This window comes from Dasypus novemcinctus, chromosome 19 (assembly GCF_030445035.2).
Source record: "Dasypus novemcinctus isolate mDasNov1 chromosome 19, mDasNov1.1.hap2, whole genome shotgun sequence".
In the NCBI taxonomy this organism is placed as follows: Eukaryota; Metazoa; Chordata; class Mammalia; order Cingulata; family Dasypodidae; genus Dasypus; species Dasypus novemcinctus.
Genome location: NC_080691.1, coordinates 21,824,665 through 22,401,380, shown reverse-complemented (window position 1 = coordinate 22,401,380; position 576,716 = coordinate 21,824,665). Strand labels below are relative to the sequence as shown.

General features: G+C 42.0%; 4 protein-coding genes, 2 non-coding genes and 1 pseudogene across 14 annotated transcripts; 3 read left to right on the top strand and 4 right to left on the bottom strand.

Annotated features, from left to right (window-relative positions):
- The first annotated feature begins 50,326 nt into the window (after positions 1-50,326).
- On the top strand, positions 50,327-50,433 carry LOC111766003 (U6 spliceosomal RNA). The gene has a single exon (XR_002798177.1). It is a non-coding gene; the product is annotated as a U6 spliceosomal RNA (small nuclear RNA).
- An 81,549-nt stretch (positions 50,434-131,982) lies between these two features.
- PTPN11 (protein tyrosine phosphatase non-receptor type 11) lies at positions 131,983-255,452 on the bottom strand. Of its 2 annotated transcripts, none has more exons than XM_004448177.4 (16): positions 255,085-255,452; positions 216,908-217,030; positions 207,865-208,059; positions 205,563-205,755; positions 202,816-202,932; positions 202,075-202,188; positions 170,071-170,167; positions 166,983-167,062; positions 166,711-166,869; positions 159,763-159,894; positions 155,504-155,658; positions 154,141-154,208; positions 153,481-153,632; positions 139,620-139,732; positions 137,298-137,399; positions 131,983-135,940 (listed from the first exon to the last, which is right to left on the bottom strand). In XM_004448177.4, exons 1-15 carry the CDS (start codon positions 255,096-255,098, stop codon positions 137,330-137,332), a joined length of 1,782 nt encoding a protein of 593 aa, XP_004448234.1. In that variant the 5' UTR covers positions 255,099-255,452; the 3' UTR covers positions 131,983-135,940; positions 137,298-137,329. The 2 variants fall into 2 exon arrangements, with proteins under 2 accessions (XP_004448234.1, XP_012383555.1); XM_012528101.4 differs by having other exon boundaries at positions 155,504-155,670; positions 255,085-255,330.
- A 5,210-nt stretch (positions 255,453-260,662) lies between these two features.
- On the top strand, positions 260,663-264,964 carry RPL6 (ribosomal protein L6). Its single transcript, XM_023591042.3, has 5 exons — positions 260,663-261,034; positions 262,088-262,231; positions 262,927-262,975; positions 263,539-263,723; positions 264,769-264,964. The coding sequence occupies exons 1-5, from the start codon at positions 260,696-260,698 to the stop codon at positions 264,919-264,921; spliced, it is 870 nt and encodes a 289-aa protein (XP_023446810.1). The 5' UTR covers positions 260,663-260,695; the 3' UTR covers positions 264,922-264,964.
- A 21,699-nt stretch (positions 264,965-286,663) lies between these two features.
- HECTD4 (HECT domain E3 ubiquitin protein ligase 4) lies at positions 286,664-527,774 on the top strand. Of its 6 annotated transcripts, none has more exons than XM_058280989.2 (76): positions 286,664-287,134; positions 382,283-382,800; positions 386,305-386,394; positions 391,689-391,819; positions 395,438-395,546; positions 396,251-396,389; positions 399,394-399,564; positions 415,489-415,681; positions 418,217-418,375; positions 422,462-422,575; positions 423,308-423,448; positions 432,299-432,531; positions 432,898-433,043; positions 434,946-435,016; positions 436,190-436,295; positions 436,894-437,014; positions 437,684-437,812; positions 439,725-439,849; positions 441,458-441,611; positions 442,111-442,211; positions 443,961-444,159; positions 446,334-446,453; positions 447,440-447,544; positions 448,449-448,612; positions 449,341-449,574; positions 450,582-450,774; positions 450,968-451,072; positions 451,591-451,679; positions 452,299-452,474; positions 454,140-454,275; positions 454,393-454,534; positions 454,638-454,804; positions 455,886-456,032; positions 456,283-456,467; positions 457,697-457,850; positions 459,645-459,925; positions 460,161-460,350; positions 461,602-461,683; positions 462,634-462,836; positions 463,683-463,818; positions 464,640-464,822; positions 465,301-465,465; positions 465,863-466,032; positions 466,985-467,100; positions 475,480-475,583; positions 478,356-478,517; positions 478,637-478,785; positions 479,115-479,194; positions 483,342-483,505; positions 485,220-485,457; positions 486,647-486,783; positions 487,504-487,630; positions 488,836-488,973; positions 490,678-490,814; positions 493,839-493,999; positions 497,929-498,110; positions 499,279-499,484; positions 500,196-500,326; positions 500,642-500,847; positions 501,887-502,066; positions 504,821-506,130; positions 507,127-507,334; positions 509,821-510,044; positions 510,142-510,293; positions 512,382-512,488; positions 513,261-513,384; positions 515,367-515,557; positions 516,719-516,865; positions 517,800-517,919; positions 518,660-518,815; positions 520,609-520,712; positions 520,966-521,187; positions 523,190-523,356; positions 523,686-523,881; positions 524,496-524,718; positions 525,348-527,774. In XM_058280989.2, exons 1-76 carry the CDS (start codon positions 286,958-286,960, stop codon positions 525,482-525,484), a joined length of 13,260 nt encoding a protein of 4,419 aa, XP_058136972.1. In that variant the 5' UTR covers positions 286,664-286,957; the 3' UTR covers positions 525,485-527,774. The 6 variants fall into 6 exon arrangements, with proteins under 6 accessions (XP_058136972.1, XP_058136973.1, XP_058136971.1 ...); XM_058280990.2 differs by having other exon boundaries at positions 286,673-287,134; positions 437,684-437,806; XM_058280988.2 differs by having other exon boundaries at positions 286,673-287,134; positions 437,684-437,806; positions 446,307-446,453.
- On the bottom strand, positions 329,307-329,409 carry LOC111766008 (U6 spliceosomal RNA). Its single transcript, XR_002798179.1, has one exon. It is a non-coding gene; the product is annotated as a U6 spliceosomal RNA (small nuclear RNA).
- Positions 482,131-482,758, bottom strand: LOC139437013 (lipoyl synthase, mitochondrial pseudogene; annotated as a pseudogene).
- A 9,686-nt stretch (positions 527,775-537,460) lies between the features above and the next one.
- TRAFD1 (TRAF-type zinc finger domain containing 1) lies at positions 537,461-571,482 on the bottom strand. Of its 3 annotated transcripts, none has more exons than XM_071209796.1 (13): positions 571,364-571,440; positions 568,884-568,949; positions 567,813-567,885; positions 563,918-564,053; positions 563,661-563,714; positions 558,693-559,098; positions 557,763-557,969; positions 542,503-542,579; positions 541,010-541,240; positions 539,879-539,999; positions 538,837-539,188; positions 538,610-538,682; positions 537,461-538,356 (listed from the first exon to the last, which is right to left on the bottom strand). In XM_071209796.1, exons 4-13 carry the CDS (start codon positions 563,987-563,989, stop codon positions 538,297-538,299), a joined length of 1,653 nt encoding a protein of 550 aa, XP_071065897.1. In that variant the 5' UTR covers positions 563,990-564,053; positions 567,813-567,885; positions 568,884-568,949; positions 571,364-571,440; the 3' UTR covers positions 537,461-538,296. The 3 variants fall into 3 exon arrangements, with proteins under 3 accessions (XP_071065897.1, XP_058136968.1, XP_058136967.1); XM_058280985.2 differs by having other exon boundaries at positions 563,992-564,053; positions 571,364-571,379; XM_058280984.2 differs by lacking the exon at positions 567,813-567,885 and having other exon boundaries at positions 571,364-571,482.
- Positions 571,483-576,716: the final 5,234 nt, after the last annotated feature.

Genomic DNA, 576,716 nt, shown 5'->3' with positions numbered 1-576,716 from the left:
TACTAAATGCATAGGGTTTTCAGATGAAATACAGGACACCCAAGTAAATTCGAATTTCAGACAAAACTTTTTTAGTAAAAGAATACCCCCAAAATATTTCATGGGACATACTTAAACTTTCAAAAAAAAGTATTTGTTTTTCGAATTTCAAGTTTAACTCGGTGTCCCTTATTTTTACATATTAAAGCTGGCCACCCTAGATATGACTCTGGACAATTTCATTTAACCTCTCTAAGCTGCAGGTTTCCTCATCTGTCAGAAACAGATGGAATTTCCTACCTCAGCCGGTTGCTGTGAGCATTAGAATAAAAACATGCGAAGCAGTGCCTGGCCTTGAGTAGGCATGAAATGAATGGTAGCTGTGGAATCCTAGCTGCAGGAATTTCAACACATCGTTTGCTCTTTACAAAGAAGGTGAGACCCTTGAGGGCAGGCACCGTCCGCCCTAAGCCCTAAACGCAGCGCCAGCACTTAGCAGGCAGCCGGGGGCCCGCGCTCGAGCCCGCTGTCCCGCTGTCCCGGGTGAGCCGCAGACTTCGCCGCTCACTGGCTCTGAGAGCTCAGGCGCACCCCTACCCCTTCTGTGCCTTCACAGCCTCCCCTGGAAAATGGGAATAATAACACGACCCTCCTCCTAGGGAGGAAGGACTGATTACCAGTGGCTGCAGGGCCCGGAGAGCAGGGCCTGTGTCCTGCTGCTCCCCAAGCCCTGGCTGAGTGAGCCAGGAGAGGAGTCAGCACACCTCTCTGATCCGGGTTGCTGGGAGTGTCGTGTTCCAAGCGCTCGCTGGAATCGCGAGTTGTGTTCACAAGCGCAAAGCAGCCAAAGCCCGAGCTTTCACCGCTGAGCTTGAAATATACGAGAGCCAAGAGGCAGGCTGGCTGCAGGAGGCAGACGGTTGCTTTCTCCAATGCAAACGCTGGCCGACGATGGCCACAACTGGACATCTGTCTCGTCGGATGAGTAGATTTATAGGTCAGACAATCCCGAAAGCACAGAAAATGGAGAAGCTCCCTCATTTGACGGCACCCAGCCCTCTTTTCTTCACCACGCTTCCTAGTTTTGACTGTTCCACGTCCCGGTCAGAATGGCACCATTCACAATGCAGGTATTTTTTCCACCATCTATGCTATGGGGTGGGGAGGGCTGAGAAGGAAAGGAGATAAAACACAGCAAAGAAGAGCAGAGGGAAAAGCTGGCACATTGGAGAGGAGAGAACACAGACAAGGATTCCCACCTGCCATGTCCTCCACTCCCACCTTAGAGAATTTCAGAAAGTTACCAAGACTGGTGAAGGCTATTAAATTCCACAGCCATGATCCCCTGCCACTACACAACTTCCACATGCTCGGATTTCTCTGACAATTGATTCAATCAAAATTTAGTGAACTAAGCATCTATTGCTCCAAAATAAGATTCAAAAACAGTCCCAGGGTAACTGTTCTCTTCTGCCTCTGAAAATAAGGAAGGAAAGAAAGAAGGGAAGGAGAGAGATGATAAGGGGAAAGGAAAAGAGGGAGGGAGAAAGAGGGGAGGGAAAGGAAGGAGAGGGAAAATTAATGCGCGCCTACACACAGGAAGCTGTCAGTGCAGTGGTTAAGGTCTCGTCACTGGACGCTGTGCAGTGGTTAAAGTCTCGTCATTGGAGGCTATGCAGTGCAGTGGTTAAAGTCTCGTCACTGGAGGCTGTGCAGTGCAATGCTTAAGGTCTTATCACTGAGCATTGTACATTGTAGTGGTTCAGGTCTAGTCACTGGAGGCTGTGCTGTGCAGTGGTTAGAGTCTCAACACAGAAGGCTGTGCAGTACAGTGGTCAAGGTCTCGTCACTGGAGGCCGTGCAGTGCGGTGACCAAGGTCACGGCCTCCAAAGTCAGCCAGAGTCCCACTTTGAACTCTGGCTCCCCTATTCCCCAGTTGTGTGACCAGACAGTTATCTAACATCTCTGAACTTCCATTTCCTCCTTCACACAATAGAGATAGTTTCCCAGACCGCCTGGGTTGTGGTGAGGATGCAGTCGTGTGCCCGGCACATCGGTCAGCGCCCCACAGCTGGGAGATGCTATCACCCTGGTCAGGTGCCACGCTGAGCGCCCTCAGGGCTCGTCCTCGCCTGACCTGGCGATTCAGGCTTCGGTCCACTATGTACAGATCAGGACATGGGGCCGGAGCAGAAGCTCGGGCCTTCACCCTCTGGGGACCTCCGGCCATTGCCAGCTGCCCACACCTGCATCTCCGTGGGCTCTTTGCAGAACCACAGAGGCCTCTCTCTGGCACTGCAAGCAGAAGCTGAGGGTGCCAGGACATTAGCCCCCTCCCTCCACCACCAGGAAGGAGGCCTCAACCAGCCACACCTTGGCCACGCCGGAGACGGTAAACGGAGCGTCTCTATTAGCCAACTCCCCTCCCCTCCCCGCTTCCCTGTATCAGTCCTGCACTTTCCTGCCAGTCCCTGTACCTCCAAAATAAATCACTTGCCCATGAACCCTTGTCACTGGGCCTGTTCCTCAGAGAACCCAAATGAAGACAGAGGCTCAGAGAGGTTGAGGCAATTGTCCAAGGTCACGCAGCTATTAGATAAAGGAGGCAGAGGGCTTGAAGAAGGCCTGCCTCACTCCCCTGAAGGCTGTGATCACTTTCTACGTGGTCTCCCTAGAGCTGATGATGTGGAAGCACCTTAGGGAGGGAGAGTGGTGTGGTGCCCATCAGGGCTCTTCCTGGGTACCCACCTTACCTGGAGGAAGCTGGGAACCTCAGCCCTAGCCTCCTGCTTGTTCCACCAAGGATGGGCTACACTCTCTCTAACAGCTCGGGTCTCCTCATCTCAGCATAGGGTGACATGGTAATATTCTGCATTCTCTACCTCAGGATACTTAAGTGATTAAGGGACCATTTCCAGGGGCCTGTTCCCCAAAAACAGTTGTCCCATGATACATAGCATAAAAAAGGAGAGTTCTGGGGGTGAAATAAAGTGGGGCAACTGTGGATTTGTTCCCCTCTCTTGGAGCCTCACAATACCATGACCTGTTTTCAAGGTTCTGAAAAGTCCCTGACTCATAGGAGAAGTGATATATGAGCTACTCCTGGGTCTCTTTTTTCCAGAGGAAAAGGGTATGCCTCCTTTCAGTCTTCCCCTTTGTAGCAGTTTGATATGGTTATGAATTCCAAAACTAGATAGTGGATTATGTTTGTAATCTGATCTATACCTGGGTATGACTGAGTTATGATTAGGGTGTTGAGTCCCCATCCCTTTAGAGGTGGGGACTCACAGATAAAAGGCATAGGAAAGAACAGATTTGAGGGTTTTTGATGTTGGAGTTTGATGCTGAAGCCTTAAGCTGGAGCCCTGGAAAGTAAGTTCACAGAGGAAAGAGAAGCCAGCCCCAGGAAGAGAGGAACTCTGTGCCCAGGAAGAAGTAAGCCCTGGGAAGAAAGGAACATTGAACCCAGAGAAAAGCAAGACCCTGGAAGAGAGGAACCCAGGAAGCCTGAACCCTCGCAGACGTTGGCAGCCATCTTGTTCCAACACATGGGAATAGACTTTGGTGAGGGAAGTAGCTTATGCTTTATGGCCTGGCATCTGTAAGTTACTACCCCAAATAAATACCCTTTTTAAAAACCAACCAATTTCTGGTATTTTGCCTCAGAACCCCTTTGGCTGACTAATACACCCTTCCTGCTAGGTGGAATGCAAATGTGACAGCAAGAGCTAGAGCACCCATCTTGGACCATGAGATGAAAACCAAATGTTGAAGGTCACATGACCATGCCCTAGAACATGATGTATGAACAGAAAGGATCAGGGAGCCCCTATACTTTGGCCTGGAGCTATTCTCTAAACTCACTGTATGGATAAGCTCTGAAGGAGAGCACTTTCACAGGTTAATGTGTAAAAACTAGGAAAGGTGTTTTCTTTCCTTTTTTGTTGTTATTGTTAGTTCTTGGCATTCAAAGAAAGCTCTGTCATAACAGTGGCTGGATACAAGCTTAAGGAATAGACACCTCGGGGTCTTAATTTCAGTGATGACACATTAAAATACCAAAATGTTCATGTTTTATCAAAAGATTACAAAATATTCAAATAAACAGGAAGTGATGTACCAGGCAAGGGAGAAGATTAAAGTCTTATAAACATGGAGGACCAGGCCTGGGACATTCCAAACAAAGACTTTTTTAAATGGTCCTAAACATACTCAAAGAGCTAAATGAAAGCATGGACAAAGAAGTAAACAGAGGAACACCAAAGGGAAAAAAATCAATAGAGAGACGGAAATTCTGAAAAGGAACAAGCAGACCTGAAGACTACCATTAACAGAAATTAAAAATTCCCTAAAGAGGTTCAACAGCAGATTGGAGTTGACTGAAGAAATAATCAGTGAGCATTAAGATAAGACAACTGAAACCATCCCATCTAAGGAGTAGAAGGAAGAAAGAATTAAGAAAAATGAACAAAGCTTAAGGAACATGTGGGACACCAATGTACAAATATATACATTGTGGGAGTCCCAGAAGTAGAAGAAAGAAAGGGACAGAAAGAATATTCAAAGAAATATTTGAAAACTTCCTAAATTTAATGAAAAACATGAATATACACACCTAAGATGCTCAATGAACTTCAATAGGATATACCCAAATAGACCCACACTGTGCCATATTATAATCAAACTGTTGAATGCCAAAGATAGAGAATTCTGAAAGCTGTAAGAGAGAAGCAACATGTCACATCCAAGGGAGCCATGATAAGATTTAGTGCTGATTCTCAATGGAAACGATTGAGAAAAAAACACAGTGAGGTAACGTAACTAAAAATTGCAAACCAAAAATTCTATATCCAGCAAAACTATCTTTTAAAAATGAAGGCTGGAGAAGCTAGAATACAAAGTGTTATTTAAGGCTTTATTACTGCCAAGGACAAAATCTATTTGGTGGGAGGAAGAAAGGCATATATAATAGGTAAAAAGTAGTAAAAATTGTCACTAAACCTACAAAGAAATAAGATTTTTCTTAGAAAAAAAATTAGATGCACTTAGTGAATTACCTTCCCCTTCTTTAGAATATGTCCCATAATCATATACTTATTTTGACCTTTGTCTCCCCACACAGAATCACATGGTTTTGATGAATGACAAAAAGTTGCATTCAAGTCAAAGTAGTGTTATTTCATCATTTAAATTTTTATTGAGTTCAGTTTTAATTAGAGTTCTTGAAAATGATTGTAGAACATATCAAATACAGTCCCTGGGAAAGTTTCCAAAATAATACCAAAGAAATCATTCCTAGGATTGGGATATTTTATCCTAGGATTAAGACTCACCTTTACTAGCACTGCCCTGCCTATATTAAGCAGATATCTTGAATTCACCATTAAAGAAGGACTCTTATCAGTAGGATACATCTTTCAGGCTATTTTTCAACAGTAATGATAAAAGTTCATCAATTGGTCCATCTGCACATCTCTTTTGCCCATAGAATAACAAACTCCTTAGCCTGGCATTTAAATTCCTCCATAATCATAATAAAGGCTCCTACCACCTCCTATATTCAGAAAAACATTTAACTCTCCTACATGGAATACATTTCATTGAACATATATAGAAATCAGATTCATAGAAAGTGCTTTGTATGAATTATTTGTAATTCATACATACAAATGTATGTATTATTTGTAATTATTAGCAGTCTAGCAGCCTTGAAAAATTATGCTTATCCTTAAAGAGTAATGTACTCTTGGGAGCTTTCAGCCCAATAGCCACATAGCATTGCAGTAGAATAACTAGATCTTGCACTTAAAATGGCCCTATACAGAGAGTGAAAAAAATACAAGTAAATATTTATGTACAAAACAAAATGCCATTTTTAAATGAAACTCTTTCTTTTTACCTCTTAAAACATGATGACAATCTGTCTTGTCTGTGTTCACTGGTAGGATTATAATAATAATAACAATGACAAGCCCCCCCAAAATGAAGGAGGGTTTAAGACATTCCCAGAGAAACAAAAGCTGAGGCAGTTTGTCACCACAACACCAGGACTACAGAAGACGCTAAAGGGAGTTCTGCATATTGAAAGGAAAGGACATTAGGCAATTGACAGTAGCCACATGAAGAAGTAAAGATCTTTGATAATCCATGAGTAAATATGAATACCAGTACTCTTGTATTTTTATTTGTTATCCCACTTTCTACTTCCTTAATAAAATATAATGAAAAATCAATGTTTTGGGCTTATAATGTATAAATATGTAGTTTGTGACAAGAACTACATAAAGGTGGGGGTACAGCAGGGTAAAGGAACATAGTTTAATGTATGCTCTTGAAGTTAAATTGGTTTCAAAACAAATGGGATTGTTCTAGATTTAGGTTGTTAAATTTAAATCCCATGGTAGTCTCAAGAAAAGTACCAGAGAATATGCAAATCCATAGGGACAGAAAATAGAGTATAGGTTACCAGGGGTAGAGGCAATAGGGAGTTAATACAAAATGAGTAGAGGGCTTCTGTTTGGGGTAAAGGGAAAGTTCTAGTAATGGATGGTGGTGAGAGTACTGCAACATAGTGGATGTGATTAATTTCACTGAATGGTATGCTTGGGAGGGATAGGAAGATTTCTGTTGTATAAATATTTCTACAAGGAAGGGAAAGGAAAGGAAGGGAAAGAAGGGGGGGAGGGGAGAGGAAAGGAAGGGAAGGGAAAAAGTAGATTAAAGATATAATGACAATTAAATGCAATATATGATATTGTATGAGATCTAAGAATGGAAGAGAAAGGGCTCAAAAGAACCCTATTGGGATGTAAGGAAAAAAAGGAATATAGCATATAAACTTTATGTCAATGTTAAATTTCTTGAACTTGATAACTATCCTAAAGTGATTATTAATGAATATCCGTGTTCGTAAGAAAGTACATGGAAATATTATGTGTTCAAGGAGTAGGATATGTGTAACCTACTCTCAAATTTTCAGAAGACAGTGTTTTCGTTTGCTAAGGTCTTCAAAGTAGATACCACGAAGTGCTTTGGCTTTAACAATGAGAATTATTAGCTTACAAGCTTACAATTTTTAGGCTGAGAGAAATGTCCAAATCAAGGCATAATCAGATGATGCTTTCTTCCCTAAGACCAGCTGCCAGTGATCCTGGCCTCCTCTATCAGATGGCAAGATGCATAGCAGCATCTCCTGGTCTCTCCCTTCTCTTCCAGGTTTCCTTGCCTTCAGCTTCTTCTTTCATCAGCTTTCTCTCATTTATAAAGGACTCCAGTTAAGAGGATTAAGACCTATCCTGGGTCATGCTTTCACTGACGTAACCTCATGAAAACTTACTTAAAATAGGCTTATACCCACAGGAATGGATTAACTTTAAGAACATGATTTTCTGGGATGCATGCAGTTCCAAACCATGACAGACAGATGGATAGACAGACAGACAGATAAAATGATACAGCAAAAGTGGCAAAATGTTAAAATTGGTGGATCTGAATATCTGGAGGTGTGGGGACATGTTGGAGTTCTCTATATGGGTTTGTATTATTTTTGCAGCTGTCCTGTAAGATTGAAATTATTTCAAAGAAAACATTTTTTTTAAAAAGAAAGGAATCATCTTGTGTGCTATCAAAGGAACATGTGCATTTGTGGAGATACTGAATCAATTCATGATGTGAATCACAAGGAAAACGATGACTGACATTCATGTCATCCCCCCAAATCAGTGAACTGTGTAACACTTTTAATTGGCATTAAACATGAACATCACTGTCACCCCTGAGTATCATGCTCTTTGGGAAGAATAGTGCTTATTTCCATATTGAACTGGAACTTGAATGTCACCTCACAGGAAATTAGGAAGTAGAGAAGCTCAGGCAACGCGAGTCTAGAAGGAGAGGATAACAGAGACTTTAAATAATTTGCTCAAGGTCAACTGGCTGAACCAAAATTTGGACCTGAGTCCCCACTCCAGATCTTGAGATTTTCATACACTATGATCTTCAAGAAACATGTTGTCTCCAAGCTCAAAGTCATAAGTATGGATTTGTTGTCTTTTAACTAAAGCATGACTCTTCATGAACACAAAGTTAAATATGACTAACAATCACTATTTTGAAGGCTGGTTCATATGGATCAAATTTTAAAATATAAGCTCCTCTTTCTGCCCTGAGGCTCCACTTGATTCTGGCCCTGCTCAGTCCTCACAACAACTCACCGAAGACATGAGTATAAAGAGCGGGGAAGGGGAGACTGTGGAAGAAGTTGAGCCTGGAAAGCAGGGGTCATACTATATAATTGCTCACGGAAGAATTTGGTCCAACAAAATGATGCATAAACCAAAAGAGAGGAAGACATGGGGACCCAGGAAGCAGATTCCTAGGAAAACAGGAAAGAGAAGGTCAGAAAGCAACCAGTCCTCTGGAGAGTTACAGGGGAGTCTCCAGGGAAGAAAAAACATAGCCTCATATATATTTGAATATTTGCAAAATAATATCAGAAAGTATTTGATAAACCTGGTAGTGCATTAGATAAAACTTTAGGATAGGTATAGGGAAAACTAAGCAAAAAAAAAAAAGAAGTAATTACTAATTCGAGGCGGAGAAAAAGTCATTTGAGGATATGTAATCACAGTACACAACTTGGCTAGACAATATTTCCAGTTATAATTTATCGCTACAATCGCTGATCCTTGATTTCACCAAAAATTACGCTACATCTATTTAGTAAAGGAAAAGTGTTGAGGAGGTAAGAAATGAAAATTCTATCTATTATAAGAGGATGTCAGCAAATACCTTAAATTAAGAAATCAAGAAATGCCACGTATGCTTAATATTTAGAAACATGGAGATAAATACCAGAAGAGCTAACAGAACTGAATTTTGTAGTTTCTGGGGAGTGGGCTGGACGGAATCTTGGGAGAAAAGTGGGTCAAGGGATGCTTGATTATAAATACAATTCAATTTTAATTGCATTTAGTATTTATCTGTTTATTTTAACCATGCACATGTAGACTTTAATAAAAATACAAATTAAATTTTAAAGAAAATAATTAACCTTTAATCTACAGAATCGATGGAGCACGTCATCCCTCAGAAGTTCACCGGGAGGGCATATTTCCCTAGCTGTGACGTTTTATTTCTGCCTATAGTAAATTAAGGGAGGGAGGTCCCAAGACTTGGAGTTCCCTGCCTGGTTCTAGAAAAGCTCACATCTTCTAGTGAGCACTTCTATTTTTGGAGCAGAAGGAAGAGTTGGGAGGAAATCATAATAAAAAAGAAGGAAACAGGGTCTTTTCATTCCATTAATCAATAAATAAGTCAATCAAATATTCACAGAACCCGGCGGGCGCTGTCGTATCTAGAGGAATATGAGCCAGGGTTCGAGGAATAATAAGTGCCAACTCGGTGCCAGGGACATGTCCTAGGACGTGGTAAAGGCTTCCTCTAGGGCAGGGTTTCTCAACCCGGCTCTGCTGACATCCTGGACCAGGGTGTTTCTGGTTGGGGCGGGAGTGGGAGCTGCCTGTGCATCGAGGGTTTAGCAGCTTCCCTGGCCTCGACCCATGAGATGCAGGAGCACCCCCACTGCTGGTCATAACATTCAAAAACGTCTCCAGGCATTGCCAAACGTCCCCTGGGGCAGGCGGCAAAATTACCCCCGTTGTAGCTTTTCTTTTAAGGAAGGACATACGGCCGCTCTGTAAGAGGTATTCTCAGCGGCGACCTCAACACCCCAGGGCGGTTCCTCCGCTTCCCACCAAGGGGGTGGGCTCTGTCCCCTGGAGAGGGAGAGCCTGTGGGTTCATTCTCTCTAGTGGCTCAGGATGTGCCCGCTTGAGCCGGGCTGGGGCAGAACGGAACTGCCCCGTCTAAGAAAGGGTGAGGAACTGGATCTGCGGTTCTCAGAAGAAACTGGGGGAGTGGTAAAAGCAGGACAACTCATCCCACTGAAAAAAGAGGAGCTCGACAACGGCAGCCAGGTCTAAGGGAATTCCCTGTTCTCCGGGGAGGAGAGCAGAAATGTCCAAGGAGGACTGGTGGGTTTTTGTTGCGTTTGTTTTTGAGTTGTCCATCCTGGTTGGTGTGATGCAAGCCCTGCCTCCATCTCACTATGAAATCCTCAGCCACATGCGTATTACTCAATAACGTTTCTGTACAAGTGGATTCTTTCGGGGACACTAGAGAGGTGTGGAATTCTGTGTCCAGGTGGCACAAGGTTAAAACTGAAACAAGAGCAGAGGCAGAAGCCAGAGGACAGGGGGACAGCTGTCATCTGAGTGACCCACCAAACAACTGCAAAAACTACAGGTAGATGCAGGTGGTGGTAGGGGGAGGGTGACACGGCAGAGCTGGCCTTGAAACGTCCTGTTTCCTCTACCTGGAATATTCTCTGCCCACCCACCCACCTCCCACCTGCCCACCCTGCCCCTGCATCAGGCTCGCAGGTGTCACCTTAGCCATGGCCTCCCTCCTAGGAGCGTTCTGAATTCCTCCTCTGTCCTCTACAGCCCCCTCGTGGGCCTTTACCCCCCATCCCCTGTGAAATGTCTGTCTCCACTTCCCTCACTCCGAGAGGTAAGATGGCAGGGTCTGTATGGTCTTGCTCACCACTGTGTCCCAGAGACCAAGAGCAGTGCCCAGCCCGGAGGGGGCCCTGAGCCATGATTTGTTGACTGCCAGACCAACCTGAACCAGGAGCGATGGAGAAGTGTAGCGGAGCAATGCCCAGTCCCCGTTATCTGCTGTGAACCTTGGCTGCTGGAAGCCACCTCTCCCAGAGGCTACCGCACACCCACAGGCTACGCCCTCCCCACCCCCAGGCAGGTAGAACAATGCATGGAGCATGAACCACTCTGGTCACAAATAAAATATGGTAAAAAAAATAAAACAACCACAGGAATGAGTCCTGTCTGTAACAAGATGGAGAATATTTAACTCCCCAGAATTCCTCCTGAGAAGAGCAATGCTTTTGCAAGGAAGAAGCATTGTGACAAGACACTTGTCAAAGAAAAAAATTGCACCAGACAGTGTTAAACAGGCAAGGATGACTTTATTCAAAGCTATGTGCAATATGGAGAGGGAGAGACCCGGGGCTGTTGAGGTAGAGAGAGACCAGGAGCTGTTGAGGTAGAGGGAGACCAGGGGCTGCTGAGGTAGAGAGAGAGCAGGGGCTGCTGAGGTAGAGAGAGAGCAGGGGCTGTTGAGGTAGAGAGAGAGCAGGGGCTGTTGAGGTAGAGAGAGACCCGGGGCTGTTGAGGTAGAGAGAGAGCAGGGGCTGTTGAGGTAGAGAGAGAGCAGGGGCTGTTGAGGTAGAGAGAGAGCAGGGGCTGTTGAGGTAGAGAGAGAGCAGGGGCTGTTGAGGTAGAGAGAGAGCAGGGGCTGTTGAGGTAGAGAGAGACCCGGGGCTGTTGAGGTAGAGAGAGAGCAGGGGCTGTTGAGGTAGAGGGAGACCAGGGGCTGTTGAGGTAGAGAGAGAACAGGGGCTGTTGAGGTAGAGGGAGACCAGGGGCTGCTGAGGTAGAGAGAGAACAGGGGCTGCTGAGGTAGAGAGAGAGCAGGGGCTGTTGAGGTAGAGAGAGAGCAGGGGCTGTTGAGGTAGAGAGAGAGCAGGGGCTGTTGAGGTAGAGGGAGACCAGGGGCTGTTGAGGTAGAGAGAGAACAGGGGCTGTTGAGGTAGAGGGAGACCAGGGGCTGTTGAGGTAGAGAGAGAACAGGGGCTGTTGAGGTAGAGGGAGACTAGGGGCTGCTGAGGTAGAGAGAGAGCAGGGGCTGTTGAGGTAGAGAGAGAGCAGGGGCTGCTGAGGTAGAGAGAGAGCAGGGGCTGTTGAGGTAGAGAGAGAGCAGGGGCTGTTGAGGTAGAGAGAGAGCAGGGGCTGTTGAGGTAGAGGGAGACCAGGGGCTGTTGAGGTAGAGAGAGAACAGGGGCTGTTGAGGTAGAGGGAGACCAGGGGCTGCTGAGGTAGAGAGAGAACAGGGGCTGCTGAGGTAGAGAGAGAGCAGGGGCTGTTGAGGTAGAGAGAGAGCAGGGGCTGTTGAGGTAGAGAGAGAGCAGGGGCTGTTGAGGTAGAGGGAGACCAGGGGCTGTTGAGGTAGAGAGAGAACAGGGGCTGTTGAGGTAGAGGGAGACCAGGGGCTGTTGAGGTAGAGAGAGAACAGGGGCTGTTGAGGTAGAGGGAGACCAGGGGCTGCTGAGGTAGAGAGAGAACAGGGGCTGCTGAGGTAGAGAGAGAGCAGGGGCTGTTGAGGTAGAGAGAGAGCAGGGGCTGCTGAGGTAGAGAGAGACCAGGGGCTGCTGAGGTAGAGAGAGAACAGGGGCTGTTGAGGTAGAGAGAGAACAGGGGCTGTTGTGCTATCTGGATTCCATAAAGGCCAAGAAGAAGGAAGTTGGGGCCCTAGAGTCAGGAGAAGCCCATCCAACGTTGAGTCACGTAAAGCTGGCTAGTAAGATAAGAAACCAGTAGATGGGTCTGAAACCTGGCAAGCAGCCCACGTGGACGTCAATAACCCCAAGATGGCTGCTGGAGGACCCCCACCCCCAAGATTCTGCCATTCAGAACAAAGACTTCTGGAAGGCAGGAGAAGCCCCTGACATTCCCCAAGGACCTTATCATTGGGCCCTCAGGGGAGATTGATGGGTGGGGTAACCAATCAAAACAGCAAACAGCTGGGACCCCTCCCCTGCTGTTAGCAAAGGGGTGGAATAATTAACAGTGTAAAAACCAGACAGGGGCTTGAACCCGCGCTCGCGCTCCACTCTCTTGTCCCTGGACTCGTTCCTGCCTCTGCGCACCGCTACCGCTCTCAACATTTTTCCTCTGCCACGTAGCAAGTAAACCTAGGGATTTATAACCTATAATGGGGAATTGTAACTTGTAAATCAGCCCGCTTCATCACTTTCCCCCCCTTATTTTCTGCCATTTCTCTTCCCTCCCTACCTGAATAAATTACTGGCCTAACTCACCCGGCGTGCTCTTGACATTCATTTCTGCCTCATAGCCAAAATCCTAAATAAAATCCAATAACACAAGCTCAGGGGACATGAGGGCCAACTGGTCAGCAAGTCGGGGATTTCTTAACCTACACTGGTTTTTCCAAGATCACGGGGTTCAGGTAAAATTCAACAGTGTCAGACTCGGGGAGGGGGCAGGACCCCAAGGGCACACCCAAAAGCCAAGGCGTGGTCCTGAACTGCCTTCAAAGGGGAGGGGCTGCCCCCTGGAGGACGCTTCGCCCCGTGCAGCCCGTGCTGACCAGGGCATTGCACCCTGGGGACGATCGGGGCTCTGTGGATTTGTTCTGGATTGAAGAGGGAAGGGGACGTGAAAACTGACCGGGGAAACCTGGCGGAGGGTGAGGGGAAGGGCAGGTAAAGTGGGCACAGCAGGAGGGGAGAGCCTGAGAGGGAGAAGGCCCCGCAGTGGTGGCCGAGGGCAGGCAAGGAGCTGCCTGGGGTGTGCAGCTTCCCCTGAGAAGGCTGCCATAAACCACAGTGCTCCGCAGGGCTTTGCGCAAATGGAAGGATATTTGTGAGAACTCAAAGTCACTCTAGCGTCTGGGCAGGCCAGGGGAAAACCACAACGTCAAGCCAAGACTGGGAAGATACACCCACGTGCAAATACAGAAAATACTCGAAAGGCTAAAGGCCACACGGTTAGCAGTGGTTGCCTCTGGAGGTGGAACGGAGAGTGAGGAGACCTTCATTTGTTTATTTTACATTCTTCCTCATTGTTTTAAAATATCACAATGAGCATGAGGGAATTTGACATTTTTTAAAAGTGAAAAAGAAAAAAAAAAGACCAAGTGCTGCCTCCGGCCAGGAAGCCACCAAGGCTCAGATAAGGGCTCCTTCTCAGCATTCCAAGGAAACCTCAGCCATTCTGCCATTCCAGCACGCCCCACCACTCCAGCGCACCCCACCATTCCAGCATGCCCTCCATTCCAGCGCACCCCACCATTCCAGCATGCCCTCCATTCCAGCGCACCCCACAATTCCAGCGCATTCCACCATTCCAGCATACCCCACCATTCCATCATGTGCCACCACCCCACCATTCCACCACCCCACCATTCCAGCACGTCCCACCATTCCAGAACGCCCCACCATTCCATCACACCCCATCATTCCAGTGCACCCCACCATTCCAGTATGCCCCACCATTCCAGCATGCCCTACCATTCCAGCGCACCCCACAATTCCAGCGCATTCCACCATTCCAGCGCATTCCACCATTCCAGCGCACCCCACAATCCCAGCGCATTCCACCATTCCAGCATACCCCACCATTCCTGCGTGCCCCAAAATTCCAGCACACCCCACCATTCCAGCACGCCCCACCATTCCAGCACGCCCCACCATTCCAGCACGCCCCACCATTCCAGCGTGCCCCAAACCAGAATGAACTATCTAGGTGCCCTGGAGGGCAGAAGCTTTCATCGTGTCTCTGAGCCCGAGCCTAGAAAAGGAACGGAGGAAGTTTCTGAGGAATGAGTGGATGTGTGAATGCAAGTGGATGAGTTCAGCTATGCCCATAAGCAGTAAAGAATCCCACCAGCCTTTAGCCTCGAGCTCATCCTACTGAGCCTGGCTCAGTGACAAGAGTGGCCATTTGGGGTTGCTGGGCCACCCCAAGTTGCCTAGATCAACTACCCTGACTCCAAGCCCCCGCAGCGTGGACTGGCAAGCCCTAATTACCTGCAGGGGATCAGCAGGACGGCTCCACCGCTGCCTGACCCCAGCATCGCCAGCCTTCTTCTCTGCCCCTGTTCTCTTCTCTTCTGACACCACCAGCTCCCTAGGGCTAGGGAGGGAGAGAGGGCTCAGGCTGGGGGGGCACTGGGCATCAACCTCAGACCATAGGGCTCCTAAGGGGGAAAAGATGTCTCTGTGTTTTTAGGACCCGGCTCAGCCAGAGGCAATGGTGGGGAGATGGGTCCTTGCGCAGAGTGGAGATCTGCATGACAATCACCTCTCAAACCTACCCAGGTCGGGTGGGATATTTGTGATCAGGGGACCCAAGCCATGTCTGTTTCCTGATAGGAAGCCTCAGCCTCCAGAATGTCAGCTATTGGATCAGCATTTGGGGTGGGGGTGTGTGTGCTGATAATGTGTGTATATATATACACATGTATACATATATATTTATAGAAGTTGTGGGCTTACAAAACAATCACGTACAATGTGCAGAATTCCCATACATCAGCCCTCCACCAGCACCTTACACTGTCGTGGAACAGTTCTCACAGATTATGAAAGAATGCCATCAGACTATTATCACTAGCTATGGTCCATAGCGTACCCTTGGTAGATTTTCCCCATACACCCCTATAATTAACACCATGTATTAGTGTTGTACATATGTTACAGTTCATGAGAGAACACGCGTATCTGTGCTGTTAACCACAGTCCATCTTCCACCACATGGCTCACTGTGTTAGACAGTCCCATGCCTTGAACGTTCTCTCCAAAGTGCACACTCAGTGGCTCCCACTTTCATCACCGAGTTGTGCAGTCATCGCCCCAGTAAACTTTGAACATTTTCTTTAGTCCAAAAGAAAAATCCCATATCCCCGCATTATTGACCCTTAGCGTTGATATAGCACCTTCTTTGACATTGATCCAATAATATTACAATATTGCTGTTAACTAGAGTCCACAAATTACATTAGTTGTATTTTTTCCATGCATCTCCATATTCTTACTACCTTGGAAAAATGACATACATTTGTCCTAGTTCACAGAAGAACATCCTGTATTTGTTCTATTAACCACAATCCTCATCCACCTCCAGGCTCACTGTGTTGTTCAGTCCTTAGATTATTCTCTAGCTTTCTTTCAATTGACTTTTCTTTAGGTATTTGAGGCTAGGGATTGAACCCGGGACCTTGTATGTGGGAAGTCGGCGCTCAACCACTGAGCCACAACAGCTTCCCTGAGTTGGTTTTTTCATTTGTCTTGCTTATTGTTTATTTTTCTGTTTGTTCAGGAGACATCAGGAACTGAATCCGGGAACTTTTCCCATGTGGCAGGCAGGTGTTCGACCACTTGAGCCACATCCACTCCCATCAACTGACATTTACAGCCCTAAACTACCTCTTTCAGCCACAATCTCATTTATAAACCAGCATTTGACTACTGGTGTTGGAGCATCACACAGAGATGAGCTCTGCCCTAGGAATCACTCAGAGTAAATAATTAATAGGCCAAGTGAGAAAGGAAAGGAGAATGTTACCTGAGATCAGTTGGGGTTTAAATCCCAGTTTTGCCAACTGCTTAAATTCTCTTGAGCTTCAATGATAATATCTATTTTTTTAAAAAAAAAAAAAAGGCCAAACAAACAAACAAAAAACACAGACCTTAGACCAGGCCTGGTTCCTGGAAAACTTATCCCCTCCCAAGATTTTTCTCTCAGAATTAAAGCATTATCATCTCTGAGATCTCTTCTAAAATGCAAACAAAAATCCTTGCAAGGTCTCCAACAAGATATTCAAGATCCATATACCAGAGATTAAACAAACCAGTTGTTTAGCAGGACCCTGAGGCTAGGAGACAACGGCAGGTACATTTTACCTGGGGGAAGGAAGAGGAGGAAAGCCAGGTGAAGGGAGAACAGGGCTGACATCACCGAGGGGCGGAGGAACAAGACAAAGTCCAGAAAACCTCACGGAGCACTGCAAGCCGCCAGCTTCATGCTGAAGGCTTTACAGTGTCTCCCTTTGTGTTAACCAAAGCCCCACTTTACAGATGACAAAACTGAGGCCCAGAGAAGCTAAGTAACTTACTGGAGTTCCCACCACCGGTTTGGGGGGAGCCAGATCTAAGTTCCAGAGCCTTTCGTTGACAGCAACGAATGTCTTATGGTTCTTTGAGGGCCCTGGGATCCTTGGACAGAGGTTAGAGAGGGGAGGGCATGGCAAAAGGAGGGAGCAAGGTACAAAAAGAAGTCACCAAAAGACAAGGCCCAGCCACATCCCCGTGTCTCTTGGACCTGCCAGGCTCGCAAGTCCACATCTATTGGACATGTGTGGGAATCAGCATCCTGGTCTGAGTGGGTCTCTGACAAAGGCCAGCTGGCTTGCACACATTTGGCTCCCTTTGGCTCCCACTGGCCCAATGCCCCTAAAAATGTTACCATGGAGACCACGTCTCTGAATGGCCAGAGCCAGAGAGCCGGGGCTGAGTGGCAGGAGATGAGGGCGCGGCAGGCTCCCAGCCTGGGGAGTGAGTGCAGCAGGCCCCTGGTTTACCAGATGGCCAGGGGCGAAGGCCAGTCCATCTCCACAGGGCAGGGCTTTGGTTGTGCCCAACTCCATGAGACTCTCCTCACACCTGCTGGGCCCCTACCAGGAAAAATGCACAGAAACACAAAACTTCTCTGCCTTTAGTCTTTCATTAGATAGTTGTGCAGCACCGACCTACCAAGTATGCCAGATCCCACGCCAGGTGATGAGATATAACCACAGGGGATGCACAGACCCTCTGAATTTCATCCACAAATCCTCTATTGGGGGTACTTGGACCCAGTGTAAGAATGTGAATATGGACCAGTTCAACAAGAAGTTGCTTCAAGGGAAGCAGATTTGGCTCAACGGATAGAGTGTCCGCCTACCACATGGAAGGTCCAGGGTTCAAACCCAGGGCCTCCTGGCTCGTGTGATGAGCTGGCCCATGTGTAGTGCTGATGTGCGCCAGGAGTGCTGTGGCACGCAGGGGTGTCCCCCGAGTAGGGGAGCCCCACGTGCAAGGAGCGCACCCCGAAAGGAGAGCTGCCCAGCATAAAAAAGCACAGCCTGCCCAGGAGTGGCACTGCACACACGGAGAGCTGACGCAGCAAGATGACACAACAAAAAGAGGCACAGATACCGGGTGCCGCTGACAACAATATAAGCGGACACAGAAGAACACACAGCAAATGGATACAGAGAGCAGACAACTGGGTGGGGGGGGGGGGGGTGAAGAAGGGGAGAGAAATAAATAAAAAATCTTAAGGAAAAAAAAAAGAAATTGCTCCTGGATTGGTTTTTCTTTTCTGGTTCTTTAACCATCATGCTTATTTTCATAATAGCATTAATAATAACAGTGGCAACTAAAGTTGAATCAGCACATACCATGTGCCGAGTACAAAGATGCTCAGATGCCTCAAGTTCTTCCATCCTATATCAGGTTATGATGTGGGCATTGGGTTTTGGATTTTGTTTGTTTTTTGGCTTTGTTTATATTTTGAGGTACCAGGCAGGGACTGAACCTGGCACCTTATATGTGGGAAGCCAGCATTCAACCACTGAGCCAGATCAGCTCCCCTGAGCTGGTTTTTCTGTTTCTTTGCTTGTCATTCATTTTTGTTTTTAGGAGGCACCCAGGACCTCCCACGGGGGAAGCAGGCACTTAACCACTTGAGCCACATCCTCTCCCTGGGCATTGTTTTTATTTCACAGATGAGGAGATTGAGGTTCAGAGAGATACACTCACAATCCTAAAGACAAGCACCTGGGGTATCAGTTTCCTGTTGCTATTAGAGCAAATAAGCACAAGCTTCAAGTCTTAAAACAACACAAATTTATTCTCGTACCATTCTGGGAATCAGAATCCAAAGTCAGTCTCACCGGGCTCAAGTCAAGGTGTCAAACATTGTGAATGTAATTGACATTCTGAACTGTATACTTGAAAGTGGTTAAAGGGGGGGATTTTATGTTGCCCATATGTTACCACAATAAAAAAATTTCTTTAAATAAAATAAAGTCGAGGTTTCAGCAAGGCTAATTCCTTCTGGAAGCTCTGAGGAGAGACTCTGTTTCCTGTCTTTTCCAGCTTCCTTGATTTGCAGCCCCATCCATCACCTTCAAAGTACAATCACGCAATCTCTGCTTCCATCCTCCCACCTCCTCCTCCTCTCACCTCTCTGAAGGACCCTGTGATGACTTTGGGCCCACCCCCATCTCAGGATCCTTAACTTAATCACACCTGCAAAGTTGCTTCTGCCAGGTTCAGGGATGAGAACGTGGAAATATTTGGGAGCCACTTTTCAGCCAGGATTCGAGCCCCCAGGCCGGGCTGACGACAAAGTCTGTTCTCTGGACCACCAGATCAGAGAGCCTCCCCAACGCCTCAGGCCCAGGGCAGGGAAAGCCTGGACTTTCCAACTGGGACGCTGGAGGGAGGCTCATACACCTGGGCCAGAAGTCGGTGTGGCGGCCGACTCCACGGGTCACCTCGAGAGTCCACTTAGCGTTACAGGAAAGCCCAAGGGCTTTGGGGTCAGACAGTCCTGGGCATCCATCTCCACAACGGCCCCTACGGCCCTGTGACCTTGGGCAAGCGCTTTGCCCTCTCTGAGCCTCAGTGTCCTCATCTGTGAAGTGGGCATACTTAGAACTACCTCACAGGACCGCTCATGCAGGTCAAACATGTATAGGAAGGGTGGAACAGTACCCTGCACAGAGGAGCAATTCCACAGACTGCTTTTGCTATTGTTATTGAACAGGTAGAGCCCAGTCAGCAGGTGGCCTCCCCTCAATAACCTTGTTTACACCCACTGATGCTCTCCCTGGCCCTCACCCCAAAGACCTCAGGGTTTCAAAAGTAAAACCCTCTCCTGGGGCAGGCAGACACTCCTCCTGTGACCCCCTAAGCCACACACCCCAGGGGAAGCCCAGGGGCAGAAGAGAGAAGCCCAATCACAGATGAAAAGTTTAACAGTACACATGCAAGTGCTAGAAACTTCCTGGGGCAGGGGGGGAATCACAAGATGTCTACCCTGATTCCCAGACCTATTAAATGGGTGTGCATTCTCCAAGTACAGGAACTGTACCTTTACGTGCAATTACACAGACGGAGCCCTTCAAAAGCCAGATATGTGGCGTGGAAAATAAAATCACAAGCTCGAGGACTCGTTCCAGCACTGAAAACACACTAAAGGCTGTAATTAAAAGCCCCCTGGAGTATTTCCAAATGAATAGCCCACCTCCCAAAAAAAATATTTTGTCAGGCTGCACTGAATTATTCAATAGACATTGCTCCTTATTTAAAGCAGAGCAGGGGTTGCTAAGAGGTTGTTTTGTTTCCACTTTACTTCTTCACTGAAGTCTTTATAGTCCTGATTTCATTACAGTGCCAAGAATTCCACACTGCAGAGCAAGGGGAAAATGTGGAAGTGAACAGCTAAGATTCTGGCAGATGCACCTATATTTGACGAGTGCTTCAGCCATTAGTTGTACACAAATCCCTTAAATTAAGAAGTAGGAGGGGGGAAGCGGATGTGGTTGAGGCGATTGGGCTCCACCTTCCACACGGGAGGCCCCTGGTTCAGTTCTTGGTGCCTCCTAGAGAAGACAGTGAGCTGGCGCGACGGGCAGGCACAGCAAGCTGACACAAGATGATGCAACAAGATGCACAAGAAGAAAAACATATGAGAGACACACCAAAGCAGGGAGCAGAGGTTCCCAGTGCCTCCTAGAGAGGATGAACAGGACGGCAAACTGGCACGACAGGCTGGTGTGGTTAAGTTGATGTGACAAGACGATGCAACAAGAGACATAAGAGCAAAAACATGACCAGAGACAAGGCAAGGTAGGGAATGGAGGTGGCTTAAGTGACTAATCAGCTCCCTCCCACATCAGAGGTCCTGGGTTCAGTTCCCGGTGCCTCTTAAAGAAACAAAAGAAGACAAACAGACACAGCAAGTACAAACAAGCAGGGCTTGGGGAGAGAGAAATAAATAAAATAAATCTTAAAAAAAGAAGGGACATTTACCCTACTGCAGCCTGTTCATTTCATCAAGGGGACTCAAATTAATTTTTTCCTTTTGCCCATTCCGGGCCATAACAATGCCAGTTACCTAGAAGTGTTCCTTTTTTTTTTTTTAAGATTTATTTTATTCATTATTCCACACACACACACACACACACACACACACACACACACACACCCCTGTTGTTTGCAGTCGCTGCCTGGGACCTCCCCTATGCAAGAGAGGTGCTCAATCACCTGAGCCACGTCAGCTCTCTGGTTCGTTGTTCTCTCATTGCCTTTCCTCTTTGTGTCTCTTTTGTTGCGTCACCTCGTTACGTCAGCTCACCGCGCCTGCTCCCCACACCAGCTCGCCTTCTCCAGGAGGCATGGGGAACAGAACCTGGGACCTCCCATGTGGTAGGCAGAAGCCCAATCCCCTGAGCCACATCTGCTTCCCCAGAGTTTTTCTATTTGTTAGAACTAATTATTACCATAAGAAATAATAATAAGGAGCCGAGATGCTTTGGCTAGGCCCTGTATGGATCTGGGTAAGACAAAAACATTCCTAGAAGAGTGGCAAGTGTTGAACTCTTACATCTTTCCTGGGGCAGGAAAAAGAATGCTCAGCTGCACTGTAACCCAATTGTGGGGTGCTTACACAATCACGGCCATTTGTCTAAACTACAGAACTGTGGGACCAGGACCCAGTTATCCCGTGAAAATGAAAAGCATGATTGCAATTAATTGATAAAATTGAGTAACAACCTAAAAAGTAAGAAAGAAAAAATATTCAGGGTCTGTCTAAGACTGGTCCTGGGAAGCATTATACTTATTAAAAAGCTTAATCCTTTTTTTCCTCTCCTCTCTCCCCTCCCACCCCCATTGTCTGCTCTCTGTGTCCATTCACTGTGTGTTCTTCTGTGTCCACCTGCATTCTTGTCAGCAGCACTGGGAACCTGTGTCTCTTTTTGTTGCATCATCTTGCTGTGTCACCTCTCCGTGTATGTGATGCCACTCCTGGGCGTGCAGCAATTTTTTCACATGGGGCAGCTCTCCTTGTGGGGTGCACCCCTTGTGTGTGGGGCTCCCCTACATGCGGGACACCCCTGTGCATGGCACTCCTTGCGCACATCAGCTCTACACATGGGTCATCTTACCACACGGGTCAGGAGGCCCTGGGTTTGAACCCTGGACCTCCCATGTGATAGGTGGACACTCTATCAGTTGAGGCAAATCTGCTTCCCAAAAGCTTAATCCTTGATCATTCATATATTGATCAAGTGTTTACTGAATTCCTGCAATGTTTGAGACATTGTTCTAGGCACGGGGGAAACAGCAAGCAGTAAGGGAGTGGCAAAATCCCTAATCTCAAGGAATTTACATTCAAGTAAGAAGAGACAAACTGTAAACCAGAAAATAAATATATCAAATAATTCCAGGCAAGTCCAAGTGCTGGGAAGGAAATAAAATAGGAGAATGGAATACAGAGGTATTCATTGAGGAGCTACTTTGGCTGTATCAGGAGGGCTTCTTGGAGGAAGAGCCATTTAAGCTGAACCCAGGAGGAGGAAAGGGCCAGCCAAAAAGAAGAGCAAATGCACAGGTCCCAAGGTAGGAACAGATTGAAAAGGATGGTGGCTAAAGCCAAGCAGAGGTGGCGAAGGAGAATATGAGAGATGAGGCAGGAGCGGAAGTTAGGGCCAGACTGTGCAAGAGTTTGAAGGCTGTAGGGAGAGCCTGAGTTTTATTCTAAAAGTAAGTCGGAAGCGCTTGGCAGATTTCAAGCAAGGAAGCAAGAGTGGAACAATTACTCTAGTGCATCAAGGGATACTTTGAGAAATGAATTAGCCATTCTGTTACCATGGACACCAGAACCATGGGTCTAATATGTGTCAGGCTGCATCTGAGGTTGATTTTCCAGAAAGTAGGGCTGGTTTTGCATCCCATCACTGGGGCCCTTCTGAACCGTAGGATGCAAGATGGCAGGCTTGTTTTGGGGGCATGGTCTGTAATTCATTCAACGTGTGTTACTCAGCACCTACCTCTAGGTACTGCTCTAGGTCCTGGGAATACAGCACCAAAGAAGAGTCGGTCCATTCTCACACAGAGCTGCCCTCAGTGCTGGAAGGGGCCACAGGAGGGGCCATATGAGGACAGGAGAGAACTGATGAGAGGGGGCACCTGTGCACACTTGGGGTGACCTGGGGAGGCCTCTCAGAGGAAGTAAACTGACACCCGAAAGATAAATAGGAGGTGGAGTGGGAGGAGGGATGAGATTTTAGATAGACTATCATGTGCAAAGGAAACTCAAGGAACAGCAGTACCAGTCAACTGGAAAAGAAAGTGTGAGGGTAGAACCTTCACAATAAAATTTAACGTGAAAGTCAGCAGGAACTTTTACATTAAGGAGCTTGGAATTTTTGTCCCAAGGGTCATCGGGAGGCAATGAAAAGGTTCAAGCCACAGGAGAACGAGTGAACAAAAAAATGTGCATGCTAAAAAGATCAACCCGTCGGCAGTTGAGGAAGAGACGAGGGCGAGGGGTGGGAAAGGGAGATATGGAATAGGGACTCCAATAAGGAGGACACTCAGGCGACAGTCAGTGGAAGCCCCACCTAGAGGCGAGGCCACGCAGATGGAGAGAGGAGGGTGGGTCGGTGAGCCACGGGGGAGGTGGCCGCAACAGGACTCACGGCAGATGGGATGTTGGGGTTGAGGAGAAGGAGGGGTCTAACTTACAGACCTACTGTTCAGTGGTGCCAGGGGAGAAGGAGCCATCTGTTGGAGGCTGGCAAGAGGGTGTAAAGACGGCACTCATGAAACTTCCAGAGCTACACAGTCCAATACAGGTGCTGCTAGCCACACGTAACTATTAAGTACTTGAAATGTGACTGAAAAAGCATATTTATTTTACTTAATTTTAAATAATTTAAAATTTAATTTTGAAACCGAGACTCAGTTCAGTTATTGGAAAACTTTTCCGTGTACTTAGACTTGGTTGTATGAAACTATGTTTTGAATTGTAAGTTTTTTGAAATCTAAATACAGATCAAATATTTTCAACGAAAATTCGGCATCTGAATTGAGATGTGCTGTAAATGTAAACTGCACACCAGATTTCAAAGGCTTAGTATTTTTCAGAAAAGGACCGTGTTTCTTCTTCACCTCTCATTTCAAAGCTTACGGTATATTTAACATAGAAAGTTCGAGCCCTTGGGATTGTCAGCTACTCGTTCTTCACCAGAAGATTTGCATCCTTCACATCTTGAGTCCTAGCTTTAGAAGGCAGTTTCCCCAAATATCCTAATGAGTTAACATCCCAAATGAAAACAGAATTCTCAATTAATGAAGCAAATAATTAACCTTGAGAACAAAAGTGTTCCCCAAAGCACAATACATGGATTTTCTAATTTAATGCAATAAATATTTACTAAGAACCTACCATGGGCAAGATACTACTTAGTGTGTATTTGTTAGCTATTGCTATGTAACAAACCATCCCAAATCACAGTAGTTTCAGTCAACACACACTCATTTCTCAAGCATATGCAGGTAAGACCGTCAAGGTTAGGAGCAGCTGGGGTGACTCTGCTCCGCATCAATTGAGATGATTGTGTGTTAATGGATGCAGTAAAGGCATTTGGCAACTACGAGCATCCTTTCTTGATAAAAGTACTTAGAAAAATAGGAATAGAAGGAAACTTCCTCAATATGTTAAAGGACATATATTTAAAAACCCACTGCTAACATCATTTCCACTGGTGAAAGACTGAAAGCTTTCCCTCTAAAATCTAGAACAAGACAAGGATGCTCACTGTCACCACCGTTATTCAACATTGTATTGGAAGTTCTAGCTAGAGCAATTAGGAAAGAAAAAGAAATAAAAGGAATTCAAATTGGAAAGGAAGAAATAAAATTTTCACTACTTGCAAATGACATGATCTTATATATAGAAAATCCTGAAAATCTACTATAAAGCTGCTAGACCTAATACAAATTCAGCAAAGTGGCAGGGTACAAGATCAGCACACAAAAACCAGTAGTGTTTCTATGCATAAGTAATGAGCAATCTAAGGAGGAACTCAAGGAAAATATTCCATTTACAATAGCAACTAAAAGAATCAAATACCAAAAAAATTAAAAATTAAAAAATTAAAAACTAAAGAAAGAATCAAATACCTAGGAATAAATTTAACTAAGGATATAAAGGACATATATTAATACATGGGAACTATACAAATTTGCTATGAGAAATCAAAGATATAAATAAATAGAAAGATATTCTATGCTCATGGATTGAAAACTAAATATTGTTAAGATGTCAATTCTACCCAAAAAGATCTACAGATTCAAAGCAATCCCAATCAAAATTGCAACAATCCACTTTGAAAAAATGGAAAAGCCAATCATCAAATTTATTTGGAAGGATGAGAGGCCTCAAATAGTCAAAATCACCCCAAAAAGATATAACAGTCAGAAGACTTGCACTTGCTGACTTTTAAGCTTATTACAAAACTGTAGTGGTCAAAACAGCATGGTAGGGAAGCGGACTTGGCCCAGTGGTTAGGGCGTCCGTCTACCACATGGGAGGTCCGCGGTTCAAACCCCAGGCCTCCATGACCCGTGTGGAACTGGCCCACGGGCAGTGCTGATGCGCGCAAGGAGTGCCGTGCCACGCAGGGGTGTCCCCTGCATAGAGGAGCCCCACGCGCAAGGAGTGTGCCCCGTAAGGAGAGCCGCCCAGCGCCAAAGAAAGTGCAGCCTGCCTAAGAATGGCGCCACCCACACAGAGAGCTGACACGACAAGATGACGCAACAAAAAGAAACAAAGATTCCTGTGCCGCTGACAACAGAAGCGGACGAAAAGACGCAGCAAAGAGACACAGAGAACAGACAACCGGGGCGGGGGTGGGGGAGGGAGAGAAATAAATAAATAAATCTTAAAAACAAAAAAAACAGCATGGTACTGGCATAAGGATAGATATATAGACCAATGGAATCAAATTGAGAATTCGGTAACAGACCCTCACATCTATGGCCAATTGATTTTCAATTTAATGGTCCGCTCAATTGGGAAAGAATAGTGTCTTCAGCAAATAGTTCTGGATATCCATAAGGAAAAGAATGAAGAGGGACCCCTATCTCATTCAGTCAACATATACAACCATATACAAAACATATACAACCATATACAAAAATTAACTGAAAATCATCAAAGACCTAAATATAAGAAGCAAGAGTATAAAACTCCTTGAAAAAAACACAGGGAAGCATCTTCAGAATCTTGTGGCAGGCAATGGTTTCATAGACTTTACAACCAAAGCACAAGCAACAGAAGAAAAAGTAAAAATGGGACCTCATCAAAATTTAAAACTTTCATGCATCAAAGAACTTTATCATGAAAATAAAAAGACAACCTACTCGATGAGAGAAAATATTTGGAAGCCACATATCTGATAAGGGTTTAATTTCCAGAATATATAAAGAAATCATACAACTCAGCAATAAAAAGACAAATAACTCAATTTAAAAATGGGCAAAAGACTTAAATAGGTATTTCTCCAAAGAAGATACAAATGGCTAAAAAGCACATGAAAAGTTGTTCAATATCATTAGCTATTAGGGAAATGCAGATCAATACCACAATGAGATACCACTTCATACTCATTAGAACGGCTACATTTAAAAAAAAAAAAACCAGAAAATTACAACTGTTGGAGAGGATGTAGAGAGATAGGAACATTCATTCATTGCTGATGCAAATATAAAATGGTATACCTGCTACAGAAGACAGTTTGGCAGTTCCTCAGAAAGCTAAGTATAGAATTACAATATGACCAGGCAATCAATCCCACTTCTAGGTATATGCCCAGAAGAACCGAAAGCAGATACTTGCACACCAACGTTCATAGCGACATTGTTCACAATTGCCAAAAGTTGAAACAACCCAAGTGTCCATCAACCGATGAAGAGATAAAATGTGGTATGTACATACAATGGAACATTATTCAGCATTAAAAAGGACTGAAGTTCTGATCCTTTCTACAACATGGATGAACCTGGAAGACACCAAGTTGAGTGAAATAAGCCAGACACAAACAGACGAATATTGTGTGATCTCCCTGGTCTGAAGCAATTAGAATAAGCAAACTCTTAGACTTAGAATCTAGACTATAGGTTACCAAGGGCTGGGTTGAGGGTAGGAAAAAGGGAGTTAAGGCTTAGATTGTACAGAATTTCTATTTGGGTTTATGGTAAAGTTTTGGTAATGGATGGTGGTAAGAGTAGCACAACATTGTGAATATAATTAATAGCACTGAATTATAAATGTGGATGTGGTTGAAAGTGGGAATTTTAGGTCATATATATGTTACTAGAATAAAAATTAAAAGAAAAAGCATAGTTCTGTACAACACAGTGAATTCTTTTGTATGGGCTGTACCCAATAGTACAATTATAAAGATGATCTTTCATGAATTAACCATACTAATGCCAGCCGTCGCTAATAGAGTAGCATATGGGAACTCTTTATTGTATATATTTTAGGCACAATATTTCTGTAAACCTTCAACCTCTCTAACAAAAAAATGAAGCTTTGGGGGGCGGGGAGGGATGCGGCTCTGCCAAGAGGACACAGCAAGACAGGGAGCCCAGATTCAGTCCCAGGACCGTGCGAAGACAAATTCTGGGCTCTTGACCTCTTAACCAGACCCTGAGTTCCTGAAATCAGTGTAATCGTGACTCAGAGGAGGGGGCGTGGTTGGAAGTTTTCATGAAAGAGAAACCCTTTCTGTATGGGTCCTGGAAGTTCGGATTTGACTCTGATAGGTAGAAAAAGAGGAGGGGAGAGGAAACGCCTTAGCAGACAGGGAACAGAATAAATGAACAGATAGAGGCAAAGTTTGAAAGCTCAGGGTATGTGTGGGAAACAGCGAGTCACACGCTGGGCCAAGGAGTTCATGTTCAATTCCACAGGCAAAGGGGAGCCTCTGAAGGTTTTAGAGCAGGCCTCAAAGCAACTGTCTTCCTGGTTAGCCATAAAACGAGCTATGTGCTAAGCAAAGATCAGTGCATTTAACAGACAAGAGGACAGAGTAAAATGACAGCTAGGCTTCTGTGGGGAGGAGAAATTGGAAAAAGAAGCCAAGAAAGTGCTGGTTTTCTGATGTTTGGAAATTTCACCAAGAGCCACATGCAAAGAATACTTTATTTATCGACTCTACAGTGAGAACAGGGAAAACATTCCCGAAGGGGGCTAAGCAACTTGCTGCAAATGCTTCAGACACTCAAATTCAGGTAGGTGATTAAAAAGCACTTTTTACAATTGAGTGCTTCTCTTTCTTTTAGCTATACTATTTATTATGTCTTCAACTTAACAAAAAACTGCATTAGCCAGTTCCTTGAGCCAACGGGAGAGGAAAGAAATAACTGCTCGTTTAAAAAAATACACGGCCTCTTAGATTGCAAAAATGAGAGAGAGATAATTATTACATAAGTATATTGTGCAATCTCCACATTTAAAAAAACATTCTAAACAATTCCTCTGGCTTCTATTAATTCTGTGCAACTATTATCTAAAATTATTACAGCTAGTAGAGGCAAATGGGATATAATGAATAGATCTAAAAAAAAATAATACATGCATGCTGTATAGACAAGCTGAGAGTGGTGAATTGGTGAAGCTGGAAGGAATCCTCAGAAATTATGCAGGCGAACCCACTCATTTTACAGACCAAAGTCGCCTGGAGAGACAGAGCAACTTGTCCAAGTCTCACAGGCTCAGGGATGCCGGGATACACAGAAGCATACTCCATCAGGGCAGATTTGTTTAGAAATGTAAGGTAGCTGTGAGCGTGGTCTGTGTGCCACCCACTGAGCTAAGCATTTTTTCAAATTATCTTATTTAACCCACATAAAAGCTCTATAAACTAGGTTCTTTTTTTAGCCCCCTTTTACAAGTAAGGCAAATGAGGTTCAAAGAAGTGAAGTCCCTTGCCCAAGAACCCACAGCTAGTAAATGGTAAAGTCAGAATTTGAACAGAAGTCTAACACAAATCTATGCTCTTTTCACTAGTATGTGCAAATTAGAATATAACCCCCAAACCACAAGCTCCCGGGGAGCCCAGCAGGAAGGCAGAGGCACAGCCTGGAGGGGAGAAAGAGCCAGGGCCAAGCAGGGGCTAAGAGAAGAAGATACAAAATAAGGGTTTCTCAACATCTCACTTATCCAGAAGATTATAGGATCACTTGCGCCACCATATCCACAGGGTTTTTGTGAGAGTTGAGTGATACGATGCATATGAATGACCTTTGAAAATCGTGAAGAGTTATACAAAGGGTATATTAATATTTCACACAAAAGAATTACCCAACAACCTCAATGTTCTGGGAAGTCATGAAGACACACGAAGAGAGGTAGAAAGCTCTCGGAACACTCCAAAATGTTGTTTTGTAATCCACCTGCTCATATATTCACTCAGAGCCTACTGACTCTTGGTTTACACACAACTCACACTAAGGGGTCCAGGTTTCCCAATTCCACAGGAGATCCAAATTTCCAGTGTAGATGGGAAAGGATGCTGACAGGAAGTGGTAAACATTAGCCAGGTAGAGATAGAAAGAATAAAAAAAAGTCTCTAAATGCAAGCGAAAAGGCTCGCCGTCTAGGGCCATTAAGTTTAAGGGCAAATAGCTCTTCGTTCCTCAGTCAGGAAGAAACCACAGCTCAGTGAAAAGAGCAGAGTGTGGAGCCAGCTAGAACTATGGTTGAATCCAACCTCTGCCTCTTATAAGCTGTATGACCTTGCCAGGTGTCTGCACCTTTCTGAGTGTGGGTGTTTTAAAATATGTTTACAGATTCTTAAATAATCCTCCCTTTACAAGGTGGAGGCTAATTTCCCTCCCTTAAGTGTGGACTGGACTTAGTGACTGATTTCTAAAAGCAAGAATAAAGCAGAAGTGCTAGTGTGCAACTTCAGAGACCAAGTCATAAAAGACCTGCGGCTTCCGTGCTGGTCTCGGTCTTGAATTTCCTGGGAGAAGCCAGTGGCCATATCATAAGGTCACTCAAGCAGCTCTGTGAGGCAAGGAACTGCAGCCTCCGGTCAACAGCCATGTGGGTGCGCCATCTTGGAAGTGGATTTGCCAGGCCCAGTCAAGCCTTCAGATGATGGCAACATCCTGGCTGCAATCTCATGAGAAACCATGAGCAGTTCCACCCAGCTAAGCCGCTCCTGAAATACTGATGCTCAGAAACTGTGAAATATTGAATATTGGTTTTTTCCTAATTATGTGCCACTGACTTTTTAAAAATTTATTGAAGTATATCACTCATACATAAACAATAAGTGTAATAGTTGTGAACTTAGGGAACAAACATATATAACATCATACAGGACTCTCATAACTAACCCTACCACCAATACCTTGCATTGTTGTTAAACATTTTTAACTAATGATTAAAGAGCACTGTCAAAATATTACTACTAACCAAAGTATTTTCCCCCAACCCACCCTATTTTTTTTATATCGTTTATTGCTTTAAGCTACACTGCTTTAGAGATTATTTGTTACACAGCAATAGGTAACTGATACACTGAGCCAGAGTTTCTCCATCTGTAAAATGGAAATAACTGAGAATAAAGAACACAAACAGGAATATGTAAGATGTCTAACAGACTATTCACTTGGTAGTTGATAAAAATGGACTCATTTTCTTTCCCACCTATCCCTCAAGCACACCTGAAAGCACAAGTCCAGATAGGAGATTAACTGATTTTCATAAGGGTGATCCTTGATTCCTTGAGAAAAGTTAGATTGTTTCTATGTTCTCTTTTAGAAAGCAAAACAATTTTTAAAAGGTGGTGATTCTTGTAATGACTGCCATCAAAATCGACCTCAGTAAAACAGAAAGGGCTTTTCAACAAACTAACCCAGTAGTTAAGAACACAACCCTGGGAATCAGATATGGCTCAAGCAGTTGGGTGCCTGCCTCCCACACGGGAGGTCCTGGGTTCATTTCTCAGTGCCTCCTAAAGAAGATAAGACAGTAAGCTGACATGGCAAGCTGGCATGGTGAACTGATGCAACAAGATGATGCCACAAGATGACACCTCAATGAGGGTCACACCAGCAGGGAGCGGAGGTCGCTCAAGCAGTTAGGGCCTCCCTCCCACAAGGGAAGTCCTGAGTTCAGTTCCTGGTGCCTTCTTTTAAAATAAGAAGCTGAACAGACACAGAGGGCACACAACGAGCAAACAATGAGCACAAACAACAAGGAGGAGTGGAGAGAAATAAGTAAAAAAAACAAACATTAAAAAAAAATTTTACCACAATCCTTGATTTCGGGCAAACCTCAGTACCAGATATCAGATCAGCCACTTTACCAGCTGTGTGCCCTTGGGATAATCACTTAACCTCTCTGAACCTCACTTTCTACATAAAGATGACCTCAAAGATGTGTGTTTCCTGTCACTTGGGAAATTTACTAATTTAGAGCTCCTCCTACCTTAGGGTTCCAGATAAAAGGGTCAGCTGCTGAGCGAAGGAGATGAAGAGCAGGTATGAAGCCAGCTAGTAAGACAGGAAATCAGTAGATGGATCTGGAACCTGGCAAGAAGTCCACGTGGACGTCAGTAACCCCAAGATGGCTGCTGGAAGACCCTCGCCAAGATTCTGCCATTCAGGACAAGACTTCCTCCAGAAGCCAGAGAAGCCCCGGACATTGCCCAAGGGCTTTATCATTGGGCCCTCAGGGGGATTGATGCGGCACCGTCATCAAGCAAAACAGCAAACTGCTGCAACGCCTCGCTGCCCTTAGCACAGGGACGGATCATTAATGGTTCAAAAAGCAGGCGCCAGTCGCACCTTCTCGCCTTCGGACCCTGTGCCTGCCCTCTGCGCCCTGCTCGCGCCGTTTCTCCTTTGCCGTGACGGCCACGCAAGTAAAACCTGGGCATTTATCACCTACAATTTGGAACTGCGGTCTGAAAATCAGCCCGCTTTCTCACTTTTCAGCCCCTTCCTCTTCACCTGGGACCCAGGGTCTGTTACTTTCTCCCATTTCTTGTCCCTCCCTGCCCGAATAAATTACTGGCCTAACTCACCCCACGTGCTCTTGAAATTCATCTCTGCAGCCGAGTCAAGAACTCGACAAAATGCAGTAACAGGTTGCCCGTCAATGGGACCCCTCCCTTCTTCCACAACTCACACACACACACATACACACACACACACACAACTAGAAGTTACGCTGCCAGGGACCAGAGGCCGGGAGTGGCCTATCACATCCTCTTTTCCCTTCAAGAGTACCTCTGCTACTCATCTTAGTAAAGCTCCACTTTTATGAATACGTTGGGCTTGGGGTCGGGGAGTCCCAACACACGGAATGCCTGTCTCCAGCCTGGGCGCCCTAGGGGTGCCCATCCCCCACGTCCCTGGTGACGAGGACACCCCTCTACTCCTCCCCGCACCCTACCCCCGCCGCCGAAAATAAAGCTCACCGGGAGTCTGCGAGTTTTCAGACGTGGACGGTGGGTTAAACCGGAAGGTGAACTATCATTAAAACGCAGGTGCCTGGAGCAAGCGCTCCTTTAACACGCAAACGTGAACCTGGCAGCCAGGAAGCGCCACCCACCTGGAGGCAGGTGGGCCAGGGTCCGGTTAGTGGGACCTCTGAAGGAAGGAGGGGGTGGTGAGAAAGTGGGGCTGGGAGGGCGGGGCGGGGACCTAGGGACCCTGAGAGGCCCACAGCCCCCACCCATGGCCGGGGGCGCTCTATTCATCACCATTCCCTACCTGACGCACATTTTAAGGTGCTGCCCCCAGCAGCAGATGAAGAAATAAACAGCCCCGAAACACTGCAGGCTCGTGTGTCCCCCCTCCATCTCACCTCCCTCTGCCTCCAGAGAGGGAGTCTCCAGCCGGCATTTTTCCAGCCTCTGCGTGTCTACACTTGTGCTCGTTATTTGTGGAATGTGTATCCCTAACTCATAAAACTGCTCTGCATGGTTTTTTAAAGTTTATATAAAGAATATTCTGTATGTATCTTTGTGCAACTTACATTTATTTATCTTGACATTATGTTTTTGGGGGGATTTACCGATGTTGATTCACCGAGCCCTAGCTCCATGTTTACTGACAGAATAAATAAAATGTATGTAATCACGTCCATTGATAGGGGCAAATTTACACACCCATTCCCAAACACACTGTGAAAAAGATGAAAGGGAAACAGAGTTAAAATATTGAAGGCACCTGGGTTTTTTGTTTTTGTTTGGTTGGTTGGTTGGGTGTTTTTTTTTTTCGGGCTTTTCCATTTGAAATGGGCCAAGCAGTACCACGTACCTCGAAGGGCCGCAGTAAGCACTAAGGAACCTGAGGAGGACACGGGTTAGCATTTAGCAGGTGCTTACCACCTGCCCACCTTCCTTCAGTCTCGGCGCTTGGCATTAATCATGCCATTTAATCCTCGGCACGGCCCTGTTGAGGGAGCAGCTAATATTGCCCCCATTTTACAGATGAGGAAACTGAGGCTCAGCCAGAGGGGAAGTGACTTGCCTGAGGACACATGTCAGGCAGGAGGTGAGAGTGCAGGACAGGTGTGGGCCAAAGCGCCACAACCCCTAGGAAAGTGCGGGAAACACTACCTTAAAATTAATAATTAAAAAATTAGGGTGAGAAAGGAAAGCTGTTGGGACACCACTAACGTTGTGCTTTCTCTTTCACTGAATTCATTATGCTATTCCAACAAGCACAGATTCACTTTTGCCATTAAAACTTCTAGGTTCTAAAGAACATCCGCAAAAAACAGGCTGACGCCTGGAAAGGGGCCGTGAGATTCTGAACGGCAATGAGCCCATTGGTTCCGACTCTTCTTACAGTTCACATTCCAAGCACCTGCTCTGCCCAGGCCAGGACCCTCTTCCCCGCTGTCAGCCTCGCCTCAACCATCAAAACATCGCAACGTCCCCTCGTGAAACAGAACGTGTATGCAACCTGAGTTGAGCTGCCATTACCTAGTTGATAGGATATTACATTCTACAGGTGTGAAATGAAATATGTATTCACTTCAGTTTCATGGTTTCTTTTCCTATTTCCGAGGCTGTAGCTTCTTTTGAAGGTGCACACGGACCCCTAGGACCTCATAAAGCTCAGAAGCACCCAGCACGGCCCTCCTGGCCCAACGGGTGAACGGGCGCGCCCTGCTCGGCCACGTGACCTGGAGCCAACTTTGTCTTGAAACACGAACACGATGCCCGGCTGTTGTGTTCCTCCCGTGGGTCCTGCTGATGCGGCAGCACCGAGTGGGCAGATGAGCAATGGTGCACCCGCAGCACAGAGGTTCATTCCTGGCACTAAGTACCTGAGGGGAAGATGGTACACACCCGTATGACCAATTAACCTCACGTCCGAAAAATCAGAATCGCTGCGATTCCCAGAAGTAACCGTCCTTCTCGTTACAAGGTCTGTGCAAGAGGCCAGTGGTAGGCAAGGAGACTGGGCAAGGAGACCTCCTGGTTAAATGACTTTTCTCATTTCTTCGGCATCCTTGCAATAAGTTGTACTCAGATTCCACTTCCTCCTTAATGCTATTTCCTGAAAGTCATAGTTGTTGTTGCCATAGAACACTTCGACTGAGCACTCAGCTATGTGCCAGCACTGTGCTAAGGCTTTGGTGTATACCCCTCCTGCCCACTTCACTTACTCATGGTCCCTGCCTGGTACAATTGGGGGCTTTTCAGTTTCCAAACTTGGGCTTGGGTTTTACAGTCTAAGGAATTTACTTTTGTCAAGTACTCCCCAGAAAGGTGGTCTCTCTAGACTCACACCAGCCCAATTCACAAGAGAGCAATGTATAAATCAGAATGCCAACGGATTCATCTCCGAGAACCAGAGATAAAGCAGAAGCTCTCAGGGGACACAAGCTCATTTTCTCCACTCAGGACATTTTTCTCCTGTTACAAATCTACACAGGCAGCCAGAGCACACATTCTTGGAGCCCTTCTCACCCTTCTTGGGCACCCAGTTGACAGCTCCTGTAAATACCTGTGACGCTTTGCCAGGGCTTTCTTTGCCAGGGTGCGGGGCAGGTCAGAGGTGTCCCCAAGGGAGCACTCCTAGGGGCAGCCCTCAGCCGATGACGGGAGGGGTTGAAGGATGAGCACACCCTCGCCCCCTGGGCATGCCACCCGCAGCAAACCCGGTTGCCCTCGGCGACACCTACTCATTCCTGCCCCCTGCACCGGCGTACCCCCTTCCCTGGCTCACTTCTCCACTGCCATACCAGTGCGTCTTGGAATCACCTCCCACACAAACTCCTTGCACGCAGAGTCCTTGGGTTCTGCTTCCGGAAGAACCAGCCTAAGGCTGAAGCTACTCGGGGAGCCAAAATGATAGAGTCACCTGAGCGGTTGGAATGTGGGCCCCGCCACTCAGACTTGCCAGGTTAGGACAGGGAACCCTCTTTTCTAGACAGTTCTGGGCACACACCTGGGCCACTCTGACCTCCCTTCTTTCAGTCCAGTAGATCAAGGTTTCGTGCTTTTACTTTCAACCCTGTTCCAGGCACCGAGGGGGGTCTCTGGGTGACTCATTCACAGCCAGGCCCCTGGGGTGGCTTCTCCATTTTGTCTTTTTTTAAGAACGGATTTTTAATTACACAAGTAATACATTGAAACATTCGCCTTTTTATAAGCATAAAACACGACACGAGGCCTAAGGTGTCTCTTGAGCACCGCCTCTGCCCTAGAATCCCACGCCCCGCGCCCCCGCCTCAAGTCCAGCGCGCTGTGCGCCATTCCAGGCTTTTCTCTGTGAGTTTACGCAGGCTTAAGTCATGGGAGAAGCCTGGAGGGAGGCTAACGTTAGGGGCGTCACCCTGTCTGTCTGCCACACCAGCAACACGCAACAGGAAAAAAGGAACTTTAAAACGCAACCGTTTACCCTAGAATCTAAAACTTTTTAAACCTGGGACTAAATCTAACAAAAGATGAGCAAGACTTTGACAATGGAAACTACGAAATATTGCAAGCAGAGGTTAAGGAAGATTTAAAGAGGTGGAAGGATATCCCAGGTCTGTGTATTGGAGGATTCACTATTATTAAGATTTTCATTTCCCCCACAACAATCTGTGGGTTCACTGGAATCACAATTAAAATCTAGTAGTACTTTTATTGAAATTTACTATCTGATCCTAAAATGTATATGGAAATACAAAGAACCTAAAAAAAAAACAACAAGCAATACTGCAGAAGATAGAGATTCGATAGATAGACATCGAGTGATACCGCAAATGTGGCAAATGTTAAAATTGGTAGATCTGTGTGTCTGGGGGGCAGGGGTATGTTGGAGTTCTCTTATGGGTTTTATAGTATTAATATTTTTTGCAAGTCTCCTGTAACTTTGAAATTTTTCAAAATAAAAAGTTTAAAGAAAAAAATCATGGGCTTTTAAGGTTACCTGGGTTTAAATCCCAACCTCCAATTATTCCAGGAATACATATGGAGTTAAGAAGACTAGAAAGGGACCCAAAAGGAGACCCTGAGAAGGAACAAGAGGATCAGAAAATTTGGGTAATTTGAAATAACTCTGGAATACCAGAGCCAAAAGGAACTAATTTAATTAAATACACTTCTTGGACAAATGGGGATATTAGGATCCAGAGGGGTAAAATTACTTATACGAGGTCACACAGTTGATTAATGATGATACTGGGACAATAATACAGGTATTTTGACTCCCTTTCATTCATTCAACAGATATATATATTGAGCACCTACTGTATGCTGGGCACTAACTAGGTGCTAAAGATAGAGCATTGGTCAGACAGACACAGGGCCTACTCTCAGATCTCTTAAAGTCTAATGGTCTACACATGCCTCTTCTGTCACTTTTGCTGAACCTGTGGTTGGTGTTAGGGATGGTATATGCTCAGGGGATTTGAATGTCTGGACTGGCCCTGTGCCAGGTGGGCCCTGAGCCTCAGCAGAGTTGCAACGCCTACTCTCCGGTTCGTTGGACTTACCCAGGTCAGCTAACAGAGTGGTGAAGAAGGTCAACCACCACACCAGGGAGTCAAGAGTGCCTACAACTGCAAGCAGGAGAATTGCATCCACCATCCATGTGCAATCTAAGCCCCCTCTCAATATAGAGGTGGAGTGGACATCACCATCCCAGGGTCCACAGGATGGAGGAATAAAATATGGATTAGAGTGGATTTACTGGTATTCTACTATAAAACTATTGTGACTAGTAATAGAAGAAATTGTATTATTGACATGGAGAAAGAGCCATAGTAGTTGCTGAGGACAGGTAGAGGGAAGAAGAGATGTGAGGAGGGGGCCTTTTCGGGGCTTGGATTTTTCCTAAATGATATTGCAGGGACAGATGCTGGACATTATATATCCTGCCATAACCCACTGAAAGTACTGGGGGAGAGTGTGAACCACAGGGTAAACTATTATCCATGTGGTGCAGCAGTGACCCAAAATGTGTTTACCGAGCACAATGAGTGTGCCACAGTGATGGGGGAGGTTGTTGGTGTGGGAGGAGTCGGGGGGGGGGGGGTATACGGGAACCTCTTATGTTTTTTAATGTAACATTTTTTGAGATGTTCGTATCTTCGAAAAAATACAATTTACAAAATTGATGGGGGTGGGGGGATGGGGAGTGGGTTATATGGGAACATCTTATGTTTTTTAATGTAACGTTCTTTGTGATCTATTAACTTTCATTTTTTTAAAAAAGTCTAATGAGGGGAGCAGGTTTAGCTCAGTGGTTGAGCACCTGCTTCCCACGTACAAGGTCCTGGGTTCAATCTCCCATACCTCCTAAAAAAAAAAGTCTAATGGGAAACAACAAGTGTTACATGGGGTAGTTCCAGAAGTTAAGGGGAGCATATAACAATAAGAACTAACCCAACCTGGTGATAAGGGAAGGCTTCCCTGAAGTTAAGTCCAAAGATAAGCAAAAGAGGAATAGAAGGCATTCTGGCAGAACCATGCATTAAAGAGCTCTATGACCATAAGCAATTTTCCTAATCTCCCTGGACCTCACTTTCCTCATCTTTAAATTTGGATGTTAATTGACACAATAGATGGCATTCATAACTCCAGGGAGGAGTCCTTCCAATCTACCCTGCTATTTCATGAGGAAAAAGGATTTGGGTATATGTATAGTCTAAAAACACAAACCATATTATTCATTGATCTGTTCTATAAATATTTATCAGGCATGGAATATCAGTCAAAAGCTATTTTAGACATGGAGGTATAGTCATAATCATCAATTAATATAGTGTATTAGTCAGGTTAGGGTAGGCTGTGCTGTGGTAACAAACACACCAAAATCTCTGTGACTTAGCCCAACAAAAGTTAACTGCCCCCTCATGGGGAAGCAGATGTGACTCAAGTTATAAGGCATCTACCTATCATATGGGAGGTCCCAGGTTTGATCCCTGGGGCCTCCTGGTGTAAAAGAAGAGGATGTGTGCCTGCATGGCGAGCCAGTGCCCACGTGGCAAGCTGAGTGCCCACGCAGTGAGCCAAGTGCCTGCACGGTGAGCCAAGTGCCCACGTGGTAAGCCAAATGCCCACGTGAGTGCCCATGTGGTAAGCCAGTGCCCACACAGAGAGCCAAGTGCGCGCATGGTGAGCCAGTGCCCGCGCAAGTGAGTCATGCAGCAAGATGATGACACAACAAAAGAGAGACGAAGGGAAGAGTCAAGGTGAAGCGCAACAGAAACCAGGGACTGAGGTAGCCCAACTGACAGGGAGCCTCTCTCCACATCAGAGGTCCCCAGGATCGAATCCTGGTGAATCCCAGAGGAGAAAGATGAAAAGAGAAGACAAAAAGAGAAACAGATACAGAAGATCACACAGCGAAGGGACACAGGGTGGGGGAGGGGGAAAGTTTACTGCCCCCTCACGCAGAGTTGGCACAACTCAGAAATTGCGCCTAAAATGCTGCTCTGATCCCACATTGTCCACTTGAGGCATTCACATTCCCACAGCAGCTAAAAGCGCACAGAGAACTCATACCGCTTTCCTGCGCACGGGCCTGGAAGTGACACACGCCTCTTTTTCTCACAGCCCTTTGGCCGGACCGGGTTGCGTGGCCCATTTGACTGCAAGGCTGCCGGAAGGTAAAGGAGCATGTGAGCTCTTTGATAAAGCAGGGCTGGCTCTGCTGCAGGGGACACACAGGCAAGCAGACACACAGCTGAGGGTATACTTACGGCAGCCATATGTGCCAGGAGGCATCTAACCATAGACAACCTGGCTGAGACTCCTGGATTAAGATTTCAGGACGCAGCAGACGCACACACATAGCCGCACACAAAAAAGAAATAAATGACAGTCTACTCAGAGACTTGAGTTCTCCAAACCAGGTTAGGAGCTTTGCCGAGTCATATGTCCCTGCAGCCTGGCAGTATCCAAGCAATGATTTCATTTCTAGGTACAAATCACTCTCGACGATGCAGAGCACAGACTTCCAGCTACGCAATTCTCACAACGCTTGTAAAAACAGACTGATGTGGCACGATGCCCAGAGCTCATTTAGTGGGTCCTTGTCTGAAAGCAAAAAGTTCAGCACATCATATCCCATTCCTCAGTGGGATCAAGGTTCACTTCAGATAAAATGAAACTCAACAGGGGTTTCAAATTCTAATGCATCTAGGGGCCACCAAATGAGTGGAGTGGACCAGTGTGCCTGGGCAAACAAGGGGGCACATGCCCATTTTTTAAATTACAGCAGTTGTAGGTATAACAATAAATCATGTAGAATGTACAGAGTTCCTATGCGTGCCCCCCTCACACGTAGAGTTTTCCTTATTATTAACATTTTTCACTAGCATGGACCAATTTATTATAATTATATTATTAAGTGTAGTCCGCAGTTTACATTAAGTTCATACTTTGCCAGTTGTATAGTCTGTTTTTTAAACTTTTATTCTGGTGACATATATCACAACCTAAAATTTCCCAGTTTAGCCATTTTGAAATATACAATTCAGTGGTATTATTAACATTAACATCACTACCATCCATTACCACAAGTTTTCCATCAACCCAAACAGAAATTGTACCAATTCAGCATTAACTCCCCATTCCCCAGAATCACCCCTGCCCTGGTGACCTGTAATCTAATTTCTGACTCTGAATTTGCATATTCTAATTATTTCATATAAGTGCAATCATACACAATGTGTCTTTTTACGTCTGGCATATTCCACTCAACATGATGCCTTCAACGTTCTTCCATGCATCAGAACTTCATTCCTTTTTAAGGCTGAGTAATATTCCCTTGTATGCACATGCCATGTTTTATTTACCCATTCATCCTTTGGTGAACACTTGAGTTGTTCCTACATTTTGGCAATTGTAAATACTATTGCTATGAACATCAGTGTGCAAATATCTGTTTGAGTTCCTGCTTTCAATTCTTTTGGGTATATACCTAGAAGTGGAATTGCCAGTCATATGGTAGTTCTATATTAAATTTTCTGAGAAACTGCCACAATTTTATATAGTGGCTGTGCCATTTCATGGTTCTACTAACAATGTACAAGGTTCCTATTTCTCCAATCCTTACCAAAACTTGTTATTTTCCTTTTTTAAAAAATAATAGTCATTCTAGTGAGTGTGTGTGCTATTTCATTGTGGTTTTGATTTGCATTTCCCTAGTGGCTAATGATGTTGAGCATCTTTTTATGTGCTTATTGTCCATTTGTATGTCTTCTTTGAAGAAAAGTCTATTCAAGTTCTTTGCCCATTTTAAAATTGGGTTGTTTGTCTTTGTTTTGGGATTGTAGAATTACTTTTTTTTTTTTTAGATTTATTTTATTTATTTCTCCCACTCCCTTATTGTGTGTACTCACTGTCTGTTGTGTGCTTGTCTTCCTTTAGGAGGCACTGGGAACTGAACCCACTTGAACCACCTCCACTCCCTGCTTTGTTGTGTCTCTATTATGTTTTTCCTCCTTGTGTCTCTTGTTATGTCATCTTGTTGCATCAGCTTGCTGCACCAGTCCATTGCATCAGCTCACTGTCTTGTTCATCTTCTCTAGAAGGCACCAGGAACTGAACCCAGGACCTCCCATGTGGTAGGCAGGAGCTCAATCACTTGCACCACATCTGCTTCCCAGGAATTCTTTATATTGTCTGGATATTAAATCCTTATTGGAGGAGGCGGACTTGGCCCAGTGGTTAGGGTGTCCGTCTACCACATGGGAGGTCCACGGTTCAAACCCTGGGCCTCCTTGACCCGTGTGCAGCTGGCCCATGCACAGCACTGATGCACGCAAGGAGAGCCCTGCCACGCAGGGGTGTCCCCTGCATAGGGGAGCCCCACGTGCAAGGAGTGCGCACCGTAAGGAGAGCCACCCAGCATGAAAGAAAGTGCAGCCTGCCCAGGAATGGCACCACACACACAGAGAACTGATGCAGCAAGATGACACAACTTAAAGAGACACAGATTCCTGTGCTGCTGACAACAACAGAAGCGGACAAAAAAGAGCACACAGCAAATGGACACAGAGAACAGACAACTGAGGGCGGGGAAAAGGGAGAGAAAGAAATAAAAATAAATCTTTAAAAAAAAAATTTTTTTTTAAAGCCTTATTGGATACATGGTTTCCAGATATTTTCTTCCACCTTGTAGGTTGTCTTTGCACTTTCTTCATCCTGTACTTTTATGCAATCAAGTTTTTAATTTTGAAGAACTCAAATTTATCTATTTGTTTCTTTTGTTGTCTGTTCTTTTGGTTTAAGAATACACTGCCTAATGCAACATCTAGAAGATGCTCCCCTATGTTTTCTTCCAGGAGTTTCCTAGTTTTAATTCTTATATTTCATTCTTTGACACATTTTTAGTTAATTTTTGTATCTTTTGTGAGGTTGGATTCACCTTCATTTGTGTATGTGGATATCCAGTCTTCCCAGTACCATTTGTTGAAGAGATTATCTTTCCCCATTGGGTGGACTTGGCACCTTTGTCAAAGATCAATTGGCGGGAAGTGGACTTGGCCCAGTGGTTGGGACGTCTGTCTACCACATGGGAGGTCCGCGGTTCAAACCCCAGGCCTCCTTGACCCATGTGGAGCTGGCCCATACGCAGTGCTGATGCACGCAAGGAGTGCCGTGCCATGCAGGGGTGTCTCCACGTAGAGAAGCCCCATGCACAAGGAGTGCGCCCCGTGAGGAGAGCTGCCCAGCACGAAAGAAAGTGCAGCCTGCCCAGGAATGTCGCTGCACACACAGAGAGCTGACACAACAAGATGACGCAACAAAAAGAAAACACAGATTCCCGTGCCGCTGACAACAGAAGCTGACAAAGAAGACGCAGCAAACAGACACAGAGAACAGACAACTGGGGCAGGGGGTGGGAAAGGGAGAGAAATAAATAAAAATAAATAAATCTTAAAAAAAAAAAAGATCAATTGGCCGTAGAGGTGAGGGCTTATTTCTGAACTCTCAATTATATCTCTGTATGTCTATTCTTGTACCAAACTATTTTGATTCCTGTGGCTTTGTAATAAATTTTGAAATCAGGAAGTGTAGTCCTCCAACTTTGTTCTCCTTTTATAAGATGGTTTTGTTATTTGGGGTGCCTTTCCCTTCCATTGCTGCAAAGAAGGCTCTGAGAATTTTTATTGGAATTACATTGACTATCACTTTCCAGAGAATCAACATTTCAAGCATATTTAGTTTTTCAGTCCATCAGTTCAAAATGTTATTTCATTTATTTAGGTCTTTTTAAATTTATTTCAGTAATGTTTTATATTTTTCTGTGAACAATTCCATCTTTGGTTAAATTTATTCTTAGATATTTTATTCTCTTAGTTGTTATTGTAAATGGAATATTTTTCTTGATTTCTTTTTCAGATTGTACATTACCAGTATATGGAAACATCGCTGATGTTTGTGTGCTGACCTTTTAGCCCATCAACTTTGCTGAATTCATTTATTAGTCATAGTAGCTTTGTTGTAGATTTTTCAGGATTTTCTATATATAGGATCATTTCACCTGTAAATAAAGAGAGTTTTGCTTCTTCCTTTCAAATTTAGATGAAAGAAATTTTATTTCTTTTTCTTGCCTAATTACTCTGGCCAGCCTTGTTCCTAATCATAGAGAGAAAGCTTTCAATCTTTCACCACTGAGTATGAAATTAGCTATAGGTTTTTCATAAATGCCCCATATCGTGTTGAGGAAGTTTCCTTTTATTCCTAGTTTTCTGAATTTTTATTAAGAAGGGATGCTGGATTTTGTCTAATACCTTTTCTACATCAATGAGATGATCATGCAATAATTTTTCCTTTGTTGTATTAATGTAGTGTATTACATTACTTGGTTTTCTTATGTTGAAACAAACTTTCATTCCTGGAATAAATCCCACTTAAATGAAATGTATAATCCTTTTAATGTGCTGTTATATTTAGTTTTCTAGTATTTTGTGGAAGGTTTTTGCTTCTGTATTCAAATGGGATATTGGACAGTAATTTTCTTTCTTGTGATATCTTTATATAGCATTGGTATTGAGGTGATTTTGGCCTCTTAGAATGAGCTGGGGAGTGCTCCCTCTCTTCAAATTTTTGGAAGAGTTTGAGCAAGATTGTAACTCTTCTTGAAATGTTTGGTAGAATTCACCAGAGAAGCCATCTATCCTGCAATTTTCTTGGTTAGGAGGTTTTGGATTATTGATTCATGCTCTTTACTTGTTATTGGTCTTCCATTTATTCTAGACTCAGTTTAAGTACGCTGTGTATTCTAGGAATTTGTCTATTTCACCTATGTTATATAATTTGCTGTCATACAATTGTTCATAGTATCCTTTAATAATCCTTTTGGTCTCTGGGGATTCAGTAGTAATTTCCCCCTTTTGTGATTTCAGTTATTTGTGTCTTCTCTTTTCTTTTTACAGTATAGCTAAAGATTTTTAAATTTTATTGAACTTTTCAAAGAACCAACTTTTGGTCTCATTGATTCTCTTTATTGTTTTGCCTTCTTCTCTATTTCATTTATCTCCACTATAATTTTTGTTATTTCCTTTCATCCGCTTACTTTGGGTTTAGTTTGCTCTTCTTTTTCTAGTTCTTCCACGTCTAAGGTTAGGTCACTAATTTGAGAACCTCCTTCTTTTTTAATGTAAGCATTTAAAGCTATAAATTTCCCTCTCAGCACTACCTTTGCTACATCCAGTAAGGTTTAGTATATTGTGCTTTCCTTTTCAATTGCCTCAAGTCCCTTGTGATTTCTTCTTCGACCCATGGTTGTTTGAGAGTGTGTGGTTTAATTCCCACATGTTTGTAATGTTCTATTTCTCCCTGTTACTGATTTATAGCTTCATTCCATTGTGGTTGGAGAAGATACATTGTATGTTTCAATATTTTAAAATTAATTGAGACTTATTTTTTCACCTAACATATAGTATATCCTAGAAAATTATCCGTGTACATCAAAAAAGAATGTATATCCTTTTGTTATTGGGTGAACTGTTCTATATGTGTCTGTTAGGTCTAGTTGGTTTACAGTATCATTCAAGTCTTGTATTTCCTTATTGATTTTCTGTCAAGGTGTTCTATCCATTATTGAAAGTGGTATATTGGAGACTCCTACTCTCAATATAGAACCATCAATTTCTTTCTTCACATCAGTCAATATTTGCTTCCTATATTTGTGACTCCATTGTCAGATGTACATATATTTAAAATTGTTTCATCTTCATGTTGAATTGACCCTTTTATCAATATATAGTGTCTTTCTTTGTCCCTTGAAGCAGTTTTTTACTTAAAGTCTATTTTATCCAATATTAGTATAGTCAACCCAGCTCTCTTTTGGTTACTATTTGCATGGGCTATTTTTTATATCCTTTCACTTTAAACCTACTTGCATCTTTGAATTTAAAGTGAGTCTCTTGTAAATAGTATAGAGTAGGATCATGCTTTTTTATCCATTCTGCCAGTCTCTGCCTTTTTACTAAAAAATTTAAACCATTACTCATTTCTTCCATTACTACTTATTTTTTTATTTATTTGATCTTTTTAAGTGAACCATTTTGAGTTCCTTCTTATTTATTTCTGTGTATATTTTTCAGATATTTTCATTGCAATTACCATGGTACTTAGATTTGCCATTCTAAATCTATAATAATCTTGTTTGATTTGATCCCAACTTAACACAATAGCATACACAAACTATGTTCCTATATCTCTCAATCCCCCCACTTTTATGTTATTATTGGTGCATACTATATCTTTATCCATTGTGTGTCCAAACTCATAGATTTATCCTTACTCTTTATGCTTTTGCATTTTAAATCTTGTAAGAAATAAAAAGTGGAGTTACATACCAAAATACAATAGTACTGGCATTTATAATTGCCTTTGTTGAAGATATTTATTTCTTTTTTTTAAGATTTATTTTTTAAATTTATTTCTCTCCCCATCCCCTCCCCCCCATTGTCTGTTCTCTGTGTCCATTCACTGTGTGTTCCTCTGTGTCCACTTGTATTCTTGTCAGTGGCACTGGGAATCTGTGTCTCTTTTTGTTGCATCATCTTGCTGCATCAGCTCTCCATGTGTGCAGCCCCACACCTGGCAGGCTCTCCTTGCAGGGCACATTCCTTACATGTGAGGCTCCTCTATGCAAGGGACACCCCTGTGTGGCACGGCACTCCTTGTGCACATTAGCACTGCGTGTGGGCCAGCTCACCACATGGGCCAGGAGGCCCTGGGTTTGAACACTGGACCTCCCATATGGTTGGCAGATGCTCTATCAGTCGAGCCAAATCTGCTTCCCAAGATCTTTATTTCTTTATGCTGCTCTGATCTACTGTCTAGTCTCCTTTTCTTTCAATCTGAAGAGCTCTCATTAGCATTGCTTGTTGGGCAGGTCTAGTGGTGATGATTCCTTCATCTTTTGTTTATCTAGGAATGTTTAATCACTCCCTGGTTTTCGTTTTTGTTTTTAAAGATTTTTATATATTTATTTCTCTCCCCTCCCTCCATTGTCTGCTCTCTGTGTCCATTCCCTGTGTGTTCTTCTGTGTCTGCTTGGATTCTCATTAGGTGGCTCCAGGAACTGATCCTGGGACCTTCCAGAGTGGGAGAGAGGCAATCATTCTCTTGCACCACCTCAGCTCCCTGGTCTGCTGCATCTCTTACTGTTTCTCCTCTGTGTCTGTTTTTGTTGAGTCATCTTGCTGCACCAGCTCTCCATGTGGGCCAGCACTCCTGCATGGGGCAGCACTCTGCATGGGCCAGCACTCAGGGTGGGCCTGCTCACCACCCAGGCCAGCTTGCCTTCACCAAGAGGCCCTGGGTATTGAACCCTGGACCTCCTATATGGCACACAGGAGCCCAATTGCTTGAGCCACATCCACTTCCCTCTCCTTGGTTTTTGAAAGACATTTTCTCCAGGTATAAAATCTTGGTTGGTACCAAATTATTTCAGCACCTTAAATATATCATCCCACTGTCTTCTTGCCTCCACAGTTTCTGATGAGAAATCAGCCTTTAATCCTACTAGCCTTGTACATGACATGCTGCTTCTCTTTTGCAGTTTTTGGGATTCTCTCTTTGACTTTGGCATTCCACAGTTTGATTATAATGTGTCTAGCTGTGGATCTCTCCAAGTTTGTCCTGTTTGGGGTCCACCTGGACTTTTTGGATGTCTTTCATTAAACTTGGGAAATTCTCTGCCACTGTTTCTTTGGATTTTCCTTCTGCCCCTTTTCTCTTTCTTCTCCTTCTGGGACTCCCATAATGCATATATTTATATATGTGATAGTGTCTCACAGGTTTCATAGGCTCTTCATTCTTTTTTTTCTTTCTTTCCTCTGCCTGAATAATTTCAGTTGTCTTATGGTTGTGTTCCTTGATTTTTCTGTCATCTCCAATCTGCTGTTGAAACCCTCTAGGGAATTTTTTATTTCACTTATTGTGAACTTCAACTCCAGGATTTCTTTTTGGTCTTTTAAAAATGTCTATCTCTTTATTAAAATTCTCATTTTGTGCATATATTATTTTCCTGAAAACCCTTAGTTCTTTTCCATCTTTTCCCTTAGCTCTTTGAGCATATTGATCATTTTTTTAGTAAAGGTCTTTGTCTGGTATATCCAAAGGCTGGTATTCTTCATTGATGATTACAACTGTTTTATCTTGTTCCCTTGAATAGACCTCATATCCTATTTCTTTGTTCATCTTGTAATCTTATATTGCACACTGTATATTTAATATTTTAATGTGTTAACACTTGAACTTAGTCCTTGAGCTCTCTATTCCTTAAGTTTGTATCCAGCTAGTGGTATGTCAGAGAGCTCCTTGAATGCCAAGAGCTAAAAAAAAAACACACAAAAAGTGCCTTTCATAGTCTTTGCAAATCTGTTCTGTGTTAGCTGATGCTCTCCTTCAAAGTAAAGTGTCCTCTCTAGTCTTTTCTGAGCAGGATCTTGTCTGGGTCTCAGGAAACACCCCCCACACATGTATATAGATTAAAATGCCCCCTCTCCACCCTATGAAATAGCATCCTTCTCCACCATCTTCCATTCCCCCATCTCAGATGTTCTTTTATATGTCTTAAAGCTAGTAATCCTTTGCCCCAGGTTACTGCAATCTGATTGTTTCTTACACTAATTTAGTTATCCACTAATTGCTTCTGTGTGACGGGCAAGTTCAAGGAAAGTGAGCCTGATATGAGAGTTCAGTCCTTCAGGCTCCCACCAGATAGACTGGCAATGATACACGTTACCTAAGAATGAGCATAGGGAGTACTCTGCTCCCTCTGGAACTAGAACCAGGGACCCATATTGAGAGGATAGGCCAGCTCTGTGCCAAGCCAGGGAAGGGGTGAGGGAGGGACCAGCAAGGCACCATGATCTTTCCCCACCATTTTAAAGTTGACTTTTCTTGAATCGACACTCGCCTAGTTACTGCAACTTTTTGTTTTCCAGAGCTCTGAAGAAGATGACTGTCCATTTTTCCTAGTTGTTCAAAGATTCTGTGGGGGAATCTGAAGCATCTCACACCACCATTTTGTTCAACTAGAAGTCCTAGAAATCTTCCATGTGCCCATTTAGAGGAGCAGTTACTCCTCAGCACCACCTAGTCATGGCTACTTGGGATTATTTTTAATATTTCTCAGAGAAGTTGGAAATCTGGGGGTGGGGGGTTGTTTGTTTTTGTGTTTTTTGGTATGAAATCTCTTGATTTTTAAGCATAGGAATTAAATAAAATTATTTAAACATTCTTCAGGTTGAACAAAAGATATCTGCTGTCCACAATCATCCATCAGACCTGCCAATTTTAGTCACCATTTGTAGCAGTTTGATATTATTGATGAATTCCAAAAAGAAATATGGGATTATGTTTGTGAACTGATCTTTTCCTCTGGGCATATTAGATTATATTGGATTCATATAATCCAGTAGGGCATTGAGTCCTCCCCTTTTGGTGGGTGGGGACTCACAGATAAAAGTCATGTCAAAGGACAGAGTTAAGGGTTCTTAATGTTGGAGTTTTGATGTGGGGGGTTGATGCTGAAGCCTTAAGCTGGAGCCCTGGGAAGTATGCTCACAGAGGAAACAGAAGCCAGCCCCAGGAAGAGAGGAACCCAGGAAGCCTGAACCCTGGCAGACATCAGCAGCCATCTTGCTCCAACACATGAAATAGACTTTGGTGAGGGAAGTATCTTATGCTTATGGCCTGGAATCTGTAAGCTCCTCCCCCAAATAAATACCCTTTAGAAAAAACAACCAATTTCTGGTATTTTGCATCAGCACCCCTTTGGCTAACTAATACACCACTCTAATCTAAAACCAATGTTTTATCACTGGGGAAACAGGCCCAGAAGTTTAAGAAATGAGAGATGACAACTTTCCTTCTCATCAGCTGGACAGGGCAATCAATGTTCACAGTGGCGATAACAGAAATCCCAGGGGTTGAAGCAGTTGTAGCAGCTTCCCAATACAGGACCTCCTCATAGGGGATACTAAAAGTAGGGACAAAGCTGTTCACTGCAGCAATAGATAGAACCAGAAGGCCCTCAATGCACAACAACTGGGGTGTGATTAAATAAATCAGGGAGGCATCACAGTCATTGAAAGATCAGCCTCTAGACTCTAGAGTGAGGCTGGGTTTGAATCCCAGTTTCACCACTTCCAAGTTGTGTGCTCTTGAGCAAATTACTTAACCTCTCTGAACCTTAATTTTCCCATTTGTAAAAATGGGCTAAGAAGATCTACCTTGCAGCATTGTAAGAATTATCTGAAGTGATAGATACAAGGCTTGACTGCAAAATAAACCTTTTTCTAAGGTGTAAGCTCTGTGAGAACCGAGACAATATCAGTCTGGCTCACCACCGAAACTTCAGCTCGTGTCACTGTGCTCAGAAATATCTGAGGTCGCAGTGATTTCCCTATGCATGACTCTTCTGTCATCCTACTTGAACCTATAATCAGTACTAGTGTTGGTAGGTGTACATCCAAGAGTCTTAAATCTTTGGGCTTTCCATGTGCCAGCTGAGCCCTGAAGCTCAACGGAGTTGCAACACCTACTCTCCAGATCAGTGGACTCACCCAAGACAACTAAAGGGGAGGAGATGATGGACAAACAACACACAAAGGAACCGAGAGTGCCTGCAACTGCGAGCGAGAGGGTCCCATCCATCGGACGTATGGGATCAAAGCCCCCTCAGTTAATGGTGGAGTGGGCATCACCACCCCAGAGTGCTCAGGATTGGGAAATGAACTATGGACTAAAATGAACTTACTAGTATTCTGCTATAGGCTTATTGTGAATCTAGCACTGGATGAAATACCACTGTTGTGGAGGCAGTGACCCATGGATGTTCTGGGGTTAGTGAGAGGTAAACACAGGTGTAATAGGGGAGCATTTTCAGGACTTGGGAATCATCCTGAATGACATTACAATGACAGATACAGGCCATTATATATCCGGCCATAACCTACAGAGTCAAATGGGAGAGAGTGTAAACTACAATATAAACTATAATCCATGCTTCGTGGCAATGCTCCAAAATGTGTTTATCAGTTGCAATGAATGTACCACACTGATGAATGTGGGAAAATGTGGGAGGTGTATGGAGCGGGGCATATGGGAATCCCCTATATATTCTCTGTAACATTTATGTAATCAAAGTATTTCTTTTTTTTATTTTATTTTTTATTTTTTTTAAAGATTTATTTTTATTTATTTAATTTCCCTCCCCTCCCCCGGTTGTCTGTTTTCTGTGTCTCTTTGCTGCGTCTTGTTTCTCTGTCCGCTTCTGTTGTCATCAGCGGCACTGGAAGTGTGGGCGGCGCCATTCCTGGGCAGGCTGCACTTTCTTGCGCGCTGGGCGGCTCTCCTTATGGGTGCACTCCTTGCGCGTGGGGCTCCCCTACGCGGGGGACACCCCTGCGTGGCAGGGCACTCCTTGCGTGCATCAGCACTGCGCATGGGCCAGCTCCACACCGGTCAAGGAGGCCCCGGGCTTGAACCGCGGACCTCCCATGTGGTAGACGGACGCCCTAACCACTGGGCCAAAGTCCGTTTCCTATTTTATTTTTTAATTATCTTTTTTTAAGTGAATAGATCATATAAAACATTACATTAAAAAACACAAGAGTGCTCGCTTCGGCAACACATATACTAAAATTGGAACGATACAGAGAAGATTAGCATGGCCCCTGCGCAAGGATGACACGCAAATTCGTGAAGCGTTCCATATTTTTCAATGTCTGGTGGTTGCCCCTGGGGCACCATCCAGGGCAACTCTAGGTCCCGGGGGCGCCTCCACCTCTCGTCTCTTCCTGCCATTCCCCGTGCCCATCGGCCACCATGTCCACTTTTCCCACAAAGCTGATGCTTTTAAACTACACAAGAACTTGCTGAAGAACTCAATGTCAACCATTCTACAGTTGTTTGGCATTTGAAGCAAATTGAAAAGGTGAAAAAGTTTAATAAGTGGGTGCCTCATGAGCTGACTGAAAATTTAAAAAATCATCATTTCAAAGTACTTCTCTTATTCTATGCAACAATAATGAAACATTTCTCCATTGGATTGTGACATGTGATGAAAAGTGGATTTTATACAACAACCAGCAATGACCAGCTCAGTGGCTGGACCAAGAAGAGCTCCAAAGCACTTCCCAAAGCCAAACTTGCACCAAAAAAAAGGCCATGGTCACTGTTGTGGTTTGTTGCCACTACAACTTTCTGAATTCCAGCAAAACCATTACATCTGAGAAGTATGCTCAGCAAATCAATGAGATGCACCAAAAACTGCAACACCTGCAGCCAGCATTGGTCAATAGAGAGGGCCCAATTCTTCTCCATGACAACACCCAATGGCATGTCACACAACCAACACTTCAAAAGTTAAGTGAATTGGGATACAAAGTTTTGCCTCATCTGCCATATTCACCTGACCTCTCGCCAACTAACTACCACTTCTTCAAGCGTCTTGGCAACTTTTTGCACGGGAAACACTTCCACAACTAGCAGGTAGCAGAAAATGCTTTCCAAAAGTTCGTTGCATCCTGAAGCATGGATTTTTATGCTACAGGAATAAGCAAACTTATTTTTCATTGGCAAAAATGTGTTGATTGTAATGGTTCCTATTTTGATTAATAAAGATGTGTTTGAGCCTAAAAAAAAAAAAAAAAAACACACAAGAGGTTCCTACATACCCTACTCCTCACCCCTCACCCCCATCATTTTTTACTGTATTTTTTGAAGATACATAGTTCACCAAAAAAGTTACATTAAAAAATATAAGAGGTTCCCATACACCCCACACACATACCCCCCACTCCTCCCACACCAACAACCTCTTTCATCATCGTGGCACTTTCATTGCATTTGGTGAACACATTTTGGAGCACTCTTGCTCCACATGGATAATAGTTTGCCTTGTAGTTTACACTCTCCCCCAGTTCATTCAGTGGGTTATGGCAGGATATATAATGTCCAGCATCTGTCCCTGCAATATGATTTAAGACAACTCCAAGCCCTGAAAATGCCCCCTCATCACATCTCTTCTTCCCTCTCCCTGCCCTCAGTAACTACCGTGGCCACTTTCTCCACATCAATGATATAATTTCTTCCATTACTAGTCACAGTTGTTCTATAGTAGAATACCAGTAAGTCCACTCTAATCCATATTTTATTCCTCCATCCTGTGGACCCTGGGATGGTGATGTCCACTCCACCTCTATATTGAGAGGGGGGGCTTAGATCCCACATGAATGATGGATGCAATTCTCCTGCTTGCAGTTGTAGGCACTCTTGGTTTCCTGGTGTGGTGGTTGACCATCTTCACCTCCCTGTTAGCTGACCTGGGTAAGTCCAATGAACCAGAGAGTAGGAGCTGCAACTCTCCTGAGGCTCAGGGCCCACCCAGCTGGCACATGGACAGTCCAGAGATTCAAGTCTCCTGAGTATACACCAACCCTAGCACCAACCACAGATTCAGTAAAAGTGACAGAAGAGGCATGTGTAGAAAGGTCACATCTGAGTCCAACTCTATCACACTCAGGAACACAAATTCCAAAGTAGGGCCCACTGACATGGCATTGAACTCCAGAGCCATCTGCTATGACCATAGAACCTGTGGGTCTCCATAGCCCTCAGGAAAACCAGTACCTGGGATTGTATCTACTTTGGCTGTCTCTGGGATCCTGCTGAGGCATGCATAAGGGCGACCCCTCTGATGACCTCCCAACTCTTTTTGGAAGATTCTTAGCCATATAAATTCATTTGTCTTTGCCATTTCCCCTTTTTGCTCAAGGTCAAAAAGCGGTTTTTAATACATGATCCTACATGTAGGCCGAGATATTCTGCTGGTCTGAGTTGACCCTTTTATTCAAGGTCTCTTTCTAGTTGCATCACCACTCAGTGAGCTGATGCCTACAGGGGTGAAATCTATGATAAGCTGGAGTAATTACAGTTAAAATTGACAACTGAGAGAGTGCTGAGTTCCTGCCTAGGGGAGTTCTGTCACATTCCCCAATGGAACAGCAACAATCCCCCAAGTGCAAGGGCAAAGACCAACGAAGAATGACGGTCCAATGATGAGCCCTTGATAATGATGACTATTCTTAGGAGCCTGTGTGCCTGAAATAAGAACAAGGCCTAAAGCTGCAGGGTGCCTAAGAGTTACCTCCTGAGAGCCGCCATGTTGCTCAAATGTGGCCACTCTCTAAGCCAAACTCAGCATGTAAATGTACTACCTTCCCCCCAGCATGGGGCATGACTCCCTGGTGCAGAGGGATTACTACCAATCACTAACTGGTGATACAACTAGACTAAGTCTCTTTAAGAAAAAAAAAAGTGGGGGAAAAAAAGACATATCTGAGGTCCTACTCTATACATGGCACTGCCCTAAGTGCTTCACAAGAATTTTTTTCACTTAATTCTCACAGCAACATTAGGAGAGCAAGCACTATGAACATCCCCGTTTTACAGGTGATGCTCCTGAGGCTTCAGCAGGCTAAGGGGTCCGTTCTGAAGTCATGTAGTTGGAAGGTGGTGTCATTGAATTTAATTCAAGACCACTCTGCTAAAATGTCTCCATAATAAGGAGCTTGAGCTTGATAAATGTTCGGTAAATTGATGAATGAAAAGAAAAAAAGGAGAGAAGTTTGGTTTAGTCCAATAAGGACTCATTAAATTGTAGCTATCGTTGTTAAAATTCATTCTTTCATGCAACAAGTATTTATTTACCAAATAAATACCAGTGCTAAGGACTATCCTAGGTGCTGAAGACACAGTAGGAAATATAACATACCCAAGCCCTTGGTGAAATGGTTGATTCCAGGCTGAGAAAAGAAACATTCAAGATGAGCCTGCAACATTTTGTGCTGCCAGAAAGCAAAGAGGTGCTCAAAAAAGACAAAGTATATCAAAAGGGCGCAGGAGCCAACATGAAGAAACTCTCAATGTCCAAAACTAGAACAATTTGGACAATAAAATAAATTACCCAAAGAATAAAATAGGTATCCATGGGCTCATACTGGTAATAATAAAGAATTGCATAAATAAATTAGTAAGCAGGGGAGAAGGAACCGTTCTCTATAGTAGAACTCCAATTAATAAATGTAGAAGGAAAGAGGAAATTTTTTTTAAAATGCCATTAGGCAAACAATAATAATTGTTGCAGGCAAAATCCACCAATGGATGCTAAAATTAGTGAGCAAAGTATGATGAGGAAAAAGGATATTTGCATAGACTTAAAGTATGTCTTTACAAGATACTTGTTCATTACAATGGGGGAAATGGCAACCTTACCTAGGAAAAACCTGGTGGACACCACTTAACCAAGGGGTCAAGGTCAACATCGCCTGTAGCGAGGCATAGCAACATCACACGCCCCTGACGTGATGCACTGAGAAGCGCTCGGCATCCCTTCTGGGCTGTCCTTGCCCCACCATGGATAAACCCCATCTAATCGTGAGTCAGTAGCAGGACATTCTACAAAATAACTCGCCAGTCCTCTTCAAAAGTGCCAAGCAAAAGACAAAGGACGGAGAGACTGTCACAGACGGAGGAGACGAAGGGGACATGATGACTAACTGCCACGTGGTGGGGGGCGGCTGGAATTCAAGTCCAGGCAAGGAAAAGCACACTAGTGGGAAAACTGGCAGATTCCAGGGAGTTCTGTAAATCAGTCGATCGTTCTGTATCAGTGTCGATTTTCTGGTTTTGACAACTGTACTTTCATTGTGTAAGACATTAAATTAGGGGGAGCAGGGGAAGGATAGAGGGTAACCTCAGTAGTATGTTCGCAACTTTTCCGTAGGTCTAAAATTATTTCAAAATAAAAAGTGTTTAGAAACCGTCTGCTCTGTTGGAGCTGGCATTTAGTGGAGGGAGACAGAAAATAGACAAAATAAATGCAACATCGAATACATTCGATGGTAAGAAGTACAATGGAGAAAAATAAAGGAGGGGAGGAGAATCGAGAGTGCAAGGTTGTGAAGGGCTAGAATTTTTAACTGGGTGTAAAAGAAGGCAGAGCATTTGAATAAGGATCTGACGTGGGTGAGGGAGTGAGGCCTGCAGATCTCTCAGGCAGAGGGACCAGCAGGTGCAAAGGTCCTGAGGCAGGGGTAGGCTCGGTATGCTAGAGAAACAGCAGAGAGCCCATCGGGGCTGCAGCACTGTGAGTGAGGGGGAGATGGCTGGGAGACGAGGACAGAGAGAGGATGGGGCAGGGGAAGGGAGGGCGGGGGCCACCGGGTCTCCCAGACCAGGGGGAGGATTTTGAGTGAGTTGGGAGCCCTGGGAGGGTTCTAAGCACACCCTTCCCAGGGAAGCCAGGAGCCGCCACTGACCCTGGGAGTCAGCACCCAGCCACCTCCTGCCCGAGCCCAGCTCCAGGGTGTCTATTTGGCTGGGAAGCAGGCTCAGTCCTCCATTCAAGCTCTCAGACAATGTGGCCATGCGCCTCAGCCAAATCTGCATCTTGCCCACATGCCACCTCCACGACTCTGAGCCCCCGTGTCCACCCCGCTGGGAGGCGACACAGAGGAGAGGCTGTCCCTGCGCTTGCAGGTTATCAGGACTAGACTGGGATTAACAGTGTTCCACAGCTTTATGGCTTCGTGGGATTCTCACGCCAGTGGGAAGGGACTTGCCCGAGGTCCCTGAGTGAAATGGACCCTTGCCCAGCAGGGTGATTGCTCCGGGGGCGGCACAGAACGCGGGCTGGTAGCTGAGAGGACTCAGCAGGATTGGGCACTGGAGTTCGAGGCCAGCTGGGCTACCCCTGGGCAACTCTGTTTCCTCATCAGTAAAATGGGTGATGACAGAACCTAGGGGATGCAGACATCCCACAAATTTTTATCAAGCAGCTTCTCTTTTTTTTCATTTTTTATTATCTTTTTTTAAGATACATAGATCATATAAAATACTACATTTAAAAATATAAGAGGTTCCCATATACTCCACTCCCCACACCCCCCACTCCTCCCACATCGACAACTTCTTTCATTAGTGTGGTCCATTCATTGCATTTGATGTGTACAATTTGGAGCATTGCTACACAGCATGGATTATAGTTTATGTTGTAGTTCACACTCTCTCCCAGTCCATTCAGTGGATTATGGCAGGATATATAATGTCCTGCATCTGTCCCTGCAATACTACTGAGGACAACTCCAAGTCCCAAAAATGTCCCCATATCACACCCATTTTTCCCTCTCCCTTCCTTCAGCAACCCCTGTGGCCACTGTCTCCATATCAATGATATAATTTCTTCCATTGCCAGAGTTACAATAATTCTATAGTCAGATACCAGTAAGTCCACTTTAGTTCATGTTGTATTCCTCCATCCTGCGGACCCTGGGATGGTGATGTCCACTCCACCTCTAAATCGAGAGGGGGCTTAGATCCCACATCGCTGATGAATGAGATTCTCAGGCTTGCAGCTATGGACTCTCTCGGTTCCCTGGTGTGGTGGTTGACCATCCTCACCTCCCTGTTAGCCGACCTGGGTAAGTCCAACGAGCCGGAGAGTAGGAGCTGCAACTCTGCTGAGGCTCAGAGCCCAGCTGGCACATGGGCAGTCCAGAGATTCAAGTCCCCTGAGTATACACAAACCCCAGCGCCAACCACAGGTTCAGTAAAGGTGGCAGAAGAGGCATGTGTGGAAAGGTCACATCTGCGTTCAAGCACCTTCTACGTGCCAATTCCTAGGGATACAGAAGTGAACCAAATGGACGAGGTCTCTGCCCTCATGGGGAGACAGACAAGAAGAGATGACAAATGGATTTCTAAAGTAGTAACTGCTGCGATGAACTAGAAAGCAGGAGAAGGATGGAGAGTAAAGGGTGTCATTTCCAGCAGAACGGTCAGGGTGGACTCTGAGGGGGGGACATGTGTGCTGGGACCTGCAGGAAGGGAGCCAGTCTCTGCAGGAAGAGCGTTCCAGGCTGAGGGACCCGCACGTGCAAACGCCCTGAGGTGGGAATGTTCTTGGTTTCAGCTTAAACAACAGGAATTTATGGGCTCACAGTTTTGAGGCTGGAGGAATTCCAAAATGGAGGTGGCAGCAAGGCAATGCTTTCTCCTCAAGCCCTGTAACCTCCAGGGGCTGGCTGGCCGGCAGTCCTTGAGTCCCTTGGCTCTCCCATCATCCTGCAACGTCCTCTCCTTTCCCTTCCGGCTTCCGGAGCCTTCGGCTTCTGGCTCCTCCCTGCGGCCTTCTCTCTCTCTCTCTCTCTCTCTGAATTTCTCCCACTTATGAAGACTCCAGTAACCTGGATTAAGGCGCACCCTCACACAGTAGGGCCACAGTTTGAACATAAATAATAGCACTGAATTCTGTATTTGAATGTGGTTAAACGGGGAAATACATATTACTGGAATGAAAACCATAGGCTGCACAAAACAAACTCCAATATAAACCACAGACTATACTTAATAGCACAATTATAAAAACAGTCTTTCATTCATTGTAACAAACGAACTACACTGAAGCAAGTTATTAATAGAAGGAAGGGTATATCAGAACTCTATTTTCTGCATGATTTTTCAGCAAACCTACAACTTCTCTAATAAAAAAATATATATATATATATTTTTTAAATAATAACAACACCTCCAAGAGCTCCTCCTTGCCGCGGCCCCACCCTCCGGAAGCACACCAACATGAAGCACACGTGTTTTGGGAGGTGCATGATTCAACGGACCAACAAGAAATCCACGGATTTTTTTTTTCCTTTTTAAGCTTGAAAAGCAGTCATATGGATCATCTTCAGGAGCATCGAACTTATCTTGAAGCACTTGCTAAAAATGCTCAAGTTTCTACCTCAGAACAATCGAATCTTCAGTGAGACTGAGGAACCTGCATCTCCGCAAATGCCCTGGGTGTCCCCTAAGCACCTGGCGTCTGAGCTCCACTCCTCGAGAGGACTCTTGGGGCCCTAAGGGGTCCTGAAACCCGGATTCAGCGAGTGTGGATGCCGCACGGCATCGCCCGTCCACTTTCCCACCCAACCCCACCCTGTGAGCTGGTGGGCTCTTAAAAGAAAGCAGGTGCAGCCCGGGCCGACGAATCTATGCAGCCTTTCAGCTGGGAACTACTCCCACCCCGAAGCCCTGAGCGGGAACCGGCCCACTGGGCGTCCTCGGTTCTGTCTCTTCCCTCCTGGGAGAGCTAATACCGCACAGAACATGGAAGGAGGGAATTTTTTATTCTCATTTTTTTAATCTTTTTTTTTAAATGATACATAGATCACACAAAATGGCCCATTAAAAAATAAACGAAGGAAGGAATTTAAAGTTCCAGCGTTAATAGCAGCACCCCAGTCTTGCCGCCGTGCGGGGACCAAGGGTGTCCCACGGTGGGAGGGAACTGGGCCCAGGGCTGCGGCCTCCTGCGGGGTAAGCTCACCTGCGCGGGTCCCGGACCAGCCGCCGCCGGGCGCTCCCGCTCAGCAGGACGTGCCGCCCTGGCTGGACCAAGCAGCTTCTCTCCGCTGCGATGGAGGCTGACCCTGGGAAGCAGAGGTGGTAGGTCTAAGAACCAGGAGACGGGTGCCCCGGAGCCTCAACCAGACAGGAGCAAGAGGCAGCATCTGGCTCCTTTGCTTCCTGCCCTCAGTTTCCCTGTGGCTCCCAGGATCCTTTTTTTTTTTTTTTTAACTTTTTTTCTCTATTTTTTTAAAATGTTACATTAAAAAAATATAAGGTCCCCATATACCCCCCTCCCCCCTCCCCCCACTCCTCCCACATCAACACCCTCTTTCATCATCACGGGTCCTTCATTGCATTTGGTGGATACATTTTGGAGCACTGCTGCACCCCATGGATAGTGGTTTACATTGTAGTTTACACTCTCCCCCAGTCCACCCAGTGGGCCATGGCAGGACATACAATGTCCAGCATCTGTCCCTACAGTACCACCCAGGGCAGTAGCTGCTGAGGGCAGGGAGAGGGAAGAAGAGGTGGTACTGCAGGACCAGTATTTTTATACTCAGTTCTCCTTCTGTGTTTAAGCCTTGATGAATCCATTCCCCCAAAATGCCCCCAAGTACAAAGTGTCAGGCATTTATATCTGAAATAATCCCGGAGGTGCCTGCTGGACTGTTCGGATACAGGCGACTCTTCCTGATTTCCATCATCGTGCGCCCCCCTGAGGTCCTCCTGCATCCGGGGTTGTTAGGAGAATTTTAAGAGTCTCAGAGCCCTTGAAAATTCTGTGCTTTAGTCTTTTGATTTTGTCGGTGATATGCTGAGGCACAGAGATTGGACTTGACTTGCTCAAGGTCACACAGAGGTTGAAGAGCAAGGCTAGAATGTGAACCCAGGTCACCTGGCTCTGAATAGACGTTAAAGAGCTGCAGAGCATGAGTCCTTCTTCCTTCTTTCACCTTTTCCATCTCCTTCCTTCTTTTTTTTTTTTTTTTTAATTACAGAGATGTTGCTGGGAGAGCCACTGCAGGGGTAGGGGGAAGGAGCAGATACAGTGGGTAAGAAGTCAAATGCTGGAATCAGGGGACACTGGGTCAAAACCTATCTCCCTTCTCCTAAGAAAGGAACATTGCTCTATGCCTCAGTTTCCTTACCTGCAAAATGTTGAAAAAAATAGCACTGATCTCAGGGTTGGTGTGAGGATGAAACAAGATAGTACACAGTACCCGGCAGATGTAAGAGTTCATTAAACAGTAGCTTCTCTGATTATTGTCGATGAAGCCATTGTTATTAGCGGAGCCGAAAAAACTGAATGAGAATTAGGACACACCTAAAAGAAGTCAGGCTGCAGGCAAGGAGGGCTCTCAGGAAAAAGACTGAAATTCCAAGTCACCTCCCAGCTACCCACCACCCTCTGGCACCTGTCGCCTCAACTGTGCTGGGGAATTCCAGGCAGAATTCACGAAGCCACCCAGCACCTCTCTGGACCATTTTTTCATGTTTGTCTGGAGAATGCAAATAGATTGCCATTGGAGGAATCGTAAACTCAAAGAAAATAAAAATATGGAGAGGGAAGCGGATTTGGCTCAACGGGTAGGGCATCCGCCTACCACATGGGAGGTCCAAGGTTCAAACCCCGGGCCTCCTGACCCAAGTGGAGCTGGCCCATGCGCAGTGCTGATGTGCGCAAGGAGTGCCCTGCCACGCAGGGGTGTCCCCCGCGTAGGGGAGCCCCACGCGCAAGGAGTGCGCCCCGTAAGGAGAGCTGCCCCACACGGAAAAAGGGCAGCCTGCCCAGGAGTGGCGCCGCACACATGGAGAGCTGATGCAGCAAGATGACGCAACAAAAAGAAACACAGATTCCAGGTGCCACTGACAAGAATACAAGCGGACACAGAAGAACACCCAGTGAATGGACACAGAGAACAGACAACTGCGGAGAGGGGTGGGAAGGAGAGAGAAATAAATTTTAAAATCTTAGAAATATATATGGAGAAAGATTCAGGAACAAAGATATGTATCACAGCTAGGCATAAAAAAGAAAAGTTAGCATCAACCAAAAATGGCCACCCACAAGGGAGTGGTATATAGATGAGGAGGGCTGCTCAATGAAATTTTACCTACCCATTAAAAATGTTCACGAAGCCAGGCAGCACAGAGAGAAACACTCAGGAGGAAATGCTAAATGATGAAGAGAGGATATGAAACTGTTATGCACAATATAAACAGCCATGGTTTTAATATATATATATATATCAAAAAAAAAAAAAAGAAAAAGTGCACGAAAATGTTCCCAGTGGCTGTTTGGGTGGTAGGATTATAGATCATTTTCATTGTTCTTTTTTTTAAAATTAATTATTTAATGAGTTTGTCCTCTTCATAACAGGAAAAAATATATATGTTTAAAAATTAAACATTTGTTGATGTGTGTGTGCCAAAGAATTTTAGACCTGGAAAATCTTATAGGTCATGTAGTCCAATCCTCTCACCCAACAGGTGAGGAAACTGAGGTTCAGATAGTTGAACAATCTGCCCACAGTCACACAGCTGATGAGCAGGAGAGCTGGGATTCAGACTCAGGAGTTTGGAATGTCCATTCAGGTTTGGTTTTTTAAACCCAGCAGGTATACTAGAGATGACAGGGGTTCTTAACCTTTTTTGTTCCAGGACCCCTTTGCCATTCAGGTGAAATGAGTACTACTGTAATGCATTGCATACATTCATAAGTGAAGGAAATGCGAGATTTCCATTAGAGGCCAGAGAAAATAAAGATACTAAGTTGATTTTCTTCAATTCAAGCTCTGAAATCTTTCCGTAGATCCCTTGGGGGGCCTATGGTCCCCTGCTAGAGAAGGGAGGAAAACTTAAAAAAAGAAAAAAGAAGGAAGGAAGGGGAAGGAAGTGTGGGGGGGTAGAGGCGGGGATGGGGGGTGAAGAAGAGAGGATCTTAAACGCTTCCCAAGCTACCTATGATTTTTTTCCCCAAACATTTTGAGGTTTATGTAGCCCTGCTCATTTTCATAAAGGCTGATCATCTTAATTTTGCCAAGCCTCTGCAAAACATTTCCTCTCACTAATATTCCCCAAGGTGAGAAAAATCGCAGGAAATAACCAAAGAAAAATTTTTCACCTTCTTATTTAATTACCACTGTTCTTATCTATTAGGGTGCTCACCAAGATCTGGAATTTAAATGTTTCCCCCTGAAAGCTGGTGTGCATGCAAGGCGGTGATGCTGCGGGCATAGTATCAAGAAAAGTTCATTTAGAACATTTAATTCCACTGGGAAAATGGGCTTCTATAATTTACTGTCCTCGGCCATTAGTGCTTTGACAGCGCAGAAATTTAAAATTTTAGTCACATCTCACATCTTGTAAACCAACTGCACAAATTTGTTAATAAAAATTCTACCTTGACTAAACTACATCCAAGCACAAACCAGCTAACAAGCCCCGCTGGCCCCCATACGCAAAATACAGAAAGGATATTAGCCAAGTCCCTCATCTGGAGGGGTTTATTTCACAGTCATAAAAGTTGAAAAGGGCCTGGTTGATGGGAAAGATGGGAGGGTAGGGAAGAGAGAGACTGAGAGAGAAAGGGAAAGAGGGAATTTAATGTTAGTCCAGAGAGAAATGGAGAGAGAACCAGAGGAGCAGAGATTAAAAAACAAAAACAAAAACCGAGATACAGCCAGCCAAAGGAAGAAATAGAGAGGCAAAGAAACATCAGCACAGAGGTTGAGAGGCTGCAGACAGAGGAACAGAATGAGCGACAAGGCTTTCTGGCAACAGGTCAGAACCCCAGGATTCTGTATCTGGGACATGGAGCAAAGCTTCTGGTGTGTTCTTAGCAGGCTAGCCCTGAAAGCATGCATTTTCTGCCGAAGCATGTCAGAGTATAAGGGCTGACGGCTGCAGCCCGGGAAATGCCAAGTTCAGGGTGACTTTTAAAACCCACGTTTTCTCTCTCCACGGTGGTCTGAAGTCACCGGAAGTGGTCATTAGGGCACACCGAGGCTTTGTTTGCCCCCAGCCTCTGCTGACGTTTGTAACCTCAGGATTTGGCTCGGATGTGCTCTCTGGGCTGATATTTAACGAGTGCTATAAATAATGATAGTGAGGCAAAGAGAAATCATGTCTTATCCAAGCGCGTGACTCAGGGAGGCGAGATCTGCACCCACAGCTCAGCTGTTAACCACCAAGCCTCCTTTCCAAGTCCCTGCTGGGAAGGTCCACTTAGGCAGCCACTGGAGTCCCAGCTGGCCGGGGAAATCCATCCCTCCCCATCCGCTTCCATCCGAAACCCATCCCTCCCCAGCGCTTTGTCTAGAAAGTTCTTCCCTTCCTCCCGCCACCGTCCTCCCCCAACCCCCCGAGGTTTAAAATCCTGCACCTTCTTTTAGATCTCAGTTCTACCATCATTTCCCCGGGAAAGACTTCCCCGGTTTTCTTGACCAGGAACCCGCCCGCCTTAACTATACTCTTTTCTGGCATCACATACCCTTCTTAGGACTCACCACAGTTGCAGTTTACATTTTCTTGTGTGGTTCTTTAACATCCGGCCCCTACTGCAGGAATGCCACCATGGGGAACTGCACCCGTTTTGGGCCCATGCCTGAACCCACAGTGGCCCCCACGGAGCCCCTGGCCCATAGTGGGTGCTTTTCGTATCTGCCTTGAATTAATCCATTAATGGATAGCCAAGAGGGTGAATGAAATAACTAGACATAAATGCCAAGGCCAAGATTAGAAAGATGGAGATGGGTAAATGCCATCAGAAACACGCAAGGGGGATGAAAGCAATACTAGGAGAGGAGCAGGAAACCACTGTTTTGTTATGAATGTGTTATCCTTTGACCTTTAAGCTTTGCACTTGTATTACTTTGATCCAGTAAAATGATTTTTAAATGATTTCATGAAAATTAAAAGTAACTATTCTACCAGAATTTTTATTTCTTTTAATTCAAGAAGAAAGATTAAAGGGAAAGGAGGGCGAGGAGTTTCCCAAAAGGAAGATCCGGGGAAAACGTCAGGGAGGAGAGTTATCTGGGAGGGCAATCCCCGAAGCTGGATCTGGGGTGCCCACGGTTGACTTCTGAGAAAGTCACCCCTAGGAAAGGAGCTTGGTTCTGAAAGTTCCAGGGGCTTGAGCCTGCACGTTGGTTGAAGCCAGCCTTGCTGTCTGTGACCTAACTGGGCCCAGACTCAGTCCCCAAACCAAAGGCAACCCAACATGACCTGAGGGACACCAGCAATGAAACTCTGCCCAATAGGAGGGCAGCACATTTCAAACCCAGCCAATCAGATTCTCTCTTCGGAAGTGGACCGACCAGAGCAGGAGTCAGTTCTAAATTGAGACATACAATTGAATTGAGGGAGAGCCTCAATGAAATTGTGTGCAAAATAAAATATATGTGAGGGAAGCGGATGTGGCTCAAGCAGTTGGGCACCCACCTACCGCATGGAAGGTCCCGGGTTTGGTTCCCAGTGCCTCCTAAAGAAGACGAGCAAGACAGCCAGCTGACGCAATTGGTTGGCGTGGCAAGCTGACGCAAGAAGATGATGCAATGAGATGACACAACAAGGAGATACAATGAGAGAACAACAAGCAGGGAGTGGAGGTGGCTCAAGTGATTAGGCATCTCCCTCCCACATGAGAGGTCCTGGGTTCGGTTCCTGGTGCCTCCTAAAAAAAGAAAGATGAGTAGACAGCGAGTACAAACAAGGGGAAAGGGAAATAAATAAAATGAATCTTGAAAAAATAAAATGTGTGATTTTCCCAGGCTTTCTAGCTTTCATCAAATTCACAAAAGACTCTGCGATGAAAGAAGGCTGAGAATTAGGAAATGATGAAGGTGAAATTTTTTATAAGTTTTTTCAATTTGGAAGATTTCATGTAAAAATCTAGACATCCAACTTCTTTCCCAAAAGCTATATGGAGTGGTGAGCATGTAATTTCATGTAAATAGAGCAATTCACCATATCCCTACCTCTCCTGTATTTTTCTTACCCAGTCTGCTTCACTTTTTACATTTTATGCCTGAACCCTGTAAGCATTTGAGTTGGCAACTCCTAGTTGTCAAAAAGTTGCTAATTCAGGGAAACGGACTTTGGCCCAGTGGTTAGGGCGTCCGTCTACCATATGGGAGGTCCGCGGTTCAAACCCCGGGCCTCCTTGACCCATGTGGAGCTGGCCATGCGCAGCGCTGATGCGCGCAAGGAGTGCCGTGCCACGCAAGGGTGTCCCACCACGCAAGGGTGTCCTCCGCGTGGGGGAGCCCCACGCGCAAGGAGTGCGCCAGTGAGGAAAGCCGCCCAGCGTGAAAAGAAAGTGCAGCCTGCCCAGGAATGGCGCCGCCCACACTTCCCGTGCCGCTGACGACAACAGAAGCGGACAAAGAAACAAGACGCAGCAAATGGACACCAAGAACAGACAACCAGGGGAGGGGGGGAAAATAAATAAATAAATAAATCTTTAAAAAAAAGTTGCTAATTCAAACTAAAATGTGAGTGGCTGATATGTTTGCATTTTTATTTATTTTAACAAAGTATTACATATATTTTTTAAGATTTAGTTTTTAAATTTATTTCTCCCTACCCCCTCATTGTTTCGCACTTGCTGTTTCTTTTCATCTCCATGTTTCTTTGGGAGGCACTGAGAACCAAAACCTGGGACCTCCTATATTGGAGGGAGGCACCTAATTGCTTGAGCCATTTCCATTCCCTGCTTTGTTGTGTCTCTCCTTGTGTTTTTCTTCTTGTGTCTCTTGTTGAGTCATCTTGTTGTGTCAGCCTTTCATGCCTGACCATTGCACCAGCTTGCTGTCTTGCTTGTCCTCTTTTAGAAGGCATCGGGGATCTCTGCTCCCTGCTTTGTTGTGTCTCTCATCATGTTTTTCTTCTTGTGCTTCTTGTTGCATCAGCTTGCTGTGCCAGCCAGTCACACCAGCTCGCTGTCTTCTTTAGAAGGCACTGGAAACCAAACCAGGGACCTCCCCTGTGGTAGGCCGGAGCTCAATCACCTGAACTACATCTGCGTCCCATGTTTGCATTTTTAAATTCACTTGAGCCACATCTGCTTCCCATTTTTGCATTTTTAAATAAGAACTGTTGAACCCATCAGCCTCTAATAATGGAAGTTATAAGAGAAATATTTTTGAGGCCCCCTCAGCCCATGCTTACACTCCCCACTCTCAACCCCATTCAGTTTGGACCCAAAAAACAGAAATCCAGCTCTAGGCATTCTACCTCCAAAGGCTTTCTAACACTTTATAGACCTTCCCAGATTTCTCTGCATTCTATTTTCAGTTTTATTTCATTTACTGGGGTTTTTTGTTTTGTTTTTGCTTTTGTTTTTTATATTGTGCGTGTGCATGTGTGAGCTTTGGCTTTTATAATTTTATAATTTGGCCATTATAATTTTGCCTCTAAAAAGCATCTTGGCACCTAACAAAATGCGCAATCAGCAGCTCCCTGTGACTGACTCACTCATACTTTCGAAAGCGCCTGTTTTCCTCGCTGGTTCTGAGGCACAATCACAGACAGCCACCACTGCTGGGGCCACGCTGAGAAACACCCTGGGACCTTGGCGTAATAAAATGCTGCACCGTTTGAACCTGCCTCATGCTGGGCCCATTTTCCTAGCTGCTTGGCACCTGCAAAGGGACAAAATGGCTTTGAATGGAGGGGTGGCGGAGAGGAAAGCACAGGCGCCCCAGTCTGTGGTGTCCTTTGCACTACCAGCCTGGGACGGGGGCTTTCGCGGTCACGCCGAGGGGGAGTGGTTTTTGCCTGCGGCTTAGTGTCTGAGAGGCGGAATCTGTACTCTGCTCGAGTCAGTCACGTTTGATTCAGGCTTCCTGAGCATCGCGACGTGCCGAGCAGGAGGTCTTACATTTGGGGATGCAAAGATGAGGAAGGCAGTGCCTCAGCTCTGTGCCTTGAAGCCGCTTAGGGGCGATCAGACAAAAACGCAAAGAAATAACAAATAGAGTCATCCAGCTCCCGTAAGAGAAATCCGACCTTTCCTCCAAGCACTTAGGGGCACATTGCTGTGACCACCACCAGGCACCATCCTCGGTCGACCAGGTCCCCGTGGCCCCTCCTGCCTCCCAAGAGAGACCAAGTGCCACCAACACTGAGCTCCTGGCTCCACCCATTCCTGGTTTCCTCGTCCTCGGTCTTTCCTGAGCCTTGAGACTGTGGCGTGTCTATTTTTTGTTTACGCTGGTTTTCACTTCTCTCTTTTAATTGAAAGGGCCCTGCCTAATGAAAATATATACAAAATGCTTACTTAGGTTTTGTCACTTCACCCTCAAAACGATCCTGGTAAGATTTCCTCGTGGGAGCAGCTCAGGGCTTTGAAGAGGGTTCACTGGGCAGCAAGCATTCCTGAAGAAAATCCTTCCCTCCATCAAAGCATCTGAGTATCAAGACACGGACGGGGGGCGACAGCAGCGAGAGGTGATAGCCAGGAAGGCGGGCCAGGAGGGAGGTGGATGACGCTCATCCAGACCAAGAGGCCTGGAGCAGCTACGGATCCCCCTAAAATGCAGACCCGGATTCAGTAGGTCTGGGGCGGGTCCTGGAACTCAGCACCCCCCCCCCTGTGATGTGACGCCAGGGCCCTGGGACCACCTTTTTAAATTTATTTTTTAGGATTTATTTTATTTATGCCCCCTCCCCCATTGTCTGCTCTCTATGTCCCTTTGCTGTGTGTTCTTTTGTGTCCGCTTGTATTCTCGGTGGCACCAGCAATCTGTGTCTCTTTTTGGTTGCATCATCTTGCTGCATCAGCTCTCTGTGTGAGCTGTGCCACTCCTGGGCGGGCTGTGCTTTTCTCCTGCGGGGCGGCTCAATGCAGGGCGCACTGCTTGCGCGTGGGGTTCCCCTACACGGGGACATCCCCGCGTGGCACGGCACTCCTTGCGCGCATCAGCACTGCGCATGGGCCAGCTCACCACACCAGTCAGGAGGCCTGGGGTTTGAACCCTGGACCTCCCATGTGGTAGGCAGACGTTCTATCCATTGAGCCACGTCCACTACCTTTCGAGCAGCCAGGACTTAGACCAGCCAGGGGGGCTAGCACAGCGCTGGCTGCCGAACAGGTTTTAACCTGGCTCATATGGAGTTTTGAAAAATTAAAACCTGTTATTATATTAGTTTCTCTACTTTTGTGTATGTTTAACTTTTGTTTTTAAAAGGCTTTTTTAAAAGGTTAATTGCCAAAACCTGAAGGTGACTTCACTTAAAAGTCACAATTTCTGGCCTCTCAAGAAATCGGGTAATCTGGCCACAGTGGATGGCCAATCCTGCCCGGCAGCGAAGGCTGGAGCTGAGTAGGGGCGGTTCCTGCCGCTTCCCTGCTGCGCCCTGCTGCACCCCTGCTGCACCCCTGCTGCACCCCCGCGGAGGTGAAGAGCCTACACTCGGCAGCCACCCTGCCTGGGTTCCCATCCTGGCTCGATGCCTCCCATTTTACATTGGGCAAATGGCTTTAACCATGCTCTGCCTCAGTTTCCCTATCTGTAGAATGGGAGTAACAGCAAGCAGCAAGCTCAGGGGGTGTGATGAGGATTAAATAAACAACTGCGTGGGAAGTCCTTTAGACAGACCGCGGTGGCAGTGTGCACGTCAGCTGGCAGCCCCAGGCTTAGGGAGTGACATGGCAAGGCCCTTGCCAGTGGGCGAAGCCAGAGGAGACCTTAATCCTGGGAAAAGCAAATGCCCTGAAGTGGAGGTGAGGGTCCAAGTCGGCCAGAGGCGCACTCTCAAGTGGCCAAATTTCAAGAGCTTCTGGGTCTCCCCCTCTCCCCCTAGAAAAGACACTGACCCTTAACAAGACCTTCAGGGCCCCTGGGTTGCAGGGAGAAGGCGCACAGCCAGCACCCTGTGGCTACCCTCTGCCAAGCCCGGGAAGAGGGACACCCCTGGGGGCGCTCGCCGCGGGGCTCCCACCACCACCTGTTCTCTGCGACTGGCACACCCGTGCAGGGACCCGCCCCCAAATCTAGTGGGATGCCTGGGGTCCCGCGCCTCTCCCCGCCGCCCCACCCCCAGTTCCAGCGCAGCCCCCATTCCAGCAGTCCCATTCCTGAGGGCCGCGTCCTGCGGCCCCCTCGCCGCCCCAGACAGCCCCCCACGGCCTTCCCCCCAGGGCAGGCTGCAGCCCCCGGGGGCGCGTGGCGGCCCGCCCCCTTCCCCGCAGCCCCCACGGGCCTCCCTTCCCTACCAGCAGGCTCGAGGCGCCCCTCCCTCTCCGCCTCCAGCCGTATCCCCTCTGCTGCCGCCGCAGGCCACCCGTGGGACCCTCGATCACCAAGACCACCCCCCCACGCACACGCGCGCACACAAGCCCTGCCCTTGACGTGGGAGCAGCGAGCGATCCTCATCCCCCTTGAAAGAGCCAAGGGCAGGGTTCGAAAGGCCACGCCCACCCCCTTCCCTCTCCCACCGCCACCCCCTAAAAGAAAAGGGCCTCTCCGAGGTAGGTTTCCAGGTAGGTTTCCGGGCTGCAGGAACTCGTGCCTCCGCTCCTTCCTCCCGCCTTCAGCCATTCATTCCTTTGGCTGTTTTTCAGCTGCACGTAGTCTTGGCCGCCTCCGGGCCTTTGCACCTGCTTCCGCTCTCGCCAGGGGCCTCACAGGAACGTCAAGGGCTCAGGGGTGGCCTGGGCAGCGAGGCGACCTCCTAGAGGGCCTCCAGCTCTAGCGAGCGACTCGGCAGGGGCCTGCAGGGCACTGTCAGCCAGTTTGCCGAACCTCTTGGAGATTCCAATGAAAGGGAGCCGTGGGAAGTATTAAATGAATGCCTGTCTCTTAGCAGGCGTCCAGGACTCTCGGCTATCACCGTCTGCTTGCCTTCAGCATGCCACCCAGCCCCAAGGCCGAAGTGGAGCAGAACATCTTTCTAGTGTCAAAATCATCTCCTCCTCTTCCTCTTCAAAGCAAGTGATGTAAACCAATGGGTTGTGGCCAGATGCGACCTGCCCGGTACCTTGTCTTTGGTTTAACTGATGTTTCAGAAAAATGTGAATTAATTGCCAACAGTTGAAAACAGGGAAATCATATAAATTTGGGGACTTCCAGCTACTCTTTGATAAATAGGAAGTTTGGGCCACGCTGAACCCACTTCCCTGGGCTCTGGCGCTCCCAGGGCAGGCCCTTTACCTCTGCTTGCCCGTTTCCCCTTAGCCCACTTGCTCTTCTGCAGAGTCTTCTGGCCCCAGAGGTCTTTTGAGTTGAGACTAATGATACCGAGTTAACTCCAGTTACTCCCAAGAAGTAGCTATCGTCATCCCATTTTACAGGTAAGGAAACTGAGGCACAGAGCTGCCTGGTACCTTGCCCAAGATCACACAGTTAATAAACAGCAGAACTGGGACTTGAACCCAGTCTTTATTACCAAAAAACAAGTGCCTGAGCATGCTAACGGGGGCGAAATCATTCAAACCAAACCATTTTTATTAATAGCACACTTTGAACGCCAATTTTCTGGGGTTGTTTAACAAGAACTTCAATTTTTAGCATCATCTAAATTGGTAGTGCCCTCTCCCACACTCACCCCACCTCCTCATTTTTCTCGTTTAAGCACTTTTGAAAAATTCTAAAGGTTTGACTAAAACTGAAAATGTTTCTTATTTCATCCATTCTAGTTACCGGCAACTGTAGGTGTTTTTTCCTTTCCATTTCTTTTTTTCTTTTTTTAGCTTCTTTATTTATATTTTACTCTTTGTAGTTGGTAAACTCCCTCTTACCAGCTGCTTGCAAAATTAAAATGCCTTTACCCTTAAGTTTCCAATTTGGGTCATGCACTCTTTCGGCTTAATAACCACACATATGAGAAGATACAGGTGCACATACACACCTACACACACACTCTTCCTCTCCTAACAGCTCGGTGTCTCTCCAGGTCTCCATGTCCCAAAATATATTTAGAGATCTTAAATGTGAGCACCAAAGCCACTCGGTTTTTAAATGAGCATTATCTGATGAACATTATTGTACCTTGTACATAAAGGTTTCAGAAAATTTTGTTGCACTCATTAGCCATAAAAGTGATCCTATATTATTGTCCTTAAAGAAAAGTTAATGTTATTTAGGTTATGGTTTTAAAAGATTCTTTGTATAGTGAGTATCAGCTGGTTCATAAATGGGATTGTGGCTGGAAAGGGTTGTCTAGGGATGTAAGTGTCATTTGAAAGAAAGCTAGAGAATAATCTAGGGATTGAATAGCACAGTGAACCCAGAAGTGGGTGAAAATTGTGGTTGATGGTACAGATGCCAGAGTGTCCTTCTGTGGTGAGAATGCGGAGAAGCGTGGGAAAAATACAATTAATGTAACCTATTGTCTATAGTTAACAGCAATACTGGAATATTCTTGCATCAATGCCAAAGATGTACTGTGTTACTAATAGGGGGGTATGGAAAAAATATGCCAAATGTACACTATGGACCATACTTAGTGGTAATAGTCTGATGATACTATCTCACAATCCGTAGCAAATATTCCGCAGTGGTGGAGGGAATTCTACACGTGTACATGACTGTTTCGTAAGTGTGCAACTTCTGTAATAAAAATAAGTATAACAATAAAAAGGGGAGCAGATGTGGCCCAAGCAGTTGAGCACCTGCCTCCTACATGGGAGGTCCTGGGTTCAGTTCCCAGTGCCTCCTAGCGAAGACAAACAAACAATGAGCAAGACAACAAGCAAACACAAATGAGCAGGGAGCAGATGTGGCTCAAGCAGTTGGGCACCCGCCTCCCATGTGGGAGGTACAGGGTTCCATTCCCAGTGCCTCCTAGAGAAAAAACTAAAAACAGACAGTGAGGGGGGCAGGGGGAGGAAAAAAGAAATGAAACCCTTAAAAAATATAACTAGAGCAAAGAAAGCCAGACACAAAAGAATAAATACTGATTGATTTCCTTCAGAGGAAGTCCAAGAACAGGCAAAATTAGTCAGTGGTGATGGAAATAAAAACAGTACTTAACCTTGGTGCAGGGACCAGGACATGTACTGGAAAGGGTCACAACAAAAATTTCTGGAGGGAGGCTTTGCCATCACTACCACTGAAAGTGTATATAATATGTTCTCATCAAAATCCTACCCAGGGGGAGGTGGGCAGTCGGGTATATGGGAACCTCTTATATTTTTTAATGTAATATTTTGTGTGATCTATGTATCTTTTTTTAAAAAGACAATAAAAAATATTTTTAAAAAAAGCTTGAGCAGAAACTGCCAAATTAAAAAAAAAAAAAATCCTATCCACTATCTTTAAATGGGAGAGGCAATAAAGATCAGGCAATAACAATAAATAAAGAAAAGTATGATACAAAAGAATACCAATTAGCAGTAGACACTAATAAAAGTCAGAATTGAGGACTAATGGCTACCATTAATGATGCCATTGTTTGAGGGTGAAAAACTGTTTTCTTCCTAAAGACCTACTATGTTTTATATTTTCACCTTGTACATATTGTTCTCCTTGGCTGGACTCTTATACTGAACTAACAAACTCTTAATAATCTTGTTTGGAGAAGAGATTCACTAAGTAAGAAATGGTCTGAAATATTATTAAAGCAAAAAAAAATCTTGGTCTTTTAAAGATATGAAATATTTACAGATGAAATGGTGTGATATCTGGGATTTAACAATTTGGCCAGACTCATATAATGAGGATCAATGACAAATGTTTTACCTAAGAAGGTTTTGAGCTGCTCTATCAGTTAGGATTCTTTAAAATGAACATGAACAAAGCACAACTTAAAACTGGGAAAAAGAAGAAAAATTACTGGACCCCTAACTGAGCAGTCCAGGAAGTGATAGAACTTTCAGGCACAGCATGGCTGGGGCGACCAGCTTTCTTTCAATATCTCCTCAGCTCTGCTGTCTGCCGTGCTGTTACCTCATGGGGACAAAATGGTTGCCAGCAGCCCCAGGCCCACAGCCCCTCAGGTTCAAGCCCAGCAGATAAGAACAGGCCTCTTTTGTGGAAGCAAAGTTCCGAGCCTCACCGTGATTGCCCAGTCTTTATCTAACGCCCATTTCTGAACCAGCCATTGTGGCTAGTGGAATGGGAAGCACTGATTCACACAGGCTTGGGACACCTGAAAAAGAAGAGGGAATTGAATCCATAGAGAATGACAACAAATGTCCCTGACATGTGTCTATTTCTCTGCTGACAACACATGGGTTGGTTGCAAGAGAAAACTAATACAGCCTGTGTCCAACTTCAGGTGACTGCAGAAAGAAATTCAGTAGTGGTCCATCCTGTCCAGGGAAAGCCAACTAAGGGGGAAATTAGTTTAAAAACAAACAAGCCATGCCTCTTCTGTCACCTTTACTGGACCTGTGGTTGGCGGTAGGGATGGTCCATACTCAGGGGACTTGAATCTCCGGACTGCCCATGAGCCAGCTGGGCCCTGAGCCTCAGCAGAGTGACAACTGCTACTCTCTGGTTCGTTGGTGTTACCCAGGCCAGCTAACAGGGAGGGGAAGATGGTCAACCACCACACCAGGGAATCAAGAGTGCCTACAACTGTAAGCAGAGGAATTGTATCCATCACCCATGTGGAATCTAAGCCCCCTCTTGATCTAGAGGTGGAGAGGACATCACCATCCCAGGGTCCACAGAATGGAGGAATAAAATATGGACTAGAGCGGACTTACTGATATTCTACTAGAAAACTATTGTGACAAGTAATAGAAGAAATTTTAGCATCGAGGTGAAGAAAGTGGCCACAGTAGTTGCTGAGGGCAGGGGGAGGGTAGAAAAGATGTGATGTGGGGGCATTTTTGGGATTTTGAGTTGTCCTAAATGATATTGCAGGGCCAGATGCTGGATCTTATATATCCTGCCATAACCCACTGAATGTACTGGGGGAGAGTGAAAACTACAGGGTAAACTATTATCTGTGTAGTGTAGCAGTGCCCCAAAATGTGTTCACGGAGTGCGATGAGTGTGCCACAATGATGGGGGAGGTTGTTGGTGTGGGAGGAGTGGGGTGGGGGGCTGGGGGTATACAGGAACCGCTTATATTTTTTAGTGTAACATTTTTTTTGTGATGTATATATCTTCAAAAAAATACAATTTACAAAAATGATGTGGTGGCGGGTGGGGAGTGGGTTATATGTGAACCTCTTATGTTTTTTGTTTTTTTATGTTTTTTAGTGCAACATTCCTTGTGATCTATTAACTTTAATTAAAAACAAAAACCCTCAAGTGGCCATTATTGGGACATATGAAAAAATTGGAACATAGACTATAAACTTTATCTCAATGTTAAATTTCTTAAGCTTGAAAACTGCACCTAAGGTGGTAACATAAATGAATATAGTTGTTCTTAGATGGAACTATTAAGTATTAAGGAGCATAATGTAGACAACCTACTGTCAAACGTTTAGAAAATAGAGATTAGGTGATAGATATAGATAGGAAAAATGATAGAATGATAAACAGCAAATGTGACAATATGTTAAAAGTTGGTGGATATAGGTATATTAGGGAGGAAGTTGGAATTCTCTGTGTTTTGTATTATTTTTGCAACTGCCTCAGAAGTCTGAAATTATTTCAAAACAAGATTTTAAAAATTAAAAACTCCCGTGGCATCATTGTTTGAACGTAGGAGTTCTACAGAAAGCTCCACTACAATTATGGGTGCGGAAATACTGCAGGATAAATATGATATATAGTTGGTACTTCATTAGGCAGCTGTAGCATACAGGGTCTGCGGGAAGTGGACTTGGCCCAGTAGCTAGGGCATCCACCTACCACATGGGAGGTCCCGGGTTCAAACCCCGGGCCTCCTTGACCCGCGTGGAGCTGGCCCATGCGCAGTGCTGATGCGCACAAGGAGTGCCCTGCCACGCAGGGGTGTCCCCCGCGTAGGGGTGTCCCCCGCGTAGGGGTGTCCCCGCGTAGGGGGAGCCCCACACGCAAAGGGTGCGCCTGGTGGGGAGAGCTGCCCAGTGCAAAGGAGAGTTCCACCTGCCCAGGAGTGGCGCTGCCCACGTGGAGAGCTGGCGCAACGAGGTGACGCAGCAGAGGGAAACACAGATTCCCGCGCGGCTGACAACAACAGAGGTGGACAGGGAAGAGCGCGCAGCAAATGGACACAGGGAACAGATGACTGAGGGCGGGGAGGGAGGAGAGAGAGAGAGAGAGAGAGAGAGAGAGAGAGAGATGATAAAAAAAGATCAAGGTCTGGAGTCAAACAAACCTAGGTCAGATCCAGGCCCTGGGCGAGTGGCCTCCTCTCTTGGAGACTCAGTTTCCCCATCTGTGAATGAAATGGGCTTAATAATAACACCCACCTCCTAGTTCTTGTGCGGTTTCAGTAAGACACTATATGAGAAGTACCTGGTGCCCAGCAAGCCCTCAAGAAATGGCAGGACCTGCTATTGTTATTATTACCACCAGAAACAAGCCACCTTCTTAAGAACGTTGAAACTTAGGACACTGGTGACCATAAACCATGAAGAACTTAAAATGATGTGGTTTTGAATGGAAAAAAAAAAGATCTAGGCCCAACCTTTCGACATTTCCGGTGAGCTCTTTTCATCGACCAAAATTTGATGATGGGAAAGAAACTCAGCTCCGTTTGCTTCTGGCTCCAAGGGAGGTGCTTTCGTCTTTCATCCTCCTTGCGAGCAGCAGATCCTTTCCGCTTCACGTTGATAGACGGAGGTGAAAGGGGAGCTTCCTTTCTTTCCTTTCTCACTCTGGTGGGAGTTGAGGTGGTGACGGGGGCTCCTGGCATTATCTTTGCGACAAAAGCGCTAATATAATCCGGTGTCACGCCCTTAACGCTTGAAGATGTCGAGTTGATCAGCCAGGGCCCTGGAAGGAAGCAGATGCACACCCCGAGCGTAAAGGGAAAGCGCCACCCAGGCGTGCGTTCACCGAGGGAGGGCAGCAGGAGGGAAGCCCCAGCGTGGCGGGCCCCCAGGGAGAGCCGCTGGAGGGGGCAGCCCAGGAGGCGCGAGCAGGCCCCAGAGAGCACCTCGCCGGGAAAGGGGCCGGTGGGACCACTGGGACCAAATCTGATTTTTTCAAGCGAAGCTGCAACTCCAGATTTTTATGTGAAATCTCCCAATTTATAAATGCTGGCAACTAATTCAAAAGACTTTTAAACACAGGGGAGAATCCCCACCCCCTAAAAAAAAAAGAACCCACGTCCGCGCGCGACGCAGCCGGTTTTTGAATCCGTTCTAGACTTTCAGGTACCCCAGGCGTCCACCCCGGGGGGGTCAGTAGGGACGTCCCTCCCCCTTGCTTGTTTCTTCCGAGGTCCCGAGGTCCCTTGACCCTGTCCGGGTAGACGACAGGCGCCTGTCCGGTGGCTCTGCAGGGCGGAAGGGTGGATGGCCAGAGGAAGAGGGAGGGGACTTGAGTGACCGCAAAATGGAAGAGAAGTGGGGAGCGAGAGGCCCTCGCTGTGGTCTGACCTCGGGCTCCAGACTCTGTAAGATGCTCCTCAAAAGCGTGGTCCAGCAGCCTCGGCTTCATCTGGGAGCTGGTTAGAAATGCAGATTCCCAGGCCCCACCCTAGACCCACCCGTCCTGAAGCTCTGGGGGTGGGGCCTCGGAAATTTGCGCTTGAACAAGTCCTCGAGGTGATTCTGTTGAGTGCCAGGCTTAGGGCTAACCTCCTTTCCAGTTATTTCTGCTAAAATAATCACTGCTTCTTGCCCCACCTTAAGTGACCCCACTGAAGGCCCCTTCTGCTCTCCTGGCGAGACCCCCACCCAGAAAGGGAGGCTAGGAATCCCTCCCCCCGCACAGAGAACCCTGAAGAGCTCCACCCCTGTCTTTGGAAACCAAATTTGGAGTTCACTTCTCTAGATTTCATTCTAACTGTATCCAGGACATATAAATAACTCCTACAATTCAAAAATGAGCAAATAGCGATTTGAAGATGGGCAAAATACTCGAATGGTGTACAAAAGAAAATATAGAAATGGCCACTGAGCACAGAAAAAGTGCTCAACATCATTAATCATTAAGGAAATGCAAGTTACAACCACAATGAGATATCTTTATATTCCTAACAGAACAGCTAAAATGAGCAAACTGTCAATATTAAGTGTTTACAGGGCTAGGGGGCAATTAGAATTTTCATATGTTGCTAGTAGGAGAGTAAAATGGTGCGATAACTTTGGAAAGCACTTTGGCAGTGTATAAAGATGCACTTATGATATGACCCAACATCATATCCCAGCTAAGCACTTATCCAAGAGAAATGAGAAGATATGACCACACAAAGACTTGCACACAGCAGCTTTATTTGTAATAGTCCCAAGCTGGAAATCACCCAGATGGCCATCAATATGTGCATAGATCAATAAGTTTGGTATATCCATTCAAAGGAGTAATATTCAGCAATGAAAAGGAATGAATTACTGATAGATGCAACAACATGGATGAATCTCAAAGGCAGCTAGACACAAAAGGGTACATATTGTATGACTCTATATGAAATTCTAGGGTCTATAGAAATAGAAAGCAGGCCAAATGTCTAGGGCTAAGGGGTGATGATGAATTGCAAAGCAGCACCAGGAAACTTTCTGGGAGGGTAGAAATGTTCTGTCTCATTCTCGGGGTGGTAGTTACACAAGTGTATGCATCTGTCCAAACTTATCAAACCGCCCATGTAAAATGGGTGCATTATTGCACATAAATTACACCTCCTTAAAGTTGGTTGTTTTTAAATGCTCACCCTGGCCCAGCTGTAACCAAGAGGAAATTACTAATCCCAAAAGGGACAGAGGCCTCTGGGCATTCGGTCTGTCTTGCCCACGCTGAGTCTGTGTTCTGCGGCTGTTCTCCCTGCAGTTTGGGGGAGGTTTGGCTATGCAGAAGTTGCTCCCCCATCAAAAGGCTTCAAAAGCCCCGGAATTGGGAAGCAAGTGCCTCCCGTACAATGCAATCACCAAGCACGCCTTGCTCTGCCCCTCCACCCAGCCCTCGTTCAGCCCCAAGGGAATTCTCACCAGCCCAGGGCAGGCCCCCACGCTCCAGCCTCTGCCACTGCTTCCCTAATTGGAGTCAGAATCCTCAGGGCCATGTTCTGAGGTTCCTGTGCCCGTTTGAGAGGGAAGGAAACCCAAGAATGGAGAAGGCACTGGCATTGCAGCAAGTCAGATCGATGTTTGACTGCAGGAGCAGAGCTGCCACATGGGACGTTTGTTGCCCCAGAATCAGGCAACACAGGAGCCCTGCACGAGGCGTGGAAGGATGCACCAGCTGCAAAAATCTAGAATAATCCCATTAGGGAATCATCTCTCTGCTCAGAGGCACTTTTTTTTTTTTTAATTGAGGTAAAATCCACAAAGCATAAAATTAGCCATGTTGACGTGTACAATAGAGTGTCATTTAGTACATTCGCATGTTGGGCATCCATACCTCCATGGATTGCCAAAATACTTTCAGCACCCTAGAAGAAAACCCTTTACCCACTGAGCAGTCCCTCCCCATTCCCCGCTCCTCCCCAGCCCCTGGCAACCACCCATCTGCTGTCTCTATGGATTATACATTTTATATCAATGGAATCATAGAACACGTGATCCTTTCTGTCTGGCTCCCTTCACTTAGCATCACGGTTTCAAGGTTCGCCCACAGTGTCTCATGGATCAGAACTTCTTCCCTTTTTATGCCAAAGAATATTCCGTTGCATGGATATACCACGTTTTGCTTCTCCGTGCACCTGTGGATGGGCACCTGAGCGTGTGCAGTCACTTGGACAGCCCTCGTCTCAGTCGTAGGAGGTGAGCAGGACGGCGAGATTTTTGGCAGTCAAGTCCATGCCTTTTGACTTCTTCACAACTCCCCGTCCCTGACCCAACTCTGCCACCCGCCCCCCGCACCTCCACCCCCCACCTCCAGTCTGTTCCCTGGGGTACGGGCTATACTCTTTAATATCGAAGAAAGAAGGGTGGAGGGATGGAAGGGAGAGCAGGCTTTGGACAAATAGTAAAAGTATCATAAAGCTGATTAGTATTATTCAACAAAGCTTTAGTGGGTACCTGCTATGTGGCAGGCAGGTTCAATGCTGCGGATGAAGAAGTTGCCAAATATTCCTGTAATAGTCCTTACTTTTTACCTCCTTCAATTTTCAATTTTTGGTTTTGAAACTCCCTCCCCCCACCCACCAAACTGTCCAGGTTTCTTCTATATTCATTTCCTACTTTGCTCCCATCCTGTTCCACAACTGAGCCATTTGTCTTCCCAGCAAATAATGTGTATTTGAAAAGACATTTCACAAAAGAAGACCTGTAAATGGCAATAAGCACTTGAAAAAGTGCTCAACATCATTGATCAACAGGGAAATGGAAATTAAACCCACAGTGAGATAGCATGACATTCCCACAAAAATGATTAAAATTAATAAGGCAAGGATATGAAGCAACTGGAACTCTCCTACATTGCTGGTGGGAAGAAAAAGGAGATGACAACTTTGGGGGAAAGTTCAGTAGGTTCTTGTAAAGGAAAAGACACACTGCCAGGGTCCAGTGAGAAATAAAGAATTTTAAACCTTTACTCTCTGGGAAATAACACACGATACAAGTCAACATCACAGCCCACCTTGACAGGTTACTGTCAACTCCATGTGGCATTCCAATCTGATTCTGGAATCAAATTCCAGAAATTACGTTTGGCCTTTCACTAGGGGCACATCTTTTTCCTGGCTTGCCAGGGGGGTTGTAACAGCATTAGAGCAATATGGTCATTTTCAGTTAGTAGTGAGCTTTTAAGTCACTATTTTTAAACTGTTCATATTTTTCTTCATTAAGCATGTTCCTAAAATAAATGCAAATGTTTGGGATTCGTTCCAGAAGAATGGAATCAGTCACTCATGTATTTAACATTCAACAAACATCAGCATCCAATGTGTTCAAGGCAATTGGTGGGAAAAGAGGAGATTTCTCAAGGAGCTAAATCACATGGGAAGAAATGAATTCGTTCACAAACAAGGAAAAAAACAGAGGGATCAGACAAGGGGTATTATGCCCACAAGTGGCTTTGCGGGGAATTCTGGGTCTTGGAATGACATGACAGACTGAGAGATGGAGAAAAAGACACTTAAAATGACCTCAACACAGAGTGCAAATTGGTACAACTACTTTGGAAAACCGTTTGGCAGTGTCCACGAGAACTATACATACTTACACACCCCAATCCAGCAATCCTATTCCTAGCTATTTTCCAAAGAGAAATATATCCAATTGTTCACTAAACGACAGATGCTAGAATGTTCAAGGGGGAAAGTCCACAAAACCGGAAACAACCTAATGCCAATCAACAGCAGAATGGCTGAATAAAGTGTGGCATATTTACAGCTATGTGAATAAACGGTTTACGACTACATATGGCAACATGGATGAATCCCACAAGTATAATACAATGTTGAACAAAGGAAGTCATACACAAAAGAGTACATGCTACATGATTCCATTTATATAAAGTACAAAACAGGCAAAACGAATAGATGCTGTTTTAAGTCAGGATAGTGGTTATGGTTGTTGAAAATACAAGGGGACCCCTGGGGGCTGGTTACAGGGTATATGGGTGGGTTCAGCGTGTGACAATTTAGCAAGCTGTACACTTGAGATCTCTGCATTTCTCTATGTGAATGTTTTACTTCAACAAAGAGTTAAAATTGGGGGCAGGGTGGGGGTTGAGGAAAGGGGATTACCTGAGCACCACCTGTGTGCAAATCCCTCTCTCTTCTTTGTTTCACCTCTATACTCCACCTCTATACTCCCTCTGCCCCCAAGAAATGATCATCCGTATCTGTGCCTCCTAAGAGACTTTGTGGAGGGAGGAACTGCTCCAAAGTAGAAGCAGACATAAGTAAGTTCTTAAACTTTCTTTCTCCTCCCTTCCTGGTATCTGATGAAGATGTTAAATTGCAAGTAAAAAAATCACTTTAAGGAACATCCTTAACCTCTTATATTTTTAAATGTGACATTTTTAATTTAATTTAAAAAAGCAATAGTCCATTGATTATACACTTAGGAGAGATTGTATGGTGTGTGAGTATACCTCAATAAAACTATTTTAAAATAACCAAATAAATATGCAAGAATAGCCAGAAATAGCAGCTGTGGACAGCAGGGGAAGAACAGAGAGATTGAAGGTGAAGAATTTTTTGTTTGTCTGTGTTTTGTTTATTATTATTATTGAAATAATGGAAGTGCTCTAATAATGATTGAAGTGATGAATGCACAACTATGTGATTATGCCAAATACCATTGATTGTACAATTTGCATGGATTATATGCTGTACCAATATGTATCAATAAAATTGATTTTTTTTTAAAAAAGCATTATTCAATTGCAAAAATAATGGCCAAACACCTGAGATTCCTCGTCCCTTGACTTTAGGTTCCCCTGTGTGACATGTTTGGACCAATGGTACATGGGCAGAAGTGACCAAGAGCCAGTTCCAAGCCTAGACCTTAAGAGGCTGCACACATATCTGATTATCTCTTGGATTTCTGGCACTACCACAAGAAGAACATGCTCCAGTTAACCTGCTGGTTTGAGAAGAAGGATGGGAGCAGATGGAGCAGAAGCTACCACTGAGTCCACCCTAGATCAGCTGACCTCTAGTCAATACCCAAACATATGAGCAAGCCCAGTCAAGATCAGCAGATATGCTCAGCCAAGACCAATCTATGTCATCCAACCCCACCCCCCAGCCAGTCCGCCATCTTGTGAGCAAACTGAGCCATGATCAACAGAGATGCCCAGCCAGGGCAAATATAAATTGTAAGCTAAATAAATTTTTATCCTTGTATGCTGCTGAAATTTTATTATTGCATGTTATGCAGCATCAGCTGACTGATACAGATAGTGAGGGACTTTTAAACAAACATCACCTCTAAGAAGTAAAAGTAAACAGTCAGGGCACATCACTTAGTACTGATAATTTTGGTATATTAAAGGACCCCTAATGGAAATAACTATTTTGGTTATATCATTTTTAAAATATGAGAACAGAATGTCAGGAAAAAAATCAAGATTTTCATTTACTATGGGTTAGGGATCAAGGCATTAACTCTAGAGTCAAGAATCTGTGACCCAGATGCTTGACCTTCAGCAAATTATATCACTTTCTAAGCCTGTGTTCTCCATTGGATAATGGAAATAATATCTCCCCTGATCTCAAAAAGTTATTGGAAAGATTGAATGAGATAATGCATGAGGTATTCTTTTTTTTTTTTTTAAGACTTATTTATTTATTCCCCACCCCCACCCCCATTGTTTTACGCTTGCTGTCTGCTTTCTGTGTCCATTCGCTGTATGGTCTTCTGTGTCTGCTTGTCCTCTCTTTGGGTGGCACAAGGAACCGATCCTGGTACCTTCCAGAATGGGAAAGAAGTGTTCAGTCTCTTGTGCCACCTCAGCTCCCTGGTCTGCTGCGTCTCTCCTTTTTTTTTTAAGATTTATTTATTTGTTTGTTTATTTCTCTCCCCTTCCCCTCCCCCCCTCCCCCCAGTTGTCTGCTCTCTGTCCATTCGCTGTATGTTCTTCTGTGACCGCTTCTATCCTTATCGGCAGCACAGGGAATCTGTGTTTCTTTTTGTTGCGTCATCTTCCTGTGTCAGCTCTCTGTGCGTGCAGTGCCATTCTTGGGCAGGCTGCACTTTCTTTTGCTCTGGGCGGCTCTCCTTACAGGGTGCACTCCTTGCGCGTGGCACTCCCCTATGTGGGGACAACCCTGTGTAGCAAGGCACTCCTTGCGTGCATCAGCACTGCACGTGGGCCAGCTCCACATGGGTCAAGGAGGCCTGGGGTTTGAACTGCGGACCTCCCATGTGATAGGCGGCTGCCGTATCCATTGGGCCAAGTCTGCTTCCCTGCTGCGTCTCTTATAGTCTCTCCTCTGTGTCTCTTTGTAGCGTCATCTTGCTGTGCTAGCTCTCTGCGCAGGCCAGCTTGCCTTCACCAGGAGGCTCCAGGAATTGAACCCTAGACCTCCTATATGGTAGAAGGAAGCCCAATCGCTTGAGCCACATCCACTTCCCATGATATTCTTAATATAATGATCTGAACCATAGTAAGGGCTCAAGAAATGTTAGCTATTATTATTGTTGCTGCTATTATTATTATTCTAAATAGTAGCAAAAATCAATCAGTTATAGACAAGGCCAAAACAAAGATCAGCGGCTCTTCATGTTCAAAGTCATAATTCTAATGATAGCATTTTGTATTTGGGCATGCCATTATAGTTTCTTCATTCAGGAAATGTTTCTTGAGCCGCTGCTATGTGCCAGGCACAGTTCTAGGCCCAGGAGATGGAGACAGTATATAAAGCTGATAAAAACTCCTGAATGGGGGAAAAAGTTTTTTTTAAAGGTTTTTTTATGGAATAAAATAATTTAATGACTAAAATTGAACTAAATGAACACTACGCTCTAAACCTGGAGTTGGTTGTCCCTTTTGGAGGAAGGGGTGGCCCTTGAATGGGCATCAGAGGGGATACAAATATCCTAGAATGACACGCAAAATGTTGTATGTTGGGGAGGGGGGGCTCTGGGAGGGTCCAGAGCATTTTCAGATTCTGACCTATAAAGTGTCCAGAGCCTCCAGATTCTCTCCATCTTGCTTAAGGTGCATGCAAACCCCTTCAGGGCGCCTGCCTGTAACCCTTGGAGTAACTCTACTTTGTCACTAACCATTGCTTCTCTGATCCAACCAGCGTCCAGCCATGTCCTGCTTGTCATTGTACATGCTACAAAAGACCACACTGTGCCCCGCTCTGCCCACGTGGCGTGACCGCTCCGCCGACATGGCCGAATGGGGGTTGCTCATTTCTTAGCATTCCATACAGGGCTGCTAGGAAGACCTGTGTGCAGATGGTTTTTCCGCCTAAAGAATATTTTCTTGGAATGTGTTCTGAGAAGTGCAAGCAGTGGGTTGAGTGGTACCAATGGTTTAATACCCCCGGATTGCTACTGACCACATTCTCAATGCAGCAAGAGCAGCTTTCAGAAGTCACCTACGGGGATGTGACAAAAAGGATCGTCTAGCTTTAATTCATCGTTGATCTTCCTCCTTCTCCCTGTGATAATAGTCATCTAGCCCTGATAACAAGAGACCAAAACATACTTATTACAATAATGGAAAAATATCTATTTTCTGGCAAGATATTTCATGCTTCTGTGCCCTTGAAAGTTCCTCTCAAAATGTTTCCTATCATTCACCATCACCAGTGTGTCGGCTTCAGGGTAAACAGGCAAGTTGGGGGTGGGACCTGGAGGGGTGTGTGTTAGGGTGAAGGTTGCCATGGTAACAAAGGATTTCAGTGATGGGTATCCATGGTGATTGTTGCTAAATTCTGAGAGGCTTTAAATGCTTTGTTTAAAATACATAACAACTGTGCAGCTGCCAAGGATGTTACGAGGGGAAAAGAAGAATGTTTGTTCTGTTATGGACACATACTTGACATGGTTCAGGAGGAAGGAGCTACAGACAGACATGCTCCCTGGGTGCTGCTGTTTAGCAGTTATCAGAGTCTGCTCTTCCTCTAACACCGAATGCTCTCATTGCTCTGGGTCCCATCCTACCATCATCACCACTGGACAGCGTGACACCAGAGCTAAACTCCGGCAGAAGCCCATCCCCAACCTGCCCCTTCCCTCGGCAACCTGTCCCCACCACTGCCTTGGTTGGAAACACACTGGGGCTCTGGGCAGAACTGAGAGTTCCCAAGGGGCAAGCCGCCTTGGCAGCTTAAAATAGGTGCCAGGTATTGCAAAGCAGGACTGTTATTACTTTCCATCCCCAAATTTGCATGGAATATGAGTTGGAGAAGTTGTACTAGATCTCAGGTCTTCTGATTCCTAATCTAGAGTTCACTTATCCTCCTTTTGTATTAGAATGAAGTTTGGCTGTGAACTTACTTTATCAAGAGACTTTATCAAGATGGAAGTTTATTTCCCGTTTACAAAAAAAGAAAAAAAATCCAGTCTCCTTCTGTCTTGTTGCTCTATTTTATGTAGACTCCATTCTCATGGTCACCTCATTGTCAAGATGGCTGCCTGATTCCAGCCATCATATCCAAATGCCAAGCAACAGAGAAGGGGATGCAATACAGAAATCGAAGCAAAGGGTCCAAACAACTGTCTTTTACCGAAAGTTCCTGGAAACTGCTACCTGACACTTCCCCTGACCTATCAGTGTTACAGGGCCTGACCTGCAAAGGAGGCTGGCAAATATATTTTCTTTTTGTTGGCTAATTGCCAGCTTAAAAACTGGGGTGTCTAGCCTGTGGAATAAGGGGATAACGAATACTGTGAGACAACCAGCAGTCTCAGTCACTCCCTCTAAAGTGAGGACTAGAACCAAGCTTGCCACCCTCCCTTCTCAGAACCAAGGCAGCCTACCCTCCTTTCTCCCTCCATCCCATCCTTTTCTGCTTACCCCTTCCACACACCCAGCCCCTGGGACACCGAACAAACTTTCACTCAGAAGAAAGCCTGTTTTGTCCTCAGGCTTTGAGCGAGACAATGATTCAACCATTGCATGCCCTCGAGTTGCCCTCTTGGGTAAGTCTACAGTGTCGTTGGCCCTCGGAATGCCAAGTGTTGTCCAGAGACAGGGCTCAAGTGCTCGGCCATCCTCACTGGGCTGGGAGCTCTGGGATGGTGGGGCCAGTGTCCCGCTGAGGTCTTGTCATCTGTGCCTTACATTGGCAAAGGGAGGTAGGGAAAGAAGGAAGGAAAAAAAGAAGACTTCCACTGTCCGGTGTTTCCAGGAAGGGCCTGCAGTGGTTCTCAAGAGGATTTCAGATGGGACACAATCACCTTGGGAGAAATTCATCTCCTTTCCATGACTGGGAGGAGAAATCTCAGGTTGGTGCTATAGAATCTTGACCATCGCACATTTGCTTTTTGGGGGTTTTTTTTTGTTTTGTTTTTTGTTTTGGTGGACTTGTCTTTTTTTTTTTTGTAAGAAGTTTTAGATTACGTAAGTGTTATATAAAATATATAAGGGATTCCCATATGCCCCACCCCCTACCCCTCCCACACTTTCCCACACCAGCAATCACTGTTGTCTCCTTTTAATAAAGAGCGCACGCCTCGGCCCAGAGCCCTATCCCTAGTGCCCCTAGATATTATAAACTTGGCGTGCAGAGCAGATGCTAACTGTTGATTTATTGAGTTGCTAACTTATCAAGTACAATTGTCGTCTAGAGCTTAGTAACATTGTTTTTCTTGAATTGCATTAATTTCCATTTATTTTCCATTTGGGGGAAAAGAAAGGATTTCTCCATTTATATTAAATAAATGTCTTTATGTTTTAAAAAGTGAATTGATTAAAAAAAAAAAACTGAATAAAGACCAATACATGTGGTACATGGATATAGTAAGAGAGCGACTGAGTATGAGACACACTGGTGTGGTGGAAAATGCAAGCTATGGCTGGAAGAGGCTGGCGCTCCCGGCCCCGCTCCACCTCTGACTTGCGGTGTGGCCTTAGACCAGTCGGTTTCTTTACCTGTAAAGGGAAGAAAACTGGACTCAGTGACTGCTACGATGCCAGTATCTCTGCATAACGGGTGTTCTGAAAGTCTACAGAGGATCCCAGAAACAACTCCTGAAGACCCAGACTGTCACTTCTCTAGTGACACCTGTTTGGCCTTGGTGAGCATTTGAGAGTACAGAAAGCAGGACGCTTGGCTTAGCCATGGAGATTAATCTGTATTCAGCATTATAAAGAAAGAAAGATTTTGAAGCCACTGGAGAGCCAGCTCCCAAACATGCAAAATTAGACTTAATTATTTTTTAAACAATACATCTCTTAATTTGCAAATGAGCGGAACAGAATGCTAAGTAGGATCTTATTTTGGATGCTAACTACAGTAGCTTTTTCAATTGAAGATTTTCATCCTCTCTGTTCACACTTCCCCGCCCCCTACTGTTTATTAATAACTCTGCCTTTTCCTTGGTTTTAAATTATCTCTAAATATTAAACCTGGTGTGCAGAGCAGATGCTAACTCTTGTTTTACATGATTTGCTGTCTTATCACAACCCCAAAAAAGACCCATTTCCCATTTTCTTAAGGAATGCTGGGAGATAGTCCACTTTGGAGCTCAGATATATCAACTCCTGCATGTCTAGGCACATCAAGAAATGCGTATTAGGGGAAGCAGATGTGGCTCAAGCAGTTGGGCTCCTGTCTATCCATGGGAGGTCCAGGGTTCAATGCCCAGGGCCTCCTGGTGAAGGCGAGCTGGCCCATGCGGAGTGCTGCCCCAGGCAGGAGTGCTGGCCCACGCGGAAAGCTGGTGCAGCAAGATGATGCGACAAAAAGAGACATAGAGGAGAGAGAATAAGAGACGTGGCAGATCAGGGAGCTGAGATGGCATAAGAGAATGGTTGCCTCTCTCCCACTCCGGAAGGTCCCAGGATTGGTTCCCAGAGCTGCCTGCTGAGAATACAAGCAGACACAGAAGAATACACAGCAAATGGACAAAGAGAGCAGACAACGGAGGTAGGGTAGAGAAATAAACAAATAAATCTAAAAAAAAAAAAAAAGAAATGCACTTTAAAGGAAACCACGATGAGATACTATTTTACACCCATCGTACTGGAGAAAATTGAAATGTCTGACTCTAGCAAGTGTTGGCAAGGATGTGCAATTTTTACAGATGAGAAGCCAGGAAGACAGTGTAGTAGGGGGGCATTCATTTAGTCATTCAACAAATATTTACTGGGCACTTACTATGTGTCAGGCACTATTTCTGATACTAGGGATATAGCAGAGAGCAAGACAGACAAAAAGCCCCACCTATGTAGCGCTAACAATCTAGTGGGGAAGGTGAACAACAAACAAAATAAGTACATGGTGGAGTAGGTTTGATCATGATAAGTGCTGGAGAGAAAACATAAAGAAAAGGGGAGGAATCTGGGATGGTAGGAACTACAATTTTTTTAAAAAGTGGTCAGGGGAAGGTCAGTGAGGTGACTTCTGAGCAAAAACTTGAAATAAGCGATGTGGATATCTGGGGAAGAGTGTTCCAGCAGAGGGAATGGCCAGTGCAAAGGTCCTGAGGTAGGAATGTGCCTGGGGTGATTAAGGAAGAGCAAGGAGGTCCAAGCAACTGTGAGCCAGAGGATGGATGAATGGCAGATGAGGATAGAGAGGGAAGATATTAGGGCTTGTAAGCCAGGGGAAAGATTTTGGCATTTGCTATGGATAAAATGGTGCCATAGAAGAGTTTTGAGCAGAGGAGGGACTAAGCATTCCAGGGGCTGCAGGGGTGAGAACAGACTGTAGGGATGATGGGTGGCAAGGACAGAAGCAGGGAAACCAAGGAGGAGGCTTCTGCAGTAGTCCAGGTGAAAGTGATGGTGCTGGGGAAACACGGGCAGGTTCAGGATATATTTTGAAAGTAGACCCAACAGAATATACTGACTCCAGACAGAGCTGGGTTCAAATCCCAGCTCAACCACTTCCTTTCCTTCAGAAATCTCCTCACCTGGAAAATGGGGGTAACGACTCCCAGTGCAGCTGTGGAAAGGATCCGGGGAGCCGGAGCACAGTAAACCACAGCTATTGTGATGATCATCTGCTCGATTCCACGTCCACCTCCGCGTGGTTCTGCGGACTCACCCCCCGCCCCCCTCTGGTGGTTATGGAGTGGGAAATGGGTCCACTCGCAAATGGACCCTAAGGTGCTGATGTCGCCAGCAACCCAAAAACATGGCTGAGCACAGAAAAACAGGCGTGGGGCAGAGGAGGGGGAGACGAAGAGTGCCGGTGAGGCTGACCCCCATTGCCAGAGGCCAGGAGACCTCGCCCCCTCCCCCCATCTTCCTTCCCTCCCTCCAGGCTCTGCCTCACCCTGCCCATCTCCTCCCTCTCTTCTTGCTGGACAGCTTCCAGCTGCTCTGACCGCCTTTCTGCACGCTGAAGATGGGGGGAAACAAAACAATTACGCCCTTACCTGTCCTGGCCTCTTTGGGCTGGGGACCCAGGGTGTTTTCCAACACGAATGAGGCCACTGAGGCTCCCAGCAGCTGAGCACTGGGGGGCAGCCACAGGCAGAGCCGGGGTGGGGGCTGTCAGGGTCCCCTCTTTCCGCTGCCTCGAAAGCCCCCCCGCTGGGGGAATGTAAACTCTTTCGGAGGAATGCCCAGTCCGTTCTCAGAGGACAGATGAATCGGCCCTTTGGGTCACTTCTTTAAAAGATGGTAAAATTCGACACAGAGAAAGGAAGCCAGGGAAGCTTAGAAAGTTTTTAGAAGGAATTGTATGTAATTCTCACTGATTACCAACAATCAGCTTGTCCATTTCTGCCATAATCAGGCTGGAATTCAGCATATCATCATTCAGTCAATCAACAAACATTCTCTGTCATTTCACATGTCACTCAAACATCCTTTCTCTGACTTCTGTGTTTTAAAACAGCATCCCATTTCCCCATCACCACCACCACCACCACCTCCAGCATTCTTTGTTCCCTTACCTTACTTTGTCTTCTTGTACCTATTACTATGTGGAATTATAATGATATATCTATTTTCTTATTTACTATTTACTCCGTCATAAATAATGAACCTCACATCCGCCTTATTTGTTGCTCTGCTCCAGCATCTAGTGCACTGTCTGGTACCTAATGAGTCCCCAATAAATAACTATTGAATGAGTGAGTGAGTGAATGAATGAATGAATGAATGAATGAAAGAATGAGGGACAAGCCTGCAAGGTAGATGGGGCAGGTACATCGCGACCATTTAAAAGCTGCGGTTTGGGAAGCAGCTGTGGCTCAATCAATTAGGCTCTCGTCTACCTTATGGGAGGCCCTGGGATCGCGTCGCAGGGCCTCCTTGTGAAGGCAAGCTGGCCCATGCCCATGGAGAGCTGGTGTAGCAAGACGACACAACAAAGGGAGACAAACAGACACAGAGGAATGCACAGCGAATGGACACAGAGAGCAGACAGCAAGCAAGCCGCAAGGGGGTGGGGGGGATAAATAAATAATAAACCTTTAAAAAAGAAAAAGCTGAGGTTCACCCAGATTGAAATGAATGACACATCAAGGAGGGGAAAGGAAAGAGAAGAGCTGGGGTGCTTATGATGTGTGCAGAACTAGGTTCAGTGTAGCCCACAGGGTCTCACCTAAACCTCTTAACAACCCAGGAAGAAGGTTTCATTAACCCCATTTTACAGATGACCAGTAAAGTTCACAAACTGCCTGGGGGCAGACAGAATCACAGCCCCCAAAACTGCCTGCACCCCATCCCTGGGACCTGTTAGTATGTTAGATTACACACAAGGGGGGATTCAGGTTGTGAATGCTAATCCACTGGCCTTAAAATAACTGGATTATCCAGGTGGGCCCCAAATAATCACAAGGTCCTTTAACCAAACGTGTAACAGGAGGCAGAAGAGCCAGGTCAGAACATGCCGTGGTTGCCTTAGAAGACGAGGAAGGGGCCACAAGCCAAGTGGTGCAGGCAGCCTCTAAAAGCAGGAAAAGGCAAGGAAAGGAGATTCCGCAGAGCATCCAGACAGAATGCACCTGTGCCCACTCCTTGATTGCAGTCCAGTGAGACCATTTCGGACTTCTGACCTCCAGAACTGTAGGTGAGCACATTTGTGCTGTTCCCCGTCACTGGGGGATTTGTTTCAGCAGCCACAGGAAACTAATACATGCCTCAAGATCATCCAGAGAGCCAGTGACTGTGCTCAAGCCACAGTTTATTTACCACCCTCTTGGAGAAGCAGCCCAGCTCTCAGGTCACTCCTGGCCCAAGCTGACCCTTCCCAGCCATGGCTGATTGCATCAGGGATGGATGACCCACCCAAAATATGTCAATTAGATTCTCTTCCTCCTGGGAATTTGCTATTGAGACAAAAGACTCAAATTAGCTTCTGTCTAGAGCAGCCTCAGGCCAAATCTGGTTTGTCAATGAGACTTATTGGGCCTTCACAGCGCTTTAAAGTCATTTTTTAATTAGTTGCCACTGTGTTAAAGCCTGGAAATTTCTTATTTTAAAAATCTGGGGAAGCAGATATGGCTCAAGTAAGTGAGCTCCCACCTACCACTTGGGAGGTCCTGGGTTCAATTCCCATGCCTCCTGGAGAAGATGAGCAAGACAGTAACCTGGCACAATGGGTAGGCATGGTGAGGTGATGAAACAAGATGATACAACAAGGAGATACAAAGAGGAACGACAATGAGAGATACAACAAAGCAGGGAACTGAGATGTCTCAAGGGATTGAGCACCTCTTTCCCACATGGGTGGTTCCAGGATCGGTTCCTGGTGCCTCCTAAAGAGAAGCTGAGCAGATACAGACAGCACATAGCGAATAGACACAGAGAGCAGACAGTGAGTGCAAATGAGGTGGGGGGGAGTAAATAAATAAAATAAATCTTAAAAAAAAAACCTGGATCACCTACTTCTCTTCAAAACTCAGAGCATCTAGCAGCACTGACCCAGCCTCCTGCATAGCAAAAATGGTCTAGAGCCGAGTCACAGCTGCTGTCTTTAAAAAGGGTTTGTCATCCCCAAATTGTTTATCTGAATGTGGTTTAAAAGGGAAATTTGAGGTGGTATTTAGGTTGCTGGAATAAGAATAGAAAAAAGCAATAACTATAGGACCATATAACACAAACGGGGAACCCTAACGTAAGCCAGGGGCTATAGTTAGTAGTCCAATTTTAATCCTATCCTCTCCTCGGTCGTCACAAAGGTGCCACACTAATGCAAAATAAGAAACAGTGGTGAGTCCACGGGAGCTATGTGTTTTCTGTACGATCTTTCTGTAAACCAAGAACTTCTCTAATAAAAAATAAACAGGGGGGCCCCACCCCCCGATGTCCCATTTGTGTCCCACCGTTGACCTGGCGCTGCGGCCGGCTGAGGCACCGCGGGCCACCCCCGTGTGCGGGGCCCCCACGGACGGCGGTTAGTGCGCGCGGCCCGGAACCCTCAGGCGGAGCGGGCAGCCCCTCCTCAGACGCCCGCCTGCGCCGGCTCAGAGCCCGTTTTGGCGGCCGTGAACTTGCTGTGGGAATCATGGCACAGCAAGTTGTCTTGGACAGATATCGCGGAGTGGAACTAGCAAGAATGATGATATGGAAACAGAATGACTCTCCAGACAAAGCCAGGAAGAATGCTCTGACTTTCTTATGCAGATATTTCCTCAAGAGTCGCTGCTGCTGCCCAGCATACCAGCTCGCTGTCTTCCTTAGGATGCACCGGGAATCAAAGCACAGACCTCCCATGAGAAATTAGCTTCGGGAACAACCGTGTTCTGCAAAGGCTTAAACGTTCCTCCACGATGAAAGGAGATCAGGAGAAGCTGTGTCTGCCCCACCACGTCCTCGAGGAGGAAGGCCTGGTCACAGCGGGCGTCGCCGTGCGGGCGCTGCTGGACGTGGCCGTCAGGAAGGCCCTGTCACAGGAGGCCACGCGCCCCGGGCCCAGCCTCTTCCCTGGGCGGGCGCCAGCTCTGCCCTCAGGACCTGTGCCCCGTGTCACCCCCGAGGCCGCTCCGGCTCCAGCGCGTGGCAGGGGCTTCAGGGCAGGGGGCCCGGGGAAGCACTCGCCCCTGTCAGAACCGGCCTGTGTGGGCTCATGCCTGGAGCCCAGCACGCAGCTGGCCCACAACTTCCATCTGCGACATCACTGCCTTCCTCCACGCCCTGCCTCCCTTCCGGCTCGCCAAAGCACCAAGCACAACTGTTCTGCTGCGCGACGCACTCGTTTTATTAAAACCAAACACAAAAAAAAACAAAAAAAAAACAAAAAAAAACAAAAAATAAAATAAAATAAAATAAAACCAAACACACGCTCTACTTGGGGAGGGGGTGCGGGGGGACACAATCGGGTTTTTCACCACCAAATTTTAAAAATAATCTATTTTCAACATACAAAATATTTAGATAAATATTGTGAGTTATTCATCCTTTGGAGGCAAATTGTAAATTAAGAAACTATTACTACTTTTTTGTGGTTGAATACTTTATTTTAATATTATAAATACTGAGTTATTTTTTACCCTCTTCGGTATGCAGTAGCTCTAGGTCTCATTAATCATGTTTTCTGGTGGATATGACTCTGAGGGGAAAAAAAAGTAAGCAAAAAACAGGTACTTCTGTGACAAGAACTGTTTTCTGGGGAGGCATTATTTCCCCTTTGGTTTGGGGAACATTGGTCTTATTTATATTTCTGCATTCCATCCAGTTTCCTACATTCCAGCAGCCCTGTTGTCCCCCGATAGAATCACCTGACTGAAATCAAGAGAGCACCCCAAAGTTATCTGTAAATAGCTGTGATTTAAATTTAAAAAAAAAGACATTAAACTTGAAATTAATTTTTGGATTCATACTTACTTTGCTATGCACAAAACATTCATGTTTTTAACACAAAGGAGTGATGGAAAGCAAGTGTCTTGAGGCATAATTTCGCACTGTGACTTGGGTCATTAAAGAGTGTGGCACCAAAGGCAGTAGAGGAAGCCAGAGAGGAAAGGAGAGATGCTCAAGAGTTTGTTGTTTAACCAAAAAGGTTTTCTGAGGGAAGCTTTGACTGCTGAGCCATCAAAAATTACTTAAGGCACAGAGGACCTGGAGCAGGAAGCCAGCTCTTGCTACAACGTCCAGTTTTAAAAAGAGAAAGCCTTCTGAGAGGTAGAAGCGCGGATTTCGTTGTCAGGGAGCGGGTGGTTTTCAGAGTCGCTGGTAAATACGTGGTGGCCTTGGGCGGGCCCCCTGGGGACCCAGGCGGCAGCCACGGGCGGCGAGAAGGTCAATTAAGAGAGACCCAGGGCCAGGCGGGGCGTGGGGAGACGGAACAGAGAGAAGCCGAGGAGGCAGGCAGCTGCGGGTCCCAAGAGTGCCCCAGGGTTCCTTGGGGGGTCTTTCCCTCCCTGCAGAGCCGCTGGGAGGCTTTCAGGAGCAGCAGCCCCGCAGTTTGGAAGCCAAGCGAGGGGCAGTACGCAGGGACCACGCCAACGCCAGGCCCCACACCGCGCCCTGGAGGGTGGAGGGCGGCTCACGGCCGACGTTTGGGCTGGCAGCTGGCAGTCGTTTCCTGTCACATGTACTGTGCACTTTAACCTACCATAAAATGTATTTTAATATTTTCCTGTACTGCACAAATACCGGTCTTGTCAAACAGTATAATGATGTAAAGATGAAAGAGATTTGGACAAAGTGCGTATACAGTTTAAGCATCATTCGAAGGGTGATTTTATTAATAGGAATTTAGACTGTTGCACCTGCCCAGCATTCAGAGGGCAGGGTCCTGAAATTTTTTTTTTACCTGTATATACAACAACATGAAGCTCTGTAATCATTGTTTTCAGAGGTTTTGTGTTTTTTTTCAAAGTTAAAATGTCTTTTTTGATGTTAATTTTCAGTATTTCCTTGAAGTTGGCTGTATAATACAAATGGCTTCCGAGTTTTGTAAAATAATAAAAATAATAATAATAATAAACAGGGGAGTGGATGTAGCTCGAGTGGTTGAGCACCTGCTTCCCATGTACAAGGTCCCGGGTTCGATCCCTGATACATCATGAAACCCAAACAAACAAAAGAAAAAACCAACTCAGGGGAGCCAGTGTAGCTCGGTGACTGAGCGCCGGCTCACTATATATGAGGCCTAGGTTCAATCCCCCACCCCAGCACCTCAAAGTAAACAAACAAAGGAGAAGGAATAAAAGGGGGTGTCACACGCTCTTTGCCCCACATCTCACCATTCTCCATTTGCTCCCCAACACTAAGACAGGGCACCATTGGCTTCTACCACCTGTGCCCAGGTGCCAGCTCCCTGCCATCTGCCTCTCTCCCCATGTCGGGGGTTGAACGGTGTCCCCTCCACCACCAAAAAACACATGATCAAGTCCTAACCCCAGATGCCTGTGAATGTGCTGTAGGGTCTTTGGAAAGAGGGTCTTCGTAGATGTACGTAGTTCAGTAGAGATGGGGTCACACCGGTCAGGGTGGGCCCTTAATCCAATGACTGGTGACCTTATAAAAAGAGAAAACGGAGACACAGAAGGAGACCCAGAGGGGGACAAGGACCATGGGAAGAGGGGGCAGAGGTGGGCGCCGAGGGCACTGGAGCCAGCAGAAGCCGGAAGAGGCCAGCAGGGGTTAACACCTGAGGCCTTGGCGGGAGCGCGGCCCAGCGCGGCCCGGCCACACTTCATTTTGTCCCTCAGGCCTCCAGAACTGTGAGAGGAGAAGCCCTGTGGTCTCAAGGCCCCGAGGGGTCCTCTCTTCCAGCCGCCCCTCTGCCCGCCCCGCCCGACTCCCCGCGGGCTGAGCTGTGCCCTCCCCAGGGGCTCCTGTGCCCTCCCCAGGGGGCCCCTGTGCCCTCCTCAGGGGGCTCCCGTGCCCTCCTCAGGGGCTCCTGTGCCCTCCCCAGGGGGCCCCTGTGCCCTCCTCAGGGGGCCCCTGTGCCCTCCTCAGGGGGCTCCCGTGCTCTCCTCAGGGGCTCCCGTGCCCTCCTCAGGGGCTCCTGTGCCCTCCCCAGGGGCTCCTGTGCCCTCCTCAGGGGCCCCTGTGCCCTCCTCAGGGGCTCCCGTGCTCTCCTCAGGGGCTCCTGTGCCCTCCCCAGGGGCTCCTGTGCTCTCCTCAGGGGCTCCCGTGCCCTCCCAGGGGCTCCTGTGCTCTCCTCAGGGGGCCCCTGTGCCCTCCTCAGGGGGCTCCCGTGCTCTCCTCAGGGGCTCCCATGCCCTCCTCAGGGGCTCCCGTGCCCTCCCCAGGGGGCTCCCGTGCCCTCCTCAGGGGCTCCCGTGCCCTCCTCAGGGGCTCCCGTGCCCTCCCCAGGGGCTCCTGTGCCCTCCTCAGGAGGCTCCCGTGCCCTCCTCAGGGGCTCCCGTGCCCTCCTCAGGGGCTCCCATGCCCTCCTCAGGGGCTCCCGTGCCCTCCCCAGGGGCTCCTGTGCCCTCCTCAGGGGGCCCCTGTGCCCTCCTCAGGGGGCTCCCGTGCTCTCCTCAGGGGCTCCCATGCCCTCCTCAGGAGCTCCCGTGCCCTCCCCAGGGGGCCCCTGTGCTCTCCTCAGGGGCTCCTGTGCCCTCCCCAGGGGCTCCTGTGCCCTCCTCAGGGGCCCCTGTGCCCTCCTCAGGGGGCTCCCGTGCCCTCCCCAGGGGCTCCTGTGCCCTCCTCAGGGGCTCCCGTGCCCTCCTCAGGGGCTCCTGTGCCCTCCTCAGGGGGCTCCTGTGCCCTCCTCAGGGGGCTCCTGTGCTCTCCTCAGGGGCTCCTGTGCCCTCCCCAGGGGCTCCTGTGCCCTCCTCAGGGGCTCCCGTGCCCTCCCCAGGGGCTCCTGTGCCCTCCTCAGGGGCTCCCGTGCCCTCCTCAGGGGCTCCTGTGATCTCCTCAGGGGGCTCCTGTGCCCTCCCCAGGGGCTCCTGTGCCCTCCTCAGGGGCTCCCGTGCCCTCCCCAGGGGCTCCCGTGCCCTCCTCAGGGGGCTCCTGTGCCCTCCCCAGGGGGCCCCTGTGCCCTCCTCAGGGGGCCCCTGTGCCCTCCTCAGGGGGCTCCCGTGCTCTCCTCAGGGGCTCCCGTGCCCTCCTCAGGGGCTCCTGTGCCCTCCCCAGGGGCTCCTGTGCCCTCCTCAGGGGGCTCCTGTGCCCTCCCCAGGGGCTCCTGTGCCCTCCTCAGGGGGCTCCTGTGCCCTCCTCAGGGGCCCCTGTGCCCTCCTCAGGGGCTCCCGTGCTCTCCTCAGGGGCTCCCGTGCCCTCCTCAGGGGCTCCCGTGCCCTCCCCAGGGGCTCCTGTGCTCTCCTCAGGGGGCCCCTGTGCCCTCCTCAGGGGGCTCCCATGCCCTCCTCAGGGGCTCCCGTGCCCTCCCCAGGGGGCTCCCGTGCCCTCCTCAGGGGCTCCCGTGCCCTCCTCAGGGGCTCCCGTGCCCTCCCCAGGGGCTCCTGTGCCCTCCTCAGGAGGCTCCCGTGCCCTCCTCAGGGGCTCCCGTGCCCTCCTCAGGGGCTCCCATGCCCTCCTCAGGGGCTCCCGTGCCCTCCTCAGGGGCTCCTGTGCCCTCCCCAGGGGCTCCTGTGCCCTCCTCAGGGGCTCCTGTTCCCTCCTCAGGGGCTCCCGTGCCCTCCTCAGGGGCTCCTGTGCCCTCCTCAGGGGGCTCCTGTGCCCTCCCCAGGGGCTCCTGTGCCCTCCTCAGGGGCTCCTGTGCCCTCCTCAGGGGCTCCCGTGCCCTCCTCAGGGGCTCCCGTGCCCTCCCCAGGGGCTCCTGTGCCCTCCTCAGGGGCTCCTGTGCTCTCCTCAGGGGCTCCTGTGCCCTCCTCAGGGGCTCCTGTGCCCTCCTCAGGGGGCTCCCGTGCCCTCCTCAGGGGGCTCCTGTGCCCTCCTCAGGGGCTCCCGTGCCCTCCCCAGGGGCTCCTGTGCCCTCCCCAGGGGCTCCTGTGCCCTCCTCAGGGGGCTCCTGTGCTCTCCTCAGGGGGCTCCTGTGCCCTCCTCAGGGGGCTCCCGTGCCCTCCTCAGGGGCTCCTGTGCCCTCCTCAGGGGCTCCTGTGCCCTCCTCAGGGGGCTCCCGTGCCCTCCTCAGGGGCTCCTGTGCCCTCCTCAGGGGGCTCCTCAGGGGCTCCTGTGCCCTCCTCAGGGGGCTCCTGTGCCCTCCTCAGGGGGCTCCTGTGCCCTCCTCAGGGGCTCCCGTGCCCTCCTCAGGGGGCTCCTGTGCCCTCCTCAGGGGCTCCTGTGCCCTCCTCAGGGGCTCCTGTGCCCTCCTCAGGGGCTCCTGTGCTCTCCTCAGGGGGCTCCCGTGCCCTCCTCAGGGGGCTCCTGTGATCTCCTCAGGGGCTCCCGTGCCCTCCCCAGGGGCTCCTGTGCCCTCCTCAGGGGCTCCTGTGCCCTCCTCAGGGGGCTCCTGTGCCCTCCTCAGGGGGCTCCTGTGCTCTCCTCAGGGGGCTCCTGTGCCCTCCTCAGGGGGCTCCTGTGCTCTCCTCAGGGGGCTCCTGTGCCCTCCTCAGGGGGCTCCTGTGCTCTCCTCAGGGGCTCCTGTGCTCTCCCCAGGGGCTCCTGTGCCCTCCTCAGGGGCTCCTGTGCTCTCCCCAGGGGCTCCTGTGCCCTCCTCAGGGGGCTCCCGTGCCCTCCTCAGGGGCTCCTGTGCTCTCCTCAGGGGCTCCTGTGCCCTCCTCAGGGGGCTCCTGTTCCCTCCTCAGGGGCTCCTGTGCCCTCCTCAGGGGCTCCCGTGCCCTCCCCAGGGGCTCCTGTGCCCTCCTCAGGGGCTCCTGTGCTCTCCTCAGGGGCTCCTGTGCTCTCCTCAGGGGGCTCCCGTGCCCTCCTCAGGGGGCTCCTGTGATCTCCTCAGGGGCTCCCGTGCCCTCCCCAGGGGCTCCTGTGCTCTCCTCAGGGGCTCCTGTGCCCTCCTCAGGGGCTCCTGTGCTCTCCCCAGGGGCTCCTGTGCCCTCCTCAGGGGCTCCTGTGCTCTCCCCAGGGGCTCCTGTGCCCTCCCCAGGGGCTCCTGTGCCCTCCTCAGGGGGCTCCCGTGCCCTCCTCAGGGGCTCCCGTGCCCTCCTCAGGGGCTCCTGTGCCCTCCTCAGGGGCTCCCGTGCCCTCCTCAGGGGGCTCCCGTGCCCTCCTCAGGGGCTCCCGTGCCCTCCTCAGGGGGCTCCCGTGCCCTCCTCAGGGGGCTCCCGTGCCCTCCTCAGGGGCTCCCGTGCCCTCCTCAGGGGGCTCCCGTGCCCTCCTCAGGGGCTCCTGTGCCCTCCTCAGGGGGCTCCCGTGCCCTCCTCAGGGGCTCCCGTGCCCTCCTCAGGGGCTCCCGTGCCCTCCTCAGGGGGCTCCTGTGCCCTCCTCAGGGGCTCCTGTGCCCTCCTCAGGGGGCTCCTGTTCCCTCCTCAGGGGGCTCCTGTGCTCTCCTCAGGGGCTCCTGTGCCCTCCTCAGGGGCTCCTGTGCCCTCCTCAGGGGGCTCCTGTTCCCTCCTCAGGGGGCTCCTGTGCTCTCCTCAGGGGCTCCTGTGCCCTCCTCAGGGGGCTCCTGTGCCCTCCTCAGGGGGCTCCTGTGCCCTCCTCAGGGGCTCCTGTGCCCTCCTCAGGGGCTCCTGTGCTCTCCTCAGGGGCTCCTCAGGGGCTCCTGTGCCCTCCTCAGGGGCTCCTGTGCCCTCCTCAGGGGCTCCTGTGCTCTCCTCAGGGGCTCCTCAGGGGCTCCTGTGCCCTCCCCAGGGGGCTCCTGTGCCCTCCTCAGGGGGCTCCTGTGCCCTCCTCAGGGGCTCCTGTGCTCTCCTCAGGGGCTCCTCAGGGGCTCCTGTGCCCTCCTCAGGGGCTCCTGTGCCCTCCTCAGGGGCTCCTGTGCTCTCCTCAGGGGCTCCTCAGGGGCTCCTGTGCCCTCCTCAGGGGCTCCTGTGCCCTCCTCAGGGGCTCCTGTGCCCTCCTCAGGGGCTCCTGTGCTCTCCTCAGGGGCTCCTCAGGGGCTCCTGTGCCCTCCCCAGGGGGCTCCTGTGCCCTCCTCAGGGGGCTCCTGTGCCCTCCTCAGGGGGCTCCTGTTCCCTCCTCAGGGGCTCCTGTGCTCTCCTCAGGGGCTCCTGTGCCCTCCTCAGGGGGCTCCTGTGCCCTCCTCAGGGGGCTCCTGTGCTCTCCTCAGGGGCTCCTGTGCCCTCCTCAGGGGCTCCTGTGCCCTCCTCAGGGGGCTCCTGTGCCCTCCTCAGGGGGCTCCTGTGCTCTCCTCAGGGGCTCCTGTGCCCTCCTCAGGGGGCTCCCGTGCCCTCCTCAGGGGCTCCTGTGCCCTCCTCAGGGGGCTCCTGTGCCCTCCTCAGGGGCTCCTGTGCCCTCCTCAGGGGCTCCTGTGCTCTCCTCAGGGGCTCCCGTGCTCTCCTCAGGGGCTCCTCAGGGGCTCCTGTGCCCTCCTCAGGGGGCTCCTGTGCCCTCCTCAGGGGTCTCCTGTGCCCTCCTGCTTCGGGTTGGGTTTGGCCAATGGGAGGTGCCAGCAAGAGGTGGGAGGGCAGGGGGTGGTGCCCTTGGATTATTTATTTCCCTGCTCCCTCCCCATGGGGCCGCTAAGGGCTGATGTCACTCTCCCCTGAAGGCCGCGGCTTCTAGCAGCCCTCTCCACACCACCCTCTCCTTCCAGCTCAGAACGGCTCCTTCCCCTGGCCCATTTGGGCCGAGGAGCGGTAAGAGCTCGGCTTTTCCTAGCCGTGGGGCGCTACCCTGCCCCTTGTGGTTTCCTACCCCCGCCCACAGCTTGTGAGTAGCTCTTTTATAAACTCTCCCAGGGAAGCGGACTTGGCCCAGTGGTTAGGGCATCCGCCTACCACATGGGAGGTCCACGGTTCAAACCCCGGGCCTCCTTGACCCATGTGGAGCTGGCCCATGCGCAGTGCTGATGCGCGCAAGGAGTGCCCTGCCACACAGGGGTGTCCCCCATGTACGGGAGCCCCACGCGCAAGGAGTGTGCCCCATAAGGAGAGCCGCCCAGCGTGAAAGAAAGTGCAGCCTGCCCAGGAATGGTGCCGCACACACAGAGAGCTGACACAACAAGATGACACAACAGAAAGAGACACAGATTCCCACATTCTGGCCACAGAAGCGGACAAAGAACACACAGCAAAAAGACACACAGAACAGTCAACTGGGGGGGAGTGGGAAGAGAGATTTAAAAATAATAATAATAATAATAAACTCTCTTCAAATGATGCTAACGGGGGCATGCCATCTGCTTCCCAACGGGATACACAGTCCTTCGAGGAGAGGGTGTGAAAGGTGGGCCAAGAAGGCCGAGGCTCTCACTGACACTATCTGCCTGACCACAAGGGATTCTGCGTTTGAGACCCCAAATGGGCTATCCCTCTTGGACCCTTGAGCTAGGAAAAGGCATAAAGCTATTCTGTTGGTATTACAGATGCATGAAGACAGCATACATGCAGAGAGAAACAGGGAAGAGACCGTGGGGGGGGGGGAGTTCCCCTCCATCGAGACCCCATTCCAGGTACCCAGGACTCCCTCTTCCAGGGTCCACCTGGGCCTCTTCCCCAGTTGTCCTCTCACCACTGTTGGCACCTCTAGGCCTGAGGGGTGGCCAAGGGGCAGCTGTTTGGGGGTATAAAATAGAGCCCAGGCACCTGGGCAAGAGATCTTCCCATGGACCCTTGGGGCACAGGACAGAACCAAAGGTTGGGTTTTCCCAGATCCCCACACTCCAACCCATAACTTTGAGGCATCTGAGAGTCGGAGCTCAAACCAGCCTCTGACCTCCTTATTCAGGCACACACGTGCCACGATGGGAGGGTCGGTTATCCTTTACCTAACAGCTCACTAACCCGATTAATAACTTTAAATATGTAGACAAATCGTACGTGTACTCTTGACGTGGGTGCTGCAAATATTGGGGATGGGCCTGCAAGGTGCCCCCACCCACCCCAGGCTGAGGAGTGGACAAGGAACTCAGGCTGGACCAACTGGAGGCTGCCTCTCTGCAATCCATGTCCTGAGCCTTTCCACCAACGCCTTCCACTGAACAGAGCCTGAGCTGGTTTCTGTTGCTTGCAACCAAAGACCCTAACAGGTTCATAAGGTCTACCCCACCCCAAGTCCATTGTTCCTTCCAGTAGAAAAGGAGGTACATACATACCAGGTCTGCATCCAAGGAAGGTAAGGAGAGGAAGGGAGAGAAGAGTCGGAGGGATCCCCGGGCACATCTCACAAGGAGGGATCCAGAGATGGAGCTGGGTCCAGTGCGTCCTGACTTGCTTCTCCCTCACCTTAGACCTAACTCCCCACCTCCCGCCTCCCTCTCACCCTGCTACAGACCCGGGTAAATCATGCACTAAGATCCACCAAGCTGCATAAAAGGGTGTGTTCAGTTTCTGCCTCTGTCCTCAAATACCCCAAACAAAAACAATTTTAATTTTCGCTAGAAACCATCTAAGCCTCCACCCTTGATTTTCTGTCTTTTGTCAATGTTTATATCCCATCCTCTAAAAGTGATCTCACCGAATGGATGAATAATAATCTGGAGAGAGGACTGAGAAAATTTACATCCTTTAAATGAGAGCCTCTATTATGCAAAATTATTATTCAAATTATGCCAACATCATCCTCTCAGCTGGATGAACTTGTTCCAGCTGGGGACAGCCACGCTTTGTGTAACAGGAAGGAAGAAGAGAGATGATCAGGACAATAAGAAGATGGGGGAGAGGGTACCCAGGGCTGAGAATGGTCCACAGGAGGAGCAGTCCCTGTACCTTAAGTCTGTTTGTGCATCACTCTCTCACTTCAAGTAAGCAGAAATCTGAGTAATTCCCCTCGCCAATCACTTAGAAATGAACCCTTCAGATGTTGTGGCTGTAAATCAAGAACACTTGCAACGGCAGCTCCAAATATTCTAGAAGACTGGAAAGGATGGAATTTCCTCCCAGCAGGGTGTTTTGAAGAAATGAGATAACTTGGGGAAAAGTTGTTTTCAGGGTACATGGAAAAAGGACAGAATGTCTTGTACAACAAAGTCCAGTATCCATTAAAATTATTGTCGATGCTGATACCCCTCATAATAAGCTCCATTCATCTGCCAGAGGTTATTTATGTTTTATTTTGTTTTAAGGAAATTGGATCATGACCTTTTAGCAGCTTCTTGTTCCACTGGAAATACAACCAAGACTCCCATGGGAAACCTGCTGAGGTCTGTCTCCCTTTCCAGGTTATAAACTCCACCAAGGCAGGGACATTCCGATCTTGTACACGCCCGAGCCTACAGCACCTAGCACAGCTCCTGGTACATAGTAAGCAGGCAATAAATACTGTATCAACCAGTCCATTAATAATTAATTCATTAGCAGGGTGCTTTATAGTTCCCAAAGCACTTCTGCAATTTTCTTGAACATCAAAGCAAAGCTATGAGATAAGTCAGGCAGATACTAATTATTCCCATTTTGCAGACAGACACCTGAGGCCCAGATTTGCCCATGGGAATCCAGGGAGGAAGAGGGGAGAACTCGCACAATTGGGGTCCCTGAGAGGCCCACTAATTCAAGTGCCACTGAAATCTGTCATGATATCCTCTTGTAAACTTTTTCTTCATTCAGGGTTCAGATGTTCTGTAAACAAGATTGCAAATATTTTAAGGAATAAAGTGTTTTCAAAGGACCTCAACCACTTAAGAAGAATTCATTCATTCACAAGTTTTATTGATTCTCTGCTATATGCCAGGCACTGTTCCCAAGCCAAATGTGGGAACCACTGATCTAATCCCATGCCTTCATTTGAGAGATAGGCAAACTGAGACTCAAAGAGAAACAGTCACTTGCCCAAGTAGGAGAAGCCACCTCCTATGTCCCTGGGACTCCGTATATGTGATTGCCTATACTCCCCACAACCACAGTTTGAAGTAGGTGTTATTAGTCCCCATTCCAGATGAGGAATGCAGAGATTCGCCAAGGTCACACAGTTGGTTGGAGCCAGGACTTCACTCAGGATTGTCCAGCATTGAAAGGGCATTGTTTGCACTTTGCTAGCCAGGCCTCTAGTCCCAGCTCTGCTCCTGCAAGCCCAGTGATCTCAGGAAGTCATGCACCCTTTCTGAGCTCCTGGTCAGTAAAGTGTGGCTAATGCCCACCTCATGGAGTTGAAGGGAGACTTAAATGTAATGAAGGTTAAAGACAAAAAACAAAAAACAACCAGCACATTGTCTGGCACTTGAGTATTACAGTGGCTATTTAGTCTTTTTTTTTTTTTAAGATTTATTTTTTATTTACTCCTCTCCCCTCCGACCCCCCAGTTGTCTGCTATCTATGGCCATTTACTGTGTGTTCTCCTGTGTCCGCTTGTATTCTTGGTAGTGGCACAGGGAATCTGTGTCTCTTTTTGTTGTGTCATCTTGCTGCGTCAGCTCTCCGTGTGTGCGGAACCACTCCTTGGGCACGCTGCAGTTTTTTTGCACAGGGTGTCCCTCCTTATGGGGCACACTCCTTATGTGTGAGGTCCCCCTATGTGGGGGACACCCCTGCGTGTCACGGCACTCCTTGTGCACATCAGCACTGCATGCACATAGGCCAGCTCACCACACGGGTCAGGAGGCCCTGGGTTTGAACCCTGGACCTACCATGTGGTAGGCGGATGCTCTATCATTTGAACCACATACACTTCCCGGCTATTTTTTCTTAAAGCCACATTTTTATTGGCCCTTTCCTTCCCATCTTTAGTCAGGATGCTAGTTGCCCCACTGACATCCACTTTCCCCTTCTCCTATAATTGTTGTAGTGGGCACATGGCTGCCTAGCTAAAGACTACATTTCCCAGCATCCCTTGCCCCTAGATATGGCCATGTGACTGCATTCTGGCCAATGGGATGAAAAGAGGGTGTTTGCCATTCCCTTACTTGAACTTGGTGCCCCTTGCTCCTTCCCTGTGACTAGGAGAATATTGGCGACAGAGCCCCTGGGGGTTGACTGAGGCATGGGCATGGCCATTGATTTCTCCCTCTGCCCGATCCTGTCATCCCCTTGATCCTTGCACAGGTGTTGATCCCTAATTAACATCAGGTACCCCAAACTTCAGCTCAGCATCTTCTTGCAGAGAACCCAACCTGAGATGGTCTCTTTCTCCAAGCAGGTTTATTAGTAATGAGGCTAATGTGCTAACCTCTGGCTCTCTGGCTCCTCTGTCTTCTCAACTGGTTCTAAACCCAGATGTTCAAGGGTGATTAATCACCTCTCCTAAAACCCAAACAGTTACAGCTCCTTCTGTTATGTAACTTATAATGGTACATAGTGGGTAGTGATCATTTGGCAAGTTTTTTTTTTTTACTACGTGTTCACAGATTATTCGTGTAGTTTGCTTGTAACCTCCTAGAGAACAGGAAGTATGCCTAATAGTAATAATAATAATAAAGAAATGGTGGTAAAGATAACTAATATTCATTGAGCACATACTCTATGGCAGGCACTAGTCCAAGCACTTTATTGACAATGATTAACTCATCAGATCCTCACAAAAACCCTCTAAGTTGGATTCTGCTTCATCACCATTTTATATATGTGCAACCTGGAGCTCAAAGAGGATTCCTGGGGCACCAAAGACCACACAGAGAAGCAGATGTAGATTGGTGCCAGCCAGATGGGGCACCCTGTAAAGCCCAGTCTCTTTAGGAACTATATGGCGCCAGATTGAGACTCCGCTGAAACATTGAGGGGTTGTGTGAACTTGGCAAATCTCAGCTTCTTTCTATGCCTTAGTTTCCACATCTGTGAAATGGAACTGATAACACCCACTTGTACTCCATATACCTGGAACCGTGCTTTGAACTTAGAAGCTAAAGATGCTGATAACTAGCACCTCCTATGGGTGGGCACCATAGGAAGCATGGAATTGTCTTGCTGATCCTCGGGACAATGCAATGGTTTAGGTGTGATGACCACCCACTGTCCTAAGTTGGATTCCCCAGGAAGCAGACTCGAGGCAGAGTTTGAGAGTACAGGCTTTTTATCAAGGAGTGCCTTGGGATCAACCCCTGCGAAAGGGAAGGAAGGAAGCAGGAGTGGGCAGAGGGGGAGGCTGAGCTGTGATGCACACCCAACCACAACCTCCCAAGCCCATGGGGAGACCTGGTACCAATTTGGCCCTTCAGAGGTGTCCCAAGTTGGGTGCAGATGGCCAGACCTTTACACCCCGCCTTGACCAGTCTTGGGCTGTGGGCTGCCCTGGGAAGGGGAGCACCCTGGGGCGGGCGAGGGGGCTCTGCAGCTGAGGCCCTCCCTGAAGGGGCTGACAGCTGAGGGCCGTCTGCCGACAGCACCCCCAGCAGCTGGAGCAACAACTCCGCCCTTGAAGGCAGATCTGGGTGCCACAGGGAAACTGAGGCTCGACGAGGTTATGAAACTTGCCCAATGTGTCAGGGACAAAAAGTAGCAGAGCCAGGATTCAAACCCAGGCCAGTCTGAGACCTAAGTCCCTATTTTTGCTTTACCAGCACACTTCACTGCTTAGTAAAAAACAAAAATCAAAGAAGTACAGTAAGCAAAGAGGTTTCACAACTACTTGTACAGAAGGAATAAAGGAGAAAAGATACAAATACTTATTAATCTGAAGTTTGACAGCCCAGGAGCCTTAATATACGATGTCATTCTTGACAAATGAGAGATTTGGGGTCTGGAGCCAAAGCAGGGAGGGAAGACGGTGGGTTCAGATTTGACAGACGGAGGTTGCAAGAGTGAAAATTTTACTCAGAGAAAGATGATGAAACCACCATTTTTCACTCTCTCTAAGATGGCAAAGGGCCAGGAAGATAACCCAGTGTTTGTTTGGAGCACTGCATGATGGGAAGAGCCATTAACACTTGGAAAAGATGAAATGCAGCCAGGGAGATTAAAGAACAACACTACACTTTCTTCCAGGGTCTATGAGGAATCATGTTTATCCCCACAAGAGGTAGCAATTGAAGATGATTTCACAAATGATGACAAAATGGAATAAGCACACAGTGAGGAAGGAGCAGGAGTGGGTTGCAGCCCCAGCTCTGTGTTCACAAACATGCTGTGTGCCTTTGGCAAGCCTCTTCCCCTCTCTGAGTTTCGATGAAAGTGGGTCACAATCTCTGCCTTTCAGAAGCCAGACATGATGTGGAATGAAATCCAATAAGTTTGTTTCCTAATGATATCTTAGGTCGTAGTCTTTTTTCACAGACATAAATTTTCAGCACAATAAAGCTGTAGGAAAAGCACATTTCCACAAAGAAAACTGCTCACTCTTCATCTACTTCTAACACACAGTCCTCTCCATTAATCATTTATTCTTTCCAAGATTGGGTAAAAGAAATCTTTTTTTTTTTAAAGATTTATTTTTCATTTATTTCTCTCCCTTTCCCCACCCCTTCCCCCAGTTGTCTGCTCTCTGTGTCTGTTTGCTGTGTGGTCTTCTGTGTCCACTTGTATTCTTGTCAGTGGCACCCAGAATCTGTTTCTTTTTGTTGCGTCATGTTGCTGCATCAGCTCTCCATGTGTGCGGCGCCATTCCTGGGCAGGCTGCACATTTTTTGTGCTGGGCGGCTCTACTTATGTGCACTTCTTGCACATGGGGCTCCCCTATGTGGGGGACACCCCTTCTGTGCAGGGCACTCCTTGCACGCATCAGCACTGCACATGGGCCACCTCATCATACATGTCAGGAGGCCCTGGGTTTGAACCTTGGACCTCCCATGTGGTAGGCGGACGCCCTATCCATTGGGCCAAATCCACTTCCCCTGGGTAAGAAATCTTTCACTTTCCTTCTAATTCTGCAGCAGCAGCAGGAATGTATACATGGCAACTAAATGACACCCAATCCCCATGTCAGGAAGACAATAGGGAGTGGTGAGACCAATGGCAAAAGGAGAGCTTGGGCCCCATGTACGGGGGTGAGGTAGCTGTTGATTGTGCTCAGGGAAGAACGCAGGCTGGGCATTGCCAGACTTTCCGATTTTTCAAGAAAAAGCTGCAATCTGAGTTTAAATGAAAAATCCCCTGGTCCCCCTTGGTGTTAACTAATTTGCATTTTTAAATTAGTAGACTTTATTTTTTAGAGTAGTTCTAGGTTTACAGAAAAATTGAGCAGAAAGCAGAGTTTTCATACACACCCTCTTTCTCCCTGCAGTTTCCCCATTATGCACATCTTGCGTTCATGTGGTGCATTCATAACAATTGTTGAGCCCACATCGATACATTATTATTAACTAGAGTCCACCGAGCTGCACGGCTGGGTGGGTGTTGACCAGGGCATGATGTCATGCACCCACCAGTACAGTCTCACACAGAGTGTTCCACCGATTCACCCCCTCCAAAGCCCTGACGGCCAGTGATCTTTTCACTCTCTCTAGGTGTGCGTTTTCCACAGTGTTATGTAGTTGGACTCACACAGTGTATAGCCTTTTTGCATTGGCTTCTTTGACTCGGCAATAAGCATTTCAAGCTCCTCTGCGTCTTCTCCTGGCTTGACAGCTCGTTTCTTTTCTCACTGAATAGTATAGCATTGTATGGGTGCACCAGTTGGTTTATCCATTCACCTGCTAAAGCACAGCTTGATTGCTTCCAGTTTTGGCAATTATGCATAAAGTTGCTGGAAATATTCATGGGAAGGTTTTCTCTTTACATTTTTAATGGGCGGGGAGAATAGGGAGTTACTGCTTAATGGGTTTGGGATTTTCTTGGGTGGCGATGAAAATATTTAGGAACTAGATAGAAGTGGTGGTTGTATAACATGTGAAGGTACTAAATGTGATGGAACTGTATACTTAAATATCATTAATTTTTTGTTATGTGACTTTCAATTCAATCTGAAAAAAAATCTGTCTTCCTGAACAAAGGCACCTCCTTCTCTCAGGTCCAGACATTTACCCCATGGGAGACAGGGGCACAAACAGTGCCACCTGGGGTCCCCCCGGAGTTGGGAGAGGGGCCCTGTCCTATTGCCCCTAAGAGCCCTGCCAGAGACAGCCAGGGCCACCCCTCTGGGAGTCGTCCTGCCAATTCAAACCCACGCTGGTGGCCTTGGCCGTCGCTTCCCACGCCTGGCGGCCTAGCCTCCCCCCTGCACCCACTCTGCAAAGCAGGGTGAGAATGATGGTCTTTGAGCCCATGTCCTTTTCTGGAAACTGTTCTCCATATTTCCTGTCTTGAACCCACCATAAGGGCCTTTGGTCTGTCAGCTTCCCAGGCCAGGCATTTGTCTGCTTTGTTCACTGCTGAGTTCCCACAGGCCCTAGAAGAGAGCCTAACACACAGGAGGGGCTCAGGAAGTAGCTCCTGAATTAATGAGAAGGCTCAGACCCAAGTTTCTGTTCTCCCTGGCTGGCTCCTGGCCTCGTTCAGGTCTCAGGTTCCTGACACCTCCTTGGAGGGACTTCCCTGACCACACTGTTTAGCCACTGTCTCCCCTTAGTCATCCTCCAGCCTAGCAGTTAGCCGATGACTGAAATCCAGGGCTCTGCTTTTGTAAATATGGAACACAGCCGCACCCATTTGGTTCACAAAAATGAAAATATTTGCTATTCTAGAAAAAGTGTGCCAGCCTCGGTTCTGGCCCGTTATTCTGCCCTCTTTTCCTCGTCCTTGGGGTTTCTCACTATCTGACATGGTCTCACTTGCTAACGTGCTAATTTCGCCACCCGCTCCCTCTAGAAGGCCAGCTTCAGGAGGGCAGGAGGGCAGAGGGTCTGGGGCACTTGCTGTGTGCCCGGGGCCTAGAACCGTGTCGGGCACGTCGGAGGAGCGCGGGGTCCCCCAGTCCCGCCCAAGCCCCCCAGATCCAGGCGCCTTTGTGCCTGGGTCGGGGGCTGACCCTGCAGTATCTCGGTGCCCTGACTGCAGGCCAGTCCAGCCAGCGCTGGCGGTCCTCGGAGGAGAGGGCAGGGCGGGAGGAGGAAGCGGTGGGCGTGCCCTCCCCGCCCCTTCTCTGCTCAGACCCTGTTTTGTGGCCGTGGTCCCCATGGCGCGCCTCTCATCGGCCTCCCTCCTTTCGTCCCAGAGGTGGTAACAGCCGCCCACCGCGCTAGGTCCTCGGTGCCTCGATGTACCTTGCCGTTCCCTCGACCCCACCCTCATCATTATAAATAGTCTTCTTATTAAACTCTGCCTTCTCTTTCCTTCTTAACAAATAAGTATGAAAAAAATAAAGTGGAGAAATAGAGGATCAGCGTAAGGATTAGGACACAGGCTGGATTAGGGTAAGAGTGGGGCTGAGCATTGGGTTAGAGTAAGGCTATGGGTTAGAGTTAAGGTAAAGGATTGGGGTAAGGGTTAAGGTCACTGCAGAGCTTAGGGCGGGGAGAAAGGGAAGAGTTAGGGTTAGGATGAGGAGATGGTTAGGGTAAGGAGAAGTGTTGGGATAGGGTTGGGGCAGGGTAGGAGTTAAGGATCAGCCTTGGGGTTAGGGTTTGTGTGCAAAGCAGGACTTGGCAGGACCGAGGAGGTGCCCGCCACAGGCTGTCTGCGCTGCAGAGGCAGCTTTCAACCTAGTCCATCCGGGTCTCGCTGCTGCCCAAGGGAACATGAGATGACTGTGCTGTGCAAAAAGCCCATTAACTACTTTGGCCGAAGGTCAGCCCCACTTCCCACCTTCCATTCCACAGGTCCATCTGTACCACTTGCGAACCACTGGCCCTTCCCCAGGCAGCCCGCCTTGCCAGGAAAGGACAGCAGACCCCAGCCTCGAGCAACGTCAGATGGAAGGTGTCCTTAAAGGAAGGTGTCAGACCCTGTGGCTATGAGAGGAGACTTTCCTCTCTTTAGACAAGCAATTTGTGAGGTTACTCGGTGCCTTTGCTTAGAATATGCTAAGGAGCCGCAGCTCGCCTCTTCCTGCCTCCAGCAGGCATTTTAGCAATTTACATAATTCTAGATTTTTAGAGTGTTTCTCAAATTTCACTTATGTAAAACCATGGTCACTCTTTTGCCATATTCCTGTTACGCATGCTTTATTATTTTTATTTTTGGATTGTACAAAGCATGGGACTTTATAGCAAAATGAATCCTGTACTGGAAAATGACTATGATTAACAGAACAATAAAAGAACATTCTCTCATGAACTATAACAAGTATATACTAATACAGGGTGTCATTTACCAGGTGGGTTGCGGGTAAAATACACCAAATATAAGATATTGGCTACAGTAAGTAGTAATGTTTTAACAATGTTCTTTCACAGGTTCTAACAGTTGTTTGACAAGAATGCAAGGTGGGAAGCGGATCTGGTCCAATGGATAGGGCATCCACCTACCACATGGGAGGTCCAAGGTTCAAATCCAGGGCCTCCTGACCCATGTGATGAGCTGGCCCACATGCAGTGCACATGCAGTGCTGATGCGCGCAAGGAGTGCCATATCACGCAGGGGTGTCCCCCGTGTAGGGGAGCCCCATGCGTAAGGAGTGCACCCCATAAGAAGAGCTGCCTTAGCGTGGAAAAAAGTGCAGCCTGCCCAGGAATGGCGCCGCACACACAGAGAGCTGACGCAGCAAGATGATGCAACAAAATGAGACACAGATTCCAGGTGCCGCTGCCAAGAATCCAAGCAGACACAGAAGAACACACAGTGAATGGACACAGAGAGCAGACAACTGGGGGGGGGGGGGCAGGGAAGGGGAGAGAAATAAATAAAATCTAAAAAAAAGGAAGGTGTTGGTGGTGCGTTAACGTATGGGAGCCCTGTGTGACGATACGCATATTTGTTTTGTAAGTTCACAACTTATACTGATGTAGGCTGTGGGTGGGGGGGCTGTTCATCTTTTTGTAGATAACCTGAGCTGTATATGCCCTGAGCTGTGCGTGTGGGACAGTGAGAACTACAGCCCTGCCCTTGGTAATCATGACAACTCCAGTCCCGGAAAAACAATGCAAACTATAAACTTTAAATATTCAGGGAAAATGTAAACCAAAGGTGCTAAAACCTTACCTAGAATGTATAAAGTCCATGCTAAAAGCTTACCTAGGATGTGGAAGATACATGTTAATTCAAGCTTATTGAGCACTGAAACAAAAAACCATTTGGCCCTTCCTCTGTATAAAAAGAACGGAAAAATCTTGTTTGGAGCTCGGATTTTGAATGCGACACTCAGAGTCCGGCCAGTGGTAAATAAATCTTTTTTTCCTTCCCAAAATTATTCCTGGCCTTTCTAAACACAAATAATCGAACCTCTCTCAACTTCTACAACAATACTATACAGTTATTGTTTATGGATACAATAGGATGGCTATTAAAGAAGAAATTGAAAATATTGAGTTTTGGTCAGGATTTTTTCTTTTGCTTTATTATTTATTCAGTATTTTTCTTTAACTCGATTCTCACCCAGCAACCCCCCCAAACTTTTTCCCTTAAATACATTTTTTAAGGAACTGTTTTATCACTCAGCGTAGTAGCCTGGTTGAGAGGGCGGGCTCTGGAACCAGACCTCCTGGATTCAAATCCTGGCTCTGCCAAATGCTACCTGTGTGATCTTAAGACAAGTGCTATAACCTCTCTTTGATTTGGTTTTCTCTTTATAAGATGGGAATAATAGTATCTTACCTCTTAAGGTTTCAAGAGGATTAAATGACATAGTAAGAGCTATATAAATGGTGGTGGTTGAGACTGCTATAAATGTAAAACCAGTTATCACTGGTAAGGGGAAAAATAAATACCAAATAAAAAACAATGATATTAAATTTTTTTGTTGTTAGGGGAGATTAGAAGATGCCAGGGTTCGAAGCCATATTAGTACAAAACTGACTTTTTCTTGAGAAAGTAATAAGAAAGACTGTAAGAGAACTGAAGAAGGAAGAACTTCGTGATAGGTGATTCAATGGTGAAGTTCTGTTCTTAGATGATCTAAAAGCGTCCTTTGCAAGACAGCCTACTTTCCACTCTGGTTTCCTCCTCCAGTTAGAGGTGGGGCTGGGGGGAGGGAGATGAGGGTCCAGAAGTCCCGAGAGGCTTGCCCAGGGGCCCAAAACAAATGAATACAGACTCCCTTCTCAGCCCAGCTGGGGGTTCTTTTGCTATCAGGACTCCTGGCATCAAACCTGCAAATGAATGACTGAGAGCCTCGTCCTGCTCTCCATTAAATGGGTTCATATCTTTAGGCATCCAACATAAAAGGCCCCAAAATGCAAAGGAAGAGTTTTTTAAAAAACTCTTAAAAACTGGAGGAGAGGTTGGTGGCCATTAAACAAGATGATTTGCAGTTGCCTCAAACGTTTTCATCTTCTCCAGACTTCCTTGAGGAAAATGAGCCGTCAGCTGAAGGCTTCAGCAGCCCTCCCAGGGCCTGTAAACACCAGGGTATTGCAACCAGCCAGCCTCAGGAAGCTTTTTTCTTTCCTTGTCACTGAAAACCCAGTATTCTCCTTCAGGGCTCAAAATTAATTCAAATGTACGTTCCTGGAGATGAAGGAAAAGTAAAAAAATAAATTTAAAAATTAAAACAGCAGCCTGGGGGGCGTGAGATCAGGACACACAGGCTTGCTTTTGCCACCGTGGGAGGATGGGTCAATTAGTCTCCCCACAGGGTCTGCGTTCCTCACTTGAAAAAATAGGGAATTGAAACTGTTGTAGACGTGGAGAGAGGTTCAGTTATTTGTGTATGGAAAGGCCAGGACTCAGTAATAATTTTGGGAAGGAAAAGAGAATTTATTTACAACCAGCCAGGCTTGGGACCTTTCCGTTCAAAACCCGAGCTCCGAATAAGATTTTCGAGTTCTCTTTATACAGAGGAAGAGTTAAATGGTCCTTTGTTTCAGTGCCCAATAAGTTTGAATTAACACATATCCCCTACATTCTAGGTAAGCTTTTAGCATGAACTTCATACATTCCATGTAAGCTCTTGATACGTTTGGTTTGCATTTTCCCTGAATATTTAAAATTTAGAGTTTACATTGTTCAATTGTTCTTCTGGAATTGGAGTTGTTGCCATGGTTGCCAAGGGCGGAGCTGCAGCTCTCACACAGCTCAGGTTATCTACGAAGAGATGAATAGCCCCACCCATAGCCTATATCATTCCCCCTTTAGGCTAGCTTAACTTGCTAACCTTTGGCATAATTATCGTTGAAGATATGAGGTGGGTGGCTGTTTGTTGTTCACTGATTGATTATCCCACTGATTAATTTTCCAGTGAGGGCCTAAAGACAAAGTTCCTGGGTAACATCTCTGGTTTACCCTGTTTCCAGAAGTTTTCATCCTGGACAGCAGAATCCTGGGGGTGGCCCGCCCCCTACCCCTTGCAGCCATCCTGGGGGTTCCTGGTGCTTACGTGGATTTCTTGCCAGGCTCCAGATCCATCTATTAATTTTATTTTACCCTTAGCGAGTTTACACTTTTAATCTTAAAGGGGTGCTGAAAGGAAATTATCTTTTTTCTGTAACGACTTCCTGCTGGCCATGGGTTGTAGTCCTTACCTAACAAGGTGTAAAAACTTTGTTATTTATTTTGACTGGAGGAAGATGGATCTGGCATTCTGTATGAAGTTGAAGTTTTCATATGGCTAATAAGATGTCCATTCTGAAAGAAACAAATTTAATTAGAATTTTGGAATACCTGTTTGTTAAAAGAGGACCCTGGATTACAGAGATAGGTGCCTGCAAAGACGACACTTTTTAAAAGCGTATATATATACTGTTCCCCACCAACTTAAAAAAATATATATATATATATTTTTTATATTTTTTAAGTTATTTTATGTTCAGAGAGATATTGCAATAGATAACAGTATTAGGTACTTAGCTTTGTTTCGAAGACACATATCAGGCTCTTTAATGATTGGCACTCATGTACTTCGTGAGATGTTCCTGGTGAACTGGCACCTTTTGGGGCAGTTGGTTTTATTCAGGATCAGTGCACCAAGATGGAAATCCTTTTAGCTGTGGGAGTGATCAGAACTATAGAATAAAGTTTTTTACATTTTGGTTTTAATTGAATAATTTCTGGTAATTTTGACTGTTTAATAGGTGACCCACTTCTAGTAAGCAAGCCTCATTTTGCTGCACAGTGGAGTACAGTAGAGTAGTATGGTGACTGAGCCTGGTATTAATTAACTGGTTACCAAGCCACTGGTGGCCCCATTGTTTCTAGCTACGATGGCTATTTTATTTTATAGACATGTTCATTAACTCTTCAGAAAATGAAGTTTACCAGGAATTTAACATGTCTAATGTACCTTTATACATGATTTAGAATAGAAAAGATAACATTATAATTATCAGGCATATATTTAGAACAGGATAAAGGTACAGGACTTAATATTAATTAATATATTACTTAATGCATAAGGATTCTGAGTTCCAATTAATAGTTTTAAGTTTCAGGTTAGTAATACTTTACACGTTATCTCTCCATTGGAGCAGGCCCTAATGTCAACTGTGTTTAAGTTCTGCTTACAGTATTCTGGCATTTATTGCTCCACTTCGTATGTTCTTCATAGAAGCTGCAGTACCGTTGATCCTAGAGAGAAACTAGGGAGTAGATTTTACCCGTCTGGTGCATAGCGCTCTCTGGCACTATGAAACAGTGCCAGTTTGAAGACGATATTTATTATACATTTGACTGTCCTTAGCCACTACTGGCCGCTGCAGAAGCGCAAAACTGCAAAGTAGTTTCCACCCACTTCAGGAGCAAGACCAAAGAATTAGTAGATCCTTATTGTTTTTTAAAGGTCAGTGACCAAACTAGCCAATAACTCATATGGAGAGGCAACCTGCAATGTATTCAAGGCCTGGTCTGAATGCACAAGAGAGTTCAACAATGTTGAAGTTGATTTTTTTATTTTTATATATACCCTTCAAACATTTTTAATACAAAGTGTTACATATTAAATAAACTTAACCTTTTAGTACTTTGCTTACCTTCACAATTTTATTGTGAAGACATTAGCAGGTATTTTATTTTAGTAAAGGAGGAAAAATTATTTTTTCCATTTTTAAAATGAAAACTGTAGATTCCCAGTGGAATCTAGATAACTTTTTATTACCATTACTTAAATATGCACCTTGCAGTGACTTTTAGACAGGTTTCATTACTATGAAGTTATTTCTTGTTATTAATATTAATCCAGGTTTTTAGTTAATGATGGCTTTTTAGAATTAGAACCATTTAAATGCTTCAGTTTGGAAGATGCTTTTACAAACTTTTACAATTGACCACAATTATAGACTGGCAAATTTATTTTAGATTACAATAAGTTACTAATGGAATTTACTTTATGCATTTAAGAGAGAGCAGTTTTATATTTAATTAAACACATGCTTACAGTTTTTATTATTGTAAGGATTTAATACATATAATGTTAACTTATTAACCTGGTAGTCTATAAATTTAAGCAATAACACTTAAGCTAAACAAGTTGAAATTGTTATTGATTAAACAAAGAATGTTGTTTTCCTTTTTTACAGGGGCTTAAAACTTCTGCTTTTGATCATTTTAAAGCTGAATAATTTAAAAGCATACTAACTTTTAGGTTCTGGAATATAAAGCAATTATTTAACCTGTTTGAATTATAATTTAATAAGGATTTCAGAGCTTTTTACCAGTTCTGTATTTAGATTTTTTACATGACCTTTTATACTGTTTAGTTTAATTTGAGTTTTAGGAATATATATTACTTATATAACTGCATATTTGACTTTAATAATTTGAGCAAATAGGCAGACACGAATAGCTTGATACAGAAACACTATTTAGTTATTTAAAACCTTTTTCTTTGCTGGTTAATTTAAAATACAGTTCCTTTACTGGCTCTCCTGGTTATATTGCTGTTTGGAGGGAACCTGGCAAGCATTTGGGCTTCTGTTTAGACTAGAAAGAAATCGGGTGGTTTTCACTCATTTTTTTTCTGAGACAGCCTGAACAATGGGGGTTGCTTAGTAAGGCCTGGCACATTGGGAAGAATACTGCTTATTTTTGGAAAACCTGACAACAGTTATTTCTGATTCCTGGTGGAAATGGCCAATCAGAACTAATTTATATTATTTTAAAGGTTAAGGAAAAAGACAGCTTTTCCTTTAAAAGGGTAAAGAGGAAATAAGAAGACCAAAAATATTTAGAATGGCACAAAAGTGATACGCATAACTTTTTTTAAAATTTATAAGTTTTTAAAGTTTAATTATCAAGTTGAATTTTAAGGGGAGGGCCAGACCTGCAGGAACTGTAAGTAAAGGCAAATGCAAATGCAGTTTATAATTACTATCGTAATAGTTGAAGACCAGGGGTGAAATTAGTTATAAAATAACTATAGGATAAGTTTAAGTAATAACTACCATCATCACAGTAATTACTAGATAAACCCAAAGTAGCCATAAATAGAGGAAAATTAATTCAATATCACCATTACAATAGCCGAAATCCAGGCCACATTTACTCCATTGTAATAGCTTTAGTTATGAATTTATATATATATATATATATATATATATATATATATATATATATATAAAGGTACTTATACAATGATTTTAATTCTTAGTTACAGCTTTTAGTATGTTTTTACTTTAAGATGAATTGGATACCCTTATTAATTAAGTTACAAGAACCTTATTAGTAACAATTTGTGAAGCTTCCCTGTATTTCTAGTAACTGAACAGATTTATCTGCAAGTTATGCATTCAATTCACCAGCAAGACAGCACTGGCATTTAAAGATTCATTTTTAAGTTACCTTTTACCGCAGTTTCTTAGACGCAAGCAAACTGACAAAAGCCAAACACAGATTTTAAAGTTGAACACAAAGTTAAGCACAGAGCAAAACAGAAGAATTTTATATCTTTAGTATCTCCGGGGCATTGGGAGATAGGTTGATTAAATTTAGCATGATGTTGTCAAGTCAAATTGGGTTTTTTTTTCTTCTTTTCAGTTTTTATGATCCTTACTGCTGACAGTTTTGTTTTTGTTTTAGTTAAACCATAAAAAGGGCTATCAAGTGATTAGAGGTTTACTGTTTCAAGCAATAGCCTTCTTTCTTTAGATAAAAGTACTTTACCAGTTTTATAGCTTTAAAACATTTCAGAGCATTTTACATATATTTACAAAGAGAGAGTTTCAGAAAAGCAGAACCTGCACAGAAGTTAATTATGCATATTTATTTATTTATTGCCCTTATGCCTTAGGGAGAGAATTTTTATTGCATTTAACCTGATCCTGCTCAGCTCCCTTTCACTTCCCCTCTTCCAGGCAGTCAGGTGTGATTAGATAGGAATGTGGCTTATGAATAGAAGGCATGGACTCACTGGAAAGGCGCAAGCTGCTCCCCCTTTCCTGGCTCTCTGCTTTTGCTATGCGTTCTCCTAAAGGGAGGAGGGGGGGAGGTAATGGTGGTGAGTTTCAGGCTGCTAAAATGGCTTGAAAAGAACCTTTTAGGCTCAGTGCATTTCCGGGGGACCCCCCCGCCGGCAGGGCTATGATTTAAGTTACTGGTTTTATCAGCTACCCTGACTGAGGCCAGTTTTAATAAACTTGGGTGCACAGTGCAGACATGGACAATCCCCAAGCCCTGGCAAATGGGACGGACCCAGAGATGAGACAGTAGAGCATGTGCAGACACTCAGACTCTGTGGTTTTGCCTTATAAACTACAATTATTTCATTCCTTTGCTAATGGCAAGGGAGGATTCCAGCTTAACCAAGTTCACCACTTCACATAATTACACAATTTAACACCAGCACTGGACAGACACAGACAGAAACACTATTAATCTAACTTACAATTTCTATTTTCTGGACATGGCTGCCCCTGCAATCATTATAAACCTTAGAAAGAGAGAACCTTCAATACTAAAATTTAACAGGATTTCCTGCTTATGCTCGCTGTCTATAAAGTGAATTCATCTGCAATTCAGCACCAAAACAAAAGACTCTGACTAAACCCTTTCACTGTTTAACTTTACATCCAGACCAAGTTTCACTAGAAAGCCGATTCATTTTCCTGTAACTAAGATTTTCTAAATCTAGACCAATTTTCAGGATGTTAGGACTCGAACATCCTTTCCCATTATAATCAAGCCTTCACTACCTCAGTGGAGACGAGACGAGACAAGACCAGAACAAAATGCTAAACCCAGGCTTTTCTCCCTTTCTTTTTTCCCTTTCAGACCTTGAGAGAACAGCTTGCCCCCGAATTTCTGGAGGTACTGGGGCTCTCCTGGAAGTTGATCAGATTTTCTTTCCTAACAATTAAAGCAAGGGTTTTCCTGACACTATGTTCCCCTGGGGGAATCTTGCCTTTTTCCGTGTTTGGAGTCTTTTTTTCATTCCCAGAATTTTTCTCCAGACCTTCTGTTGCCCCCGATTTTCATCAGGAGGATTCCAGCAAAGCCCACACCTTTTCTGGACTAAACGTAGTCCAGGGGCACCCAGATTTGGGGTTCACCTGAGTCCTCCCAGCTTCCTCAGGGATCCAGAAGGGGTAAAGAAATGCTACCTTCTCTGGCCTTCATTTGCAAATCCCGGACAAGCCTCCAAATGTTGTAGACATCGAGAGAGGTTCAGTTATTTGCGTATGGAAAAGCCAGGACTCAGTAATAATTTTGGGAAGGAAAAGAGAATTTATTTATGACTGGCCAGACTCGGGATCTTTTTGTTCAAAATCCGAGCTCCGAATAAGATTTTCGAGTTCTTTTTATACAGAGGAAGAGTTAAATGGTCCTTTGTTTCAGTGCTCAATAAGTTTGAATTAACACATATCCCCTACATTCTAGGTAAGCTTTTAGCATGAACTTCAAACATTCCATGTAAGCTCTTGATACATTTGGTTTGCATTTTCCCTGAATATTTAAAGTTTATAGAGTTCACATTGTTCAGTTGTTCTTCGGGGAGTGGAGTTATTGCCATGGTTACCAAGGGTGGGGCTGCAGCTCTCACACAGCTCAGGTTATCTACAAAGATATGAACAGCCCCCACCCATAGCCTATATCAAAACCAGTGGTCTCTAAGCACATGCCACCAGCTACTCTCGCACACACACAAACACAACCCACCTCTGCTCAAATGGGCCGAGCTCCCCCCACATCCTGCTCTTCCCCACATAATCCCTAGCTGAATACCGTCCATCCTCCCAGTTACCCAGACCTGAGCCCCCAGAGCTCCAGCTCACCTTCATCCTTCATCACGCACATTCAAGTCATCACACCAAATCTTGCTGACTCTGCCTTTATTATTTCTTTCTGCTTTTGTTTATACAAGGCTTATTATCTTCCAAAAAAAAGCAGGGGGGGGGGGGAGGCTAAGGGCATTTCAAGCATTATTTCCTTAAAAGATGCCAGTAATGGGCATCTTTTATTTGTTGCACAGCAACCCCTCCCCCTTCTTCTAACCACAGTACTTCTATTTCTTCTCTGAGGAACCACCCTTTCCCCACTCTCAGGCCATGTGGCTTGGGTAAGGCCAATTCACACTCCCTTACACATGACCCACGCTTGACCAGTGAGTGTAGTCCATCTCCCTGGCCATAAGGATTGGCTTGAGAATGGGCATGTGAGCCCTGGTGAGCCGATTAAAGTCAACCCTGTAATTTTTATAAGAAATATTAGGAAGGAGGTGGGATGGAAGCTTGGAGATACTGGCAGCCATCTTGACACCATGAGGAGGGAGATGGTCTAAATGAAGGCAACACTAAGCCAAGAGATAAATTCCTACTAACATTCCTGGAGTCCCTGGATCCAGCCATACAGAAATTGGACCAAACTCTAATGAGCATAGACAAACCAGGGAGACAATAAAAAGAATATTCCCGGCAAAAGAATGATGACGCTATGCAAAAGCCCTGAGGCAGAAGCATTTGGAAAAAACAGAAGAAAGCCATTGTGACTAGGGTTCAGAGAACAGTGATCAGCAAGAACAGAAGAAAATGAAGACTGAGAGAAAGACAAGGGCCAGACTGGCCTGCCAGGCCACAATAAAGACTTAGCTCTTTATTCTAAGGGCAACAGGAAAGGTTTCAGGAAGGGGAGGGTGAATAATCTGATTTAATTTTGAAAAGCTCATCAGGATCATCTGCAGGAGAATGGCCTGTGGATGCCGGGACACCACTGGGGGCTACTGAAAGCATCAGGTGGGAGGAGAGGTGGCCTGGAACAGAGGGGCAGGTGTGCAAAGTGCTGCCCTTGGAAAGACCGAATCAGCAAGGGGAGGCTGGCCGCAACTTATACCTCTGTAGCTACACAGTGCGAAAACTAATGCAAGCACCGAGGCAAGATTCGCCACACCCAAGCAGCCCACGGAATCATGGGCAGTTATCACAATCAATAAATCCACAGCCGCTGAGCATGGGTGCTGCTTTGCATACATAGAGGCGCCAGCAAGGAGCCCTGAGCTATCTCACTGGTTGAATTTGGGTCCCCCTTAACTGATGAGAGGCCCGAGCAAACTGTATCTGCCAAACCAGGCTCCCTGTATCTCTTTGTTTCTTTCTGTCTACACTCTTCAATAATTTCTTCTCCCGAATGCTATTTTCCTTGAGCTAAAAAATGGCAAGACGCTCATTACAAAGAGAAAAGCTTCCTTTACAGCAGAGACATCAGAAAACCTCACCATAACAAAGGATCGGGGTTAACGTCCTCAGTGGGTCGAGTGACAGCGTGTGTCCCCTGATGGGACACACCAAGAAGGACACATCACTCGTGGCACTTTTGCCAAAAAACTTTTAACCCAAATCTGATCACAAGGAAGCAAGTAAACAAATCCCAATTAAGGGACATTGTGCAAAACAAGTGACCCGTGTTCTTCAAACATCAGTGCCATGAAAGATGGCCTCACAAACACCAGACGTGGCTAAACAACAGCACCGCAGGGGCTCCAGTAGCAGAGGCTGGAAGGCTTGCTTCCTCCCCATTGGCCAGCAAGCCTGGGCTTGCCTCTCCTTTCGCCTCCAAGTTCCAACTTCTTCTGAACTCATAAAGCCTCCAGTGATAGGATTAAGGCTCAGCCTCATTCCGTGGGGCCTCACCTTAACTGGAAACATCTCCAGTAGGTCCTGTTTACAGTGGGCTCACACCACTGGATTAAGGTTCCGAACATGTTTGTTTTTTTTTTTCTGGGGTGCATAATTCAACCTACCACAAACTGTAAAAGACCTCATTGGGGGAACTGGGGGGATTTAAGCATTGACTGTATGCTAGATAACATAACTGTGTCAATGCTCACTTTCCTGAGTGTGCACATCGTATTGTGGTTACGGAGAAGGACGTGCACGTTCTGAAGATGCCCACTGCAATGCCGAAGGGGTGAAGGGCCATGCTCTCTGCCCCCGGTACTCAGGGAAAAAAGAATAATTTTGACGGGGCGAGCACAAACGTGGCACCAATGAAGCCAGGGCTGCATCTGGGTGCCGGCTATCTCAGTGCCATTGTATTAGTCTGCCATTCTTGCAGCTCTTCTACAGCCTTGAACTTTTCCAATTAAAAACATGAGGAAAAACTCAGTAACTCTGTTCAGCGCGCACAACACACGCACACTCCCACGCACGCAGAGGCAGTTGTCCTGCGGTCGCTATGGTGAAGAATCATCTCCCTGGTGGAGAAGATGGTTTGCCTGAGACAGCCCCAATCTACATCTGCAATCTCAACATCATTACTAAATTAAGTGCCTCCTGAAAACATGCTCCCCCAAGTTATGTGCTGAGTCACCTTCATCTGACTTCTAAGATATCAGTTCATTCATTCAACAAACATGTTCTGAGCCCCTCATGGCCCTTTACAGAAAAAGTCTACTGACCCCTGGTCTTAAAGTTGTGCTTCTCAGTGTAAGTTCCCCAGGCCACTGAAGGTGAAATAAGATAATGAATGTACAGCAGGATGGTGCTTGGCTCTGAGTGAGTGCTCAACCAAAGAGTACTGACGGACGGCCTCAGTTTACTCATCTGTAAGACGAAGATAACAACGGCACCTGCCCGATGACGTGGTGGTGTGGATTTAACAAGAGAAGCATGTCAAGCACTTACCTGAGTGCCTGCTTACATTAATCACTCAATAAACAGTAACTAATGGCTGTGTCATGAGCTGACTTCAGCGGTGTGCTTGATATTTACAAGGCAATTGTCACGTTAGACGACAAGTCTAGATGAGGATTTCCAATACTAATTGACTGAAATATTTCAAATGTTCAAAATATATGTAACCTATAATAAAGTATAAAAATGAATAGTCTGCCACAGTTCCGCTAAAATAACATTCCTGAAGCTACAGGGACCCCTGTGCCCCTCTGATCTCATCTACTGCTGCCCCCTTCCCCATGCCAAAGCAACAAGTATCATGGAATTGGGCTTCAAATGATCTCATTCTGCTCATCTTCCTCTATGATCTCCTCATCCCTTTCAACTCTTTGCACCACTACTGACAACAGCCATGCTGAGGAGTGTAGCAGTCAGCCAAAGGGGTGCTGATGCGAAGTGCCAGAAGCCGCTTTCATCAAGGGTATTTATTTATTAAAGCTTGCAGTTACAAGGCCCTAAAGAGGCCAACTCAAGGTACCGTAAGAGGTACTTTTTCACCAGAAGCTGTTGCCACGTGTTGAAGCAAGATGGCAGACGGGTCTGTGAGGGCTCAGCCTTCCTCTTCCCTCCTAAGGCTGCACCAGCTCAGCCTCTTCCCACCTCAGCTGTAGCTGGAGGGCTCGTTTCTTTCCAGGCTCAGTTGCTCTGGTCTCTTCACAAAGTCAGCTATAAACTATCAGGCGAATGGTTCATCTCTCTTTCCAGGGCCACAGGATCAAAGCTGACAAGTCCTCTCCTCCTCTGTGTCTGTGGAGCGCTCTCTGTTCCTCTGCGTCTCTTCTGTGTGAGAGTCTATTTACACAGCCCACCAAGGGAGGAAGGACTCAGCGTTGCATGCCCTAATGACACCATCGATTCAAAGCCCTCATCTTGATTTAATCAAGTAAACATAAAGCCTTTGAGTTTAAATCAAAGGGTATCATGCCCATAGGAACAGAACAGTTTACAAACATCATCTGTATCTCTTTTTGGAATTCATCAATAATATCAAACTGCCACATGGAGGGTGGCTGAGATTCACGTCAGCAAATGTGGCAAGAGTGACAATCGACACCATCCATTTTTCTGTGGAGGGAGATTTGAAGGGTCTCGAGGTGTTTGCTCCTACAAACAGACGACGGTTCCTGTCTGTGTCTATTTGCTCATTTCATATTCTCAGTTGCATAAACAATATATTAGGATTGGCATCCTGTTGTTGTTTTTTTAAGATTTTTTATTTATTTCTCTTCCCTTCCCCCACCCGTTGTCTGCTCTCTGTGTCCATTTGCTGTGTGTTCTTCTGCGTCTGCTTGCATTATCTGGCAGCACCGGGAAACTGCAGCTCTTTTTTGTTGCGTCATCTTGCTGTGTCAGCTCTGCGTGTGTGCAGTGCCACTCCTGGGCAGGCTGCACTTTTTTTGCGCAGGGCGGCTCTCCTTGCAGGGTGCAGTGGGGCTCCGCTACACGGGAGTGCCCCTGCACGGCATGGCACTCCTTGCGCTCATCAGCACTGTGCATGGGCCAGCTCATCACACAGGTCAGGAGGCCCTGGGTTTGAACCCTGGACCTCCTATGTGGTAGGCAGATGCTCTATGAGTTGAACCACATCCGCTTCCCGGCATCCTGTTCTTAGTGAAGAAACTGAGGCACCAAAAGCTTAAGTTTCTCACCAAAGTCACATGAGCAAATTCATAACCAGGTCTTTACCTCACTCAGCCTTCCCCCACTCTCAGCTCTTTGACATTACCCCAAATGGAAGCATTTCCCACATTACCCAAGGCAGAGTCACTGGTCACCTCATCTCTGTTCCCAAGATTAAAAGCCATTAGCAAATAAGAGCATTTGCGCTTTGTAAGTGTGCAAATTCAGTTTTGCAGTCCATGTCAGGGAGGAAGGCTGGATGAGGACTTCCGATACTAATTGACTGTAATAAAAGTAAAGGTTTTGCTCAACAATTAGCTCTGGGAAGGACTGTAGGTAAACTCTACAATCTATGCCTTTGGTTCACAGATCCTTCCTGCTCTGTGCTATGTGCTGGCTGTCAAGGGCTAAGGCATCCCTGAGCCCTACAGGAAGGGCACAGATGTTTGCTGAGCACCTACTATGTGCCAGGCCACCGACTGACACTAAACTCTCATGACTCTTCAGGACAGGGAGGTACGATTACCTGCATTTTCTAAACGAGATGAAAAATGCTGACTGACTTGTCCAAGGCCACACAACTAGTATGTGGCAAAACTAGACCCAAACCCAAGCCTACAGGGCTCTAATACCCTGATTTTCCTACCAACGATACCACAAAATTGACATGCCTACAACGGAACACTCCATCTCAACCTGTAGCCTAAAATTCAAACAGATTTATTATTTTAAACCCAAAAGCATATTTTAACTTAGCCTAAGCAGAAACGATGATTTATCCTTAAATCTAAAGATAGGAATCGCATGGTCCCCAACAAGGATTTTAGTCCATTTTCAAATGTGGAAAAGGTATGGAACACAATAAATCCATTCACAGTAAGGCGCTGCTAGAAGATAATTTGTATGGCTGAAGCTCAGGGCTTTTTTCTATCCATAACTCAGGCCTTTGTTGGACATTTTCCAAAGCCTTCATACAAAATAACACTTGGTAGAATCAACCTTTAGAAGGATGGAAATTGATTTTAATGTGAGAAAAAAAATTATAATGGTAATATGGAAAGCCACAATCAAACATCTATGAATGAAGATGGAAAAAAAAAACCCTCCTTTTTTCAAGGCTGGAAATCTGTCAAGACCCAGACATCTGTCACCTCCTGAACAGACTTTAATTTTAGAGTTTGCTTCCTTTAAGTCTTTTTCCTTCCCTTCCCGTGGCTAGATGGATTTAACATATGCTGGGGATTTCACAAACTCCTTTTTGGTAGGTGTGATGCCTAAGAATATCTGAACTGTTTTCAAGACGTCTTATGATGATGCTTGTCTCCGTCTTTGAGATTCAGTCTTTGGATCTTTCCTTACTCTATAATCTAGATGTTGGGGCTACTCTGGTGATGACAAATGATTCCCAAATCTGTTTCCAGACGTGGACTGACTCAAGCACGGACATAATTTCCAATAGCCTTTATCTCCATATGGAAATCCTCCAACACAGCACATCTCAAGCTACAAATGTGCCTACGAATTCCCTGCTGTTCTTATAAAATGACAGATTCTGATTTGGGATGGTTGGGGGCGGGGGGCAGGCAGGACTCTGCATTTGTAACAAGTCCTAGAGGCAGCTGATGGTGCTGGCCTGTCGACCACACCGGGTGGGACGAGGCACCAGTGGGCTTGTGGCTCTCCATTTGCCCGTCCAGGTCCATTCTCTGTGCTGCTTTGGCCGGGGGAGGGCTGAGCCTTGGCACTGCAGATGAGCTAGGCCATTTGGGGGCAGCGGTGGGAGATTGGAGGGGGGAAGGAGAAAGTGACTGGGCAAAAGGAACTCTGCCTTGAGACGAGGAGATGATCCTAGCTTATCGGGGTGGGCCCAGAGTACTCCCAAGTGTGCTCGTAAGTAGAAGAGGTGGGAGAGCATCGGAGCGAGACTTGAGCCATCACTGCTGGCTCTGAAGACGGAGGAAGAGGCCACAGGCCAAGGAATGCGGGCAGTCGCCAGAAGCTGGAAGAGGCTCCCCTGGGGCCTCCGACAGGAGCCGGCCCTGCCAGCACCGGATGTTAGCCCAGCGAGAGCCCCTTTGGGCTGCTGGCCTCCAGGATCAAGTTTGTGGTCATTGGCTACAGCAGGTCATTCTGCTCCGGGAAACTCACACAGGTGCTGATGGGCCTCCCGCCACCACGGGTCCCTGGGGCTTTGCCGTCCCATGTCGCCTCCCTTGAACCTGCTTCCACTTCTGCTCATGGTCCCTTCTTTAAATTCCCTTCAGTTCAACCTTTGTGAGTGGGCTTCTTTTCCATCCTTGGATGCCAAAGTATACACACAGGCACCTCAGGTGCCTCTTAAAAATGCTCACAACTGAAGCCATTATCTTCCCCCGAATCTACTTGCTCTTGCCTGTCCTCTCCTACAGTGGCATCACTCACTCATCCATCGGTCCACACACCTTCCCTGTACACCTTCGATGCCACCCCGTGCCAGGCATGGCAGACGCAGCAGGGACCAAGACAGCGACCCCGCCCTCGCGGAGCTGACACGCTAGTGGAGAAGACAAGACCCCTGGCCAACGAAGAAAAGGAGCAGGATGACTTCAGAGAACACTACGTGTGAAGCAACGCTGTGATGAAAGCAAGACAAGGGGACATCATAGAAAGTGACCCAGCAGGTGTCCACTTCGCTCAGGGCAGGCCAGGAGGGTATCTCTGGGAAGGTGACGTTTGAGCTGAAACACAAGCAATAAGAAGCCAGCCACGTGAGGGTCTGGAGGGAGAGTGTTCCGGGAGAGAACCAGCACGTGCAAATGTCCCCCTGCAGGCATCAGCTTGGCACCTTCATGGACTACCAAGGGGCCGGTACAGACGAGGGGCGGTGAGGGCAGAAGAGGTGGTGCCACTTGCGTGAACATACGTGCTTGCCATCCGTTGTTGGATGGCTGGCGAGGCAGGGGCAGAGCCTCACGCGGTGCTCCTCAACCAGGGCAGAGACTAACCCCGCCAGGGGAATGAGGTACCATGGGGCGTGATCATGGTTGTCATAGTGACTGCGACACTATTGGCTGGGTCGGGGCCAGGGACGCAGACTATCCTAAAATGTGCAGGAGAATCCTAACCACTCCAAAAACCTCGGTAAGGAGGTGGGGCTTATTCCGGGTGTGATGGGAAGCCACTGGAGAACATGGAAGTGGCGTGACCTGATGCATGCATTGAACAGATCCCTCGGTCAGAATGGGAAGGGGAGGCTGCTGAAGAGCGTACCACATTCCAGAACACTGTTCCTCTACCTCCTTGACCTTCAGAAATAACTGGCTAGATGAGGGTGGAGCTGGTGGAGATGGGGAGAAGTGACAGACTTGGGATACAGACAGGCTGGAGAGAGGACAGAACTGGCTGGTGGGCTGGACAAGCAGGGGGCGAAGGTGCTAGAAGCGGAGGAGTCAAGGACGGACCCTATGCCTCCCCCCTAGACCACTGGGTGGTGACAACGTCATTCCTGGGGTGGGGTGCTGAGGGTGGCCACGCAGGTGGCCTGTAAAGAGTTGGTGTCCCCTTCCCTCAGCACTGGGAGTGCAGACTGCTCACAGCTGGTGGCTGCCCCTTCTCCAGGTGAGACACCTTCTTCAAAGAACTGTCCTTGGCCTCAGGAGCTGCCTCGCCTGGGAGGCGCCACACACACCCTGCCCTGCCCCCAGGGCCAGTCCACAGCCATGGAGCAACACCAGGTCCAAGGTGCAGTTTTGAGTCCCCATCGGATCAGAATGAAACTGTCTCCAGCTGAGGCCATGTCCACGCTTAGCTTTTCCATCTCCCTCTCCTACTTCCCTCACTCCCCTTCTCCTGAGAGACAATCCCCTCATAAATCTAAGACAGGCAAAATCACCCTATAATTTTTTTAACAAAATTTTTTAATTTAAAAAAACCTGATATATGGACTTAATAAAAATTTAAAAATTTTGTGCAATAAGGACATTATCAAGAAGGTGAGGGGGGAAGCGAATTTGGCTCAACTGATAGTGTCTGCCTACCACAGGGGAGGTCCATGGTTCAAACCCAGGGTCTCCTGACCTGTGTGGAGCTGGCCCATGTGCAGTGCTGCCGCACAAGGGGTGCCATGCCACGCAGGGGTGTCCCCCACGTAGGGGAGCCCCATGCACAAGGAGTGCGCCCCTCAAAGAGAGCCGCCCTTCACGAAAAAAGCACAGCCTGCCCAGGAGTGGTGCTGCCCACACAGAGAGCTGGCACAACAAGATGACACAACAAAAAAGAGAAACAATTTCCCAGTGCAGCTAACAAGAATACAAGTGGACACAGAAGAGCACACAGTGAACGGACACAGAGCAGACAACTGGTGTGGGTAGAGAGAAGGGGAGAGAAATAAATAAATCTTAAAAAAAAAAAAAGGTGAGGGAAGCATAAGTGGCTCAAGCATTTGGGCACCTGCTTGCTACATGGGAGGCCCTGGGTTTGGTTCTCCATACCTCCTAAAAAAGACAAGCAAGACAGCCAGCTGATGCAACAAGGAGACACAAAGAGGAAACACAATGAGAAACACAACAAAGCAGGGAGCAGAGGTGCCTCAAGCAATTGAGCGCCTCTCTCCCACATGGGAGGTCCCAGGTTTGGTTCCCAGTGCCTCCTAAAGGGAAGACGAGCAGACACAGAGAGCACACAATGAATGGACACAGAGAGCAGACAGTGAGTGCAAACAACAAGGGGGGGAGGTAGAACAAATGAAAAATAAGTGAATCTTTTTTAAAAAAAGAACCTATAGAATGGAAGAAAATAGTTTCAAGTCATATATCCAAAATATGTAAAAAAGACTCATAACTCAACAAAAAGACAAACAGTTCAATTTTTAAAAATAGACAAAGGATTTGAATGGACATTATTTCTAGGAAAATATACAAATAGCTAATAAACACGAAAAGATGTTTCATGTCATTAATCACTAGGAAAATGCAAACCAAAACCACAAGGGGCTACCACTTAACCTCTACGAAGGCTGTCATTAAAAGAAGAGAAAGAAGTGTTGGTGAAATGGAAGAGGAGTTAATGCTAATGAATCCAGGGTTTCTATTTACGGTGGTGAAACATTTTTGATAATGGATGGTAACACAATACTGTAAATGTAATTAATGCCACATCTAAAAATGATCAAAATGGCAAACTTTAGATTATATATACGCAACCACAACAATTTTTTAAAATTCTGATTAAGAAAAAAGTTGTCCATCTTCTATCCAAAACACACCGTCTATTCCCCTTGGTTCCTGGTCTCCATTTGCCTTTCCCGCCTGATCTGCCATTCCCGCCCCTTGTACAGCTCTGCTCTAGCCAGGCTGGACTCTTTCCCCTACAAATCATGGGCTTTTCTGCCCTGTGGCTTTGCCCACCTCGCCCACATCTCTGGAAATACTCCCCTAGGTCCCCTGCCTATTCCAGCCCTAGTCAAGTGTGAAGTCCTCACTCAGGTTCTCTCTCTCCCACAGGGATTCCTTGGGATTCCTTAGGCGTCCTCGGTGCGGCAAAAAGGAAAGGGTGTGGACTTTGAAGTCAGACAGACCCGGCTGGAGTCAATTCCTAGCTCCCTCACTTACTAGGCGAGGGGGACCTTAGCTAAGTCAGTGAATACCCCCAAACCTCAGTTTACTCATCTATGAAATGGAGCTCAGCCTCCATCCCCCAACAACTGAGTATGCGCCGTACCAGGTACCGTGCCAGCCAGTGGGTTTACGGGGATGAGCCAAACAGGCAGTGGAAGGCGCCCACCTCGCGGGTTTGGAATAATCTGTATAAAGCCTCTGGTAGTGTTCGGCATATACCTGTCATTTAGTATATGAGAGCTATCATCGTCGGTTCCTTCTAGTCCATTTGTCTTGATACAAGTCTCATCTGCAGTAGTTATTTTCCACTTTGGATTCAGCCTGTGTGGGTCTTCTTTCCCTAAATGGGCCATAAAGTCCTTTATGCAGGGATTAAGACAGATTTGTCTTTTGTATTCCCCACAGCACTCAGCCCAATACCCGGCTCACTGTGCTCAGTAAAAAGTGACTGAAGGAGCGCTTGCAAGCATTGTTTGGCACTTCTGAACACGAAAGAAAATACGAAATGATTCTCAACTCGCTGGCCAGGTTAAGTAAGACAGGTCTAACGTGTGCCTGGTACAGGCTGCAGCATCCTAGGAGGGCTGACCACGCATTTCTCAGGTGTTCTCATCCCTACAGAGAATCATAATCACAGCAAGGCCTGACAGCCACTTCCTTTGGAAGCTGATTTTGAGAACGTGATCCAGAGAATAAAACTCGCCTTGACTGAATCCATAAAATAACAGGACAGTTACTCCAGCCTAGAAGCTCACACACACAGTTTCCACAATGATCAAGAATAAGCTCAAGCAACGCCTCCGCTGAATTCTAACTCTCCCAGTAAGAAACCATCTCTTGATGTTGATAGCCTAATACTGCCTATCCCAATTGTTAAGTATCTGTACATCCGTCTCCTGGACAACCCTGAGCTCCTGCAAAGCAGGAACTGTTTTATTCATCCAGTCCCCAGGGCCTGGCCCTTAAGTGGTGATTTAGTAAGTCCTACCTATTGGAAAAGAATTTGAACCCAAAACAAGTTCTTTCCAGTTCAGTTTAACTATGGTCTTACCAAGTAGAAATGACTTCAAATCTGAGCATCACTTGCAATTCCTTTGTCCATAAACTGTCACAAGTTTTGCAGCTAGTATTGCTACCTTATAAACCTGATTTTGGTGGCTATATTTTATACCCTGGTATTTATGGAATTTAAAATGTCTGACCTCAAATGACATAACTATCAACTCCTTATTAATTGTTGCCCCATTGACAAAATAGCAAATCTTTCTAGCTCACTTTCATCTTGCAAATTCAGTGTTTTGGAAACTTAGCTAGTTCCTAGGGTGGATAAAACCACTTCTGCAATAAAACCATTCACTCAAGGTCAAAGTCCTCTTTTTACTACACCTCATAAAATTAAAGAGAATGGGTAGATGTAAAATGTAGTGTAATGGGATCTAATAATAATTGGTGTTTTCTGTAAAAGCTTTTTCATTTACAAGATGACCACACTGAATCAACCCTTAGCTCTCTGCCCACAATTGATTTGTTATGGGATTTCCTGCTTTGCCTTTAACTGACACATTTTCTTGGGGATGTTTCTTATGAATAGGCACTACAGAACTAGAAGGACCTTTTGATGCAGGTCAAAGGACAAGGTATTGCCATTGCCCTCTAATGTGCAGCCCAGTATCTCAGAAAGGATTGTGGGGAACAAGGCATCTCCAGGCCAACAATATATTTGGCACTTCTTCTGAAATCCAAGAGTGGGTAAACACACACACAAAACAGTACCACAGTATGAAAACTCAATAGAGATCCTCCATGTGTGGAAAGGTACCTTGCCCTGTGATATACATACTAGCCCCAATTCATTATATTTGTCACATTTGAAATTAGTTGTCTAACTTCTGTCTTCCCTGCTTTGTCTTAGCATCCTGCACCTTCAGTACTGCTTATCACAAGTACCATTAACTATCTTTTTATTGTATTAGGCCCAAGGTCATTGTACTGGTTTGAATCTTTGTGGACCCCAGAAAATCATGTTCTTAAGTTAACCCATTCCTGTAAACACATTGTATATGAGAGCTTTTGATTAGATTCAGTTCAAGGACCCTTTTGATTAGATCACTTCAGTTAAGAGCCTTTGATTAGATTGCGAGACCCAGGGTGGGTCTTAATCCTTTATTGGAGTCCTATGTAAACTGAGGAGAAAAGAAAGGAAAAGGGCCATTTTATCCTGCCATGTAAGAGAGGACTCCACTATCAACTACTGCCACACAGAGAGAAACCACAGACAGAGCAGCCCAAAGCAGAAGTAACCATGGACCAGAGAATTGAGAGACAAATTATCTGCCATTATGCCCTGCCATATACCTGATCACCCACAGCTGAACTCCAAGAGAAAGCACCTTGAGATGACACTGCTATGTGCCTTATTGCCCGCAGCTGCAACTGGAGAGAAAGCATCTCTTGATGATGCCTTGGACATTTGCACAGCCGTTGAACTATAAGCTTCTACCCTAATAAATCCCTATTGTAAAAGCCAATCCATTTCTGGTATTTTGCACTGACAGCCTTTAGCAAACAAAAACCATCATCGTGTCTTTTATTCACTCCTTATAACCCAGTGCCTAGGAGAGGTAGTGTCTGCAATTTCAAAGGTATTCTGTATTTTTTGAAAGGACAGATGACTGTGCTAACCAATTAAATCAGTTGAACCTAATTATATGCATTAGGCAAATAAGAATACACTGAGATTGTGTGTGTGTGTGTATGGGGGGGGCAATAGTACTTTACAGTGTAAAATAACCCAAATCACTCTTACTTTTTTCAAAAGGATTTCCTATCTTGCCACCAATGTTAATACACACTTGCCAGAAACAAGTGGCCTTGTTTGTATATTGCCTAAACCATCTCTAAAGGAAAGAGCTGGGAGTCCTATAGCGCATAATTTATTCCTCCTACAAGCCTCCCTTGTCATACTTTTACTTCATATCCCTAATACCATTTCCATTGAATTCTGTTCCTGCCTATTTTACACAGATAGATATTTTTATTTTCTACTTCCTCATAAGTTCTTCCTGACAGAACACCTTCTCTGTCTCCCAAAGTTGCTTAAAAGTAGGCACTCAATAAATGCTGGAGGAACTAATTCATTTATTCCCCATTCCAATTCACCTTCCAGATAAGAGCTGTTAAATTTCAACATTTTGTGAGTGTAAGAGGTTGAGTGAACTATAATCCCATTCTTCTTGAACACTTCTGATGAAGTAAATGACAAATACCATAATATAAGAAAATGGTTTTTATTCCTAATTTTTAGTTCCCGGACAGTTTACAAATACACTTTTATTCTAATACAGCTTTGCAACTAGCAAAGCAGTTGAACTAACACCCATAAATACAGGTGGGGAGACAACATCCACTAATGTTTCTCTACATAAACTATTCTTTCACTGTCATTTTGTTTAAACAACTGTAAATAGACTACATAATATAGGTGGGCAAAAAGGCAATTAAGTGAATCTCTTGAAACACTAAATGTATAATAAACAGTGCATATTATCAACATTTACATGATTCACATCAAAATGATGACATCCTAAAATGTATTCCTTTTAAAGGATAGATATATCAATAAAATATTACATATCTTTTAATACTCTGGTACAATACTTCTTCATATACTGCAGGAAAAGGAAAGGTAGGTCTAGTCATCAGCTTGATAAAGGATCCTTTTTCATTAGCTTTTATTAATAAAAGAATCACAATTAGGTCATAAATAAACAGGCAAATTATTAATTACATGTTTTGAGGTTTAAAATGAAAACTTGTAAGAATTAGTTTTGATATAAAGCAAAGTTACACAACATATTAAAACCAATTTTTTTATATTTTTGCCTTATGTGAACTGCCCAAGGTGAAAAAGGAACAAACTTTTTAGTGATGGAAGATACAATAAACTATATTTGGGGACTTATTTTTCAGGAGGAAGAGGGAAAAATATTTCCAAAAAAAAAATAACAAAGGAATTACACATCCTAATAAAAGGTATCTTGAAATCAAGGAAGCCATGTGCTTGCTATATAAAACTTTATTCTCCTGACGACATACAGAAAGCAAAAACCGCAACCGGTTTGTACTAATTCTACTGTTTTCCCTTATGATTAATAATCTACAAGAAAACACTTCACAACTGCATCCCTTTCCCCTTCCCCTGAACTAGAAATAACCCAGGATGTTAAACTAGTTCTTAAAATTCCCCGTAAAATAACCCCTAAGAATAATCTTAACAGTTTTCTTGGCTGTACAAAGGCAAGTGGACTCTGTATGAATGCAGAGGCACCAAGATACTCACACATTTATTTTCTCATTCCCATTAGCCATATTTGAAGTCACTGATTTCAGTGGGAGAGATGACCATAATTTTCAAGAGGGCCACAAACTGGATATGAGGTGTCTTTTTATTCTCTTTTAAAAACAAATAAGATACTGAAGTTTGTCTCTCTTTTTTTTAATCCCAATACCACATGCCAGATTGTTTCTTCACCAAATACTCAGCCAGCTGTGGGACATTGTGCAAATGTAGTATACCAACAACCCAGAAGTACTCCCTGGCTGCACACTGCATTTCTGTATCTATGACACCTATTTTCCTGGTAACCTGATGGACTTATCACTGACTTCTCTGGCTCTGGGCCCCTTTACTGCCTCATAAACCACCTCCTTGGAACTTTCATTTCCATGATTTTTCAGAATCCTCTCCTGGAGCCACCCCTCTCTCATCTTCACAGCCCCTCTGCCTAATCCCATCCCCTGAAAAATCACCTCATCTGACTTGCAATGACCTTTTACCAAACATACCTGACAAACCTTCGCAAACTGGGGATTATAACAAATCCTGTCTGGACAAAAGTTTACATAACAACATGATAGTTTACTTAATTAGTGGAGGGAAATCTAAATTAAATCAATGTCCTGTAACAAACAAAGCTAGTGAAGATCAGGCATTTGATTTCCAAGTGTAGAAACAACTGATCTTGAGCTACAGGCAGAGACATTAATATAGCAGATATATTTGTACAATCAAACCCTTCTATGCTGGTGAAAGACTTTGCCCCCAAAGTCTAGAGTCCAAACTTTACCATAAAAATCAAGGCAAATGGAGAACTCCTCGATGTGAACATGTAATAAAAAGAACAGGATTTCATAAGATCCTTGTTGCAAACACTGAACTGGAATCTCAATGACAGCAGTCATTTACATTCTCCTAAGCAGGTAACTACTTTCAGGCCACACCTGTGTTCCAAAGCAATTCTAAGTTCAATGGATATTGGTGGGGTGGGGGTGGAAAGGAAAGAAGAGATCAATGCACATTTTGTCCATGAAAACGGTGGCCGTGGCTCTGCCCAAACTCCCTCAGGGGCTGGACCTAGTCCCTCCTTTGAGGAGTCAAAGCAAGAAGAATCTGAGTAAGTAGACATGAATTAAGGGCAAAGTTGCCATAGCATTTTATTATCTTTACAAAGACAACCGATAATACTTTAATTGAAATACACTCACTGAATGATGATTCAACACACAGGGCAAAGAGAGATGTCTTGGGGAAAGGCACTTAAGGTAGAACGTTAGCAGATATTACTGCTTGGTTAAAATAAAAATGAGCTACTGCTAGTTGAAAGTTAGCAGCCTTGTAAGGACTGCTCCTTTTCACTCCAGCCGACTGCAAATCAGTGGCATCAAGAAGCCATCACATTCACTCTCTCTACAGATGCACGGCAATGGGGCAGTTCTACTGTCAAATACTCTGTCTCCTAACACATTCATCCTTATGAGACCAGTTTTCCCAAGTGAAGGTGCAGAAAATACGGTCAGAGCTGGCAGAACTGGTTCAGGAAGCTTCTTAAAAGCCCTCTATTTCTCAGACTGACTTGCGGCTTACACCAGCTTAAGCAACTTGAGCTTCCCAAACCCAAAGGAGCAGCTTCTATTCCTGCTACCCACAGTTGTTTTCCCACGGCACTGGTGGTGGCCACCTGGTCCACTGGTGGCCCCTAGTGAACCATGCCTCTCAATACTCATGCCCTTGTGGTGCGGAGTGCCCTCTGGTACCTGAGCGGGGCCTGCGACTCGCGTTCATCAGTAGAATGCAGTAAAAGTGATGTTGTGCCAGTTCTGGGCCTAAGTCCTAAGAGGGCCTGGCCACTTCTGCTTTTGTGCTCTGGGGTGCTCTGAGCTGCCACGTAAGAGGCCCAGCCACCTTGCCGGATAGGCCACATGGAGAAGGAGAGACCCTAAGGACCACATGCAGAGAGGGACAAACCTCGCCATCCCAGTGCCACAGTCAACCTGCCCATTCCATGAGTGACCAAAAGCAAGACTAGCAGAGGAACAAAGAGCTCAGCTGAGCCCAGCCCAGCCTGAAGAACAGTGAGCAAGATAAGAGATGTTGTTTGAAGCCACTGCGTTTTGGGGTGGTTTGCCAGCAACAACTGATAACCAAAGTACTAGTCATCCATAGATGCCTTTTTTCTAAATATAAGACAATTACTCCACTGCAAAGAAAATGTGACAAACGTTTTCCCACCACAACCTTTTCAGTCAAAAGGCTAAGTGGTAATTGGTCATCTGCTAAGAAGAAAAAACACCTCTTATCCTAACTCATCAGTTTCCATGATTTTTTACAATGCTTCTGATGGTCTTGGGGCACTAGCTTAATTACCATTTAGCTAAAAAAAACAGGCTATCAAAATGAATTATCCACTGCTGGATAAGTGATGGTAAATGAAATTGTTCCCACTTCTACAGATGTTGTTACTTAATTTTCCAAAATCATTTCTTTTCTTGCAAGTGCCCTATCATCCCCTACAAAGAGAAAAAAACTTTAATTTATTTAAGTTATAAAAAGAAAAACAAAACAAAACAAAACAAATGCTGATAATTAGAATTTGAGTTACCATCATCTGCAAAATATAGAGGACAATTTAACTGCTCCCTCAATTTAAAACAAAGTTCTATAAAATACAGCGTTGTCTACATTGTAGAGATGATTTCTTCTTATCTGAGAAAATGAGTAACTAGAAATCAGGTATTGTTGAGTTAGTATACAGTGGTCTTTAAAGGGTTTCAAATTTCACTTATCAGAAGGTAGTCAATCACAACTCAAACCTTCTAAATTCAAATTCATTCTTCACATAAACTTTCTTGCATCTTTTCTTGATCTTTTTAGGGGCAGGGTGAAAGTCCAAATCTGGGGAAGAAATAAGTTAGAATTTTTAAAGAACATGATCTAAAAGCTTGGCAAAGCATTAAACTATTTTGCATATTTTTGGTCATAACCTACAAAATTGTGCAGGACAGAGTGTAAACTATAGTCTGTGGTTAGAAATGCTTCAATATGTGCTCATTAATTGTAACAAACGTATCACACTAATGAAGGATGTTGTTAATGTGGGAAGGTGCGGGAGGAGGAGGGGATGGGGCATATGGGAATCCCCTAAATTTTTTATGTCACATTTAATGTAATCTAAAGCTTCTTTAAAAATAAAAATAAAAATAAAAAAACTATTTTACAATAGATTTAAAGCTTTTAAATATACTATCTATTAAAATAGGAATATACTAAAACTATGAATTTCTAAGTCATTAAAACATCTGCCATGTATATGGGTCACTGTCTAATAAAGGGGACTGACAGGGAGAAACTGTATAGGGAGATCCATTCCCAGAAGAATCTGGAAGAGCAATGGGCTTGATCCGCAGGAGGCCCAGGGAGCCCAGCACCCGTGCCACGCAGCCCGTCAGAGGTCAGTGGGGATGAGAACTCGGGTCTCCTGCCTCCCAACCATCCAGATCATCCCCCAGCACAGCCTGGGTTAACGAACTCTAATAAAAATGGCAGGGACGGTGGTATCTGCTTTTATTTTTAAAAATTATTCTTCTCTATTTTTTATTTTCACAAGCATTCCCCCATTCCTCCTCCCCCAGTAACCTCTAACCTGCTTTCTACATCTGTGACTTTGCTATCTTAGATCTCTTATGATATCTTAGAAGTGACGCCATACAATATTTTGTCCTTATGTGCCTTGCTTAGTGCACTGAGCATAATGTTTTCAAGGTTCTTCCATGTTGTAGCAGGTCTCAGAACCTTTTTCTTTTTTATGGCAAAACCGTAACACATTCTGTTCATCCATTCATCTGCTATGGGACACTTGGGTTGTTTCTACCTTTTGGCTATTGTGAATAAAGTCGCCCTAAACAATGGTGCATAATTATCTTCTTGTGACCCTGTGTTCACTGTCTTTGAGCAGATACCAGAAGTGGGGTTGCTAGGTCATATGGTAGACATTTGCTCTTCATCGCCAATGAACCAATTCTCTGCAATAAGCACTCATCTTGCCCCTTACAAAATTAATTCTGCATCCGATTTTAATGCTTAAGGAATCCTAAAATAAATCCAGCTTGGAAAAGGACATATAGGGAGAGGGAAAAGGAGGCTGGTGGGTAAAACTTAATTATGGTACACTTTGCTCTCTCACTCAAAAATTATCTGCCTGCTTAAAAATGATGGTATCAATTTACCAATAGAACACTTAGCATTTCAATACCTATTTCTCTGCTGAAGTTTTGGCAGGTCTTCTCATCTGAAACTTTTCTGCTGCTGCATCAGCCCCACATTTTCATAGACTCTAGCATTATCTTCTCTCATTCTGAAAAGAAAGGAAAAAAGAAGACATTTACAAAACCTGGACCATGTTGTTTAAACTTGCATGCTTATAAAGCACATACTACATTCTTTGGAGACCAGAAATGGTTCACAGTTCCTATTGTGAACTAACAGCCTAGGAAGGAAGGGCTATGGAACATAAACATATAACAATGTAATTGAAGCTAAAGGTTAAATAAGAGCCTCAAGCCACTGTGCTCTCTGGGGTTTGGAAGAAAGCGAATTGCTTTCCAGATTAACAGAGCCAGGGAGACCTATAGGATGAGCATGTGAGCTGTGCTTTGAAGGATGATGGGACATGTACAAATAGAATGAAATGGTATGAATTTCAAGTAGAGGGATCGGAACAGGCAGAAGTTTCCAGAAGGTAACTGGGAGGTGCAGTCAGTCAGGTGGTGACTACAGATCCATGAGGTGGCAACGCAGGCTACACCGAGGAGAATGGTGAACACGAAGCTCCTGGTGGTTTAGGGTCCCAGGATGGAGGCCCAATGCTCCAAGAGACTGGAGTGAGAGGAGAGCAGTCCTGGAGGATGAGGAATCCAGCAGCTGTGGGTGGGACAAGCCGAGACAAGCAGAGCCTGTCAGGAGGTGACCTGGGCCTCACCCACATGTGGGGGTGACAGGAACAGCCACAGGCATGCCACTGGTAGTAGGCATGCCACTGGAGAGGGAGTCCTCACAGCAGTATCTGCTGCACAAATATGTGGAGAAATTTTTCTAGCAAGGATTCAGAGCTCTGACATCCTGGTCGCAAGTGACAGCAGAGAACAATTCAAAATACCAACTTTCCAGTCAGACCACTGGGAAAGAACAAAGCAGATGAAGGAAGGGGAACTTTTCGAGAGAATTCTTCTGTTACATAATTTCACTTCAATGTTAAATAGAAAGCAAACGTAGGGAAGTGGACTTGGCTCAATGGATAGAGCATCCACCTACCACATGGGAGGTCCAGGGTTCAAACCCAGGGCCTCCTGACCCGTGTAGTGAGCTGGCCCATGTGCAGTGCTGATGTGCACAAGGAGTACCGTGCCACGGAGGGGTGTCCCCCGCATAGGGGACCCCCACACGCAAGGAGTGCGCCCCGTAAGGAGAGCTGCCCAGAGTGAAAAAGTGCAGCCCGCCCAGGAGTGGGGCCGCACACACAGAAAGCTGATGCAGCAAGATGATGCAACAAAAAGAGACACAGATTCCTGGTGCCGCTTACCAGACTACAAGCAGACACAGAAGAACACACAGAGAATGGACACAGAGAGCAGACAACTGGGAGGTGGGAGGAAGGAAAGAGAAATAAATAAAAAATTAATAAAATTAATAAAATCTAAAAAAGGAAAAGAAAAATAAATTTTAAAAAGAAAGCAAATGTAAAGCCTCATATATGCTCTCTGAACTGTTTATATTGTATATACAAATCCACAGGAGTTTAAAAGTCCACATCAGAAGCAAATAGAGATAAGATTCTTAGGGGAGAATAAAAAGTAAATGTTATACTAGAGTGACTTTAGAATTTAGAGAAAAATAATAACTTAAAATGCTATTCACATAATCAATTTAACAAATGTTTTCCTATCACGTTTTAAACAAGGAGTCAGCAAAGTTTTTCTGAAGAGAAATAAATATTCTGCAGAGAATAAATATTTTAGGCCCTGCAAGCCAATATATAGTCTCTGTCATGTATTTTTCTTTTTTACTACCCTTTAAAAATCATTTTTAGCTTATTGGCTATACCAAACAGGCTGTAGCCCAGATTAGGTCTATGGGTGCAAGTTTGCTTACCCCTAATTTGAAAACCCAAAGCAGTTATCTGTTGACTGGAGGAAACTAGGCAGATCGTGACTGCATTGGGAGTTAAAGGTTAATTTAGTCACTTTTATTTAGAAAAGAGTCTTAAGACAGCATAAGAAGTGTTTTCTACCTCAGCAGCAACCTCTACCCCATGAAAAGAAAAATGAGATTCTTTTTGGAGAAGTAACACTTGATATCTTTATAATCCCTTACAATCTTGGCCAGTATAGCAATCAGCCTTCCATTTTAGAAATTAAAATTCAGTTTGGATAGCTTCAATACAATCCACTGAAACTACCAATCACCAACACACTAACTGTTTGGTAACAATAATTTGAATCATGCACTGCAGACTTTTTTTTAAAAAACCTTTCCCATAGAATTAGTTCATGTAAAAAGAATTTTCCTTATTACTTACTCTGCACAGGATGGTGTTGGGGTACAAGGCGGGAGTGGACTCTGATCTCCACTTGTCTGGTCCGCTAGGGAATACTTAATATTTGTATATTCATGCCCTTTCCTCTTGCTTTTCTGAAAAATTAAAGATTGCAAATAAGGGAATGTGACTTTTTAAAATAAATAAAGAAGCAAAAAAGACATCTCTCTCTCACACACACAAAAGAGAGACAGGTTGATCCTTGAGAATATTGATATATTACCCAAATTCTGACCCTTGAGAATACTGATATGTTGCCCAAACAGTAAAGAAATGGCCCCTTTACACCACATGGGTGAAAAGTATTTTGAACCATATAATTCTAAAGCACAGAGAGTCATGCATTAACAACTTAGCTGTCTCAAACCAAATGTACCTGTTTCTGAGTTGAGAGAATTCACACTTTCTTTGTCACATTAGCATTTAATCATTTCATAGTTCATTTGCAACATATTTAATGCTCGTCAGATAAACAGTTGGGAAAGGAGTTCCAGAAATAAATTCACTCCAAGTAGAAATGGTACATGCATAGGTACACAAGATGGTGGTGCTCTTATTAGAAACAATAAAATACTCTATCATCTTTCTTTTTCCTAGAAATGCCATAGCACTTCTTAAATTTTATTTTTGGCTCTAATGATACTCTGGAAAAAACCGGCACAGAATATCAGTAGGAAAGTAATCTCAGATGCAGCATGAACTACATCTGGTAGGACTCCTAGTTAGATGATTTTCATCATTCATCTCTGCTCCTAAATTTACCTAGAAACAACCAATTCTGAAAATATAATCTATCAAATTATAATCATTATGTGATATAGCCTTCATTATAGGATGCCTCAAAAAATAGTTAAATATTAGAAAGGGTATTCATACCAAATATTGATGTATATGTGGAGAACTTTCATAAGAGAGTAAATTGGTACCATCACTCTGGTGAGCAATTAGTATCTAGTAAAAGTGAAAATGCATATATCCTACAATTTAAGAAAAATTTTATTTACTTTTCTTTTTCTTTACCCCTCCCCCTGCCACTTCCTCAGATGGTTCTCTCATCTGTCTGCTCATTGTTTGTTCGCCTTCTCCAGGAGTCACCTGGAACTGAACCTAGGATCGCCCACAAGAGAGGCAAGTACCCAATGGCCTAAGCCACATCTGCTCTCCGCAAGCTGCAGTGTCTGCTGGCTCGTGGCATCTGCTTGTTCCAGTGGGGGTGGCATCTGCTCGGCTTCTTTTAGGAGGCACTGGGACCACCCATGTGGTAGGTGGGTGCCCAACTGGTTAAGCCACATCCGCTTCCCTATATCCTACAATTTTGAACATCTAATTCCTGAGAAACTCTTGCACATAAATCTAAGGGACCTAGAAGAGTGTCCAGTGAATGGCATTCTTTTTTTTTTTTAAAGATTTATTTTTATTTATTTCTCTCCCCTTCCCCCTCCCCAGTTGTCTGTTCTCTGTGTCTATTTGCTGCATCTTCTTTGTCCGCTTCTGTTGTTGTCAGCAGCACAGGAATATGTGTTTCTTTTTGTTGCGTCATCTTGTCGCGTCAGCTCTCCGTGTGTGCAGCGCCATTCCTGGGCAGGCTGTACTTTCTTTTGCGCTGGGCAGCTCTCCTCATGGGTGCACTCCTTGCGCGTGGGGCTCCCCTACACGGGGACACCCGTGCATGGCACGGCACTCCTTGTGTGCATCGGCACTGTGCGTGGGCCAACTCCACATGGGTCAAGGAGGCCCACGGTTTGAACCGCGGGCCTCCCATGTGGTAGACGGACACCCTATCCATTGGGCCAAGTCCACTTCCCGTGAATGGCATTCTTAATGTCCACCAGCAGAAGAACAGATGAATGTGGTCCATACATATTGTGAAACAACAAGCAGCGGTGAAGGGGAACAGCAGCATCTATATCGTTATCTCAAAACAGATTTCATAAACAATACTAAATGGGAAAAAGCAAACTGCACGATGCTACCTGGGTAAACATTTTAAACACATAAAACCAGAGTAGATATATATTACTTATAGATAGCTGTATTTATATTTTAAAACATAAAAAAGAGACTGGAAGGCTAGTGATTGTCTTGGGGTGAAGGGAGTGGAGATGAGGGATGGAACTGGGGATAGTTATCAAAGATAACGTTAGCTATATCTCTTATTTATTTTATAAAAGGAAAAAGACTTGAAAGAAATGTGATGCAATAAAATGGCTGCTTATGGGTTGTATTTTAAAATTTTTAAAAATAAAGGAAGTATTAAAATGTACAAGAAATTTAAACCCATTAATGAGGTTTCTTTTTCCTCCCCTCACTCAAAGCCCCCAAAAACAAAAGCTAACACCAAGTGGACAACCTCATTATCCCTAAGTTAAGGGAACACTACAACTCCAGTCTATAAACATAAAGCATCTCTGCCATATAATACCAGCTGGACCGAAACGAAGGAAGAAGCTGAGAACTGCCATACATCCACCCAGGCCTCAAAACGGAAACAGAAACCCCTGAAAGGAGGGAGTCACAGAGGTGAGTGAAAGCCTTAAGCCTCTCACGAAAGTGATGAGACCAGGGTGTGGAGGGCCAGCAGGCTGAGGGATAATGGGGCATGCCCTGAAGAGAGCTAGTTCCACAGAGCAGAGGCCCACGGCCGCTCACGGCCACTCTTCCAGCTGAGGAGGACTGGGGGTGAGGCATGGGCAGGAGGGAGGGGAAGCAGCCTGGAGGGCCTCTGACCAAATGGGCTTTGAGGAGCCACAAGGATGCCTTGTCCACTGACATATTGATGTTTCCTACAACAAAGGTGACGGGGCACTCGAGACAACCACCCAAATGAAAGCATGGGTCTCCTCAGCTAGCCAACCTCCTCTCAGGATGGAATCATTCAATAATGGGTGGACGACCAGAAAGGGTTGGCACAGGACCCATATGAAGATACAGGGGGAGGGGGGAGGGCTACAAGGAGAACAGGAACAATAAGTAAAAGGCAGATGGAGAAAAAACACATCACAAAAGAAATTAAGCAAAGCAGTAGGAAGAGGAAAAACAAAAGAGTTCTGCATTAATCTCACAAACTTTATAGATAGGAGCTTTCTTAAAAAAGAGCTCAAATTAAGAGCTTATAAGGCAAGAGAGCAGATGAAAAGCAAGCTGGCAAAACACTAGAAAGAAATGGAAGAAGACAAGAAATTTTAGAAATTAAAATCCAATTAAAGGCAACAAGAAATAAAATAACTAAAAACACAGAAAGGGGTACTGCAGATGGACTAGAGGAAGACATACTAAAAAAAAAAAAAGACAGAACTAAAATAGGACATTTTATATACAAGTGAAATTACTGAAGAGAATAGGACTGAAATAATATTTTAAGATAGAATGCAAGAAAACATTCCAAACATTAACAAAGACCTGAATCTGCATATTAAAAGGGCACGCGTGGCCCCCTCCATCTCAGCACTCCTGGCCATGACTGTCCCTTCTCAAGAATGTCCTCTTCAGGCCCCTTCCCTTCCTAAATCCTAACTCTCTTTCAGAGACCTGGTCTAGTCTTCCTCCCCTAGGAAACCTCCCCCAATTACTCCAGTGGATAGCCTTGGGTCTCTTTCAACTTCTGTGGCACTCACAGTTGGCAAGATCCAATGAGCACATATTTGCCTTATATCAGAGTTTCAGTAATCCTTTGTTGTGGGGGCTTGTATGTCCCGTGCATTTTAGGATGTTTAGCAGCATCCCTGGCCCCTCCCCACTAGATGCCAGGAGCACCCCTCCAGTTGTGACAACCCAAAATTTCTCTAGACATTGCCAAATTAAGTTGAGAACCACCACTTTATTGTTAATTAGTTTTTAATATTTCATTTTCTTGGTGAGACTCCTTAATATGCCCTGCTGTGCCTACCACATTGTTAGACATGTCATGTGCTCCATAATTATCACTTGTACAAATCAATACATGCTCTTCAAATGTTAAAAGTACAAGGTCCAAATTATACTTTGATAGGGTGGCGATATACATATTGATTTCTAAAATGCCAGTCTACTTTCTTCCCACAATCAGATCTTGAGAGCATATAATAAGCAAGAAACTTTGCTGTACTACTTGAGAAAATTTGTTGCAATAAATGTAATCCAAAAAAAAAAGGGCACACAATACAGGAAAAACTGTATAATCTCTCAAACATCAATGATAAAGAAAGAAGGAGGGACTCCAGGCAGAAAAAGGAGGGCATATACAAAGGGAGGTAATCAAATTGACTTTAGACTTCAACGCAGCCATATAAATCTGAAAAACCATGTGGTAATGAAAGATGACCCAAGAATCTTCTACCCTGCTAAGTTATCTTTTAGATACAAAACCCATACTCAGATATTTTCAATCATGAAAAAAACTGGGATATAATACATAAATTTTAAAAAACTAGATAATGAAATAGAGCCAACAGACATAAATCAAAATCAAAAGAAAGAATTCAGAGAAAAAGAAGCCATGATAGAAGAACTAGTGAACACTTAAATATAGTACTAACTTTAAACAACTGTGGGAATGCTAAATATAAATATCATAAACCATGTTAAAAATCGGGAGGTAAAAAAATGTGCTAATTCTCTTTCAAAGATGGAATCAGGGGAGCAGGTATAGCTCCAGCTGAGTGCCTGCTTCCCATGCATGAGGTCCAAGATTCAATCCCCAGTACCACCACCCCCCAAAAAGAAGAAGAAGATGGAATTAAATAGATTTTAATTATTTTAATAACTAAAAAAACATTTAAAATTTTCTGGGAACTTACTTTGTGCCAGGCACTATTTGACTATATGATGTGAATACTCGTAACACTCTTTAGAATTAAGTTCTATTATTAACCCTACTTCAGAGATAAGGAAGTATGCTATTTCTGGGTTATGCCCTTAAATTAAAACAGGGATTGGCAAACTATTGGCCAGTAAAACAAATCTAGCCTCAGGCCTGTTTTGTACAGCCTGTGAGACAGATGAGAAAAGAAGAAATGGAGACCACAGCGTGCCTACAAAGCCTTCAATATTCATTATCTGTCCCTTACAGAAGATCTGTTGACCCTTGATGAACAAGCAGCTGCTTGCCTTCACATCCTCATGCTATCTGCAACCACGTGGAAAGGGAACATCCTGAAAGGCAGAAGCACAACCAGACAGAAGGTCCCTGGATGACCCTGTGGAGCACAGCTGCCCTCCATCCCTCTCACCCCCAAATCGCCTGCCAGCTTAGACTTACATGTAGGAGAGAAAAACTCTGTCTTGTTTAAGACACTTTTATTTAACCTGTTAAAGCAGTCAAGCCAATTTATTGACTGGCAAAGGAATACAGGGAGGTAGTTGTAAAAATGATATCCTAGGGGAAAATATTTTGTTTGGCCCACATAGTATATATTTTTTAAGATTTATTTTATTAATTTCTCCCCACTTCCTTGTTGTTTTTCACTTGCAATGTCTGTTCATCTTCCTTGTTTCTTTTAGGAGGCACTGAGCTGAACCTGGGACCTCTGATGTGGGAGGGAGGTGCCTAAAGTGCTTGAGCCGCCTCTGCTTCCTGCTTTGTTGTGTCTCTCATTCTGTTTTCCCTCCCCATGTCTCTTGTTGTGCCATCTTGTTGCATCAGCTCACCGCACCTGCCCATCACATCAGCTTGCTGTCTTCTTTTAGGAGGCACCAGGAACTTTGTTCTGTCTCTCATTATGTTTTTTCTTCTTGTGTCTCTTATTGTATCAGCTTGCCATGCCTGCCCATCGTGCCAGCTTGCCGTCTTTTTTAGGAGGCACCAACCAGTGACTTTCCATGTGGTAGGCAGGAGCCCAGTTGCCTGAGGCCCATCTGCTTCCCCAGTCTACATAGTATTTTAATTTTTTGAACAACCATTTTTAAAATTCAGGAGATTTCACATTAAAAATATTTTAAAATGAGTTAGGTTTTCTGTTTTTTATTAAGTAGGTGTCTTGCTTGTATTTCATGATTTGGATTTTAAAATAAAGTCTTTGTGAATAACCACCTCAGAATGGAGGCCATAAATTTTTAGCACTAAAATCTTGACTTCCATAAAAAACAATCTTTCAAAAGATACAATATAATTTAATATTAAACATTAAGTGGAAGAATTGGAAGAGAACATATTTATTTTAAAACTTATTCTAAAGGTTAAAATCTCAATTCATTTTTAAAATTAAAAAAACCCTGAAAAGTGAACTTGTTTTTTTTTTTGGAGGTACCAGTGATTGAACTTAGAATCTTGTACATGGGAAGCAGGCATTCAACCACTGAGCTACACCCGCTCTCCATGAATGTGCTTTTATACTCAATATTTTCTTGAAAATCAAAATATTTCCACATGAAGGGATTAAAAGTGAATTTCCTAATGAGGTATAATTAAGAGAAATGGGACCTTCAGTGAATCAAAGCAGCCCAGGGGAAAACATAAAGATACTGGAGCTTTTTACCTTATTTAGGAAAAACAAGAAATAATACTGATTCAAACATCAGACAAGCTTGTTGCTTAGCCCAGGCTATAGTACAAAGAAAGAAATCTCAGGGGACTAAGGTTGTTTGGTTTTGTATTGAGAGCGGGAGTGTGGGGAAGGGTGGTAGGCAATGTGTTGGAGACCTACGAAAAAATCTGAAATTGATCTACCCTCCACTCAAATTCAATGACAGTATGGTTACTCAGCCCTTTGCAATGTTTATAATAAATCTCACAGACTTGCCAACTAATTCACAGCCAAGGTTGAGAGGAGGAACCAGCTGTGAGGCTCTAAAATCATCTAGTATTAAATATCTTTCCATGGTAAGTAACTCTGATTACATTAAGCCTCAAATTACAAAAAGCCAAAAAGCCAGGAGCAAGAGAGAGTAAGATGAAAACCCTTGTCTAGGTTTTGGAGCTACAAGATTACTTGTCCAGTGTGCTCTGAGTTCAGATATCAGGATTACAAATACCTTGATGCCTTCCACATCTAATCACAAAACCTCACTGAGTCTACTTCTCTCCAAGCTCACTATGCCGTCCCCCTGCCCCTGCCCCGCCTCTAAGCCATCATCAGTTCTCATCTACACTGTGGCAGTGTCTCCTCACTCGTCCCCCTCTAGCTGCTCAAGCCTGGGTGCCAATCCATTCTTCACCCTCAAGCCAGGCCATCTATTTAAAATGAGAATCTTTTGATGTCATTCTCCTGCTTGCCACTCCTCAGTTACTTCCCATTCCCCTCAGGATAAAGTCTGAATTCCTTACCATGGCCTGCAAGCCCCTCCCTGCCCCAGATTGGTCTCTGTTTATTTTTCCAATCCCATGAATCACGCTTCCTAACTTCCACCATACTGGATTTTTTTCTATTTCAGAGAAATAACTGCTTGTTTATTCCCAGTGTCCAGCAAGTGCCTAGCACATATTACAACCTGCTGCTTTGATTGATGCATAAATGAATGAACAAATGAATAAATGTCATTTAATTAGACCAAGGAGAGCAAGGAAAATGAGGGAAGAAGCACAAGCCTGGGGAAACAAGGCATGATTACTCATGTGAACTCAAATTTTACATCTATCTGGTCAAGCTTAAGTCCCATGAGGCAGCAGCCATGTCTATGCTGAGTCACTTTCATAGCCTCAGCATCTAATCAGTGTCTGGAACACAGAAGGCATACAAATATTTCTTAAAGGAATCACAGCAAACAAAAAGAAAATGTTCAGGGAAACCTAAGAAGCTGGAATTAAAGGAGCACTCCTACAGGCAGATTTGGTGTGCAGGACGCAACCCCGCAGGCAGGTTCAAGTCTTGCTGGCAACAACTTAGAGCCTGAGCTCTAGCATAGCTGTCCTGGCTCAACAGTCATTACAGAATGCTCAAAGGAACTTCTGTCCTATAGTATGAGTCACTCAGAGAGAAAAATGTTCAGGTCTCTGTACACTGCAGCTTTTATTTATTTTTTTAAAAGATTTATTTATTTTTTATTTATTTCCACTCCGCCCCCCCCCCAGTTGCCTGCTCTCTGTGTCCATTTGCTGTGTGTTCTTCTGTGTCTTCTTGTGTTCTCGTCAGTGGCACCCGGGATCTGTGTCTCTTTTTTTGTTGCATCATCTTGCTGCATCAGCTCTCCGCGTGTGAGATGCTGCTCCCGGGCAGGCTGCACTTGTCTCACGCTGGGCGGCTCTCCTTACGGAGCGCACTCCTTGCGTGTGGGGCTCCCCTATGTGGGGGACATGCCTGCATGGCAGGGCACTCCTTGTGCGCATCAGCACTGTGCGTGGGCCAGCTCATCACACGGGTCAGCAGGCCCTGGGTTTTGACATCCCATGTGGTAGGTGGACACCCTATCCATTGGGCCAAATCCACTTCCCATGTACACTGCAGCTTAAAGGCATTACCAGTGGGGCACAAAAGTAGTTCTTCTAAAGAAGGGTTGCCTCCTTGGTAAATGTTTCTCATAAAAGTATAGATTAGCAATTCTGATACTACTTTACATGTATAGGAGTTTATTTACTTATGTATATGTAGATAATGAGAGCTGGGTTTTGGCCTGTCAAGAGAAAGAAGTTACAAATAAGTTAGGGGGGATGGTTAGAATGAACCACGTGGGGCTATATTAGAGTCCAAGACATCAGTATGAATTCATGGCTAGCTTACTACACACACACACACACACACACACACACACACACACACACACACAGATGGGCAGATTCAGAAACACACATATATTACAGATATATTATAGATAAGTGTGTATACATAGGTTAGTAGACACATGTATATTTCCTAGCTCCGTCCCCTGTAAGGGCCTGGAAGCAGTGACAACACAGTAGCAACAAGCACACCCAAATCTTGGTTTCTAAATACCAGTCTCCAATAAAAGGAACCAAGTTCCAAGGACAAATGGCTGATTCTAGGGCTAGGGCATGGGAAATATAAGATGAACCAGGAGCATTACTTATAGCGCTGGAAAGTAAAGACAAGCTCAAGAAAAAAAGGATAGTGGCATGTCAAAGTGACACAGGAGCCAAACTGAAAGAGCTGCCAATGCCAAAGATGGAATAATCTGAGCAACAAAATAAATAACCTGGTATTGGATTATAACCCAAAATATAAAGTAAATAAACATGAGCCCATACTGGTACAAATAAATAAGTGAATAAGTAAATAAATGGGGAGAAGCTGATGTGGTTCAAGTATCTGGGTGCCTGCACACCACATGGGAGGTCCTGGATTCAGTTCCCAGGGCCTCCTAAAGAAGATGAGCAAGACAGCGGGCGAGCTGGCGCAGCAAGCTGGAGCAACAGGATAACATAGTGACGTGCCTCACCAAAGAGACAGTGAGGAAACACAATGAGAGACACAACAAGCAGGGAGCAGAAGTGGCTCAAGTGATTGGGTGCTTCCCTCCCACATGGGAGGTCCCAGTTCGGTTCCTGGTGCCTCCTAAAAAAAAAGAAGACAGAGTGTGCAAACAACAAGGGGGTGGAGGAGGATATATAGATTAGATAGATAGATAGATAGATAGATAGATAGATAGATAGATAGACAGACAGATAGTTAAAAATTGGGAGAAGGGACAAATATTCCTTACAACAATTTATGTAGATAGTCCCCCTTCCAGGAGGGAAGCTTGATTCCCCTTTCCTTGTGTGGGGGCTGGACTTAATGACTCACTTCAAAGAACAAAGTACAGAAATGGGAGAAGACTAACTTCATAGTGGGGGAAACCTGGCAGACACCACCTAACTGAGTGATCAAGGTTAATATTGCCAGCAATAAATCATATTAATAGCATGGACCCCCCTGATATGCTGTGACGAGAAAAGCATTTCACCTCTGGGGAACTCTACCCCGAAATTCGTAACTTGGGTTGAATCATAAGAAAACATAAGACAAACTCAAAGAGCGGGACATCTGCAAAATATCTGACCAGTACTCTTCAAAACTGTCCAGGTCACGGAAAACAAGAATCACAGACCAGAGGAGACCAAGGAGACACACAACTAAAAGCAATGGGATCCTGGAACAGAAAAAAGACATTAGGGGAAAAACTGGTGAAATCTAGGAAAAATCCAGAAATTAGTTAATTGTAATGTATCTGTTAATTTTTTAGTTTGGATAGATACCATGATTATGTAAAATGCTAACATTAGGAGAAACTGGGTGAAAAGTACATGGGAACTCGCTGTATTAGCTAAAATTATTCCAAAATAAAGTTTAAAAAAAAAAAAAACTACTTGAGGGCAGAGCAAAGAAGAGTTGCAGAAGGCTTATTTAGATTTAGACTAGAGCATTAATTAATAGGCTAATAAGAAATTCAAAGAAAACTATACCAATACCAATAAACATACCCAGCATCCAGATTTTAGTTTCTAAATATCCTTTTCTAAGAAAGACAAACAGAGCTCCTTGGGAAAACGGCTGGGAAAGGACAAGATGAGGCAGGAAGATGTTGTGGTATCAAAAAGGAAGTAAGAACTCCAAAATCTTTGGAACATATTAAAATGACACAGGACCCAACTTGAAAAAGTTCCCACTGGCCAAATCTGGGACAATTTAAGCAACAAAATAAATAACAGTAACAGATTGTAACCCGGAAAACAAGAATCCATGAGCCTACTCTGATATAAATAAATGGAAGAAGAGGGACAGCTTTGATAGAAATAGAAAATCACCAGTTGACAAATATCACAGTAAAAATTTTTTCAGGCAAGAATCATTAATGATTGTCAATTAAGTGGCAAATCATATGTTGAGAAATACATTATTTACAAAGTCTCAGATATTTCCCTACAAGATAGTATTAATTAAAAAGAGAAAAATAATAACGTTAAAGTGGAGACATCTGGCAGATACCACCTTATTTAAGTGATCAAAGATAGCATCACCAGTAATGGAACAAATCAACAAAGGGGGCTTCCAGATCTGACACACTGAGGATACATCACTGCTGTGATGATGGTCTGCCCAAAAATGTATGGCCCAAATTGAATCAAGAGTAAACATCAGCCAAATCCAAACTGAGGGGCATTCTACCAAATAACCGGCCTGAACTCTTCAAAAATGCCAAGGTCGTAAAAGAAAGACAAAGAAACCACTCCAGATTCAAGGAGACTGAAGAGATACAACAACTAATGCACCATGTGATCCTGGACCACATAAAGGATATTTAGTAGGACAAACTGGTAAAATGTGAATAAGGTCTTGTAGATTAGGTAATAATATTGTATCACTGTTAATTTTCTGATTTTGATCACTGTACTGTGATTATGTAAAAGAACGTCCTTGTTTTTAGGGAATACAAACAGAAGTATTTAGAAATAAAGGGGCATCTGTTTACAACTTACAAACATTTCAAAAGAAATATAATATATAAATATATAGAGAGACTGAATGAATGATATAGTAAGTGTGGTAAAATATCAACAGTCAGGAAATCTGGGTGAAAGTTGTACAAGAATTCCATATACTGTTTTTGTTTTTGCAAAATACATACATACACATATGTATACTGTAAATGGAAGACAAAGAAATCTACCTCCACACAAACTGCCGAGTGTGAGAAGAGCCATTTATAAAAACTTGAGAATGTTCTCAATCTTGCTTCATTTGCATTTTTCCCTTGAGTCCCTCCTCCTTCTTGTGCTGTCTCTATTTCTCTACCTCCTTCTCCACTGTTCTCCACTCCTCACTGTCATTTTCTTTTCTCATTCTTTCCTCTTTAGCAAATCCTTTCACTCCCAAAAGTCCTTAAAGCTTCATCATTTTGGAAATGACTATATTTCAAAATATCAATTATTCTGAATGAGTTTCATTCTTTTCCTTAATTTAAAAATCAGGAAGGCTTAATGCTTTTGAATCTGTCATTTAAAACATTGTACCAAATGAAAGCACTTCTTACATTACCATGAACGAGGTAGCAAGTTCCTATTTTGGATCAAACAGTACAAAGTAGAAAACTATGTATTATAGGATCCCATGTTTTTAGAAGAAATAAGTCTAAGTTAGTCCAGACTTTTTTTTTTTTTTTTTTTTTGAGGTCCTGGGGCCGGGGACTGAATCTGGGACCTCTTATGTGGGAAGCCAACACTCGACCACTGAGCCCCAACAGCTCCCCAGAGTTCGTTTATTTCGTTTGTTGTTTGTTTTAGTTTTTAGGAGGCACCAGGGACTGAACCCGGGACCTCTCATGTGGGAAGCAGGCACTCAGCAACTTGAGTCACATCCACTCCCGAGCCCACACATTTTTAAAATCCGTAGGCCCATAAATCAAATAGCAGTTAACCATGCTTCAGACAGTGCTGGCACGTACTGGCACCAGAAACATACTGTCTGACTGAAGGCAAGCACTCTTGAGGATAAGATTACCAGGGACATTCCCTTTCTATACTCAGTAACTCTTAAATTATGAAGGAACATTTTGCTTCTGCAAGAAAAAAAACCGTAGGGGGTGGAGAGAGGTGGGCAGCAATAATTTTTTTTTTTTTTTAAAGTAGTTCCTAAATCTAACTTGCAATCTCAGAGTTAGGGTCAGAGAGAACATACATGGTAATGAAAAGATATGAAGTGCTACAGAAGCCGGGAGAGAAGTCCCTAAACTCTCTAAAACAATAAACACCAAAGCTTCTAACTGAAATAGATAGCTTCTCCTCCAGCTTTTCTGAGCAAGACTACATTGTGTGCCTCAAGATATTCCTGAACATTTTACAACTTGTAGTAACTGTACTGTATTCTCTTTGTATTTGTTAGGATTCCCCTTTGGACAACTTTATGCTTAGCCTATTCCTGGTCCAAATTAAGAATAGCTGGAAGATAAACATAAAATATCCTAGAGTAACCATCTAAATATCTCACAGCACTTACACAATAATAGAAATTCAGACATAAAGCACGAAGTTCAAAACCAGTAACTTGTTAATTATTTGACCTTACATTTCAATACATACACTTTTTCTGAAGATGTTCTTGCACAACGAAGCAATCTAGTAAGTATTATTGTGTGGCCTCAGAACCTATTAATTAACAAGGACCTTACTCTGGCTAACCAAGCCTTGATAATATGGCTGCTCTTTTGGCAGGCTAAAATCCTTCAGTTAGGGGGCAGGTTCCATTTGGGGAAGAGCTTACTTCCCATTTTGAGAAGCTGAGTTCTCTGGAGAGTAATAAACAGGGTACAGCAGGCAAAGGCTGCTGGCGTTTGGACACCACCCCATCCGCAGCACAGCTATGGGGCTGGGGCTTGGGTAGGGGGATAAGTAGAGCCCCCACAAACAAGCAGTTGTCCTCATTTCCCTCATCTCAGCATATCCTAACAAACTCAGGTTTGTGTCTGGTATGAAAATGTTCAAATGGAAAGGTTCCAATTCCACATCTTCATTTCGAAAGGCTTATTAAAACTGAAATTTCACTGTTTCCAACTCCACCAAATCGGAGGTTTAAACTGCCATGTGTGATTAGACTAAGGTATTCATTTTAAGAAATGGAATCACAGGATAAATATGGCCTGGATCAAAGCTGGAGCAGGCTGGAAACTTAGAGGCTTTGAGTTCTAAGCTTGCACTGTGAGCCTGACAAAACCATAATCTCTCTGCATGGCAGGTTTCCAATCTGTCAAACCCGGTTGATAGTATGGTGCCCCCTCCCTGAGCTCCTCCATACTGAAAAATCAGAATTGTGAGTAGTAAACAGTTACAGTTTCCAGAGAGGCTCTTCCCAATTGGGAACTTGTTTCCCACACCCAAATAAAGATAGTCGTCTATCAAAGCATACCCTGATAGAGCAGGACAATAAAAGGTGACCTGGGCTGAAGCTGCCCAGATAAGAAAATGAAAATTCCACCATGTCAGTCCCACTGGGCTAGGTACCTGCTCTTCTTCAATCCTGCGCTGTAGTGTTTCGATATAATGCTGGACAGCCATATAGATAAATCGGTACTGTGCTTCTGTTTGGACCATCCCTGACCTCTGAGACCGCACCATCTGAATGGTTTTGGGCACATCAATGTCACAGTCGACACCTACAAAACAAATAACATGAAGCTATCAGGAGAAACCACAGAGCTGGGATGAAGTTGTTAAATGTGCAGCTTTTAGCAGACTCAGAGATGAAATAAATTTAGTCTTTAATGTTCTGGCTGAACACATTCCAAGGGCTACAGCCCTGGACTTCTCAGCAATATCTATTATCTCAGAAGATTACATGATAAAGAGTTAGAGGGCAAGATTCCTTCACTTTCCAACTGCATCACCCATAAGCAAGGATTAGATAGCTGAGTAGAGGCCTCCACTGCATAGCCAACAAAAGGTCAAAGCTCTGAGGTCCACAGCTCCTAGGCCACATTTTATGCCAAAAGCTCAAATACCATCACTTCTGTTCTCTGCCAAACATATTGATGGTTGAAGTCTTCAGCCCAGATTTTTGTGAAAAGTTTTTAACATTCAAATTTTCTTCCCTAGGCTATTTTCATAGCTCCTTCCAGGAACTATGAGCAGGAACTGTAGCCCCTTGCCCTCCAGATGATCTACCTTTTTCTCTGATGATGTCAATAAGGATATCAATCACAATGAATGTTCCTGTTCGGCCAATTCCAGCACTGTGGGCAAAAGGATAAAAAGCAGTGAGAACAGAGCCATTTGCAGGGAGTTTATACTCAAAACTAAGCTGTTAATAACAACAGAAACAATGTCTGCTTTTAGGAGTGTTTTTAAGATCATTTTTTTATATTTGAAAATACATTAGCAAAGAGTATAGGGTTTTGGAGTCAGCCAAACCTGCAGTTGGAGTTCAGCTTCTTCAGTACAGTGTGGCTAAGGCAAGTCCCTTAACCTCTCTAACCCTCAGTTTCCTCATCTTGAAATGGGGCTAACAGTACATACCTTCCAAGGTTGTTGTGAGGATGAAAAGTGAATAATGGGAAAGTGGATTTGGCTCAATGGATAGAGCATCAGCCTACCACATGGGAGGTCCAAGGTTCAAACCCAGGGCCTCCTGACCCATGTGGTAAAGCTGGCCCACGCACAGTGCTGATACATACAAGGAGTGTCATGCCACACAGGGGTGTCCCCCGCATAGGGGAGCCCTATGCGCAAGGAGTGAGCCCTGTAAGGAGAGCTGCCCTGTGTGAAAAACGTGCAGCCTGCCCAGGAGTTTAGCCGTACACTCGGAGAGCTGGCGCTGCAAGATGATGCAACAAAAAAGGTTCCTGGTGCTGCTGACAGGAATACAAGTGGACACAGAACAACACACAGCAAATGGACACAGAGAGCAGAGAACTAAATAAAAAAATTTTTAAAGTGAATAATGTATGAAAAACACTGAGATCAGAGGGGCTGGCACAGAACAAGCGTTCAACAAATACCAGCTTTTTAAAAAATGAACAAACAATTTCACACATAACTACTTATCCAATACACGAAGGAGATTTAAGAAACCAAATTTTCCCTCACATTATTACAAAGCCCAGGCGTGGCCACCAGCAGCCACAAATCCTGGTGGGCAGGCTACAGTCTTAGCTTCCACCAAAGTCCTGGGTGGAAAGCAGGCCAAATCTATTGAAGTAAGAAAGTGCAGTGATGGGAAAAATATGTATCTTATTTATATTGTCAAAGAGAGGAGAATCACACCCAAAGGGGTGAATCCTAAGTTACTATATTAAAAAAGAAAACCAAGCAAAAATAGCTAGATTAAGGAATCTTGGAAAATAAAAACTGTGTCTCCCCACCAGGATGTGGCAGTTCTGTAGGGTCTAAGGGAAATAAATATACTTTGGGGGTCAGAATGTCCTTTAAAGCATTTATCCATGCCTTGAGTACAACTAAAGAGCTGAGGCAGTGGGTAAAAGCGAGTCCTGGGAATTGGGAGCCACGGATGACAGTAAGGGCTGGTCACCTGCAGTGAACCACCACAGGCCCAGCGTCCACGATGCTCTCCTGCTTATGGTGCACTTCCTCCAAGAAGTCCAGCACACCCCCGGGGTCGCTGGGCACTCCGTGATCCGGCCAGGTCCGAAAATGGTATTGCCAGACCGTTCTCTCCGTATTCCCCTGGAGTAAAGCCAAGAAAAACCAGAAAAGAATTAAATAAATCAAGGGGTTGAGGAATCTCTCAGTTACCATCTTTCCTAGATCCTATGTGAACCAATGGACCTAGCAGGTACAGAATCTCCTCCCACTCCATTTCAAAGCCTTCTTCATGAGTTCCCCAAATCTCTTCTCCTTTTGGGGCTGCCTGAGCTCTCCTAGAGGTATGTAAGAAGCAAGGTGCCTAATAGAGAACCTGAACCATCAGTGGTAGGTAACGGCTCCCTCCTCCTCAACCGTAAGTAGCTCAACTCAGGGAGGTGACTGAAGCCTCTGGGGACCCAGGTCTCTCCCACCAGAAAAGAAAATAGGAATTCCCTGAAGATACCTGCTCTTTTGTGTCTTTTTACACCCAAGTCCTCTCCCCACACACTTTTATTACACCATCATGATATTTTAAATTTTTTTGTTTCGTGCAAAGTAGATAAGAAGAGAGACTTTATAATGAGAGGGCGAGATTTAGGCACAAATCCCAGCATTCAGTCACTGTGGCCCTTGGGTACCTCTAAACCTCAATTTCTGCATCTGCAAAATGGGAATAATACTCTCTCACTTCACTGTTGTGAGGATCAAATGAGATGACTTAAACACACAGCCAGTGCCCAGCAAATATCAAGAAGCTCAGGACACTAGCTCCCATGAGGATGGTGATAATTCCTACAGGTCAACAATGGCACCAAGACCACAGAAGACCAGAAGCACTGTGTTTCTCGGTCCACCCAGATTACATCGGTGGAGCAGCAATGTGCAATGCCACATATTTCTACACATCTGGAGATGATACAAGCTGACGTTTTTAAAAGGCCTTAAAAAAAAAATAATAGACCAATATCTACCACCAGTGACCTCTATACAAAGTATGCAGCCAAGGAATCTGAACACAAGTAAAATCTTTTCTGAATTGCAGGCATTTAGATTTGCTGATGTCATGAAAACATTTCCTTGATGTGACCAAGTGACCTGAAAACCAGGTGTCCAAACACGTAACAGAAAAGACAGCAAGAGAATGAGAGAGACCTGCCCCAGCCTCGCTGTGTTCCACCTCTTTGAGGAATGGTCAATGAGGTCTTGGCCCTGACTCTTTCCCAGGAGGTTAGGAGGCTTAAATGAGAGCATATGACAGCACTGTGAAAAAATGTAAAAGGTTATACAAAAATGCAGAAAATACATCATCAGCAATTCCAGAGAAATGATCAGCTCACACTGTCACCTACAAACCCAAACACCAGCATTCCCCCTACCTGTTACTCCGAGACACTCATGAAAAATGAGGTAAATCTATCCAGAATCTTTGTCCAATGTCCTTAAATTTCTCTCATTTCTGCTTGACAGCTACAATTTCCCAGCTCCTCTCACCCTACAGACTGAAGCTCCACGCCCCTCCCATCATCACTACAAATGCAAGCCCCTCTGAAATCAGAAACTCAACAGTCCACTGTGGACCACAGCCACAGAGCTTCTAGATCACATCAGTCCCCCGAGCACATCACGGATCTCACCAGACCCCTGGGCCCTTCCTTCGCTTCCCACCAGCCTCCCCTGGTCCCAACCTCTCTCCTTATCAGCTCAGATTCCAAGGACTGTCATGAGAGTTCTTCCCATTCCCTACCTCCAAGTCTCTCGACCCTCTCTCCAATTCCCTGCACCCATCTGGCAAAACACCAACCCTGGGTGAATTCAACCACCCACTTCTATTTTGTACCTGAGGAGCAGAGCATCCTTGGAGAAAGGGGGGAAAACATCACAACCAGGTGGATTGCTCTCACTAAATACTCACATTCACCACCTCAAGTGGGCACCCGCTTTCCTCAAATATTCCATCTCTTATTCCCTTCAAATGTCAACTGATGACCTCACATCATACCTGAGATAAGGAACATAGAAATCCTCTTCCTGCCACCACATCAGCTCACTGATCTGGATCTGTGTCCCCTTCTCCTTCTTCCCTCCTATTACCACAGAAGTGGCCCTCCAGCTGTCAAAACTAAGCCATTCGTGATGCCCTGGCTCCCATCTCCCCTTCTTGTCCCCCCCACACCTGCCTTCCTGACATCTTCACTGTCTCAGAGGCATCTCCTGCTTTACATATCCAAAAAAGAGGTTCTTGATTCTGCCTCCCTCCCTCCTCAAATCCTCCTCAAACCCACCACTATCCACCTGGCTTCTCAGGCTGAAAACTGGCGGTCATCCTTAATCCAACACCCCGCCCCTGCAATCTCTACTCAGCAAAGAATAACCGTTTAGAGATTCAAATCCAGCTGTGGCTGCCTACTGCACTTAGGATCAAATCACCACTAACCTCTTTTTCTGATTCAGTTTCCCTCAAACACAGAAGGCATAGGGAACAAACTTAACCTTTTCCCCTGCTCTAAATTAGGTCCCCAGAGCCCTGCATTTTTCCTTTCCAGAGCCCTGCATTTTTCCTTTCCAGCCCTTATTGTGGTTTGTAATGATATATTTACATGTGAGATCACTGAGCTAATGTACTTCTTGCCAGTCAAGTGTAAGCATGAGGGCAGAGACTGCATCTGTTTTGTCCCCCGCTCTATCTCCAGCCAGAAGCATGGCGCTGGGGACCAAGAGGTCACTGAATGGCTATCTCTTAATAAAGGGAAGTCCAAATGCCACATGGACATATGTACTCAGAAGCCCGGCTCAATGTATCCAAAAGAAAGCAAACTGCCACCCAACGCACCAGCTCTTTTTCCAGCTTTCCTGACCTCTGCCACAGCACCACCATCCACTCAGACTCAAAACCATGAAGTCGTCTTTGCTTCTTCCTCCTCCAATAGCCAAACCTTATCTCCAGACCCTGAAGATGTCGCCCCAAGGTGGCTCTCACATCCATCACTTCTCTTCCAAAGTTTATGCTGGCATTTTGTATAATACTTGTTCCCAAAGGAAGGAATAAGCAGTAAAACAAAACAAGACGGAACACCAGCTGAAGTCCCTGGGGTATCTGGCAAGGAGGTGTCTACCTGGCTGGCCACTCATCTCACCCCACGCCATCCTCCCCACTCCAGGCTGTCAGTCTTTCCCAGCTCAAGACTCCACTCGTGTGCTCACTGGACATGAGAACATTCCAGGTTCCAAGCTAACTGATCAAAGTTCAAACTTAACATGATGTTTAAGACTCACGCCGGCTTGATCACAACTTCTCTCTTCCCATATTTATTCCCCCAATTCCCCACTTACCTTCATTCCCCTAAATCCCATTTTCCTACCATTCATACTTTAGCATCCTTATTCACAATGATACTACCACCTGGAAGGCCTTTTCCCACCATCTTCACCCAGCCTTAAAGGCCACATCTCCTCTGAGATGGTCTCCCTGATGCTCCAGCCAGAAGGAAGCCCTGGCCTTCGTGGTATCACAACCTTTATGTCTGTATTGTAGCCCATGACTGCTTTGTAGCATAACTATTTGTATTTATGGCTTTTCACTTATAGTAACTGCAAATTCCTTGAGGACAAAGGCTCTTTCATTCATCTTTTTGTCCCCCAAAACATCTTGAAGAACAAGCCCTTTTAAACATGAAATTAAGATGAATCCAAATCTAACCCTGTTTTGTAAAATTAGTCACTCCAGGGTCAATCTAAGAGGATCTGATGCCACAAAACTGGATCACTAAATAGGCCCCAGGGCCTTTGCATGTGCTGCTCCTTCTGCTTAGAACACTTCTCCTTCAGGTCTTGGTTCAGGTATCATCTCCTCAGAGAGGTCCTCTCTGTTTACCCACTCAAGTACCCCCATCACTCTTTAACCCACCACCCTATAGCCTTCACAGCACAAACCACAATCAGAAAGCGTATCTGGTATTTGGTTATTTACTTTTAATTCTTCTATCTCCCTAGGCTCTGTGAGGGTAAGAACTGAAACCTGTCTTGTTTACAAGGTTGCACTAGGGCCTGGAACTGTACCTGACAGAGAAAAGGCCCAATCCATGACTACGGAGTAATGAGAGAATGAGTGCATGAACACATGCAAGCACGAGTAACTACATGACCCTGGATTACCACATGCTATAAACAGTTACCAAGGTCTCTAAAATACGACAATATACTTACTTGTCCAACCTTTGAAAGTTTAAGTTCTCTTAACGTGTAGTCATGAGCGGCACTTTCTTTGACGTTCCTAACACGCATGACCCCATATTCTTTTAGAGCATATTCATCAGGCCAGTATTTGACACATTTACTCTGGAAGGGATAGAGAAAAGACAATCTCTGTGAACTCAGAAATAAAAGCCTAAACCACAAAATACTATTCAGCCATTAAAAGGAATGAAGTACTGATACATGCTGGAACATGGGTAAACCTCAAAAACATTATGCTTAGTGAAAGAAGCCAGTCACAAAAAGTCACATATTGTATGACTCCATTTATGTGAAATGGCCAGAACAGAAAAATCCATAGAGACAGAAAGTAAATTAGTGGTTACCAAGAGCTAGGAGGAGAAACTGCTAATGTTTTTTGGGAGAGAAGAAAATGTTTGGAACTTTTATTTGTGGGAGAAGGAAATGTTTTGGAACTAGATAGAAGTGGTAGTTATACAACATTTTAAATGCACTAAATATGCCATTAAAATTGTTCACTTTAAAATGGTTCATTTTATGTTATGTGAATTTTGCCTCAATAAATTAAGAAACAAACAAAAAGCCTAAACCAGCAGAAAACAAATGCTCAAGTTTTACTTAATGTCTTCAAACATGGAAAACTGTCTATCTAACATCTAACTATTGGATTTTCAAAGAACAGGAGAAAAGGGTTCAGGTAAGAAAAGCAGATGCTCAAAGAACCAGGGATGAGAGGGAAGAGAAGAGCAGCTCTTGCAGGATTGTCCAATCCAAGCCACATCTCAAAGGTGAGTTAGTACTTGCTTATCTTTAAAGAAGCACAGATGCAGAGAAAGAGGTATCCACCAGTCTGAGGGCACTGTCTAGCAATCACAGAGCTGGGAATTCCAGAGATCTACCAGTCACTCTGGAGGGAAGGCAAGCAAGAACTCTGGGGGTGGAAAGGCTGCCCACTGAGCCAGACTGTCTGGTTCATTTCCGCACCAGTGTAGGAGGACTACATGCCTTATCTAACCCAACTGTGAATAACGCTATCGCAGACAGGCAGCCTATGGGGTTTTAAACCAGCTGCTTTTTCTATATCCAGATCCATCTGATACCTACTATACACGTCACCTTCCCTTAACTGGGTGCCTGGAACTGCCAAGTCTGCAATAGCTGCTGGCTTCAAGAGTAGGCAGACTAAAAAATATGGCACCAAGAAAATCATCCTTGCTGCCAACAAGGAAGACATTTTGCTAAATGACAGATGAGTTTGTATACATTTGGCAATGTGTCCTGGGCAGAGAATGCTTTTATTGTCTTTTCTCCCTGGGAACAGTCACCCACAGCTACTTCCTTTCCACAAGCACCAAGACATAAAATATCTAAACTTACCTTGTATATTGGGAGGTCAGAGAAATTTACAGTTATAAAAACTAGAAATAAGAGAGCAGCTGCAGACATCATCAAAATTCAACGACTAATTGAAAAAAAAAGCAACAACATAGTAGGCAGAAAGTTTTGCTTGGCATGGTTTATGTGGTTCTGGATTCAACTTTCCCTACAGTACTTTATAGATCTGAACAGCTCTTTGACAGATTTGAAAAAAAAAAAAAAAATTTCCCCAAATAAACGCTTCTAATATTAATTGTATTCAATGCTGTTGCTGGCTAATCAATTCTGACATTACTCCAGAGAACTCAATAGAGAGCAAAAAATTAGATCGCAACTCTGAAAAGAACATTCTAGCTATTGTAAACATCTGCAAATTGCTGGAGCGCTCCTAGTTTTCCAAACTCTCAGGTATACCTTAGCAAACAAATTCTAAAATGTGAGGACTAGGTTCAGAAGCAAAGAGAAACCAGTCTGGTTTTCTTCTATACACTGAGGGGACAGACACCAAACACAGGTTGTCAGAAAGGCCTGTTGAGAGCATAAAAGCCCACTGTAGCATCCCCACACCCTCCTCCCCTCCCCCCAGAAGTGAAAAGGAACAATGAGAAAGTGGACATAGATGGAGAGAGGGGGCGAGACATGTGGAGAGTGGTTTGGCCTGATATCAGCTCCTCCGAAAGGGACGGATATTGATTTTTTGACCACCATGCAGTCTCCTACAAAGAATGATCAACCGGGACAGAGAGCTTCATTTTCCTTTCCATACTCACCTGCAACAGAAACTATGAAAATGTTTCAATAAGTCCATTACTTTAAGAATACCTAATGTTACTGTACACAGCTGCTAGACGAAAGCTCTGTTTCACAATGCCTAGATCTGGCCTCAAAGATATTCATAAGTGTACCAACAAGGAGAAAACCACAAACATTTTATCACAACTGATACGAAGGTTACCTCAGGAGGGCTAAAATCCAAAAACTACCCATCTGTCTAAGGTATAACATAGATACATGACTACTAGATTCCATGTAATTTTTATTTAAAACAATTAAAATATATCTAAAAAAAGAACTTTGATTAGAACACAAAACCTGTGAACTTTTCCATATTAAAAACCCACATGGATAGGCTTGCTTTGGGATAATACTCACAGAATGCTGTACTTTCAATGAGTACATTCTCATTTCAAAAGAAAGTCGGAGTGGGGTATTGGTAGATGTGGTATGTTAAAATTTTAAAAACAGAAGTATTGTGAAACGTGGGTGGAGGGGTAGTAGGGACAGGATGCACGCTGAGATAGTTACTCTGGAGGGCAGTAGGACAGAACTTAGCATACCTAAGACCTGGCAACCCTTCTTCTTAACATCTAGTCTAGAGAAATACACACCACATGCACACATAATGCAAGAACAAGACTATTTTCTGGGAGTGGGTGTGGTCCCAGATTGGGTTCCCGGTGCTTCCTGAAAAAACAAAAAACAAACAACAAGCCAAACAAATGAAAAAGCCAACTCAGGGAAGCCGATATGGCTCAGTGGTTGAGTGCTGGCTTCCCACATATGAGGTCCTGGGTTCAATCCCTGGCCACAAGTACCTCAAAAAAAAAAAAAAAAAAAGGATTTTTTTCTTTGACACTATTTATAAAAAGCAAAATCTGGGAAACCTACATGTGCACCAAGGACATAATGTTTAAATGAATTAGGGGAAGGAGACTTGGCCCAATGGACAGGGCATCAGCCTACCACATGGGAGGTCCAAGGTTCAAACCCCGGGCCTCCTTGACCCGTGTGGAGCTGGCCCATGCGCAGTGCTGATGTGCGCAAGGAGTGCCCTGCCACGCAGGGGTGTCCCCCGCGTAGGGAAGCCCCATGCACAAGGAGTGTGCCCCGTAAGGAGAGCTGCCTATTGCGAAAGAAAGTGCAGCCTGCCCAAGAATGGCACCGCACACACGGAGACCTGACACTGCAAGATGATGTAACAAAAAGAACGCAGATTTCCAGTGCCACTGATAAGGACAGAAGCGGTCACAGAAGAACACACATCAAATGTACACAGACAGCAGACAACTGGGGGGGGGGAGAGAAATAAATAACAAACAAATAAATAAATAAATTAGGGTACATCCTTACCATGGAATACTACACAGTAGCTGAAAGGACTGACATAAGCCAATACAGACTAAAATAGATTGGGGGGGTACCACAAGATACAGAATAAAATTACTATACATAAAAAGGACTTTTTCAAACAGAAAATAGTACTATATATATATATGCATATATATATATTTTTGCACTGGGTGGCTCTCCTTACGGGGCGCATTGCTTGTGTGTGGGGCTACACGGGGACACCCCTGTGTGGCAGGGCACTCCTTGCGCACATCAGCACTGCGCATGGCCCAGCTCACCACACGGGTCAAACCCTGGGCCTCCCATGTGGTAGACCGATGCTCTATCCGTTGAGCCAAAACCGCTTCCCCTATGTATTTCTATAGGTACATATATATATGTAAATGCCAAGAAAACAATGTGGAAGAATACACATCAAACTGATAACAGGGGTTTTCCCTTGGAGGAGACTAAAACAAGTGGATGGGGGGAATGGCAACAAAGGCAGTTTTCACCTTAACTATAAATATGCTTGTGAATTTACATGAATGTATTGGGATAATTCAAATTAATGTTTAAATGCTTAGTCATAAGTATAGTATATGGCCAGTGAAATCATGGATTATTAAATTGTACTCTGATCACCTGAAGGTTTTATTTTACTTATTTATTTTTTATTTTTATTATGGTACCGGGGCCAGGGAATGAGAGCCCGGGACCTCGTATGTGGGAAGGCAGTGCTCAACCACTGAGCCACAGCAGCTCGCCTGAGTTGGTTTTTCTGTTTGTTTGTCTGCTGTTTGTTTATTTGTTTCTAGGAGGCACTGGGGACCAAACCCAAGACCTCCCATGTGGAAAGGAGACACTCAACCACTTGAGCCACATCCGCTCCCCACCTGAAGGCTTCAGATAGGCCTTCTTATACTCCCTTTATTGACCTCTGTTTCCAGACACAATGGCATAACAGGGACTGGACTAATCTCCCAGTTAAAAAATTATTAACATTGGAAAAACATGAAACAATGGTTTCCAGACATCTGACAGCATGCAGCTCAGGGCAGTGATCCCTGTGAGAAGATAAACAGGCTGAGTCCCATGACTGCTCCACCTTAGGGCCTGGAGAGAGCATCCAGGCAAGAGGAAACCAAACGGAGCCCAAGGGTCTCCCCTCCCTGAGTTGAGGAGACAAAAGTACAGAATTTAGGGAGGCCAAAGTAGCTGTAATTCGCAGGGCAAAGTACGATGGAGGAGAAGACGCTGGAGATTTGCAGAAGGTGCTCTTCAGCTGAGTACTGGCCAGTGCATAAGGCTGAGGAAACTACCTGAGGTTGGGGAAAGAACCAGCAAAAGAGAGTAGGTGGAACAATTCCCAAAGCTCATACAGGGTTAAGAAGAGTTCACGTGTCCAGGAGAGTCAAGAAACCTCATAATACGTGGAGCACTGGGGTGAGTACTCAGAAGGATATCGCCTCAGCAGTGGAGCCAAATTAGCTCTAGCCCAAAGGCTACTATAGCCCCAAACAGCAAAGCTTAAAAGCAATCCTCGAGCTGCTTCTAATTAACTTAACTACACGTCAGAACAAAGCTCAAAATTAAAAGGATAAAGAAAAAAAATTTTAAATCAGGCACCCAGGAGCGGATGTGGCTCAAACAGTTAAGTGCCCGCCTCCCACATGGGAGGTCCTAAGTTTGTTTCCCAGTGCCTCCTGAAAAACAAACAAACAAAAAAAAGAGAAAAACAAGAAAACCAACTCAGGGAAGCCAATGCGGTTCAGTGGTTGAATGCCGAATGCCGGCTTCCCACATACAAGATCCCGATTCAACACCTGGCCCCCTGGTACCTAAAAAAAAAAATCCAGCACCCAACAATATAAAATTCACAATATGTGGCATCCAATTGAAAATTACAGCATGCAAAGAGGCAGGAAAATATGAAAAGAAGATAGAAAAATCACTCAAAAGAATGAGATCCAGAATGACATAGGTAACAGAATTAGCAGACAAGGACATTAGAATATTTATTATAAATATAATCCATATTCTAAAGGTAGAGGAAAGTAGGCAAATGTTAAGGAGAGACACAGAAGATATAAAAAGGATTCAAACAAAACTTGGGATGAAAATTACAATGTCAGTAGGGAAAAATATACTGGATAGGACTAACTACAGATCACACACTGCAAAAGAAGATATTAACTTACAGCAAAAAGAAATCATCCAAAATTAAACACAGAAGGGGGGAAAAAGACCAGGAAAAATAAAAATGAACAACACCTTGTGAACTGTAGAACAACTTTAAGCAGCCTAACATATTTGTATTTGGAGTCCTGGAATTGGGTAGGGGATGGGAGCATAGTTGAAGAAATAATGACTGAAAGTTTTTTGAATGTGAAGAAACCCAAAATTCACAGAATTAAGAAGCTCAACAAACCCTAAGCAAAAAAAAGGAAAACATAATCAAGTTTCTTTTACTCCTTTTTTTTCCAACGTGTTATATGGCTAACCTGACATGTAAGATACTTTTAAAAATATTTTATCAGAAAAGAAGACTAGGGAAACGGATGCGGCTCAACCAATTGGGCTCTCATCTATGATATAGGAGGTTCAGGGTTCAATGCCCAGGGCCTCCTGGTAAGGGCAAGCTGGCCCACACAGAGTGCTGGCCCACAATGGAATGCCGCCCTGCACAGGAGTGTCCCCCTGTGTGGGAATGCTGCCCAGTGCGGGAAAGCCACCCCACATAGGAGTGCCAGCTGACGCCGAGAGCTGGCGCATCCGAGTGATGCAACAAGAGACACAGAGGGGGGAAAAGAAGATGTAGGGAAGAGGACTTGGCCCAATGGATAGGGCGTCCGCCTACCACATGGGAGGTCTGTGGTTCAAACCCCGGGCCTTCTTGACCCGTGTGGAGCTGGCCCATGCGCAGTGCTGATGAGCACAAGGAGTGCCATGCCATGTAGGGGTGTCCCCCACATAGCGGAACCCCACATGCAAGGAGTGCATCCCGTAAGGAGAGCCACCCAGCGCAAAAGAAAGTGCAGCCTGCCCAAGAATGGTGCGGCACACACACAGAGCTGACGCAACAAAAAGAACAGTTTCCTGGTGCCACTGATAAGGATAGAAGCAGTCACAGAAGAACACACAGCAAATGGGCACAGAATGGCAGGCAACTGGGGGGGGAGGGGAGAGAAATAAAAAAAGAAGATATAGCAGAACAGGGAGTTGAGGTGGCGCGAAAGAGTAATTGCCTCTCTCCCACTCTGGAAGGTCCCAGAATCGGTTCCTGGAGCCACCTAATGAGAACAGAAGCAGACATAGAAGAACACACAGCAAATGGACAGAGAGAGCAGATAAAGGAGGACGGGGGTGGAGTGAGCGGGGGGGGGGGGGGGGGGAGAAACAAATAAAATAAATCTTTGAAAAAAAAAAAGAAAAGAAGACTATGTATTATACCTTTCCCCTCTCCACTTCTTTTGTCGTCATGACAATCACTCGGGAGTTTTCCTGGAATACCATCCGCCAGAAGTCATTCACTGTGTTTTGCAGACAGCCCTGTGTGGCAATGTAACTCTTTTTGGGCTTTGAATTGTTGCACTTGGTTTCAAATTCAGGCTAGAAATTTAGGAAGAAAAAGCCTTCAAACATTTCAAAGTTGCTTTCGTGACACTTGCAAGGACTTAAAATACAAAAATAGGTTACAAAAGAATGTGAAAAACAGAGTTTACCATTATAATATTTGCATTGATATAATCTGAAACAGGCTCATTGGGATCACCATCGTGAAGGACGACCCTGGTGTGATCAACTGAAAGACAGAAAGCTACAGTCACAAAAGTATTCAGGCCTTTCAGGGCAAATCACTTCAAATCAGTTCATTCCCAACCTAGTCCAAGTCCTAGTAGTAGTCGACATAAAAATTTAATCCCCACAAGATTACAACGGTAATCTGAACACAACATGATGCCCCATAATGCTTTCTTTACTAATTAAAAAAAGCACCAAATAGGTCTGTAGTTTAATTAATAATGTTGCAACAACTCAATTTCCTGGTTTTGATAATGTACTAAGGTTGTATAAGATGTTATCATTGGAGGAAGCTGGATGAAGGGTTCACAGGAACTCCCTGCAATAGTTTTGTAATTTATGACTCTAAAATATTTCTAAACAAAAATTTTGTGTTTTTTTTTGTTTGTTTTTGTTTTTTAAGGAGGTACCTGAGGATCTTGAACATGTGAGGCAGGTACTCAACCACCAGGCTACACCTGCTTCGTTAAACAAAATGTTTTTACTTAAAAAAAAAAAAGAGTGATGCACAGGTGAAATGACATGATGAATTTTGCTTCAAAATAATCTGGGGAGGGGAGCAGAGCAGATGTACAAGATCCTGGGTTCAATCCCCAGTACCTCCTAAAAACAAATAAATAAAAAATAACCTGGGGAGAGGGAAAACTGGATCAAAATACAGGTGAAACAAAACTGAGCACAAATTGATAATTTTTGAAACTGAGTGATAGGAACATGAGAGTTCTTTAAATGATTTCACTTTTGAGTATATTTGAAATTTTTCCATAATAAAAAGTTTTTAAAAATGGAAGAAGAATAAAACTCAGTATCTGTAGCGGTTTTAAAGCTATGCCTACAAATTCTTTGATGCTGCTCCACTCAAGAGATGGAGTTTAGTTTTCCTCCCAGAACAGTGCAATCAACTCATGTAGGAGTCACTTCAAAGATTAGATTATAAAAGGACTGCAGCTTCTGTCTCGGGTGTGTACACCAACTCTCTTACTTTCTCCTGGATCACTCACTCTGGGGGATGCCAGCCGCCATGGCATGAGTCAGTCCTTGTAGTGAGGAACTGAGTCCTGCCAACAGCCACCTGCATGAACTTGGAACTGGATCCCTGGCCAACACCTCGACTGCAACCTTGTGAGAGACCCTGAGTCACAACCACCCTGCTAGCCTGCTCCCAGATTCCTGACCCACAGAATTGTGAGATAATAACTGCTATTTTAAGCTGCTAAGTTTTGGGGTAACTTGATACCCAGCAATAGATAACCAATACAATATCTAATTAATAGACAAGCAACGTGGAACATATGATTCTAATAGTATCAACTAATCAAATTCTGTACAAAAGTACATGACTGGTATAAAAATTTGAGCAACATGTTTTACAATGGGAATCAGTAATATAGTTGTCTGTCTTAAGAGAATAATGTTATTTACCTCAGACTCCCTACCTTAAAAGAAATTAGATGTTTTAATGAGGAAATATTTGTGATCTTTTGGTGGGGAGGGGGCAATATCTTATTTAGATATTGGACATGTTTGTTTCCCGCATCTTTTCCTAATCCCAATATCTTACTAATGGGTACCATTAGCCCCATAAGCAGAAGTGAAAACTCAGACATGGAAAGGAAGAGGCTTCCCCAGGACCATGAGGACCAGGCTGCGGCTCAAGCTGCTTTTCCACAAATCCCTGATTGTCTTCTCAATTTGTTATAAATGTCTCTACTTTCTCCCATCTTCACCTATACAAATTACAAATATACACAGAGAAGTGATATATATATATATATATATATATGCCAAGTGTGTATATATATACACACATACATATGCAGAAAGACTATGTCACACACACACACACACGTGCACGCATATAAATGGGATGGGTTTACAATATCTGACGAAATGGCCTTGACCTGATGAGGTTTTAGAGAAATGCTTTCCAAATTTGATCATGTACCCCAACAGTGAAGTTTTTGAACACTGAAATCCATCTATACATATGTATAAATTATGCATGCACTGCCATCAATCTGTATCCCAGATTAAATTTTTTATTTTCTTTTCTTTAGATAAAGGATAATAATAAAGAGAAGTTCTAAATATTTCTTCCTTTCTCCAGTGGCTTCCCTGGCACAGGCCACTCTGGAGCCCCTGCATTTGAACACAGTAATAAGAGCAGTGACTTTGGTGCCAGTTCCCCCCTTACTAGCTCTGAGACCTTGCTAAAATGGCCTATAAAATGGGGATAGGAAGAATACATGCTGCATGTGGACATGGTGGGGATTAAACGAGATAAAGATCTAAGATTGGACCGAGAGACAGCCTGCAGGACAGATGAGCCACACTTATTGCTTAGTGCCATTTCTGGGGCCCTCATCACAGGCCTACATCCTTGCAGGACTCCTTTTCCTCATGGTTCAACTTGGGCTCTCATGAGCGGCGTCTGGGTTTTAAAGAAGGTATTGCTTTATGGATATTCACAGTGTCTGCTTCTGAGCCAAGTGCAGGTATGTACCCTCCTCTCCAGTAATTTGAGCCCAGGGCTTCAGAGAGTGGAATAGGGAGAAGAGTGCTCATGAGGTGCTTGCCTGTTTCCCAGATGAGGAAACTTGGTCCCAGAAAGGAGGGGTACCTTGCCCTAGACCCAAAGACCACCTAACGAGGAAAAGGGACACAAGCCTGGGACCTGTGACTCTCATGGCCTGACGCTAGGGAATCTTAGACTTCAAGCTTATTACTCTTAGGCAGACAGAAAATTCACTAACAGAAGGGAGCAACCATAGACAAAGCCTCCTAGGGGCAATTTTACTCAGTCATCAGTATCACAGGAACTGAGAGAATGAGGTCATTAATTCCCACCAAGCTGATTATCTTGGAAAGTGCTCATAATTAAAAGAGGCTAAGTCCTCTGAGCTGCTGAGAAGGGCACATGTCACAGAAGAAGTTTTGGTGACACTGGCAATCAAAATCTCAAAAGAGTGACTATTAACTGCTATTACTGAGCAGAATATTGATACTTACAAGGCAGGATGTTTTTATATCTATTTTTGTTTTTGTTTTCTTGCCTTTGACCCTCTTTTCGACTGTAGAGAAGTTTGCATTCCTGTTGTTGTAGTGTCTAGGGAGGAAAAAAAGTAAATATTATGCATCAAAAGCTTAAGTTTAAAAAGGCCCTGTGTCAGCATTACTACTTTAAGGAATTTATCCCAGGAAATGTGCAGCCATGTGCAAAGCAACAAGAATGTTCGTCTTACCACTGTATGAAGAGTGGCAAAAACATTTGTAACAACAAAAATACCCAACAGAAAAGAACTGCCTGAATAAAACCATCATTCATTAAGACAAATGAATACTCTGCAGGCTTTTAAAAAGATGTGCTAGAACATTTAATGTCTTGGGAGATGATCAGAACAGGTGATAAGTGAAAAAATAATCAAATTTCCAAAATAATGTACTATGTCTGATGTAAATCATGTTCGCATTCACCTATGTGTATAACACAGGGCAGAAAGATACACATGTGAAAAATTAATGCTGATTTTTTTCCCAGGGCAGTGAGAATATGAAGGACTTTTCTTTGCTCAAATTACCTAAGCATGAACAAGTTATTAAGCATGAACAACAGTAGAACACCAGAGATACAGAAAGAATGCTGACTGCTGCAAGAGAGAAACAATGTGTCACATACAAGAGAGCCTCAATAAGATTAAGTACCAATTTCTCACTGGAAACGATGGGGGCGAGAAGGCAGTGGGAAGACATATTTGAAGTGTTGAAAGCAAAAAACTGCCAGCCAGGAATTTTACATCTGGCAAAACTGTCTTTCAAAAATGAGGGAGGTATTAAGACATTCCCAGATAACAAAAGCTGAGGAACTTTATCACCACTAAACCAACCTATAAAAGATGCTAAAAAGAGTTCTTCAGGTTGAAAGAAAAGAACAGATAATAGATTAAAGATGAGTGAAGAAATAAAGATCTCAGGTAATGGTCATTACAGCAGTAAATACAAAATGCCAATACTATTCTATTTTTTATTTGTAACTCTACTTTTTACTTCTATGTAAATGCAAAAATGTAATGGGACATCAGTAGTTTTGGACTCAAAATGGGTAAACAAACAATTGTGACAAGAACTACATAAAGGCAGGGGAATGGAGGGGTATGGCAGTTTGATATTGTTTGAATTCCAAAATAGTTTGAATTCCAAAAATAGATATTAGATTATGTTTATAAACTGGTCTGCCCCTCGGCATAGTAGATTATATTGAATTCAGAGGTTTCACTTTTATTTGATTAAATAATGATTAAGGCTTTGATTGGGCCACGTCAGTAGGACTCAGAGAGAAAACCACACAGCAAGAAGAGAGTTTGAGTTTTGAGCTGGAGCCTGGGAAGTAAACACACAAGAGAAGAACCCAGAGGAATAGAGACAGCTCCATAGACACAGCAGAGGCTCCAGGAAGAGAGACGAGCCATTTGCCTGGTGAGTCACAGCTAGCCCTGTGGAACGATAGAGCAGCTGAACCCAGAGAATATCGAGCCCCAGGGAGAGAGAGAAAGCCTAGAGACCCTGATAGCCTACAGCTGACCTTGTGGAGAGAACAAAGCAGCTGAGCCTGGAGAGAAAATGAGCCCCGGGAGAGAAATGAGACTTATCCCAGCCTACTGCTGATACTGGAAGAAGCTGGAACCTTGGAGCCTTAAGAGGAAGAGGAAGGCTGAACATTGGCAGCCATCTTGCTCCAGACTTTGGTGAGGGAAGTAACTTACACTTTATGCCTGGTAACTGTGGGCTTCTACCCTAAATAAATACCCTTTATCAAAGCCAACAGATTTCTGGTACTTTGCATCAGCACCCCTTTGGCTAATACAAGGAGTATAGGAAAATTGTATATATTATTGAAGTTAACTCAGTACCAAGGTAAATGAGATTCTTACAGTCTTAGGATGTTAAATTTAAGCCCCATGTTAACTACAAAGAAAATATCAGAGAATATGTAAGCTCACAGAGACAGACATTAGAATACAGGTTACCCAGGGGACTTCCAGAAAGATGGGATCAGAGTAGGAAGGCATTACTCAACTCTTTGACAAAACAATGGAGGAGGGGCAAAAAGCTGTCCAAAGGACCTGCTTTGGGGATCTGCAGATCAGAAGAGTGCTGCGCATCCCCCAGGAAGGATAGGGACAGAGACAAAGAAGCCGAAAGGAAAACCATGAGTCAGAGCTGGGACTAGTACCTATTCCTCCACCCTCAATGCAAACAGCCTGGACAAAACCCATGGCTCACTGCAGCCAACGGAGAGCAGAACAGACATCTTCCTCCCTGGGAAGAGGGAGGATGCAGCAGAGGGTGAAGAGTGGTTTCTCTTCGGTGAATTTGGCCAGCCGTTTTGAATCTCAGCTCTGGCCAGACCAGAATCATGGGCAAATGAAGACTGAAAGAGGCAGGCATGTGATAAGATATGACAAAGAACACCACCTGCTGGCCAGGAAACTGCAAAGAGAAAAACCGCTTTTAGGTGTCTCTCATCTCAATCCTCTGGGAGGGCATTAGTGAGTCCCTGGCCCTCTTTTGATAATTTAAACTAGGCAATCTTAAAGATTTAGAATAATTTTAACAAGAGCTGTGAAATAAAAACACTAGACAAGAGAGAAAAATTGACCATCAGAGTAAATCACCAACACATTCAGATGCCTAAACATCACCTAAAAATTACAAGCTATACAAAAAAACAGGAAGAGATGGCCCAGCCAAAGGAACAAATCAAAAATCCTGATGAGACACAGGATTTAAGACAATTTAATCAATGATAATCACACCAATACCCTAAATGAATTCAAGAAATTGAAGGAAAATATAAGTAAAGCGATAAAGGATATTAGGAAGATACTGGTGAGCATAAAGAACAATTTGTCTATAAAGGAAAGTAACTTCTTTGCTAAAAGGAACTTATAGGAAATGAGATTAAAATACATTAAAGGCATACAACAGCAGATTTGAATTGATGAAAGACAGAATGAATGAAATCGAGGACAGGACATCTGAACATGAAAAGACAGAACAGACAGAGAAAAGAATGGAAAAAATGCAACATGGTTTCAGGGAATTGAGTGACAATGTGAAATGTACAAAAATATGCATTATCATTATCAGAAGGGGAAAAGAATGAAAAAGGGGCAGAAAGAATAATGGAGGAAATTATGACCAAAAAAACTTCCCAACTCTTATGAAAGACATATATATCATTATCCAAAAAGGACAACACACTCCAAACAGAATGTATCTGTATAGACACCTACTATTCAGAATGACAAATACCCGAGATAAAGAGAGAATCCTGAAAGCAGCAAGAGAAAAGCAGTGCATCACATACAAGGGAACCTCAATAAGACAAAGTGCCAATCATGGAGATGAGAAGAAAGTGGTATGATGTATTTAAAGTACTGAAAGAGAAAAGCAGCTAGCCAAAAATTCTTTATCTGGCAAAACTGTCCTTCAAAAATGTGGGTGAGTTTAAAGTCTTCACAGTACAATAAAAACTGAGAGAGTATGTTACTAAAAGACTGCATTTACAAAACATACTAAAGGGAGTACTACAGCCTAAAAGGAAAAAACCAAGAGCAAGACTCTTAGAGAAGATTACACAAATGAAGATTATTAGTAAGGGTAACTTAAAGGGTAAAAATACAGACAATAGTACGTCATGACAATGGAAAGCCAAAGGATAAAATGGACAAAGTCGGTAATGCCTTTATAGGAATAACATTGAATGTTAATAGATTGAATTCCCCAAAACAGCAGTATATACATTACACAAGACAGGTCTCAACAAATTTTAAAAGACTGAGATTATACAAAGCACATTCTCTGATTATAAAGGAATGAAGCTGGAAATCCATAATGGATGTAAAAAAGGAAAGTTCACAAATACATGGAGATTAAACAACACACTCACAAGTAATCAGTGGGTTAAGAAGAAATTGCAAGAGAAATCAGTAAATATCTCAAGTTGAATGAAAACAAGAACACAGCATATCAAAACCTATGGGATACAGCAAAGGCCAATGCTGAGAGGGAAATTTAGAGCCCTCAATACTTATGTTACAAAAAAGAAAGAGCTAATAGCAAAGACCTAACTGCACACTTGGAAGAACTTGAAAAAGAACACCAACTAACCCCAAACCAAGCTGAATGAAAGAAATAAATGAAACTGAGAACAACAACAACAAAAAAGCAATAGAGAGAATCAACAAAACCAAAAGTTAGTTCTTTGAGAAGATCAACAAAATCAACAAATCCTTAGCTAGACTGATAAAGAAAAAAAGAGAGAAGATGCAAATAAATAAAATCAGAAATGAAGGGGGGGACGACATTACAATTGACCCCGAAGGAATAAGAGATCATAGGAGAATAATATGGACAACTGTATGCCAACAAACTAGACAATGGAGACTATTGACTAATTCCTAGAAATAAATTAACTACCTATAATGACCCTAAGAGAAATAGAAGACCTCAAAAAACCAATCACAAGTAAAGAGATTGAAATAGTCATCAAAAACCTCCCAAAGAACTAGCAAGATGGAAGTGTAGTAAGGAGCTCCTAGAGTCAGCTCCTGCTACAGGGCAGTTAATAAACACCCAGAGCTATCTGGAACTAGCTGAATCACCTGCTTGGGGGCTCCAGGAGACCAGATGAGCATCCTGACACATCCTTCAAGGAACGGAAGGATGAGATGGTCCATCTGCAGAGAAGATTCATAAGTAGAGTGCTCCACACCCCAGAGACCAGTGCCCATTCTCCACTGGAGGCACAAGCCACCTCAGGAGTTGTTCCACGGCTGGACTTGAAAGCTCCATTTCCCAAGGAAGAGATGGCTGGGCACCAACTTCAGCTACTGATGAGTAAATTCAGTGGGCTGAAGTATAATCCTAAGAACAACTAAAGTTTGAGCCTGTCCAACTCAGAAAGGGACCAGTAGCCACCAGCTTAACTTCACGCCTGGCACAAGGGGAAGTAGGGTGGACTGAAAATCACAGTGCTGGTAGGGACTAGCTTCCTTCCCTCCAGATCAGATCGCAGGTCCAGCCTAAGCCCCAACCCCACATCTGGGAAGGAGGAAGCTGGGGGACCTGTGCCAGCCTCTCCAGGAAATTGCCAGCCAAGCCGCAGAGGACAATGATTGTCCTATTTTGGCAGCACAAGCCACCCCAGAAGCTATTCTGTGGATGGAATTGGAACCTCCATTCACCAAAAACAAGGGAAGAGGAGACAGCTGACCACTGATTTTGGCTACTGATTAGTAGACTCAGATGGCTAAGGTATAACCCTAGGAACAGCCAGGGTGTGAATCTGTCCAAGGTGGAAAAAGGCCAGTAGCCACCATTTTCACTCCACCCCCATCCTAAGGAGAAGTTAGGACCGAAAATCACAGTGATGGTAAGAACCAGTTTCTTTCACACAGATTGGCCTGTAGCCCTAGCCTAAGCTTCAACCCCACCTCTGGTAGGGAGGAGGCTGGCAGGCCCTGCACCAGCCTATCCAGGTAACTGCAGGTACCTTTGGCTGGCACAGACTGAATAATCAAAGTCTACTAGGGCAACTGTGATCACCTTGGACTTGCACTGCATAGACTGCTGCCCACACCTGCAGTTCAGTCTAGGTCTGCACAACTTGGATTATTACACACAGCAGAGACTCTGTCCTACCCCTGGCAAAGAAGAAAGTTGGGAGAAGCTTCATTTGACCCTGGGGCAATGAGGGCAGCTTGAGCCTCCACAGTTTACAGCACCAACTACATGCTTGGCTCCTACTGCACAACCAGCAAGGGAGAAAGGGCAGGAAGCCCTAAACTAAAGAGAAAAACTGCACCCAAAATAAGTACTCTAGTAAGCCAGATGCCAAGACACCAACAAAAAATGAAAATCCACACCAAGAAACAGGAAGTTATGGCCCAATTAAAGGAACAAGATAAGCCTCAAGATGACATAAAGGAGATGAGACAACTAATCATAGATGTTCAAACAAATCTCCTTAATAAATTCAGTGAGATGGCTAAAGAGATCAAGGATACTAAGAAGACATTGAATGAGCACAAATACGAATTTGAAAGCATACATAGAAAAATAGCAGATCTTATGGGAATGAAAGGCACAATGAATGAAATCTTAAAAACACAGGAATCAGGGAAACGGACTTGGCCCAGTGGTTAGGGCGTCCGTCTACCACATGGGAGGTCCGCAGTTCAAACCCCGGGCCTCCTTGACCCGTGTGGAGCTGGCCCATGCACAGTGCTGATGCGCGCAAGGAGTGCCCTGCCACGCAGGGGTGTCCCCTGCGTAGGGGAGCCCCACGCGCAAGGAGTGTGCCCCGTAAGGAGAGCTGCCCAGTGCGAAAGAAAGTGCAGCCTGCCCAGGAATGGCGCCGCCCACACTTCCCCTGCCGCTGACGACAACAGAAGCGGACAAAAGAAACAAGATGCAGCAAATAGACACAGAGAACAGACAACTGGGGGGGGGGGATTAAATAAATAAATAAATCTTAAAAAAAAAAAATAGGAATCATTTAACTGCAGATTTGAGGAAGCAGAAGAAAGGATTCATGAGCTTGAAGAAATGGCCTCTGAAAGTGAACAGACAAAAGAACTGATGAAGAAAAGAATGGAAAAAATTGAACAAGGTCTCAGGGAACTAAATGACAGCAGAAGGTGTGCATACATCCATGTCCTGGGTGTCCCAGAAGTGACAAGGGGCAGAAGGAATATTTGAAGAAATAATGGTAGTAAATTTCCCAACCCTACTGAAGGACATAGATATCCATGTCCAAGAAGCACAAAGTACTCCCATCTAAAAAAATCTGAATAGACTAACTCTGAGACACATACTCATCAGAATGTCAAATGCAAAGAGAGAATTCTGAGAACACAAGAGAAAGGCAGGAAAGAGGACATGGCTCAACTGATATAACGTATGCCTACCATATGGAAGGTCCAGGTTTTGATACCCAGGGCCTCCTGGCCTGTGTGGTGAGCTGGCCCATGCCCAGTGCTGCTGCATCTAAGGAGCGCTATGCCACACAAGGGTGCCCCCTGCATAGGGGAGCCCTACACACAAGAAGTACACCCCGCAAGGAGAGCCGCCCCGCGTGAAAACAGTGCAGCCTGCCCAGGAATGGCACCACACACACAGAGAGCAGATGCAGCAAGATGACACAACAAAAAGAGACGCAGATTCCCAGTGCCACCTGACAAGAATGCAAGTGGACACAGAAGAACACACAGCGAATGGACACAGGAAGACAACAGGGGAAAAGGGGAGAGAAATAAATAAAATAAAATCTTTTTAAACACACAACTAAAAAAAAAAAAAAAAAAAGGGAAAAGCAACGCATAACATATAAGGGATACCCAATAAGATTAAGTGCTAATTTCTCACCAGAAACCATGAAGGCAAGAAGACAGTGGTATGATATATTTAACATACTACAAGAGAAAAACTTTCAGCCAAGAATCTTATATCCAGCAAGATTATCTTTCAAAAATGAGGGCGAGATTAGAATATTCACAGATAAACAGAAACTGAGAGAATTTCTAACCAAGAGACCAGATTTTCAGGAAATGCTAATGGATGTGCTAGAATCTGAAAAGAAAAGCCAGGAGAGAAAGGCTTGGAAGAGAGTCTAGAAATTAAGATTATATCAATAAAAGTAGCTATAAGTGTGAAAAGAGTAGGGAAAATAAAATATGACAGATAAAACTCAAATAGGAATAAACTTAACCAATAATGTAAAGCACTTGTATTCAGAAAACTGCAACTCAGTATTAAAGAAATCAAAAAAGACCTAAATAACTGGAAGAACATTCCATGCTCATGAATTGGAAGACTAAATATCATTAAGATGTCAATTCTACTCAAATTGATATACAGATTCAAAGCAATCTCAATAAAAATTCCACCAGCATTTTTTTAAATTGAAAACACGATTATCAAAATTATTTGCAAGGGTAAGGGGTCCTGAGTAGCCAGACACATCTTAAAAAAGAAAAGTGAACTCTCATCTCCAGACTTTAAATTATATTACCTAGCTACAGTGGTGAAAACATCATGGTACTGGCATAAAGACAAAAACATAGACCAATGGAACCAAATTTATGATTCAGAAACAGACCCTCACAGGTATGGTCAAGTGATGTTTGACTAGTCCGTCAAACACACACAGCTCAGGCAGAACAGTCCATTCAACAAATAGTGCTGAAAGAAAAAAAGAGAACCTTATCTCACACCTTATCCAAAAATTAACTCAAAATGGATCAAAAACCTAAAAATAAAAGCAAGAACCAAAAGGCTTCTAGAAGAAATAGTAGGAAAATATCTTCAAGACCTGGTGGTAGGTGGCAGATTCTTAAAGGAGATAACAGGAGGACTGAGATGGACTACTGATGTTTAACATATGTAGAAGTTTTAATTAGCTTTACTGTAAAAGTGTGGAAATGTGTAGAGTGGATGGTAACACATAGTGAATAAGAGCTAGTTTGTAAATGGGGATGTGGCTGAAAATGGTAATCTAGGTATGTAAATGCCAATTGACAGAATGCTAAAGAATAATCTAGCACCTGAATAGCACAGTAAACCAAGAGGTGGATGAGAATTGTGGTTGAAGGTATAGATGCAAAAGGGTCCTTTGTGAGCTAGAGTAAATGTACATCACTAATGCAAGGTGTTGGGAATGTGGAGAAGCATGGAAAAATACAACTGCAGTGACCTATGGACTGGGATTAGTAGTAATAATATAATATGCTTGCATCTGTACCACAGATGTACTGTGTTAATAATGGGGCAGTATGGAGAATGTGTGCCAAATGTATACTAAGGACATGGTAACAATTAGATGATATTATTTTATCTGTAACAAATGTTCCACCATAGTGCAGTGTGTTAATGGATGTTGTTCGGGAATTCTGCACATGTGCATGTGCATGATTGTTTTACACATTTACAACTTCTGTCATAAAAAATATATTTAAAAAATAATAATAGGGTAGATTGGGGGGAAAAAATACACCAAATGTAAGATAAGGACTATAATCAGTAGTAAGATTTTGACAATATTCTTTCATAATCTGTAACAAATGCCTCACAACAATGTAAGGTATTCGTGGAGGGTTGATATATGGGACCCCTGTATGATGTTATGCATGTTTGCTTTGTAAGTCCACAATTTTACTATATACTTATTGTTTATCTTCATATATAAATGATACAAAGATGATAATAATAATAGGGTGGGTTGGTGGAAAATACTTTGGTTAGTAGTAATATTTTGACAATGCTCTTTAATCACTCGTTTAAAATGTTTAACAACAATGCAAGGTATTGGTGGTAGGGTGAGTTCAGAGAGTCCTGTATGATGCTATGTATGTCTGTTTTGTAAGTTCACAACTATTACTACACACTTATTGTTTATGTATGTTTATGAATGAGTGATATACTTCAATAAATTAAAAAAAAACTCCCAAAGATGAAAAGCCCAGGACCAGATGTCTTCACAGGTGATTTCTACCAATTATTCAAAGACAATCTAATATCAATCTTGCTCAAGCTCTTCCAAAAAAGTGAACAGGAATGAACACTATCAAACTCATTCTATGATGCCATCATCACCCTAAAGCAAAACCAGATAAAGATACTATGAAAAAAGAAAAATTAGAGACCAATTTCTCTAATGAATAGAGATGCAAAAATTCTTAACAAAATACATGCAAATTGAATCCAAAACCACATTAAAATAATTACATACCACAATCAAATGAGTTTTATCCCAGGTATACAAGGTGGTTCAACACAAGAAAATCAATTAGTGCCATAAATCACATTAGTAAACAAAGAAGAAAAATCACATGATCCTCTCAATTGACTCAGAAAAGGCACTTGACAAAATATAGCATCCTTTCTTGATCATAACACTTCAAAAGATAGGAATTGAAGGATGCATTCTCAATTTATATATGGATGTGTATGCATATGCATATACATATATAAAATGCCAAATGGTTACCCTGTAAAAATTTCTACAAGGCGAGACAGACTCAGTATTTCACAATATAGCAGCCCTGGTATATTTCATTTCCATTTATCTGAATTTCACAGACAGGTATAAAAGTCAGGATTTTAAATTGGTATTTGACTCTCCATTTCAAAATGCAATATTCAGACTTGACACACAGCTCATAACAAAAGTGTTTAGCTAACTGAAACCTGGAACAATAATAAAAAGCAATTTATGTATAACTAATAGTCATTCCAGTTAAAAATTGATCTCAGATTGTCATTAAAGCCACTGCCATCTTAGAGCTAGCATTTTCTTTAAACTGTGAGCTAGTGTGATGGTTAGGCTAATGTGTCAATTCGACCAGCTAATTGTGCCCAGTTGTCTGGTCAAGCAAGCACTTGGCAAATTGTAATACAAGGACATTTATGGACATTAGTCATCAGTGAGTTCATTGCATAGATGGCTGATTACATCTACGATCAACCAAGGCGAATGCCGTCAGCAATGAGTGACGTTTTTATCCAATCAGTTGAATGCCTTAAAAGGGGAAGTGATTTCAGCATTCAGAGAAAATTTCTGGCTCCACTTTGGACTGCCAGCATCTCCTGGGAACTCATCAAGGTCTTCATAGGAGCCCCTGGATTGGAACCTGCCTGTGGAATTTGGACTTATACATCCCCACAGTCATGTGAGAGAATTTTTTAAAATCTCATACTATTTACAGATATCTCCTGTTGATTATGTTTCCCTAGAGAACTCTGACTAATGCAACTAGGCTTAACAAGGAATATTGTTAAGCTAGAAAGAGTGTTCAATCCTGATTTTTTAAAAGATCACTGAGGTGAGGTTCAAAAGGTCAAACACTATGAACACAATCACTTAAAAACGAACCAAGTCAACAGAAACAACAATAATTAAAAATTCTACTTGGGGGGGTTACAAGTACGGAAATAATTAGCTTCTTGATTTAAAACAAACCCCGGCAGTAAAGCCTTCAAACTTTCATTTATGAGCCAAACTTCACATGATGCTTCACTTGTGGAGGGCACATGGCCAGAGCAATCTCTACAAGGCAAATTTGACCCAGTCCCTTTCCTGCTTATCACCCTTCAGTGGCTCTCTCAGCCTTCAAATCTGTGAGTTTTTTGGAACTCACAGCAGGCTGGCTCATCTCTGAGCTAGTCCAGGCCTGCCTCTAACCTCAGCCCCCTCGGGTTCCCTTCAGTTATGTTATAGGGTAGTTAAAAGCACAAAGCTGAAGCCAGGCAGCCCTGGGTTTGAAGCCAGCCTGCTTTTTATTAGCTATAGAGCTATAGCCAAGTTATTCACTCCGCTTGGGACTTAGTTTCTTCAAATGTAAACCGAGGATAAGCCTAATACCTACCCCACAGGGTTGCTGCAAGAATTTAAATGAGATCACAGTGTCCCAATACAACTCAGCAGGAGGTAGATCCTGGCTATTGCTAGGAAGTTACTCTATTGCTACAGTTACTATTGTGCTCTGGCTATTCAAAGTGTGGTCCTCCACCTCAACTGGGAGCTTATTAAAAATGCACTCAGGTCCTGCCCCAAATCTACTCAATCAGAATCCACATTTTAACAAGATTCCCTCCAGTGATTCAAATGCACATTAAAGTTTAAGAAATACTCTCTATACTCCAGACATACAAAAATATACATAAGGGGAAATACACGCACACACACACACACACAAAGGGTCTTGAGTTCACCAGCTTTTTCATGCCTTCATGTTCTTGTATATGCTTTTCCCACTGCTTAGAATTCCCTTTTCCTACCTTGACCACCTAGTGAATACTAAGATTTATTTATTCTTCATGACCCATGGCAAATACTCCCTTCTCTAGAAAGCTTTGGTCATCCCCCTGTGCCATGCAGTGCTCAGTCCCACTGTTTGTAACACCTCCCTTGATAAGCCCTCTTGCCACAATGAATCCCAGGTATGCCTCTACAAGTCTGTCTTCCCTGCTAGCCTCAAACAGCTCAAGAACAGGGCCACCTTGCTACACCAGCAACCAGTCCAGCAGTGAGTGCGTTCATGACTCACAAAATGCATTTGCTGAAATAACAAGGGGTGGAGGGAGGGTAGAGGGAGGGAGGAGGCAACAGACAAACCAGAGAGTATCACCAGTGATGGTCTCAGCACTACAGGTTCTGCACTCGGAATCTGATCTGACAATGTTAAACCAGATTTCAACATCAAGAAAAAACGTTTTATGTAAAACACTAGAACAGCATTTTCCAATCTTCAGTCTTTTAAAAAGCACCCTTAAGATGCTTTGCATCTCTATACGGCAGTTGGTATATCACTTTTTTCTTTAACCCACCTCCTCTTTTTCCCCTTCATAAGATGTATTTCAAAAGGAAACTTCATATTACCAGCATACAGGAAAACCAGAATCATGTGTCATATACAGGGCTCCAGAAAAAGAAATATAATAAAAACAAAATATTATCCAATTCTACCTGGATTCTGTGGCGTGCCTGAGGTTTTACAGAAAGAGGAGACTGGCAAGTGTTAAAGGTAGATGCTAAAGGCACGTTAGTGCCAGACTGACACTCCTCTAGACTTGCCAAAAACTAAGCAAGGATTAAAAGCAGAAAACCTTTCTCATCTCCTAATTCTGTGTAACTTACTGTAAGGGGGTACCACCCAAATCACCACACACTCAGGGCAGACACTTGGCCAGGGACATCCTCATCAATATCACTGACGTTTGACTGTACCATCCACTCAGGCCTGCCAGGGGCTTCCCAATCACCTCTGCCATGAGGCCAAGCCAGGCCTTAGGATCCAAAGACTTCCGCAAAGGACAGGCCCCGAGCCCCTGCATCCCCGGCACAGTCAGGTGCTAACTGCTGGCAACTGGCAGCTCTCATGGATTAACAATGACTAATGGAGCATCCCTCCCGCAGCTCCTTCCTTAGTGCCCATCTGCCCATCCTCAACTGCGCCTGGGGCACAAGTTATCTAATCACATTTCATTTCACACGAGAGGGCTTACATCTAGAGTCAGACTGGTAATAAAAAGCACCCAGCAGTTGTGACTTTACGTGCTCTGCCTGCAGAGGCTCCCCAATTGCACCCAAGACAATCAACTCCATCTCCTGAGGGGCACTTCCTACCTAGCAGAAGAGTCAGCGAGTATCCAATAAGTCCTGCCCTCAAGGAGATTACCATCCTGTCATGGCTATGGTCCACAACCTCCCTCTCAGCTGCTAATGACCCACCAAGCTGAAAGTCCTGTGTCCCCATCCACATTCTCTACCAGGCCCTGGCAGGGACACTAATAATAAGGCTTGAGAGCAAAAGGGACAATGTAAAGCTGGGCCAGAGGCTGCAAGACAACCAGTTTTCCTGAATAACACAATCTAAGGGTTTGAACTAAAACTGGAGTCCTCAAAAAGGACCAGAGACGGTTGACCAAGATGGAGGCATAAGATGCTCCAGGGTGCCATTCCCCCACAAAGCTGTGAACAACTAGCAAAAGGCCATCTTTCTCAGTACTTTGGAAAACAGTTAGTGTTGCAGTAGCTGGACGAGTGCCAAATCAAGAAAATGCACCTTTAGAAAGCTGGTAGGAGAAGGTCACCAGGCACTTGCTGCCCTCTCTCCCCACCTCCTCCCCGGTATGGATGAAGCCACAGCCTGGGCTCCCACTGTGGGTTCCCGGCCCTGCTGCAGAGGGAGTAGAGAAACCCAAAGGACGAAACTAGGACCAAAGCAAACCCAAACTATGGACGGTAGGATCAGCAATTTATTAATATTCTTCCATCAATGAGGGGGAAAAAAGTATGCTAAGTGAAAGAAATTAGATGCAAAGTACTACATATTGTTAGTGAGTCCCCACCCCCTTGGTGGGCTTATAAACAGACACTCACAAAGAAGACACACAGAAGAAGCTACTTGAGAAAAGAAAAAGAGCTCCATAGATCCCAGAGGAGAGAACTTTGTCATGACAGGGAAGAGGAGAGAACTTTGATCCTGCAGCCCCAGGGAGAGCTAAGCCATTCACCTGATAGTTGGAGCTGAGGAGAACAGAACAGTTGAGCAGCAAAGTCCAGAGAGACCAGGCAGAGACCACCCACCATATTGCTTCAACTGATTTTGGTAAGAAACCAACCTTGAGTTAGACTCTTTAGGGCCTTATAACTGTAAGCTTTTATCCCAAATAAATACCCTTTATAAAAGCACAGTCAGATTTCTGGAACTTTGCATCAGCACCCCTTTGGCTGAGTAAGAGCCTAAGAGACCTGTGGGATACCATCAGGAGTACCAAAATATGCATTATGGGAGTGCCAGAAGAGAAAGAAAAGGAGAAAGCAGTAGAAGGAATTTTGCCTCTTTCAATGATATAATGGTAGAAAATTTCTTAAATTTAATGAAAGACATAAATATGCACATTCAAGAAGCCCAAAGAACCCCGAAGAAGATAAACCCAAAAAGCACCATACCCAGACACATAGTAGTTAAACTGCCAAATGCCAAGAATAAAGAATTCTGAAAGCTCCAAGCAAATACAACATGTTACATACAAGAGAGTCCCAAAAAGAATACATGCTGATTTTTCATCAGAAACCATGGAGGCAAGAAGGCAGTGGATCAAAATAGTTTAAATGCAGAAAGAATTTTGTATCTAGCAAGACTGTCTTTCAAAAATGAGGGGAAGATTGGAGAACTCACACTTCCTGGTTTAAAACTTACTACAAATCTACAAAAATCAAAACAGCATGCTACTGGCACAAGGACAGACATATAGACCAATGGGAGAGAATTGAGAATTCAGAAGCAAATCCTCAGATCTATGGAAACTGTTTTTTCTCAAGGATGCCAAGTCCACTCAATGGGGGAAAGAATAGTCTCTTCAACAAATGATCCTGGGAAATCTAGATGTCCATATACAAAAGAATGAAGGCAGACCCCTACCTCACACCATATATAAAAATTAACTCAAAAGGGAGCAAAGACCTAAATATGAGAAAACTCCTAGGAGAAAACATAGCATCCATCTTCAGAACCTTGGGTTAGGAAATGATTTTTTAGATTTTACATCAAAGCATGAGCAACAACAACAAATATTGACTCCAACAAAATTAAAAACTTTTGGGCACCAAAGAACTTCATCTTGAAAATAAAAAGACAACCTACAGGATGGGAGAAAATATTTGGAACCACATGTCCAAAAATCGTTTAATATCCAGAATATATAAGGAAACCCTAAAACTTAACCACAAAATAACAACCCAATTAGAAAATGGGCAAAAGATTTGAATAGACATTTCTCCAAAGAAGATATACAAGCGGCCAATTAGCACATGAAAAGATGCTCAACATCATTAGCCATTAGAGAAATGCAAAGCAAAACAATGAGATAGCACTTCACAGCCAGTAGACCTGGCTACTATTTAAAAATGGAAAATAAGTGTTGGAGTGAATAGGGAGAAATAGGAACACTCAGTCATTGTTGATGGAATTTAAAATGGCGTAGCCTATGGAAAGAGTTTGGAAGTTCCTCAGAAAATTAAATATGGAATCACTATATGACCCAGCCAATCCCACTTTTAGGTTTATACCCAAAGGAATTGAAAGCTGGGACTCAACCAGATGTCTGCACACAGGGTTCACAGCAGCATTATTCACAATTGCCAGAAGATGGAAGCAACCCAAGTGTCCAGCAACAGAGGAACGGATAAACAACATGTGGTATATATACAATGGAATGTAATTCATTAATAAATTAATAAATAGGACTGAAGTTCAGATATATAAAACAACATGGATGAACCTTGTTAAGTGAAATAAACCAGACAAAAAAGGGCAAAAATTATATGATCTTATTTATAGGAAATTAAGTAGAATACACAAATTCACAGAGTGAGAAACTGGACAGGTTATCAAGAGCTAAAGTCAGGGTAGGAAATGTGGAGTTAATGTTTAATTGGTACAGAGTTTCTGAAAAAGGTTAAAAGGGAAAATTTTCAGGTTGCATATATATATTACTAGAGTTAAACACACACACACACATTGAGCCCTAATGTAAACTATGGGCTATAGTTAATAGTATAAATTTTAAAAATTGTTTCATCAATCTGTAACAATAGTACCACACTAATGCTGATGGTTATAATGGCAAAAACTATGCGTGAATGTGTGTGTGTGTACATGTGCATGGTGGGGAAGGTAAATGGGAGGAACTAAGTATTTCCTGCATGACATTCTGTAAACCTTTAACTTCTCTAGTAAAACAATTTTTTAAAATAAAAAGATCAGGGCAAATTAGTCACCTGATTGCATGAGTCAAAGGGGTTGCCTCGAATTATTAAAACTTAGAAAGCATCAAGAACAAGTTAATCCCCAATCCATGCTGTACATCTAGAAGTGACCAGGGACACTATCAACATTGTAGATGGAACAATTTATCATCCTTAGATTTGTGACCACTTAACAACCCTGCTCTGTATCCCAGCTAGCCTAATTACCAGAGTTGCACCCCTAATTCCCCAGTAAGTTCCCATAGTCCTCTGATTGAAAACCAGTGGACTTGGCTCTTACCAGAATTTCATGAATGACAGTGGAAGAACAGGATCAAGGAGAGGGGCAGGCAGCTAACAAATCAGCAAAGCCAGACATTCCCTGCCACCATGTACCATGACAACGATCCGATGACCATTTCACCTGCACTGCTTTGAGCAGCAGGGCCAAATCACTGGTGGGAGGGGCGAAGGGGGAAGGAACTGACCATTAAGGCCAGCTCACAGGATGTACATATTGGGGGGAGCAGGGGAGGACAAGGAGATGGACGAAACAAGATTAGCAAAAATGTTGTTAAGCGTTAAAGCTGGGTATTGGTAAAAATTGGGCTTGTTAAACTATGTTTGAAATTTTTAATAATAAAATTGGTTTTTTACATTAATAATAAAAAAGAATGTAAATGCTTCTACTAATCCATACCCACCCACCCAAGGCTATTGCCTCCTAGAGAAGAGAAGCGATCGAGTTTGCTGCCTGAAGTAGGAGTAATAAGTCTAGAAACCTACCCGTGTGGTAGCCATTGCTCTAAATGTGCATGACCTTCCATGTGCCTTTTTTGGACAGTAATACTGTCTAGTGGGCTGCTAGAGAGAAGCCTACTCTGCCAGTGTGATTAGTGACAGAGTCCTATTCAAAATGGTTCTTCAGAGATACAGGAGATGGCAACTAGCTGTAGAGAACTGTCTGACAGAACCATCACAGCGTCAAGCAGAGCTTCCGAAATGACTTCTGACCAGGGAAAACTTTCTCACAATCATAACCATTAAAAGGAATGGACTACTGACACGTGAAAATATGCATGAATCTCAAAAGCATTATGCAAGAATGTGAAAGAAGCCAAACACAAAATATTACATACTGTGTGGTTCCATTTATTATATATCATACTATTTTCTATAAAAGGCAAAACTCTGTGCACAGAAATCTGATCACTGGTTGTCATAGGCTGTGGTGGGGGGAGAGGGATTGATTGCAATGAGGCATGAGGAAATTTAGAGGGGTTATATTTTGATTGTAATGATGGTTACATGACTGTATACTCAAAACTCATCAAATTGTACCCTAATAAGTGTACCAATTGTGTAACACTTATAAATTGTATTACTATATCAAATATAAGCATGACTTCTATTAAAAAAAAAGAGAGAAGAGAAGCGAGCTGAGAAAGGCTGTCAGGTGGATGGTCTTTGTGGTTTTGATGGTGTAAATAAGTGTTAAGAAAATGCTAACTACCTGGTAGACCCCAAAACCAGTCTTTCTACCCAGTCTGAATGCAGTTCTGTTTTCCTCTGGCATCTGTTCTCTCTGCAGAGGAACACTGCGATTTCTTACTCCATTCTCTTTACTGCAAACCCTGCAGTGTTACCCAGTACCAGAGGCGGGTAAAAGCATACACTCCCTGCCACCACATGGCACAGACTGTCACCATTTCTCTGCAGTGGATTTTGAGCAGCTCTTACAGGAGTGAAAGGACAGCTGGACATTCTGATCCCCAGAGAAGGACCCAACTGATAAATGTGCACTTATGAAGCATCACGAGGGATTAAACCAATACAAGTTATGGTTCCTTCTAGGCGCTTGTGCTAAGCCAGCTCACATCCTTTCCTACAACAAGATGGAATATAAGTAGAAAAACAAATTAACAAGACATAGTCCCTGGAGGAGAACAGGTTCTGACACATGAAACAGCAGTAAATAGCACAAGACAAATCTATAATTAAGTGTGTAATTAATTTGTAGTGTGGAATTTAGGAAGTGAGATCCATGAAAACTAACTGAAGGAAGGTTTCTGGAAGGAGCTGAGGCCTGAAATAGGTGAAGGATGTAAATGGGTACAATAGTAAAAGGCAGGTATCCCAGCAAGTTAGGGAAGACATGCCAAGGTGGCCCATGAAAGGGTGATGGAGACTGGCTCAATGAGTCTAGAAGCTGTGTGCTAGGAAGGGGTGGAACAAAGGAGGGGACATAGGGAGAGTAAGATTCAGTGGAGGGAACTGAAAGCTGGGCAGGAGAATTTCAATATTTGAGAGAAAGGAAGCAAGGCATGATATAGCCTTGCAGTCCAAAGTCCTGGAAGTTCAAAGCTCGGTCATTTGCCAGTCACATCCCTTTGAGAAAACTTTCTCAAGTTTTCAGTTTCTTTGTTTTCAAAATGAAGATTTGAAGAGATGTCCTCTACTGCTGAAAATCTTTTGCCTGTAGTGGGAAACAGCGAGCCACTGAAGGTTTTTGACCAGAAGAGTGACACGAGAAATGCTGACAGCAGATTACTATGAAGGGTCAGTGGAGGGTCAGAGGCAGAAAGGCTGGAGTAAAATGGCAGCTCACATCTCTGAGGTGACCAATACCTGCAACCCAGTGTCAAGCTAGCCTCTTGTCTCTGCTGCTGCCCACCTAGGCGGTCCTGGGTGGGTGACTTCATCTCACAGGGCATCTGTTTCCTCTTTTCTAAAATGGGTAAATCCTCTGCCTACCTCACAAGATGAGACAACCTTATCAAAGTCCCTAACCCAAAATGCAGCATAAAACAGACAATAAATGCTGGTTTCCTTCCTTCTACAAGACCAGAGAGACATTAGGAAAGAAAAAGCAACAAAACTTGATAAATCCCAAAGTATGAGATGGAAACCAACTGGACTCAACCAACTGGACTCCCATCTACCATATAGGAGATCCAGGGTTCAATGCCCAGGGGCCTCCTGGTGAGGGCAAGCTGGCCCACATGATGAGCCAGCCCATGCTGGAATGCCACCCTGCACAGGAGTGCCCGCCTGTGTGGGAATGCCACCCAGCACAGGAAAGCATCCCCGCACAGGAGTGCCAGCTGACACTGAGAGCTGGTGCAGCAAGATGACACAACAAGAGACACAGAGGAGAGAAAAGAAGAGGTAGCAGAACAGGGAGTTGAGGTGGCACACAACAGTAATCACCCCTCTCCCACCCGGGAAGGTCCCAGGATCAGTTCCCAGGGCTGCCTAATGAGAATATAAGCAGACACAGAAGAACACGCAGTAAATGGACACAGAGAACAGACAACGGGGGGAACGGGAACGGGGGGGTTGTGTGTGTGTGTGAATAAATAACGTAAATCTTAAGGAAAAAAAAGTATGAGGAAAAGGAAGAGTTAAAGGATACTTTGAGGATCCCAGAGCAAGGAGCCAGAGAATAAAGAGTGTAACCAGCAGAGACAGGGAAGTCAAAGGGGGCATCTGATTTTAAGGAGAAAATAACAGGTCCTGCTTTGAGTGCTGGAGTTTGAAAAGACATGGTAGTCAAGAAAAAATGAAGAATGTGTAATTCAAAAGACAAAAGTAGAGTCCAAAAACAATGTAAACTTAGGAGTACTTGACAAGGATGAGAATGATATTTTCCCTGAGAAAGAGTGAATTAAAAGCAAAAGTAGGGAAGCGGACTTGGCCCAGTGGTTAGGGTGTCCGTCTGCCAACACGGGAGGTCCACGGTTCAAACCCTGGGCCTCCTTGACCCATGTGGAGCTGGCCCATGAGCAGTGCTGATGCGTGCAAGGAGTGCTGTGCCACGCAGAGGTATCCCCCGTGTAGGGGAGCCCCACGCGCAAGGAGTGCACCAGGTAAGGAGAGCCGCCCAGCGAGAAAGAAAGTGCAGCCTGCCCAGGAATGGTGCCGCCCACACGGAGAGCTGACACAACAAGATGACGCAAAAAAAAGAAACACAGATTCCCATGCCACAAACAACAACCAGAAGCAGACAAAAAAGAAGATGCAGCAAATAGACACAAAGAACAGACAACCAGGGTGGGGGGATAAATAAATAAATAAATCTTTAAAAGAAAAAAAAAAAAAAAGCAAAAGTTAACAGAGGGCCCAGGCCACATCTCAGAAAACCACCAGAGTTAGCTGGCCAGGAGAAGAAAAGGCAATGAACAGCAAGGGAGGCTTGAGAGAGAAGGTAAAAAAGAGTAGGAATAAGTCTGCTGCTGGTCAGAGAAGCCATGGAAAGGAGTTGGACAACTGTCTCAAAAGCAGCATAAGAAAGAAAAGAGGCTATAGAAAAGACTATTGTAATTACCAATTAAAAAACCACTGATGTCCTTCAAAAGTATCATTTCAGTACACTAGTAGAAGTCACTAAGATACTACAAGGTTAAAGAAGGAAGGAGGAGCAGGTGTAGCTCAATGATTGAGCACCTGCTTTGCATGTACAAGGTCCCAGATTCAATACCTGGTACTTCCTAAAAAATTTTTTTAAAAAAAGGAAGAAGCAAAGGTGAAATGGAGGTCCCAGCACAGGCTTGCTCAGTGAAGACAGAAAGACAATGGCAGATGCAGACACTAGCAAAGTCAATTAAAGGCAAAGGGAATGGGTTAAGCAGAGATGATGAAGAACATAAACACACATTCTGTTCTTAAATGATCCATAAAGATGTCAAACAGCTTCAACAAATAAAAACTACCTTAAAGAAAAAAAGCCTGTCATTGTGGGCAAGGAACAAGAGAAACACTGAAAGAGAAATATTCCAAAGGAAACAAAGAAATTTCCCCAGAATGGAATATTCCACTTACAGAATAAAACCTCTAACCGCTAAAATTCTCTGCTCACAAGAAGATAGCAGTTCTTCTACTAAGCAACTTAATATGCTTAGGCCTGGATGGAAAATCCTGGTTACAGCTCAAGTCTGTCAACCTGGGGCATTTTAAAGTTTTAGGTTGGAGCCCTGGCTGGGGGGTTGTTGCTCACTGTGGTGTAGCTTAGTCACCAGGGGAAGATTTCTACTGGGGCTCACCAACAAGAATCATTATTCCAGACACAGCTTTAGGGTGCAGTAAGTCTTGTTTCCATAAAACCTAACAATCTTGAGGTAGAATTTATAGCTCCCCTAAGGACGTTGTAATCATTTTTAAAGACATCAAAATGGACAGTGGATTTCAAGACAGGCACTAGCTTCTCTTGGAGACATTTCGATTAGCAGACCTGCTGGCGGAATCCAGGACATCTGTATAGCTGCCAGTGAGATGACCGCAATGCCCGTGCAAACTGATAGCTGACTCAGACCACTATCGACAAGAAGCTTGCATAATGAGAGGAGTCTGGGTTTAAAAGAGATATATATATATAAAATCACCATGGAAAACAAGGTTTAATGCACTGGGGGGGGCGGGGGGGGGGAAATCCTGGTTAACAAAGCTTAAAAATACAAAACAAAAACAGAAACAGAAGGTATAGATGGGAAGCGGCTGTGGCTCAATCAGTTGGGTTCCTGTCTACAATATGGGACACTGGGTTCGTGTCCCAGGGCCTCCTTGTAAAAGCAGGCTCATCTGCACACCGTGGAGAGCTGCCTGGCCAGCCAGTGCCATGAAGAGCCAACTCAGCAAGTGACACAACATAAAGGGAGACAAGGAAAAACATAGAAGAGTGCGCATCGAATGGACAGAGAGAGCAGACAACAAGCAAGCCACAAGGGGGGAATAAAAAAAAATCCAATAAAGGGTCATATGGTAAAAAGAAAAGAAAATAATACTATATCTATAAAAAAATTAAAAAAAAAAAAAACAAAAACAGAAACAGAAGTTTTAGAAACCAAAATCTGTCTAAAATTCAGCACCATGACCCTGAATTAAATGCTCTGGGACATGTGGGTACTAGGATCTCGAAGACTAAAATGTGTCTTCACCAAGTCTCAAACAGAGGCTCAATGTGAAAATAAACTGTACTATATTAAAGCGGAAAATCTCATAGCAAAGCCCAAACTTTTTAACTATCAGAAAGCTATGCACCACTGAATAGATGCAAAGGATCTGAATCCAATATAATTCACTCTCTCTATTAAAAACAGCTCAGATTCAACACTCCTACTCTGTGCCAGGCTCTCTGCTGGCTATCCGGACTACAGCAACCACAATGAATATACCTACTCTCGTGAGACCCATGGACTGATCCTGACTACTTTCTTAGCTAAAAATGCACAGAGCAGACGAAAACTTGGATCAAAATTTGACTCTTTATTTGTCCTTGAGCAAACTTTCTCTTTATGGTAAGAGACCAAACAATGTTACCTGGATTCACAGTACGGGAAACAAACATTAAACCAATAACCACACAAATTATGAATTCTGGGGTAGTTAAGTACTATACAGGAAAGGATACGCTGCTATAGGCAAACATACCAGGAAGAACCAATTCAGTCATGGGGAGATCAGGGAAGGTTTCCCTAAGAAAATGCCCCTAAGGCTGGGCTCAGAAGAGAAAGAGAAGTTAGCCAGGTAAAGAAGGGAGGAAGGAGGGACAGCAATCCCAACTGTAATGCTGCAGAATTAGGTGAGAATCAGTCATACTTTAACACAGGGGTTCTTAACCTTTTCTGTTCCACGGACCCCTTTGCCAGTCAGGCGAAAAGAATACTACTGTAACTTACTTATTGCATATATTCCGAAGTGAAGGAAATGCTAGATTTCAGTTAGAAGCCAGAGAAAATAAAGATAATAAGTTGATTTTTTTCAATTCAAGCTCACGGACCGCCTGAAATCTTTCCACAGATCTGTTGGGGGCCCATGGATCCCTGGTTAAGAACCCCTATTTTAACATGTCCAAAATGAAAGCTGATTGTCTTTCCCCAAACCTGTCCTCCAAGCCTTCCCCATCTAAGTAAATGGCAACTCCACTGTATCTGTTGCTTCAGCTAAACACTTTTATCTTATCCTTGACTCAGTTCTGTCATACCATGCAACCTGTCAATGCTACTTCCAACCACTATCAATTCTATCTTCAGAATATATCTAGAACCCAATCACCTCCACTGCCACTGCCCTGGGTCCAAGCCACCACCATTTCTCCTGCTTAAATTATTATTACAGTCTGCCTACTGGTCTCCCTGTATCTACCCTCCACTTCCAGACTGTCCTCCACACGGCAGCCAGGGTGACCATGTCACTCTTCTGTGCAATCCCCTCCACAAGCATCCCATCTTATTCCAAACAGCCAAAGGCCTTCTCCTGACCCACCAAGCCCATGGGGATCTGACCACTCCACTCCAGCTCCATGTACCTTTCCCTCCTGTCCACTCCACTTCAACAGCACCAGCCTGTGTGCTGATTGTGGAACATACTAAGTATACCCCCTGTTCACTTGCCTGGAATATTCTTCCTGAGATTAGCTGTATGGCTTGCTCCCTCGTTTCCTTTAAGTTTCTGCTCAAAGGCCACCTTGTCAGAGAAGCCTATGTCAAACAGTCATGTCCCATCAGCACTCCCTTTTCCCCTTACCATACTTTGTTTTTTTTCCAGGGTACTCAACACCAGTTCAGGCACTGGATATTTACCTGTTTCTTTGCTTACTATCTCTTCCAAATGACTATAAGCTCCATAAGGATAAGGACTTTGATCTGGTCAGGCATTCCCAGAACCCAGAACAGAACATGGCATATAGTATGTATTTAATTAATATTTGCTGAATGAAGGAATGAATCACTGCGTGATTACCTACTCATGATAGTAGATAATCATGAGTATCTACTCTCTTGGGGAAACATCTTTGGGACATCTGCTCAAGTGCCTACAATCCTCACCTCTGAGAACTATTCTTCCCTAAACAGGGTGATCCACGGCAGGCATCATTGTTCTATGTGATACTGTGCTTGGCACTGCTTTTTGAATCAGGGATGGACAGCATCTGAACCAGTGAGAATCTCTCTCTGAGACTTTGGTATAGAGACAAAAGCTGTTCATTTCAATAAGGTTTGAAAGTAAGAAGCACAGAAATCAGCCTGAAGGAAAAGAAGAATGAAGCAGATGTGTGAGAAGCAGAGCTCCTAGAGAGAGGGGAGTGTGATGGAGAAGGAGGGTAAAGGGAAAGAGTGAAGGCCAAAGGACTGTTAGCAGCAAGATCCCCACCCTCCCCTTGGGCCCTGCAGGCAGACACAGTGCCCAGGCTTGCCCATGGTGCCCCTGGCAGCTCAGGCTTAGAGGGCTCAAAGGGGGAAACAGGTACAGAGAGAGGGCAAATACACCTTTTTTGTAGCCATGTGATACGCACCCTACCATGATACGCAATGGCCAACTCAGGTTTCCGGTAATATGCACATCACAGGTACAAAATTACAAGATCATAACCTGTCTTTATTTATTCAGAGCCAGTCTCATTTGAGTAGAATTTTATTTCATCCTAACAAATCTGGAATTTATCTGCCTCTTTACATGCATGAGTAGAAATATGCAGGAGACTCTGATATATTTACACAGAGCAGAAATGGACAAATTTTAGGAAAAATTAAAGACTTGTGTCTACAACATCTCGAACATACAACATATCCTAGAATAAAAATCATTAACTTGCATTTATTTCAGGAGCAAAGGAGAAAAGAACCAAAAAGCTTCACAAGAGACTTCATATTTTAAGATGTGTCAGAAGCAAAAGTAACTTGTATTATTTTTATAGTTTATAAGCAAAACATGGCATTTTACAGAAAACCAGGAAATAGGCATAGAAACACACATACCACAGCTGTCAGAGTTAACTTATCAATGGCATTACAATTTAGAACTCTCATTCATTTTAAAGACTACCCATGTATACTGTAAAAAGGAATCGATCCCAAATATGTCACCTTCTGGAAAAAAACTAAGGTACAGTCTCTAAAATAATAAGGCCTTGCTGCTGTGGACCAAACTTCATCTTCAGAGGATTTAGAATACAATGAGTCATTGCTTTCAAGTATCTACATTTTTCTATAATGGTTTATTCTGCTCTAAGCTTTATTCCCACAGCCCCAACCTTAAAAGGCATTTTCAAAAGTTGAATGTATTTGAGAAGCAGGTACATAAGAGGTCTATAATGCAGGCCATTAGCTATTGAGATGTAGCTTCATTGTAAATTAAACATTAATGTCCTGATTTAGTGCATGACAATTTTGCCACCTCCACGGAGAACTTGTAGAGTACAAATATGATCTTGTTTTTATCCATTTCCACCTAAAGTTGGTTTTTCCCCTTCTTGGTGTTAATAATGTGTAAGAGATGACTTGAATTTGATTGTCACATAGTGAGACCATCAGGTCAACACTTAGAAGTAACCCGCTTTCTCTATGGTCAGAGAAGTTAAGCTAGAAGTTTCTTCTCAGATCTCACCTTGACATCATCCAGGGGATCATGAAAATCATCCCTACTGCTACGTGCTCTTTGGGAAAGTCTGATTCTGTTTCCAAAATTAAATATTGCCCTAATTGAACCTAGTTTTATCTGTACCAGATACCCACCTCAGTTACAGTAATTTCCAAAAAACGCATAGTTATTTAAAAAAAAATAAGTCATTTATGCAAATAATCACCTCAAAGGAAGTGTAACATTAAAATGGGGTCTGAATTACAAAATACTTCACTATTTCTTATATTTAACAGATGATAATTGATGTCCTTCAGTTTTAAGTAAAAATGGTATGTCATAAACTCTAAATATACTAACCAAAATCATGTATGATAAAAGTTAAAAATGGGGAAACGGACTTGGCCCAGTGGTTAGGGCATCCGTCTACCACATGGGAGGCCCATGGTTCAAACCCCGGGCCTCCTTGACCCGTGTGGAGCTGGCCCATGCGCAGTGCTGATGCACGCAAGGAGTGCCGTGCCACGCAGGGGTGTCCCCCCATAGGGGAGCCCCACGCACAAGGAGTGCACCCGTAAGGAGAGCCGCCCAGTGCAAAAGAAAGTGCAGCCTGCCCAGGAATGGCGCCGCCCACACTTCCCATGCCCCTGACGACAACAGAAGCGGACAAAGAAACAAGACGCAGCAAATAGACACAGAGAACAGGGCGGGGGCGGGGGGAATTAAATAAATAAATAAATCTTTTTTTTTTAAAAGTTAAAAATGAATAACCATTTTTGTAACATGACACATAAAAAAAAGTTAATAATAGCAAAAATAAGAAAAGATGCATGCACAATGCTATTCAATGATGTTGGAAATACATTTGGAAACCATCCAAATGCCCTTCACTGGATGAATAAACTATGGTGCAGCCACACAGTGGAGTTCTATGCAGTAAAAAAGGAATGAGACTATTACTGGATATTACGATGGTATGATGTCCAAGACAATGAAAAGAGCAATGGAGGGAAAAAAGTATATGAAGTACGCTACTGCTTATCTAAGAAAGAGTGGGAATATGGAAATATGTACTTACTTATTTATATGTTTTAAATATAAGATAAACCATAACTTTTAAAAACAATGGTTATAAATGTGGGGAGGAAAGGACAGGGCTAGAAGCTGGACTTCTTTGAGTATACCTTGTTTAATGGATTTGAATATGGAATAAAAATCAATATTTTATATAATTATAAACAAAATTTACTTGAAATAGATTTCTAAAGTTCAAACTAAAATGAAACAAATAACCTATCTGTATATCTAGTTACTGTATAAGCACACAGAGGAGAACTATTACAAATGACTTTAAAGCACAGTAATTTGACAACACCTCTCTAGAAGGATCTAGGCCAAGAATTAAAAAAATAAATCCTGGAAAAAATTACTAAATTATTTTCAATAATCATATCATTGGGCGTAGTATAAGTCTTGTTATTTTGAAGCTGTTATATGTGCAATTTGGGATAAAGGAATGGCTTTGAGAAGTAGGATTTAGGGCATGGGAGAAAGGAGATACGAAAGTAAGATTGGGAAAGTAAACGTGGCTCAACTGATAGAGCATCTGCCTACCATATAGGAGGTCTAGGGTTCGATACCTAGGGCCTCTTGGCCCATGTGGTGAGCTGGCCCACGTGCAGTGTGGCCGTGTGCAAGAAGTGCCATGCCACGCAGGGGTGGTCTCCCCGTCTAGAGGTGTCCCATGTGCAAGGAGTGCACCCTATGTGAAAAAAGCACAGCCCGCCCAGGAGTGGCACCGCATACACGGAGAGCTGACAGCAAGATGATGCAACAAAAAAAGAGACACAGATTCCTGGTGCTGCCTGACAGTAATGTAAGCTGATGCAGAAGAACACACAGTGAATGGACACAAAGGACAGACAAAGGGAGAGAAATAAATAAAAAATAATTTAAAAAATTAAAAAGTAAGATTGATAAGGTTAGTAAAAACCCTGAAGTCCTGATGTGAATTGGAAATATGAGTTAACTCTATGTATTTTATTTCAAGAAAAAAATATCTATATCTATCTATCTATATATATCTCTAGCTCCTGCCATGAAGAAGGCCTACAAACAATAATCAACCTAGAAGCAATGAACAACCCTGGTGCCCAGATGTAGTTTCTAAATACCACTTACCACAAAAGGGAATAAAGAGTAAGAAAGAAAGGGAGGGAAGGAGAAAATGAGAATAAGAAAAGCGAACTAACTTCTAGGACAAATGACCAATTCTAGTTCTGACACAGATAATGTATAACCCTGGAATAACTTATCACACCAGAAAGTAAGGAATCTAGCCCAGACTACTAGTGTTATATAAGAAAGATTAGAAGTCAACTTGCAGAGGCTCACACTGGCCCAATTAGGACAATCTGAGCAACAAAAATGATAATAAATGACATCAAATGTCTTAAAATCTGTGAGTTAATAATGATACAAAAAAAAAACAGACCAGAACACACACAAAAATTGAGAGTGCTATTATGTAAACTGCTTAGTAAAAAGGAAAGAATGGAACATTTACTCTTCCTTGGTGACAGGAAGCTTCTCTTTATAGAAATATTCCAGCTAATGATAAAATTAGAATATCACTATTTTACAATTCCTTATGAAGCAATGAATCTAGGTAATAATTATCAGTTACTGCTAACAAAGCAAAAAGAGAAACAACAGGATATGTGTAGAATATCCTCACATCCACACATATGCGATCTTGCTAAAAACACTGAGTCTCATAAAGTCTCTAGATTTATCAACTTACAAGAAATACAAAGTACTGAGAAACATTAATCTTTACCACAGAGATGTAGTCAACAAAATCCAGACCATAAGTAGATCTCAGGACAAAGGACCTACTTTCTTCATTAACAAAAATAAAACCAAAAAACAAGAAAGAGAGAGAGGAAGGGAATGAAAAGATTAAGAGAGACAAGATTCTCTTAAAAAGAGAGATATTTACAATACCTATTAAGAAACCACAATATGTGGAGTTTATTTGAATCATAAGTCAACAAGCAAATTTTTAAAATTTATAAGATAATTGGCAATCTGAACAATGACTGATGAATTTCTTTTATCTTTTATAAGATGTGGTAATATTAATAGTTACTTGGTTAATTTTTTAAGGATTCCTTATCTTTTAGAAATATATACTGAAATGTTTATTAATAAAATAATAGGATGCCTGGGATAACTGATAAAGTAGATAATGCCACATGAGGGGAGGGTGTCCTTTATATGAATTTATGTTTATATAAGTTTGACGTATTCCTAATTAAGATAGGGGGAGGGAAGCAGATGTGCCTCAAACAGTTGGGTGCCCACATACCACATGGGAGGTCCCGGGTTCAGGTCCCAGTGCCTCCTAAAAGAAGAAGTGCAGACACCGCCCCCATCACAACAAGCTAGATATTGCCCCACTGCAACGAGCAGATTCTACAAGCCAGCACACACCACAATCCACAGGGAGCAGATGAGGCTCAGGCTGTTGGGCACTCGCCTCTCACGTGGGAGGTCCCGGGTTTGGTTCCCGGTGCCTCCTGGAGAAGGCGAGCAAACAATGAGCAGACAAATGAGAGAACCATCTGGGGGAGAAGGGAATAAATAAAGTAAATAAATAGATCTTTAAAAAAAGAAAGATGGGAAAAAACATAGCACTTTCCCAACTCAAACAAGCTACGTGTGTGTGTGTGTGTGTGTGTGTATCAATCAGGTGAAAAGTAACTGGATATGTGTTAATATTAAAGAATTATTGTTACTATTTTTAGGTGTGATAATGGGATTGAAAAAAGAGTCCTCATCTCTTAGAGATACATAATGAAATATGTCTGAGATTTGCTTCAAGATAAACCAGGACTGGGAAAGCAAGTGGGGTGCTGTTAAAAATGATTGGCTAATGGCCCACTGGGTAGACTGTGGGAGAGTGTGGGCTATGATGTGGACCATTGACCATGAGGTGCAGCGGTGCTCAGAGATGTATTCACCAAATGCAATGAATGTCTCATGATTATGGGGGAGGTTGTTGTTATGGGGGGAGGAGTGGGGTGAGGGGGATGGGGGGTAATGGGGACCTCATATTTTTTTAAAGTAACATTAAAAAAATAAAGACAAAAAAAAAGATTGGCTAATATCTAAAAAAAAAACCCCAAAACTGCTAAATAATAAATAATTGTGCAAGAAAAGTCAGAAATAGCAGCTATGTACAGCAGGGGAAAAACAGAGAAATTGAGAGGAGAAGAATTTTCTTGTTTACTTGTCTGTTTTTGGGTTTTGTTTTGTTTATTATTATTATTGAAATAATGAAAATGCTCTAATAATTGAAGTGACGAATGTACAACTATGTGCTTATACCAAATACCATTGAATATACATTTTGGATGAATTGTATGCTTTATTAATATGTACCAATAAAACTGATGCAAAAAAAAAAAAAGTGATTGCCCAGGGGAGCAGCTGTAGCTCAGTGGTTGAGCAGCTGCTTCCTATGTATGAGGTCCTGGGTTCAATCCCCAGGGCCTCCTAAAAAACATATAAAAATTTTAAAACTTTAAAAATTAAAATGATTGGCCATACAAAACTTATTGAAGTTCGGTGAAAGGTATATTGCTGTAGTTATACTATTCTCTATGCTTTTTTTGTATATATTTGAAATTCTCCAAGTTAAAAATTGTATTCAAATCTTGATGTCAGGTTTCTATTACAGAATTTGTGTACCCACCCATCTTAGCTCATGAGGTTTTATGAAGACCAAATGAGATGAAAGTAATGAAATGAATATACTGAAGTGAATGTTATGCAATGCTGCCTTTTATTATCCAGGCAGCCAGGGCAGAATCCAGAAAGCAGTGAACTTGCTCTGACTCATGCGCACCACCATGTTTTCAGGGACGCTCATCAGCACTGTTTTCTCTCTCCTCAAATTAGAAATTCTGACCATCTTGTTCACCAAGGTATCCTCAGGGCCTAATCCGATGCCTAGTATATAGCTGGTGTTTAAAAAATAGGTTTTTGAATAAAAGAATAAACCTGAGTTCAAGTCCCTGTTCAGCAAGGTTGAGCAAGGACTGTGAATTTTCTATTTTGTACCCATTTCCAGTCTGGAATTCAGTCATTAAAAGGTATAGAGGTTGGATGATTTACTTGAAGCCTCCTGAGTCTTGGGCTCCTCATCTATAAAGTGGAAAGAATCTCTGTCTCATCAAGTTGTTCTGACATGTGGCCAAAAGGACTTCATTTGCCCACTCATTCATTCATTCTCATAAATATCTGCAAATTCTAAAGTCCTATGAAAGTATGGAATAACTATTCCCATAAGCAGGGTAGTAATAAGATGACATAGTTAGCTATTTACATTATTTACGTTACATTAGCTAACATAAATACTCATTTAACCAACATCTAAGGCGCTTATGTTGCATGTCAAGCACTGTGCTACGTACTGGGGTTAACTATGAAGGTAAATATGCCACAGTCCTTGTTTTTCAGGAACTTTTCTGTCAAATGGACAAGGAAAGAAAAAGATGGTATCAACTGGTAAGTGGTATACCAGAGTGTAACAGGAACATAGTAAATTTTTACTTATTCAGAGCAATAAAGCTATAGGTTCTTTCTAAAGGCCCCCAGTGAATGCTAAAATTCTTCTAAAAGAATTAGATCCTTTTTTCTGTTTGTTTGTTGTTGTGTTTTGGTTTCTGTTTGTTTGTTTTTGCCAGCAGTCTAAACTACAAGTGCCAAATCATCCATTTAATATTAACTGACAAGTCTCTTTTCTCAGAGCACAATGTCCTTCTATTTAAAAGAAGACCCTTTAGCAACTTGTTCCTTGTCAATCAATGACAAAACTAAAAATAGATGTCAGAGGGCTGATGTGACATAGAGGCTGAGCACTGACTTCCCACATACAAGGTCCCAGGTTCAATCCCCAGCCCTGGTACCTCAAAAACAAAGGATGCCAGATCCATCTTTCAGACCCAATTCCAAAGACAAGACCAACTTCTCTTATATTAAAAATAGGACTTAATAACTCTTTTTAAGAAAAAATTTTGAAGATTGTGGGAAGATGGCAATGGACTAAGAGGTAGAGCTGAATACTCACATAAAAACAATAAAGAAAGAGCCAAAAGCAGTCCAAGGAACCTGCTTTGGGGGTCAGCAGACCAGGACAGTGCTACACTACTCCCAGGAGGGTAAGGGACAGAGGGACAAAGAAGCCCGGAATGACAAGTGTGAGTTACCAAGCCCCCATAGCAGACAGGAAGGGATCCCCTCCCCCATCCCCAAGATATTAAAAAATTTTAATAACTTACCTCAAATTCTTCCCAAAAGCCTTGTTTGACTTTATCTGTGGTCTCAGCTAATTTGCTTAGTTCTCGAACGCGGCTTTCTATTTCAGCAGCATTGATACGAGTTGTGTTGAGGGGCTAATCGAATTCAGCAATTGGTGTGAAATAAAGAAAACATTAAAGAAAAAAGACTTCTATGTTGGTATTCATAAAGACAAGGCCAGGGGATCCATAAGACACAGTAGTTCACAATAAAGGCTTTCAAAAAGTTTCACTTTCTTTTCTGTTTTGTCAGGAAATGTATCTTTCTTCAATCTCCACATAAACTTTGCTCTGCTGATATAAATTTAGACCTATTTTCTTTATAAATATATATGACATTATTTAAAGAGATGATATCATTTGCCAGTAAGTCATAATGGCACATTTTAAACATAGCTATAATTCCAAAATGAGTGAATGTAATCACATAAAGGTAATGAAAGGTGATCTTTGGTGGAATTTGGCAAAAACTTGGTCTCAAAACTCAAAAGGGCCTTTTGGAGCTACCCATGGAGATAGTCATGGGTGAAATGATATAACATCTGTAATCTATTTCCAAATAATATAGAAGCAGCACAGAAGGTAGAAGTATAAATGAAACAGGATCTGATGAATTCACGATGATTGACCTCCATGTACCTACCACCCAGTTACTCCTGTATGTTTGGAATATTCTACATTAGGAGTTTCAACACTCAGAAAGGAGATGGAGTTTTGGCTTACCTGCTTGAGCTGTAGTACCGTGCCTAATGTTTCCACCATGGGATTCTTCTTGTAGTGCTCCACGAGATCTGTCAAAGAATCAAACCGTTCTCCTCCACCAACATCATATTTCAGTTCCTTTTAAGACCAAAAAAAAAAAAAAAGATGTTCATTGCCTTTTATGTTAAACTACTGTTTTCCCCAACTGAAGTACAGAGACAAACTTAACCCACAAATGTAAAGATCAAACAGCTGGAGACATACAGTTAAAAGTAAGTCACAGAGGGAAGCAGCTGTGGCTCAATCAGTTGGGCTCTCGTCTACCATATGGGAGGCCCTGGGTTCGTGTCCCAGGGCCTCCTTGTGAAAACAGACTCGCCCACACACTGTGGAGCCGCCTGGTCCACAGGTGCTGTGGAGAGCTGACTCAGCAAGGTGATACAACAAAAAAGGGAGACAAGCAAAAACACAGAAGTGCGCGCAGCGAATGGACACAGAGCAGACAGCAAGCAAGCTGCAAGGGGGGAGGTGAAATAAAATAAACAAACACAGAAGAACGCACAGCGAATGGACAGAGAGCAGAGAGCATGGAAAAAGCCACAAAAGGTGTGTGTGTGTGGGATATATATATATATATAAAGTAAGTCACAGAGATGACAAAAAATATAGAGACAAATCCAGTAAGAAAGAGCTCACTGCAAGGGGTAAGAAGATCTAAATAAGTATCCAATATTTACTGGTTCGCAAAAGTTTCTCCTTCCTAAATTAACTAAAGAGTTAAAGAAATAAAACAAAACAGAATTTTTTACTATATTTATTTACACCATAGGCCAAGTTACTATAAATAAAGCTACTAAATAGAAGGAAAATAATTATTTTCTTCTGACGAACACTGAACTCCAAGGCTGGTTCAAGGCATTTAAGGAAATCTCTGTCCAATCATTAACTGACCACTAAGTTACTAAGCAGACTTCAGTGGGCACAATTGACAAAGAGACTTAACAAAATTCACAGTCCAGGAAAAGTCACCAAATAAACAAACAGCAACAACAACTACAACAACAGATCCTGGGAAGAGGAGGCTTCTAATTTCTAGAGTTGCTACATTATTTAATATGTCCAGTTTCCAAAAAATTATGAGCATGCAAAGAAACAGGTATGTCCCATACACAGGAAAAAAAGCAGTCAACAGAAACTGTCCTGGAGGAAGCCAAAACACTGGACTTACTGGACAAAGATTTTAAATCAGCTAGTATAAATATATTTAAAGAACTAAAAGAAACCATGTTTTAAAAAATTAAAAGAAAATGAATATATGTCAATAAAACTGCTTAATGAGCAAATAACTATTGTGCAAGAATAGCCAGAAATAGCAGCTAAGTACAGCAGGGGAAACAGAAAGAGATTGAGAGGTAAAGAATTTTCTTGTTTGTCTCGTTTTTTTTTTTTTAATAATTATTGTTATTGAAATAATAAAAATGTTCTATTAACAATTAAGTGATTAATGCACAATGATATTATACCAAATACCATTGATTGTACACTTTGAGGATGAACTGTATGCTTTATTAATATGTATTAATAAAATTGATCTGTTTAAAAGAAATTAAAATAAAGTATGAGAATGATGTTTCACCACGCAGAGAATATCACAAAAACTTATATATGAATGGTCATAGCAGCATTGTTCATAATCACCAATAAGTAGAAACAATCAAACTGTGCATCAACTGATAAATGGATAAACAAAATGAGGTATATATCCATGTAAGGAATATTATTCAAAAATAAAAAGGAATGGAGTATTGACACATGCTACAACATGGATGAACCTTGAAAACATAAATGAAAGAAGCCAGACATAAAAGGCCATGTATCATATGTTTCCATTTATGAAATGTCCAGTATAGACAAATACACAGAGACAGAAATTAGATTAGTAGTTTCCAGGAGCTACAATGGTGGGAAAGAAGAGGGGGATAGGGAATGACTGTTAATGTGTATGGGGTTTCTCTTATTTTTTAATTTTTAATTTTTAAATTTTTATAGGGTTTCTTTTTGGGGTGATGAAAATATTAATCTTGATGGTTGCACAACTTTGTGAATATACCGAAAAACACTAAATTGAATACTTAAAAAATTTTATGGTATGTGAATTATATCTCAATAAAGCTGTTATTAAACTTTTTTATTAAAAAAACTAAAGCCTAATGATTGTACACTTTGGATGGATGCTTTATTAATTTGTATCAATAAAATTGACTCATAAAAGAAAAACAAAAAAGACAAACTAGAGCACTAAGTGGTCAGACAGTTTCTATTAGGAATCTATGTGAAAAGTTCAATTTTTTGATTGAGTCACCACATTAAAATGAAGAAATACTGAGTTCAGTTCTCCCAGCCTTAGTACAGGGTCTCTAAAATATGCAGACCAGACTGCAACAATCATAAGAAAGAGCTGAGACTCTGAGGCTTCACTCTAGAAACTAAGACTTGGAGGCAGACTCCAGGTGCAATCAAACATAAATAGACTAGGCCTGCAAGGAAGACATGGTGCAATAAGGCATGATTTAGTCTGTCAGAGATAGACTGGAAATAAATAATTTAATAGAGTTTTGAAGTGATGAAACACTTTACTAAAAGTGTAGAAACCCTTGATTAAATGAGCAAAGAAACTGACTTTGTACATAATAGTGTCCAGTTTCTCCCAGTAGAGAAATCATCCAAAGAAGATATTTTGCCAGACTCATTGTTTAACTGGGACTTACCTGACAGCGAATCATAACGTGGGTCACTTTAGACTTGCCATCATTGCTCTCTCCTTTGTCATCACCAGTGCGGACAGAGAGAACAAAATCTCCAGGGTGGCTCTGGCTCTCTCGTACAAGAAAGCTACCATGTTTTCCTTTCTCAGTTAATAATTTCTCTGCTTCTTTCCCAGAAAGGTGTCCATGAAACCACCTAAATTTTAAGAAATGAACAGTAGATCTGCCATGGGTTCCCAACATTCTTCCACAAAACAACCATACATAGTACAACTGAACACAATTTAAAAACATACATATCCCTCCAAGGGATCAATTGATTGCTAAGGAAGAATCAATTGATCCCTAACAAGATAGAATTTGCATCCCAACTGGCAGGAAAAATAACAAAGAAGTTATGATTGGCCATAAAAACTTCTTAAAATGAGCCCATGGTCATTTGGAGACATCCATCTTTCCCTTTTGCTCTTATATCTTCTATCTTTAAAAAAAAAAAAAAAGCAATTTGTCATTCTTCCATTGCCCAACCCTAAAAGGACCAACTATTCAAACACAGCCATTTAAAGGAGTTATAACAATAAGGTACAGTAGAGACAGAGAAACATTTTGAATGTCTACCCTTGCTTTGGCAAGTGAACACTAGGTAAAGGATCTTCACTATAAATTAATTCAAACATTCCAAATTATCCCACATTTCCAACCTACACTTCAACAGCCTCCAAATTAGCTACTAATGTGTTTGGACTATATACTGGGTTATCATCTCAAAGTTTTTTAATGCCCATGAGACTAGAAGTAGGGATGAGGGATTTTGTTAAAAAATGTAGATTCCTGGGTCCCACAACTGAGATACCCATATACTAAGTCTGAATAGAGCCTAACAATCTGCATTTTTGACTCACATGCCAGATCATCTTGATATAGGTTATCCATGGACTGACTCTGAGACAACACTGCTCTAAATTACTATGGAAAACGTCCTAACATAGTAAGAAAGTAAGGAACTATCATGGTAGGTAAGTCTAATGGCTTGTCATTAAAGGATATATTCTGAGTATATATCTGAACAAGTATCTGAACTGAACAAAGCACATTTTAGAAATAAACTGTACAGAGTGGGCTGGCAGACTTCTGTTTGAAGCTACAGTAGTGGCTGGAGAAGCAAATTATCAGCACATAATAGCACTGAAGATGGAAAGTAAAAACAAACAAACAAAAAAAAAAACATACCTGGAGATACAAAATATACAACCCAATTAAAAGCCCCCAAGGGACTCTGAGTAAAAGAGGAGATGGGGAATCTAGAAAAACTAATAAAATCAATACAAATAAATCAAGCCTCAGCTTTTATTGGGTAAGTTCCTAACCTGGGGGATAGATTTCTGAAACAATATAATTCTCTTTAAGCAAGGTCATTCTCATATATTTGTGTATAAAACATAAAAGAACTGATAAAAAAAACTCTGATCCTCTGAGTGCCCTGCTTTTCCAATTCTAAGCTTAAACTGACATCTGTTGGTGGTGGTGCTGAATAACTAGTTGAGATTTACCACAGAGAACTGCTGCTATTTTGGTCTCAATCATCCTTTGTTTTCCTCTAATAACTCTCAAACATTACCTATCAGCTGAAGTCCAATAAATTTTATCTTATTGTATGTATAAAGTATATATAGGAATAGAATAAGTGTAAATAACACTGATTTATGCTTTTACAAGAAAAGGACCCTCTGAGGATAATTTCATCCTATTATTCTTACTTTAGTAAAGCTTTAAAGATTGTAGCTTGAGAAAAAGATGCACCAAATCTCCAAAATGCACGTGTATAATGTATGTGACATGGGGAAAATACAGGCTGTAGACTGTCATTACTAAAATGTTGCTGGCAGCGGACTTGGCCCAGTGGTTAGGGCGTCCGCCTACCACATGGGAGGTCCGCGGTTCAAACCCAGGGCCTCCTTGACCCGTGTGGAGCTGGCCCATGTGTATTGCTGAAGCACGCAAGGAGTGCCCTGCCACGCAGGGGTGTCCCCCGCATAGGGGAGCCCCACGCGCAGGGAGTGCACCCCGTAAGGAGCTGCCCAGCACCAAAGAAAGTGCAGCCTGCCCAGGAATGGTGCCGCACACACGGAGAACTGACACAACAAAATAACACAACAAAAAGAAACACAGATTCCCGTGCTGCTCACAGCAACAGAAGCGGACAAAGAAGACACTGCAAATAGACACAGAGAACAGACAACCGGGGCAGGGATAAATAAATAAATAAATAAATCTTTTAGAAACATAAAAATAAAATGTTGCTGACCTTTCAGAGGTAGGATCTGCACAGTTTAGAGGATATTTGAGCTCAATAACATCTCCATTCTTCTCTTTTAACTGTCCGTGATGTTCCATATAATACTGGACCAACTCAGCCAAAGTGGCAAACTTCTCCCCTCCATACAAGTCATAGTAATCACCAGTGTTCTGAATCTTGATGTGTGTGACAGCTCCATTTCTTCTAAAATAGTCCATTGGAAGAGAAATATAAATAAATAGTTATACTAGGAAAAACAGATCTCATATTTCAAATTAGACTTCAACAAAATGTTGAAACAAATCCAAGAAAGAAGTTTACACCTTCCTTGTAACAATTACACTGGGATAAACTACCCCACAGTCAACCATGTCAACACAAAAGACTCCGTTTATTAGTTTCTTCCTCCCATTTTGAAAAATTGTGCCTAACTACATATTGTCATTAAATGACAATAATTTTTCCCATCATTACTTAATCAAGGACACATATAACTAAAGTTAAAAATACACCTATCTTACTGACAATGTGATAGCCAGATCCTGAGCCTCAACAGACTCCAGCACCTACAATCTGATTTATTGGACTTACCACACTCAGCTAAGATGGAGTTGAAGAAGGACAACCACCACACCATGGAGCCTAGAGTGATTACAACTGAAAATGGGAGGATTGCATCCAGCATCCAGGTGGAATCTGACCCTCCTCTTGACATAGAGGTGCAATGGACACAACCAATCCAATATCCACATAGAAGAGGTGGCATTGGATTGGGAAAAGTGGACATAATGGACAAAGGGTATGGGGAAAGGCAGGAAGAGATGAGAGGTGGAGGCGTCTTCGGGACATGGAGCTGCCCTGGATGGTGCTTCAGAGGTAATCACCGGACATTGTAAATCCTCACAGGGCCCACTTGATGGAATAGAGGAGAGTATGGGCCATGATGTGAACCAATGTATATGAGGTGCAGAGGTGCCCAAAGATGTACTTACCAAATCCAATGGATGTGTCATGATGATGGGAACGAGTGTTGTTGGGGGGGGGGAGAGGGGGGGTGGGGGGGTGGGGTTGAATGGGACCTCACATATATATTTTTAATGTAATATTATTACAAAGTCAATAAAAAATAAAAAAATTAAAAAAAAAAAAATACACCTATCTTACGATCTAATAAATCTACTCCTAAATATTTTGCCCAAAAGAAATTAAAAGTATACGGTCACCAAAAGAACTTGTCAAAGAATGTTTACTGCAGCTTTATTCATAAGAGGAAAAAACTGAAAACCCAAATGCCCATGATCAGTAAGGATAAACAGTGAGTGACATAACCCTATAATGGACTACTGCTCACCAATAAGAAAAAAAGTAAAAACCACTGATATACTTACAACATGAATGAATTTCAAAAATAATAGGTTAAGAGAAAGAAGCCAGACACAAAAGAATATATACTGAAAGACTTTATTTATATGAAATTCTAGAATAAGGAAAACTAGTCTATAGGGATAAAAATTAGAATCTAGGAAGGAGGGAAATTATTGGAAAGGAGCACAAAGGATCTTTCCAGGGTCAGGGAAATGTTCTATATTTTGATCATGGTGTTGGTTACATGAATCAACACATTGGTCAAAACTTATCTCATCCAAAACTTATCTCACTATACACATTAAGATACTGTATATAATCATATCTATAAAAACCATTTTAAAGACAAATAAATTGACAGTGTTTCCAGCATGAGACAGCTAACATGCTGTACCACTGAGCTGACAAAACACTGGCCAGAAGTTTTTAAAACTCAGTATTTTAGTTAGTCTGAGCAGTCTTACTATGATTTCCATTTAGTTCTTTGAACTACTAAAGACATCTCAAGGATATCCATTACCACCTTTGTAGACCCCAAGAAGTCTAACAATTTCCAAATGGTAACCATTGACCTATATTTATTTTTAATCTAGATTTGTAGCATTACTAATAAAGCTTCTGGAAAATATAAATGTATTTATAGCAAATAATAAAGGAAATGGGAAGTAAAGACAAAATGAAAAATCGCCCCATGATGTTACTGACAATATCTACTTCTAATTTTTGCTGACAACTTTTTCCAATGGGTAAAAAAGGCACTTTGGGTCACTCTCTCCTCCAACTACACCTGACTCTATTTTAACACCTGAGTTTTCAAGTCTTTATTTAATGACACAATACAAATATAGACTTTTCAAGTATGGAGATGAATAATATATAGCAACATGGGTGGATCTCAAAAATATGATTCTATGAAATAAGTATGATGCAGAATGATTTGCTTAGTCTGTAACATTTATGTCAATTTGAACACACACAAATAACAGTATATTAATCATGATACACATAGTTACATTAATTTTTTAATGAACTAAAGAGATATACACCAAACTCATAGTAGTTGCTTCTGAGGCAAAGGAGAGAAGAGCACTGAGATTGGTAATTAAAGGGAAATTTTGTTTTATATTTTATTTCAAAGATTAAAAAAAAAAAAAGACCAGCAATAAATACAACAGGGGTCATTGCCAAGATATTTTTGGATTTCTGTATTTTTTTCTCAAAACTTTTTTTGAAAAGAGGGTCTCTCCTAAGTGAATATATGGCAACATACTCACCAAATATTTCCATACAAGCACATAAAAACATTATATCACCTGCAGGAACCAGAAAAAAAACATATGCATGCTGTACATATGCACACACAGAAACATATGTGCGCACACACACGTTAACAGTGTCTGTAAGACAAATCACATATAAACAAATATAGAAGAAGTGAAACTTATTTTACCACACTAATTTTTTTTTAATGAAACACGGAGTTATAGTTGTTAAAAAAAGTGTGGTTTTAAGACAGATCACACAAAAATGATATACAAATGGCCTTTTAAACTTAGGAAAAGATAGTCAGCTTCAATCATAAGAGAAATGCAAATGAAAATTCACTGAGATACCACTTTTCACCCATCAGACTGATAAAACTGAAAAGCTTGATAACATGCTCAACTGGGGCATTCTTATACACTACTGGAGAAATGCAATATAGCACAACCACCATGCAGGAGAATTTGGAAAAACTATACTATATATGCATTTGCCTTTTTTTTTTTTTAATTTTTTTATTCATTTTGTAAAAATATTACATTAAAAAAATATGAGGTCCCATTCAACCCCACCACCCACACCCCACCACTCCCCCCCCAGCAACACTCTCTCCCATCATCATGACATATCCATTATATGCATTTGCTTTTTGCTTCAGTCATCCTACTTCCAGAATTTACCCTGAGGATACAGTTCCACAAATACAAAATAATACATGCTAAATGTTTTTACATTCGGCTAAGGTCTTAAATATAATCGCAAAATATTGGAAAAAACTAAATTCCCATTTGTAGGAGATTGGATAAGGAAGTTATAGAATATCCACACAATAAAGTGTTATGCAGCTAATGATTAAAAGGATGAGAAAAGTTGCAGTAAATTGATAAGGAAAGATTTCTGTAAGTGAAAAAAAGCAAACTACAAAGGAAGCTATTTAGTATTCTACTTTGGGTATGCAGAAGAAAAGACACTAAAAACTATTACTATTTTTTTTGCCAGAAAGGATAAGCCAAAAATGAATGGAAAGGGTTACCCATGGTGGGGGAGACGGGACACAACAGAGTAGAAGGGGTAGGTAGAAGAATGAGATTTTCCAGAACATATCTTTTTTTCCATAACTTTTTATATAGTTGTGACTTTTAACCTTGAAAATCTTTCACACATTCACAAAATAAAATTAAATAAGAAAAAAATAAATAAGCAACTAAATCAAAAAGGAGTTTTAAAAAACTAAATACAAACACAAACAAATGAAACTCACTATATTTTAAGTTGATAAATACACAGTAAATTAATTCACAGTACCTTTTTTTTTTAGGAGGTACTAGGGATTGAACCTGGGACCTGGTTCGTGGGAAGCAGATGCTCAAACACTGAGCTCCATCCACTTCCCTTCACAGAAACTTTTGAACAAAGTACTAACTGCACACCCTTAGTGGGATATAGTCTAAGAACAAAAATTCTCCAAAGAAATCTTGACCTTTACTTAACATATTTATTGTCAGGAATGATAGTGGAGTAAAAATTCTGAAACTATTTTTGAATTATAGGACAAAAGAAATGAGTACATATATTTATGCTGTTGGGAACCAGGTTTCACACCACAGAAAAGGGGAAATACAAATATAGAATGGGAGATGGTAAGAGGTTGGATTAAACTGGAGACCTCAGTAAGATCCCTTGATTACAAACATGTAAATGTTTATTTCCCAGTCCACTGACAGGGCATAGAAGCTATGACACCCCAATAGTATGAACACACCTACCACCTTGATCTTGGTTACTAAAAAGCATCCCAACTAAGAGAATCAAAGCTCCTTTGAGAAATTAGTGAGTCTAGGCTAGGAAGAGGAAAACTTTAAGTGTAGCCTTAAACATCTCATGGAGCGCACAGGAAAGAAAATACTTAAAGACTACTAGAAACATTTTAAAAGGATACAGAAGTCATACTGGCCAAACCTAGGGCAACCTGTACATAGAAAATACGAATGATGCCAAAGAATTAAAATACACTGGCTAAAAAGAAAGAATCCCTGAATCCATAGTGATAATCAAGAATAAAATTAGAGGGAAACGGACTTTGGCCCAGTGGTTAGGGCGTCCGTCTACCATATGGGAGGTCCGCGGTTCAAACCCCGGGCCTCCTTGACCCGTGTGGAGCTGGCCATGCGCAGTGCTGATGCGCGCAAGGAGTGCCGTGCCACGCAAGGGTGTCCCCCCCCGTGGGGGAGCCCCCACGCGCAAGGAGTGCGCCCGTGAGGAAAGCCGCCCAGCGTGAAAAAGAAAGTGCAGCCTGCCCAGGAATGGCGCCGCCCACACTTCCCGTGCCGCTGACGACAACAGAAGTGGACAAAGAAACAAAAGCAGACAAAGAAACAAGACGCAGCAAATAGACACCAAGAACAGACAACCAGGGGAGGGGGGAAATTAAATAAATAAATAAATAAATAAATAAATAAATAAATAAATAAAAAGAATAAAATTAGAAAGGGTAGGTGGAGCACTTCCATACAGAAGAGTGTCAACTAATAAATGTAGAAGAAACAACAAAATTAGAAAAGAAGCAATTTTTCCATTACCAATATAATAATTTATCCAAACAAAATTCATCAACATATATCAAAAGCATTGCATAAAAACGTGTTGGGGAACAGGATAGTCACATGTTCACAAAGTATCATTTCACCAATTAATTAGTAATTATAAAAAGGTAAAAGGTAGCTTTATAATGGAAAAATCTGGCAAACACCTTAACCAAGTAATTAAACCGAATACCACCAAAAGATGGGGCAGATACTATATGACCCTGATATGAAACAGTGGGATAGATTCAACATCATCTACGTAATGTGCTTTCCAAAAATGCTGAATCTGTATCTGAAAATGAGGAAACAATCAGAAAACCCAGATTGGGGGACAACCTATGAAATAACTGGCCTAGTTTCTTCAAAAATATCAATGCCAAAAAGCAAAAAAATTAATTTTTTTTTTTTTTAAGGCAGAGATGTAATGGAAGGGACAGAAAATGTTGTGGGGGGGATGTGCTACATTAAAGGAGACTAGAAACATTAGAAAAGAAACAATTACATACAGTGTGAGATCAGCCTGGAGGAGGGAACTACTTCAAAATTATTCTTGAGGGAAGCAGCTGTGGCTCAATCAGTTGGGCTCCTGTCTACCATATCGGAGGCCCTGGGTTTGCCTCCTAGGGCCTGCTTGTGTAGGCAGCCTTGCCCACATGCTGCAGAGAGCCAACTCAGCAAGGTAATGCAACAAAAAAGGGAGACAAGCAAAAACACAGAGGAGCACATAGCAAATGGACACAGAGAGCAGACAGCAGTCAAGCCACAAGGGTGAGGGGAAATAAAATAAATAAATAATACTTTAAAAATACAGACAGAAGATCGCACAGTGAATGGACACAGAGAGCAGAGAGCACACACACACATACACAAACACACACATAAATCATTCTTGAGATAACAAGGGAAATGTGAATATAGATTATTCAGTAATACTATTGAATCACTTAGAATTTCTTGGTATAATAATATTGTGGTTACACAGAAGAATGTCTTAGTACACAGGAGATACACAAAGTATTTAGAGGTAAAACATAACTGTCATATCTGCAACTCATTTTTAAAAGGTTCAGGAAAGAAAAGTATATATGCACATACACACAAACACACTTATGAAAAGAAAGAGCACATACATCAAAATGTTAATAGGTAAAAGAAGAAAATATGAATGTTATTCATCTTTCAACTTTTCTATAGGTCAGAAGCTTTTCAAAATAAAAAACTGGGAAAATGAAAAAAATAAAACACTGGTTCTTGAGTCCTGGCTCTGCCGCTTAATAGCTATGAGACCCTGGACTGATAACTTCTGTGCCTGAGCTTCCTCACCCATAAAATAAAGATGATAATGGTACTTACTCATAGACTGTTATGAGAATTAAATGAAAAAGTATACATAGGGTGCTTAGCACAATGGCCTGGCATATGGCAACTCCTCAGTGATACTTGCTATCATATCATCATCATCATCATCATCATCATAATTGTTATTATTATATAATCTCCATCCAAATTCTTACAGCTCAAATGTCACACAACTTTGGGCGAGAAGTCTGTGTTGAGATAAGCCCAAGAGACTTCTGAAGGCTTCCACCCACTCCTTATAGTAAAAGGGGAAGTAAAAGCCAATGCTAGGGACTCTTCAAGAAACTGGCCTAAGCCAAAAAGGCAATTCCCAAGTTTCAAAGAGATCCTAAAGAAATCCTGAAGAACATATTTTACCTACCTATTTAAAATAATAATAAAAGTTCATTAAGACAAGTAGGTAGGTAGGTAAGTAGGTAAGTAGGTAAGTAGGTAGGGGGGTTGATAGGTAGGTAGATAGATGGATAGATAGTTAAACAGACAGGTGGAAAGATAGATGTGGATACATCTATTAGAATGATGGCAGCAAATGTGGCAAAATGTTAAAATGAGCGGAACTGGGCATCTGGGGGGATGGAGGTATGTTGGAGTTCTCCATGTGGGTTTTTATTATTCTTGCAATTGTCCTGTAAGTTTAAATTATTTCAAAGTGAAAATTTCTTTTTAAAATAAGTACATTAATAAAGCAGTTCAGTTCTAACACCTAGGGAAAGGAGAATAAATATATAAGAGGACATCAATTTCTAGAGCAAATTTTACATGTGATCAGAGAGATACGTACAAGGATATTCACTGTGACACTGTTCAGAAAAATTTTACAAACTGAAAATAATATTCATCAATAGGAGAATGGATAAACTGTGGTATGTTCACACTATTGGAATACTCCATAATTGCTAAAATTAATAGTTAGAGGGAAGCGGACTTGGCCCAGTGGTTAGGGCATCCGTCTACTACATGGGAGGTCCACGGTTCAAACCCCAGGCCTCCTTGACCCATGTGCAGCTGGCCCACTCACAGTGCTGATGCGCACAAGGAGTCCCGTGCCATGCAGGGGTGCCCTCCACGTAGGGGAGCCCCACGCGCAAGGAGTGCGCCCTATAAGGAGAGTCGCCCAGCGCGAAAGAAAGTGCAGCCTGCCCAGGAATGGTGCCACACACACAGAGAGTTGACGCAACAAAAAGAAACACAGATTCCCATGCCGCTGACAACAACAGAAGCAGACAAAAAAGAACACGCAGCAAATGGACACAGAGAACAGATAACTGGGATGGGGGGAGGGGAGAGAAATAAATAAAATAAATCTTAAAAAAAAAAAAAATAGATCTACAGGTACCGAAATGGAACTTAAAAAGTTAATGTTGCAGAATGATGCACACATTATAAAACTATTTATATGAATTTTTAAAACTCACAAAATGACTTTATATTGTTGATAGATCATACAAATGTAGTACAAGCAAAAAACAAGTTCAGGAAAGATATATGCCAACCTCTTGATGGTGGTTTCCTCTGGGGAAGGAGAGAGGGGAATGGGACTAGGCAGGGGAACAAAGACCACAACTTCCTCAGCAATGTTTTATCTCTTGAAAAAGAAAACTGTTATGGAGAAAGACTTTTTCATTACAAGAGTTTTTCCATTATAAAAATAAACTTTCTGCTTAATTTGTACAGAATTTTTAATAAGGTTGATTGGAAATGTTTGGAAATGGATAGCAGTGATGGTAGCACATTATCATGAACATAATTAACAGTGCAGAATTATGTGTATGATTGTGGCTGAAAGGGGAGTTTTAGTGTGTATGTCATTAAAAGGAAAGCTAAAAAAAAAGAAAAAGACAATAAATAAATAAAAAGGAAAGCTAGAGGATGAAACACAGGACTGTATAGCACCATGAACCCTGCCATGGACAATGAATGTGGTTAAAAGTACAAATATAAGAATGTTCTTTCATGAACTAGAGCAACTGTATGTCACTATTACAAGGTATTAACAAGAGGGGGGTATATGGGAAAAAATACAACTAATGTTGTGTAACGTAAATACAGCTAATGCCAACCATAGTCAACAGTAATATTTTAATATTCTTCCATTAATTGTAACAAAGGTACCATAGCAATGCTCATAAAATAAGGGGATATAGAGTAATGGGGGGTTTTCTTCTTGGAGCAATGAAAATGTTCTGAAAGAAAAAAGAAATTAAAAATAAACAAACAGAAGGAAGAGAAACATGGGGAACCAGGCTCCAGAGAAGAAGCAGGCTCAAGCACTGGAGGGTTTAAGCACTCACATGGACTGTTCCAACTCCTCCACAGTGATCTCTCAAGAGGAGGAGAAATGTCCATTCAAGCCTCTCGGCCTCAGGAGGCCACTCCCTGACGCCCATAAGCAGGCTTGGATCCCAAGTTGTACAAGCGTGATTCTACCATTTCCTATCTGGAAAACACTCTCAGGATACCGGCGTTTTCTTCCAACTCACCTTACGGAAAGTGTGAAGTCTCCAGGGTTACTTTTACTGGGCCTTGCCAAAAAACTGCCATCAACTCCTCTTGTCAACAGTAGGTTTTCTGCCTCCACGCCAGTGATATTTGGGTGAAACCATCTTGAAAAGACAAAAAAAAAAAAAAAAGACAGATTTTGTCAGCATTACTTTCTTACAGCATCACAGCTAAATTGCCTCACATGTAGCTGTTAAAATACAAATCAAGATGCTTCCCCCTTCTCCTTGGTTGCCATCCCCTCTCTGCATTTTTCTTGCGTGGGATCCAGCCAGCACAATAGGTGGGGCTAGAGACATGGTCAGTGGGGACTGGGGTTGAGGTATTCAGCAGGTGCTGTTGGTGGGGCCAGGTCCAAAAGAACAGTCTGCGCGGTCAAGGGATTAAGCATAATGGAGTGGGATTAAACAAATAAGTAAGTAAATTAATTGATTCATTCATAAAAAAATAAATACATTGAGGATGAGAATCAGGTTTCTCACTGGTGAAGAAGGAAATACAAATATGAAAAAGGGAAAAGAATAAACCTGTGGTGTTAGAATGAAACTGGACGTATCACAGTAACTTCAGATTTTAATGTACTATGTAGATAAACTGATAAATACAGATGTGTGCATGTACATATACACACGCATATATGTATGTGTTGTATGTGTGTGTATGTATATACAAGTACACATATACATTCACATAAACACACACACATTTCCTACCTCTCTTCTGAAAGGGCCTGGAAGCAATGATACCCTAATAACCATCGGCATATCTAGCACCCTTATATTGGTGCCATTCTCCACAAAAGGAACCTGAACTCCTTGGAGAAATAGATGACTCTAGGGCTGGGGCAGTAAAAGAAATTGAGCTTGAAACGTCTTATTGTGCCTCAGTAAGAAAAACCTCCAATAATAATAAGGGCATGTCAAAAGGATATAGGAGGGAGCAGATGTAGATCAAGAGTACGAGGTCCCAGGTTCAATCTCCAGTACCTCCTATATACAAACAAAAAAACCAACTCTCACTGGGGAGTGTATGTAGCTCAGTGACTGAGCACCTGCTTTCCATGTATGATGTCCTGGGTTCAATGCCTGGTACCATCTATTAAAATAAAAGAAAAAGGGAAGCAGCGTGGCTCAACTGATAGAGCTTCCACCTACCATATTGGAGGGTCCAGGGTTCAATACCCAGGGCCTCCTGATCCGTGTGGTGAGCTGGCCCACGTGCAGTGCTGCTGCGCACAAGGAGTGTTGTGCCCCACACGCAAGTGGTGTGCCCTGCAAGGAGAGCCGCCCCATGTGAAAAAAACTGCTGCCAGCCCAGGAGTGATGCTGTACACACAGAGAGCTGACGCAGCAAGATAACGCAACAAAAAAGAGACACAGTTTCCTGGTGCTACCAAGGGTGCAAGCAGACACAGAACACACAGTGAATGGACACAGACAGCAGATAATGGGGGGGGGGGGGACGGAAGAGGAATAAATAAATAAATCTTAAAAATAAATATATATACAGGAGCCAGCTTGAAAGAAAAGCCTCCTACTGACCAAACTGAGGACAATTTGAACTTCAAAATAAACAGTGAGAGGAGCAAAGGTGGCTTAAGCCACTGGGTGCCTCCCTCTCACATGGGAGGTCCTGGGTTTGGTTCCCAGTGCTTACTAAAAAGAAGATGAGCACACAACAAACAGACACAGAGAGCAGATAGTAAGTGCAAAACAATGAGGGGGGAGAAATAAATAAAACAAATCTTAGGAAAAAAAGGGATATTAATGGTTTATAATCCATTGAATAAAATATGAAACTAAGAGCCCATACTGATACTAATATTTTTAATTTTAAACGACACAGAGAAAAAGGGAAAGTTCTCTGCAATATAAGTACAAATAATAAATGTAGGCAAAACAATGGGCTCAGAAAATTTCCACCCAGGGAAGCAGATTTGGCTCACCTGATAGAGTGTCCACCTACCACATGGGGGTTCCAAGGTTCAAACCCAGGGCCTCCTGACCCATGTGGAGCTGGCCCACACGCAGTGCTGATGCAGGTAAGGAGTGGCGTGCCACACAGGAGTGTCTACCACATAGGGGAGCCCCACGTACAAGGAGTGCGCCCCGTAAGGAGAGCGGCTCCATGTGAAAAAAGTGCAGCCCACTCAGGAGTGGCACCGCACACACAGAGAGCTGATGCAACAAAAAAGAGATGCAGTTTTCCAGTGCCACTGACAAGAATACAAGTGGACACAGAAGAACACACAGCAAAGGGACACAGACAGCAGACAATTGGTGGGGGTGAAGAGAAGGGGAGAGAAATAAATAAAATAAATCTTAAAAAAAAAAAAGAAAATTTCCATCAGGCAACCACGATAGTAATAGTTCACGCAAGAATCATCAATGGATGCTGAAACTTGTGGGTGAAAGTTAAGATGGGACAGATATTTATAACAACTCAAGGTCTCTCCCCACAAAATGCTTATTAATTACTTGTTAATAAATTTTAAAATACTTATTAATGAACTTCAGAGTGGGGAATGTGACAGACACTATCTTTACCAAGTGATAAAAGGTCATATCACCAATAGTGAGTGAAACTGACATCGAGAGCCTCCTGATATGACTGCAAGGAAAACATTCTCAGTTCCTGCCAAAAATGCATTACTTGTATCTAATTTTGAGAAATGTCAGACAAACCCAAACTGAGTGACATTTTATGTCAAAATCATATAAAAAAGGGGAAGGGAGGAGCTGAAGAACTATCCAGATTAAAGGCCAGTAACAAGACACACAAAGTAATAAAATACACAGTCCTGGATTATATCGTGGACCAGAAGGAAAGAGGAAAAAGAGAAGGTATTTTGCTATTTATTTTGCTTTTTGCTATAAAGGACAATACTGAAACAATCAATAAAATTGAAAGGGGCCTAAGGACTACAGAGCAATACAGTATTAATTTTGAATTTCCTGATTTTTATGAGTATATTGTGGTATGTGCCTTTGTTTTTAGGAAATACACATTGAAGTATTTTGGAGTAACATAACATGTCTGCAACTTACTCTCAAATGGCTCAAAAATTTATATATTTAACACAGAGAAGACAAGTGTAGCAGGTGTTAACAACTGGTAAATCTAGGAAAAAAGTAAACGGGTTCTTTGTATTATTCTTGCAAGATTCCTGTTGTTTATATTTCCTGAAATTTATTTTAAATTTTACCTGTTGCATTTTTTTTAATACTGTTACAAGGAGTGGTAAACTAGAATTCTCAAAATATACCTCATTTTATAGATTTTACTTTAGAACCAAGTAAATATATCACATAATTATAAAATTAAATTTAAATAAAAAAGCAATCCCTAAAATTTGAAAGGAATTTGAAAAATTAAGTTGGATATTTACCTCACAACAAATACAATAAACTCCAAATGGATTAAAGCCCCAAATTTGAAAAGCAAAACTATAAAGCAAATAGAAGGAAATGTAGTGGAATATTGTCAGGACTTTAGGGATGAGAAAATTTTTCTTTAGAAAGACGGCAAATGTACAAATTACAAAGGGGAAAAACCTGACTGATTTGATTATCAAAATGAAATATTTCTGTCCTATGGAGGCCATCATAAAAAGAACTAATTAATAGGTGATCTAATGGGAAAAGTATTTGTAATATTCAAGATCAACAGGGAATAAAGATCCATAATATTCAAAAAGTCCTTCAAGGGAAGCAGACATGGCTCAACTGACAGAGCATCTGCCTATCATATGGAGGGTCTAGGGTTCGATCCCCAGGGCCTCCTGACCCGTGCGGTGAGCTGGCCCACGTGCAGTGCTGCCTGAGCACAAGGAGTGCTATGACCCACAGGGGCGCCCCCGTGTAGGGGTGCCCCACGCACAAGGAGTGCACTCCCCAAGGAGAGCCACCCCACATGAAAAAAAAAAGTGCAGCCTGCCCAGGAGTGGCACTGCACACACGGAGAGCTGACGCAGCAAGATGATGCAACAAAAAAGAGACAGTTTCCCAGTTCCGCCGGATAATGCAAGCAGATGCAGAATACACAGCGAATGGACACAGAGAGCAGACAATTAGGGGAAAAGGGGAGAAATAAATAAATCTTTAAAACAAACAAAAAAAAACCACATTAAAAAAAAGGAGTCCTTCAAGACTCTAAGAAAAAGAGAAGAAACTGAGAGAGCGTGCAGTGAATGGACTCAGAAAACAGACAGCAAGCAAGCCACAAGGGGGGAGGGGAAATAAAAATAAATAATTACAGACACAGAAGAACACACAGCGAATGGATATAGAGAGCAGACAGCACATAAAAAGCCACAAGGGGGGGATAAAAAAATTAAAAAATAAATAAGGAAGCATATGTGGCTCAAGCAATTGAGCTTCCACCTACAACATGGGAAGTCCTGGGTTTGGTTCCCAGTGCCTCCTGGAGAAGGCAAGCTGGCATGGCAGTAAGCTGAGGGAACAAGATGACACAACAAAAGAGACACAAAAGAGGAAAGATAACGAGAGACACAACAAACCAGGGAGCTGAGGTGGCTCAGATGATTGAGTTCCTCTCTTCCACATGGGAGGTCCCAGGTTTGGTTCTCGGTGCCTCCTAAAGAGAAGACGAGCAGACACAGAGAGCACACAGCAAATGGACCCAGTGAGCAGACAGTGACCGCAAGCAATGGGGGAGGAGGGGGATAAATAAATTAAATAAATCCTTAAAAAAAACTAAATAGATCTTATACCTTTCAGATTGGAAAAAATTATTTTAAATTTTACCTGCTGCATCTTATTAACTTTTTTTAAAAACTAAACATCATTCTGATTATTTAAGTATCCTAGAGAAAAAGCACAAGGTTCCTATCAAAAGGATACAATAGATACAATACTAGTTTGATTTATACTACCACAGGGAAGTTTTCAGATGATCAAGATGGAATTTCCCTCAGGGAAACCTCAATCTCACCTTACTTGAAAGGTATCATTCCAATATCCAGTACTTTTATATTAGACATGGCTAAACAATCCAATTAAACAAAAAAAAACAAACAAACAAAGACAAAACATATCCATAGCTTCTTTGATCTGGGGTCCCCAGAGCTCTAGGGAATCAAAAGTGATAATAGAGGGCTTCCAACTATTTATAACTTTTCAGAAACTACAGTGGAAATCTTATATTAACCCTCAATTTGTCTACCTATATAAGCTAGTTAAATTGTCAAATTTCTTTTGCTTTTGGTTACAGAGCAATTGTGTCAGCTTGGCGTATAAGCATGATCAGCTCTGAGTGGCATATACGCCTTCAACAAAGTTGAGCAAGTTATTTAAGCTCTCTGTTAACTTATCCATAACATTGGGATAGTAAAAGTATCTCAAAGCATTGTTGAAAAGATAAAAGGAATCAATATTTATAAAGTGCCTGGGCTTCTTGACTAGCCAAGGACAACAGTGTTTGCCTATATCACATCACCCTACATATATATGCTCCGGAAACAATAAAAAATAAAAAGAACAACAACAAATAAAACCATACCCTCAATACAACTAAAGGACAGGGAATCGCCAAATCTGTGCTCATTTATTCATCTTCCAGAACACTGGAGAAAGAACTGAGTTTGTTTTTAGGATTCAATAAGATAGACATGCCTGGATAGGATTTTTTTGAAATGAAGCTTCCATAAGTTGCCGAGCTGCCTCTTGTCTGTTATTTTGTGGAAGGGAAGGAGGGAAGGAGGGCTAACTGAATCAGGAAAGAAAGTCAAAATCATCTCAGAAATTAAAGCTAAATTACAAGGTGCCCGAGGAAGAATAGGTTCAAATAGAAATAAGGAAATAAGGAAAACAACCAAAGAATGAATGAAAATACAATGAAGAATAAAAAGGGTCTGAGAAAAAGTGTTTAAAATGAGAGACAGGCAAAGAAGACAAAATATGTATAAGTGGGAAAGAAGAAAAACAGTGAAACAGAATTCATATTTAAAACTATAACTGAGAAACTTAACAGAAATAAAATAAGACGTGAATTTATATATTGAAAGGGCTCACCCGGTATGTGGGAAAATTAACCTGAAACAATCACCCTGAGACATATTCTACAGACTTCAAAGACCAAAAAAAAATCCTCATAGCCTACAGGCAAACTGATTAAATAACTTACAAAGGCAAACAAATTAGACTAGCATGAGAGCTTTCAAAGCCAATACACTAAGCAAGTTGAATTTAAAAAACAAAACTCGGTGAAAGAAAATGTGAACCAAGAATTATATATCTAGTCAGGTTATCCTTTAAATATTAAGATAATAGAAAAATAGTTTACAAACAAGAACTAAAGGAATTCTGCAGTCATCAGCACTTCCTGAGGAATTTACTAGGAGGTCCCAAATGATAATTAAGGAAATGTCCATAAAAGGACTGATGGTGAGCATTTAAAAACATATAAATGTACATATAAGACTAAAACAAAGATAGGGGTGAGAATGGAAGACTAAAATACAACTATTACATATTGTGACAAAGTAGAAATACTATAACAAAGGGAAAGGAAAATAGAAAGAAAGAAAAAACTTGTTCTATAGGCATTAGGTGGGTGGTAGAGGAAACTAAAAAAAAATCTGATAAGCCAAATAGTAAAAGATTAAATAAGAGGAGGCTAAAGACATTTAAAAAGGTATCAGTGTCATGTCAGTTGGCCCTACTTTGGAGTTTGTGTTCCTGAGTGTGATAGAGTTGGACTCAGATGTGATCTTTGTTCAGAACCCTCTCCTGTCACTTTTACCGGACCTGTGGTTGGTGCTGGGGTTTAGTGTATACTCAGGGGACCTGGATCTCTGAGCTGTCCATGTGATAGTCAGGCCCTGAGCCTCAACAGACTTGCAACCTTTACCCTCTGGTTTATTGGACACACCCAGCTAAAAGGGAGGTGAAGAAGGTCAACCACCACACCAGGGAGCCAAGAGTGCCTACAACTGCTAACAGGAGAATTGCATCCATCATCCAAGTGGAATCGAAGCACCCTCTCAATACAGAGGTGGAGTGGTCATAACCATCCCATCCACGGGATGGAGGAATAGAGTGTGGATTAGAGTGGACTTACTGATATTCTATTCTGGAACTAATGTGATGAGTAATGGAAGTAAATGTAGCATTGAGATGGAGAAAGTGGCCATGGTAGCTGCTGAGGGTAGGGAGTGGGAAGAAGAGATGTGATGTGGGGGTATGTTCAGGACTTGGAGTTGTCATGGGTGGTGCTGCAGGGACAGTTATTGGACATTGTATGTCCTCCCATGGCCCACTGGGTGGCCTGGGGGAGAGTGTAAACTATAATGTGGACCATTGACCATGTGGTGCAGCAGTGACCAGAGATGTATTCACCAAGTGCAATGAATGTCCCATGACGTTGGAGGAGGTTGTTGTTATGGGAGGAGTGGGGTGAGGGGGGTGGGGGGTATATGGGGACTTCATATTTTTTTAATGTAACATTTAAAAATAAATAAAGAAATTTTTAAAAATAAATAAATAAATAAAAAGGTATCAGAGAAGTGATTGTGACTCAACCAGTTGGGTTCCTGCCTACCACATGGAGGTCCCAGGTTCAAGTCCCAGTGCCTCCTAAAGAAGACAAGCAGACACTGCACCCACTGCAACAAGCTAGACACTGCAAGTGTCGCAATGAGCAGACACCTAAACAAGCAGATGCCACAAGCCAGCAGACACCACAGCCCATGGAGAGCAGATGTGGTTCAGGCTTGGGCACTCACCTCCCATGTGGGAGGCCCTGGGTTTGGTTCCCAGGGCATCCTGGAGAAGGCGAGCAAACAATGAGCAGACAAGATGAGAGAACCATCTTGGGGAGGGGGAGGTAAATTTTTTAAAAAGTAAATAAAGAAATCTTAAAAAAAAAAAAAAGGTATCAGTACAAAGATTTAGAACAAAATACAAATTTCCTAAATTTAACAAAAAGTAAAGAATATACATCTTGAGAAACAATACAAACAAAATACAATACACATAAATATGAAATATTATGATAGAGTTGATACCAAACCAGTCAGTCATAACAATAAATGTGAACGAGTTTGTTACCTGTTAAGAGAAACTGACAGTCCACAATGGAGATGTAACACTTATGAATACTTATAGATCAAGTAACATAGCAACTACCTTTATGAAGCAAAAACTACAGGAGATACAAGGAGACAGAGATAGAAGCAATGAGATTCCATCGCTCAGAGAAACAACTATATTATCAAAACTTAATGCAGTACTTTGCTCTTCTAGCATTTATTCGTGTTTTTCAATCTGCAAAGCTAAAACCCATCCAAGGGGAGAAATATCAGGAAAACACTTATGAAAAACATATTAAAAAACTAATTTAACAGGGAGCTAAGGTGGCACAAGAGATTGAACACCTCTCTCCCACTCCAGAAGGTCCTAAGATCAGTTCCTGGTATCGCCTAAAGAGAAGACAAGCAGACACTGAAGAATGCACAACAAATGGACACAGACAGCAGACAATGAGCCAGGGTGGGGGTTGGGGGCGGTGAAAGAAATAAATCTTAAGAAAAAAAAACAAAAACCTGATTTGGAAACTTCTGAGAAGATAGCGGAGTAAAAGACATGGGACTCTCTTCATTCCCAGAAAAAACAGCTAAATAACAGGCAGAAACAGCCCCGAAAAAAATCTTCTAAGGTTTAGGGGAAGGCTGGACACCACCCAGAGCAGAGAGGGACAAAGGAAAAGAATTGCAACGGTAAAACTGTGAGCTAAAAGCAGCAGCTGCTTCTGCTGGCAACTTTTCCCAAACTAGACACTTTTGAATTCTCCCAGGCCTCAGAGCTGGTGGCTACAAACAAAGGGGGCCCCAGCAATCTATCTCCCCAGGAAAGGGGAGAGAAGAGGACACATTCAAAGGCTGACTCAGCTTTTAACACACAAATTTGGTCTGCTGTGTCCTACTAGTCTTTCCAGGGCAGAGGGGTCTGTGCCATAGTTTTCCTTGGGAGCTGGCAAGGAACTAAAGAAATCCAACCCTCTAGCTCTCCCTCTCTACTGACCAGGACTGGTTGTTGAAGACACAGAGGGAAGTACAATTATTTCCTACCCAGGAAAAGGGAGGGAGCTGCCAGCAAAGTTTAGAGAGCTGCCTCTGAGAAATAATTTTAAATATGAGGCTCTTAGCCTCCAGGCAGGAAACTATGGCATGGATTCCAACAGTGTTGCAGCAAACACATTCCAACCTACCAGGCATCCAACTGAGAGGGCTGCCAGAAGCACCATCTGCTGGCAGAACAAGGAAGTGCAAGTGAGGAAATTAAATTCCCACAGAAGAGAAACTGAACATCTGAGTTAACCTGACCATCTTAAGCAGATGCCTAGATATCAACAAAAAATTATGAGCCATACTAAGAAAATGAAAGACATAGCCCAAGAAAAGGAATATTACAAAGCCCCAGAAGAGATGCAGGACTTGAGACAACTAATCAAGTTACACACAAATTTCTAAAATCAATGAGTTGAAAGATAATATGGCTAAAGAAATAAAGGACAGCAAGAAGACACTGAGTGAGAACAAAGTAGAATTTGAGAACATGACTAGAAAAGTAACAGAGCTCATGGGAATAAAAGACACAATAGGTTAGATCAAAAACATATTAAGGCGGCGGACTTGGCCCAGTGGTTAGGGCGTCCATTTACCACATGGAAGGTCCACGGTTCAAAGCCCGGGCCTCCTTGACCCGTGTGGAGATGGCCCATGTGCAGTGCTGATGCGCGTGCAAGGAGTGCCGTGCCACGAAGTGGTGTCCCCCGCGTAGGGGAGCCCCACGTGCAAGGAGTCCGCCTCACGCAGCACCAAAGAAAGTGCAGCCTGCCCAGGAATGGTGCTGCACACACGGAGAGCTGACACAGCAAGATGACGCAGAAGAAACACAGATTCCCGTGCCGCTAACAACAAGAGAAGCGGACAAAGAAGATGCAGCAAATAGACACAGAGAAAAGACAACCGGGGGGGGGGGGGGGGGAGGGGAGGGGAGAGAAATAAATAAATAAATCTTAAAAAAAAACATATTAAACACAGTGAATGGACACAAAGTAGACAACGGGGAGAGTGGAGAGAAATAAATAAAAATAAAATCTTAAAAAAAAAATCAGAGGGAAGCAGATGTGACTCAAGTGATAGGGCTTTCACCTACCATATGGGAGGACCCAGGTTCAATCCCTGGGGCCTCCTGGTAAAGAAGAAAAAGTGAAAACATGCAAGCCAGTACCCACGCAACAAGCGGAATGCCCGCATGGCGAGACGAGTGCCTGCGTGACGTAGCCAGTGCCCATACAAGTGAGTCATGCAGCAAGATGACGACACAACAAAAAGAGACGAAGGAGAGAGTCAAGGTGAAGTACAGCAGAAACCAGGCACTGAGGTGGCACAAGTGACAAGAAACCTCACTCCACATCAGAGGTCCCCTGGATCAATCCCAGTGAATCCTAGAGAAAAAAAAATGAGAAGACAAAAAGAAATAGATACAGAAGATCACACAGCAAATGGACACAGGCAGCAAAAACAGCAGGGTTGGGGGGAAAGGGGGAGGGGAGAGGAGGGGGGAGGGCAGAGGAAAAAATTTAAAAAAACAACAACAGGGAAATGGATGTGGTTCAACCAAATGGGCTCCCGTCTACCTTATAGGAGGTCCAAGTTTCGATGCCCAGGGCCTCCTGGTGAGGGGAAGCTGTCCCGTGAGGTAAGCTGGCCCACAAAGAGTGCCGGCCCATGCAGGAATGCTGCCCCGCGCAGGAGTGCCGCCCTGCATGGGAATGCTGCTCCGCACAGGAATGCTGGCCGACATGGAGAGCTGGCGCAGCAGGATGACACAACAAGAGACACAGAAGAGAGAAAATAAGAAGACATAGCAGAACAGAGAATTGAGGTGGCTCAAGAGAGTAATCGCCTCTCTCCCACTCCAGAAGGTCCCAGGATCAGTTCCCAGAGCCGCCTAATGAGAATACAAGCAGACACTGAATAACACACAGTGAATGGACACAGAGAGCAGACAATGGAGGGAACGGTGGGGGGGGGGGGGCAGGAGAAATAAAATAAATCTTTAAAAAAAAAAACATTAGAGGCATACAACAGCACACTCAAAATTATAGGAGAATAAGTGATACTGAAGACAGAACAGCCGAAATTGAAGTGAGAAAAGAACAGAAAAAATTGAGCAGGGGCTCAGGGAGTTGAATGACAATATGAAATACAACAACATACTTGTCATGGGATTTCCAGAAGGAGAAGAGAAGGGATAGGAGGCAGAAAGAGTACTGAGGAAATAAGAGTTGAAAATTTCCTAACTCTCATGAAAGAAATGAACTTACTTGTCCAAGAAGCACTGTGTACCCCAATCAGAATAAATATGAAGAGACCAACTCCAAGACACATAATATTCAGAATATCAAATATCAAAGATAAAGAGAAAATTCTAAGAGCAGCAAGGGAGAAGCAAACCACCACATACAAGAGATGCCCAGTTAGACTTAGTGCAGATTTCTCATGAGAAACCATGGAGACAGTGGTATGATACAATCAGGATAAGGAAAGAGAAAAATTGTCAGCCAAGATTTCTTTATCCAGCAAAATTGTCCTCTAAATACAAAAGAAAGTTTAAAATATTCACAAACAAACATAAATTAAGAGAGTTCATAAAAAAGAATCCACCTTTGCAGGAAACATTAAAGGAAGCCTTAGAGCCTGAAAGAAAAAGACAGGAGAGAAAGGTTTGGAGTAGAATATAGAAGAAAGAATAGCAGAAAGGATAACCAAAAGAGTAAAAAGACAGATGAAAATAGTATATGACATAAGAAAACTAAAGAATAAAATGGTAGAAGTAAATAATGCATGTACAGGAATATCACTGAATGTGAACAGATTAACCCCCTCAATCAAAAGATACAGTCTGACAGAATGGATTTTTAAAAAACTGAAGGGTAGAGATGCTACCTACAAAAGACTCATCTTAGACCCAAGGATACAAACTGGCTGAAAGTGACAGGTTGGAAAAAGATACTGCACACAAATAGTAACCAAGAAAAGAACACGGTAGTTATACTAATATCGGACAAAACAGACTTTAAATGCAAAAAAATTATAAGAGATACGAAGGCCATTGTATGTTAATAAAAAGGACAAACCACTAAGAAGAAATAAGTCATAAATATCTATGCACCAGGTTGCCCCAAAATACATAATGCAAACTTTGGCAAAACTGAAGAGAGAAATAGACATCTCTACAAAATTAGTTGGAGACTTCAACACACCACTCACATCTTTAGATAGAACTAGACAGAAGATCAACAGGGAAAAAGAGATCTTAAACAATATGATAAACGAGTTAGAACTAACGTACATAAACAGAGCACTGCACGCAAACTCAGGTTAAACATTCTTCTCAAGTACCCATGGATCTTTCTCCAGGAGAGACCACATGTTAGGGTCCAATGCAGCTATCAATAAATACAAAAAGACTCAAAGTATACAAAGCACCTTCTCAGATTACAATGGGATGAAACTGTAAATCAGTGATAGGAAAAAGGTAAATTTGCAAAGGCATGGAGGCTAAACAACACAGTCCTAAATAATCAGTTGGTCAGAGAAGAAATTGCAAGTGAAATCAGTAAATATATTGAGACAAATGAAAATGAGAACACAACTTAAAAAACTTATGGGATACACTAAAGGCAGTCTTGAGAGGGAAATTTATAGCCCTAAATGTCTATATTTAAAAAGAAGAGCTACACTCAAAGATTTAACTGAACAACTATAGAAACTAGAAAAAGAACAGCAAAGCAATCCCAAAACAAGCAGGAGGAAAGAAATAATAAAGATTAGGGCAGAAATAAATGAAATTGAGAACAAAAAAAAATAGAGAAAATCAACAAAACCAAAAGCTAGTTCTCTGAGAAGACCAATAGAATTGACAAAGCCCTACCTAGACTAGCAAAAAAAAAAAAAAGAGAGAGAGAGAGAAGATGCAAATAAATACAATCAGAAAAGAAAGGCGGGAAGTAATGACTGACCCTACAGAAATAAAAAGGATCATAAGAGGATATTTTGAGAAACTGTAGGCCAAAAAACTAGACAACCTAGATGAAATGGACAAATTCCTAAAAATGCACAAATAACCTGTACTGATGCAACAAGAAATACAAGAACATAAAAAACGAATTACATTTAAAGAGATTGAATCAGTCATCAAAAATCTCCCAGCAAAGAAAAATCCAGGACCAGACAGCTTCACAGGTGAACTCTACCGAGCATTTTTTTAATTAAGATTTTATGTCTGTTCTCTATGTCCATTCGCTGTGTGTTCTGTGTCCGCTTGTACTCTTGTCAGCGGCACCGGGAGTCTGTGTCTCTTTGTTGCATCATTTTGCTGCATCAGCTCTCTATGTGTGCAGCGCCACTCCTGGGCAGGCTGAACTTTCTTTTGCCCTGGGCGGCTCTCCTTACGGGGCGGACACTCCTGCCTAGCAGGGCACTCCTTGCACGCATCAGCTCTGCATGTGGGCCAGCTACACATGGGTCAAGGAGGCCCTGGGTTTGAACCGTGGATCTCCCATGTGGTAGGCGGACGCTCTATCCATTGAGCCAAGTCTGCTTTCCTCTACCTAGCATTTTGAGAAGAATTAATACCAATCCTGTTTAAACTCTTCTAAAAAATTGAAGAGGAGGGAAAATTACCCAACGTATTTTACAAAGCCAAATCACCCACCAATAAAGACACTATAAGAAAAAATACATATAGGCCAACTCTCTAATGAACATAGATGCAAAAATTCTCAACAAAATACTAGCAAATAGAATCCAAGAGCATATCAAAAGACTTATACATAATGCCCAAGTTGGATTTATTCCCGTTATGTATGGCTGGTTCAACACAAGAAAATCAACTTATATAATACACCACACTGACAGATTGAAGGGAAAAAACTACATGATCATCTCAATCTATGCAAAAAAAGCATTCGACAAAATCCAGCATCCTTTCTTAGTATTTCCTTCTAGAAATAGAAGGAAAATTCCTCAGTATGATAAAAGGTATACATGAAAAACCACAGCCAACAGTGTACGCAATAGGGAAAGGTAGAAAGCTTTCCTTCTAAGACTGGGAACAAAACAAGGATGCCCACTATGACCATTGTTATTCAACATTGTGCTAGAAGTTCTAGCTAGAGCAATTTGATAAGAATAAAAAATAACATAACATAACATAACATAAAATAAAATAAAATAAAATAAATGGCATTCAAATAGGAAAAGAGGAAGTAAAACTCTCACTACTTGTGGATGACCTGATCCTATAGTTAGAAAATTCTGAAATGAATACAGCAACGCTACTTGAGCTAACAAACAACTTTAGCAAAGTAGCAAGACACAAGATCAACATGCCAAAATCAGAAATGTTCCTGTACACTAATAGTGAACAATTTGAGGATGAAATAAATGGAAAAAATTCAATTTACAACAGCAACAAAAGACTCAAATACAGAGAAGCAGATGTGGCTCAAGTGATTGGGCTTCTGCCTACCATATGGGAGGGCCAAATCCCTGGGGCCTCATGGTAAAAAAAAAAAAAAAAAAAAGCATGCCTGTGTGGTGAGACAGTGCCCAACTGGCAAGCGGAGTGCCCACACAAGTGCCTGCCCAGCAAGCCAAGTACCCAATCAAGTGCCCACTTGGTGAGCCAGTGCCTGCATGGTGAGCCAAGTGCCTGTGCAAGTAAGTCACACAGCAAGATGACGATGCATCAAAAGAAAGATGAAAGGGAGAGTCAAGGCAAGGTGCAAGAGAAACCAGGAGGAGGGGAAGGAGAAGGAGGGGAGGGGGAAGGGAGAGGGAGGAAAGGGGGGAGGGGGAAGAAGGTGGGGGGAAGGAAAGGGTAAAAAAAAAAAAGACTCAAATACCTAGGAATCAATTTAACCAAAGAAGTACAGAATCTCTATGCAGAAAATTACAAAATAATGCTAAAATAAATTTTAAGAGACCTAAATATATGGAAAGTTATTCTGTTTTCATGGATTGGAAGACCAAATATCATGAAGATGTCAATCCTACCCAAACAGATTTATAAATTCAATGCAAAACCAATAAAAATTCCAAAAGCCTACACTACAGAAATAGAAAAGGCAATTACCAAATTCATTTGGAAGGGAAAGTGCACCCCAATAGCCAAAAGCATTCTAAAAAAGAAGAGCAACCTGGGAAAAACTATACCGTCCAAACTTGAAACATATTACAAAGCTACAGTACTCAAAACAGCATGGTATTGGCATAAAGACAGAGGCATCAATCAATTTGAAATTCAGAAATAAACCCTCACCTCTATGGCCAACTGGTTTTCGACAAACCTACTGAAGTCACGTCAACAGGACAATACAGTCTCTTCAATAAACAGTGCTGGGAGAACTGGATATCCTTAACCAAAAGAATGAAAGAGGATCCCTATCTCACTCCCTAGACAAGAATTAACTCAAAATGAATCAAAACCCTAAATATAAAAGCTAGGACCATAGAACTTCTAAAAGAAAATGTAGGGAAACATCTTCAAGACCTTGTGGTAGGAGGTGGTTTCTTGACCTTACAAAAGGTTACAAGAGCGACAAAAGAAAAATATAGATAAATGGGACCTCCTCAAAATTAAACACTTTTGCACCTCAAAGAACTTTGTCAAAAGGATGAAAAGGCAGCCAACTCAATGGGAGAAAATATCTGGAAATCACATCTCCAATAAGGGTTTAATATCCATGATATATAGGGAGATATCACAACTCAATTCAACCGACCTGATTAAAAAATAGGCAAAGGACTTGAATAGACATTTGTTCAAAGAAAAAATACAAATGGCAATAACACAAGGAAAAATGTTCAACATCACTAGTGACTGGGGAAATGCAAATCAAAACTACAATGAGATATTATTTCACAACTATTAGAATGGCCACTATTAAAAAGATAGAGAACTACAAGTGTTGGAGAGGACATGGAGAGACATGAATGCTTATTCACTGTTGGTGGGAAGGCAGAATGGTACAACCACTGTTCAGGACTGTTTGGCAGTTCCTAAGGAAGTTGAATATAAGACTTGCCATGTGACCCAGAAATATCACTACTGGGTATTTATCCAGAAGAACTGAGAGCAGTGACACAAACAGACATCTACACTCCCATGTTCATAGCAGCATTATTCATGACTGCCAAAAGGGATTTAAACTGAAAAGCTATGGTCATATATATTACTAAAAGGAAAGATAAAGAATGTAACATGGACTTCCAGGATGAGCCTCCCAGGTGCAAGGGATTACTGCCGAGCAACAGTTGGCGATGCAATTAGAAAAAGGCCTTGAAAAAAAGGGGGAAGAGACTTCAAATTAAGTCCGGAGGCCATCAGAAGGTCGTGCTTATGCACATCTCAGCAGGATCTCAGAGACAGCCAAAGTAGATACAACCCCAGGTAGTAGTACTCCTGAGGGCTACGGAGACACCCAGGTCCTACAGTCATGACAGATGGTTCTGGAGTTCAGTCCCTTGCCAGTGGGCCCTACTTTGGAATTTGTGCTCTGGAGTGTGATGGAGTTGGACTCAGATGTGACTTCTCTACACATGCCTCTTCTGTCCCTTTTACTGAACCTGTGAATGGCACGGGGGTTGGTGTATGCTCAGGAGACTTGAATGTCTGGACTGTCTATGTGCCAGCTGGGCCCTGAGCCTCAACAGAGTTGCAATACCTACTCTCTGGTTCGTTGGACTTACCAAGGTCAGCTAACAGGAAGGTGAGGATGGTCAACCATCACACCAGGGAACCAAGAGAGTCTACAGCTGCAAGCAGGAGAATCTCATCCATCAGCCATGTGGGATCCAAGCCCCCTCTCGATTTACAGGTAGAGTGGACATTGCCATCCCAGGGTCCTCAGGATGGAGGAATAAAATATGGATTAGAGTGGACTTACTGGTATTCTAATACAGAATTATTGTGACTCTAGCAATGGAAGAAATTATATCATTGATGTGGAGACAGTGGCCACAGGAGTTACTGAAGGCAGGGAGAGGGAAGGAAAAAGAGATGTGATATTGGGGCATTTTCAGGACTTGGCATTGTCCTGAATGATATTGCAGGGACAGGTACAGGACATTATATATCCTGCCATAACCCACTGAATGGACTGGGAGAGAGTGTAAACCATAATCCATGCTGTGTAGCAGTGCTCCAAAATGTACTCATCAAATGCAATGAATGTACCACACTAATGAAAGAAGTTTTTGATGTGGGAGGAGTGAGGAGTGTGGGGAGTGTGGTATATGGGAACCTCATATTTTTTATTGTAACATTTTGTGTTATTTATGATATCTTTTAAAAAATACATAATAAAATAAAAATTTTAAAAAAGAATGTAACATGGAACTGTGTAGAATAGTAAAACCACATGTGAAATATGAATATGGGTAAAGATGCATATATAACACTTTTTCTTTGAAACTGAACAAATGTATGTTAACACTAGAAGATGCTATTATCAGACAAAAAACCATTATGCTAAGTGAAAGAAACCAGACACAAAGTACTACATATTGTATGATTCCATTTATATAAAATGTAAATATAAATTTATAAACATAAAGTTAGTGGTTATGTAGGGCAGGGAAGGACTCCTAAGGGGTGTGGAGTTTTTCTTCTTTGGAGTAATGAAATTGATCTAAAATTTTTTGTGGTGATGAATGCACAACATTCTGATTACACTAAAAGCCATTGATTATACACTTTGGATAGATGATATGTTATATGAATATATCTCAGTTAAGCTGCTTAATAAATAAATAATTGTGCAATAATAGCCAGAAATAGCAGCTATGTACTGCAGGGGAAGCACAGAGAGATGAAGGGATGAAGAATTTTCTTTCTTTTTTTTTTTTTTTAAAGATTTATTTATTTATTTAATTCCCTTCCCTCCCTCGGTTGTCTGTTCTCTGTGTCTATTCGCTGCGTCTTGTTTCTTTGTCCGCTTCTGTTGTCGTCAGTGGCACAGGAAGCGTGGGCGGCGCCATTCCTGGGCAGGCTGTACTTTCTTTCGCGCTAGGCGGGTCTCCTTACAGGCGCACTCCTTGCGCGTGGGGCTCCCCTACGTGGGGGACACCCCTGCGTGGCAGGGCACTCTTTGCGCGCATCAGCACTGCGCATGGGCCAGCTCCACACGGGTCAAGGAGGCCCGGGGTTTGAACCGCGGACCTCCCAAGTGGTAGACGGACGCCCTAACCACTGGGCCAAGTCCGTTTCCCAAGAATTTTCTTATTTTCTGTTTATTAATATGATTATTGAAATAATTTTAAAACTCTAATGATGAAGTAATGCATGCACAACTATGGGATTATACATAGAAAATGCTATGATGACTGAGGTGATGAATGCATGACTATATGATTATATCAAATACCATTGATTGTACCCTTCAGATTAACATGTTTTATTAATATGTACCAATAAAATTAATTTGTTTAAAAAAAAAAATGACTTGAACCTCTTCTGTCTTTGAGGTGGTATAGCACAGTAATTAAGTGCAGACTACAGAGCCAAGTCACTATTTCAAATCCCAGCTCTGCCAAATCTCTTGGTCAAGTTATTTGATATCTTTTAGCCTCAGTTTCCTTATCTGTAAAATGTGGATATGAATAGTGCCTAGTTCATTGGATATGAGACTTAAATGAGTTTTAATAAATGTAAAAGAGCTTTAAAACTATTATAGCTTGTTGGCTTGCAACCTTATACATTAAAAGGTTCTTGACTATTATTTCTCTACTATGGATTGTACCTTTCATTGATATGAAAATACACTAGCATTAAATATTTATAATAATACATTTTATCTTGAATCCTACTTAACTATGTATTATTGCTACCATCCAAATTATTTTTGCCCATGTTTGTTTTATTTATCCTTTTTCATTCTTTCTAATTTGTCTCTTCTTAGAACACAGTTGGATTTTAAATATTCCATCTGACTCTCTGCCTTTAATTGGGGGATTTAATCCATATATTTACCAACTGTTTTTGACTGCCAATTTTTGGTTTTCTTTCAGTCTTTGGCTACTTTGTTACTTCAGTGATTTGGAAGATTACTGTCCCTAATTTTAATAATTTATTCTAATAATTAGAATAATGGTTATATGGGAATTTTCCTTTAAAAATTCTTAAATCTACAATTATTTAGTTATCAAAGTAAATGAGGGTAGCGGACTTGGCCCAATGGATAGGGCGTTCACCTACCACATGGGAGGTCCACGGTCAAGCCCTACGCCTCCTTGACCCGTGTGCAGCTGGCCCATGCACAGTGCTGATGCACACAGGGAGGGAGTGTGCCCCATAAGGAAAGCCGACCAACAAGAAAGTTCAGCCTGCCCAGGAGTGGTGCCGCACACACGGAGAGCTGACACAGCAAGATGACACAGCAAAAAGAAACACAGATTCCCAGTGCCACTGATAAGGATGGAAGCGGTCACAGAGAAGCACACAGCAAACGGACACAGAGAGCAGACAACTGGGGGGGAGGGAGGAGGGGAGAGAAATAAAGAGTAAATCTTAAAAAAAAAAAGTAAATGTAAAGGTGAGCGAATGTGGCTCAAGCAGTTGAGCGCCCACCTCCCACAGGGAAGATCCTGGGATCTGTTCTCAGTGACTCCTAAAGAAGACAAACCATGAGAAGACAACAAACAGATAACAAGCAAAAGCAAGGAGCAAAAACAAAAGAGCAGGGACAACCAGCAAGATGGAGGCAGAGTAAGGAGCTCCTAGAGTCAGCTCCTGCTACAGGGCAGTTAGTAAACACACAGAGCTCTCTGGAGCTAGCTGAAGCACCTGTTTGGGGGCTCCAGGAGACCAGATGAGCATCCTGCCACATCCCTGAAGGAATGGAAGGACGAGACGGCCCTTCTGCAGAGAAGATTTATAAGTAGAGCGCTCCACGCCCCTGAGGCCAATGCCCATCTTCCACTGGAGGCACAAGCCACCTCTCGGGAGTTATTCCGTGGCTGGAATTGAAAGCTCCACTTCCCAAAAATGGGGGAGGAAGAGATAGTTGGGCACCAACTTCAGCTACTGATGAGTAAATTCAGCAGGCTAAAGTATAATCCTGAGAACAGTTTAAGTTTGAGCCTGTCCAAGTCAGTAAAAGGCCGGAAGCCGCCATCTTAACTCTGCACCTGGGACAAGGGGAAGCGGGGCGGACTGAAGATCCCAGTGCTGGTGGGGACCGGCTTCTTTCCATCCAGATCAGACTGCAGCTCTAGCTCAAGCCCCAACCCCACCTCCAGCAGGGCGGAAGCTGGGGAGGCCTGCGCCAGCCTCTCCAGGGAAATTACCAGCCAAGCCACAGAGGCCAGTGATTATCCTACTCTGGCAGCGCAAGCCACCCCAGGAGCTATTCTGTGGCTGGAATTGGAAGCTCCATTTCCCAAAATCAGGGGAGGAGGAGATGGGTGGCCACCAGTTTCAGCTACTGATTAGTAGACTTGGCTGGCTAAGGTATAACCCTAGGAACAGCTGGGATGTGAATCTGTCCAAGTCAGAAGGAGGCTGGTGGTCGCCATTTTGACTCTGCCCCCAACCTGAGGGGAAGCCGGGCTGACCAAAAATCACTGTGATGATAGGAATCGGTTTCTTTCACCCAGATCTGCCTGAAGCCCTAGGTCAGGCTTCAGCCCCGCCTCTAGCAGGGAGGAGGCTGGCGGGTCCTGCAGAGGCTTCTCCAGGTAACTGCAGGTACATTTGGATGGCACAGACTAAATAATTAGAAGTCTACTGGGGCAACAGCAGTCATCTTGGACCTGCACTGCATAGACTGCTGGCCACACCTGCAGCTCCATCTCCGTCCCAGGCAGGGGAGAAAGGGGTGTGAAGCTTCATTAGTCCCTCTGGGCAACTATAGTCTAGGCCTGCACGACTTGGATTATTCCACACAGCTGTGATTCTGTCCCTACCCCTGGCAAAGGAGAAAGTTGGGAGAAGCTTCATCTGTCCCTGGGGCAACGAAGGCAGCTTGAGCCTCCACAGTTTATAGAACCAACTACATCCTTGGCTCCTACTGCACAACCAGCAAGGGATAAACGGTAGAAAGTCCTAAACTAAAGAGAAAAACTGCACCCAGAATAAATACTCTACTGAGCCAGATGTCAAGACACCAACAAAAAAATGACAATCCACACCAAGAAACAGGAAGCTACGCCCAGTTAGAGGAACAAGATAAGCCTTCAGATGACATAAAGGAGTTGAGACAACTAATCATAAATGTTCAAACAAATCTCTTTAACAAATTCAATGAGATGGCTAAAGAGATTAAGGATATTAAGGAGACACTAGATGAGCACAAAGAAGAATTTGAAAGCGTACTTAGAAAAATAGCAGATCTTACGGGAATGAAAGGCTCAATAAATGAAATTTTAAAAACATTGGATTTATATAATAGCAGATTTGAGGACGCAGAAGAAAGAATTGGTGAGCTTGAAGAAATGGCCTCTGAAAGTGAACATACAAAAGAACAGATGAAGAATGGAAAAAATTGAACAAGATCTCAGAGAACTAAATAACAGCAAAAGGCATGCAAACAAACATGTCATGGGTATCCCAGAAGGAGAAGAGAAGGGAAAAGGGGCAGAAGGAATATTTGAAGAAATAATGGTAGGAAATTTCCCAACCTTACTGAAGGACACAGATATCCACGTCCAAGAAGCACAACGTACTCCCATCCGAAAAAATCCCAATAGACCAATTCTGAGACTCATTCTAATCAGAATGTCAAATGCCAAAGACAAAGAGGAAATTCTAAGAACAGCAAGAGAAAAGCAATGTATAATATATAAGGGATAGCCCATAAGATTTAGTGTCGATTTCTTACCAGAGACCATGTAGGCAAGAAGACAGTGGTCTGATATGTTTAAGATACTACAAGAGAAAAACTTCCTGCCAAGAATCTTTTATCCAGCAAGACTGTCTTTCAAAAATGATGGTGAAATTAGAATATTCACAGATAAATAGAAACTGACAGAATTTCTAAGCAAGAGCCCAGATTTTCAGGAAATACTAAAGGATGTGCGTAGAGCCTAAAAACAAGACAGGAGAGAGAGGCCTGGAGAGAGTCTAAAAATGAAGATTATATCAATAAAAGTAGCTATAAGTGTCAAAAGAGTGGTAAAAATAAAATATGACAGATAAAACTCAAACAGTCAGGAATAAACTTAACCAATGATGTAAAGCACTTGTATTCAGAAAATTGCAACTCAATGTTAAAAGAAATCAAAAAAGGCCTAAATAACTGGAAGAACATTCCATGCTCATGGACTGAAAGACTAAATATCATTAAGATGTCAATTCTACTCAAATTGATATACAGATTCAATGCATTTCCAATAAAAATTCCACCAGCATTTTTTTAAATTGAAAACACGATTATCAAATTTATTTGGAAGGGTAAGGGGTCCTGAATAGCCAGAAGCATCTTAAAGATGAAAAGCAAACCTCATCTCCAGACTTTAAATCATACTATCTAGCTACAGTGGTAAAAATAGCATGGTACTGGCATAAGGACAAAAACACAGAACAATGGAACCAAACTGATGGTTCAGAAACAGACCCTCACATGTATGGTCAAGTGATTTTTTTTTTTTAAGATTTATTTTTTTATTTATTTCTCTCCCCTTCCCCCCCGCCAAGTTGTCTGCTCTCTCTGTCCATTCGCTGTGTGTTCTTCTGTGACCGCTTCTATCAGCAGCACCAGGAATCTGTGTTTCTTTTGTTGTTGTTGCGTCATCCTGTTTTGTTCAGCTCTCCGTGTGTGCGGCACCATTCTTGGGCAGGCTGCACTTTCTTTCATGCTGGGCAGCTCTCCTCGCGGGGCGTACTCCTTGTGCGTGGGTCTCACCCACGCAGAGGACATCCCTGCGTGGCACGGCACTCCTTGCACACATCAGCACTGCACATGGGCCAGCTCCACACGGGTCAAGGGAGGCCTGGGGTTTGTACTGCGGATCTCCCATGTGGTAGGCAGACACCCTATCCATTAGGCCAAGTCCACTTCCCGGGTCAAGTGATTTTTGACTAGCCTGTCAAACCCACACAACTCAGGCGTAACAGTCCATTCAACAAATGGTGCTGAAAGAAGAACAGCAGACCCTTATCTCACACCTTATCCAAAAATTAACTCAAAATGGATCAAAAACCTAAAAATAAAAGCAAGAACCAAAATAGAAGAAATAGTAGGAAAATATCTTCAAGACCTCGTGGTAGGTGGTAGATTCTTAAAGGAGATAAGAGGAGTGAGATGGGCTACTGATGTTTAATGTATGTAGAAGTTTTAATTAGCTTTACTGTAAAAGCGTGGAAACGTATAGAGTAGATGGTAACGAATAGTAACAGCTAGTTTGTAAATGGGGATGTGGCTGAAAATGGTAATCTAGGTATGTAAATGCCAACTGACAGAATGCTAGAGAATAATCTAGGAATTGAATAGCACAGTAAACCAAGAAGTAGAACTGTGGTTGATGGTACAGATGCAAGAGTGTCCTTTGTGAGCTACTGCAGGGTGGTGGGAATGTGGAGAAGCATGGGAAAAATACAACTGGAGTTACTAATAGACTGTAGTTAGCAGTAATAATATAATATTCTTGCATCTATGCCAAAGATGTACTGTGTTGATAATGGGGCAGTATGGAGAATGTGTACCAAATGTACATTATGGACATGGTAACGATCAGATGATATTATCTTATCTGTAACAAATGTTCCACCACAGTGTGGCGTGTTGATAGATGGATGTTGTTTGGGATTTCTGCACACGTGCATGATTGTTTTATACATTTACAACTTCTGTCATAAAAACATTTTTTAAAAATAATAATAGGGTGGGTTGGGGGAAAATACACCAAATATAAGATAAGAACTATAATTAGTAGTAAGATTTTGACAATATTCTTCCATAATTTGTAACAAATGTCTCATGATGATGCAAGGTGTTGGTGGAGGGTTGATGTATGAGACCCATGTATGAGGTTATGCATCTTTGCTTTGTACGTTCACAACTTTAATATATACACTTACTGTTTATGTATGTTCACATATAAATAATATGAAGATAACAATAATAGGGTGGGTTGGGGGAAAATACTTTGGGTAGTAGTAATATTTTTGACAATGCTCTTTAATCATTAGTTAAAAATGGTCCACAACAATGCAAGGTATGAGAGTCCTGTATGATGTTATATATGTTTGTTTTATAAGTCCACAACTATTACTAAACACTTATTGTTTATGTATGTTTATGTATGAGTGATATACTTCAGTAAGTTTTTTAAAAATTGAAATAAAAAAAGGAGGGAAGCGGACTTCCCCCAATGGATAGGGCGTCTTTCTACCACATGGGAGGTCCACGGTTCAAACCCGGGCCTCCTTGACCCGTGTGGAACTGGACCATGCCCAGTGCTGATGCGCACGAGGAGTGCCGTGCCACACAGGGGTGTCCCCCACGTAGGGGAGCCCCATGCGCAAGGAGTGCGCCCTGTAAGGAGAGCTACCCAGGGCAAAAGAAAGTGCAGCCTGCCCAGGAATGACATGGCACACACAGAGAGCTGACACAACAAGATGATGCAACAAAAAGAAACATAGATTCCCAGTGCCGCTGATAAGGATAGAGCGGTCACAGAAGAACACACAGTGAATGGACACAGAAAAGAGACAAATGGGGGAGGGTGAAGGGGAGAGAAATAAATAAATAAATCTTAAAAAAAAAAAACAACAACAAATGAGCAAGGAAGGGATGTGGCTCAAGCAGTTGAGTCTCCACCTCCTACATGGGAGGTCCCAGGTTCGGTTCCAGGGCCTCCTAAAGAAAAAACAAAGAGACAATGAGCAGACAACAAGCAAAACAACAACAATGACCACAAACAATGAACAAAAACAATAAGCAAACAGATGACGGAGCCATCTCAGGCTGGGAAAAAAAGAAAAAAAATGAAGGGGAAATAATTTTTGTCTCCCCTTTATGGAAGGTGAAGAATTCCCTACTGTAACTTTCTCCCAACATCCTACCCCATTATTAATTTTTACTAAATGAAAGGCTGCATGCTCAGCAGTTCCTTCATTTTAAACACCAGTCATCCAGTCAGGGCCTCTACAATCTATCTCCTAATTCATTCTCTTGCTCTCACCACTGTCCTCTTCTCATTCCTTTTTTAAAATAGTTTCTAGAAGAATTTCACAGGTCTTCAACCTCACCATTGTGATGGCAGGCTCAAGTAAACTATTTATCGCCTCAATCAAGATCGTTTCATTTGGTTGTCCTGTTTTTCACTCCCATTTAATCTTTTCTAATCTATGTCAGCTAACTCAGGCTGCTATTTTTTTAATAGAGGGTTGGATTTTGTTGAGAATACAAACATAAACTTTTTTAAAAATCTGTTTTAATTCCTTTATTATAACAGCACAGAAAGGTATGAAACTCAAAGAAAAAGTCCTTGCTTCCCTGGTCTCCCAGTTGCATTCTCAGAGGTAACTACAGTTAGCAATTTCTTAATCCTTCAGAAATGTTTGTGTGGAAATGTTTGTGTGCTTGTAGACATCTACACTACCCTCTCTGTGCCCGGGCATGCAAAACATACCCAAAATTGGATCCTCCTACATATCCTGCCCTACACTCTGATTTTTTCACTTCTTGCATCCTGAAGATCTTTCTGTATCAGGTCATTTTTTTTTTTAGATTTGACGACTGAGTTATGCTCTATTGCGCATTTCCCCCCCAAGATGGTTCTCTCATCTATTTGCTTGTTGTTTGTGCTTGTTGTCTGCTCGTTCTGTTTGTTCTTTTTTAGGAGGCACCAGGAACTGAACCTGGCACCTCCCATGTGGGAGGTGGGCACTCAACTGCTTGAGCCACATCCACTCCCTCAGTTCATTCTTTTTTTAAAAAAAGATTTTTATTTATTTATTCCTCTCCAACTTGTTTTGCGCTGGTTGTCTGTTCTCTATGTCTGTTCATTGTGTGCTGTGTCTGCTTGCCTTCTTTTCAGAAGGCACAGGAAACTGAACCCGGGACCTCCCATGTGTGAGAGAGGCCCCCAATCACTTCAGCCACATTAGCTTCCTACTTGTTGTGTCTTCTTGCTGCATCATCTCATTGCACCAGGCCATCACATCAGCTTGCAAGACATTGTGTGCTCTCTGTGTCTCTTGCCTTCTTTTCAGGAGGCACTAGAAACTGAACCTGGAATCTCCCATGTGGGAGGTGGGCATCCAACTGCTTGAGCCACATTCACTCCCCTCAGTTCATTCTTTTTAATAGTTATACAGTTTTCTAACCTATGAATATACCTTCAATAATTTAATCCTAATTTTTGGACATTTATGTTATTCCAAGATTTTTTTGCTACAAATGCAGCAGAGCAGATCCTTTATAATCACTGAACGCTTTTACAAATGTATCTGTACATTAAATTTCTAGAAATAAAATTGCTTTGCCAAGAAATACATTTTTTTATTTTGACAAATATTTCCAAATTTCACCCTCAAAAAAATTGGCAAATTTCTTCCTTCTGAAGGTACCAGTTTAGACTCCCATAAATTGTGTGAAAGCCTATGTTTTATCAAACATTTTCCTCCTTGTCTACTGACTTGTAGAAAAAGGTACTATTTTAGTTTGCCTTTTTTGGTGAGACAGAACTTTCTCATGTTGTCAGACCATTTTTTTCTTCTTTTCTGTGAGTTGTCAGTTTGTCATTGCTCATTTTCTATTGGAATTTTTTTTCCTTCTAGATTTGTAGGTGCTTTTGGTATTCATATTTATATTCATAAAACTATCCCTTGTTATATGTATGGCAAATATCTGTCTCAGCTTTTTGCCTTTTTCTGTCTTTGCGGTATTTTTTTCCTACAGAAGTTAACTGTGGCATGGTTAAATTTATCAGCTTTTTCCTTTTATCGCTGCTGGGTTTCCTGCCACGCTTAGAAAATTCAACTCATAGCACAGTTGTGAGGTGGAAATATATGAATACATGCAAAATGCTTAGCACAGAACCAGCTCTTGGTTTTATCTCTGGTCACTAGGAATTTAGTTTTTTCAGGCCAAAACAAAATATTTTATTATAATAAAGTCAAAGATTTTAAAAGGGTCCTATAAGGCCAGGCCTCTTCTTGACTCTCACACTCTGGTGCTCAGTTGACTGCAATGTGCCACATTTTCTCCAGCACACGTGGCCTTTACATGAGCTGTTTTTCCCTCTGAAGGCCCCATCCACGTGCTTCCCACTTTCTCTAAACACCGCTTGCTTCCCCATGTGATATGCAACATGATGTCTAATTACAGACTTCTACAACTGGCTGGTAAACTTGACAGCTCCATGAGAGCACAAGACAGCATCTAGTTCTTCGCCACTGTCTCCCCAAGCCCTGGCCAAGGGGCTAACACAGAACATTCTTTAATGAATGTTTATAGACAGAAGGGAAGGAATAAAGCGGTCTGGGAGTGAGCCCCCATTGGCTCCCACAGCTTTATATCTCTAACCGAGGCCCTATCAACAGGACACTGTCAAAGATCATTGCTACAGACCTGTAGGCATGCAGTTAGAAAGGGGCACAGGCAGCTAGCTGCCAATGATTCTCTTCAAATTGCCCCATCCCACAGCTGTATACACCCAATTCTTATCCCCAAATGTGGGGCTAAGGTAGCTATTTTTCCTTCTCTCTATGCTATTGTAATAAATTTAATAGTAAATTGTAAAGTGACTGTCTAGGACACCTGTGTAGAAGTAAAAATATTTGCCAGAAAGCTTCCCCATGCATTTGGAAGAACCACATGTTGACATTAGTTAATACCAGCGGGGAGAAGAAATTTTTGCTCATTTCTCAACACTGGTACTTTTACAGCACTTCACCCAGTTTTGCTCCATGCCTTTCAGTTATAAACATTCATGAATTGGTATCCACACTAACATATGTGGATGAAAAACAGCTGCTTTGGGCTTGCTAGCTGCCTAAACAGTTCTTTCTACATGTCAACAAGCTTAAGTAGAACATACTGCATAGCCTTTTAACAGACTAATTTAAAGCAATGAAACTTTATATTTACTCTGATATAACTGGAAAGTTCTATCATAAGGGATGGTAGAGGAGAGAACCAAATTCACAAACACTTCTATGAATTTGGCAACCATTCTACCAGGATTACAGTAGGCAAAATCTAAACTGTTTGGTTTTGAGCTTTAATTAATTAAATTTTTTTAAAGATTTATTTATTTATTTAATCCCCCCCCCCTTCCCCGGTTTTCTGTTCTCTGTATCTATTTGCTGCGTCTTGTTTCTTTGTCAGCTTCTGTTGTCGCTTCTGTTGTCGTCAGCGGCAGGGGAAGTGTGGGCGGCGCCATTTCTGGGCAGGCCGCACTCTCTTTCGCGCTGGGCGGCTCTCCTTACAGGGCGCACTCCTTGCACGTGGGGCTCCCCTACATGGGGGACACCCCTGTGTGGCAGGGCACTCCTTGCATGCATCAGCACTGCACATGGGCCAGCTCCACACGGGTCAAGGAGGCCCGGGGTTTCAACCGCGGACCTCCCATGTGGTAGACGGACGTCCTAACCACTGGGCCAAGTCCGTTTCCCGAGCTTTAATTTATGAGTCAGAAAAAAATGTCATTTTTTTCTTTAAGTGCATTTAACAAAAAACAAAAAAAATCATGTATATATTCTGAATTTGTTTTTCCCTTCAGTAAAACTAATAAGCGTACGTAAGTGAAAGAAATATGTGTATTTCTACCTACTAATACAAGTTGCATTTTTCTAAACATTAAAGAGCTCAGCTATCATAGCAAGAAAAAAGATAAAATACTAGCTTATCCTTCCCTTCCTAATTATTTGTATTGAAAAGAGATGAGGGGAAGCAGATTTGGTCCAACGGATAGGGTGATATAGAAGTGATCCATACTGAAGAGACCCAACAACCAAATCCAACTGGATCCTATACTGGTGAGGAGAAAATGCTATAAAGGATGTCACTGGGTCAAATGATCCAGTTGGAATATAGAAGATTTAATGAAAGTATCGTTATCAACGGTAAATTTACTTAAGAATTAAAATAAAAAATACACACTGAATTATTTAAGGAAAAGGCCCATGATATATACTATCCTCAAATGGTTCAGAAAAAAATAATTATATATGTGTATATACATGTATATGTACACATACCAGAGAGAAAGAGAATGCTAAAGTAAATTGGATAAAGTATTAACACTATGCAGGAAAACTGTATTCTACTCATATGGGTTTTCTTTGTACTATTTTTATTCTTGTAACTTTTCTCTAAGCTCAAAACTAATTCCAAATAAAAGGTAAAAACTACTTTAAAATTTGATAAATCCACATGCTTAAGTCATGAGCATGACTTAAATCATCAGCAAAAAATGTAATTCCTGCATTATTCATCCTTTGCTCTGAAGCTGGCTATAGTAGGTACTTAAAAAGGGATATCTGGGAGAGGAAAGTAAATTAAGAGATGAGAGGACAATTTACATCAAGAGAAAGTGTAGGGACAGAGAGAAGACAAATTTCTATTTTTACTAGTAATAATATTTTATATTTAAATAAAACTTCACAAATTATAAAACACAAGATGGTTTCTCTATGTTTATGTAATTGCAGGCTTCTTCAGCCATCATGATCTAGCTCTGATACCAAGAAACAAATAAGCATATTGGCTATTATATATTATGGCTGGTTAAAATTATAGACACATTTACTGAACATTACTGAAGGCTTGCCATGTGCCAGTGTGTGAAACAGACTCAAAAAAAAAAAAAAAGGTCAAGCTTTTAACACTTACATTCTGCTCTTAGGTCCTAAAAAGTTCTAAAGCAGACTCTGCACCCAGACAGTCTCCTATTGTAGCTAGGTGTTCTCACCTTTGCACATTTTATAGAAATAACACTTAAGTAGTGTATCCTGCTGAGGATGTGCAAGACACTGTAAAAGTGGATTCCACTGCCGAAGGTGAGGCTCAGGTAACACCACCTACACCCACTAGGTATATCATCAACAGGAGATAAGGCAGATGATCGTCTCTCTACCCTTTTATTAAAGAAACCATATTATTTCATTTACAACTTATAATTACACCAATCAGGTCATTAAGAGTGGACAGACGAGCATGATGTTTACAGGGGAAGCTTAGTAATGAGCATTTAGCACAGAGCCTAGGCAGAGTAGGGTTGAATAAAGATTAGTTATCACTGTTGTTGTTATTATTTGGTGGAAGTTATATAGGATACTTCTCACACATTATTCCATAGGTTATTTTAACATATATATAATTTATTTACACTGCCTTTTCAAAAGCTCAGCCTCCAACTGACAGAGCATCCACCTACCACATGGAAGGTCCAGGATTCAAACCCAGGGCTTCCTGACCCGTGTGGAGCTGGCCCATGAGCAGTGCTGATGTGCGCAAGGAGTGCCGTGCCACACAAGGGTGTCCCCTGCGTAGGGGAGCTCCACGGGCAAGGAGTGTGCCCTGCAAGGAGAGCCACCCCATGCGAAAAGAACAGCCTGCCCAGGAGTGGCACCGCACACACAAGGAGCTGACGCAGCAAGATGACACAACAAAAAAAGAGACACAGATTCCCAGTGCTGCTGACAAGAATGCAAGCAGACACAGAAGAACACACAGCGAATGGAAAGAGAACAGACAACGGGGTAAGGGTAGGGGGTAAGGGGAAAGAAATAAATATAAAAAAACAAACAAACAAAAGCTCAGCCTCATCATGGCTCAGAGGCAGTATGAACATTATTTCAAATAGCTTCTAACTAGAAATTGCAATTTCTATTCCAAAATCCACCCATTTGTTTGAATATATTTCAAATTCTCCTTCCTTAGTTAAATTTTTAAAAAGTATTGGTACCTACCAAAAAAAAAAGTTGCCCAATTATATTTTTAATACTTGTTTGAAATCACTGATTTTGTGATTTGCAGCAAGCTTACAGTTAATAAGCAGCACTGAGAATTAATTCAGCCCCTGAGCTCTTAGTGACAGATGTAAAGAACAGCGGGATTAACGGAAATCTTTATTTAGAAGGCTGGCCCCAAGGATTGTAAGCATTTATAATATTAGGTATTGGTAAAAAAAAAAACTACCACACATCCTTAATCCCCCATCTCCCACCAACTGTGAATTCAACATAGTAGGGTTTGGTCTACAAAACAAAGTAATGCTAATGCATCTATATTACAAAAAAACAAATTAGTATGATTCTATTTGAGATATGAAGGTGATCAGCTAATGGGTCCAGACAAGGTGACAAAGACGGTAAATTTCCAGTTTCCAGGTTTCATCATGTATATAGCAGGCACCTGATAAATGGCAGTTGCCTGAATGAATTTGGGGGGAGTTAGAGGAGTGAAGAAAACCAGGTAGGGTAAAAGACATTGGGTTGAGGGGAGTGTGGTAGAGAAAGAGTTAGATGGGGAGGCGGGCAGGAGAAGAATAAGAATCCTATTCTAGTTCATTCTAACACCTGCAAAACCTGCCAGCCCCTGACAATGCCCTTCTAACTGGTCATCTTCTGCCATTATCTATTATTAATTAAGGGTTCAAGTTATAATATGGCTCAGGTAGGTATCACCAACTCATAATGTGAGTGTACACAGACAGACACTTGCATACAACACAAGCACTTATGAAAAACCGCCTCAAATCAATATCTAAACAGGCTATGGTACATGACTTTTGTGCTGAATGTGCTTGAAGAAATGGAAGACATGATTCCTTCCTGCAAAAGAGTTTATATACCCAAATTATGCCAGGGAATCACATCAGAAATCTAGATCCCTCATTAGGGAACACAGATTCTGCAAAGGCTTAGCTCCCTGAAGCTAGGAAGTTATTTGCGAAGTGATTTTTTTTTTTAAATGCTGATGATCAAAAAGAATATCCTGGGGAGCAGATGTAGCTCAAGTGGTTGAGCGCCTGCTTCCCATGTACAAGGTCCTGGGTTCACTCCTCTGTATCTCCATGAAAAAAAAAAAAGATGTTGAATATTTTATCTATGTACCTCCCACTGCCAGTGATATGGGGAAATTGTCGAGTAGGCTGGTCATTTCAGTAACTTATCTCAAGGCTGCTATATATCTCTAAAAAGGACATTTAACTAGGGATCCAAAATCTCATTTTAATTTCTTGCCAGAATAAAGTGATACCGGGCATAGTTTTCTTACTTGCTTCTCCAGAAAAAAATCATTATCTTTATCCCTGGGGAGAAAGTTTACAGTTTGGCACTCTGCAGATTACAAGAACATCCTTTTTTTTCCTAATTAAATTTTAATTTTCTATAGGAAAAGTATAGGTCATGAATATAAGCAGTTAACAGAGGCACACACTCTAAGTAACAGAAAGCTAGAAAAAAGTTGTGAAAGTAGTTTTTTAATGGGAGTGGAGAATTAAGTGCTTTTAAATCACTATCTTCTCATGAAGTTTCATTGGTCAGCATCTCTGCTCTGGTGACAAGGCAACAAAAGGAAACTGCCTCCAAAAGAGACCTTCCACAAAATGCTTTCACAGTAGTTCAAGGCCTCTTTTGCAGCCTGTCTGATGTCCTACAATCCTTCCTTCACATAGCAGCCAGGGGGATACTTTTAAATAGATCAGCTCATTTCACTCCCCTGATCACATCCTTCTATGGTTTTGTACTGCTCTTAAAAATAAAATAAAAAATAAAAAAAAGTACAATCCGAACTCCTCTCCAGTCTGCATGGCACTGAAAATATTAAAAATCCCTGTGTAGTCTAGTCCCCACCTACTTCCCAGTCTCACATCTCCTCCCATGTGCTCTATTTGTTCTTCAACCACTCCAAGAACTTTCCTTCCCATTTCAGCACTTTTAAGATTGCTGAAACACCCAGTCCCTAACACAGTGCCTAACACACAGTGAACCCACAATAAAGAATTCCTGAATAATCAAAATGTTTCATTAGCATGGGCCAGTAGGATGATAAAGACTTGGATCTATAATCCATTATCAGTTTAAAACGTATATAGGTATGTATGTATATGTATGTGTGTATATGTATTTCCATACTGATAAAATTTAGTTTGCTACTGGCTTTATCAAATCCTTTTGATTGCTGGCATACAAGTCTGTCCCCCTCCCGAAATGAAAGTTCCTTGCAAATATGGATGGTGTCTTTCCTATTTCAACGTCACCAGGGACCCTAGAACCTATTTATTTGCTAAATGCATGCAATGCTCCAAATTTCATAGTAATGAACTGGGCTGTATTTTAGGGCTTTGAATCTCCTTCAGGAGCATCATACCCATGGTTGCTGTCCACAAGCCAACAGAGTCAGCCAATCATCAGTAGCAGCCATTCCTTTCCTTAAAAACCATCAGCATTAGATGGCAATTGCCGTCTGTGATTCTCAAAGAGAAAGAAAAATAGAATAAGCACAGTGCTCTCTATTGTTCTTAGCTGCCTATGAAAGTACACCAATGCCTGCTAATAACAATTACAAACATGGCCCTGCTTTTCCAGGATTTTGTGATACTCTAGAGCAATCTCCACATTGACAGTGTTCAAGAAGAGCAAGAGTTCTGTGTGATCTACGTATCTTAAAAAAAAAAAGGTAATAAAAATTTTTTTTAGATATATATAGTGGAGAGAATGGAAAAAAAAGAAAAAGAAAAGCACGCAAGCTTAGGGGCAGCCTGTACACTCCAGCAGCTCTGGCCAAAAGTCTGACCTTAAAGTGGGACATAACATTAACGAAGACATCCCGGTTTCAACTGGAAAGACACAGAACTGTTGTTTTTCAGCAAGGCAAGTTTATTTACTCCCACAGGAGATAAACAAATATGGCCCCCAGGGAAAGGCTGGAATAAACTGTACTTGACCTGTGTGATAAACCAAAAGCCTGGAGCCTGAGAACATGCTAAATTCTCTCTCTTCTCAGCTCAAGTCACCGTACATACCTTTCAGAAGATGTACCATAGGCTGAAGGAAGATTTGGAGAATAAAGTTTTGTCAACTGAAAAAAGCAGAGTGGGGCACGTAAGGGTTCTCAAAATCTAAACACAGCACTACAACTGACCACTAAATTCCCTAGGCTAAGTCATTAATTGTTCATTGCCTTATTTCCCTACTTAAAATGTTGAAAGGAATCAGTACACTGAACAGTGACATTTTAATTATGGAATACATACAAAATCTAAACTGTAAATACACTAATCAAATACATTTTCATAATTAAGCAAAACAAAATTCAGAACAACACTTGGGGTGGCAGACTTGGCCCAGTGGTTAGGGCGTCTGTCTATCACATGGGAGGTCTGCGGTTCAAACCCCGGGCCTCCTTGACCCATATGAAGCTGGCCCATGCGCAGTGCTGATGCGCACAAGGAGTGCCTTGCCATGCAGGGGTGTCCCCCACGTAGGGGAGCCCCACATGCAAGGAGTGCGCCCCGTAAGGAGAGCTGCCCAGCGCCAAAGAAAGTGCAGCCTGCCCAGGAATGGTGCCGCACACACGAAGAGCTGACAACAAGATGAAAACACAGATTCCTGTGCGCTGACAACAACAGAAGCGGACAAAGAAGATGCAGCAAATAGACACAGAGAACAGACAACTGTGGTGGGGGGGGAGGGGAGAGAAATAAATAAATAAATCTTAAAAAAAAAAAAAGAATAACACTTGGCTTTCAGGTCTCCACTCACATTATCAACATCCTCTGAGAGACCTTCCCTAAATTTCCTGTCAAAACTAACCATATTCTCCCCGGTCATTCTCACATTCCCCAGTTTTATTTTCCTCTCAGCCATAATTACTACCCAAAACTATCTTTTTGTTCAGTATATGTCTGTTTTCTTTCTCAGCCATGAGAACAATAATCTTTGCTTCCCTTACTGGTTTCGCCTGCATGATTCAATTAATTACTTGAATGAAAGAATACTGAGGTTAAAAATAATTTGAAAAAGAAGAGCAAAATTGAACATTATCTGATTTCAAAACTTATTATAGAGCTACAGTAATCAAGAACATTTGAATGAGCATAAAGATAGGCAAATAGATGAATGAAACAGAATAGAATCCAGAAATAGACCCGCACACAAATGATTTTCAATAAAGGTGCAAATCCAATGGAAACAGATAGTCTTTCCCACAAATGGTGCTGGAACAACTAGATATCCTTATGCAAAAAAGAGACCATTCATCCATATCTCACACCATATACAAAAATTAATTCAAAATGGATAACAGACTTATAACTAAAAAATTTCTAGAAGAAAAAAAGAGAAAACATTTGAGACTTTGCATTAGGAGAAGATTTCTCAGAAATACTGCCAAAAGTATGACCCATTTAAAGGGTCATCAAAATACTGGCCTTCATCAAAATTAAAAACATCTGTTTATCAAAAGACACTGTTAAAAAAATGAAAAGACAAGCCACAGACTGGAAGAAAATATTTGCAATTCTGACAAAGGACTTCTAATAAGAATTCTCAAAGGTCAATAATACAAAAACAATCAAATTAAAAAATGGGCAAAATTTTTTAACAGACACTTCATCAAGGAAGATAGATGACAAGCACATGAAAAGATGCTCAACATTTTAGTCATCAGGGAAAATACAAAGCAAAACCACAATGAGATATTGCTACATACCTATTAGAATGGCTATAATAAAAAAGACAGATAATAACAAGTATTGGTGAGATGTGGAGGAATTGAAACTCTCATACACTGCTGGTGAGAATATAAGTGGTATAACCACTTTGGAAAATACTTTGCCTTTTCAGGAAAAATAAATTATACACCTACTATATGATCAACCCATTCTACTCCAAGAAAAATGAAAGCATATGTCCACACAAACACTTGTCAACCCCAAAGTTCATCAATAAATGAATAAACAAACCGTGATATATTCATATGATGGATACTCAACAGTAAAAACAAATGAACTATTGATACACACTACAATATGTATTACTTTCAAGTAATAATGCTGAGCATAAGAAGCCAGATTGAGGAAGTACATACTGTATAATTCCATTCATTTATAAAAAATTCTAGGAAATGACAACTAAAGTATAGTGAAAGAAAGCAGAACAGTGGTTGGTGGCCTGGAAACAAGGGAAGGATTATAAAGGAGCATGAGGAAACATCACGAGGGATGACGTTCGTTATGGTGATAGTTTCACAAGTATATACATATATGAAACTTAACAAATTGTACAGTTAAATATATGCAATTACTGCATGTCAATTATCACTCAATAAAGTTGATTAAAAATAATTAAAAAGAATCTGAAAAATAATTCTCAACTTTGGGTTGTGTTCATAATCTGACCTTTTAAGTGGTTCACACTTCTTTTCAATAATAGGTGAGTGATAAGTAACAGGGCTGGAGGGAAGGAGAAATTACTTCCTTTGAAACTGTCATCTTTACCACTTGCTGGTTTGGTTATGCCCACACTTCCATGCTTCTACCCCAAAAAGCTGGACAATGCAGGGTCTATTACTATCCAGGCCCTTTCTCTACCCCCAGCCCCCAGTCTTTTTGTCTCCTAAAGAAGCAGATCCTTACTTGTCTGGAAGAGCAGACACAAGGAACAAAAGGCTCAATGACTGGCTGACAGAATAAAGAACAGACAAGTGTTTTATTTAAAAGCTCCCTAAAGAATTAGAACATTTGATGCTATACACAGTTCTGTTGAAATGCAGTTATATATTACCCAGAACCATAGGCACTTGCCAAGAGACCTGTCCAAGTCACTCACTTCTAGGAGTTTTCCATTTTCTTTTTTTACCTCTTTTCTTTCCAGATCCATAAGTAACATTCAGGTGTGTTTTAAGGAGACATTCCTATCATTTTGAAAAGTCTCAATTCAAATAAACCCAGCAGCTTGAAAGATGGACAACCAAGGAAAAGAATAGACAATGGGTCTTATGTGTGAGTTGTATATAAAGAGTGGAAATACAAAATAGCAGAAGCACTATCTAAAAACAACAGGTCACACTACTGTTTACCAACAGAATTAAGGTTTACAAATAATTAGCAATAAGTATAAAATAATAGCAGTATGCTGATTAACAGGGGATTCTGGCTTCACTACTTATTAATTGGATGACCTTAGGCAAATTGCTAACTTCTAAAACTCAATTTACTCATTGATAAAAAAGCAGGGTTGTTTTTACCTACTCCATAGTATTATTCAAAAATTAAACGCGTTTGGGTTACAGTAAAAGCTAAATAAATGTTAGCTATTAGTAGTAGTATTACTGCAAACTTTCGAAGGCTTTCATTAACTCACTAATCCTGCTTCTAATCTTAGAATGAGACAAACTTAGGTCCAAATCCTCCATTTACTAGCATGTTACTTTTGAACCACAGTTTCCACATCCATAAAACGGGGATGGTTAAAATTACCTGACTTTTAAGGTGTGGTAAAGCATTCATAACCAGACACAGCTCCCTTCCCTCCCATCTCCCAAAGCGAAGATTGTAGAGGAAGGAAATACTTCTAATAGCTGCAGCAGATACAGTCAATTTTTCCACTTCTGGCACGTAAGAGGTGGAAGGAGAGGGGGATGCAAAGGCATATAAAGGGTCAGGGGTTCTGAATGAAGCCCCCCAAAAGGGTGCTAGAGGCAGAGTGACCCAGAAAGGGTCGACAGTCAGAGAACTGGCCCCGAGCACCTCCCTCCTCCCACCTCCAGCGACCCGGGTCAAGGAGCCTCCCCAAGTGAGCGGGGTTATTTCGGAATCACCATGAGGCAATTCTCATGAGGCAATGGGTCAGGAATGCGGCGCCGAGCCGGGCCGCTGGAGTCCGCGGCTGCCCAGGCAGCCGTACCTGCCCGCGTCTACGACGGGCATCCTCCGGGCTGCGGGAGCCGGAACTCAGGGAGGCAGGAAATGAATGGGTTCCCGAGGGGTGGGGGCGCGGAGGGGACGGGCCCCGGGCCCGGGAAGGGTAAAGGGGTTGGGAGGGAGCCTGTTTCCCCCACCCAGAGCGGGAGTCGGAAGCCCGTCCGGGGCTCCCCATCCCGGGCGGGGAGGGCTGACCGAACGGGGGCCGAGCGGAGGCCTGAACCGGGTCCCCCGGGGGCGCCTCACCTTCGCGATGTCATGTTCCTCTCGCCCTCCGGCACCGGGACGGACTCGCTCCTAGCTCAGGCTCCGCTGGACCGGGTCACATCGGCCTGGCCCGAGGGAGGCCCGCTAGGGACCGGACGGGGTTAGATAGAGCCAGCCGGCCGCGCGCAGACCCCCCTCCAGGCCTGGGGATCCCTGAGACAGTACAGTCGCCCCCCCTTCAACCCGGTTTGCTCCTCCCCCACCCCCGCCCTTTACAGGCGGCGCTGCCATGACGTCACCCCCGCGCGACACCCACCACCACTTCCTGCTTCCCATCAGTCTGGGATAGAGCGCAGGTAGGCAATGGCATCTCTGTTGCTCCATGGAGCCATCGCCCCGCAATACCCAAAGAGTTCCAGAGTCCTTTAAACCTTGTCTGCGGGGAGTGAGATCGTGCTGGGTGATGTACCAAATCCCAAGTACCAACCACATCCTCTCCCACGGTGTCAGTGTCCATCCCTGCCCGTGAGATTGCCAAATTCATTTTCATCCATTTCATTATATAAACCGACGCTCCACTTCTTATCTGTGTAACTTTGGAAAAGTTACTTAATTTCTCTGTACCTCAGCTTCCTCATCTGTAAAATTAAGAGTGTAATGACATTTTCTTCTTAGGATTATTGTGAGAATTAACTATGTAAAATACTTAGAATTGAGCCCACACTAGGTAGTAAGGGCTTTTTAAGTTAGTTGTTGTTGTCATTATAATTAAACATCTGTTGAGTGTTCTCTAAATTCCAGGTACTGTTTTAAACCAAGGGGATACAACAGTGAATAAAAAAGGCAAAAATAAAAATCCATACTTTCTCGTGAGAGGAGGTACAGTAATCAAGATCTCAAGAGTGGCGAAGCTTGCTTTGGGCATTGTTGATGTAGAAAAACTCTCTCTAAAGCTACTCATATCCCTTTTCCCTTCCCCTGGGGATTTAATGGATACTTTGGGGAAGCAGGAAATAAAATCTAAATGGTTAAGAAATTAAAACACCAACAGAAAGTCTGTGTCCTACATGTGGTAGTTTGGGGTATGAAAAAAAAGTCAAATATAGAGATACAGAGATAAAGTACTATGCAGAAAAGGCAAGAAAGGAGGATGGGAGTATTAAATTTTAAGTAGGGTGGTTAGGGGAAACTTCACTCTAATATTTCAATAAAAAGCTGTCCTGGGAATAACTGAAGGAAGAGCATTCCAAGCCCAAGAAGAAAGGTGTTCAAAGGTCCTGAGCAGGACACTGCCTCTAGTATTTGAAGAACAGTAAAGAAATTTCTGTGGTTGGAGCAAAGTGAGGTTGGGGTAGAGTAGCAGAAGATCAGGTAAAAGAGAGGTAGTGTTGGCATAGGCCCTCAGGCTTCCTTAATAGCTTTGCATTTTTTTCATAACAAAATGGGGAGCCATTGAATTTTGAGCAGAGAAGGAACATAATCTATGTTTTACAAGTATTATTTTGGATACTCTGAAGAATAGGATCAAGGGGGTAAGGGTAGAAACAGAGGAAACAGTTTAGAGGCTACTCAGTGGTTGAGCACCTGCTTCCTACGAGGTCCGGGATTCAAGCCCCCTTCCTCCTTAAAAAAAAAAAAAAAGACCTAGACCCCAGCCCGGTCTGGTCCAGCCCACTTAACCACTCCCTCCTCTCCCAGCCCTGTGCTTCTTATGGTAGGCTGAATGACTTCCATTTCCCCTCAATAGGCCCTATTCTTCCCTACCTCAGGGCCTTTAACAATCCTATCCCTGTCTCTGTCCCTGGAGATTGTTCCTGCCCCACCTCCCCATATATGCATCTGATCTCAAAGAAGTCATTCCTCTATAATAGGAAGCCTTACCTGATTCTCTCTAAGACACCTAGTTTAGAACCATTATAAATCTAAGAGGCAGTAACATGGGGATTAAAATTCTTGACCTCCAAAACCCTGCCTGGCTGCCTGCCATAGACAAGTCACTTGACCCATCTGTGTCTCAGTTTCCTTGTCTGTAAAGATGGAATCAAAATGCCACCCACATCATAAAGGTTACTGTTGTGAAGTACTTAGAGCAGTGCCTGGCAAAATAAGAATTTGATAAATGCTACTTATCATTTGTCCCTTTTCTCAAGTAAACTTTAAGTTACCTGAGTACAGAAATCACGTCTCCCTCGTCTTCCCTGAATTCTGTACACTCAGCAGCTAAAGTGATCTTTCTAGAATACAAATCTAATCATGTCACTCCCCTGTTTTATGAGGGAGGTTCAGAGCCATGAGCAATAAATAAAAATCCTTCGATTAGCAGGTAAGGCCCTCTGGATATAGCCTATGCCTATCTGTTCAGCCTCATTTACCTTCACCTCCTCACATATTTTCACAGTTTCCAAAGGCCTCCTGCTGTCTGTTATATCCCTGCCTTCCAAAATTTAGTTCCTTTTGCCTGGAATACCCTTCAAATCTTTCTCCATCTGGAAAACAAATGTCATGCAAGATTTAGCTCCAACTCAAGGAGCCCCTCCAGGGAACATTCTCTGCATATACCCCTTGACCACATCCTGAGAGTGTAAGAGGCCCCCTTCTGCTCTCAGGACAGCCTGTTCATGCCTCTAATGGCACCGAATGCACTTACATGTCATTGTTGGTTGACCCTGCTCTCTTCCCCTAGATTACAAGTTCTTAACAAGAGGTCCAAGAGCTTGAATTGAAATTCAAAAAAAAACCACATTATTCTTGTGGAGACATGTTGATGCAGGCGTGATATTTATTAAATAATACACAGTATACTGTGGCTTAGTAAGAGGTCTGTGCCTTTCACTTGACTGGTAAAGGGGGTCCGTGGAGCAAAAAAAAAGGTTAAGAACCCCTGCCCTAGAGCTCCTTTTAAGACAAAGTCATCTTCTTTATCTTTATATCCTCAGCACCTAGCACAGTACCTGGCCTATAATAAGCCTAGGAAATATTCATTTAGAGTCCAGATTAGATGGCCAACTAATTTCTCAACCACAAAAGCATGCAAGTTCCTTGCAACAAGCCAAATGAAAACAGTAATTTTCCCTGCTCTTCAATATATACATCATGCCTACTCCAACCCCACCAGTGTTAATAGTTTGGTGGGTATCCTTCTACAGTTTTCTCTATGATTATACAAATACCTACACATACATATCACACTCGTTAACATACATGATATACACAGGGTTTTTTCTTATTTTATAAATTGGTTTAATTATATATACATACATACATACACACACATATCACTTGCATATAATCTTTGTGATTTATTTTTTCCACTTTATAATGGACATCTCTCTCTAGACCAGTGATGCCTGTCAAATATAAATATAATAATAGCTATATATATCACTTTAAAAATTCTAGTAGCCACATTAAAAAAATAAAAGGAAACAGGTGAAATTAATTTGAATATATTTGATTTAACCTAATGTCAAAATACTGTTCAATATGTAATCAGTATAAAAAATTCTTAAAGAGATATTTTACATTCTTTTTTTCTTACTAAGACTTTGAAATCCAGTATGTATTTTACATTTACAGCACATCTCAATATGAACTAGCATTTGGTTAGTGGCTACTGTACTGAACCTTTAACTCATTATTTTCCATAGCTGTATAATAGTCTATAGTATGGTTGTACATTATTTAGTCAACTATTTCTGTGTTGATGGACATCGAATTATTTCCAGGTGATTTATTGCCACTAAAAATAATCCTTCCATGAACTTCATTATGAGAAAATCATTGAGTAAGGGAATCACTATATTGACATTTACAGTGTATGAGGTATTATTAATATCATCAATACCATCCACATTTTATAAATAAGAAAACAGATGTTCAGAGGCTTATTATAAGGTCACATAGTAAGTAGTCTCCAGGTTAGAGGGACAGTGTCCTTTCTGCAACACAAATGCACAGTGGTTTTATATCTTTCCATGGCATTTTCTGTGGCACAAAGAGATATGATTCAATTTACCTAGAATCATGACCTTGGATAAGTGATTTATTCTAATCAAACCTAACTTCTTTAATCTGAAATTCCTAGAGTTTGTGATGACACTTAAAATGAGATTGTGTTGCAAAAGTGTTTATTTTGCAAATAATAAAGCATTGCACAAATTTCAGAGCATTTCATATATGATAAACCAGGAGCTTAATACAATAAATTTTTACATTATTATAATATTATTTGACATTTTGCCCAACTAAAGAACCGCAGGTTTTGTAATAACTCAACAAAACCCAAAAGGAGATTCACTTAAATTTTATTTCAATGGCAGTCTGTTTAACCAATATTTTGGGGCATTTACTAGGTGAAAGTCTCCCTAATTCTCAGAATTTTTGAGGAGCTTAAATAAGCAATTCAGCACTAGATTCATTTCCTGAAGCAGATTTCTAAGAACTTTGCTCAGTTTACTGCTAACATTCCCATTCTTAAAAATTGGCAATACCTAAGCCTTTCCTTGAGAATAATCACGCATCTGAGCAGTGAATAATCCTAAACTAGTACAGTTGACTAGGATTACGATTGTCCTTAATGTGTAAGAAAGGAAGACATCTTTTACAAGCTTCACTTTTCGTCAGGCACGGCAACTCTGCATTCACTGAAATCTGAATGGTTCCAGCGAAATCTCTGAGATACTTGGGAATTATTTCCTTCATCCATCTAACCATTCTTATATTGAAAACGGTGGTTGTTTTTTAATAACTTTAGGAACACTAAAAAATCTGCAATCCTATTTAGGTTACCAGAGATATTTCGAAATATTTACTAGTCTATAAAATGAAACACTTTAAGACAAAATATTCTTACCTTCCCCCACCTTGCACTTTCGATGGGGGGGGGGGGACTACATTTCCCATAATGCCCCAGGCCCGGAAGGAAGTGGGACTCGAGCCTTCCCGTGATTGCTTATAGACCGGAAGCCGGGCCCTTAGTTCTCTTTCCCATCTTGCAAGGTAAGAATGGCGGGCTTCCTTTGCAAGACTCGACTTCAGGACTCCAATCTTTCGCCATCCGAGCCAGGAGGCCATGAAGTCCATAGTTGCGGGGGTCGGACGTGCTCGGGGCCAACTAGGAGGCGTCCCAGACTCTTATTTGCTTGGGTTTGCCTGGGGTACGAAGCGGGTGAGGTGGAATACCGCGGAGGCTGCGGCAGCTCGCCACCCTCTGTGACTGGGGGTACAGAGCCCCTGTGGTGATCCGTGGCAGGCTGGTGAGTTCGGAGGTACCAGGGTGGTGACGTGTGCCCCGGTATCCCGGGTGCCTGATCCAGAAGACGCCGCTGGGATTCTTTCAGCCACGTTGGGGTTTGGGTCTGAGGCCAAATGTTACTTTCCTGTCTCTCCCCATCCGCAGCCGGAAATTGCCGCTTGGCCTTGCGCTTTCGGTCTTGCTTAAATTTGTTCTGATTGTGCGGGTATCCTCACCTCCTAAACCCAGTTTTTTGAGAGGACAATCTTAAAAGTTAAAAGCAAAGGCCAAGGAAGCAAATGCTTTCAAGTAACAGTTCTGCTGCTGATTGGAAGAAGGGTGAAACCTGTTATCCTGGGGCGTATTAAAGGGTCATTGATGACATGCCGTTTGGTTTATTTCATTTGATATTGGTAGATGGCGGGTGAAAAAGCCGAGAAGCCGGCAGGCACTAAAGAGAAGAAACCTGAAGCCAAGAAGGCTGATGCCAGTGGCAAGGTTGAGAAGGGTAGCCCCAAGACCAAAAAGCTCAAGAAAGGGAAACCTCACTGCAGCCGAAATCCAGTGCTGGTCAGAGGAATTGGCAGATATTCCCGATCTGCAATGTATTCCAGAAAGGCCATGTACAAGAGGAAGTACTCAGCAGCTAAATCCAGGATTGAAAAGAAAAAGAAGGAGAAAGTTCTTGCTACTGTCACAAAACCCGTTGGTGGTGACAAAAATGGAGGTACACGAGTGGTTAAACTTCGCAAAATGGTAAGGTTTGAAAGAGATGGTAACTTGGATGGATTTGGCTTAACCTTGAATACTCAGAAGATTTTATGTACTCAGTTTTTTTTAGAAATTTATGTCTACCAGAGCATTGAACATCAAAAAAAATAGCAGTTTCGGGTTTGCTGTGTGGCTTTAAAACTCAATTTAAAGTTGAGCGACTTACTGTGCTTTCATCACATGTAAAAAGGAAGATCGAGTCTAGAATTCTACCTGGCCTATAGAACATTTATCCATTAGAGCATTATTTCTCAGCTTCTCCCTATCACACACAAGACCCAAAGTTTTCTCAAGGTTTGCTTTCTTTAATTTCCATTATGGAAACATTTCCCAGAAGTTACTGCACAAGAAGGGAAATGGCACTCAAGACTTCCTTTATCACAGCTTTTGTGAGCTAGTTTTCCTATTAGGTGTTCATGTTTGATAAAAGGAACACCAAAATAGAGCATGGTTGGAAATAGATTATTAGGTTGTTTGTTGTCATATCCTTGTTGGTCCTTGCATGCTGTCTTATTTTCACATTTACTAGACAGTACTGCTGGTCTAAATGAGTTTCTGTAGTTGCATGTAATTTGTTTTACTTTGTGCACAAAATGGGAGTAGTACCCGTTACTGTGGGGTCAGGTCAAGTGGTGAAGCACTTTAATTGGAAGAGCTGCTCCCTCTTAATATTATGCAAAATGTGCTGTGAAGCAAAATAAATTATGGTATGCGTTAGAGGTCAGGGACCCCAGAAAAACTTGAGAATCGTAGCAAGACGGTATATTTTGCCATACAATTTCTAAGGTTTAGTGTAATCCCAAGTTTACAAAGGTATCTTGCTTGTCCCTTTCCAATTTGGCTTAAACACAGCTCCTTCATTACATGGTTCCCTGCCTATGTTGGACAGGTAGTAGATGCAGAAACATTGACTTTTTCCCTTTTCTTCTTGAGCAAAATGGAAATGCAACAGTGTAAATATTTAAATGACGGTGTGGAGCTCAACTGTACTAATACCACTTGGCTGTTGAAATTAATTGGAATCATGGATTTTTCCAGCCTAGATATTATCCTACTGAAGATGTCCCTCGAAAGCTGTTGAGCCATGGCAAAAAACCCTTCAGTCAGCACGTGCGAAAGCTGCGATCCAGCATCACTCCCGGGACTGTTCTGATCATCCTCACTGGTCGCCACAGGGGCAAGGTAAGCAAAGAAACTGCTTTTGTAGAGCTTCCTTTCAGTTGCCTGGAGTGCTTGATCTTTGTGTGTTTACACTCTGGGTATTTTCCTAATAGCAAAATCCAGTTACTTACTAGCCAAACATTCCAGTATAGAAATCATTATAGATAACTGTTCATAATTTTCTCTACGTTTTTCACCTAGTGGAAACATTCCTCTGTTACAGATAACAAGTAACATAATATACAGTCATTTATTTAGCTATTTCTTGTTGTTTTATCACTTACTACAAGTTATTCAAATGACCTTTTACCTCAAGATGTTTTAAGTTATTTAGGATAGAATTGAAAGAATGAAATTTGAGTTGAAGGGTTTTTTAAAATATTAGAAGTAATATCTGGTCCTTTTATTAAATCAAGCATACTGCTTATATTCTTGGTTCATCCCTGTGGGTACAGATTGTTTCCAGAAGAAATAGAAATTTTCTTTACCGTTTAGACACTTGTAATTTTAAAAATTAAAGTCAGTTTTTAAGGGAGCAGGTGTAAGTCAAGTGGTTGAATGCCTGCTTCCCAAGTACGAGGCCCGGGGTTTAATCCCCAGTGCCTCCTAAAAATAAATAAAGTCAATTTTCTTTTTTAAAAAATGCTAACACTGTTTTATTTAAAAGTAATAAGGCATTTCTAATGGTCAAAACATGATTTCTGTTTAACTTGCAGAGAGTGGTTTTCCTGAAGCAGCTGAGCAGTGGCTTGTTACTTGTGACTGGTAAGAAAATCCAAAGATTTTACATTCTCTGAAACTTAAATTTTTAAATGATTGCAGTGTACCTATTTGCTCTGCCTATGTGGAGGTTTTTCAGTGCTGTGAGATTCTGAGTTCCATTTCATTGCTTTGTGCACATGTGCCTTAAATGGAAGTGGGTATTTAATTTTGCATGGCAACATTTCACCAAGTAACTGTCACTTAAAATGTTTGACTCTTAGCTGTGAGAAATGCATCCCACATAAATTTGTGATGGGCCTGTTGATTGTCATCAGCGCTGTATTCTAAACAGACGGAAAATGAGTAGTTCATTTAAAATTGGGTGGGTAGTTCTCAGTTAATTGGGCACCTCTGGTGTTTGAAGTTTCTGACCAACCTAAATAAGTAGCTATGCCCTATATCAACCTGGGTGATTTAAGGGAGGAAAAGCCTTGGACAAATTTGTGAGATCTTGAATTTCACAGTAAATTACAAATTCACCAGGTTTTTCACAATCCAAGTTTAATTAATGTCTACTTAGTGCTTGTGTTTGTTTCCCCTTTGCCTTGCCAATTTTTTTTCCTTAGGACCCCTAGTCCTCAATCGAGTTCCTCTGCGTAGAACACACCAGAAATTTGTTATTGCCACCTCCACCAAAATTGACATAAATGGTGTGAAAATCCCAAAGCATCTCACTGATGCTTACTTCAAGAAGAAGAAGCTGCGTAAGCCCAGACACCAGGAAGGTGAGATCTTCGACACAGAGAAAGAGGTAAGATTCTATTTCTCTAATATACTGTGATGATATCATTGGCACCTCTGATTGGGATTGAAAATAAAGAGGATTGAAGAAAAATTAAAGTGTAAATAATGAGGAATGTTGGGGAAGTACTTAATATTGCTCCAGATTCTTCCAAATTCAGTTCTTTTTTTTTTTTTTTCTTTTAAGATTTATTTATTTAATTAATTCCCACCCCTCCCCCGGTTGTCTGTTCTCTGTTTGCTGTGTCTTGTTTCTTTGTCCGCTTCTGTTGTCGTCAGCGGCACGGGAAGTGTGGGTGGCGCCATTCCTGGGCAAGCTGCACTTTCTTTCACGCTGGGTGGCTCTCTTTACGGGGCACGCTCCTTGCGTGTGGGGCTCCCCTACGTGGGGGACACCCCTGCATGGCAGGGCACTCCTTGCGCGCATCAGCACTGCACATAGGCCAGCTCCACACGGGTCAAGGAGGCCCGGGGTTTGAACCGCGGACCTCCCATGTGGTAGACGGGCACCCTAACCACTGGGCCAAGTCTGTTTTCCCCAAATTCAGTTCTTCATGGGGGCCAGGAACTTAAATCAGTCCCCAAGTTTGGTGGAACCCTCTAGGAATAACTGCTGAAAGTAGACAAAAGGATAAGATCTGTTTTGTTTTTTAAAGAATTTTTAAATTTTTTGTTTATCCCCCCACCCCCTCCCACGGCTTCTTGCTGTCTGCTCTCTGTGTTCATTCACTGCATGTTCTTCTGTGTCTGTTTGCCTCCCTTTGTTGCGTCCTCTTGCTGCACCAGCTTGCCTTCACAAGGAGGCCCTGGGACGTGAACCCAGGGCCTCCAATATGGTAGGCAGGAGCCCAATCAATTGAGCCACAGCTGCTTCCATAAGACCTGTTTTTATTAGGTAAAATGTATTTCACAGCCATCCAAGAAAGGGTTTATCAAAATTATCTTTGTCTAAATATTTCTGGGAATGAGTACTTGTGAGATACAGGGTTCCTTAGTTAAGTAAAGAATTTGGTGCTTATACCCACTTTTTAAATGCTAATTTTTTTTTCCTTTAGAAATATGAACTTACAGAGCAGCGCAAGATTGATCAGAAAGCTGTGGACTCACAACTCATGTCAAAAATCAAAACTGTTCCTCAACTCCAAGGCTACCTGCGTTCTGTGTTCTCTCTCACAAATGGAGTTTATCCTCACAAATTGGTGTTCTAAACTTGCAAAAAAAAAACTAATTAAATAACTGGTATATTATGTATCTTTGTTATTATCAGTTATCTGGTGGAGGTTGGTTTGACACAGCCAGCTTGACGGGATTTAACTCCACAAGATTAATGTTTTTTTGAATTTCAATTCAAGCTCACAGACCAGTTGTTAAGAACCCCTGCATTAAAAGAAATGGGGTGGTGTTTTCAGCTGCATACTAAATAGCACATTGATGAGAATTAACTCACCCTTGTCGCAACCCTTTCCTTCCCTTCAATTACCTAACTCCCATTACCCACCCCCTTTCCTCATCTGCCTAGTGTCCAACACTTCAGTACCTTCCCTGTAGTGGTTGCTGATAGTTTTTCAAACATGTACGGTTGATTTTATTAGGGGGGTGGGGTTGTTTTTTTTTTTCTTTATAGTTGATTTTGCTCGCCCACAGAAAGCATTCACATTTTTCTTTACAGCTGTAGTGTTCCATTGTGTGGCTTCTTATACTTCCATCATTTGGAATTTTAACAAAATTTCACAGAGTTGCAGTGATTAATGCTGAACATGCATAATCTGTCCCTGGTTGGATAAACATCTATACAGGAAATTTTGAGGAAATATTATATGGACAACCTTTCCTTGTGATCTATTAACTTTAATTTTTAAAAAACTGAGAAACTTTAAAAAAAAAATTATATGGACAACCTGTTACATAAGGTGGTAAGCATTAGCTGAGAAAAAAAAAAGTTAGAACATGGACTGTGAGATTGGCCATAAGGAATCTTCCCATCCCTGCATATTAGGCCAGTACTCAAGATTTTTGGCCTCAGGAGCCTTTTATAGCATTTATTTTTTTTAAGGAGGTACTCGGGAGATTGAACCATACATGGGAAGATGGGAAGCAGGCATTCAACCTCTAGGCTACAGCTGTTCCCCAGTGAGAGTTGGTTTTAAGAAGTAGCAAGGACTGAACCCAGGACCTCGTACATGGGAAGCTAGGAAGAAGGTGCTCACCCATGTGAGCTACATCCACTTCTCAGCGTTAAATTATTGAAGGCCTTTCTGAAAGAGCAACTGAGAAAATACTTTAAAATCCAATTAATTAGAAATATTTTATGAGAATTCCCAAAACAAAAAAAAGCAAAGGGATTGTTTTTACATTTTTGCAATTCTCTTGACGTCTGATAATAGAAGACAACTGAGTTTTTGTATCTGCTTCTGCATTCAGTCTCTTGCAGTATCATGTACTACAGGCCCTGGAAAACTACATGATGGTAAGAAAGTGAAAAGACATTTTAGTATGCCAAATCTTCACAGATCTTCTTTTAGGTATCTTAGGGTTGTCTAAGGATCCCCAGACCATACTTTGAGAATCACTCCATGGGCCCTTTGTGATGTTCCATCAAGAACATCTGATCCCTTGTGACCACCAAGGTGGCATAAGTGCCCTTGAGGGACATTCAAACAGGCCTTGCAGCCCCCATTCTTGGCCTCTTGAGTCACTGCTGCAACCATGTGCAGAAACCCCTGCTAGCCTCCCTGAGGATGAGAAACATGGACAAGTCCTCCAAACACCAGGTAAATGAGCACAGACGTCTTAAGCCATCCTGCAGGAGTTTGGCTGCCAGCTGCCTCCAGCTACCTAATGACCCAGGCAAGAACTGCCCAGAACTGAAAGCATATAAAATGGCTCTTTTGGGAAGCGGATTTGGCCCAATGGATAGGGTGACCACCTACCACATGGGAGGTCCAAGGTTCAAATCCAGGGCCTCGTGACCCATGTGGTCAGCTGGCCCACGTGCAGTGCTGAATGCACGCAAGGAGTGCCGTGCCACGCAGGGGTGTCCCCTGCATAGGGGAGCCCCATGTGCAAGGAGTGCGCCCGTATGGAGAGCCACCCAGCGCAAAAAAATTGCAGCCTGCCCAGGAATAGTACCACACACATGTAACAAAAAGAGACACATTCCAGGTACCACTGACACAAGTGGACACAGAAGAACACACGGGGAGCGGACTTGGCCCAATGGATAGGGTGTCTGCTACCACATGGGAGGTCTGCGGTTCAAACCCTGGGCCTCACTGGCCCATGCGCAGTGCTGATGGGCGCAAGGAGTGCCGTGCCACGCAGTGGTGTCCCTCACGTAGGGGAGCCCCATGCGCAAGGAGTGCGCCCCATAAAGAGAGCCGCCCAGCACGAAAGAAAGTATAGCCTGCCCAAGAATGGCGCCGCACACACGGAGAGCTGACACAACAAGATGATGCAACAAAAAGAAACCAGATTCCTGGTGCCACTCAAGGATAGAAGTGGTCACAGAAGAACACACAGTGAATGGACACAGAGAGCAGACAACTGGGGGGCAGGGGAAGGGGAGAGAAATAAATTAAAAATAAATCTTAAAAAAAAAACAACACAGGGGAAACAGACTTGGCCCAGTGGTTAGGACGTCCGTCTACCACATGGGAGGTCCGCGGTTCAAACCCCGGGCCTCCCTGACCTGTGTGGAGCTGGCCCATGCACAGTGCTGATGCGTGCAAGGAGTGCCGCACCACGCAGGGGTGTCCCCCGCGGAGGGGAGCCCCACGCACAAGGAGTGCACCCGTAAGGAGAGCCACCCAGCGCGAAAGAAAGCGCAGCCTGCCCAGGAGTGTCACCGCCCATACTTCCCGTGCTGCTGAGGACAACAGAAGCGGACAAAGAAACAAGACGCAGCAAGTAGACACAGAGAACAGACAACCGGGGGAGGGGAGGGGAATTAATAAAATTAATCTTTTTTTAAAAAAAAAAAAACAGCGAATGGACACAGCAGACACCTGGGGGGGATAGAAATTTTAATAAAATGGCTCTTTTAAGCCACCGTTTGACTCAACTGATAACGCATATAATGTTTGCATGGCACGGCACTCCTTGCGCGTATCAGCACTGCGTGTGGGCCAGCTCACCACACAGGTCAGGAGGCCCTTGGTTTGAACCCTGGACCTCCTATATAGTAGGCGGACACTCTTATCAGTTAAGCCAAATCAGCTTCCCTCAAAATTATTTCAAAATTAAAAGTTTTTAAAGAACCTGAAGCATATCTATAAAGTCCCTTTAGCCATATAAAGTAACATTCACAGGTTCTAGGGGTTAGGACTTGGACACATTTGGGGAGCCACTATTCAGCCGACCTCACCCTCAAATTCCGGTTACCAGGATTGGCTGAGGAGTCTTGCTCCTGTCCAGGGCCTGATTTGGACCTTTTGAGACCTTAAGTGCTGAACAGATTGTGGTGCCACTTTCCCATGTGCAATTCAAATTTAAAAAGTATTAAAACAAAAAGTGGGAAGCGGATGTGGCTCAGGCAACTGGGCTCCTGCCTACCACATGGGAGGTCACTGGTTCAGATCCCAGTGCCTCCTAAAGAAGACAGTGAGCTGGCACAACAGGCAGGCATGGTGAGCTGATGCAACAACATGACACAAGAGACTTGGGGAGGAAAAACAGAATGAGAGAGACAACAAAGCAGGGAGTGGAGGTGGCTCAAGAGATTAGGCACCTCCCTCCCACATCAGATGTCCCGGGTTCAGCTTCCGGTGCCTTCTAAAGGAACAAGTAAGATGAACAGACACAGCAAGTGAAAAACAACAAGGGGGTAGGGAGAAATAAAAACAAAATGAAAAAAAAAAGAACCGTATTAAGGTACAATTATGTGTGAGGAAATGCAGCAATGTTGTGATTTTTCCCATGATACGTTGTAAAAATATATGAATTACTTCGAGAGTGGGTGTGGAATAATTCATTCAAGAAATACTCAAGTGGGAAGGAAATGAAGGCGATGATGTATATTCTGTGAATTACAAGTACTGTAGTTACAGTGTTTTGTAGGTAGAGGAGGGATGAGGAGTGAGAAGTGACACTATACTCCAACAAGAGCCTGATCTTGAGGGTTCTGTAGGATTCCATCAAGGGAGACCACTGCAGGAATTTAAAGCGAGGGAGTAACTTGGTCACATTTCCACTTTAGAAAGAGCACTCCGTGGAGATTCGTTTAGAGAAGACAGAAGCCTTAAAATATGCTAGTAGGGTGGACAGCTGCAGTAATCTCATCAACTCACTGATTTTTATTAATTAGAACCTTCCATGGGAATGTATTTTATTCATTACTTTTTTAAAAGATTTATTTATTTAGCCCCCTCCCCCGTTGTTCGTGCTCACTGTCAGCTCTCTGTGTCTGGTTGTTGCGTGCTCATTTTTTTTTTAGGAGGCATCGAGAACTAAACCCAGGACCTCCCATGTGGGAGGGCGGCACCCAATGGCTTGAGCCACCTCTGTCTCTTTGTGTTTCCTTGTTGTGTCTCTTCATTGGGTCATCTCACTGTCTTGCTCGTCTTATTTAGGAGGCACTGGGAATTGAACCCAGGACCTCCCATGTAGTAGCTGGGTGCCCAAGTGCCACATCTGCTTCCCCATTAGTTTATTCTTATTGTGGTAACACATGCACCATGAATACGCCATTTTAACCATTTTCAAGGGTACAATTCAGTGATGGTAACTGCAATGTTGTGCTACTATCACCCCTGTTACCAAAAGTTTTTCATCACCCATCCAGAAACTCTGTATCCATTAAGTGATAATTCCCAAGTTCCTGCTCCATTCTTCAATGGAAATTTTTACAAAAAATAAGCTAGCTGATATTCAAATAAATAACTTAAAATGTATTCTGGAACAATCCTAAAATTGTGAAAAACAAAAGTGTGTAGTCCTTGAGTCCTAATATTGTTTCACATTGATTTCCTTCATAACAAGGGCATCAAGGGAAACGGACTTTGGCCCAGTGGTTAGGGCGTCCGTCTACCACATGGGAGGTCCGTGGTTCAAGCCCCGGGCCTCCTTGACCCGTGTGGAGCTGGCCCATGCGCAGTGCTGATGCGCGCAAGAAGTGCCGTGCTACACAGGGTGTCCCCCGCGTAGGGGAGCCCCACGCGCAAGGAGTGCACCCCATAAGGAGAGCCGCCCAGCGCGAAGGAGGGAGCAGCCTGCCGAGGAATGGCGCCGCCCACACTTCCCGTGCCGCTGACGACAACAGAAGCGGACAAAAGAAAACAAGACGCAGCAAAAAGACACAGAAAACAGACAACCGGGGGAGGGGAGGGGAATTAAATAAATAAATCTTTAAAAAAAAAAACAAAAACAAGGGCATCAAGAAGAAAATATTGATGTCTATGCTCACCTCATGACAACTATTCAGTCCTCTGTGTTTCCTTCAAGTTATTAGATACACACATAGATGTTCCTTTCAGTATACATATACATTTCTGCATTCTGATTTTCTTTATAGAATATTATTTCATAAAATTTTTGTGTTGATGTCAGTTTTATAAATATCCTTTCAATGGCTGTGTAATATTTTAATTTTTCAAAAATTTATTTTATTTATTTATTTATGCCCCCCCCCCCGTTGTTTGCACTTGCTGTCTGCTCTCTGTGTCTGTTCATTGTGTACTCATCTTCTTTTTAGTAGGCACTGGGAACCCAACCTGGGACCTCCCATGTGGGAGGGAGGTGCCCAATTGTTTGAGTACCTCTGCTCCCCGTTTATTCTATCTCTCATTGTGTTTCTTCGTTGCATCATCTTGTTCATCAGCTCACCACATCAGTCCGTTGTGTCAACTCATTGTCTTTCTCATCTTATTTAGGAGGCACCAGGAACTGAACCCAGGACCATATGGGAGACAGGTGCACAATTGCTTGAGCCATATCTGCTTCCCCTATTTTATTTTTTTTTAATTTCCACTCTTCTTTTTTTTTTTAGGAGGTTCCAGCTATTGAACCAGGACCTAATACATGGGAAGCAGGTGTTCAAACACTTGCGCTACATCCACTCCCCTCTTTTTTTTATTTATTTGTTTGTTTATTTTTAGGTACAAGGGGCCAGGGATTGAACCTGGGATGTAGTATGTGGAAATCTGGAGGTCAACCACTGAGCCACATCAGCTACCCTGAGTTAGTTTTTTGTTTGTTTTACTTGTTGTTTGTTTTTGGGGTTTTTTTTTAGGAGGCACTGGGAACAGAACCCAGGACCTCCCATGGGGAGGTGGGTTCTCAACTGCTTGAGCCACATCTGCTTTCTCCATTTTATTTTTAAATGTGCACTGTTATAGTTTAAAAAGAGACAGATGACAGATATAAATAGAATGATATAACAAATGTAGCAAAAATATTAAAAGTTGGTAATTCTGGGCATCTGTCTAGGAGCTATATTGGAGTTCTTGTTATTTGTTTTTGTATTATTTTTGCAAAAGTCCTGTAAGTTTGAAATTATTTCAAAATAAGAAGTGTTACATCACCCTAAGAACAAAGCCAGACGAATATACTACAAGAAAAGAAAATTACAGACTAATCTCTCCAATGAACATAGATGTGAAGATTCTCAACAAAATACTTGCAAATAGAATATCAAAATAATTATATACCACAACCAAGTGGGATTTATTCCTAGTATGCAAGGGTGGTTCAACATAAAAAAATCAATAACATAATATACCACATTGACAAATTGAAGGAAAAAAAACATGATGATCCCGATTGATAAAGAAAAGGCATTTGACAAAATCCAGCATCCTTTCTTGATTAAAAAAAACACTTCAAAAGATAGAAGGGGGAAACGGACTTTGGCCCAGTGGTTAGGGCGTCCGTCTACCATATGGGAGGTCCGCGGTTCAAACCCCGGGCCTCCTTGACCCATGTGGAGCTGGCCATGCGCAGCGCTGATGCGCGCAAGGAGTGCCGTGTCACGCAAGGGTGTCCCCCGCGTGGGGGAGCCCCACGCGCAAGGAATGCGCCCGTGAGGAAAGCCGCCCAGCGTGAAAAGAAAGAGCAGCCTGCCCAGGAATGGCGCCACCCACACTTCCCGTGCCACTGATGACAACAGAAGCGGACAAAGAAACAAGACGCAGCAAATAGACACCAAGAACAGACAACCAGAGGAGGGGGGGAATTTAAATAAATAAATAAATCTTTAAAAAAAAAAAAAAGATAGAAGGAAAATTCCTCAAAATGATAAAAGGCATATATGAAAAACCCACAGCCAACATCATACTCAATGGTGAAAGGTTGAAAGCTTTCACTCTAAGATCGGGAACAAGACAAGGATGCCCTGTACAGTTATTCAAAATTGTGTTAAAAATTCTAGCTAGAGCAATTAGACAAGAAAAAAATACTAAAAGGCATCCAAATAGGAAAAGAGGAAGTAAAACTTTCACTATTTGTGGATGATATGTTCCAATATTTAGAAAACTCGGAAATGTCTACAACAAAGCTACTTGAGGTAATAAATGAGTTCAGCAAAGTAGCAGGATACAAGATCGACATGCAAAAATCGGGGGGAAATTTAGTATACAGTAGCAACAAAAAGACTCAAATACCTAGGAATCAATTTAACCAAAGAAGTACAGGACCTATATACAGAAAACTACAAAACATTGATAAAAGGAATAAAAAAAGACCTAAACAAATGGAAAGACATTCTGTGCTCATGGACTGGAAGACTGAATAATATCGTGAAGATGTCAATCCTACCCAAATTAATTTATAGATTCAAGGCAATACCAATCAAAATCCCAACAGCCTACTTCACAGAAATAGAAAGGAAATTACCAAATTCATTTGGGAGAGAAAGTACACCCAAATAGCCAAAAGCATTCTAAAAAAGAAGAGTGACCTGGGAGGAATTTCACTGCCTGACCTAGAAACAATTTACAAAGCTACAGTGGTCAAAAAAGCATGGTATTGGCATAAAGACAGACATATCGATCAGTGAAATAGAATTGAGAGTCCAGAAAGGAACCCTTAACCTCTACAGCCAACTGTTTTTGACAAACCTATCAAGTCCATGTTAACAGGACAAAACAGTCTCTTCAATAAATGGAGCTGGGAAAACTGGATATCCATAACCAAAAGAATGAAAGAGGACCCTTATCTCTCTCCCTGTACAAGAATCAACTCAAAATGAATCAAAGACCTAAATATAAAAGCCAGGACCATGGGAAGCAGATTTGGCTCAATGGATAAAGCATCCACCTACCACATGGGAGGTCCAAGGTTCACACCCAGGGCCTCCTTGACCCGTGTGGAGATGGTCCAAGCGCAGTGCTGATGTGCGCAAGGAGTGCCGTGCCATACAGGGGTGTCCCCTGTGTAGCGCAGCCCCACGCGCAAGGAGTGCACCCTGTAGGGAGGGCTGCCCTGCACGGAAAAAGTGCAGCCTGCCCAGGAGTGGCACCGCACACATGGAGAGCTGACACAACAAGATGACGCAACAAAAAGAGACACAGATTCTGGGTGCTGCTGGCAAGAATCCAGGCAGACACAGAAGAATACACAGCAAATGGGCACAGAGAGCAGACAACTGGGGGGGGGGGGGAAGGTGAGAGAAATAAATAAAAAATAAATCTTAAAAAAAAAAAAAAAAGCAGGACCATAGAACTGCTAGCAGAAAATGTAGGGAAACGTCTTCAGGACCTCGTAGTAGTTAGTTTCTTGGACATTAACACCCAAAGCATGAGCAACAAAAGAAAAAATAGATAAACGGAACCTTCTCAAAATTAAACACTTTTGCACCTCAAAGGACTTTGTCAAAAGGGTGAAAAGGCAGCTGACTTAATGGGAGAAAATATCCAATAAGGGTTTAATATCCATGATATATAGAGAGATGCTGCCACTCAACAATAAAAAGACAAATAACCCAATCAAAAAATGGCAAAAGACTTGAATAGACATTTGTCCAAAGAAGAAATACAAATGGTGAAAAAACACACGAAAAAGTGTTCATCATCACCAATGATTAGGGAAATGCAAATCAAAAGTAAAATGAGATATCGTTTCACACCTATTAGAACGGCCACTATTAAAAAGGCAGAGAACTACCAGTGTTGGAGAGGATGTGGAGCGATAGGAACATTTATTCACTGCTGGTGGGAATGTAGAATAGTACAGCCACTGTGCAGGACTATTTGGCAGTTTCTAAAGACGTTGAATATAGATTTGACACATGACCCAGCAATACCACTCCTCCGTATATACCCAGAAAAACTGAGAGCAGTGACACAAACCAGACATCTGCACAGATATTCATAGTGGCATTATTTGCGATTGCCGAAAGATGGCAACAACCCAGGTGTCCATCAACCAATGAACGGATAAACAAACTGTGGTGTGCACACATGATGAAATATTATGTGGTTAAAGAAGAAATGAAGTCGTAAAGCATATGAAAACATGGCTGACATGTGGGACATTATATTCAGTGAAACAAACCAGACACAAAACGATAAATAGAGTATGACTGCACTATTATGAACTAAATATATTGTGTGATTTCATGGAGTCAATAGCTTGAATATGGGCCACCAGAAAATAGAATAACGTTAGAGAATAGAAAGCTGAGGGTTAATTTGTGCAGGATTGGTAAAAAGGGTGTGTGTTCATCTTTAGACATGAAGAGGAAAGGTGAAATCACAATAAATGTTTGTGAACTAGCAGTGCTATTATATAGGTATACATTGTGTGAAAAGGAAAGTCTAAGGTCATGTATATTACTCAAAGGAAAGTTAAAAAATGTAACATGGGACAGTACTGCATAGTAAAACCTTATGTGAAATCTGAATATGGATAATATTGCATATATAAAATGTAAATATTAATTTTTAAAGATGAAATTAGATTAGTGATTATGTAGGGCTGGGGAAGGATAGAGGGAATGAGAGGTAAGTGCTAAAGGGCGTGGAGTGTTTCTTTTTGGAGTAATGAAATTGATCTAAAATTTTTTGTGGTGATGGATGCACAACATTGTGATTATACTAAAAGCCATTGATTATACAACTTGGATAGACTATATGGTATATGAATATATCTCAATAAAACTGCTTTAAAATAAATAAATAAATATGCAAGAATAGCCAGAGAACATGTAAGTATACTTCATCTTAATCAGATGCCTAGATATTAGAAAAAAATTATAAGCCATACTAAGAAAATAGAAGACATGGCCCAAGAAAAGGAATATATTAAAGCCCCGGAAGAGATGCAGAATTTGAGAGAATTAATCAGCGAGATGCATACAAATTTCCAAAATCAAATTAATGAGTTGAAAGACAATATGGTCAAAGAGACAAACGACATCAAGAAGACACTGAGTGAATGCAAAGAAGAATCTGAAATCCTGAACAGAAAAGTAACAGAGCTCATAGGAATAAAAGACACACTAGATGAGATCAAAAACACATTAGAGGCATGCAACAGCAGACTCAAAATGATAGAAAAAGAATAAGTGATACTGAAGACAGAACAGCAAAAACTGAAGAGAGAAAAGAATGTAAAAAACTGATCAGGGGCTCAGAGAGTTGAATGATAAGACAAAACACAACAATATACATGTCTTGGAAGTTCCAGAAGGTAAAGAGAAGCGAAAGGGGCAGAAAGAGTATTTGAGGAAATCATAGCTGAAAATTTCCCAACTCTCACAAAAGAAATGAACTTACATGTCCAAAAAGCACACTATACCCCAATCAGAATAAATCCAAATAGACTGACTCCAAGACACCTATTACTCAGAATATCAAATGTCAAAGATAAAGAGACATCCAGTAAGATTTAACACAGATTTCTCTTCAGAAACCATGGAGGCAAGAAGACAGTGGTATATGATACAATTACGATACTGAGAGGGAAAAACTACCACCTGAGAGTTCTTTATCCATCAAAACTGTCCTTCAAATATGAAGGTGAGTATAAAATGTTCACAAACAAACAGAAACTAAGAGAGTTTGCAAAAAAAGAATCCACCTTTGCAGGAAATATTAAAGGAAGCCTTATAACCCGAAAGAAAAAGACAGGAGAAACTGGCTTGGAGGAGAGTATAGAAGAAATAGCAAAAAGATAACTGTATTAGTCAGCCAAAGGGGTGCTGATATAAAGGGTATTTATTTGGAGTAGGAGCTTACAGGTCCCAGGCCATAAAGCATAAGTTACTTCCCTTACCAAAGTCCATTTCCACCTGTTGGAGCAAAATGTCTGCTAATATCTGCGAGAGTTCAGGCTTCCTGGTTCCTCTCTTCCCAGGGCTTGCTTCCTTCTGGGCTCACAGTTCCTCTCTTCGTGGGGCTTGCTTCTCTTTCCTCTTTGTGCTTACTTCCTGGGGCTCCAGTTCAAGACTCCAGCATCAATCTCCAACATCAAAACCCTCCAACTCTGTCCTCTGCCATGTCTTTTATCTCAACACTGTACTGGCCCAATCAACGCCCTAATCATAATTTAATCATGCCCAGGTACAGACCAGTTTACAAACATAATCCCGTATCTATTTTTGGAATTCATAACTATATCAAACTGCTACAATAACCAAAAGAAAAAAGACAGACAAAAATAAAATATGATGTATAAAAAGCAAAGAATAAAATGGGGGAAGTAAATAGTGCATTTACAGTAATATCATTGAAAGTGAGTGGATTAAACTCCCCAATCAAAAGAGACAGGCCGACAGAATGGATAAAAAAAAACATGAGCCATCCGTATGCTGCTTACAAGAAACTCACTTAGACCTAGGGATACAAATCAGCTGCAAGTGAAAGGTTGGAAAGATACTCCACGCAAATAGTAACCAGAAAAGAGCAGGGGTAGTTATACTAGTATCAGACAAAACAGACTTTAAATGCAAAAAAGTTATGAGATACAGAAGGCCATTATATATTAATAAAAGGGACAATCCACCAGAAAGATATAATAGTCATAAATATCTATGCACCTAACCAGGGTACCCCAAAATACATGAGAAAAACTCTGGGAAAACTGAAGGGAGAAATAGACACCTCTACAGTAATTGTTGGAGACTTCAACACCACACTCACATCATTAGATAGAACAACTAGACAAAAGATCAATAAGGAAACAGAGAACTTGAACAATATGATGAATGAGTTAAACCTAACAGACATATATAGAACACTGCATCCAAACTCAGCATGTTATACATTCTTCTCAAGTGCCCATGGATCGGACAGATCACATGTTAAGGCACAATGAAGCTCTCAATAAATATAAAAAGAATGAAAATATGTAAAGGACCTTCTCAGATCATAATGAAATGAAACTGGAAATCAAAATAGACAGTAAAAAACCAAATTCACAAATGTGTGGAGGCTGAATAACACTCCTAAATAATCAGTGGGTCAAAGAAGAACTTGCAAGTGAAATCAGTAAATTTATTGAGACAAATGAAAATGAGAACACAATGTATCAAAGCTTATGGGATACAGCAAAGGCAGTCTTGAGAGGGAAAAGTTATAGCCCTAAATGTATATATTAAAAAGAAAAGAGAACTAAACTCAAAGACTTAACTGAACAACTAGAGAAACTAGAAAAAGAACAGCAAACCAATCCCAAAGCAAACAGAAGGAAATAAATAATAAAGATTAGAGCAGAAATATATGAAATTGAGAACAGAAAAAACAATAGAGAGAATCAACAAAACCAAAAGCTGGTTATTTGAGAAGATCAATAAAATTGACAAACCCCGAGCTAGACTAACAAAGAAAAAAAGAGAGAAGATACAAATAAATACAATCAGAAATGAAAAGGGGAAGCTACACCTGACCCCACAGAAATAATAAGAATCATGAGGGTATTATGAGAAACTGTATCCCAAAATTTAGACAACTTAGAAGAAATGGACAAAGTCCTAGAAATGCACAACCAACCTACAATGACGCTCCAAGAAATAAAAAACTTAACAAACCAGTCGCCTTTATTTTATGTATTTATTTCTCCCCACCCCCTCATTGTTTTGCACTTGCTGTGTCTGTTGTCTTCCTTGTTTCTTTAGGAGGCACCGGAACTGAACCCTGGAACTCTGATGTGGGAGGGAGGCATATAATCACTTGAGCCACCTCCACTCCCCTCCAATTACCTGTAAAGAGATTGAATGCATCATCAAAAATCTCCCAGCAAAGAAAAGTCCAGGACCAGATGGCTTCACACGTGAATTCTATCAAGCATTTCGATAAGAACATCAATCCGGGTTAAACTCTTCCAAAAAACTGAAGAGGAAGGAATATTACCCAACACATTTTATGAAGCCAACATCACCCTAATATCAAAGCTAGATTAAGATACTACCAGAAAAGAAAATTACAGAGCAATCTCTCTAATGGACATAGATGCAAAAATTCTTAACAAAATACTTACAAATCTAATCCAACAGCATACCAACAGCATATCATGACCAAGTGGGGTTTATTCCTGGTATACAAAGCTGGTTCAACATAAGAAAATCAATCAATGTAATACACTACCTTAACAAATTGAAGAAAAAAACCCACGTGATCACCTCACGCAGAAAATAATTTGACAAAATCCAGCATCCTTTTTTGAAAAAAAATACTTCAAAAGATAGGAATAGAAGGAAAATTCCTCAATATGATAAAAGGCATATATGAAAAAACCTACAGCCAACATCATACTTAATGGGGAAAGGTTGAAAGCTTTCTTTCTAAGATTGGGAACAAGACAAGGATGCCCACTGTCACCATTGTTATTCAATATTGTACTAGAAGTTCTAGCTAGGGTAATTAAACAAGAAAAAATAAATAAAGGCATCCAAATAAGAAAAGAGGAAGTAAAACTCTCTCCCTTTTGCAACGACATGATGGTCCTGTACTTAGAAAATCCTGAAGTATCCATGACAAAGCTACTTGAGGTAATAAACGAGTTCAGCAAAGTGGCAGGATACAAGATCGACATGCAAAAATCAGTAATGTTTTTGTACACTAGTACTGAACAATCTGAGGAAGAAATCAGGGGAAAAAATCCATTTTTGATAGTAACAAAAATACTCAAATAACCTAGGAATTAATTTAGCCAAAGAAGTACAGGACCTATATGCAGAAAACTACAAAACAAAGCCAAAATAAATTTAAAAAGACGTAAACAAATGAAAAGGCATTCTGTGTCCATGGATTGGAAGAATAAATATCATGAAGATGTCAATCTTACCCAAACCGATTTATAGATTCAATGCAATACCAATCAAAATCCCAAGGCTTACTTAACAGAATTAGAAAATTCATTTGGAAGGGAAAGTGCACCCAAATAACCAAAAGCATTCTAAAAAATAAGAGCGACATGGGAGGAATTTCACTACCTGACCTTGAAACATATTGCAAAGTTATGGTGGTCAAAACATCATGATACTGGCATAAAGACAGACTCATCGATCAGTGGAATAGAACTGAGAACCCAGAAATAAACGCTCGCCTATATAGTCAACTTGTTTTTGACAAACCTACCAAGTTAATGTTAACAGGACAGAACAGTCTCTACAACAAACGGTGCTGGGACAACTGGATATCTATAACCAAAAAAGTGAAAGAGGACCCCTATCTTACTCCCTGTACAAGAATCAACTCAAAATGGATCAAAGACCTAAATATAAAAGCCAGGACCATAAAACTACTAGAAGAATATGTAGGGAAACATCTTCAACCTTGTAGAAGGTGGTGGTTTCTTGGACCTTAACACCCAAAGCACGTGCAACAAAAGAAAAAATAGATAAACGGGACTTTCTCAAAATTAAACACTTTTGCACCTCAAAGGACTTTGTCAAAAGGGTGAAAAGACAACCAACTGCATGGGAGAAGATATTTGATAATCACATACCCAATAAGGGTTTAATATCCAGATATATGAAGAGATGTTACAACTCAACAATAAAAAGACAAATGATCCAATTAAAAAGTGAGCAAAAGACTTGAATAGACATTTGTCCAAAGAAGAAATACAAATGGCAAAAAAACACATGAGGAAATGTCCAACATCACTAATGATTAGGGAAATGCAAATCAAAACTACTTAGAGATATCATTTCACACCTATCAGAATGGCCACTATTAAAAAGAGAACTGCAAGTGTTGGAGAGGATGTGGAGAGATAGGAACATTTAATCACTGTTGGTGAGAATGCAGAATGGTACAGCCACTGTGCAGGACTGGCAGCTCCTAAAGAAGTTGAATACAGACTTGCCACGTGACCCGCAATACCACTACTGGGTATATACCCAGAAGAACTGAGAGCAGTGACACGAACAGACACCTGCACACCGATGTTCATAGCGGCATTACTCATGATTGCCAAAAGTTGGAAACAACTCAGATGTCCATCAACAGATGAATGGATAAACAAACTGTGGTCCATTCACATGATGGAATAGTATGCAGCTGTAAGAAATGAAGTCATAAAGCATATGACAACATCGATGAACCTGGAGAACATTATGTCGAGTGAAGCAAGCCAGACACAAAAGGACAAATACCATATGATTGAATTACTGAGTCAAGTATATTGTGTAACATATTGTATGATTTTTAAAAAATGTATAGGTATCCAGTACATTTAATTGAGTAATGTATGTTTTTATTCAGCTGTGTTTTCTTTTTAGTTTTTTTTTTAATTTAGTTTCTTTCTCTTCCCTCCCCCCCCCCCAACCCCCAGGCCCGTTGTCTGCTCTCTGTGTCCAATCACTGCGTGTTCTTCTGTGTCCGCTTGCATTCTTGTCAGGTGGCACCGGGAATCTGCATCTCTTTTTTGTTGCATAATCTTGCTGCATCAGCACTCTGTGTGTGAGGCGCCAGGCCGGTTGTGTTTTTCACACAGGGCAGCTTTCCTTGCAGTGTGCACTCCTTGTGCCTGGACACCCCTATGTGGGGGACACCCCTGTGTGGGACAGCATTCCTTGTGTGCAGCAGCACTGCGCATGGGCCAGCTCACCACACAGGCCAGGAGGCCCTGGGTATCAAACACTGGACCTCCTACATGGTAGGAGGTCACTCTATCAGTTGAGCCATATCTGCTTCCCTCTTTTTAGTTTTTAATTGTTCCTATTTTCAATTTTTAAATGTACAAAATAAAGTTAAAAAAAATAGCCAGAAATAGCAGCTCAGCTCTATACACAGGGGAAGCCTAGAGAGATTGAGAGATGATGGATCTTTTGTATGTTTTGTTTGTCTGGTTTTTGTTTATTATTATTATTACTGAAATAATGAAAATGCTCTAATAATGATTGAAGTGGTGAATGCACAACTATGTGATTATACTAAATACCCATTGATTGTACACCTGGGATGAACTACATGCTTTCTTAATATGTAGCAATAAAATTGATTTGTTTAAAAATTGTTTTTAAAAGAGGGCAAGGTTACTAATGAAGAGCCTTAGGAATTGAGCTGTTTTCCTTTGAATTATCCGTTCTCTGGCCCTGCTCCCCCAAGCCTGTTCCTTCCTGAATATTTCCTTTCACAGGAAATCATAGCTCCATCCCCCAGGCAGTGCCCACCCCTGCACCTTCAGCCTCCCTGCATCCCCCACCTCTCCTCGAATATCAAGACGCTTCAGACTGTTGTCCCTCCCTAGTTGCTTTCGGACTTGCACACTTCACTCCATGTCACTAGCCACCCTGGTTCAGGCCCACCCTACTTCTCATCTGGATTCCCTGTCACCACCCTACACAGTAGCCAGGGTAATCGCTCTAAAATGCACCTCCACTCCTGTCGTAACCTGCTCAGATTTCTCCAGATTCCCCACTTGCCTCTGTGGAAAATTCCTTGAGCAAAGCTCGCAAGGCCCTTCCTGTTCAGGCCCCTGCTTTCCTCTCAGGCCTTAGTTCCCTCCCATTTTCACCTCTATGAGAAAGGGCAATTTCTGATGGTGGTTTATGGTGAAGAGCTCTAGCTACACAACTTGCTTTTCTGGGTCCAGATCCCAGCTCTGCCACTTTCAAGCTATGACACCTTCACCTTTCTGTGCCTTCATGTGCCCATGTGTAAAATGGGGGTAGCAGGCATGTGTACATGGGTTGTGGTTTTTGCAGCAGCTTGTTACACCAGCCTGTCTCATCAGCTCACTGTTTTGCTCATCTTCTTTAGGAGGCACTGGGAACCAAACCTGGGACCTCTCATGTGGTAGGTGGGGGCCCAACTACTTGAGCCACATCTGCTTCCCCATAGGTAAATTTTGAGGATTAAAATTTCAGATCAAAAAGAACATGTATAGCCAAAATGTTTTGTACATGTATAGCCAAAATGTTTCCCCCAAACGGGGCATGGGATAGCTGATGTGTTTATCCCAGAGTTTGACCATTCCTGGGTTCAAATTAAAATCTTATTTTGACTTAGTAGGTGAAAAATGGGGCTTTATTTATTAATTTATTGTTTTCGGTGCCACATTTAGAAGCAGTTAACACATATCAAGGGATTCCTACACTCCAGGGATGGTGCTAATGGTCTTGCCCATATTAATTTATTTATCCCTCACAAAATCCCTATGAAGTAGGTACCGTTTTACGATGAAAAACTGGGGCATGGATAGAATAATTTCCCCCGAAGGAAATGGGACCCAAACCTAGCAGGTTCATAGTCGAAACACGGTGTTTCAGGTCAATGCTTTTCTTCAGTTACTAGCGCTGCTGAAGTGCCTCCCGCAGTCCTCACGCGCGCACCTAACGCACACACATCAGTTTCCAGCTTTAATCACGACCTCCTCGGGGAGCCCTCCCCTCCTCTCAGGTCCCTGCATTTCTCATGCCCTTCGTTTCAAGTTGCTTGCAAGCCTCATGAGGGAGGGAACCGGTCTGTCTTCTTGAGAGTTGAACCCCCAATTCTAACACTTTGGCGCAAAGTAGGCACCCAGTGAATACTGAATGAATGAAAACATACAGTGTTTGCTTTTCCTCAACACAAACTCTATGATCATGTCCTTTGGCTACTTCTTCTTTGGGGGCGACCCATTCTTTAAGTTTTGCAGTTGGGAAGTGTTCACAAATTTGCAGTGGAGAATCAGAAAATCCGGTGCCGCAAGGCCCCCGATGCCCACAAGGTGGCGATAAAGGACCTTACATCTTTTCGAGCTCCGAGGTTCTGGAGGAGAAGCAGCATTTAATGCTGCTTTATCTTTGGGCTTTTCATCTATGGGGAGGTCGTCTCTTGGTTACAGTGATTCGGTGGAGCTCCACAGAGAATTTAGCCCTCCTCGTTTTCAAATATTCCTTCCATCTGATATGCTGTCTCTGCCGTTTCATGAACCCCCATAAGTCAAAATAATCTTTCTTGAAATTAAAAAAAAAAAAGAAGAGTGACTATCAGATCACTTGGGAAAAAAAGGTTTTGAGTGTGCGTATTTCTTCTTTGAGACAACGATGAGTGAGATGGGAATAATCAATCTCCTCCAGTTTCTATCAGGCTTGTGTGTCCATTATATGTGTCCATTTAGCAGATACGTGCGTGTTTCTCCCCTGGTGTTTGAAAGGCCTTAAAAATTAACATGGCTGCTTTGTTTAAAACTATCTTTGAGCTCTATTAAGGTTTATTAAGGACCATTTATCTTCCTACCACCCTCACATCTCTGTGGGTCCAGTTGTGATTACAGACTCATTTTAGACAGTCAGCTGGTATAGAAAAGCCAGCAGAAGAGATTGTAAAACCCAGAGGGGCCCCTGCTTGAGCCAAGGCCAGTGAATATCACGTCAGCAGCTGGGGCAGCAGGGAGATGGTCTCCATCAACAAGCTTGCTCCCTCTTGGGGAGATACCGCCCAGGGGAAAAGGGAAACTGAGGTCCAACCTATTCATAGCTATTCTTCCTGCCTTCCTCATGCTTCCTATTTGCTTCCAATTTAGGGTTGCCCAGACAACAGCTTCTCTTGCTCCATTCTCCACTTTCCCCATTCTCAAATGGAAGCGTACAAAGGGCAGTTCTAAGGAAAGAAGGAGAAGGAAGAGGAGGAGGAAGGAATCGTAAACCCTTCCTTTCTGTAAACAGATTCTTCCTGTGCATGTGTGTTTGTGTGTGTGTGTTTGAGATCTTCACTAATGATGGATTCTCTGCCTGCAGGCTTCCAGCATAAAGTTCTCCTGACCAGGGACTTTCTTTGTCTTCTCATTTTTTCTAGAAATGCCCACTAAATGGCCTCATTTCCAGAGAGGGTTCTATAAATATTAATTCATCAGCTGCCTCATCGTTCTGGTGGCAGCCATGCAGTCCTATGACTAATTAATTACTTTTGCTAAAATATTAAATAACCATTCATTATGCAGTCTAAAGACTTTAAGCCCTGGATCTGTGCTGTTTTCATTAACTGGGGTGAAAGACAATAGTTCCTGGGCATCTTTACTCCTGGTCTGGACATGTAAAGATATAAGCTCAGTACGCCGAGATACTCAAGATGTTTAGATCACACAACTTGAGCACTTAAAAATTGTGATGGTGGCATTAGGTTTGGAAGCTGCAGGCAAAGGAAATAAAGCAGTTTTCTGGAAACAGCCAAAATAAGGCAGCTGGGGTTGTAGAATCAGACAGACCTGGGTTCAGATTTGAGCTTTGGTGTTTATCAGGTGTGTGATACTGAGCAAAGTATCAAACTGAGCCTGTTTCCCTGATGAAAGTAGGGATAATAATACAACCTCTCTAAGAAGTTGTGTGGATCAAGAAATTTTTGTTGAATGAATAAAAGGACATCAATATCTCTTTGGAATATTCTCTAGGTGTGTTAGAATAGCTCTCCGGCTCTTTGAGAGCAAGGAGTCAATTTTCCATGTGTTATATAAGATCCATTCTATATTCTATCTACCTCCCTGGTTTGGAAACTACTAGGGGCTTAAAATATGCTGTGGAATGAATATCATGAAAATGAAATTAATAATAATTGCAAGGTGCACAAGATTGTTTTAACAGTGCAATGTTTAAGAATTATTTATTTATGAGGGATGCAGTGTAGGATGGAGCCAGCTATGGGGTCAAATCTCGGTTCTACCAATCCCTAGCCATGTGCAAGTCTCAATTCTTCTGATCCTCAGTTTTCAGTAAAATGGGGGCTATGAATGAACACTCTATGATATAACAATGGATAAATGAATGGGTGTGCATGGATTCCTTACATGTCCAATAAGGTTTCTTGTGTGTGATTTTAATTTTTTGTTTTTCAAAAGAATGTGCTCAAGGAAGAAAACTTGGAAAATGTCCAAAACCTCCAACCCCCAATCACTTACAAATGCACTGCTCAGATTTACCAAGCCGGAGATTGAACCGGGGACCTCATATGTAAGAAGTGTGCACTCAACCACTGAGCCTCATTGGCCTGAGTTGGCTTCTTCATCTGTTTTGGGTTTTTTAAAAATTTAATTTAATTTAATTTTATTTATTTATCCCCATCCCGCCTTGTTTGTGCTCGCTGTCCATTTGTTGTGTGCTCTGTGTTTGCTTGTCTTCTCTTCAGGAGGCACCGGGAACTGATCCTGGGACCTTCCAACATGGAAGAGAGGCACTCACATCACTTGAGCTACCGCAGCTCCCTGGTTTGTTGTGTCTCTCATTGTCTTTCCTCTGTGTCTCTTCTTTGTTGTGTCATCTTTTTGCATCAGCTCACTATGCAGGCCAGCTCTCCGTGTGGACTAGCTCACCTTCACCAGGAGACATAAGAAATCAAACCCGGGACCACCCATATGGTAGATGGGAGCCCAATTGCTTGAGCTGCTTTTCTTCTTCATCTGTTTTGCTTGCTGTTTGTTTTTGCTTTTTTCAGGAGACACCAGGAACCAAATCCGGGACCTCACATGTGAGAGGTGAGCACTCAACCACTTGAGCCACATCTGCTCCCTCCAAAATCTTGTAAGCATGGAATCTTCCTGGTCTTTTATTCTACACCAATAATCACACATGCATGCATTTTTAAAATGCGGCCTTACTGTAAACACCATTAAATGCTTAAAATTACATGTAAAATCTCCTTACTATTTTAGCCTGAAATTTTTTCCATTTAGCAATACATCATGAGCATGAACCAATATTTCCTTGTGTCAATAGTCTTCATAAACATGATTTTGAATGGTTTCAGATTATTCCATGTTATGACATTCTATATTTTAGTTAACGAATCCCATATTGTTGGGACATTTAGATTGATTACAATTTTTCCTCTTATAAACAATATCAAGTTTGACATCCCTGTCTACATGTCCTTGCGTGTGATCAGATTATTTCCTTTGGACAACTCCCTCAAAGTTAAATTGCTATCTATGTATATTTACATTTTTCCTGCTTTATTTTTTTAATCATGAAAGTAATATTCATCCCTCCCAGAACAGTTCCATTCTTCTGTGAAGCTTACATAAACAATTTGGTATATATTTTCCCACACATTTTTCTCGACAGAAATAGCATTCTTTCTTGTTTTTATAAAAATGGGATGGTGGGTGTAATTTTAAGGTGTATGTCAATCAATGTTGAATACGGCCGGACTACATGCATGGTTATAATTACCACGCATGGTGCACTGACCAAGCACTATCCACCAGTGGGTAGTGCTTATCGGGCACTAGACTTTTCAAGAAATAGAAGCCCTTGCTGGGCGGTCGGCGTAGCGCTCACAGTGCTTGAGAACCAGAGAGGCGCGCCTACGCTGCACCAGACTTTTGCACGTATTTCACTTAAACGTGAAAGCAGGGAGTGAACCTCCATGCTCTCCCAAGGGTGGGAGTTCTGGACCGAGCGAGGGGTGCATACCTGAGTAGGGAGGGGCCTCTTCTCCCTGGGGACCGCAGAGCCGGGGCGCCCCCCAGGGAGAGGGCCGGGCAGGTGGGCCCGAGGGGAAGATCGGGCGAGTTTAGGGCAACCTGCCCACCCGGGTTCCGGCATCGGCGGCGCGGGTGGGCGGGGCCTGTATTGTCCGCCCCGCGGGGCATGCCGGGAGCCCCGCCCCCAACATGGCGTCTCACTGACAGTTGGCTGCTGAGGCAGAGGCGGATCCTGCTCCTCAGGGCGGCGGCGGCGGCGCTGACGGCGGGGCCAGGGTCTCCCTGCTCCGGGTGTGGGGGGATGGCGGCTCGGGCCGTCTAGGGCGGAGCTGCACGGGCGCGGCTGCTCGCGGGGCGCTGCAGGCGGGCACGGCGGGAGCGGCCATGGACCGGTGAGCGCGCCTCGGGCCTTGCCTCCGCCCGGCCGGGCGTGTGCTTCTCACCGCCGAGCCCTCCACCGGGGCCATGGGCTCGTCGGCCGCGGCGGCTGCAGCGGCCGCGGCGGCGGCGGACTCGGCGCAGTGGCTGTCGGTGAAGGAGGAGACCATCTTCCTGCACGACGGGCTGATCCGGGTCACCGACCTGGCCGAGCTGCCGAGCGAGATCCTCGGCGCCCCGGAGGCGGCCGACACCGACCTGGAGGTGAGCGAGGCCGCCCCCCGGCCCGCCCGGCCCGCGCCCCGGGGCCGCCCCCCTCCCCCCTCCCCCCTTCCGCCCCCCCCCCCCCCCCCCCCGCCGCCCGCGTCCCCTCGAGCCCCCTCGACTGCTGCCCGGGCAGGTGTGTGGGGGCGGGGGGCGCGGGCAGGTGGGCTCTGCAGCCCGCCGCGGAGTCATCTGCGGTCTCGTTTTGAACGTCCCGACAGCCGCATTTCATTTGGCCGTCACGGCCGGGCCTCCGCGCCCCGCAGGGGCCGCCGCCGCCCGCCCGGCCCTCTCCCCCCTCCCCCCCCCCGGGGCCCCCCGGACTCATTTCCAGGGCACACCCTGGTTCTTTAGCTTTGAGGGGATTTTTATTTTAATGCTGCACAACCTCCTTTCGAGCCCCAGTTCTGTATGTGTGTGTGTGTGTGTATAATTTCCTGGAGGAGAGTAGTGGCGGCTGCCGGTCCGCGATGGGCAATCCAGCAACTCGTCTGGGCCGTGCCTGGGATTGACACGGGGCCTTTGTCAGGGAAGCGGGCGGTGTGGACCAGCGCGAGGGATGCTTTCGCGGCCCTCGGCCCGCTCTCCGCGAAGGGTCACGGGCGCTTCAGTCCGCAGGGCCCTTTCTCTTAGGCGGAGAAACCCTGCCTGAGGAGCCGCGGCAGGTGCAAAAGCAGATTTCAGCAATTGTGCTGCCGGGCTCGGGGGCAGAAGGAAACCAGATATGTTTGGTTGAAGGGAACTTTCCACCAACTTCACTCGGTTTCCTGTGAGCCTGGAGGAGGGAATCCTGGCAGTGTGGTTTCTTCGAGGCCGGCCGATGTCCACACTGCCCGCCCCTCCCAGCGTCCACTGTGTGGGATGACATTTTGATGTGTAGGTAGCACGGGGTGTCATGAAATTTCTTATTGTCGCAAGGAAGTCTCTCTGGGGTAGGACGCAGGGAGGATGGCCCGTCTTCTGGTTATAAACGGAAGGCGAGGAATCTTTTGTGTTTTGGGGCTTTGCATGCACTTTTGCCTTCAGCACAACGAACATTTATAGAAATGGATTAAAACCCACTGCTGCTGTGTTTCTGGAAACACAGCAGTGACAGGATCGCGTGAACCAGGACGTGCTTAAGATACGAATACTGTATTTTTATGTCTGGATTTGAGGTTGCCTCAGAATTCCCATTGTGAACTCTTAATTCAAATCATTTATTTTACAATCTGGCCACCAAAAAAGGGAAGATACAAGTTGGTGGGGAATTCCTAACACGGAATCATGGTTTTATTGTGTCTCATTCATTTGGGCCTAGTCTATGAAAAACAAGGTGTGTCTTAATATCCTATCTGCTTGAAAACTCTAGATATTGTGCTATGATGTTGCAATCTTTTCACTTTATTGACTTCTGTTGTGTGTAAGAGGTGGGCAGAGGATGCTCTTTGTTCTTTGGAGAGTAATCTAAGTTCACAAAACCCAAAAAAATTGTACGTGTGCATTTATTATTATATATTTATAAATATTTATAACTGGGCTTTTCTAAGATGTTTACTGTAAAAATGTATTGAGTGAAGTTGTCAGTTGTTTGGACAGAAAAATGATTGAACCTCTCTGGTCTGATTGGAAAAAAAAATTTTTTTTAATTTATGGTCTGACCTGGCAGAAACCAATATGCTCATGGGAGATAAACACTTATGACTGGCACTAGTGAAGAATGTAGTTTTTATTTCTTTCCTCATGTAATACAGGCCACATGGTATTAGGAGAAATGGGTAGCCAGGAATGTTTTTGTGACTATTAAATTTGTGTTTGTGCGGGTGTATTCAGATTTAATTACTTAGTGATAATAATTTTGATTAAATTTTTTTTATCTTAGTAAATTCTCAGAAGGGCCCTAGGAACTAAATATTGTTACCCATTGTAACAATCATAAATATTACACCCGTTGTACAGATGAGACAAGTAAAGTGCAGAGCCAGTATGTGACTTGCTCAGGCTGACAGAGAGAAGAGCCTGTACATTACCCCAGGTCTGTCTGTCTCAAATGCATCTGTTCCTCCTCATGACACTTCACTGCCTTTATGGATGCATGATATTCATATTTGTAATTATTTTTTTTAATGTTTATAACTGGGTACAGATACAGATAAAGTATTTTATCTCCAATTTCTCATAATTTTCTTTTTCATATTTGAGAAAGATTAGAAATTTATCAAAAATTTTAAAAGCTAACCTTTAACATGGTACCACCCCTATGAAGTACATTCTTTCCAGTGGATATGTGGGTAAATGATGGCTATTTTCCACAGGGTTTCATAGTTATATAGGATCCTTCAGTTAACAGTTGTGGATTATGAGGGATGAGAGTCAAACTAAGCCAACTAATTTATGACTAGCAACCTTAATGCATAAGACAGCACTAGCTGCAGTAGAATCTTGGAATTTTAGAGCTAGCCTGGACCTTAGAGATAATCATTTCTCCATTTTAGAGAGAAGTTATCTGAGACCCAAAGAAGTTATGACTTGGTTACTGTATCATAGCTTGTTAATGGCAGAGCACAAGATTAGTACCTGGCTTTCCTGCCTTTGACGTCCGGTGTTCTTTTCACTCAGTAAGTTCTGCTCATAGTTAAATGTCAATCAGGAAAAAAGGATCCTAAGAAGGAAATCAACATTTTAAATTAAACATGAGCAGAAATTAAAATTTCTTCCCAGGAAACTCTAAACTAGAGGTTTGTTTTTTAAAATAGAAAATAGTGTTTAATCAAGAAATTCAGTCAAGAATTTGTGGAATTCAGAGGTGTGCTGGGTGCTGGGGATATAGAAGCAGATGAAATATTAATAAAATCCTGTCCTCAAAAAGCTTTTATTTTAGCCTCTGAGTTTTATACTTAAAAAGGGTTAGAATGGGAAATTTTGTGTCATATGTGTGTATGTTACCATAATAAAAATTTTTTTAAAAAGAGAGCATATTGCATAATTCCTTTTATATGAAGTTCTAGAACAGACATAATTAATCTCTGCTGTCAGAATTCAGAATGAAGATTACCATGAGGGGTAGGGGTACTGACTAGGGGGAGGCTCAGAGGGGATTCTAATGTTTTCTTTCTTCATCTGGAACTTCCATTTAAGATTTGTGAACTTTACAAAAGTATATAAAGTTGAAACATTTTAAAGAATTTTAAAAATAAATTTTAGAAATTCAAAAGAAAGCTTTTATTTTAGTGGGAGGATATAGACAATAAACAAATAATCAAATATATAATATGGCATATGATATGTCAAATGATAAGTGCTATAGAGAAGAGTATAGCTGGTGAAGGAGGATGGAAAGTAATGTGGAGAGCGCTCTATTTTTACACGGGGCAGGCAGGAGAGGAAGGCCCAGTGTGGCACCTAAGCAGAGACCTGAGGAAGTGAGGGGGTGTACCATATGGCTGCTCGGGAAAGAGCATCCCAGACAGAGAGGACAGCCAAGTCCCTGAGAGGGGAGCATCCTTAGTAAATAAAGGGGGAGAGAAAAGTGATAGGAGATGGGTATGTGTGTGTGTGTGACATGCTGATTAAGTAGGGCCTTGTAGGAAAGGATTTTGTATATTACTCTGCGTGAATGAAAAATGCAGAGTAAGTCTTTTTTTTGCATTTAAAATAGCAATCTGTATTTATTTTTATTTTATGTTGTTGGCAGAAAAGGAAAACACAGGAAATTATCTTTTAAGTGTTGAAATAAATCTAAATTTAAGAGAAATTTGTGGACATTCCAAAAGCTTTCTGCCTTCTATTTCATTTTTCTTTAGAAACACCAGGCAGGGCAGAGAAGTTAATTGTCTTGCCAGAGGTCATAGATGACCAAACTACTTCTTACCCCATAGATTAATTTTTATTTCAGGCATTTTTGGGGGTGTTTCTATTTTTTCTTGTGTTTGTTTAAAAGTAAACACATACGGTAAACACATACAAAGACCGAACATGATAGTCACAGCAACTTTGTGATTGCCAAAAACTAGAAACAGTCTAAATGTTCATCAACAGGTGAAGGGATAAACGAGTTGTGGTATATCCATGCAATGGACTCCCTCTCCACAATATAAAGGAATGAAGTGTTTACTCAGCAAAGATTTGTTAGAGTAGATGAGGACAGACTAACAGGAGTACATGCTGTGTGATTCCATTTATATGAAATTCTAGAAAATGTAAGCTAATCTGTAGTGACAGAAAGCATATCAGTGGTTTTGGGTGGGGGCCAGGAAGGGATAGGAAGGAAGGATTACCAAGGAGCATGAGGAAACTTTTGGGGTTGATGAATATGTTCTCTTATTTTAATTGTGATGATGGTTTCATGGGTATATACATATATCAAAACTCATCAAATAGTACACTTTACTATGTGCAGTTATTTTATGTCAATTATACCTCAATTTTTTAAAAAATGAAAAAAGACTCAGAATGCTTTAGTGATATTTTTAAGGAAATTTTTAAAAAGGCTTAGCAGGAATTTTTTTGTTTTTAGTGATTGTTGATTTTTTGTTGTTGGTTTTTATTTTTTTTGCTATGTAAGGGAAGGAACATTTGGGTTTGGAGCCAATTAACTGAAATAGTCAGGGCTTTGAATACTTACGATATACTCAAATAAAATCTTTGAGTGATATTTAGATTTATGTTGATCAGTCTCCTAGGAGGATAACAGACTGCAGAGTCCTTTGGAAAGTGTTTGTGTACTTTTTTCTTTCTATTTTTAAAATTTCTCTCCCCTTTTCCCCCCAACCCCCCAGTTTTCTGCTTTCTGTGTCCATTCGCTGTGTATTCTGTGTTTGCTTGCATTCTTGTCAGCAGCACTGGGAATCTGTGTCATTTTTTTGTTGTGTCATCTTGCTGTGTCAGCTCTCCATGTGTGCGGCGCCACTCCTGGGCAGGCTGCACTTTTTTCGCACTGGGCAGCTCTCCCTGCGCGGGGACACCCCTGCGTGGCGCGGCACTCCTTGCGTACATCAGCACTGCGCGTGGGCCAGCTCACCACACAGGTCAGGAGGCCCTGGGTTTGAACCCTGGACCTCCCATGTTTTAGGTGGATATTCTATCCATTGAACCAAATCCACTTCCCACTTTTTTCTTTTTAAAGATTTATTTGTACTCCCCCCCCTCCATTGTTTGGGCTCACTATCTGCTCTCTTTCCATTCGTTGTGTGTTCTCTGTGTCTGCTCTTCTTCTCTTTAGGAGGCACCAGGAACCAAACCTGGGACCTCCCATGTGGAAGAGAGGTGCACAAGTACTCCAGCCACCCTGGCTCCCTGCTTTGTTGTGTCTCTCATTGCCTTTCCTCTTTGTGTCTCTTTGCTGCGTCATCTTATTGTCCGCTGCACCTGCCCATTGCGACAGCTTGGTGTCTTGCTTGTCTTCTTCAGGAGGCACCGGGTACTGAACCCCGGACCTCCCATGTGGTACACAGGAGCTCAGTCACTTGAGCCACATCTGCTTTCCTGTTTATGTATTTCTGTAGGATTCTAAATTCTAGACTTGGAGGAGTTAATGAATAACTGAATAAACACCTTGCTCACCAGCAGGATTAATTACCGTGTAGTACATAGAGCACTACTGTAAGAGTCACTGAATCTTGGTGCAGTGTTCTGTGAGCTTGGGTGAAAGGCCCTATAAGCTCTCAGGTTTGACCGTCTGCCTGTAAAATTAGATTGAAGTACATGAGGACTGAGAGAGGTATTGCCTATAGGTTGAAATAAAATTTAAGCATAGGATTATCATATGACCTGGGAATCACAATTCTAGGTATATATCCAAAAGAATTGAAAGCAGAGACTCCAACAGATATTTGTATACTTACATTCATAGCAGCATTTTTTGCAATAGCCAAAGGGTAGAAGCAAGCTAAAGTGCCCATCAATACATGAATAGATTAATAAAATGTAGTATATACATAGAATGGAATATTATTCAGCTTTAAAGAGAAACGAAGCCCGGTTATACTCTGCAACCTGGGTGAACCTTGAAAACATTAAACTCAGGGAAATAATCAGGTACAAAAGGACAAATATTGTATGATTTCACGTCCATGAACTACTTAGAATAAGTACACACTCATAGAAAGGGAAATTAGATTACAGTCTACCAGGGTTTGGGGGAATGGGGAATTAATTGCATAATGGGTACAGATTTCTTTGGGGTAATGAAAGTGTTTTGGTAATGGATGGTGGTAAAGGTAGCACAATATTGTAAAAGTAGTTAATGTCACTGAATTGTACACATGAAAGTGATTAATATGGTAAATTTTTTGTTGTATATGTGTTACCACAATAATTTTTTTTTTAAATCAGGTTTAAGGGTCAGACCGAGAATGAAATTCTAGCCCTGTTCTTGCTAGCTGTGTGACCTTAGGTGATTTCCATACCTTTCGTAAGCTCTGGTGTTTTCTTCCACTGCAGCTTCTTTGTCATCAGTCACCATCTCTACCACCACCATGACAACAGCGTCAGCATATTGAGTGTTTACAGCATGCCAGGCCCTATGCTAAGTGCTTCACACCCATTATCTCAGTTAATCCTCACACAGACCTTATGGGGTTGGTGCTATCATTATCTTTAGTTTATGAATGAGGAAAACTGAGACACAGTAGTTAAGTAATTTGACTAAGTTCATGCTGTTAGCAAAAGAGCTGAGACTGAAATTTATCTGTCTGTCTGACTCCAGTGCTGGGTGCATGCTCTTGAACCATTACCTTAAACTGCCTCATCACTGTAAGAGGGGGTAATAATAGGGTTAATGGAAGGATTAAATAAGATCCTGCATGAAAAATACTTAGTGCAATGTGTGGTACATGGTACATGTTCAACAAATGAAAACTATTATTACCATAGATTCTCAAACTTATTTTAAGGATAGATGTGATTATATTTTTATTTATTTATTTATATTTTTTGAGGTACTGGGGATTGAACCTGAGACCTTGTATGTGGTAAGCCGTTCTCAGCCACTGAGCCACTTCAGCTCCCAAGTTGGTTTTTTTGTTTTTTTTGTTTGTTGTTTGCTTTTGTTTTTTTTTAGGAGGCATTGGGGATTGAACCCGGGACCTCCCATGTGGGAAGCGAGCACTCAATGGCTTTAGCTACATCCACTCCTGATTATATTTTTAAGTATGTGGACTCTCTTCAGCTGCCCATTGTATATGAAAGCAAAATTGTCCTATCAACAGAATTTTTTTTTTCTGTAATAGTGGAGATGAGTTTTAAAAGTTTTTGGTGATCCCTCTGGAATTTTCTTCTGTCCCAATTCATTTGCATTATGGCTAGACAGATGAGATAATAGGCTGATAGTCATCATTTTAGTTTTCCTCCAAAGATGTACCTATGGTCTTACTAAATAAATCAGTTTTGATTATTATCTATCTTCTTGGCCTCCTTATTTTTTTTTTTTTATATTTATTTATTTTATTTCTCTCCCCCCCTCACCCTAGTTGTCTGTTCTCTGTGTCTATTTGCATGTGTTCTTCTTTGTCCGCTTCTGTTGTTGTCAGCAGCCCGGGAATCTGTGTTTCTTTTTGTTGCGTCATCTTGTTGTGTCAGCTCTCTGTGTGGCGCCATTCCTGGGCAGCCTGAACTTTCTTTCGTGCTGGGCAGCTCTCCTCATGGGGCACAGTCCTTGGCATGGGGCTCCCCTACGCGGGGACACCCTGCATGGCAGGGCACTCCTTGCACGCATCAGCGCTGTGTATGGCCCAGCTCCACACGGGTCACGGAGGCCCGGGGTTTGAACCGGGGACCTCCCATGTGGTAGACAGATGCCCTAACCACTGGGCCATGTCCGCTTCCCTTTGGCTTCCTTATTGACTGTCACAAAATACCCACCTTTTGGCTAGGGCTACTTGATTGATTGTCATGTACCTATTCTTACCTAGACTATAAGGTACCAATGTTGATAATTATGAAAGGAACATTAGTTCCTGAAAGTGCCCTATACTATTTTTTCCCTTCACCTCTTTCCATCTTGTTTTACAATAGTGCTTGTGGGGTGAACACAAGGAGTTTAATCTTCTTTGCAGGATTTTTAGCCATTAGTTGTAGACAAATGAAAATAACAGCAGGTGATCAGCATAGTTATTTCAAAGGCAGAGAAAACTGCAGAAATTGTATAACTGTTACTTTGATCCTACATTTTTAACATAGTTTATGTATTCATTTAAAAATGTTAAACTATGACTAATACATAAATACATTCTTTTTAAGTGCTACGTAAGACTCCAGATATACCGTAGGTTATTTAGCCATTCCCCTGTTGATCGGAATAAGACTTTCCTGTTGCTGCTGTAGCAAATTTTCACAAATATACTTGTTTACAACAACTCACTCACAGTTCTGGAAACAGAGGTACAAAATCAGCTTTCACTGGGCTAAAGTCCGGTTCCTTCTGGAGGCTCTGCTGGGAGAGCCCATTTCCTTGTCTTTTTCAGCTTCTAGTGACCACCTATGTTCCTGGGCTTGTGGCTTCTCCATCTCGCTTCAAAGCAGATACCTCCAGTCTCTGCTTCTCTCATCATGTCACCTTTTCTGCTGACTCTGATCCTTCTGCATGCCTCTTCTGGGGCATTTATGATTTTATCTGGTGCCTACGCTGGTAATCTGAGGTAGTCTCCCCTTCTAAGATCCTTAACCTATGCACATCTGCAAAATCCCTTTTTCCTTATAAAATAAGATTCACAGGTGCCAGGGATTAGGACTGGCTATCTTTAGGAGCAATTATTCAGCCTACCACAATGGGTTTTGGGTTTGGTTTGAGTTTTTCACTACTAAAAACAGGCCTTCGGTATACATCCTTGCCTGCCTCCTTGTGCACATAGAGACATATTTCTCTAGGATAGATCTTGAGAAGTAGAATTGCTGGGTCACAGGTGGCCATTTTAAATTCTGCCCTGTTACTCTCCAAAGTGACTGTATCAACGTATATACCCAGTAATTGCATGATAGATTTCTTTGCCTTACACCCTCATAGAGGCCATTTTAGAATTCATGGATTTGCTTACATTTATTATTTGCTTAAGCCAATGACTCTTGCTCTAAAAGATGAATCTAGTAGATGTAATTGGGTAGCTAGAAATGCAGGCCAAACCATGGTCATCTGAAAGAATCCAGCGTTCTCTGTTAGTGCTGTGTTGTTCTTATCCCCTCACTTCAGAGGCCCTCTCTTGTGGCTTGATCTCCTTTGACTACTGACATATACTCATTTTGTTCAGTAATCTAGTTAATACAGACCATGTCCATATATAGGCAGGAGAGAGCAGCTACTTTTTCTGAGATGCTCTGGGGAAGCTGCCAGAGGCCAGCAGAGCCAGGGGGCTGCTCACACAGGGACGAGGTGTGTTGGTTTCTGAAGTGTGTTCAGAGTGCACAGCAGTTGTTAGGCAGACTAGTTGGACTCAGATCCCCTTAAAATTTTCTTTCTTAGATGCTAATATAATGAGTAAAATTCCACCTTTTTTGGACCTGTTTGAAAAACTGTTGATATTAAATGGGTTGTATTTTTATGCTATGCAAAACTTTTTTTGATTATAAACAAGTAAAACATGGACATGGTAGAAAATATAGAAGACACCTAAAAGTACTATGTGATTGTACCATCCAGAAATAACCCTATTAGTTTTTTCGCTATTTCCTTCTTCAACTTATACTTTTATGTATGTAAAATTAGAATGATAGCCTATATGCAGTTTTTTTCATAATTGAGATTTTATTGGTTGTTTTGAAGATCAGCACAGACATTATGAACAATTTTTATACAATTCTTAGCGTGTGTACCAAAAACCTAAAAAGCCATGTAGTTGTTTTTTTAAAGTTATTCTGGTGACTTTCCAGTTTAAAATTTGGAGACAAGTTTTCCTTAAGAGAATATCAGGTACCAATATTTTCAAATGTTGATAAACTGTTAGATCTTTAAGCCCCACGAATTCACAATACCATACACACTGCAAACTCACATTTCCAATCTTTTACAGCACATAACAAAGTTATTAGAATAATTGGACGACCACGACCAAGGATGTTACAGAGTTCTGACAGGGAGAGCCAAGATCAGGGAGTGATTTTAAGAAACATGTCTACTAAAAAACATGGGAATAGGAGTACTTTAAAATGTTCAACACATATTAAATGAGTAATTTTGATTCCAAATCACCATTTAGTATGTGTTGTATTAAAGGTATAAAAACTGCCACCCCCAGTGGAATGTTAAGTTGACACCCACGACAGTCAAAGCCTCCCATAATTCAATGTCCCAGTATTTTCTGGTTGTACCAAAAAATAAACAACTGGCTAATGATTTCCCCTCTTTAAAAAAAGCATTTACATAAAAAAAAATGGGGTGAGGTGGGATTCCAATCGCCTTCTTAAAAATGTTTCTTCTAGATCTACTAAAAAACGTGCATTTACAAAATAGCTGATAAAAATATTCCTCTGGATTGTACAAGAAAAGAGAACTAGGGACCACGGATAAGACATGGTATACGGTATTAACCAGACTTGGCTTTTTTCTCTCCCGCTTCATCAGAGGCTATCTCTCCTCATTTTTAGTTTCTCCATTTTCTGCAAGTAAATCTTTAGTTTCTTGGTTAGCCACTTCAGCGTGTTTACCCCTTGCTCCCCTTTTTCCTTTTGGTTACACTTTTTTGTCTGAAGATTTATCCTTTACCTTTACCTTTTTTGGCTTCGCTTCCACTTTCACAGGAGGGGGTTTAGCGGATAGCCTCGCCGACCTCCTCTTGGGCTCCTCCTTCCCCGCAGCTTCAGCTGAGCTTACCTTCCTCTTGGGCATCTTGGCGGTGCTGCGGGACGGGGCGCACCGAGAGCCTTCTCGAAGCCCGGCTGCTGGCCGCTACCGCTCCGCGCGCCGCCCGAGCTGCTGGGACAGAGATGGGGTTGCTGGGAGATCCCATATGCAGTTTTGTATTCTTTAATCACTTATTGGGAATATTTTGTCAAATTAGATTTAAAAATATAATTTTATGACTGCATAGTAATTTACCTAAGTACTATAATTTTCTGCTATTTCTTCACATCTGCTTCAAATTTTAAAGGAAAATTCCAGCTTATAGGAAACTAAGCAATTTTTTAGTGTTTAGAGGGTTATTTGCTTGATAAAGTTTGATAAACCATAAATTTGTAGTGGTTAGTAAAATGTGTTTCTGGAACCTCTTACTATTAACAGTTATATCATTTAAAGGGTTGTTTCATAGTTCTATATAATTCCTCTCCCAATAATGATTAATATTTGTGTAGAACTTTGAATTTATAAAGTGCTATTAAGCATAGTTGTAGAATAAGTAACATTCTATGATGGGACACTTTTGGAGTAGACATATTTGAATCCTTAGTGTTTCTTCTGAAACCTGTAGTTGGCTGAATTACTGGATCATAGCACAGTTTGTAACAATGTTAGATTAACAGTAAGGAAATGTGTAATTTGCAAACCTTTTTCCGCAAATTGTAGATTTTATAGTACTAATGACTACAGATGCATCATTCAAGTAGTGGTTTTATATTGACAAAATATTGACACTCAGCTTGTATTTGTCGTGGATCTTTTCTGTGTTTACTGTATTTGCTTTGTGCTCTAGAGTTTGCAATACTGATTTCAAAAGAACAGTCTAATATAATACATGTAGCTATTTATGTGACAGCTAAACTCTGGACCTCCTATCTCTATTGATATATTTCTTTTTCATACTGTGGAAATAAAATAATGAAGAGTATTAAAGGAGAACTATGTCAACATATTTTCATCCAAACAGTGGTGTACATAATAGAAGAATTACCTTCTTTCTTTTTTGTGTGTGTGTCCATTCGCTGTGTGTTCTTCTGTGTCTGCTTGCATTACCAGGCGGCACCAGGAAACTACATCTCTTTTTTTGTTGCATCATCTTGCTGTGTCAGCTCTCTTTGTGTCAGCGTCACTCCTGGGCAGTCTGCTCTTATTTCATGCGGAGCAGCTCTTCTTGCGGGGCGCACTCCTTGAGTGTGGGGCACAGCACTCCTTGCGCACAACAGTACTGCGTGTGGGCCAGCTTACCACATGAGTCAGGGGGCCCTGGGGATCAAACCCTGGACCTTCCATATGGTAGGCAGATGCTCTATCAGTTGAGCCACATCCACTTCCCTCTTTATTTCTTGATACTGATTCCTTCCTAATCACTCATGTATGGTTTGTTTCATCTAGGAAGTTACAAAATGAGTAGAAATGTAAAAAACACATTTGGTGAACTTGGAAGAAAGTATTTTTTGGATCAACTTATAATAAAGTTTGTAAGGTGTTGGAGGGTTGATGTGTGGGAATTCTCTACATTATGCGTGATTGTTTTGTAAGTTCACAGCTTCTCTATTAAAAATACACATATATTAAAAAAATAAACAAAGTTTCCTTTCCTTCAGAGGTTCTGAACCTGGAGTCCCCATGATTACAATTTAGGGAGTTTGTGAACTTGGATGGGAAAATTTATATCTTTATTTTCACTAACCTCCAGCTGAAATTCAGCGTTTCCTTTAATTATAAGTGTAGTCAACAAACTGCAGTAGTATTGGCAGTACTTGTGATTTTGTAACCAATAGAAATCATATATATTTTTATATCATATTGCAGTTGTTGCACATATCTTGAAATATTGTTTATGCTTACCACCACTTAGAAATTATGGTAATTATTTGACCTGTAGCTTGATCTTGTTATACAGTGCATTGATAATGAAACTCTTATATTATATCATAAATTTGTTTTTTTATGCCTTTCAATATAATTGGTCTCTTATAATCCCATTTATTTTATTTTATGCATTTAAAAATTATCTGTAAAGGATCTACAGGCCTTATCAAAACTGTAAAAGGCTAGGGGCCCCTGAGATAGACTCTCTTTCTCCCAGCATCTCTCCCTTTTTAGTCAGAGTTTGCTAAAGACCAGCAGAGTTTGCATTTGCTTGAAGTAAAAGTGACCACATTTTAAAAAACTCCTTAACATTTTCTATGGTAGGAAATGTTCTCCTTTAAAATTTTTCCCTTTATCTACTGACTGAAAACTATTAGCTGTAATTGTAATGGTTTCTTGGGTGACGTGATTTTGCTCATTTGCCAAACATGGTATTTTTAACAAGGAAGCTATTTTTTTTAAATAAAAGAAGTTAAAAATGAGAAGTAATTCTTTCCAAACTGAGCAAATTTTTTTATTCACTGAATATTTTGGAGTTGTATTTCCCTCCCAGTCTGGGGAGAATGTTGGTCAGCTGAAGCTATGTGAATAAAAAGCCATTCATATATTTCATATTGGTATCTTACAATGCTAATAATGACCCATTTTCAACAGGTGGCCTCAAGCGGTAACAGTTGCTGCCCCAGGAGACACACTATTTTTAAAAATCCAGGGGGAGCAGGTGTAGCTAAGTGGTTTGAGTGCCTGCTTCCCATGTATGAGGTCCTGGGTTCAATCTCTGGTACCTGCTAAAAAGAAAAATCTGAAATACATTTTGTTTTGATCTTTGCTGTAGAGTACAATTATATTCTTGTGATTTCTTTATTGTTTAAAATGTTATTTTACATGTGTATTGTCAAGATGCTAGAATTTTACTTAAATAGTGTCCAGAATTACTCTATCCATGGTAGCCACTAGCCAAATGTGGCTATTTTTTTTTTCAAAGTTTATTTATTTATTTTATTTTCCCCCCTTCCCCTCTTCATGCCCTGCTGTTTTTGCTGTCTGTGTTGTCTTCTCTTCTCATTTTCTCTCCTCTAGGATTCACTGGTCTTTGATCCTGGAGACTCCTGATGTGGAGAGAAGTTCCCTGTCAGTTGTGCCACCTCAGTTCTTGATTTCTGCTGTGCTTCACCATGACTCTCCCCTTGTCTGTCTTTTGTTGCGTCATTATCTTGCTGCATGAGTCACTTGCGCGGGGCACTAGCTCACCACATGGGCACTCGCGCTGGCACTGGCTAACTGCATGGGCACACTTTCTCTTCTTTTTCACCAGGAGGCCCCAGGGATCAATCCAGGACCTCTCATATGGTAGGTAGAAGCTCTATCTCTTGAGCCACATCTGTTTCCCAAATGTGCTATTAAGCACTTGAAATGTCTCTAGTCAGAAATGAAATGGGCTGAAAGTGTAAAATGCACATCAGATTTTGAACGCTTTGTACAAAAAAATGTAAAATATATCAGTTATATTTTGTGTTGATTAAATGTTAAAATGATAATATCTTGAGTATAATGGGTTAAATAAAATATATTAAAATTAATTTTATCTATTTCTTTTTACTTTTTAAAAAATGTTGCTACTAGAAGATATAAAATTACGTATGTGTCTCACATTACTTTTCTTTTGGAGAGCACTGCTGTAGATGGCAGTCATCAAACTATGGCCCTTGAGGCCAGATCTTTCCAGCCTCCTGTTTTTGTTTTTGGAACACAGCCAACCCATACAGCTACCCTCATTTACACATTGGCTGTGGCTGCTTTCGTGCTACAGTGCAGAAGTGAATAGTTGCAACGGAGACCACAGGGCCCGCAAGCCTTTGAGGAACACTGTGCTGGCTGCTTTCATATATCCTAGTTTTATTTCATCCTTTCAGTGGCTCTGTAAGGCAGGTAAAGGAGATATTATTTTAGGGGGGAGAAAAAGGCTTAGAGAAGTAAAGTATTTGTTCAAGGTTATATAATTAGTGATAGGATTAGGACTCTAGTTCATTTCTTCTGAGTGATTTTCCACTGTACCTCTGCTTAAGGTAGCACTTGACCTTGATAAGGTGTAATTTCTGATAAAGTAGTTAAGTGGAAGTGCTACACAGCCCAGCCACACATTGCTGCCAGAGTAACCTTCCTCAAGCACAGTCATAACACCTCTTTGCACAGATCTACAGTGGCTTCCCACTTCCTTCAAAGTAAAATTATAATTCCTGAGCATACCGTTCAAGAGAGCTATAATTATTTGGTTCCATTCTATCTTTCCATTTTTATCTCATTACTCTGCCCCACCTCCCCTTGCAAGGGCCTTTATTATCCAAACTTACCACATTCTTACTGTACTTTTTTTTTTTTAAAGGTTCTGGGGGATTGAACCAGGGGCCTCATACATGCATAGTAGGTGCTCAGCCCCTGAACTATACACTCACTCCCCTCTACTGTTTGTAGTTTTTGAACCTTACTCTTCATCCTTCAAGATCCGTGTCAAATGCCACTCCATCATGATGTTGTCATGAAGACTGCAATTTGAAGCAGTCACCCTTTCTTCTACACTTCCATAGCACTACTTTGTATATACGAAGGTATTTATTTTGGCATGCTTGGTCTCCTTTACTATATTGTAAGCTTCTTGAGGGCAGCCACCTCATATACCAACTAATGTAGTAGGAGATCAAAAATCAGATGTTGATGGAACTGAATGTCAAAAAGGGCAGTAGGGGTCAGTGAAAGAATGTGCTTAGATAAATAATATCATAAGTTGAAGACATAAGTTAGGAAAAATTAGTTAATGGAGAATAAGAATAGTTATTTTTTTCTTTTTTTAAAATTTATTGAAGTATATCACTCATACATAAACATACATAAACAATAAATGTATAATAATAGTTGTGAACTGACAAAACAGGACTCTCATAACTCACCCTACCACCAATAACTTGCATTGTTTTTAAACCTTTTTAACTAATGATTAAAGAGCATTGCCAAAATATTACTACTAACCAAAGTATTTTCCCCCAACCAACCCTATTATTATCTTTATATCATTTATATATGAACATACATAAACAGTTAAGTGTATAGTAAAAGTTGTGAACTTACAAAGCAAACATGCAAAACATCATACAGGGATCCCATACATCAACCCTCCTCCAACACCTTGCATTGTCTTGAGATGTTTGTTACAAATTGTGAAAGAATATTGTCAAAATCTTACTACTAATCATAGTCCTTACCTTAAATTTGGTGTGTTTTTCTCCCAACCCACCCTATTATTATTTTTTAAATATATTTTTTATGACAGAAGTTGTAAACTTATAAAACAATCATGCACATGTACAGAATTCCCAAACAATACCCCTCCATCAACATACCATACTGTGGTGGAACATTGGCTATAGATAAGATAATGTCATCTGATTGTTACCATGGCCATAGTGTACATTTGGTTCACATTTTCCATACTACCTCATTATCAACACAGTACATCTTTTGCATACATGCAAGAATATTACTGCTAACCACAGACCATAGGTCACTCCAGCTGTATTTTTCCCATGCTTCTCCACATTCCCAACACCCTGCAGTAGTGTACATTTGCTCTAGCTCACTAGGGACACTGTTGCATCTGTACCATCAACCACAACTCTCATCCACCTCTTGGTTGACTGTGCTATTCAGTTCCTAGATTATGCTCTAACATTCTCTCAATTGGCATTTACATACCTTGACTACCATTTTCAATCACATCCCCATTTATAAACTAGCTGTTACTCACTATGTGTTACCATCTACTCTATACATTTTCACACTTTTACAGTAAAGCTAATTAAAACTTCTGCATTCATTAAACATCGGTAGTCCATCTCAGTCCTCCCTTATCTCCTTTAAGAATCCACCACCTACCACCAGGTCTTGAAGATATTTTCCTATAATTTCTTCTAGAACTTTTATGGTTCTTTTATTTTTAGGTTTTTGATCCATTTTGAGTTAATTTTTGGATAAGGTGTGAGATAAGGGTCCTCTTTCCTTCTTTCGGCTATGAATATCCAATTCTTTCAGCACCATTTGTTGAATGGATTATTCTGCCTGAGCTGCATGGGTTTGACAGGCTAGTCAAAAATAACTTGACCATACATGTGAGGGTCTGTTTCTGAACCATAAATTTGGTTCCATTGGTCTATGTGTCTGTCTTTATGCCAGCACCATGCTGTTTTTACCACTATAGCTAGGTAATATGATTTAAAGTCTGGACATGAGGGTTCACTTTTCCTTTTTATGATGTTTCTGGCTATTCAGGACCCCTTACCCTTCTAAATAAATTTGATGATCATGTTTTCAGTTTGTCTGTTGTTTTTTATAAAGGTTTTTTTTGTTTTGTTTTGTTTTATTATTTCTTTCCCCTTCCTTGCCCCCTCCCCCCCAGTTGTCTGCTTTCTGTGTCCATTTGCTGTGTGTTCTTCTGTGTATACTTGTATTCTTGCCAGCGGCACCCAGAATCTGTGTCTGATTTTGTTTCATCATCTTGCTGCGTCAGCTCTCTGTGTGCAGCACCATTCCTAGGCAGGCTGCACTTTTTTTATGCTGGGCGGCTCTCCTTACAGGGCACACTCCTTGCGTGTGGGGCTCCTCTACATGGGGGACACCCCTGCATGGCAGGGCACTCCTTGCATACATCAGCACTGCGCATGGGCCAGCTAATCACACGGGTCAGGAGGCCCTGGGTTTAAACCTTGAACCTCCCATGTGGTAGGCAGATGCCCTATCTGTTGAACCAAATCAGCTTCCCAGTTTGTTTGTTTTTTAATGCTGGTGGAATTTTTATCGGGATTGCATTGAATCTGTATATCAATTTGAGTAGAATTGACATCTTAATGATATTTAGTCTTTCAGTCCATGAGCATGGACTGTTCTTCCAGTTATTTAGGTCTTTTTTGATTTCTTTCAACATTGAGTTGCAGTTTTCTGAATACAAGTGCTTTACATCATTGGTTAAGTTTATTCCTATTTGAATTTTATCTGTCATATTTTATTTTCACCACTCTTTTGATACTTTTAGTTACTTTTATTGGTATAATCTTCATTTCTAGACTCTCTTCCAGGCCTACCTCTCCTGTCTTTTGTTTTCAGGCTCTAAGCACACCCTTTAGTATTTCCTGAAAATCCAGTCTTTTTATTAGAAATTCTCTCAGTTTCTGTTTACCTGTGAATATTCTAATCTGATCATTTTTGAAAGACAGTCTTGCTGGATGTAAGATTCTTGGTTGAAAGTTTTTCTCTTGTAGTATTTTAAAACATATCAGACCACTGTCGTCTTGCCTGCATGGTGTCTGGTAAGAAATCAGCACTTAATCTTATTGTCTATCCCTTATATGTTATACATTGCTTTTCTCTTGCTGTTCTTAGAATTTCCTCTCTGTCTTTGACATTTGACATTCTGATTAGTATGAGTCTCAGAGTTGGTCTATTGGGATTTTTTCGGATGGGAGTATGTTGTGCTGCTTGGACATGGATATCTATGACATATCTATGTCAGTAAGGTTGGGAAATTTCCTACCACTACTTCTTCTAATATTCCTTCTGCCCCTTTTCCCTTCTCTTCTCCTTCTGGAACACCCGTGACCTGTATTTTTGCATACCTTTTGCTGCCATTTAGTTCCTTGAGACCTTGTTCAATTTTTTCCATTCTTTTCTTCATCTGTTCTTTTGTATGTTCACTTTCAGAGGCCATTTTTTCAAGTTCACCAATTCTTTCTTCTGCCTCCTCAAATCTGCTATTATGATTCCAATATTTTTAAAATTTCATTTATTGCACCTTTCATTCCCATAAAATCTGCTATTTTTCTATGTATGCTTTCAAATTCTTCTTTGTGCTCATCCGGTGTCTCCTTAATATCCTTAATCTCTTTAGCCATTTCACTGAATTTATTAAGGAGATTTGTTTGAACATCTATGATTAGTTGTCTCAACTCCTTTATGTCATCTCGAGGCTTATCTTGTTCCTTTAACTGGGCGTAGCTACCTGTTTCTTGGTGTGGATTGTCATTTTTTGTTGGTGTCTTGGCATTTGGCTTACTAGACTCTTTATTCTGGGTCCAGTTTTTCTCTTTAGTTTAGGGCTTCCTGCCCTTTCTCCCTTGCTGGTTGTGCAGTAGGAGCCAAGCATGTAGTTGGTGCTGTAAACTGTGGAGGCTCAAGCTGCCCTCATTGTGCCAGGGACCAGTGATGCTTCTCCCAACTTTCCCCTTGCCAGGGATAGGGACAGAGTCACAGCTATGTAGAATAATCCAAGTCGTTCAGGCCTAAACTGTATTTGCCCAGAGAGACTAATGAAACTTCACATCCCTTTCTCCCCTGCCTGGGGTGGGGATGGAGCTACAGGTGTAGGCAGCAATCTTTGCAGTGCAGGTCCAAGATGAACGCAGTTGACCCTGTAGATTTCTGATTATTCAATATGTGCCAGCCAAAGGTACCTGCAGTTGGCTGGATAGGCTGGTGCAGAACTCACCAGCCTCCTCCCTGTCAGAAGTGGGGCTGAAGCTTAGGGTAGGGCTGCAGGCTGATCTGGGCAAAAGAAACTGGTTTCTATCATCGTTGTGATTTTTGGTCAGCCTGGCTTCCCCTCGGGCCGGGGGCGGAGTCAAAATGGCAGCCACTGGCCTCTTTCAGACTTGGGCTGATTCACACCCCAGCTGTTCCCAGGTTTATATCTTAGCCAACCAAGTCTACCAATCAGTAACCAAAATCGGCAGCCAACCGTCTCTTCCTCCCCTGTTTTTAGGAAGTGGAGCTTACAATTTCAGCCACAGCATAGCTCCTGGGGCAGCTCATGCTGCCAGAGTAGAGTAATCACTGGCCTCCACAACTTGGTCAATAATTTCTGGGAGAGGCTGGCACAGGTCTCTGCAGCTTCCTCCTTGCTGAAGGTAGCACTGGGGCCTAGGCTAGAGCTGCAATCTGACCTGGATGAAAAGAAGCTGGTCCCCCCAGCACTGGGATTTTCAGTCTGGCCCACTTCCCCTTGTGCCAGGCGCCGAGTTAAGATGGTGGCTCCCAGCCTCTTTCTGACTTGAACAGGTGCAAACTTTAGCTGTTCTCAGCCTGCTGAATTTACTCATCAGTAGCTGAAGTTGTTGCCCAACTGTCTCTTCCTCCCCCGTTTTTGGGAAGTGGAGCTTTCAATTCCAACTGCAGAACAGCTCCCGAGGTGGCTTGTGCCTCCAGTGTAGGATGGGCAGTGGCCTCCAGGGTGTGGAACACTCTACTTACAAATCTTCTCTGCAGATGGGCAGTCTCCTCCTTCCCTTCAAGTATGTTGCAGGATGCTCTTCTGTCCTCCTGGAGCACCCAAACAGGTGCTTCAGATAGCTCTGGGTATTTACCAACTGCCCTGTAGCAGGAGCTGACTAGGAGCTCCTTACTCCACCGCCATCTTGCTGGTTCTGATCTAGGTAGTTATTTTTGATGAACTAAAGTAGTTCAGGAAAGACTTTAGGAATGTTAATTGCAGTTATAGTTTGCATTTTAGATAAGAGAGAAAACACACCCCAACCATTGTATTAATAATAAATGTTAATGCTAGAATGTGGATACACGATATGGGATTAAGATCTTTGTTTTTTGTTTTTTTTTAAATAGAGTATAGTGAATGTTGCATAGTGAAGAATGAATTCCGGAGAGATTCTTGAAAAACTAGATTATATGGAATTAACTGAAAATATTCTATATTATCTCTAGTTCTGATTCCGAAGCTTTGATCATCATTCAAAAAATAATGAATCTGACTGAAATTTTGTTTAACTTAGCTGTTCTACAGTTAGGTAGTGAACTTCAGCACCATTCAATTTATTTTGAACTTTTCCATGTAGAGACTTTTTTTTTTAGGATTTTCAGTGAAACTATTCTGTCTACTTAATACTTTTTATTGAGTGCTTTGAAGACCACACTGTCAAAAAAGTTATATTGTAAGATTTAGCATAATCTGGTTATGGGTTAATACCATATAGGTGTTAACCAAAATTTTGCTTACTATTATTTTAATAAACGTTTAAAACTTTTTCAAATTAAAGTGTTAGAGACTTAGAAAAATTGGAAGATTGGAAAAGTATAAAGAAGAAAATAAATGTCATTCATATTGCCACCACTTAAAGATATATAGTTCATATTTTCCTGTATTTCCTTCCAGATATTTTTCAATACATGTTTATTTACACACAGACATATATTCTAAGAAACTAGGATTGTTATCTATACATGTTGTATCTTCCCTTTTTTACTTACCATTGGCATTATTTGAGGTAATTTCTCCAAAACTTTCAGTATTGTTGTGAATACATTTTTAAAAATACCTGTATAGGTATTAAAATCTGCATGCTATTTCATTATATTAACGTTCATTGATTTATTTACCCAATCCTCTATTGTTGGATATTTAGTCAATCCTGCTGAAAATTTTTAAAAATTAGGTTTTATACATTGTGAGGCTTGTTTTTAAGTATGCAACAACATATATATACACATATATATAAAACTATCCAAGTTTCTTTGCCATAAATCAGGATGAGCTGCTTCTGAACGATGATGTAGTTATAAATTGATAGGACTGATTTGCTGTTCATTTTTATATGAATAATTTACTTCATAGTTTTGGCCATTTAACTTAATGCACAAATTATATGTGTAACTTGTTGCTACATGAGTGTTTCATTTAGTTAAAATATTTAGGAAAGCAAAACATGGTTAAAAATTCCAGAGGTTCAAAAGGGAATATAGGGAGAAGTCTCCCTCTTCAACACCTCCTCCCCAGTGGCAGTCAGAGTTACCAGTTGCATATTGTCTCCAGAGATATTTAATGTGTGTACAAGCAGATGAATACCCAGATTCCTTGTTCCTTATAGGGCAGGCAGGCAGGTCAGAAAGGCTCCCTCCCTAGAGGCCATTGCTCTTCCCTGTGGGTGAAATTAGCTCTGTAAGGCAAAATCCACATAGGTGATAGGGTTGGTATTTTTGAGAATATTAAGGTATGAAATACTTAGAGACTTAACATAAACAAAAAGGAAAAAGGCAATGTTATTACAAGAGCAGTTTTAGCTGTTAGTGGATCAGTGGGAAAGCTTTGAAACAGCGGAAACAGTGTATCCTTTCAAACAGATACAGATATATATATATATAGCAGAGTTCCAGAGAGTACAGCTAGATAAAGTACCAGGGCAAAAGAGACAGAGAACTTTTAGTTAAAAGGTTCTCTGATTATCATAATTCTTACATAATTGGGGACATACACTATTAACTAGAACTAGAACAGTTCTTCCCAACTCTGATCCTGTAGATTCATCTGCTCTTTCTCTAAGTAGTTCTGTTTCATGGCACAATGTCACCCTTCTGCTTCTGGGGTTAAACAGGTACTTACATGGCATCTTGTACAGGGCTTTTTTTTTTTCTTTAGGGCTGGCTTTTAAGTGTGTATTGCTCTTTCTTTGACTGTTGCTGAAATACCTGTTAACTTTTGGGGCTATGTTATCAGAGGGACAGTATTATCATGTCCTCTGGGATTTAAAGAAGGAGGTATTTTGCATCAGTGACAGATACATAACCTGGAACTTGAGAAATCTGGTGGCCTTTAGGGAATGTCTGTAGACTTGGAGAGCAATCCTAGTGGTTAAGAGCAGTGGCTTTGGCATTGACACATTTAGCCAGCTTTTAGCCCAGTTCTGACACCTCTTAGAGTTTCTCTTTCTTGGTTATAAAATGAAGACAGTGCTTTCCTTCAAGGGTAAGGATGAAATGAGATAGAGTAAGGAATCCAAAATAGTGACTAGCATATGGTGTATATAAGAAGATTTGGGAGTGGAGGGGGAAGCTTTGATACTTCAATGCCCATAAATTCAAATATTATATCCCTCAATTTTTTGTTGGCATGTTGCATTCTAAAATCATGTATTGTTGTGGATGAATAGACATTATACCACAGGTTTTTTGTAACTGGAAAAATAAGACCCTTGCCTTTATTCATAGTGGAATAATAGGACCATGCCAGGATCTTATCTTCAGTAGGAATAATATTGTTGGTTATTTTTGCTAGTTAAATATGTGACCATGTATAATCAATTTCCTCAGACCTAATTTAAACACATTTTTTACAGAAAGGGTATACTTAATTATATGTTTTCCCATTTCTGTAGGCTTAACCTCTTTGCTTTCTTCCTTGCTCTCTTTCTCCCCCTCTCTGCCTCTTTCTTTTCTAGTTGAGGAAATAAGATCAAGGGTATTTGATCATGTTTGTAAACTGGTCTGTTCCTCTGGGCGTAATACCCTTTGAGTGTATTAGATTCAACTGAAATGTCTTAGATTAAATTATATTAACATTAGGGCTTTAGTTTAACCACATCATTAGGGCATGCAGGGTTGAATACCTATCCTCTTGGTGGGCTGATAAAACAGACTCATGTAGAGAAGAACACAGTGGAATAGAGATGGCTCCATAGACACAGCAAAGGCCCCAGGAAGAGAGATGAGCCTGATATTCTACAGCTCACCTTGTGAAACGAACAGAGCAGCTGAGCCCAGAAAGAAACGAGCCCTGGGGAGAGACAAGCCTTATGCCAGCCTACAGCCGAGATCAGAAGACACTGGGACCATGGAGCCTTAAGAAGAAGAAGAAAGCAGGCTGAACCCTCCAAAATTGCCTGCCATCTTGCATCAACACATGGCAACAAATTTTGGGTGAGAAAGTATCTCTTATGGTACCTTGGGTTGGACTCTTTAGACCTTGTGACTATAAGCTTCTACCCCAAATAAATACCATTTATAAAAGCCAACAGATTTCTGGTACTTTGCATCAGCACCCCTTTTGGCTGGCTAATACAGTAAAAGTAGTTTTTTGCTGTTTTTATGTGTTTATACCTGTGCTAGATACATCCCAGAATATAGAGGAAAAGAATCATTGCAACTTCTCATCCATGTGATTGTCATTCAAAGCTGAAGCCATCCCTGTTCATCAATCAAGAAAAAATAGTTGTTGTACCTGTGTACTCTTTATTCTCTTTGGGCCCTATAACAGCACTTACAAAATTTTAATGTGTGTGCAGTCATATAGGGATCTTGTTAAAATGCAAAATCTTACTCACAGTTCTGAGGTAGGGCTTGAGAGTGTTTCTAACCAGGCCTCAGGTAGTGCTGATGCTGCTGTCCATTGAGTAGTGGTCTTATACTGTAGAATCTGGAGCATGTGTTTAATGAGTAAACTTCTCTCTTACCTTGTGAACAGTGACAGGTATTTTTTCTTTTTAGTAAATGTAGTTTTGGATCTCTGTCTCTTTTTCAAGCTTTTCTGCCATTATTTATCAGGGAGAAACTGATACCTCCTCTATGTTTTCTTTACACCTAGAAAGAGTAAACTTGTTGAATGAATATTTTTGGTATCAATTTGAAATGTGAGTTTGAGCCTCCTTTCTCTGGTTCTGAGCTGAATCTAATTTCTTTGGCTCATCATGGCATTTGTACTACAATTATGTAAGATACCATCAGACAGTAGACAGTTCAGGGGACAAAAGATGAAGAGCTTATACATTTGTAGATGTACTGCCACAGGTAAAGACTAATATGAGGCAGAATTGTTATTTTTATAATAATAAATAAAATTTATTCTCACTCTATAAAAAATTTGAGGTAGCCAGAATGTACTTTATTAAAAGGTACAGGGAAACGGACTTTGGCCCAGTGGTTAGGGCGTCCGTCTACCACATGGGAGGTCCGCGGTTCAAGCCCGGGGCCTCCTTGACCCGTGTGGAGCTGGCCCATGCGCAGTGCTGATGCGCGCAAGGAGTGCCGTGCTACACAGGGGTGTCCCCCGTGTAGGGGAGCCCCACGCGCAAGGAGTGCACCCATAAGGAGAGCCGCCCAGCGCGAAGGAGGGAGCAGCCTGCCCAGGAATGGCGCCGCCCACACTTCCCATGCCGCTGACGACAACAGAAGCGGACAGAGAAACAAGACGCAGCAAAAAGACACAGAAAACAGACAACCGGGGGAGGAGAGGAGAATTAAATAAATAAAAAATAAATCTTAAAAAAAAAAAAAAAAAAAAAAGGTACAGACAGCAATGGGAAGTTTGGAGGTTAGAGAAATCATTTGGAAGGATGGGGGGGGACATTTTTGGTGTAGATAACATGTGAATGTTTCCTCACCTTAAAGATACAATTGCTCAGTTTTTGTCTTATCTGTAGCAGTGAATCCTAAACTTTTCCAAATACCCAGCACTTGTATATTTATAACTATACTTAAATATCTGTGTCATCTATTTATAATTGTATGGATGAGTAGTATATTTGTAGACCACATATATACATGATATGTATTTAAATAAAAGGTTCTTTGTTATACAGTCAAAACAGATTTATTTTTCATTATTTTATTAAACAAAATTATCTCTGATATAAATCTAGCCCCTTGAGAATAATGGACTTCCTTAATGCTAGGACTCTGTAAAAACCCAGAAGGACATTCAAAATTCTCAAGGAAAGATCAAAGTCTAATATATTTAAAACATAATATTTTAAAAAGGAATCTCAAATTTCTTTTTAGGAAGTACCAGGGATTGAACCCAGGACCTCATACATGAGAAGCAGGCACTCAACCACTGAGCTCCATCTCCTTCCCTCAAATTTCTTTGTGAAGAAATTGAAGTGTCTGGAAATGTTAAATGTTATAAGACCAGGATCAGAGATCACTGATATACCTCTAGCAGTGATTCTCATATTTTAGAATGCTTAGGAATCACCTGGGTTTTCATAAGATGCTGATTCCAGGCCTGACTACAGAGGCTCCTATTCAGTTTATCTGGGCATGGAGCCCAGCAGTCTGCGTGTTCAGTAAGTACCCCTTATCATTCTGATGCAGGTGGTTCTCAGACCACACTTAGAGAACCACTGGTCCTGTATGTTTCCCAGCACCAATCAGTACAATCTTTGGAGTAGGGGTTCTTAACCAGGGGATCCATTGACCCCCAAGGGGCCTGTGGAAAGTTTTCAGGGGGTCTGTGAGCTTGAACTGAAAAAAAATCAACTTAAAATCTTTATTTTCTCTGACCTCCAACAGAAATCTAGCATTTCCTTCACTAATGAATGTATATTCATTACATTACAAAGGGGTCTGTGGAACAAAAAAGTTAAGAACCCCTGCTATAGAGGCATTTTTCATTGTTAGATAAGTGGAAATAGTTTGTTTATAATAGTTTATAATAGTTTATAATTGTTTATAATAGTTTACTTAAAATGTGAAAATAATTTGCACTCATTTTTAAAAGCAGTTTTACTGAGATATATTCACATACCATACAATCCATCTAAAGTGTACAAACAGCGACTTTCAGTATAATCACAGTGTTGTGCATTCATCACCACAAAAAATTTTACATCAATTTCATTACTCCAAAAAGTAAAACTGCACAGCCCTTAGCATCATCCTCTCAATCCCTCTATCCTTTCCTAACCCTAAATAACCACTGATCTAATTTCATCTTTATAAATTGATTTATATTTACATTATATATAAATGGAATCGTATAATATGTAGTTCTTTGTTTCTGGTTTCTTTCATATAGCATAATTTTTTTGTTGTGTTGTTTTGTCTCATATTAACATCTTATAACATTAACGTACATTTGGTTGGTTTCAAAGGAAAACAGTCTTATATATGTAATGTGACCCATATTCATATTTTACATGAGGTTTCACTATGCTATACAGTCCTATGTTATATTTTTTAGCTTGCCTTCTAGTTATATACACGACCTTAGACTTTTCCTTCTGACCACTGTCATACCCATATAATAACACTGCTAGCTACAAACACTGATTTTCTTTCACCTTTTCTTTTTTTTTTTAAGATTTATTTATTTATTTCTCTCCCCCCCCCCCCCGCCGTTGTCCGTTGTCCATTGTCTGTTCTCTGGGTCTATTTGCTGCATCTTCTTTGTCCACTTCTGTTGTTGTCAGAGGCACGAGAATCTGTGTTTCTTTGGTTGCGTCATCTTGTTGTGTCAGCTCTCCTTGTGTGCAGCGCCATTCCTGGGCAGGCTGCACTTTCTTTCGCACTGGGCGGCTCTCCTTACGGGGTGCACTCCTTGCGCATGGGGCTCCTCTATGCGGGGGACACCCCTGCGTGGCAGGGCGCTCTTTGCAGGCATCAGCACTGCGCATGGGCCAGCTGCACACGGGTCAAGGAGGCCCGGGGTTTGAACCGCGGACCTCCCATGTTGTAGGCGGACGCCCTAACCACGGGGTCAAGTCTGCCGCCTTCACCTTTTCTATTCATTTCAAAATTGCTCTCATTTTAAAGGTATGTTTATTCTTTAAAAATTGAAAAATCTTAGGTGTCTTAGTTTGTCACAGGACTACTGATGCATTATACTAGAAATGAGTTTGCTTTTATAATGGGAAATTTATTTGGGTAAAAGCTTATAGTTCTGAGGCCGCAAAATATCCGAATCAAGGCAATAGCAGAGATACTTCCTTACCAAAGTCAGCTGCCACATAGTGGAACAAGATGGCCACTGATCCCTGCCTTACCCTCCAGAATCTACCATCTCCCAGAGCTCAGCCGTGGGCAGCCAGGCATAGGGCTTGTCTCTTTCTGGGCCTCCTCTGTCAGTTTCGGTTGCTCTGCTTCCCTCCCTGGTTCACCTGTGAGCTATTAGGCTTGTAGAGTCTCTCTCCCTGGGCCTCAGCTGCTGCAGCCTCTCTGGGCCTCCCTCTTTTCCTGCAGTCCTCTCTGACATATGGCAGGCTCACGATAATATGGAGGCTCCCTTTCTGCGTGGCTCCACTTTTATCAGACCAGCAAGAGGGTGGAGACTCAACCTGAGTTACGCCTTACCGACGTAGTCCAATTAAAAGGGTCTCACAAACACAGGAATGGATTAGTTCAAAGACACAATCATTCTCTTTTTGGGATTCATAAAAGAATTTCAAACTGTCACGGTAGGCTTTGGAACCAAAATCCTGGCTCTACCATGTTCTTGCTATGTGGTAGAAGTTTCTTAACTAGGGCAAGTGTCTTAACTCTGAGCCTTAATTTCCACCCTGTAAAATGGTGATAATAACAATATCTACTATAGAAGATTGTTCTGAGGATTAAAGAGATAATACATTTTATATAGTATAAAATAGTGCCAGCTGCTATTATTACTAATAAAATTAAAACCTCCAGGAATCTCATGACCCAGAGAAAATGCCCACTTCCAACATTTTGGTGAGCATCCTTTAGACATGTTTTCTTTAGTTAGAGACAAACATGCACATGTATTACCACCCCACAATAATATTCTGTCATAGGTACAGGCTATTATGTGTACCTTATACTAAACATATCATGTAAAGATATCTTTTCTTTATTTTTTTCCTTATTTTTAAAAATATTTTTATTTATTTATTTATTTATTTATTTATTTATTTATTTATTTATTTATTTCTCTCCCCTCACCCCCCCCGCCCCCCCCCCCCGCCCTGTTTTTCTGTTCTCTGTGTCTATTTGCTGTGTGTTCTTCTTTGTCTGCTTCTGTTGTTGTCAGCGGCATGGGAATCTGTGTTTCTTTTTGTTGCGACATCTTAACTGTGTCAGCTCTCTGTGTGTGCGGCACCATTCTTGGGCAGGCTGCACTTTCTTTCGCGCTGGGCGGCTCTCCTTATGGGGTGCACTCCTTGCGCATGGGGCTCCCCCACTCGGGAACACCCCTGCGTGGCATGGCACTCCTTGCACACATCAGCACTGCGTGTGGGCTAGTGCCACACGGGTCAAGGAGGCCCGGGGTTTGAACCGCGGACCTCCCATGTGGTAGACGGACGCCCTAACCACTGGGCCAAGTCCGTTTCCCTCTTATTCTTTTTAAAGATATCTTTTTATGTCAATTTTTAAAAATTTATAAACTGCTTTTTAATAGGTATATAACGTCTTTATGGATGCATCATATTTAATAAATTATATTATTTTATTGCTCTAAAAATAATATTGTGAGATAGAAACATAGGAATTATCTCAATTTTACCAATGAGAAACCAAGACTTTCACAGCTAAAGAATAATATATTTTTTAGTAGGTATTTGTTGAGTTCTTATTCCAAACCTCGAATTGTATTAATGGCATCCATGCCTTACATTAGGATTTTATAAGTAACATAAAAGTAGTAAGGAGTCTGAAATAGTAAACCAGGAGTCTTTTTGAATGCTATTTAGTGTTTTAATCTTTTTGATAGAAGTGTTTTATTTATTACCTATTTCTCTGCTTTGATAAACCATGTTCTTAAAGATATTTTAACCTTCTTTTCGTGACTTAGACTTGATTATCTGTCAGATTTTCAAAGACTAATTTCTGAGAGAGCTGCATCCCCCACACTGAATGCTATCAGATGCTGTTCTTGCAGTTGCATCGCACACTCTGCCACATTTCCCCACTGTTAATGTTTCCTTCTCAGTTTAATTTAATTCATCTCTGAGTTTATTTACCCTTCTTTTTATCTCCTTTCCTCTTTTATTTTTTAATTAGATGTTGTCGGTTTACAGAAAAATCATGCAGAAATTACAGAGTTCCTGTGTACCCTTTCTTTTTTTTAAAGATTTATCTATTTATTTATTTAATTCCTCCCTTCCCTTCCTCCCGCCTTGCTGTTTTTTTGCTGTCTGTATCCATTTGCTGTGTGATCTTCTGTATCTATTTCTCTTTTTGGTCTTCTCATTTTTTCTCCTCTAGGATTCACTGGGATTAGATCCTGGTGGAGAGAGGTTCCCTGTTAGCCATGCCACCTTGGTTCCTGGTTTCTGCTGCGCTTCATCAGGACCTTCATCTTGACCTTCAGCTCTCTTTTGTTGTGTTGGCATCTTGCTGTGTGACTCACTTGCACGGGCACTGGCTCAACATGTGGTTACTCTCACCACATGGATGCTCGGTTCGCCATGCGGGCACTGGCTTGCCACATGGACAGTGACTCACGGTGCAGGCATGCTTTTTCTTCTTTATCACTGGGAGGCCCCAGGGATCGAACCCTACCATATGGTAGGTGGAAGCCCTATCCTTTGAGCCACATCCGCTCCCCCCCCCCACGTCTTTTTTTGTTGTTGTTGTTAAAGATTATTTATTTATTTCTCTCTCCTTCTCCCTCCCCCCAAGTTGTCTGCTCTCTCTGTCCATTTGTTGTGTGTTTTTCTGTGACTGCTTCTATCCTTATCAGTGGCACCGGGAATCTGTGTTTCTTTTTGTTGCATCATCTTGTTGTGTCAGCTCTCCGTGTGTGCAGCACTATTCTTGGGCAGGCTGCACCTTCTTTCACGCTGGGCAGCTCTCCCTACGGGACGCACTCCTTGCTCATGTGGCTCCCCTATGTGGGGGACACCCCTGTGTGGCACAGCACTCCTTGTGCACATCAGAACTGCACATGGGCCATCTCCACACAGGTCAAGGAGGCCTGGGCTTTGAACCGTGGACCTCGCATGTGGTAGGCAGATGCCCTATCCATTGGACCAAGTCCGCTTCCCCGCTTCTCCATGTATGTGACAAAAATGGCTGTCAGTAGGCAATGAGGATTTTAATTGCCAATCACACCATATTTTTAGCTTTTAGGGTCATAGAAATTGTGGGACTGAAAAGGATCTTGAGGTCATTTAATCCAGGGGTTCTTAAATTTTAATCCAAACTCTTCTTTCTCAGGAGACACTGAATTCCTTTGGCCTATTGCAGACATTACTAAGCACTTAAAAGGACTTAAAACATGCTTTGGAAAATAAATATCATATAGATAGTAAAGTATATAGAGATATTCAAAAGTTTAGTCCACATACAATGAACTGTTACCTGTCAATGACAAGATAAGTACAGAGACTGAGGGTAAACATTCAGAAATTTTATAACAGTTTGCTAGAATTATTGTATGTCTGTTGAATCTAATAATAAAACTTGGGGCTTGTATTTTATTGTTTTCTTTATTTTTGTAACAATTGATTTTATTTTATCTACTTTGGAGTAGTACTTGTTTTTGTTTTTTAAGATTTATTTATTTCTCTCCCCTTCCCCCATTGTCTGTTCTTTGTGTTCATTCGCTGTGTGTTCTTCTGCATTTGCTTGCATTATCCAGCGGCACTGGGAAACTGTGTCTCTTTTTTGTTGAGTCATCTTGCTGCGTCAGCTCTCCATGTGTGCAGTGCCACTTCTGGGTGGGCTGAGCTTTTTACACGTGGGGTAGCTCTACTTAAGGGGCATACTTCTTGCACATGGGGCACCCCTACATGGGGGCGCCCCTGTGTGGCATGGCATTCCTTGCGTGCATCAGCACTGCACATGGGCCAGCTTACCACACGGGTCAGGAGGCCCTGGGGATCGAACCCTGGACCTTTCATATGGTAGATGGATGCTCTATCAGTTGAGCCACGTCTGCATCCCATAATTGGTTTTTATGTGTTTTACAAAAGTATTGTTCTACAATAGATTGGGGAAAACAAACACACAAACAACTAGTCCTTCCTTACAGGTAGTTTGAGAAGCACTGAGACAGAATGCCAAAACGGTGTTTGGTGCTGAGTAGACCCTCAAAAATGGATAGTTTCCTTGTGTCTTTAAAATTTGCATTTCTTTTGGGTAAGGATGCCAGATATACAAGTAGCAGTTAAATTGAGCACTATAGATACAAGAGATTAAAATTGGCACTTTTGGTTTTCAAATCCAAATAGCTCCATTTTTTCTTTTTTCTTTTATTTATTTATTTACTTACTTACTTATTTTTGGAGGTACTGGGACTGGAGATTGAACCCAGGACCTTGTATGTGGGAGGCCAGCGCTGTACCATTGAGCCACATTGTTTTCCTTGTTGTTTTTTTGGTCTGTTTGTTTGTTTTGTTTTTGTTTGTTTCTCTTTAGGAGGCACCAGGAAACAAACCCAGGACCTCCCATATGGGAGCTGGGTGCTCAACTGCTTGAGCCACATCCAGTTCCCATTTTTTCCTTTTTAAACTTGGCCTGTGCTTTGAAGAGAGAGAGTAGAAATGCAATACATATTAGTACTGATTCTTGGAGATGTATCATAATATTTAATGTGTTACTTTCTCCCAACTGAGCAAATTTGAAGGACAAACTTTTTTTTTTTAAGATTTATTTTTATTATTTTCCCCCCTTGTTATTTTGTGCTTGCTGTGTGCTCTCTGTGTCTGCTGATCTTCTCTTTAGGAGGCACTGGGAACTGAACCTGGGATCTCCTATGTGGGAGAGAGGTGCTCAATCACTTGAGCCACCTCAGCTCTCTGCTTAGTTCTGTCTCTCATTGTGTTTCTGATTTGGGTCTTCTTGTTGCGTTATACTGTTGCAGCAGCTCACCATGCCTGCCCATCATGCTGTATTGATCGTCTTCTCCAGGAGGCACCAGGTACCAAACCTGGGGCCTCCTGTGTGGTAGGGAGGAGCTCAATTACTTGAGCCACATTTGTTTCCCAACTTTAAACTTTTCAATAGCCATATCTATAACTTTTTGAGTATATTGTGGTGGTATTTGTATGTTATCCTCCTTAATAGAAGGAAAGGATCTGGTGAGAAATACTGGGGCTTTTGTCAGTTTTCTCATGCCATTCATTTTTTGGTAAGTATCTACTTGTAATATTGTGGGTTTTTTGTTTGTTTTTGTTTTGTTTTTCCTCACAATAACCTTGTAAGTTAAACTAGATATGATTTTTCTTTCTTTTTTTTTTTTGGCATATCTTTTCTGTTGCAGTTTAGTGCCATTTGCAGTCAGACCCCTTTTATATTTAGTAGTCCTTTGGTAGTCTTTGGAATCAGAGTAGCCTTGTCCTGATTTTTCATTTGAATCAAATTGTAATTAAGCTTATGTATGACACAATAAATACAGATTATCACAGGCTGTTAGTTTACCTTGGTATTTACAGATTTGAGGAACATATTTTTCATATTACACAGGGTCATGAAATTGCAACTCCATAGTTAAAGACAAAGAAAGGTAATGGAGCAGAGTGATTCTCCTCAAATGTTAACCCTTTAAAAATTCTATTTATAATCCAAGAATTCTTAGAAATGAGATTACTTTGACTTACTAGATTTCATTTTGGCACTTTAAAAACATTTTTCCCTCAGTGATACTATCCATCTCTATGTGATACCATCCACATAATATAATTGGATAAATCTTTATATAATGAAAGTGAATATTTTATGCTTTAAAAACCTTTAGCTGGGAAACGGACTTTGGCCCAGTGGTTAGGGTGTCCGTCTACCACATGGGAGGTCCGCGGTTCAAGCCCCGGGCCTCCTTGACCCGTGTGGCGCTGGCCCAAGCGCAGTGCTGATGCGCGCAAGGAGTGCCGTGCTACACAGGGGTGTCCCCCGCGTAGGGGAGCCCCACGCGCAAGGAGTGCACCCATAAGGAGAGCCGCCCAGCGCGAAGGAGGGAGCAGCCTGCCGAGGAATGGCGCCACTCACACTTCCCGTGCCGCTGACGACAGCAGAAGCGGACAAAGAAACAAGACGCAGCAAAAAGACACAGAAAACTGACAACCGGGGGAGGGGAGGGGAATTAAATAAATAATAAATCTTAAAAAATAAAAAAATAAAAAATAAAAACCTTTAGCCATATGCTTATTTAAATATAGAATAAATATTTGACCTCTAAGACAGCAAAGACCTCTTTGTCTTGAGCCTGGTTTTTATTATAAAAGGCTCAAACTCTTAATATTTATAATGTCTGAAATTTAATTAGGATTTGAAATAACCACATAAAACATGATTAAGAGTATAGTTCTGCAGTGATGACCCAAAATAATTTGAGATTCTTGGTGTTGCACCATGGTTTTTTGTTTTTCTGCAAACAAATCAACTTTTTAAAAATTATTTTCTTTTTTTTGTAAACATACATAGATCACACAAAATGTTACATTAAAAAATATGAGTTTCCCCTATACCCCCACTCCCTCCCACTCCTCCCACATTATCAGCCTCTTTCATAAGTGTGGCACATTCATTGCATTTGATGAGTACATTTTGGAGCACTGCTACATTGCATGGATTATAGTTTACATTGTAGTTTACACTCTCCCCCAGTCTATTCATTGGGTTATGGCAGGATATATAATGTCCTGCATCTGTGCCTGCATTGTCATTCAGGAAATGCCCCCATATATCACACCTCTTCTTCCCTCTCCCTGCCCTCAGTAACTCCCGTGGCCACTGTCTCCACATCAGTGACATTTTCTTCCATTGCTAGAGTTCATTTGGAATTTGTGCTCCTGAATGTGATGGAGTTGGTCTAAGATGTGACCTCTCTACACATGTCACTGTTACTGAACCTGTGATTGGCGCTGGGGTTGGTATATGCTCAGGAGACTTGAATCTCTGGATTGTCCATGTGCCACCTGGGCTCTGAGCCTGAGTACAGTTGAAACACCTACTCTCTGGTTTGTTGGACTTACCCACATCAGCTAACAGGGAAGTGAGGATGGTCAACCACCACACCAGAGAACTGAGAGAGTCTACAGCTGCAAACAGGAGAATCCTATCCATCAGCCATGTAGGATCTAAATCCCCTCTCAATTTAGAGTTGGATTGGACATCGCCATCCCAGGGTCCTCAGGATGGAGGAATAAAATATGGAGTAGAGTGAAATTACTGGTATTCTATTATAGAAATCAATTTTATTGATACATATCAATAAAGCATGTAATTTATCCAAAGTGTTCAATCAATGATATTTGGTACAATCACATAGTTGTGCGTTCATCACATCAATCATTATTAAAACATTTCCATTATTTCAATAATAATAATAAACAAAAACCAGACAGACAAACAAGAAAATTCCTCACCTCTCAATCTCTCTGTTTCCCCTGCTGTACATAACTGCTATTTCTGGCTATTCTTGCACAATTATTTATTTGTTTATTAAGCAGTTTTATTGAGATATTTTCACATACCATATGATCTATCCAAAGTGCATAATCAATGGCTATTTTTTAGCTTTTAAAAAGTTTTATTGTAAAATTGTAAAATAAATAGAAGAATAGATTGAAAGAAATTACAAAAATTTTAAATCAGAGTACAAGGCCAGGTTAGTTTTTTATTTTTGCTGCTTTGAGGTACTTTTAAAAAATATACTTTTTAATTTTCTAAAAAAGTTACTTAGATTACATAAATGTTACATAAAAAATATAGGGGATTCCTATATGCCCCACAACCTACCCCTCCTACGTTTCCCCACATTGACAACATCCTTTGTTAGTGTTTGTTAAAATTGATGAGCACATTTTGGAGTATTGCCACTGAGCGTGGATTATAGTTTACAATGTAGGTTTACACTCTCTCCCACACAATTTTGTAAGTTATGGCAAGATATATGATGGCCTGTATCTGTCATTGCAGTGTCATTTAGGACAATTCCCAAACCCCCCAAAAGCCCCATGTTATACCTGTTTTTCCCTCTCCCTCCCCTCAGAATCTCCAGTGGCCACTGCCTCCACATCAATGATATAATTTCTTCCATTGCTAGAATCAAAATAAGTCTATAATAAAATATCAGTAAGCTACTCTAGTCTTTTGTTCATTCCCCAATCCTGAGGATTCTGGGATGGTGATGTCCATTCCACTTCTAATTGAGAGGGAGCTTAGAGATTCCATGGGGCAGATGGATGGGACACTCTCTGTTCCTTAGGATGGTCATTGTCAATCATGATCTCCTTGTTAGATGTCCTGGGTGAGTCCAGTGAACTGGAGAGATGTTGCAGCACTGTTGTTGAGATTGAGGGCCCAGGGGGCACATGGACAGCCCAAAGATTGAAGTCTCTTGGATGTTCACCTATCAACTCTAATACTAACCATAGGTTCAAATAGAAGGGGCAGAAGAGCCATGTGTAGGGAAACTGTAACTGAGTGTAACTCTGTCACACTGGGGAGCATAAATTCCAAAGTAGGACCCACTGGCAGGGCACCAAACTCCTGAGCTATCTGCCCTGCCTATGGTGTTTAGATGTCTTTAGAGCCCTCAGGAGCTCTGCTATTTGAGGCAATATTTATTTTGGCAATCAATGAGATCCTGCTGAGACATGCATAAGTGTAACCTCTAGAATGACCTCCTGGCTCACTTTGAAGTCTCTTAGCCATATAAACTTATTTGTCTTTACTTTTTCCCCCTTTTGATCAAGGTCTTTTTCCAGTTGCACTGCTAGTTGGTGCTTGGTAGAAATCCCTTGGTGCCAGGGAGGTTCATCCCCAGGAGTTGTGTCCTATGCTGATGGGAAGGTAATGCATTTATATGCTGAGTTTGGCTTAGAGGCCACTTTTGAGCAACAAGGAGGTTCTCAGGAGGTAACACTTGGGCACCATGTCATACTAGACTAAGTTTCAATTTCAAAAATAAAAGTTCATAAGTACAGTCATCAGTATCAAGGGCCCATCAATGGACCATCCTCCTTCACTAATCACTGTCCCTGTATTTGGGGCATTCTTGCTGTTCCGTTAGGGAATGTGGCAGAGCTCCCCAGGATGGGAATTTGATATTCTTTCAGTTATTTTGTGAATCTCCACCCACTATGGCAAGGCCCCATGAACACTTGAACATATTTATAGGCCTTATAGGTATGCCCCAGGTGACCCTCTTCCCATGCATCCCCCATCACTGACACCCCACACCAGTGATCTTCTCCTCTCACAGTTGTAACCCTTCTGTGACCCAAAATTTCTTCAAAAATGAAGCAAATAAAATAACCAAATATTATTAATAAGAAAATGAAATAATAATAGTTTTAAAAGTAAGAAATAAAATCTAAAAAATTTTTTAAAATTTGGAATAACAAAAAATAATGAGAAAAATATTTTTAAAAAATTTTGGCAGGTCTTTCATCACTGTAAGACTTGTTGTCTTGTATGCGCAGTGACATTTTCTTCAGTTTATTCCCCCAGTTTCTTCATATACCCAACATCCTCCCCCTTTCCCACTTTCCCCTATTAATAACATTTTATATGTGAATGGTACATTTGTTACAATTGATGTACAAATTTTGAAACATTGCCTAGGTTAGAGTTATTATAATCAAATATAAAAAATAGCATAGCAGCAACCATTTATAAGTGTAAATCATAATTCAAATATAATAGAAATTCTAAAAGTTCTAATTTTTAAATTACAGCTCTCTAACTGTTGAACATAATCTCTGAGAATGAAATAAATAATTGGTTTAGTTGTTTAATTTCCATTTAGGCCATATTTCTTTCTAGATAATCAACTTCCTATTTGGGAATTCTTCGCTTCTTCTTGGAATGAATTACAGCAGATATCAATTTGTCAACTCATAATTTTATGAGGCAGAAAATCTCAGAATCTTGTTCAACAGTAGTGATGCTAAATCATTATTGATCCAGATAAATTATTTTAATTAAAGAGTATGAATAAGAAAGAGTTAAAACTGAAGTATCCAAAATTACCTCTTTCTCCAACCCTTCTCAATTAAAAGCAAGTGTTTATTTTGTATGAAAAAAATTACAGAATACTGATCACAGGAACAATTTTCCAGTTGCACTGAGTAATTATTGTTCATATACTATAATGTTGTTATTTAACATTTGTCTGGTCTACTCCAGCTCCTTTTTGGGTTATTATTTGCATGAAATACCTTTTTCCAACCTTTCACTTTTAACCTGGTTGTGTCCTTACGTCTGAGGTGGGTCTCTTGTAGACAACATATAGATGTCTCATATTTTTTTAATCCATTCTATCAGTCTCTGTCTTTTGATTGGGGAGTACAAGCCATTAATATTCAGTGTTACAACTGTAAAGGCATTACTTACTTCATTTACTTCATCCATTTTGACCTTTGGCTTTCTGTTGTCATATCATACTATAGTCTATGTTCTTATTCTTTACTTTACTCTTTCTAATATTCTTCATTTCTAAACTCTTCTCCAAATCTCTCACCCTTGTTTTTTCCTTTCAGACTGCAGCACCCCCTTTAGTATCTCTTGCAAATCTGGTCTTTTGATAACATATTCTATTAGTTTTTGTTTGTCTGTGAAGACTTTGAACTTACTCTCATTTGTGAAGGACAGCTTCGTCAGATAAAGAATTCTCGGCTGGCAGTTTTTCTCTTTCAGTACCTTAAATACATCATACCACTTTTCTTCTCTCCTCTAATGAGAGGTCTATGCTTAATCTTACCAAGTTTCCCTTGTATGCAATGCTTTGCTTTTCTCTTGCTGCTTTCAGAATCCTTTCTTTATCTCTGATATTTATCATTTTGAATAGTAAGTGTCTCAGGCTAGGTCTAATTGGGTTTATTCTGTTTGGGGTGCATTGTCCTTTTTGGATATTGATATTTATGTCCTTCCTAAGGGTTGGGAAGTTTTTAGTCATTATTTCCTTAAATATTCCTTCTGCCCCTCTTCCATTCTCTTCTCCTTCTGGGACACCAGTCATGCAAATGTTTGTGCATTTTGCATTGTCATTCATTTCCCTAAGACTCTTCCATTTTTTCCTTTCTCTTCTCTTTCTGTTCTCCTCTTTTCCAGTTTAGATGTACAGTCTTTGAAATCACTAATTCTGTCTTCAAGCAATTTGCATCTGTTCTTATGTGCCTCTAATGTATTTTAATCTCAATCATCATGTCTTTCATTCCCATAAGGTCTCTTACTTTTCTTTGTAGGTTTTCAAATTGTTCTTTATGCTCTCCCAGTGTCTTCTTAATATCCTTTATTTCTTTTGTCATGTTTTCTTTAAATTCTTCGAAGTGATTTAGGAGAGTTGTGATTATCATTGATTAATTGTCTTAAATTCTGTATCTCTTCAGGATGTTTGGTTTGTTCTTTTGGCTGGGCCATCACTTCCTGGTTCCTAATATGGTTTGTAATTTTTTACTGATGTCTAGGCTTCTCCATATGTTGGTGACTTACGCTGATGGCTAATTTCTCTCTCTTGCCTGTTTTTTTTTTCACAGCTCTTCTTTGATATTTGGTTCAACTTATTCTCAGTCTTTAAAATTGCCCAGCTTAAGTTTTCAAAATCAGGCCAGGGATTCACTAGATTTTCTTCTAGGGGTTGGATACAGAAAGTGAACAGGTTTTGTCCATGCAATTTCCAGATCCGTCAGCAGATGGTGCCAGTCAATGAACCTTTCAACCTTTCAGTTTTGGCTTTCCTATGTTCTTGTGTTGAATCTCCAGATTGGAGGGTCAAAGCTGACTCTGCTGGCTGAATTCACTGAAGAAAAGGACCCAACCTCCCCTCCATTTTTCCTTGAAACAGCTGACAGGGAGGAAGTTATCTGCTCCCCTCTCGGCTGCTTGAGCCAGGTGTTTTACCCCAGCTTAATATCTTGGGGGTGGGGGAGGGGAGCCCTTCTCTGCTGCCACAGGGCCTTGGTAACTCACATTTGTCCTTTCAGCTTCTTCATCTCTCCGTCCCTCATCCTCCTGGGAGTTGCGTAGCCCTCTCCTGGTCTGCTGACCCCCAAAGTAGGTTCTTCTGATGGCTTTTGGCTGTTTTGTTATTGTTTTCCTGTTGTTTGTGTGAGAGCATTCAGCTCTCCTTGTTAGTCTGTCACCATCTTCCCATAATCCCTGGTTTTGATAGAAGCATTCTGAATAACACATCCAGCTTTTCTCCTCTATCTATCTTTTTTGGGAGCTAGGCCAAACAATTTAAGACCAATGTGCAAATAAAGAACCTCTGTTGTTACTCCTGTCAAATGCATATCCCGTTTTGGAAAATGCTGACTGATGAAATTAAAATTACCCTTCACATTTTAAGTTATATTAGCATTAGCAAGCAGGTGGATCATAAGGGGACAGGAAATGAAGACTCTTTTTAGCCTAACCTTTTAAAATTAAAGTTAATTTACTTTGGGCTTTTGCTTTGATGCATGAAAGGATCTGGTTGTAGTTTCTTAAATACTTCAGTTTATCTCTGTTCAGCAGTCATTGTTGAAACCCAAAGTAGTATCACATTTTGCAGAATATTAAAGACAAAATTCTTGCATTCTTTCAGTAGTATAATACATTCTTCTATGAGAGAGCTGATAAAAAAAACAAGTAGTTTGTAGGTGGGTTAATAATTTTAGAGTCCTTTCTCATGTAGCATGTTTAGAATTTAGGGTAATAGTAAAGGTTTGCTGAAGTAGCTATTACCCTAGAAAGATACCTAGACAGAATCTCTCACCTGTTCTTTAAGCCATGCACTTGTCCTTGGAACTGCAGCACTGTCAAGAAAACATTGTTAGGTCAGGCATAGTTTTAACCTGGTAACAGTAGCTGTAATATGCTTTCCAGTCAGGTTCTCAGTTGTCCTCTAGGAAGAAGTGAAGCCAGGTCTTTACCTGTTCTCTTTGGAGCTGGACTAAGGGAAGGTCTTAGTCTCAATTATGGATGTTTGCTAACCTGAAAATTTTGGGCCACTGACTGTCTTGTAGGAATTCTGAAGTTTTCTTTGGAGACAAGGTCTCATCAAAATCTATGGAACAAATTTCTGCTCTTGAAGGTTTTTTTTTTTTTAAGATTTAGTTTATTTTTATTTATTCCCTCCTCTGCCTTGCCACCTGCACTTGTTGTCTGCTCTCTGTGTCCACCTGCTGCGCGCTCCTCTGCATCTGCCTATCTCCTTCTGTTGCGCCATCCCACTGCATCAGTCCCTGGAGGTGCACACATGGGCCGTCAGCAGTCCGTGGGCATGGGCCATTAGCTCTCCGCGGTTGCAGGCCAGCCCTCCTTTACAAGGAGGCCCTGGGATGCGAACCCAGGGCCTCCCACATGGCAAGCGGGAGCCGGACCTCCCTCCATCTCCTTTTGTTGTGTTATCTTGCTGCGCCAGCTTAGCTCTCTGCAGGATGGGCCATCAGCTCTCCACAGCGCAGGCCAGTTTGCCTTTACCATGCAAGGTAGATGGGAGCCTAATCACTTGAACCACATCCATTTCCCTGCTCTTGAGTTTTTGAGAATGAATTTGAGTTATTCTCAAACAAATTAATAGTTTTTAAAAAGTTCTCTTTTGCTCCCTATATTTTCTTTTTTTTTTTAAGGATTTATTTTTTAATTATTTCCCTCCCCCCCCCCATTTGTCTGTTCTCTGTGTCCATTCGCTGTGTGTTCTTCTGTGACCGCTTCTATCCTTATAAGCAGCTCCGGAATCTGTTTCTTTTTGTCGCATCATCTTGTTGTGTCAGCTCTCCGTGTGGGCGGCACCATTTCTGGGTAGGCTGCACCTTCTTTCGCACTGGGTGGCTCTCCTTATGGGGCACACTCCTTGCACGTGGGGCTCACCTACGTGGGGGACACCCCTGCATGGCACGGCACTCCTTGCACGAATCAGCACTGCACATGGGCCAGCTCCACACGGGTCAAGGAGGCCCAGGGTTTGAACCGCGGACCTCCCATGTGGTAGACGGATGCCCTAACCACTGGGCCAGGTCCGCTTCCCTCCCTATATTTTCAAATGGCTAAAGAGAGCAGTGGTATGTGGCTCAAGTGTTACTTTATGACCAAATCCCTGTGGGGCTTTGTGTATTTTAGTCCAGATGATCTGAACACAGTTCAGCTCTACAGTGAGTTGTTTTGCCCCCAGCTTGTTGTCCCCCTCCGTCCCTACCTTCTTTTTCTATCCCTTAGAAATGTTTTTAATAGCCACTTGGAACACTTTATGATGTTAATGTTTTAATGACTTTAAAGCCACTTTCCCAACTTGTGTTTATATCTGGGTGATTATAGTCAGTTTCTATCTGCCTAGGATTCAAAATGTTAGTAAAATAGACATAAACCTTTTCTAGAAAATCTCTAGCTTCCTATCCTGATAGGGTTGTATGGATGGTCACTTCCCTCTCATTTTCCAAATTCACCCATAATCCTAAAAAGTTATCTAAACTTATCTAAAAATAAATCTTCAAATTGAACATTAATATTAGTTACATTTTTTTAGTATATAAAAGATGTGGTCCTAGTCAGAAAGTACTTTATGTGATTTTTCTTTTTATTGTTGTTGGAATTTCTTTTCTTTCATTTTTTTATTAGAGCAATTGTGAGCTTACAGAACAATCATGCCTAATGCTCAGAATTCCCATACATCACCCCTCCACCAAAACCTTACATTATTGTGGAAAATTTGTTACAGATTATGAAAGAACATGATCAGACTATTACCATTAACTATGGTTCATAGCATACACTTGTTATATTTTTCCATACACCCCCTATTAGTCCATCCTCTACCACATGGTTCATGTGTTAGGCAGTCCCGGGCCTTGTACATTCTATCCAAAGTGTACACTCATTGGCTCTCACTTTCATCACAGAGCTCTGCAGTCATAGCCCAGCAAACCTTTTAATGTTTTCCTTAGTCCAAAAAGAAAAAAAATTCTATACTCCTCTATTATTGATAATAGATATAAAAATAGTCTTTGACATTGATTGATATAAGAACATTCTTCTTTGACATTGATGGAAGACTATCACAATAAAGCTGTTAAAAAAAATATGGAATGCTTCACGAATTTGCAGATCATCCTTGCACAGGGGCCATGCTAATCTTCTCTGTATCGTTTCAGTTTTAGTATATGTGCTGCCAAAGCAAGCATTGCTTTTTCATTTTATGGCAAAAGAGAAAGGAAGTTTTGGTCTTCTGAGAACACAAAGAAAAGCTTTATGATAAAACTGATTTGGTAGCATAAACTAGAGAAATAGAGGCCCTACTGAACTGAGTTTTCTTCCTCAAACAAACAACTCTGCTTTTGAAGAATTGAACAAAGCTTTGAGACAATAAGGAAAAGAAGAACTCTTGTATAAAGGAGCCTCAAGTTTCTTAAAGAAATAAAACATAGAAAAAGATTGCCTGAAGTAAAAAAAACCCCCAGCAGACTTGGAGTTGTCCTGGGTGGTGCCCCAGGGACAATTGCTGGATGTTGTATGTCCTCCCATGGCCCACTGGATGGAACGTGGGAAAGTGTGGGCTATGGTGTGGAACACGGGACATGGGGTGCAGCGATGCCCGGAGATGTACTCACCAGACGCAATGGATGTGACATGATGATGGGGGAGAGTGTTATTGTGGGGGGAGTGGTGGGGTGGGGGCGAATGGGGACCTCATATTTTTTTAATGTAATATCTTTTTAAAAAATGAACAAATTGAGTAGAATTTGAAAAAAAACAAAAACAAAAACCCAGCAACCCAAGCATGGGCAAAAGGGAAAGAGTGCAGCTACCTGCCTCATCTCAGCACCATTGATTATTTTCAATTCTTATTGATCATATTGTACTCTTGGAAATTATTAAGGAACAACTGGCTAATATGTTAAGTTTTTCTAGTAAAGAACTGTCAAATGATTTTTATTTCTTATTTTTATTATTTTTTTAAGTACCGGGTCAGATTGAACCCAGGCCATTGTATGTGGGAAGCCAGCAATTAACCACTGAGCTACACTGGCTCCCCTGAGTTGGTTTTTTCATTTGTTTGTTTGTTTTGTTTTGTTTTGTCTTTTGCAGGTACCAGGGATTTAACCTATGACCTTGTACATGGGAAGCAGATGCTCTACCACTTGAGCTACATCTGCTCCCCCCATCAAATGATTTTTGGTTCCTAGTATTTTATTTCAAAATGTTAAATGTTCTCAAAGTATGTGTTTTTCTCCCCCTTTCTTAGATGACATTCCATATTGTTCAAATTTCACAACACACCCCAAAGATTGTCATTTTGGGTGTTTGGTTTTTTTAAAAATTAAAGTAAATCTAAATGAATTTTGTTTTTGAGAATTTCACCACCCACCTTCAGGTAATGGGAGAGACATGGGTATTTTTGTCCTAATTTATAGTTTGGCAGCTCAGAGATTTCTGATGGTGTTTACCGTCTCCCTTCTCATCCTTTCTTCAGGCTTGCCATTATTCTTCCTTACATAATTGAAAGGATGAAAGGAAACAGTAGAAAGAAATCAAGAAGTAAAGGTTTCTAGCAGGGTCCAGCTTGAATATTGCCTTACAGTTTCTGTGCATGTAGAAACTATATCTGTATAATATCTAAAGCCAAGAATAATATCCTTTGCAACTTCACAATGTAAAATCTACTTCCTTTTCTATGTAGCCTGGTATTTATTGATAGTAATTCACTTATCTAATATAGTAAGTTTTCTCTGGCTATTTCTGTTCTAGCCATCCTGTTCTTATATTTTCCCATTCCTTAGGAAGGTGAAGGTGAATGTGTTTAAATAGTACGTTTAAACGCCTAGGTTGGCAAGGTTTATACCTAATTATCTTATTTTGGGGAATTGTTTTTTCCTATTCTACATTTTCACTTTTAAGGGACCTGTTGTACTTCATCCTAAGCACTTTTTTTTTTCAAGGAGGTACAGGTAATTGAACCGCAGACCTCATACATGGGAAGCAGGCACTCGACCACTTGAGCTACATCCACTCCCCTAATCTTTTTTTTTTTTTTAAGATTTATTTATTTATTTATTTATTTATTTATTTCTCTCCCTTCCCTCCATTATCTGCTCTCTGTGTCCATTTGCTCTGTGTTCTTCTGTGTCTGCTTGTATTCTCATTCGGCGGCTCTGGGAACTGATTCTGGGACCTTCTGGAATGGGAGAGAGGTGATCATTCTCTTGTGCCACCTCAGCTCCCTGTTCTGCTGCATCTCTCATTGTCTCTCCTCCATGTATTTTTGTTGTGTCATCTTGCTGCACCAGCTCTCTGCGTGGGCCAGCACTCCTGTACAGGGCAGCACTCCATACAGGCCAGCACTCCACACAGGCCAGAACTCCACATGGGCCAGCTCACTACATGGACCAGTTTGCCCTCAGCAGGAGGCCCTGGGTATTGAACCTTGGGCCGCCTATATGGTAGACAGGAGCCCAGCTGGTTGAGCCACATCTGCTTCCCCACTCCCCTAATCTTAAACATTTATGTTTATTGATCATTTTCCTATCTCCAAACTATATTAAAACTATAATATATACCCTGATATATTTTCAGAGCTAGGCATTCTGTACTAAAAAGCTTAATGGTGGGAAAATTTTCTGAATTTCCCATAACCGCATGTGCATTTGTGAATGATAATCGCTCCTCAGCCTTTCCACTGCTTACAGTGTGGTAGCTTTGCCAAATGTTTGTTAACTTGAACTGGAAACCAAAATATAAAAAAGAATGAGGATGCTAGGCACTGACCTTACTTATTCATGTTTCTGAGAGGTAGGTATGGGTGTTTTGTCTTTGTTTTATTTATTTGGTTTTTTGTTTATTTAAAATTTTTAGAAGGTACTGGGGAGTGAACCTAAGACCTCATATGGTGGGAGGCAAGAACTCAGCTACTGAGCTACATCAGCTCCCCACGTCTTTGTTTTATTTTATTTTATTTTTTGTTATTTTTTTTCTTTATTTTCTTTTAAATGTTACATTAAAAAAATATGAGGTCCCCATATAAGTGACTGACAAACCTTGGATTCAAAATTTTGCCTCCTCAACACATTAAACAGTATTTTATCTGTTAAGCTACAAGTTACTGTGTGGGTACATGCCCTTTCTTGGTAATGAAATCTTTCTTATGCATTTGTACAATGTAACTTTAAAAAGTAAAAAATTGTCTGTTATGATCTTCCATGATTTATCTGTAGATTAAATGGGGGTGGGATTTTTTACCCCAAAAATAAATACTTCTATTTATTAAAACATGAGATTCATATTTATCTCTTTAGTCACTGTGAATAGTTTATAGATAGTCCTAGAAATCTACAGAGTTGTTTTTGTTGTGGTAGCATGCTTAAATAGTCCTCCTTCCTGGTCTGCTCACCGGGTCTGCTGGTTGCCTGTTGCTCTGAGCTGTATTCTGAGATAGCAGAAGGAGGGACAGCTGTACCACCTTATCCATGTCCTGGCAGACACTAAACATGCCCCACCCTGGCATATGTGGTGAGAGGCGATAGTACTGGAGCACCACTTCTGCCCTGATGGTGAACCGTGTACCCCTTCATGCACTGGCAACCTGGATTCTTACAGTACGCTTGTACGGCTTTGGGAGCAAGAGATTTGAATTCTTTGAAAACACAAATCACGTGAGTCAGAAGAGGTACACAAGGGCTGACTACTTGAAACATCCACACAGAAATCTAAGTATAAGTGTATCAGGCAGGGCATAGAAAATAAACCCTTACCCAAATCCAACTGATGGCTCCCTCTGGAGGACATGAAACACGGCGGTTTATGACCAAGAGGACTGCACATTTTGAATGGAGGTGCTGATTTATGCTGCCATTCGCAGTCAGTTGAATTTCTGTCTCAGAATAGAGCTCTTTCTTGGGGAGACTAACAGGCTCTTAATGTAGACTGAGTGACAGTATGGTATTTGGTTAATAGTTTCCTGAGCTAGCCATGTTAGCCAAAATTATTGACTCGGCCTCTCACTGAAAGGCCTAATAATTACCAGGAGAACAAGGGAGGTGTGATGTGTGCCAAAAGTATTGGCATCAGAAATTGGAGCAGACTGTCTGTGGAGAGTCAAAATTTAGGGTTTCTTGCTGACAGCCTTAAGCTTTATAAAATTATATTATTTTTTTTATTATGATGAAGTCTGAATCACTTTAGGGACACTGTAAAGATATTTGATTCTTTTGAAGCCTAGAAAAATGAATTCATCCAAGAATACTAAAGAATAAAGCTTGTTAGATAAAAACATATTGAGATTGGGGAGGAGGGTCTGTTTTACTTCACTGGCTCCATGGGTACCGTTATAATATATCCTTAATATAGAAAAACAAAATAGTTTCTTTAGATTTCTAAGAAGCAAATTCTCGAGTTTGCGATAGAATAGAAATTGCTTAGAAGCTTAGGAGAACATGATGGTACTGCTCCAAAAATCAGAAAAACCAAAGTAAGAGAATAGTTACACAAAATAATATTTTTCTTAATATATGCTGTTTCTCTAGAAATGATTATAACCTTCCTCCTTTTAGCATGTTGTGAGAATGGCTTGTTTATTTTGGGTTTTGAGTTTTAAGACTATTGTTACCAAAATAAAAAGTGTTATATGCTTTTTAAAGTTTTTATTTTTATTTTTTGTTAAAGTTCTATATTCTTATCACCAATAGCCTTTCCAAAAAATGTAAAAATATTTCAGGAATATAAAATTATTCAAAGTATTCCCAACCTATTCTATTGCTTTTCTAGAATTAAGTAGGCTTCTTTAATCAAATTCATGTTTTCCTTTGTCCTTAACCCTTGCCAAAAATAAAATCCTCCTATACCTGCTCACCTATTTTCACTTTATAATTTTCTAGGCACCTTTTCCTGTTTTCAGGAAAAGGTTAAAATTAAGAATAAAGTATTTCCTGCTGACCACCATGTTTGTACTGCCACAGCAGAGTTCTGGGCCAATTTCTTTTGCCATCTGTTCTGAGCATGGTAAGTGGAGATTTCTATAAAATGACAGAGTAGAGAAACTAGATGTTTCATCTGACTTTTTTCTCCCCTCAAAGCATGGTGTATTAGTCAAGGTTTTCTAGGGAGATATATGTAAATAGTATGAGATTTTATAACATTTTCTCATGTGACCTTAGGGATGCATGAGTCCAAATTCCATAGGGCAAGCTGCAAGCCAGGAACTCTGATGAAGATCTGTGATGAGTTCTGCAGTAGACACTGGCTGTCTAAAGTAGAGAGGGGAATTCTGTCTTTGAAAGCTGAAATCACTTCTTCTTCTAAGGCCTTCAACTGATTGGATGAAACATCACTCATTGCTGAAAGCAATCTCCTCAGTTGATTTTAGGTGTAATCAGCCATAGGTGCAATCAACTTACTGATGATTAAAGTCCATGAAATGGTCTTGCATTACAATTGCTTGTAATTGTGTAATGCAAGGACAGTGCTTCCTTGACCAAACAGCAGGGCACCATTACCTGGCCAAATTGTCACACAAACCTAACCATCAGTCTATCCCTTGTCAACCTGGCGGTCATACACATCACTCTAAACCATACATAATCTCTAAATAAAAATAACAGACTTTTTTTTTTCCACTTTACAATTCTCAACTGTCCTGTGTACAGCTGGAAAACACACTAAATCCTTCCACTAAAATAGGGTGCCAGTCCTTGGGTAATATTGATTTTTTTTTTTTTAAGATTTTTTATTTATTTCTCTCCCTTCTCCCCCTCCCCCCAGTTGTCTGCTCTCTGTGTCCATTTGCTGTGTGTTCTTCTGTGACCGCTTCTTTCCTTATCAGTGGCACTGGGAATCTGTGTTTCTTTTTGTTGCATTGTCTTGTTGTGTCAGCTCTCAGTGTGTGCAGCACCATTCTTGGGCAGGCTGCACTTTCTTTCGCACTGGACAGCTCTCCTTACTGGGGGCACTCCTTGCGCGTGGGGCTCCCCTATGCAGGGGACACGCCTTTGTGTCACGGCACTTCTTGTGCATATCAGCATTGCACATGGGCCAGCTCCACACGGGCCAAGGAGGCCTGGGGTTTGAACCGTGGACCTCCCATGTGGTAGGCAGATGCCCTATCCATTGGGCCAAGTCAGCTTCCCAATATTGGCTCTTAAACTGACATCCTTAAATACTACAACATGAAACTAATACAACTTACATCATATGATAAGAGGATAAGATAGGGAAGAAAACAAAGATATTCTTTTTATGTACATATATATTCGTAACAAAACAAGGAAGAAATATTCATGACCATTACAGTCTTTGTTTCTGTAACTGGTCACATGGTCATGGTTGGTATTTATCACTACCTTCTTCCACTACCCATTCCATGTTCCCTTTACCGTAAGCAAGCACCTCAGCCGGCCATGGTACTTTGCCTGGTGGGGTGACCCAAACCTTCATGCCTGAAGATTCGGGGCCATTAATCTTTCCTAACTTGGGTTGTTGCAGTTTTCCATTGACTTTAATCCCAGGGCATAGTAATACTCAGAGACACCCTAAGGCAGGGGTTCCTAACCTTTGTTGTTCTATGGACACCTTTGCCAGTCAGGTGAAAACCACATACCCCTGACTAAGTCCACACTATATTGTATATTTTTTTAACTTTATTTTGTATGTTTAATAATTGAAAATATAAACAATTAAAAAGTAAAATGAAAACACAATTGAATAAAAACATATTTCTCAATTAAATGTACTGGAGACAAAATTTTGATTGAATCATACAATATTTACATGATGTATTTGGTTCATATAATACACTCTATACTGTGTATTATTTAATTAATATATCACACCCACGCCAACACATTCCTGTAAGAACTATGTGGTTTTTTTTCAATTTTCAATTCAAGCTCATGGGCCTCCTCGTTAAGAACTCCTGCCCTAGGTCATCTCCTGTTTTCCAGGCAAACTTTACCTTTATTGTGATTGATAGTCATGATCAGTCACCCCAGTCAGTACAGTAATTCCCTTTGCCTGTTGATTCAGAGGCATGAGGAGCCCAAAGTGGCCAGAAGGCAGTCTTAACTTCTAGTTCAATGAAATCATTGTTGTTTTCCTGGTGGCAGCACTCTTCCTTTTGGAACTAAGACCTGGAGACCAGCAGAGCTTAAGTTTGCAGGAGCAGGAAGCAAAATTTTTTTAGTAGCTCACTAGGGTAATAGTGAGTGGTGCCACTCCCATTTCCATCCCTTGATTCCTGGATCCATGAATCCTGGCTATGAGAGAAATAGCACCATAGAGTGGACGCTGATTTAGAGCATATACAGCCTCCTGGAGAACATTGCCCCAGCCCTGCAAGGTATTGACACCTAATCAACGCCAAAATTGAGTCTTCAAAAGGCCATTCCACTGTCCTATCAATACATCTGCTTCAGGATGATGGGGAACAGGGTAAGACCAGTGAATTCCATGAGCATGTGCCCATCCCTGCATATCATTTGCTGTGACATGGGTTCCTTGATCAGAAGCAATGCTGTGTGGAATACACACTTTCAGTAAGTCCATGGATGGTAGTTTTGGCAGAAACATTCCATGCAGGGAAGGCAAACCCATATCTGGAGTAAGTGTCTATTCCAGTTAGAATAAATTACCACCACTTCCATGGTAGAAGTGGTCCAATGTAATCAGCCTGCCACCAGGTAGAAGGTTCATCACCTCAGGGAATGATGCCATATCAGGGACTGAGTGTGAGTCTCTGCTGCTGGCAGATTGGGCACTCAGCAGTGGTCATAGCCAGGTTGGCCTTGTTGAGGAGAAGTCCATGTTGCTGAGCCCATGCATAACCTCCATGGCCACTTTGTTCATAAGCCCATTGGACAATGACAGGAGTGGCTGGGGAAAGAGCTGACTGCTATCCACAGAATGGATCATCTTATCAACTTGATTATTAAAATCTACCTCTGCTGAAGTCACCCTCTAGTGAGCATTCACGTGTGACACAAATATCTTCATGGTTTTTTTGCCCATTCAGAAAGCTCTATCCATATATCTCTTCCCCAGACCTCTTTGTCACGAATTTTCCAGTCATGTTCCTTCTAAGTCCCTGACCTTCCAGCCAAACCATTGGCAACAGCCTATGAATCAGTGTACAAACACACCTCCAGCCATTTCTCCTTCCAAGCAAAATGAACAGCCAGATGCATTGCTCAAAGTTTTGCCCACTGAAGGGACTTTCCCTCACCACTGTCCTTCAGGGATGTCCCAGAAAGGGGCTGCAGTGCTGCAGCTGCCCACTTTCGGGTGGTACCTGCATATCGTGCAGAACCATCTGTAAACCATGCCTGAGTGTTCTCTTCCTCAGTCAACTGAATATGAGGAACTTCCTGATTTCCTTGCAAGTCACGATTGCAAATGCAGTTATTCAGAAAGGGTTTGTGGTAAGTCTGTCTGTGTGAAGATTGAAACCCCTGTGAACTTCATGCAAAACCAACAAGCTATTTGCGAGATCTATGTAAATGAAACCACTGTCAACCTGGATTAAGAGACACAGAGAAAGGGAGCTCTGCCATTTTGACCCTGCCATGTGAGGGAGAGGACTCCAGGTTCACCTACAGCTGCAGAAAGCAGAGAAGCCCCAGGAGGCTGAAGGAGAGACCCAGGGAGAGACGCCTATTGGCCCACAGCTGAGCTCGAGGAAAATTTAGCAAGAGACTTGCAGACCCGCCATCTGGGAAAGATGCCTGATTGCCCACAGATGAGCTGGAGGAGAAAGTAGAATGAGACTGGCAGACCCTTTATCTTACCTTGCCACGTGGCAGGACTCCAGGATCTGCTCGCAACAGACCTTTGGTGAGAAAGTGTCTCTGATGATGCCTTGATTTAGACATTTTCACAGGCTAAGAACTGTAAGCTTTTACCCCCAATAAGTCCCTTTTATAAAAGTCAAGCTCTTTCTGCTATTTTTGCATTGGCAGACTTAGGCAAACTAATACACAAGGTTTATCTTTGTCAACTAGACATTTCACTGCAGAATAACTTGACATTGAAATACTGTGCAACAATTATTTTTAAATGTTGATTTTGGAGTATTTTCTTCTAGCTTTCTCTATCAATAAATTTTTAAGAAAGTAATAAGAATATTTTATTTTTGTTTTGTAGCCTGCTTTTATTCAATCTAATGTTATATTTATTTTAAGTATTTTTCCCATAATTTTCTATCCACCCCATTCAATTTAATACGTGTTTTATTATACACAAGCTGGAAAATATAGGTAACAAAAACAAGATAAAAATCAGTCATAATTCCTCCACTGTTAAAGATTTTGAGCCTCCCCTCTCTCCCTCAACCTTCTCTGTATAAATCCACAGTATATTTACACACACATTTATATATAAAAATACATGCACACTTCCTTACAAAAATAGGATTATGCTCTATATAAAGTTTTAGTAAATGTAATGTAAGTTTTAAGTTTTGGTCCATAGTTCTGTTTGTCAAAGCATTCATCATAAAATTTCTTACAAGGGCATACTAGGATCTGCTTCATAACATTTACTTCTCTCAACTGTAAAAATTGATCAGTTCCTTAACTCTTGCTTTATAGGTGGCTTACAAAAGTAGAAAGCCGCTAGGGTCACCCAAAGTATCTCATCCTCTTAATGCATCCCCCTTGCAGAACAGCTCTTGTGTTAATGTAGTTGATTTCTTAATTCAAAGTAACAATAACTTTTCTCTTTGCTGCAGTGATTTGAATAAGTGAAAAGAAAAAAAAAAGTTGTTCTACCTGCAATTAAACACTTGATTTAAAACTTTCAGTTTTCATGATCATCAGCCCCCACTATTTTATGGTAGATTTCTATTGTCTTTCTAACTAAGATGGGAACTATTTCTGCTCTAGCCCTGGGTGAGGACTTTGGCAGAGACAATGAGGTGGCAGCCTGAAAGGCTCAAACATGGAAGTCTGTGTATTTTTGTATTACATGTCATCCGTATAAACGGTATGTGTTTATAGTTAATATGGCAAGCAACTGGCATGAGAGCAAACGCAGCTTGGGCCAACATATGGTCCTTATGTTTTCAACCAGTGATTCTCAACACCTGCCACGTGGCCGCCTCTGCTACCCTGAGCTTCACTGTTTTAGTAGGCCACAGTGACTGGGGAGAATGTATTGTTTCTCTCAGTTATGTTGGAATAGAAAAAAGTTCGGAATCATAGCTCCAAGTTCTACTGGGGATCTTCCACAGCCTGGCAGAGATTGTTCCTGGTACCAATATGCATATGGATGGTTAGCTTTAGCTAACTGAAGTGCAAGTAATTTCCTCAAGTTTACATGGCTTTGTATTTCAGTCACTAGGTTTTTCCCAATCCTGGAGTTTCATTTTTCAAAGAAACTACTTTACAGATGCTAACTCATTTATCATCAGAAAATGTTTATTCAACATTTGCCCCCTTAAATATATAAATAAATATTGCATAATAAATGTCTATATCTATGGAAGAAGAAACTGAAGTATGAAGTATGGGGGCCTGCAGAGATTGCAAACTATAGTCAGCCAAATTCTATACAGATAATATTTTTTTCTTGGCATGCATATATTTTCAAAAAAATTTTAATGTGAATGCTTTTAGGAGGGTATGTATTCTCCAGTTTGTCATAGACCCCAACATTTCCTTTATATGTGTATCTGTGAAATACTAATCCAGCTAATTGGTAGCCTATTTCTACTAGAAAAGCTCTTATTTAGGAATATGAAATTCCATGTCTACTTTTCTTCTGTTTGAAAAAACAGGAGCAACCAGAGTAGAGCTGTTGCTGACCATATTCCCCTGCTCCCTTCCCCAACACTGAATTCACTATTGGGGAAAATAGGCCCCCAGGGACCCTCAGATCATTTGTGAAGGTGTGGAAAATTCAGAAACTCCAGCAGGCAGCCCCAACACAAAGACTTTTATCTTCTGCTTCAAGTTCATAAAGTGATTGTTTTTTTCTCTGGAAACCCAAGGGTAACAACTTCATCCACAAGATTGTCTTGGTACATTTATTTTGTTTTAAGATTGCAGTATCTTACGTTTAAACAGTTCATCCTAGTAATGAGAGACAATTTGTATGAAGTTACAGGCTCCACCCTAAACAGAAAATTTGTGTGAAAGGAGAGGGTAGACAGGGTTTTCCAAGTCATACTTAATATGAATTACTGGGGCACCTATTAAACATACAGATTATCAGGATTTCTTGTGGGAGGTGTAGGGAGAGTATGCTTTTCTAATTTATTAGGCAAGTTGGTGAGGTTCAAAATGTGAGCTTAGAGACTACCTTTCAATTCCAGTTCCCTAATTACTAGTGAAATGACGTTGGCCATTTGTTTAACATTCTAAGCCACCAGTTTCATCATCTGTAAAATGAGGATAGTAGTACCCCTTAACTATTAATATCTCATACTGTGGTTTTACAGATTAAGGGCTATAGTGAATACAAGGTTCATAACTCTGTTTCTGGCACATAATAAACATTCAAAAAAACGTTTATCTCCCAGGAAGTGGATCTGACTCAAGTGATTGGGCTGCCACCTACCACATAGGAGATCCTGGGTTCAGTGCGCGGTGCTTCCTGGAGAAGGCATGCTGATGCAAGAAGATGATGCAACAAAAGAGACACAAAGAAGGACAATGACAGACCCAACAAACTAGGCATCTGAGGTGGCACAGGTGATTGAGCACCTCTTGCTCACATAGGAGGTCCCAGGTTTGGTTCCCAGTGTTTCCTAAAGAGAAGATGAGCAAACACGGAGAGCACACAGCAAATGGACAGAGAGAGCAGATAGCAACCTCAAACAATGAGGGGGGAGGAATAAATAAATAAAATAAGTCTTAAAAAAAAAATTGTATCTCCCCAACTATCAGGCTTCCTGTGAGCTCTTGAGCAACTTTCTTGAGGCTTCAGAAAAGGTCAATATTTGCTTTCCATTCTTTCCAAAATAACTTCTTACAAAATACATGCTCACTGGAATACATTGAAAAAGCAAAAGGAAGAAAATACGTTGCTATCTTGTGAATTTACTTTGTCTTTGTAGACAAATGTTACAATGTAATCAATAGTTAGTGATTTTCTTTTGTAAAATACTGATTGTCCTTGAATTTGTTTACTCTATTTGTGTTTCTTACATTGTTTTTGTTTGTTTGTTTTTTGTTCTTATGAGGCGGATTTAGATTCTTGTTTAGTGTTTTCATATATTCTCATTATTTCTATTTATTTTCTTTAGTCCAAACATTTTGTATGCAATACGAAAAACTCAAGATTGTCCTAAGTCCAACTGCCACTTTGTCTCCTCTCTATTAGTACATTTGTGCTGCTGCTGTGTTGAGCTGTTTGTTTATAAGCTGTGAGTTAAGATATTAACGGCTTATTTAGCTTCTTGCAGTGTGGCTGTTTACCAGGCCATGATTTTATTCTGAATTAGTTCGGAAAACAAACCAGTTATAACACAACCACAACATAAGCCACAGCATAAACCAGTGCAAGGACAGTTTTTGGTTTACACCTTTAGTTGTTTCACTTAAATAGGACATTCTAGGATTTTTCTGTGGTGGTAGTTGATTTTTCTTCTTAAGGCTATTAAGAGTTGGGGCAGCATACTTTAGAGTAAAAAACAAAAAATCCCAAGAGTGACAGTTCTAAGTAAATGGAAATCAAAACTTTATTCCTAAAAACTAAATGATCTGCAAGCTTCCCCAAGAGGCCTCATGAAGAGATATTTCAAAGTCAGCCCTATTCCATGTCTACCCTGCCATATCTGGCCTTCTCCAGGCATCTTCATCTTTGCTCTTGGCTTGTTCAGTCACAAAACCTGAAGCAACCACCTATAGAAGATAAATAATATTGTTGCCTTTATTTTTAACATGTTTCTGCAACTTGATTTTTTTAAAATTCAATATGTTTTTTAAGACTTAGTTGTTGGAAATTCTGTTATATTTGTTTGTTTCTCTTTTTTTCTTTAAAGATTTATTTATTTATTTAATCCCCCCCCCCCCCCCCCCCCATTGTCTGTTCTCTGTGTGTATTTGCTGCGTCTTGTTTCTTTTGTCCGCTTCTGTTGTCCTCAGCAGCACGGGAAGTGTGGGCGGCGCCATTCCTGGGCAGGCTGCACTTTCTTTTCACACTGGGCGGCTCTCCTTACGGGGCGCACTCCTTGCGCGTGGGGCTCCCCTACACGGGGGACACCCCTGCGTGGCAGGGCACTCCTTGCACGCATCAGCACTGCGCATGGGCCAGCTCCACACGGGTCAAGGAGGCCCGGGGTTAGAACCGCGGACCTCCCATGTGGTAGATGGACGCCCTAACCACTGGGCCAAGTCCGTTTTCCCCTAAATTCTGTTATATTTGATACTGCACATTTCCAGTGCAATAAAAAAAGATTTGACATGTCTGTAGCTGATTTTGCCTGTAGTTTGGGAAATTTTAGTGAAGTTCTAAATTAGCACATTTTAATGATTTTGGAAAAAAAGAATGAATCTCCTCATTCATTTTGTCAGAAACTTCTGACAAAGTTATTTTGAAATAACTTTCTAAGATGTAGGATTATTTGGTTGTGGTTTATGTTTTTTTTTTATTTGGCTGTTATATTGCTTACTAGAGAAAATATTTCATTGATAAAAAATCATGGTAGAAAGAGAAATTGAACTTGAGACGTATTGTGACATTTTAGGTTATAGATAAAACTTGTATAATTTTTTATGTATGGCTTTGGCAGCAAAAAATTAATCAAATTTCACAGTAGCACCTTCTGGCTACTGAAATCCTTATGTACTAGATCTTATTTTCAGTTTCGTTCACTATTTTCTTGCATTCGCCCTGTATCATTTCTAGGCAAGGACTTTATAACTCAGCAGTGGTAGTAAAAATAGAATTAAGAGGGGAGTTTTATCTATCCCTCTTTAATAATTGATCAAAGTCTTAGAAATGTAAAATCACAAGTTCTAGTTAAAGGTCATAAGAAGTGGATAAAAATGTTTTTCTAATCCCAGGTCAGGATTAGGTCAGGATACTTAGTGAATACTAAGTATTTCAGACATTGAAAAGTGAAGCTACAGGTCATGAGCCAATTTAGGCTTTCTAATGTCCAAATGAGAATAGAAAGGCTATGCGAACTTTTGAGAATGATAGTCATATGTAATTATTTTGGGTGTGCAGTGTTTTTAAAAATTATTTATTTTAAATTGTAAAATGTGCATAACAAAAATAACTTTAACCATTTTAAGTGGACAATTCTTTGACATAAAGTACATTGACAATACTGTGTGACTTTCACCCTATTTCCAGACTATTGTCATCATCCCAGACTAAAACTTATACTCATTTAGCAATAACTCTCTCCCCTCTGGCAACCACTATTCTGTTTTCTGTCTCTATGAGCTTGCTTATTCTGAGTAATTCATATAAGATAAATGCTGTATTTGTCCTTTTGGTCTTATTTTACTCAATTTAATGTCTCCAAGGCTCATCCATGTTGTAGCATATACCAGCACTTCTTTCTGTAGCTGATCCACTGTGTAGATACATACCACATTTTGTTTATGCATTACTCTGTTGGTGGACACTTGGGCTCTTCCACCTTTTAAGTGTTGAGACTAATGCTGCGATGAACGCTGGAGTACGAATACCTGCCCAAGTCCCTGCTTTCACTTCTTTGGGGTATATTCCTATGAGTGGAATTGCCGGGTCATATAGTAATTCTGTGTTTAACTTTCTGAGGAACTGCCAAATTGTTTTCCACAGTGGCTGCATCAATTTACTTTCTCACCAACATTGTATGAAGGTTCCTATTTCTTTGCATCTTTGCCAACACTTATTTTCAGATTGAAAAAACAATAGCCATCCTAATGGGCATGAATTGATATCTCCTACTTTTAATTTACATTTCTTTAATGACTAATGGTGTAGTTTTAATGTGCTTTTCTTTGATGGCTAATTATGTTCACATATTTTCATATAAATATCGGCCATTTGAATACTTTTTCTGGAGAAATGTCAATTCAGATCCTTGGTCCATTTTTTTAAGAATTCACACACCATCTAGTCCATCCAAAGTATACAATCAGTGGCTCTCAGCATAATCACAGAGTTGTGCTTCCATCACCCCAATCAATTTTAGAACAATTTCATTGCTCTAGAAAGAAAAATCCCATACCTCTTGTTCCCCCCATTACCGCCACTTAGCATTGGTGGGATACCTTTGTTAAAATTGATGAAAGAATATTAAAATATTACTGTCAACTATTTTCCATAATTTGTATTAGGTGTAGGTTTTTCCCATGTACTACTTTATTTTATTTATTTATTTATTTATTTTTATTTCTCCCCCCACACCCAGTTGTCTGCTCTCTGTGTCCATTCGCTGTGTGTTCTTCTGTGACCGCTTCTATCCTTATCAGCGGCACCGGGAATCTGTGTTTCTTTTTATTGTGTCATCTTGTTGTGTCACCTCTTTGTGTGTGCAGTGCCATTCTTGGGCAGGCTGCACTTTCTTTCGCACTGGGCGGCTCTCCTTCCGGGGCGCACTCCTTGCAGGTGGGGCTCCCTTACGCGGGGCTGCGTGGCAGGGCACTCCTTGCGCGCATCAGCACTGTGCATGGGCCATTTCCACATGGGTCAAGGAGGCCCGGGGTTTGAACCACGGACCTCCCATGGTAGGCGGACGCCCTGTCCATTGGGCCAAGTCCGCTTCCCTACTTTATTATTAACACCATGTAATAGTGACACTTGTTTGTTCTAGTTTATGTAAAAGCATTCTTATATTTGAACTTTTAACCACATGCATTGTCCACAACCGAGTTTGCTGTGTTGTACAATCTCATGCTTCATCTTCTGGTGACATACACAACAACCCCAAACTTCCCCTTTCAACCACAATTACACACACAATTCAGTGCTAATTATTCCCGTGATAATGTGCTACCATCACTCTATCCATTTCCAAACATTTACAGTCAACTTATTAAAAATTCTGCACAACTTAAGCATCAGCTCCCTGCTCTCTACCCTCATTCTTTCTACACATAACCTGTATTCTAGATGTTAACTACATGAGTTTGCTCATTATTCTTAGTTCCTATTAGTGATAACTTACATTATTTATCTTTTGTGTCTGGCTTATTTCATTCAACAATATTGTCCTCAAGGTTTACCTATATTGTCACATGCATCAGGACTTCATTCTTCTTATAGCTGAATAATATTCCATATATGTATATACCACATTTTGTTTATTCCTTTATCTACTGATGGAATTTGGAATGTTTCTATCTTTTGGCAATTGGGAATAATGCCTCTGTGAAAATCAGTGTACAGATGTCTATTCAAGTCCCTTTCAGCTCTTCTGAGTATATTCCTAGCAGTGGGATTGCTGGATTGGATGGCAGTTCTATACTTAGCATCTTGAGGAACCGCAAACTATGGCTGAACTATTCTACATTCCCACCAGCAGTGAATGTGTTCCTATTTATCCACGTCCTCTCCAACACTTGTAATATTCTGTTTTGTTTTATTTTTTAAAATAGTGGCCATTCTAGTAGGTATGAGATGATATCTCATTGTGCTTTTAATTTGCATTTCCTTAGTAGCTAGTGATGTTGAACATCTTTTCATGTGCCTTTTAGCAATTTGTATTTCCTCTGGAAAAATGCCTACTTAAATCTTTTGTATTTTTTATTGTTAAGTTGTAGGATTTCTTTAATATGCTGGATATTGAGTCCTTATATATTAAATTACCAACATAGTTTCTTTAATATACAAATTCTCTACTCTTATATATATATCTCCTACTCTCCTCCTCTGTTACTGTCTCAGATTACATCTTTATACATTGTATGCCCTTTAGCAGAGATTTTAAATGTTATTTTATGTATTTGTCTATTAAGTCATATAGAGGGAGAAAGCAGTTAAAAAGTCAAAGTACAATAATACAAGATTTTATATTTACCTAATGTTCTTTATTTCTTTTTATGGCTTTCAGTTAGTCTAGTGGCCTTTTATTTCAACCTGAGGGACTCCTTCCAGCATTCTTGTGGGGCAGGTCTTTTGGTAATCAACTCTTTAAGCTTTTATTGATTTGTAAATATCTTAATTTCTACTTTATTTATTTTTTAACCAAATCAATTTTATTCAAACATATTTAAAAAGTATACAATCCATCCAAAGTATACAATCAGTGGTATTTGGTATAATCACACAGTTGTGCATTTAGCACGTCAATCATCATTAGGGCATTTTCATTATTCCAATAATAATAAAAATCAGATAAACAAAAAACCTCATCACCTCTCCACCTCTCTATGCTTCTGCTGCTCTACATAGCTGCTGTTCTGTTTCCATCTCTCTAGTTTATTTGTATTTATATTTTGTAAAAAGTCATATATGCAATATTACCTATATTCATATCTCACACGAGATTGCACTATGTTATACAGTCCGATGTTACTAGTAATATACGTGACCTTACACTTTCCATTTTAACCACTGTCATACCCATATAGTAGCACTGCTAGTTATAAACACTGTGATGTGCTTTCATCATTTCTATTCATTTCCAAAGATTAGCAAACAACATTTTTACCAATGCTGCACAGATTAACCCTCAGCTTTTCATTCTCTAACCTCATTCTATTTTCTGGTGTCCTGTATTCTATTTATTACCTCCATGAACTTACACAATATATAATATTTAGTTTATAATAGCACAACCATACAGTATTTGTTCTTTTGTGTCTGGCTTGTTCCACTCAACATAATGTCCTCCAAACAGTCCTCCCCCGTGACGGTACCATTTTGTATTCCCACTAACAATGAATAAGCATTTGTATCTCTGCACATCCTCTCCAACACTTGTAGTTCTCTATCTTCTTAATTTTGGCTATTTTGATAGATGTGAAATAATATCTTATTGTAGTTTTGATTTGTATTTCCCTAATCACTAGTGATGAGCATTTTCTGCATTTTTTCTTTCTTTTTTTTTTTTTTTTGCCATTCGTATTTCTTCTTTGAACAAATGTCTATTCAAGTCTTTTGCCCATTTTTTAATTGGGTTATTTGTCTTTTTATTGTTAATTGTAGCATCTCTTTATATATCATGAATATTAAACTTAGATATGTGATTTCTAAATATTTTCTTCCATCGAATCGACTACCTTTTCACCCTTTTTACAAAGTCCTTTGAGGTGTAAAAGTCTTTAATTTTGAGGAGGTCCCTTGTATTTATTTTTTCTTTTATTGCTCGTGTTTTGGGTGTTAAGATCCAAGAAACAACTAGCTACCACAACACTTGTCATTATCTGTCTTTTATACTTTAGCCTGTTTAGTTTGCCAAAGGGGTGCAGATGCAAAGTACCAGAAATCTGTTGGCTTTTATAAAGACGGTTTATTTGGGGTAAAAGCTTGCAGTTCCAAGGCCATAAAAAAGTTCGACTCAAGGCACCGTAAGAGCTGCTTTCTCACCAAATTCAATTGCCACGTATTGAAGCAAGATGGCCACCAATTTCTGGCTTGTCTCTGTCTTCCCCCTGGCTTATCCATTCCACTTGAGGTCTGTGGGCCCAGCCTCTTGAGGCTTCATGCTATAGTGCTCTTACAGTTCTCTCTCCTGCTCAAACCCTGGTCAGAGTGTGTTCCCTGCAACACCGACTACATTAGTGTGACAGGATGCTGCGTCATGGCTATTCAGAACCTGGCAGGTCAAACTTCCTTAGAGGCTTTTCTGCAACCCCTGCTGGCAGCCCCATCCCTTTTCCCAGATAGGAAATAATTCCACTCCCCTCTGCCTCCTCAACAACCAGTCCTGGTCAGTAGGGACGGTGTTTGGGAAGGTTGGATCAATTTAGTCCTGTGCCAGCCGGCTCCCAGGGCAAATAGTGGCACAGACCCACCCCTTCTGGAAGGGCTCGTGGGACACAGCAGACCAAATTTGTAGGCCAAAAGCTGAATCAGCCTCTCTCTCCTTTCCTGGGGAGGTAGATCCCTGTGGTCCTCTCTGTCCATAGTTGCCAGCCAGAGGCCAGAGAATTCAAAGCTTTCTGCTCTGAGGGTGGGGGGGGAGGGTGCTGGCAGCTGAAGTTGCAGCTATAACTCACAGTTTTGCCATTGAGATTCTTTTCCTTTGTCCCTCTCTCCTCTGATAGTGTCCAGCCTTCCCCTGTTGCTGTAAATCCTAGAACTTTTTTTTCTAGACCATTTCTGCCTGTCCTCTAGCTGTTTTTCTGGGAGAGAAGTGAGTGCTGTGTCTCTCTAATCATCCATCTTCCTGGAAGTCTATCCTTCATTTTTGAAAACTAATTTTGCCAGATATAGAATTATTGATTTGACTTTTTTTTTTCTTTAAGAATTTTAAAAATGTGATTCCGTCCCTGTCTTTTAGCCTTCATGCTTTCTGATAAGAAATCCACTGGTGATCTTATTGGGGATCCTGTGCATATGACAAGTTGCTTCTCCTTTGCTGCTTTCAAAATCCTCTGTATCTTTGAATTTTGACAATTTCATTATAATGAATTTTAGTGTAGCTCTCATAGAATCTACCTGCTTGGAGTTCGTTGAGCTTCCTGGATATATATATTCATGTCTTTCATCATATTGGGGAAGTTTTCCGTCATTACTTCTTCAAATACTTTTTCGGTTCTTTTCTGTCTCTTCTGTTCTTCTGGGATGCCAATGATTTGTTTGTTGGTATGCTTTATGGTGTCCTACAGGTCCCTTAAGGCTATGTTTGTTTTTGTTTTAGTTTTTTCTTTTTTTCTTTCTGCTCCTTACACTGGATAATTTCAATTGTCTTGTCTTCAAGTTTGCTGATCCTTTCTTCTGCCTGTTCATATCTGCTGTTGGATCCATCTAGTGAATTTTTCATTTCAATTACTGTACTTTGTGGCTCCAAAATTCTGTTGGGTTCCCTTTTACAATTTCCATTTCTTTATTTTATTCAGATAACGTTTCCTAATTTACTTTAGTTATTTGTATATGGATTCTTTAGCTCATTGAACATAATTAAGAGAGTTGATTTAAAATCTTTGACTCATAGTTCCAATGATTAATAACTTCCTTAGGTATGGTTTCTGGCAAATTCTTTTGTTTTTTTAAATTTTTTTCCCTTTGAATGGGCCATGCTTTCCTCTTTCTTTGTATGTTTTGTAATTTTTTGTTGAGAAGTAGCTATTCTGAGTATTATATTGTTAGAACTCTGGAAGTATAGTTTTCCTATCCTTCTGGGATTGTTAGGTTTGTTATTGTTGTTTTTATTATTGAGGGCTGGAGCCGACTATTTGTGATTTTTCCAAACTGTTGTGCTCCTAACTGGGGAGTGGAAAGAGAAAAGGGGAAAATGCTGCCTCTTTAAGAGTTCTCTGCCATTTTTGCCTGAGAAAGGTTGAAACAATGGCTACCTTCAGACGTGGCCCTCCAGCATTCAAAAGCAGTGATTATTGAGTGAAATAAACCAGAAACAAAAGGGCAAATATTATGTGACCTTACTGATGTGAAATAATTAGAATAAGGAACTAATGGAGTGAAAATCTAGAATATAGGTTATTAGGGGTCAGAGTAGGGATAGGGAATAGGTAGTTAAGGCTTAAAATGTACAGTTTCTATTTGCAATGATGGAAATGTTTCAATAATGGATGGTGGTGACAATAGTATAACATTGTGAACATAATTAACAGCACTGAAATCTATATCTGAAAGTGGCTAGAAGGGGAAATATTAGGTTGTATATATGGTAATAGAATAATTTTTTTAAAAGCCCATGAAACAGCACTACACAATGAACCCTACATTAAATCATGGACCATATTTAATAGTACAGTTATTAAAATATGCTTTCATCAGTTGTAACAAATGTACCACACCAATGCAAGGTATTATAATAGGGAAGTTTATGGGAGTACTGTATTTTATGCATGATTGTTCTGTAAACCCACTTCTCTAATACAACAAACAAACAAACAAAAAACAGTGATCAACGATCAGAGCACACTCCCCCAGATTTTTGAAGACTTGGTCCTTGTAGTCCACCCTGGCACCAGGAAGCTGTACCAGGAATCCAGGCTTCAATCCCCAATGCTGCCTAAGTGGAGTGTGATATTCACCCCTATGTACCACAACTTACCATCCTCTTCCTACAGTTCTTTATTGAATGCTGCTCAGTGTTCTACTAGACTGCAGAGTTCCAAGAAAGTTGATTCAGACAGTTCCTGCCAGTTCAATATCTGTTTTGGTAGAGGGATTGATTCATGGAGCTTTCTTCTTTGCCATTTTACCACAATCCTCCACCCTGAACGATGTTTAATGATGTGTTCATTTCACCAGAAAATGTTGCCTTTAAATGCAGATTCCTTTTAGTTAAGAGCTCCTGGATGATAATGTCAAGTACAGAAAGTACATGACATTTAATTCAAATAAATCCAATTTTCTCTAGAATATAAAACATACATTTTAATCTATAAATGTGTATATAAACACAAATATTTCTAAATTTTAATGAACAGTATTTTCTCACATTTCTTTTTCCTATAACATATTCAGAGGAAAATAAAATAGAAATGGCAAATTAAAAGGAAACCCTTGAATTAAAAAAATGTAAAAAGGCAGCTCCTGGATATATCCCTGCTCTATCTCAAGATTTGACTATTTAAATATCTAATATAATTAAGCTTTGTTTTATCTTTTTTTAATGGTTTTCCTCTTGCCCCCAATAATGTAACAAATCTTAGCTAGGACAGATATACTTAATTTTAGCCAGTTGCTTTCATTTCTGAACATTTGGTCTTTGCAGACTAAAGGAGACAGATGGGTTTGAATTCTAAAGTGCAGTCTTTTGACTTAGTAGAAGAAATAGCCGGTAAAGTGATAGACAAGATTTCCAGGCAGTTTTAATTAGGCACAGCTGTGAGCTGGAATTGGGAAGAAGGGGACAATTCACTGGAATAAAATAGGCACCATTTCTGTTTCTTGGAGGTCCTTGGTAGTCAGCAATTGTCATCAGTTCATTTTTAGAGTAGTAACTGGGTGCATATTCACTTTCTTGCCTAAAACAGCCAAACAGTTACAGGTCACAGATGTAGAATCTGTGTCTCTGATCTTATAATCAAAGTTCAGATAACACTGATCTCGACTTCCTTGTTCATGTCAGAAGCTGACAGCCTAACTAGAGGAAGATGAAGCAGAGGGCAGGAGTCCCAAATAGAAGGGCTGACATGAGAGTGTGTTTGGAAGTGGTACTTCACTGTTTTGATTTCTCTTTCTGTTGGGGACTTTTTTATGGGACAGCGTCTATGTGTATTATCAGCATTTTTAGTCTTTCATGTTTTCAATAAATATTTATTGTGCACCTATTATGTGTCAAAATCTATGGAGCTTGTGATATACTAGTAAACAAAATAGTCATAAGCTATACTGACAGAGTTTGAAATAAATATGAAAAAGTTGTGGGTTTTTGGGAATTGGCTGTGGCTCAATCAGTTGGGCTTCCATCTACCATATGGGAGGCCCTCGGTTCATATCCCAGGGCTCCTTGTGAAGGCAGGCTCTCCCACATGTCGCGGAGAGCCGCCTGGCCCACAAGTGCTGTGGAGAGCTGCCCAGCCCACAAGCGTGGAGAGCTGACTCAGCAAGGTGATGTAACAATAACGAAAAAAAGGGAGGCAAGTAAAAACACAGAAGAGTGTGCAGCGATTGGACACAGAGAGCAGACAGCAAGCAAGACGCAAGGGGGGAGGATAAAAAATAAAAATAAATAAATAAATAAAATGACCAGGGGTAAACTTCAAAAAAAAAAAGTTGTGAGTTTTTTTCCCCCAAATAATATTAATGTTATTGAGTGCTTTACTACAGCCAGGTCCTGTGCTCTATGCATCATTTCAGAAAAAATAATTCAAAACATTTATATTGAGATTTGCTCTGTCAGACCATATGCATAGTGCAGAAGATGGATGAATCTTAGTTCCCACACTTGAGGAGTTTACAATCTATGAGAATCCTTCTGGTACAAAGTAACTATTTGTTATGGAAATACTTTCACAAAAGAGTGAAAAGCTAAATTTCTAAAGAAGCCACAAAATGTTTATCAGCAGTGGGGATAGGGATCTTGTTCTGCTTTTCAGTACTGGATTAATAATCAATAGGAGGGAAGCGGACTTGGCCCAATGGATAGGGCGTCCGCCTACCACATGGGAGGTCCACGGTTCAAACCGTGGGCCTCCTTGACCCATGTGGAGCTGGCCCATGCGCAGTGCTGATGTGCGCAAGGAGTGCCCTGCCACGCAGGGGTGTCCCCCGCATAGGGGAGCCCCACGTGCAAGGAGTGCGCCCCGTAAGGAGAGCTGCCCAGTGCGAAAGAAAGTGCAGCCTGCCCAAGAATGGCGCCGCACACACGGAGAGGTGACGCAACAAGATGACACAACAAAAAGAAACATAGATTTCCAGTGCCGCTAAAGAGGATAGAAGCAGTCACAGAAGAACACATAGTGAATGACATAGAGAGCAGACAACGGCGGGGGAGGGGAGAGATAAATTTAAAAAATAATAATAGGAATTTTAAAAATTTTATTAAGTATGTATATATGTCTGTTTGTATGTTTGTGTATATATATGTGTGAGCACTCTGTGATCCCTTTCTACTCAGTTTAAGAAATAGATCCTTACCAGTACCTTTAAAACCCGGTCTGCTCTACCATCCAGCTCTCCCTCTCTGCCACATAGAAAACCACTCTCATGAATTTTGTGTTTTTCTTTTGCTTTACTTTAATGATTTACTTCATTTTGCACACGTTCTTAAATTTTATTGTGCCCCATGTGTATATGATTCTTCTATTTGATGGGCGTAACTACTCATTTATTTTCACTGCTGCTTCATTTTTTATTATATCACTATACCACTATGCATCCATTCTATTGGTGGATATTTGGGTTATTTCCAGCTTTTTTATATATATTATAAACAATGTTGCTTGAATATTCTTGCTTATCATCTTGTGGTCATGTGCAGTAATTTCCATCGAGGATTACCTAGGAGTGGATTACTAGACCGTAGGCTGATTAATGGACCCCAAAATGTCCCTGGAACTGTATATTTTACCTTATGAAGATAAGGGTCTTTGCAGATGTGATTAAGTTAAGTCTTTTGAAATGGGGATGTTATCCTAGATTGTCTGGGTGGGCCCTAAAGGCAGTCAATAATGTCCTTGTTAGAGAGAGGCAGAGGGAGAGTAAACAGAAGAGAAGCCAAAGGGACCCAGAGGCAGAGACTGAAGTGAGGTGGTCACAAACTAAGGAATGCTGGCAGTCCCCAGAAACTGGAAGAAGCTAGGAATGGAGGCAAGGAATACCACCTTAATTTTGGCTTAGTGATATGAATTTGGACTTCTAGCTTCCAGAGCTTCAAGAAAATAAATGTCTTGTTTTTAAGCCACTAAATTTGTTGTAATTTGTTATAACAGCCCCAGGAAACTAATGTAGTGCATTTTGATCTGAACTGGACAATACCAAATTGTTTTCTAAGGTGTTTGTACCAATTTATATTTTACCAGGAGTGTCTAAGAATTCCCATTGCTTTGCATTCTTTCAACATATGTACATTCACCTTTTACCCGTAGGAGTGTGAAGTTTGCAAAATTTAGTTCAGATTAAAAAAATTGAGTACATTAATAAGATAAAAATGATAATAGATATTAGAGGCTATAATAATGAAGTGGAGGGGTTTGGTTACTTATTAATATGTTGTTGATAATTTGTTATATCTATCATTTCTCTTGCCTTACCTTCTAACCACTAAACTTAATATTTTCTGCACACACTTTTCCTTCCCTCTAGAAAATAATCCATTGATTCTTTGTATTTGTTACATGAATTGGCATGCTCTTTTATTTCTGTTTGGCTAATTGTATTTTTCTTACTCTGTCCCATCTTAGGAAATCTTTTGGATAAACATCAATTGGTAAAAGTCTGTTTGTTTGTTTGTTTTTTAACTCATCTGAATTTATCAAGCTTAAAAGAGAATGAAGAAATTATAGTTATCAGGAATACAATAAGGATTAATATCGACAGATATTCAGAATTTATTTTTTTAAATTAATTTATTGAAGTATATTACTCATACATAAACATACATAACAAGCACATAGTAATAGTTGTGAATTGTTTGTTTTTTTGTTAATTGTGACCTGTTTACTTAATAAGATAGCAAATTTGTGCATATATATATATATATAGTTATTTCTTTTTAGGTACTGGGGCTGGGGATTAAACCTGGGGCCTCATATATGGGAAGATGACACTGAGCCACATTGGCTCCCCTGAGTTGGTTTCTTCATTTCTTTGCTTGTTTTTTTAAAGATTTATTTATTTATTTATTTCTCTCCCTCACACACACCCCCCCGCCCCGGTTGTCTGTTCTCTGTGTCTGTTTGCTGCGTGTTCTTCTTTGTCTGCTTCTCTTGTTGTCAGTGGCACGGGTATCTGTGTTTCTTTTTGTTGCGTCATCTTGTTGTGTCAGCTCTCCATGTGTGTGGCACCATTCCTGGGCAGGCTGAACTTTCTTTCGCGCTGGGTGGCTCTCCTTATGGGGCGCACTCCTTGCGCGTGGGGCTCCCCTACTCGGGGGACACCCCTGCTTGGCAGGGCACTCCTTGTGTGCATGAGCACTGCGCATGGACCAGCTGCACACAAGTCAAGGAGGCGTGGGGTTTGAACCGCGGACCTCCCATGTGTTAGACGGACGCCCTAACCACTGGGCCAAGTCCGCTTCCCTGTTTTTGTTTTTAGAAGGCACTGGGGACCAAACCCGGGACCTTCCATGTGGGAAGAAAGTATTCAACCGCTTGAGCCACGTCCACTCCCTCCATGTGTATTTTGAGGGAACAGGTGTTTAGTCATCAGGCTCAGAAAAATATTGCAACTTTATCTCATGAAGTATATTATTTGATGATAAACACATTGTTCATACTTGCAATAATTGTACCTTAGAGATGAATTGCATTTGGCACTTTAAAAAATAATTTTTAAATGCATTTTCTCATTTCATTAATTTCTCTTTCTTCTCTCATTGTTGTGTACCCAAAGGATTAGTCAGTTAGGCAAATATATTTGCCTACTAAGGAAACTGGATTAATAATAGTTGTTTGTAAACAGTTTTGAGAGTCCTAAGGAAAAGCTTCCATCCAGTAAATTTAAGTGGTGAATTGAAGTGATTTAGCAAGGCCAGGATCTCGGTTTTAAAACACTGCTCTTTTAAGAGATTCCTAGCATTAGACGAAGAAATCCTTGTGTGTTGTTTATAAAAACTGTAATAAAGTGCCATCCAATTTCTTCTTGATTATGTCTAGTGATAGGGCTCATACAATCAATCAATAAACCTTGTTTTGTTTTAAACTTTTATTTTTTATTGTGTATTTATTACAATTTATTTTTTTAGAAGGTACTGGGGATTGAATGCAAGACCTTGTAGATGGGAAGCCAGTGCTCAACCAATGAGCTATACCCACTCCCCTTAAACTTTTAATTTTGAAATAATTTCAGACTTATAGGAAAGTTGCCCTGTTTTGTTTTTGGCAACTCTTTCTTAAAAATTTAGTATAAAAAATTTTGGAAAGTTTCAAATATATAGAAAAGTTGACAGAGTTGTATAACATGTACCCATCACACACTTCAACAATTATCAGCTTACAGCCAGTCTTTATTTTTTCAAAGATTTATTTATTTATTTATTTTAAATTTATTTCTCTCTCCTTCCCCCCTGCCCAGTTGTCTGCTCTCTATGTCCATTCGCTGTATGTTCTTCTGTGACCGCTTCTATCCTTATCAGCGGCACCGGGAATCTGTGTCTCTTTTTGTTGCGTCATCTTGCTGTGTCAGCTCTCCATGGGTGCAGCGCCATTCTTGGGCATGCTGCACTTCCTTTCGCGCTGGGCAGCTCTCCTTACGGGGCGCACTCCTTGCGTGTGGGGCTCCCTCCGTGGGGGACACCCCTGTGTGGCACGGCACTCCTTGCGTGCATCAGCACTGCACATGGGCCAGCTCCACACAGGTCAAGGAGGCCTAGGGTTTGAAAGTGGACCTCCCATGTGGTAGGCGGATGCCCTATCCATTGGGTCAAGTCCTCTTCCCTACAGCCAATCTTATTTCATCTGTACCTCCACCTGTTTCCTTCTTTCCCATCTTTTTTTTCCTTTTTTGTTTTTTAATTTATTGAAGTATTTCGCTTATACATAAGCAATAAGTGTATAGTAATAGTTGTGAACTTAAAAAACAAACATACATACATCATACAGGACTCTTATACTTCAGCCTATCTCTAATACCTTGTATTGTTATGAAACATTTTTAACTAGTGATTAAAGAGCATCCTCAAAATATTAATACCAACCAAAGTGTCTTATATTTGGTGTATTTTCCCCCCAACCCAGCCTATTATTATTATTATTATTATTATTACTATATCATTTATGCATGGACATACATAAACAATTAGAGTATAGTAAAAGTTGTGAACTTACAAAGCAAACATGCATAGCATCATACAGCATCCCATACATCAATCCACCAGCAACACCTTGCATTGTTGTGAGACATTTGTTACAAATGATGATAGAATACCGTCAAAATCTTACTACTAACTATAGCCCTTATCTTATATTTGGTGTATTTTTCCCCAACCCACCCTATTATTTTTAAAATATGTTTTTATGACAGAAGTTGTAAACTTACAAAACAATCATGCACATGTACAGAATTCCCAAACAACACTCCTCTATCAACATACTACACCATGGTAGTACATTTGGCCCACTTTTTCCATACTCTCCCATTATCAACACAGTTCATCTTTGGCACAGATGCATGAATATTACATTATTACTGTTAACCACAGTCCATTTCACTCCAGTTGTATTTTTCCCATGCTTATTCACATTGCCACCACACTGCAATAATGATGAAATCTGCTCTAGCTCATAAAGGACACTCTTGCATCTATACCATCAACCACAGTTTTCATCCACCTCTTGGTTCACTGTGCTATTCAGTCCCTAGATTATTCTCTAGCTTTTTTTCAATTGGCATTTACATCCCTAGACTACCCTTTTCAGCCACATTCCCATTTATAAACCAGCTTACTCACTGTAATGTTTTACCATCAACTCTATACATTTCCACACTTTTAAAGTAAAATTAATTAAAACTTCTACATACATTAAGCATCAATAGTCCATTTCAGTCTTCCTCTTATCTCCTTTAAGAGTCCACCACCTACCACCAGGTCTTGAAGGTATTTTCCTACATTTTCTTCTAGAAGCTTTATGGTTCTTGTTTTTGATCCACTTTACATTAATTTTTGTATAAGATGTGCGATACGGGTCCTCTTTCCTTCTTTTGGCTATGGATATCCAGGGTTTGTTTCTGAACCATCAGTTTGGTTCCACTGGTCTGTCTTTATGCCAGTACCATGCTGTTTTTACTGCTGTTGCTAAGTAATATGATTTTAAGACCGGAAACGAGGTCCTCCAACCTTGCTTTTCCTTTCTAAGATGTTTCTGGCTATTCAGGACCCCTTACCCTTCCAACTAAATTTGATAATCATGTTTTCCATTTATTTTTAAAATGCTGGTGGAATTTTTATCAGGGTTGCATTGTATATTGATTTGAGTAGAATTGATATCTTAATGATATTTAGTCTTTGAATCCATGAGCATAGAATGTTCTTCCAATTATTTAGATCTTTTTAAATTTCTTTTAACGATGAGTTGTAGTTTTCTGAATACACGTGCTTTATATCATTGGTTAAGTTTATTCCAAAATATTTGGGTTTTATCTGTCATATTTTATTTTCACCATTCTTTTGATACTTTGTTACTTTTACTGATACAATCTTCATTTCTAGACTTCCTTCCAGGCCTCTCTCTCCTGTCTTTTGTTTTTAGACTGTAGCATACCCTTTAGTTTTCCTGCAAAGCTGGTTTCTTCGTTACAAACTCAGTTTCTGTTTATCTATGAATATTCTAAACTTGCCCTCATATTTGAATGACAACCTTGCCAGATACAAAATTCTTGGCTGGAAGTTATTCTCTTGCAGTATCTTAAATATATCATACCAGTGTCTTCTTGCCTCTATGGTTTCCTGAAGAGAAATCAGCACTTAGTGTTATTGGGTTCCTTTATATGCTATGCATTGCTTTTCTCTTGATGTTCTCAGAATTTGCTCTTTGTCTTTGGCATTTCATCTTCTGGTTAGTATGTGTCTTGGAGTTGGTTTATTAGGATTTATTTGGATGGAAGTATGTTGTACTTCTTGGACATTGATATCTATGTCCTCCAAAGAGGTGGGAAATTTTCTACTGTATTTCTTCAAATATTTCTTCTGCCCCCTTTCCTTTCTCTTCTCTTTCTGGGACACCAATGACACGTATGTTTGCATGTCTCTTGCTGTCCTTTAGTTCCCTGAGAAGTTGTTGAATTTTTCTCCATTCTTTTCTTCATCTGTTCTTTTTATGTTTGCTTTCAGAGGCCATTTCTTCAAGCTCACCAGTCCTTTCTTCTGCCTCCTCAATCTGCTATTATATGATTCCATTGAATTTTTAATTTCATTTATTGTACCTTTCATTCCTGTAAGATCTGCTCTTTTTCTATGTATGCTTGGCATCTGGTTTACACGATGTATTTATTCTGGGTGCAATTTATCTCTTTAATTTAGGGCTTTCTTGCTCTTTTCTCCCTTGCTGGTTATGTAGGAGGGGCCAAGGATGTAGTTGGTGCTGCAAGCTGTGGAGGCTCAAGCTGCCCTCATTGCCCCAGAGACCAATGAAACTTGTCCCAACTTTGTCCTTTGCCAGGGGGAGGGATAGAGCCACAGCCATGTGTAATAATCAAAGTCATGCAGATCTAGACTGTAGATGCCCAGAGAGACTGATGAAGCTTCATGCCCTTTTCTTACCTCTCTGGGGTAGGAATGGGGCTGCAGATATGGGCAGCAATCTGTGACGTGCAGGCCAAAATGACCACAGTTGCCCAAGTTGACTTCTGACTATTCAGTCTGTGCCAGCTGAATGTACCTGCAGTTACCCAGAGAGGCTGGTGCAGGGCTCACCACCTTCTTCCCTGCCAGAGTTGGGACTGGAGCCTAGGCTAGGACTGCAGGCTGATCTGAGTGAAAGAAGCTTTTCCCTACCATCACTGTGATTTTCAGACAGCCAGGCTTCCCCTCATGCCGGGGGTAGAGTCAAAGTGGTGGCTACTGGCCTCTTTCCTACTTGGACAGGCTCAAATCTTAGCCATTCTTAGGGTTATACTTTAGCCAGCTGAACTGACTAATCAGTAGCTGAAGTTAGTAGCCAACCATTTCTGCCTCCCCTGTTTTTGGGAAATGGAGCTTCCAATTCCAGCCACAGAATAGCTCCTGGCGCAGCTTGCGCTGCCAGAGTAGTATAATCATTGGCTGCCTTGGCATAGCCTGTATTTCCTGTAGAGGCTGGTGCAGGTCCCCACAGCTTCCTCGCTGCTAGAGGTGGGACTGGGGCCTAAGCTAGAGCAGCAATCTGACCTGGATGGAAAGAAGCTTGTCCCCACCAGCACTGGGATCTTCAGTCTGCCCTGCTTCCCCTTGTGCCAGGTGCATGCAGAGTTAAGATGGTGGCTACTGGCCTCTTTCTAACTTGGACAGGCTCAAACTTTAGCTGTTCTTAGGATTATGCTAGCCCACTGAGTTTACGCATCAGTAGCTGAAGTTGGTGCCCAACTGTCTCTTCCTCCCCCATTTTTGGGAAGTGGAGCTTACAATTCCAGCAGTGGAATAGCTCCCGAGGCTGCCAGTGGAGGATGGGCACTGCCTCTGGGTGTGGAGTGCTCTACTTACGAATCTTCTCTGCAGATGGGCAGTCTCCTCCTCCCATTCTTTCAAGGATGTTGCAGGATGCTCTCCTGGACTCCTAGATCCCTCAAACAGGTGCTTTATAGCCCTGAGTTATTACTAGCTGTCTTGTAGGAGGAGCTGACTCCAAAGCTCCATATTCTACCACCATCTTGCTGGTTGTCTCTCCCATATTATTATTATTATTATTATTATTTAAAGATTTATTTTCCATTTATTTCTCTCCTCCTCCCGCCCCAGTTGTCTGCTCTCTGTGTCCATTTGCTGTGCGTTCCTCTGTGTCCACTTGTATTCTTGTCAGTGGTACCCGGAATCTGTGTCTCTTTTTGTTGAGTCATTCTACTGTGCCAGCTCTCTGTGTGCACGGCACCATTCCTGGGGAGGCTACACTCTTTTCACGCTGGGCAGCTCTCCCTATGGGGTGCACTCCTTGCGCATGGGGCTTCTCTACGCAGGGGACACCCCTGCGTGGCAGGGCACTCCCTGCGTGCGTCAGCACTGCGCGTGGGCCAGCCCATCACATGGGCCAGGAGGCCCTGAGTTTGAACCTTGGACCTCCCATGTGGTAGGTGGATGCCCCACCTGTTGGGCCAAATCTGCTTCTCTCTCCCATATTATTTTGAAGCAAATTGTAGATATTATATTTTTTCCGCAAATATTTCAGCATGTATCTAAAAGATAAGGACTCCTTTTAAAAACATAACAACCATAGTATTATCACATATTTAAAAATTATTAATTCTTTAATATAATTTTCCAGGCAGTGTTCAGAGTTTCAATCATCTTATCATTGTGACATAATTTTTCTTTTGAATTCCCATTTATTTTTGACTCTTGGGGCAATGTCATCTTTCCAATATGAATAAAAGCATCAAGTTCAATACAAAATAGAAATTTCAAGTGTAGAATATGAAAACACTAAGGACAGTAAAAAAAGAAAAAAGTACTTATTATGTGCCAGGCACTGTTCAAGAACCACCATCCTGCAAAAGGAAAAAAAAAAAGGCAGAAAATGCAAATTCTGAGGGAGAGGACAGGGGCAGATGAGGAAGAATGCTGAGGAGACTGAGAGGCCTAAGGTGATGGGGCTCTCTGCCTTATGCCTCTTCTTTGGCCCCTTCACTGAAATCCTCCTCCTCTTCTGCGGTGGCATCCTGGTACTGCTGGTACTCGGGAACAAGGTCATTCATGTTACTCTCAGCCTCAGTGAACTCATTCTCATTGATGCCTTCACCCATGTACCAGTGGTTTGTTTTAAAAAGGTTCTTTGGATCAGGATCTAAATAAGGACCATGCATTGAGACTGGTTGATATCTTTTAAATTATGTTTCCCTTCCATCTTTTTTTTTCTTCCTTCCTTGCAATTTATTTGTTGAAGAAACTCAGTTGTGTGTTGAGTTTCCCACGGTGTGGATTTTGCTTATTGCACCCTTGTGGTAAAGTTTAACATGTTTTTCTATCCTCTATTTCTTGTAAATTTGTATTTGGATCTTGAGACCACAAAGTGATCAGATTGAGGCTTGATTTTTGGTAAGGTATGTATTTGATGGCACATTTCATCAGTAAGCACATAATGTCTGGATGTCTCTTTGAAATGTTTGCAGTTGCCAAAACTCAATTTCTACATCTATTCAATCAGTAGAGATTGCAAATTAGTTAATAGTTTATCTTTTGGGAAGTGGCTATGGCTCAAGCAATTGAGCTCCCATTTACCATATAGAGGACTGGGCTTGATCCCCAGGACCTCCTGGTAAAAGAAGAAAAAAAAAAAAGGCATCCCAGGCCTTTTCAGAGAAGTGCAGGCCCCCACATGGCGAAGTGATATACCAATGATGCAACCAGATAGGAAAAAAAATAAAGATTTATTTATTTCTCCCTCCTCCCTCCATTTTCTGCTCTCTGTGTCCATTTGTTCTCTGTTCTTCTCTGTCTGCTTGTATTCTCATTAGGTGGCTCTGGGAACTGATCCTGGGACTTTCTGGAGTGGGAAAAAGACAATCATTCTCTTGTGCCACCTCAGTTCCCTAATCTGCTGTGTCTCTTATTGTTTCTCTTCTGTGTCTCTTTTGCATCATCTTCCTGCACCAGCTCTCTACCTGGCCTGGCACTCCTGCACAGGGCAGCACTCCATGTGGGTGAGCTTGCCACACAGGTCAGCCTGCCTTCACTAGGAGGCCCTGGGCATCAAACTCTAGACTTCCTATATGGCAGGTAGGAGCCCAATTACTTGAGCACATCCACTTCCCTGTTAATGTCTTCTTAAGACGAGATACTCTGAACTGAACAGGATATTCCAGTTACACTTTGACCATTGCAGAATATAAATGAGATTATTACCTCCCTTGCCCCTACACTGGAATTCCACTAATGCATTTTAGGATTGCCTTAGCATTTTTTTTAAAGCAGCATTGTCTCAAATGCAGCTTGTGTTTAATTTAAACCTTGCACCCCTCCCCCTCCTCCCACACACATCTCCTTGGCTATTGTCAGTTCTGGTTTTCCTTCTTACAGGGTTATCAGGAAAAATTCCCTTTCTTTCGATGATCAGGCCTAAAATATGGAAAGTATCTTTATTGTCTTAGCAGTTATTTAGGGGAAGCAGATTTGGCTCAATGGATGAAGCATCCACCTACCACACAGGAGGTCTAGGGTTCAAACCCTGGGCCTCCTGACCTGTGTGGTGGGTTGGTCCACGCACAATGCTGATGTGTGCAAGGAGCGCCTTGCCACGCAGGGGTGTCCCATGCGTAGGGAAGCCCCACTTGCAAGGAGTGCGCCCCCTTAGGAGAGCCGCCCAGCGCGAAAAAAGTGCAGCCTGCCCAGGGGTGGCACCGGACACATGGAGAGCTGACACAGCAAGATGACACAACAAAAAAGAGATGCAATTTCTCAGTGCAACTGACAAGAATGCAAGCGGACACAGAAGAACACACAGCGAATGGACACAGAGAGCAGACAACTGGGGCGGGGGAGGGTGGGAAAGGGGAAAGACATAAATAAAAAATAAACCTTTAAAAAACAAAAACAAAAAAACAATTATTTAGCAGTTTCAGTTGTTTTAGAGCACTCCCTGTTACAATATCTCCTTTGATTTTAACAACTATGTAAAGTGAAGGCATAAGTAAAATACTCAAGAGGAGAGTGTTTGCAGAGGCTGGACTAGAACCTAGCTCCACTAACTCAGTGGTTCTTTATAACCTTGGCTGCAAAATGGATTCACTTGTGGAGTTGGGGGAAAAAAAGGATCATCTTTACTCCCAGGTACTCTGAATTAATTGGACTGGTATAGGGCCCTCTCAATGGTATCTTTTTTTTAAGCTCTCAAAATAATTCTACTGTTTAGCCAGGATTGAGAATAACTGTCCTAGCTATGTATATCCTTCATCTAATTAAAAGGCTATCATGTGGAAGAGGTATAAGTGTTCTCCATTGCTCCCGAAGGCAGAATTAGAATTAGTCCAAGTGGGGGAGGGTTACTGAGACCTACAATGGGAATCAGTTATAAATCCTAAGAGAATAATTCTTGGAATTTTAAAATAGCTTATCATTTATTAATTTATCAAACATGTATGTACCAGGCACTGTACAAAGCTGTGGTGATGCAGATATGAATAAGACATGAGTTGAAAGAGGTGATAGAATATAAAAATGTTATAAATTTTGGAGGAGCTGTATAATTCTCTACTTTGTTATATTTTGTATTTAAAAATTGTCAACAGTAGTTTTCTTAAAAAAATGAATTTCTGCTAATCTTTTGATGAATATGTCACACTTTGGTAGACTTTACATTAATATGTAATTCAACTAAAAGATAAAATTACTCTTTGCAGAGATACCTTTTCTTCTTTAAATACTCCTAATAATAAATTTATAATAATAGCATTCAAATGATTTGAAGATTTCATTCCTGTATCCTTCTCCAAGCATTATTCTATTGATTACTAGGCATAGGAAGATGATCTATATTGGCTGTCAGATTTTATATTGGTGCATAAATGATTTTGTAACATGGAGAAATTTTTAGATATGGATTTAATACCTTGGATCAACCCTCAAGAGCTACTCTACAGACCATTGCATTTCTTTTATGAGCATCATTTATTAAAACCTAATATGTTCCTATTGAAACAACTGAATCATTTTTCCTTTTACTTTGCAGCTGACTCTGATAGCGGGAGGTACAGGATACTGTGTAAACACAGAGAAGGTATTCTAGGAAAGAGATGAGAGAGAAAGTGAGGAAATCAGAGTTTCTCAAAGTAGGTTGTAGAGGAGCGGAGCTAAATTTTAAAGATGGGCAGGATTCAGACTGAGTGGGGTGGACATTGAGACAACAGTAGCAGTGAAATGGAAAAACAGGACTCTTGTGTTAGGGACATGACATAAGAGGAAAACTAGCAGAGACGGGGACTTGATGGGACTTGCATGCAAAAAGCAGTTGAACAGCTATTTCTTATGGCTGTGTCCTCACCATTCTAACAGTCCTGCTATTAATAACAGTTGTAGGAAAACCTGGGAAAATCACCATGTGCTGGAGAAGGTTTTACAGAGCTGAGCCAAAGTTAATATTAATAATCCAGTAAGTCAGGGTTTATTTCTGGTATGGGCATCAAGCTAGGGCTAAATCTCATAAATGAAAGTGTAGTATTTAAGGTCATGTTTAAAGACCTTCTTTTTAAATAGAAGATGTTGAAAAAGAGTTTAAATGAAGATGTATTTCCAAAATTGGTTAAGATCATGCAGGTTCAGGGTTCTAACTTAATAGGTGGGCTGCTCTTGATTTATGCTTCAGTATTAGAGATAGAATCCCATCCTTCCATTCACAATTCATTTACTTGGTTTACATGAGGACTCTCTGATCTTCTTTGATAGCTATATACAATTCAATGTGGCCATGATTGCCATTTTCATAATCTGAAAAATGATAGGAATATCTATAGAAGGATTTAAAAATCCAACACTTGAGGGTATTCTATAGTATCTTTAAAATTTCATACTGGGGAGATTTCTGGGAAGATGCATGGGATTAAGTAGGCAGGGCTCAAATCTCTCACAAAAACAATAGAGGAAGGGCAAAAAGCTGTCTGAGGGACCTGCTTTGGGGACTTGCAGACAAGGAGAGTGCTAAGTATCATCCAGGAGAGCAAGGGGCAGGCAAGGAAACCGAAATGAAAACCATGAGTTGCTAGTCCCCATGGCTGGGAATGGCACCATCCCTCACACTAAGAGGTAAAATCCGTGGCTCACTGCAGACAACTGAGAGGGGAACAGATGTCTTCCTCCCTGGGAAGAGGAAGGGTGTGGCAGAGAGTGGAGAGTAGTTTCTCTTAAGTGAGTTTGGCCAGTGTAGCCCACTTTGAATCTCAGTTCTGGCCAGAACAGAATTGCAGGCAAGTGGAGATTGAAAGTGACATGTTCTTGGTAAGAATCACCAAAGAATGTCATCTGCTGGCAGTCTGGGAAACTGCAAGGAGGAAAAATAAAACACTTCATTTTGGAAGCTCTTATCCCAGATCCTTTGGATAGGATCTGTGTCCCATTAGTGGGTCCCTAACCCTATTTTGATAACTTAAGCTGGACAATTTTAAAGACTTAAAATAAATTGAACCAAAAATCAAAGAAGAGCCATGAAACAAAACCACTAAGCAAGAGAGAATTTGACTCTGAGTAAATTTACCAGCATAATCAGATGCTTAGACATCAGCAAAAAATTATAAACCATACAAAGGAACAGGAAGATATGGTCCAGTCAAAGGAACAAACTAAAAATCCTGATGAGACACAGAATATAAGACAACTATTCTGGAAGCGCATGTGGCTCAAGAGATTAGTCCCCTACCTACCACATAGGAGGTCTATGGTTCATTCCTGGTGCCTCCTCAAGGAGACAGCAGACTGGCACAATGGGGGGGTGTAGCAAGCTGACATAACAAGATGATGTAACAAGAAACTCAAGAAGGGAAACAGACTTTGGCCCAGTGGTTAGGGCATCCGTCTACCACATGGGAGGTCCCCAGTTCAAGCCCTGGGCCTCCTTGACCCGTGTGGAGCTGGCCCATGTGCAAGTGCTGATGCGCGCAAGGAGTGCCATGCTACACAGGGGTGTCCCCCGCGTAGGGGAGCCCCACGCGCAAGGAGTGCACCCATAAGGAGAGCTGCCCAGTGCGAAGGAGGGAGCAGCCTGCCCAGGAATGGCGCCGCCCACACTTCCTGTGCCGCTGACAACAACAGAAGCGGACAGAGAAACAAGACACAGCAAAAAGACACAGAAAACAGACAACCGGGGGAGGGGAGGGGATTTAAATAAATAAAAATAAATCTTAAAAAAAAAAAAAACAACTCAAGAAGAAAAACATAATTAGAGACATAACAAAGCAGGGAGCAGAGGTTCCTGGTGCCTCCTAAAGAGGACAAGCAGGACAGCAAGCTGGCTCATAGGCAGGCGTGGTGGACTGGTACAACAAGATGATGCAGCAAGAGACACAAGAGGAAAAACATAACAAGACACACAACAAAGCAGGGAATAGAGGTGGCTTAAGTGATTAGGTGCCTACCTCCCATATCGGAGGTCCCAGGTTCGGTTCCCAGTACCTACTAAATAAACAAGATGAACAGACACAGCAAGTGCAAACAATGAGGGAGTGGGGAGAGATAAATAAATAACATAAATCTTAAAAAAAAAGATAACTACTCAATGAAAATCACACAAATCTCCTAAATCAATTCAGGAATTAGAAGAAAAATATGACAAGAGATAAAGAATATTAAGATGACACTGAGTGATCATAAAGAACAATTTGAAAGTCTGCAAAGAAAAGTAACAGCTTATGGGAATGAAAGACAATGCATGAGATTAAAAATACATTAGAAGGGAGTGGGTGTAGCTGAGTGGTTAAGTGCCTGCTTTCCATGTATGAGGTTCAATCCCTGGTACCTCCTAAAAAAATACATTAAAGGCATATAACAACATATTTGAAATTGCAGAAGAACAATTAAGTGAAATTGAGAACAGAACATCTGAACCTGAAAAGATAGGCGAACTGACAAAAAAAAAAAAAGAATAGAAAGAATTGAACAGGGTCTCAGGGAATTGAATGATGGCGTGAAACACACAAACATATGCATATTGGTGTCCCAGAAGGAGAAGAGAATGGAAAAACAGCAGAAAGAATGTTTGAGGAAACTTCCCAACCCTTATGAAATACAAAATTACCAATATCCAAAAAGGACAATGCACCCCAAATAGAATAAATCTGAATAGACTATCTCCAAGACACTATTCAGAATGACAAAGAGAGGATTCTGAAAGAAGCAAGAGAAAAACAATGCATCACATCACATACAAGGGAAACTCAATAAGACTAAGTGCTGTGATCTTATCAGAAATCATTGAGGTGAGAAAAAAGTGGTATGATGTATTTAAGGTACTGAGAGAGAAAAACTGCCAGCCAGGAATTCTTTATCTGGCAAAACTGTCCTTCAAAAATGAGGTGTATTAGTCAGGGTTCTTTAGGGAAACATTATTGGAAAAGGAGTCATTAGTACCCTTGAGTCCATTTAGAGTAGAGAGCCAATTGCAAAACTCCCAGAACCACTTCAGAAATCCTATGTTTAAGATTCTGTTCCTCAAGCCCACACTCCTGGTACCAAGCTGTATTAGTCAGAGTTCTCTAGGGAAACAGAATCAACAGGAGATATCTGTAAATAGTATGAGATTTTATAAAGTTCTCTCACGTGACTTGGGGGTACGGAAGTCCAGATTCTGCAGGCAGGCCACAAACCAGAGGCTCTGATGAAGGTCCAATGAAAGTCCTTGATGAGCCCCCAGGAGACAGTGACTGTCCAAAGATGAGCTGAGAAATTATCTCTGAATACTGAAATCACTTTGCCTTTTAAGACATTTGACTGATTGAATAAAATGTCACTCATTGCTGTCAGCAGTCTCCCTGGTTGATGGTAGATGTAATCAACCATCTTGCAATGAAAACACAGATGAGTAAAGTCCATAAATGTCTTTGTATTACAGTTAACCCAGTGCTTGCTTGACAAAACAACTGGGCTCAATTACCTGGCCTAATTCACACATTAACCTAACCATCACATGAGGGTCAGTTTAAAGTCTTCACAGACAAACAAAAACTGAGAGAGTATGTTACCAAAAGACTGGATTTACAAGAGATACTAAAGGGAGTGCTGCAACCTTAAAGGAAAATACAAGGGAGAGAAATTTGAAGAAGAATGTAGGAATGAAGACTATTAGCAAGGGTAATTTAAAGGGTAGACAGGCAATAGTAAGCTTTGACAACAAAAAGCCAAAGGATAAAATGGATGAAGTAAGTAATGCCTTTACAGTAACAACATTGAATACTAATGGATTGAACCTTCAATCAAAAGACACAGACTGACAGAATGGATGAAAAAATATGACCCATCAATATGTTGTCTACAAGAGACTTACCTCAGATGTAAAACCATCAGGTAGAAAGCGAAAGGTGGAAAAAGATATTTCATGCAAATAGTAATCAAAATGGATCTGGAGTAGTGATACTAATAGTGGATGAAATAGATTTTAAATGCAAAACCATTATAGGAGATGAAAGAGGACATTATATATTAATAAAAGGGGCAATTCATTCCAAGAATAAATAACAATAATAAATATTTATGCACCTAACCTGGGTGCCCAAAACACATGAGTTACACACTGGCAAAACTGAAGGGAGAAATAGACGTCTCTACACTTATAGTTGGAGACTTCCATACACCATTCTCAGCATTGGATAGAACATCTAGACAGAGGATAAATAAGGAAACAAAGAGCTTGAATAATATGATTAATGAACTAGACCTAATAGACATTTATAGAGTATTACACCCCAAAACAGCAGGATATACATTCTTTTCAATTACTCATGGTTCTTCTCCAGGATAGACCACTTGTTGGGTCACAGACAGGTCTCAATAAATTTTAAAAGATGGGAATTCTACAAAGCACTTTCTCTGATCACAATGGAATGAAGCTGGGAATTAATAACTGATGGAAAAAGGGAAGTTCATAAATGTATGGAGATTAAACAACACACTCTTCAGTAATCAGTGGGTCAAATAAGAAATTGCAAGAGAAATCAGTAGATATCTCGAGACAAATGAAAGTGAGATCACAGCATATCCGAACATATGGGCTACAGCAAAGGCAGTACTGAGAGGGAAATTTATAGCCCTCAATGCTTACATTAAAAAAGAAGAGCTATAATCAAAGACCTACCTGCACACCTGGAGGAACTAGAAAGAGAACAGCAAACTAATCCCAAATAAAACTGAAGGAAAGAAAAAAAGAAAGAGCAGAAATAAATGAAATTGAGAACAAGAACAACAAGAAGCAGTAGAGAGAATCAACAAAATCAAAAGTTGGTTCAAGAAGATCAACAAAATCAACAAACCCTTAGCTAGACTGACAAAGAACAAAAGAGAGAAGATGCAAATAAATAAAATCAGAAATGTGAGTGGGGACATTACTACTGACTGTGCAGAAGAAGTAAGAGAGCTCCTAAGAGGATACTATGAACAACTGTATGCCAACAAACTAGACAACACAGATGAAATGTATAAATTCCTAGAAACACAAGAACAATTTATACTGATCCTAGAAGAAATAGAAGACCTCAACAAACCAATCACGTAAAGAGATTGAAATAGTTATAAAAGATCTCCCCAAACTGTAAAGCCCAGGACCAGATGGCTTCATTCGTGAATTTTATTGATCATTCAAAGATTATCTAATACCACCAGTCTTACTCAAGCTCTTCCAAAAAATTGAATAGGAAGGAATGCTACCAAACTCATTCTATGCAGCAAACACCACCCTACCAAAGCCAGATAAAGATACTGTGAAAAATGAAAATTACAGACCAATTTCTCTTAAGAATATAGCCACAAAAATCCCCAACAAAATACTTGCAAAACAAATCCAAAAGCACATTAAAAGAATATACACCATAATAGTTTTATAGTAGAATATCAGTAAGTCCACTCTAGTCCATATTTTATTCCTCCATTCTGTGGACCCCGGGATGGTGATGTCCTCTCCACCTCTAGATCAAGAGGGGGCTTGGATTCCACATGGATGATGGATGCAATTCCTCTGCTTGCAGTTGTAGGCACTCTTGATTCCCTGGTGTGGTGGTTGACCATCTTTACCTCCCTGTTAGCTGATGTGGGTAAGACCAACAAACCAGAACAACCAAGGGAATTTTATCCCTGATATGCAAGGATGATTCAACACAAGAAAATCATTTAGTGTAAGGAACCACATTAAACTGAAGAAGAAAAATCAGATGATCCTTTCAATTGACTCATAAAAGGCATTTGACAAAATACAGCATACTTTCTTGATTAAAAAGACTCAAAAAGATAGGAATGGAAGGAAGCTTTCTCAACATGGCAAAGTGCGTATCTGCAAAAGCCACAGCTAACATTGTACTCAATGGTGAAAGACTGAAAGCAGGGGAGCGGTTGAAGCTCGGTGGTTGAACTCTTGCTTCACAAGTCCCGGGTTCAATCTTCAGTACCTCCTAAAAAAAAAGACTGAAATCTTTCCTGTTGAGACTCAGGAACAATCTCAGGATGACCACTGTCTCTACTGTTATTCAATATAAATTCTAGCTAGAGACAATTAGACAAGATAAAGAAATAAAAAGTACCCAAATAGAAAAGGAAGAGGTAAAACTAGCTATTCACTGATGATATGACCTAGAAAATCCCAAAAAATCCACAACAAAGCTACTAGAACTAATAGACAAGTTCAGCAAAGTGGCAGGATACAAAACTAATATGCAAAAACCAGTAGCATTACTATATACTGCTAATGAGCAATTTGAGGAGGAAGTCAGAGGAAAAAATTCCATTTATAATAGCAAATAAAATAATCAATTATTTAAGAGTAAACTTAACCAAGGACATGAAGGGCCTATATTCTGAAAACTACAAAACCTTGATAAAAAGAAATCAGTGAAGACCTAAATAAATAGAAGTATATTCTGTGTTCGTGGATTGGAAGATTAAATATTGTTAAGGTGTCAATTCTACCCAACTCATTTACAGATGCAATGCAATCCCAATAAAATTCCAACACCATTTTTTGCAGAAATGGAATAGCCAATTATCAAATTTGTTTGGAACAGTAAGAGACCCCAAATAGCCAAAAATATCTTTAAAATGAAGAATGAAATTGGAGAACTCTCACTTCCTAACTTTAAATCCCATTACTTAACTACAACGGTTAAAAACAGCATGGTTCTGGCATAAACATGGACAGATTTACCAGTGGAAATGAATTGAGAACTCCGAAATAGTCCCTCACATCTGTGCTTAAGTGATTTTTGACAAGGCTGTCAAGCCCACCCAGCTGGGCTAGAACAGTTTATTCAACAAATGGTGCTGGGAGAACTAGATATCCATATCTAAAAGAAAGAAAGAGGACCCCTATCTCACACCAATACAAAAACTCACTCAAAATGGATCAAAGACCTATATATAAAAGCTAGAACCTTTAAACTCCTAGAAAAAAAATGAGGGAAGCATCTTCAAGATCTTGTGGTAGGTGGTAGTTTCTTAAATCTTACACCCAAAGCACAAGCAACAAATGAAAAAAGATAAATGTGACCTCCTAAAAATTTTTGTTCTTAAAAAGACTTTGTCAAGAAAGTAAAAAAGGAGGCTACTCAAATGGGAGAAAATATTTGGCAACTATATATCGGATAAGGGTTTGGTATTCATGTTATATAAAGATATCATACAGTTCAACAATAAAATTACAAGCATTCCTATTAAAAAATGGGGAAATGACTTGAATAGACGTTTTTCCAAAGAGGAAGTACAAATGGCCAAGAAGCACATGAAAAAAAGTTCAGTATCACAAGCTATTAGGGAAATGCAAATCATAACTACAATGAGATATCATCTCACCTCATAGAATGGCCATTATTATTATTTTTTAAATCAGAAAACAGGTGCTGGAGAGGAGGTGGAGAAATAGGAACACTCCTTCACTGTTGGTGAAAATAGTAGAGTGGTTCAGTCTCTGTGGAAGACAGTTCTTCAGGAAGCTAAGTATGGAAGAGCAGTATGATCGGCAGTTCCTCTACTGGGAATATACCCCAGAAGAACTGAAAGTAGGGATGCATACAGACATTTACACACTAAAGTTCATAGTAGCATTCATAGCAGCATGTCCATGAGCCAATGAATGGATAAACAAAGTGTGGTATAAACATATGATGGAATACTATGCTGCTATAAGAATAAATGAAATCACGATGTCTATGACAACATGGATGAAACTTGAGGACATTATGCTGAGTGAAGGAAGCCAGATACAAAAGGACAAATATTGTATGGTTTCACTAATAGGAACTAAATAACTAGAATAAACACATGGAGTTAAAACCCAGAGTGTAAGTTACTAGGAGATAGGATGAGGGCCTAGAAGGTGTACTGATGCTTAATACATGTAGAATTTTTAATTAGTTTGACCGTAAAAGCATGGAAATGGATAGAGTTGATGGCAACACATTATAGTGAGTATAACACGGCTGGATTACAGATGGGATTGTGGCTTAAAGAGATAGTTAGGAATGTAATTGTCAACTTAAAGAAAGCTAGAGAGTAATCTAGGAACTTTACATAGTGAACCTGGTGGTGGATGTTGATAGTACAAATACAAGAATGTTCTTCTGTGAACTAGAAAAAATGTGTCATTATTACAAGGTAGTAAGAATATGGTGATACATGGGAAAAATACAATTAATGTAACTTATGACCATAGTTAATAACAATATTTTAGTATTCTTGCATCAATGTCAAAGAAGGTTTGCACGACTCTTCTCTCTATGTATTCTCAACCCATACCCTTATTGACCCTTAGTATTGATGTGGGTTGAGAATGGGAACTGATGCTTAATGTAAGTTGAATTTTTAATAAGGCTTTTTGTAAAGGTGTGAAAATGAATAGAGTTGATGTTTACAAATTATAGTGAGTTATAACTAACATTGTTGATTTATAAATGATATTGTGGCTGAAAGGGGGTAGTCTGTGGATGCAGGTGTCAATTGAAAGGAAACTAGAGGTTAATCTAGGGACTTTAACAGTGATTTAGGTGATGGAGGAAGATTGTGGTTAATAGTATAAATACAAGAATGTTCTTTTACAAAGTGTAAAGAATATGGAGATACACAGGAAAATTTCGAGTAATATAAGTTATGAACAGTAGTTTACAGTAATATTGTAATATTTTTATAGCAATGGCAAACAAGTCTTGCATTAATTCTAAGGGACAACAATAGGGGGATATAACAGGGGTATGGGATTTTTCCTTTTGGAGTAATGAAAATGTTCTAAAATTGACTGAGGTGATGACAGCACAATTCTGTGATGAAAATGGGAGCCACTGAGTGTGCACTTGGGTTGTACAGGCATGGGACCAAATAACACAAAGGGAATCCTGTGGTACAAGATGGACTGTGGTTAACAGAACAAATATGAGAACATTCTCTCATGAACTGTAATCAAGAGAGTTGGGGAAGAATATACCAAATATAAGATATGAGCTATAGTTAGTTGTAATATTTTGATGATGCTCTTTCATAGCTTGTAACAAATATTTCACAACATGCAAGGTGTTGATGGTGGGTGACCTGTGAGAGCCCTGACTGATGATATATGTTTGTTTTGTAACTTCCCAACTTTTACTGTACACTTACTGTTTATGTACACGCATGTATGAATGATATACCTCAATAAATATTTTTAAATGAAAAAAAAAACAGTTTTATATTGGGGTTGCAAGTCTGATGGTTGGTCTGCTTTGAAATAATCCTGAGCATAAATTTTTTTATGTTGACAGGCTTATATAATGAAATGAATCAGTTAAGTTACCATACTAAGGATATAGTAATATAATTCATCAATTTGGAGCATGAGTGATCCTGAGTTTTAAACAGCATTGCTTTTTGAAGAGCCAAAGGATTTATTGTTCATTGATAGTTCCAAATATATATGGTGGTCTTCCCCATCCAGCTACCTGCCTTCTCTCCTGTCCATGAACATTATTTGAGATAAACTGCTGCCAAAGTACAACAGATGGGACAAGGGAACTGCATTTAAGGAAAGCAGTTCTTATAATACTTGTGATTATTTTTTGTCAGATATATCCCCCAGTTTTTAAATGTATCAGTTGTGTCACCATTTGTTTGACTACCAGTTATTTAAAGGTAGTGTTTGGAAAGCGGACTTGGCCCAGTGGTTAGGGCATCCGTCTACCACATGGGAGGTCTGCGGTTCAAACCGCGGGCCTCCTTGACCCGTGTGGAGCTGGCCCATGTGCAGTGCAGATGCGCGCAAGGAGTGTCATGCCATGCAGGGGTGTCCCCGCGTAGGGGAGCCCCACGTGCAAGGAGTGCGCCCTGTAAGGAGAGCCGCCCAGTGCAAAAGAAAGTGCATCCTGCCCAGGAATGGCGCCGCACACACGGAGAGCTGACACAACAAGATGATGCAACGAAAAGAAACAAGATTCCCGTGCGGCTGACAACAACAGAAGCGGACAAGGAAGAACACGTAGCAAATAGACACAGAGAACAGACAACTGGGGTAGGGGGGAAGGGGAGAGAAACAAATAAAATAATCTTTAAAAAAAATAAATAAAGGTAGTGTTTGCTTATGAAAATGTCAGCTCTGGTTATGACTGTTTTCTCTATATATAAATTATTTATCTTGTCAGTACTCCATTTCATTCTTAGAGGGAAAAAAACATATGTTTCTGTTACCACAAATACTAATGAAATTTCAAAAAGGAACTGCTTTTCAAGCTTGTGTGGTTTTATAATTATTGTTTTTACATAGGCATAATACTGCATTAAGTGCTGTGCTATCATTTAATTAAACTTTTCCCTTTTGGACTTTGAGATTACATCCATTTTTTTCCACTCTAATAAAGAATGCTGTAATGAACATCTTTGTACATGTAGTTTCCCCTTCCTCTCTCTTTCTTTCTTTCTTTCTTTCTTTGAATAAAAACATACATTTCTCAAATGTACTGGATACATATAAAATATTTTTTGAATCATAGAATATGTTACACAATATATTTGGTTCATAGTAATGCAGTCATACAGTATTTGTCTGTGTCTGGCTTGCCTCACTCAACATAATGTTCTCCAGGTTCATCAATGTTGTCATATGCTTTATGACTTTATTTCTTCTTACAGCTGCATAATATTCCTTCGGGGAATATACCACAGTTTGTTTTTCCATTCATCTGTTGATGGATGCCTGGGTTGTTTCCAACTTTTGACAATTGTGAATAATGTCGCTATGAACATTGGTGTGCAGATATCTGTTCGTGTCACTGCTCTCAGTTCTTCCAGGTATATACCCAGTAGGGGTTTTGCAGGATCATGTGGCAAATCTATTTTAAGCTTCTTTAGGAACTGCTGAACAGTCCTCTGTAGTGACTGTACCATTCTGCATTCCCGCCAACAGTGAATGAGTGTTCCTATCTCTCCACATCTTCTCCACCACATCTTCTCCAACACTTGTAGTTCTTTGTCTTTTTAATAGTGGCCATTCTGATAGGTGTGAAATGATATCTCTAAGTAGTTTTGATTTGCATTTCCCTAATCATTAGTGATGTTGAACATTTCTTAATGCATTTTTATTTTTATTTTTTGCCATTTGTGTTTCTTCTTTGGACAAATGTCTGTTCAAGTCTTGCCCAATTTTTAATTGGGTCATTTGTCTTTTTACTGTTGAGTTGTAACATCTCTTTAAATACCCTGAATATTAAACCTTTATCTGACATGCGATTTCCAAATGTTTTCTCCCATTGAGTTGGCTGCCTTCTCACCCTTTTGATAAACTACTGGGAGGTGCAAAAGTCTTTAATTTTGAAGAGGTCCCATTTATCTCTTTTGTTGTTGTTGTTGTGTGTGCTTTGGATATAAGGTCCAAGAAGCCACCACCTACCACAAGGTCTTTAAGATGTTTTCCTCCATTTTCTTCTAGTAGTTTTATGGTCCTGGCTTTTATATTTAAGCCTTTGATCCATTTTGAGTTGATTCTTGTATAGAGGGTGAGATAGGGGTCCTCTTTCATTCTTTTGGTTATAGTTATCCTGTTCTCCCAGCACCATTTATTGAAGAGACTGTTTTGTCCTGTTAACATGGACTTGGTAGGTTTGTAAAAAACCAGTTAACCATATAGGTGAGGGTTTATTTCTGAATTCTCAATTCTTTTTTTTTTCTTTTTTTTAAAGATTTATTTATTTATTCAATTTCCCCCCCTCCCCTGGTTGTCTGTTCTTGGTGTCTATTTGCTGCATCCGCTTCTGTTGTCGTCAGCGGCACGGGAAGTGTGGGCGGTGCCAGGCTGCACTTTCTTTCACGCTGGGCGACTTTCCTCACGGGCGCACTCCTTGCGCGTGGGGCTACCCCACGCGGGGGACACCCTTGCGTGGCACGGCACTCCTTGCGCGCATCAGCACTGCTCATGGCCAGCTCCACACGGGTCAAGGAGGCCCGGGGTTTGAACCGTGGGCCTCCCATGTGGTAGACGGACGCCCTAACCACTGGGCCAAAGTCCGTTTCCCTGAATTCTCAATTCTATTCCACTGATCATTGTGTCTATTTTTATGACAGTACCATGCTGTTTTGACCACCATAGCTTTATAATATGGTTAAAGGTCAGGCAATGAAATGCCTCCCACATCATTTTTTTTTTCAAATGCTTTTGACTGTTTGGGTGCACTTTCTCTTCCAAATGAATTTGGTAATTACCTTTTCTAATTCTGTAAAGTAGCCTGTTGGAATTTTGATTGGTATTGCATTGAATCTATAAATCACTTTGGGTAAGATTGACATCTTCATGATATTTATTCTTTAAATCCATGAACATGGAATGTCTTTCAATTTTTTTAGGTCTTTTTAAAAATTTTTCTTATCACTATTTTGTAGTTTTCTGCCTACAGGTCCTGTACTTCTTTGGTTAAATTAATTCCTAGGAATTGGAGTCTTTTTGCTGCTATTGTAAATGGAGTTTTTTCCCTTATTTCCTCCTTAGATTGTTCAGTACTGATGTACAAACGCATTACTGATTTTTGTGTGTTGATCTTGTTTCCTGCCACTTTGCTGAACTCATTTATTCAAGTAGCTTTGTCATGGGTACTTCAGAATTCTCTAAACCCTTATTTCTATAATATTTCTTTAAGATACATTTTTTAGAAATAGGTTTGTTTTATACTTCTTTTAGAAGTAGGCTCTAATATAAGAAAATGTGATTTTAGCTCTTATTTGACCCCCCTAGAGAATTATATCTCTGCTACTCTGAACAGCAAAATAGATAGAAATTGATGTTTACATTTAGGGAGTTATAGTAGTTTATGCCCTAATCTTTGGAACTTGATCAAGGCTAGTTAATGTCTTTAAATGTATATATTGTAAGTTTTACCACTTCAAAAGCTTGTTATATGTTCATTCTACCATATTTACTTTAAATGCATGTTGACATTTCACATTTCATTTCATGGCTAGCAAGGGCATATTCTCCTGTATTTTCTCAGATGGAAAATGGAAATAAATTGTCTAGTATGATCTGTTCCTCTATAACTGCTCTTACGTTAAATATCAGAGTCTTGTTCAAAGCCAGATTTGGCCAGCTAAGAATATTTTGCTTGTCTTCATTAGACTTTCCAGAATGATTATTATTGTCTCAGCTTAAAAACACATATGTCAAGTTTAATTCAAATATTAGGTTAAGTCTGCAAGTTACTTTGAAAGTGTCACTCTCTTAATTGGGGCCACTTCAACATTATCACTAAAGTACAGTTAGTCAGCAATCTGATTAAGGAAGACAGGGATCTTCCATTTTTCTTCAGTAACTTTCCCCTTTTTTAAAGAGACAAATACTAATTTTCTAATGATGTTTTGGTCTTTTACCTCTCTGCTGAATAGCAGTTATTGAATACAGTTGTTTTATTTGGGGATCTGAGACAAATAATTTAATATTCACAAGTACCAGAATAGAGCCTCCATAGTTGCCATACTAAAACCAAAAGGTAAATATTTTTTATAAAGTGATTTTAAACCATGACCTTCAAACTCCAAAATTCAGAGAACAGCAGCAGAGTGGACAGTTCTTAGTTTTCATAAGGGGGCATTCAAAATGGATAATGCTGAGTTGTCTAATGGATTTCTGAAAGCATAGTGTGCTTTAGAGACTGCTAAATCAATAAACATAATAGTCACTTAAGTGTGTCTATTATATAATATTTGGTTAATAATATTATAACTCAAGTCCTTTCAGGATATTTGTCTTTCAAGTGGAATACTAAAAATATAACTAAAGTGCTTATAAAAATAGAATTATCAGAAAAATGCACGATGTATTATATAGTTTTTTCTCCAGCTCATCTTCATATTTGGAGTTGGCTGCAGATTCTGCCAAGCACATCATTTTATGAGCCATGAAATATCATATTTTAGAAGCACTTATGTTTGAGATTGATAATAAAAATAAAGAGCTGGGTTTAATGTTACTGAGATACTCCTCAATTCTTGGGTACAATAAAAGCCTATAGTAAAATTTTAGTAGTTGTTTCATATAGCTTAAGTAGGTAGATGATCAAGGTAGTATAAATAAAAATATAGATGGAGGAAATAAGTATTTTAAAAGAATTGTATTGGGTAAAAGAAATCACAGAGTCAGTATTGGAAAGCTTTTTTAAAATGCTGCAAAAAGTTATTCATCTAGATGTTCATAACTGGGAAGATGTTCAAATTTAAAACTCGGTAATTTTTAAGACATTGTGAAAAATAAATAGATAATTCTTGGTAATTGATAATAATGTGTGCAGCCTCAAAAAAAAAAGAAAGTCTAGCTTTTATGGATATGGTTACACCTTTAAGGCAGATGGTTGCCTTGAAATGTGATTATTTTGAAAGGAATGTAAGTTATTTTATCTGCTGCCATCTGAAAAATAAAAGGGAAATTCACGTTTGGGGAATCCAGACAAAAGTGTAGGGAATGACATACCATTCTGTATGACTTGATGATCAAGGACATTTAATCATTTGTTTGATCCTATTATATGAAAAACTAAGCAGAAATGTCTGTAGTTCTTATTTTAATAGTAAGATTTTCAATATAGCTTTACTCAGTGATATCTATTTGAATACAGCTGTATCCTGGTTGGAATTGTTTCTAATTATAGATTAAAATTGACCCTTTTTTGGGTGTATGGTTGTATGAATTTTAGCACATGTATAGATTCATGTAACCACTACCATACTCAAAATATAGAACCATTCCTTCACCCTCTAAAACCATTTCATGTGATCTCTGTGAAATTACTCCCTATCCCTAAATTTGGCAACCTGATCTGTTATCCATCACTGTTTTTTTTTCAGAATGTCATATACAAGTGTAGAGTGAACCTTTTGAGGTTGGCTTCTTTTACTTGACAAAATGCTATTGAGATTCACTGAAGTTGTTGTATCAATACTTCTTTTTAAATTTTATTTATTTTTAGGTACCAGGGCAGGGGATTGAACCTGGGACCTCTTCTGTGGTATGCCAGCACTCAACCACTTGACTCACATCAACTCCCAGTTAATTTCTTTTTATTGCTAAATAGTTGGTTGAAATTTTAAGGCATACGGATGTTAATTGTTTCTGATCTGATAGGCTGGCACTGAATTTTTTTTTATCCCCCCCCCCCCCCCGCTTGTTGTTTGTGCTCGCTGTCTCCTCTTTGTGTCCATTTGCTGTGTGCTCTCTGTGTCTGCTCATCTTCTCTCTTTGGGAAGCATGGGGAACTGAACCTAAGACCTCCCATATGAGAGGGAGGTGCTCAGTCGCTTGAGCCACCTCAGCTGCCTGCTTTGTTATGTATCTCATTGTCTTTCCTCTCTGTGTCTCTTGGTTGTGTCATCTTGTTGTATCAGCTCACCATGCCTGTTCATCACACTGCCTTGCTGTCTTGCTCGTTTTCTTTAGGCAGCATGGAAACCAAACCCAGTACCTTCCATGTGGCAGGCAGGAGCTCATTCACTTGAGCCACATCCACTTCCCTGCACTGAATTTTTAACTTTTTTAAAAACTATGAACATTTTTTAAGATCAATTCATTGAGATACACATGTGGTTAATTTTTTGAATTGGTATTTTGTTGTTGTTGTTGCTTTTAAACTGTGAACATTTTCTTCAATTCAGTTTTGTGACTTGCATATAGTAAGCAATATATGCAAGTCACAGTTACCGGGTTTACATTGCTTCTGGAAGTTTGTATTTATTTTATTTTGCTCTCAGAGTTTATAAAGACAGAATCTGAGATGGAAGAAAGTCCATATTTCAGGTTTGTAAGAGAAATAAAGTGAACTAGGATCTTTTTTTTAAATTTTAAGATTTATTTTTTTATTTATTTCTCCCCCCCAGTTGTTCTCTCTGTGTCCTTTTGCTGTGTGTTCGTCTGTGTCTGCTTGTATTCTTGTCAGCGGCACCCGGAATCTGTGTCTCTTTCTGTTGTGTCATCTTGCTGTGTCAGCACTCACTGCGTCATCTTGCTTTGTCAGCTCTCAGTGTGTGCGGCACCATTCCTGGGCAGGCTGCACTTTTTTCACGTGGGGCAGCTCTCCTTAGGGTCGCACTCCTTGCACGTGGGGCTCCTCTACGCAGGGGACACTCTGGGTGGCACAGCACTCCTTGCGCGCATCAACACTGCACGTGAGTGCGCTAACCACATGGGCCAGGAGGCTCTGGGTTTGAACCCTGGACCTCCCATGTGGTAGGCGGACGCTCTATCAGTTGAGGCAAATCCGCTTCTCTGATCTTTCTTAATGTCAGAACCAGTGGCTTGACAAAAATTTCTTTGCTTTTACCCCAAGCCTCTCCCTGTCATGACTTTTTGGTCTATTGACAACCTGATACCTCTAATGCCTTATGATCTGATTAATTGTGCTTGCTACCAGATTGCCCTCCCTTTGTTTGTTGGTTACCATAGTCTGTTTGTTCTACCCTAGTCAAGTTTATTAACATAAACACTCTGCATTATAAATTTAGTTTGACTCTTTATCTTGAGAGCTGGTTCCTTCTGAAGATTGAAGATGTAATAACTTTATTATCCCTAGATGCTGAAAATCTAGAGGAAGCTTCCTGATAATTATATGTTTTGACAGGAAAATAATGTTGATTCCTCTAGAAATATGAACTGGATATATCTATACCATGTCTCAAAAACAAATGATGGAGTAACTATAGTAAAAGCGAAGAGTTCTTCAGTCAAAGGACAATCAGTAATCGATTTCTGGGAAGCAGATTTGACTCACCTGATAGAGCATCCACCTACCACATGGGAGGTCCAGTTCAAACCCAGGGCCTCCTGACCCGTGTGGAGGTGGCCCACATGTGGTGCTGATGCACACAAGGAGTGCTGTACCACATAGGGGTGTCCCCGGCATAGGGGAGCCCCATGTGCAAGGAGTGTACCCCGTAAGGAGAGCTGCCCCACACACAAAAAAGTGTAGCCTACCCAGGAGTGGCACTGCACACACGGAGAGCTGATGCAGCAAGACAATGCAACAAAAAGAGACACAGATTCTCGGTGCCACTGACAAGGATACAAGTGAACACAGAAGAACACACAGCGAATGAACACAGAGAGCAGACAACTGGTGGGGGTGGGGAGAAAGGGAGAGAAACAAATAAGATGAATCTTAAAAAAAAAATAATCGATTGCTTATTAGTAGGTATATAGGTTTTGAAGAACAAAGATAATACTTCGTTCTGTTTTCACTGATAATCCATATGGTGATAGGAGTTAGACACATATTAACTCAGGAACATTTAATAAATATTCATACTTTAATTAAAAATAAATTACTTGAATTAATTTATGACTTTCACACATTGCTAGTTTCTTTTATGGTTCAGGTTATTTCAATTAGGTCTCATCCAGTTAATAGGAGCCTTAGCTGAAATGCCAGGGCAAAAAATGTCTCTGTCAGCAAATAACTGCCTTGACTTGTTTTCTTATTCAATTGCAGTTAAAATAATTTTAGTGGACTGTTTTTAAATATATTTGCTTGCAATGATGATTTTTTTTCCAAAGATGATTTTTGAATGCCAACATCTTCTCTATTGTTTCTTTCCTTAGATTTTAACATTTGAGACCAAGAACCCAACAGAATTAGCAGAACGTTTGCGCTCTGTTTGTGGGAATCAGAGCAATGCCTATGCCCGCCTGCTCGAATACCGCCTGAATGCCTTGCGAGGACTGTGGAATGCCCAGCGCCAACTGGCCTTGGAAGAACAGCATGAAAGGGAAAGTTCGGGTGATGAAGAAACTTTGGCCCTGCTCAAACGCCAGGGCTTGTTGCAGCAACCCGAGCAAGCTCCCTTCACATCGCGGATGGGGCTCTTGCTAGTCTTCCCTCTTATCCAGTCCCAGAGTAGAACAGACCCCTCTCTCTGTAACATAACTGCTGAGGTGCTATTGAACTGCCTTCGCGACTGCCAGCCTTTGAGCTTGACCAAGGAGCCTGCGGACTGTCTCAATGGAATTGAAACTTTGCTGTGCTCTTGGCTCGAGGAGACTTCTGAAACAGGCCGACACATCCCACACAAGCAAAAAGAAAATGCTGCTGCTGCACTGGTGGCTTTGGCATGTGCCAGGTAAGAAAATTAAATGTACCACCTGCTTGCCTTGAAACCACCTGGATTGGATGAGTGACTAAGGGGCAAACATAGCTGATGGAAGTATTAACATTGAGAAGTCCTTCTTTATTTTCGGTATTGAATTTCACAGTCCTTGACAGTGCATAATATGTTTGCACTAAAACATGATACCAAGAGACTGGGCTGGAATGCAGTGTCAAGTTTCCTTTTTTGCTATACCGTGATAACAGATTAAATAGCTTAAAATGGAGAATGAGTCCCTGCCATTATCTCCTCACCCTATAGATGACTAGTGTTTTAGATCAGGTAGTCTGCAGAGGATGCCATGTCTGTCTTTCTCCTGGGAGGATGCTAAAAAAAATGTGTAGAGCTTTAAATATTTTCCATTCTTTTCTATAATGAGTATGCCATCAAATTAGTGGGTTATTATGTGCCTGGGACCTGGTCCCACAGATTTGGCCACAAATTATATTTCTGCACCCTTATGCTTGTCTCCATCAAGTTAATTGAAAGATCTCTCTCTATACATCAAGATTTAATAATGTGCTATCCATGTACAAGTTGATGCTATTAATCAACAGTCAATAGGATAGAGCTGCTTTTCCAGGAAAGAAGCTATACCTTCTCCTGCCCAGTAACCTGTATGGTCACTGGCACAGATTCATGAGAAAAAAAGATTCACTATTTTTGCTTTCATCTAGGCTAGTCATACAGAAACCAATTAGGACCATTAGTGTCACTAATCTGTCCCTCTCCACTCAAAATTTTTTCTTTGGTTGGGTTTTTTTTTTTTAGCAAAGGGCATATGGGAACATTCTTCATGGAGGACTATGAAGTTCTTAGCTATAACTCTTCTCTTTATGGTTTCAAAGTTGACCTTCAAAAGGTTGAATCTCAAGTTATTTTTAAGGCAAAATGTTGCCTGTATTTATTGTCAGTTTTTTCACACTGAGCAAGCTGTCATAGCCTAATTTTAAATTCTTGGTTGATTGTGGAAATCCTGACACAAGTTTAATTCTGAAGACATTATTGGGTGGTAATGAAATAGATTTCCCTGTAAAGGCTTTATATTGAATTGAGTTATATTTTTCATATACAGAAGAAAATTTTGACCCCTAAATTGATTCACCAATGTGACAAATTGCTTTTAAATAGGACTGCCTTGAGACCAATTTAGAGTAGTAGAACTAATCATCATCTCTTTAGTTATTGAGCCTTGAATCATAAAACTCACTTTTTTATTATGGGCCCAAATTCAGTCTGTACCACAGATAGTTATTGAAATTGCTTCCTGCACTTGAGATCCACATTCCATTCAGCAGAAATGTTGAAATGAATGTTTTTATTTTCTTCTTCTTGGCTATTTTTAGATGGTTCCTACATTCTATTGTTAATATTATCATCTTGTATTGGACTTTATTCCTTCAGAAGTCACATGCTTTCCAGTGTTAAATGATCCCCTGTGAAGAGGTTATTAGGGTCATGTTATTGAACTTTTTTTTAAACTTTATTTTTAGAGAAGTATTAGATTTATATTTATAGAAAAATTATACCGAAAGTATAGGGATTTCCCATATACCCCCACCCCCATCATCTTCACACATAGTTTCTTCTATTATTGGTGCTCTCGAAAACCAAAGTTTTTCCTATAAATTATGATGTTCACTTATTCATTCACTGAAATAATATATATTGAGCATCTTTTATGTGCCAGGAACCTTGTTAGGATACAGTGACTCATGATCTCTATCCTTTATGGACCTTACAGTTGAATGGACTCAGGGTGAATCACTTCAGTTAATTATTGCTCGCTTACCATGTCTTACCATGTGCAGACACTCTTCTAGGTAGTGTGGGTACAGCAGTGAGCAAGGCAGATGGTCCCTAATATTGAAAGGTTTACATGAGCCTGAGGAAAGAAGACAACATGCAACAAATACATGTATAAGATAATTTCAGAGAGGGACAGACATTATGATGAAAACAAAACCAGGGTATTTTGATAGATATTGACTGGAGGTGGAGGGCAACATAAGCTAGAGATAATAGGGAAAGTGTTAATGAAGAGGTGCCATTTGAACTGAGGCCTGGATGATGAGGAATAGCCAACTATGCAAAATGCTAGAGATAGAGTTCTAGGCAAAGGAAGCAGCAAGTGCTAAAGCTCTAATACTCTTTCTGAGCTTGGGGTTTTTAAGCAACAGCGTACAGGGCAGGGTAGCTGGAATGTAGTGAGTTAATAGCCAGAGGAGATAGGAGATGAGATGCACAGAGCCCAGATCACAAAAGCCTTATGAGCCATGGAAGGAGTTTAAATTTTACTCTTAACATCTGATTCAGTCTGGCAAGTAAGAATACCTTATAGTTAGTTAATGGCTTTCAACTTTCCACTGTGCTTTTACCCCTTTATTTTGACCTCACTGTGCCCCAGGGAGGTATCCCAGCAGACAAATGAAGAAGCAAAATCCACAGGAATTAGGTGATAGCACTGAGATTGTGTAGCTGGTGAGTGGCCGAGCTGGGTTTCAGAGCCTGTATGTCTTGGCTCCCAACTTGTGCTCTTATACTCTGTCTCCTGCCTCCCTGCCTTATACTGTTTTATTCTCTCTTTATTATTTGAGCACTAGAGATAGCAAAAGGGGCAGTTAAGGGGAGGAGAGGACTCTAGATCTACTCTGTCCATTGTTAGGCATTCCATTTCTTTGGGGTTTTAGGCAAATGATACCCAGTGATTAAAGCTTTGGCCAAGAGAATAAGGTAGCAATTTGAAGTCAGCCCATCTGATATAGGCGATCATTTAGTTCAGGAAGTGTTCTTGTGGTGATTTATACTTGGGATCTAGCCAGGTAAGCCTTACAAAGCTTAAAAGCACCTTCTTTTTGATCCTGCAGACCATATTACAGACTTCCCAGATCCTCAAGCTTTGGGAATGAAAAGAATATAGGTGAATGGTGAACTGTGAACCCCCTGCAAATGTTACAATTATATGCTTCACAGAGAAATGCAGAAAGAACACCATTTAGCACAAAGTATTAATTATTTAAATGTCCTCCTTCCTAGTCATTTTTACAGTGATGAGTGCAATGAGATGTTCTTATGTGAAATGGATGAACTTAAAGCTACAAAAAACAAGTCTAGAAATACTGGTAGACTTTAAAAATAACCTTATCCTATGAAATCTCTGTTCTAGACTAGAGAGTATCTTGGTGATGAAAACAGTATTGAAACATAATAACTACATGTTCTTTGTACTTGGACCTTATGCTTTGAACTTTTGTATTTGGGGAAAATGGTTTACCTTTACAAGGAGAACATGTTCATAATTGGCATGGTGTCGCTCACATAGTACTTTTTGAATGAGTCAGTGGTAATGGGTAAGAATCAAGTATCTTTTATATAGCACATCTTACTGGCAGAAACAAGATAGATAAATTTTGGTTAATAAAATTAACTTTTGATTTTCAATTTTGATGATTTTCTGTTCCATCTTTTTATTTTTAGGGGATCATTGAAAACATTTGTGCATACAGTCCATCTATTACAGAAACAGACTGATCTAGGGTCTCTGCCTGTAGCTGATGTGTTGTATAGGTAAGTCACTTTGAATCCTTAACCTCCTTCTAAATCCCAAAGATTCTTTTAATAAATAGATTATTGAACTCTTACCCCTTAACAGGGCAGTCTAATGATAGAATGTCTAGTTTATGTTTTTAATAATTATATTACCGTATTTACTCTCTTAAGTCAAAATTTTATGTCTGCCTCATCATTCCTTCTTTGAAAGTGTTCCTAGAGCATGTTATTTTTCTTTTTTGTGTGTGTGTTTTTTTTTAAGATTTATTTATTTATTTCTCTCCCCTCCCCCCCCACCCACCCACCCCTGTTGTCTGTTCTCTGTGTCTATTTGCTGCGTCTTCTTTGTCCGCTTCTGTTGTTGTCAGCGGCTCGGGAATCTGTGTTTCTTTTTGTTGCATCATCTTGTTGGGTCAGCTCTCCGTGTGTGTGGCACCATTCTTGGGCAGGCTGCACTTTCTTTCGCGCTGGGTGGCTCTCCTTATGGGACACACTCCTTGCGCATGCGCGTGGGGCTCCCCGACATGGGGTGCATGACAGGGCACTCCTTGCGTGTGCGTGTGGGGCTCCCCGACATGGGGTGCGTGACAGGGCACTCCTTGTGCGCATCAGCACTGCGCATGGGCCAGCTCCACACGGGTCAAGGAGGCCCGGGATTTGAACCGCGGACCTCCCATGTGGTAGACGGACGCTCTAACCACTGGGCCAAGTCTGCCACGTTTTTTTGTGTTTTTAAAAGATGCAGTAGCTTGTATGGATCCTTATTGTAAAATTTGTGATGATACTATATTAAGGTATAAAAAAGAAATTGAAAATCATTCATGATCTCATCATCCTGAGATGACCATGCCTACTGTTTTGGTATATTTTGGTATATGTGCTTCCTAATTCATACCTCTCTCTCTCTCTCACTCATTTACGCATACAGACACACATATTTTTTCACTCAGTTATAATTTTTACAGCATTTCTATAAATGCTGTTTTTTTTATTTTTTATTTTTTTAAAGATTTACTTTATTATTTCTTTCTCTCCCCGCCCCCACCCCCCCATGATGTTTGCTCACTGTGTCCATTTGCTGGGCATTCTTTCGCGTCTACTTGCATTCTCCGCAGCCCTGGGAATCTGTGTAATCTGTTTCTCTTTTTGTTGTGACATTTTGCTACATCAGCTCTCCATGTGTGCGGTGCCACTCCTGAGTGGGCTGTGTTTTTTTCGCGTGGGGTGGCTCAGTGCAGGGTGCACTCCTTGTGTGTAGGGCTCCCCTACATGGGGGACACCCGTGTGTGATACAGCTTTCCTTGTGTGTGGCAGCACTGTATGTGGGCCAGCTCACCACATGGGTCAGGAGGCCCTGGGTTTGAACCCTGGATCTCCCATATGGTAGGTGGACGCTCCATCAGTTGAGCCACATCCGCTTCCCTATAAATTCTGTTTTGTTTTCTTCTTTTTTTAATTAAAAATATACTGTGGAATCAAGGGGAGCAGATGTGGCTCAAGCAGTTGAGCATCCTGCTTGCTACATGGGAGATCCTGGGTTTGGGTCCCAGTGCCTCCTGAAAAACAAAAACAACAAGCAAAACAAGTGAAAACAAAACAAAACAGGGGAGCTAACACAGCTCAGTGGTTGAGCACCAGCTTCTCATACATGCAGTTCCGGGTTCAATCCCTGGCCTCCAGTACCTCAAAAAAAAAAAAAGTGAGTGTGTGTATATATATGTGTGTGTGTGTGTACACACACTTTATATAGTGGGATCAAGATGGCAGGGTAAGAAGCTTCAGGGCTCCATCTCCCACAGAAGCTTTGAACACCACCAAGAACTGGCAGAAACATCTTTTTCAAAGCTCTAGAAAAATATTAAAGGATTGCAGTAAAGGTGAATGCCGAATCAAGAAAAAGGCCACAGTATTTAAAAGCAGTAATACCCTATGGTGCCCTGGCTGGTCCCTCCCCAACTCCTCATCAGCTCAGCAGGAATCTGATCCCATTCCCAGGACAGATTCCTGGTTCTGGAGGGAGCAGAGTAACCTGTCCACATAATGGGAACTTGTATGTCTGACTCAATCTATTGGTGGTCTCCTAGTCCCAGAACTATCCTTGTGTGTAGAAAGCAGCTCATGGAACTCTCTAAAGCACAGTCAAGTGGCTGCCTGGGGCAAGGGATTATTGGCTGTGGGACATACATTGCAGCCTAGACCATGCAGAAACCATTTCCTAGGGAAGAGGGGACATTTGGAACCTTATAAACAGGGGAATTCCTAGAGCCACATGCTGTTTGAGCAGCATGGACAAGCTGTATGAGGAGAAAGGATGGGGAGGCCCCTATGCTTTGCCTTGGAGCTATTCTCTAAACTCATTGTAAACATAAGCCCTGAAGGAAAGTGCTTGCCCAGGTCAATCCACAAAGACTGGGAAAGGTTTTTCTTTCTTTTATTCTCTTTCTTTTTGTTAGCTCCTAGCATTCAAGGAAAGCTCTGTCCTGATACTAGCTGGATACAAGCTTAAGCAACAGATGCCTCAAAGTCTGTATTCCAGCAATAACACATTAAAATATGAAAATGTCCACCTTTCAACAAAAGGTTGCAAAACACACAAAAGAACAGGAAGTGATGGCCCAGGCCAAAAAGAAGATTAAAACATTAGAGACCATCAATGAAGAGGATCAAACCTGGGACATTTCAGCAAAGACTTCAAAACAGTGTTCCTAAATATGTTCAAAGAACTAAAGGAAAATATGGGCAAAGAACTAAAGCAGATCAAGAAAATAATAGATGAATGCAAAAAATATCAATAGAGAGATGGAACTTATGAAGAAGAACCAAACAGAACTAAAAAACATATTAACAGAAATTAAAAATGCTCTGGAATGGTTCAACAGCAGATTGGAGCTGGTAGAAGAAACAATTAATAAACTTAAAGATGACAAATGAAATCATCCAGTCTGAGAAGCAGAAGGAAGAAAGAATGAAGAAAAGTGAAGAGATCCTGAGGAACCTATGGCACACCATCAAGTGTACCAATATATGCTTTGTGAGAGTCCCAGAAGAAGAGAGAGGGGCAGAGAGAATGTTAAAAGAAATAAGGGAGAATTAGACTTGGCTCAATGGATAGAGCATCTGCCTACCACATGGGAAGTCTGCGGTTCAAACCTAGGACCTCCTTGACCCATGTGGAGCTGGCCCACGCACAGTGCTGATGTGTGCAAGGAGTGCCATGCCACGCAGGGGTGTCCCCTGTGTGGGGAAGCCCCACGCACAAGGAGTGCGCCCCATAAGGAGAGCCGGCCAGTGCAAAAAAAAGTCCAGCCTGCCCAGGAATGGTGCCGCACACATGGAGAGCTGACGCAGCAAGATGATGCAACAAAAAGAGACACAGATTCCCGTGCCACTGACAAGAATAGAAGTGGACACAAAAGAACACACAGCGAATGGATACAGAGAGCAGACAACTGGGGGAGTGGGGAGGGAGAGAAATAAATACAAAATAAATAAATCTTTTAAAAAAAAAAGGAAGAAAGAAGGGCTGAAAACTTCCCAAATTTAATGATAGACATGAATATATATGTCCAAATTGCTCAACAAACTCCAAACTGGATAAACCCTAATAGACGCACACTGCACCATGTTATAATCAAACTGTCAAAAGCCAAAGAAAAAGAGACTTCTGATAGCCACAAGAGAGAAGCAACATGTCACATACAAGGGACCCTCGGTAAAATTAAGTGCTGATTTCTCATTGGAAACTATGGAGGTAAGAAGGCAGTGAGAGGGAAGCAGATTTGGTCCAATGGCTAGGGCATCTGCTTACCACATGGGAGGTCCAAGGTTCACACCCGGACCTCCTGACCCATTGATGAGCTGGCCCACGCATAAGGAGTGCATGCCATGCAGGGGTGTCCCCCTTGTAGGGGAGCCCCACGCACAAGGACTGCGCCCTGCAAGGAGAGCTATCCCACGCAAAAAGAGTGCAGCCTGCCCATAAGTGGCACCACACACATGGAGAGCTGATGCAGCAAGATGATGCAGCAAAAAGAGACACAGATGCCCAGTGCTGCTGACAAGAATGCAAGCAGACACAAAGCGAGTGGACACAGAGAGCAGACAATGGGGGGGGGGGACGGCATTAAAAAAAAATTCAATATATAGCACTGAGTGGTATCTAAGAATGGAGGAGAAAAGGCTCAAAGAACAGTACTGGGAAATAAGAATAAATCGAAATATAGAATGTAAGCTTTACATTTATATTTTTTATATTTTTTTAAAAGACACTTAGATTACACAAAATGTTACACACAGAAATATATAAGGGATTCCCATATGCCCCACTCTCCACACTTCCCACCTTTCCCCACATTAACGACTTCTTTCATTAGTGTGGTACATTCATTGCAATTGATGAATACATTTGGAGCATTGCCACTAAGCATGGATTATAGTTTACATTGAGGTTTAATGGTTTACATTATTTGTTTGTTTTCTGGCTTGCAAAGCCTCTTCTTTTTAATTGTGTTTTTTGGAAGATATATAGATCACAAAAAATGTTACATTAAAAAGGTTCTTATATACCCCACTCCCCACCTCCCCATTCCTCCCACATCAACAACCTCTTTCATCATTGTGGAACATTCATTGCATTTGGTGAATACATTTTGGAGCACTGCTGCACCGCATGGATAATAGTTTACATTGTAGTTTACACTCTTCCCGCAGTACATTCAGTGGGTTATGGCAGGATATATCAGATCCAGCATCTGTCCCTGCAGTATCATTTAGGACAACTTCAAGTCCCAAAAATGCCCCCACATCACATCTCATATGCTTTATATTAATGCTAAATTTCCTGAACATCGTAACTGCACTTAAGGTGATTATATAAGTAAATATCCTTGTTTGTAGGAAAGGTACATGGAAGTATTTTATGTTCAAGAATTATGATATGTGCAACTTGCTTTCAAATGTTCAGGAGAGAGAGGGAATGGAAGGAAGGGAAGGGAGGGAGGGAAGTAGGGAGGAAGGAGAGAAGAGAGCAAAGTGTCAGAATGTTAATATTGGTAAATCTGGGTATCTGGAGATGTGGGGGTATGTTGGAGTTCTGTGTATAGGGTTTGTATTATTTTTGCAGTTGTCCTGTAGGTTTGAAATTATTTCAAAATAAAAAGTTAAAAATATATATAGTGAATATCTTTTTAGATGTATAGTATTTGAGATAAAACTGTTTCAGTATTCTACTCTTTGAGGTGGTAGGGAGCCTTATTTTCTTACCAGATGGGATAATCTCAGTGTCTGTGATTTTCCTTCTTCTCCCCTTATAGGCTGTTGCTTTTGGAAGGAGGACCTGGATCCCCCTCCTGTTTGCTCGGAGGCAAACACATAGTATCTTGGGGGTATGAAGACATGTTGCCTGCTCCCGATAGCAACACTGCCTCCAGTTCTGAAAATAAAGGTAGTGTAAGGGGTTTTTATCATGTGGTTTACATTAAGATGTAAAGGAAAGGTTTTAGATCATTGTGGCAAGCTATTTAGACATAATTCTCTGTGCTCCTTTTAATTAAAGCTCAAGATTCCTATACAATATGTTCATTGTCTGCTTTATCTGTAAAAGTATACAAGCTGATACTGTGTGAGGTAAGAAAATTAATAGGTTTTACTATTGCATGGAAAAGGTCTCATCCATCCACTCCTGCTAAGGAGGCATGAATTAATTGGATTCCTGGGTATTTGAGTTTAGGCAGGGAACCTGAAGTTAAAATTTTTTGCCTGCTAATAGAGTATCAGGTCTTGTTACTTAATACTATTTCTTGATGTAATTTTTGCGTGTGTGTTAATGAATCCTTTATGAAGTTCTTAAAGCAAAGAAAGAAAAGGCTCAAGTGAAAATGAATTCTTAAGTATCTCCTTTAAACAAAGTGGGTTGGATTAAATTATTTGTATACAGTTTCACAGTATTTTATGTCAGTTTATTATTATATATACTTATCTCAGTGAACATGGCAACAGCTTTCTTAATTGCTCTCCATTTTAGTGACTTACCAGGTTAATCAGGCCTCTTCATTTCTCTCTAAAATGTTCTGTGGCACAGCACACCCATGGGGCCAGTATGCTCTTTTTGACACAGCTGTAAGCATGCTCCCACCAGGAGAGTTCACCCTTCCTGAGAGGTGGCCTTGCTCCCAAACCTGTTTGTTATTGTAATTGGTGCTTATTATTGTAATCATATCATTAAATATTACATAATTGATTAAATAAAAATGTAAAAATAAAAAACAAGGAAATTATTTCTAAACAGAAGTTGAATGTTTTAGAAAACTTTAACAAAGGTGAGTGTCTAAGAAATTGGTATTCATTAGGTATGGGATAAGAACCTCTTCTGCTCTCCCCTTCAATTCCTACCCTCAAAGTGGCACCCTTCCTGGATAAGCAGAATCTAGATTAATCTAGCTCTTCTTCACTCCCACCCCTTGCCTGACCCATACTCAATAGACCTTGAGCTTTCATCTAAAGGTTGACAAATAAGTGTATATTTATAACTTTTAAGCTAAAATAAAGTTTTTATGGTATGAAATAAATATTTAAAAATGACTGCCCACTTTACATGATTTTTTTTTGAGGAACCAATACCGATAGGTCCTAGTTGTCTCAGATTAGTAGACTGAATTTTAAAATTAACAGTATACTCTATAATAATTTGAGCAGTGTGACATTGGATTTCTTCTCTTTAACATGGCATGCTTCAGGGAAGCGGATTTGACCCAGCGGATAGGGCATCCGCCTACCACATTGGAGGTCCAAGGTTCAGGCCCACGGTCTCCTGACCCATGTGATGAGCTGGCCCACACGCAGTGCTGATGTGCACAAGTCCCCGTGTGGGGGACTCCCACATGCAAGGAGTGTGCCCCATAAGCAGAGCCACCCAGCATGAAAAAAGTGCAACCTGCCCAGGAATGGCGCTGCAAACGCGGAGCGCTGATGGAGCAAGATGATGCAACGGAAAGAGACACAGATTCTGGGTGCTGCTGACAAGAACAGAAGCGGACACAAGAGAACACACAGCGAATGGACACAGAGAGCAGACAACCTGGGGCGGGGAAGGGGAAAGAAATAAAAAATAAAATAAAAAACATGGCAGGCTTCAGATTGACAAACTCCACATAAAAATAGTGAGTGGAATAATTATGAAAATAAATACTGGGGAAACGGATGTGACTCAACCAATTAGGCTCCTGTCTACCATATAGGAGGCCCAGGGTTCGATGCCTAGGGCCTCCTGGTGAGGGTAAGCTGGCCCATGCGATGTCCTGGACCACGCTCGAATGCCATCCTGCACAGGAGTGCCCCCCTGTGTGGGAATGCTGCCCAGCGCAGGAAAGCTGCCATGCGCGGGAGTGCCAACTGACGTGGAAAGCTGGTGCAGCAAGATGATGCAACAAGAAACACAGAGGATGTAGCAGAACATGGAGTTGAGGTGGCGCAAGAGAGTAATTGCCTCTCTCCCACTCCAGACAGTCCCAGGATCGGTTCCTGGAGCCACTTAATGAGAATACAAGCAGACACAGAAGAACACACAGTGAATGGACACAGAAAGCAGACAATAGGGGGAACATGGGAGGGGAAGGAGAAATAAAAAACTTAAAAAAAAAAAAAAGAAAATAAATACTGAAAGTTTATCCATAAACTCTCTTTATTAGGAAAATTCTTTGAAGTATGATTCAGTAAGCCATTTGCTATCATATGGAGAGATATTGTTTATTTTAGCTTGGGAAAGATAGCTAAGTGGAAATATAATTGCTGTTTTCAAATAGAAGAGATATTACAATGTTGTGCTTTGTTGCTTCAGAAACTAAAATTAGGGTCTCTGAATGGAAAATCCACTGAAGTAGACTTTTGTTCAGTGTGTATCATTAGTTATCAATATAATATCCTTCTCTATTTATGGAGCAGTGACTTTCTTTATACCAGACAGTACCAGGTGTATTATGTATATTACATCATTTAACCATTATAGCAACCTCTGAGGTAAATACTGTTATCCTCGTTTTTCAGATGAAGGAACTGAAGTTCAAAGGTTACCTAATAAGTAAGTGCCCTAGGCACTTTAAAGCTCATGCCTTTCCAACTATGCAATCATGAATAAAAGTATCGTGTTCTTAGACTTAAGATTGAATCAGTACTTTTGCTTTTCAAAAAAAAGGAAGAAAAAACATTTGTCAGGATGAACCTACCATGTTCTCCTGCTTTTTATCTGAAAATATTTTGTTTTGAGATAATTTCAAACTTACAGGACAGCTGCAAACATCATGGAGAACATACAGAGAACACCATCATACCCCTCACTCTAGAAACCCAGGTCCACCAATTTTGCCACATATGCTGAATCATTCTCTCAATCCAACTATCAGTTTTCTAAACTTTTCAGAGTAAGTTGTATATATCATTTTTGTGGGACACATAATACTTCCATGTACATTTTGGTCTTTTCTCCTCCATTATTAGATCTAATCTAGGCACATGCATTGAATTTAATTGTCTCTTCAGTTGTTCTTTTTATTTTTTTTAAATAGTGGGAATATATATATAAACTATATAAATTTTCCCATCTTAACTACTTCCAAGCATAACTTTCAGTGGGATTAATCACATTCACAAAGTTTTGCTACTGTCACCAGAACTTTCCCATCACCCCAAACAGAAACCCTACACCCATTTGCATTAAATCCCCAATCCCACCCCTCTGCCCCTGGTAACCCATACTCTACCTTCTGTTTTCATGTGTTTGCATAATCTAGCTATTTCATGTAAGTGGAATCATGTAACATCTGTCCCTTTAATAACTATTTTTTACCTCTTTCCTCATCCTGGTGGCCAGTCCCACGTAAATTTTGGATGTTTGATTTGAGGGTTTATGAGCCATCTTCCCTGGTATTCACATTAAAGTACTTATTTTAGAAGTGAGAGATTATTTCTCACCCAAACTTTTAATGGTTTTCATTAGAAAAAGCATATTTATAACTGTAATTCCTTAGAAAAAACTTGTATATTACTTACCTGTGTAAAACGATTTCAGATGCTGACTTGGGACGCTGCCTCACGGCAGATGGTCTTTACCTATATACTACTAACTCAGTTGGAAGAGGAGTAAGCAAACTGGGGTCTGGATTGCATGGTACTCTCAGGTCAGTTGCATGGAGTTTACCAAATGATTTGGCTGGACCATTTTCCCCTCATATTAGTTTTTATGAAGAAGACACCTGGGGTACATACTGACTCCCCAGAAATTAGTAACTAAATAACAAGTCTGAATTAATTCAAATGATTCTTGTCCTCTTCTCTTATTGCCACATTGCCCTTGTTCTTCAATGCATTTTAGCTTTGTTTTGACTTTGACTGAATTTGATTAGCCCTAAAATAATTGTTTCTAATCAGAAATTCCTTTTATGATATGGTATGGGCTTTCTTAGCATATTGGTGGCTTCTCATTGTTGATGAGTAGAAAAATTTCTAGTTAAATCTTTTTGTACTTGGATTTGACTTTGGATTAGCAGTGATCATCATTGAGATATAAGATCTGTGAATTGCTGCCAAAAGAAACCACAGTTTGAGATCTTGGTATATATTTAGTTAAAAACTTTTTCCTTTCTTTTTTTTGGTGGCCCATACCCAACTTTTTCCTTTTCTAACTGGTAGGGCAAAATTAATATTTACCATAGTTTGTCAACCGCAAAGTTAATGTAATATAGTCACTCACTTTCAGATGTTTTGCATACTTTAGTCATTGTTAAAAATTAGGTAGAAATTGCTGTTTGTGTTTGTTTCAGCTTTTAATAGGGTTTCGGACAAAGCCTTGTAATTCCCACCTGTGCACCTTTCTTTTCTGCAGAGGTTTTGTATACTGCCGTAATGAGGAACTGGAACCAGGATGGGTTGCTTTTGGCAGCAACACTCTTCTCCACCGGCCTGTGTCTTTTGATAATAAGCCTCACTCCCTTTTCCAAGTCATTGACCAGAATACCCTTCAGGTAAACAGAAAGCTAAGGCATTGCCTTTTATACTTTGGATGCAGTCAGGGAAGTTCCAGACATCATCAGAAGTAATACAATTGATATATTTTCCTGCTTAGAGTGGCATCCTTTTGATTTTCCGAGTTTTGGTGTTCTGTTTGTTTTTTTCCTAGAGTTTTCCCACATTATCTGAGTGAATATGTTCTGTAAGAGTTACTAAGGCTAATAATAAACTTTTATTTTTTTAATTGGTATTAAAAAAACCATTTTGGAGACTCAAAGGTAGTATTAATACTAGACTTTTTTTTTTTTTAACCAACCTTTATTTTGGAAAGGCATCATTTCCCTATTCAGTTTGTTCTAAACAACCTTTCTGTGGGAAAGACAACTTTGAAATGAGTCTAGAATAAATAATGTGCTAGGGACTAAGAGCCCATCTTTAGTCTCATAGACCAGACCATGCAGACTTTGAGGCCTGGACCCTGTCTTACTCATCTTTATTTTATTTATTTATTTGTTTGTTTATTTAAATTTTTATTCTGGTGACATGTGTACAACCTAAAATTTCCTATTTTATCATCTTATACAATTCAGTGGTCAGTGGTGCTAATTACATTCATGATGTTGTGCCACCATTACTACCATATATTACCAAAACATTTCTATCACCCTAAACAGAAACTCTATACCAATTAAGCATTAGCTCCCATTCTCCACTTCCACCTGATGTCTCATTCATCTTTGTACCCCTAGAATGTAGCATAGTGCCTAGCAGAGTGGTTGTTTTTTTTTAACTTTTAAAATTTTTATTGTTTTAACATAAAATTTTTTATGACACCCCGAAATATAGTACTTTCATTGATCTAAACAGTGAAAGACGAGCACAATCAATTGGTATTCAGCCAACTTACATAGTTTAACACAAAATTTCCCATTTTTACCCCTTTCATCTCTGTAATTCTTTGATATCAATTACATTCACAATTATTTGCTATTATTACCACCAACTATTACCAAAATGTCTCCATCACCCCAAACAGAAATTCATGCCCATTAAGCAATAACGTCCCATTTCCCCCTACTGCACCCAGGTCTTGGTAACCTATAATCTCTGTGTTTATGAATTTGTTTATTCTAGATATTTCTTATAAGTGAAATCCTACAATATCTGCCTTTTGTGTCTGGCCTGTTTCACTCCACATGATATCTTCAACATTAATCCTCATCATAGCAAGTACCAGAACTACATTGCCTTTTACAGCTGAGTTATATTCCACTGTATGGCTATACCGCATTCTCCTGTTGATGGACACTTGGGTTGCTTCCAGCTTTTGGCTGTTGTGAATAATGTCATTATGAACATTGGTCTATAAAATATGTTTGATTCCTTGCTTTCAGTTCTTCTGGCTAAATACCCAGAAGTGGGGTTGCCAGGTCAAACTGTTTTCTAACAGTGAATGTACCGCTTTACTTTCCCATCAACAGTTCCTACCACCTTTCCCACCACCAGTTCCTACCAGTCTGCGTTCTTGCCAGCACTTAAAATTTTCAGTTTTGTTTTTTTTTAAATGATGGCTATCGTAGTACATGCAGAGTGGTATAGCACTGAGTATTTGATTAATAATAATAAAAATAACAGTAACAACCATTTATCAAAGTCTCTCTCTGTGCCAATCCTCTCCTAGGTAATTTACTTATACTCCTCTCCCTACAAGTGGTGTAACTATTAAAGGCTTATCTTACAGATAAGGTATCTGAGGCTAGAACATTGTAAGTGCTCAATAAGTGTTCATTGTTGAATGAATGAGTGCAGATCAGAGAGGTTGAGTAACTTGTCCAAGGCCACAAAACCAGTAATAACCAATAAGAAGCTTAACTTGGGGAGTGAATGTGGCTCAAGCAGCTGAGCACTTGCTTCCCATATGGAAGGTCCCGGGTGCCTCCTAGAAAAAATACAAACAAACAGCAAACAAAATAAATGAAAAAACCAACTCAGGGGAGCCAATATGGCTGAGTGGTTGATTGCCAGCTTCCCATATATGAAGTCCTAGGTTCAGTCCCTGGCCCCCAGTACCTCAAAAAGAAACAAAAACGGAACAAAAAAGCATAACATGAACCCATAGGTTTTCAGCACTTCTACTACTCCTGGATTAAAAAGTAAAACAAAACAAAAACCTACTCAATAGTTTCCTTGATTCTCATTTTCCCTTAATTTCAGTGCTGATCTCTGACAGTAAAAATAAGTATGTAAAAAAAAAACAGTATGTAGCCACCTGTTTAATGTGAATAGATGCAAAGCTTATTCATTTTGCTGAAACTGGAGGATATTTAGCATAGAAATACATGCATTCATGTCTAATATAGAGAACTGGTGTTTGTTTATATTCTTGATGAATTCCATTAAGCCCTCATATGCTAAGTTAGGATATTTCATGTGCCTTCATTTTTTCTTACTTCTTTCTCCTTCCCTGTTTTTATCTTTTCCGCTTTCCCTCTTGCTTTCCATCTGTCCTCCCTTTCTCTCTTCCCTCTATATTTATTAGACAGCTTTGAGTTAGGCTCTGAATTAGGTGCTAGGGATATAAAGGTGAATAAGATGTGGTTACTATCCTTTAGATATAAGTAATGGTCTTTCATTTATACTAAGGAAGTTTCAAAGAGAACTATTGCTCTAAAACTTTGTGTTTCTAAAAAATGTTAGCCCAAGCACTCATGCAAAGTAAATTCAAAGTGTTTAGTAAATTTTTTAATATTAAAATATAATTTGAAAAAATCTGAAGTCTTTTTATCTCTTGAATGACTATTCATATTTATTTTACTGTTCACTGTATGAACTTTTATATTTTTGACATGCAGTTTACATGTATCCATTTATCCTTAGAGATAAATGTGAGTTTCTCTTTTGAATAGTCAGCTTAGTGAGTTCTCACTTTGGGACTTGATAGCATTAATGATGAGCTAATAGAATTAATCAGAACTTCACAGTTTGCACTGATGAGGTTTTCTTCCATTTCCTGTCCAGGTATGTCAGGTGGTACCAATGCCAACCAATCACCTCCCTGTTGGTAGCACCATGAGCACCGTGCACCTTTCTTCAGATGGTACTTACTTCTATTGGATCTGGTCTCCTGCCAGTCTGAATGAGAAAACACCTAAGGGACATTCTGTCTTCATGGACATTTTTGAACTTGTGGTAAGTTTAGCTTTCTCATTTGATGTCTTTGCAGAAATATTTGTTTGCTTTTTTTTTGTATCTACGTACAAAGGACCTAAGAACCTCACAATATGTACTGTGTGTTCACTGTTTCCTTAAAGTTGACTTTTCTCTTGAATGTCTTTGAAGGTTTGTTTGTTTGGAGTTGTATGATGCAAATAGATCCCAGCTTTCTGAAGGCTCATTTGGCAGTAGAGGGGAGATGGGATTAGTTAATGTGTAAACAGTGGGGCATTTAAGTTGAAATGCTCAAGGGGCAGTTAGCAGTATGGGACTAAAGTGCAGCAAGGGGTCTATAGGTAGAAACTGGGAGTCTCTGAGACTCTGAGACAGTTAAAATTGGGAGAGGGCATTCATTCATAAGCTGTTAGAAGAGTGCCTACTGTATGCTGGGCAGGTGTTGGGACTACAGTGATGAATAGGGTGGACAGTTTCCTTGCTCAAATAGAGCTTAGATTCTGGCTGGTGAGTAGGTTGGAGTGGTGGTGCTGGAGAGACAAAAGTTAACCATAAATAGGTGGATAGTATAATGTTACGTAGTGAAGGTAGTAGTTGACCAAATGAAGAATTTGGGGAGGTAGGGAGGGAAGAATATTCTAGCAAGAGCAGAACACCAGTGCAGGAGGCTTTGTGGCAAGAGGGAGCATGCATGTCTTAGGAAATGAAAGAGGCTCAGAGTGCCTGGAATGCAGAGAGAGAGAAGGACAAGAGGAGATTGGGAGCTAGGCTGCACTGTCCAATGCAGCACCACCAGCCATGTGTAATTTAAATATAAATGCAAACTAATTTAGTTCAATTAAAAATCCATTACCTCACTTATCGTAGACACATTTTAATGTTCAATAACCACATGTGGCAGGTGGCTAGTGTATTGAACACTGAAGATCATGAGCATTTCAGTATTGCAGAAAGTTCTGTTGGACAGTGTTGGTCTACATGGAATTTGTAGGAACTTGTGAAAAAAAGAGAATTGCCCCAAACCAGGTCAGTGACATGGTTCATGATGACCTCCTTCAAGGAAGAAATCAACATTTCTGAGAGGGGAAAAAAAAACACGTTAGCAATTTTCTGGTAAATTTTAATAGGATTCAAACTTGTTCTAGGAAACCAGTCATCTGTCTTACCTGGAGTCTAGTAACCTATAACCATAATTTCTTTTCTTTTTTATCTAGTCTGAGTAATTCTTATAAAATGTCCCTGCCAGAGTTAATCTTTGAATTGGTCTGTTAGAAATTGTATTATTTGAACATGTGTTCATAATTAAATTGCTAGAAAAGGTTGTTTTCTGTTTGTTGTCCTCCCGCCCCATTCTCCACTGACCCCTCCCCAGGCTCTAGGCAATCAATAATCAACTTTCTGTCTCTATAGATGTGTCTATTATAGACATCTTATATGAATGGAATCATGTATTAATTAAATATGTTTCTGGCTAGGTTTCTCCCCCAATTTTAGAACATTTTCATTGCTTCAAAAAGTAGAACCTCACATCCTTTATAAGTACCCCCCATTACTGATACGCAGCTCTGGTGTGGTCCTCCTGCCACAGTTTCTAGGTCATGGAAGAGGATTCTCACATTTGTACTGTTAACCACCTTAACCAGACTTACGGGCTGTTTAAAGGATTTAGGTCTTTATTCTAAGAATAATGGGCAAATATTAAAGAATTCCCCTTTTCCCTGATATGCTTTTGTTAAATTAAAAGAAAAATATGGGAAGCAGATTTGATAAGAGCGTCTGCCTACCACATGGGAGGTCCAGGGTTCAAACCCAGGGCTTCCTGACCCGTGTGGTGAGCTGGCCCACATGCAGTGCTGATGCGCACAAAGAGTGCCGTGCCACACAGGGGTGTCCCCTATATAGGGGCACCCCACGCGCAAGGAGTGCATCCCTCAAGGAGAGCCACCCTGCGTAAAAAAAGCGCAGCCTGCCCCGGAGTGGTGCTGCACACACGAAGAGCTGACTCAGCAAGATGATGCAACAAAAAGAGACACAGATTCCTGGTGCCGCTGACAAGAATGCAAGCGGACACAGAAGAACACACAGGGAATGGACACAAAGAGCAAACAACTGGGGGGTGGGGAGGGGAGAGAAATTTAAAAAAAGAAAAGAAAAATGTATCAGTAGATATATCCACATGGTTTAAAACATCAGGGAGTGCATATAGGCTCATAATATAAAGTGAGAGTCCACCACCCCATCCCTCCCCATTCCCTGCATGCTCCTCATATACAGCCACTTTAATGGCTTCAGCCTTTGGTTTTTCTGGTGGTTATCTTCATATCTCTAAATAAAATACTTACTTTGCTGTTCTTTGATTTATGATCTCTAAATATTGTCTGCTGATTTTATTTTTTTTGGTGTGATAGATGAGGATTTGACTCAATTCCCACTCTCTCCTTTTTCTTTCCTTCTTCCTACCAATTTATCATTCCATTAATCTTTGTTCTTCTTTTGGTTATCTTTGTAACTTATAGTTAAGCTTTCATTTCTGGTTCGTTGACTCTAGGCAGTATCTCTAGTTGCCCTACTTTGTAAGATGAAGACAGTAACATCCCTTCCCATTCTTCAGAATGAAGAAAGCCAAAACTCAAAGTACAAGTTTAGAGGAATACCAAGAGAAAGAAAGATGACTTCTCCCACCCAGCCTTAGAATCTTAGGCACTAGAGACATCAGGTATGATGGAGAGCTGTTGAGAGATAAGAGTTGTAGACCGAAACTTTCCAAAGGTGTGTGTGGTCATCCCCTTCCTGGTGTACACAGCTCTTAGGATCAGAGGCTGGCTATCCAGGCAAAGACTTGATGTTTGGGGCTCATCTAAGGAAAAATCTTGCTCCCCAGAGAATCACCCACAAATGAAGTCTTCCAGTAAGCAAGCCCCAACCATGTCCACAGTGTAGTACTGAACAGTTAAAAAAAAAGAGCAGGGGAGCAGGTGTAGTTCAGTGGTTGAGTACCTGCTTCACGTATATGAGGTCCCAGGTTCTATCCCCGGTACCTCCATAAAAAACAAACAAGCAAACAAAAAGCCAAAAACTTTAGAGGGTACATGTGGGTGAGGGAGGAGAATAGCTAAAACAAGATTGGCAAAATATTGCTAAGTATTGAAGCCAGGTTATGGGTACATGAGAAGCTCATTATGCTATTCTTTCTTCTTTTGTGTACACTTAGAAATTTCCCTAATAAAAAGTCTTCAAAATGAAAAGATAGCAGACAACCAAGGATCACTAGAAAAATAAGGAAAGCCTCTATATCAAAATTAAAAAAAAGAAATAGAAATTAAAGAAACAGCTAATATGTAGAACAGAATAAAACTTTCATAAACACTAATTTGTGAGCTATGAGAAGATATATTTCATTCATAAAACAGAACAGGTGTCCTGAAAAAGAAATTACCAGAGAATGAGAACGATCTCCTGGAAATTAAAACTATGATTGTCAATTTTTTAAAAATTAATAAAAGCATTGAAAGATAAAAAGATCTCCCAGAAAGTAGGACAACTTGATTTAAAAAACAGTAAATAAGGAAGCGGATTTGGCTCAACAGATAGAGCATCCGCCTACCACATGGGAGGTCCAGGGTCAAATCCAGGGCCTCCTGACCTGTGTGTTGAGCTCACCCATGCAGAGTGCTGATGTGTGCAAGGAGTGCCATGGCACACAGGGGTGTCCCCCACATAGGGGAGCCCCAGGCACAAGGAATGCACCCCATAAGGAGAGCCGCCCAGTGCAAAAAAAGTGCAGCCTGTCCAGGAAAGGCACCACACACTTGGAGAGCTGACGCAGCAAGATGACATAACAAAAAGAGACACAGATTCACGGTGCCACTGACAAGAATATAAGTGGACACAGAAGAACACACAGCGAATGGACACAGAGAGCAGACAGCTGGCGGGGGAAGGGGGGGGAAGGGGAGAGAAATAAATAAATCTATCTTTAAAAAAATACAAAACAGTAAATATGAGAGAAAAGATAAAAAATGTAGAGGAGTAATTCATCTAAAGTCTTACTAATAGGAGTTCTAAAATGAAAACAGAGAATATAAAGAGAAGGTTATAATCCAAGAAATAATACAAGAATTTTTTTCCAACTGCCGGACATTGGTGTCTAGATTAGAAGGGTCCAGTAGGCTTCTGGCACAGTAAAGTGAAAAGGACCCACACCAGGGCATATCACCATGAAATTTCAGATTACCAGGATAAAAAGAGGATTCTAAAATTTCTAGAAAGAAAAAACAAAATCACATACAAATAATGAAGAGTTAAGAAAGCACCAGGACATTCAATATCAACACTGGATACAAAAATGTAGGGACACCTCAAAATTCTGAGGGAAATTGATTTCCAACCTAGAAGTCAGTGTTCAACCAAAGTATCAGTCAAGTGTAACAATTTAAAGATATTTTTAGACATACAGTTATACAATCAAAAGCCCCTACCTGCTCTGGAAGAAGCAGAACAACTAAAATTAACATTTTCCAGCAGCATGAAATAAAAAGTTGGGGAGGATAGAGTCTGCTCTCAATTAAAAGAACAACCTTGAGTCATTTTTGGAGTCTGATTCAAACCACCCATAAAAGAACTTTTTGAAGACAACTGGAAATGTGAATGTAAAATGAAGATTAGATAAAACCAGTGAAATCTTGTTAATTTTTTTAAAGTATCATGATGACATTGTGATTATGTAAGAAAATGTCCGTATTTTTAGAGATATTTAATGAAGTATGTAGGAGTGGAATTAAATGATGTCTGGGATATGTTTTTATATACTTGAGCAAGAAAAGAGGGGGCTAGGTGAAACAAGTGTTGAATGTGGATGATGTGATGTATATATGAAGGTTCATTATGCTATTCTCTATTTTTATATATTTTTGAGATTTTTCATTGTATTTCTAAATTATTACTGACCACTTATTTAGCAGCTTCCAAAATGCTAACTTGGGAAGCTGAACACAGATATCTGGCTATGGTACTTTCACAGAATGGAACACTGTGTAGCCATTAAAAAATATGAGGCAGATCTGCATATATTGAAGTTGATTCATTTCCAAGTTATATTTTTAAGTACAGAAAGCTAGGTTCAGAACCCAGTATTTGCTACCAGCTGTGTAATGAAAGTTGGGAATGGTGTTAAAAGTATTTTTGGGAGAGTCTTTCTATATTTACAACTCAGTGGATCATTTACAATAACATACAAATATATTATAGTTTATCCCATTGTAAAAAACAAAAGCAACACCCTTGATCCACAATGCCCCTCTGTGCAGTTTGTACTGGTGACCTCTTGAAAGTAAACCCCCTTCCCTCTTGAACCCCTCAGTCAGTTTTGTATCCTTATCATACTATAGAAACAGATCTTACCAAGATCACTGGAAACTTCCTTACTGCTAACTTGCCTGGTCAACTCATTCTTCTTATTACTTGACTGTTTAACAGTCTATGACATGATCCATCAGTTACCCATACATGAAACCCTGTTTTCTCTTGGCTTGTGGGATGTCCTCTTAGGACTTGTATTCAGTGTACCTTCCCGTCTTGTCTTCCCTACTTCTTCTGGATCATTTGCACCAGTACTTATTTCTGGGACCTTCTCTATAGGCTTTTACTCCCTAGTTGATATCATCCTGTCACCAGGATCCTGTCATCCTTGTGACTTTAAATACCTCTATATGCTGATGACTCTCAAATTTTTTTCTCCCCAGAATTACAAATACATATTGACGTGGGTGTGTGTTTGTATATGCACAGACTTTTCCAGTTGGAAGTCTGATAGTCTCTTCAAGCTAAATGTGCCCCAGCCAAACTCCTGATTTCTCCCCAGGTTTGCCCCTCCCACAGTCTTGCCCATTTCAGTTAGTGAGTATGTGTGTATGTCCAGTGTTTGCCATTGACTTGGCCACACCTTTGACTCTTCTTCCCCACCCAACCATTCCATGTCTAGTCAGCAAATGCTGTCTGCTCTGCCTTCAGTATATATCCCAGATCACTTAACTTCTATAGAAGTGCTTCTATAGAGGTGCTCCACTGTCAGCCCCCCTCCACTACATCTTTATCCTCTTCACCTCCCGCTCTCCCCCTGTTCAATCTGGTCACAGCCGGCTTCTTTGATGTTTTATGGACCACAAACCTGCTCCCACCTCTGGGCCTTTGTACTGGATCTCCTTCCTTCAGATAACCCTTAATTTTTTTCTTAGGTCTCTGCTTAAATATCACTTTATCAGACAGGCCTTTCCTGATCATTCTAGATAAAATAGTAACCCTTCTCCTGTCATTTCTTATCCCTTTTGTCTTCTTTATTTTTCTTCATAGTGCTCATCAACGCCCATTTATTTGCTTCTTTATTGACTGCCTTCCTTGCCTAAGGGTTTTGGCCTCTTATGTTGACTGCTGGGCCCCCAGAGCCTAGCACACAGTAGGTGCTCATTAAATATTTGCTGAATAAATGAATGGAATCATTATAAGGGACTGGCAGTATTGGTTGCTTTTGGAGAGGGGAACTGGTTGGGTTAAGGCTTACTTTTCATCATTCATCTTTTTATATATATTTAAAAGTTTAACTATGGGGAAGCAAATGTGGCTCAACTGATAGAGCTTCCACCTACCATATGGGAGGACCTGGGTTCATTCCTTGGGGCCTTCTAGTGGAAAAAGAAGAAGAGAAAGCATGCCCACGCGGCAAGCCAGTGCCCACGCAAGTGTCCACGTGGTGAGCCAATGCCCCGCACAAGTGACTCATGCAGCAAGATGCAACAAAAGAGAGACAAGGGGAGAGTCACGGTGAAACACAGCAGAAACCAGGAACTGAGGTGGCACTATTGACAGGGAACCTCTCTCCCTGTCACAGGTCTCAAGGATCGAATCCTGGTGAATCCTAGAAGAGAAAAATGAGAAGACAACATAGACAGCAAAAACAGCAGAGTGGGAAGAGGGGAAGGGGGGGAAATAAATAAATAAATCTTTTTTTTTTTTCAGTTTAACTTTTATGGGCTTTTAAAAAATAAATACATTTTTATAAATGGGAGATCTTGGTTAATTGTGTTGAATTCTCCTGAGAAGTCAAGATTCAGACCAAAAGAAGTTTTTTGAATGTAGAACTGTAGGGGCCATTGACAGCCTTATTAGCAAGAGCTGTTTGGAGGGTGTGGTAGGGATGGAAGCCAGATAAATTGATTGAAGAGTAAGGAGGAGAGGATAAAATGAAGATAGGTAATCCTCTCCAGAAGTTTGTCATGAAAGGAGAGAAATTAGGGGCATAGCTGGAGTGGGCCATTAAAGTCTCTTTAATTAAAACAATTTTTAATTTAAATGGCTGAGTAGATAATAAATTCATCTGCTTCAGAATTCACAAATTAAAGAGCTTAGCCACAGCCCTTTGTGAACTGCCAGGGTAAAAACAAACAAAAATATTTCTTTATATAATGAGGGCTTTAGATGAGATTATTAGTAGGGTTCTAGCCCTGAAATTCTTTATTTTGCTAATTTGTGATAAATTTTCATTTCTAAATATTATGAATATTTGCCTCATTGATGTGGCTAATGTGAAATGTGGCTAATCATTGAAAAGAATTAGATTTGCTATAATTTTTTTAAACAAGATAGTTGGAAGTACTAATGATTTTCTCTACAAACTTAGTTATAGCTATATTGATTTAATGTTTAAAAATAGATATTTAAAAATTTTATATAGATATTATACCCACATGGTACAAAATTCAATAGGTTATTCCTAATCTTTTGATAGCTGTTTTAAAAGTTTTAGCTTGTTGTTCTGATTTCACTTGATCCAAACATCTGTAGATAATTTACTCACTCAACTAAAATATTTGTTGAATTTATACTGTATTCATCCTGTGAGTTATATGTATTGTGAACTTATAGTCTCTTTGAGGGGATAAGACATCACATGTAAGAAACTAAATAACAATATTTAATTGAGTCATAAATTTCTGTACAGTTAAAAAATATTGTGAGAGGTTAGAGGAATGAAAGTAAAATTCATTCATTGTAGGAAGTTTGTTTTTGTTCTTGTTTTAAACTTTTAATTGTAGTGGCATTTATACAGCTCAAAATTCCCCATTTTAACCACTTTCAAGTGTACAATTCATTGGTATTAATTACAGTCACAATATTGTGCTACCTACCAGCATCCATTACCCCAACTTTTTCATCACTTCACACAGAAACTTTGCACCCATTCATCAGTAAGTCCCTTTCCCCCTCCTTCCCCTGTTTCGGGTAACCTGTAATCTCTGTCTCTGTGAAATTTGGTTGTTCTAGGTATTTCATATTAGCAAGATCATACAATATTTCTCTTTATTTGTCTGGCTTATTTTACTCAACATGATGCCTTCAAGTTTCATCCTTGTTGTAGCAGGTGTCAGAACTTCATTCCTTTTTACAGCTGAATAATATTATTCCACTGTGTGTATATAGCACCTTGTGTTTACCTGTTCATGTGTGCATGGACATTTAGGACATTTAGGTTGTTTCCATCATTTGGCTATTATAAATAATGTTGCTGTAACCATTGGGGTTGAGCTGAGATGGAATGAATAGGTAAGCAAAGAACATCTGCTGATGAGAAAGTCTGAACAAAATCTTAGCGGGGAGAGTTCATGTTGGGAAGTTTGGCCAGCCATTTCAGATAGTTAGGTTGAGGCCTGTGCCACTTGCTATTCATCAATTTTATTTGATTATTTGATTTTGTGAAAGATAACCTCTCTTTCACAGTGACATACTCATAGCAGCCTGATTTTCCCATCCCCTTACACCTCACCCGCTTCCTGGGACCTGGGACTATAATTCCAAAAGATGACACCAAGTGGTGTATTATGCTGTAGCTGAACTGTAACCATCTGACTTGGTTCCCCATTGGATATATGAATCTCCTCAGTAGCATCCTTTATAAAGAGATTTTTTTTTTTTCCTGGTATCTTTACCTCGAGGAGTGCCTGTGATCCCAACCCACTGTATAAACATGGAAGTTTCATACAACTTTACTTAAACAAGTCCTGGGCCCGTCATGAAGTAGCACCAAGTATAGAAGATAGCTGTGCTTGAATCTATCCCTTCATTCTTTCCTTCGTTCATCTCTTCGCCATAACTGAGGCCTTTTTGTATGCCAGCTAGCTGTGGATAGAGAGGTTAGCAACACAGACAAGATCCCTATCTTTGTGGATCTAATTTCTAGTGAGGTTAGAAGCACAGTTTCAAAAAGTGATGAGTATTATAAGAAAAGATGAAATAAGTGGTGATAAAAATGTTTTTTTGTGTATTAAAAAATAGGAGGCTTTTTAAGTATTGGGCAGGGGAACATCTCTGAGGAGGAGATATTCTAGCTGAGAAATGAATAAAATAAGGGGCCAAACCATGTAAAGATCCAGCAGAAGAGCATTGCGGACAGAGGGAACGGCATGTGAAAGACCCTGTGGTGGTAATGAGTTTTGATGTGCTGAGGAGGAATAGCAAGAGGGTCTGGGTGGCTTAAATGGAGTAATAAGAGGGTGAATGATGGGAAATAAAAGTTGGGGAGGTTGCCACGGCCAGTTTTTATAGGGCTTTGCAAGGATTTCTATTTTATTCAAACTGAAATGGGAAGCTATTGGATGGTTTTGAGCAGGAGGGTGATGTCATCTAATTTATGGCTTAAAATTTCCCTGTGGGTTCTTGGACAAAAATAGACTAAGGCCAAATTTGAACTCTTAGAATTAACTACCCAAGAAGAGACTTAAAAAAACAAAACCAAGTATATGTAACGTGTGGCTCTGGTTTGCATCCTGAATCAAACAAAACAAGTATAAAAAAACATTTTTGAGAAAATTGGGGAAACCGAAGTATGGAGTCAATAATAGATGATGCCAAAAATTATTGTTAATTTTGTTAGGTGTGTTTATATTTGTTAGGTGTGTATATATTGAAGAAATTAGCTATTTTATAATAATGTACACTGAAATATAGAATGATAAGATGTTTGGGGATAGATGAAGTAAAATGTTAAAAGCTTGATAATCGTTGAATATAGACAGTAGGTAAATGGGTATTACTTGTCCTTTTTGCATATATTTTTGTATTATGCAAATTTTCTTATGACATTTTAAAAAAGAATATCATATGGGGGAAGCAAGAATGAAATCAAGAGGGAGGCTATTGCAGCAAGACCAAGTGAAAGATACTAATGTGTTGCACAGGGGTTGAGTAGTGGTGGTAGTAGAATATACTTTTGTTGATCTCAAAGGTAATTCATGGCTTCTGAAGTTATCTATGGCTCCTTTAAATGTTAGAACTTAAAACATTAGCTAGTTATCCCAAAAAAAGATAGAATAATCATGGTTTTGTTTTCTTATAGTTTTCTTTTTCCCAGATTTCCTAGTGTAACCAGATATTAGTTTTATAATCAGAAAAAAATTAAAAATTTGGGGGAAGTGGATTTCACTCAAGTGATTGAACTCCTGCCTACCACATGGGAGGTCCCGGGTTTGGTTCCCAGTGCCTCCTGGAGAAGATGAGCAAGACAGTGAGCTGGTGTAACGGGCAGGCATGATGAGCTGATGAAACAAGATGACACAACAAGGAGACACAAAGAGGAAAGAAGATGAGGGATACAATGAAGCAGGGAACTGAGATGGCTCAAGCGATTGAGCACCTCTCTCCCACATAGGAGATCCCAGGTTCAGTTCCCAGTGCCTCCTAAAGAGAAGAGGACTAGACACAGAAGAGCACACAGCAAAACAGACACAGAGAGCAGACAGTGAGCACAAACAATGAGGTGAGGGGAAATAAATTAATTAAATAAATCCTTAAAAATAAAATTTTGGAACCTTGAACACCAGTGTTCTTCCATAGTGTCATTATTCATGGAACAGTCAGCAGAGTTTAATCTATAAAACAGGCCTCTTGGCACCTACAACTGAGGGAGAACTAAAGCATTGAGGAATGACTACAATGAGTAGGTAATCAAAGAGTAGGGTCCAGTTACCTGTGCTGTCTCTGAAAATAATTTCTTTATGAACTCATAATAGTTTTGGATAACTGATCATTATAGAAGATAGGCTATAGAAATATGGTTAGTAATATGATATAAAGAAGTAGAAAATAGAAAGTCTCTGTCTTACTAACTTAAACTATTATAATAAAAGGACATCTAACATTTGGACCACAGAATTTCTCTGACTTTTGGGCTATTTTAGTTATCTACTGCTGCTTAAAAACCACCTCAAAACTCAATGACTCAAAAACAGCAGAGTTGCAAAGAAAAAAAAAACTTAATGACTTTGGGCAGCAGATGTAGCTCAGTAGTTGAGCACCTGCCTCCCACACGGAGGCTCCCATGTTAGATCCCCAGTACCTCCTAAAACAACAACAAAAAGCACTTAATGACTTTAAGCAACAATGATTTGTTGATGGGGCTCAGCTGTGTGGTTCTGTTCTAAATGATGATGTTGGCTGGGAGCTTAGCTGAGACTGTGGAATTCAAGATGGCCTCTTTTCTTTGATAGGGTTGTTAATCAAGATTTCCTTTTTATAAAAATGTACTTAGGGAGCTGATGTGGCTCAAGCAGTTGGGCGCCTCCCTACCACATGGAATGTCCTGGGTTCTGTTCCCAGTGCCTCCTAAAGAAGGTGAGCAAAACAACAAGCTGAAATGATGGGCTGGCATACCAAGCTGAAGCAACAAGATGACACAACAAGGAGACACAACAAGGAAACACAAAGAGAGACACAACAAGCAGGGAGTGGGTATGGCTCAAGTGATTGGGCACCTCCCTCCCACATGGGAGGTCCCAGGTTTGGTTCCCAGTGCCTCCTAAAAAGAAGATGAGCAGACACAGAGAGCAGATGAGAGCGCAAACAGTGAGGGGCAGGGAGAAATAAATAATAACATCTTTTTTTAAAAAGTACATATTTTTTTAGTAAAATTTTGAAAACCCATAGTTAAACTTTATAATGTATAAAAAGATGAATGGCGAAAAGTAAGCCTTGCCTCCAACCAGTTCCCCTCCCCAAAAGCAGCCAGTGTTGGGAGCAGATGTAACTCAGTGGTTGAACACCTGCTTCCCATGTATGAGAGCCCAGGTTCAATCCACATTGCCTCCTAAAACAAATAATAATAATTTTTTTAAAAAGCAGTTAATGTTGCCAGTCCCTTCTGATGATTCCATTCATTTATTCAGCAAATATTTAGTGAGTACCTACTGTGTGCTAGGCACTGTTATAGGTCCTGTCATATAGTCTAGTCAAGGAAGGCCGTCAGTAAATAAGCAAATGGCATTGATAAGAGCTATGAAGGAAAAATAGATAAATGGGACCTCATCAAAAGTAAAAGCTTTGATGCTTCCAAGGACTTTATAATGAAAGTAAAATGACAGCCTACAAATTAGGAGAAAATATTCGGAAACCATAAATCCAATTAGAGGTTTAATATCTAGAATATAGGGAAGCAGACTTGGCCCAGTGGTTACGGTGTCCGTCTACCACATGGGAGGCCCACCTCGGGCCTCCTTAACCCGTGTGGAGCTGGCCCATGCACAGTGCTGAAGCACACAAGGAGTGCCCTGCCACGCAGGGGTGTCCCCGCGTAGGGGAGCCCCATGCACAAGGAGTGCGCCCCGTAAGGAGAGCCGCCCAGCGCAAAAGAAAGTGCAGCCTGCCCAGGAATGGCGCCACACACACAGAGAGCTGACACAAGATGACACAACAAAAAGAAACACGGATTCTTGTGCCGCTGACAACAACAGAAGTGGACAAAGAAGAGGACACAGCAAATAGACACAGAGAACAGACAACCGGGGTGGGGGGAGACGGGGAAATAAATAAATAAATAAATCTTAAAAAAAAAATCTAGAATATATAAAGAAGTCCTTCAAATTAACAACAAAAAAACCCCTCAAAAATGGGTAAATGACTTGAATAGACATCTCTCCAAAGAAGATATGCAAATGGCCAGAAAGCACATGAAAAGATGCTCAACATCTTTAGACATCAGGGGTATGCAAATCAAAACCACAGTGAGATACCATTTCATATACACTAGAATAACTACTATTTTAAAAATGGAAAATAAGTGTTGGAGGAGGATATGGAGAAATAGGAACACGTGATTCATTGTTAATGGAAGTGTAGAATGGTGCAGCTACTGTGGGAACCGTTTGGCGGTTTCTCAGCAAGGTATATATATTATCACATGATCTGGCAATCCCCCTACTACATATATTCTCAAAAGAATTGAAAACAGGGACTCGAATAGTTATTTGCACATCAATGTTCATAGTGACATTATTGACAGTTGTCAAAAGATGGAAGCAACCTTTGTATTCATCAACAAATGAATGGATAAACAAAATGTGAAATATACATACAATGGAATATTACTTAGCTGTAAAAAAGTAATGGGCCTGATACAACAGCATGGATGAAGCTTGATGACATCATGTTGAGTGAAAGAAGCCATACACAAAAGGACAAATGTATGATTTTGCTGATTTGAAATAAATAGAATAAGCAAATTCATAGAGTCAGAATCAAGAATACAGGTTACCAGGGCACAGGGTGGGGACAGAGAATGGGAATTAAGACTGAAAATGTACAAGGTTCCTATTTTGATGATAAAAATATTTTGATAATGGATGGTGGTGATGGTAGCACAATATTGTGAATGTAACTGTGGCCGTTTGAGATTATTTATGAATTCCAAAAAGAGGGATTATGTTTGTAAACTGGTTTGTTCCTCTGGGTGTGATCCCCTTTGATTGTATTAGATTCAGCTGAGATGTCTTTGATTAAATTATGTTAGGATTAGGGCTTTGATTAGACACGTCAGTAGGGTATCACTCAGGTTAAGTCCCCGCCCCCTTGATGGGCTGATATAAATGGACACTCACTCAAGAAGACACAGAAGAAGATACATTGGGAGCGCTCCATAGATGCCAGAGGAGAGAACTTTGTCTTGACATGGAAGGAGACAGAACTTTGATCCTATGGCTTCAGGAAGAGAGACAAGCCCAATGCCAGCCTATAGCTGAGAGAGAGGAAGGCTGAACCCTCACAGAGATTGGTAACCATCTTGCCTCAGCACATGGCAACTGACTTTGGTGAGAAACCAACCTTGAGTTGGACTCTTTAGGGCCTTGTAACTGTAAGTTTTTACCCCAAATAAATACCCTTTATAAAAGCCAAAATATTTCTGGTACTTTGCATCAGCACCCCTTCGGCTAACTAATACAGTAATGAACAGCACAGAAATCTGTATCTGAATGTGGTTAAAAGAGGGAAATACTAGATTGTGTATATGGTAACAGAGTAAAATTTTTTAAAAATCCATGGAATTACACAAACAGTAAACACTAAACTAAACCATGGACTATAGTTACTAGTACTATTGTGAAATTGTGCTTTCATCAGTTGTAACAAATGTTCCACACCAATGCACGGTGTTAATAATGGGGTGGTATATGAGAATCCTGTATTTTATGTATGATTATTCTGTGAACCCATAACTTCTCTAATAAAAAAATTTTTAAAGGAAGTAAGGGGTAAGGAAATTGAGCATTTTTTGGACTCTCTAAGACTCTTCCCATGTCATTTGTGAACATGTTGTAAAAGACTCTCCTCCCTCTCCACCTATGTACAACTGCCTCTGGGACTCTTTCCTGGCTGTGCTCCTGAATTTGCTTGCTTTCTCTTGCCTCTTCTCTGTTACCAACGTTTCACTTTGAACTCCTTTATTTTCTGTTTTCTTTCTTGGACCTGTATGTTGTAATCCTGTTCCCTCTTACTTCCATACCCCAGAGCTGCAGCCAGTCCTGCATACCCTACTCTTGGGACTAGTTTCTGAGACTCCATTTAGGTCCAGCCTCTGATCTAGAAGCAGGCATTTGAGTGCAGAGGCGGCATGAGATATGTTTGAGACATTTGATAGCAAATGGAAGTGGAAAAAAAGGATGCTGTTTTAAGAGGCCTAGTAAGGTTTTGTTTAAGGTCTTGGAAACCAGTAAATACTTGAAACCAAGGAGAAGGAAGTCAGCAGATAGGGAAGCACTGATGAAGAGGCAAAGGGGAGCTAATTGAGAGAGCAGTTAAGAGGGGAAGTAGGAAAGTACAGGATTAGAGGCAGAGGTAGAAGGGTTAACCTTCCATAATTCAAGGTGAAACACTTCTTCCTCTGAAATAAGAGGAAAAGAAGAACAAATGAGGCAGGATACAAAGATTTGTGAGTTAAAAGAGAGGCATGAGAGAGGCCTATGGTAAGTGGTCTTCATCTTTTTAGCAGTGAAGAAAGCCAGGCACACTGCCTAAAGTCAAACTCAAAATTGATGAAGGAATTTTGGAATCACCACTCCAGAGATTTGGTGGGGAATCATCATTGAAAGAACTGCCAAGAATCAAAAAGGACCCAGTCGAAGTTGGCATGTATTTTTTAGCAAAATCTTCCTTTCTCCAGGATTGGTCTGGCAGTACCAAGCAGCCAGTGTTAATGTTAACTACTGGTAATATAGAGGCTGGATTTTAGCCACTGATTATATTTCAAGAAGACATTATCCCCATAATTGTACTTAATAGTAAATACAGAACTGATTGATTTGTTTTCCTCTCATTTTACTTGTTCCTTTCAAAGGCTTGTAATTAGTGAGTGCTGCCTGTGGAGTTCAGTATAAGGATCTCAATCAACAACTTCTTATAGAACTTATTAAACTTGGTTCATTTTAGAATTGGAGCTATTAGAAAAAATGAAAGCATTCCAACAGCACAACCTTTCTTCTAGTCCCAATAGTTTCTATAGAGCCCTTAAGTTTTGAGATACAGAGTTTTTGAAGTGTGTTTGAGCAACCAGATCACAATAACACAGTTCTCTAAAATTTTAATTACTAAATGGAAGCATATTACCTAAGGATCTTTTTCTGTCAATATTAGATTGAAAATGGCGTATTTGTAGCCCACCCTCTTCAGGAACGCACAATTCTAATGAGGAAGGAGGGAGAGTCTGCAAAAAGCATTAATGAGATGCTTCTGAGCAGACTTTCACGGTACAGAGCTTCTCCATCTGCAACGCTGGCTGCACTTACTGGCTCCACCATCTCCAACACACTCAAAGAGGATCAAGCAGGTATGCTATACTTTGCTTACCAAATCTGTTGACCACATAAAGCTCCATTAAGCTACCATTTATTGAGCACTTCCTATGTGCCATACAAAGCTCTTTATATTGTCCATTTTTTTCCCTTAAATAATGTATGTTGTAGGCTATGGGCTTGAATTACCATGAATCTGTAATAATCAGAACAATTCTATCTTTAACTGTATATACCTCATCATTACTATTAGTATAAAATAATTGAGTTCATGTTTAGAATATACTTCAGAATGTAAAAAACCAGCCTTTAGCTTCATTTTCACTAAAAATAATCTTAACTAAATAAGAGACAAACCTCCTACAATGGATGCTTGTGCTTCTTTTTTTTACAGTTATCATTTAGTGTTTGTTATCTATACTTAAAAATAGATAACACATTGACAGAGCTTGCAAGCCAAACACTATTAAAAAGTATGTACAGATAACTCTTATTTCCCCCATCCTGGTGTTGTCTGTATTCTGCTCCCATCTTACTCCCTGTAGGTAGCTATATTTATTAGCTTTTATTTATCTTTCGGGAGTTTCTTTATGTAAATATAATTAAAGACTAAAACATGCATTTTTATTTTCCTCCTTTTCTTAATAAAAGGTAGTGTCATGTATAGACTGTCCTGTACTTTTAATTTCATAATTCTTACCTGGAAAGAGCTTTTATGGGATTCATAAGCACATTCCCCCACAGTTTTAAATAACATTTTATATGTGTCTATCATAACATTCATCACATTCTCCAAGTATCTAAGAACCAAAAAACGGGTTAAGAACCATTATTCTGGAAGAGTTTATAGATTACATAACAACCACCTGAATTCATAACATACTATAAAAGCTGCAATAAAAAATAAGGTCAGAAATAGATGCCATGTATAGAAAAATGTATCTGAATTAAAATGAATTTATCAATTTAATGCAATTTCATCCTTTAATCCTTTTATATTTTAAAATGCTAGAAAGAGAAAATGTTTGTTGCTAATTCATTAAGAGACTAACAAATCAAAAACTTATTAACCTATGTTAGAATTTTAAGGCTTCTATTGTATCTAATATTAATTGGGAATTGTTAATAGCTGTTACTACTTAGATTAGTGGATAATTTGTGTTACAGAAAATACTTTGTAGAGGACAGTCCTTTATTCACTTAAATAAACATTTTCATGACAAGCTGAGTTGACTTGATCTGGGTTTGTTCCATGGAAGAAAATTTAATTCCTATTCTGAAAAAATAGAAATACTGCAGGGATGTTTGTTGGATAAGAAAATATGAGTGATATAGAAAAGAGACAAAGAAATTATAGAATTCTGTGGAGGCTGGTATTTATATTCTAAACGTGCATCTCATTGGTACTCCTATATGTTCTCTACAAATTCATTTAGCATGATGTTGGTACATAAAAATTTACTAGTTATAGACTAAATGAACTTTCATAAATTAATTGAGCATGCAGAGGATTTAGGAATTTTTTATTCCTCAAATCTCTTACCATGTTTAAAAACATCTTGGTGAAAAATGTTATGCTTACGAAGTTGCTACTTTTCTAATCATTGCCCTTTTTGCTATTTTAATTTGGGCTTCTTAGTCACAGAAATGGATTTATGTACCTGAATCTGTTTCTCAAATGAAGAATAATATCTGTTGGGGCCTGGGAATCTTTAAAAAGGGAGGGTGGTTTAGACACATAAGCATTCTAAACAAATAGGCAGATTAGCTTTCACTTCTCTTATTTTTGTAATTTCAGGCAAAACCGTCTAAAGACTATTTTACATCTATCTAGACCATGAATAATAAGTTACCTTTCATAGTCTGACAAACTCTCAAGTGAAGCCCTCTGACTTTGTTCGCATCATCAGTCCTCACTAGATTAGAAAATCCTTAAATGCACTCCATGTTTTATATCTGTCAATAATTAAGGGAGGTTAAAGTACATTTTATGCCTTTTGGTTAGAAATGAGTTCCTTGATGATAGTTTGTCACTGGCCCTAAAATATAAATATATATATATTATTTTGTGATAGATATTGGGGAAGCTTTTTCTAACTCTTTATAGGTTGATATTTCTGGCAGATTTCATGTTTAAAGTTATTTATGATGAATGCTATATCACAGGCCTGACAAGAATTTGTTCTGTGTAAAATGCAAAGAAAAGGTCTGTATTAGAGCATCCATCCATTCCTAAGAGAACCACAAACAATCAGATTCTTTTATTTTGAGACTTAATCCTTGTGAGGATTCATTCTTTTGGAAGACATTTTAGACACATTAGGGCTTGCTGAGATTTGGAACACCTTCAAGAAATGTTTAGACCATGTAACGGGGTGCTTGGGGTAAGCCTAGGGAGCCAGAAGACCATTAATTTTTCTTTAGCTTTTTACTTTACTTGCTCTATTTTCCTAATCTGGGAAAATCCTTCTTTGAGTTTCGGAACCCTCATTACAACCTAATCTGATTTGGTAATCAGATTAATCTGTGTGTCAAATATTTCTACTCAGCATTTTCATTCCTTTCTTTAGCAAACACTAGCTGTGGGCTACCTCTAAAAATGCTACGGAAGACACCTATATATACCTGTGGCACATACTTGGTGATGCTGGTCCCACCCCCAGGCGGATCAGGCAGCTCTGCTACCCGCTCTCTTTTTGGTGGAACAAGTGGTTTATCATCTTTAAAAAGTAAGTGAATTTTACCTGTGGCATTTTTCCCTATTTGTCTCAAACTCTGAAATCTAAGGCTTTCCTATGAATTGCCTTAAACTTTGTTAAGCAGTTTTTGTGTCTTTTGTTTTGTTTTGTTTTTTTGTTAGGCCAATGAAAATAATTTATTTGGGAAATGTGGGAAAGAACAGAGTTGGCTGAGAAATGAGAGAAAGAAATAGACACCAAGATTTGGTGCGGGTTCCTATAGGTAGAGAGTGTGAGCTCTGCCTGGTGAGATTACCTTTTAAACTGTTAATTATTCTACCTCCTTCTTAGTGATAAGGGGATGGGCCCCAGCAATTATTGATTACCCCACCTATGGTGAGGGCCAATGGTGGGGCCTATTTGGGTTATCCAGGGCCAAGGGGAGGACCCAGAAAGAGAAACTGGGACCTCAAGGTTACACTCAAGGCCCTAGCAAGGTTTTGCAGACATGTTGTCTGCTGACCATGTTGTTGCTTGTCTTCTCCTCCATTACCCTGTACTAACCTACCTCAACTTCCCCTTCAGAGAGTTCACACCCTTATTCTTTAGGGGGTACTGAGGGGCAATGATTGTAACAAGCAGATTTGGCTCAACTGATAGAGCGTCTGTCTACAACATGGGAGGTCCAGGGTTCAAACCCAGGGCCTCCTGACACATGTGATGAGCTGGCCCGCATGTAGTGCTGATGCATACAAAGAGTGCCGTGCCACGCAGGGGTGACCCCCACATAGGGAGCCCCACGCACAAGGAGGGCGCCCTGTGAGGAGAGCTTGCCCCACATGAAAAAAGTGTAGCCTGCCCACGAGTGGCGTCGCACATACAGAGCTGACGCAACAAAAAGAGACACAGATTCCCAGTGCCATTGACGAGAATCCAAATGGACACAGAAGAACACACAGCGAATGGACAGAGAGAGCAGACAATGGGGAGGGGGAAATAAATAACATTTAAAAAATAATAATTATCAGTATAGTAATAGACTAGGAGGAATTCAAACTATAATTTTTTGTAGATGATATGATTTGTGGGATGAAACTATCATCCCATAAAATTACTAGAAATAATAGAGTTCATTAAAATTTTAGGAAACAAAATAATCTATTGCCACATTATTTACTGATGACACAAGAGCTCTTCCCCCTGTGATAGAATGCAAAAAGCTCTTAAAATATAGAACACTTCTACAAAATGTTAAATAAAAATGGTAGAATGCAAAATTATGTGTAAATATTCATTAGTGTTTGTAAATGTACATACATTTTTATAAAAGATTGGGATATATTATAGTAATTAAAGCAGTATGATTTTGGCTTCAGAGTGGGAAAATAGGTAAGTGGAGTAAAATATAGAATCAAAAACACATTTATTTTATTTATGAGAACAATTTTTGGGCATTCTTTTTTCTTCAGATTTGTTTAGGAATATAAAATTTTAATGTTTTAAAATAAGTTTACTTGTTTACATTTCCCAATATTTTATATTTTGTCCTCTTAAATTTATTCACAATAATTCTATTAAAGGATTTTATTTCACATAGATTTTTAAAAAGCATTTCTTACTGTAACTTAAACCTGTAGATTTGACCCCAGAAGTGTAAACAAAGTATCTTATATAAACTTAACCTTTAGGCCTTTTCAAGAAGTTCTGTGTGTTTGGAATTTAGATATTCTTAACAGCACAAAACTCATTTGCCTTTAGAACCAAATCAGTTGAACAACTTGCTCAGTAGCCTCTTCTCTCTAAATGGCGTTCTCTGCGTGTGACCAGCATGTCCCTTTTAGCCCTTAGAGTAGAGTAAATCATGTAAATTTACCTTTGGTCTTTTCTTAAAATAAGAATTTTATTAAGGTATAATTAATATACCATAAAATTCACCCTTTTAAGTTGTACAGTTAATTGGGTTTTAGTATATTCACAGAGTTGTGCAACCATCACCACTATCTGATTTTAGAACATTTTCATTCTGTACTCCCACCATAAAACTCCATACTCATTGACTATCATTCCCCATCCTTCCTCACCAGTCTATTTTCTTTCTCTATGGATTTACCTGTTTTGGACCTTTCATATAAATAGAATCATATTATATGTGGCCTTTGGTGACTAACTTCTTTCACTTAACATAATGTTTTTAAGGTTCATCCTTGTAGTATGTATCAGAACTTCATTCCTTTTTATGACCAAATCATATTCCATTGTATGGATATTCTACATCTTGTTTCTCCTTCCATCCTTTGATAGCCATTTGGATTGTTTTCATCTTTTGGCTGTTATGAATAATATTCTATGAACATGTGAATACAAGTTTTTGTGTGACATTTTTATTTTTCATGGGTATATACCTAGGAGCAAAATTGCTAGGTCAGATGATAACTCAATGTTTATCCTTTGGAGGAACTGCCAAACTATTTTCCAAAGTGCCTGCACCATTTTACATTCCCACTAGCAATGAATTTCTTCACATCATTGTCAGCACTTGTTATTATCTGACTTTTTGATTGTAGCCATCCTACTGGAAGTGAAGTAGTATCTCACTGTGGTATTGATTTGTATTTCCTGAGTGACTAATAATGTTGAGCATTTTTTCATGTGCTTTTTGGCCATTTGTATATCTTCTTTGGAGAACTGTCTGTTCACATCCTTTGCCCAGGTTTTGTTTTTTAAGAGGTACCAGGGATTGAACCTGTGACCTTGTACATGCATGGGAGGCAAGTACTCAACCACTGAGCTATACCCACGCCTTTGCCCATTTTTTAATTGGATTGTCTTTTTACCGACTATTTGTTTTATTAAACCCTAAACCATTTGTTTGTATTTTCAAATGCTGGTGGAAATTCATACTTAGTATCCTTAGCATGGGTTTTTCAGCCATCTGAGATTAGCCCCATTTGATTTAATTAGGTCTACATGGTGTCCTTCTTTCACAAAGATATAGCTTATACAGTGATCTTTTAGTCCAATAAATCAGCAAATGCTTAAATACCTTCTGTACCCTGTTCTATATTTCTCACTGTAGGGGCTACACAGTAAGTTGAAAAAATGATGTTTGTCTTCAGGAGCTCATAGTGTAGTTGGGAGAAATGCCATAGGTGTGTGAAAATGATACAGATGTTGTATTACTGCTTGCACCATGTGGAGCAGAATGTAAGTGCTGCAGAATTAAGAAGAAAGCATTTATGAGGTCTTGAGTTTCAGTCATGAAAAATGGGTATCATTTGTGTAAATGGCAAAGAAGGGAAATGCATTTTGGGAAGATCCATTTGTTGGTATGTGGGATGAAATAGTAGGTAATAGAAAAGATATAAAGAGAACAGTTTTGGTTATAACCCAAGTCAGGTGTGATGAGGACCTAGGCGGCTAGGGTGATAGTAATAAGAAAAAGAAAAAAAACCTGCAAGAATTTTATATTTGAAGCTAGGGTAAAAATAACAGTCGTAACAGCTAACATATATGTGATGGTGTAGACCCTTGACATTTTAATTCATTTAATCCTCATAGTAACTATTATATCCACTTTATAAATGAGGAAACCAAGACTTGGAGAGATTAAATAATTTGCCCAGGGCCACCCAAGGGGTAATAGAGCTGAAATTCAAGCCCAAAACCTAAAGACCATGTTCTTCATCTCTTACACTATCCTGAGTTGAGGGAAAGGGCCAGAGTGCCTCCACGTTTTAAAGGGCAGCAGAAAGCTGAGCTACCTTTGCGTGTCTATCAACCTTTATTGAGTGCTAACTGTATGTAAAGTGTTTCTGGTAAATGTTGTTACTTTGTGATGTTAAAATTGTAACCCAACTTACATTTACCCTCTTGATAACCTATATGATAAAAACCGTCATGCAAAAATTGGTAGTTTAAAAACATTTTTGAAAATATGGTTATTATTAAATTTAGAAAGCTAGTTTTGTGACAGTTGTGTGTGTGTGTGTGTGTCGCCTTATGTCTCTTCATTGTTAAAACTAATAGCATAAAAGAGTGTAATGTTTATTAAAGGCCAAAGACTAAAGTTTAAATAAACTTTAAAAAGTCTGACTGTCCTCATAAGGTTCATTAACAACTTAATGTTTGTTTCTGTAGTTCTAGCCTCTAGCTTGGTATATAATATTTCGGATGGTCAGTTCACAAGCCGGGCTGATCTCATTGATGCTGCTGGAAGCTCACTGGGACGTGGTGCTCTTGTACCAGGATTGGGTAAGAAATAAATGCACACATTTCCTTGAAAAATTCAAAGTTCTATCAGAATCTCTTGAAAAATCTTGCCAATTCCTCTTGGCATTGTAATTTCCTTGAAAGAAAGAATTTTTTAATACTACCGTTTAATTTTGAGGATCAATATAAGAAATTGCCAGGCATGAAATTCTTCTGCATTAACTGCAATTGAAAGTACTATCCATTAGTTTTTGTGATGATGCCTGTAATAAATTCTTCTCAAAGCTCATGCCATAAAGAGGATTATCCTCCTGCAAGGAATTGGTATGCTGCTTCTGATTAAACAGTGAGCTTGATGTAATGTGTTTCTCTTAGCCTTGACTGCTGGGATGCTTGTATCTAGGTTTTGGACTCAGTTACGAGAGCTTTTATTGTGGGTTAATGTTAATTGGTCCTTTTGTACCTGGGTTTTCAATGTAAGTCTCCTAAATTCTTTTTGGAAGTTGGTAAGATATAAATCAGTTAGTAGGAACTATCTAGTCCTTAAGATTTATTCCATTCTCACATTGGAGTTAAACAATATTAGAAATTGAAACCTGGCTTCTTGCTGAGTGGCAGCCTAGGGCTCTGCCATGTAAATATATGGGAGTAAGTATGTGGATTGACAGCATTAAGGAGAATCCTCACCCTTCCATTCTTTAGCAGTGCTTGTGAGAACTCTGTATACAGGCAGGAGGCGACATGGCAGTTGAATGGAGTATGCTCTTTCTGCAGGTGCCTGTTATGATACAGTGAACAACATGCTATGGACTTGCTCAAATGACTACATCGATCAGTGGTGTAATCCTGGCAATCAAGCCTTCCATTATGTCTGTCAGAGACTTGGGGTCAGCCACATCATCACTGAGCCCAAAGGTGAGGTAAACTTACAGTGTTGGAGGAAGAGACCCCTTCCCCTCCAAAATGAAGAGATATAACAGCATTTGTAACAAGTAACAGAATGTGTCAGTAGCCTTCCCTTTTTTAACTTAAAAACCTAAAATTCTTTATTATCTATAAGCCTGAAAGATAGGTTTATGCTTAAGTCAATAAGTATGTAAATAAATAGAGTTTTTGAGATAGTTCATATGCTTGTTTTAGGAAATTTGATACATCCCCTGCTGAAATTTGTCAGAACTTTGAAGCAAAAATCAAATCTTCATTTTACTTGGTGTGGGATTGTATACTATTACAATATTTTATATTGATAACTTATTTATATACAAACTAGAATTAGAAGAAATTACCAATGAGGGATGTTTATTTTTCTTAATAGGAGTATTGAGATTCTTAACAGTAAGTTAATATTAACTTAAAATCTCATAGCCTTAAAAGTCAACTGTAGTATTATGGAGAAGTAAATAGCTCAGCAAATCTTCTCCCCATAAAACAATAATAAAATGAGACAAAACCGTCAGAAACAATTATTTCCAGGGTCTGCAAATTAACGGTAGGCATACACCAAATTGAGAAGTATTTATTTATGAACAACCACTACACTTCAGGTAAAAACAGAAGTCTGTTGTGTTTTTACCTGGGCTGCTCTTATCCCCCACCTCCAGGTCGGTCAACACAGTAAGTCTGCCCTGGTGGGGCAAGTTCTGAAAAGCAGCAGTTTTGCTGCTAGCGAGGTCTGACTTGATTTGAAACACAGCATGGAAAAACTACGTGCCCAATAGCATTAGCAATCACAATAGCAGTCATGGTGCCAGGCAAACAGAGAAGACCAGTGGCTCAGCAAGCTTGAGTTTGTGGTCCTTATTAAAGCAAGCAGTGGACAAGCTGACTAACCAGAACTTTAACAGGGTGATCTGGGTAGTGAGAAAGCTAAAGGGGACCTTGATAAGTTCTCCACACATCTGCACAGAAGAGGCCTGAGAGGGCCCAAGGTGATCATACATCCCTGACTGAACATGAACCAGTATCCTCGTGCAGAGACATAAGAGGGCCCTGCAGAAAGTAAGAACTGGGGCAGAGTTTAAACCAGCCTGAACTTTGACACACTCCCCACAAAACAGGCTTGTCTCCTAATTCTGATATAATCATTGGTTGACTATCAAGGAATACAGGGTCAGGGGTGATCCATAGGAAGCCAGACTTAAAAGTAAAAACAAGAATAGTAGGAATATATAAATGAATGTAATAATAAAAATAAAAATAGAAACAAGAATGGAAAAAAAAACTGAGCAGAGACATCAGTAGACGTACACTGCAGGGAAATCTCATATGTTGGACTTAGCAAATGAAGACTTAAAAACAGCCAATATAAATATGTTCAAAGAACTGAGGGAAATCATGTTTAAAAAATTAAAGGACAGTGTGATGACTGTGACTAAACAAATAGAGAATTTCAACAGAGATACAAATTATTTTAAAGAAAGCACCAAATGGGAAATTCTGGAGCTGAAAAGTATAGTAACAGAAAAGAAAAATTGATTAGAGTGGCTCAACAGAGATTCAAGATGGTGGGGAAAATAGTCAGCCAACTTGAACATAGATCATTAGAGTTATCCTAACCGAAGAACAGAGAAAGAATGAAGCAAAATGAACAGAGCCTCAGACACCAGTGGGACAAGAAGTCTACCAAAATGCGTGTAATAAAAAGTCATCCTAGAAGGAGAGAAGAGAGAGGAAAGGACAGAAGAAAATTTTGAGGAAATAATAGCTAAAAACTTCCCCAAATTTGATGGAAATATTAATCTACAGATCCAAGAAACCCAGTAAGCTCCAAGTGGGAATAACACAGAGATTCACTCTTGAAAACATCACAGTTAAACTGTTGAAAGATGAGAGAGAGAGAGATAGAGAGGGAGGGAGGGAGGAAGGGAAGTAGAAAAGGAGGGAGGAAAGAAAAAAGGAAGGGGGAAAGGAAGGAAGGAAAGAAAGAAAGGGAGGGAAGAATGTTGAAAGTATAGACAGAAAAATAATCATGTACAAAAGCACAATTAACAGCTAACTTCTTAGTAGAAACAATGGAATACAGAAGGCAGTAGGAGGAAATGGACTTGGTCCAGTGGTTAGGGCATCCGTCTACCACATGGGAGGTCCATGGTTCAAACCCTGGGCCTCCTTGACCCGTGTGGAGCTGGCCCACGCGCAGTGCTGATGCACGCAAGGAGTGCCCTGCCACGCAGGGGTGTCCCCTGCGTAGGGGAGCCCCACGCACAAGGAGCACGCCCCGTAAGGAGAGCCGCCCAGCGCGAAAGAAAGTGCAGCCTGCCTAAGAATGGCACCACCCATATGGAGAGCTGACACAACAAGATGATGCAACAAAAAGAGGCACAGATTCCTGTGCCGCTGACAACAACAGAAGTGAACAAAGAAACAAGACTCAGCAAATAGACACAAAGAACAGACAACCGGGGTGGGGTGGGGGGAGAGAAATAAATAAATAATCTTTAAAAAAAAAAAAGGCAGTAGGATAATGTGGTATGGTTTTACACTTAAAAGAGGTATTCAGATGCTCTTGTAAATGTTCATGAAATGTCATTCCTCTATTAGTCGAACTCCTTTTAGTGAGTGTAACCAGTGGTTTTACATCTGGGCAGTGTTGACTTATTCAAAATGTTGACAGAAAAAAATGTGTCAGCCAAGAGTTATCTGTCTAGCCAAACTGTCCTTCAAAATGAAAGCAAAATAAAGACATTCCCAGGCAAAGACTGAGAGAACTTGTTTGTAGCAGATCTACCTTATGGGAGATACATAAGGAAGTCTTTCAGGTTGCAAGGAAATTACCAGATGGTTGATTACTCAAATCTACATGAGGAAATGAAGAGCACTGGAAAAGGTAACTATATAGCTAAACATAAAAGACTGTATAAATATATCTTTTTTCTTTTCTTCTCTTAGTGTCTTTAAAAGATATATGAGTATACTAAAAAGATTGCCTGAAACAATTATTAGAATGCTGTATTGATAGGTTTCTAAAATATAGATGCAATGTATGACATAAGTAATAGCTTAGACAAGGGGAAAAATGGAGCTACATTGGAGCAAAGTTTTTATATTTTTTTGGGAATTAAATTAGTATTAATCTGCAGTAGATTGTGATAAATTCAGATATATATTGTAATCCCTGGACTAAGACAATAATTCACAAAATAGAATAAAAAGGATTTAATAGGAATTAAAATTGCACAGTAAAAAAAACTAATACAAAATGAGACAGTAAAGTACAAACAAAAGAACAAAAAAGATAAGAGACATAAAGAACACATATTGCAAAATGGCATACACAAATCCAACATTAGCAGTAATTACATTAAATATGAATGGACTAAGCACTACAATCAAAAGTCAGAAATTTTCAGACTGGAAGAAAAATAACACCCACCTATACTCTATCTACATAAGGGACTCTTTAGATTGAGAGACACAAGTATTTTGCCAGTAAATGGTTGGTTAAAAGATATATCATATAACCAGTAATCATAAGATACATTTTGATTAAATAAAATTACCTTTGCATAGCAAAAAAAAAAAGATGTATTAATATCAGTCAAAATTGACTTTAAGAAAATAAATATTGCAAGAAATAAGGAAATTTCATAATGATAAAAGAGTCAATATATTGAGTAGATATGACCCTTCAAAGACAGGAAGCAGGGAGATGGATGTGGCTCAACCAGTTGGGCTCCTGTCTACCATATAGAAGGTCCAGGGTTTGATGCCCAGGGCCTCCTGGTGAGGGCAAGCTGGCCCATGCAGCAAGCTGGCCCACTTGGACTGCTGGCCCATGCGGGAATGTGGCCCCATGCAGAAGAGCTACCCTGCGTGGGAATGCCACCTCACACAGGAAAAGCCATCCTGCACAGGAGTGCCAGCAGACAGAGAGCTGGCGCAGCAAGATGATGCAACAAGAGACACAGAGGAGGAAAATAAGAAGACCTAGAACAGGGGAGCCGAGGTGACGCAAGAGAGTAACTGCCTCTCTCCCACTCCGGAAGGTCCCAGGATCAGTTCCCAGAGCTGCCTAATGAGAATACAAGCAGACACAGAGGAACACACAATGAATGGACACAGAGAGCAGACAACAGGGGAAACAGAATTAGGGGGGAGAAATAAAAATAAATCTTTTAAAAACACAAACATGAAGTACATTTTACAGAGTTGAAGAGACTGACAGTTCAACAGTAACAGTTGGAGACTTCAGTGGCCTACTCTCAGTATTTAACAGAACAACCAAACAAAAAACAGGAAGAATATAGAACATTTGAACAACACTCTCGACCAGCTTGATCTAACTGAAATTTGTAGTACACTCCACCCAACAACAGCAGAATTCACAGTCTTCAAATGCATTTGGAATATTCTTCAGGTAAGTCCTCTGGTAGGCCATAAAATGAGTTTCAATACATTTGAAAAGAATGAAGTCATATAAAATATGTCCTCTGATCACAACAGAATTAAATTAGAAATCAACTATAGAAATTTGGGAAATCATCAAATATTTAAAAATTAAATAACAAGCTTCTAAATAATCCATGGGCCAAAGAAAAAAATTTTCAGGATAAATTAGAAAATATTTTGAAGTGAATGAAAACAAAAAGGCAACATGCCAAAATTTATATGATGCTGCTAAAGAAATAATTAGAGGAAATTATAGTTTTAAGTACTTATATTAGAAAAGAGAAAGGTCTCAAATCAAGAACTTCAGCTTCTACCTAAAGAACTAGAAAAAGAGAAGCAAACCAAACCCAAAGCAAGGAGAAGAAAGAACATAGAGCAGAAAGCAATGAAAATAAAGATAAGAGAGAAAATAAAGTAAGACTAGATGGCTTTTTGAAAGATCAACAAATTTAATAATCTTTTAGCTAGACTGAAATTTATTTTAAAAAAGAAGGGAAACAGATGTGGCTCAAGCAATTGGGCTCCCATCTACCATGTAGGAGGTCCAGGGTTTGATACCCAGGGCCTCCTGGTAAAGGTAAGCAGGCCTGTGTGGCAAGCTGGCCCATGCGGAGTGCTGGCCCATGGAGAATGCTGTGCCGTACAGGAGTGCTGCCCTGTGCAGGAGTGCTGGCTCATGCAGAGAGCTGGTGCAGCAAGATGACACAACAAAAAAGAAACACAAAGGAGAGATAATAAGAGACACAGCAGACCAGGAAGCTGAGGTGGAACAAGAGATTGATCACCTCTCTCCCACTCCAGAAGGTCCCAGGACCAGTTCCTGGAGCCGCCTAATGAGAATACAAGCAGACCCAAAATACACAGCTAATGGACACAGAGAGCAGATAATGGAGGGAGGGGAAATAAATAAATAAATAAATCTTTTTTTTTTTTTTAAAAGAAGACATGAATATCAATATCAGAAATGAAAGCAAGGGATTATTATGTCTCAATAGAAATTAAAAGAATTACAAGGAAATACTATGAGCAAGTGTATGCCAACAAATAAAACTAAGATGGAATGCACAAATTCCTAGAATGACACAAATTATCCAGACTAACTCAGGAAAAACCAGAAAATCTGAATAGATATATAGCCTCAAAATTTCACGTTCAAAATATTTATTAATTATAATCAGTTCCCATTCCCTTCAATGTGGGCTTGACTAAATTACTTACTTCAAAGGAATAGAGTATGGAGAAGGAAAAATAGTAACTTTCCAGTGGAGAAAACTGGCAGACACCATTTCAACCAAGTGACCAATTTTCACATCTCTAATACTAAGTCATGGTGATATCATATATCCCCTGATATGGTATAATGAGAAGGGTGCTTCACCTCTGTGGTATTCTTCCCTAAAATCCACAGCCTCAGTTTAATCATGAGAAAACATCAGACAGACCCAAATTGGAGGACATTCTATACAATACCTGACCAAGTACTCTTCAAAAGTGTCAAGGTTATAAAAAACAAGGAAAATCTAAAACCTTTCATAGATTTCATAGATAGGCTAAGGAGATACAATGACTAGGATTGGAAAAGGAAAAAAGATAGTAGGAAAATATATTTCACAAAAAGTCCTCTGATCACAACGGAATTAAATCCAAATAAAGTTTGTAGTTTAGTTACTAATATTGTACCAATAATTTCTTAGTTTTGATAAATGTACCATAGTTATATGTAGCAATTTGATATTATTGATAAATTCCAAAAAGATATTGGATTATGTTTGTAATCTGATCTGTACCTGGTCATGATTGAGTTATGATTAGAGCAATAAAAGGCATGGCGTCGAACAGAGTCGAGGGTTTTCTGATGTGGGAGTTTTGATGTTGGAGTTTGATGCTGAGCTGAAGACTTAAGCTGGAGCCCCGGGAAGTCAGCACAGAGAGGAAAGAGAAGCCAGCCCAAAGGAAGAAAGGAAACTTGAACCCAGAGAAAAGCAAGCCTCAGGAACGTAGGAACCCAGGAAGCCTGAACCCTCGCAGACATAAGCAACCATCTTGCTCCAAATAGACTTTGGTGAGGGAAGTAACTTATGCTTTATGGCCTGGTATCTGTAAGCTCCTACCCCAAATAAATACCATTTATAAAAACCAACTAATTTCTGGTATTTTGCATCAGCACCCCTTTGACTGATTAATACATTATATAAGCTATTAACATAGGAGAAGCTGGGTGAAAGAAATCTTTTTTATCTTCTGCAACTTTTCTGTAAATCTAAAGTTATTTCAGAATAAAAAGTTTAAAAACACAACAACAAACCTTCCTACAAAGAAAGAGCCCCAGGTGACCTCATTGGTCAGTTCTTTTTTAAAGGAATAAGGCCTTGTATTAGCCGAAGGGGTGCTGATGCAAAATACCAGAAATTGGTTGGTTCTTGTTTTGTCTTTAAAGATTTAATTTTTATTTATCCCCTGCCCCACCATCGTCTGCTCTCTTGTGTCAACCTGCTGCGTGCTCTTCTGTGTCTAGCTGCATTCTTGTCAGGTGCAGGTGGCACTGGGAATCTGTGTCTCTTTTTTTGTTGCGTCATCTTGCTGAGTTGGCCCTCTGCATGTGCAGCGCCACTCCTGGGCAGGCTGTGCCTTTCGCACAAGATGGCTCCCCAGTGGGGCACACTCCTTGCACATGGGGCTCCCCTATGCAGGGGACATCCCCGCGTGGCTTGGCACTCCTTGCTTGCGGCAGGAGTGTGCATGGACCAGCTCACCACACAGGCCAGGGCAGGTGGATACTCCATCAGTTGAGCCACATACATTTCCCATGGTTGGTTTTTATAAAGGGTATTTATTTGGGGTAGGAGCTTACAGATACCAGGCCATAAAGCATCAGTTACTTCCCTCACCAAAGTCTATTTGGAGCAAGATGACTGCCAATGTCTGGGAGGGTTCAGGCTTCCTGGGTTCCTACATTCCTGGGGCTTACTTCTTTCCAGGCTTAGGGTTCCTCTCTTCCTGGGGCTCCAGCTTAAGGCGTCAGCATCAAATTCCAATATCAAAAACCCACCAAGTCTGTCCTTTGCCATGCCTTTTATCTGTGAATCTCCACCCAGCAAGGGGTGGGGACTGAATGCCCTACTGGCACAAGAATCCAATATAATTTAACATGCCCAGAGGAAAAGATCAGTTCACAAATATAATCCAATATTTCTTTTTGGAATTCATCAATAACATCAAACTGCTACAGGCCACTTGTTCACGAACTCTGAGAAAATAGAGATGGGAAACTTCCCAAATCATTCTTTGAGACCAGTATTATCCTAATAATCAAGTCAAAGACATGAGAAAAGAAAACTATAGACCAACATTCTCTATGAACATTGACACAAAATTTCTTAACCAAATATTAGCAAACTGAATCCAGCCACATATAAGAAGCATTATATGCCACAATCAAGTGAGCTTTATCCAGGAATGCAAGACTGGTCTCACATCCAAAATTCAACTAGTGTAATATACCAAATTAATAGAATAGAGGGGGGAAAAAGGACTTGATCATCTCAATTGATACAGAAAAAGCATTTGACAAAAATCTAATACCTTTTCATAATAAACATTCTCAGCATTTTAGGAATAGAAGGAAACTTCCTCACCCTCATAAAGGGCATCTATAAAAAACATACAACTAACATATCCTGTACCCCTGTGATTGGGAACAAATAAGGATGTCCATTCTCACCACTTCTATTAAAATTCACCATTGTACTGGAGGTTCTAGCCAAGGCATTTAGGTAATAAAAATAAGTAAAAGGCACGCTGGTTGTAAAGGAAGAATTAAAACTATCTTTCTTCATAGATGACATGATCCTGTATGTAGAAAAATCCTAAGAATACAGATACACAAACTGTTTGAATAAATGACTTAACAAGGGTGTAAGAGATAAGATCAATATACAAAAACCAGTTGTATTTCTATGTGCTAGCACCAGAGAATCAGAAAATGAAATTAAGAAAACAATTCTATTCACAAGAGTAGCAGAAAGAGTAAAATACTTAGGAGTAAATTTAACAAAGAAGTGTAAAACTTGTTCAATGAAATTACAAAACGTTACTGAGAGAATTATGGAAGATGTAACTATATGGGGAGATCATGTTCATAGATTGGAAGACCTATCATTGCTAAGATGCCAGTTCTCCCCAAATTGATCAATAGATTCCACATATTGCCTATGAAAATGCTAGCAGACTGTTTTGTAGAAATTGGCATGCTGATCTTAAAATTTATACTAAAATGCAAAGGACTCAAAATGTCCATCTTTTGTAAGTCAAATGTTTGTTTCTTGGGACCACCTATCGAGATATCTTTCCTCACTGGGTATCCTTTTCATCTTCTAGAAGAGACTATAACCACAAATGAGGTTATAAACCAGTTACTGCACCATGTTGGTGCGATGTGCATACACCAACTCAATCTCCTTGCTACCAACCCCAATCTTCCAATCACAAGTGTCCTCGGCAAGCAGCATCCGATTGAAGCACACCATCTTAGCAGCATTTGTGACATTATGGAGAAGGCCATGGTTAATGGAGATACCTGTATTATACGCTGCATTCTCGTTGTCTTCCAGGTAAATACACTTTTTTTGAGATAAATAATAGAGAAAAAAAACACAAACCTTGGCCTCAGCCCATTAACTTCTATCAGAAGAAAAATTTAATAACATGTCTGTTTTGCATCTGACCACTTTCTAGTCTTATAATGAGAATTATTGTCCTCATATTCATTGCACTGCAATTAATGGAGTATTATATATAGCTCATTGCAATAATATATGTAAAATGTTTACTATAATTATACTGTTCCACAATAGAAGAGATGGTGGTTAAAAACCTACCTGGGTTTATTTGTAAGAATACCTACCATGTACTTTATAAGGATAATTTTACCCCCAGCAGAATTAGCATTTTTAGCCATAACCCTTATGTTTCTGTAGGTGGTATTTAAATTTTTCTTCAGCCCACAAACTGAAAGGAATCGAGACATCGTTCGACGGTCAGGATTACTTCTTTGGCAGTTGTTGATGGCACCAAAAGATCAAATTTGCCCTGAAATTCAGAAGGAAGTTTGCCTTGCCATCAGGTAAACAGTAAATTATTTTCTTAGTGCTGTCTGCAAAATGCTTCTCCTGAGATGCATTGTAATCTTCCCTACAAGTCAATAGCATAGATATGTCTGACCCAGGTGGCAGTCAGGGTCTCATGCATGGGGAGAATTTAACTGGAGAGCAGTTTGTGGTCCCCCCACAGAGGACTCAAGCCCCTCCTGCACAGGACCCAAGCCATTTTTGTACCCACATTCCTCATCTCACCAAAAGCCTACCCTCTTTTGGATCTCTTAACATACACACACACACACACACCTCTTTAAGTGGACATTTTTTTTATTTTCAAGCAAATGTTCTTCTCACTTGGGAGAGAGTATGGCACAATGGGTAAGAGGGCAGGCTTTGGTAGCAGGCAATACTGGGTACTAGTCTTTGCTCTACTGCTTACCAGCTGTGACCTTGGCTTGAGGCTTCATCTTCCTTAGATGTAATATGGGCATAAAAATAGCATCCACTTTATAGGTTTGTAAGGTTTTAATGAGGTAAGGCCTGATAAAAAGTAAGTGCTCAAAAATGATAGCTATTAATATTTTTATTTCTCTGCTTAAAACTTTGTTAGACAAGGGGGCAGAATTTTTGAGCCATTTCCTCCTTATTTTCATTTAACCTATCAAAAAGTTGAGGGCAATGAACTTTTACCCAGGAATGTAGTATAATTTAGTGACCAAGAATGAACTGAGGGAAACGGACTTTGGCCCAGTGGTTAGGGCGTCCGTCTACCATATGGGAGGTCCGCGGTTCAAACCCTGGGCCTCCTTGACCCGTGTGGAGCTGGCCATGCGCAGTGCTGATGCGCGCAAGGAGTGCCGTGCCACGCAAGGGTGTCCCCCGCGTGGGGGAGCCCCACGCGCAAGGAGTGCGCCCGTGAGGAAAGCCGCCCAGCGTGAAAAGAAAGTGCAGCCTGCCCAGGAATGGCACCGCCCACACTTCCCGTGCCGCTGACGACAACAGAAGCGGACAAAGAAACAAGACGCAGCAAATAGACACCAAGAACAGACAACCAGGGGAGGGGGGGAATTAAATAAATAAATAAATCTTTAAAAAAAAAAAAAAAAGAATGAACTGAGTGCCTGAGCTGGAAGAACCGTATGACATGAGTGAACATAGAGGGAGGGAACTTTTTCCTTCCTTAATAGATTGTGATTTGGATCCTGGCCTGTTGAGAACATTAAGACAATATTAAAATTTGGTGCCATGAAGAAACTTCTAGAGGTGATGGATATGTTCAATGTCTTGATTGGTAATAGTTTTATGGGTGTATACATGTGTCAAAACTTATCAAATTGTATACTTTAAATATGTGGAGGTTATTGTATGTCAATTAAACCTCAAGAAGGAAAAGGAAAAATTCTGGTGCCATTGGTAATGCTGTTCTTCCTGCCCTGTTGATAATAATTTTGAAGTTTAAAATAGAACCCACTTCCTTCTCCTTGGTTTAAAAGTCCATTTGCAAAGCTATGACCTATGGCATCACCCTGCTGCCTAAAACCAATTCATGTTCTTGTCCAAAGAAATTAAAAATAGGGAATTAGAAATTTCCTTCCCACATTACTTTTTTTTTTTTTTTTGGCACAGTCTGCATTGTGCAAGCTGTCATGACCACATTGACCTTTTTATAGTTCACCAATTCTCTTTAACCAGTTCTGCATCTAACTTCAAATAGATTACCATTCTAGTAATTCTTATGTATGGGAAGGAGGAAGAGTTATCAGGGAAGTAATTGATGATATTGCAACAGTGAATTTAGGTTCATGTGCTTTTTAATGATAAAACTTACTTTTATATAATAAAAACTTCCATCTTTAGAAAAATTTAGATACATTGAGTTTGGATTTTCTAGACTTTAAAAACTTTTGACTTTTTTTTTGTCATTTCAGCTCTGGTTTAAATATCTTGTACCCAGGTGAAACTGAAATCAATAACTTACTTAAGCTTGTCTTAACAGAAGGTGAGTATTATCCTTTAATTATCCTTTAAAAACTTTCTTTTTTTGTTCCTAAGGAAATACCTGGATATTAAAATAACAGATACTTCTGCATAGCTGTTACTAGCATTATTTTTTTAATTGAAGTATATCATTCATACATGAACATGCATAAACAATAAATGTATAGTAAAGATTGTGAACCTACAAAATAAGCATACATAGCATCACACGGGTCTCATATATCATCCCTCCACCAACACTTAGCATTGTTGCGAAACATTTATCACAAACTATTCAAGAGCATTGTCAAAATATTACTACCAATTATAGTCCTCTTACATTTGGTGTATTTTTCCCCTAACCCACACTAATTTTTTAAAATATATTTTTGTTACAGATGTTGTGAACTTGCAAAACAATCATATAGATGTATAGATTTCCCATACAACACCACACCATGGTGGAACGTTTGCTACAGATTATGAGATAATATCATCAGACATTATCACCAGTCATGGTCCTTAGCATACATTTGGCACACTTTTCCCATACACCTCCATTATCAACACAGTACAACTTTGGCATTGATGCAAGAATATTATAGTATTGCTGCTAACCACAGTCTATAGGTCACACCAATTGTAGTTTTCTCATACTAGCATTGCTTTTTGAAATAGACCTGCTTGTGTCCTAGCATTTTAGCCAAACTGAAAGCAGAAACCATGTTATATATATCTTAGTCTTTATAAGCCTCTTTAGTCTCAACTGCTTTGCATAATGTGCCTGACTCTAGATGTTTATTAAATATTTAATGATTATGACTTCTTGGCAATTTCTGAGCCAATTTTTTCACATCAGAACCCAGCTGTTTAGACTCAACAACAACAAAAATGGTACTATGGTAAAAACACTCTACATTTATAACAACATTAATTTAAGGAATTAGCTATCACACTTTAGGATATATCGAGGGTAGATACACTTAAATCAAGATGTTCTGATTTTTTAAAAAGTCTGCTTAGTTGTCATGTAGCTTTTGTTGTTGTTGCTTACGGAAGTACAAATGCCTGTTACCCCTAAGGTATTGCCAAAAAGTGTCAACAGTATTTTTGTTTAAAAACTTTTTAAAAAATACAGCATTAGTATTCTAAGTGCAATTCCCAGGATAGTTTATGGAGCTTTGTTCTTTGTTAGGAGAGAGAAACAGTGGCCTTTCCCAGCTACGGGATGTGATCTTAACCAATTTAGCCGAACAGCTTCAAAACAACAGATTTGGCAGTGACGAAGATGATCATTACAGGTGATACCATTTACATTAGTCACTGCTAGCCTTCCCTGTTTGTGTTCTTTTAAGTAATTAATTTATGTTTTAGTGTTGTTGATTATTTTAGTCTTCTGTCATATCGAATAAGATAGTTAGCATGTTAAGCCAAAACCATGGATCAGTTGAAAGATAATCAATCCCACAGTTGCCCTAAGCAATAATAACAGAACATTTCAACTTTATCAGTAATATGTGTTCGGCAAGGGAGAAAGGTGCTTAGCAGAAATAATGGATAGAACTTATTTTTAAAATGTTGGAGAAGGGCTTGATCCAAACTGCTGGAATGTGAGAGTGGCTGAGTGTGTATTGGAACTGGTGAGGGGGAGGAAGGTGTTGATTTTCTATGTTATTTATAAAATACTTTGACTAGGTAGTGGGGTACCATTTTGTTTCTATGTGTTCGACTTAGATAATACACCTAGTTGTTAGCATCAATACTGAGCAAGAGGATTTGCTCGCAGAACCTGTTATATTTGAATGTTCTATTTGTCATCTCACACCAGTTGTATAAAATGTTTCCTTTTACTAATAAACCATCAATATTTTATCATTACATTTTTCCTGCATTTTAAAGACTAAATGATGAACTTTTACACTACATTCTGAAGATTGTTGTACGAGAATCCTGTATCTTAATCACCAAGTGCCAAACTGTCTCTAAGGATGACTTTCAAAAGCTCCTTTCAACAGTGCCTGTAAGTAAAAATGTATTTAATGAAAGAAAAGTAGATCATTTTCCCTCTTTTCATTTTACTGTATTGAGGTGTATGAATACACACATATGCACAGAGCCTCCAAGATAAATAGAATAATTTATGAATGTCAGTGGATAACTGTGCTCACACTAGAAATGTAGAACTAGACCAATCTACTGGCAATACTTTCTCCAAAAACTTTACTCCCCTTCTTAAATTTCTTGATGGAATAAAATGTTTGCGTTTGAGGAGTGTTTTCATTTTAATTTATTTAGTGAGGGTTCCCCCCCATTAGTGTTTAATTTAGCATTGTTTTGTAAACCATCAGTGTTTAACAGAGACTGGTAGGAACCAAAAGATTCTTTTGAGGACTTAGGTGAGTCTTCTTGAATGGAATGTATGCAAGGGGCTGGGGAGAAGCAGGAATATTAAGAGACAAAACAAGTAAGTATTCTGAGTGATTAGTGAGGATTGTGGAGCAAAAGGCAGAAAGTTATGGTAAGCATGTCAAATCGTGTGTTGAAAGTCATCTGAGGAACTAACTTGATCTGTTTTCTGCACTTTCTCTTTTTTTGCTTCCGTTGTCAAAATCTTTTAAATACATGAGGATTGCATGATCCTTCTTTCAGTAGTGTTCATATCATTTAAATGCCCTTATTTGTATTAAAGGCTGCATCGTCCTGCCTACGCTATCTGATGGCAGTTCAGAACCACCTTCTCAGTAACACTATTTTGATTAAACCTGATGAGAATGATGACAGTGACAACTCCTTGCAGGGAGAGACATTGAAGGTACAGGTAAACACCAAGCTTTATTCTGATGATGCTTCCTACCCAGTGTGTAAAGCACAGCTTAATTGGCTAAATTTCTATGTAGTATGATGTCAGATGTCGCCATGTGGCTTATATTTTTGTGAGAGGTAATATTAGGTCACTCATTTCACTGATTTTATGTTGTCGCACAGTGGTTATCATATCTGTGACACTCTCATAATGTGTCATCCCCATGTGCTCCTGTCACACTTTTCGTGCCTTTGTTTATTTTTGTCTTCTTTTAAGAACTATAAAACATGGCACTTACAAGTGATCTAATAAGCACCTGAAAGTTTTATAAAAACAAAGTAAATCTGGGAGCTTAACATTTTAAACAGTTTTGATATTCGGGATGGTCTATTCTGTTGATTCAAATAACTTTAATAAGGTGATAATTTTCTTACAATCTCTGTATTGGACAATTTAATTTCTAAACTTATGGTTCATTTCATTTTCTGTAATTATTTTTAAATTAGCTTCCGTGTAAATGCAATACTTTGTTCCCGCATAGCAATTCCTAGCAGCCCAAAGATTTTTTGGTGTCAGTGGTTGTTAGAATTATGACAGATGCTCAAGACTGTTGCTTGCATAGCTCTTCAGAATTTCACCTTTGTGGAAGAATAAGAGACATTGATAAGATCTTTATTCTTGCTTAAAATGTTGATTTAAACACACTGAAAAATTTACCAAGGAAGCCATAATTAAAGATAGAAGTCATTATGGTTTGCCCTTTTCTTACTCCTTTATGCAGAAATACTATATAAATCATACCCTGCTAATCAGTTTTTTTAAACAGGCAAAAATATGTGAATTCGTCATTTAAATTGCTGATACTATTTATTTAACTTCTCTTACCTCAGTTTCCTAATCAATAAAAAGGGACAATAACACCTACCTTGCAGGTTGCGGTGAGGATTAGAGACAAGGTATGTAAAATACCTGGCACCCTGCTGATACTTGGTATGAAGTTAGTAGATGATAGCTGATGCCACTTACAAGACTTACACCAGGCCTCAGCTGGTCTAGTAAGTGAAGAATTCATTTCCCTTAACGATGAAAATATCTTGAGAATACCAAAACGACTCTAGAGAATTCCAACAATGAAAAAAAGGTTTTTCTATTTTAAAAAGCTAAATTTAACAAATTCTTAATTAAACCATGGGAAGAAATATAAAGTAAAGGCAAAATAGGTTTGATTGTTCAGCATTTCTGGGGAAAAGAACAGCCATACTCATTTCACCAGAGGGTTACTTTGCTTGTTTTTTTTTAATAGAAGATAATTGTAAACTAAACGTTTCTATGATCTTAACTAGTGTTTCTTAACACATTATTCAGTATTTGTATACCCATGAACTCTCTAATAGTTACTTTTAATGTTTAATAGCCTATAATTGCCTTTTCACTGAATTTTTAAACTTGCCTGTTTTCAAGTGTAGTGAGTTTAATGGGTTTAAGACATTAAGTAAAAAAGTCACTTGTACTGTTTCAGAATGTTGTGTTTTTGTCTCATTTTATCCCCCGCCTATACATGCACCTTTACTGTTCTGTTTTTCTCTTTAGCTATACTCATACCACCCAAGGCACTTCCACCTGGACAGTTTCTGGGCTGGCCACCAGGAGCCCTCTTGTACTGGAGGGGATGGGAGAAATGTCTTTTCTCCCAGGGACTCAGTGTGCTCCCTGTGAAATACTGCGTATTTCTGTCACCATTCCAGACCTTAGCCTTCCAAATCAAACTGCCTCCTGTCATCCTAGCAGAATTTACTGCTTCGGCTTATTCTGGCCACCTCATTATTTAATTTGGAAATGCATCATTAAATACATCATTCCATGTTGTCATTGTAAGTGTGTATTTGCCACAAAGCTGCAAAATAATATTATGGTGTTTTCTACCTAGGAACTGAAAACCAGTATTTTGGCTCTTGCCACCCAGATTCTGACTGGATGTGATGAAGTGTTGGAAATGCTACAGCAGGTCACAACTGCCCTCATAAACAGTGACATAGCTGACCGTGACCAGAGGTGAGGAAATGGATTGTGAACCATGACCTGCTATCCTGCAGAAACAAGAGTTTGCTTATGAAAGCCAAATTTGTTAGACCATAACGTCCAATGTTCACTTAATATAGTGATTTTTGTGAGACTAGGTTGCAATGGCAAGTGATTTAGACTCAAATGCAGCAGGTGAGCTTTAATAGGGCTTTTAGGTGCAATTGGGCCGACAGCTGTCATCTAGAGCCACAGGCTTGCAGTGGAGAGTCTCTTCTCTGACATTTGGAATTTCTACTATCATCAGTCCTAGAGAGTCCTTTCCTTAAATTATCTTGCTCAACACTGTGCACATTGAAGCTTCCTCAAGATAAGTACTTTAGCAGGGAAGAAGTAACTTCAAGATATGGATAATCAGCTGCTACTAGAAAGGTGCCGCCAACATATGACACCTTGTGATTTTGCTATAATTTTACATCTCTAATACATCTCTAAATACAGGACTGACATTCAGGGAAAACGTCTTCACAGTAATAAAGCTCTGTCTTAGCCTTCCCCATTAAGCTTGCTGCTATGGTTTACTTTTAGAGGTGAGTTGCATGCTGTGCTTTTTTTATGATCTAAATGTTAGAGATACTGATCTAAAACAGTTGTACAGTGTAACTTTCACCTCAAATTCTATAATTTATACCTAGCTTTCAAAGATATTTTGAGCCCGAGTCTTTCATTTATGTGATTGTGTTTTACACAGTGAATTCATGAGACTTCTCTGAAATTTATTTAGCTCCCAATCATTGAGGACTTGTAAATTATTCCAGAGCTGTTCATTATATGGTTCTATTTTTTCAATTCCATCTCCTGTTTCTTGCCCACTCCCAGAGAGCAGGTAGTCCAGTTGGGACCATGAACAAACACAATGCAGGCAGGGTTTATTAAGACATGGAGGGGCCACTCCTGGCACATGGCGCTGGTCAGTCATGGGAAGAGGTGTAATCTAATGGGAGAGCCTGGGAGATATGAGGGCTTTTCTGAAGCCAACACCAATAACCTTATTAGTAGCCTTAGTAGGTTTATATAACCCGTATCTTTCTCTGGGAGCCTTACATACCTCAGTTCCTCTAGCAGAGGACAGAAATGGTAGGAATGTGGTTTTAAGGAGAAATTTTAAATCTTCCTGGCCCTGTACCCCACATCAACCTTAAATTTTCTGAGCATTTAGTGGATTTCACTGCTATGCACAGGTGATTCAGTGTCATAGCCATTCACTCCCTTCCTCTCAGAGTGTCAATGTAGTGCAGTGATCGGCAGCCCCAGAGCCAAGGGAAGTTTGCAGGTAGTAACCACTCAGAGAAGTTGTTTGTGTATTAGAACCTATTTATAAAGTGCCGTGAAAGTGCTATGACATGCACCACGAAAACTTTTTTGGCAAAATTAAAGATTGAAGGTGAAATTCTTTAATAGCTTTCCATTCTCCCACCATGTGTTGGTGATTGAAGGTGGGAAATTTGTGGATTGAATTGTTGTAACTCCTCAACTTGTTCAAGGTGATGCAATTTAGCAGAATTTGTCAGGTAAAAATGTTAGTTGCTACTTCACATGATTGGAAAATGTTTAGTCTGTGTTTTCTTGAACTTTTTGTAGGTTAAAAGGCTTGGAGCAAGTTACTAAGGCTACTATGCTTGGTCACCTTCTTCCAGTGTTACTGACCTCCCTGATGCATCCAAACTTACAGACTCTGACTATGGCCGATGCCCTGATGCCTCAGCTAGTGCAGCTGGTGCTCTATACCAGTCAGGTATGCTCCTTGGTATGCCAAAGTCAACTGTTTTTCAGATAACCCATTTCATGTTGCAATTGTGTGCTTTCACTGCAGACAGAATAAACCTGTCTCGTAAATAAAGGGAAATATGATGGAATGGAAAAAAGTTATAGAAATAAACTAGAATTTTAAGGGGAAATTTTTCATTTGTTTGACCAAATTACTTATTGTAAGTTTTCATTGTCGGATCTTCTAGTTGAGCTGTAGGAAGGTTGCTATACAATGTGCGACTGAAATGTTAGCATTATGTTTAGTCTCCTCAGTCCTAGTCAGTTATTGGTAACCAATAAAAATGATATCTTTGATTCATGATGGTAAGTGGTATAAATAACAAAGCATTTTTTAGTAAAGGAGGGCAGACTAGAATTATAAAAAGATGGTTTCAGTTTGGCTTAAAAATTCTAAGTTTGGCTATAGTACCATTCAGTTAAGTGACAGTAAACCCTTCAGACTTGACGATGATTTTGTGTTTCAGACGGCTTTGCTGCTTAAAACCCAGTCTCCCGTTTTTGCTGAGGTGGCCTGTTCTCCATGTGGTGCATCAGACCAGAAAGGCAGGCTGTTCCCCGATGAGAGGTGATGTATGCTACTGCTTTGCAGGAACCCCTTTCTTGTTTTCTTCTGGCCAAAGCCTGGAACTCCTTTTATGAGATTGCTTTTTAACTAGGATTATTATCTAAGGGGGAAAAAGAGACTTGTGGATCAAAATTTTACATGTGACTATAGAATTACTTTGTAGATTTTTGAAACAGGTTAGAATAAATTTCTCCATGGATCAAAAGATAAGTTCAAAATTGACCAAAAATTCTCATACACTAATGATAGGGATGTAAAATATTATTTTGTCTTTACAACTTTAGGAAACTGTCTGGCAGTATCTTTAAAAAGCTATACATATACTACCATACAACTTATCTATTCCACTTTTAGATATTTGCCCAAGCGAGAAGAAACAGAAGTTCTTACAAAAACTTGTACAAGGATGTTCCTAACAGCTTTCATTATAACAGCCCCAAACTGGAAACAACGCAAGTGTCCATCAGTTGACTGGACAAACACACTGTGATTTATCCATACAATGGAGTCCTACTCAGCAGTGACAAGCAATGTACTATTGATAGATGCAACAGTGTGAATGGATCTTTAAATACTTATGCTGAGTGAAAGAAGCCAGACCCCCAAAAAGAGTACATGATTCCATGTTTACATGAAACTCTAGAAAATGCAAACTAACCTCTGATGGCAGAAAGCAGATCAGTGGTTGCCTAGGGAGGAGGAGAAGACTTCTGGGATTAGTGGATATGTTCACTGGCTTAGTTGTAGTGGTGGTTTCATGGGTGTGTTCATAGGTCAAAACTTACCAAATTGTACACTTTAAATGTCCAATTTATTGTATGATAAATTATATCTCATTAAAGCTGTCTTGAAAAAATTGGCCATCCCCAGGTTTTGCTAGAGCAGGACTATGCAATTGAACTTTATGCAGTCATGGAAGCTTATATGTGTGCTAGTCACTATGATCAGCCATAACCACAGATTGCTACTGTTGCTACACTTGCAATATGGCTAATGTGACCAACGAATTGAATTTTTTTAATAAAGATTTATTTGGGGAAATGGACTTGGCCCAGTGGTTAGGGCGTCCGTCTACCACATGGGAGGTCTGCAGTTCAAAACCCTGGGCCTCCTTGACCCGTGTGGAGCTGGCCCATGCGCAGTGCTGATGCGCACAAGGAGTGCCCTGCCACGCAGGGGTGTCCCCCGCGTAGGGGAGCTGCACACGCAAGGAGTGCGCCCGTAAGGAGAGCCGCCCAGCGTGAAAGAAAGTGCAGCCTGCCCAGGAATGGCGCCACCCACACGGAGAGCTGACACAGCAAGCTGACACAACAAAAAGAAATACAGATTCCCATGCCGCTGACAACAGAAGTGGACAAAGAAGAACATGCAGCCAATAGACACAGAGAACAGATAACTGGGGTGGGGGGAGGGGATAGAAATAAATAAATAAATAAATCTTAAAAAAAAAAATATATATATATATATAAAAGGTTCCTTTAAATGAGAGGTGGTAGGGTCCTCTCCTAGATATCAGTTAGGCGTCCACCTTTGATAAAAGAAAAAAAAATTGCAAATATAGTGTCTATCAGCAAAAAGAAAAAATGAGTATAGGAATTCTTTTTAATGTTTCTGACTGTCACTGATAGCAGGCAATATTGTGGAAACTTTAAATATAATTTCTTAACTTTTTGTATTTTAGTATACATATATTTTGGTTTTGCTTTTCTTTCTGCTAAGCTAAATCACTATCTCTCTTTATGGTTTTAGAATGCTGGAAGAGAAAGAAGAGCCAGGCTTTCTCACTGGTTTAAAGATTCCTGCCCCATGGGCTGCAGGGAAGACTGTGGAAACAGTACACCCCGTCAGAGACAACTATAAATTTAAAGAAACAGTCCATATCCCTGGAGCTCGCTGCCTATATCTTAGATTTGATAGCAGATGCTCATCACAATATGACTATGACAAAGTAAGCAAGAATTGGCTCATTATTGTTTCCAAACTTAATAAGCTGATTTTTTATATGCTTCTTATTTTTCTTTGCTGCTGTTCACCATTCTTGACTTACGTCTATCTGCAGATATCTTAAGGAGAACTTTCCTAACATAATGCCTAAAGGATAGTGATTAAGGGAGTTAAAGCACCACTGCCTCCATGGTCTAAGAACAGTGTTTTAAATGTTGAAAGTACACTTTTGTAAGCTTTCAAAAGCAAAACTGCAAGTCAAAGGAAATTTTCCCTTTTTTTTTTCTGTTTATATCCTGCCTTCCCTCTGTGCTTGGAATTTTTATAGATGTATGATGTCCATTCATACAGAAAGGTCTTACTGCCCAATTCTTGGGGCTTCTCATGTATCTTTTGGAGAGAAGGTAGTCTTCTAGAAGTGTAGCAGGTATGCTATGATCTGGTTTATATTTATTTCAGTTCTTTGTTCTTATTTGCAATTACCTCTGGGCCCACATCAATTTTTAAGGAAGAATAGTTTCCAGTCAAGTGGCTTAACAATTAAAAATAAAAGGAAGCATTTTAGGACTTTCGGTGTTTTCTTCTGTTAATAATTTTTGGATTATAAATTATGGTGTTTGGCTTATGAGGAAAGGCTAACAAAATTGGGAAATGTGACATGTGAAAGAAAAACTGGAGGATTTGGAATAGCTTTGTATATGGGAAACTGTTTTATATAGATTGTTAGCAATGTGTTATGTCTTCCCTCTGTGAAGTATGCAAGGGCACATGGTCTTAAACCCGTCAGGGGAAGGAAAAAAAAAACCATCGGGAAATTTTTAGGTCAAAAATAAAGGACTTCTTAACTGCATATAATATGAGATAGTGAAACACATGACTGAGCAAATTATAGAATCCTCTTCCACATTATGTTTTAGGATAGTGAAAATTCCTCGAGGTCTGGAGGAGTTTAAGACTTGCCCCCAAATCTTGCCTTAGCTGGAGGCAAGAGAATATAGAAGATGGTCTTTAGTGGACCTTTCGAAAACCAGAGCTCCTGGCATCAGTCTACCCATTTCATATCTCCTGGCATTCATTACCCCATTAACTATATTCAAGTGAAGTGACTATTTAAAATAGAAATGGAAGAGGTTGCCATTTTAGCTGGTGTCATTTTGTTTCTCCTTTAAGAACAGTGATTTGCATCTTCTGATATGCGTTAACCCTACCTGCAGTAGACATTAGTGTTAATGATGAAGCACAGAAAGCCTTACTGTATGGATAAAAGTAACATTTATTTTTCCAGTGGTCCCTGGCTGGTGCCAGCAAAAGGTCCTAAAAGGGTAAGAAATCACAAGATAATGCACATCTAGGGCTAAAAATTTTCAGCATTTGGAATCGAACTTGCCTCTTACTCAGTAAGAGGAAGTCAGAGGGCACATTAGAAGACAGGATTTGGTATTTACAGAAGCCAGAGCTTTATTTTTCCCATTTGAATGCCAAATGACATGTAAATATTTCTCCTAGATATTGGGTAGTTGATTGATTGGTAATAAATGAACTGCCCTTTTTTAAGAACAATACTGATACATGAAAACTGACCCAAGAAGAAGCAGCCCCCTTTCTAGCCCAAATTTGTGTCATTTTCTTTTTATACTTTTATTAAGCAACATTCTAAGACTATATGGCTTATTTTAAATTTGTTGCATTTTTTAAAAATCCTTGTTTATTCATTTTTTTTGGTGCTTTTATTTTGTTATTAGATATAAACATCTTTCCACCTGTATTTGCTCATTTTATTAATTTGGGGGAGGACTGCAGGGAGCAAGCTGTGCCTGTTATTGATGCTCTATAGGTCATTAATTAGCATTAAAATAGCTATCTTTTTAAAGATATGTTTAATAGCTGAGTATTACTATTTAATATGAGGTCCCCAAGCCAATCCTAATAATATGAAAAGTACATCTTGTATTTTAATCATTGTTGTTACGCTATAATTGCCCTGTAAATGCCAGTGGCTAATTGCATCCAATCTGGTATCAGTTATTCCTAAAAAATAATGCAATATTAGTTATATTATAATGACACCAGTGCCTGGTTATAAATGTATTTTTAAACAAATATTTTTGCAACCTTTTTATTTGTAGGTGTTGTTTTGTTTTTCTTTTACAGTCTAACAGTCTATTTTCTGTTTTGAAGTTGGTGATATATGCGGGGCCTAACACAAACAGTAGGAAGGTTGCTGAATATGGAGGCAATACCCTGGGATATGGCAGCCGTAGTGTCTTAGGAACCGGTTGGCCGAAAGACTTGGTGAAGGTATGGTATCCAGTCACAATCATTTCCCAGAAAAGAAAAACAAACTCTTCCGTTCGTCACGGGCCTGAGTATTATCTTTCCTTTGGAGGGCATCATTCCCTTTCTCCTCCAGAATGCGTATCCATTCTACAGGTTACACCACGGAGTGAGGTTGTCACAGCATTTTCTTCCTTGTCTATTAGAAAAATTGCTATTTACTTCTTCTCCAGACTCCCTTATGATGGGTAGCCTTAGAACCACGGGGCCATTGCAGTATAAAAGTGTTGAATTAATATCTTCAAATGAATTTGGGCCTTTGGAGCAAAAATAATGATGAGATTTAAACTGCTTTGTAATTTGGGCCCTGGAGCTACCACATATCACCTAGAATATGAGTATGAACTGAAATGCCCACCAAAACCTGAACCCTTCTCCAAAATCCATCCCCTGAGCCTTTATTTCATGTGTACTATGGTATCTTTAATTCAGTTATGACAAGTTATCTCCAAATCCTGATTAGCACCACACTTTTAGTCGTTGCCTGGTTTGCTGCATTTTGACCCTTACTTCTGGTGTTGGTTAAGCATTATATAATACAGCACAGGGTGGTCCAGCTCCCTCTCCGTGTTCTTCTAGAGTTACTGGCCATTCGCCTGCCTATTGACACAAATGAGGAAATGAAGAGGAGAGAGGGAAGTCAGGAGGAATAGACATCTGAGGAGTTGCTTGGAAATTATGCTCCAGATTTGCTTAATCTTGGCTCTGGTCTTGCTGCTGGGCAGTCGTGGCCTGTTTCACAGATTCCTAGAACTAAGGGCTCTTGGTCAGGAGAGACACCCCAGAGGTTGGTGTCTAAATAAGAGGGATGGAATTTGAATCAAAGAAGCAAATGAGAAAAGGAATAAAATATTGCTTTAGTCCTTTTGAAAAGTAAATCTCTGAAATTCATTGCTCTCTTGAAAATTGTCTTGTTTTTAAAGTACATTTTCCCCCCCTTAAATTTTAAGGTGGAAGGAGATACAGTCACCTTCTCCTTTGAAATGAGAAGTGGCCGTGAACACAACACTCCCGATAAAGCTATGTGGGGCTTTGCTTGCACAGTTCGCGCTCAGGTACTTGACTCTAACCACTGCTGTGGGCATAATGTACTTTCTCCTATGTACCTCAGTTACATATCCATCATAACTGCCGTGGCATCAGAGCAAAATGTGTGCTACTGTTTCATCCATCTCTTCAGTTTGGCAGTGGTAAACCACTCTATTTCTTCTATGAAATAAATTTTAGCTGTGGCCTCAGACCAGTTCAGCAGCACAGAAATAATCCATTGGTAGGGGCTCTTTCTTCAAAACCTGGCTAGGTGACCTGACTCCAGCATCTTTGATAGGGTGAAGAAGACTGGAACACTTAATAGAAGTAAGCACTTGGATTCTAGGTTTTCTATTATCCCTTCTAGTTACCTGATTTTGAAAACTTATTTTAGACTTGGAGGTTGCTTAAGTTTAACCAAGCCAAGACTCGCAAGAGTGGAATTATCTGCTAGAATGTAAGCTCCATGAGGGCAGGGACCTTTTGTTTTGTTCTCCCATGTGTCTCAGGCACCTAGAGCAATGTCTGGTACATATTAACACTCCATAATTACTGAATGAATTCAGTGTAGTCATTTACAACATTGTAGTTTGAGCAAAGGCTGGAGAAGAAAAAATGAAATAGTGATTGGTACCTGGAAAGACATATCAGAGAGGAAGCTGGTCCAAAGAATCTGGGCTTTTTGCATGTGATTTTTGCCATTGCTAGTATGGAGTCTTTTTGGCTATTTCGTCCCAGAATTCTGTTGCGACCTCACTCTGTGGTCATTGCAGTGCCTCCGTCTAGTCATGACATTGGGGGCCTAGCAGTGATCCTTGCTGCTGCTCTCTGAAACCTTGTGGTTGGGAACATTGCGCTGTGGTGCAGCCAGGTTGAAGCGTTCTGCCAGCATGCACTGACCGGTGTGGTTTACCCCTGTCTACATTGTAGGAGTCTTCGGAGGATGTCTCAGGAGGCTTGCCCTTTCTGGTAGACCTGGCTTTAGGTCTGTCTGTGTTAGCTTGTTCCATGTTAAGAATCCTGTACAATGGACCAGAAATTACCAAAGAAGAAGAAGCCTGTCAGGAACTATTGCGGTCCAAACTTTTACAAAGGTAACAAATAGGCTCAAATTGAGCTGGTTTTCCTCACAAAGGAGAAAGAACTTCAGCTGTGCCAAATTGCTTTTAGTATACTTCCTAGCTGATTGTGCCAACTGCCTGACCCCTCTCATGGATGTCATGTCTAAGAGATAAGATGACAATTATGCCATGGTGCCTTTTGGTCCTTACTTTACTAAATTTGAAATTCTAATTTAAAACTGCATAAGCTTCACCCCAACCAAATATTTGTATAATCAGATTCTGTAAAGGGTGGGAAGGTGTGTGTGATAAAGCTAATATAGCAAAATGTTTACTGTAAACTGTGCAACTCAAACAGTTTAAGCCATGGACTATAGTTAATAGTACAGTTATGTAAATGTGCTTTAATCAGTTGTAACAAATGTACCATACCAATGCAAAGTGTTAATAATAGGGTGGTATATGAGAATCCTATTTAACAAAAAAAAGGATATGATAGAATTCAGGGAATGAGTGTGTGGGTGTTAACCATATAATTCCTTCAACTTTTCTTACGTTTAAAAGTTTTCATAATAAGATATTGACAAAGAGGCAGATTCCCAAAGACGTGCTCTCATATATTGTTCATTTTCTTTAGCTTCTGGAGAAGGTTTGAGAAATAATACTTAATACATTTGCTAACCCTGCAGATTTTAAATAGCTTTCCAGTAAGCTTGGTAGGAAGAGTAAAGACTGTGACAGCCTCTTTTCTCTTTGCTCAGGTGCCAGTGGCAGGTGGAGGCCAATGGCGTGATCTCCCCTGCCCTCACACCAAGCCCCTCTCCCCTGCCTCTGACCATAGAGGAAGACAGAGAATTCACCTACCCCTCTGACGTCCTCGTGCCTCCAGTGGGAAACTACTTTGATCTGCCCCGGATCAGGCTGCCTCCAGGAATCATGATAAAGCTCAGGGAAATTTCTGGGCGTGCTAGACCTCAGTTTAGACCAAGTATAAAGTATGTCCATGTAACATTTTATTTTTCCAAATGAAAACAAAACCCTAAAGCAATTGAAAGAAGTGTATTTCTTCATGTCGTCTAGCAAATGAACCTTTTATGTTTCCTTAATGAATGTGAGCCCACTACTCCGGAGATCCCACCGAAGGATATTCTGAGTTAGTGGTTCTCAAAGTGCCTTCCTCCACCTGGGAACTCATTAGAAATGCAAGTTCTTGGGCCCCATTTCATACCCATTCAATCAGAAACTCTCTAACAGGGCCCAGTGATCTGTATTTTACCCAGTTTTCCATGTGATTCTGATGTACACTGAAGTCCACAAGCCTAGACTTTTCTCAGGTGGTTTGACGTTTTATAGTAGTCAGCCTCAATTTTTGGTTTCCATAGAGTGGACACATTTCTTTAATTTTGATACCTAAAGAGATGGTGAGATGTCTTGAATCTAGAATGTGAATTTGCAGTAATAAATGTCTTTGTGATAGCCTTGTTTAAAGTCAAGTCTGTTTTGCAAGCCTCTGCTCTGCCTACTGAGGCAGGATTGGCCATCTGAGAGAAAAAATTAGAGAATAGATGAAATTTAAAATGAAAAGAGTACAGAAACACTCTTTTCAGTGCAACATCCATATGCAGTAAATACCACAAACCATAATAACACATGAAGTTAATTAGTATATAGATAGTGCTAAAGATTTATTTTATTTTTGCCTTGGACCTACTTTAGTGCTAATGTGACTATAGCTCAAAATGTACAAATCATAGAAAAGGAAGTCTCTTTAATTTTGATTTTCAGCTTTGTCAGCCAACTTTATCAGTTAATTTACTAAATTATTACCAACTTGATGTGAAAGCCATCATAATGTGCATGCCTCTTACTCTGTTGTAATAAAGAAGGTGCAGTGAATATTTAATATATTTAAATCAAAGCCTACTTTCTTAAACCTGTAAGATACAGCATTGTTAAGTTAAGAGCATGGCTTGCACTTGACTAGTTTCCGTTGTAATCACAGGGAAGTGATTCAGCCAGACGTGATGGAGGAAATGGTGGTATCGTGTGTTATAAAACACTTGAACTTGGTTGATGCACTGCAGTCCTTAATAAATTTCCAGTATCAAGAAGAACATGCCGAAGAATATGATTTGTTGTGTAAAATTATGGGTGAGACCTTTAAAAAACTAAATGCCATGGAGAGACAGCTGCAGGTAAATGAAAACTAAAATATTCAGGTTCCTCTTACAACTGTTGGAAATAATCTCTTTCCTGGAAATTTAAAGATGCTTAAAATGTGATCTGAGTTTTTTATTTAATTACTATTACAACTAAAATTTCCGAATTCACAAATTACACTTTTTTGGCATCTATTTATACTTTGTTTTATTTTAATGTATCTCTTAGAGTGTTGCAGAATTGGAACAGAAATGGCAAAGTGAGGTTGATGATGCCTTGCAGGGAAAACTAGAGAACAACATGCCTTTCTTTTATGATTACCATTTTAATGAGGTGAGCAAATTGTGTAATTTAGCATTGGAGTGTTGCTACTCATAGAGCAAAGGTATATACCACATGTGTAGAAATAAAATAATGTCACTTCATAAAATGTTGCATATGCAAAAACATACCCATTCTTTAAAAGAGGTTAAATGAAAATTGATTTGATCAACATGTCAATAACAAATACTCATTGTTTTATAACTGATTTATTGTTTTATAATGCATCTATTATACATCATTATTGGATTTTGCTTTCAAGCCTTTAAAAAAAGGTAGAGCTGAAAAAATAAATAAAATTTTAAAAAGGTAGGGTTATAAGCCCTCATGAAATTCCCAGGAAGTACCCAAATGACATTTTTAATCATTAAAATATCAATTAATGACTTGCAAATTGCTTCAAGTATAGAAATGTGGACCAAAAGTGTTTTTTTTTTCCTGAAATGTTCTGTTACTTTTAACATATGTACAGTCAAACTTGGTTTCTGCAGATCCTGCATACCATCTTTTCTTGATTTTCCCTTCTTTAGAACAAAATGAAAGAACTAGAACTTTTGTGTTCAATGAAGGAAGTCTCCTTTGATGGAAATGATCTTGAAAACATGGTTCTGTCACTGAGGTTAGTGATATTAACAGTTTCCTAAAGTTACTAGTACCTCAATACTCAAAATATAGTGTGCAGAACTAGTCTCTTAATAGATTTTTTTTTTTTTTTTTGAGGTACCAGGGCTGGTTATTGAACCCTGGACCTTGTATGCTAGAAGCTGGCGCTCAACAACCAAGCCAACATTGGCTCCCCCCAAGTTGGGTGGGTTTTTTTTTCATTTGTTTTGTTTGTTTTTGTTTTTTTTTAGGGGGCACTGGGGACTGAACCCAGGATTTCCCATGTGGGAAGCAGGCAATCAACCACTCAAGCCACATCTGCTCCCTCTTAATAGATTTCTAAAAATTTTGTGCACTCACAAAATATTTTAGAGTTGGAACTCATTTGGTAATTCGGAAAGTAAAGTAACCTTCAAAAGTTAGCATGTAGCCATTTGCCACTGGGAAAAAGAAAATAAAACTGCCAACACTTTATAATACTGTTTTCTTTGGGGTGGGGAGGGGGAAGGAAGAATGTTTATTAGGTTATTCTTGCTTAGTTTCCCCTCTTACCTTCTCACATCATTTGTAATTTAAAAAAAAATAATTTTGGTTAAATAGAGAACATCTGAATGCACATCAGCCTTTCTTTCTAGGGAGAAGTTCCTACAAGAAGTGAATTCTCTTATTCAGAAACCCTCACATCCACTGGCTAAAACAAAGACATTAGTGAAGAGCTTAATGAATCGAGCTGAGCTGTTGCTGCATGTCACCATTGCGGCCCAGTCTGGCCTCACGAGAAGCATCTCCGGAACGCCTGCGGAAACACCAGGTAGTGCTTAAAATAGGCCTGCAGAGGCTGTCAGACTCCAGTCTATTCAGAAGATATGCATCAGCTTTTAAAAACAAAAGCACTCTCATTTACTCCTAGAAAGGAAAAAAAAAAAAGGAAGTTTCAACGTTTTTAATTTTGCCTTTTACTCTTTTTAGTCAAGAAATACTTACTGTTAATTGAATTCATGTGGTGTTTTATGAGTCAACTAAGCATGAGCCATGAGCTTCCTTGTCTACCTTGTTAAGTTTTTCTTGGGGACGTTTAAGGAGGCCAATGACCAGGATTTTTATAATCAACTGTGCCCTTATTTTTAATTTTTAGTTTATCATTTTCATAATAATACATTTGGATAGTCAATGTTTTGACAGGTCTTTTTTTTTTTACTCTTGAAGCTGAGTTTGTGGAACCTTCTGGCATGAATTTCTGTGAATTAACTTTTTTCTGGTCAATTTCAATTGTTAGCCTGAAAATGCATTCCTCCTCTCAGGGAGGTCAGTGAGTGTCTTCCTTGAGACAGCATTCATACCACTGAACTTAGTCCACAAGTGCTAATTCTGACCCTGTATTTCATGTATACAGTTCAGTGGTATTAATTACATTTAGTAAACTTAAAGAGTTATTTAACCCCCTTGCCTGATAGACAGTATCAAGAGAGCAAACTGGTGTTCATCCCTGCTGATGGCCTAGTGTTTCTCTCTCTTAGAATGAAGAGCCTAGGATGATTCCCAGGTTTCTGACTCTAGTGATAGGCTAGCACCCCCAAGAACTTCAGGGGAAGGTGTGGGCTTGGGAGATATGTGTGCTGGGCATCTGGTACAGCCACGCACCAAGATGGTCTGCTTCACCACATCCCTAGCCATATCAATTAAAGGTCCTATATAAAGATGTAACCCAAACTCACTAAGACTAGTGATGCCTTTGAAAAAAGCTGGGAGATAGCATCGATGTCATCAAAATGGTAAACTCTTCCGATTTAATCTCTGTCTAACCACTCCTAGGATAGATACAAAATGACCTCCACTTTCACATCCTCTTTTTTTGCTTAGCCAATTTTTGCATTTAGGTATTATTTTATAAAATAGTTATTTCCCAGAATAGGTTCAAGGAGGAATATAGATCTTGTAGAAAGGGTTGGTGTATATATTTACTTCCACCAACTATGATCAAAGGGAAGGTATTGCCAAATGGTAATAAGGCAATTAAATGTAAGGTAATTAAATGTACACCTCAAAAAAATGGATCTGTACTTTTTTGAATTAAGGAATTTTCACATCCAGAAATTACTTTCTCTTTTTTTTAGAATGCTTTTGTTAAAGTGCAAATTAATACGTTATTAAATTAGTCTTTAAGCCTTTCTTTGGAAAACTAACTCAACAAAAAAGTTTCTAATTTTTCAAGCCATAATAATTTTTATTTTGTTTTTCTTTTCCTTTTTTTTTTGTTTCTTTAGCCATAATAATTTTTAAACTAATATTTAGGTTTTTAAAAATTGACCTAAAAATCATCTACTTGCTATGCCAGCTGGATTGGTGGCTAAACTTTGAAAGAAGGCAAAGGTATTCTTAGATTGATGGGAGGTCCATGTAGGGTTTAGCTGTTGCTGTAAACTCCTCATAAATTGGATAGCAGAAATGTTTCCCTTTTTATTCCTTTCTGTTCCAGCTTGTAAATCCGCTTCCGAAACAAAGGTGATCTCCCATGCTGTCCGGCAACCTGTTTTTCTTCGCAGCATGTCGGCTCCTTCTGACCTGGAAATGATTGGCAGTGAAGATTTGGAATTTACTAGAGCAAATCAAAGGTAAGTGGCTAATGGCCAACGTTGGATTCTCACACATAGCTAAATGCACTCAGCAAAACAAACTTCTGAGTGTGTTTCTTGTTTTGCTGATCTAAGGCAGTTTTGTGTTCCCCATAGGCGGCGTCATGTGACCAGCCACCGCAGCAGCTCCTTTACACTCCTACAGTCACTGGCCATCGAGGACAGCAGGGACAAGCCCACCTACAGTGTCCTGCTGGGGCAGCTATTTGCTTTCATTGGCACTAACCCTGACCAAGCTGTACGTCACATTTTGCCAACTCCAAATGACTATCACATAACAGTACAAATGGTCTTGTGACAGTCAGAAGAAATCAGGTGTGTGTTCTTCTTATGCATTTCAGGTGTCCAGCAGCAGCTTTCTTTTAGCTGCACAGACCAGGTGGCGGCGGGGAAACACTCGCAAGCAAGCCCTGGTGCACATGCGGGAGCTGCTGACGGCTGCCGTGCGAGTCGGGGGTGTGACACATCTCGTGGGTCCAGTGACGATGGTCCTTCAGGGAGGACCCAGGTCAGTTGTTTCTATTAACTTACACTGTACTGTCTAGGATGGGCAGGCACCACTTCAAAGATGATTCTGGGGGCCAAAACATAGGCAGTGGCATTGCTAATATTTCCCTTCAAAATAGAATATATTTATTTTTCTGAAAGTGTACATGATTTTGCAAAAACCTCAGTATATGTACCAGAAAGTAAAAGTCTCTTTACTCACCTTGCCCTGTTAAACTCATTGAGAGCTTTTTGTGTCAATTATACTTGCATAAAAGCCATTTAATTCTCTTCCAAAACAGGTTTATATGTGTGTATGCAATTTTTTTTTACTTAAGGTCATATGATAAATGCCTTTCTATAATCAGCATGGTTTTATTCAATATATCCTGAATATCTTTATTTTTTCATATCAATACATATAGCTCTTCCTTGCTGTTTTTAAATCCTTCTTAGATTTTCATTGTTAGTTTGCCATATTTTATTTTTATTTAACTCATCCTCTACTGGTGGACACATAGGTTCTTTCTTTTTTGTTTTTTGTTTTTGCATTAACAATGCTGCAGTCAACATCCTTATACCTGTATTTTGTATACCTTTGTGATTATTTTTATTGGATCAATTTCTAAAAACATAATTATAGGTGCTAATTTAACAGAAGGTTTATACCAAAGACTGTAAATTTCATTTACAGCATTTGATGTTAAATGAAATGTTACAGATGTGTCTCACCTAATTGATACTATTCTCACGTAAGTTAGGGAATAACATTATCCTGCTCTTGAAGATGTCGTTGACTTGAGCCATATCAAAGACTCTGAGAAGTCTTGCCAAGAACCTTGTTTAACTTTACCTAGCCCAGGAGTTCCCAGGCTCTTCTTGAGTGTGGATCATTGTCTTTGAGTCACATCTAGAAATCCTGTTCAATAGTCTTCTGTGGTCCTGCAGTTGAAGAAACACTGAGCTTAATGATCTTCACGATCCCCTCAGTTCTGGATTCATCTAGACACTTTTGGATTCTCAGAAGAACTCTTCTGCTCTCATAGTCACCATCACTCTGTGACATGGTTCAGGAAGTCTGAGCTTTGGTTTCTCTTTCATAGAATTGAAGAACTAACCTGTGGTGGGATGGTTGAGCAGGTCCAGGAAGCCTTTGGAGAGACCATGACTTCTGTTGTGTCCTTGTGTGCTCGTTACCCTATTGCTTGTGCAAATAGCATTGGACTCTTATGTACAATACCATATACCAGGTAAGCAAACAAAGGCCTTTTATTGTATGTAAGCTATAGCGTGATAAAGTTCATTACCTAAAGTTTCCTTATTTATGAAGGAAATCGTCATCATAGAAAAGAAAACATTTTTATGTTTAATTATACAATTGTAGACTCATTGTAGAATCATTCTGACCTCTTTTATGTTACTTGACAACCTGAATCAAAGTTTGAGTTTCCTGAGGGCTGGTCAGTTGTATTTATTTCATACTCTTTCCCTTCTGCCCAGGAGTGAGGAGAAGTGTCTGGTACGCAGTGGCCTTGTTCAGCTCATGGATCGACTGTGTAGCTTGAGCAGTCAGACTGAGTCGAGCTCCAGTGAAAAGCAAACGAAGAAGCAGAAGGTGGCCACCATGGCCTGGGCAGCCTTCCAGGTGCTTGCCAACCGCTGTGTTGAGTGGGAAAAAGAAGAAGGTAAGAAGCAGAACTCCTTTGGAGAGCACATTGATTTCTTCTATAGATGTGTTTGTTTATTAAGTGTGTGCACTGGACGGGAGAAAAAAAGACTAAATTAAATTACATAACCAAATGGATGTAATCAGTTAATGATTTTCATCAGTATGGTTCTGTGAAAATGCACAAACTACACTATGATAGTAAATGCTGTACTAGAACCCTGGAGCAGGACAGTAACCCTGGGACATTGAGAAAATAGTTTTCATTTCTTTCTTGTCAACATGCAAGTAGTCTCCAAATACATAGTTTTATGAAATGATTTTTCAGGTGCATTTTCAAGGTGGTGTTTCTAAATTTCCAGTTACCAATTCAATTTAAAAGTAAACTTGAGGGATAATGTGCCCCTAATATCCAGGTCTGTCTGGGTAAGTACTTTGTAAATTTATCTGTTTATTCATTCACTATGCACGTTAATGCCTTGAGACCCTGTTATCTGCCAGGCAGAACATGAATAAGAACATTGTCCCTCCCTTTAAGAGACATGATCTAGTGGAAATAGAGCCATGAACAAATAATTGCAGTGTAATCAGTGCCATAATTGAGATGTATGCAGTGCTTGTGGGAGCATAGTGGGGATCCCGAAGATCAGTGGTGCCAGTGGTCAGGCAAAGCTGCCCAGAGAAGGTGACGTTTGAGTTACTCTTGAAGGGTAAAAAGGGCCTCCAGTCGGAATAAACAGGGTGGATAGGCTTAGGGATCCAAAAGAGCATAGGAATGTCAGGAAGGAACAAATAATTTGTTGTAGCTTTTTTCCCAGGCATGCTGGGGAGCTCTGAAACTACAGTATACATGGAATGATCTGGAAAGTTCTTTTGTTGTGTTTGAGGAGAGGTAGGGTATGAGCTAAAAATCAAGATATTTCATCACCAATAAAATGGTCATTTTCCCCTGTCAATCAAAGGAACCATTCCTTGGTTCCTTATGGATTATGTTCATTTTAATTAAGAATAATGTCTCCCTTCAACTTAATGATTCTTTCAAGCAACTATTACCTTTTCTATGTGCAAATCTTATCTAATGAAGAGGCACTAATTAGATAGTTAATGAATTTCTAAGCAAGATGAAGAACAATTAGGCAAGGGGAGGGCTTTACTATAGGGAGGCCAAGAGAGGGCCCCCCCCCACACACACAGCCCCTGTGGCTTCCTTCATTTGTCCCTGTGCTTTCTCTTTCTTTGACTCTGAAGGCGGCTCCACTGAGGCCGTGCACTCTGGTCTGGCGCGCCAGGTGTCTAGCCTTCTCACTAACCATCTCGCCCGCGCAACCGAGTGCTGTGGCAACCAGGCTGCTGGCAACGATGCTCTCCAGGATGTCCTTAGTCTTCTCAATGATCTGTCCAGGTATGGGAGGTCTAGCCCAGAGCTGGGGAGAGGGCTGGCTTTCCTCTTGGATTAATGTGGTGCCTTTGGGAGGTGCTTGTCTTTGGGAATATCTAAGTTAGTAGGCCATTTTGACTCACTTCTGCCTCAGGAAGATGATAGAGAATAAAGTCACTGAAACATACATAGTGTTTAGTTTCAAAACATGAGGCTTATTTGGGTGAGTATCAATATCATAGGGAAGCAGACTTGGCTCAATGGAGAGAGTGTCTTGCCTACCACATGGGAGGTCCACGATTCAAACCCCGGGCCCCCTGACCCGAGTTATGAACTGGCTCACGCACAGTGCTGATATGCGCAAGGAGTGCAGTGCCACGCAGAGATGTCCCCCATGTGGGGGAGCCCCACGTGCAAAGAGTGTGCCCCATAGGGAGAGCTGCCCAGCGCAAAAAAGTTCAGGCTGCCCAGGAGTGGTGCGCCACACACAGAGAACTGATACAGCAAAATGACACAACAAAAAGAGACACAGGGGAAGCAGACTTAGCCCAGTGGATAGGGCGTCCGTCTACCACATGGGAGGTCCATGGTTCAAACCCCGGGCCTCCTTGACCCATGTGGAGCTGGCCCATGTGCAGTGCTGTTGCGTGCAAGGAGTGCCCTGCCACGCAGAGGTGCCCCCCACGTAGGGGAGCCTCACACGCAAGGATTGCGCCCCATAAGGAGAGCCGCCCAGCGCAAAAGAAAGTGCAGCCTGCCCAGGAATGGCACTGCACACACACACAGCTGACGCAGAAAGATGATGCAACAAAAAGAAACACAGATTCCCATGCCACTGACAACAACAGAAGCAGACAAAAAGAAGAACACGCAGCAAATGGACACAGAGAACAGACAACTGGGGCAGGGGGGAAGGGGAGAGAAATAAATAAAATCTTTAAAAAAAAAGAGAGACACAGATTCCTGGTGCTACTGACAAGAATAGACATGGACACAGAAGAACACACAGCGAATGGACACAGAGAACAGACAACTGGGGTGGGGAGTAGGGCGGGGAGGGGAAGGGGAGAGAAAAAAACAAACAAAAAAGAATATCATAAAACAGCATATCATCATTTGCTTTAAAACTTTGCAGGCAGCAACTGCTAGCCTTTCAAATTGATGCAGTTGCATTCAGTAACCTAAAATCCTTATCCCCGTTTTAGCAAGAATAAAGAATAATCATTCACGGCCTGCAATTAGATTGCTTTCTTATGCTTTAAAGGAAAATATCCTGTGGTGGTTTTAATACCATCATGGATAAACCATGAGGCCCACAAAAGTTTGGTCCACATAAAGCAGCTTGGTACTTTTTGGCCTCTGCTGGACTACATGTTTCTTCTTAGTGAATTGAACAGGTAGGTCCAGCTGTGGAGATCCCTGAATGCTGAGGCTTGTCTAACACTGCATGATAGCTTTGGTCTTCTGACACTCTTTAAAAAGGGAATAAAAGACTAAAACTGGAAAGCTCCTGGTTTGAGTTTCTAAGTCTTGGTGCTTGGAGACTCACACTGAGCTATAGGCTCTCAAGTAAATATCAGAGATCAGGGAATTTTCAAAAATCTTTTTTTTTTTTTAAGTATTATTGCTCAATCATGAGTTCTCATCGATGTTTACAAGAAAACCTCAATTCTTCTTTATGAAGACATAGTGTTAAATCCATGTCTTCTTCCTGAAATCAGTTTCATCAGTTTGTTTAACCTCATCTAGGAGAGCTCTTCTAAATCTCTATAGATCAAAATTCTGAGTGTCATTTACCTTTCCTTCCTTCTGTTGCAGGAGTCACATAGGTAAAGCAATCCTGAGCCAACCAGCTTGTGTGTCCAAACTCCTCTCCCTGCTGCTTGACCAGCGCCCTTCTCCAAAGCTGGTGCTTATCATTCTTCAACTGTGCCGTGCAGCCCTCCCACTGATGAGTGTGGAAGACTGTGGGAATGTGGAGCTCCCACCATGGAGCTACTCCGTTCCCTCCTTAAACAGTGAGCAGGAAGATCCCAGCGACCCAGCTTCTAAGATCGCATCATTGCTCTTGGCAAAGCTGGCAGATTATGTGGTCCCAGGTAAAGAGCACCTGAATGACAGAACGTCATTTCCTGTGAACTGTCAGTCCAAGAGATTTAATTTGTCCATGATTGCGGCCACACTTCCTATGATAGAAGAGAAAGACAGAGAAGGGAGGGGGCCAAGGGAGAGAGAAAGGGAGGAAGAGAGATTCCAAGCCAGTGTTTTCACATGTAGGGAGCTATAGAAACAATACTGCAATTTTTCTGAATGGCCTTTTGCTTTTGCTTAAAGGATGTCAGACAGTTCTTTCTCCTACTGCTTCTGAACCTGACACTATATTGACAAAAACCAGTCCCAAGAACTCCTTAAAAGGAGATAAAGATCCTGGAGAAGAAAGTGAAGCTGTGGATGGCAAGCTCTCTATATTTATCCATAAGCGGGAAGATCAGTCATCCCATGAAGTTCTCCAGCCATTACTAAGGTGACTGAAATGATTATAATAGCTACTAGCCATCAGCCATGGCTCACTAAACGTGTTGCAGGCACTGTGCTAAATAAGCCCCTTATCTAGCTCATCTGACTCAGCCCCCATAACAGCCCTAGGAGGTAGACACTGTCGGTTTCACCCCTTGTTACACGTGAAGAAACTGAGGGAGAGCTGAAACCAAGCTTGGCCTTTCTGACTGTAGAACCCAGGCTCATAACTACAACTCCTTATTGTTCTCAAACCCAACAGAGGGCTGGAGCCCTGTTGAGAATTATTGTTTGTGACCAGTGGAAGTGTGACTAGGGTTTTGAGAAGGAATCATCCAGATTAGCTGTCAGTTATTGGCATCCTCCAGTCATCAGTAAATTTGGGGATACTATTGACTGTGAGGTGGAGAAATAAGAGAAATGTTTAAAGCTCTCATTCATTCAAGTATGAATGGTATGGTTGCACTACAAGGAAGCAAAAATATGATTATTGTCCAAATACTCCCAACCTATGGGGTCCTATTAGTGACAGCCCCAGCAACAGGAAGGCCTGCCACATGGCCCAAGGGAATTTACAACCGGTGTTTTTGTCTCAGATAGAGGAGTCCTCTCTTCAAATAAATGACTTGATGGTGATGTCATCCTCATAAGTAAATCCCTTATCTACCATTAGGGCAACTGAGAGGACTAATGGGAAAATGTGATAAACTAAGCAGGGTCAGGGCAGGTCAGTGTTTAGACAAAGAAATCTCTAAGAAACATTCTTGGGCATTGCAAAATGTCATGGTACAAATTTGATGAAAGATTTTTTGGAGACCCAGTTTTAGAAGTCTGGGAAAGCCAAATTATTACGAGAAAAAAATCCACTGTTCTATCGCACCAATGCACCAATTTCCTGTGTTGTTAGAGTTCCCTCACTGTGGGATTTAGATGTTAACTGAGTGCCTCCTGTGTGCCAGGCCGTCTGTTTATTTTAGGTGCCAGCCATTGTTTTTGTTCAGCTCTTTAGTTTGTGGTTTGTATATCATTTTGGGGTAAGCTATTAGATGTCACAACTCTAGAAACAACTGTTGCTTCAGGCCCCAAAAGTTCTGCAATTAAGCAATAATAAATCATCCTCTTTTTGACAAATTGAAAGTCTCACTGTGGATTTTAAAAGTCTGCTGAGCACTTAGTGATGTCCTGATCCTTCCTGGGCTGCCTCTCCTTTGACAACATCTGGAAGGCCCTCATCCGTCTTTGCCTTTCCTTTTCTCAGTAGCTCAGAAGGACGGCCCTTCCGACTTGGTACCGGAGCCAACATGGAGAAAGTGGTGAAAATGGATCGAGACATGACCAAGGTAACCCTAATATGGAGGAACCTGCTCTGACAAAACCCTGCTTAAAGAGCATTTGCCATACTTTAGGTTTTCAGGAGAAAATGTTTTTAAAATTACTTCAAGTCCCCACAAAAAGGCAGCATGAGAAATCAAGGTCAATGGTCAATGAAGCCATCTGAAAGAGAACTAGTTAAATTGTAAAAGAGAACTTTTAATTTTGACCTACAGATTTTTCTTTAGCTCTTTAAAGAAAGTGTTACAGCCTAAAAATAGTTTGAAAGTGAGAAGAGGTGAGAAGAGAATAATAGACAATAAGAAATAAAGACAAACTGCCCATAAAAATGTGAAAATATGCCCAGGTTCACAAAGAATTAAAGGAAGGGAATAAAAGCAACAGTAATATATCATTTTTCACCTGTCAGGTCAAGTTAAGAAAGATTCGTCATGCCCATTATTGTCAAAGCAAGGGAAAGCAGGCATTCTCAAGTATTCAGAGATAATCACACAAGCATGTTCACTGCAGTTTTGCCTGAGAAATCAAACAAAGTAGAATTCAGGTACTTATAAATAGGGGATTATTCATTAAGGAAATAGTTACATTCATATAATGAAATACTATGCAACAATAAATAATAATGAGGTAGATCTATATAATGATAGAAGAACATATTCAGGTTGTACAGAAAATTGATAAAAGCACATTGAAAAGTTGTGCATGGTGCAACCGCATGATTACATATCTTAGAATTTTTATGGGAAAAAAAAATTTAGAGGGCTAACAATTATCTCTGACTGGGTGAGGCATGGATTATCTGGAAATTTAGCTTTCTGCAAAGAATATCTCAAAGTTTAAATTTGTGAAAACGAGTCTGGATCGCTTTGGTAATTGGTGGGGGCGGAATAGATTTTTAAAAGCATGGTGCTGAGAAGAGTGGAATGAATATTCCAAATGTCTTTAAACTAACCTCCAGGGTGGCTGTTGTGAAGTGATTACAGAAGAGGCTGCAGCCGCTCTCCGGAAAGCAACCAAGTGGGCACAGTCAGGCCTCATCGTCAGCGTTGGGCCGCCTGTGGAATCAGTCAACACAGAGGCTGTGAGTGGACTGTCCACAGGTGACAAAAAGAAAACTGCCCAGACGTCCATTTGCCGAGAGAGGAACTCTGAACTTGCGAGGTAAAACCTTCCACAAGGTAGAACCTTTTCACGCTCTTCTCAGATTTACTTTTCTTCAAGAGTTGTTTTTGTTTTGTTTTGTTTTGTTTTGTTTTTTGAGGTACCAGGGATTGAACCCAGGACCTTGTTCATGCAAAGCAAGCGCTAAACCACTGAGCTACACCTACTCTGCAGATTTACTTTTTAAAGTATTCTGGCTTTTTTTGTGGGGGGGGGGGCGTGTTAACTTTATACCATTCTCTTGACTTGCTGGAACTGAGTACTGAGAGCTTAAAATTAAACCTACGTGTTGTAGTGATTGCTTTCAAAGTGGTGTCTAGGGTCAGCAAGTGACAATCATCTAGGTAGGTCTGAAGCTAAAATTAAGAGCATGGAGGTACTCCTGGCTGGGTGGACACTTAGAGCCAGGGTATTTTTCTGAGAACATCCACGACCAGGAATACCAGTTGCATTATTTTTTGAGTTTTTATAAATTCTACTCATTACCCTTCCTTCTTTCAACCATGTACGTAAACTTCTTTCCAGGAATGGAAGGGATGAATGACTGTTGCCTCTGGGAAGTTTGTGCAAGATGTTTTGTGCTTGCAAGCCAGGAGAAGGTCTTTCCTTGATCCTGATGACCTGTGCAATAAGAAGTTTTGAGGTCCACTGTTTCAGAAGATTCTTCAGATAACAGAAAGAATATGAGACATGATTTCTTCCTAACAATAATTTAGGTTTTCTTTGTCTCAGACAAAAAAAATCCACATTTTCTTGTATACATAGAAAATGTTCTCTCTGAAAGCCACTTCTCTGCATTCTTAACAGTTGCTAGGCACCGACCATTTTCCATGTTGACACTTGCAGGACCGATCCCGTCCGACCCTTTATCAGTGGGCATGTGGCAAACAGCATGGCTGCAGAAGTGATTGCCTTGCTTCACAGCTTGCTAATGGCACCTGAATCAAATGCTGCTCAAATATGGACCACGACAGCAGAAAAGGTTCGTGCAGTGTTGCTGCTTCACTGAGGAAGTGAGGAGGACACTCATGTTCTTTTGCAGTATTTAGATCATGCCTAGCAAGGGGCATTGTAATAAAGAGAAAGTTTTCAAATTGGCCAGACATAACTGCTAACTGTTTTTCCCCTGAAATTTGCTTTTGATTTAGCAGTTTTTTGTTAACCTGTGTCTCCTGTGGCCACCAGTTCCAATTTTTGCAGAAGACAGGACAGTCCTCTTTGGGAAAGAATGGCAGTCCTTGTTTCTTTGTCTTGCTTGTGTTAGGTTGGAAATCATCCCACCTTGGTTTATTGGGTCCATTAGATGTACTTACTAAGTCCTAAGGTTGGCCTCTGTATGATTTAAACTATCCTAGGTGCTCTGTCAGTAATATATCATTGCAAACAGCAGTCCAGCTTCCTGAAAACTAGAAATCTGCAATTATTCCCCCTTTCCCAAAGTCCTTTGTCAAGTTGAATTCCTTACAACATATCTTTAAGGTAATCGGGTATTAAGATGTAGGCAGTATGTAGTGATGGTTTTCCTTCAGATAAATGATTGCTTTATTTTAGGGGTTTTATTAGCAAGCATAGTGTTTGATTCTCCCATATTTTGAAGTTGTGCATTTCTATTTCTGTTAGATTACATAAGGCAAATATAGGCAAAATGCCACTGCTTCTACCCTGATAGTTATTTGGTCCCTCTCCTATCCAGAGTTCCTTCAAAGCATAGGACCTGGACAGTGTTTTAAGCACACCATTATCCTTGCTATTAAAACACCTGAAGCTTTAACTCCTGATGCGTGGGCTGCTGCTTATATTTAGGTTCTGTCTCGTGCACTGATGTATATTCCACAATTGGGGAAATATGCAGAAAGCATTCTGGAAAATGGCAGCAGCAGTGGCAGAAAACTCGCCAAACTTCAGAGAATTGCCCGACAGGCCATAGCTGCCCTGTGTGCACTTGGAGGCTTCAAAGAGACAATCAAGATAGGGTCTGAAGTTCAGGTAAGCATCTTCCTTTATTTTCCCTAAGACCATTGCTTTCCCCCATCCATTGATTACTTGGTCATCTCTAAGACAAGTATTATCCACCAAGTTGAGCAAAACTTGTTCCTTCAAGCTAAATAAGGAATCAAACTCATGAATTCTAAAATTCACACTGTGCTACAAATTATTCATTACTGAATTGAAAATGTAGTACTATGTAATGTTATCTAAATTACTTGTGATTTTCAGTGTCATTAATATCGGCAATATTTTAGAATTGAGAGTTGGAGATGATAGCATGTTATGATCAACTTGCCATTAGGTTTCAGGACCTATTATTTGAGTTCATATCCAGGGTTTGGCATCTTCATTACAATGAACTATGACTATAGTGCCGATAATGACAGCTGTAAATTTACTCTTCCCACTTGTCGCATGAGATAACTACTTATCCCCTCAGAGCTGGTAGGTGGTGCTAATCCATCTCTGTCTCTAGGTTTTAGGTAGAGGAATCTCAGGAAGTGTCGGAGTAGTGGCTTCCATCAATGAACAGGAAGGTATAGCTACAGTCAGATTCCCACCCATAGACTGTAGAAAGACTTCGCAAGCATCAGACACATTGACTATTCCATTGTCTAGACTTTGTGTTCCAAGATCAGAGGTAAGGTGATTTTTAAATGCATCATAAAAGGTCACTTCAAGCAGTGACTATATTGTCATGAATAATATGCACATACATGCACAGTATAGAAGCACAAATACTTGGTTATCTTAAATTTTACTTGTGATGTATGTTTATGTATTTGTTATAAGTATTTAATGGTAATGTGTGTGAAAATTTTCCTCTAGATGACAAAATTCGTGTCTTTGTGAGTTAGGAATATTCTACAATATATTGTGTTTTTAATTGTTTTGCAGTTTTCTGTGTGGTGATTTTATTTTTTTTTTAACTGAAAATTTGAGAATTAACTCCAGATAATAATAACACCCTCATTTCTTATAAACTAACTACTTGAATTTAACTTTTTGCCATGCCCCACCACCACCACCACCATCAGGCATTGCCTCTTCATAAACTGTCCATTACTGAGAAGGTAGTACAGGCAGTCCAGTCCATGTTGCTTCCTCAGGAGGGAAGTCTCTCTATTCATACCTCACTTCCTGCAACAGGAGATGGGTCAGCTCCTGTGATGGCAGTCGTTCGGCTCCTGGCTGAAATAAGAACAAGGTGAGCACCCTCCAAAGACCCTCTGATGTGCTGAGGCAATACAGGTGACAGAGGCAGGAGTCCTTGGTGGGCCCCGCCACCTCGGGCGTAGTGGGTCCACAGCCTAAAGCACAGGCCATACAGAGTACCATAAACAATTCTTTTGTTATATGTTTACTACAGTTTGTAGCATTCCCCCAATCTGCACTTCAAAATAAAATTTATTTGTTCACCTAAGAAAATAAACAAACAATTGAAATGGATATGTTGGACACATACATAAGGCTCCAGTGAGTAGCTTTGGTAAAAGAAGGTTGTTCTAGTGCAGAAATTCTTTGGTCACTAAGGCTTTTATTTTATAAATGGTTTGGGCCGTATCAATGCATATCTGATTCATCACTTTACAAACCAATGATGGAAAAACTAGGAAATGTTCACAGGTGTCAGTATTGAGAAGGAAAACATCTCTCTCCCTGCATATACATTTGTTTACCATTAAACAGTAGTAATGAGTTAGGGTATTTTTGTTTTTGTTTTTGACAATGGCATTTTTCAGAACGGTCTTCTCTGACATATTTTGAATCAGGTGAGGGAGCTTAGCATACAGATTTCCCAAGCTTTTGGAACCCTTTTGTTCCTAGAGCACTAATCTTGTCCATGATGTGTAGTTTAGGGAAAAGCTTTTAAGAGAGGGTGCTAATTTCTCACCTGGCACTGTGGGTCTCCATTTAATGAAGATGGCAACCATTTGTCCCTTTTCTGATGGTCCACATATCAGCAGCTATTACTGTATGGGAAAAGAGAACTTATTTATGTATTCCAAACCAGTCCAGCTCAGAAAAAGCAAGAGGAATGGGTAGTTGAAACTTGTGTAAATTGGGGGACAAATGTGACTGAAATGTTTTTTCACAGTTGACTTTGAAGAGAATTTACATTGATGACTTTGAAATGTTGTAAATCTTTTAATATTAAGAGCATGCCTGGTTATGGCCCAGCTGTTAGAAGACAGCTTGTTTTGTGAAGAATTCATACAACAATGTCCAGCAGCTGTTGAAGTTCTTAACCTAGTAGCCCAGGAATGCAGTGCTGGTAAGTCCCTGTTATTTTCCTTGCCACCGTACTTTTATTGAGTTTTTCAGTGTGCATGGAATTTCATAATGGAAAGTTAACTGTTTTCATGCACATACAACTCAAACAACTAAACTCTTAGGGCATTTATCACAACTCACTTTCATCCTAGATCTGCAAATGTAAATAAAACACTTTTAAAATTTGCTGAAGTGAAGTCAGCATTTTTCATTTAACTTTAGGACCATGTCGCTGTTATCTTTGCTGCATTCATATTAATCCATTGGTTTCATGTCCCTATTAGAATTGTTTATGACCTGTGCTTTGGGATGGCATATACTTTTGCCATTGGCTACACTTGAGTTCAAAGTCAAGAGTTTGCACTAATATCCACCTTGAGATTTTGTGTGTGTATGTGTCTATGGAAAAATTCAAATACAAAAATAAGGAAACTGATGTAATGAACCCCCATTTTTCCAGTTTCAACAGTTACCAACTTATCACCAACCCTGTTTCATCTATCCAGGGGCACCTGGATAGATTTTTAAACAAATTCCATATACTGTCTTATTTAATCCATAAATATTTTAGTTTGTATCTCTTCGAAATAAGTATTCAAATAATAACCACACACAAAAAAGAAACAAATAGTAACCACAATACCATTATCAATCTAAAAAATTAACAGTAATTCTTTAGTATTATTAAATATTTAGTCAGTATTCTAATTTCTAATTTTCTCTTAAAGATTATACTTATTCTTACATTTGTTTTTTTGAGTCAGGATCCAAATAAAGTCCACACATTATGATTTGTTGCTATGTTTTCTAAGTTTCTTCAAAAATATAGATTCCCCCTCATGTTCTTTTTCTTTTTAAGAATTATTTATTTTATTTATTTCTCTCCCTTTCCTCTTCCCTCCCCCCTCTCCAGTTGTCTGTTCTCTGTGTCCATTTACTGTATGTTCTGTGTCTGCTTGTATTCTTGTCAGTGGCACTGGGAATCTGTGTCTCTCTTTTTGTCGTTGTTGAGTCATCTTGCTGCATCAGCTCTCCGTGTGTACAGCACCATTTCTGGGCAGGCTCGACTTTCTTTCACGCTGGGCGGTTCTCCTTACAGGGCTCACTCCTTGCGTGTGGGGCTCCTCTACGCGGGGGACACCCCTGCGTGACACGGCACTCCTTGCACGCATCAGCACTGCACGTGGGCCAGCTCCACATGGGTCAAGGAGCCCTGGGTTTGAACCGTGGACCTCCCATGGATAGGCGGACGCTCTATCCGTTGAGCCAAGTCTGCTTCCCTCTTTTTTTTTTCCAAAAATTTATTTATTTATTTAATTCCCTTCCCTCCCTCGGTTGTCTGTTCTGTCTGTCTATTTGCGGCATCTTGTTTCTTTGTCCGCTTCTGTAGTCGTCAGCGGCACGGGAAGTGTGGGCGGCGCCATTCCTGGGCAGGCTGCACTTTCTTTCACGCTGGGCGGCTCGCCTTACGGGGCGCACTCCTTGCGCGTTGGGCTCCCATACGCGGGGGCACCCCTGCGTAGCAGGGCACTCTTTGCGCACATCAGCACTGCGCATGGGCCAGCTCCACACGAGTAAAGGAGGCCCGGGGTTTGAACCGCGGACCTCCCATATGGTAGAGGGACGCCTTAACCACTGGGCCAAGTCCGTTTCCCTCCCTCTTTTTTTTTTTTTTTTCCCTTGTAATTTATTTGTTGAATTCCCACAGCCTGGATTTTGTTGATTGTATTCGCAGCAGTGTATTTAACATGTTTTGAACTCACTCTTCCTATAAGTTGGTAGTTGACCTGGGTGTTTTTAAGTAAAAATTTATTCTTTGTTCCCAAGGATATAATTGGTACATACGTGAAATTGTTCACAATTAGATTAGCTTTCTTCCAATGTACTGGTACCAGCATTTTCACAAACTGTAAGGAAGAAATGGATATCTTTAATTTCCTTAATGATTTTAGTTTTATTTTCTGTATTACTTTTTATGTCTCATACCATCTGCATTTCTAGTAGCTCTCTAATCACTTTTCTGCCCCTAAATTTTTCCTCTTTTACACTGTGGTGATTTCTTTTGGTTGGTTTTTTATTTTTAATTTGTACTCCTTCTGTATCTGATTAACTTCTCAAATCTCCTTCTTCTGAGAAGAGCAGTCCTTTGGATCCAGCAGAAGCTCCAGCTGGAAGATCCAGGAATGGTTCATAAACCTCAGAGAGACTCTGAAAATAGAGAAAAAGAACAGAAGAAAAGGAGTTTGTTAGGCTTCTAGGGTGAAATTACACATGACTATATTTTTGCCCATAATTTAATTGATTTTGTATTTATAATAGGTCCTTAGGCCACTGCCTTTGCTTATTAATATTTTTAGCTGAGATTCCATTCTAAGACATGCTTTGACTGATTTTAGCAGGGGTGTAATTTGCTGAATTAATCACTTGCTTTTGTGTAGGACTCATTCTGGGTATCCTCTTTTGTAATTTTTATAGAATAAAGGGATCTTAAGCTGTGACATTAATGTTGGCTCTTCATGTACAAGCTAAGATTTGTAATAATATAGAGCAGCGGTCTCTAATGTTTTTGATCATGACCCGCCTAACTATTTCTCCTAGTGGCAAAGAACTCCATGGTAACAGATTTGGAAAGAAACATGTAGGGACCCTTACTAGTACAAAGGGAAGACTGGGCTTGTGCTCATTGATTTATATTCTAAAGTAGTCCCTATGTGAAGTTTGAAGGTCCTTAATAACTCACTGATTAGGTTACCCAAAAGAGCTCTGAGGTTTAAAGTAAATATAAAAGCTTGTGGACTCCTGAGTCAATTCACCTGTAGTCAAAGAGAAAAACCTGCATTTTGGGATTGCTTTGCAACACCAGTGGCTTCTTAAAGCCAACACATGGGACTTAGATTGTGCTTGGGAGAAACACTATTTAATAAATGAGATTCAAGATGGGGGATAGAGGAGGAAGAGTTATTTGCTTTCTGTTTTCTAATGTATTAAATTTTAAAATTTCATACATGAAAATGTCATGAAATTTTTAGGCAATAATATATTGACTCTAAATTTTTTAAAAAATATTTTAGTTGATTCCTACTATTTTTTTTAATGTAATCTGGGGTGAATTAAGTGGCAGGCTTCTCCATTGTAATAGTAACTCACTCATACCTAAATTTTGTAGCTTATCCCATGCAAGGAAAAGAGTACCTAATTCTAGTTGGTCTAGGAAGATAATACTACAGAGTTTTTTCCCTTGATGAAATATTCCTGAGAAGTCAGTTGGAGCCCTTGACTGAAATAGCAGAGGAAGCAGATTTTGAAACTAAAGAAAAGGTGCATAGAAACCAAAAAAAGTTCTCACTTTTACTTTGCACTCTTACAGAAGGTAGGATCTCCTGGTTTTAGCTATCTGCTTTTCTCCCTACTTCCTAAATATAAGCATTCATGTGCCAGAGGTTCTCAAACTTTGGCGGTTCATAAGAACTTACCTCAGAAACATGTTTAAAATGCTTCCCAGGCTCCACCAGAATCGAAATCCGCAAGTCAAGGGTGGGCCCAGGCGGCTGTGACACAGGTGGCCCTCCATCCTCACTTGAGGAAACACTGCCCTGAGTTTTGTCCTGACCCACCTCTCTTACGTGCCCTTCTGTGTTTTTCTGGCGTGCGCAGCACCCCTCCAAGCTCCTGGTACTCTTGGAAGTGTCCCATCAGCCTCTTATAGATAGGATACTTTTTAAACCAAAGTCATTATTGACCCTGGAGCCAGCTCTCCTTTTCAACTCTATTTCGGTTAACACTAAAACTACTTTTTTTAATTAAAGAAATTGTGAATTTATAAAACAATCATGCATGCCATTCAAGATTCCCATACATTGCCCTGCTACCAGCACCTACACTAAGACTATTTTTTTGATACTCAGTCGGTCAAATTTGATGCCTCTCTTCTGGCTCTCCACATCCAATCACTTGCCATATCTGATTCTTCCTTTGAAATACTGCTGAATTTATATCCTCTTTCCCATTTTTAGTACTCCTTAAGTCAGGTCCTTTTTACCTCATGTTTAGACATATGCATTATTCTCCTTTTCTTCCTGCCCTTTGACTTCTCACGTTGTCATCACAGTAACCTTCCTGGAGCCTGATTTGAGTGGCTTATTTTCAGAGCATGGAGTTATCACTGAGTGACTGACTCTCCTGTGCCTGGTTACTGATACAAAGTTGGCATTTATCATTTGGAATGGGTCAGTTCCAAGTAAATGGGTCATAGTAACGCATAACCACAGTTAGTTCTGGTGACTACATGTGACCGTGACCAAAGAAAAATCAGTCTTTTCTTTCTTGAATTGGAAGTATAGGCACTTTTTATTCTCACACTAGGTACTCTCAAATCTCCTCTTACTTTAAACCTGCTTTGTAGCAAATATGCCTCAGTTCTCTCAAATAGCCCCGCCTTCTTTCTCACCTAAGAATTGTTTTATTTTAAATAAAATTTTATTGAAGTATATCATTTATACATGAACATAAACAATAAGTGTATAGTAAAAGTTGTGAACTTACAAAGCAAACATGCATATCATCCTACAGGGTTCCCATACATCACCCCACCACCAACACCTTGCATTGCTGCAAAACGTTTGTTACTATGAAATAGCATCATCACAGTATTACTACTAACTATATCCCATATCTTTTATTTGGTGGAGTTTTTCCCCCAGCCCACCCAATTATTAATACCCTGTATTAGTATTATAAATTCATTATAGCTCATGAGAGAATTTTTAATAATTGTCTTGTTAACCACAGTCCATCTTCCACCACTGGATTCCCTGTGTTATATAGTCCCATGCCTTGTATAATGAATTCAAAGTGTACACTCAGTGGCTCTCATTTTCATCACAGAGTTGTGCTGTCGTCACCTCTGTGAATTTTAGAACGTTTTCATTATTCCAAAAGGAAAAATCCCATGTCTCCTTATACCTCCCTATTGTTGTCCCTTAGAGTTGATACCATATCTTCTTTGCCATAGCTGCAAAAATACTGAAATATTACTGAGCTATCTTCCATAAGTTACCTTAGTTGTAATTTTCCTATGTATCACCATATTCTTAATACTTTGTAAAAGAAGAACATTCTATAGCTATACTGTTAACCATGGTCTTCAACTACCACTGAAATCACTATGTTGTATATACCCTAGATTATTCTCTAGTTTCCTTTCAGTTGACATTTACGTCCAGAAACTATCCCTCTCAGCCACAATCACATTTATAAATCGGCATTATTAGTTATACTCACTAAGATGTATTACCATCAACTCTATTCATTTCCATACTTTTACAGTAAACCTTTTTAAAAAGTCCCATGACCCACTGGGTGGAATGTGGGAGAGCGTGGGCTATGGTGTGGACCATTGACCATGAGGTGCAGCGGTGCTCAGAGATGTATTCACCAAATGCAATGAATGTCTCATGATGATGGAGGAGATTGTTGTTATGGGGGGAGGAGTGGAGTGAGGGAGGTAGGGGGTATATGGGGACCTCATATTTTTTGAATGTAATATTAAAAAAATAAATAAAGACCAAAAAGTCTGCATACACCGAGCACCAACTCCCCTGCCTAAGAATTGCTTTCACCTTGTTATTTGCTATTATTCCACTTATCTGTATTGAAATAGCTCTGTAAAACTTACCTCTGGTTGATGATAAAGATGTTGTTGCAGGTGTTATTCATTAATCAGTGTTCTAATTATGAGGTCGCTTGGAATAATTTGTTACATCTTTGTAACAAAAAATATTTGAAGTGTTTATTAAGAATAGTCCACTCTCCGGGAGCGGGTACAGCTCAGGCCTTGGGCATTCCCCTCCCATGTGGGTAGTCCCAGGTTCCTTTTCCCCACGCCTTCTGGGGATGGCGAGCAAGCAGTGAGCAGACAGACAAGAGAACCATCTGGGGGAGGGGAGGATAAATTGCAAAAAATGAAGAAGTTAAAATCTTTTTAAAAAATAGTCCACTCTTCATGACTAGCTTGCTTTTATCTAATGCACATTGTGAATCCCGTTGCTGATCAGTTTCCATCTGAGATTTGGCCACTGAGCTCAGCTCTATACTTGTGCCCCCAAGTGTAAAAGACACCACCACGGCACACACTTTGTGGCCTGGCCTCACTCCTGGCTCCACTTTGGCTGTTTTCTCTTTGAATCTTTCTTACCTCCTTCTAACTCACATCATCATTATGCCTCTTACATAGGTTTTCTCTCAGGTGTCTTTATGTGTCTGTATGTATGGTATGAATGAATAAATCTTTCTCACTATCATCCTAAACAAACCCTATGCTCTTTATTTGATAGACTACATTTTAGTCCTCCTAAGACAGCTTTTCTTTTGATTGAGATATAATTAATATACTATAAAATTCACTCTTTTAAAGGGTACAATTCAGCTGGTTTTTAGCCCATTCACAAAGTTATGTAGTCCTCACCACTAATTCCAGAACATTTTCATCCCCCCCCCAGAAGAAACGCTGTGCCCATTAGCAGTCACTCCCCATTCCCCACCCCCACCCCAGTTCCCAGCAACCGCAACTTTCTATCTCTATGGATTTGCCAGTTGACATTTCATTTAAACTGAATCAGACAATATGTGACCTTTTGTGGCTGGCTTCTTTGACTAGACATACTGTTTTCAAGATCCAGCCATGTTATATCATGTAGCAGAATTCTATTCCTTTTTATGGCTGAATACCTTTCCACAGTATGGACATAACTATATTTTATCCATTCATCAATTGATAGACATTCGGGTTGTTTCTACTTTTGGGCTATTTTGAATAATTCTGTTTTGAACATTCATGCACAAGTGTTTATGTGGACATATGTTTTCAGTTCTCTTGGATGTAAACATAGGAATGACATTCAGTTATCTTGGGTGAATACCCAGAAATGGCATATTCCTAGGGTCATATGGTAACTTTATGTTTAACTTTTTGAAAAATTACAAAACTGTTTTCCAAAGTGGCTACACTATTTTACATTCCCACCAACAATGTATGAGGGGTCCAATTACCTCTACATCCTCCCCAACACTTGTTATTGTCTGTCTTTTTTATTATAGCTATCCTAGTTGATATGAAGTGGTATCTCATTATGGTTTTGATTTGCATTTCTCTGACCACTAATAAGGTCAAGCATCTTTTCATGTGCTTATTGGCCATTTATATCTCTTCTTTGGAGAAATGTCTATTCAAATCCTTTGTCCATTTTTAATTGGCTTTTCTTTTTGTTGTTGAGTTGTAAGAGTTCTTTACAGATTCCAGATACTAGTCCCTTATCAGATATGATTTACAGATATTTTCTCCCATTCTGTGAGATCTTTTAACTTTTTTGTTAGTGTCTTTAATGCACAAAAGTCTTTAATTCTGACAAATCCCTGTTTATCCAGTTTGCTTTTGTGGATCGTGCTTTTGGTGTCAGGTCTAAGAAACTTGCCAAATCCAAGGTCGTGAAGACTTACACCTATTTTTTTCTTCTAAGAGCTTTCTAGTTTTAGCTCGTACATTTAGGTTTTTGGTCCTTTTGGAGTTAAGTTTTATATGTGCTGTGAGGTACTTCTAGACAGCTGGCATTTCAGTGTTCTAGACCTTTTCTCATAGTGCCAAGCCACTCAGAATTCCCTTCTTTGCTTATTGGTATCATGTCTACTCTGCAATTTAACTTAGCATTGTCTTTATTATGCCTTTTTGGATCCTGGCATGAAGGCATCTCTCATTCATCTGTGCCTGTGCTTGTACCTCATACCACACAGTCATATACTACAGCCTTGTACTATATTCTTTCTTCTCTGTGTGTATGTCTCATCTCCCTTTCAAGAGTGTAAGACTCCTGACTGGGGCAGGGGCTTTGGCTCATATATCTTTGTATTCTCCAATATCTAGCAATGCACCATGTTAGTGAAGGTGTTCAATAGGTATTTGATTTTTTCAAAACATAAGCTTAGATGATCAGAATAACAGCTTTCATTTGTTGGATGATAAGAATAATAACTTCCATTTCTTGAGTGTTTACTGTGTCCAGATACTTGGCTAAGGCATTATTTCATCTCATCTTCACAAGGCAAAGCTACTATTAAACCCCCATCTTGTAAGATGGTAAATACTGGGTAATGGAGCCAGGTTCTAAATCCAGGTAGCCCAACTCCAGGTCCCATGCACTTGACCATATTGCTATGCCAGTGGGCTACGTGTAATAGACAAAGATGCCTCATGTTACTTACTCTTTTGTAAAACTGTGAATAATCTTTCTAAGTGTATTTTATTGCTTTGACCATACTCCAAAAGAGTTGAGACCTATTTTTCAGGGGTCATGGGAGTTATTTCATGGATTCTGCGTCTACCCTCCAGGAGAGCGCCTTGCAGTTGTGGAAGTGCAGTGTGAACGCCTGAGGATGCTCTATCGGGACTGTGCTCGGCCACCTCCACCCCCACTGCAGGCCGATCGCAGACAGGTGAGCCTTCTGATCTGCAGACCTGCCACGCTGCAACACGTGCCATATGAGTAACCATCATTAAACACGCACAGCAGTACGTTAATAAAGTTGAGAAGGAGGACTTCAAAAGCCACTTGGGGGTGTAGTGTCTACAAAGACATGAAATCATCTCTGAGTGTCAAAGCCCATTGATTTGGCATTCTGAATATTGGAAATGTATAGCAAAGGAGCAGAACTCATTGATTTGTGAAGAATTTTTTTATGTTATCAAAGACAGAAAAAGGAAGTTTAAAAAAATGTAGATCTGTGATCTCTTTCATTATAATAAGTATATATAGAGTATGAGAGAAATAGTGATCAAAAAACAAATGTGGGGAAGCAGGTGTGGCTCAAGCAAATGGGCTCCTATCTACCATGTAGGAGGTCTAGGGTTCAATACCCAGGGCCTCCAGGTGAATGCACACTGGCCTGTGTGGCAAGCTTGCCCAGACAGAGTGCTGGCCTGTGTAGAGTGGTGCCCCGTGCAGGAGCACTGCCCCACACAGGAGCTCTGCCCCGAACAGGAGTGCTGGTCCACGCTGAGAGCTGATGCAGCAAGAACACTCAACAAAAAGAGACACACAATAAGAGATGTAGCAGGAAAGTGGACTTTGCCCAGTGGTTAGGGTGTCCGCCTACCACATGGGAGGTCCGCGGTTCAAACCCCGGGCCTCCTTGACCCGTGTGGAGCTGGCCCATGCGCAGTGCTGATGCACGCAAGGAGTGCCCTGCCATGCAGGTGTGTCCTCCACATAAGGGAGCCCCACGTGCAAGGAGAGCGCCCCATAAGGAGAGCCGACCAGCGCGAAAGGAAGTGCAGCCTGCCCAGGAATGGCGCTGCACACACGGAGAGCTGATACAACAAGATGATGCAACAAAAAGAAACAGATTCCTGGTGCCACTGATAAGGATAGAAGCGGTCACAGAAGAACACACAGCGAATGGACACACAGAGAGCAGACAATGGGGGGAAGGGGAAAGAAATAAATAAAAAATAAATCTTAAAAAAAAAAAAAGAAAAAAAAAGAGAGATGCAGCAGACCAGGGAGCTGAGGTGGTGCAAGAGAATGATCACCTCTCTCCCACTCCAGAAGGTCCCAGGATCAGTTCCTGGAGCTGCCTAGTGAGAATATAAGCAGACACAGAACACCATACAGTGAATGGACACAGAGAGTGGACAATGGAGAGGGGAGGGAGAAATAAATCAATCTTTTAAAAAAACAAAAACACACAAATGTGACAAAACGCTAAAATTGGTGCATCTGTGAATGCTCATAGCAGCATTATTCATAGTAGCTCCTAAGTGGAAACAACCAAATGTCCATCAGCTGATGAATGAATAAACAATAGGTGATACAGCTATACAATGGAACTAATACATTCCCAAACATGGATGAGCCTCAAAAACATCATGCTAAGTTAAAGAAGACAGTCACAAAAGGCCATACATTTATGATTCCATTTATATGAAATATCCAAAATAGGCAAATCAATAGAGACAGAAAGTAGATTAGTGATTGTCAGGGGTTTGTGGCGAAAGGGTTGTGGGGGAGTGACTGCTATGCTAACAAGGTATGGGGTTTCTTTTAGTGGGGAAAAAAATGATCCAAAGTTAGATGGTAGTGAGGGGGCACAACCCTGGAATATACTTTGAAAACATTGACGTGTACACTTTAAATGGGTGAATTACATAGTATATGAATTTTATCTCAAGCTATTTTTAAAAGGTGATGTGGAGGCTTCAGTCCTACTGTCAGCCTGACCGTGCCTGTGAGGTGGCCGTGGAAGCCATGGGATGTTCAGGGCTAGCTCAGTCCTCGTCGGGGAGGCCCAGGAAGAAAGCCACACACTGGCCCGAGACTGCCCCTCCTCCTCAGCTTACAAAGATAGAAAGGGAAAGTTGAAGGTTGCAGGCTCACACATGTTGAACTGGATGCTGACTCCTGGAAGAAGCTCCTCGCTCTGTGTGTGTGCTCCTGCAGCCTGCAACCTGGTGAGACTGGCCTGTCTGACTACATGCACGGTTCTTCTGAGGAAAAGCCGTATCAAGCTTGCCCTCTTGAAGATGAAATGTGAGTCTGAACTCATTCACTGCCCCCAGCTGAACTCCTTGTGGGACAAGAAAGAGATAAGGGAACTGATGGAGGGAAAGTTAGAAGGGTGAAGAGAAAGAGGGAAAAAGAGGAAGGAAGCAATATAACATTACAAAAGATTGAATTAAATGAGCTTGGATTTAAAGAAAGAAAAAAAAGTTGATGCATCTAAGGATATACAAGAGTTGCTGTATTTGCTGTATTATTCTTATAATTTCTAAGTTTGAAATTTTTTTTTAAAAAAAGGTATAAAATGTATCAAAGAAAAAAGGCCATGTGAAATCGCAACCTCTGCAATCACCATTAATGTGATGTATTACCAAAAATGGGTTCCTGCTGTCCATACTGTTTTGTATTCAGCTTTTTTCAGTAGATGGTAATACTTTTCCATGTTAACCAATAGCAACTTAATAGTCCAGTGTATAGTTGTGCCTCAGTTTACGCAGACTTTTTTGTTGAACATTTAAGTTGTGTGCAGTTTTCCTTGGACCTAAATCTTTACCTGCATCTTTCAGTTTTTATCTTTAGAATACAAAGGTGAAAATGATGGCTCAAAACTAAATTACAGTCCCATCAGATAAAAAATATTTTTCTTCTTTGAGAGGGTAAGGAATTTGTGTTTGCAGTTCCACTGAAGAGAATTTTTTCCCTACTGTAGCCGAAAGAGATTACTTGGAGCCCCTCACGAGTGTTCCCACCTGTCCGAGCCTGCATGTTCTCATCTCACCTTACTTCAGTCACCTTCCTGGCTGACCCCAGCGCTGGGGGAGGCCTGCCCCGGGGCACATTTATCTATGCCACCTCACCGCTGCCCGTTCAGGTGAGAAATCACAGGAGGCACTGCCTTTTGCCTCCTTCCTTCAAATTTGAAAGAAAAAGCCAGTTCCGGGGCCCAGTCTGAGCCCTCTGACTGTCTGCTCACTTATGATGTTTCTTCAGGCCCCATCTTTTTACTGGGAAATTGAAATTGTTTCCTATGGAGATACTGATGACGACACTGGACCAATCGTTTCCTTTGGCTTTGCTACAGAAGCAGAAAAGCGAGATGGGGCTTGGACTAATCCAGTGGGCACTTGTCTTTTCCATAAGTAAGTGGCTGCAATTCCATAAGTAAGTGACTGTCTTTTGTTTCCCAAATGCTTCTGAACTCAGATCCCTTTTTTTTATGAATATAGTTTGGGAAATGGTGGGAAATGGTGGCTTGGGTGTTTTGGTACTAAAGTAATATGATTATACTCTCTACCCCCAAAACATGTTTAGGAAAAGAGGATAGCTTTTATGATTTCTCTTCTAATTATTCTTGTGCTGCTGAACACATCCCCCCACTGCTCATGCCCACCCTCCAATCCACTACTTAACAGCCTCTGTGTTGACTGATTAGTCTTGTCTTTGACTTCCCTTCTTTGAATTTTCTTAGCAATGGGCGAGCTGTACACTACAATGGCTCCAGTTTGTTACAGTGGAAGAGTGTTCGCTTAGATGTGACTCTCTCTCCTGGTAAGTGCGTATTTCTGTTGTTCTAGGTTTTGGTCTAAATAAATTAAAAGTGAATAAATTTAGCAATTCGAAAAGGGCAATGTGTCTTTTAGTGAAAACCAAACACTCATTAATACTGCTCCCTAGTTTACATCACACCCTTAATTTTGAGAGGCCATTACTGTTTAGACTGCAGAGGTTCTTAATGTTTTTTGTTCCATGGACTCCTTTGCCAGTCAGGGGAAAACCACAGACCCCTTACTAAGTCCACACTCTACTGTGTATTATTTAATAAATATGTCACACCCACACCAACACATCCCCACAAGAATAATGTTTTCTTGAATTTCTATTCAAGCTCATGGAGCCCTTGTTTAGAATCCCTGATTTAGAGTCTCCATTTGATAACCTAAGAATCATGTTTGTTTTCATTCGTTCATCTTTAGAAAATTCTGAGGTTTTGTTTCTCTCTAAAGTTTGATCTTTCATCAGCTATTCATTGATGAACTGATAAATAGCTTCAAATAAAGAGAGCTCTACCACTAGCCATGAGGTGCTTGAGAAAGGCATTAGTGGTGGGCACATGCTGACTTTGCTCTCAGTGCCCTGAACATCTGGTCAAGCTTTATAAGTATTCTGTGCAGATACTTCAGTCACAGTGAAGGGGAAATAAGTCTATTCGCTCCTTTTTTCTAACTTCCATATAAATAACTTGATCTGAATGGTATTGTAGATGAACTGGAAACAGTCCCAGCTCTTCCAGCAGTAGCAAACTATAAGCACTGTCTTCTTATTATTAGAAGCAGCCAAACATGTTGGCTAATTATTTTCAGACACTACATCTTAGCATCATCTCTGAAAAACCTTTAATTGTTATATGTGATAGATGATCTGGGATAATTTTGCTGTTGCTTACCCTTGAGGAAGCTGCTCATTAAATAGCACTTTTCTAGGGAGCATAGAGTTTTCAGTTATGGTCAAGTTACAATGAATAATTTCAGAGCAAAGTCGTTTCTCTTTGCTTTATGGAGCAGAACTCTGACGTCTCAGGGCAGTACATATTAAAACATGTGCTTTAGGCACAATGGGATATGTGGGAAGGGCAGGAGAAGTATAGGTGGGCTTTTTTTTGTTGTTATTTGTGCTCTATTTTGTTCTCCTTTTGATTTTTGAGAAAATTTTGGACTGGACCTCACACATATATGCTCCCCTTTTCTTAGAGAAGAAGAGGAATTGGAAACCCACTTTTTATAACAGAATCTCAACCTCTCTACCAACACTGGTGGTGTTCCTTCATCGACAGATACTCACCGAGTATCTCCTACGTACTAGGCAGTCTTCTAGGCCCTGGGGATGCCATGGTGACATTTCCATTGTAGTAGTATCTAAGGCATATGGCATTCTGTCATCAAAAATAGCATACACTTATTGGAGAGTTCAACAACAAATTGGCTATCAAGCCATATCTAGCACTTACTGAGGCAGTGCTGTAATGGATCTGCTTCTCTTGATTCTCTAAACTCTATACCAGCAACCAGCCACCTCATCAGAAAGCAGCCTGGCCTGTATGATCTTAGCTTCCTGCAAAAATACCTTAAATAAATGGAAGTAAGGGAACATAATATGATAGAATGATATGCCTTTAGCTTACATTGAGGATTGAAGTTTGTTGTTTTTTTTTTTTAAAGGCCTTCTGGAAGTTCTTATTTTTATTATATTGTCAATTGCAAGCCCTTAAAAAGATATTTTATGATTACATCCTAGCAAGTAATTATTTATGTTAATGAAGAGGAAATGCTAAAACTAAGGGAATTATTATAATTAAAAACATAAACTTACTGGCATTTTTCTTAAAACAGAAAGAGCTAGGGTACATCCACTGAAGTCTGGGCATTCTGGCTCCATCTGTTACAAACTGGAATCATATTTTTAAAATTCTTATGATCCTGAAGGTCTTGTCTAAGTTTTAAATAGCTTTTGTTTTTCTTTTGGCCACTAGATTTTTCAGGAAAAGTTTACGTGCTTTATTCGAAGAACACACCAGAGAGCCACTTGAAGTATAATGAAAGCCAAGTTCATTTCCTACCTTTTCCCATTATTTGAACTTTTCAGGAGTAATGTATTCTTCAACCTTAACGTGGCGCTTTGTTGGCTGCATATACTGTCCTAAAGTCAAACAGTCCCTGTCTGCCTTACAGAGTGCTTTCATTGTTGCATACACTTGCTCATCATCACCTAAACCCAACATTATAGATGTTTTAGAGGTAACATCAGGTTGAATCTCCTTGGGACGTTTCTTTTTTTTTTAATGACTACTTTTTTTTTTTTTCAATTTATTTCTCTCCCCTTCTCCCTCCCCCCTCAACCCCTGTTGTCTGCTCTCTGTGTCCTTTCACTGTGTGTTCTTCTGTGTCTGCTTGTATTCTTGTCAGCGGCACCAAGAATCTGTCTCTTTTTGTTGCATTATCTTGCTGTGTCAGCTCTCTCTGTGTGCGGTGCCACTCCTGGGCAGGTTGCACTTTTTTCACATGGGGTGGCTATCCTTGCAGGATGCACTTCTTGCGCGTGGGGCTCCACTATGTGGGGAACACCCCTGTGTGGCACGGCACTCCTTGCGTGCATCAGCACTGTGCATGGGCCAGCTCATCACATGGGTCAGGAGGCCCGGGGTTAGAACTTTGGACCTCCCACGTAGTAGGCAGATGCTCTATCAGTTGAGCCAAATCCACTTCCCCTTGGCACATTTCAGTACACGTGGAGACTGGTCAGAATTGGCTCAGAAATCATGAACTTTCCTCTGTAATTCTTAAACTGTTTGCACATTATGTGTGTGCACATCTAATCTGACAGAGCAACTTTCTCTATTGCTTTAAGGTCTCCTCAGAAATCAGGGGTGAGGGATTCCATAAGAATTTTTGGATTCCTTTCCTTTAAGCATAACTGTCTTTGCAAAGTGCTCAGCTCCCCCCATCAGGCATATCATCTCAATCCACAGATGTCAGGCAACATAATCCAGACCCCACTCTGCAGTCACCTTTGCAGTATTGAAGGGGCTCATTGATATCCAGTAGAGGTGGATTTCTTGCAGTTTTCACAGAACAAAATCTACAACCTCTTGTACATGTATCACCCATCAACATGATTGTGGCTATGACTGTGGCATATTCTCACCTCCCCAAAACTCCCCAATATTTGGACATCTAGCTTCTCACACACTGTATGGAGATTTAATTTGCAATGTATTTTTCAATTTATTGTAATTTTTCACCCTGGGAATCTCTGTGTTTAACCATGAAGGTAGTCTTAACCATTCTCCTTTCTGGCATTTTAAGTTTCCTTTATATTCAGCTCAGGTACCCTTGTCTGCAAGATCACCAGATACAAAATCTTGAAAGTCTGATCCATTCTGTAAAAATTCTTTTTTTCGTCTGGCAAGGAGCTCAGTACTCTGACCAGGCTGCATAAATATCTTCCAAATACCTGTGGTCCCAATATGTGAGCGGCACTTCTGCAACATAGAGACACGTCCTCTTTGAACCTAGCAGGATCTAGAGGCTGAGGGATCAGTGTTTCCTGGATCAGCATGGATCAATAGAGAGTTTTTCAGTTTACATCCAAGGATTGAGTTTTAAAATGTATTTTTGAAAATCATTTCTAAATCTTCCACAACTTACAAAGGAGATATTACCTTTTTACCTTTATGCCCTCTCTATACCTGATAAGTAGTATCCCTAAGTAACTCATGTGTCTCAATAGCAAAACCTACATTGATCTATTTTGTTTTTTTCATATTGTATCCAATGTTTTGCCCTTTGGGTCTTGGCTGCCAGGAAAATAAAAGTTAAATTTTGGGTGTAATTATGGTAACCAACTGAACTCAGATGCTAGGTATTTTCATCCTCAGTAGTTTGTAACTTAGCTTTTTAAAATTGTTTATTTCTGTTGTCTTATTTTATTGTCTTTTCTATTTAAATATAAGAAGTCACTTCATGTCCTTTTTAGATACAACTGAGGTCATAGATAGATAGATAGATAGATAGATAGATAGATAGATAGATAGATAGATAGTGATATGTGGCATCCTTACATGAGTTGCAACTTTGACATTTCTTGAGTAATCAATAAAAGAGGGAAAATGTGTTGTTTCCCTTCTTATCCTCTGCCATAGGTGACGTGGCAGGAATTGGCTGGGAGAGAACCGAGGGGACCCCACCTCCTCCAGGGCAGCCAGCCAAGGGCCGCGTGTACTTCACCTACTGCGGGCAGCGCCTCTCACCGTATCTCGAAGACGTCTCTGGTGGAATGTGGCCTGTAGTTCACATTCAGAAAAAGGCAGGTTATCTTGTTTGGAAAGTAAAAGCAGTTCTTCTGAGTAATGCGTTCCTATCAAGAATCGAAAACTTTAAGGTATACAACATGCCCTGAGGCCCATCACAGGTGGGCAGTGACAAAGTCCACCTGTGTCAGTAAAATCCACCTTTCCTTGCATTGAACCCACAGTGTTGGATTGGATGAGGCTTGACCAAGGGACTTAAGTGCTCAACTGCTTTGACCTCCTTTTGGCCATGTTTCTTAAACAACAGCCCAAAGAACACTAGTATTTCTTGAAATGCCAGGAAAACAAATGTGTGGTTAAATAAATTTTGAAAGTGACAGGTCGCTTAGTATGTCAGAAGCTCAGAGGACTCCTTCGGGAAAGAGTCAGACAGTCAACTTTATTTAACCCTGTGTTTATCTTTAGCATCTCTCAAACATTTATTCATGACTCTTTGTTTTGTGAAGAGTACCCATTAAAACAAATGTTCATGGAACACATTGGTAGCTCAGGAATTCATGTCTCCAGACCTCTCCTTAAATCTAGACTCATATCTCGCAGCCTAGGAAGCATCTCGAAATTGCTGTCTTATCAGCATCTCAAAGTTAACATGTCTAAAACGAGCCTAACTCTGCCCCATCCCCAAGTCTCCTTCTTCCCCAGTCTTCCTCATTTCAGAAAATGGCAACTCCATCCTGTTGCTAAAGCCAAAACCCTTGGAGTCTTCCTTGACTCCTCTTTTTCTCATGCTCCCCATCCAGTCTGTCAGCAAGTTAACAGTTGGTCGTACCTGCAAAATGCATCCAGAATGTGACTGTTTATCCCATTCCATCATTAACACCCTGCCCAGCCACCATCATTACCTCCTGTCCCTACCTCACTATTGCCCTTTTATGTGTCTTTTCAACACAGCAGACCCAGGCCTGAAAGACCCTGTAGGAGCTGGTCCTGTGTATGTTTCTGATACCATCTTTTATCACCCTATTTGTTTAATGAGTTAATCAAAGATTCCAGACATTTAAGGCAACATTTCTCACCGTATTCATTCACTCATTCAACAAATCTTTACTGAGCATCTGCAATATGCATAGTGCTATGCTAAGCTCTGGAGCTATAACAGCAAAACAAATATGGTCTCTGCCTTCATGGAATTATGATCCATTGGAAGAGGTAGACATTAAAAATCACACAAATAATCTGTATGTGTAAATAATCCCAAACTCTAAGACATGCCATGTTCAAGAATCATGAGACATTATGGAAACAAGTACCAAGCAAATCTAATCATGTCCCCATTACCCTGAAGTAGTGATGTTTGAACTGTGTCTGGAATATTAACTGGTCTTAATGAGGAAAAACTCGAGGGAGAATGTTCCAGGTGGAGGAAACATGTGCAGTGGTCTCAGGCCAGAGGGAGCCATGTTGGGAATGAGAAAGGTCGCTGTGTTTAAATTGCAGAGGGCATGAGAGGGTGAGGTGAGCAGGAGGGTGGCCAGGGTGGCCAGTGCACTGGGTTCCAGCACACGCGGTACCAGCACATGCAATGCTTGTGCACACAGCTGTGCCACCCGCACTGCCTGGTTCATATGCTGAACCATTCCCAGAGCCATTCTTTTGGTTTGACATTTATTGACATTCACCTGAAGTTTTTTCTTTTTAATTAAATTTTTAAAATAAAAAATTTTTGAACAACTGAATCATTTCAAATCCTTTATTTGATCTCTTTTCCAGAACACCAAAACTCGGGCTAACTTTGGCTCCCGCCCATTTGCCTACGCGGAAGGGCAGGCCCACCGCAATGCTGCTGACCTATGCACCGACCTGGCAGAAGAGATCAGCGCTAACTTCGAGGCCCTGCCCTTTGCCATGGCCTCTGACAGTGACAATGATGCTGGTACCAGTATAGCGTCGGACCCAGGCACTCATGGGCCACCGTGCCGGATTGCTGCCGTCGCTACTGCCCAGCAGCGTAAGCAGCCTCCTCCTAGGGCCCCACTGCTTCCCTGGGGAGTGAGTAAATGCTCTAAATTCCACAAACCCCTTTCACTTGGGCATCCTCATTACAATCAGGGGTGGCAAACTCAAGCATCCATGGGGAAGTGGGGAAACAGGCAGGGTGAAGAAAATGGGGAGCAGGAAGAATTGTAGCAAAATGGAAAATGCATCGCCTTGTACAGGAGGCTGCCACCAGTCAGTGCCAGGAGAGTTTGGCCATGTAGAAAATGCAAGCCTGAAAGATTGTCCAGTTTTTATCCAGAATTTTATGTGAAATCTAATTTTTAAATGTTCATCATTTTTTAAATGGTTTTAAAACTGAGGTCACTCAAGTATAGTAAATTGCTAGTTGTAAAATCTAGGTGGTAGGTAGAGTGGTGTGCACTATAAAACTTTTCTGATTATTTCAAACGTTTCATGATCAAGTGGGAAAAAGTAAGCCCACCAAACTAACGATAGCTTAAGGCATGTTTGGCCCTTGGGATATTGATTTGCAAACTGTTTTAAGAGGCTGTTTAATTTTTTCTCATAATGAAGAACTTTCCAAATTACATGAATATAAGGAATAAATTATTCCCATAAAAACTATTTTAGGGGAAACGGACTTTGGCCCAGTGGTTAGGGCGTCCGTCTACCACATGGGAGGCCCGCGGTTCAAGCCCCGGGCCTCCTTGACCCGTGTGGAGCTGGCCCATGCGCAGTGCTGATGCGCGCAAGGAGTGCCATGCCACACAGGGGTGTCCCCCGCGTAGGGGAGCCCCACGCGCAAGGAGTGCGCCCATAAGGAGAGCCGCCCAGCGCGAAGGAGGGAGCAGCCTGCCGAGGAATGGCGCCGCCCACACTTCCCGTGCCGCTGACGACAACAGAAGCGGACAAAGAAACAAGACGCAGCAAAAAGACACAGAAAACAGACAACCGGGGGAGGGGAGGGGAATTAAATAAATAAAAATAAATCTTTAAAAAAAAAAAAACAAACTATTTTAGGATTAAGATTAGTTATAGATGATCATTTCTTTTTTGACTCTGCTGCAAAAATCCTCAAAGTCCTAGGTGTCCTTTCTGCCATGTCTATTAAGAGAATCCAGTTTGTCCAAGGGTGGCAAGTTAATGATTTTTACGGCCTGCTCTCACTTGGAATTCACTGTCATCACGCTTTGTTACAGAATATGATAGTGACACTTCCTGCCACTATAAAGTAGAGCTCAGTTATGAGAATTTCATCACCTCTGGCCCAGACCCCCACCCGCCTCCCATTGCAGATGATGAAAGTGATGATGATGATGATGATGACATCCCACAGGTAAGAAGCCCGCAGCCATGGATTATGGGACTCATCAGAGCTCACTTCTCCCTGATGACTAGAATTGACTTTGATCTGAAAGTGCAAGGTTCACGTTGTCCTACTTTTCAATTACGTAATTGTCTTTGAACAGTGATTCTAGAGTGTTTTTCTTAAACCAGGGGTTCTTAACCTTTTTTGTTCCATGGACTCCTTTACCAGTCAGGTAAAATGAATACTACTTTTATTTATTTATTGCATACATTCATGAGTGAAGGAAATGCTAGGCTTCAATTAAAGGTCAGAGAAATAAAGTTAATAAGTTAATTTTTTTTTTCAGTTCAAGCTCATGAACTCCCTGAAATCTTTCCAGAGACCCCTTGGCGTTCTGTGGACCCCTAGTTAAGAACCCCTTTTCAAAACCATATATGAACAGCAGTATCTCTTGGGCTCACTTGTCTAAGAGATCCAGGTGACAGAGACCTGAAATGTTTTCATAGCAATTCAGCAGGAAAGTTGGGACTCATGTGAAATTGTTTCTGCTGCTTTAGAGAGAGAGGAAGAACTGGCCTCAGTGTATCTTTCCCCTCCTCTGGCATCTGGGGGATGTATCTAGTAGAGCGGTCTGCACACTGCATTTCTATCACTGACACTGGAGTGGGGAGAAGGCGTCAGGGATGAAAGCTGTCAGTTTGGGGAGGCCCAATGCCTGCTCTGTTCACGTTTGCTCTCTCCTTCCAGGAGGACCACTATGCCCTGCTGGTGAAAGCATGGGAGACCAAAGTCTTTCCAACCATCCGAAGACGCTTCCGCAATGAAGCAGAACGGAAATCAGGCCTGGACCAGATAAAGGGTGCTTTACAGCTAGGTCTGGTGCTTTTTGTTTTCTTAAGGAGCTCACTTCATGAACTGAAGAGATGTGTTTTAGGATGAAAATCAGGTGTAAATCTTGTGTCTTCCACCTGAACTTTTACTGTAGTCTTTTGCATTCATTGCTAGGCTTTTATTTGCTTGTAAATTTAACTCATGGTTTAGGTTGATGGGCTGCTGGTATGAAGCTGGGGTGGTTGTAATGGGAGTGGATTAAAAAAATTTTTTGAAGAGAATCCCAATTGCCAAGCTAATATCCTTCCCCACAAATAGCCACGCCTCATTCCAGGACCTTGTACATGGGAAACAGGTGCTCAGCCACTGAGCTACATCTGCTCCCCAGGAGTGGATTAAATTTAAGAACCTGTTTTTCTGGGGTCCATACAGCTTCAGACCACCACAAACAGTAAATGAGAGAACGGTAAATGAGTGTGATAGAGAAATTGTCAACACCTATTTTTATCTACAACTTCTTTAGTGCTGTGGGTTCTCAAAGAGCAACAGCCAACATGTACATTGTGCCCCATCTCTGCTGTACTCCCTACAATGCTAACTTTTCAGACATTTGGCTACTCATTTACTTAGTTTTCACCAGCCATGGCTATTGAACATTATCATGTGTTTGCCCTCTGGAACAGAAGAGCAGAGCAAATTCCAGTACTGGTCAGGAGGGGCTGATGTAGCACATTGTCTCTCTTAAATAAGCAACAAGTGTTTGTTGGAGCAAAAAGCAAACACAGTACAAAAACCTCATCAAGCAAGGAGTATGTTACCCATTCCCATCTTATCCCTATTTGTCCTACAGTTTCTTCTTTTGACTGAACTAAATAATGACTGCTTAATGGTGGCCCATCATATTTTAACCATTCTGTATTGATGAACACTTTGGTTGTTTCCAGATTTTGTTATTTCCCAGCAGGGCAGCAGTGAGTGTTCCTGTACATGTACCTTTTCATGCTTTTGCTTGTGTTTCTGTGGGAAGAGATTTGAGAGATTCCTGGAAATAAAACATTGAGTCAGAGAGCATTTTAAACTTGGTAAACACTGTATAATTACCTTCCCCCAGAAGGCTACATAGTCTCACAAACCATGTTTGAAAGATTCTCATATCTTTTCACAGTAGATCTAAGGCATTGTCGTGGTTGATGAGAAGACTGTGTACCCTTTGGAGAGTTACCCAACAAGCACTGTTGTCTTTTTTAGGTATGGTGGATATTGCCAGGCAAACAGTTGAATTTCTCTACGAGGAAAATGGTGGCATCCCAAGAGACCTTTATCTTCCCACCATTGAAGACATTAAAGATGAAGCAAACAAGTTCACAATTGATAAAGTTCGAAAAGGTTTTGCTTTTCTCCTTAATTTACCTGTGAATTTGCCTATGAAATGAGAACTCGAGTTTTCCCAAACATGAGTTTAAGCTTAGCTGTTGTTGACTCTCCCAGGGGCACCTCCTTTACTCTAGGATGACTTGACCTGAGACCAGGTTCCTTTCCACATACTCATCCAGGCTTTTCTGTGGAAGGCCCTAAAGTGGCCATTCCTGGCTGGTCAGAAGTAGATGTTTGTCTAGCATTTGGTGGCGTCTGCCACACTCCCAGAACTCACCTGCATGAGGAGGGTGAGGCAGGGCAGTTGTATGAGGAGGGAAGTGAAGTGGGCCATGGTCCAAGGACTCCAGAAGGCTCTCAGGCTTAGTCCTGGCTACTGAGCCATATCTATATAGTTTTACTTTGCTTTTTAGAACTTTAATAGAATGTGCTATTCTTTTGACGAAAATGTATCACACATTTTGGGATTATGAAGAAAACACAGAAAAGCACAAAAAGAATTCAAAACCATTCATTATTAGAGGTGCCAGAAGACCTTCACAAAAATACCAGAAGACCACAGACAGGAAACAGGAATATATATATATATATTTTTTGACAGAAATAATGCAGTTTTATAGGAATATATTTTAACATTACCTTTTTTTTTTTAACTTACAATTCACATACTATAAAACTGACCCTTTTAAAGTGTACAATTCAGTGAGTTTCAGTATATTCACAAAGCTTTGCAACATCAAGCCATCACCACCATCTAACTCTAGCATATTTTCATTTCCCTAACAAGAACCCATTAGCAATCTCCTCCCATCCCTTCCTTTCCCCAGCTCCTCCTCACAACCACTAATCTGCTTTCTGTCTCAATGGAATTGCCTATTCTAAACATTTAATATAAATGCAGTCATGAAATGTGTGGCCTTTTATGTCTGACTTCTTTCACTTTACAGGATGTATTCAAGGTTCATCCATGTTGTAGCATGTATCAGAATTTCATTCCTTTTAATGACTGAATAATAGTCTCTTATAGGTGTATACCACATTTTGTTTATACATTCATCTGTAGATGGGCATATGAGTTGTTTCTACTTTGGGACTCCTTAATACTGTAATATCATATGTCACATTCAAATCTCTGGGTGGACATATGTTTTCATTTCTCTTAGGTATTTATAGAGGAGTGGAATGGCTGGGTCATATGGTTATTCTATTATATTAAATTTATGTGGTAATTAAACTGAGGAATTGCTGCACTGTTTTCAAGCACAGCTGCACTCTTTTACATTCCTACCAGCAATGTATGAGGTTTAAAATTTTCCGCATTCTCACCAATACTTGTTATTTTCTGTTTTATGAATTATTGCCATCCTAGTGGGTGTGAAGTGGTACCTCATTATGGTTTCAATTTGCATTTCCCTGATGACTAATGAAATTGAGCATCGTTTCATGTGTATCCTTTCATTTCTCTTTGGCAAAATATTTATTCAAATCCTTTGCCCATTTTTAAATTGCGTTATTTGTCTTGTTATTGTTGAATTGTATGAGTTACTACAACATTTTGTTGTATTACTTTCCAGACTGAGCTGTGTTCCATTTTGATTATAACTAAACTGAGGGTATTGTTAGATGCTGTAAGAGCTAAATTAGACCCTAAAATACAGAATCCCAAGCTGACAGTAGTACTTGCTCCTGACCAAACTTTTCCTCTGCTCTCCTCAGGTCTCACGGTAGTAACCCGATCTCCAGACAGCAATAATGTAGCCAGCAGTACTGTCGGGACTGCTCTGCCAAAGTTTGCCATCCGAGGGATGCTGAAAACCTTTGGGCTTCATGGAGTCGTCTTAGATGTTGATTCGGTGAGTGAACAACCTTCCGGACTAATAAGTCCTTTTATGTATACCGATATTTTCATCCCCAGCTGCACAAGCACCTTCAAAGTGATTACACAGATAGATTGTTCTTCAAGATAGGGACAATGAAACCAAGCAAAAGTGCCGTCATGACAAATGACTAGCCAGAGACTTCCCCCCAGACCCGGATCAGGACCTGGGACAGATCATCAGCTTTTAAATCTCAGGGCAGCAGCCTCTGCAGACTACGCCGCCTCTGCCAGCATTCTCCATCAGCCGTTTTCAAACTGGGTTCCCAAATTTTATCTACCTCAAGTTCAGAGGGAAAACATTCCCATTGCCCTTGATGAGTGGATGATCCGCCATTGTCATGGCTGGTTTCTTTTTTTAAAGATTTATTTTTATGTATTTCTTTCCCCTTCCCTCCCCCCCAGTTGTCTGCTCTCTGTGTCCATTCTGTGTGTGTTTTTCTGTGACCGCTTCTATCATTATCAGCAGCACCGGGAATCTGTTTCTTTTTGTTGCGTCATCTTGCTGTGTCAGCACTCCGTGTGTGCGGTGCCATTCTTGGGCAGGCTGCACTTTTTTTCGCACTGGGCGGCTCTCCTTACGGGGCGCACTCCTTGCACGTGGGGCTCCCCTACACGGGGGACACCCCTGCGTGGGCCGGCTCCACACGGGTCAGGAGGCCCAGGGTTTGAACCACAGACCTCCCATGTGGTAGGTGAATGCCCTAACCACTGGGCCAAGTCTGCTTCCCTGTCATGACTGTTTTACACACACAAATCAAAGAAACAGTTTTGTAATTTGGATCACCTCATGTTACTTATTTTCTCAGCCTCAATTTCCCTCTCTGTAGAATGAGTACATTAAACTAGATGAGTAGTAGTCTTCTCCATTTTGCAGAGCCCTCATAGAGTGCTCATCAAGGATTTGAGAAGGAAGAAGGATCAGAAGGAAGGTGGGGAAGAGAAAGCAGATTTCTTTTGGGGTTTAAAAAAAAGGGAGTCCTCTTTGAAAACCATGGCCACATGATCCTAAGGTTGCATGTACAACCTTGTCTCTAAGAAGTTTCCCATGTTAAAAACAAAAACAAAAAACCTGATGAGATATAGGAAGCGGATGTGGCTCAAGCAATTGGGTTTCTGCCTACCACATGGAAAGTCCCGGGCTCACTTCCCAGCACCTCCTGGAGAAAGCGAACTGGCGCAGCAGACAGGCACAGCTAACTGACACAACAAGATGACACAACAAAAGAGACACAAAGAGGAAAGACAATGAGAGAACAACAAACCAGGGAGCTGACGTGGCTCAGGTGATTGAGCACCTCTCTTCCACATGAGAAGTCCTAGGTTTGATTCCTGGTGCCTCCTAAAGAGAAAACAAGCAGACACAGAGAACACACAGCAAATGGACCCAGCAAGCAGATAGTGAGCATAAACAACAAGGGGGAGTAGAATAATAAAATAAATCTTAAAAAAAAAACCTGATGAGATAATTTATGGATCAAACCTAACCATTTCTGATAAAGAATTATCTATCGGTCTGTCACTACATAGATAGAAACTTTGATATCTTTCTTGAGATAGTGATACAGCTAGTATTAATATTTGAAATTCAACTTTTAAAAACTTACATCATCAGCTGATTCCATTTTACTAGAACTTAATTTATATGATTAAATTATTTAGAGAGGCTTATTGACTGGTGGCTGACTGAGGTGAACTTTCAAAAAGAAAATTAAAATACTGTTAATCTTCCACTGCCTTTTGATAACAAATTTCTGACTCTTATCTTTGGAAACTATGTTAGTGACAATATTTCTCAGCAGGAGAAATATGTGAAAGTACAGCTGAGAAAAGTAGAAATTTTGTTAATGTCTGTTATTTCTCAAGTAATTTGATTCCCTTTGTTTTAATAATTCCTAAGTAAGAATTACATTAGTATTTGAATCCAGAATGCATATGCATGAGCTTATTTTTTTAAGTATTTATTTTATTTATTTCTCCTCCCCCACCTCATTGTTTTACACTGGTTGTCTGCTCTCTCTGTTCGTTGTATGTTGTGTGCTCGTCTTCTTTTTAGGAGGCATCTGGAACTGAACCTGGGATACCCCATGTAGGAGGGAGGTGCCCAATGGTTTGAGCCACCTCTGCTCCTACTTGTATCTCTCATTGTGCTTCCTCGTTTTGTCTCTTCATTGCGTCATCTTATTGCGTCATTTTGCCATGTCAGCCCATCCCATCAGCTCACTGTCTTGCTTGTCTTTTTTAGGAGGAATGGAACCCAGGACCTTCCATGTGGTAGGCAGGTGCCCAACTGCTTGAGCCACATCCACTTCCTATGAGCTTACTTTTTATTTTCCTAGCAATACATTAGAATTGTTAGAAAGTATTAATATAAAAAGGAACATAGATTTTACCCAGCAACAATGTGTGCTGAAGTATCACTAAAAGATAGCACTAATCTCTTTAAATTGCTAGCTCATGATTACATGGACCACCTTCTTCAATATCTTGTAACAATTAAAGTTTGCTGCCTGGTATACAATAACTAAAACATGCTATCAGTATGGACCAGATATCTTTGAACTTTCAGACTTAATCCGTGGCATGAAAGTAAAATTTATTGATACTGTGTCTGGTTACATAGCCTATACTTTTCTTTTTCCATTTGGGTTGATTTGAAGTGACTTTTTTTATAGCTTGTCTTTTGACCTTTGGCTTAAATAATTAACTCACATTTATATTTAAGAATTTATTAAAAATCTCTGTGATTCTCAATGTTTATGATTTTGTTTTGCTCAGAAAAGTACATAGTATAGTTTAAATTGTTCTTGTAGTATGTGTTTCAAAAATGTGTTGTGAATTCCCTGTCAGTTAATTTACATTGTACCGTCAATGAAATAGCACTTGGATGCAAATTATAAGCATAAAATGTAAATGATGGGGATTTAAAATATGTGTATTTTCAGACTTAGAAAACAAAGTCAAATGCTCAGAAAAACAAAAAAAACTTTTACTCTTGTAGGTAAATGAATTGGTGCAGGTGGAAACATACCTCCGAAGCGAAGGTGTGCTGGTCCGATACTGGTATCCTATTGATATGCTGGAAAGGCCCCCTGCAGGCCATCGAAGGACTGCCACCAATGGGCTGGTCACGCTGGACAACACCAACCTTCAGATTCACAGGTAGACTTGAGCCCTTCCTTCCTATGAGCCACAGGAGTCCTTCTACCATATCTCACCACACGTACCCTTTGTCCTTGACAAAAGGCAGAATGCGTTTCCCTCACAGCTAAGAGAGGAAGAGAAGACACTTGGTAGTGATAACACCAAAATTAGAGGAGTCGGGAAGAAAAGTTGGGGGATCTAGTATCATCTGAGCCATGCAGCGTGCACTCTCTGCCATGTGTGTGGAGACAGAGGGTGGATGGAGATTTGAAGAGAGTGGAAAAAGTTTTAAAGAGCCAAAGAAATCAAGAAGAGATAAACAAGAGGGGTGGGTGAGCAGCCTGTCATTTCTCTGTTAAGCTAAGCAAGTGTTCCTTAAGAACCCTCTGTACCGGGCTCTGTGTAGGTTCTGTAAGATGCTGAGGATGTGTGTCTGCCCTCGGTGGTTCAAAATCTAGAAATGTGGCAAAACTGCCTCACACACACCATTACTGATTCCCCTGTAAATTGTTTCTTGCCACAGTTCAATGAAAATGTCCTAGACATAATAGAGTTCGTTGATAAAAGGTCTCCTGAACTATTTTCGTGGTACTCATCCATTTCTCTTTATGTTGTCAGTTCTGAACCAGCTTATTAACTTGAGTTTTGACCTCTCATTGGAACTCAAATACATGTGTCCAACTACCTCCCTGCCATGTCCACTTGGATATTGCATTGCCCCACTTGGGTGATTTAAGTTCAGTTAGACAATCAAATTCACAAGAACAAAACAGGCCACACCTGGCATTAGCTTCACTTCAAAAGGTACTGGACAGGAAGCTGCATAGTCATGCATGTTTTTTCAGTAGGAGTCCTCACAGGCCCCCACACAAAGTTCAGGAGATGGTCCCTGACACACATGCAGACATGCCCAGACACAGGAGGCACTGTGCTCAGGGCGGCCAAGAATGGTCTTTGTTCACAGTCCTCCCGTCCAGTCCAGACATAGTCTGCCAGTTGGGGGTCATGTTTACCAGAAGCCACATGTCTAGTGATACTGCCGACATTCTACCTTTGCCAGATTTCCAGAAGAACAGAAGCAGCTTAACCCAAAGTCGGTTCTTATGTAAATGAAGAGAGGGTTTTCTTGACCTTTGCTCACAAATAAATCGGCACTTTAAAATGTAGGATGGGAAGTAGAATTCCAGGTTTTTTCCCCCTGAAACTCCTTCCATCACTAGTCCTGTCATATCTCTAAGGGGCAGCACCATTCATCTAGTAGTTAGTCTTTTTCCTCACCGCATGTGATCTATAAGCAGCAAGTCCTTTTGACTCTACCTCCAGAATTCTCCATCGCTCTCCATTTCCCCAACTACCACCGCTAGTCTAGCCCTCAACCCTCTCTTCTCCCATAACCACCGGGGTGATCTAGCTCTGCGTGCTTCTCCAGCGTGACCTTGCCCCTGGCCTCGCATGCAGTGGCCTCCGGCAGTTCTGGCCTTTGGCTGCCTCACACACCCAGCTCTTTTCCTCTTCAGAGTTCTGGGCACAACGTTCCTCTGCCTGGCCCAGCTGTCTGTTGTCATGTAGATCTTGATGATGTGGCACCTCTTCAGAAACACTTACCTCACCATCCCCTCTAAAGTCACCTCCCAGCCACTGGCTGCCATAACACTGCATTTTAATTCTCTTCCAGGATGTGATCTATTTGCTTGTTATTTTTTCATTAGTTTATTATACATCTCCTTCTAGAATAGAAGCTTCCTAACAGCAGGGACTTTGTCTTCTTATTTGTTCTACTCCCAGTGCCTAACTTGGGTTCTGGCACATATCGTAAGCCCAAAATATTTGTTGAAAATGATCACCAAATGTATATGCTTGAATAGCAACACAATGCTGTAATATGCTGTAAGTCAGTCATATTTTTAGCAAATGTGTCCGATGGATGAAACTTATTAACTATGGCCTAATCCCTGAGATAAAAGTCAAGAAAGTGCTTCGTGGGGTTACAAGCCGGCTGCAGGTGTAGGGCATTTCTTTTCACATTAATGCAGTGATTTCTGCATTAGGACAAACACAAACCATGCCATACAGATTTGTTGAATCAATTCAGTGATGAATTTCTGGTCCTAGCATGGATTTTCATAAGAAACCTATTCTGCCCTAAAAGCCCCCTCGTGGGTTTCAGAGGGAACTGTAAATAAAGGAGTAGAGGGCTTACTAGCACTGACTGCAGAGGCAGTACATCACTGTCGAGCAGGGCACGATCAGGGGCTGCACACCAGGCCCCAGAGCAACATCCCGCCAGCTTTGGCCTAGGAAATCGGAAGTGAGAGTTTGTGGAGAAATGTCAGGGTTTTCAGCTTTCATTTTCAGACTCTTCTTTTTTTTTTCTTTTCCTTTTTTTTTTCTTTTGCTGCTAGGGTCCTATGTTCTTTGACAATGCAGTCAGAAAAGGACTCCCAAGGAGGGAGGAGACAGGTAGGGTTGGTTTGCTTTTATTTCTGGCCTGAGAACCTTACCAATGGGTATAGATAAGACAGAAACCACCTTAAGATACATCGTTTAGCTGACTTTTTATCTTCACTTCGCATCTATAAAAATTCATTCAGAGTTACAGGTTGAGTGGTTGTTTCTTTAATTGCCATTAAGCCCAAATCTGAGTTATGATGCACAAGCATTAACGTTTATTAGGGTCAAGAGACAGTATAAATGACCCCCACTGGCTGCAGAGTGAGTTTTGGATCTAGAATTTATGGAAACTACAAGGCTGCTTCTAAGCTACGTATTTTTTTTTTAAACAAATCAATTTTATTGTTACATAATAAAAAAGCATAAATCGGGGGGAGTGGTGGGGTGGGGGTGGTGGGGCTGAATGGGACCTCATATATATATATATATATATTATTGTAACATTTTTACAAAATCAATTAAAAAATAAAAATAAATAAAAAATTTAAAAAAAGCATAAATCCATCCAAAAAGTGCAATTGTGGTATTCGGCGTAACTAAGCTGCCTTTTTCAGTTGTGTTCCTAATGCCAGGAGAGTTTTTCCTTATGGAGTGATCAGCTAATAAAATCCAGGGACCATCCCTCTGCTTCTTATTGGCTAGTTTAGATTCTTTACCAAGAGATGCAATTCTAAATGAGGCCTGCTTCGTCACTAGGGAGCTCTTTTCCAAGGTGAATTTATGAAAACCACCACATAAATCCATCACTGCTTTCTAATTTGTTATGTGTTTTGACCGCAACGATTGTTTTTAACAGCTTATTGGGACATAATTCATCAACCATGAAATTCACCCTTTAAAGTGTACAATTCATGGCTTTTTCATATATTCACAAAACTGTGCAATATCACCTCAGTTGATTTTAGAATATTTCATCACCCTAAAAATAAACCCTCTCCCCATTAGCGGTCATTCCCCATCTTCCCCTCCTTCCAGCCCCTGTCAACCACTTGTGTCCCGCCTGTCTCTATGGATTTGCTTATCCTGGACATGTCCTATCAGTAAAATCAGACAGTATGTGGCCTTTAGTGTCTTCTTCACTTGGCATAATGTTTTCAAGGTTCATCCATGTCGTAGCATGTGTCAGTACTTGGTTTCTAGTCAGTGCCAAATAGCATTCCATTGTACAGCTGTGCCTGGTTCTGTTTATTCAGCCATCGTTTAATGGCCGCCTGGACTTTTTACACTTTGGGCTATCGTGAACAGAGCTGCTGCTCTGAACGTACATGTACAGATTTTTTTGTGGACATACCTTTTCATTTCTTTTTCCACGGTGACTTCTGAGTTGGGAAAAATCAGACATACTTCAATGTGGCTTCGGGTGACTCACGCGTTGCTCAGAACATGGGGCTAGAGGTGAAGCCGGTGGCCCTTTCCCTTCAGAGACCCTCAGCCTGGTCCGACCGTGGGTCCCGGGGCATCCGTGTTCAGCAGCCTCATCCGCTTCTCCCTTGCAGAGAGCTGCTGCGCTGCGAGGCCGCGCTGGCCAGGCTGTACTGCCGCATGGCCCTGCTCAGTATCTTCGCCCCCAAGCTGCCTCACCTGTTTACCCGCCTCTTCCACATCCCCGCCGTCCAGGACATTACCCTGGAACACCTGCAGCTGCTGTCCAATCAGCTCCTCGCCCCGCCCCTCCCAGGTAAAACGTGACCTTGCTGCCATCACTGCAGAAATCAGTCCCTGAGAGTGGTCCAGGCCCCAAATAGGATTTGTGCTTAGTTTACTCTTTCCATAGCACGGTACCTCCAGACTAATGTAGATAAACTGCATGAAGAATTGGGATTGCCTTGGCAGTTCTTTCTCTGTAAAAAATGTAAGTATATTACTCATGTTAGTCATTCACCTTTTAAGCATTCATTGAGCTTCCTAAACGAATTATGGATCAAGGAAAATGAAGTATAGTGAAATCTAATTGCTGTAGTCATGCCATAGATGTCCTGTTTGGCATTGTAAAGAAAAAATGTTCCTGTTTTAAATGTTCCAAAGCAGACCCATTAGATCGTCGTGGCTTCAGATAGAGCTGTTCTACTGGGCCAGCTTGTGTATCTGCTAAGCCTGGGGCATGTGGGGATGAGGGCCTGTGTCATGTGTTTGCGCCCCTGGTAAATGCCAAGTGATTAAGCTGTCCTCAGCCCACTCTGAGACTGGGGGCTCCTCCTCTCTTCCCCTGGCCCTTCAGCTTCCTACCTGTTCCGCTGCATCTCCTAGCCACTAAGATGGGAAGAAGTGGTGAAGGGGGCAGGTGGGACCCTCCTGAGCCAGCTCACAAGCAGCAGGCTAAGCCCAGACTGCTTTGGGGTGGCTGTCTTCCAGCTCGCAGCCAGGGAGTCCCAGCCAGTGTGTGCGCGCATGTGTGCTTGCCCACCTGGCATCTCCACAGCTCCATCCCAGTCCCTGGCTTCCGCTAGCCCTGGGAACTTAAGAGGCTTTGAAATAGGCCTGAAAAACTTTAAAGTGTCTGTGGAAAAAAAACTTTGCCATGATGATCTAATGCATTGCTTCACAAACTCTGTTCTCAGGCACCCTAACAGCTCCTCAGTACTGCCTCAGGGCAAGCCAGGGCAGCCAGGTGGTTCAGTTCTGGGGAACCCCCCACCCCTGATCCAGGCAGCTCCACTTCTGTCTCTTTGTCAGACTTGGGCTTAATGTTTAAAAGAAGACAAAAATTTAAAAACCACCCATCTCCAGATTGCCCCTGCAGGAGCTAATTGGTAATACCTGTGGTCCCTGGGCAAGGTGTTAATTTGTTATTGTTACTTGGGATTTCACAGCCCCTGGCTGCTTTGGTTCTTCTCTCCTGTCTGCAGATGGCACCATCAGCTCCAGTTCTCTCCTCCTGGCACAGTCTCTGCAGCATTGCATCCAGTCCCAGAACTGCTCCGCCACGGACCTCTTTTACCAGGGCAATTCCCAGACCATGCGAGAGTGGCTCAACGTGGCCGTTACCCGGACCCTGCACCAGGGCGAGGAGAGCCTTTTGGAGCTGACCAAACAAATCTGCTCTTTCTTGCAGGTAAAAGACCAAAGTGCTAATGTTACTGAGCCAAGTTACAATTTGTAATTGGAAACTTTATGGGTTTGCTAAAAATTACATTGCTTTCTCCCCCAAATCCCCATCAAATTCCTTTCCTTAGAAGCTTTTCTGCCTCACCCCATTGGTGCTTTCCTTCTTCCTTCTGAACTTAAAACAACAGATGCTCTGGCTGTTTCTTTTTTTTTCTTTTTTTTTTTTAATTTCTCTCCCCTTCCCCTCCCTGCCCCCCCAGTTGTCTGATCTCTGTGTGTCCATTCACTGTGTGTTCTTCTATGACCACTTCTATCCTTATCAGTGGCACAGGGAATCTGTGTTTTCTTTTTGTTGCGTCATCTTGTGTCAGCTCTCCATGTGTGCAGCACCATTCTTGGGCAGGCTGCACTTTTCTTTCACGCTGGGCGGCTCTCCATAGGGGGTGCCCTCCCTGTTCATGGGGCTCCCCTACACGGGGGACACCCCTGCGTGGCACAGCACTCCTTGCGCGCATCAGCACTGCACATGGGCCAGCTCCACACAGGTCAAAGGGGCCTGGGGTTTGAACCTCGGACCTCCCATGTGGTAGGCAGACGCCCTATCCATTGGGCCAAATCCACTTCCCTGGCTGTTTCTTTTTGCTTTCTGAAATGAGATGAGGAAATGCTCTCCCTTGTGTTCAACCCGTGGCTTTCCTTATTAAGTGTCTCTTTGCAGACAGCACCGGAGCAGTTCCCCTCTGAAGAATTCCCAATTTCCGAGTCCAAAGTCAACATGGATGTTAATTTCCCTGGAGCAGCTTTCGTGGTCGTGTCTTGCAAAGAAAGTCAGTCTGGATTCCGCAAAGAGTAAGTTGCCCATTCTCAAGAAGTTGGGGATGGGGAGAGGGGAGCAAAATGGATTCTGGTGGAACTGACAGAGGAAAATACTCAAATTGTTTTAATTCTTCACTGCTTGCTATATTTTAAAATGCTTTGCAGTTCTTCACACCTTTCCATGTTTGGGAAATTATTCTTTATAAAAAAGACTTAATGAAATTGGAAAAGGAGGTAGGAATGGCTTATGCTTAGTTTTTATTTATCTTCTTTCACATGAAAAAGCATTTGTTGACTCTCCCTGGCAGATATGGCTGGTCTCTGCTAACATTCACTGTTACTTCTCAGCTCCTCCCTATATAAGGCACCATGGGCACGCGTGCTCGTGTACGGACTGGGTCACAAAGTGAAGCGAAATGGCCAGCTAAACCTCATCGAGGCCATCTGCTACCCACGGGATGCGTCCCCAGCCAACACTGGACTCACGCCTCCTCCCACCACCAACCAGTACCCTTCTGGGATCCTCTCCACAGACAAAGTCCACATCAAACTGGGTGAGTCTCTTATTTAACTCATGGTGCTAAACACACAGCTTTTTCTTCTCTCCTTTTTGAATAGAGAAAAGATTCTGTGCCTTGCCGAGTTCTAATTTCCTATTGGTGAACAATAGGACTGCTTAGGGGTCTTTTAGAGTCAGTAGATGAAGAGACCTCCCTTTCCTGTCTGGGAAAGGCTTGCCAAGACTACAGAGACTACCGTGGGGATTTCTTTTCCTTTTTACTCTACGTGTGGAGTGATCCAGACAGAGCAATCTCATCTCTTTTTTAAACTATTCATGATAACGGTTTTTTGTTTTTGTTTTTATTTATTTCTTTCCCCTTCCCCGCGCCTCAGTTGTCTGCTCTCTGTGTCCATTCGTTGTGTGTTCTTCTGTGTCCGTTTCTATTCTTGTCAACTTGTCTCGTCTCTTTTTGTTGCGTCATCTTGTTGTGTCAGCTCTCCGTGTGTGCTGCACTCTGGGCAGGCTGCACTTTTTTCGCGCTGGGCGGCTGTCCTTACGGGGCACACTCCTTGTGCGTCGGGCTCCCCTACACGGGGGAAACCCCTCTGTGGCACAGCATTCTTTGCATGTATCAGCACTGCGTGTGGACCAGCTCCACACGGGTCAAGGAGGTCTTGGATTTGAACCGTCGACCTCCCATGTGATTGGCGGACGCTCTATCCGTTGAGCCAAGTCCGCTGCCCTGTAGTGCCTTTTGAAGTATGATGCACTGTTCCCACTTCCTGGCTCCTAAGGCGAGCCAGTTTCTAAATGACTGAGGAGTGTCTCACTTTCCCCATCCACACTGCTGCCCCTCTGTCCCACTGCCACACTAGTAAGTGGATCCCTGGGTGAGATGCTCTCCATCTTCTCCTTGAGCCTGGCGGCTGACTCTGTCTGGGGTGTTGGTAAGTTCCGTTTGGCCTCTTCCATCTCAAGCAGAGTGGGGGGGGGTTTCCAGCCTGTTTTCCAGCATGCACCCAGCAGGTCATTTCTCAGGCTTATTTTGATCAGGAGCCACCAATCACGTGGTCCCCTCCCCCCTTTTCTAGGGGTGTCCCCACCTCCTGGAGCCGTGTTGGCATTACATTCTCTGCCCCTGGAGTTTCCACTGGCTGTGGCCTTCGCAGAGCAGCTGCTGTCATGGAAATCAGAGGATGGCGAAGGGAAATCTGAAGATGAGCCTGACACCATCCCAACATCTGTCCTTCTGCAAGTGGTGGAGCTGCTAGGTGAGGCTTGAGATAAAGGTGGCCTGGTGGGCTGGGGGCAGAACAGGAGGAGTTTGCCAAATTGGATAGGGGGTGGGCCATGGTAGCCCAGGCAGCTGCAGCCCCTTGTTAGATTGCTGCCGGACCCTTTGCATTTGAAGCAGGTTTGGGGAATTGATTTTACAGTGCAGTCTAGGCTTTCAGATTCATGATTTGCAAGGGTACCCCCATGGTTTTGAGGGGTGGCAATTAATAATGAAAAAAGATTTATTTTATCTTTGTACTTTGAAAAATAAATACATAATGTTACTATGGACTCTGGGAGTAGGGAGTGACATGGAAGTGAGCTATGTTGCAAAATCAAACAAAACTGCCTTGCTCCTGCAGGTGAAACGGAGATTGCACTTGTCTCAAATCTTGGAATGGTAAACTTGAGTTATGCAATTCAATTCACCATATATAAATTTACCTTTAAAAATTCTAAATAAATTTTGAACTCTAATTAATATGCCCAGTGAATTGTTTAAAGGTGAAACATGCTGATATCTGTGACTCATTTTGAAATAAACACTAAAATGGGGTGATATTTGGCTAACGGGATGGATAGTTGGAGAGCTGTGTAATAGAGCAAGTATTGCCAAATGCTGATGGTAAAACCACGGCTGTGGGTATGTGGGCAGTTACTGTCTTAAGCCTCTCAACTTTTCTATATTTTTGAAATGTTTGAGGGGAGAAAGAGATTGCAATGTAAATTATGCCTCAAAACAATAAGAGCTGCAAACTTAAATGCCCTTAAGGGTCAGACAGATCATGTAAATGAGAGAAATAAGAGAGTTAAGGGGGGTGGGGGAGAACTTGTTAAAGGAGCAGGCACATGCCATGGCCAACAGTCCCTCAAGTCCTGCCGAGTATTGCTATATGAGACTACAGCTCCAGTCCTGCCAGATTTTTTCCCCCCAAGAAATGCTGGAAGTCCAGATTTTGGTGTGAATTTCCCAATCTTTGAATGTTGGCAACCCATTCAAATTCTTTAAAAACCACCTGGGGGGAGCAGATGTGGCTCTGGCAGTTGAGTACCTGACTCCCACTTGGGAGTCCAGGTTTGGGTTCCTGGTGCCTCCTAAAAAAAAACAAAAACCAAACAACAAACAAAAACAAAACAAAACAAAAAAACTCAGGAGAGCTGATGCAGCTCAGTGGTTGAACACCGGCTTCTCATATTCGAGGTCCCAGGTTCAGCCCCCAGCTCCCGGTACCTCAAACAAATAACAACAACAAAAACCCCACCTGGGGAAAAGGATTGGCACAGGGGGAAGATGAGCAGGAACCACTGTCTCTGGGGACAGGATGACTGCAGCCAGCTCCAGGGCCCCCATTTGCAATTTTGTTAGAAAAGAAATCTCCCCAAGGCTTTATCCTCTAACATAAAATGCCAGATGGTACAGGAAGGACAAAGGGGTTTGTGACAGGAGCAGTCCCAGCATCCGAGGGCCTGACCTGGATGCTGGGGGAGAGTGGAACCTTGGCACTTGTCCTCTGTGAAACGCTCAATAGAAGTCCTGCGTCCCATGGCCAGCATGGGTTTAGTTCTTGTTAGAATTACCAAAGAGCATCACCCTGAGGGAGCAGGAAGCTTAGCCCCTCATTTGTAGGTACCGGGCTTCATCGGGGCGCACGGGAAGTTAGCCTGGCCGGCGACCCTGACCGCACACCAGGCCCTTCTGGGCGTACCTCAGTGCAGTGCGCGCTCCCTCTGCAGGAGGACTCCGCTGCTTGATGAAATGTGGGGCTTTAGATGGTCATGGTCCCTTGTGGCTTCTCAACACCAGCTTCCTGGACTTCCTTTTAGATCTGGGCAACATGGATAGATAAAGAGAAGCTAAGCCACAAGGAACAACGGGGCCCTTGGTGCAAATCTGCAGCCCATCCCGTCTTTCTAGACCGTAGCTCCCAAACTCCAGTCCTCCTTATGCCGCCTTGATGTGACTGCTGCCACATCCACAAGCCATGCCTGTCACCATTTAGTTAATGTGTGTGACTGCATTCAATTCCTCTCTCCTTGTTTTAAATTTAGACTTGGTTTTAAAACTCTATGTCACTACTGTAAATAGAAAGTTAATATCCCTTGCCTAGAAGATAACTACAAAAAACAAATACCAGGAAAATAAGTAGTGACTGTTATATAATTTTAGCTAAATATAGCTGCTGTGAAAGGCTCTGAGTCTGTGACCCCCTTTCTGTTAAAAATGAAGAATACCAAGTATCACAAAGGTGTTGAAGAACATACCAGGCCCAGAGTAAGGCTGTCTTATTGTCAAAATCAGGACTAAAAGAGGAGTGAAAAAGGAAGTGTTCTCAGTGTGTATTTCTGTGCTCTTTGGTAAAATCGGCCTGTGTGCCCCGAACAGTAAGCACTCCACGCTTGGTGCTGTGTCAGCTCAGTGACTTGCTTGATAGCCTCATGAGGAAGAAAAGAACAAGCTCTGGGTCTGAGCTCCAGAAGCAAGCTGCTGTGCTGTCCCGTGGCACAGGGGTTGAGACTGTGAGTGTTGGCAGCCGCCGCCAGGCTTTGAGTCCTGGTTCTTCCCTGGCATCCTGGTGGGCCCTGGGCAAGTCCTTCAGCTCTTCAAGCCTCTGTCTCTTCATCTGTAAAATGGGGATAAATAATGTAGGACCACTCTCTTGGGGTGTGAGGGGTCAATTAGAGCCAGTGCCTGGCACATAGTAAGCACCAAAGGAGTGACTGCTGCGATTATTGTTTTCTATTTGCCTCAGGAAACTTCCTGTGGACCACAGACATGGCAGCCTGCGTGAAGGAGCTCGTGTTCCATCTGCTGGCGGAGCTCCTGCGCACAGTGCATGCCCTGGAGCAGAGGAAGCACCCGGCTGGCCTGTCCTCCTCCATTGCGCTCCAGCTGAACCCCTGTCTGGCCATGCTGATGGCCTTGCAGTCAGAGCTCCACAAGCTGTACGACGAGGAGACCCAGAGCTGGGTCTCGGGCAGCACCTGTGGAGGTTCCGGGGCGGCGGCAGCCGCTGCCGACCAGGGCAGGTTCTCCACTTACTTCCACGCACTGATGGAAGGTTGCCTTGCCGTTGCCGAAGTGACCCTGCCTACCAACATGAGTGTCACGGCCAGCGGGGTGACCTCAACGGCTGCCCCGAACCTCAGTGACTCGTCCTCGTCCTCCTCGTCCTCCCCGGGACAGACGCCACAGAGCCCCAGCCTCCTGTCCAAGAGGAAGAAGGTCAAGATGAAACGGGAGAAGGCCTCCTCTTCAGGGAAGCGCTCGGCCTCCCGCTCGCTGGAATCGGACCCAGCCGTGCTCAGCATCGGGGGTGGCAAGCCCGAGGACATGCTGTGGTTCCATCGCGCGCTCACCTTGCTCATCATTCTCCGGCACCTCACCAAGAAGGACCCGCAGGGGCTGGGCGTGACCAGCGACGCCATCGCCGATGCCTGCCAGGCCCTCGTGGGCCCCACCGCCCACAGCCGCTTGCTGGTAATCTCCGGAATCCCCACCCACCTGGACGAGGGCATCGTTAGAGGTGCCATCCGCAAGGCCTGCAGTGCCCACGGCGGCGTCTTCCAAGACGAGATCTACATTCCCCTGCAGGAAGAAGAACCCAAGAAGCTGAAGGCCAAGGCTGAGGGCGGAGACGGGAAAGCCGAGCCTGAGAAGACTCTCGGCTTCCCCGGCACAGACAGCGTGGAGGTCAGCACGTCCAGCAGCCTGGCCCCCGCCATGAGCATCAGCGCATCGGCCTCCACCAGCCAGGCCTCCATCTGCAGCTCGCAGGGCATCTCGCAGACTGTCAGCGACCTCTCTGTGGATCCACTGCCCTTGGGCCTCGAGCTGCCCCTCCCCCCGGGCTTGCTGGAGCCCCACGTGGTGTCCAGCCAGGAGAGCCTGGACCTTTCCCTTTGTAGCACCGGCAGCCTGGGCAGCCTGGGGAGCCTGGGGGAGCCCCTGGACAACACCGAGGCGGCCTCAGTGTCGGACGTGGGCTCCATGTACACAGTCACGTCCTTGGACAACCAGCCTCTCCCCGCTCGCCCCATCAAGGGCTTTGCAGTCGTGGAGGTAACAGCCCTCAAGCCTTGGCAGCTATTAAAGTCATGACCATCCGGAAAGCCCCGAGCCTCTTTAACCCTTCCAAAGTTATTTCCGAGGGATTAGCTGATAGGTAACGGCTGGAGCGCTTAGGGGGCTCCCTGAGGCTATGCTTGGCAACCGCACAGTGATTCTCTGTTTGAGGTGACGTCTCTTGTTCTGACATCAAGTCTGATGTCACGAAAGAAATGCAGTTCATTGCAGTAGAGGGACACAGAGGCATTGACCACTTGTGGTGGGTGAAGTGCATCCCAACGCAGGGTCCCTAGCAGTATTTTTAAGAGGCCTCAGATGGTTGTGAACACTGCCCTTAGCAGGAGGGGCTTGCCCTGGGCTCCACCAAGCGGTGTGAGGATAGATGCCTGCCATTTCTCTTCCGGGGGTTCTGCGTCTCGGGTGATGTGCCTGTTGCCTCATCCTGTTTCCACCACGAGGACAGATCTGTTTCTTGTGCCACCCGTTTAGAAATCCGGCACCAAATGCCTTCCTTTGCCCTTGCATGAGGGAAGTTAAGCTCGGCAGAAAGCCTGTCCTTGCTGCTTGGTGGGTATGTAGAGCAAAGCAGGAGACCAAGAACTCACGCTGCACTGCTCTCTCCCAGGGGGCCCTTACAGCACAGTCCGAGGACTCCGAGGTTCCTGTCGGAGCGTCTGTACCACCTGTTGCCTCCTTCCTGGGGATTTCCTCAGAGCCAGGCATGGACTGTAGCTCCCTAGGCATCAGGGGTAAAGCCACTGCCTGACTAGAGTGTAACCGCTCAAAGTTACTGTTCCCCTCAAACAGTAGTTCCTTGTTCAAACACAAGAGGAGCTTTGCCAGGAAAGCCAGCTCCCCTCTCTGACAGCTTTCACAACCCTTGTGACAGAGGGGCTTTCCCAGGGAAGGGCAGGAGGGAAAACCGTTTGTTCACGTTGAACCACTGGTCACTCTCCACTCAAATCCTGATCTTTTTCTTTGTTCACACAGATAAGGTCCCGCGCCAAAATCGAGAAAATTCGAGCAAGTTTATTTAACAATAACGATTTAATTGGTTTGTCAAGTTTGGATGGGGAAGATGAATTGATGGAAATGTCAACAGAAGAGATTTTGACTGTATCTGTAGTAAATCAGAGTTTGTTTGATACTCAAGGAAGCCCAGGGTTAGAAGATTATTTCAATGATAAGTCAATTAAAGGTGGGTTGTGGATTTTGGAGATGACTCTGGAGGCGCTGGGGAGACAGGGCGAGAGGGTCCTTGCTTGTTAGCGGTGGCTTCATGTGTGCTTGTCTTCCTGTGATGTAAAGAGCAGCAGCCCAGTCTCTGACGGCCATGGGGGGCCCCTACCTGAGGCCAGCTCTGTCCAGGCAGGCGGAGAGACCCAGGCAGCTTGAGCGAGGTGTGCCTTCAGCACTTGATTTCTTTTTGCCTAGCCAGTCTCCTCTTGGATAGAGTCCCAGTGCATTTATTTTGTTCTGACCCATGGAGCTAGAATTTACCAAGTACATCGCTGCTCATTGTTTTGACATGTGCTTGAGGACAGCTAGAGCCTCGCCCTTTTAAACTAATTTGTCAGGGAGAAACAGTTCCACCTCCCAGCTCACAAAGTCCTATTTTCCATCTCGTTTCCCATTCTGGAGTCCCTTCCATGGTGGGGCTTCTCTGGGCCCCCACTTTTGTGCAGTGCCCACTGTTCATCTGGGACCACCTGCAGGGGCAGGCTCGAGCACAAGGCTCCATGCAGCTTGCACAAACGTCACTTGAGGAGTGGCAGGGTTTTTCTTTCTCTTTTTATAATTATACAACAGTTTTTTGTGTCCTTATTTTCATTTTATAGCAATCTCTCTCAAAATTTCAATCCATGTCCCTGCCTCTAAATCTTTAATATTATTTGGAATTTCCTAATAGCAGTGTTGAGTCATTGCTTTTTTGTATATTGAATATATTTTTAGTTGTCATCACCGTTGTTCCAATTATTATCCCCCAACCATGAAATTTTGAAATAGTCCCTCAGGGCCAAGACTAGGGTGAGACAATGAGGCCATGGGTGCAGAATTTAAGGGGTACCTAAAAACTCAGTGATCAAGACTAGTAATATTTGAATGCAATATTTTTAACAGTAAAAAGTGATATTAAAAATCCATGATGAGGCAGCAGATATGGCTCAAGGAATTGAGCTCCTACCTGCCACACAGGAGGTCCCAGGTTCGGTTCCTGGTGCCTCCCTCCTGGAGAAGATGAGCAAGACAGCAAGCTGGCATAATGGGCAGGCGCAGTGAGCTGATACAACAAGGAAACACAGAGGAAAGACAGTGAGAAACAAAACAAAGCAGGGAGCTGAGGTGGCTCAGGTGATTGAGCGCTTCTCTCCCACATGGGAGGTCCCAGGTTCGGTTCCCAGTGCCTTCATTGCAGATTTTTCTTACATTAATTTTGATTTTTGCTCACTTATGGTTGTGTATTTTGCCTCCTTGGCTCTCAGCTGCCCACATTGATGATCACTGGGGTAAGATCTACTGAAAACCTGAATACTTCTGCCATAACTAATGCTTTACCAGTCTTTTCATACTCTGAGGCTGCATTTAGATTTACTTCCTGATTCTATTATAGTAATCCTTTCACATAAGGTCTTTTTGTAGCCTGCACATCTACCACATTACTGCCGTGTGGATTTTGCATATGAGATTTTTTTAAGCTGTGGCTCTGCCAAGTCAGCTAGGGCTTGGCCCCTTCTTCTGCACACTACCCCACCTCCCAGCCCCCCAACAGATGAGTCTGCAAGGCCTTTGTACTGCAGCTGGGCCTGCCCTGGGCCTTGTCCCCACGAGAGGGAGCACCGCCGGTGGAAGGATGAGGAGGCTGGGGTGAGAAGGAGAAGGGGATGGATGGTGGGCGCGTTGCTTGCCAGGACCCTCAGCCATGAGAAGCATGCCAGTGGCTTCATGTTGACCTGCTTAGGAAGGGTGAGAGCACCTTCTGGAGCACTTGGTTATGGACAAAAATAAGGATTGGGCATTTTTCTTGTATCTGAGAAAATGTTCTTTGTGCTGATCTTGATTTTTTCTTACATTCACTTCGACTTTTGTTTCCTTGTGGTTGTGTATTTTGTCATCCGCTCCCAGCTGCCCACATTCGCTATCACTGGGGTCAGATCTGTCTAGAACCTGCAACAACCTGTTTAGCAATTTGTACTTTGCACTAAAAATACTTGACTGGCTGTGTATCCTTTTGTCCCTTGGGATTGTCTATCATATACCTGTTGTTTAAGTTTCGGTAGGCAAAACTGCTGTAGTACACAGACCCCTGAGTACAACGGCCCAAACTCAGAGGAGTCTGGTTCTTGCATGTGGAAGAGTTCAGGGCAAGTGTTCAGGGGTGCTGTTTTGTGGGCCTTAGCATTTCCCTGAAGCCAGCTGAGGGGGCGAATGCAGGGCTCACATCCCACCTGCTCACATCCCGGGGGGGAGAACGTGGTCATGGGGCCACAACTTATAGGCAGGTGTGTGCCCAAAGCAGGGGACAGCAATTTTGGTGGTTAGCTCACTGTCTCCACTTAATATCTATTACCCACTTGGAAAAATGGAATGTTTATGAAAAATAAGAAATAAGAGGCTTGCAGGGCTTTTCCTGGCATAGTGTGCTCACGACAGAATTGTTCTGGCCCTCCCTTTGTTCTGTAACAGGTGAGAAGCTGGTGCCTGGGGCCAGAGAGGTTCTGACGGAAATATTTAAGAGCTGTGCCCATTCAGAGCAGATGCTGAGCCTGACACCAGCTAAGCCCATCAAGGTCTCTGACATTTATCTTAGCAAAGAGCAGATCAACTCCCAGACACCTGGAAATCTCCTCCACCTCTTCTTCACCAATGTCCGGCCTCCAAAAAAGGTGCTGGAAGACCAGCTCACCCAGGTAGCTGCCCCAGTCCCTGTCCCTGCCATGCGTGGCTTGGGCCTCGAGTGCCTGGCGGGTCAGCCTGAGCGCCCCTCCCCGCCTTGGTGCTCTGCAGATCCTGAGGAAGTACGGCGTGCCAAAGCCCAAGTTTGACAAGAGCAAGTACAGCAAGGCCGGGAAGGAGCAGCACCCCGTGAAGGTGGTGAGCACCAAGCGGCCCATCACCAAGCCGCCGGCCAAGGACAAGGCCGTGCTCAACAGCGTCAGGTGGGGGCCGGCGAGGCTTGGGGCCCGGCGGGGGTGCAGCGGCCGGCTCCGGGCAGGCTGCCTGGTCAGCGGCGCCATGGGAAGCCAGACCCCTAGCCTTTCTCTCCTCTGCTGCCATGGTTCTTTCAGTCCGCAGCTTCGTCCACTTGAAGGGGAGATTTCATTTTGTCCAGAATTATAGTAGAATCCAGCCCATGCAGACTGGAAAGCAGACCAGTCTGAATTAGTCAAACATTTCAAATGAACAGAATTTTTACAATTTTTAACTACTTTGAACCGTACAAATAATGCACGGTTATTGTAGAAAGATCAGAAAGTGTGTATGTGCATATTGCAAAGGGTTAAATTGCCCACACATACAAAACTGTGCAACATTTAAGCACACAACCTCTACGTGTGTGTCTAAGGTAGGAGTTATTTAATTGGACCCAGTGACCACGGCCATCTCAATTCCTGGGGACACCTGGTAAACAGGTTCCTGGGCCCAATCTAGACTTAAGGGGTTAGGATTTCTGTGGATGGTGCCTAGAAATAGGCATATATAAAAGTCTTGTGTGACTCCAATTCCCACTAAAATCTGAAAGTGACTGGCTTTAGGCATTCTTGCTATTAGAGTACTCTGACTACCGTAGCTTTTAGTACATGTCCTCATTTAGTACATGTCCTCAGATGCATCTCCAGGGGTGTGAGGCATCATGGGATTGGCCCTGGCCGGCTATGAGGAGACTAAGTTCATAAGCTTTTATTTACACATATGTATGTAGTTTTCTCAAATTTGGAATGGCTAAAATGGCACAAAATTCAAAAGCATGTGCAGTGAAAAGCTCTCCTTCCCCTCTATCCTCAAGCCTCCCAGTTCCTCGTCTTGAGACAGCCAGTATTCCCACTTTTGTAGTCTTCCAGAATCTTTCCATGGATATATGAGTAAATTTTTTAAACACAAATGTCCAGTACCGTCCACATGTAACCTTGCTATTTGTATTTAATAACAATGTTGGAGATGATTCAATGTTGCTACAAAGGGAACTTCCGTTCCCATTTTTATAGGCACATCATATTCCGTGTGTACATTTGCATATCTATTTGAGTGTTTTCTTTAGATTCAGGTTTATGACTCAAGTACTCACAGTTAGGAAATCTGATAGTGAAGTGTCACCAAGTAAGAGTCTCTAGGGGAAACGGACTTGGCCCAGTGGTTAGGGCGTCCATCTACCACATGGGAGGTCCACGGTTCAAACCCCGGGCCTCCTTGACCCGTGTGGAGCTGGCCCATGCGCAGTGCTGATGTGCGCAAGGAGTGCCCTGCCACGCAGGGGTGTCCCCCGCATAGGGGAGCCCCACGCGCAAGGAGCGCGCCCCGTAAGGAGAGCCGCCCAGTGCGAAAGAAAGTGCAGCCTGCCCAGGAATGGCGCCGCCCACACTTCCCGTGCCGCTGACCGACAACAGAAGCGGACAAAAAAACAAGACGCAGCAAATAGACACAGAGAACAGACCACCGGGTGGGGGGGGGGGATTAAATAAATAAATCTTTTTTTAAAAAAAAGGTAAGAGTCTCTAGAGGAGTTTCTTGACCGATAGAAAAAGAAGCTTTTTATTAATTACATACGTATAAATGGTGCTTCAATAGCAGTGCCGTCCAGTAGAACTGTCTGTGGTCGTGGAAATGTTCTCTCTCTCTGCTGCTCTGTACGGTAGCCACTAGCCACATGTGGCTACTGAGCACTTGAAATGTGGCTAATATGACTGTGGAACTGAATATTTTATTTCATTTTGATTAATTTAAACTTAAGTAGCTACATCAGGCTAGTGGCTACCTTAATGAACATCACAGCTTTAATGTGTGTAGAAAGAGGGTTTGAAAATCTCTTCAGGAGCTCTCACAGGTTGAAGCATTGGTTTGTCCTTGTAATTTGCAGGGTAAGCTGTTCTGGGGCAGGGCAGAGGTGATCTTGAACCCAGCCTTATCTGCATGACCACCTGGGGTTTGGGGGAGGGTGAAACAATACCTGTGTGAGGTTCATCAATGTTTCCTCTGTAAGGAGGAGGTATGGACATGCAGAATTGTGATTCCTGTGATTTGGTCTACAGCAGGACTGCCTTAAGTGAGAAGAAACCAACTGTGAAGCCAAAGTCACCAGAGAAGAGCAAGCCCGATGAAAAGGACCCAGAAAAGTCTCCCACCAAAAAACAAGACGGTGAATGGGCAGGCAGCTTGGGCCTGACGTGGACGTGGGGAAGGGGGCGGCTGCTTCCGTCATGGAGACGGGGCAGCCCACTCCGGACCTGGGGCCTCTGTGCTCAGACCCGGGGCCCAGGTTCCCGGAGGGAGGGCCCACCTCGGGGCCTGGACCCCTTGGGCTTCAGGATGGGCAGGGCAGCACTTGAGGCCAAGGCTGATTTGCCCCAAGATGCCATTTGCTGACCAAGAATTTATAGCCATTAAACTCAGGCCCCAAGATGCCATTCGATGACCAAGAGTTTATAGCCATTAAAACAGCAGTTCTGGAATTTGCTGGGCCCACAGTAAAGGACAGTTGATTGTGGCTGAAGAGTAAAGATTTGGAAATCTGTTTGGAGATTTTCTTCTAGGAGGCTCTTGTCTAAGTTATTGATCTACTCTGGGGCAATAGAACATAAACCTCCTAAAGGTCCAAGCAAAGTTGGAGAAAGCTGCCCTTATTGTCACAAAAATTGCTTTGTCATTCAGGGAAGTTTCTGACACTGGAAAAACTGCAGCACCATCCGATCACCAGCCTGACTAGGTGTGGCTGAGGCCTCAGAGGCCTTGTAACATCAGGGGGATTAAGAGTGTCCTTGGCCATTGGGAGAGCTGAGCACACACAGACCCGGAGCCTACCCCGTGGAGACAGGGGGGAGGTGGAGCAGGGATGCAGCCAGAGCATCTCGGAGGCCCAGGTGTGTACTCTTGTTTCCAAATTCCTAACACTGTTTACACTTTCCCATCAGTCCCTGAGGAAAAATACCTGACATTGGAAGGATTTCAAAAATTTGTTATTGATCGAGCCAAGCAAGACATCCGTAGTGTATGGAGGGCCATCTTGTCCTGTGGCTATGATCTTCATTTCGAGAGGTAAGAGGGTTGCCTTTCGACCACTTGACAGCTTGTACACAAGTTGCTTTCCGTCACTGAGATGCATTCTCCAAAGAAAGTACTTTTGGGGAGTCATGCTGTCTGCCTTTTAAAAAATGCTGAGTTATTTTGTAAATGTTCATAACTGCTAAAGTGGGTTTTCCAATCCATTTGAAAACAAGCCCTGTTCTTTTCCTCCAGAGTCTTGGCTCTGTTAGGGACAATTTTTTATTCCAAAGACCTTTTTCCTCTGGGTCACACTTGCCCTCCAAGGCTCTGTTGTCCTCTCTCCCTCTCAAAGTGGCAGCACAGCAGGGTCACCGCTCATCAGGCTCCAGGGCCACACGAACATGGTGTTCTCTTTCCAGCTGTGACCCCCAAGCAGGCGTGTAAAGCAAAAGAAATAGAGAGCTTGTCCTCTCCCTCTGCCTCCTCGTGAAGAGGCCTGCACACACCATCACCCACAGCGAGGTGTTCTTGGGCAGCAAAGGAGAGGTTGCCAGAAGTAGGCGTTCTATAGAAGTCTGTTTTCAGAATCGAGAAATTGTTTCCTGCCTGATGCCAGCATTTTGTGCCTCAGTTGAAGGCTCAGGGTCAACCAGACCTGGACAGCCTTGGCCTCATTGTGGCAGGGACAAGTTTACTGAACTTTGTTTTGGAAACCAGGAAGCGGGATATCTTTGGGGCCTTTGTTAGAAAGTAGAATCACTTCTTTTGGACTAAAAGCTGCCTCAGAAATGAGGCAGCAACAAATTGGGTTGCCTACTGATCCCACAGTGGTGCATTTGTAATAGGAGAAGGGCCCCCACGGGCCGTGGGCCCTGGCTATGTCCTGGCCAGCCTTCCTTTCTCCCTGTGGACTCTCCCAGGGCTGCTGGCCGGCAGGGGGTGGGGAGGGGGCCCTGTAATCCGAGGGGCAGATCTTTCAGAAGGAGGCTTGGGTCTGTCTCTGAGCGCTCTGAGGAGGACAGAGACGGCCTGTGGTAAGGAGAGGCCTGATGCAGCCCCCTCTGCCCCATGAGGGCCCTGCCTGGGTGTAGCATGGTGTCCCCTTGAGCTGCCCTGGGCTCTGGAATGAGAGGTTGGCCCAAGCACCTGCCCACTCACCTGTTGGCCTGCCCACCTTTCTTGGGTTAATAGCTTAGTGTGTGTGGAATAATGATAAGCACACTTAATGAAAAGCTCATTCAGTACATAGACCAAAAAAAAAAAGGCAATTTTCTAGGATTCTGTGCAGAGATAATCACAGTTGTAATGTTTCTTCTAAACATCTCTCCAAACATTTTTCTGGAATTATATTTTGATATACTATAGAAACAGGATTGAACAGGACATACTGTTTTGTAAACTGCATTTTTAATTTTCCACATCACTTGGGATTTTTGTACTAGGTCATCTTCGCAGCTGCCTTGTGCTCCATTACTAGGGTGATTTCCTTAGCTCATCCCTTAGTGATGGGCCTTGCTGTAACAATGCAGCCCTGCAGTGAATGTCCTCAGATACATCTTGACCCATTTGTTCGAATACCTCTGTAGGTGAATCCCTGGAAGTAAGATTGCTGGGTTAAAGGAGAATGACAACAATAATGGTACCTGCTGGCCTTGATCTTGTACTGGGGCTGTGCCAGATACTGTGCCACGAGCTTCATCAGTGCCATCTCCTTTCACTCTCATGACCACCCCTTGAGGCCGATGCTGTTATTGAGAAAGAAGCTCAGGCTGAGGAGGCATGCGTCCTTTTTGGCCCTAGGTGTGGCCTAGATTCCATGCCACCAATGCCAGATCCACACCTCACTCACACACCCCCTGCCCACACAGAGAGGTTGTACATGCTGTGCGTGGTGAGAGTGCCTGCCCTCCCAAAAGGCTGTACTGCCTCCTGCTCCCTCCAGCATCCTCAGCTCACTTCTTCTGGAAGGAGCGGCCCCCATCAGAAGCAGCCCCCTGCAGTCAGCCTCCGGGCCCTACCTTGTCTCCTCCCAGGTGTGCCTGCATCGACGTCCGCCATGCACAGAAGGCCTCAAGGAAGTGGACCCTGGAGATGGATGTGGCGCTTGTGCAGTATATCAACCGGCTGTGTCGCCACCTGGCCATCACGCCTGCAAGGCTCCACCCCCACGAGGTGTACCTGGACCCTGCAGATGCCACCGACCCCAGGGTGGCCTGCCTCTTGAGTATGTGGCTCCACAAAGTGGACCCTGCAGGGCCTAGAGCTGCAGGTGCCCTGTGGGGCTGTTGAGAAGGGCCCTAGGCCAGTTGCTCATCCTTGTAACAAATACTTTGAGCATCTTCTGTGAGCCAGGTGGGTAGGGAGAGGGGCTGAGAAAAACGAGACGTGAAGCTGTGATGTGGCCAAATGAAAGTCTCGTGAGGCTCTTCTACATGCTCGTTATGACAAAGCCAAATAACAAATACATAAATGAGGGACCAGGTGGAGATACCCGTCACAGCCATACCCAGTGCACTGCCTAGAGGCCACACCTTTATGAATTTGGGTTGTGAGTGGAGAGGGTCAGAGTAGTCAGGTAACATATATTAGATGTGTTATCCTTAATTACAAGAAAGCAATGTGGTTTTTTAGTTAATAGCTAGGATGCACAAAATAAAATCCAAGTTCCCCATAAATCCATCCCTGAAAAATAATCAGTTAGAACACGTTGGCATCTGACCTTCTGGGATTTTTTCTGTACCTATATGCATGTGTACCAAATGGGCATCTGAATGCTCAAAAGGAGCAAGAGCTGCTTCCCCCTACTCAGCAAGCATTTCCTGAGCCCCTCCTGGCTTCAGGCTGCCGGAAGGTCAAGATGGGCAGGATGCTCACCTACTTTCAGCCTCAGAGTTGGAGGGAGACACAGATGTAGGATGACTGATTAGAGGATCGTGGGCTGATGGCAATGTCCTGGTTTTGATCTGTGATGTCACCACTGGGGGAAGCTGGGTGAAAGGTAAACGAGACTGTTATGTTTTTGTACCTTCCTGTAAGTCTATAATTATTTCAAGATAAAACATATATTTAGTGTGCAGCCCTGGCATGGCCCCATGGGGGAACCAAAGGGCCCTTGGATTTCTTAAGAGCCAGGACCTGCCACCAGCCCAAGGCCTCACCCGTTGCCTCTGCTTAGTATGGGTAGATTGGGGGCCCACTCCCTAACTAGCAGCATCTCTGGGGTTCCAGGAAGAAAATCTCCCTGGGGAGCCACCTGGTCCCACTTGAAATGCGCCAGCTCCTGGTGGCCCTCCCCAGTGACAGGGATCACCCAGTTGGTTTGCAAGGTGAGAGCCTCAGCCTCATGTGGTGGGGACTCCAGCCTGACCGCCCCCCGTGCCCGCAGATGTACCCATCGAGAGCCTGCGCCTGCGCTTCGCCCTGCTCCAGTCCCTCAACACCACGCTGGAGACCTTCTTCCTGCCCCTGGTGGAGCTGCGCCAGACTCCCATGTACACGCACAGCATCGCGGCCCTGCTGAAGGAGGCCAAAGGTCAGTGCCTGGGCCCGCGTGGCCCTCAGGGTGGGCCAGGTACAGAGGGGTGACCTTTAAGTTGCCAGCGAAAGAACTGACAGAAACGTCCGCGCCATCACCCAGCCCCCAGGCAGCTGTTCCAGGAAGACAACCTCAGCTCGAACCATCTGTCCAACAGTCAAGTTTCCTTTGGAGCAGCAGTTCTACCACAGAGAAATTAATTGCAAAAGTGACATTTGCCCTTAAAAATTAGACTTAATTTTTAAGTTCTCAGATTACTTACAAACACATAACGTATCACATTAAAGCTCTCTCGTCTGCACCCCCATCTCTCCGTCCCAGAGGTGACCACATTAACCGTCCAGTGATTGTCCTTCCAGACCTTTCTGTTCACATCCAAACAGATGCATGCATGCAGTTTGTTTTGTTTTTTAAATTAAAAATGGGTATCATGGGAGGATATAAGGGAACTCTCTACTTTGTGCATTTTTTTGTAAACCAACTGCTCTAATTAGGAAAAAAACCTAAAGTGTTTGAAAAAAATGCATAAATAGGTATCATGGTACCCACTCTGTTCTGCAACTCCTTTTCCCGTTTACTAGGGAGCCTCGGAGACCTCCACACGTAGCACCCGCAACGCAGCCTCATTCTTTGAGGGGCTGCACGGCAGTCCTGGTGTAGGGGCCCCGTGGTTCATTTAGATACTTCCCTCTTGATAAATACTTCGGTGGTACTTTTTGCTGTTTCACAACCTGCTACAGTGAACCTGTTTGTTCTGTGTGTATTTGGGTTTGTACTTTTGCCAGCCAGCCAACTGGGGGATGCCAGGGGCACCCTAGAAGAGAATGGAGAAAACCCAGAGCGGGCAGCATAACCCATGCTGGGCTCTGGGGTAAGCGGGAACGAAGGGTGGCAGCCCCGTGCAAGCGTCTCTCCACATTCCTCTTCTCAGGGCTGATCTTTTATGACACGAAGGTGACCGTGATGAATTGGGTGCTGAACGCCACTGTGCAGAGAACAGCCGACCACGCAGCGCCCGAGATCACCTTGGACCCTCTGGAAATTGTGGGAGGTAGGACTGGCTACAAAGAAGAGTGAACGCAATATAGCAGTGGCTTAAGCAACCTGGAAGCTGATTTCTCTCATATAAAAGAAGCTTCTAGAGGAAAGTATCCCAGTGCTGGTGTCACAGCAAGGACTCAGGTTTTTGTCAGTCTGCTCCAGCACCCCATACTGAGCTCTGCCAAAAGGCAGCAGGAGAAAGGGGCCAGGGCAAAGGAGCAAACTTCTCCCTGGAGTCAGCTCCTTCCCTCCACCTCTCATTGGCCAGAACTAGTCACATGGCCATGCCTAACTGCAAGGGAGGATGGGAATCGTAGTCTTTGTTTGGGCCTGCTGAAAAATCAGGATTCTGGCCTAAAGAATGAGGAAGGCTGGATACTGGGGAGTAACAAAGTTTCTGCCATAGGATGTACAGGTCAGCAAGCAGGCAGGTGTTCTGAAGGCTGCAGTGGCGGGAAATGAGAGGAACCTGGAGTGGGGGAGGACGTGGGGGTGGTCAGGAAGACCTCCCCAAGGAGGCACAGGGGGGTGAGAAGGGATCAACCACTTGGGGGCAGGCAGGGGTGCTCCAGGCAGAGGGAACGTAGGAGCTAAGGCACAAAGGCCCCGAGCGCAGGCAAGGGTGGAAATGAAGGGCAGGTGAGGTGGGAGGAGGAGCCAGGGCCTGCCAGGCAGGAGAGGGCCCCACTGTGTCAGAAGAGCAGAGGACAGCCACGGGAAGCTTTCATCAGCTCCTCTCTCTGTCTCCAGGGGAACTCAGAGCTTCTGAAAACTCCTACTTCTGCCAAGCTGCCAGACAGCTGGCCTCAGTGCCATCCTCTCAGCTTTGTGTCAAACTGGCTAGTGGCGGTGACCCCACGTATGCTTTCAACATCCGCTTCACCGGGGAGGAGGTCCACGGCACCAGTAAGTGGCGGCCAATGCCAGGCTCCGCACGGGGCTCCCACCCAGCCCCTTGCAGCTGCAGGCTGTGTTTAAAGCTCAGAAAGCACAGCTTTTCCTCCTGGGGAGGGTTATTTTTAACTTATGGTGCCAAGGTCTCCTCCAATAGCAAGACTGAACGCCACGTCTCATCACCCGCTTGTGCAGAAGCCAGGACTGTGCCCAAGGGGCCACACCATTCCAGGCTCTCCAAACCCCAGAGCTTAAGGACTTGCTCCGGGCTCATGTGGGACCTGGGTGCCCCCAGCTGGTCTGGGAATTCAACTGCAGCCCTCCCCAGCTTGATGAGTGCCTACAGCCACTCTTCTTGCTGAGCAGAGCCAGGGCAGGCGCCCTCAGTGCTGACTCAGCTTCTACCCTGGGAAGAGCCTCTGGCTAAGGAGGTGGCTGAGCAAAATCTTTTATGTGCTCCAGAAGAGACAGGGCATTGGGAAGCTCTTGATTAAAATGACACCTTCTGTCATTTCACTCTGCAGGGATGAGGGGGCTGAGAAAATGCTCCCTTGTGCCCTTCAGCCACATGCAGCCTCAGGCATTCAGACAATGTCTTCCGCTCTGAACAGGAGATGCCCGGAGCCTCTCAGCTAGACGCACTCGGAGGGCAAGGCTGTTAGGGCTGGGGGCAAGGGGTCCCAGCCAGCTCTGTCTCCCATTTCCCCTTGGATCAGTTTCCCAGGACACTCTTGTTGGCAGTAACCTCCCAGAGTGACGAGCCTGTGGCTGCACGTGGGCAGGCCTCTCAGACTTCTCCAAGAGCAGCTCCTCTTCTCAGCACTTGTGGGACCCATGTTTGACACCTTACCCTCCTCACAGTACTGAAATGGCACAAAATACCAGCATCATCCCATTTTCCTAATGGCTAAACTGGAGCACCGCAGGTGAAGCCACTTCCCCAAGATCACACAGCTCATTCACAAGTTGGCTGAGCTGGGGCCATTCAAACCCAGGTCTGTCCGAGTCTCATGCTCAGAGCCTGGGCCCGAGGCTTCAACAGGCAGGAGTCGCCTGCTGCTCTGCTTGAAAGCAGGGCCTGGCCAGGCCCTGACCGTGCCCCCAGCTAGGCCTTCACAAGGCTCTGACCAAGCAGCATGCACACATCTGCCCTCCAAGCTTTCTGACCTCACAGCAGCAACAAGGGGATGTGTGGGGCCCTGCCACCGGGAGGAAGAGTCCTTCTGGAAAAATTCTGAATGGCAGCAGTAGAGGGGCTGATAAAGTGGCCTCGCGCCCTCTGCATGTATTCAGGCATTTGCCCCTTCATTCTTGCATTCACTGAATGACGGCTGGGTGCCTGGGCAAGGTGGGAGGCAGGGTCCGATGTGGCCCTGCTCCCCCAAAGCCAGGAGGACAGTCAGGGACCAGAGCAGCCCACAGATCAGCATAAGCAGGCACCCCGAGGGGACACGCCCGCTGCCTTGAGAGCCCTTGCAGGAGCTTGACATTCTTCTCTCTTAATCCTTGAGGGACTCTGGGAGTAGGTATTAGCATTTCCCCCATTTTACAGCTTAGTGAAGTTAAGTGACATCCCTGGAGTCACCCAGCCAATAAGTGGCAGAGCAGGATTTGATTTCAAGGTCAACCTCCCTTCTACTCCACCGTACCTCAGTCAGGTTGGCAAAGGAGCCAACATTCTGAGTCCCAGCAGGGGAGATGGGGAGGCCTGGTACTGCCTAGGTGCCTCCCCCCCCCCGCCCCGGGGCCTGCCAGGCAGGGTCAACAGGTGACGTCCCAGTGCTGATAATACCTCTATCCTGCAGGTGGCTCTTTCCGCCACTTCCTGTGGCAGGTGTGTAAAGAGCTGCAGAGCTCCTCGCTGTCCCTCCTCCTGTTGTGCCCCAGCTCTGCTGTCAATAAGAATAAGGTGAGAGGCTGCAGGCCTGGGCAGCTGAGGCCCTGTGCCTCAGCGCTTGGGTTCCCAAGGGGTAGTGGCTTGGGGTAATGGGTACCTGTCCTCATCAGAGGTGCTGCTTATTCGGGGGATCCAACCCTGCCACACTGGCGGGGTAAGTTCTGGGTCCAAGTCATGTCCTGCCAGGGGATCCTCCTCCTTCAGGGTGTAGTGGCCTGGGAGGAAGAGAGGCACATAGCCACCTTGTCTCTGCCTCCATTTCCAGGGCAAGTACATCCTGACCCCTAGCCCCATCACCTATGGGGAGGAGCAGCTGCTGCACTTCCTGGGCCAACTACTGGGAATTGCAATTCGAGCAGATGTCCCTCTTCCCCTGGATCTCCTGCCCTCCTTCTGGAAGACACTGGTGGGTGAGCCCCTGGACCCTGACCTAGACCTACAGGAAGCAGACATACTCACCTACAATTATGTCAAGAAATTCGAGAGTGTAAGTGAAAGACACATTGATGCTGGGGGCAGCAGGGGCTGGAGCTGTCTTCCTGGGGTCCTTACCATTGCCGCTGAGCTGTTGTCCCCTTGGGCCTCCACACTACCAGGGACCCGAGCTCCCTGAGCAAAGGCTGACTGGGATCTCCCAAAACACCCTGGGGGCGTAAGCTTTCTTGGCACAGAAGGCACCTCTCATGGGAGCAAAGCCTTTGCCCCCCCTCCCTGCTGACAGCAGCAGACCACAGAGGTGATTTGACCAGCTCCTGTCAGGCCCTCCACCCCCACCCCCACCCCCACTCTGTGTCAACCTCTGAGGACACGGCTGAAAGGTTCCTCACATCTGAGCGAGAGGTGGTGAGGGGGCACTGCCACAGCAGATCCAGTGCCATCTTTAGGAGTTCCTGTCCAGGCCCTAGCACGCACACAGGAAGTGAGCTCCTGGGGCTCCTCTGAGGCTGGCCAGGGAAAACCTGGGAACGGAGGTCTTTCTCCCTCTCCTTGTACAAGCTGGGGACCCACAGAGAGCTTGAGAGCACACCAGGTTCCGCCCATCCCTCTTCTGGAGGAGAGGGTGGTCGGGGGCCCGGCTGTTGGCTGGACCTGTGGGAGCGGCTCAGGGCGCTTCCTTCCTTCAGCAGGCATCACTGAGGCCAGTCACGTGTGAGGGGCTCGGCTCCCAGCAGTGAGCAGGAGGTGGTTCCTGTCCTCAGGGAGCTTCAAGACTGCTCTTCATTTATGCAAGGCCCCATGTTGGGGGGCTCTACTTTGCTCAGTCCTCCCGACAATGCCAGGAGGAAAGTGAGGCTCACAGAGGAGCAGTGACTGGCCCAGGCCTCCCAGCTGGCTGGTAGAACCACCACTAGAACCCAGGTCTGTCCACCTCCCAAGATTGTATTTTTCCAGTCCCAGTACCTGGGACTCTGCCTGAGGCAGAGCACAGAAGGCGACTTCTGATCCAGCCCTCCCAACTTGAGACCAACTTCCTGTGCTCTCATAGAAGTGCACTTCGTGTCTATTGCCTGGTAGAGGCTGCTCTCCACAGGAACCTCGAATGAAGGAGGTGTCAGCTGGCAGAAGACTTGGTGGGATGCCAAGGGCCTCATCTCCAGGCTCACTGTAGTTGTCCCGCTCAGGCAGCCAGTGCAAGGGAGCAGGACAGCCAGACTCCTGGACATCAGTTGGCTTCTCAGCAGAAACAGGGATGACGATGAATTGTCCAAAGGCTCAAAGGATGGGCACTTCTCTGAGAAGCCTTTCCAGGACTCCGGGTAGCAGCTGTCCAGATAGACAACTGAGATTTCTGTCGGAAGGGGTTGGGCAAGCTATGGAAAGAGGGGATACCAGAATTACATGGGGGAGGTGGGGAGCGAAGAGTTGGCTACCAGGAATTAATGCTCAGAAACTTCTGTCAGTGGGGTACCTGGAGCCTTCCCCGTGGTGGGAGGTTGCTCTGAGGACACAGTGTAGGCTCAGACCCTAACTCTTACCCACCAGCCTCACCACAGCTGCAGGGTTATTCTCCTTTGGGTTAGATCCTCTCCTATTCCAGGTAGGCCAGCATGTATTAAAAACAAAAAATATTTTTTACTCTTTAAAAGTAAGGAGAAGGTTTGGCTTTAGGTAAGGCTAGATCTAGATGCTCAAATCCTGTCATCAAGAAATGCTCTCAGTCTTTTGCAGTTCCCTGGCAAAGCAGTAAAAGGTATACCATCTTGTAGTTCTGTCACCAGTGGTGAAAAAGGGCTGCTGCTTCCAAGCAGTAATAGGAAGAGCCCTGGAATTTGAGTCTCCTTAGCGTGGCCTGGATCACAGGCCCAACCCTGAACAGATGGCAAGCTCTGATAGGCCAGGCCTGTCAGGTGTCCCTCTATGACCGCCAACAGTAGACCCCACCCACGCAGTTCCTGGTGCTTGCCCAGCTGGAGATCAGGGTTCCATCTTGTAGGGGCCCTGGGAACCAGGCCAGGTGGTCAGCCTCAGTCTGCCTCTGTGCCCTCCAGATCAATGATGAGACAGAGCTGGAGGCCCTGTGCGCCGAGATTGCCTCCCAGCACCTGGCCACTGAGAGTCCTGATGGCCCCAACAAGCCCTGCTGCAAATTCACCTACCTGACCATGACGGGCGAGGAGGTGGAGCTGTGCAGCCGTGGCCGGCACATTCCCGTGGCGTGAGTGTGTGTGTGCGTGAGTGTGTGTGCACATGGGGGAGGGGACTGAGCAAGGTATGATCAGCAGCGCCTGGACTTGGGCCACGGCATGAGGGTCTGGGTGAAAGGACAGATGGAGCTCACCGGGGAAGGGACAATCAGGACGCTGGGCACCAAGGAAGATGGTTAGATTTCTTAAGTTAAGTTGAAGGACTTCAGGAATTAATTGGGCTAGCAGTGGTGGAACAGCCTGGGCCGTCTAGAGGGTCCTGTGGATGGTTCTCCCAGCTTGAGGACCCCTTCCAGTCTCCTGGTGTGTTTTCTCACCTGCATCCCCCTTTCCCTGGCAGGTGGGAGAACAAGGACATCTATGCAGCAGCCATCCGGAGCCTGCGGCTGCGAGAGCTACAGAATAGCGAGTGTGTGACAGCTGTGAGGGCAGGCCTGGGCACCATCGTCCCCCTGCAGCTGCTCACCATGCTGAGCCCACTGGAGATGGAGCTGCGGACCTGCGGTCTCCCTTACATCAACCTTGAGTTCCTGAAGGTAGGTGGCCCGAGGCCCGGCAAAGTTGGCAGATGGGGCACCAAGCCTGCCATCCTGTCACACCAGGTGCCCCAGCAGGCAGGATTCGCCGTCCGAGTGTAGACATGGCCTCAGAAGCGTAGTTCCTGTGCCTCGGCACCTAGTGCTTACCAAGCCATGAGGAAGATGTCCCCCGTCACAGCCAAATAAACGAAGCTGAGAGAGGCGCCACTGGCCTAGGTCACTCAGCCAATAAACAACCAAGTCAAAATTCATACCCAGGATTGGTCCTGCCAAGGCCCTTCTCCTCCTCTGCCCGGTGTCCTCTTGCTTTTGCCAGCTTCCCTCAGAGTGGGCCTAGCTCCGGCATCCCATGCTTCTTGCTATCTGCGAGACCTTGTACAAGCAGCTTCTCTCTAGTAGGAATAGTAATTGGATCTGCCCACAAGAGGCAAAGACGTGCCACAGGCCAGATTCCCACACAGGAGCTAAGACACCTGCCATTCCATCCTTGTGCCCTCCCTTGCGGCCCTCGCACAGCCCCCAGGATTGGGCCTGCCCTGCACACCCGGGACTGCAAGGCACTGGGCACGCAGAGGCTGGCCTGCTCACATCTGGGGGCCTCTCTTCCCCAGGCCCACACCATGTACCAGGTGGGGCTGATGGAGACGGACCAGCACATTGAGTTCTTCTGGGGGGCACTGGAGATGTTCACCCAGGAGGAGCTGTGCAAGTTCATCAAATTTGCCTGCAATCAAGAACGCATCCCGTTCACCTGTCCCTGCAAAGACGGGGGTCCCGACACCGCCCATGTGCCCCCATACCCCATGAAGATTGCTCCCCCAGATGGCACAGCAGGTACTCCCCTCTCCTGGTCCTATTCCAAGGCCCTTCTCTTAGTTTGAAGCTGGGGCTGGGCCCTGAACGAGGGAGAAAGAAAAAAAAAAGAAAGGGAAAAGAATGATGAATGGGCACCAAAACCCCAGGTGAGGGCTGGGCGCGAGCTGGGGGGAGCTGGGTCACGTGTGCCCCGCCCCAACCCTCATCCTTGCCTGATGCAGGCCCAATATTGACTTTCCTCTGATATTTTAAAAGAAGCTGAAAATCCAGAATTTTTAAAATCTGCCAACTTTTACTTGGGGGAAAATAATCCAATTAAAATAAGACAAAACAAAAATTTAAAAATAATTTAAAAACAAAACACTTTGCTGATCAAACAAACCTGTCTGCAACCCCATGGCATGTGCAGGTCCTCGGTACGGCAGCTGTGCTGTGTGGCACTTTTATGTCTGTCCTTTTCTCCCGTAAAATCTGCCCCCTGAACTAGGCCTTCATCCCCTCATGCTGGGCCTTGGGTTAGCTTGGCGCTGCCCGAGGAGGCAAGCCTGGAGGTGGAGGCCCAGCAGGTGTCTCCCTGGGGACTCCGACATGTCCCAGCCTCCCCCACCCCGCACCTCTAACTGCTGGCCTGCTATTTTTTTCTGTAGGTTCCCCAGACTCACGCTACATCCGGGTAGAGACCTGCATGTTCATGATCAAGCTTCCCCAGTACTCCTCTCTGGAGATCATGCTGGAGAAACTTCGTTGCGCCATTCACTACCGTGAAGACCCCCTAAGTGGCTGACAGGAGGGAGCCCAGTTAGGCTCTCACCAAGACACCAGCTCTGTCGGCCTGGGAAGCCCATTGCAGCGGGCACATCTTTCCGGGGCCCTGCGTGAAGAGTTGGGGATGTTTTGCTTTTCTGAACTTTGTCACATTCCAGGACCTCCTGGAAGACTTAACCTTTTGTATTTGTACGTTTTGTGATGGGTTGATTCTTTTGCTGCCTGTTTGTGGTATATTTGTAGGATAGTTTAGTTTCCAGACAGTTTGTGTCTAATTTGATCTTCCTGGACACAGTCCCTCATGGCTACTGGATTCTGATACTGTAAGGTCCCATCCGGTTCCTCATCACAGAGCCACCCAGCAGGAAGCTGGTGGTGAGATGGCCATGGCCAGACAAAGTGTCACCTCTCTGCACAGCATCTCCACAAACAAGCCCGTGGCTAGCCCTGCCCCGTCTGCGTCAAGCTGGAGTTTCTCCTGAATACTTTTCCGTCTTGGCATTGTTGGGCCAGTTACCCAGAAATGTGAGAGGCACACAGGCGGTAACGGGGGGCTCTGTGTGTTGAATCTTCCTGCTTTAGAACCTTGCTTAGGGTCTTGGTTTTTCTGAAGAAAAGCCCACAGTGGTTCCGCTCTCCCCTCCCACACAGACAACCCTATCTGCTGTCTCTTCTAGGCCTCTGGTCTGAAAGTTTTCCACTGAGTACTCTCAGGAGCAAAAGACCAAAGGGTTTGTTCAGGAACTTGAATTGTTCATAGAGCCAGGCTGGACGATCCCAGCTCCAAGAGTTGAGAGGTAAAATGCCCAGATACCCACAATTGGAGGGATGGTATTTGAGTGGACGCCCTGTCCCCAAACTCTGAACAGGAAAGCACATGATTCAAACCTTTCCTACTTTTATACTCAGAAATATTCCTTCCTCACTGCAGTGTTTGTGATGTAGGAAACAGGGAAGGACCACAAGCCCATTTTTAAGAGTTGACTATCTGAGGTGTACTGCTCAATTCGGGGTTGACCTCAGTGTCTCAAACTTTCAAGGCCAGACGGAGACTCCAGGGGAGTTCTTCTGCCCCTCTGGCTGGGACGTGGGAATGGAGGCGGCTTTCCTGTCCAGCGTCCCCAGCCCAACCAGCACCCCCCTCACCACCCCATGTGTTTATGTGTGCCAGGGCTGAGCTGCCTTCAAGCTCACCCACTGCCCCAGTGCATTTATGCCCTAAATAGGTCTTTGTCCAATGGTACATTGTTCAGGAGCAGCACATGCCATCTTGTTGGACACTGTCATTTTGGGCCTTGCCAGTTGTCACAGAATCGCATCGCTGTATTTATTGTATAATACTGTGAATATGGAAGTTCTGAGTGAGTGCTGTCTGGAAGACTTTAGAGTGAGTGCTGTGAGAGAAAAAGGATGTCTGCCTCCTATCTCTGCTGTGGCCTGGCCTGTTGGAAAAATGTAAATTTTAGAGGTAGAGCCATTGGCATCCATCTCCTCCCTATTATTCTTAGAAAATGCATTAGAGGACCATAATCAAAAAGATTCCCCGACCTAAGGAAAAGATAAATCTGAGATTAAAAGTTACTCTTGCATCAATTACACTTTGGTGCAGGAGTCATCTCTGGAAGCGAGTGCCCGGAAGTAGTTTCCCTTGCTTTGGAAGGAATATAGTTGGCTGCTTCCTCCATGGGGGCCCAGGCTAGTTGACTGAGAGGTCACATCAGGATGTATTCCTAACAAGAATCCTCCTATTTCCTTTCTACATAATGAAAGAGCCTTTGTATTTATTAAAAATGGCTTTTCCTCCATTCATCTTTAAATTTTTGGTCTCCTCCAGTCCTTCCCATTCCTTGAACGGACACAGAATTCTGTTAGCTACCTCCCCCAAGAGGGGTTTGGGAAGCTTCTGTTGGCCCATCACATACTAGATGACAGCTGTGAGTAAAATGTCTGCTGCTAACATGACTGCTTCTCCCAGAGAGCACATTGAGGTCCAGACAGATCCAAACTTTGGCCCTAAAAATATGTGCTGTAAAGTTACTTGATGTATATTTATTATAATTATTTATGGTTGCATTTAACAAACTTTTCATTCAATTTGATGCTATTTACACCATTGCTGTGTAAAGGAAAACTCACTACAGGAAAAAAAAAAAGTCACACCAATAAATAACCTTCATCTAATTTTGACTTAACCTTAAGTGTTGTATGATCATCTACTCTTGCTAAGCAAGTTCAGAGGTTGATGTGCTTGGATGGCTCTGACACTTAAATGCTGCCAAGTGGCTAGGAATTAAAGTGCTTCTAATTATTATGGTTTCTTTGCACTTGAAATAATTCTTCCTCCATTATGCCTAAAACTATTCATTTCCCCCTCCACGCCCTTAAATCTATGCTTTTCATTTAGAAATGATGATTGAAGGGACAGAAATCCAAGGTCAAAACTGTACCTAACGCTGCATGTTCTGCCAGTCCAGGTCATGGCAGCTGGCCATTGCTCTTGTGCCTGGGGTAGGGATTTTCCTTAAGAGAACTCTTGCCATAGGAGAGTGTGAGCCACTCTCAGACCAGTCTCCTTTAGGAGACTTCCTTCAGAAGTACTGTGTGCAAAATGAAAATGCAGGTAAGAGATGAACACTTGGCTTTAGCCTCACTTTCTGACTTCAGTGTTCCTTCCTCTTCTTACACAGCTGTTTCTCACCCCAAGTGAGCCCCAGGGGTCTGCTCTCAGGAAAATGCAACTCACTTCTTGACTGGTTCATCATCATCTACTGCTCCATGGTAGACGACAACCAGACCCAAACCAGGTCTTTAGTTTGACTGCAGAACAGGTGAAGAGAGTTTCCAATGCCTGTTAGTGCCCCACTTTTAAATATATAGACAGAAGGCATAAGAGGTTTGAGGAAACGTCTATAAACTAAAATTCCAAACAAAAGTAAACAGAACTCCTAGGAAATAGATAATTCAGAGGGTATAAGAAGATAACCAAAGAACAATTACACTACAGAAATGTAAGGAAAAGTATTACATCCATTAAATAAGGGGGTGGGGTGTGTGAGTGACAGGATAAAAGACATGAAAATCATTGAATGTCAGAAGTATGTTTAATAGGAGAAAAGGGTAAAATTGAGGAAATCTCCCAGAAAGTAGGACAAAAAGGAAAGAAAAAAGAAGGACCTGTCTAAGAAGGCTAACATCCAGCTATAATTACAGAGTTCTACAAAGAAAGGACAGAAGATTGCCAAAATAATTTTTTAAAATTTATAACTTAAGGCATGAGGGAAGCAGACTTGGCCCAGCGGTTAGGGCGTCCGCCTACCACATGGGAGATCCGCGGTTCAAACCCCGGGCCTCCTTGACCCGTGTGGAGCTGGCCCATGCGCAGTGCTGATGCACGCAAGGAGTGCCCTGCCAGGCAGAGGTGCCCTTCAGTTAGGGGACCCCACGCACAACGAGTGCGCCCCATAAGGAGAGCCGCCCAGTGCGAAAGAAAGTTCAGCCTGCCCAGAAATGGTGCCGCACACACGGAGAGCTGACGCAACAAAAAGAAACACAGATTACCATGCTGCTGACAACAACAGAAGTGGACAAAGAAGAACATGCAGCAAATAGACACAGAGAACAGGCAACTGGGGCGGGGCGGGGGGGGAGGGAAGGGGAGAGAAATTAAATAAATCTTTAAAAAAAAAAAAAGGCATAAATTTCCAAAGAGAAAGAACTCATGCTGTGCCCAGCTCTTTGGATGGAAAAGAATACACACCAACATACAACACGGGGAAATGTGATGTTGATTCTAAAAGCTTCAAGAGAGAATCAGTTTCGGGCAAATTAGAATGGCATTGGACTTTATAAGAACCTAAAAAGTCTAAAGTGGGAAACAGATGTGGCTTAACCAACTAGGCTCCCATCTACCATATCAGATGCCCAGGACTGCCTGGTGAGGGCAAGCTGACCCACGCAGCAAGCTGGCGCAGAGTGCCGGTCCACACGGGAATGCCACCCTGCGTGGGAATGCTGCCCCGTGCAAGAGTGCCGGCCAGCATGGACAGCTGGCACAGCAAGATGATGCAACAAGAGACATGGAGAGAAAATAAGACAACATGGCAGAACAGGGAACTGAGGTGGCACAAGAGAGTGATCGCCTGCTCCCACTCCAAAGGTCCCAGGATCAGTTCCTGGAGCCGCCTAATGAGAATATAAGTAGACACAGAAGAACACACAGCAAATGGTCACAGAGAGCAGACAATGGGTGAGTGGGCAGGGGGAGAGGAGAAATAAATAAATCTTTAGACTTTTTTAAAAGTAATGCTTTCAGGAGACCTCCAATTACAACGAGACACTAGCAAAACCAGACTTAAATAATTAAAGCAAAAATCATAAAATATATGGTTCTCAAGACATTGGACTTTAGTGAAAGATAACTGAAAGATAGGAAACAAATGAGGTGATCCCTAACATAGTCCCACTTTACTGCCTGGATAATTTTCAGACAGCAGCAGCTGAGAAACTCACATGGAACCCAACAGCCTTCCTGAGTTGAGAAGATACGCGCTTGGGAGTTCAGGAAGGCCAGGGCAGGTAGAATTTGCAGGGTAGAATATAAGAAAAAAGAGAGCTCTAGAGTCTACAGGATCACACTCAGCTACTGGGCTGAGTACTAATAATCTCATGTACATAGGAAGTGGCCGTAGGCTGGAGAAAGAACCCACCAAAAGGATCAGAGGGAATAATCCACAGCTAAAATGGAACTAGTTCCTTTCCCACTAGCCAGTGAGGGAAAACTATAACTCATGGGGCATCAGTTTTGCCGCAGTGGAACAAAATGGGCACTAGACTAAACTGTTCTGGTCCCACCTAACAAAGCTTAAAAGTAACCAAGCACCACCAAGTAACAAAGCTCATGAATATTTGTAGGAATACAGAAATAACCCGGGTGTTAATTACCTGTGTTCTTAAATACCTTCCCCAATAAGGTAAAATTCCCAATGTCTAGAATCCATTCAAAAACAAGCAAGGCAGGAAGGTGGCTGACTAGGGAACTCCAGGATTCTTCCTCCAAAACAGCTAATGGACAGGCAGGAACTGTCTGAAACAAATGTCCTAGAGCTCTGGAGACCAGGGAGCACTGCCCAGCATCCAGGGAAGAGCAGGCGACAAAGGCTGAGGAACTGCGGTAAAAACCTCAGTACCTCGCTCTGCCCGCCTGCGGGTGCCCCTCCCCCACTCTGGAGGTGGATCACCTCGAGATCTGGGCCCTGGCTGGCTGCTGTGGACAAAGAGGGATAAGGAAGTACACGGCTGAGCACTGATGACAGCTTCTGATCAGTAAATTCAAATCGCTAGGCCTCAGCTCTGAGCTGCTGCTTTGCCCTGGAAAGGGAACACTGCAGCTGACAGGGTAGAAATAGAGATCGAAAGACAGCGCCGCCTTAGAGCTGAGGTGATGAGTTTGCGGAAGAGCTCCATCTGCTTAGCAGGCCTGGAAATCACAGATTCAGGGAGTCATCAAAAAGACTCCTGACAACTTCCAGGAAGATAGTGGATTAGAAAGACACAGGACTCTCTTCTCTCCCAGAAAAATAGCTAGAGGACAGGCAGAAATGGCCTGGAACAAAACGTTCTAGAGTTTAGGACACCAGGGGAAGACTGAATACCACCCAGGAGAGGGGCACAGAAAAAAAAATCTCAAAGGAAAGAACATGTGTAGAAGCTGAAGCTGCAGCCACTGGCACCCTTCCCCCACCCTATGAGCAGACAGTTTTGAATTCTCTGGCCCCGGGGTGGCAGTTACAGACAGAGGGGGCCACAGAGGGCCACCTCCCCAGGAAACAGAAGAGCATCACAGCCTAGGGCTCATTCAGCTTTTTGGCCAACAAATTTGGTCTGCTGTGTCCCATGAACCCTTCCAGGCCGGGTGGAACTGCACCACTGTTTTGTTTGCCCTGGGAGCCAGTACAGGACTAGAGAGATCCAACCCTCTAAATCACTCTCCCTAATGACCTGTTGAGGATGCAGAGGGGAGTAGAATTATTTCCTAACAGGGAAGAGGGAAAAGGCTGCCAGCAAAGGTTGCGGAAAAGCCTCTGAGGATGTTTGAATTGTGAGGCTCTGAATAGCCCTGAGGCAGTAACATCATTTGTTTGGGCCCGTGGTGCAGTAAACACACTCTGACCAAGGTTTGAACTGAGAGGGCTGCTGAAGAGTGCCATCTGCTGGCAGACCAAGGAAGTACATGTGAGGAAATTAAAAGTAAACATGTAAGACTTTTTCTGACTTTTACAGCCACCCTCCCAAAGGCCCTTAGAAGTGGGTCTGCAACCCATTACTGGGTCCATGGCCTGGATTTTAGCAACTAAACAAGGACAGTCCTAAAGACCTTGAACAAGTTGAACCAAGAAAGAATGACAGTAACACACAGCCTCCTGCCACTAAATCCCTACAAAAGAAAAATTGAGCATCAGAGTAAACTCACCATCATAATAAGATGTCTAGACATCAAAAAAAAATTACAAGCGATAGATACTAAGAAAACGGAAGAAATGGCCCAAGAAAAAGAATATATCAAAGACCCAGATGAGACACAGGATATGAGACAACTAATCAATGAGATTCATACAAATTTCCAAAATCAAATTAATAAGTTGAAAGACATTATTGGCTAAAGAGCTAAAAGACATCAAGACGACAATGAGTGAGCACAAAGAATTTGGAAACCTGAATAGAAAAATAACAGCTCGTGGGAATGAAAGACGTGATAGGTGAGATAAAAAACACATTAAGCTTCTGTGGGATTATGACTGAATGCCTCAAAGTCAGAATCCCACCCAGGCAGAACAATACGGCAGTGCCACAGGGCCGCAGATAGCCGGTCCCCCGCCACCCCCACTGCTGGGCCATGTGCACACCCACACATGCGGCACCCCCTGCCACACACTGGGACCAGGGTCCAGTGAGTGCAGTGAGCCCCTCGTCCCAGGAAACAGCACAGCCAGAAAGGGGGCCACCCCCTCACCTGCCATGCATCACATGTTCGTGGGGAACCTGGTGCTAAACCATTCCTAGACCACCTGCTTCTGGGTCAGGTGTTCACATGTAGCAGAGCAGCAGCTTCACTGTGATCTATTGAAAGTCAGCTCTATACACAAAGGTTTGTAAATATCAAAAGTAAAAACAAACACATTAAGAGGGAAGGAGATGTGGCTCGAGTGATTGAGCTCCCACCTACCACATAGGAGGTCCCTGTTGCCTCCTAAAGAAGACAGCAAGCAGCACAACAAGAGACACAAGAAGAAAACAAAACGTAACAAGAGACACAACAGAGCAGGCAGTAGAGGTTCCCAGTGCCTGCTAGAGAGGAACAAGTAAGCCAGCAAGCTGACACGACAGGCAGGCGCAACAAGGTGATGCAACAAGAGACACAAGAAGAAAAACACAATGAGATACAACAAAGCAAAGAATGGAGGTAGCTAAGTGATTAGGTGCCTCCCACCCACATCGGTGGTCCCAGGTTCGGTTCCTGGTACCTCCTAAGGAAACAAGAGGAACAGACACAGCGAGTGCAAAACAGTGAGGGGGTGGGGAGAAATGAATCTTTAAAAAATAAAATACATTAAAAGGCATACAATAGCAGACTCAAAATGACAGAATAAAGAGTGATACAGAAGCTAGAACAGGAGTAATTGGAGAGAAAACCATGTTAAAAAATAAGGGCTCAGGGAGTTGGATGACAGCATGAAGTGCAACAACATATGTGTCATGGGAGTGTCAGAAGAGAAGGAAACAGGGCAGAAAGAGTATTTGAGGAAATAACTGAAAATTTCCTAACTCTCATGAAAGAAATGAATTTCCATGTCCAAGAAGCAAAGCATACCCCAATCAGAATAAATCTAAATAGACCTACTCCAAAACCCATACTACTCAGAATGTCAAAGACCAAACATAAGGAGAAAATGCTGAGCAGCAAGGGAGAAATAAACCATCACATACAAGGGACACCCAGTAAGACTTTAGGGAAGATTTCTCATCAGAAACCATGGAGGCAAGAAGACAATGGTATGATGTGATTAGGATACTGAAAGGAAAACTGCCAGCTGAGAATTCTTTATCAGGCAAAACTGTCCTTCAAATATGAAGGTGAGTTTAAAATAGTCACTGTATTAATCAGCCAAAGGGATGCTGATGCAAAATACCAGAGATTGGCTGGTTCTTATAAAGGGTATTTATTTGGGGTAGGGGCTTACAGACACCAGGCCATAAAGCGTAAGTTACTTCCCTCATCCAAGTCTACTTGGAGCAAGATGGCTGCCAATGGCTGCGAGGGTTCAGGCTTCCTGGGTTCCTACATTCCTGGGGCTTGCTTTTCTCTGGGTTCAAGTTTCCTTTCTTCCTGGCTTCTCTTTCCTCTGTGAGCTGACTTCCTGGGGCTCCAGCTTCAGTCCTCAGCATCAAACTCCAACATCAGAAAACCCTCAACTCTGTTTTTTGCCACCCCTTTTATCTGTGAGTCCCACCCCCGGGGAACTCAATGCCCTAATCATAACTCAATCATGCCCCGGTACAGATCAGATTACAAACATAATCCAGTATTTATTTTTGGAATTCATCAATAATATCAAACTGCTACAGTCACAAACAAAAACAGAAACTAAGAGTTCATAAAAAAAGAACCTACCTTTGCAGGAAATATTAAAAAGTTATAGCCTAAAAGAAAAAGACAGGAAAGAGAGGCTGAAGGAGACTGTAGAAGGCAAGAATAGCAGAAAGGATAACCAAAAGAGTAAAAAAAGACAGAAATAAGATGTGTCATATGAAAACTAAAGAATAAAATGGTGGAAGTAAATAATGTATTTACAGTAATATCACTGAAGGTGAATGAAATAACTCCAAACACATTCCTTACCTCAGTCTACTGGGAAGACCTAAAAGTAGTAACTCTGGGAAGCGGACTTGGCCCAATGGATAGGGCATCCGTCTACCACATGGGAGGTCTGCCGTTCAAACCCTGGGCCTCCTTGACCCGTGTGGAGCTGGCCCATGCGCAAGGAGTGTGCCCCGTAAAGAGAGCTGCCCAGGGTGAAAGAAAGTGCAGCCTGCCCAGGAATGGCGCCGCACACATGGAGAGCTGACATAACAAGATGATGCAACAAGAAGAAACACAGATTCCCGTGCCGCTGACTGACAACAACAGAAGCGGACGAAGAAGACGCAGCAAAGAGACACAGACAACAGACAACTGGGGCAGGGGGGTGGGGGGGAGGGGAACACAGACTCCCGGTGCCACTGATAAGGATAGAAGCGGTCACAGAGAGCAGACAACTTGGAGGGGAAAGGGGAAGGAAAGAGAAATAAATAAAAAATAAATCTTAAAAAAAAAAAAAAGTAACTCCCCCAGTAGCAATGAACCTAGCACCCAAATACTTGTTTCTAAATATTGTTCTCCCCCCAAAAATGACTGATTTTAGAGGTACTCAAGGAATGGTAGGACACATAAAAAGACAGAAACCAGCTGAACAAATAAGGCAATCAAAGTAAAATATATTTGAGCATCTAAATTATAGCAATGGATTACAAATGACAATAAAATAAGGATCTATGGGGAGTGGGTATAGCTCAGTCGTTGAGTGCCTGCCTCCCATGTTTGAGGTCCCAGGTTCAAACTCTGGTACCTCCTTTAAAAAAAATAAAGGTCTATAATGCATATCGATATAAATGAAGAACAGCTCTTCCTTACAGAAGAATGTTAATGAAAGTATAGAAGAAAGGAATGATGGGAGTTAGAAAAATCATCATTTGAATAATAATTCAGGTAAGAATCATCACAGATAACTAGTAGGTCAAAGTCTTATAAGGATATTTATAGTTCCAAAAGGGAAGCGGCTATAGTTCAACTACTTGAGCACCCACCTACCACATGGGAGGTCCTGGGTTCAGGTCCCTGTGCCTCCTAAAAGCAGCAGATACCACCTCCAGCTGCAACAGAGCTAGACACCACCACAAGAGCTAGACACTGCCTCCTGCCACAACCGAACTAGATGCCACCTCAACAAAGCTAGACACCACCTCCCATCACAACAAGCAGAGGCCACAAGCCAGCAGACACCGCAGCCCATGGGGATTGGATGTGGCACAGTCCACTGGGCACTCCCCTCTCACATGGGAGGTCCCAGGTTCAGTTCCCAGTGCCTCCTGAAGAAGGCAAGTAAACAATAAGCAGAAAGATGGGTGAACCACCTGGGGGAAAGAGGGATAAAGAAAGAAAAATAAAATCTTAAAAATACATATATATATCCCCACAATATAATTAAAACTAAAAAAAACCCCACAAAACCTTTATACTAGAGGAAACCTGGCAGACACTGCCTTAATCAAAGTTCAAGTTAACCCCAATAATGGGACAAAGTGACATCATGTGCTCCACGATATGATGCACTGAGGACACATCATTTCTGGTATTCCTATCAAAGTTATAAAGCCTGAGACTAATATTAAGAAAACATGAAATGAACCCAAACTAAAAGTTTATTTTATAAAGTAACTGGCCTGAATTCTTGGAAAATATAAGATCATGAAAGAAACCTGAGGAATTTGTTCCAGATTAAAGGGAAGCTAAAGAGACAAAACCATTAAATGAAATATATGATCCTGGATCAGATCTTGAATCAGAAGAGGAAAAAATGTGTTTTTTTTTTGTTATAAGGTCATTTGAGAAATTAGCAAAAACTTGAGTAAGGTTTGTAAATTAAGGTTGTAATGCATCAAATGTTAATTTCCTGATTTAGATCATTGTACTGTGGTTATATTAAGAGAATGTCCTTCTTAGAAAATAACATGCTGAAACATAAACACCGTTATCCTGCAAGTCCCTTTCAGACAGTTCTATAGAGAGAATGCTAGAGCATATGATAACATTTTTTAAAAAAAGAGCCTTATTATTAAATCCATAATTTGGAAATATGGCAGTAAATACTAGAGTAAACATTTAAAAAGTTTAAAACATTCAAGTCTTGGGAGAGAATCTTGCAGGGGAGAGGGGTGGAAACAAGGAATTATTTCTCTTTTTAAAAGTACTGATTTTGGTTGCATGCAATACTTTTTGTTTTCAAAAAGTACATCTATTATAAAACATTTAGAAACTAAAGATTACTATTTAAAAATTAAGAGAACCAATCCCTGCTATTTTACTCACACTTTCTTCACTCAGGTCTATTACCAACCAAGAAAACTAAGTTATGAGACAACATAACTATTCTCTGCCCCAGCTGGAAAAAGGAGTATTACTCCTTCCTCCCACTTCTGTGAAGTCTCAGGGGGATTTCCATGAAACCAGCAGTGTTCAGTTTCAACCCTCCTAGGTCCTTACACTGAGACATGAAGGTCTTTGAGCTCATCAACATCTAGAGATTGTTTTATTGTGGTATAATACACAATAAAGCATATAATCACATCATTACCTTTTTCTTCGATCTGGTTTCTTTCACTCAGTTTATTTTCAGACCTGGATTTGAGTCCTGGCTCTGCCATCAATTAGCTTATGCAATTATACAGGTCACTGTGGTTCCCTGTATCTCATATTCCATCTTTAAAATGGGGACAATTCTTCCTGTCTTTTCCATTCCCCATCAAGTTGTTGAGAAGCTCAAAATATGATGCTTGATGGTCCTGTGCCAACTGTGATGTGCTGAGAGGTAACATACTTCTGCTAAGAATGGAGGCTTTTGATGAATCTGCATTTATTCTGTTTGTGGTCTCTGTTCCCCAAATCATCACCAGAGCTGCATACCTCTCTCAAAGTCCAACTTAAGAGAGAGCTATACCCTGAAATGTCTGGCAGCCTCTGAGAAGGAGCTCATGCTTGATCTGCTAGGGTTATGGGAAGCACCAAGAAAGCCCTGACCTGCTCACCTCCCTGCAGCACCCCAGGGCTGACTCCAGCCCACTCTGGCCTCCCTGAAGTCTCCACAGAGCACACAGGAGAAGGAATCACATGACTCAACAGAACTCCAAGTACAAACTTTATTTCTATTACAAGGAAGTTAATAATAGTAAAACAAAAAGAAGGAGTGGGGGCTTTGACACTTGGGTTTTCAGAGTAAGCCATAAGCTAAGGCCTCAGTCCTGATCAGGGCAGAAATCAGCATGGCCGGGGTAGGGAGGGAAAGCTGAGCCCCCAGCCTTCCCCATTAGAGGGCAGTGAGGACAAAGGATCAGTGCTCCCCACCAGGAACACAAGGCAGTGATGCCAATGCCAAGGAAGCAGCTTAAAACAAAACCCCTAGAGTCCATTCACCCCAGCTCAACTCATCTCCAAAACATTATTCCTAACATACATTGCAACTGGCCTGAATACTTTGCCAGAATAGCTCCCAACATGCCAAAGACTCAAATTCTGGAGTGGGGAAAAGGCAGTGTCGGGGAGAGGTTACCCAAAAGTGCTCAAATTTTGGCCCCACAGTGAAGAGAATCACTTCACTGGCAGGTACCAGATTCCCAGAACACTCCCCTCCTTCTACCAGCACCACACAGCACCAAGAAGCAGTGGTAATAGTTTGTCAAAAGAAGTCGTGGTGAGCCAAGAGGTCCTAACTTTTATTTATTGGTTACCAAAAGGTGGCAGCTACAGTGGAAACAATTCTCAACACCCTCTCCACTTAACCCTCCCTCCTCAAATCCCCAAACTCCTGTGGCACAATCTCAAAAGACACAAAATGTTCATAACCTAGAGTTAAAATCCATAAAATCTCCCGTGCCCAAAGAGCCAGAGGTGGGGCCTGCACTGCGGCAAGTGCTGCTGTGCACAGAATCCATGAACCATGTGAAAGTTCTCAGGATACACCATTACTCTTCCTCCTCTTCCTCTTCCACATTGCCAGCTCCCTGCTGCTTGGGGGTTTTTGCCTGTTGAACAACAGAACGGAAATAAAGAAGTTTTACACAGAAAGTGAAAACCTTACCCTAAAGCCCTGAAAATGTCAAGCTTCTAGAAACAACCTCATCAAAAGCCAGAAGAATAATCCGAGGTCCTTCAAGTTCCTTCAGTAAATATCAGCCGGATTCCCAGCTCTTTCTCAGGCTCCAGGAACCACCTTAGCCCCACCCACTCCAGGGCCTCAAGTCTTCACTGAGCATTATGGGCTGGATCCCCAGTTACCTTTGCAGTTCTGTTGCGATAGATGGTAGCTGTGGGGGAAACCCGAGAGTTCCTGCCACCTTCACTCCTACCACTGAAAGAAAAAGACTGAAAATCAGTTCCTGAGGTGCCTTCCCTCTCCTCAGCACAGACCTCAGCCTTATTCCAGATGGGTCCGAGGTGACTAGACCTTTTGCCCCATGTCCTAAGCCACTCCCAAGCTCCACTCCCAGGCTTCTGGTTCTTACCTAGCTCCATATCTCCCTGCAGGCCCACGGGGGAAAGAGGGCACAAGGTTTTCTGGGTAGATATTTCGAATGGGATGAATCACTGAAATGTGCCCAGAGGCCATGGTCCCACTATGGGTATTCTGATTCTGCCCCTGAATGTCTTGGCTGTCTGAGTTGTTGAGCTTCATTACGCGAGGAGGGCTAGGCTGGCACCCAGGCCTGAGACCTGATGTAGATTTTGACAGTCGGTTACAGGTAGCCGTCATATTGTTAATGGGTCTGTTGGGGGGCAGAGGATAGGTTGGTCCTTTAGCTGTTTCAGTGTCATTTAGCTGCTCAATGTCATCCATGTAGCCAGAAGACAGGTCTCCTGAGAAGAGAAAATGAGAGCTTTAAGGGAAAAGCCTGTTCTTACTATACTGCTGGATTCAGAGCAGAACAAAGGATTCTGGAAAATCAACAACTATCTCAATTCTAAAGGCTGCTAGAACCCACCTCTCCAGGTACAGAGCCAGGAACATTTTGTCCGCTCTATAAACTTATTACCTGAATTCTCAAATACAGCCTAACTATTCAAAATTCAAATTGGTAAACAATGCACAAGCAAACTTGAAATATAATTTCTGTTTCCAAGGTGATTAGGTTTTAAACAGTTTACTTGACTAATCATAAGGCCCTTTAATAATAATAGTACAAGTAAGTTTGAGTGCCCTATGCACAGATCAACTAGGAGCAGGGGTGAAGGGCAGTCAGACCAAAGTATGCAAATTATCTCCAAATAGTCCACTAAGTACAAAGATGGGTGACCCACAGCTGAATAAGTACTGGCTACCTAGCTTCTCCCAAGGATTCCCCATAGCTTTTACCCTGTAAACCTACATTTGAAACAACTCAGCCTAACATGGACCACATCTAGCCATACAGGAGTCTACCAGGAGACCCCACTGTGCTTGGCAATTTGGGATTCAGGTAACCCCCATGTTAGAGCAACAGATGAGAACTGGTAAGGAGGCCTGAGCCAGCAGTGGACCTGTGGCCTTGACTCAGCCCTGGCTAATACCCTGGTGTCTGACACGCCTCCTGGGCAGCTCTGGTGAGGTCTCTTGAGGCTGAGAATCCTGTCTAGGAAATCCCTCTGTCACTCGGTTGTTTGCTGTGGCTGGGCGTTGGTCACACTGGTCCTAACAAGAAAAACCAGCATTAATACCTCTGAACTGAGTCATTCCTGGAACAGGGAGTGGTGAAAGGAAAGGATGAAACAGCAGGTTGTGTGAACACATGAAAGGGGACTGTAATAACCAATGATAGGATGGTCTTGGGAACTAAGAGGAAGCACAAATGCAGAATGAATCAATCATTTCCATTAACACCTAAGGCAATGACAGAAGCACTTTCTGATTTGTGCAGGGATGACAGAAGGAATGGTCTTGGGAGACCACACAAGCATTTCTATACTGGACCTCAGGAGTATTTGCATGGTTGTTTATTTAACAGTCTCCCCTAAGAGACAACAAGCAGTTACTGATCTATTGCTTGATTCAAAAACAGAAGTCTTTATTACAGAAACAAAATTTATAAGTGTTCTAGCAACACTACAGTTTGCAGTGCTAGCTTCCTGTACCGAACAATACTGGGCAATAAATGTACTCTGCCACTAACAGGCTGGAATCCTAGACTGTAAAAGCTAAAAAAGGACCTCAAATTATCTAGTCCAACTCCCTCATTTACAGATGTCCTCAAGGAGGAGACAGGGCCTAACCAAAGTTAACTATAAGGGCAAAGCCAGAACTAAAATCCCAGGTCTCCTAGAATACATGTCTCAAATGCTACCACTACAGGAAGACTCCATCTGCCCAAAAGCAGAATGCATCAATGACCATTGGAAAACTCATCTAAATCTGTCTGCAAGTCCTACATGCCTGCTTAAATGGAGTCCTGGCTCCTTGGACCTCAGCCTAGTTGATAAGGACAGTTTCAGCTGTCGGGAGGTACAGAAAGTATGAAGGCCTGAGGTATTGTATATCTCAGACAGTCAACTCATAAAACAGGGCATGGCCAGAAACAAGTATATGGATTCCTGGTCATGTAGGAATGCAACTTAAAAGCTAAAGAAGTGTTCTTACTATGAAAGCCTCAGCTTCACAGGGCATCAGTGTTGTGTCAAGTGGACATGCCCTTCAGGGAATCTTACCTGGTGATGGAACAGCACCTCCTCTTCCAGTTGCACCCCACAGAATTCACAGGGGATAATGATGCTGTCCTCCATGGGGGGCGAATTGGTCAGGCCCATCGAAGAGTCTAACTGGTTATTTGCAGCCTGCTGCAGAAACTTCTGGAAGATGACATCAGGGTCCTCTACCCCTCTGAGTGAAGAGCTGCCCGTACTGAGCAAAGGTAAGGCACGTGAAGGGTTACAGCTTGTCTGTCATTCACAAAGGAAAAATTCAGGGGGAAAAAAAACAAAAACAAAACAAAAAACAGCAGTGGTTAAGGAAAAAACTATATATGCCTAAAACAATTTTCTAAAATAAATTAAAAAATTTAATAATGCTTAATCATTAGTGAGAAGGACAAGAAAGGATCAGAAGAACACAGATGAAACGCTTACTTTACTTTCATTCTAAATGCTTCTGTGCTATTTTTCCCCCTTTGTTCATGTGTTTCTTTATTTAAATTAAGTTTGAAAAGATTCAAGATTGTTTCTATAGCCACACATGAAAAAGAGGCCTAAACATTCTTTACCTTGTTAATCAATTTTCTCATGCTGCTCGCAAACCAAAAACTACATGTATTCAATTATTGTACTACTCCACTAATGGGGAGGCAGGGGCAGGGGGCAGTTTTTCCACCAACTAGCACACAGAAACTACTTCATGGCATGGAAATGCTAGTCTTGGCCAAACCAAATGAGAGACTGAGAGTGCTAAGGGAAAATGTGCTTCCCTCCATCAGGTAATCCTCAAACAAGTCTATTCTCTAATCATTCTTAAATGGCTCAAGAAATTTCAATCATTCAAAAAATACACTGAGCACCTTTCATATACCAGGCATTGAGAGATTCAGAAACTAGGAACACCCATAACCTACCCTCAAGGAACTCAGAGTACTGGCGGAGACCAAGGAGTTAGTAGTCCATATGACAGGGTCATATGCTATAAGAGAAGTGGTAAAGGATTTCTGGGGAACAAACAGGTAGACCCTGACCTACCCTTTAGAATGTCCCTCAGGAAGATTTCCTTAAAGTCTTATCTGAACCAAGTCTAAACGTAAGGGATCAGTGTTGCTGGGTATGTTAAGTAGGCACAGGTAGAAAGCCACACCCATTGCAGCCACACCCATCACTAAAAAAAAGAACCCTGACCCTTCCAGGGAACTGCAAGTACTTCAGAACTGCTCAAGTAGATCAAAATGTGGATGAAATGAGACCAGATCACAAGATGGTCAGTGGAGATGTACACTGGTCATCATGGTACACTGGGAGCAACTGGCCCTGCTGGAATGAGCATTACTTTGTCTACAAGGGAAAATGCCTGAGTTCTCATACTAATATGTCAGTCACTCCTGGAAAAAAAAAACTCCTACCACAAGCACTGTATTAAATAGTTTGCTCAACACCTCGCATGGCCTGTAACACCAGCTATGGCTTCCACACATGCCTAAGTCCTCACATAAGTCATAACATACCTGATGGTCAATCAGCAGTTCCTCTGGGTAGAGCTCCTCACAAAATTCACAAGGCAACATGGTCTCATCAGCTTCACCTAGGTATCAAGCCACATGGTCAGAAGTAAAATGAATAAAATAAATTTGATTTCAACCTTTTATCTTTCTTTTTTATAATGTTTTATATAAAAGTATGACTTCCTTTGACATTAGACGTAGCAATTTAAGGGGCTGTACTCAAAAGGACACTATCTGAGAGACACACCCTAAGCAAAAACTTCCCATTATAGAACAAAAGATTTGTCATCAATTTCCTGAGTAATAAAGCAGTAATTTAGCTGCTATTCTACTTAAGGCAGAACTCTATTGTGTATAATAATCTTAGGCACAAAACTAATTTTCTATGCATTATTTTAATCCTCAGGAAAAACTTATGCACTAGACCCTACATTATCCTCATTCTTCTGATGAAGAAATTGAGACTCAAGTATTACTGGCTGACAAATATCCTGAAAAATCCTCCCTGTACAAAACACCGAAAAATGACTGATTAAAAGTTAAGTGAATAAATAAGACACATTTTAAACACAGGATTCCCAAAACAGAACATCCTCCAATAAATGAAGTGCTGAACAAATGGGACAGAGGAACCATGGGAAGAGGTAAAGAAACTTCCTTAGGTAGTCTTTGGTTAGAAAAGAAAAAAGTCTCTACTGAAAATCAGTAACATCAGCCTGGCCCTTACATGGATTTGAGGCTGGAAATCCATATTTATGTTTTTACATTTTTTAAACATTTATATTGTTAGATTTATAGTTATCAGATTATAAAAACTCAAGCCAAATGTATACACTGCTGCCTGCCAGAAGTATGCATAAATGCTCTCAGAGGAACATACAAGCAAGCTTACTGTTAAAACATACACACACACCACAACGGTAAATCACCATGAATAAGAATAAGCAGAAACAAAAATAAACTTCAGATATTGGTATTTTCAGACACAAAAGAAAAACCAATTTTTAATATGTTTAGACAAGAAATTACCCAGAATGCAAAAGAGTGACAAAGAAATGGAAAATATGAGTTAAGGGGACATGAAGGACAGAGTGAACTCTAACATATCTAATTGTAAGAAGAAAAAAAAAGGGAGAGTAGGTGTAGCTCAGTGGCTGAACATCTATTTCTCACGTACAAAGTCCTGGGTTCAAATCACAGTGCTTCCTTAAAAAAAAAAAAACGGTAATAGAGAATGGAAGAGATGCAGTAATAAAATAAAAAATAATGGGAAAGCAGACATGGCTCAATTAATAGAGCATCTGTCTACCATATGGAGGGTCCAGGGTTCGATCCCCAGGGCCTCCTGACCCATGTGGTAAGCTAGCCCACATGCAGTGCTGCTTGCACGCAAGGAGTGCCGTGCCATACAGGGGTGTCCCAGGGTAGGGGTGCCCCACGTGCAAGGAGTGCGGCTCACAAGGAGAGCCACCCCGCATGAAAAAAGCACAGCCCACCCAGTGGCGCCGCACATACAGAGAACTGATGCAGCAAGATAACGCAACAAAAAAGAGACGCAGTTTCCCAGTGCTGCTGGATAATGCAAGTGGGCACAGAAGAACACAGGGCAAATGAACACAGAGAGGAGACAACAGGGGGGAAGGGGAGAGAAATAAATAGTCTCAAAAAATAATAATAATAATGGATGACATTATTACAGACAGACGAAAAATACTAAATTTCTGAATCAGGAATGTGAGCAAATCCAAAGAAATAAAAAACCAGACAAATTATAAGGAAACTGAAAAACACCAAAAGCAAATATAAGATCTTAAAAGCAACCCAGAACAGATGACTTCTCAATAGGCACCCACGAAAACCAAAATGCACATTACCTTCGAAGAACTAAGAGAAAACCATTGGCAACCTAGAATTGCATGACCAGAGAGGCAATCAAAAATGGAAACAAAATAAAAATATTTTAAGACAAACCAAAATAGAGAATTTACAACCAAGAAACCCTTTTAATAGAATTTCTAAGAATCAACGTCAAGAAGACAGAAAATGATCTGAGAAGGAAGCTCTGAGAAGAAGGAATGGGTAAGCAAAGAAAATGGTAAACATACAATATAGCTGTTGATAAATACAGAGTATATAAAATGTAAATGTCTACATTACGGAGTTAAAAAGAAAACAAAAGAGGGAAGGGCTGTGGCTCAAATGATTGGACTCCCATCTACCATATGGGAGACCCTGGGTTCACATCCCAAGAGCTGACGGCCTGCCCGCCCCTGTGGACGGCTGGTGCAGCAAGATGATGCAACAAAGGGAGGCAAGCAGACGCAGAAAGAACACACAGCGAATGGACACAGAGAGCAGACAGCAGGCAAGCCATGGGGTGGGGAGAGGGGGGAGAGGGAAGGAATAAACAATAAAATAAATCTTAAAAAAAAAGAAAACAATAAGAGAAGTAAAACAGCAGTAGTATTCAAGTCTAAAAAGAATGATCAAAATTCTAAGATTATTGTATTGAGAGAAGCATAATGAGATGGATTAAATTTTTTTTTTTTAAAGATTTATTTTTATTTATTTAATTCCCCTCCCCTCCCCCGGTTGTCTGTTTTCTGTGGTTTTTTTTGCTGCGTCTTGTTTCTTTGTCCGCTTCTGTTGTCGTCAGCGGCACGGGAAGTGTGGGCAGCGCCATTCCTAGGCAGGCTGCTCCCTCCTTCGCGCTGGGCGGCTTTCCTTATGGGTGCACTCCTTGCGCATGGGGCTCCCCTACGCGGGGGACACCCCTGCGTGGCACAGCACTCCTTGCGCGCATCAGCACTGCGCATGGGCCATCTCCACACGGGTCAAGGAGGCCCGGGGCTTGAACTGCGGACCTCCCATGTGGTAGACAGACGCCCTAACCACTGGGCCAAAGTCCGTTTCCCGAGATGGATTAAATTTAGTATTTGTTAAACAAACGTTAAATTTTCTGAAGCAACCGCTAAAACAATAGAAACAGAGAATATAAATTCCAAACTAGCAGAAGAAAAAAAGGGAATGAAAAGTCAACAAACAAGTCAGTCAATCTATCTAGAAACTGACAAGAAAGGAGAAAATGAAATTACCCTGAACCCAGAGTCTTCATTTGTCACCAGTATGCTATTACAATTTCATCTTCTTCGGCAAAAGGAAGTAAGCAGCAACTATTAGTATTAGGGTAAAAAGAGAAATGGGTCAAAGGTACCAAAAAAGAGAAGCTGATAATCAATAACCCATAAAGTACTGACTGCAAAGCTTAGAAGCTGAAAAGACTCCAAAGCCAAACATTAGGAAGCCCTGCTCTGCTTCTCAAAATCTGGAAGATCTCCTTAATTAAACCAACTTTAAAAAAATCACATTCTGTTGTATATTCACATCTAAAGGACACCTCTGGAAAACAGACTGTGTAAGTAAATTTTTGAAAGAGGTGATATCGGGGAAGCACTAGGAGACTGTTATTAAGGGATAGAGAAAGGTTTTTCCTTTTTTATCTTTTTGTACTGTATCAATTTTTTTAAAGTGATTTTTGGGTACTTCTGGAAAGGTGGTAGATTAGAAAGGCACAGTACTCCCTTCCTTCCCAGAAAAATAGCAGAGGACAGGTGAGAAAACAGCCTGGAAAAAAATCTTCTAGGGTTTAGGACACCAGGGGAAGGCTGGACACTGCCCAGAAGAGAGAGGGGCAAGGGAAAAGAACTGCAATGACAAAACTCAAGCACACTCTGACCAGGCATTGAACTGAGAGGGCTGCCAAAGAGCGCCACTTGCTGGCGGACCAAGGAAGTGCGTGTGAGTAAATTAAAAGTAAGGGGAAGTGGATGCAGCTCAAGCGATTGTGCTCCTGCCTACAACATGGGAAGTCCCAGGTTTGGGTCCCGGTGCCTCCTAGAGAAGACAAGCAATACAGCAAGCTGGCACAATGGGCAGGCAAGGTGAGCTGAGGCAACAAGATGACAAAACAAGGAGACACAAAAAGAGACAAAGAGACACAACAAAGCAGTGGGGGGAAGCGGACACAGCTCAACTGACAGAGCGTCCATCTACCATATGGAGAGTCCGGGGTTCAAACCCCAGGGCCTCCTGACCCGTGTGGGAAGCTGGCCCACGTGCAGTACTGCCATGTACAAGGAGTGCCGTGCCACACAGGGGCGCCCCTGCGTAGGGGTGCCCCATGCGCAAAGAGTGTACCCCGCTAGGAGAGCTGCCTTGCATGAAAAAAGCACAGCCCACCCAGGAGTGGCACCTGTCACATGGAGAGCTGATGCAGCAAGATTATGCAACAAAAAAGAAACGCAGTTTCCCAGTGCCACCAGATAATGCAAGCAGACACAGAAGAACACACAGCAAATGGACAGAGAGCAAACAACGGGGGGGAAGGGGAGAGAAATAAATAAATCTTTAAAAAAAAAAAACAACGTAGGAAGCTGAGGTGGCTCAAGTGATTGAGTGCCTCTCCTACCTGGGAGGTCCCAGATTCGGTTCCCAGTGCTTCCTAAAGAAAAGACAAGCAGACACAGCACACAGCAAATAGACATACAGCATAGGCAGCAAATGCAAACAATGGGCGGGGAGAGTAAATAAATAAAATAAATCTTAAAAAAAAAAAGTAAATAAGTACAAGAGGCTTTTCCCAGTCTTTACAACCAGTCTGCAATCCATTACTGGTTCCAGGGCCCAGATTTGAGCAACTAACAGGGAAAATCCTAAAGACCCAAAACAGGCTGAACCAAGAATCCAAGTATAGCAATAACACATAGTCTCCCGCCACCAAATCCCTATGAAAGAGAAACTGAGCATCTGAGTAAACTTACCATCCCAATCAGATGCCTAGACACCAGCAAAAAAATTACAAGCCTTACTAAGAAAATGGAAGAAGTAGCCCAAGAAAAGCAATATATCAAAGCTTCAGAATAGACACAGGATTTGAAACAACTCATCAATGAGATGAACACAATTTCCAAAACCAAATTAATGAGATTAAAGATAATATAGCTAAAAAGATAAAGGGTATCAAGAAGATACTGAGCAAGCACAAAGAAGAATTTGAAAAGGTGAACAGGAAAGTAACAGAGCTTATGGGAATAAAAGACATGATAGGTGAGATCAAAAACACATTAGAGGGAAATGGCTGTGGCTCAATCAGTTGGGCTCCCATCTACCATATGGGAGGCCCTGGGTTTGCATCCCGGGGCCTCCTTGTCAAAGTAGGCTTGCCTGCAAGCACTGCAGAGTGCCGTGCAGCCAGCATGCACCACGGAGAGCTGACTCAGCAAGGTGACGCAACAAAAAAGGAAGACAAAAGCAAAAACACAGAAGAGTGCACAGTGAATGGACACAGAGAGCAGACAACAAGCAAGCTGCAAGAGGCAGAGTGAAATATATAATAAATAAACAAACAAACACATTAGAGGGGAGCGGGTACAGCTCAGTGGCTGAGCACCTGTTACCTACGTATAAGGTCCTGGGTTCAATCCTCATACTACCTTGAAAAAATAAAAATAAGAACAATAACAACAACAAACTGGAGGGATATAACAGTAGACTCAAAATGATAAAAGAAAGAATAAGTGATACAGAAGACAGAACAGCTGAACTAGAAGAAGGAAAAGAAGAGAGAAAAATTAGCAAGGGCTTAGGGAGTTGAATGATAACACAAAACAGAACAACATATGTATCACGGGAATTCCAGAAGGAGAAGGAAAAGAAGGCAGAAAGAGTATTTGAGAAAATAGCTGAAAATTTCCCAGTTATCACAGAAGAAATGAACTTACATGTCCAAGAAGCATAACATGATGCAATCAGAATATATCCAGGGAAGTGAATTTGGCTTAATAGATAGAGTGTCTGCCTACCACATGGGAGGTCCAGGGTTCAAACCCAGGGCCTCCTGGCCTGTGTGGTGAGCTGGCCCACACGCAGTGCTGATGCACACAAGGAGTGCCGGGCCATGCAGGGTGTCCCCTGCGTAGGGAAACGCCACGTGCAAGAAGTGCACCCCATAAGGAGAGCCGCCCCGTGCAAAAAAGTGCAGCATGCCCAGGAGTGGCGCCACACACACAGAGCGCTGATGCAGCAAGATAATGCAACAGAAAGAGACACAGACTCCCGGTGCCGCTGAAGAGAATACAGGCAGATACAGAAGAACACACAGCAAATGGACACAGAGAGCAGACAACTGGGGAGGGGGGGATTAAGGGGAGAGAAAGAAATAAAAAATAAATCTTAAAAAAAAAAAAAGAATATATCCAAATAGACCTATTCCAAGACACATCCTACTCAGAATGCCAAACGTCAAGAGATAAAGAGAAAATTATGAGAGCAGCAAGGGAGAAGCAAACCATCACATAAATAACAAGGGATGCACGGTAAGACTTGGTGTAGATTTCTCATCAGAAACCACGAAGGTGAGAAGACAGTGGTATGATATGATTAGGATACTGAAAGAGAAAAATTGAGCTGAGAATTCTTTATCTGGAAAAACTGTCCTTCAAATATGAAAGTGAGTTTAAAATATTCACAAATGAACAGAAACTAAGAGAGTTCATAAAAAAGAATCCACCTTTGCAGGAACTATTAAAGGAAGCCTTATAGCCTGAAAGAAAAAGGAGAGGTTTGGAGGACATTATAGAAGAACAGCAGAAAGAATAACCAAAAGAATAAAAAGAATAAAATGGTGGAAGTAAATAATGCATTTACAGTAATATCACTGAATGTGAATGGATTAAACTCCCCAATCAAAAGATACAGGCTGACGGAATGGATAAAACGTGAGACATCCATACGCTGCCCACTCACTTTTGTGAGTCTTAGACCCAGGATACAAATCAGCTGAAAGTGAGAGGCTGGAAAAAGATACTCCCAGCAACCAGTAACCAAAAAAAGAGCAAGGGTAGCTATACAAATATCGGACAAAACAGACTTTCGATTAAAAAAAAATTATAAGACATACAGAAGGCCATTATATATTTAAAAAGGGAAAATCCACCAGGAAGAAATAACAGTCATAAATACATATGCACTTACTCAGGATGCCCCAAAATACATGAGGCAAACTCTGGCAAAACTGAAGGGAGAAAGAGAAATCACTACAATAATACTTGGAGGGCGCGGACTTCGCCCAGTGGTTAGGGCTTCCGTCTACCACATGGGAGGTCCAAGGTTCAAACCCCGGGCCTCCTTGACCCATGTGGAGCTGGCTCATGCGCAGTGCTGATGCACACAAGGAGTGCCGTGCCACGCAGGGGTGTCCCCCGCGCAGGGGAGCCCCACACGCAAGGAGTGCGCCCCATAAGGACAGCCGCCCAGCACAAAAGAAAGTGCAGCCTGCCCAGGAATGGTGCCGCACACACTGAGAGCTGACGCAACAAAAAGAAAACACAGATTCCCATGCCACTGACGACAACAGAAGCAGACAAAGAAGATGCAGCAAACAGACACAGAGAACAGACAACCGGGGTGGGGTGGGGGGGGGAAGGGGAGAGAAATAAATAAATAAATCGTTTTTTAAAATAAATAAATAAATAATACTTGGAGGTTTCAACACACCATTCCATAATTAGATAGACCTAAACAGAAGATCAACAAGGAAACAGAGAACTGGAACAACATGATAAACATACTAGACCTAAGAGGCATATATAGAACACTGCACCCAAACTCAGAGGGTTAAACATTCTTCTCAAGTGCTCACAGATCTTTCTCCAGGAGAGACCAAATGTTAGGTCACAATGCTGTTTTTCCCTTAAATATAAAAAGACTGAAATTATACAAAGCACCTTCTCAGATCAAAATGGAATTAAACCGGAAATCAATAATAGATGGGAAAGAGGTCCATTCACAAATGTGTGGAGGCTGAACAACATACTCCTAAATAATCAGTTGATCAAAGAAGAAATTTCAAGAGAAATTACTAAATATATTGAGAGGAATGAAAATGAGAACTTATCAAAACTTATGGGATACAGCAAACACAGTCCTGAGAGGGAAATTTATAGCCCTAAATGCCTATATTAAAAGAAGCAAGTGCTAAAATCAAAGATCTAACTGAACTGGAGAAACTAGAAAAGGAACAGCAAACTGATCCCAAAGCAAGAAGAAGAAAAGAAGTAATAGAGATTAGAGCAGAAATAAGAGAAATTGAGAACAAAGAACAATAGAGAAAATCAACAAAACCAAAATCTGATTCTTTGAAAAGATCAATAAAATTGACAAACCTGTAGCTAGACTAACAAAGAAGAATAGAGAGGTGAGGGAAGTGGATGTGGCTCAAGCATTGAGTGCCCACCTCCCACATGGGAGGTCCTGGGTTCAGTTACTGGTATGTCCTAAAGAAAAAGGAGACAACAAGCGGAAAAAAAAACAAAAAACAGTATAAATAACAAGGAAAAAAACAATAACCAGGGAAACGGATCTGGCCCAAAGGACAGGGTGTCTGTCTACCACATGGGAGGTTCAAGGTTCAAACCCCGGGCCTCCTTGACCCGTGTGGAGCTGGCCCACGGGCAGTGCTGATGCACACAGGAGTGCCATGCCATGCAGGGGTGTTCCCCGCATAGGTGAGCCTCATGCGCAAGGAGTGGCCCCGTAAGGAGAGTCACCCAGCATGAAGAAAGTGCAGCCTGCCCAGGAATGGCGCCGCACACACAGAGAACTGACACAGCAAGATAACACAACAAAAAGAGACACGGAGTCCTTGCTGCTGACAATAATACAGGCAGACACAGAAGAACACACAGCAAATGGACACAGAGAGCAGACAACTGGGGGGGGGGGGACACCAGGGAAGGGCAGAGAAATAAATAAATTCAAAAACAAAAACAAAAACAAAAACGAGCAAACAGACGAGGGAACCATCCATCTCAGGGAAGAGTGGAGAGAAGACACAAAGAGGTGAAGCTACAACTGACCCTTAAGAAATGAAAAGGATCATAAGAGGATATTATGAGAAACTGCAGAGCCAGCAAACTAAACAACCTGGATGAAATGGACAAATTCCTAGAAATGTACAACCTACACTGACACTACAAGAAATACAACTTAACAAACGAATAACATTTAAAGAGATTGAATAAGTCATCAAAAATCTCCCAAAAAATAAAAGTCCAGGATTAGATAGTTTCCCATGTGAATTCTATCAAGCATTTCGAGAAGAATTAACACCACCCCTGTTAAAAATCTTCCAAAAAAATTGAAGAGGAGGGAAAATTACCCCACACATCTTATGAAGTCAACATCACCCTAATTCCAAAGCCAGATAAAGACATTAAAAGAGGGAAGTGGATATAACTCAAGCAATTAGGCTCCTACCTACCACATGGGAGGTCCATGATTCAGTTCCCAGTACCTCCTAAAGAAGACAGCAAGCTGACACAACAAGATGATGCAACAAGAGACACAAGAAGAAAAACATAATGAGAGACACAAAAAAGCAGGGAGCAGAGGTTCCCGGTGCCTCCTAAATGAGGACAAGCAGGATGGCAAGCTGACACAACAAGAGAGGAAGGAAAAACATAACGAGAGATACAATAAAGCAGGAAACGGAGGTGGCTCAAGCTATTAGGTGCCTCGTTCCCACATCGGAAGTCCCGGGTTCAGTTCTCAGTTCCTCCTAAAGAAACAAAGAAAATAAACAGGCCCAGCAAGTGCAAAACAACAAAAGGGTGGGGAGAAATTAAAAAAAAAAAAAAAAAAGACACAAGAAAAGAAAATTATAGGCCAATCTCTCTAATAGACATAGACGCAAAAATTCTCAACAAAATACTTACAAATAGATTTGAACAGCATACCTAAAGACTTACACATCACAACAAAGTGGGATTTATTCCTGGTATGCAAGGATAGTTCAACATAAGAAAATCAATTAATGTAATACAACACATTAAAAATTGAAGGGAAAAAATTCACATCATCATCTCAGTCGATGTAGAAAAGGCATTCATCAAAATATGTCATCCTTTCTTGCTAAGAGCACTTCAAAAGATAAGAATAGAAGGAAAATTCCTCAATATAATAAAAGGTATATGTGAAAACCCACAACCAACACTGTATGCAATGGGAAGGATTGAAAGCTTTTCCCTCTAAGGTCAGGAACAAGACAAGGATGGCCACTGTCACCTCTGTTATTCAACATTATGCTAGAAGTTCTAGCTAGAGTAATTAGACAAAAAACAATAAAAGGCATCCAAATAGAAAAAGAGGAAGTAAAACTCACAAGATTTGCAGATGGCATGACCATATATTTAGAGAATTCTGAAATGTCTGCAACAAAGCTACTTGAACTAATAAACAAGGTTCAGCAAGCAGCAGGAAACAAGATCAGCATGCAAAAATCAGTAATGTTTCTCCCCACTAGTACTGAACAATCTGAGGAGGAAGTTAGGGGGGAAATTCCATTTATAATAGCAACAAAAAGACTCAAATACCTAGGAATCAATTTAACCAAAGTACTACAGGACCTCTATGCAGAAAACTACAAAACAATGCTAAAAGAAATTTTAAAAGACCTAAACAAATGGAAAGACATTCTGTGTACACGAACTAGAAGACTAAATACCATAAAGATGACAATCCTATCCAAACCAAACTGATTTATACATTTAGTGCAATACCAAACAAAATTCCAAAAGCCTACTTTAGAGAAATAGAAAAAGCAATTACCAAACTCATTTGGAAGAGAAAGAGCACCCAAATAGCCAAAAGCATCTGAAAAAGAAAAGCAACATGGGAAGAATTTCACTGCCTGACCTTAAAACATATTACAAAGCTACAGAGGTAAAAGCAGCCTGGTACTAGCATAAAGACAGACACACCGATCAGTGGAATAGAAGTGAGAGCCCAGAAATAAACCCTCACCTCTACAGCCAACTGGTTATGGACAAAACTACCAAGTCCATGTTAATGGGACAATACAATCTCTTCAACAAATGGTGCTGGGAGAACTGGATATCTATAAAGAAGGAAAGAAGACCCTCTTTGTCACTGTCTACACAGGAATCAACACAAAATGGATCAAAGACCTAAATATAAAAGCCAGGACCATAAAACTATTAGAAGAAAATGTAGGGAAACATCTTAAAGACCTTGCAGTAGGTGGTGGTTTCCCAGACCTTACACCCACAATAGCACAACAAAAGAAAAAACAGATAAATGGGACCTCCTCAAAATTAAACACTTTCGCACCTCACTTTGTCAAAAGGGTGAAAAGGCTGTGAACTTGACAGAAGAAAATATTTGGAAATCACATGTCCAATAAAGGCTTAACAGCTATGATATATAAAGAAATGTTACGACTCAACAACAAAAAGACTAACAACCCAATTAAAAAATGGGCAAAAGACTTGGATGGACATTTGTCCAAAGAAGAAATACAAATGGCAATTAAAAAAAAAAAAAAACCATGAAAAAATGTTTAACATCACCAATGACTAAGGAAATGCAAATCAAAGCTACAATATCATTTCACACCTACTAGAATGGTGACTATTAAAAAGACAGAAAACTACAAGCATTGGAGAGGATCTGGAGAGAGAGCAACACTTACTCATTTCTGGTGGGAATGTAGAATGGTACAACCATTGTGTAGGACTGTTTGGCAGTTCCTAAAGAAGTTGAATACAGATGCCACATGACCCTGCAATACCACTACGGGTTATATTCCCTGAAGAACTGAGAGCAGTGACATGATCAGATATCTCACCAATGTTCACAGCAGCATTATTCACAAGTGTTAAAATACAGAAACAACCCAAGTGTCCACCAACTGATAAATGGATAAACAAAATGTGGTATATACATTGAAATACTATTCAGCTGTAAGAAGAAATGAACTTGGGATGAATATGACAATGTGGATGAACCTTGAAAACATTGTATTGAGTGAAATAAGCCAGATACAAAAGAACAACTATTGTATCATCTCACTAACATGTACTAAATACAAGGAGTAAAGTCATGGAAGTAAACTGAATTACAACAGGTTACTAGGAGATAGAATGTGGGTTGAGAATGGGAGCTGATGTTTACTTAAAAGTAGATAGAATTTTTAATATTATTTAAAAGTATGGAGATGAATAGAGTTGATGGTAACATAGTGAGTATAACTAACACTGCCAATTTATAAATGTGACTGTGGTTGAAAGGGGTAGTCTGGACCTAATGTCAATTGAAGCTAAGGATAATCTAGGGACTGTATAACAGTAATTCTGGAGGTGGAAGAAGAATGTGATTAATGGTAGAAATTTAAGAATGTTCTTCTTTTACAAAGAAGTGTTAAGTATATGGTGATACATGGGAAAATTAAAACTAATGTAACTTATGGATGACAGTTAACAGAAATGTTGGAATATTTTTGCAGCCATGGCAAAGAAGATATCAAATCAATTCTAAGGGACAACAATAGGGTGTGGGATTTCTCCTTTTTGGAGTAATGAAAACATTCTAAAATTGACTGAGGTGATGACAGCACAACTCTGATGAAAATGAGAGTGACTGAGTGTTCCCTTTGAATGGACTATACAAGACATGGGCCTGTATAACACAGTGAATCCTGTGGTGGAAGATGGACTCTGGTTAAAAGAGCAGATATGAGACTCGTCTCTCATGAACTATAACAAATATAACTAATATACAGTGCTAACAATAGAGGGGTTGGGTGGAAAAATACACCAAATGTAAGACATGGAATTTAGTTAATATTGTGGCAATGCTCTTTTTATTGTTTGTAACAAAGGTTTCACAACAATGCCAAGTGTTGGTGGGGTGATAGATGGGGAGCCCTCTAGGATGACATACATGTTTGTTTTGTCACAATTCATACTATATACATATTATGTATGTTCACATATGAATGATATAGTTCAATAAATGTCTTTTTAAATTAAAAAAATCTTGCTATCAAAACAACAAGATTAAAAAAAAACAAGATTGTTATACGTTCAGGATATTAAGCATAATTGGTATAAGTTTTCTGTCTGGGGTAAAGGGAACATTACGGTAACAGACAGTGGTGAGAGAAGCGTAACACTGAATGTGATTAATCCCACTGAATGATACACCTGGGAGTGGTTGTAATGGGAAAGTTTATGTTGTACATATGTTTCCACCATTTTAAATATACAATGACAGTTAAATGCAATAAGGGATCCTGGACTGGATCGAATAATGGAGAAAAGGCTGAAAATTACATTACTAATATATAGGAAAAATTGGAATATAGACTCAAGTTTTATATCAATGTTGAATTTCTTTAACTTGATAATTGTACTTAAGGTGGTTAAGTAAATATCCTTATAATTAGGAAATGTACACTGAAGAATTGTGTATTCAAGGAGCATGATGTATATAACCAGCTCTCAAATGTTTAGAAAATAGAGAAATAGATGGATAGATAGGCAGATAGAATGATATGGCAAATGTGGCAAAATGTTAAAAATTGGTAGATCCTGGTTCTTGATATTGGGTTGGGGGTGATAGGAAAGTGTGTGTTGGAGTGTTCTGAATGGGTTTTGTATTAGTTTTGCAACTCTCCCGTAAGCTGGAAATTATTTCAAAATAAAAATTTTAAGGAATGAAAAATAGTGTACCCATTGTTTCTATTATATATATATATATAAATTATCTCTTTTTAGAAATTCTGTACAGTACAAAAATCATTTTTTAAGGAAGAATATATGGTCTAGAACAGTACTTTTTCAACCTGCGGGGACAAAGCCTCCCAAAGACCCACAGAATCATTTTACACCATCTTTGAATACAAAATCCACGTTAACCACTACATACAGTGTAGAAGCAATATAATTCACTTATATTTACCATTTTTCAAATTAATATAATTTATTATTTTAAAAATACAAAAAAATTTTTAAAGGAAAAAACTGTTATCACCTATCCAAGTTTCTATTAACACTCTTCTCATTTATCTCCTCTAACCAGCAACATAAGATTCTGACATTGATGTCTGGTCCAGGACTATTTCCTATTTTACCTAAATCAACAAAATGTTAAGAGCTAATATAGTGTTCTTGGAGTCATCATTCACAGAGTGGCATGAAGGAAAATCATGCTTAACTTTTAGGTCCCAAAACCATTACAACTTGACTGTTTTTTAAAAAGGAATTGTTTTTTAAATGGAGATAGGGAAGGAAGAAAAGTTCTTTACAGAAGAATAACAATTAAACAAGGTAGAACAAAGGAAAGCAACAGAAAAATCACCATTTGACAATCATCATAGCAATACTTGATTCAGGCAAGCAAAAACAGTGAATACTAAAACCATTAGATCAAAATTTTTATAAATATTTTGTTGATATCTTGAAGGACATATCATAACCAACACAGCATTCCTTCCAATATTGTTTAAGCTGAATCTACCTATAGGATATCAAACACATAACTTGAGGAAGAACTATTCTGCAAAACAACGGGCTTGGACTCTTCAAAAGTGCCAAAGTCCTAAACACCACTGATTATATACTTTGGATAGATAGTATGGTATGTGAACATATCTCTATAAAACTGCTTAATAAATAAATAATTATGTAAGAATAGTCAAAAATAGGAGCTATGCATAGCAGGGGAAAGAACGCTTGAGAGGGAAAGAATTTCTTGTTTGTCTGGTTTTTGTTTATTATTATTACTGAAATAACGAAAGTACTCTAATAATGACTGAAGTGATGAAAGCACAACTATGTGATCACACCAAATACCACTGATTGTCCCCTTTGGATGAACTGTATGCTTTACTAATATGTACTAATAAAATTGGTTTAAAAAAAAAAATAAAGGAGGAGGGAAGTAACGGAAAGGAAATAGAAAAGAACTGAATGCAAAATATAATCCTTGACTAAATCCTGAATTTTGAAAACGAAACAAAAAAGCTAAAAAAGATATTATGTACAAGTATGAAACATATGTCAATTTCTTAAGTGTGATATCTGTGTTGTGTTTATGTAGGAGAATGTCCTTGTTCTTAAGATAAAACATTATGTCTGCAACTTATTCTGAAACAGTTCAGGGAAAAATATATATAAAAAGACATGGGAAAACACTAAAATTTGTGAATACAAATAAGGAATATATGGTGTTCAGTTTTTTCTGGCAATTTTTAAAAATAAAAAGTTGGGAAAAACAAAACAGAGTAAGGCACATTCTATCTCACTAAAAATTCATGAAAAACTTTCAATTTTATGTGAATTGTATACTATAAGGATTACAAAAACTAGAGAGACAGAGGCCAGTGCAAGAATAAACAAACCTACCTTTTAGGTCATTCAGAGCACTGGGCCCTCCATGTGGCTGATCTGCCTCACATATGGTCCTCCAGAAGCTCTGCTCTGCCATGTTGGGGACCTGTCCCTCATTTTGCAGACTTAGGGCCAACATGAAGTCCAAGTTTGCACTATCTTCACCACCTTCTTTAGGGGGCTGGTGGCTTCTATTCCTTTCCTGCATTTCTTGTTCTTCAACTGGGGAAAAAAAAAGAAAACAGCCTTCATGATACATTAGAGATGTTGTTACCCCATGCCTAGTAAATATTCAAGGTTTATAGGTACCTTGGTAGAAAAAAAGAGGCCTAGGTCTCCAGTACCCTGGCCCTCCAGTTCTCACAGGACTCCAAACATACAGTCTGCCATAAGAAAAGGCTCCATTATTATTCCAATTATAATCTGAATAAGGAATATTACTGAGCCATAACTATGAGAGAGGCACTGTGCTAAATATTTTAAATGTATTTTCTGCATTAGAACAGAACAGTTTAAAGAATGGGGTCAGAACACCTGAATTCAAATCCCAACTCTACCACTTATGAGCTATGTGATTGTAGGGAAATTACTAAACCTTTCAGTGCCTCAGTTTCCTGATCTATAAAATGGGAACTGTATCCACCCTATGTCTGTTGAAAGAATACATGTAGTACACTTTGCAAATAGGGTATATTTAATATATCTTAACTATCAATAGCGTTGTCATCACTACATCATTATTAACACTAACAGTAATCCTACAGTGAAGGAATTCTGCAATCCCCTTATACAGGAAGGTTAGGATTCTTTCAAATGTTGCCCAGCTAGTCAGGTTTTTATAATCAAAATGTTTGGTCCTAAAGCCTGTTCTTCAGCCTCCTTTGCACCCCATTTGTCCTGAAATTTTGATACCATTCCAGTTTCCTGATGCCAAGCTCAACTCACATAGATTGTTCTGAATTGGAAACTGGGATGTCACGTTCCTTTGAGTGGTAGTCCTATTGTGCAAAAGGTCTGATTCAAAGGATCTTAAGTGCCTCTGAGGTAGCCTCATGGGTGGGTCCAGAGCCTCAATTTGTCTGAGGAGTTGGGATGCAATCCAGATTCCATCTTGATTCCAAGACTCATCATATGCATCAGGAGGCATGGCAACCTCATCTCTTTTTTCTTCCCCCTCTCTCCCACAAACTTCAAGGTGAGTCTTCAGATCTTTCACCAATACATTACGGCCACAACTGCCACAAAGCTCCGTCCGGGCACCACAGTAATCTTCATGGTCCTTCAGTTTGAGAACAGAAAGTTCCAAATCACAGTGCTGGCAGACGGCAAGCCGCAGAGGGCACTCAGTCTCCTGCAACACAGAATGAGCTAGTTAATGTATGTATCAAGGAGAGGTCATGTTTTAGTAAAGGGCAAGGAAAGCAAAAATTATCTACTTCGGGGAAGAAGATGTGGCTCAACTGATAGAGCATCCGTCTACCATATGGAGGGTCCAGAGTTCGATACCCAGGGCCTCCTGACACGTGTGGTAAGCTGGCCCACGCACTCAAGGAGTGCCGTGCCATGCAGGGGTGCCCCCCGAGTAGGGGTTCCCCACGCACAAGGAATGTGCCCCACAAGGAGAGCCACCCCGCGTGAAAAAAAGTGCAGCCTGCCAGGAGTGGCACCACACACGGAGAGCTGACACAGCAACAAGATGCAACAAAAAAGAGACACAGTTTCCCGTTGCCACTTGACAATGCAAGTAGACACAGAAGAATACATAGCAAATGGACACAGAGAGCAGACAATGGGGGGGGGGAAGGGAGAGAAATCTTAAAAAAAGAAAAAACTACTTCAATATTCTCTTCCACCACTAATTTCACCCACCACATTTTCCTATGTATTTCAGTTATAACTTCCTCTTTTGTCCCTGCCACAACATTCTACAAAGGGAAGAAAATTCTTAAAAGGAATCTACTCAGCCACTGCAACTATCATCAATTTGTGCACACATTACATAGTTACCCAGTATCAGTCAGAGAAGCCCAAGAGCAAATATCAAGAAGCACAGCAATTCAGATGACTTACAAAACTCCACCAACCCAATTTCCCCTCACTACTTCAACTCAGTCTTAAGTACCTGGTAAGGAGGAAGAGGCTGCCATGTAGAAAGACACTGATTTTCTAACCTGCACATCTGTACATAACACTGGCTTTAAGCTGACCAAATAAGCGAGGAACCCAGAGAATAAAAATGTACTCAGAAGATAAGGCACAAAATTTAATTGGAATTTACCGCTAAAATACTAGAAACATTAAAAAGATATAAAGGAATACATTACTATGCTATGCACATTCTAAAACTTGGGAGCTTAAGCTCAAAACTTTAACATAACATCATTTCAAAAGTTTAGATACTTTAATAGCCATTGTGAAGAGCAAACATTTTTTATTTATTTTCACAATAATTAAATCCAAGTTTTACTCCAAATGCTACTTCCAAACTTTTTCAGTATTGTTTATATAAGCATGGATTATACCTTTCAAAAAACACCAGAAACAACTGGTAAAGTGGGCAAAAGCCGCCAAGGCACAGTGACAGAAAGACATTTTTAAATATCTTCTTTTGTGGCTTTAAAACTGTATTCCATCAGGAGATCATTCCAGAGTTTATGCTTGTGCACATCTGAGGATCTCACTGCCACCATAAACACTGCCTCAAGCAGGGCTGCTCCTGAGGGCTCTTTAGACATCCAGATACTACAAGCAAGGCAGGCAACCCCAGGAAATTGGCACCCTGTCGTTGGGCTTACCTTGGAATATATGATAACTCATCTCGTCAATTCATCAGAATTAGACTTATTTATAATTTCCCTACACATGGTTCTTCTGCCCCTTTTCTTTAAACCTATAATTATTAATAGTACTATACCCATTAAATATACGCCCCAGAGATTTAAATCTTCCAGCCGTTCATATGCCGGTTGAGCCCTGAATCTCAGATTTGCAGCCAGCATCTACTCTACAGTTCTTTGGACTCACTCAGTACAATTAACAAAAGGATGATGATGGACAACGCCTATTTAAAAAAAAAAAAATAGAGTATCTATCACTGTAAGCAAGACAGTTTCATCTATCTGCCCCATGGGATCTAAGCTGCCCTCTCAATCAGCAGAGTGGGCATCACTATCCCAAAATCCTCAAGAGTGAGGAATGAGCAAACATAAGGGGGGAATGCAACTATGGACTAAAAGAGACTTATTGTTCTAGTAATGGAAGAACTTATAACACTGATCTAAAGGCAGTGGTCACCAGAGGTTCTGAGGGAAGCGAGAGGGAAGAATAGGTATAACATAGGGCATTTTGAGGCCACTGGATTTGTTCTGCATGATATTGCAATGATGGATACAGGCCGTTATAGATTTTGTCAAAACCCATAAAATTGGGCAGTGCAAAGTGTAATCCATATTGTAAACTACAGACCATGGTTAGTAGTAATACTTCAGTATGTGTTCATCAATTTTAACAAATGAACCACACTAATGAAAGATCTTGTTACTGGTGGAAAGTATGGGAGGGATAGAGGGTGAGGTATATGGGAATCCCCTATATTTTCAATGTAACATTTATGACTCTAAAGCTCCTTTAAAAATAAAGAATGAATGAATGAATAAATAAATAAATAAATACTATATTCCATGTAGATGTAATAGCAATTCGGAAAGCATTTTTCCTTTTTTTAAAAAAAAAAAAAAAAAAAAAGCTTTTTTAACAGAAAAGTGCCATTGCTTTAAATTGCCCAACAGCAAAAGGGCAAATTGCTGGTACATGAAGTATAGTGTATTAAGTACTTTGTTAACAAAAGTGCTAGTAACTCCCCAGAACAGCAAATTAAATAAATTTTTTTTAAAAAGCAGAATCTTTTAAAACTCTATATAATTCATCCCAGTCTAAAATTGGCATAATCTGACTTGCAGGAATGTTAGAAAACACTCTATACTTGTATCTGTATAATTACTGGCATATAACCACAGAAATAGCTGTGGGAGAAGTTAACAGAGTGGGCAGTTTGTTGGAGGTTGTTTTACATAGCAGGTTGATGCTGGAGCCTGAAAAACACTGATTAGTACTGTTAATGTGATCTCAGTAATACTCTTCCTGGCTGGTGAGGTCTCATAAAACATAGATCAAATGCATAGAAAAAAGAATGAAAATAAGAGTGCCAAAGTATTCTCTGAGCTGTTGGATTTTAAGAGGTTCTTGTTTTTTTATACTATTTTCCAAATTTTCTACATTGAACATGAATCATCTTTTATAACAATTACAAGTTAATAAAAATAAGTTAATTTTGAGGTACAGAGAGAACAGCACAAAACTTAAGTGTGCAAGTGGATGAATTTTTACATACATATACACATTCCTATGTAAAGATTTATTTATTTATTTAATCCCCCCCCCCCGGGTTGTCTGTTCTCTGTGTTTATTTGCTGCATTTTGTTTCTTTGTCCGCTTCTGTTGTCGTCAGCAGCACAGGAAATGTGGGCGGCACTATTCCTGGGCAGGTTGCACTTTCTTTCGTGCTGGGCGGCTCTCCTTATGGGGCGCACTCCTTGAGTGTGGGGCTCCCCTGCACGGGGGACACCCCTGCATGGCAGGGCACTCCTTGCACGCATGGGCCAGCTCCAAAGGGGTCAAGGAGGCCCAGGGTTTGAACCGCGGACCTCCCATGTGGTAGACGGACGCCCTAACCACTGGGCCAAGTCCGTTTCCCCACATTCCTATGTAATCACTACCTAATCATTAGATTTTTTTTTTTGAAGTACCAGGGATTGAACTCAGGATCTCATATGTGGAAAGCTGGCGTTCACTGAGCCACATTGGCTCCCCTGAGTTGGTTTTTCATTTGTTTGCTGGTTTTTTTAATTTTTTATTTTATTTTTTGTTTTTAAGAGGCACCAGGGACCAAACCTGAGACCTCCTATATGGGAAGGAGGCACTCAACTACTTGAGCCACATCCATTCCCTAGAATTTTTAAACTGGAATTAATATGCTCATTCATCCAGTTTTACCTCAAGTAGGAACCAAATGATACTGTGATCTCTCTCACCAAATGCTCTGTGAAGCATTTTTTCAGATGTAAACAGCATGCTATCCAAATGACTAAAGAGGTCAAAATAGGATTATAAAATGCAAGGCAGGTTGTGTGTTAAAGAGATTACACCAGAGAAGTGGATATGGCTCAAGTGATACAGCATCCGCCTACCATACAGGAGGGCCACAGATTCCTGGTGCCACCTAACAGGAATGCAAGCGGACACAGAAAAATACACAGAGAGCAGACCGGCGGGAGCGGGGTGGGGGTGGGGGGGACGGTCAGAGAAATAAATAAATCTTTAAAAAAAAAAAAGAGAGAGATACACAAGGCGAAAGTTAAGGTGAAGCACAGCAGAAACCAGGAAGTGAGGTGGTACAATTGACAGGGAACCTCTGTCCACATCAGAGGTCTCCAGAATCGAATCCCAGTGAATCCTAGAGGAGAGAAAATGAGAAGACAACCCAGATAGCAAAAACATCATGGTGGGAGGAGGGGGAGGGGGGTATATATATAAATAAATTTTTTTTTTTAAAGAGGTCACACCAAACTGGGTACCCCAAAACTAGCTCGGCCCACAGCGCGGCTGCCAACAGCCACAAGCCAACAGAAATAACAGATGTGATTCCAAAGAGAAAGACTCTGAGGCCTGAGCATCTGGCACAACAGCCATGCAGCTGAATCTGGCCACAGAAGAATAGTAAGGCTTTAAGAAACAAGGTGAATATAGAGAACAAAGACTCAAGCAGACTGGTTTTCTGTTCTGCATGTACCTCTACAATCTCAGTAGGACTCGCTATAGGTAACTTAACTGCCTTCATAGTTCAAGTAGACTAACCTCATGCTTCTTTAACTGTCTCTTCTCCAATTTCTTGTTACATTTGCAGGTCACCTAGGGTAAGAAGTGAGAATCAATAAATTCGCTTTCTTAAACATACTCACTTTTTTTTTTTTTAAGACTTTTTCTTTCAGGAGGTACCAGAGTTTGAGAAGGCACTCAACCACTGAGCTACATCCACTCCCAACACACTCACTTTCTATTACACAATAGCAAGTATAATACATTTATGATCATTTGGATACTTGGTGGTTCACCTGGCAGTGTTCTGTAGCCACGTGAGTCTCCATGTCAGATTTGGGGAATGGTTCCTTGCAGACAAGACACATACCAATGTTCCTATGACAGTGGATCTCATGGATGGTAAAGTTAAACACAGGAATTTCTTTTTTGCTACAGAAATAGACCAAAGAAAAAGGAAAGCATTAATAATTGATCTATGTCTTTTCTTGCACAGTGATAGCACATGGAAATATGCCTGTCCAATCTTTGACTTCCTTTCTTTTTCTTTAGTGAATATCTAGTCTATAAGCTCTAAAGATTGTTACCACTCCTGCATTTCAAGATTTAAATACTGAAGGTTTTGAGCCTTCTGTATAATACTCTAAGGTATCAGTGCTACACCCTATCTCTAAAAACACATCTTCGCTTTCTACTCAGAGTTGATCATAACCCAACATAAAATCAACCAGGTTTTTCTGAAACCATCCATGCCCCAAAGCAGAATGATTCACTCAGGGATTATAAAGAAAACAGCCTACCATTTATTTTCACTTTCAGTTCTAGGTGGTTTAATCTCATTGGATTTTATTTCAAGAAAAGTCAAACCAAAAACAATGGGAGCAGATGCCAGTTTTGGAGATATAATGGGAGAAGGAAATTGTCTCCTTTATGTCCCACATGCATCCTAAAGCAGATTTGAAGCTAGTCAGGAATATGCTCTCTGCCTGGGATGGTAGAAACTTCAGAGCGGAACTATACAAAAATGGAAGTCCTAAACTTCCCTCAGCCCGGCCTCTCACTCGCTCTCTGCCATTCTCCTTTATTTTAAGGGATCCAATCAAAGATCACACATAAGTTGCAGAAAAGAAAAGGGATAAAACTGTAAAGTGATATTGAGAAAGTAAAACTATTTAAACTTGAAAAAAGTATATATACACTCAAACAATAGACTCATGGTATTCAAAAAGGCCTCATTTTTACTCATTTGAAAATGACCACTCCAATTTCAGTCTAGCTATAAACTGCATTAAAAGAATGTGCCTAAGCGTGGGACATGACACCCGGGGATGAGCCTCCCTGGCAACGAGGGACCACTATCAAATACCAACTGATGATGCAACTGGAAAAGGACCTTATACGGAAGGTTCAATGCAGATCAGCAGAATATCCATGTCTACATAAAATACCATGACTTTAAAATGCTGTTTGACCTAAAGTAAGGGGGAAATGGAAAGGAGAAATGAGTTTATATGGCTACGAGTTTCTAAAAAAGAGTCTGGAGGCTGGCAGAAGGATTGCCCTCATGCACAACTGAGCAGAGTCAGAGAGACAGATAAAGCAGATACAACCCCCAGATAATGGTTCCTTTGAAGGCTTAAGAGACCCATGAGAGTTATGGTCAGGGCCGATGGGGTTAACTATCAGGGCAGATGGCCCCTCTTTGGAAATGGTGTGTATGTGTGATGAATCTGGACTCAGATGGGATCTCCCTTCATAAGTCTTTCATGCTAATGTGCCGGAGGTGCAGTTAACGTTGGGGTTTAAGATATATTTAGGGGATTTGAATCTCTGGACCGACAATGTGATAGCCAGGTCCTGAGCCTCAACAGACTCCAGCACCTACAATCTGATTTACTGGACTTACCACACTCAGCTAAGATGGAGTTGAAGAAGGACAATCACCACACCGTGGAGCCTAGAGTGATTACAACTGAAAATGGGAGGACTGCATCCAGCATCCATGTGGAATCTGAGCCTCCTCTTGACATAGAGGTGCAATGGACACAACCAATCCAATGTCCACATAGAAGAGGTGGCATGGAATTGGGAAAAGTGGACATGGTGGACGATGGGTATGGGGAAGGGCAGGAGGAGATGAGAGATGGAGGCGTCTTTGGGACATGGAGCTGCCCTGGATGGTGCCTCAGAGGTAATCACCGGACATTGTAAATCCTCATAGGGCCCACTGGATGGAATGGAGGAGAGTGGGGGCCATGATGTGGACCATTGTCTATAAGGTGCAGAGGTGCCCAAAGATGTACTTACCAAATCCAATGGATGTGTCATGATGATGGAAACGAGTGTTGTTGGGGGGGGAGAGGGGGGGGTGGGGGGGGTGGGGATGAATGGGACCTCACATATATATTTTTAATGTAACATTATTACAAAGTCAATAAAAAAAAAATTAATTTAAAAAAAAAAAAAAAAAAAGAATGTGCCTATAAGTATATCAGCTAGAATAAAATTTTAGAAAAACACTATAGAGGATAAAACAGTCATACAACAAATTTTTAATATCCTATTTTGTCCCTAAAACTGAATTCTGCAAGAGTCCTCTCCCATACAAAGTTGTAGATAGCTTATTTCTCCTTTTTTTTGGGGGGGGGGCGCAGTACCTGGGGCTGGAGATTGAACCTGGGACCTCTTATGTGGGTTGCCAGCACGCAACCACTGAGCCACATCAGCTTCCGTGTTGTTTTTTTGGTGTGTTTTGCCTGTTGTTAGTTTTTTTGTTGTTGTTTCAGGAGGCATAGGAAATCGAACCTGGGACCTCCCAAGTGGTAGGCAGGAGCTCAACCACTTGAGCCCCATCTGTTCCCCTTATTTCTCCTTTATAGGAGAAATACAGCCTAATGAAATATAGCTTCATTATAACCTAATGAAGCATTCCAAAGTAGAATGGTGGGAGCGGATGGCATGATGCTGTACTTAGAAAACTCTTAAGTATCCACGACAAGGCAGCCGACTCAATGGGAAAAAATATTTGGAAATCACTTGTCCAATACAGATTTAATATCCAGGATATATAGAGAGGTGTTACAATTCAACAATAAAAAAGACAAAAGACCCAACTAAAAAATGGACAAAAGACCTCAACAGACATTTGTCCAAAGAAGAAATACAAATGTCAAAAAAACACATGAAAAAATGCTTATCACTAATAATTAAGGAAATACAAATCAAAACTACAATGAGATATCATTTCATACCTATTAGAATGGCCACTACAACTACAAGTATTGGAGAGGATGTGGAAAGATAGGAACACTGTTGGCAGGAATGCAGAATGGTATAGCCACTGTGGAGGACTGTTTGGTAGTTCCTAAAGAAGCTGAACATAGATTTGCCATGTGACACTGCATATACCACTACTGGGTATATACGCAGAAAAACTGAAAGCAGTGACACAAACAGACATCTGTAAACCAATGTCCATAGTGGCATTATTCACAATTGCCAAAAACTGGAAACCCAGGTGTCAGTGATGAACAGATAAAGATAAACTATGGTGTAGTCACACAATGAATATTATGCAGCTGTAAGAAGAAATGAAATTGTAAAGCATATGACAACATGGATGAACCTGGAGGACATTTTGTTGAGTGAAGCAAGCCAAGCACAAAAGACCAAATACAATATGATTGCATTACTATGAACCAAACATATTGTGTCATCTGTATATTTAATTAAAAAAAGTTTTTATTCAATTGTTTTTTCTTTTTCAATTATTGTTTATATTTTCAATTATTAAATGTACAAAATAAAGTTTAAAAAACAAAAAAACTGGAATTTAAACATGGTAATGGGAGACCTTTGCCAGTCGGTCTTCCACATTAATCTGCCTTTTTCTTTAAATAAATTGCTTTGGCTTTTAATAATCTTGCTTTCATTTGTTTCCTATTAATTCACCCTTTTTCAACTCCCTCAACATAGTTATATATTATTCTAGGCTTGAGATTCCTTTAAATTGAAGTAAACTGATAAGGACTATCTTAAGTAATGCTAAAGACAATGTCTGTTTTCTAATAAATCACAATGATGCTGTGATTTGCTTTATTACTTTATATCAGTGTGAATGCATATAAAACCCAATCACAATATTTTATGAAATGGTAAAAAGTAGCATAGAAGAACGATGTAAAGACCCACCGTGAAATCTCAATCAGGAAAAGAATATTGTGACCAGCAGTTGCTCTAATTATATTCTAATTCTGCTGAAAGTCTGGGCAGAAAGGAAAGATAACAACAACAAAAATATCTCACAAAAACCTTTTACCAATGTTAGTTGAATGATTTCCCTTATTACATGTCACTTTCCTATTGCCACAATTAGGTAAGGTAAATATAGCACAGACAGTTCTGTTTTGTTTCTCTTTAGTTTTCAGTAAGAGTACTGAGTTAAGTTCTTGAGAAATCCCCACCACAAAGCAGCTGATTATTAACTGCACTTCTAGGTTTCATTTCAGCAGCAACTGCTTTTTTGCCAATCATGTGGCTTAAAAAAACAATGAAACTGAAAGCTTATTCAAGACTGTACCCAGTCTTCACTAAAGTTTTGGAATCATGAAATGATAAACCTGACCTGTCTTAAGAGTTAAACTAGACATTAAACACACACAACCTCTTTTTTTTAAGCAGAGGACTATTTCCCTTCAACAAAATCCTTTATTGAAAGATGTAAAGTGACCTATCTGCTTGAACTGCTCTGTCACTAGATCCAGTGCTAAGTTCACCAAATTTTGCTCCCCATCAAACCCAAGACAACCACTGTGGCCACTCAGAGAAATCCTTGAAATATACTTGGAAAAACACTGATCCAATCCAACACATTTATTATTTTTAAGTATTAAAAAAAATGTATTTGATATTTTTCAAATATACAAAAAGGAGGAAAACTCTCTTATTTCCTTATCAGAAAAGTGAGGCTCCAAAGCTGTCAAAATGACTTGCCAAAAGTCATTAACTAATTAAGGGCAGGAACCAGATCCCTGATTGCCAGGCTCATCCCTTCACTGGAGTCACTACTTTACTGTGCCTGAAACTAATTATCTTGTCAAACTGCAAAAGGAAGCAGCTTAACCCAAAATTGTTATAAAACTCTAGTCCCACATATTTACACAACATATTACACGGCCACAATTTTAACCTGTTAATAAACCAACCCTTTACAGAAGCTAGTTTGTCCCCATTCCAATAATATTTTTAGATTTAATTTCTTACCAATTGTCACAGAGTTGAGTGTCCTGGTTATGTAGAAATTCAGCCATCTTTTCCTCTTCCTGAAAACTAAAAAGGAAGAAATGTGAACTTTCAATTTCATTTCTGCTTTAGGGATTTCAAGGAAAAACCAAACAAAAAAAAATTAGTGCACAGAAAATACCATCAAAACCAGTGCATTAATACCCAAACACTTGGGTTTTCCCTTATTTTTTCATTTTCATTTTAAAATAATTTTACTTACAAAAGAGTTGTAAAAAGAACTCCAATATACTTTTCACCCATCTTCCCTGTAAGTCAACGTCATAAATAACAAATTATCAAATGCAGGAAATTAACATGGATACAATACTAGTCTTTATTCAAATTTCACCAGTTATCCCATTAATGTTCCTTTTCTAGTCCAGAATCAAATCCAGGATCACACACTGCATTTAGGTGTCATTTCTCCTTAATCTTCTAATATATGGCTTAATTCTTTGGTCTCTGTCTTTAATGATTTTGCTCAGCATACTGACCAGTTATTTTGTAGAATGCCCTTCAATTTGAACTTGTCCAATATTTCCTCATGATTAAATTCTGGTTAAGCTTTTTTTCCCCCCTCAGGTTATGCATTTTTGGCAAGAACTGAAGTGATGTGCCCATCTCAGGGCATCACATCAGTAGGCACATGATGTCATCTGTCTTAATATTACTGGTACTTAGATGAGAAGATGTCTGCCACTTTTCTCCAGTGCAAAGTGATTCCTTCTTTTTGAACTATAAAACAAAGCCCTGGCAACTTTACATTCAATTCTTACTTTATATTATTGTTTTCTCTGATGCATAACTGGTCTTGAATACTGCCCTTTTTCTTTAATGGTGGTGGCATTACCAAAGCAACCGTCACTTTTCACATTTATTCATTCACTCAACATGCCTCGTGCTTATTAACACCCTACACATGGAAGACAGCTGTGGCTCAAGCAATTCAGCTCCGTTTAACAAATGGAGGACCTGGGTTCTCGCCCCAAGACCTCCTGGTTAAAAAAAAAAAAAAAAAAAAAAAAGACCCTATTGAGTGCCAGATATTGTGTCCTGGCTCTAAGGGTCATTTACAAGTTAAAGAAATAGAGTATCTGATTTAACAGAGCAGTCTAATGGTCAAGAAAGCAAAGAAATATAACTTGAGCTGAGTATTTTGATGGAAAAGTACAAAGACAAGTAGGGATGGAGTAGAAGGGAATCTTCTTTAGATAAGGGTGGTCAGGGAAGAACTTTCTGGCCATGTGACATCTTAACTAAGAACGGGAGGCTGAAAGAGTCAGTCAAGCATAGAACACAGAAGTGGGCTGAAAACTCATCTGGGTAATGGGAAAAGAAAAAGGCTTAAAGCAAGGGGAAAAAAAGTAAACCTAGATCTGGTAGAACATAATGAACGAGGGGAATGGTGTAAATAGAAAAGCCATTTCATGTAGGACAGAAAGGATATTGGATTTTATTTCAAACTCAGTGGTAAACAACTAAAGGGTTTTAAAGTAGGGAGTGACAGGGCTCAAGATGTCCACTCTGATATGAAATGTTAGCTAGGAGACAATGTGGGATAGGAAGCACCTATCTCTGGAAACAAATCACGTTCCTTCGGGGCTGTTGTACTGATTCTAAGCGTCCTCTATTCCAAGACCAGAGCCAGGGATAAAGGAAGGGCCCAGTTTTCTAGCTTCTCCGGACTCGGGAGGGGGCGGCATGCAGGGCTTGGAGTCTTTCTCTCTGGGGGTCAAGTTTCGTGTCCACCACGCACTGTAGCTGGGATTTAACCTCTCAGGCCCTCAGATTCTTCATGCTGACAGTTGACGCCTCGTGCAGGCGATGTGAGGCGTGAAGGGGCGACCGCCCGGAATTGCTCTGGCACAGTCCAATAACAGTAGTTAATATTTACTTAGCGCTTAAGTGCCAAGTGCTTTTCAATCATGACCAAATCCTGTGAGATGAATGTCATTATCCCCACTTCCCAACCTGCGAAAGCGGAGGTCCAGGGAAGCAGCCTACTCGCACGGTTCGTCAGAGGCGGGGCTCGAACCCGGGTCCCTCGGCCCAGGGACCGCGCTCAGCCACCCGCCACCCCCCGCGCCGACGGCTCGCGGCTCGCGGCCGCCCCGCCCTCTAAACTCCGCGAGCAGAGCCCGGGGCCTGGCCCAGCTCCGCCCGGGGGCGCAGCGCCCACGGAGACGCTCCGGAAGACGCCCACTTCCTTGGCCCCGGGGCAAGGCCAGGAAATGAGCGGCGCCGAGGGGGACTGTCGAGGCTTCGGTTCCCTGAGGAGAAAGTGCAGCCTCCCCCACCAGCCTGAGGAGACGCCGCCGGGCGGGCATGTTTCTCCTTACGGCCGCGACCCCCGGAGCCTAGCGCTCCTCGTCCACACAACCCCTCACTCGGAATGCCGGCCTTCTCCAGAATTGGAGGCCAGAGAGGCTCCGAAGGCACCAGCCGCCGCTACATCTCACCTGAGCCGAAAAGAGGGACACCGCGCCCAGCCGCTAGCCACAGCCACCCAGCCTTCCCAATCCCGGCTCGGAACAACGGCCCCCTGAGCCGCCTCACCACTTCCGACCACCGCGGAGGAGCGCGCTCATTGGTCAAGTGGCGGCCCCGGTTGCCACTTCATTGGATAGCAGCGTCGTCGCTCCCAGAGCCCCGCCTCCGGCACGTAGATTGGCTCGTCGGAGCACGGGGGGCGTGTCCCTAGAAGTCCCAGCCCCTGCGTCTCTGGAATAAGGGGCAGAGCCCTGAGCTGTAACCCTGGTACTGGGCCAGCAACTGCCCCCGACACAGGCTAATAATATTTGCATGAATAATATTGTGCAAACATTACTAATACGCTTAATATATTAAGATAACTAATGGTGTTTGTTCCCTTGTCATGGGCCATTAATACTTATTAGTCATTCTTGCCGCTATTATAATGCCCTTGTGTAAAACTTCTGCCAGACTCTGACCATATTTGAGCACTTTTCTTTTTGCCCGTGCAAGAATGATGGTAGCCTTAGACCCAGGCTAGAGTCCCAACTTCTCCACTTGCTGCCTGCATGAATTCTGAGCTCTTCTTCCTTGAATTGAAATGAAAAGGGGAGAACACTTATTTAGGCATATTCCATCATGTACTGTATGCAAAGTGGTTAATATGAATGTATTCCCTAGCAAGTACTAATTAAGTTGTACATTTAAGATTTAAGTGCTTTATTGTGGTATGTTATATTTCCATAAAACTTGACCAAAAAAGCACAGTCATTAAGGATTAAGGGAAACTGAAAAAAATAAGAATATTTATATGAATTAAGCTTATGAATGTATTAAGTATCTATAAAGCATATATACTAAGAAAATAAAAGCCAGGAGGAGTAAACATGTTTTTTTTTTTCAATAAAGAAGCTTAGCAAAAAAATGCAGTCAAAAAGATTCCAGGAGCAGATGTGGCTCAGATGTTGAGCACCAGTTTCCCACATATGAGGTCCCAGGTTCAATGCCCGGCCCCAGTACCTAGAAAAAAAACTTCCAAAAATTAAGCAGACGAAATAAATATTATATATATGAAAGAAAGAAAGTCTGGACAGACAAGACTGGAATGCAATAAGAGGGAAAAGATCTACCCAAAGGTTAGTTATTATTACTCTCAATGGCTTTTTGCCCAGCACCTAATATAGGCATGTTCTTTAATTAGTCAACTGTACCTATAAAAAGGCCCAAGAAGTGTCTGTAGTGAATCAATATAAAAATAAAATGAAACAAACCCTCCAATATTCTTTATTTTGTATTTTGAAACAGAAACAGAAATTAGTTCTGTCATGATCAGATGACCACTTTTTAAAAAATAACATTTTAAGGTTAAGAAATTAAAATGATAAAGATAAGGAGTAAGAAAAAAGTAAAAGCCTCCCTCCTACCCCTGCTCCCTTTCTCCAAAAATAGTTAAGAGTTTCTTTTGATTCCATCTAGGAAAAAAACCTAAATAAAATATTAACATATGTATACAGTTATTTACATTTCTTTTTATATATTTACACAAAGAGAACATACCATCCAATATTTTTCTGCACCTTGCCTTTTTTTTTTTTAAACTACATAATCTCTCTTGGAGATCTATCCATTATTAGCTCTTCTATCTAGAGCAGTGTCATTCTTTTTTTTTTTAACAAATCAATTTTATTACTACATATTAATAAAGCATACAATTCATCCAAAGTATATAATAAATGGTATTCAGTACAATCACATAGTTGTGCATTCATCATGTCAGTCATTATTAGAGCATTTTCATTATTTCCGTAATAATAATAAAAAACAAATGAGAAAATTCTTGTTTTTTTCAGACAAATTTTTTTATTAGAGAAGTTGCGAGCTTACAAATCATGCATAATGTGCAGAATTCCCAAACATCACCTCTCCACCGACCCCCTTGCATTGCTGGAACATTTGTTACAGATTAAGAAAGAACACGATCAAAGTATTACTGCTAACTATGACCCACAGCTTACATTTGGCTTCATTCTTTTTAAAAGTCACCTAGTATTCCATTGGATATACCATGACTTAGTCAAACAATTCCCTGTCCATAGGTAGTTTGGTTATAAAGTGTTGTTTCAAATCCAGCATCACCAATACTTGAAGCTCAGGAATGGTTCTGCACCAGCCTCATTGATTTGCACAACGATGTATAGAGTACACCCTATGTGACAGGCCCCAGGAAAGATTACGGAGTTTCTATGGCAAACAAAGACTAGTTCCAGCCCTCCCAGAGTTTTCCAGTGAAATGGGATACAATAGTAATGACAATGAGTGTGACGCATGCTTTAGTGGGATCTATTAGTCAGCCAAAGGGGTGCTGATGCGAAGTACCAGAAATGTGCTGGCTTTTATAAAGGGTATTTATTTGGGGTAAAAGCTTATAAGCTTACAAGGCCCTAATGAGTCCAATTCAAGGTACCATAAGAGGTACTTTCTCGCCAAAGTCTGTTGCCAAGAGTTGAAGCAAGATGGCTGTTGAACTGTACAAGGGCTCAGCCTTCCTCTTCCTGTTAAGGCTTGGTGGACCCAGATTCTTCCCGACCTCAGCTGTAGGCTGGAGGGCTGGTTTCTTTCTGGGCCTTCTCAGCTGCTCAGGGCTCTGGTCTCTTCAGCTGCAAACCATCAGGCGACTAGCTCAGCTCTCTACGGGCCCCAGGATCAAAACTTACAACGTTCTCTCTCTCTTCTTCCGTATATCTTCTCTGTGTATTTTTTGAGTGAGTGTCTGTTTACATAGCCCACTAAGGGGGCAGGGATTTAAACCGAGTTACACCCCACTGATGTGGTGGTAGAATGGAAGCCCTAATCTTAACATAATTTAATCAAAGACATCTCAACTGAATACAACTAAGGCGATCACACCCAGAAGAACAGACCAGTTTAGGAACATAATATCTTTTTTTGGAGCTCATAAATAATATCAAACTGCTACAGTGGGGGAAGCCCAGTTAGGCTACAGGACCACCCAAACCACAAAACTACAAGGAAGGTCCACAAAGTCCTGGAGTCACAACAATGAATTAGGCACAGCCTCTGCATGCAGTGAATTTATATTATTTGTAAACAGGTTTCTGAACTTTGAAACAGATTTTCCCATAGGGGCTGTGTTAACGTGGTGTTTCCAGTCTCAGGCTGGCTACAAAAGTCGCTCCACCTATAACAAAACTTTCCAGCAATCCTATGACATACACAGCATCCTTTCAACAAAAATCCATTTTTGTTAAGACACTACGGCTTTTGTGTCTTGCAATCATGTCTAATGAAAAAAGATTATAAGAACCTGAATCCTTGAGAACCTCTCCCCCCAAAACACACACATATCCTGCGGCCACAGCAACAGAAAGGGAATATTATTTTCTTCGTCTTAAAGCTGTTTTTGCTTTTCAATCTAGCAGCTTGACCAAGAAACTTCTAGGAATTCATCCTATAGAAATACGCAGGTTGTATTACTACAAGGATGTCTGCTACTTGTTCCTGTAATGAAGAATAGCAATAGGGAAACGGACTTTGGCCCAGTGGTTAGGGCGTCCGTCTACCATATGGGAGGTCCGCGGTTCAAACCCCGGGCCTCCTTGACCCGTGTGGAGCTGGCCATGCGCAGTGCTGATGCGCGCAAGGAGTGCCGTGCCACGCAAGCGTGTCCCCCGCGTGGGGGAGCCCCACGCGCAAGGAGTGCGCCCGTGAGGAAAGCCGCCCAGCGTGAAAAGAAAGAGCAGCCTGCCCAGGAATGGCGCCGCCCACACTTCCCGTGCCGCTGACGACAACAGAAGCGGACAAAGAAACAAGACGCAGCAAATAGACACCAAGAACAGACAACCAGGGGAGGGGGGGAAATTAAAATAAATAAATAAATCTTTAAAAAAAAAAAAAAGCAATAAATTATCCCTCAAATCCCTCAAAGAGGAGCAAATTAAATAAATTATAGTTCAATGAAATCACACAAAAGTAAAAAGAATCAAGTATGGGAAGATATGCAAAATATATTGGTTCCTGAAAAGAAAGTTGAAAAACCAAAAATATAAACATGATTCTATATTTGTAAAGACAAGATTTATAACTAATATGGGTAATATTAAATATATCTAATAATAAAAGTTAGGATAGGCTTAGAAATAAAAGGAGGAATAATCCATTACCAGTGGTGGCTACGGAAGGTTGGGTTGACAGGGAGTTTCCCTTCTTATATCATATAATTTTGTAGGGACATTACTTTCATAAGCAGGAAAAAGTAATTCATATTTCTCCCTTGTGCATCCTGACTTGCAGACGGGCTCCTGTTTCTCCCATTCACACGATGCACGGATGAGCTAGTTTTGAGTCAAATTTTTGTACCTTTTTGATTCCTCTGTATACCTTATTGGTTGAATGATCCATAAATACATAATACATAAATACAGTTTTTCATTTTTACCCTATTTTTTCCATTTTATTGGGACATAATTTACTTACAATAAAAGCACCCATTTTAAGCACAGAGCACAATGTGGGTTGACAAATTAAGACATCACTGCAATCAAGATACAGACTCTGCCTTTTCACGAAGATGGCGCCGAAAGCAAAGAAGGAAGCACCTGCCCCTTCCAAAACCGAAGCCAAAGCAAAAGCTTCCAAAGTCAAGAAGGCAGTACTGAAAGTCGTCCACAGCCACACACACACACAAAAAAACCCTGCACGTTACCCACCTTCCTGCGGCCTAAGACGCTGCTTCTCAGGAGACAGCCCAAATACCCCCTGAAAAGTGCCCCCAGGAGAAATAAGCTGACGACTCTGCCATCATCAAGTTCCCGGTGACCACTGAGTCAGCCATGGAGAAGACTGAAGACAACAACACACTTGTGTTCATTGTGGATGTCAAGGCCAACAAGCACCAGATCAAGCAAGCTGTGAAGAAGCTCTATGACATTGATGTGGCCAAGGTCACCACCCTTTTCAGGCCTGATGGAGAGAAAAAGGCGTATGTTCGACTGGCTCCTATGATGCTTTGGATGTTGCCAACAAAATTGGGATCATCTAAACTGTGACCAGCTGGCTAATTCTAAATATATTAAGTTTTGTGACCATAAAAAAAAAAGATATAGACTCTTTCTACTACCCTTCCCTTGTCAATTTCTACTCTCCACGCTGGCAGCCACTTACCTGCTTTCTGTCACTGTAAAGCAGAATTGTCTTTTCTAGAGTTTCATATAAATGAACTTATATAAAATGTCCTTTTCTGTGTGGGGTTTCTTTCACTCAGCATATTTTTGAGGTTCATCCATGCTGTTGATTATATTAAGAGTTTATTCCCTTTTGTTG

Bases quoted from the DNA above. Each gene is read 5' to 3' on its own strand.
- PTPN11 (XM_012528101.4), bottom strand. The intron at 202,933-205,562 runs GTAAGTCCCAGT...TGGTCTTAAAAG, and splicing joins ACGTTATGATTCGCTGTCAG to GAACTGAAATATGATGTTGG. The intron at 202,189-202,815 runs GTAAGCCAAAAC...GAATTCGATTAG, and splicing joins CGGTACTACAGCTCAAGCAG to CCCCTCAACACAACTCGTAT.
- RPL6 (XM_023591042.3), top strand. From the start codon at position 260,696: ATGGCGGGTGAAAAAGCCGAGAAGCCGGCAGGCACTAAAGAGAAGAAA. The intron at 262,232-262,926 runs GTAAGCAAAGAA...TTTAACTTGCAG, and splicing joins CTGGTCGCCACAGGGGCAAG to AGAGTGGTTTTCCTGAAGCA. The intron at 263,724-264,768 runs GTAAGATTCTAT...TTTTTCCTTTAG, and splicing joins TCTTCGACACAGAGAAAGAG to AAATATGAACTTACAGAGCA.
- HECTD4 (XM_058280986.2), top strand. From the start codon at position 286,958: ATGGGCTCGTCGGCCGCGGCGGCTGCAGCGGCCGCGGCGGCGGCGGAC. The intron at 386,395-391,688 runs GTAAGTCACTTT...CTCCCCTTATAG, and splicing joins GTAGCTGATGTGTTGTATAG to GCTGTTGCTTTTGGAAGGAG. The intron at 454,535-454,637 runs GTACGTCACATT...TATGCATTTCAG, and splicing joins GCACTAACCCTGACCAAGCT to GTGTCCAGCAGCAGCTTTCT.
- TRAFD1 (XM_058280984.2), bottom strand. From the start codon at position 568,930: ATGGCTGAATTTCTACATAACCAGGACACTCAACTCTGTGACAATTG. The intron at 563,715-563,917 runs GTGAACCACCAA...TTCTTACCCTAG, and splicing joins TGGCTACAGAACACTGCCAG to GTGACCTGCAAATGTAACAA. The intron at 542,580-557,762 runs GTAGGTTTGTTT...CTTGATACCTAG, and splicing joins TGCTCTGAATGACCTAAAAG to GTGAAGCTGATGAGACCATG.